Genomic DNA, 572338 nt, shown 5'->3' on the forward strand with positions numbered 1-572338 from the left:
GAGTGCCAGGCGCCGGCTAAGAAAATACTCTGCCAGGTACTTACTGCCACAGCCCCCCCAGGCGGGCACTGCTCTCATCCCCCCGCCCCTTCCCCGCCCCCGCTAAGGAAACTGCAGCACAGAGAAGGTAAGCGACTTGCCCACGGTCACCCCACTGGGCTCTGCTGGGATCGGAACCCACAGTGTCTAGCTCCTGATCCATACCTCCCTGTCTGTGGCCAGAGGGCTTCCCCCATGCTTGGGTCTCATTTCTAACCTCAGGACTTGGGGCAATTCCTCAAAACCAAACAAGTGACCAGCAGTCCCACTTCTGGGTACACACCCACAACATCGAGAGCAGGGACGCGAACAGGTCGCCGTACACCCGCACACACAGCAGCATTATTCACAAAAGCTAAGAGGTGGAAGCGCCCACATGTCCCCTGACGGATGGATGGATAAGCAAAATGTGGCCCATACATACAACGGACTGTTACCCAACCAGGAAAAGGAGGGAAACTCTGGCACCTGCTACGGCTGGATAAACCTTGAGGACCTGGTGCTAAATGAGCCCATCCTATAAAGACCAATCCTGTATGAGTCCGCTGATACAAGGCAGGTACAGTGGCCAGATTCACAGAGACAGACAGGGTGGCGGGTGGCAGGAGCTGGGGGTGGGGATGGGGGGAGTTAGTGTTTAATGGGGCCAGAGTTTCAGTTTGGGAAGATGAGGAAATTCTGGAGATGGTGTGGTGGTTGCACACCAATGTGAATGTACACTTAACTGTACACGTAGACACGGTTGAGATGGTTCCTTTTATGTTATGTGTATCTCACAACAAAAGCCAAGCCCAGGGCTTCGGCATGGCGCTGGGCTGGGCACTCCCCAACGCTGACTGACACTGATATTTTACCAAACGGGCCAGCCAGGGCTGAGAGGCTAAAACGAAAGGGGTGTTGTCACCCTGAGCTTGAGGGCCATGCCTGTGGCAGGCAGGAAGCCGGGGCTGCTGGGACAGGTGCAGGCGGAGACAGGACAGTCGCTGGGAGCAGACCTGGTGACTGTGACTGGCTCAGGTGACCGCAGGCTCTGCCTGTTAATAGCTAAGGCCATTATTAAGCACGTGCTGTGTACCAGGCTCTGTGCCTAGGACAGTACATGTAGCAGCTCATTTATTTTTTACCATAACTCTCGGAGACATTACTACTCATGTCCATTGCACAGATGAGGAAACTGAGGCCCCGGGAAGAAAGGCAACCTGCCAAAGGCCCCCAGCTAACAAGTGGCAGAGCCAGGCCTGGAACCTGCATCTTCCAACGCGCATCCTCTTCCCAGGCCGCACAGGCATTCATTGTTGAGGTGCCCGGTGCCGGGCTGGGGCTGGGGTCCGGCTGTCTGGGCAGAGGTCCTGGACTTGGGCCTCATCCTCCGTGGAAGTTGCTGGAAGCAGATTCAGCCCATGTGGAGCCCCAGGTCAGCGTTTGCTGTTTGGCTGAGAGAGAGTTCCAGGAGCCTGCTAGCCTCCCCCCCTCCCCACCCCCACTCTGGCTCTGGGGAGGCCCTTGGGGAGGCGGGGATGGAAGCTGAGGTGGAGAACTGCCTTGGGCCCAGCTGGTGAGCCCTCTCAGGAGAGTCTCCAGGCCTCTTTGGCCTCGGCCTCGGCCTGGACGGCTGCCATGAGTGCGGCCACAGCTGCCTCCGCCCCGGGGAAAGGAGGAAGTGGTCAGAAGCAGCGAGAGAGAACCTTAAAAGAGGACGTGTCCCAACCCACACTGCCCCCCCCCCCGTGCCCCCCGTTGGGGGAAAGGGGGCCGACTGGCCTGTGCTTCTTGGAACCTCCCACCGGGGAAGACGGAACCTACTTGAACCTCACAGGGACACCCTGAAAGCACTCTAGAATTCTGAGGCCTCCGCCCTGGGGAACCCCAAGGCCCAGGGGCCGGCACTCAGCAGGCCCAGAGGCCCTGAGGCACCAGGAGGGGGGCCTCATGGTAAGAAGGCCCTCTGGAGCCTTGGGTTCAAATCCTGGCCCTGCTGCGTGCTAGCTCGGTGGTCAGGGACAGGCTGCTTCCCTCTTCTGGGCCCGTTTCCTCGTCTGCAACATGAAGATAACAAGAGTCCCTACCTGTAAAGGTTGTGGTGAGAACTCAGTGAGGTGCTGGATGCACAGTGCTAAGTGCAATGCCTGGTGTGCAACAGGAGTTTAAAAAAGAGCAGCTGCCCGGCCGGTGTGGCTCAGTGGTTGAGCATCGACCTATGAACCAGGAGGTCACGGTTCGATTCCCGGTCAGGGCACATGGCCGGGTTGCAGGCTCGATCCCCAGTGTGGGGTGTGCAGGAGGCAGCCGATCCATGATCCTCTCACTCATCATTGATGTTTCTATCTGTCTCCTCCTCTCCCTTCCTCTCTGAAATCAATAAAAATATATATTTTAAAAAATAACAGCTATTGTTATGTTAGGGGCATCTCTGAGGACCCGGGCCCACTGGCTGCCTCCCTTCTCTGGGAGGCTGGACCGGTGCTGGCAGGCTCCACTAGGAAGGGCTTGGCAGCAGGAGGGAGCGGGGCACAGGCTATGTCCAGAGATAACCGGCCATGCTGCTGCCACAAATGGAGGGAGAATCAGAAAAAACTTCCAGACAAACATGGAGGATCCCCATCTCTCCAGGGGTCCACTCTGAGCCCTCTCCGCTAGCACAGCTCAGTCCCCAAACACATCCAGAGGAGGCACCGCCAACACGCCGCACCGCACTGCACAGGAGCCCGGGACACTGGCTCAGGGGCTGAGCCCCAACGCCGCTGCCTTGCCCTGGATGCAGAATTGCTGTGTCTGCTGCCACCACCGTCTTGAGTCTAGTTCACCGCACTCCAGCTCACGGTGCAGGAGCTGTTTACAGATCTTCTGCGAGGGAGTGCCCCCTGGAATCCTGTGTCTTTGAATTGGCGGTCAATCTCCAGTTCCCATCACTCCCCCCTTTCACACATGCATCTCCACTTTCAAACTGTTTGCCGAGAACCAAACAATATACTTTACTAGAGGCCTGGTGCACGACATTTGTGCACTGGGGGGGGGGGGGGGGGTGTCCTTCAGCCCGGCCTGCGCCCTCTTGCAGTCTGGGACCCCTCAAGGGATATCCGTGAGCCTGGCTTCTGGCTGAGCGGTGCTCCTGCTCTGGGAGCGCACTGATCACCAGGGGGCAGCTCCTGTGTTGTGCGTCTGCCCCCTGGTGGTCAGTGTGCATCATAGCAACCGGTCCTTCTGCTGTTTGGTCGATTTGCATATTAGGGTTTTATTATATAGGATAAGAACATCCTAGATTTAAAAGAAGGGAAAGAATGGGAGTGATGCTTTTAGCCGGAAACTTCCTTACTTTTCAGAGCCCTTCATCTGAAAGGATAATTCATTACATTAAGTCTGAGGTGTTGTCTGCTTTACGTTCAGAAACCCCTTTTCCTAAACACCCTCATAAAGGAAGCATCGGAAATCTAAATAGAAACTCTTATTGTGAGACGCGGTGCCAGGATTTTACAACACTTACGTGTGACAAAAGACCAAGGAACAGCAGATATTTCAGCAATTCACACATTGGCCAACTTAAAAGAAAAATGGTCAGCCGCAGTAATCTTCAGAGAAACGAAAATAAAATACTAAGTTGACATTCTAGTCAAATAATTTGCTAACTTCAGAAATTGTTTTCTAAGTTTGCTCAAACATATATCTCTATGTGGATATATGCTTGTAGCTAATTTTTAATGGGATCTTTTTTCTTAATTGGTGCATTTATTAAAAATATAGACTAAAGGCCCTGTGGTTGTGGTTGTGTGCTGGCTCCCAAAAAACATAACTAATCACAGGAGGGCTTCAACGAATATACTCCACACAGAAGTAACAAGGTCAACAGGAATGACCGGCAAGACAGGGCCACTGCAGACGTGACTCCCTTCTGTAACTCACACTTGCTGGAAAATGGAGTTTGAGATCATTCACACCAATGTTCATGGGGGCTGAATATCTCAGGCATAAGAAACGTCTTTCATATTTCCCAAGTCGTTTTCTGTTTCAGCTACGAAGGTCAGTTACCACGACCAAACTTGTTCTCAACAAGTAGAGGTTTTATGGGCATTCAATCGAAGAGTCTCTTCCATCGTCCTGGGCCCATTCCTTGGCTGAGTAGAAACTGTAGCCGGGCTCTTCATGTCCTGCATTCACATGTGACGTCCAGTCTTCCTGTGCTACCCAGTGTCTTTAGGATGAAAGGAGCGACTTGCAGCAGGGTCACGTAGATGAGGAAGTTCCGTACGGAGGAGAGCACGTCCTCGCGCATCTTCCAGGTCATCTCCTCGGGGTCCATCTTTGGCACTGGGCCCTCGGTACCAAACATCGTGGCTCTGCCCCACCAGCTTCCAACTGCTGTGCTCTGGTCTTCTGGTTTTTGTTGTTATTGTTTTTTTTTTACTTAACATATTGTGGACATCCTTCTAGGTCAGCAAATCCAACAAACACATATACACTGAGTGGCCAGTTTATTATGACCACCCCATCAATACTTCGTTGGGCCACCTTTTGCCTTCAATACGGCGGCGATTCTTCTTGGCATTGACTCCACGAGATGTTGAAAGGTGATGCGAGGAATCTGACACCGTGCCTGATGAATAGCGCTGTCTAGTTCTGTGAGATTTGATGGCTGTGGAACCAGCTGCCTGATGGCTCTTGTAACTTCGTCCCACAAATGCTCAATTGGATTGAGATCTGCTGATTGTGGGGGCCACCTAAGCAAGGTAAAGTCTCCCTCGTGTTCTTGAAACCACTCCTGCACAATACGAGCACCGAGGCATGGCGCGTTGTCTTGTTGGAAGAAGCCATCTCCATTGGGATACGCCATCAACATGATAGGATGAACCTGATCAGCCACGATACTTAGGAATGTTGTGCTATTCAGACGTTTATAATGATCTGGCCCTCTAGCAACTTCAGCGTGAAATTATAGCTAATTTGCCTACAAACGTCAGGTGGTCATAATAATCTGGCCACTCAGTGTATATCAGCCACAGCACTTTGCATTACCTTGTGTAGACAGAACCCAGAGCGTTAACCATTCCATTGCTCTACTGGTCTGGGCCTTTCTCTTATAAAGCAACGCGTCTTTGCGCATGCATCTTTGAAAACTTGGGTGAGTGTATTCACAGAAAAAAAAAAAAATGTATTTGCCATTGTAAATGCTGAAGCACATACCGAAACATATATGTGTAATTTAAATTTTGACAGAAATATCAAACTGCCCTCTAAATACTTTACTGTTTGAATTGGAAACAACATCCATCTAAGAGTTTAACATTTTTTTAATTAAAAAGAGCACTTTAAGATTTAAGGTTAGAGAGATGCTAGAAAGCAGCCCAGATGAGCTGAGGGAAGAGGTTCTTTGCTTGCGTTAGCTCCTGGCCCCCCAAGTAAACCCCGAACCAGTTAAGCATGAACATGTAAATCAAACCCATGCTCTGGGCGCCCAGCACCGGCTTCTGTTTCCTGCCTGGAGAGCCCCGTGTAAAAGCAGCAGCAGGAAGACAGTGGGGCTGACCGTCCGTAAGCACCAGAACCTGGTCAGCCCCACCCTGGCCTTCCACCCTGGGCCCTCTCCTGCCACTTCCAGGCCTCGGCACTAGGAGAAGTCACTGCAGGATGGAAGGGGCCAGGCTGGGTCACCAGGAAGGACTCAGCTTTAATCCCAGCTCGGACAGTGTCTCACTGTGACTCTAGACAAGCTGCCACGACTCCCTGAGCCTGTTCTCCTGATCTGTGAAATGGGCCCGATCAAACCTGCCCGGCTCGCTGGGTTGTGATGAGGATCAAATGTGGGAAAGGATGTGAAAGTAACTGGTTTTCCTTCCTTCTGTTTTGGGTTTGCTGCCCGGCCTACAGCTGGGGAATAGGGGAGCCCAGTCTGGGGTTTTCTGACCACAAGTGCTTTCCCCAATAATAACTGCTTTAAAGTTATTATTTTCTTATCTGAGTAGATTATACATGCCATGATACAAAATTCAAAAGGTCTAAAAGAGTGTGAGAAGTGAGCCTCCTTCCCAACACACACAGACACACACACACACACACACACACACACAGCCACCCAGTCCCCCTCCCCACAGGCAGCCTTAGTCACCTATTTCTTGTGTTTTCTTCCTGGGTCAGTCTTTTGTGCATTTCCACAAAAATGCAGCATTCTATACATTCAGCTCTGCACTGTGTTTTGTTTCGTTTTTAAATTACCACTGTTTTTGAAGCTTTTCCCTTATAGGTACACTAGAGGCCCGGTGCACAGATTCATGCACCAGTGGAGTCCGTCGGCCTGGCCTGTGGGGATCGGGCTGAAACTGGCTCTCCGACATCCCCCAAGGGGTCCTGGATTGCAAGAGAGCGGTTCTCGGGTGACTTACCCCAGAATCGGGCTCCCTCCTCTCTGGTTCCAGGTGCGTCACGGAAGTTCGGCAGCTCCTGCATTGAGCATCTGCCCCCTGGTGGCCATTGAGCATCATAGCAACCAGTCAGATGGTCGGTCACTTAGGCTTTTATATATATAGATATGGAGCCCATTCTTTTTACTTTGAACATTTTCAGTATTAGTAAAGAGTTGCAAGAATAGGAAAATGAACAACCATATTTTATAATTTCAATTCACCAATTATTACTCTATGCCACATTTGCTTTATCTGCTTCTCTCTCTCTCTTTTTTCTAAACACTCTAATAAGAGTTAATATTTCAATCCTAAATACTTCAGCAGGTAAGTCCTAGGAAGAAGGATATTCTCCTGCATGGCCACAATACAGTGATCACATTCAGGAAACTCAATAGTGGTACAATACTATTATCTAACATATATAGCCCACAGTCAAATTTCCCCTACTATCTACTTTAAAAGTCCTTTATAAAAACCCAGGCTCTAATTAAAGATCACCCCTTGCATTTACTGATCATGTCTCTTTAATCTCCTTTAATTAAAAACAGTTCCATTGGCTGGTCCGAGTGCAGTGGTGTCTTAAAAACAGTTCCAAGTCTATTTTCTCTTTTATGACCTTGACATATTTTGAGTGTCTACACCAGTTTTGCAAAATAACCTTCCATTTGGATTTCTCTGAAATGTTCCTCACAGTAGATTTAGGTTAAACATGATTAATATTACACCTCATTATTCAGGTAATGTTATATAGGTAATGTTACACCTCATTATTTTTCATGGCAACACAGCATCCCAGTGTATGGATATACCACAAGTTATGTTACTTGTCCTCTATCCATAGATGTCTAGATGATTTCCAATCATTTATCTTACAAACAGTGCTATAATAAATATTCAGCTTCTGTCATCTTGAAGATTCTAGTGTGTCTGAAGGATAAATGCCGATAAGTGTAGGCACTGCACCTCCAAAAATTGCCCTTTCTACAGGATATCCATTCTTATTAATACTGTATGAGGACCTGGGCCCCAAAAGCTTGTCTTACTTTAACTTCCATTCGCTGTGTCCCAGTCAGCAAGGTCATACATTTTTGCTGCGTCTGTATGACAAGACCTCCTTGCATTTTTCCCCTGTGAGTTTTGGCGGGAATTGGAGTGAAATCCTATCTTCCAAAGACAACCTGTTCTCCTGGAGCAGAATGCTTGTTCTTTGTCACAAAACACATCTGTTTGCTCTGTAAGGTGCCATGATTCAAAGAGATTGGTTACGCAGTTAGGTGCGTTAAGCACTTGCTAGTTGCTTGATAGACGTTATCAAGACTGTGAGGTGTGAATTACTAATATGCCCATTTTACAGATAAGGAAACTGAGGCTCGGGGAGATAAAGTGGCCAGTTTCAGTCGACTTTGAGTGAGGGATACTAATTCAGGTCTTCTTGCCGCCACAGAATGTGTATAGCTTTTATTTCCCTCTCTTTGGGTGCTGGGGGTCCAGAGAGACAAAAGCAAACTCTACGCATTAACTATAACCCAAAAACTGTGAATCCCCTGCCTTGGCTTTAGGCACCCGGCTCACCATTGCCTGGGCCTCAGACTACTTGAAAAGTACCTTCCTCAGAATGCACCACACACATGCTCTCCGGCTTCTGTGGACTACACCTCCCAGAATGCAGCATGTCCACATCCGCCAGCGAGCTTCTGCTTCCGGCCTCGGTGTCTTCTGGGAGTTGTGGTTTGGGTGGCTAGCACAAATTTGTGTGGTTTGGGAGGCGGCAAGGCCAGAGGGGCCTGGGGCTTTCCAGGCCACAGCCCTCACGTGGTACAAGGGCGTCTGGTAGGAGCAGGTGCCGCATTTCTAAGGGCCCGGAAAGCACCTTCTCCCTCCCTTTGGCCAGAAGGCTGGCTGTGTCGGCGACCACACTTCCCCGAGGAGCCATTAATTGAGACTTTCTCTGACCGACCTTGGCCGTTAGCAGAAGTTCCGGTCGGATCCTGTCTTTCACTTACTGTTATGGTTCAGAGGGGTCATGAGGGCCTTTATTCTGGGGCACACTCATTCCTCCGAGACACCTGCTCCCTTCTAAGCAGCGAAGAGGAAAAGGGAAGGAAGCACCTTGTAAGGGGCCGTCTTATTCCGGGGACGGTCGAGTCTATTCCACGCAGGAAGCTCAAGAGCGAGGCCCGGCGGCTGAATCAGCATCCAGATCAGTGGCTGGAGGCAGAGCTGCTCAACCCGCGGCTCCTGGCTAAGACCCTCGCCCCAGGCTAACGGGATTCCCCGACCGGAGTCCACACGAAGCCCCACCTGGCTCTCACCTGAAGCCACGGCCAGAGCCGCAGGGAAATGTGACGCCCTGGTGCCTACTTTTCCTGGAGGACCTACCAGACTGCCTACCTGGCCAGCAACGTGGGCATCCTTTTCCCTGAATCCCAGGAAGCATCCATACCGCCCACACCAGGGCGTGTACATGGGTCCATATCCATCTGGTATTTGCCAATGGCCAGTTGTCTGTGGCCAGGAGCCATTCGTTGGTCCGTGCCCATGTCATCCTGGTTGTTAAATATTTTGAATGCATTATTGGCTTTTTGTGTTTTGTTTTTGGGTAGAATTCAGCAAAATTTAAGCTGGGAGAGACAGAAGGTCAAAGGGAAAGATATTTGGTGGCAACAGTGGAACTTAGAGAAGGAAAGATTTGTGTGGCTACAGGCCATCCTGGGAGGTTTCTGGCAACCCCTTTCTCCTAGGTCAGCGCCAAGTCCCATGCCCACCCCGTCCAATCAGTGGGAAGAGGACTCGGAATGCCGGCACTCAGCTGGGCACCTGGGCGTTGGGTCAGGGAGGACAGAAAGGAACCCACACCTGCAGCTGGACACCCCTCTTCTAGTTCAGGCCTGCAGTGGCCCAGATACAAAACCCAGCCCCGCCGCTGGGGGTCATCTACAACAAGCATGTCAAACTCACGGCCCACATGCATGCAGCCCACAACAAATATTTTTGCGGCCCAGCCAATATAATGGTATGTAAGAAATGTTTTAATGAAAATTTTGTGACTTGCTGTGGCCAGTTTGGCTCACTGGATAGAGTGTCAGCCTGTGGACTGAAGGGTCCCAGGTTCAATTCCGGTCAAGGGCATGTACCTTGGTTGCAGGCACATCCCCAGTGGGGTGTGTGCAGGAGGCAGCTGATCGATGCTTCTCTCCCATCAATGTTTCTAACTCTCTATCCCTCTCCCTTCCTCTCTGTAAAAAATCAATAAAATATATTTAAAAAAATAAAAGACATTTCCTGAAAGACCTAAAAAAAAAAAAAAAGGCACCTCCCCACCCCCAGAGCTTAAGGAACAAGGGAAGCAGGTGGATTGTGACAATTTAGAAGCTTGTGGGCCCCAGGCCTCTGAGGAGGGGCTGGCCAGCTTGTGAACATAACTTCCCTGGAAAGGCTTCCCATCCGGGGAATGCCCCCACCGGGGCACCTGTCCCCTCTCTCAGAACCTTGTCTGCAGCAGCCTTTGTCTGTCTGACCTCAGTCTGTCTCCCTGCCCTCTTCCCCCCCCCCCCCCCCCCCCCCCCCCCCCGCTAACCACCAAGAGAAGTAACGATGCCTCGTTGTACGTCACTGTGCTAAGTGCCACTGCTGGCAGAATCATCTCTTCCTGCCCTGGCTGGACAGGGATTCTGCCAAGCTAGCTCAGTTCTCCTTGACCTTGAACCTGGGCTGGGGCCAAGGCTCCTGGGGGGCAGGACTTAAGGTGGCACTCCCTCTCAGCCATGCAGGTGTGGGGTCAACCTGAGAGTGAGCGCCACCTTAAGTGCCCACCCTGGGCCCCTCGCTGTCCCCCCCTTAGCACTAGGCCCTGCCTTGAACACCAGTGATATGTGCTTAGTGAATGAGGGGGCCCTCGCTTCTCTGTCTTCCAGTGCCACCAGCCCACTTGGAGTAATGAATTCTCTAAGTCACCTTTTGTCTGAGAAAGGCTATTCTGCCTTTAAAAATCTAGCCCCACCCCTTAATGGTAAATGTTATGGTTTTTTTTTAACAATTAAAAAAACTTTTTAATTGAAAAAAATAAAAATCCTTCCCGGTAATAAGCCACTTGGCACAGTGAGAAGTGCCCCTGCTTTGGAATCAGACTGCCTGAGGTCAAACGGAAGTGATGCCACTCCTGGCTGTGTGGCCTTGGGCAAGTCACTGTACCTCTCTGAGCTGTAGTTTCCTCACCTATAAACTGCAACTAAAATACCAGCAAAGCCCCAGCACAGGACCTGACACGTGGTAGGCACTTTATACACGTTCGTTTCCTCTTGTTGTGAGACCTAATCACGGCTGGATCACAGAGGACCTGCCCTGTGAGCGAGGGGGCCGTGGACCCAGTGTGGGGCTGTGTCAAAACCAAAGCTGAGCCCCCAGTGACTGAGCCGCCGAGGACTCAGCAAGCTCTCCCTGAACCCCCCTCGCTTCCCGACACTCCATCCCCCCTGCCACTCCATCCCCCCTGCTGCCTTCTCTCACGGAGGAAAAGGGAGAAAGGGATCCTATGGTATGTCCGCTATCCAGAACCTCCACTCTTTCCACCCTTTTGCTGATGCAAGAAAGGTGATGACCTGCCTCCCGCTGGCACTGAGGTTTGTATCCAATAAGAATTCAACAGAGAAAGGGCAGGAAGACCCTTACTACTGTCTAAGGCAGTGGTTCTCAACCTTCCTAATGCTGCGACCCTTTAATACAGTTCCTCATGTTGTGGTGACCCCCAACCATAAAATTATTTTCGTTGCTACATAACTGTAATTTTGCTGCTGTAAACAGTATGTAATTATATATGTGTTTTCCAATGGTCTTAGGCAACCCCTGTGAAAGGTTGTTCGACCCCCAAAGGGGTCGTGACCCACAGGTTGAGAACCACTGCTCTCAGGGCTCGCAGGATAAAAACAAACTATGAAGGCCTTTAAGGAGAAATTTGCCTGCAATGGGACTGTCACTGAGCATCCAGAATATGGAGGAGCAATTCAGCTGCAGGGTGACCAGCACAAGAACATACGCCAGTTCCTCGTCGAGACTGGACGGGCTAAGGACGGCCAGCTGAAGGCTCGTGGTTTTACTAGTAAGTGCTTTGGGCTCACGGAAGCTTAAGTGAGGGTTTCTTTGCAATGAGTAGAATTTCCCTTCTGTCCCGTGTCACAAGTCTGAAACCCTCACAGCTTGTATAATGTAACCACTTGGGGTCTGCTTTTTAACTTGGACTCGTGTAACTCCTTTATGCCATAAGCTGAAAGGAGACATGCTCTCTAGTCTTGAAGCCTCTCATTTAAACAGAGCAACAACGTGATGTTTCAGCCAAGCCATGCCTGGCCAGGAGCGCCTCACAGAGTCCAGGGCCCTCGGGGAATGTCACCGCCTGAGCAGCCTCTCTCAAGCTGCGAGGGGTAAGGCGGCAGCAGCATGGGCACCACTAGAGGGAGCCGTCCGTAGTCACAGATCTACTCCTGACCAGGTGGATGGAGCCGAGAGCACCCTGCCGCGTTCCCTCCAGGGAGGTGTAAGGACTCTGGCTTGCACCACGGTCTTTTTGACCAGACAGACCCTAGTTAATTGTTGTCCAAACGCCACAATTGGAGGCCAACCTTCTATCAGAGTTAAACCTTTGACAAGGGAACACATTTCAAAGTGATGTGTCAGTCACGTAGTTACTAGCTAGAGAGCTTGCAACTTCCTAGCAACCGCTGCCCGATGCCATGTGAAGTAACAAAATGATCTTTGGAGTAGTTCCCCCGCCTTCAATTTTAATGTTATGTTATGTATTTAAACCCTTATTTAAATAAAACTTGTTTTCAGGGGGAAAAAAAACAAAGCGGAGGGCCATGGGAGAATGGGCCAGCCTTAGGGGCATCCCTCGTGCTCTATGGGGCAAAGAGAGTATATGACCAGAACTCTACTCAAACTTGCTTAGGCAAAAATGGGAGATTTATCGTCTCACATACTGAGAATCCCAGGCAGAAGACTGGCTTCGGGCTGGGCTGGGTCCAGGGACTCAACCAGACCTTCACCAGGTGGGTCTCGCCAACCCCATGCCTGGCCTCGCCTGACACTCATGCCACCCAGGGGAGGGCGGGGTTGGTGGCTGTGACTGACAGCCCCACGGCACCGGCTCCCCGGCTCCCCGAGGGAGAAGGCTTGATGGCACCAGAGAAGAGGAAATAAGACAAATAGTAACCTTACTGCCGGCCACATGCTGTCCTAAGCACTCATGCTTGTTAAATCATTGAATCACTGTAACAACAGGCAGGTACAATTCTCATCACTTCCTTTTCCACATGAAGAAACGGAGGTGCCCTGACTGGTTTGGCTCAGTGGATAGAGCATCAGCCTGTGGACTGAAGGGTCCCAGGTTCGATTCCGGTCAAGGGCACATATCTTGGTTGTGGGCACATCCCCAGTGGGGAGTGTGCAGGAGGCAGCTGAATTGGTGTTTCTTTCTCATCAATGTCTCTAACTCTCTGTCCCTCTCCCTTTCTCTCTGTAAAAAATCAATAAAATATATATATATATTTTTAAAAACGGAGGCACAGGTGCCTCAGGTCAGTGAGTGAGGGGCAGGGCCAGTCTTCAGTCCCAGACAGCCCACCTCCAAGTCTGAGAGCTCCCCACTTCCCCATATTGCCTCCCCTCATCAGAGAGGAACAAGAGCAGGTTGTCACAGGGGCAGCCCCACAGAAGGGGTCCCCCAGCCTCAGCATGGAGCCTGCCTTGGGTGCCTCTGCCTGGAAAATGCGAGGGTGTCCCAGAGAACTTTCCAGAAATTGAGGACACTCCCAGGCTCTACCTCAGGGGCAAAAGTCCTGGCCTGAAGACTCAGACAAACCAGCTGTGTGACTCAGGGCCCCTCACTACCCGTCTCTGGGCCTGTTTCTTCCTCTTGCAAATGAGCAAGTTGGGCCAAATCCCCGTCACTCGGGGCCTGGGTTCTCTCTGGGGAAGAGCTGGGGGTGAACTGCTCCAGCTTGTGGTCACCCACAAACTGCTCTGTCCCCAACAGCCCAGGTGCTAGGAAAACAAGATGGCCCCCTCCCCCAGCCTGGCCCCGAGCACAGCACTGAGAAGGCCCAACTGTGAACCCCACTTCCTCCCGACAGCTGCCCCCGTCCAGTGCCCCAGCCAGCACCCCGGGGCGGTGCCCACTCTGCTGCAATGTCCCCATCTGGCATCTTAGCCTCCTCAACGGGCATCAAACGCACCAGCTCTCAGCTGGGGTAATTTTGTCCCCAGGTAGCATTTCCAATTTAGCAAATGAAAATGCAGTCTCTGCGACTAATTAACTAAAAAAGTGAAGAGTTGCTAACCTGGAATGCACATTTTAACTGAAATCTGTATTTTATCTGGCAACCTTACACCAGGGGACATCTGTCCATGCCTGGAGACGTGTTTTTTTTTTGATTATCACAACGGAGGGGTTCTGTGGGCATCTAGTCGGCCACAGGGACAAACACCCTACGATGCACAGGCCGGCTCTAGCACAAAGAACGACCCAGCCCCAGATGTCAACGGCGCCTGAGGGGGAACAGACCCTGACTGACGTCCTCCCCAAGACCGACACACATGCTCATTCGCCGTCGCAGGGACTTGTCGGAAGGAGCAGTGGTCATCCTCCTGTGACAGCCAGGGAATCAGGCCTGGGTTAAGTGGCTTGTTCAAGGTCACACAACTGGTACGAAGCAAAGTGGTCGCCCCCCTGTCTGTGCCTTCTCCTCACTAATAAACTCATGTTCTTCTAGACACGTAAGCCAGACAAGGTCATCCAGGAAGTAGAGTGGGGAGGGGAGACAGGTGGAGCATTGCAGGGCCCACAGATCCCCAGGAACAACTGTTCTGGGATCCCCGTGGGCAGACAAGCCAATTCTGGAGAGAAGATCCCAGAGTTGCTAGCTGTGCTGTTGTCGGTTTTGCCACAAGGGGGCAGCAGAGTCTTTGAAATAAGTCAGCACGCCCAGGCCTCCAGGCCCCCTCCCTCCCCGACACGCCCCCCTCCTCAGGAATTCTAATTCCGTGGGTCTGCAGTAGGCACCAGGCATTGTTTTTTTTTTGTTTATGTATTTTTATTGATATCAGAGAGGAAGGGAGAGGTAGAAGCATCAATGATGAGAGAGAATCATTAATCAGCTACCTCCTGCCGCCCCCTACTGGGGATTGAGCCCGAAACCCAGGCATGTGCCCTGACTGGGAATCGAACCCTTACCTCCTGGTTCATAGGTCGACACTCAATCACTGAGCCAGGCTGGCTGAGTGTGTTTTTTATTTTTTGTTTTAAACAGCTCCCACGTGATTCTAAAGTGCAGCCAGGATTGAGAACCACTGGTCTAAGGCTGCTGTTTTCATCCCTGATTGCACATTGGAGCTTGAAAATATTAATGGGAAACACCCAAATGCCCATCGACGAACAAGTGGATAAACAAAATGTGGTAAATGCAGACAGTATTACTAGCCACGGAGGAGTGAGCTTTTGGCACATGCTACAACATGGATGAACCTTATGATCCCACCTCTATGAGGTACCCAGAAAGCTGAATGGAGAATTATCAGGGGCTGGGGGAGAGAGGGGTGGGGAGAAGTTAGTATTTCGTGGGTCTCGAGTTTCCGTTTTTAATGATGTCAGAGATTTAGAGGTGAAGGCTGTATCACAGTGTGAATGTACTTAATGCCACTGAATTGTACACTCAAAAATGGTTAATGGTATCATCAACAAATCAACAAATGACAAGTGCTGGTGAGGATGGGGAGAGAAAGGAACCCTCATGCACTGCTGGTGGGAATGCAGACTGATGCAGCCACTGTGGAGAACAGTATGGAGTTTCCTCAAAAAACAAAAAGTGGCCCTAGCTGGTTTGGCTCAGCGGATAGAGCGTGGGCCTGCGGACTCAAGGGTCCCAGGTTCGATTCCGGTCAAGGGCATGTACCTGGGTTGCAGGCACATCCCCAGTAGGGGGCGTGCAAGAGGCAGTTGAATCCATGTTTCTCTCTCATCGATGTTTCTAACTCGCTATCCCTCTCCCTTCCTCTCTGTAAAAAAATCAATAAAATATATTTTTTTAAAAAAAGTGGAACTGCCATTTGACCCAGTGATCCCCCTTCTAGGAATATATCCCAAGAAACTAGAAACACCAATCAGAAAGGATATATGCACCCCTATGTTCATAGCAGCACAATTCACCATAGCTAAGATTTGGAAACAGCCTAAGTGCCCATCAGCAGCTGAGTGGATTAAAAAAACTGTGGTACATCGACACAATGGAATACTACACTGCTGTATAAAGGAAGGAACTCCTACCATTTGCAACAGCATGGATGGACCTGGAGAGCATTATGCTAAGCGAAATAAGTCAGTCAGAGAAAGATAAATATCACACGATCTCACTCATTTGTGGAATATAATGAACAACATAAACTGATGAACAAAACCAGATCCAGAGACAGAGAAGCATCAATCAGACCGTCAAACCTCAGAGGGAAGGCAGGGGAGGGCGGGGGGAAGGGGGAGAGATCAACCAAAGGACTTGTATGCATGCATACAAGCCTAACCAAAGGACACAGACACTAGGGGCGTGAGGGCATGAGAGGGGGGTGGGTTGGGGAGGGGGCAATGGGGGGATAAGGACACATATGTAATACCTTAATCAATAAAGAAAAATAAATAAATAAAAATATTTAAAATGGTTAATGGTACATTTTATGATATGTATACTAACATAGTATTTTACCACAATAAAAAAGGTAGTAAAAACAAATGCTACAATTTATGATTAAACTTTAAGATCTTCCACAAAACAAAACACAAGTGTCCCAAGGTCTCCCCAGACCAATCAAACAGGACTGCCTGCGGCTGAGCCCGGGGCACCGGTATCTTGTAAAAGTGTCCGCGGTGCATTTAACGTGCGGTCATGACCAGGGGCCCTGCTCTACGATTATCCTGACTCCAGCATCCAGGAAGAGTAGTGAGTGCGCCATCCACTTCTCTACTGTGATGGTTTTCAATTCTGCTCCCAAATTCTTTGATGCTCTTCCTTCAAGAGGTGGAGCCTAATTCCCCTCCTGCTGAGTGTGAGCTGGACTTAGTGCAGGCCTGTGCGCTGTAGGGTGTTTGTCCCTGTGACACACTAGATGCCATGGAACCCCTCAGTGTGCTTCTAACAAACAAGAAAAAAGCCCTGAGGTGTCCACTGGGGCCTCCCACCAACAGGGGCCCCAGCCCCAACTGACATCTGATGGCAACAGAGAGAGACCTTGAGCGGGAACTACCCAGCCAACTCACTCCCAATTCCTGTTCCACATAATCAGTGTTTGCTGTTTTAGCCACTAAACTTGGGGTTTACACAGCAATAGCAAGTTAATGCATCCATTTCTGAGTCATTGAACCATACAATCATCCCTGTACACACCCACCCACCTACCCACCATTCATCCACCCATCCACTCACCCACCTACCTATTCAGTTATCCACCCATCTACCCACTGACCCACCCACCTAGCCAGCCAGCCACCCGCCCCAGAACACAAGGCCTAGCACAGAGTAGACCCACGTAAATATTTGTCAAATGAATAAACAAACATTTTCTAAATGTCTCCTCTGTTAGTAGCTGAGACAGGCCAGGGGACTTACCGAGAAGCATGGCCCCAGATCAGTGTGGGCTGGGACTGGGGCCTGGTCCTGCTGGACCAGCCTGGGCAGCTCAGGAACTTACTCAGGGCTACAGACTGTAGGCCCCCGGGCAGCGGCTTCCCCACCTCAGCCCATCCAGCTTCATTTCCTGCCGAGAACCACGCCCGTCCTCCCCACAAGTCCCTCTGGCCTGCCTGATAGAAGACACCTGGTTTGCCAGCGGCGCGACTCAGTGGTTGATCATTGATTTCGGGTCAGGGCACATGGCCAGGTTGCAGGCTCGATCCCCAGTAGGGAGCATGTAGGAGGCAGCCAATCAATGATTCTCTCTCATCATTGATGTTTCTCTCTCTCTCTCCCTCTCCCTTCCTCTCTGAAATCAATAAAAATATATTTTAAAAAAGAAAACACCTGGTTCTGTCTCTTCATCTTCCCTCCATCCTCCCACCCCAGGGTCTGCGAAGGCCGCTAAGGCCGGGGTCACAAATGCTAAGGCCGCTGGCTGTGATTCTGGAGGGCCAGCTGTCAGCCTGGAGAAAGGCAGACTGGGGGACAGCAGAGGCCTCACTGTCTCTTCCCTGAGAACATTAGAGTCCTGGGACACCACCATTCCCTCCCCCCACAAAACACACTCATATCCAGCCTAGTCCCTTCTCATCCCTCAAGGTTTACCTCAGTGCTAGGGCCACCGCTTTCTCATCTATACCATGGGAATAATGAGGGTACCGGGTGGGGGCAAAGGTAGGTTTACAGTTGTGAGAACACGGAACACAGAGTTTATTCTTGTATTATTATTTATTAATTACCGTATTATTTTCCATATGAACAACTGTAAACCTACTTTTGCCCCACCCTGTATTTTGGAGGTGAGACGACAGGGTGCCCAGGAGGCCCCTCAGCAAAGGGCAGGTGGCAGTGAATACTGCAGGGTGCCCGCTGAGCCGCCAGGAAAAGAGCAGGGAGTGACAGTAAAACCAAAGTCCTCCCAGCAGCTGGCGGGACCAGAGGTGACCAGCCTTCCGCCCTGCCAGCTTTGCTCACTCTGTTCCATTGCAGCGTCTCCTCCGGTTTCCCTAACATCCGTGCACGCTCCTACCTCAGCCTTCTCAGCGAGGCCTTCCCCGGCCCCCTTCCTCCTCTGTCTCCGTCTCTTATGGATTCAGGGGTTTGGTCTTGTTTGTTCACTCCTAGATCCCCACACCTACCAGGGTGACCAGCACACAGTAGGTCTACAAGATGGTTGGATAGATGATGGAGAAATGGATGATGACGGGTGACAGATGGATGGGTGATGAGGGGCAGATGGATGGATGAATACCTGGTTAAAGTAGGAGGCTATTCAGTGGTACTTCTCCAGCCGTCTTGAAATCAGCCTCTAGGTGAGTTCCCCACATTCTAGGCCAGGGGTGGGGAACCTTCTTTCTGCCAAGGGCCATTTGGATGTTTATAACATCATTCGAGGGCCATACAAATGATCAAGTTAAAAATCAGCCTGCTGTATTTGGGCAAACATTTCATTAACTCACCCCTTAATGCCTTGGCAGGGCCAGACCAAGCCCGAGGGCCAGGTGTTCCCCACCCTGTTCTAGAGGAAGCCAGAAAAATGGGGCAGACCCCAGACCTTACTAAAAAGTGCCTGGAAAGGTCCAGTTCTCCAGATAAATCGTCCCAGCGCCAACCAAAGGCTGGGGTGGGGCAAGGGCGGAGAGAGAAGGAGGGGAAACGCCCCTCCTGAGGCCCCAAGGTCACCCCTGCCCTGCACCCACCCCCAGGTGAAGGCATTTGGTGCCAATCTTCACGCTGCATCTGCCAGAACTAGGAGAGAGAACTCGGGCGAGGTGGCCGCGGCAGGCAGGGCGCTGGGACTTTCTGGGAGCTACATGGGCCCGGGAAGGAGGCAGGGCCTCAGACAGCGGCCCAGTATCCCCCTCAGAAGGCCTGGGCTCCAGGGTGAGGAATCTCAGCAGGGTGCAGTGGGAGCTGGGAGGTGAGCCACCGGGGAACATGCCACAGAGACTTCACCTCTGCCCCCACCCCACACGGTCCCCCCAAATCACACACCTGGGTTAACATGTGAACACACCCACGGCCAGCCAGGGAAGCAACAAAGGCCCAACCAGGACAAAGACAACGCCAGGGAGCACGGGACAGGCGCCTGTCACTCTCCACCGGGGGCACCAGACCAACCTGAAGTTGGGTGTGGGCTGACGTTTTAGACTAGCCTGGACATTTGGCTGCTGCAGGCGTCTTTCTTAACAATGGAAAGAAAGATTTCAGAAAACAAGGTTTAGAAACAAAGAAAGCGCCATTTCCTTCGTGTGCTTCACCGAGTCCTGCCCCTCGGGGAGGCCAGCTAGGGTGCTAGGTCGCCCGTCCCCTCGCGGGGTCGCGGAGGACCACCTGAGCTTGGCAAAGCCTTTGAGACGCTGCCCGGCACCAGGTCTCAGGAAATGCTCCTAGAATGTAAGGGCCTTGAAGCAAAACAATGGAGCGAGGGGTGAGGGCTGGGAGGGGTCAATTAGGGGGAGCCTGCCCGCCCTGGTGCTACTGTGGGGAGCGCAGGGAGGACCCAGGCCTGCTCCTGACCAGGGTCTCCCGGGCGGCAGGAAAGGAGGTGGGGACAGGGCAGAGGCCGCTGGAGGGCGGGAGGGGGCGGGAGGAGCCCTGGAGCGGGGCGCAGGCCCGCAGGGCCCAGGTCCGTGCTTTGTGCTCCCCTCCACCCTGCAGAGCCTGCCCAGCCCGGGGGTCTCCGGCAGCTGGCAGCTGCATTACGGGCTTTGGGAAGCCAGGTCTCCATGGCAACGTTGACGTCAAGGACCCGCTGCCCTGCCTCCCGCCCCCACCCGCCGGCCTGGCGCAGTCCCAGCTGGGATCTGCGGCGGCCCGGACAGAAGGGGCATTGGAGCTGCCGCCTGCCCTTCGACCTGCCCTGGGCACCAGGAGCAGACAGGTGCGGCCCAGGCCAGCCAGCCCTCACCTGCTTGCCAACCCCTCCCCCCGCCCCCCATTCCTGCTTCCTCCAGCTCCTAGGTCCTCAAATTGCTCTCAGCTGGCTGCTCGAAAGCTTTCTTCCTGTTTTGTTCACCGGAAGCCCCCTCTCAAGGAGAATGCACATTTTAATAGGAACGTGGGAGGTCACCTGCTGCCCACTCTCTCCTACCCTCTGGTTCATTCCACAATAAAGCCAGGGGATTATTTAAACAACCCCGAATTATCACAGCTCCCACCACCACCACCCTGCCTCCGCCCCTTCAGGGCTGCCTCCGCCCTCCGCCCTCCAACAGACCTAAGGGCCTTGCCTCTCTCTGCTGATGCTGTTGCCCCACACGTCCTCCTCCTCCTAGTAGTCTTACACCCACGTGCCAGGCTCTGCCTCAGGGCCCCAGCACCTGCTCTTCCCCCTGCCTGGAAGGCTGTTCCCTTCAACCCGCCCCGCCCCCCCCCCCCCCCCCCCCCCCCCCCCCGCAGGCTGTTCATGAAGAGCTCCTTCTCCAGGTCTGGGCCCTGAGCTCAGGGCTCCCCTCTTGGAGGCTGCACTCCAGCCTGCACACCCTTTAGCTCTCTCCACTGCCCTCATGGAAAACGGAGTGTGGGGTTATTTTAAAGACTGCCTCCTCCCTCGGATGGTAGGTGACAGAAGATGGCATTTATTTTATTCACTGCCGAGTCTCCTGTAGGTACTCAATACAGTTTTGTTGTTGCTGTTAATCCTCACTTTAGGATATTTTTTTCCATTGATTTTTTTAGAGAGAGTGTAAGGTTGGGAGGGAGATGGAGAGAGAGGGGGAGAGAAGAGAAAGAAACATCCATGTGTCTCACATCCATTGGTTGCCTTCTGCATGCGACCTAGGATTGAAACCACAAACCTGGCAGTGCCCTTGACTGGGAATCAAACCCGCAGTCCTTCAGGGCGAGGACGGCACTCTAACCACTGAGCCACAGTGGCCAGGGCTCAGCACATTTTTTAAAAACAGCCTTTTAGGATGTAACTCACATACCCTACCATCCACCCGAGTGTACAATTGCATGGCTTTTAGTATGCTGACAGAGTTGTGCAGACAGCACCAGTCAATTTTAGAACATTTCCATCACTCCCAAAGGAAGCCAATGCCCTTTAGCTATCACCTCCACATTCTCCCTCCCCGCCTCAGTTCTAAGCAACAATTGATCAATTTTCTGTCTCCAAAGAGTTCCCTTTCATCTGAACGGAATCATATGTGGACTGATGTGGCTGCTTCTTTCACTTAGCACAGTGCTTTCAAGGTTCAGCCAACACACTTTTGCTCTATGAATGAATGAACGGATGCTTTAATGAGTGCAAGGCCATGGGAAGTAAAGGAAGGTGCCTTCCTGGTAAGAGGGCAGGCAGCAGGACCATGGACCCTGGGCCCACTGCGGGGTCCAAATCTAACAAGGGACAAAGCTCTGAGTGCCTGTAGCCTGGCGGCCTCAGGTAAACACTTGATTGTCTTCAGTTCAAAGTCAAGAATCCAGTCTCGCTGCCCAACCCTGATGTTAGATGTAGGTCAGATGCCCAACCCACAGCCCTCATTTCACCAGCAATGCTGCTTTCCTTTCTCCACATCTGTTTTTCACTCATTCATTCATTCAGATTCCACAGAAATGCATGGTGAGGATCTACAAATCTTTCTCCAGTAAATGAATACAGGGTGTGGCAAAAGTAGCTTTACAGCCCCCGGAGGCCCTGCCCTCGATGGATACTGCTGGAACTCCGGGGCTGTGAGAGTTTAAAATGCATCACTGCAGCCAGTGGGAGGGGGCCCAGAAGGGAGCTGCTGTGAGGGGTATCCTGTGCCCTGGAAGCTGCTGAAACTCCAGCACCCCATTTTCTGAGCCTCCTTCCCACTGGATCTGACAGCCCTTCTCCCTGGCAAATCAGAGAGGAGACAAGCCTGGCGTTTGAGAATACCTGGCTGCCCCCACCATTACATTCAGAGGAAAAACAAACAGCCAAGAGGTCTGCGGCCAGGAACACGGTGGGGGACCTTCCCGGCCATCTTCAGCCCCAGCTGCTGTGAGATGACCCCCAGGGCTTCCGTGAAGGGCTCATTGTTGGAAGAGGTTCCGAAAGGCAGGTTGAAATATACGGGCGAGTAGAGCAGGGACCAAGTGGATTTCATCTCCCTGACAAATCTGAGCCAGGCCAGCCCAGGCCAGCCATACTCACAACAGAATGAGAACAGGCTCTCGCCGGTTTGGTTCATTGGACAGAGCGTCAGCCTGCGGACTGGAGGGTCCCGGGTTTGATTCTGGTCACGGGCACATGCCCGGGTTGTGGGCAGAGTGTGCAGGAAGCAGCTGATCAATGTTCTCTCTCATCCTTGATGTTTCTATCTCTCTCCCTTCCTCTCTGAATAAAAAAATATATATATAAAAAAAAGATTTGAGGAAGTTTTTTTTTTTTAAAGAATGAGACCAAGAGGTAAGGTCAACATTAAGTTTTTCAAGGCCCATCCCACCGAAAATGAAGCAAAGCCCCACATCCCACCACGTACAGCCATGCAGGTTGTGCAAGGGCGCCACATGTAAGGGAGTTTGTCTATTTATTATACAACCTTGTGTGTTCATGTCAATGTTCCAGCAGATGGCAATATAGCAGCGGTTCTCAACCTGTGGGTCGCGACCCCTTTAGCGGAAGAACGACCCTTTCACAGGGGTCGCCTAAGACCACCCTGCATATCAGATATTTACATTACGATTCATAACAGTAGCAGCATTACAGTTATGAAGTAGCAACAAAAATAATTTTATGGTTGGGTCACAACATGAGGAACTGTATTTAAAGGGCCAGAAGGTGGAGAACCACTACAATATAGTGTTTTGAGGAGGGGACACTTTAAAAACATTCACCAAGTCTTCATGAGGCTGGATAAGAATGGCTGTGATCGAAGTCCTGGCAACATGGACACCACACCCTCCCAAGCCCAGAGAGAGGAGCAGCAATCAACTTCTCATTTAAAACATTATTTTTTGGTGCCACTTAAAAAAATAAAGCAAAATTGCACCTTAGAAGAAACCAATTTAAAGTGGCATTTAGAACACTCACGATGCTGTGCAATCACCACCTCTATTTAGTTCTAAAATATTTTCATCATTCTAACATAAAACCCCATTCTCATTAAGCAGTTACCCCCTGGCCCCTGGTAAACACCAATCTGCTTCCTCTCTCTCTCTCTCTCTCTCTCTCTCTCTCTCTCGTTTTGCTTATTCTGGACATTTTATATAAATGGCATCACTTACTATAGGGTTTTCAAGGCTCATCCTTGTTGGAGGGTATCCGTACTTTATTCTTTTTTATGGATGGGTAACAGTCCATTGTCTGTTTATACCACTTTTATCGGTCGGGTCATTTGTTGATGGACATGTGGGTTGTTCCCGCTTTGTTGATGTGTCAGCATAAGCCGTACATGGCCCAGTGTTCGTGTGGGGCTCTAGGATGTGTGCAGAGCACTTCACCACCCAGAGGTTCCCTCCCACTTCCGTCACTCACACGCCCCCTCGCAGGTAACCACTACTGTGGCCTCTGTGATCACAGACGGCTGTGCCTGCTGGTGAGCTTTACATAGATGGAATCATTCAGCAAACCCTCACTTATGTCTGGCTCCTTTCACACAACGTAACGTCTACCCAGTGAGCCCACGTCACTGCACACCAGCCGGTTCCTTTTCCGTCTGCAGGATTCCACCATGTGGGTGTGTCGCCGTGCGTGTCTTCATGCTCTCGTTGACGGAGACACTTGCGTTGCTCCGCTGTGTGACTAGCCCACGGTCTGTTTATTCATTCTCTTCTCAGTGGACTTCTGGGCTGTTTCCACTTGTTGGCTGCTATGAATAACGCTGCTGTAAACATTCCTGTGTCTTTTGGTGGCCGTGTGAGCTCAGTTCCCTCGGGCACACACTCGGGAGTGGAGATGCGGGGTCACAGGGTGGGCGGAGGCTTCGCGTTAGGGGATATGCTTTCCAAAGCGGTTGAACCCATTTCTACTCCCATTGGGAACCTATGAGCACTTCTGTCAGCCACCTCTGAGGGTGGGTGCCAGCTGGTTCTCGGGGCCCAGGTGCAGAGCCCTTTCAGCTCAGTGGGCTGCTGCCTCTGTGGCTGAGGCTGGGCAGGGATACCCGGTGCCTCTGCAGTGTCCTTGGGAGGGTTATCCCAGCCTGGCACGAAAGCCTGGCACCACCAGTCACTGTCTTCCCCCGAGGCAAGCAGCTTAGGTGGAATGTGGTCCCGGGAAACTCGAATGGGACCACAGGAAAGTGTGTGTGTGTGTGTGTGTGTGTGTGTGTGTGTGCGCGTGCGCGCGGGGGGGGGGCGGGGGGAGGCAGGAAGTCCAACAAGCAAGTGGGCCCTGGGGGCAGCTGGAGGTTAGTCCCAGGGAGGGACTCCAGGAGCCAGAGCTCACTGACCTCATGAGGAACCAGGCAGGCAGGGCATTCCCACACCAGCCCTGCCTGCCACTGCGGCTGCTGCCAGGCGGAGAGGCTCATTCCAGGTGCCCACAACCTGCCTCAGCAAGGAAGCCAAGACCCTGCATGTCACCTGCCTCCTTTCATCCCAAACACCATGTTCTGCAGTTCTGACTGCTAGGCTTCTCTTGAACCTGTCTGTGCACCTGGTCCCTGCCCAGCCCCAGCCATTCACCCAGCTTTGGGGAGACCTTCCCGTGGGCCTGGCTATCAGCTTTCCTGGTCCCCTTGTTGACCTTGATGAAGAGACCCAGCCTCTCCTGTCTCCCTCCCCATTCCCTTTTTGGACACATCGAGTTTGCCTCCTGGGGACATCTGGGGGAGGGAGCTGGACGGATGGAACTTGGCGAGCCCTCCAGGAACCAGTCTGGAGCGCCTAGGAGATGCGGAGTCTCGGGCCCACACAGACCTCAAGAACCAGAGCCTGCACGTTCGAGTCCCCAGGCGGAGAGCAGGCACGTCCACCTGACAGTGGGCAACTATCTGGGGACATTTTTAGTTGTGACAACTGGGGGCGGGTACTCCTGGCATCAAGTGGCTGAGGCCAGGGATGCTACTCAGCACCCCCCGGTGCCCAGGACGCCCCCACATCTGTCAGCAGGGTTGAGGAGGAGCAGCCCTGGACACCCAGGCAGGTGACTGGACTCAGCTGTGAGCCCCGGCTCCGGCCAGGGTCGTGCCCGTCCCCCCACAAGACCCTCGGGAAGCCACACAGAAAGGCCAGAGGTCAATGAGTCACTTACAGTTTATTTTTGCCTGAAAGTATTTCACATCTCTGAACACAGCTACGTGACAGTAGTATAACCATCAGGAAAAGCAACAGTGCGAAGGGAAAAGGTGGCATGTCTCAGTTCTTTTTTTTTTTTTCCTTTTTAAATTTTTTTTTGTTGCTTCTGCTTCTTCCTGCACCAGAGTGCTATAAAGTATGGGACTGTGGGGAGAGAATAAAACCAAACAACAGAAAACAACAACAACAAAACAAAACACAAAACAGAACACTCACACGCACACGAAATAAAACCTGGCACGTAAAATGAATTAAGACTGAAACCCAATTTCTTTTTTTTCCTTTTTTAAAAAAATGAGGGCATAGTCGGGGGGTAATAAAGTCTACCTAGCAAAGTATAAAACGACAAAAGCATGGTTTCCATTGAATAAGATTAAATATATATAAAACAATTACATTGACTGGGGGTTAGGTCTGGAGGTGCCGGAGGGGGCGTATTTGTGCTAAAACAACAGAAAAGGGGGCTTTGGGGAGAGGGGACCCCAAGTAAACCGTAAAGGGGCTGCTCTGTACAGTGAGGGCTTGTTAAGAAAAAGCCGCCTGTTTATAAAAGAAAGGAGGTTGGCTGTCCGGGCGGGTGGAACAGGGTCTGTGCAGTGGTCACATTCATGGGGGGCTGGGCAGTCAGGCTGGTGGAGGCGACGTCTCGCTCTCCTCCCGAGACCATGCAGGGAGGCGCATGCACGAGGAGACCACGGGCACGGGAGGGAGGGAGGGAGGCCACAGGTCGCAGAGTCTCAGTCAGGGCCGGGACAGCGGAGGCACAGAGACGGGCGCTCCAGGGAGAGGGAGAGGGTGGGGCAGCTCCTCTCCGGGGGTGGGGGGACGACAGGTTAGCACCCCCCTCCAAATGTGTAAAAGGGGCCGAGAGAAAGCCAGGGCCTTGGAGGAGCAAGACCACAATGTGGGGACCCCACTTTTCCTCCCCCAGCCTGACCCCCACCCCGTGAGGAAGTTGGAGACATCTGGGAAACGCACAGGGGTGGGTGGGCAGACAGACAGACAGACGAGGAGAGAGCATTAGCATACAGAATCCATTACTACAAAGCAATTAATTTTCCAAGAAGGTTCTTTTTTTTTTGTTTCCTTTAAAAAAATAACAATAACACTACCACTACCCTGACAGCCAACTGGTTTATACAGGACTGCACGCCAGGGCGGGTGGGCGGCGGCAGGTGGGCGGGCGGGTCAGAGACTTCATAAATAAGAGGCAGGTCCCAGACCTGCAGTTTGTCAACGTTTCTTAAATAGGCGCATTATTTAAATCTTATGTACAACGAGAACCACTTTGCATAGCGATGGCGAGGACACAGGATGGGGTGGTGGGACTGGGCCCTCCGGTCCCAGTGGCAGGTGAGTTCTCCGCGGGACCTCTGAGGAGAAGCCTCCTTCTCGGCCTGGAGGCCCATTGGATACGTGATGGTGGCGTCAGAGTTCACTTTTCCCACACGGCATTAAACACAAAGGCAAAGAAAATCCACAAAGGGTCCCCCTCCCCGATCCAACCCCCGCCCCCCACGCCCTCCCCGACCCGCTGATGCTCCTCTGGTTGCTACAAAGTCCGTTTAGATCAGGTCAAGGTTCCAATTATGAAGCTAAGAGAATTAGGCGGGGGCTGGGCGTGCTCATGACCTTCCCCTCCCCCTCCCCCAGCGCCCTCTGCCCCCAGAAAGACCCCCATCTATCGCACAGCCAGGAGGCTGGGTGGGACCCAGGCCTGGCGCTCTACAGCTATTAGTCAAGAGTTGTGTGTTGCGGCTGCAGACTCCTTCCTGCGCGGAGCTTCACCAGGCCTCCGTGTAGCGGACGTCCACTTCCTTCAGGTTGGGGAGCTTGGCCTGCGGAGGAGCAAGAAGAATCCGGTCCCTTCCAGAACCTGGCCCTGCCCTCCCCACCTTGCCGCTCCGTGGAGGTCAGCGCGGGTGACTTCAGAGAGAACTGAGCAGGTGGGGTGTCCCTGGCTCCAGAGTAAATGGCCTCAGAGGGGCTGGATCCCCTGCTGGCCGCCCGACCTTGGACAGCTCCCTCCCGGAGCCTCAGCTTCCTCATCTGTGGAGGGATCTGAACCCAGTTCCAGGCTCACAGGACGATGCCAGGGACCAAATACCTAATGCACGAGGCCCAGAGCGCCCTCCCACAGAGCCCTGTGCTCTCCGGAAGGTGAGTCTTGCTTTACCACCGCTCACAGCCTCGTCCCTCTCAGAAACCGGCAGGCTAATGAAGCGGGGTCACTTACGCTGCTGGTCCAGGGGCCTGGAGGATGGTCCCCACCTGCTGTTCCTCAGGCAGCTCCCTCTCTCCATCCCTGCCACCCGGATGCCGCCTCTTGTCCTCCTTTAGGAACAGTTGGCTCCTTCCTGACAAGCCTGCACTGCACAGAGGCTGCCGACCCGCCTCCTGCCTTTACTCCCCCTTCCCAGCTCTCCTGGGCACCGGCCAGGGAGCCTTTCTCTCACACGGACACCTCCTCACGGCTCCTCTCCTCTGCTCAACAGCCCTCAATGGCTCCCAATGCAGAGGCCGCACACTGAGGCCTGCAGTCACAGGACAGCACTGTAAACAATACTTAAGCCGACCTTTCAACATTAGCAGACTACACAGGACAAACTAGATTTCCAGGTTTTCTTGGGAAACGGGGAGATCTGGAGGCACTGGGTTGTGCACTTTGTGGCCCCCCGAGTCCCCGAAACGTGGAGGCTGGGAGGCACGGCCGGTGTCATCCACCTGGCACCAGGTGTCTCCTGCCTGTTTGGAAATGAAAGCGACTTCCTCCCACGGCTTACTGCAGCCCCTGCCACTCGGTCTGGGAGACCCTAAAACAGCGCAGGTCTGAGGGCCCTGGAGTTGGCATTCCTGACAAGTGCCCGAGTGAGGCTGACGGGGCTGAGGTCTGAATCTCGTGGGTGGGACCCAGGCTGGCTCCGCCCTGGCCCAGCCTGCACCCCCCTCCCGTCCCTGCGTGCCCCTCAGGACCCTGTGGACGGCCCTCTCTTCCAGCCGGCCTGGCAAACTCGCTTCTCAAGACTCCCTTTTGTGAAAGTTCTTCTGCCCAGTGAGTGGAGCTGCCTGTCCCCTCCCTGCTGCCCCCAAGCCCTGTCCTGTCTGTTAGCTGTGCTTCTCCTGCCACTCTCAGTGCCCCCAGCACGGGTCTGGCACACAGTAGGTACACCAAAGGCATCTGGAGGTGCGGCAGTGATCAAGCCTGGCTGCAGGTCTGGCTGAGCTGGAGGTGGGAGATGACCGGGGAGGCCCTGCTGAAGGGGGCTTCAGCCAAGAGCTGCTGGAGGATCTGTCCCAGCAGCCTCCTGCCAGCGCCCTGGCTCTCGGCGGCCCTGCCTGCTCCTTCTGGGGCAGCTGGTACCGAGCCCAGGATAACGGGGTGGCAGGAGGCCTCCCACTCCCTACTCCCAAACAAAATTCCACTACTCCGATTCTCTTCCTTTCCCCAGTTTCATCTCTCCAATCTGGCTGCCGCCAGCTCTTACTGTGTGGCTGCACCAGCCTGTGACTGTTCTCCCTGCTCTACTCTTGCTCATACTCCCTCTCAAAAGTATCTATTTTCCACGTAGCAGCCAGAACAAGCTTTAAGCAGCTCACGGCCCTGTCAGAGCCCCTGAAGCCGTCTCCTGCACGTGGATAGGATCCAGAGTCCTCCCGTGACCTACATGGGCTTACTCCGTCTGTCCCGGTCTGTTCTCTTTCTCACTTTCTAGTCACGTTTGCTACAAAGTCAGCTCCTGTGACCCTTCCGCTCGCCGTAGGACCTTCGCATGAAGCTTCCTCTTGCCCCCCGCAGCCCTGGCGTCTCCCCTCTGGGGTCTCAGCTCAAGGACTGTCCCCATCATCCCATGCCACCCAGGTCCTCCCGGTTTCCACTCCACCCGTTCCCTGCTGGCCTGCTCTTTATCAGTTCTTTCCATCGGCCATTCTTTTCTTTCCTGGCTTATCGGCTGGGGTCATACCCTTTTTCCTCCATGAGGGCAAAGCACCACTATCTAGATCAGTGGTTCTCAACCTTCCTAATGCTGCGACCCTTTAATACAGTTCCTCATGTTGTGGTGACCCCCAACCATAAAATTATTTCGTTGCTACTTCATAACTGTAATTTTGCTACTGTTATGAATTATAATGTAAATATCTGATATGCAGGATGTATTTTCATTGTTACAAATTGAACATAATTAAAGCATAGTGATTAATCACAAAAACAATATGTAATTATATATGTGTTTTCCGATGGTCTTAGGCAACCCCTGTGAAAGGGTCGTTCAACCCCCCAAAGGGGTTGCGACCCACAGGTTGAGAACCGCTGATCTAGATGCTGGCCAGAGGGAGGAGGATGGAAGGAAGGAATTACCTTCAGATCTTCATAGGTGTCGGCCGAGAGCTTGGTGCTGTTCATGTTTAAACTGCAGAGACTCTTCATAGCTGTACAAGAAGAGACACACAGACAGACAGTCATTATGTCATCGAGACCCCACAGGGCCAGCTGCAGGTAAGAGACGGTCAAGCTGGGGGCCTGACTGCAGATGCCAAGGTCCCCGCTTAGGAGGCGGGGAGGGAGCACAGCTGGGGGCTGCGTGGGACAGAACGCCCGTTTCAGGCACGTGCTGGTCTGAATTAGGCCCATGTTCTCTCCCTGCCCTCTGAGCTGCCATCCCTTCTGGTCCCTCGTCTTGTCCTTCCACTGCCTGGACCAGAGCTCAAGTTATTTTGCCCCAGACAAGCCCCGATGGAATGGGGCTGGCTCTCCCCCAAGGGAACCCCAGAAGCTGACTCAAGCCCTTGTTTCTCCAGAGCAGCCCTCAGACTTCGGTTTGCGTCACGAGGTACACAGGGAGCCTGCGAAAGACCTGAATGTCCTGTCAACTCCCAGAGATGTGAGGCAGGGGCCAGAGCGGGGCCAGGGATCTGCACTGCTACCCAGGCCCCATCAACACTGATATCCAGCAATAATGCCATATTCAGAGAAGTGGCTCCAAATCTCCTCCTCTCCGCCTTCCATTTACCCTGCCACCTGCCCCACCCCCTCCTAAGCACCCCGACAACAACCTTGTAGAAGTCATGGCCACTGTCCAGCACGCCTCCCTCTTGGCCAACTCCTACGTATGTCTTTCCCACCCAGATCCAATCACCTCCCAGGGAAGCCTTCCTTGGTCCCTCCCTTCTGAGGCACAGGGCCTCTCACCTACACCAATGGGACAGAAATGGGAAATGCAGGTCCCCAGGCTCAGCATCCCCCAGGATCTTCATTCAGTAGATGAGGGCTGGGCTCAGAAACTGCCATTTCGAGGTTCCCTGAGTGAGTATCGTGTGGCTCTTCGTGTGAGGGCAGCGCTTCTCAAACTTCAATGTGCCAGGACTCTCCCAGGCAGGTATACAAGTGCAGTTTCTGAGCCAGCAGGGCTGGGGCGGGGCCCAAGAATCTGCCTTTCTAACCGGCTCCCAAGTGATGACTCAGGTGGACTGGGGAGCACAGTAGTAGGAATGCCCTGGAGCATTTTCCTTGAACCTGCACCCCCGACCCCCCCCCCCCCCAGGGCTATGACAGCATCAGGAGGGTAAAGGCTGGGCCTTACTCATTTTTACTTTTTCCTCTAAAATTTAAGTTCATGAGGGCAGGGGTATTTTCCCCATTTTGTTCCTAGAACCTAAAATGGTGCCTGGCACATAGCAGGTGCTCAATAAATGCTTGTGCCACATAGCACAGTGTATGGTGTCAAGTGGAATGAATGAATGAATGAATGAATGAATGGAAGGGGGCCCTCATCCACCCTGGCAGCCCCTCAGTACTCACAGCTGAGGGCCAACAGGCCAGCATCGGTGACAGGCGTCTCGCACAGGTTCAGCACCTGGAGCATGGTGAGGTGTTCCGACAGGAGGCGCAGGCCGGCGTCTCCAAACTGTGGGGCACAGAACCTCTCAGCCCTGGAGACCAACTCTGGCCCCCCAAGGCAGCCCAGGATATAACCCCAGGGCTGGGGCAGCTGTGGAGGGAGGGAATAGGGACAGAGCCCAGCTCTGAGGCCCACAGCCCTCCCAGCCTCGGGGTCTGGGCTGTTCTCACTTTTCTCCACAGCCTCTCCTGACCTCGCTTCCAATCCAGCTTTTGCTGGTGGGACATGGGCCTGGCAAGGGCCCTCCCTACAAATCGGTTTGGCCATCTGTCAATGGGGGGCTGTGAGTGGGAGGTGAGGTGGCCTTTTCCTGGGCAGGACAGGGGATGGGCTAAGGAGTGGAAAGTTGGGCCTGGAAGGCAAACTGATGGGTACGCCAACTGTCATTCTGTACAATGTGCCGATGGCGGGGCTGACAGGTCAGAGGTGTGGAATGGTGACCACTTGTGCTGATCCACGCTAAGTGTTTAACAGGGCAATTGATCCTGAGCACTGGCAGCAAGCGTCGTTGTGCCATGGCCATTATTACAAGGAAAAGGCCCACAGCTACCCACAGGCACAGGAGACCCTGCCTCTCAGCTCTGCCTGGCATGCCCTTGCCCTGGACCTCAGCAACTCCAAATGTGAAATGGGCCACTAGGCTTCATGAGGTCCTACACCTCCTCTGCCTCTGGGAGGTGGCTGCTGAGCCAGGGAGGGGGTATGGTAATCAGTGACTGGGCCATGGGCTCTGGGCAGAAAGGCCAGCCATGGAGGAGTGTACAGGGTATGGAGGAGGGTGTAGGGGCAGGGAACAGAGAGGAGGACACAAAGGCAGGGTGCAGAGCGCAGGCGCAGGGTGCATGGAAGAGAACGCAGGGTGCAGGGTGCATGGAGGAGAACCCGGCGCAGGCGCGGGTGGGCGTGTGTACCTGAGTGGACCACAGGTTCAGCTGCTTGAGAGAAGGCAGTTTGATGAGGTGCTCAGCGCAGGCACTGGTGACATTGGTGAAGGCCAAGCTGAGGTTCTCCAGGTTTCCGAAGGAGCCAGAGCTCAGCAACCGAGCCAAGTCTGCGTCCTGCACACAGATGGGCAGGTGGGGTCTCAGGGGCGGCCAGGAGCTCCCTGCGGCCCTGAGCCATCCACCTCCTCCCCCAGCTCCTTCCCCCTGCTCCACAGAGAGTGGTTTCTGGGGGCAGCAAATCCCCAGGAGCGGAGGTGAGGGCATGGCCTGGCGGCTGCGATGTCAAGGAGGGAGGGCTGTCTCTGTGGGTAGCAGCTGCCAGACGGAGGAAAGAGCCTTCAGTGCGGTGACTCACACCTGAGTCAGCAACTGGGGTGTTCCCAGGCCAAGTCCTCCCCACGGGCGTGCATGTGTGCACAGACACCCCTCCCCCTCCCAGGCAGCAGCCCATACCCACTTGCCAGTGCTAACACGAAGGCCCCCTCTCAACTCTCAGGACTGTGGAGGTGGACAAATATCGGAGGCCCAGACTGTGAGGTTGTTGAGGCTCACACCCATTCTCCCTTCCATGTTAGCGATACAATTCCTGAGTTTCAGCTGCCACCTGGCTGTCCTAAATTAAAGCTCATTTTTTCAGCTGTTGGGGCCATGTGCTAAACCCGGACCATGATATACAAGTTGATGTGTCAAGTGAAACTTCTATGAAGGGTCACGTTTATCTTTGTCTCTTCCTTCTTCCTGCTGCCGGAATGCAGACAAGATGGCTGGAGCTGGAGCAGCCTTTTTTGGACCACGAGGAAGAAGCCATGTGCTAAGAATGGTGGGGCATCGGGATATAAAAAACTAAGATCCCTTGCAAAATGGGGATGGTACGAGGACCAACCTAAGTGGGCTATTGTGAGGAGAAAAGAACTTAACAACACAGTATCTGGTATAAAAATGCTCAATGTATATTAGCTATTACCATTATTATTGTAATAACTCGTAACATGTTAACATTAATAAGCGATCATCTTTTTCATAATGTTTGGTTTCCCCCTAAAAAAGCTGGCTGTTCAAGTCCTATGGTCCCGGTTCACCTCCCCCATCACCTCCAACAGACACCACCTGCCCTCCCAGCAGGAGGACAGCCCCTCTTCCCTCCACCGGCCCCGCAGAGAGAACAAAACCAACTCACTGTGGACTTGGAGGGCAGTGTTAGCCTGGTGGGCCCGCCTTTCCTTTGCTGCAACAGAAACCACGCTGATTATGACCCATTCTTTCCCGAGTTTCCTCCCTGCGTCCCGCCTCTCTTTACACTCAGGGAACCTATTTCTTGGTTGTAGAAGCAGCATGATGGTTGTGATCCCAGGGGCAGACCCAAGACAAGGTTTGAGCGAAGGCCGTTTATTCAAGAGGTGCTCCCAGAGTCAGGGAGTAGGGAAGAGCCCATAAAGGCCCCTAATGGAAGGTGCTGCTATCAACCCAGCTGCCCCGGGGACCTCTGGGAAGTGGTGGAGGAGCCACGCCCCAGAGCCACCCCTCCTGAGCAGTGAGAGAAGGCCTTTGCATACCCTCTCCCACCAGTCACTGGCTGAGGCTGCTCCAGGGGACAGGGGCGTGAACGCCCCACCACTTCTGCTCTGCAAGCATGTGGACAGAGAGCTGTTTGGCCAAGAGATGTGCTGGCATTTGAAAGTCAAGGCCCAGGAACTGAAATGGGAGGTGGAGTTGGAGTGGGGGACGGTGAGCAGACAGTGACTGCCATGCATGGCTCTACGGATGAGACAGGAGGTCGTTGGGCCAGCACCTGAATATGCTGTGTGATTTGGGGCGCTGGCTTGACCTCTCTGATGATCTGGAGAGTGGTGGGTGCTAATCATGATCTCTTTGGATCTAGAGGGGGATTTGATGAGACAGAGGTCCCCACGGGTGCAGAGGTCCCTGGGCTCTGCCCCACTGCACCCTACGCTCTTGCTGGCCGGCCTAGCCGTGGGCTCACCAGCTCCTTCAGCTCCCGCTGCCGGTCGCACAGCTGCTCGTACATGCGCTTCCCCACACCAGTACTCTCCAGGGTTGAGATGATCTGCAGCTGGGTGTCGTTGTTGTCGATGATGTTGTACTCCAGCATCAAGCACAGGATCTGCCAAGAGATGGGGAGCACGTTACCACCGGCTGCAACTCTGGACGGGTCCTCCTTGAAGGGGCAGAGGCAAGCAGCGAATCCCAACAGCCCCCCACGCCCTGAAAAGGGGGGTCTCTCAATAAGTTCAACACACCCCTTCTCCCCTAAAGGCCTTATTTTGAAAACCAGCAGCCCACTCTCCCGCTGTGACACTGCAGGTCACCTGCCCCAGCTTCCCCCTGTACAATGGGAGTGCCGGAGTACGCCCAGCCGAGCGCACAGCAAGCCGGCTTTTAGTAAATGCACACGAAACGATGCACACCAGGCCCAAGGACAGGGCACCTCTTTCTATCCCTGGTTCCTGTCCCCGTGCTGAGCACACAGCAGGTGCTCAGACACGCTCCCGGAGCTGGAGCCTGGGACCTGTGCCTCGGGCAGCCGCACATGCACTTTCCCTCCCGGGCCCTCTGCCCGGACACACAGGCTGACAGTCCTGCCTCTGAGATCCCCTTTCCCTTCTCACTCGCCCAGGAAAGCCAGCCCGGCCCTCACGCCACTGCTCCTGCTCTCCCCTCTCCCCCTGCCCCACACAAGGCACTCAGCTCCAACCTCCTCACCAGGACCCGTGGGCACCAGGCTCTTCATGCATGTCTGCCCGCATCCCGAGCCTCTTGCCCTGGACTCACTGTGTTCTAGGGCCTGGCCTCCCCTCTTCTCCCACCAAGCCTCCTGCTGCGGGCCTTGGTGGGTTTGGTCCCACAGCCTGGAAGGCTCTGCTCCTGCCTCTTGCTAACGCCTCTTTGGTCCTCAAGTCTCACCATCCCTCCCACTTGCATGGGATGCTCTTCCTGCTGAGTGAAGTCTAACCCCGTCCTCCTGACTGCAGCCCCGCCTTGGGGACTGACTTCCAGCGGGTGTGAGTGGCAGTGATGCCGCCTGACTTCTGAGGCTGAGCTGGGAAGCGGAATGGCTCTGTCTGGCCTCTCTCTGTGCGGTGGCTCCGGGGACTTTGGGGAGACAGTGGAGCAGGGAGGTGCCATGGGGGCTGGGACCGGTGTGTGCTCCTTGGTGAGTGGGAGCCCTCCCACCCCAGGCTGCTGCGTGGACAGAGGCCGGGGAGCTCGGCCGGTGGAGTCCTCTTAGGCCAGAAGCCTTGGAGGTGAGCCAGCCCCCCATCTGACTGTGACCCCACGAGAGATGCAGAGTGAGAATTGGTCAGCTGAGTCCAGTCACCCCAAGCTCCGCGAGCAATAGAAAGGCAAGTGTTGTTCGAGCCCCACTTGGGTTGGTCTGTTACGCCTTTGGACAATGCCCATCACAGGTGAAAGGAAGAAACTGGTGACAAAGGCCTCCTGCTCGCTGAGCTCCGAAGGCTGGGACTGCACCTGCCGGGTCTGCTGCTGTGTCCCCAGCTCCTGTAATAGCTGTGCTTAGAGCTCCATCAACAAGAACAGGGACCGGGATGGCTCCTCACCTCCACCATGGTCTGGTTGCCCCTCAGCGCCAGGAGCATGCAGGGTCCCAGCTTGTTTTCCGCCAGGGAGAGCAGGAATTTTTTGGTCTTGTAACAGGAGCCCATGAGGATGTGCACCTGTGAGGAGAGACGGCCCAGGTGAAGGGGCTGTGGCCTGTGGTGCCTGCTTCCGTGTGTGGAAAGTTTGTGAACCAAGAAGACACTGATCAGACCACGTCCTGTCTGGACAGAGAGATCCGACATGATCACCAGCCCCCCAGGGGCATTCAAAAGACCCCTCCCGGACACATGCTCCCACATGGGTGAACCTCGAGGACACACAGGACAATCCTAGGATTCCTCCCCCATGAGGGGCCCAGAGCAGTCAGAGACAGAAAGTGGATGGTGGGGCCAGGACTGGATGGGGCAGCAGCCCAGGGGGAAGATGAAGGTTCTGGTGATGGATGGTGGTGATACCTGCAGAACAGTGTGAATTCCTTAATGTCCCTGAACTGAGCTCTTAAACATGTCAAACAGTCAGCTTCATAGCATATGTTCTCTGCTGACATTCGGCCTCTGGGTCAGCACCGGTGAGCCTGGCAGAAGCCCTCGGGCAGCCCTCGCTCAGGGTGCCCGGCCTCACGGGACAGGGGATGGTACGGAGCCCCGCCTTCCCTTCCTCAGCCTGCTGTGAGCTCCGAGGGTATTGTGTGTGATCACCTGCCCCAGAAATCCAATAGGCAAATTCTGCTCCATCCTGGGTTAGAGGTGGAGCAGCCAGTAAGGAAACTGTGCTTCTTTCTGGTTCCTGGAGACAGGGCCCAGGGGCAGGGGACCCAAGCGACAGGGCTGGGCCCCAACACCTCGTTTGCTCTCCCCGACTTCACACCAATAGCCAGTGCCCATCATGGTTGCAAACGGTGGCCTAATCAAGGGGACAACCTTCTTCGCGTGCGTATCTGTGGAAATGACGCCTTGCCATCCCAGGGGCTGCCTGCTTCCTTCCTTCCCAAGTATATTTTTTCCGCTCCATCATTAACAGCTCTGCCAGGTCCCTGAAGTCTCTCTCACACAGGGGTGGGGGACCACGGGGTGTTGCCATGGTGAAGCTGTGACGTCAGAGGAGCCGCAGGGAGAGGTGAGAGGAGGTGCAGGCAGGCAGGGCCAGCACTTCCAGGATGCACAGGGTCCTCCAAAGGGATGTGAGGAGTGGAGGGAGTGCGTAAGAAAAATGACCTAAAAATAAGCCCCTTTCTAGAAAGTTCCCGGGCCAGCACCAGGCGGAGTTGTCACTGCAGGAACTCAGCTGGGCTCACTGTGAGCCTCATGAGCGCTCGCCTGCGGAACCGCCTCCCAGCGAGATGGGAATAACCACAGCCGTCCCTTCCGAGCACTGCTGTGCGCTGCGCCCTGCCCCAGCTATCCACACGTGACCGCCCCCCCCCCCCCCCCCCGTAACCCCCGAAAGACTATACTACACTTCCTGTTTCACAGACGAGGAAGCTGAAGCCCAGAGAGGCAGGTTAGCAGCCCAAGGTCATCACGCTGGTGCAGCGTAGCAGCGCTGCCACCTGACCTGGCCTGGCTGACACCCTCGCTATCTCAGGCTTGGGAACAGGTGTGATCTTGGAACTGAGCTGGTTTTGTCAACAGGTGGGACAACTGAGGTGGCCAGCCACCTGGAGGAGCATCTGGCCTGGGAGATGGAGTCTGCTCCTCCCAGGAGACGGACACTCTGCCACTGGAAGGAGGGGCCGGCTCTGGACCGCCTGGGCCTGGGTCAAGGGAGGACGAGAAGTCGGAAGGCCTGTGTGACCTCTGCATCTCTGGGCCTATCTCCACATGGATGTGATTAAGGGACAGGGTTGCCGTGAGGATTAAGAGAGAGTGCATGTGAGGTGTCCGACACAGTGCACAAGGCACCAAAGTCACCACCGGTGCAGTTCATGGTCTGGTGATCTCACACCCCACGTCTCCAAGGTGGGACGACCATCCTGACCTGGGCCTCTCACTGCAGATGAGCTCAGCTGAGCTGACGGACCTGCGGTGCCTCCCAGAATCCCCATGTGCTCAGTTCCTGGACTTAACATGGCAACCACGATGAACTGCGAGAGCTTGGGCAGCTAACCTCGTCTTCAGCCTCCTCGTCTGTAAAACCGGGTACAGCGTCACCTCACACGGCTGAGTGAGACTGAGTGGGGCAAGCCCCTAGCTGGGTGTCTGCTTGGGCAGCAGAGGAGAAAGTGACATGTGCTCTCACTGCCATCTTCACCAGCCTCACGCAGGCCTGGAAATCCCCGGGGTGGCCCAAGTGGCTCGGGCAGCTCTCCTTCACCGTGAGAGGTGACCCCCACATACCATGCTGGCGAACAGCTCCCCATCGTCGTCGCAGGCCACCCCTCCGGGGCTGTAGAGCTGAAACCAGCCGTCCTTGCCGGCCCGCACGCTCAGCAGGCAGGAGTGCACCTGTGGGAGGGAAGGCACAGGGTCAGTGCCACGCAGACCGACCCTAACGCTGAACTGCCATCTACATGCACGTGAAGGGCTTGGGCAGTGAAACCGTTACAGCTGTTCAGTCAGTGACCTGGCCTTCAACTAAATCCCAGCTGTGGTGTCCGACACAGGGATCCAGCATCAGCATCAGCCCGTGGGACAGAGCCGGCCCAGCTTGGTTAGTGGCCAAACAGGGGAGAGAGGCTGGAAGCAGCTGCTCAGACGCAGCCCCCTTTCCCCTGTGCCTCTCGGGGACTAAGGGGCATTTCCCCCCTCTTCTCTGTCTGGGTCTCTGTCATTCTCTCTGCACATCTAACCCCTCAGACTTCCTCCTCTCGCTGCCCCACCCATTCTTGGGGTTTCTGCTCCCCCATCACTGACCCTCACTCCCAGGTATCTGCCCCCCTGACTCTGAGTGTCTGCCCCGACTTTCCTACTTCACCTGCAGGGGTGCTGTCCTCTCTGGGTCCCTGCCCTGCGCATCCCTCTCTCCCGCTGGGCCTCTGCCACCCCCTCAGTAGGTCCTATCTGCACCCCCTTCTGAGTCTCTGTGCCTCTCCCTAGAAGGGTCTCTTTTCAGGGTGAGGGGCAATTTTAGTGGCTGTCAACCTCCTTCCCAGGGTGGTTGGGCCGGGGTGTGCATATGTGCAAATACGTGTGCGTGTTGGGGAGGAACAAGTCCACATCCACCCTGGCCACCGCTGTAATCGCACGGAGAAACAGTATTTCCTCCCCTCCTCCCGGCCTCCGAAGAAAGCGGAGAGAAGCGCTCAGCGTTTCCTTCAGGAGGGAAGGACAGTCTGACTCACAGATATTCAATTAAACACAAGTAAACAAAAAACAGAGGCGGTGGGCTTTGATTTTCCCCCTGCGTCGGGAGGATACCGAATGTTAACTTATCAGTTTCAAAGAAGAAAGGAATCAAGAGCATGAAACCTTATTCGACAAATACAGCAAAGAATTTGTAAGAAAACAACCCTGGCTTCATTTAGGAGGGAGAAAGCAGGAGTGAGAGTGAAGGGAGAGGGAGGAAGAGAAACAGGAGAGAAAATCAAAGGAGGCCACAGGAGAGGGCGGGCGAGACCCTGCAGGGCGGGGCTGCGCCCACACCAGCCCCTGGGCCTCCCAGCACTTGGCTCTGCCTCTCTGCTTTGGGACGCAGCTGGTACCACTTTTATTCTCCAAACTTCAAAGTTTGCAATAACGGCTCACTTTCCAGGGGATTCTGAGACTCTTAGAAACAAGGGAGGCCATCACTGGTCCCAGCCAGGTAGACGCTTCCTATCTGCCAGTCCTGCTTCTTCCCATCAGGCTCAGAACTGCTTTTGGATCAGGGTTTAGAATCATGGTGTTTTAGAACTAGATCTTTCTAGATCCTCCTGGAACGAGGCTTTACAGCATGGCCTGAGGAGAGTATATTCAGGCTCCCTCTAGAATAAGTTGCTCTCTCCTCTGCATCCCGGACCCCATGTGCACAGAGGAGGGGCCCGAGCTCCTTGGGCAGGCTCAGTGTGCCCACTGCAGAGCCGGTTACTGCACAGGCTCTACAGCCACACTCCCTGGGTTCGAATCCTGCCTCAGCCATGTACCAAGTGCACGACCTTGGGGATGGAACTCAACCTCAGTTTTCTCACCTCCGAAAGGGGGTAATGTTGATGTAAAATGGGGATAAATAGAACCCACTGGTAGGGTGATGAGGATTAAATGAGAACAGGTGTGTCTGAGACAGGGTGAGCATAAGAGCCTTTGCCAACTGCTCCGAATGCCCGTGGGTGACAAGGAGGCCCTGACAGAACCACGGACGGCGGCTGCTGGAGCCCGGATGGCCGGGCTGGGAGGAGAAAGGAGGCCTCACCTCTTGTCGTGGGTCCTCGGCGAACCTCTGAATCACGTACTTCAGTTCCCTGGAAGAGACAGGTGGGGACAGAGTCATGCCCAGGGTCCGGGCTTAGGTGGCCGAGGACGGGGTCTGAGGGGAGCCAGCCCACTTGAGCTGGCAGGATGAGGAAACTCCTGGATGGGCCTGGCTGCCTCCCAGAAAGCACATGACGGAGGGAGGGCTGGCCACTGGGATGACCTTGGGACAGAGGGCACTCGCGCTAGAAGAAGGTAACGAGGGCGCTGCCCGAATACTCACTTGGTGAACTTCTCGTGGGCGAGGGCTCTGCAACAAAAACAAAGGGGAGAGTGCGGTTAGCAGGGAGCTTCTGGACAGGGCAACCATCCAGAAGTCTTCCTCTGGGGAGGCTAGGCTTTATGGCTGACTCGAAGAATGGACAGGAAGCTGGAATGAAGCACTGAGATTTTGTCCCTACTTGAAGCTGCAAAACAAAGTCTCCTTTGATGAGTGAGCAGACTGAGCCCCATGTCCTTCAGCCGCCCCAGACCCACCCTGTAAGCAGGAGGGCGGTCTCGGATGCATGTGGCTTGTGTGTCTGCACGTGGACACCAGGACCCAGGGGTGTTCGTTAAGTGTTCGCACTAATTAAGGTGCGCACCAGGGCGGCATTCAGGGATGTTCTCCAAGCGAATTGCATCATGGGCCCACTGTCAAGTGTGTCCCTTGGGCTGTGGGGACGGTGGCTGCAGCCAATGACGCCACTGCTCTTGGAGACCAGCGGCTCTCAGGAGTCAGATTTCTCTGGTCTCGGGTTCTGGGGGCCCCCGGGGACCAGCCCAGCCAGCAAATGGGGCAATTACTGAGTGTAATGTCCCCCTCAGAGAGCCACATTTCATAAACATGGGCTCGCTAATCGGCTCCAGAGAGCCTGCTGCCTCTGGAGGCCTGGCTCCTCCACGCCGATTGAAAGAGAGACCTGGAGGCATTTCAGAGCCTGGTTATTCAACACAACTTCTCTCAGGCCATCACCCTCGGCAGTTTTCTCCCTATTTTGCTGTGATTAATTTAATACAGGAGTGGGTAAGGGCCGCTAAAGAGGCAGAGGGTCCATTCTGGCCAACTCACTGTGGAGCATGAGCTAACGCTCATAATGGACACAAAGAGCTTTCGGCATATCGCTGTATGACATGTAAAGTGACTGCATGTGCTTTTTTATGTTTTTACCATGGCATCGGAGAGAGGAGGCAGGTATTACTGTTCCCATTTGATGCATAATCAAGATCATTAACTTTACTGCATGCAGGCATGGTGGGGACAGCTGTCTGCACTCTCAACTCAGTGAACCCTAACAATGCAAGGAGGTGATCTCCCCATTTTCCAGGAGGTCCTCCTCGAGGGTCTCGAAGCTGAGAACGACATCTCCATCTCCTGCTGTCGTCCACAATGTTCCCAGGGGGCCCGTGTGCATCCGAGACAGGAGTGGCCTCCTTAGGGACTCAGTGGGCGGTTCAGGGTTTCCTCACAGGTGGGTGGTGGGGTGGGACTTACTCTTTGGGGAATGGAATGGGTTGAAGCAAGCTGGCCAGAGACGGTCTCCAGTCATCGTAGTCGGACCTAGAATGAGAAGGAGCGAGGTCAGGCTGGGTCTGGAGGGCGAGGTGTGCAGCGTGCTGTCACGATGGCCACAGGCTGGGCGAGAGTCTGGCAGAGGGTCAGGTGGCACCCACTCTGCTCTGACATCTCAGTGAGCAGAGAGCTGGCACAGTGTGGCTGCGAAGCCTGGGGACAGAACTGGTCCAGGGACCTCCTTGTGGCAGCCGAAGGGGCTGGCCATCCACTCCCCAGAATCTCCTCCCTCCTGGCCTTGGAACTCAGGCCACGGGGTCACGGTTCCATCTTTTGAACTATCAGAGGTGTTATGGGCTGAAATGTACCCCCCTTCCCACATTCATATGTTGAAGTCCTAATACCCCAGCTCCTCAGAATCCAACTGTATTTGGAGACAGGCCCTTAAAGAGGTGACTAAGGTAAAATGAGGTCACAGGATAGGCCCTGATCCAACACGACCGGTGCCCTTATCAGAGGAGGTGAGGACACAGACACTCGGAAGACCAGGCCAAGGAAAGAGGTCTCAGAGGAAACCAGCCCTGCCCACACCTGGAGTTCACAGCTCCAGCCTCCAGAACTGTGAGAAAATAAATGCCTGTTGTTTAAGCTGCCAGTCTGTGCAATGTTGTTATGGAAGCTTGGGCAGACTAATACAGACTAATACAAGAGGGATTAGGTTGGGAATACAAAGTCATTCTCATCTTTGATTAGCCAGAACTGACTGATTCTCAAAAAATAAAAATTATAGGCTATTTATTTGTTGTTTGGGTCAATGCTCCTGATATATTTGATACTGCTAGTTTGTGTCCAGATAACAGCTTTAAAAAACAACAGTTACTGCTAATAGCAATAACAACACCAATGGTAATAGTAACACTGAAAAAATAACAGCTACGACTTTGTCAACACATTGGACATGCACTCTGCATATGCCAAAAGCTTTACCTCTGTTCATTTACTCTCCACAATGAAGATTATATGTAATTTTATATATATTTATACAATTAATACACTGCTGTTATAGAGTATGATTATATGAGTAGCCTCACTTAACAGATGGGGAAACAGAGTCATACACAGCAGTGGCTGGTGGAAAATCGAGTCCAGGCTGACGCCAGATCCCTTGCTGCCCTGACAGACCTCAACGGAGGTCTCAGGTGAGACCAATGCAGGAGGTCCCGTCCCATTTGTGCGACCGCAGGAGCAGCATCTGCCTGAAGGACAGCCACAGCTGAGGTCTGCTGAGCACCCACTGTGTCGGGACTTGCTAGCTCATGGAACGGGCCCCACCAGAGCCCCTGTCACAGGTGAGAAGTGGGTAAGGAACTGCCCAGGTGACTGCAGAGCTGGGCTGCTAAAAGGGCCTGGAAGGGCAGCAACGGCTTCCGGAGGCAGCTGTGTAGTCAGCAGGGCTGCTCCCCTCCCACCAGCACAACTTAAAGAAGCAGCTCCTTCTGCCAACTCCCCAGAGAAGCCACGAGGTTCAGGAAACTTGGGGAATGGCAGCGCCTCAGCCTGAGGACAGACAGGCCTCCCCAGGCCCCGGAGCATTTGCACACAGCCAGGTTAGTGCACACACCTGATTCTTGGTCCTACGACCCCATAACTGCTTCACGTTCAATTCAGTGTTTCTCAGCCTTCTTTTCATCTGGTACCCTCTGTCCCCTGTCCCAGGCCCCCCGCCCCAAGGAGCTCTCGACTTTTTTTCCCCCCTTAATCCTGACCTGAGGACATAATTTTATTGATGTGACAGAGAGAAACATCTATGTGAGAGAGATACATCGATTGGTTGCTTCCTGTACTTGACCAGACAGGGAACCGAATCGGCAACCCTTTGGTGTACGGGAAAATGCTCCAATCAACTGAGCCACCCGGCCAGGGCCCAAGGAGCTTTCTTGACGAATTCTCCTCATTGTTCTCTCAACATACTGTATATGTTTATGTGCTATATGTCCACCTGTGCTTTAGACCAAAAAAGGGTAAGAACTAATATTTGCTCCATCACCAATGGATGGTTTAGCTAACTCCTGAGAGCTTTCCCACCCCACCTTTTCCAAACACATGGTGATCAAGTGTCAGCCTTCGGAACCCAGCCCACACCCTGGGGGGCTCGGAGGAAAGACTCAAACGCCAGACACTAGAAGAGAATTCCTCCAAAAGCCTGGTTGCCTGAGCTGAGTCCTACAGTGCTGCTGGCCGAGGTTTACTAAGCACCTACCGGGCTGTGTGCTGGGCATGGACTTGCTTGCTTAATCCTCAGAACAGGCACTAAAGGACGAGGGAGAATCACACCTGCTTTACAGGTGAGAGAGCGAGACGCTGAGCACCTTGGTGACCCATCTGCGTCCAGGCAGATAGGAAGCACGGAGCAAGGGTTCCGTGGATCCCAGTGCCCAAGGCGGGGCACACGCTCTGTGCCGCCCATGGGTGGCTGGGCACAGGTGCTCAGAGGCCTGTCAGATGCACATCAGGACATAGAGCCCCCCTTCTGACTGATACCTGTATGCTTCTTTCCGGGGGAAGGGTCACATTTTTGCAGCTAGCTTGTCTTCCCTCTGAATCCCTCCCCTCCCAACACCCAACTGTCACTGACTGACTCTTGGTTTCCAGAAAACCTAAAAGTAATAGCAAACATTGTGGATACACACATGGATCAGGCCAGGTGTTCCTCCCAGAGACCTGGCCGCATTCCACAGACAAGAAAACTGAGTCTCAGTGAGGACACGTGCTGGCCCAAGCTCAAGAGCCTAGTTCCTGTGTCTGTGTTCCTCCCCACTGAGCTACGTGGCACCGCATGTCCCCTGCATCTACCTGTGAAGAAAGGCCATGTCCCTTTATCAAAAAAGGCACTTACTGGTTTTTCTTTTGCTTTAAAATAATAAAATATGTTCTTTGTAAAAATGCCATCAATGCAGAAAACTCTAAGGCAACTTTAAATCTCCCGTAATCAGTGTGGGTGTTGTGCCCAGTGTGTGGGCACACGCTGGGCTCCATCTAGGGCGACGACACAGCCCGGCCCAGGGCTCACTCCTGAATGGAAAGGGATGTTGACAAGCCTGTCCCCTGTTCCCAGGTGCTAAGCTCAGTGGGAGGCGGAGGCCAGGGGTCTGGAAGGAAGCCCTCTCCCTCCTTCGTCTCTCCAGCCTGGAGGTTGGCCTCCCCACGGCTCACACGGGATCAGGAAAGAGAACATGAGGGGAAGAAAGGAGGAGGCAGACACTTCCTTCCTCGCCCCTGCCCAGCCTAGCTCCAAGTCTGCTCCAAACCCTGAGTCCGACCAGCGTGAGCATGTGCAATGCGTGTGCTGGGCAGAGGCTGGGAGGCTAGGTGCCCGGGGGCTGGCCAGGCCCAAGGAATGGAGAGCAGAGCACCTGCCATGAGCATCTGGAGAGCAGCGCCAGCCTCAGGGTTGGCGAGTCGGGCAGGCCCGGGATGGGAGGGAGAGCTGCAAGCCTGACTATGAGCAGCCTGACCACCACCCCCAGGAAGTGGACAAGACAGCGAGGCCTTCCCTGGCTCAGGGAGGAAAGGGAGAGGTGCCTCGAGCATCCTGAGGATCTCCGACAGCTTCAGGCTCCAGGCACCCAACACTCACTCCTCACGTTAATGGGGCCAGGCTAGCTCTAGATCCCCACTTACAGGTAAGACAGGATGTCCAAGCCCCCAGTCAACCCCCCTTCCCTGCACCGAACTCCTGGTGTCTCTTCTCAGCGGAGCTGCGGCACTGGCTGGGGCGGTTCACGGAGCGGACTATGCTGGGTGATGTACCACGTTTCCCATGTCCCCTCCTGGCACCTGCCTTATACTTCTAGTTACACCTCCCCGTCTTTAGGACACCCCCTCCCCTTCATCCGCATTTTCCCCAACAGCCCCCGATGGCTGGAGCATCTTCCAGCTGACTAAGAAACCCCCAGGCCTCTTTTAAAACCCAGGTTTTTGCAAAATAACAATCCCGAATTGAGCTGATCAAAAAGCACAGACCTGCGCCCCTCTCCTCACAATGGCTACTCCCTGCTCTTCCTGTCTGTGGCCTCCATGTGGCCAGCGGCTTCCCACTCCTTCCCACCGGCGGGCGGTGTCACTGCCTCCAGCAGTTGCTGCTACTAGATTCAGAGGGACTGGGAGCAGCTGGGACCCCGGCATCCAGCAGAGCCTGGCCAGACAAGGTGCGCAGTTAATGCTGGATAAAGGAGTGCAGACACAGATGGATAAGGAAATACTCGAATCGCATGCAGGTGCCCGGCCGGCTAAGAGCTGGACTCCAAACCGCCACAGACCCAGCTGCTCTGTCCAGCTCCCGAGTCCATGTTCTCCGTCAGACCACCCAGCCGGGGCCTCACAAGGGGGTGTTTGCAGGGGAACCTTGACCTGCATCGGGAATAGTCCTCCTTTTCAAGGGTCTCCAGGGAGCTTTTTGAGGCTTACGTTCCTTTCAGAGGTGTGAAATTCTAACCATGTGTGGGCTTTCCTACACATAACCAAGGCCTGGGCCTTTTAGGGCCTGGGCTGTGTATGTGTGTGTGTGTGTGGGGGGGGGGGGGGGGGGGGAGAGGCGTGATACTCACACTAGGGGACCAGCAGTGCCTGGTCTGATGAATAGGGCTGACAAGCTGGGCCAAGGTGCTAAGCCTGGCTTCCTTTGCCCCCCACAATGCCCTCTTAAGACCCCTCAGTTCCAATTAGAGCCTCCTTTTTCATTCCTTACACGTAACTCTCATTCAGGGAGCACTCCTACTGGTAACAGCAGGCCTCTCTTATCAAGAACCAGCCTGGCAAGGTCCCGTGCCACTAAATTCTTAGAGCAGCTCCCCGAGGAAGATACCCATTTCACAGACCAGAACGCTGAGGGCAAGAGGAGCCAAGAACGCTGCAGTTACCAGCAGATTGCCATACATGCATTTCCTAAATCCCCAGATGCATGCTTCTTGCCATCAATGTGCTTTGAATGCCATATTGGTGTGTTTTTTTTTTCCTCTCAATGTGTCGTTAAATCAACGATGCATCTTACTCTCAATGGTGTCTTAAAATAGAGGAAACACAGCTGTACTCAGGAAGTGTAGTAACTCCCATCTGCCTGGTGTCTACACTTGCAAGGCGCCCAGAGCCATGCCCTCCACCCGTCTACTGCCCCGAGGCAGCTGTGACTCAGAGAAGACCAGTAACTTGCCCAGGTCACAAGCTAATACTGATATCTCTGTGGCCCTTGAGCCCAGCAGACGGCTCTGAACCTGAGCTCTTTCCCATGTGTCCCATACTGTCGTGCTCTGAGGTGCTAGGGCTTAGGGGGCCCAGTGTGTCCTAGGCCTTCCGGTGGGCCAGTGACTCAAGCAGGCAGTGGAGTTGGAGAAGGCAAGTTGCTCGGAAAAGAAGTTAGCAAGCCCACACTGTGTTCTGACCCCCCCCCCCCCCCCCATTGGTAAAAGAGGCTTTGGAAGTATAAACCCTGCCTTGTGGAGACACCAGGCGGAGGTGAGGCTGCTCTGCGCATCGGTCAGAACACCTCCGGCTCCCAGCGGGCAGCTCCTGACCGGGCCTCTGACCCCCGCCGCGCCTTGGCAGCTGGGCCCTGCGGGCAGGCAGGAGGTCTGGAAGCAGATCAGGAAGAACAGAGTCCTCATTCATGAGCATGTTTATGAAGAAGGGAAAAAAACGTGTGTGAACTGCATGATGAAACTCAAACCCTTAGTGCTTAATGTGAGTCAGGGCCCGAGCCAGCAGAAGGCCTGGGAGTCCAGGTGCCTGTGGCAGCCAGCCAGAGGCAGGCCAGGGCGGAGAGCAGAGCTGTCTCTGGCCTGGGGGCCCTGCCTCAACCGGGCGAGGAGGATATGAGGGCCCTGGCCGGCGCGTCTCTCGGAGGGTAGACCACACTCCTGGGAGAAAGTGGGGCATGTTCTAGGAGATCTCTGAGCAGAATCTGGAATTTCCTTCGAACAGTGTGCAGGTGTGTGTGTGTCGGGGGTGGGGGGGTGGGAGTGGGGAGATGGGCGGGTGGAGTGTCGCTAGATGCGGCTGTGCCCTCACTGGCCTCTGCAGATAGGACCACAGTGAGGCTGGCGCTGACCCCCAGGAGGCCTCACTCTCCTCTCTCAGGGCCTAGATAGGAGAGGAAGTGTCTGTGGATGCAGCATCCACAGTCTCCTTTCCAACCACACGAAGCCACTGCCTGATGTGTGTAGGTATGTGCATGTGTGTGTGCGTGCACGTGTTCACCTTCACAGACACAACAAGCTCTTCTTTGAGATCACGGGGCACCTCCTAGGCCCCCCAGACTAGCTCTTGGCTCAGCAGGCATGGCAGGCTGCCTCCACCCTCTGGGCCCTGTGCACCCTTCAGACAGCAACACGTTCACCACAGAGGCCGAACCTGTGCTGCAGAGCCTACAGCCGCCTTGGAGACCCAGTCAGCCCTGACGAGCCCCCAGAGCCAGGCCTCCCCTTGATCTAGGGGCCTGGTGCTCAGACTTCAGACAGGTGCCATACGCCCTCCCCCAACCTCTCTGAAAAGCCCACCACGCCACTGACTGTACCTGGCAATGCCAACCTCTGGACTTGGTCCTGAGGGGCTGACCTCTGTTCTGAGGGTCAGGGCTGTGGGAGCAAGCGGTGAGGCATCTGCTGGATTCTCCCGCCAAGCTGGCTGTGGGACCACAGAGCCAGCCCAGGTCCCTCCACTTGGGGACCGAGGAGCCAGGTGCATGAATTTGGGAGGAGTCTGTGTGGTACAAGTGTGAGTGGTGGAACTAGAAAGACTCATGAGCGTCAAAGATGCAGATCCCCCGCTGCAGAGTCACACTGCTGAGGCTCAGGGAGGTAGGGAGGGACCTGGAACACCCAGCGCGGACCTGGTCCCTGGCTCCACCTGAGCCTTTCCCACCAGCCAGGACTGCACGGGGCCTGATCCGCAGGCGCCTCCCTGTCTGCCCATGAGAGCTCATGAGAAAGAGTGTAGGAGGAGGGCTGGGCCTCAGCACAACCCCAGGGGGCGCTCTCCAAAGATACGCCCTTTACAGAAGATGCTACATACATATGCACACTCACAACCACAGAGACACCCACAGGCACCCCCCCCAAAAATAAAGCAGACAACCACACTGAGCATACAAGGCATGCACAGGTCTCATATCACAAACACTCACACGCTGGCTCATGGACACACCTGCATTCAGACACAGAGAAACACACACACTGTAACTCTTGTGTACAAACGCTAATACCCACATGTGTGCACTCATAGCCACCCATCCATAAAAGCAGCAGTGACTAGACACACCCACACTTGTCCACTTAAACGCACATGCTCAGGCAATCACACACATGCTGTCGCACCACACACTCAAAGCCATTCCCATATATAAAGACACTCACAAACTCAGAATGAGCCCACACCTTACACAATGTGCAGAGGTTCACAGACTCACAGTCACACTTGGGCACCCATGTGCTCATGCACACACTCACGCACACATATTCTCAAACTCATGCACACATGTATGTTTGTGTACATACCTATACATGTGCCCAGACACTCCAGCATACATGTATACACACCTAAAATGTGTGCCCTCATACTTTGCATATGTGCACCCACACTCACACGTACCCACACCCCAACTCAAGTGTGCACCCTAAGCATGCCCACCCTCGCACGCCTCGAGCCAGTGAATATGAACTACAAAGCCAAGTCCCCTCCCTCATCCCATTGGTGACAGGCACATAGAAGGGACACTCACAGCAGCTTGAGGATTTCCACGTAGCAGCCGAGCGTGCGGTCAGCCTGGGGACCCAGCTCGATGCTCATGGTGCTGCAGGCAGGGCTGACCATGAGGCAGTCGATGAGGTTGGGCTCACTGTCGTTGCCCGCGCTGGCCGTCAGCGCCGGCTTGGCAGTGCTGGTGTGCTCCACCTCCACGTGGATCTCACTGGAGGCCACGACCACCGACTTGAGCCGTGCCTCGGACAGCGTGGCTTCCTGAGACACCAGGTCCGGGCTGGGGTGCAGAAGGCGCAGAGGTAAGGTGGGCTTCCGGTCGCAGGGCTGCTGGCAGCCGTTCCGGATCTCCTTCAGGCTTGGGGAATTGTCGCGGCTGTGGGGAGAGATGGAAGGGCATGAGCGTGCAGGTGGTACCATGTGGCCCTGGCGTGGATGCTGTGAGCTACAAGACCCAGTGAGCACTTCTGACCAGACAGGCTCCACCGTGCTCAACGCTCCCTGAACCCCCACAGCCCCGTCACGGGCCAGGTGGAAAGCTCAGCCTCCACTCCTCACCTGGCAAACCCACTTCAAGGGGATCTCAACCCCCAGAATCCCAAACTCCTGGGGTCTGCAGGTCCCTCCTGTCTGCAGCAGCCCCCATCACAGCATCTCCAAACACCATGTGCAGGTGTTAACAGGTGTTAACTGAGAAAGGGCTCTATGCATCATTGAAGTAATTTGTTTGGAAAATGCTGGGCCAAACACAATGAAATTGGTGCCCTGAAGCTGGGTGAAGCACCTCCTCCCTGGGAGCTTCCACGCATGACCAGGAGGCGCACCTGACAGGTAACTCCCGCAACGGGTTTCTGTTGGTCCCCTGGGCTGGCACAGTGCTAAGTGCAACCACACAGACTTCGCAGACATCTGTGTCTGGCAATCTTACCATCTCCATGTTACAGGTGAGAAAAGTGTCAGAGGTCAAATGACCTACACTTGACACAGGGCTTCTAAGTGGAAGGGGCTGGGATTTGACACCATGGTGGCTTCCAAGATCCCATATGATCCCGTGCAGGTCCCCCTCCTCCATGAAGTTTTCTCTGATTTCTTCCACCTGCCCACTCACCCTGTCTTTGAATTAGAGCTTTCCATCCCTGGCTGGACACCAGTGTCCCCTAAGGCACATCTAAACATCCCGAACCCAATCAGATCAGAACTCCCTGAGGAGCTTTTAGGGCTCCCTGTGTGTGCAGTGAAGGTTGAGTCCACTGCTCCCAGAGACTCAGAGCACAATGATATGGTCACAAACAGCTCGTGCAGCCCCTCCCTAAACATGTCATGCACATGTGCCCCGCACTTCCAAAGATGCACGTCCTCTTTGTGCACAAGGACTGGACTGAGCGCAGAACTTGGACCCGACGCACACAGAGGGCCTGCATTTATCCAGCACGTGCCGTGAGCCAGGCCTGAGCTGAGCCCACCAGGATGCTTGATAAATGCACTGTAAACTTTGCTGGGGAAAAACAAAAGCCATGGGCTGAAGTCCGAAAAGTCTATGGTTGTTGGAAAACTGTGTGTGGTCTGTGGGGGGAGGGCAGCCTAACTATCTCTATGGGTTCAGAGCTAATTTGCTGCTCAAATGCTCAACACTCCATTTCCCTTTGTTTGCCTTTGCTGGGATTTAAGAGTGGATTTTCAAGGCTGTTGGCTCAGAGGTGATTTTCCAGTGAGCCATGCTAACCTGGGTCAAGCTGTCTGCTCTGTGAGTACATCACGTACCACTGGGAGCACCGCGGATGGGCCCTGAGGACATCGTGGGGTTTTATTTTCCAGGACTGACCAACAAGGTGGGGTGGACCCAAGCCCAGGACAGGTCTCCCAGGATTGTGGCCCTTGGGTGATTTCCTGGAAGAACTAAGGACGTCACTCGGAACCCAAACTACTGTGGGCTCTGAGGGGGGATGGGCGTTATAACCCTGTGCCTCCACCCTGGGCACCTGGTTATAACCACCGTTCATGACTCCCCCAGGGTCATGCTTGTCCGCTCTCATCCACCCTCCATGCTGCTGCTGCCAGGGGGGAATCTGGAAACTGACATCTCACCAAGTCCCTTCTTAACTGAATGCCAATGCTCTTTGAGTAAAAACTCGGCAACTGAAACACAGGCACAGCTCTGCCACTCAGCGCATGGTCCCTGGCCAGCAGCATCCGCATTACTGGGCGTCAGTTAGAGAAGCAACGTCTCAGGCCTGCCCCACACCTGCTGTGTCTGCACCTGCACTTAACACACAACCCCCAGGAGCAGCTCAGCACAGGAGGTTTGAGCAGCTCAGCAGTCCATGGCCAGCGCCTTCTCCAACATCATCTTTTGCTTCTCTTCCTTTCCCTTTCTCTGCTGCAGTCTCAGTTCACTTCACTTCCTCCTCTGCTGTGGCCCTTCATCTTTAGGATGGAGCAGATCACCGGAGGAGTTTGACAATAATGCAGATTCCTGGGCTCGAGCCCAAAATGGACATCGAGGAGTCTGCTTTTTAAAGAAGCAGTTCTGGGGATCCTGAAGCAAGTGGTTAACCACAGGTAGAAAAATGTGACTAACGGCAACTTCACCGGCCCTGCCAGGCCTTTGCACGCTCTGTTCTCTCTGCCTGGATCACCTCATCCTGCTTCTTACCTAGTTAACAGCTAAGAGGTCTCAACTTCAATATCACCCGCTGAAGGATCCCTTCCTCACCTCTCCTGGGAGAAGGGGTTCTCAACTCTGGCCATGAACTTGACTTGCCTTTGGGACAATCCACTGCCAGGGCCATCCCAATCCAATCAGAACTGCAGTGGGTGGGGCTCAGGCACCACTTTCCCCCCTTTTTATGAAGCTATAACCAGCAGTATGCTGGTAAATGTCTAACAACCTACTCTCCGGAAAAAGGAAGCCCTGTTTTGTAGTGTTTGCCAATTTCCTTAGTGTAAATACTCCCACTGTGACCAAATTCAAGCCACCAATGTGCCATCACTGACTGTGGAAGTGAGAAGAGGTGTGCTTCCAAGTGTAACAGGGCTCCAGCACACCCGGGTGTAACGTACACACAGAACAGGCAGTGCATAAATCTGAGGCGCAGAGCTTCGTGAGTTTTCACACATTCCCATGTAATAACCAGCCACCAGATCAGGGCATTTTGGCACCATGGACATTTTGGGCCGGATAATTCTGGGTTCTCTGAGGGGGGCTGTCCTGCACCTGGCAGCATGCTTAGTAGCATTCTTGACTTCCACCCATTGGATGCCAGCAGCCACCCTGCCCCCCTGCCCCCCTGCCAAGCTGTGGCAACCCCAAATGTCTCCAGACCTTGCCACATATCCCCTGGAGGCCAACACTGTCCCCAGCTGAGCACCACCGGCCAAGCTGTAAAACATTTCCAGGAGCTCAGAAGTTTCTCTCGTGCTTTTCCACCTAGCTCTGCCCCCCAAAGGTGACAACTATTCTGGTTCTATCACCATAGATTCATTTTGCCTGTTCTTAAACTTGAAGGAAAAATAATCACACCATATGTATCTCTTGGGTCTGACTTCTTTCACTCAATGTTATGTCTGTGAGACTTGTTCGTGGCTGCACGAGTTCATTCATTCCTGCTGCTACATAGTCTAGCTTCTGAGAACAGACCACAGCTTAGTTATCCGTTCTACTGTCAGAGGACACTGGAGTCGAGGCAGGTTCCAGTTTGGGGCTATTAAAAATAACGGTGCTGCAAACATCCTTGTACAAGTCTTCCGATGAATACACCGGAAACTGAGGAGCTGGGTCACAGAGCAGGTGTCTGCTCAGGTTTACCTTCTGATTTTGTAAAGCCTCCCAGGTGACTGGTATGCAGCCAGGGTTGAGACTCCCTGCTGGAGACCATGCTAATGCCACCTCTGGCTTCTGCCATCACAGCCCTGACCTAGCTGTACTGTACCCACTTGCTTGCTCAATCCCTACCCCTCCACCAGCTGGTGCACCCTCTGCTCTGGGAGGGCAGGGGTCCCATCCGGCTGGCTCACTTAGTGCCTTCCATACCTGGCACTTAATGGGCCCTCACTAACCGAGTACTGAGTGAATGAGAGGAGGAAACCTGGCTGTTGCCATCCCCCTAACTGCGGCAGGGTGCACGGTTCCTAACCCTGGCACTTTCCATACCCCCCCCCACCGACAGGAACTGGGGCAGAGTTCCAGCACCCTTGTCTTTGTCTCCTGCTCCCAGGTCAGGGAAGCCCTGCAGGGCACGCTGGCAGGGCTGTGGAGAGGCAGAGGGAAAGCTCTTAGATGTGTGGGTTCCTCCTCCTGCTCAACCCCACCCGAGTCCCAGCTCAGGTGTTCTGGGAGAGCGCCCAAGGAGGCTGAGATGAGTCAGAGGCGTCAGGAGGAAAAGGAGCCTGAGAATGAGTGTGAGTGTGAGTGTGAGCATGTGTGTATGCGTGTGCACATGCACACACACACACACACACACACACACACAAACAAGTGACCATTTCATGTTCTTCCTGCTTCCTGGGGTGGCCTGAGTTTGAAAAGCACGCTGATCAGATTGGGTCCAGAGCCAGGGCAGCGAGGTCAAGGCGAGTACCACTGTGTACATAGGGATGCTGGGACGTGCACCTCCCTCTGACCCTCTTCTTTACTTGACATAACATGTTGTAGGGTACACACAGGCACCTGGGAATGGTCAGCATGGCACCTTCATGTACGGGCCTCAAGGGCACTGCCACCTCTTTCTGAACAAGGTGGACATAGTCCCCTTTAAATGTCAGGACCTGGGGCTGAGGACATTAAAATAGTCTCCTCCCTTCTTCAGCCCGGTCACACAACATATCCCCTTGTTGAGGTTCACTTGTGGCCCCTCCCCCAAGAACTCCAGGGCAGTGTTTGCTTAGAAGCCCCATGGGCAGGTTTTCAGGGACGCAGGGTCTGCACCGCCTTTTCCTTAATGGCTGAAATATATTCCTGCTGGATCCCGACACATTCGGTGCCCCTGGAGTGGTGCCGTGTGCCACCTGAACAACTGGACCGGGTGGCGGCCACCGATGCCATCTCTGCCCGGCACATCCTACCCTCCCCAGTGACCCCAGAGGTCACTGTCGAAAGTTCTACGCAAATGGATGGCATTTGCGTCACTGCACCCCAGGAGCAATCCTCAATTAAGGGAGCCTGGGAGCTGGTAAATAACTACAGTGGTGGCGTCACCCTCAGAGGAGTAACTCGGAGACTGTTCCCCGAAGTCTGCCAGGATGTCCAGTGGGGAATGCACAGGTGCCCACAGTGGTCACCTGCTTACTAACACAGGTCCGGGATCTACTATCTGTACTCTCTCCCGTGCTTCCTGGGGTTCACAAACACTTGCACACATTCACACAGTGCACACACAACTCCCCATGCACACACCCACATGTGTGCACACATTCTCCCTCACACACATACATGCATCCACATTCATGCTCCAATGTGTCACACATGCCAGGTGGTGAGAAATATTCAGAATAAAACACTTGATCCTAATGCCCAGTCAACACAACAGCCTTCAGTTGCCGGTATTGAATCTCAGTGTTTGTTTCCCAGTAATTCCTGGGCTCTGGAATCAGTGAGCACACGCGATCTGGCAAACACCCTGGAGGCTGGCCTGGTGAAAACCACTCCACCTCCCTGGGCTGGTCAGATATGTACAGGCTACTGTCCGTGGTGACCCGCCCTCTCACTGTCCCCACCCTGGGTGGTAACCCCAGCCCTTACCGGTGGCGACGGTGACTGACCTGTTGATGAACTCTTCATAGCAGGAGTAGATGGCAGCCAGGCACACGGCCACCAGGTTGGGCAGGACCCGGGGGTGAGGGCAGTGCCCTGTGGGGCCGTGCATGCTGGAAGAGAGCAGAGGGCAGGGTGAGAGGCAGCTGCAGGAGAGGCATCATGGCTGGGAGGCGGGGGGAGGCCGGGCACAGCTTGAGGTGGTCATGGGGGAGCATGCTGAGTCTTTTGCTGTGGAGTTGGCAATACCGGGATTAGGTCCTGGCTCTGCCATGTGCAGGCAGCAGAGAACCAAGGTCCAGCCGTGAGCTCTGGATCTTGGTGCCTGGGTTCAAGTCCAGCTGAGTGGTCTTGGCATACTGCTTAACTCTCCACTCGCAGTTTACTTAGCTATAAAATGGGGACTATGGCCCCCTCCTTACTGGGTAACAACAAGAACCCAATTTTCTAAGTCATGGGAAGACCTAGCATAATATGGCCATGCGGCCTGGGCAGACACATTTATGCCTGGGGAGTTCTGAAATCTTGATTCATAATACCTCACTTTACTCTCAAAGTGCCCTGCTTTGGAAGAAAAATTAATATGGTCACCCTGACCTAGCATGGGGTCTGAAACACAGTTGCGAAGGCCTCGGTAGATGCAGCACTTGTTATTAATCATGGCTATCTCTGTGCCTCAGTTTTATAACCTGTAAAATGGGACAGTTTGGGGCCTGGAGGTAATACCTGTAACGTTCCTGGAAAATCACTGTGGCCACTGGGACTAACCTAAAAAACTCTGCAAATCTTAACTGGATGCTTTAAAGGGACCCTGGAGTCACCCAAACTCTGGCAGAAGGACATGTCATTTGCGTTTGGGAATGCTTTGTGATGGCAGGGGAGTATATGTAGGAAGAATGTAACTTCAGAACTGGCTTAACCAGGATATTTTAATTTTCTTAAAACATAAAAGAAGAGTCATGACAGTGGCCACTAATGCTCCCATCACATTTATGCGTTGTTCTTAGTGTTTGTGTATTAGGTCACCAAAGCCCTCAACTGGATGGAAGTGGGTATTGCGATTCTCATTTACAGATTAGGAAACTGAGGCACAGAGAAAAATATTTAAAAATCAAAGCAAAAATAACCCCCCCTACTCAAACCCCAGAAGGGAGTAAGAACCAGAATATTTGGCTTCCTTTTAGCCAAGTTTGGGAGGTAGTTGTCAAAGTCCCCAGTGGTGACTCTCTGGGCCACAGGGGATCACTTCCTACACACCTGGCACCGGAGGTGTGGAAATACTCCTATTACTCAGGACCATCGCCATTTTCTGAGTTCCTACTGAGCATCAGGCATGCTAGGGGCTTCCTCATATATCACCTTACTTAATCACACAACCCCGTGTGGAGGACACAGGATCAGAGGTACAGCAATTGGCTCAGTGCCACACAGTAAGTAAGTGCCTGAGACCACAGGTGGTCAGGAGGCTCCAGGCGACCCTCGCAGAAGAGGAGACGCTCCCAGCTCCTGAACACCAGTGGCTGCTCTCCGGGCACCCGGGGAGGGCCTGGTTCTGGGCTGAAGGACAGCTGGCTCACAGGCCGGAGGGGAGGGGTTGGCTGGGAGACCCACCTCTGAATGAACTTCTTCACCACCTCCATCCCCGCATTGAGCTCGTTCAAGGCAAGGATGTACTCCTGAGTAAACAGCCTCAGTCGCGGGCACTTCCCAAAGTCCTGCGGAGAGAAGGGAGGGTAGGATTGGGACACGCTGCAGAAGAGGCAGGAGGCCTGCAGGGGCGGTGGGACCCGCTCTGCCCGGAGCCACTGGTGCGGAAGGCAGCGAGGAAACACCAGCCACCTCCCCTTTCTAGAAAGCACACACGTTCACATTTTCTCCTCAATAGCTTGGCCCTGTGACACTCATGCTTATACCCTGTGACAGCTGACAACAGAGACGAGACCTGTCCTGTCACAGGCGGGTTTCTGGCATGTGAAGTCACCCATGTGTGGTCAGCAGGGTCAGCATGCCACACAGACATGGTCGGAAAACAGCCAACAGGGCCTCCCTCTGCACGGCCACGAGGGGACTGCAGACGTTTCTTCTGCAGCCACCTGACGGCTTCGGTCCCCCTGCTTTCCGCGGGCTCTCGCCTGACGCACTCAGAACAGCAGAGTCAGAAGATGCCCCAATCTGGGGCCATCCATTCGGGGGTTGCCTTGGGACTTCTTGGGGTACGAAGGAGGCAAATGTAGTGTCCAGACATCCTCAGTGAGGAGACACCTTCTCCTGAGTGAGAGGACCGAGGCGGCCCGAACAATAGGCGTGGCCCCAGGAGGGGAGGGTTGCAGCCCAGGGCTCCTTAGGGGGCTCCCCAATCCTCTTGGCTGACCCCAGCCACCCACTGTGCTCCTCACTAAACTGAAGAGCGTCCGATGACTTTGGCTATAAAGAAGCCACCCTCAACGGGCACATGGGACCAAAGAGGAAGATCACACAGAAGGATGAGCTCAAGAAAGGCTGATGGGACAAGTAAGGGAATGTTTGTGTGAAGAATGTAGAGTATGGGAGGAGGTGTGTGTGAAAAATGTGGGTGTGAAAGGAGGTGTGTGTGTGAGAGACATGTGTGAGAGGATGTGTGTGTATGACACGTGCAGTGTGAGGGGAGGTGTGTGTGTGACACGTGCAGTGTGAGGGGAGGTGTGTGTGTGTGTGTGTGTGTGTGTGTGAAAGATATAAGCGTGAGATGAGGTGTGTTTGTGAGACATAAATGTGAAAGGAGGGGTGTGTGTGAGAGACATGTGTGAGAGGAGGTGTGTGTATGACACGTGCAGTGTGAGGGGAGGTGTGTGTGTGACACGTGCAGTGTGAGGGGAGGTGTGTGTGTGTGAAAGATATAAGTGTGAGAGGAGGTGTGTGTATGACACGTGCAGTGTGAGGGGAGGTGTGTGTGTGTGTGTGGAAGATATAAGCGTGAGATGAGGTGTGTTTGTGAGACATAAATGTGAAAGGAGGGGTGTGTGTGAGAGACATAAGTATGAGAGGAGGTGTGTGTGAGAGATGTAGGGTGTGAGAAGAGGTGTGTGTGAGACGTGGGGTGTGAGAGAAGGTGTGTGAGAGACATAAGTGTGAGAGGAGGTGTGTGTGAGAGACATAAGTGTGAGAGGAGGTGTGCGTGAGAGACATAAGTGTGAGAGGAGGTGTGTGTGAGAGACGTGAAGTGTAGGAGTGGTATGTGTGTGGGAGAGAGAGGTGGCCTGAGAGGAAGGTCTGTGTGCTGGGTGGTGAGTAGGAGCAGAGGGAAGGTGGCTGATGTGTGGCTGCTAAAAGTGACGGGGCACAGGCTGGAAGGAAGAGGAGGAGAAGGGGGAGGAGAAGAAGGGGGGAAGGGGGAGAGGAGGAGGAGGGAGGGAGGAGGGGGAGAAGAGGAGGAGGGTGGAGGAGGGGGAGAGGAGGAGGAGGAGGGGGGAGGAGGGGGAGAGGAGGAGGAGGAGGGGGGAGGAGGGGGAGAGGAGGAGGGGGGAGGAGAGGGAGAGGAGGAGGAGGGGGAGGAGGGGGAGAGGAGGAGGGGGGAGGAGGGGGAGAGGAGGAGGAGGGGGAGGAGGGGGAGAGGAGGAGGAGGGGGAGGAGGGGGAGAGGAGGAGGAGGGGGGAGGAGGGGGAGGAGGAGATGGAGGCGAAGGAGGAAGAGATGGAGGAGGAATAATCTGTCCAATCTCAGCCCTGGGGGGAAGACACTCTGTCTCCACCAACCAGCTCAGGCCATGGGTGCCTGTCTTACTTCAGCTGGAGCCTAATTAAGGGGCACTGAGCACAGACACAGGGACCCCCTGCTCCAGTGAGTGATGTTATTAGAGACTGACATCTTCTCAGCTTCCCCAATGCAGCACGTCAACGTGGCGGGTGACAGAGGTCAGCTTGGAGAGGAAAGGCGTGGGAGAGAGGAGCAGAGGAGCGTCAGCCAGGAGAGGGCCTGGGGGTCTGCACTGAGGGACCCGGAGGCTTCGCCGTGAGCTGGGTTTTGAACAGTCGGGAGGGGCAGCCTGTGGTCACGAAGTTGACCACAAGACAGAGAGCACCTGGTGGTCTCCAGACGCATCTGCCCCCTACTGCCCCGCTCTGTGAAACCCATTTATTAAAAGCACCCTGAATCAGGACTCTAATCTGAAACAAAGCCAGGAGACTTTCCTTAAGGACCCAATGATCCCCGGGCCGGCATGTGAGCCGAGTAGAATGTCCCCCCTGCCCGCCGGCCAGCACACAGGGGCATCTCTAGAGCTGAGGCTGCTTCACCTGAGCCAGGGTCCTCAGGACAACCTGGGGCTCATCTGATGTCATCCTGTCCACCAGGACTGTGCCTTTACATCAGCAGGGCAGCAGAAGCCATGGAGAAATACACATGTGTATGCATACACTCATCCATAACATGCACAGACACGCACACATATGGACACACATATACACAAATGCACATGCACATGCATGCACACACACAAAAAGCACTGAGCTGGAAGATGAGGTCCTTGCATGACAACAGCACTGAAGCTTGGTTGTGCTTTCAAGTTGAGAAAGATGCCCCGAATCCCCGAGTCCCTGGAAATGGGTGACAGGAAAGCTGTGTGGCCTTGGGCTGCCGGTCCTCTGTGTGTCCCCACCGTCAAATAAAGGTTGAAAGAACTGATTTCTAAACCCTTCTACCTCTAAGGTTTCATGATGCTATGAAAACTGATCCAACTGAACCCTGCTAAAAGGAACTGCTGTTACCTTAGCTATTAGATTTCTGGATAGCCAAGGCCATTTCCTTGGAAATGAACACTACATATGGGTCTGGTGGCCTTTTGTAATGTGGATGCAGGCCCTGGCCTGTGTGACTCAGTTGGCTGGGTATCATCCCATGCACTGAAAAGGTGCTGGTTCAATTCCCAGTGAGGGCACATGCCTAGGTTGTGGGCTTGATCTGGGTGGTGGGTGTGCAGGAGGCAGCCAATTGATGTTATACTCTCATATTGATGTTTCTCTCTCTCTTTCTAAGAAAAACCAAAAAAAACCCCCACTATTCTTAAAAACAGAAAATGAAGGATATTTTTCCTCTTTGGAAAAGTCAAATATGCTCCCCTTGGAAAGTAGGTCAGATCACTCAGTGGTCCACTGGGGACCACAGTCACATCTTCTTGCCTCCTCTGCCAAAACAAGAAGACTCCAATGAGTGGTGTGTGCATACAGGGACCATGGTCATCCTAGGAAATACAGTTTAACAAACTGTTAAGAATCTACAGGGGAACATACCAAAGGACTGCTTCCATCTGAATCGAATGTTCATTTCTGCCCCATGAGTAACACTCTTTGAGACTCTTAACCTCTCTAAGATTCAGTTTGCTTATCTATGAAATTGGGGCACATGATATATTTGCAGAAGATGCACCCTGAGAATAGGGGAAGCTCTAAAACCCCAGAACACCACTGTGCTGTGTGATTTCCCCCATTTCCCCAAATGCCTCCTTAATGAGAAACACTGCACACAGGTGAAGAGAAGTCACACTATTCTGACAGGTATGTGGCTGGCGGCAGGCTAGGCACACTCACTAACTAACCAGTGACTAGATTCCTCACATCAGCTCAGAGTCCCAGCTCCAAAATGGTGCATCGGCCTACGGCCAATTACTACTAAATGGTGACATGGAAGGCCTGCCGTGCTCTCTGCACCTGGTATCAGCCGCTTCTCACACATCTCTGCTCCACGAGGGGTGCTCCCCTGTTCCGTCCACAGTTCTCTTCCCACTTAGTGTGTAATTAGTAGTCGCTTTATAGCAGCTCCAGACTCCAGAGTCACTTAGGAAAGTTCTTTAAAAGTGAAGTGAGAATTCGTGCTTGAGGCCCCCTGATGTCTGCCAGGCCACAACAGAGCTATAAATTCTGGATCTGCCTTGTAGCTGTTCTGATTTTTATCCAGAAAATTATTACATGGTCAACACTCCAGGCCCATAAAACTAGCCAAATATAAGGGAGATGTTGTATGGTTAAGCTATGCAAGGCTGCCTGAATTTTGACATTTTCCCCTTTGAACTCAGATGTCCCAAAAGAACTCTTATTAAAGTCTACTGACTACCATGAAATATGCAAAAGTGTTCATGTGCCTGGGGAGGCCTGGGCTGGGCCAAGTATGCCCTCGGTAAGCTCTGTCACTGGTAAGTTGTGATGGGAAGTCCTTTGCAAAAGAAACTGCAGAACCTTTGCTTTGGACTCTGAAAGGGTGTCTCCTTCTCCTCACATCATATCCAGTGATTTTAAAATCAACAATCAGAGACCCTTTCCTCCTGAGATAGCCGAAGCCAGAGTGCCTTTGAAACTGTTAAAGCCCAAATCAAGGCAGAACCTCCTCTGCACCAAGAGATGGGGAGTTTGTTAGTCCTGGAGAAGAATCAAATGAACTATCCCCCTCTCCTCTGTGCTCAGAAAATAAGAAATGCATTTATCTTAAACCAAGAAAGATCTCAGAAACAAGCAACAATTTAATTATGGTGTGTGATCACTCAGAATCACCAGATTCAAACAGAATTCGTATGGGACCAACAGGGTTCAACTGGTAGCCGCTGGGTAGAGAGTCTTAAGCCACCTCTGGGCTCTGCGGGAGAGTGCTGCAATTGATTGATGATGTCTGCCACCATGCATTTCCACTCCTGATGGGGGCGGGGGGCGGGGGTCACGTAATCTTCTTGGGGGCATGTTGTGGAGATCGGAAAGCTACTTCACAAAGTAAACTGCTGGCAGGTCACCCTTTTTCAGAGTTGTTTTCAACATGCTAAATCCCCACAGGGCTGGGGGCAGCAGTCACAGGCACCTCACAAGGAGGTGATGACGGAGATGCCTCCGGGTCATCTAGGCCGAACCTCAGTCTGGGCTGGGAGCTGGCTTGGCGGCCCACGCTGGACACGGCCCTCACTTTAGTCTGCCTGCTCCTCAGCGCCAGGAGCCCTTACGGCTGCTCACGGTTCCCTAAGGAACCTCTGGTCTCGGCCCCTCATCTGTAAAGGGAGGTCATGGACCGTCACAGGGATGAATGACAATACACTTGAGGGTCGCACTCTGTCTGGCTCTAAGGAGGTGTGACAGATGTTAGTTATGCTTCTTCCTCATTCCCCATGTGTAATGTGGAGGGGATAATGATACCCAGAGATGAATGGGGCCACAGAGACTGTGAGTGCCTGGTCCACTGCAAGTGTGCAATTCTGCCTCTGTTTTGTTTGTTTGTTTAAATATATTTTAAGTGATTCAGAGAGGAATGGAGAGAGACAGATAGAAACATCAATGATGAGAGAGAATCATTGATCAGTTGCTTCCTGCATGCCCCCCACTGGGGTATCGAGTCCACAAACCGGGCATGTGCCCTCGACCAGAATCAAACCGGGGACCCTTCAGTTTGCTCTATCCACTGAGCCAAACCGGCTAGGGCTGGGCTGCCACTGTTTTTGTTTTTTTAATCCTCACCAGAGGATATTTTTTCCCATTGATTTTCAGACAGTATGAAAGGGAGGGAGGAAGTGGGGAGAGAGAAACATCAGTGTGAGAGAGACACATTGATTGGTTGCCTCCCACATGCGCCCTGACCAGGCCCGGAGATCGAACTTGCAACTGAGGTACATGCCCTTGATTGGGAATTGAACCTGCTACCCTTTGGTCTGCAGGCCGATGCTCTACCCACTGTGCCAAACCAGCCAGGGTGTGTGTGTGTGTGTGTGTGTGTTTTAACTAACTAAAGCTCATACATTGTTCAGAGTTCCTCAGTTTTTCCCTAATGTCTTTTCTGTTTCAGGGTCCCATGCAGGGCACCACATTACATGTAGTTGTGTCTCCTTGGACCCTCTGCACGGGACAGTTTCTCAGCCTGCCCTGTTTGTACTGCCCTGCACAGTTTTGAGGAGCCCTGTGAGGGGTTTGCAGCATGTCCCTCAACTGGGACTGGTCTGACATTTTCCTCTTAATCAGACTGGGGAGGTGAGTTTGAGAGACAGACCCCAGAGGTAAAGGCACAACTGTCACCGTGCCTATCACGGTTGGTTGCTGACCTTGATCACCTGTGGGGACCGTCAGGTTTCTCCACGGTACGGTCACTCTGTCCCCCTCCCCCTCTCCATCCTGTTCGCTCTGGAGGGCCGTCACTAGGAACAGCCCCCAGCGAAGGAGGGAGGAGTTCTGCTCCCTCCTTGAGGGTGGAGTATCTCACAGACACCATGTGGGACTGCACACGGGAGACCATCTCTTCTCCCCGAGCCATCCTATTTCTGTTATTCTTACTGCCCGTGAAGAGATTCTTCCTGTCGCCGGAACAGAAAAACAAAGAACCAAAGGGGACAGGCCACACGCAAACCCGAGTTAAACAGAATCCCAGCCCCAGTCCCTGGCTGTCAGGGCGGCCAATCCCAACCCAAAATCTTTGTAAAAGTGAACGGCCGGGAAGGTGTGCCCACCTCCCCCAGCTCTGCGGTCAGGGTGCTGGGAGACTCACCATGTTATGCTTGAGGATTCTCTGGACCACGGGCGTGAACACCTCGATGACCACCATGGACCGGGGCCGCTCTCTGCAGTGCTGAGGAGACAGGAGGACATGGTCGGTGCTGAGCCTCGGCCCCTCGCCCAGGGAGCTCAGCATGGGGCCTGGGTTCCCTGCTGAATAGTGTGGCATGGCTCTGTGTTCATATTTTTGGAGGAAGAAAAGTGGGTGAGGAAGGGAGTTTATGTTTGCTTTTTATTCTGATCTTAAAGTCTGAGCGTGTTTCAGGCGGCGCAGGAAGGCGCGGTCTGACATGGCCCTTGCTTAGTGTGGTGAGACTGCAGCACGAAGACCCGGCGCAGGGCCTGGCACAGGAGCTTCCGTGTAACCAGTGCAAGAGCACCAGGGGTTTGGTGCCGGACACGGGTGTTGAGAACTCTGTGGCTTCTCCACTGCCGGCTTTGATAGCCTGCAGCAGTCTGCAGGCCAGTGCAGCTCTCAGTGTTCCATCTCAGGGGCATGGAGCTTTGATTTCAAACTGAAACTGAAGGCCTCAGGTGGAGCAGACAAGAGCCCACCACCGCAGCACATGCACAGCCTGCCTGGGCCTGGGGTGCTGTTTCCCAGCCCTGGAGGAGGACGCCGTACTTGGGATATTAGAAATCGGGGCTTTCCTGGGAAATTAAGATGTACTAACTTTCCTCAGATCTTGGGGTCCCAGTTGTGACATTTGGCAGGCGAGACTGCCCGGTGTGTCCAGAGCTGGCCCAGAGTGGACCTGGTGGGGGCGGCTCTGTTCCCCTCAAGCTCTCTTCTCTGGAGGACTGCCTGGTGGGCGAGGCACTAAGGCTTGGCTTTGCCCCCGTTCCCCCTGCCACTCCCCGAGGGAAAACAGCCAAAAAGCTTACAGGCAGGCCCCCCTGGCTGGGACCCCTCACTCCAGGTGGCAGGGCAGCCTTCTGTTTTAGAATCAATGGAGAGTCCTACCAGGTAGTGCCCAAAAGGATGGTTTGGTCTCATCACTGTTTTTAAACTGTGCTAACCATTTACTCTGAACAGGGTCCATTGCACTAGAACAAGTCTGTAAACCATGAGATCTGGGAGAAACCGTACAGCTGAAAAGAGACAAAAGGCAGATCTGGATTAAACTGGACCAAATATCAAGAGAAGCGATGACACCTGCTGTGATGGGTGAGGGGCCCATGCACTGGGTTATCTGACCCACCCTCTCGGGGGCAGGGAGGCCCATCTTGTCTGCAGTCTCACCAAGCTGTTGCTTCTTCCCCTCGTGTGCCCCGAGGGCGGGGCCTGGGTGCAGCACAGGAGCCTGACGCCTGTGTGCAAGCACGCTCTTGCACACACACACACGCAGGTACAACTGTATAGACGGGCACTCACCCACTTGGACCCACCTTACCTGCTTGGACTGGAGGGCACACACTGGCACGTGCCCACATTAAGAATGTACCCTGGGCACTTCGGGCCAGCAGGCTGGGCCCACCCTCTGCTCTGTGGGTCGCTGAAAAAGGTCTCCTGATGGAGAGACAGGGCCAAAGAGGATGACACAATCCTGTCTCCCTAAACCTCATGTCACCTGACAAACACGGAGAGAGTGCACACTCCCTGGGTGAGGGGCCCGGGGGTGAAGGGCAGGGATGGGGCAGTAGGTGTACCCCAGTGTCCTTTCCTTCAGAACCATCAGGCCTCCCAGGTGCCGCTTTGCCAGGCCACGTGGGAGGAAAGGAACGCAGCGAGGTGAGTCACCAGGAGAGACCAGGGTAGTGTTGGGAAGCAGCAGACCTAGGCCCTCGCCTTTCCAAGGACATTAAATTATGACATAAAAAATCACACAGCAAAGAACAAAAGCAGATTGTGTTCAGCCCCAGGCCACTGCAGTGTGCTGGCAGAATGAGGGATGCCTGGTCCCCGACGTGCCCTGGACATGTTCCGAGTAAATCCCACTGCGAGGCTGGCGCTGTGTCCCTGGGAGCGGGTGTCCCACTCTGTGGCTCCTCCCAGCTAACCTGGCATCCCGACTGCTTTCCCTGCTCAGGAAAGCCCCACGGCCATGCCCCCACTGTGGGCCAGCTGGTGCTCAGAGGAGCCCTGGCTAAAAATAACCCTGCTGACGTCAGGAGCCCAGAAAATCTGCTGCAAACTTCTCCCAAGACAGCCACAAAGACATCAAGGAAAAGCTGGACACTCCTCCCTGACCCACTGGTTTGGACCCTGGGCCTCGATGATCACCTGTGTGACCGAGAGGGGGCTGCAATCCTAAGAACAGGGTACCTGGGCTTGCCTTCCAGCCGTGTCCAGGGCAAGGCCCTGGGTTTTTAACAAATTGTGCCAAGCCAACCCTAGCACGCACACAGGGAGGCAGGCTGGTCCTGCAGACGCAGCCCACTTCTGCCATGTCATACCTTGCAAAAGAATTCACAGAGATCTGGTGGTGGATGGTTGTTTTCCAGCAAAGGGGCGATTGCCTGAAAGACAATGAACGCAGCGTCAGTCGGAATCTCTAGAAGGAAGCGTATGGCAGGTGTGTCTAACAAGAGGGATGACTCATGATGTAAAGCACAACCTCCCTGACACCCTCTGGGCAAAAAAGGCCCATTCTCTAACCTGCAAGCCGGGGCCCCTAAACTGGGGGGCACATGGTTCCCTTAGAGAAGGTGACACAAGCTCTGGGCTGCCCCCCAGAAACATGCACATACAATGATGCATGTAACTTCAGGGTTTCATGACCTGCTGGTGTCCCCTCAGATTACAGTCCCTGACTTTGAGCCAGGCTTTGGGGGCAGAGTCCTGGGCGGGAGTCCTGATCCTGGTGCTCACTGCAGTGTGACCATTTGAGCAAGTTATTTCCTGTCTCTGAGCTCCCGGGCTCCCTCCTGCAAAGTGGAGCAGAGTTGCTGTGAGGGTGAGAGGTCGCATGTGCAGAGGCATTGCTCAGCCTCGCACTGCTGACATTTGGGCTGGTTGTTCCTATGGTGGCAGCTGCCCTGTGCACTGTGGGATGTCTAGCAGTATCCTTGTTCTCAACCCACTAGATGCCAGGAGTGACTCCTAATGCAGTGGTGACAATCAAAACCGTCTCCAGAGACACTTCGCTTTATACTCAGGAAGGTTGCGAGATTTACTGACCCTTGAATTCATTTTTCTGGAGACTTGGTAAGCCAGCTGGACAATAATTACTGGTTCCACTGCCATTCCTATGCAAGGGTCCCCTGCACTGCATGGAGTTTGGTCCTCTATTTTTTGTTCCTTTCATAATTCGTTTTAATGAGTTTGCTAAACTTCACATTCAAATAACATTTTTGAACAATTAAACGGTGTGTCCTGACATTGCCAAATGCCCCCTGGGGGAGAGAACTGGTCCCAGCTGAGAACCCCCAGTGCAAGTGCCTTTCACAGAGCCTGCAACAGGCCAGCGCTCAGTAAATGTAGTTACTAGTGGTTAATAGCCATGTGAAGTCCACTCTTTGTCCCGTTTGCCACACTGGGCACGTTAGGAAACAGGAGACCAGGACCCAGCAATGAGATTGCCAGGCTGTGTGACAATTCAACTCAACCTCTCTGGGTATTAGACTTCTAGTCCATAAAATGGGGAAAACTAGAGATACTGATTCACAGGGTTGTTGTGGGAATTTGATGAGAGAAAACTCTAGAAGCTTTGGAGTCTCAGGGTTGGTATAAGCCCACTGCCTGGAGCACAGCATGTCACTGACATCATCACATAGCAGCGAGGGGTGACGATTTGCCCGACTCCCCAGGAAGGCTCCGTGATGACATGGCCTCCCCACAGCCCAGACTCTGCCTGCTTGTTTCAGGGGGTCTCCCTGATCTGCCCCCTACAGCGATGCCCTTGGATATGGGTAGGGAACTTGCAGTAAGGCCTTCTGCTTGTCTGGGACCATTAGGGAAATAAAAGTATAACTGGACCCAAGGAGAAGGTGACCGTTAGTTGCCCAGTTACATAGGTGAGAGGCCCTGAGTGAAGAAGGAAGTCCCTGACATGGAGGTCATGTCGGGCAGCACCACCGATCAGGCCCATAAGAGCTGGAGACAAGGCCAGAGTCTTGTTTGTCCAGGGCTGTGCATGTGCTTATTCAAATTTAACTGCTATGAAATAAACAATTTTAACTGAAATAAAATGTAGAATGCATTCCTCAGTCACACTAACCACACTTCAGTAGCCACGTGAAGCTGGTGGCTGCCATTCTTGATGGTGCAGACAGAGAACATTTCCACACTGAACATTCTCCTGGACAGTGACTCAGTGTCGGGTGCCTTGGGGCGGGGGGTGGGGGGGGGGGTGGGGGATTCTGCTGTCCCCTCCAACGTGCTGGCCTGGGAAGAGTGAGCTCACAGCAGGGACAGTGGGGCAGGGAGCCGCTGCCTGGCCCATGGCTCTGCTCCCCAGGCCCAGCTCTGGGAGAAGGGACGACATGCAGGGTGCATCCCCTGGGTTGAGCCCCTTTAATCACATTGGGCCCCTCTTTCATGGGAATGAGTTAAGGAATAGAGGAGTGGGGACAAATTAAGCGCTCACAGGTGTGGGTTCGGTGTTTCCATAGCAATTCTCTTATTTGACTGCCAAACTCAGTGAGGTCAGGAAGTAGTTACACAGATAAAGAGACAAAAGGTCAGGGAAGTTACAAAGCCTGCCCTAATCACAGAATGATAATTTTACAACATATAATTAATAAAAACGCTTATTTTTGTGTGGAATCTTTCTATGAGCTCAGCATAATAGGTATATTAGCTCATTTAACCCTTTCAGCAGTCCTGTAGGAAAGGCCCTGTTGTCATACCCATTTCATAGACGAGGAGACTAAGGCTTAGAGCGTCAAGTTAATTGGAAACTATCTGAATGGCTGCCTGGTTAAATAACAATATCCTTGAGCCAGTAGAAAGAATGGGGGTAGGCCAGTGGTCCTCAACTACTGTGACTTTGCCCCCCAGGGGACGTCAGCACGTGGAGACATTTTTTACTGTCACCACAGGGGAGTGCTACTGGCATCTAGAGGGCAGTGGCCAGGGATGCTGCCCAACATCCTACAGTGCACACAGGGCAGTCCTCACCACAAAGGATGACCCGTCCCCAATGTCACCAGTGCCAAGGGTGAGAAATGCTGGGGTAGTTATGTGTGAAAAGACTTGAAAGAATTTCCAGAACATTTGTTAAGTAAAAAAACAAATGCAGAACCACACACCCAACATGACATCATCGATGTTAAAAACAAAAAGCAAAAACACAACCATGTCTGTCTGTGTGGCTTTGTCACCACTGGAAACCCCTAGGGCTGCCTCTGAAGAGGGTTCTGGGATGGGGTAAATTTTTTCTTTTTGCAATTAAAATACACTCATGAAATAGTTGCAAAATCAAAGATAATTTTAATGAAATTAAAATTTAAAGTTCTTCCCTTACTTGCCCACGGTCACAGCTAGTATGGGGTGGGCCCAAGGTCTGCACTTGGCTCTGAACTTGAACCCACATTCAGCTTTAAACCCATTCTTCACCAGCACAGGGGAAGGCAGCTGGCATTTGGCCTCCAGGCCCACACTCACCCAGTGACACTCCAGCTGTTACCAACCAGCAGTTACCTATTGCACGACTGATGGATTGAATAAAGCCAACTCAAGTTACTTGTAAAAGTACTCATAAAAAAATAAGTTCATTGCCCTGGCCAGTGTGGCTCAGTGGATAGAGCATCGGCCTGTGAACTGAAAGGTCCCAGGTTCGATTCTGGTCAAGGGCATGTACTTTGGTTGTGGGCACATCCCCAGTAGGGGGTGTGCAGGAGGCAGCTGATCAATGTTTCTCTCTCATCGATGTTTCTAACTCTCTATCTCTCTCCCTTCCTCTCTGTAAAAAGTCAATAAAATATATTTTTAAAAAAAAAGTTCATAAAAAAATACCAGCCCCGTTGGGAGAAGACTAATTGCCAATAGGCCAAATCAGATAATGTAATTGCTGAAATGAAAGGAGGCTGCAGAAGGCTTCATGGTAATGGAACCAGCATCGGGAATAAAGAATGCTGAAAGGAGGGCTGAGGGCCAGATCCTCAGATCAATTCTTCCCTGTTCTCAGGCATCCCCGCTGAGCAGGGAAGCTCAGCCAGGCCCAATTAAGGGTCAGCCCAGCCAAAGTAGCTGGCTAAATGCAGCCTGGATTTCTCGGACCAAAATGTCTTTCCCAGGCTTGTCCTAAGTCCAAAGCCCTTGCCCCTCCTCTCCAGGACCGAGGGGCACAGTGGGACCCACAGGTGTTGTCAGAAGAGAGGAAGATGCCAACTCCTTGCCTGGCATATACATTCCCGCCTGCTTCTCCACCAACCAGTCTCGCCACTTTGCCTTTGCATGGACTGGGCCCCCTGCCTGGACTGCCTTTCCTGGGAGCACGCCTACTCTGTTTGCTCACCTCCTCCTGGAAGCCCTCTGCCATCTTCCTCCCAGCACCCTCCCTGTCCTCTGTGCTCCTCTAACACCTGAACAAATTTGAACCTCTGACCATTACGTGATTATCTGTTTACTTGCCAGGTCCTCCCAGCTCACAATAAATCCCTCAATGGTAGCTTCATAACTATGGAATAGAGACTAGTGTCTGGCACATACTTGTATTCGCATGTCAACAAATGCTTGTTAAATTATATTGTTAATTAATAGTATACCAGAGAAAGGTGGGGGTGGGTGATTGGGGGTGCCCAGGTGGATGCTCGCTGGTCTGGCCAGAGATGGCAATGGGTGGTCAGGCTGGAACACGGGAGAAACCTCTGTATTTTTAGCAAATACTCTGTGAGAATCTACTATGTGCCAGACACTGTATTGTTGCTCCACAGAAATTGCTGCCTTTATTGTCAGCAATAAAAGGCCTAGGGCTGTGGTCGGCAAACTGAGGCTTGTGAGCCCTTTGGCCCCTTGCGTGTGGCTCTTTGGCCCCTTGAGTGTGGCTCTTCCTAAGCCTTAGGAGTACCCTAATTAAACTTAATAACAATGTACCTACCTATATAGTTTAAGTTTAAAAAATTTGGCTCTCAAAAGAAATTTCAATCATTGTACTGTTGAAATTTGGCTCTGTTGACTAATGAGTTTGCCGACCACTGGCCTAGGGCTTATCTCCTTTGGTGCTGACAGGACTCAGCTGGGGCAAAGAGGGTGATTGTCTAGACTGGGCTCATGAGGGCCAAGTAGTTGGGCACCCAAAGTCCTAATTCAGCTCAGAGGGGCATGGTTGCCCTTGTTTCAAAGGCTGCAGCCATGGGACCTCTTGGGCAGGTGAGTGTTCCAGGTCCTGTCCCAGGCACACAAACCTCTACCCCTCACTTCCATTTCAAGTTCTGCCTCCCTGCTTTCCACTTCCTTATGCTTTATGCTCTAGCAATGCTGAAGTGTCAAAAAGATACCACGTTGTTTTAAATCTCTGTTTACATTTTATTTCCTCTCTCTGGAATGCCTTTACTCTGTTTTGCCATCTGGCAAACTCCTACTGATCCTTCAAAACCCAGCTCAGACATCACTGTCTCCAGGAAGTTCCTGTCAGCCAGGAAGTTCTCTGGCTTCTTTCCCAGGTGATTTTGTCACTCTACTCTCTACACAACATGCCTCTATTTTTGCAGTGATCTCATTTGTCTTCCTACAATAGATGATGAATCCTTGGGAGCAGGGGCTGTCTTAGTTATCTGTGGATTCAAGTGCCCAGCACAGTGCTTTGCACCCAGTAGGTACAATTTCATTTCTTTCTTCTCTTTAGTGAGAGTCATGTTTCATAGCTTACAACCACCCAGGAAGATACTTTACCCCAGAGATGTTTACATCATAGTCAAGTCCCAGAAAATATCATCTCACTTTGCGTATCAGAGGGAATTAAAACAGTTTCTATTTGTGGCTTAATTAGGAGACAGGGCCTGGACAAGAAAGAGACCGGCTACATTTCCACTAAGGGTTTTGCCTCTGAATAAGTTATATGGTCTCTGCTATCTCTTGCCTTCAACCCCCTCTGCAGACTCGGGCCAGAGGAGGCGATCAAGACACATTTGCTACAAACCTCAAAGACTGATAATTACATCCCCCCAAAATCAATTGGACTCTGAAATGTGCAAAAGCAGGAGCGAGACATGTCTGGCTTGATAAAGAGACAGCCGAGCCAGGTCACTGTGTTAGTGGATGATGCTGGCGCCTCCAGAATTAACTCAAACTGGGGAAGAATTGTGGGCACTGGGAGAGGGATGGCAAGAGACTTACCACAATGATGTTTTCATGCTCCTGGGTCGTCAAGTTTGTGTTCTACAGGATGGAGCACAGAAAGCAGGAGGGAAACAAAAGAAAACAAACAAATATTAATAAAGTGGAGCGTTTGTATCCCGAAGGTCCACAGTTTCAACTGCTTTCAGCCTCTCAGTGCACTGCTTGTCACCTGTTCTTAATACACAGATCAGAAGCCCCTCAGAGGCCTGGTCGGGGCAGGAGAAAAGTACCCCATGGGGCAGGGGAATCAGGTCCCGAGTCCCTGCTCGCAGCCTGTGAGTTATGTGATGTGGACAGACCACTTTTGAGTAAGAGTCAGTTTCTTCTTCTGTACACGGGGTCCGCTTTGGGCTGCAGGGACAGGATATATGCCACTTGGAAGCCAGAAGACAGGTTCCTAATAAACATGTGAAGAACGCTTTTCAGTCTTGACTCTCTGCTGGAGTCTACTAGGAGTGGCATATATATTATCTCAGTGGTTCTCAAACTGGGTTCCTAGGGAACATTAGTGTTCTATGAGTTGGCCCAAGATGTGTTAGCTAAATTCCAATTCTAACAGTTAATTTTCAAAAAGTAATATTAAGTTGAAGGGATTAAACTTGCTTAATTTTTAGGTTTTCCCCTCAACCTGGAATTTGCTTTCACAATTGGTACCTGTACCGCCATCCTGTGAGTATGCGAATAAGGAAAGGAAGGAATATGCAATAAATGAGAAACCATGGGAAAACTCAGAAACAGCCACTATTGTCATTTTTGTTAGCTTCAGGGCACGTTCTGCTTTGTCTGTCTTGGTAGACACGGGCTCTCTTGGGTATTAATTCGTATTTTCTAACAGAGTCACGTATGCTGCTCACAAGATGCCTCCTCACTGGACAATGAATGGCAAGATCGACAGTTCTGGGTTCTAGAAAGAGCCCATAGCACCCACCACCTGGACAGGTCTAAGGAGCGCTGGGATATCTAATGAGCTCACACCCGCTGAAGCAAAAGGAAAGCTAGCGCGCCGTGAATCTGCTTTTGTCCAGCTGCCGAGGGACGAAGGCAGACACAGAACCAGGGTCAGTGTCTGAGCTCCACGAGTCTCCAGGTTCCCATGGAGACAGCCTGATCCGCGATGCTTAGAACCAGGGAACATTTGGGAGGATGTTTTATGGATTCCAACACCTTTTTCTTTTTGTGGATGTTGGAGTTTGAGCAGCCCATTGAGGGCAGATGATTAAACTTCAGTCACTGTTCAGCTCAGGGTAGATGAAAGCCCGGCTTTGGTCTGGGCTTTGTTCTTTCTTCCCTATGACTGACTTACTGTCAGTTTGCTATGCCTCAGGCACTGTGTGAGAGCTTTGTAATACTCATGCCACCCATCTCTCTTTCTCATGACCATTCTCCTATTTCCTACCATCCCAACAAATGAGCTACCTGAGTGAGACTCAAAGAGGTGTGGCTGCTCACCAGGAACACAGCTAATAGTTGGTGGAGTGGGGATTGGACCCATCTGTCCTGGTTCCAAAGCCTTTATCTCCCAGCACCGAGTGAGGGTGCTCAGCCCACACCAATGGCAGTTCCCCCTTTCAGCTGCCGTGGGACCAGCCTGTCCCTCACCATGCCCGCACCTTTCCAGCAAGAGCCCTGGGCCAGCACAGTGGCTGTTTCCTTTGTCAGCCACCGGTAGCAGCCCACTTTTCTGCACCAAGGTCATTTTCAACCCGGGGGCAGAGCCCTCACCAGAGCCACTGCTTAGAGGGGCACTAAGCTGAGTGGCCACTCCACATACTCAACTCAACAAAGGCCTGGGAGGTAGGGGACACCGGCTTCACTTGGCCGGTGGGTGGACAGATGGTTCTTTCTCAGAATTGTTTGGCTACCCAACAGCCTCCTCTTTCCCCTCCATCCCGCGGGCTACTGCCCACTTTCTGGTTCCTTAGGTGAGGGCTGGTGCCTCTTACCAGTAGGCCTCAGGAACACTTGAGTAAAGAGAATGAAGAATCTATTCTAGCCCCATATATTCTAAGCTAAAAAGGGCAAGGAGAAGGGCGGATCTGTTTGCTTTTCCACTCATGCCATCTAGACATGGAGCTGAGGTCAATGTCACAAACATCTCCCAGGACAATAAAGTGTGACCAAGTATCAAACGCCCCTGCATGGGAGGCACAATGCTAGGCACTGCTTACTTATTAGAGCATCGGCCCTCAAGTCTGTGAAATGGGTGCTAATCTTAGCCCTGTTCACTGATGAAAATTGGGTACCGAGAGGCCTCGGAACCTGCCCAAGGCCAGTTAGCTCCTGAGGGCGGAACTAGGTCTTTCTGACTCCACACATTTGCTCTTAACCACTGCCCCACACGGGGGGGGGGGGGGGGGGGGGGGGTGGGTCTCTCCCCTTCGCTAAAAAGGCTCCACCAAGGCAGGTTCATGCCACACCTTGGCACAAGAGCATGAGCTTCACCATCGGGCAGGCCTGGGCATGGGTCCTGGCCCACCACTTCTCCGAGTGACCCTGGGTGGGCGCCTTAACCTCTCAGAGCCTCTGGTGACCCTTCTGCACATTTGAATACTTACCTTGCAGGGTCTCTGGGAGAAATGTAAAAATGAGCTCTAAACACCCGACGGTGATTGTCACAGAGCGTGTGCTGAAAAGGTGCTAGTGTCACTCAGAGAGGTGGAAGCCTCACTGGAGGAGGTGCCACCTGGGCTGCAGTCCTAGCTCTGTCCCTTATCAATGGCCACGCCCCCTGGGCATGTAATCACATGAAACATATCTGAGATGGGAAAGAAATCCCACCAAGAGGGTGGCCACAGTGCCATCAGCCACCTCTGCCAGCATCTTGACAATGAGCCTGACTTTATGTTGGTGGACAAGACTGGTGGGGCGGAAGGGGCGGGACATGTGGTCTTGCAGTAAGAACGACACAGCCCTAAGGTGGAATGGAATGTCCAGCCCCACTGCATGCTTGGCAGGCTGGTGTCTCTGGACCTCAGTTTCCTCATCTGTGAATGGAGACAGCAAGGCTCATCTCTCAGGGAGAACGTATTAAATGAGATGTTGAGTGCTGGCACCTGGCACCTGCCTAGCACAGAGCAGCTGCTTCCTGCAGATGAGCTGCCTTCCCTTCCCCACTGAGAAGCCAGCCCCTGGCCTCCTACCCTTCTCCTGCTCAGGACGGAACCCTGGACTTGAGGTTGGGCACATAGCACCTGGCCTCCAGTTCCAGACCTTGACCCTCAATCCTTTCAGAGCCTGAGTCTTTATGCCTCTGCGGAACACAGCTGGTGCCCCACCCGATGACACATCCTCTGCTCTTCTGCTTGCGACCGTCACTTCCTCTCGCCCCTACGTCCTCCCAAGATGAGGGACCCTCTCAAGGCAGTAGACAGATAAGGCCTGGGCCAGTTTCCTGGACCAGCAGGCACTGACCAGTCCAGGCCTGCAGAGAGAAGGCCAGTCTAGGCAACAGGGAGCTTGTGTGGAAGTCAAGGGCGGCATGTAGGAGCTACCCAGGGAACCAGGGTGTCAAAGGACAGGGGCCACCCTGAGGGAGGGGGACAGAAAGAAGGGGACAGAAGCATCACTCTGGTGGCCATGCGTAGTTTAAATCAGGAGTCATCAACTCTATAGTGTCTCCAGGGGACCAGGCAGGCAAATAAACAAGAGTATTAATATTTGTGAAGTGCTTAGAATAGCGCCTGGGCAGAGTAAACAGAAGTGTGTTTCCTAGCGCCCCTTGCCTTCTAACGAACAGTGTGCCTAGCTCCCTGACTGAGTCTCCCGTGTCTGTCCCCTGCCAGGACGTAAGCTCCAGGAGAGCAGTGGCTTGTCTTCACTCAAATGCCCAGGATGGCGCCTGGCCCACAGCACACACTCAGAGCGCTGGCTGACTGGCAAAGCAGACGGCTCAGGTGGGTGGCGCTAAGCATCACCAGCTGCAAATTGCTGCCGAATTTCCTGATAGTTTTTTAAAGAGAACTTAAAAATTCTCATTTTGGTGTGAAATCTCCTGATTTTAAAAATCCTGTGCACGTTAAACAAAGTATAGCTGTAGGCTGTGAGGGTGATTAGGGCAGAAAGCCATTGGCCTGGACCACCGGAGCTGAGGTGGGCCAGTGCTGGGGGAGATGGAGATGGGCCGGGACTACCAGCCCAGCACCACGGGGCCAGGAAGGAACGGGGGGGAGGGGGGGGGGGGGCGCTTCCCGATGTGCTCCCTCTTGGGAATGAACTAGAGAATTCTGAAGTCAGCTATCACCATCACCACCAGCCCAGCCTCAGGACCAAGACCAAACCACCCTCTCTCCCTGCCATGTCCCATCCCCAGGTCGGTCATGGGGCATGGCAGGGTAGTGACAACTGTCCCTTCATCCCTGCCACAGCCCGGGACAGCTCAGCTGGAAGCACTGGGCAAACCTTCTCAACACCCCTGAATGGCTGGGGGAACCCCTCACCTCCTTAAAGCAACAGGAAGACAAACTTGAATCCAACTCTGGTTGAGGGTTGGTGTGCAGGCAAATAAAAGGAAACAGAATCATTTAAACGGGGGTTCGGGAGGCGCACAATCCAGCAGGAGGAAGTATCTTACCTCTGAGAGCAGTTTTGAGACAATTTCCAGTGGGGCTTGGTTGATGGAGTCATCTTGCAGGGGGGATGTCAGGGCCATGTCCACCAGAGTTCGGATCTCCTTCAAGACAACTTCCCAACGGCTTGGGTTACTCAGGACTTTCTTATATTTGTAAATCTTTTTCTGGTCAGGAGAAAAAGACACAAACCTGTTATTCAGATGCTGAGGGCAGAAGATACAAGATGATCAAAGAATCAGACAGTTAGGATGCAAAAGGGCCCAAGAAACTGTAGTGTGGGCCATTCTCTGCCCATGAGAAAGTCCACCTGAAACAGGAGGAGTCTTGCCCAAGTCACCGGTGCGTTTGCAGACGGCCAGGCCTCCGGAACACTATTTCCAGTGACTTAAGAAAAGAAAAAGAGATTTCTCTTTGAATAAGATCTTCTGCCAAACTTATTCCCCAAGTATTCAATCGCAATAGGAGTGGAAACATTCGCGGGTCCACAAAGGGACTTTCTTTGAGTGGGAAGCACTGCTTCTGCTCATCTGATCCCAAGAGGTGCCTCTGAGGAGTGGGGTTCAGCTAAGAAACAAGATGGACAGGCTGGGGGCAAGGAATTCCACTCCAGCCAAGTGGGCAGGGAGCCCCCAGGAAATGAAGGCCATCTTCAGCTCCCACCGGGTGAGGAAAAGGGAGACAGGAGGGAGCATTCTCACCTTCCCGCAGGCGCTAACTGGAAGCTGAAGCCAAGGGCTGCTGCCTCCCTGGACTCGAGGCAGAGTTAGTTCCGCCTCTCTGACATCATGGAAACAGGGGCCCTCCCTCTGAAGGCGGAGGTCCCAGCCAAGTCCCGCCCCTTCCCTGTCCCAGCTTGCTGGGGAGCCTCTTTCTAAGTGGATGAACTCCTTCCTTAGAAGCCCTGCTCCATGGGGAAAACCTAGTTTAGTGTCACTGTGCCAGCGGACATGCCCCAATCACCGAGCCAGTCTGAGTGAGGAAAGGAAGGAGGAGAGGTCAGGGTCCCCCACTGGCCCCCGAAGCTGACCACTTAGCTTCTGAGTTAAGAATGACAAGGTGAGCCCTAGCCAGTTTGGCTCAGTGGATAGAGTGTCAGCCTTGGAATTGAAGGGTTCTGGGTTCGATTCTGGTCAAGGGCACATGCCCGGGTTGCGGGCTCGATCCACAGTGCAGGAGGCTGTCAATCAATGATTCTTTCTCATCATTGATGTTTCTATCTCTCTCTCCCTTCCTCTCTGGAAAAAAAAAAAAAAAGAATGACAAGGCAATCTTGGAAGCCAATGCCTTAAAGAAAGTATTTGGGAACACAGTCCATATCAAACTGAGTAGTAACTTGTGCTGAGCACCGTGGTGGAACCACAGGTCCAGTGCGGAGTCGGGCACACCTGACTCTTTCTATAAAGTACTTCACTCACTGAGCCTCAGCTTCCTCTTTTGTAAGTTAGGCATGAAAATACCTCACAGCCCCTTGAACTATGCAACCTTAATACATCCTGGACCCACATGGTCCATTCTCCGTATGGAGTTACATTAGAGAGCAGAGCACATTAGGACAGCCACCAGTAACAAAAAGGGGAATCCGGATACTTAACCAGTCTCTTTTGTAAAACTTTCAAAGGATGAAATATACAACCCACAGCAACACAAAAAGTATCCCGTTTTCTTTCTCCCATTTTCTTCACACTCCATGATTTTCTGGAGCTTCTCACTTGCTAATCTATCCCTATCACCACCAGCATCACCCACACAGTTAACTCACAAAGTTTACTTCCGCCTCATCACCCAGATCTTTCCTGTGTAAATCAACTTAGCTTGTCTCTCCTACACACAGCATTCATTCTCTCTGTCCCCACCTCCTTCTCTCTGTCTCTGTCTCTGTCTTATCATTCTCTGCCCGGGCACCCATTCCGCATCAAGAACTAGAAAGGGACAGAGGGCCGGAAGGGCAGAGGAAGACAGCATAGTGTTCATGGGGGGGTGGGGGAGGAAAAGACCAGGAACATTTCCTTGCCAGTCATTTTGGACCCGACTAGGCGGGGCGGGTGTTTGGTGAACAGTATATTCGTCCTTGATGAGGATGATGGTGAAATCCATGACGTTAATACAAGACGCACCATTTCTCTGAGGCTTTCCTGGACTGTAACCAGCTCAGTCCTAGTTCCCATCAGCCAAGCCTCCCTGACTGATCTAAGCAAACACAGTGCCCGAAGCCTAATGTAGTGGAGACACTTCCCAAGGCAGAACCCAATCCATCCCAGGAGACAAATGCTCCTTTGAGTCCGGGACATTGCGGCTTCGCTCTGTAGCCAGAGAACTGCTTAATTTTTAAACGACCATTTAAGCATGCCATATAGTAAGCCCCAAAGAAAACCACAATGATGCACACCCGTGTCTTTCCACAGTAGATTCTAGGTTTAAACACGGTCTGAGCTTTAAGTGCCTTCTCTTCTGATCACCTGCAAGTTATTTACTTTTGAAAGAATAAGGACTTCACCATTTTTTGAAAATGATGCATGCTTATTGTAAGAAATTTAAACCGTGCTGAAAGCACAAAGGAAAGCATAAGTGAAAAAAGGCCTCAAAAATCCCACATCTTAGAAATAACCACCATTAATCTTTGGTGAACATTATTCCAGCCAACCCTCATTTAAATTTAACTGCATGCAGCCAGCCTGTGAGGTGGGTGGTCGTGAGTACAGTCCCCTACTGGCCACTCAGACAACACTGAGATGCAGGGGCAGCAAGGCCCTGGCCGAAGGGTCCAGTGGGCGCCACCAGCCCCAGTGCAGTTTCCAAGGAGCCCCTCATGGCTGCACTCGGCCCTGGTGCTCACTGACAGCCCCTCCTGACAGCCGGGAGGACACAGCTCTCCCCCGAGTGCCTCTGGAACCCGAACCCTTGCTTAAGAGGCACCCGCAGAACAGGGGTCACAGAAGCTGTATTCAAAACCAGAAGGTCCCAGGGGCTTTAACAAGGGCTAAGATTTAATGAGCACGTACTATGCACCAGACACTGTGCTGGGCACTTATAGGCATCATCTCATTCCATCCTCACAGTAACCCCAGGAGCTGGGGGCCTGCCACAGGCTGAGCAAAGGCTAAGACGAGACCCAGGTGCAAATGGTTTATTTATCTGAGAGGCGCTGAAAGACACATCAGTGCGTGGCGGGGACGAGAGACTGGGAAGAGAAGGCAGTCAATTAACAGGGCATCATTAAGCATTATGACGGGACAACTGGCAATGTTACCCACTGTGGGAAGGGTGCTGAACCCACCGGGATCCCTAGGAGACAGTGTAGATCACGCATTAGAGCTGATCCACCCAAGGAGCAAGGAAGCTACAGCATTTACCCACTAGTTTCCTGGACACCCCAGTGGCTGCCCTGTGCCCTGTGCCCTGGCCGAAGTGCTTCCACAGCCAGAAACACACACGCCCCTGGCAGAGTTCACAGTGAGCATCCTTCAGAGCAGTGATGCTAAGGGGGACGGGGGAGGGGGGAGTGCCTGCAGCTTCTGCTACAGGACTCTAGTATCCTGCTTACACACAGGGTACTATCATGGCCAGAGAGGTGACATGACTTGCCCAGGGTCACCCAGCTAGAAAGGGCAATTCAAGAGTCAAAACTGGCTTTGGTAGCCTTTAGATGCCCCCTCTTTCTAGCACATCAGCCAGGGCTGGCACAGATGGTGGAAAGGGACAGATTCGTCCAGAGACACTGTGAAGAAGGGGTCAAGAATGATGGTGGCATGGGGTGAAGGCCAGAAGTCCATGAGGCTCTGAGAGCCCGGGCCCAGGTGACCAGGGAGCAGAGGAGCTGCGGGAGGGGCTGGTGGGAAAGCAGGTGGACAGTGAAGCTATGATGTCATGGTCACAGGTGTGGGCAGGCCATTGGTCCCCATAAGAGGCTTTGAACTCTGGGACCGGCTGCCACAGGCAGAGGGAGGCTTGTCCAGGACCACAGGGGTCCAGTCACTCTGCCTTGGGTGACAAATTAGTTCATCTCAGGAACTCTGGTGAGCTCATCTGGTGATGAATCACAGGGCTGGGATAGGGATACCTCCGAATGCTGACTACCAGGCTCCTAGGAGCCTAAGCCCTCAGCTTTGCGGTATGTCCTCCCACTGAGCCCGCTTCCCCAAGACGGGTGGGTTACCTCTTGCCATGTCCAGAGTGAATGGACTGCTGGAATCCTTTGACAGGGGACTTCAAACTGTCTCCCTGTTTGTCTTTGGGCTAAAAAGCCAAGAATGATCTTAAATTACTTAAGGGTTATGAAAAAAATATGATAGGAACCAAACATGGCCCACAAAGCCCCAGATATTTACTATCTGACCCTTCAGAGAAAAAGTTTGCTAAGCCCCGGCTGTAAAGGTCAAACCCCAGCCTAGCGGTAAACGCATACTGCTGCTCAACATTATGAGCCACTGGGGGACACAGGTCCAAACCATAAAGAGACACTACTTCGCTCCCAGCAGGCTGTTATTACCCAGAAAGACAGACGATACCAAGTGCTGGCGAGGAGTGGGAGAGACCGGGATCCTTGTGCAGTGCTGGTGGGAATGTAAATTAGCTCAGCATCACGGGGAAAAAAGCTTGACAGCTACTTAAATCATTAATCATGAATTGATCATGTGACCCAGCAATTCTGTTCCTAGAAATCTACGCAAGAGAGCTAGAAACAGACTCTATATAAAAGACATGCACAAGTGTACACAGCAGCATTATTCATAGTAGCCCCAAGCTGGAAACGACCCACATGTCCATCAGCTGATGAATGGAAAAGCCATATGGGGTCTATCCAGACAACGGAATAGTATTTGGTAGTAAAAAGGATGGAACTACTCATTCATGCTACAATACGAATGAACCTCACAAATGTTATGCTAAGTGAAAGAAGCCAGATGCAAAAGACATACATAGATTCCTTTTATATGAAATGTCTGAAAAGACAAGTTTATAGAGACAGAGAGTGGAACGGTCATTGCTGGGGAAGGGCAGATGACAATGGAGGTTAGGCTACAAACAGACTTGAGGCACCTTCCAGGAGGATGGAGATGCTCTAACACTGGATTGTAGTGATGGCTGCACACCTCTATAAACTTACTAAAATCACTGAATCACATACTTAAACCAGGTGAATTCTATTGTATGTAAATTATACCTCAATTAAAGTATGTAAAGAAAATCCTAGCTTAGGCAGGCAGAGGAGGACACCAGACAAAGCCAGCGGCAGTATGGCTTAATGGTTGAGCACACAGGTTTTGCCATCAGCAGACTTCAGTTCAATTCTACACTTTACTTCATTCATCCATCCATCCATCCACCCACCCACCCATCCACCTATTCATCCATACATTCACTCATCCACCTACCCATCCATCTATCCACCCACCTACTTACCCATCCATTCACTCATCCACCCACCCACCCATTCATCCATCCATTCACTTATCCATCCACTCATCCACTCACCTACCTACCCACCCATCCATCCACCCATCTACCCATCCATCCATCCACCCACTTACCTACCCAGCCACCCACCCACCCATCCATTCATCCATCATCCATGCATGCATCACCCATCCATCCGTCCAACCAATCAAACAACAAAAATTACAGGGAACCATCGACTATAATGTGCCAAGCACTGTGTTAAGTACTAAAGTGAACAAAATAGGCCGGTACTCCTGGGATTTAGTCTATTACTTGTTCCTACTTTCCTCATCTGCAATGTGGGATGAGAATAACCAACATCAAAGGCACACCATTCTATTCCATAAAATAATATATATAAAGCACCCAGTACCAATCCTGGCTAAACAGCAGCTCTCATTCTTATCACGTACCATGTCCTAGGAATGAATGGTCTAACGCAGGCAGGACTCAGGAGGGCTCCCGGCATCTGTGACTAAGCCCTACCAGCTCTTGAGACAATAGCCAGCAGGAAGAGCCTCCTGCCTCCCAGGAGGAAGAGTCACTCCATTGCAGTTCTCACCCTCTTTTCAGGGAGGGGATGTTACCTTGGCAACATCCGCCATCTCTCCGGCAACAGCTTCTACAGCAGGCAACCAGACACCCGGGTTCTGTGGCCTGGGAGGGCAGAGCCGCTGGCTCCTCCAGAGGAGACGAGCTGTCACTAGGAATGTGTCCCCCACCAGGGAAGGCGTGACCCAGAATGTGCTGGAAGCATGCCTCCCAATGACAGGGGCTGCTGCTCTGCTGCTTGCCGCAGCCTCCGAGGCTCAGCTCACACCAGCACGCATGCTCCCACCCTGTCATTAAAGGAAGGGCTGCAAGGCGCTCCTGGAGCGGAAGAGAAAAACGAGCCAGGGAGGAACCGACTGGCTTTTAGAATTTATTTTCATTGAGATCCCAAAGCTTTGCTGCCACCATCCCCAGGTGGCTACTTACATTTAACTTAAAGTGACCTACGACTAAACAATTAGTGCCTCGGTCCAGCTAGCCACGTTTTAGCTGCTCAACAGCCACATGTGGCCAGGAGCTGCCATGGTGGACGGTGCTGTCCTCAAATGTCAGAGTCCCCTCTGTCACCTCGCCCCCAGAGGACCAGCAGTGTGCTCGTTGCTTCCTCCCATCACTCAGGCAATGCTATTTGCTGGGGCTGGTATGTGAGCTGCACCCTGTCCATCTGCCCAGCCCTCCAACTTTCCCTGCAGGTCTACAGGCTGCTGTCTCAAATGTCCCTTGCTCAACTAGGGAGAATGACTGGTTGGTGACTTCTCTGGGCTTCCCTGATTCCTAGACACCTTGGACCTGCTCACATCTTCAAGGCTCTGATGTTGCCAGGTAACTCACCATTCTGCCAAGCCGGGCGGGGGCGGGGGCGGGGGGGAGGGAGGGGGGGGGACACTTTTGGCCTTCTCTTTAGTCCTCCAGAAGGGCTTCCCCTAAATCTTTTTGGCACCAAAGATCATCACTTTGTCTTCAGATACAACCCAGGCCTGTGAGCAGTCCATGTGTGTCAGCCCCAAACTGCCCATCTGGCCCTCAGGTGTTAATCATCAACCTCAGACCAGCTCATAGCCTCTCAGCTTACCTTGTGGCCTCCCCACAGAACCCCTAATTTATCCAGTACAATTAATTACTCAACTGTTACTGCTGGCCTAACCAATGGACAGAGGGACTAATCAATGATTACCCTCTGGGGACTCGGGGGTTTTCCAGATAAGCGTAGGGACTCCTGCTCTGGGCACTGACTCTACGGAGGGAAAAGAGGTGGGGAAACAACACAAAATGAGACCAAGCCCACCTGTCAGCTGGAGCTACGGCACAGCTCAATTCACTCTAAGAAAGCCACTACTTACAGTAACACTGACGACCACTCATCCAGTGCTTACTGTGCTCCAGGAACAACCATAATGGATGCAGACAAGTGACACAAGAGCATAATTGTTAACACTTTCAGAGGACTCTCCATAAGCTGGGCCCAATGCTAAGCACTTTGTATAAAGTAATTTTCTTAATCCTCGCAATGTGACTCACAATATGAATGGTATAGTTAGCTCCATTTTACAGACAAGAAAACTGAGGCTCAGAGAGTTTAAGTCATGTAGCAAGTAAGAGCCAGAGGTGGAGACTTACAGAAACAAGGGAGGAGACCAAGATGGCGGCGTAGGTAAACACCGGAGACCGCTGCCGCAAACAACCATTTCAAAAATACAACTAAAAGACTGAACGGACATCACCCAGAACCACAGGAAGGCTGGCTGAAGAGAGACTCTACAACTAGAAGGAAAGAGAACAGCAAACCGAGGCTCAGAGGCGGCGCAGTGTGGAAAATACAAAGGTACCGAGGTGCGCGCGCAAAGTGGGCTGGTGGCTGAGGGCTCGGTTGTCGTTTTCTGTCGGGAGTGAGTCTCAGACTCTGGGCTCCAGATCCGGGCGAGTCTCTAGGGACCCAGACTCAAACGGGAGAAGCGGGATTATCCGGCATCAGTTGGAACCTGAGGGCAACTTTCTCTCCGAGGTTTGCAGCGGCTGCCGGGGTTCTGAGAAGCAGAGCCTCTGGGAACGGGACTGAGCGTGGCCATAACTGCTCCCTCCGCCCGCCCTGTTGATCCCGCCCCGCCCAAAGCCTGCGCACAGCCATTTGCCGATCGCCTCAGGCAAAGGCTGGATTAGCGCCTCCCCAGAAGGCAGACGTTTTCCGTACAGCTGATTCCTATAGCCAGCCGGCCTGGGGGTCAAATCCCTCTAGTGTTAACTACAACAATTAAGGCTTGGCTAGAACAAGACTGCGCACAGAGACCACAAGGGGGTGCACCAAGAAAGCATAAAAGATGCGGAGACAAAGAAACATGACAGAAATGGAGGATATGGAGCTAAGAATCGCAATTTTGAGGGCTTGCCATAAATTTGTGCAGAGCCTCACGAAAACTAATGAGACCCTCGATGCTACGATAAAGAAATTAGAAAGTAAGCATACACGGACTGAAATAAAGAATATTATACCCAATAGCAGACCAGAGGAGTACAATAATCAAACCAAAGATTCGACAAAAAACACCCAATTGGAAAAGCAAAATGAAAAAAGAATCCGAAAGTGTGAAGATAGTGTAAGGAGCCTCTGGGACAGCTTTAAGCGGACTAATATCAGAGTCATTGGAGTGCCAGAAGATGAGAGACAGCAAGATATTGAAAACCTATTTCAAGAAATAATGGCAGAAAACTTCCCCCACCTGGAGAAAGAAATGGACTTACAGGTCCAAGAAGCGCAGAGAACCCCAAACAAAAGGAATCCAAAGAGGACCACACCAAGACACATCATCATTAAAATGCCAAGAGCAAAAGACAAAGAGAAAATCTTAAAAGCAGCAAGAGAAAGAGGCTTAATTACCTACAAGGGAATACCCATACGACTGTCAGCTGATTTCTCAACAGAAACTTTGCAGGCCAGAAGGGAATGGCAAGAAATATTCAAAGTGCTGAATACCAAGAACCTACAACCAAGATTACTTTATCCAGCAAAGCTATCATTCAGAATTGAAGGTCAGATAAAGAGCTTCACAGATAAGGAAAAGCTAAAGGAGTTCATCACCGCCAAACCAGTATTATATGAAATGCTGAAAGGTATCCTTTAAGAAGAGGAAGAAGAAGAAAAAGGTAAAGATACAAATTATGAACAACAAACATGCATCTATCAACAAATGAATCTAAGAATCAAGTGAATAAATAACCTGATGTACAGAATGAACTGGTGATTATAATAGAATCAGGGACATAGAAAGGGAATAGACTGACTATTCTTGGGGGAAAAAGGGGTGTGGGAGATGCGGGAAGTGACTGGACAAAAATCATGCACCTATGGATGAACACAGTGGGTGGGGAATGAGGGGGGAGGGTGGGGTGGGAGCTGGAAGGAGGGGAGTTATGGGGGGAAAAAAGAGGAACAAATGTAATAATCTGAACAATAAAGATTTAATTAAAAAAAAAAAAAAAAAAAAAAGAGCCAGAGGTGGAATGGGGACCCAGATCTAGTTTTCAATCCTGAGCACCCAACTACCATGCCACTCTGAGAGGCACACCGGAGTGATTTCTCTGCCCTGAGGGATGCTGCTGCCTCCTGCTGAAACGAACAAGAAGTCTAACTGCAAAGTTGAACTCCAAAAATGTATATGGAACCAAAAAAGATCCCAAATAGCCAATAGCCACAGCAATCTTAAGAAAGAAGAACAAAGTTGGAGGAATCAGAATACTAAATATCAAGTTATACTACAAAAAAAGCCACTGAATTCAAAACAGCCTGGTACTGGCACAAGAACAGGCATATAGATAAATGGAACAGAACAGAGAACCCAGAAATAGACCCAGGCCATTATGCTCAATTAATATTTGACAAAGGAGGCAAGAGCATACAATGGAGTAAAGACAGTCTCTTCAATAAATGATGTTGGGAAAACTGGACAGGTACATGCAAAAAAATGAAACCAGACCACCAACTCACACCATACACAAGAATAAATTCAAAATGGATAAAAGACTTAAATGTAAGTCGTGAAATCATAAAAAATCTTAGAAGAAACCATAGGCAACAAAATCTGAGACATCTCTCATAGCAATATGTTTACTGATACATCTCCTAGGGCAGTGGTCGGCAAACTCATTAGTCAACAGAACCAAACATCAACAGTACAACGACTGAAATTTCTTTTGAGAGCCAAATTTTTAAAACTTAAACTATATAGGTAGGTACACTGTTATTAACTTAATTAGGGTACTTCTAAGGCTTAGGAAGAGCCACACTCAAGGGGCCAAAGAGCCGCATATGGCTCGCGAGCCACAGTTTGCCGACTACGGTCCTAGAGCAAAGGAAACTAAGGAGAAAATAAATGGGATACATCAAAATAAAAAGCTTCTACACAGTAAAAGAAACCATTAGCAAAATGAAAAGGGAGCCCACAGAATGGAGAACATAATTGCCTATGATACATCTGATAAGAGGTTAATTTCCAAAATATACAGGGAGCTCATACAACTTAACAAAAGGAAGATAAACAATCCAATTAAAAAATGGGCAAAGGATCTAAATAGACACTTCTCCAAAGTGGACATACAGAAAGCCAAGAGACATATGAAAAATGCTCAAAATCACTAATCATCTGAGAGATGCAAATCAAAATGACAATGAGGTACCATTCCACACCTGTCAGAATGGCTACCATCAACAAACAACAAATGACAAGTGTTGGTGAGGATGTGGAGAAAAGGGAATCCTAGTACACTGCTGGTGGGAATACAGACTGCTGTAGCCATTATGGAAAACAGTATGGATTTCCTCAAAAAATTAAATATGAAACTGCCATTTGACCCATTGATCCCACTTCTAGGAATATATCCTAAAGAAACCAGAAACACCAATCAGAAAGAATATATGCATCCCTGTGTTCATAGCAGTATAATTTACAATAGCTAAGATTTGGAAACAGCCCAAGTGCCCATCAGCAGATGAGTGGATAAAAAAGCTGTGGCACATTTACACAATGAAATACTACACAGCTGTAAAAAGAACTCTTACCACTTGCAACAGCATGGACGGACCTGGAGAGCATCATGCTAAATGAAATAAGCCAGTCAGAGAAAAGTAAGTATCACGTGATTTCACTCACATGCAGAATCTAATGAACAAAATAAACTGAGGAACAAAATAGATCCACAGATATATAAGCATGGAACAGACTTTTGAACCCTAGAGGGAAGGTGTGGGAGGGTGGGTGGGAACAGATCATCCAAAGAACTTGTATGTATATATGCATAATCCATGGACACAGACAATAGGGTGGCGAAGGCCTAGGGTGGGGCAGGCTAGAAGAGGTCCAAGGGGGAAAAAGGGGGACAAGTAATACTTTCAACAATAAAGATTAAAACAAACAAACAAAAACACACACACACAACAAAAATAAAACAAACAAACAAATTGAAGAGTTGAGCTTTGCCTCCCTGGCTGCCCAGTGACAGTTCCAGACTTGCTGCACCTGGGTGTCCAGCTGACATCCACCTGGAGAGCCGGGTCCTGGGGAGACAGGCAATTTGTCTGAAAGAGGGGAAAGTGCCTGAGCACTCAGCTCCCTAAGTGCCCACTAGAGGCCATGTCGTTGCAGCCATTACCATTTCCAAGAAAACAGCAGGAACTCGGCACAGTGTCCATCTCTGAGCATTAGCTGGTTGCCCAGGCAACTGTGTATCTGGCTGGTAAGACAACTGGCCTTGATACCAGTCTCTCAGCTGGGTGCCACATCCTACCTGGCACTTAGAGCCTGCTGCACCCTTGGCAAAATCGAATCACCACATGGTTCCATTAGACTACATTTAAAAATTGTATGTGACTGTTTTTCTCACTGACTCTCTGGGCTCCTTGGGGCTTTGTCTGTTTCTTTACTGTTTTGTGCAGTGACTGGAACTACTTAGGGCATATGGAAGGTGCTTTCAGTGTTTATAAAGGGAGGAGAATAAAAATCAGTAATAATGGCTAACACGTATGAAGTGCTTGCACTGTGTTAGGCACTGCAACCAAGTCCTTTAGCCCTCCCAGTGCTCCTCAAAAGCTACTGTGGGCAGGAACCACGGCGGGGAGGGGTGGGGGGAAGAGGAGCCAGATTCCAGCTCAGAGTCAAGGGAGGCCCGGGAGTCTGCACTTATACTAGTCAAGTAGTGTCCAGATAAGAACGATTAGTCAGAATCCCATCTTCTTAGAAAGAGCTGGAGGGCAGCTGAGATCTTACTATTTTTGACTTTTCAGTGTTCTGGTAGATTATCTGGTTTTTGAAATAATACATGTTCATTGATAAACATGGATCGTAAAGGGAAGAGATAAAGGGCACAGGAACTGTCACATGAGCTTACAACCTGCACATTTGTCTGCTGGTGACCATCATTTCATGGATTCTCTTTCTGTGCGTGCACACACACACACACACACACACACACCCTGCACATTTGTATGCTGGTGACCATCATTTCATGGATTCTCTTTCTGTGTGTGCACGCACACACACACACACACACACACCCCCCAGAATATAAGTGTATGTACTTTTAGCTCTTCTCATACATGTTGGCTTTCTTTAACTGCACCCCTGAATCCATGCTAACACTATGACATATATTGGGGTTCCACAAACTTTTTCTCTGAAGGGCTAGATAATAAATATTCCAGGCTTTTCCAGCCACACCCTGCTGTTGTGGCGTGAATGGCTGGGGCCGGGTCCCCATAAAACCCTTCTTTAGAAAAGCAGGTGGTGGGCTGGGCCCCTGGTACCTGTCAGTTCAGATCTTCCTCCGCAGTCATATATAATCAAACACAAGGTGACAGAGAGATTGATTTTGTCCTCAGCTTTGTTGCTTTGTTCCTCCTCTTGTTTTACAAAAAGGCCTCACATTATAGCCAGGTCTCTGAGTCTTTTTTTCTCTAAACCTGGTGGAAGTCGGTCTGTAACAATTAATGTAGATTTTCCCATGCTGTGTTTCTGTAAACCGCCTTAAATACCGCCTGGGCGACGGGGGCCTATACATTTAGAAAACGAAAACAAAGCAAAAAGACAACCTACCCCCTGCCTTCAGCCTCTGTGCAAACCCTCGCAAAGGTCTTCCTGGCAGTTCGACGCCGAGGCCTTCAGACACTGTGACCACGATACCTCAGTGACCGGGTGCTCCCCTCTGGGGTGCTCTTTCTCAGGGGCCATGTCTGCTCTGACTTAGCGCCGTTAGTCCAGCACATACCTCCAGGGTCCCGAAGGACACGCACAGCCCACACATCCTCCCCAATCTTCCAAACATCCAGAGACTAGCCCTGCCTCGCCTTAATGATAAATGCGACAGTCACTCCACACCCAAGGCGTGGTGGCGATCCCACGTTCAAAGCATCCTGTTTAAGGAGGTCCTGTTATTTTCCAATGACGTACAGGGCTGGGAGCCCCGTGCAGAACCCGAACCCAATACTGAAGACTGCAGTGCAGACCTCTCATTAATCATTAATAGGAAATGCCACTTTCTGAAGAACACCCCCCCGCCCCGACTCCCCGAGTCATAGCAACCCACTAAATAAATTAAAAACACACAAATACTGTACCAGGGGCTGCTCTTCCTCTGCCATGTGGGAGGCGTCAGCCCCTAGTGAGCTTCGCTGTCTGAGCCGCAGACACCAGCACAGGGCTGTCTCTTCTGGGCCAGATAAAAGGAAATCTCTATCCCAAATAAGGAGTTCCCGCTCGGCCTCAAGACGGTAGCGCAGCCTATCAACCGGAGCCTCGGCTGTTTATTTGACTAAGAACTTTATCTAGAGCTTCCAGTACTTCCAAGGACGTCCGACCTGTTCACCCCTGTGCTAGGGGAGCCTCCATTCCTCGCTGGGCTGTCTCCTCTCGGCTGCAGCCACGGCTCCTCTACAAAGGACCTTAGTTTATGAGCGCCCTGGAAGAGGATCCGCCCCTGATAAGTTTATTTATGGTTGATCCCCAACGTGAGTAGCCAGGCGGGCAGCGACTGTGCGCTTGAATCTAGGGCAGTGATGGCGAACCTATGACACGCGTGTCAGAGGTGACACGCGAACTCATTTTTTTGGTTGATTTTTCTTTGTTAAATGGCATTTAAATATATAAACTAAATATCAAAAATATAAATCTTTGTTTTACTCTGGTTGCAAAGATCAAAAAATTTCAATATGTGATACGGCACCAGAGTTAAGTTAGGGTTTTTCAAAATGCTGACACACCGAGCTCAAAAGGTTCGCCATCACTGGCCTAGGGTAAGGCGTACTCCGCCTTCCCGGGTGGGACCGTGGAGAGGCAGGGTTTGCAGGGGCTGCTCCTTCCTTGCTGAGGAAGGTCTCTCAAGCACACAGAGAACTCTACTTGCCCAGGGGAAGTCCAAGGTGGAGCCTGGGAGTAGGACTTGGAGGGTGTTCATCATGGTGGTCTATTACCTGCATAAATGGAGGAGATGCTCACAGAGAATCCAAAAGCTACAGGTGCAACCAGCCACCTATGCTTGACCACAGGTCCAGAGGGACCCAGCAGCAGGGCCCGCTGGACACAGAAGGAGGCTCAGGCCTGGGTTTGAATTCTGGCTCAGACACATGGGAAAATTTAATCTAAGATTTCATCTAAGCGTCAGTTTTCTCATCTGTAAAATGGGGATATAATTGCCACTTCTCAGGGACATTGTATGGCCTAAATAAGATAACACAGATGAAAACCAGTAGGAGCTCAATGAATGTCTATTGCTCTTTCTTCAAACTATTACAGTGGTTCTTCATCTGGGCTGTGTATCAGAATCACCTGGGGGCATGTACTAGTAAAACACAGCTTGCTGCACTCTCCTCCCCTACCTTCAAGTTTATGAAACCAAGATTTGTGTTTCTAGTAGGTTCCCAGACCCTGTAGATGCTGCTATTCTGGGAACCCCACTTTGGGAACCACTGAGCTGTCGGTTCAAAACCCCTGGGTCTATTATGGCGGGAGGCCTGGGAGAGGATGGGGACCATCCTGGATTGAGAGTTTAATGCAGACGTTGACAAAGGCTTCAAGAGCCAATAGATAGATGCCAAAGGGCAGCTCAGGGCTGAGTTGGCCCCTGACGCCCCAGATGTGCTTTTTGGAATCCATGTGCTCACTCCCGGACATCTGCTGCAGCCCAGAAATCAGATTCAGCTCATTCTGCCGAAGGGTCTTTTCCAAGCACCTGCCTGGCCCAGCCAGCCCCCACCCAACAACAAACCACCTGGCCTTCCTGCCACCACAGTCAGAAGGCTCAGGCAGGGGGAGCTTCAGGTCCCTCTAGAGCAGCGGTTCTCAACCTGTAGGTTGCGACCCCTTTGGGGGTAGAATGATCCTTTCACAGGGGTTGCCTAAGACCATCGGGAAACACATATATAATTACATATTGTTTTTGTGATTAATCACTATGCTTTAATTATGTTCAATTTGTAACAATGAAATTGGGGGTCACCACAACATGAGGAACTGTATTAAAGGGTCGTGGCATTAGGAAGGTTGAGAACCACTGGTCTAGAGGGATCTCTGTCCATTTCAGGGCTTTCTGCAAAACTATCCATCGGTTCTAAGAAGGCACCAGGATCCCCGGGAAGCAGGACTATGGTGGTTCTGCCCTTGTCTCCTGGTCAATTAGCATCTCTCCCAAATACCTTTCCACCCAGAGACTGGAGCTGGCTGCCCCACTGGGGATTTTCTCATCACTGGGTGCGGCGAGGACCTAACTCCTCTGTGGGAACAGGCGCTGCTCTTTTTGGAGTCTCTGTTTGGCCTCGTCGCCAAGCCAACAGGCGGCAGGAGCCTCAGGACAAACACAGAAGGGCAGGCCACCTTCCCCTCCAAGGCTGGATCCCTGCCACGGCCCCACCCAAACACTGACCGCACCCCCATCCCAGGGGTGCACTGCCCACAGCCCAGCTCCAAAAGGGACCCACTGCAGACTTCTGTAGAAGAACAAAGGGTCTTGCTAGTCAAGATACTGCCTCATATTTATGTTTCAAACACTTCTTTAAAGAGAAAGAGAGAAAAAAAATTCTGCCTTAAAGGGCAGAAAACAAGTTCACCCACAAACCGTTTACGTGAAAAAACTTCCTTGTATGGTTCGTGACTCATCAGCCCCCATCAAGGCATGCGTGGGATGACACGCGAAAGCTCTGTCCCCGCTTCCTTGTCTGGAACAAAAGCAACTACCCACAATGCACTTCTCTCCTGGCCGTTTGAAGAGCTGGCTGTCATGCACCACTCCTGAGGCCCAGGGAAGACCTTCACACAGGAGGTGTGGGGGTGTCTAGGATATCCCCGAGCCCAATGCTGGCTCTCTGGTGGGAGCTGGGGAAGCTCTGGCTGCGGCAGGGAGGTGCAGGGAAAGGTTTGGGTCCCAGTAACAGGGCACAGACCCAGTTCCTCCACTGTGTCTTGGGGCAGCTCATCTTCCCCGCCCCCCACTGGGGATGAAGGAGCTCTGACCAGTGTGGCTCAGTTGGTTGCTGATTTCAAGTGGGAATGGTTAGAGGGACTGAAAGGGTGAGGATAAGGAAGTAAAGTGCCCCTCGCTGCCTGTAACCCATTGATGGTAGGTGTTCGATAAATGCCTGTCGTTTTTCTCAGAAATTTAGTTTCCCTGTCTGGACAACAGTTTTTTGTTTTATTGATTTCAGAGAGGAAGGGGGAGAGAGAGAGAAAGAAACACCAATGATGAGAGAATCATTGATCGGCTGCCTCCTGCACACCCCACACTGGGGATCGAGCCCAAAACCTGGGATGTGCCCTGACTGGGAATCAAACCATGACCTCCTGGTTCATAGGTTGATGCTCAACCACTGAGCCACGCCGGGTGGGTTGGACACAGTTTTGCTAAAAGATCTAAAGTTCCATCCAGCTCGACCCCTGTCTGAATAGAACACTACAAAAGTGTAAAAAAGAAAGAAGGAGCTCTGGCCAGTGTGGCTCAGTTGGTTGCTGGTTTGATTCCCGGTCAGGGCACATGCCCGGGGTTGCACACTCAATCCCCGGTAGGGGGCGTGCAGGAGGCAGCCGATCAATGTTTCGCTCTCACAGCATGTTTTTCTCTCTCCCTCTCCTTTCTTCTCTCTCTAAAAATCAATAAAAGTATCTTTAAAAAAAAAAAAAAGGAACAAAGGAGATCTGTACAGGCTGTTATGGAAAGCTCGTCACCATATGTAATTAAAGGGTGAAGAAGTGAGAACCACAACAGTGTGGGTAATAAAACCTTAGGAAAGGCCCCGTGGGATGCGAACAGGACTGCCTTTGGGAAAATGGACTTGGGGGAGGAGAAGACTGTGCTTTGTACAACTTTCTGTACTTCTCAGAGTTACCACATACATGCATAACTTTTTTTTTAAAAACATGTTTTTATTGATATTTTACAGAGAGGAAGGGAGAGGGATAGAGAATTAGAAACATCGATGAGAAAGAAACATCGATCAGCTGCCTCCTGCATACCCCCCACTGGGGATGTGCCCGCAACCAAGGTACATGCCCTTGACGGGAATCGAACCCGGGACCCTTTAGACCGCAGGCCGACGCTCTATCCACTGAGCCAAACCAGGCAGGGCCATGCATAACTTTTTGACTTAAATGTTAACAGAGGCTGCCTGGGGGATGGAGGAGGGGTGACTGGAATGGGGGCATGAGGGAATTTTCTGGGGTGATGGGAATTTGGGTGGTGGTTACCCAGGTGAATACAACAGTCAAAACTCACCACACCCACCAGTTAAGATGTGTGCATGTTGTTACATGTAAATCATAGATGGATGTTTTATCGCTAAAAAAGTGTTGCCAGAGGTTCATGGACAGTGGGAATTTTTAAGTTTTCTTTGTCCTTTACACAATTAAAAGAAAACCTTAATAAATGTGACTTTTAAATACCCCGTGCCTTGCGATTCTAATACACTGCTGGCTGGTGTGCAAATTAGGATCGTCACTTTGGAAAACCACTGGGCAGCATCTGTTAAAGGGGATCCTTTGCCGGCCTGAGGGTCTGTGCTCAGTAGGATGTGGACATATGTTCACCAGAAGGCATGTTTCTAATGGTCCTATTGGTAATAGCCAACTGGAACTATCTATCCATAACAGAATGAACAAAGTAATACCCTAGTCATTCAACAGAACACTGTACAGCAAAGTGAATGAATAAATGTTTGCTACACACAACAGCATGGATAAATATTATAAACTTAATTTTGAGCCATAGGAGTCCCGCATAAAAAAGTTCAACCTGTATTATTCTATTTGTACAAGGTTCAGATACATGAACACTAATCTATGCTGCTAGAGGCAGGATCGTGGTTTCCTGTGCTGGGGTTGGGTTGGGGGCATAGGGTCCGGAGGGGTGAGGGGGCTCCTTGGAGGCGCTCTGTGTCTTGATCTGGGTGCCAGTTATCAATTCTGTGAGAATTCACCCAGCACTCTTCTTTTGATCTGTGCACTCTTCTCTATGTATGTTATCCTTTAATGAAAATTTATTTAAAAAAAAAAACAGATAAAAATGTCCCATGTCTATTGCAAAGAGCAGGGAAAGTGGCGATTGCTGCAAAGGCTTGATGCTTGCCTCTGCCTCCGTGGGGACTCCATGCCCACGGCCCCACCCTCTCCAGGTCCACGGTGGTGCCACCTCCCACCAGCAGAAGGAGGCTGGGTTCAGAGACCCACTCACTGGTTCTAGCTGTGCATGTGGACAAGCCCTTTGCCTCTCTGCTCCTCCTTCAAGATGAGTATAACTAAACTGACAAGGTTGCAAGAGACCACACACACGAGAGCCCCCAACATAGCGCCTGGCGTTAGTAGCAATAACTGTTCTCTTCATCTGCGGTAAAGTAAGCCCACGAGAGCGTGAGCTCTGCTCCCCAGGCTGCCCTGCCCTCTGCCACTTGTTAGTTTCAATCCCTGAAGCCTGCCTTGTTATTAGTTACAGGGTCCCTGATGATGCACGGAAGGCCATGGGCTGTGGCTGGGAGCGGCTGAAGACTGTGGCCTTCCCAGGGGACTGGACCCCGCTGGGTCCATGAGCATCAGTGCTGATGGGGCCTGGCTGGACTCGCCTCTGTAAGGCCTCTGCTCTTGGCTCAGGGCCACCACCGGCTGTCCCTCCCGCTGAGGCCCCTCTAGAAGTCTTGGACTGCGGCGGGGCCCCTGCCTCTGGGTAAGCCCCTTTTTTCACAGGGCTCCACAGAATCCCTTGATCCCCTCTGAGGGGGGTCACAGAGCCGTCTCTCCCCAAGCACCAGAAATTAATCTCAATGGGATTCCTGCCTTTTGACCTGGATGAAGCTGACCTGTGGCTGGGCCACCAAGAGCACTGAGGCCACCTCTCGTCCATCCTTTCTTGCCTCCCTGCTTTACCCTCCTTCTCAGAGGCAAGACAGCTGACACAGGACCAGGAGGTCACGAAAGCAGGGATGCTGGCAACCTTCACTCCCTCTATCAACTTCCTCTGTCGGTGCTACCCTGAGAAAAGGTCTGTCTCAGGGGAAAGGAGTACAGTGATTGACCAGTGATGCCTGCCATGGGCTCCCTGGGGGGTGGGTGGCACAGATGTTATGCTCGTGCCCTTTCTCTAGAGCTGTTTCTGGAACCTTTCTACACAAAGGAAAACAGGGTCCTTAATCGTTAAAGAAGAACAGGATTAGTTAACATTAATCTAATACTTACATGGCAGGTGATGTCCTAAGTTCTTTACAACTATTAACCCATTTAATCGCCACAAGAACATAACAAGCTTGGTCTTACTGTGAACCCCATTTTATTTAGGAGGAAAGGGAGGAACATGACTGGTCCAGGGCCACAGCACCGGTAGTGGTGGTAGAGTCGGGATTTGAACCCAGGCAGTGTGGTACAGAGCCCTCATCCGTAGGCATTACAAAAATTCTTCTTTGGGACCAAACTGGCACTCTGTGGTAAGAGCCACCAGAAACTACCCCACCTCTGTCCACTGCCCACTGCTCTGGAAATGTGCCCGACAAAATCTTCCAAAAGCCCTAGCTGGTTTGACTCAGTGGATAGAGCGTCAGCTTGTGGACTGAAGGGTCCCAGGTTTGATTCCTGGTCAGGGCACATGCCCGGGTTATGGGCTAGATACCCAGTAGGGGGCATGCAGGAGGCAGCCGGTCGATGATTCTTTCTCATCATTGATGTTTCTATCTCCCTCTCCCTTTCCCTTCCTCTCTCTGAAATAAATAAAAACATATTTTTAAAAAAAAAAAAAACACCAACAACAAAAACCCAAGCTCTGCCATGTAATAGCTGTGTGACCTTGGGGTGCATGGCTTAACCTCTCAGCTTGTCTCCACACCTGTGAAACGGGGAAACGGGAGGATGTGGTCCCTCTTTAGGGTTTTGAGGATTCAACAGGGAGGCACCTGCTTGGCACAGGAGTGAGCGCCCGTCAAGGCTGGTGATGGCCACCTGCTGGCTTGTGTTGAGGGAGGGCTGCCTGCAGTCGCAGACTCAGGGTACGTGCCGGGGGACATGCGCTCAGAGGGGTGTGCAGTTGGGTAGAGAAAGTTATCTGGGGGGCACAGCTACAGGACTAGAAGGAAAGGCCTTGGCCCAAGAAGGGAGAGAGGGATGGGCCCAGGAGGAAGGTAGGAGTTGGGGGGTGACAGCACCCACTAGAGGGTCCCACCCTTCCCCATTAGCTCCCCCTCAGGAGAGGGCATCAGCTCAAGGGCCTTTTGCTCTTTGCCCTGTTCCCCAGGAATCCTGGCACCAGCTGGGGCCTTTCCCCCTGCATGAATGGGGGTGAGGGGTCCAGCCCGCCCGAGGGGGTGGCCCAATGAGAGAGAGAACCTAGGCTGCCAGGCCCATGGTCTTTGCCTCTGAGCGCTGGCTCTTCACCTGCCCACTGGGGACGCTGCCGGTTTCTGTGCCTCAGTGGGGGCTCTGGGCATAGGATGGGCTCACCCAGGGCCGGATGTGGGAGCCAGAGTGTGACATCTTGAGGAGCCAGCTGTCTTTGGCAATGTCCTCTGTCTCCTTAGATTCTTGGTCCCCTCATCTACGAGATGGGGTAGCAAAGACCTGGCAGAGCCGTTACAAGACTGAGGTAGCTGACATGCCGGACGTGGCAGGCACAACAATGCTCAAACCCGGTGAACACCCATGGCCCGCCCCGGGTAGGGCCTCCTCAGGATAGACTCCACCTTCCTCAGTTCTTACAGACACCACAAGGGGCACAGGAGGGGCTGGGAAGGGGCTGGTCCCACCCACCAATGCCGCACTGGAGACACATGGATAAGGGTGCCTTCCCTTCAATGCTCTCACAGCGGGGCTCCTTTCAAAATGCTTCACAAGTAACAGAGCCTCCATCCTCACGACCCAATGAGCAAGGTACTAGTATTATCCTCATTTCACAGAGGAGAAAACCAAGGCCCAAATAAACACACTCCATACCTGATGCACTCTTAAAACAGCCACACACACACACACACACACACACACACACACACACACGAACCCCACATTCTTTCACCCTCCTACTCGGTACAGAGGCAGGAGGAGCTGTGGACTGGGGGGAGGGAGGACAACACCAGAGGCTGTGCTACCCCAGGGGCTTGGGAAACCCTGCTGGGGAGGAGGAGGCAGTGTGGCCCAGGCAGATGGCCAGGATGGATGCAAACCTGGGCTGGGATTTTGCCAGAGCCAAGGGCAGCCTTGGGTCAGCCTGGTCTCACACAGTCTGCTCCTCTGCCCCTAGCACTCGGCCTCAGCCCCTGGGGCTGTTCTTTGTGACCCAGCTCCCCCAGGGGATAAAATCTGTTTCAAGACTTCTGTGCAATGGCTGAAGACCCCCTTGACCAGGACAAGGCAGTTTTTCAGAGCTGGAGGCACCAGAGGTGCAGAGCCGGCAGGCTATCAAAGCAGGTGCATCTTGCTTCTTGGATTCCTCCATGGGCCTGGTACTGTCTCCTCCACGCTGGTAGTCTGGGCCTGTGGCCTCACATCTTGGACATAGAAACAGGACAGTCTTCCCACAGCTTTGTACACACACACCCAGCTCTCACAGCCTGGCACTCACTCTTGGTCTCATCACACAAACCAGGCTGTTCCCTCATGGTCTTTACACATGGATAGGCCTGCCCCTCATGGCCTTGCATACAGACAGGCCTGTCCCTCATGGCCCTGTGTACACATAGACATGCCTGCCCCTCATGGCCTTGAACACAGACAGGCCTGTCCCCACATGGCCCTGTGTACACATAAGCCTGTCCCCTCATGGCCCTGTGTACATATAGACAGGCCTGCCTCTCATGGCCTTGTTCACAGACAGGCCTGTCCCCTCACAGCCCTGTGTACACATAGGCCTATCTGCTTATGGCCTTGCACACAGACAGGCCTGTCCCCTCACAGCCCTGTGTACACATAGGCCTGTCTGCTTATGGCCTTGCACACAGACAGGCCTGTCCCCTCACAGCCCTGTGTACAAATAGGCCTGTCTGCTTATGGCCTTGCACACAGACAGGCCTGTCCCCTCACAGCCCTGTGTACACATAGGCCTGTCTCTCATGGCCTTGCACACAGATAGGCCTGTCCCCTCACAGCCCTGTGTACACATAGGCCTGTCTGCTTATGGCCTTGCACACAGACAGGCCTGTCCCCTCACAGCCCTGTGTACACATAGGCCTGTCTGCTTATGGTCTTGCACACAGACAGGCCTGTCTCCACAGGACCTGGCCTCTAAGGTACATCTCTGAGTCAGAAATAAGGCCTCATTAACTCTGTACAACTGTTTATGCTTCCATACCCTCGGGAATTGGCCTCAGGGGCTAAACCACCCAAACCAAACAGGGCTGGCCTCCCCAAGGAGCCTCGGGACACTGTGCCCTGCTCCATTGCATGCTGGGAGTGCTGGAGCTGCCATCACGCTGCCCAGAGTAACCTCGTCCCACCCTCCTTCCTTGTACCAGAGATGGTGGTTATCCTGCAGAGCTTTGAGGTGGGAGGGCAGGAGGCTGAGAGGAAGAGCAGAGCTGCTCAGAGAGAGGGGGGCCAGGGAAGGGGGTTCTGGGGGCTGGGACATTGTGGGTCACACACCACTTTCCCTTCAGGCTGGCTTTGGGCAAGTGACACAAATGTTCTCACACTGAGACAAGATGATGCTCAAAGCATAGTGCCCCAAGCTGAGAAAATGCCCAGAATGGCCTGTGACTGTAGGTGAAGGCAGGTGACGGCAGGTGAACACACTGGAATTCAGAGCTGCAGCCATTAAGACAGAGGGGTTACCAGGACAAGAATATTATACGGCTATTTTCTTTATTCACAACACAGTGTGAAGTAGATGCCACAGCAGTGTTTCTCAACTTTTTGTGTTACTGTCCCCGTAAGGAGCCCTTTTAGACATTCCCACACTCCATATGCCCTCCTGCCTTTGAAATCAAATACTAAAAAGTAAAATTTTGTTGAACAGAGCTGAACTTTGGAGGGCCACATGCTACTGTAGTAACTTAAGGTTTTTAAAGCCCCAAACAACCAGTCTGGCCTCCTGGGGGCAATGCCACCCCTTGTAGAGAAAGCTCTAGAGCAATGGTTCTCAACCTTCCTAATGCCGCGACCCTTTAATACAATTCCTCATGTTGTGGTGACCCCCAATTTCATTGTTACAAACTGAACATAGTTAAAGCATAGTGATTAATCACAAAAACAATATGTAATTATATATGTGTTTTCTGATGGTCTTAGGCGATACCCCTGTGAAAGGGTTGTTCGACCCCCAAAGGGGTGTGACCCACAGGTTGAGAGCCGCTGCTCTAGAGATACCAGTACTTCTTGATAAAAACTAACCAATGGGAACACAGTATTTAAGAAGTAACATTCTTTACAAATGGAAGAATATATACTTTGTGTGAACTGCAATTACAACATACAAATACATATTGGTGTAGGGAAAAAAAGACAAAACAACCTTTGGGAAACTTAAAAACTCAAACTGAAGTTGTAGGGTTTCTAAAGTCCTTAATATTGATGTTCTATTGATTTTATTTTTTAGTTAAAGATATAGAAAAGAAAAGGAAGAAAGGAAAACCCCCCAAAATGGTTGATTGTGAAAATGAAGGAAAGAGTGGCTGCATGCAGAGAAGTGGCTGCAGAGTCCAAAGCTCAGAATCAGCCTCGCTGGGTTAAGTGTTCAGGCATCTGCTGGACAGACTGACAGATCTGCACTGAAATCTGCTGTGTGACTATGGGCAGATCACTACACCTCTCTGAGCCTTGGCTCCTTCATTTGCTGAATGACAACAGCACCCAGGAGAGCATCCAGCCATGCTTGGCACATTGTAGGAACTCAGTAACGGCATCTGAATTAATGAATACGTGCTAGAATCTATGCAGACCACAAGGCTAGTAAGCTACAGAGCCTGGATTTGAATCCAGGTCTCTAAGTTCATTTTGCTAGCCTGTTTCTTTGCCATTTTAAAAGGAAGGAGAACATGCCTTCTCCAGTCTCACCAAAACTGGGTGGCAAAGAGCCACAGGAATGAAACCAAGTTGCTGACACTGAGACACACTGCCACCTGGTGGCAGCATACCTGAAGTATTGGGGGGAGGGGAGGAGGGGAGGAGCAGGGGCAACTGTCAAAGGGAACAACCAGTATCTTACACATGCCCAAGACACAGTCAAACGCTTACACAGTGAGAACAGAAGTCATCGTCTACCACCACCTGGCAGGAGGGGCCACACTGCGAGATGCTTGCTGGCTCCTTGACACCTGACTTGGGTTTCCTGGATACTTTCTTTTTTTCTTCTTTTTTAAAAAAAAATAAATTTAACTGATTAAACTTAATAACCATAAATAAACCAAACACTACCAATTGAGCGCAGAACTTCATGGGAACTGCTAGAAGCCTGTACTCGTTCAATCAATCATCTGAACCTCACGTGCCATCCTTGACGTTTGAATGTGTCCATTTCAAGCTGCCCCTTTCAGATCATCTTTCTAGCCGGTCAGTCTCCTGAAATCCAGCTTTCTGTGCCCACCACCTCATTCATCTCTTGTAGCTGCATAACATTCACAAATTTCACAAGCTCTGCCCTTCAGATGTTGGCATAAATCACTGTTGAAAAATATGCTGAGCAGGGCAGGGCAGAAAGCAGAGCTCTGTGGAACACACTAAAGACAGCCTCTCCCTCAACATTGATCTTGGCCACTTTTTCAATGAGGTGTTTTCCCAGCCTGTCAGGTAGGCTGTCTGTCTCTAAGTACTCTCTGCCCTGTCCTGAGCTAACAAAAAGCAAGGCAATCACTCGGTGAGGGCTCACATGGAAAACACGCATAGAGAATAAAGAGGGGGAGACTGGCCGTTAAATGGCCTCCTCCTTCAGGGAACCACCCCCCCCCCCCCCCCCACCACCACCATCTTCTCTCCCTCTCACCTGTTCTGGCAATGAACTCCCATGGCCCCCATAGGTCCTAAAGCCTGCCCTGCCTGTCCTGGGACACAGCCGCAGAGAGCCAGGCCTTAGGGACACTCCCTGGGAAGTCGAGCTCTCAGCAGTACCTGTTGCCTCTGCAAGCAGGCATGCACCACCTTTCCTTTTCAGCCGCCACCCAGTGCTTCCCACTACATTCAGACACCTCCAGGTATGGGGGAAATGTAGGCTGGAGCCCTGCCTCACGGCCTCTAACTATGGGAGCTGGGCTCCAGTCTAGCCTCACCCTTCCCATACATGAAATGGAAGCAGTGATAGTAACCAGCCGTGTAAGGCTGAGGCCAGGGTGAAATGGACAGGCTGGGCTTAGCTGCAAGTTCCTGCACACAGTGGGTGCTCAATAAATGCCGGTCCTTTCCCTAAGCAGCCCCAACGTGGAGACATGCTCAGCCTCTGAGACTGCCCTATAGGCAACCAGGCGAGAGGACCTGCAGCTGTCTGGGCAACGGAGAGGAGGGGCCGACTTTGGGAGCAGGAATGTAATTTTCCGGGGTTGTGTTTCCGTCCTCCGCCTGGCTGTGACGACAGCCCCTCCAGAGGCACGAGAGGAATTCTGAGTGTTCCCTTGGTCATTCCAAGATGGCACATGGCCTTCAACCCTGCACCAGGCCAGCCACTCACCCTTGTGGCTCTCCAGCTTACAGTACAACTGAAGCTCAGGGCATGTGCCGGTCATTCCAGCCATTCCCTGCTGCCTCCGCCCTTGTGGCCATCACAGCTTGTTCTAAACTAAAAGATCAGAAGACGGGAGGGCCAGGGAGGCGGGGCACGAGGGGAAGCTGCCTGAGCCAACGCAGGACAGCAGGACGTGGACTCCCCGGAGGGTTGGGAGGACCCTCCTCAGCAGCTCAGGTCCCTGGGTCTTGAAAGTGACCAGGAGAGGAGGAACTTCCCTTATGTGCTGGAAGGTTCTGGGCCACCCTAAGCAGAGCTCGAACTGGGAAATCAGGCCAAAGAACCAGGCAACTGAAGTGAAGAATTCCTTATGGAAACACAGCTGGGCTTCTGAATGTCTGATAAATTTTGCTTTGGTGCCACTTTTGGAAGTTATTTCAAGACAGAATCTCCAGCCCAGAAGTCCTGCCTTCCCCAGCCCTGTTCTGAGAGCAAGAGGTCCTGCACCCCTTTGTAAGGCAATGAGCAAAGCCCAGGGCCCACAGGGCAGGGGAGAGCAAGAGGTCTCCACCTTCATGCCGCTGGGTACAGACCAACGTTGAGCCGTGCCCAGAACAGAGGCGGCTGCCTCGAACGAGCAGCCGCGTCAGGACTTACCTTCCACTGCAGAGAATGGAACCACTGGTCCCGCAGGTAGCTGTTGGCAGCCTGCAACGACAAGAACAGGACAGCAAGGTCCGGTCACACACGTGTAGCATTTCAGAGAGTTTTACAGGCCAGCACACGAGCCCAGCCTGCCTGTCCAACAGGGTCTGCTCTGTGGTCCTAACACCTTTAGAGGGACTCACCAAGCTGAGCCCTTCGGGTACAAAACCGCAATAGAAGTGATAAGCAGGGTGACTTTTCTGAAATAAGACCTCACTGCCATTGTATGCTATTTTACTGGGTAGGAGTGACCTCAGACACTGGTGGCTGGGAGAGCTTTAACTGCACCTGTATCCTGACCTATTTAGGATCACGGATGGGGCCCAGATGAAGGGGAAAGCAGCATGGTCGTGGGATGATGATGGTGGGAGCTGTTTGGGTACCTCCTTTGTATCAAGCACTGCGCAGGCACCTGGCGGTTATTACCCACATATTCCATCCCCAGCCTGCACAACAGCTCTGCGAGGTGAGTGACACATGCCCATTTCACAGAGGGAAAACTGAGACCCTAAGATCTTACATCAACTAAGCAGCTTGTCTTCCAAGCCTGTGGGTTGAACCACTGTATCTCCTGCCAACTGTAGAAAGTCACAGGAGAAAGCAGCCGGCCAGTTTTGAACTCGGGCAGACCTGAGTTAGAAATGACTGTGTGGAGAGCAAAACCTTCTTTTATCCACACCACCCTAGTCCAGAGACCCTAGGCAGCTCAGCTTCATTTTCTCATCTGTAAAGATCCACGCACCCATAGAAATGTCAGGAGGTCTGAGACGGATTCCTGTAAAGCATACAGGGGTGGGCAAACTTTTTGACTCGAGGGCCACAATGGGTTCTTAAACTGGACCGGAGGGCCGGAACAAAAGCATGGATGGAGTGTTTGTGTGAACTAATATAAATTCAAAGTAAACATCATTACATAAAAGGGTTCGGTCTTTTTTTTTTAAGTTTTATTCATTTCAAACGGGCCGGATCCGGCCCGCGGGCCGTAGTTCGCCCACGGCTGATCTAGAAGCACGCTGGGCACACAGCAGGTGGTCAAACAGAAATGCACCCACTGTTATTATTATCATCACCATCATAGACTCCTCTCAAATTAAATGTGGCCTGAAGATGGCCCTGTGGACTCTAGGACGTGTTGCTGCTGCTCTCACCCTGTTTCCAGCAGGTTTGCTGATGGTGAAAGCAGCATTTGTGGCATAGTTAATGCACACCAGACCCAGGTAAGCCCTATGCGTGGACTGGCTCACTCAGTTCTTGCAAGTCTATCCCGAGAAACTGGTACTGTCAGCAGCTCATTCCTATGGTACAGATGAGGAGACTGAGGCTCGGAAGCCTATAGACTCTCCCACGGGCTCAGAGGCAGCCAGTGTGGGGCCAGGACTAGAAGTCAGGTGGTTGGATTCACACTGTGAATCACAGTATTATGTCAGTCCAAGTTCTCCACTGACCACCCCTAAGGGAAGAAATGCAGCATCCAGTCCCACGTGACCCCATAGCTCTGCACCAAGTGACCCTGATGGTTAAGGGACTCTCACAAAGGCCAGGGCCTCCTTCTAAACATGAAAGTCCACCTTTTGCCCATCCCACTCCCAGGTGCATGCACAGCATGTAAACTTTGGGTCTCTCTCTGTCGAGGAGATCCAGGTCTCCCCACCTCCTCACCCTAATCACCATGGAAACATCAGCTCTGTTGGGGCAGAATTTGGGGAAATCTCTGGGCTTGAATAAATGAACCAGTCCAGTGGCCAGTGCAGTGGGGAATCAGGCTCAGAGACTCGTTCATACCACACCTGGAGGCAAGGTGAGTTGAATCTGCCCTGCAAGGGGAGCAGACTGGGGTTCACCTGTGTGATGCAGGGACTTCTGTGGTAGCTGAGTCTCCAGCAGACCTGGGTCAAGTCTGGGCTCTACCATGGTCTATTGGTGTGACTGCAGCAAGTCCCCTGATGACACAAAGGCTGTGACAAAGGCGAGTCTGCTGCAGGGACCAGCAGTATCCCGAAGGGTCTGCGCTGGGTCACCTGTCAGTGCTGACCCAGCTCTGTGGTCTCATGACAACGCTTGTTCATTAGGATGATGGACTACATCCCATGCTCAGGGACAGCGGCGCCAAGATCCCAAGCACGAGAAAATCTATGTAAAACACTTACTTAGTGCAGTGCCCAGCATGTGCAAACACTCTACAGAGAGCAGCGATCAGTATCAGTGACAGCTGTGGCCAGTGGTGTGCTGATAAATGTGTAACAACAGGCTCCCCGGGATAAAAAAAAACACACACAACACACCACAGTGATCACAGCGTCTGCTGACTTCCATGCCGTGAGTGATGCCACCGTGGCTGATTCTGTCCCTAGACCAGAACTGGAAAGAGAGGCACAGGATCGGCTCTCAGGAGCCGGTATCAGATGGTACAAGTGGCTCCAGCATGCTCCTGGTCCACAGCCATTTCTCTGCCTTTTAACACACCATAGTGGCCAGAGAAGGGAGCAGAGAAGGTGAGGTAGGCCAAATAAAGAACCCCCAAAGACTGTTTGCATCCTAACCCCTATGAATATGACATCTTAGGGGGCCAAGGAGCTTTGCAAATGTGATTTAGTTAAGGATCTTGAGGGGGGGAGGCCATTCTGGATTATCTGAGTGAGCCACAAGGGTCCTTATGACAGGGAGGCGGAAGGTCAGGGAGTCACAGATGGAAGTAGAGGTTGGAGTGATGTGGCCACAAACCAAGGGATGCGGGTGGCCGCTAGAAGCTGGAAGTGGCAAAGGAACGGATTCTCCTCTAGAGCTTCCAGAAGGAGCCAGCCCTGCCAACACCTTGATTTTAGCCCCGTGGGACACATGTTGGACATCCGGCCTCCAGAACCGTGGACAATAAATTTGTGTTGCTTTATCTACTAAATGTGTGGTCATCTGTCACAGCAGCAGTAGGAAATGAACCTGGGGGGTATGGCCAAGTTGGTTTAGTGTTGATGTGGGTCATTCATTGGTTCTGAGGGTCCACAGAAGGCCAGGGCAATGCCCAAAAGGTGTTGCTGGCTGGACTAAATGACCAAGTGAAGACAAAAAGAGAGAATTAGAGAGGAAGATGGAGGAGAGGGAGAAGGAAAGGGACCCTCGCCCCTCCCTCTTCTGTGCCACTGGCCCCACCATCTACCACCTGCCACTGCCTGCACTGTGCCCTTGTTTGTTACACGGTTTGTGTGCAACCAGCCCTGATGGTACCTGGTACTGCTAATCAGTGCTGGGAACTGGGGAGCTCATAGTCCACTCATCAGTCATTCATTCAGCAGGTCTCGCTTGGTCATCTGATAACCAGATGGTGTGAGCTCTACCAGCCAAGCTCCCAGCTGACACACCGTGGACAGGCAGCATGAGTGAGAAATAATCCTCTGCTGTCTTAAGCCACTTAGAATTTGGGGCTGCTTGTCCCTGTATCATAACCTGGCTTGTTTTGTTTTGTTGTATGGCTTTTACATAGAATGTACACCCCACCACCATTCCGCCCTCACCCCTTCCTCGCTGCCTACTGAATTACTTACACTTCAGGTCTCACCTGAAATGCCATTCTCCAGAATACCTGTTTTCATGGTGACTTGCCCCTCCCCATTCTTGACCCATCAGGTGATGGCACCTAATCTAACATACCGCACTATCCTGCAGTTGTTTGTTTCTTTGTTCTTCTTCCTCTCCAGGCTGTGGGCTCTGTGAGGTCAAGGACCATGTCTGACTTATTCACCACTATGTCCACAAAACTCAGAGAAATCTTTGTTTAATGAAAGGATGGTTAGACAGATAGATAGATACATGGGTGGGTGGATGAGTGGATAGATGGATGGATGAATAAATGGATGGTGGGTAGATGGATGGATGAATGGATGGACAAATAAATGGATGGGTGGGTGGATGGATGAATGAATGGATAAATCACCACTATACCCATTCTGCTCATTAAAAAAAATGTCATATGTAACAGAATTTCAAACAAACTATTCAGCCTTGATATCCCAAGCCAAATTTGACTAAGGCTCTAGAAATAATCATGGCAGCCTTTTTCCTGCACACCTACTGTGTATCAGGTACAGTGCTGAGTATTTCACATGTAATATTGAGAATCCTTATGACATCCAGGGTCCAGTTCACAGACAATTTAAATGCCCAGAGAGGTGATTCCTGCTGTCCAAGGTTACACAGGTAGAGCATGTAGAGCTGGGCTGGGACTCAGGTCTGTCTGACCCCATAGCCCACTTTCCCTACTGTTCACCCCAACATGAGAGAGAGTGCCACACCTCGGCTCCATTGGGCTCCAGGAATTGGGCTGAGAAATCTGAATCTATTATGCTGATGAGAGGGAGGAAGAAGGATTTGGCACCTGTTCCAATCAACAGGAGTCCACACCTGGCAAACAAGAGGGTGGGCCATAACTTTCCTCCAGACGGTAGCGTGGGGTGCAGCCACTGCCTCCTCACGCTACTTCCCCTCTTGTCGAAGGAGTCAGAGGTTGCAACAAGGGTGGGCTGTGAACTGCTTTTTCCTGCGGGTTGTCTAGTATTAAAGAGACAGAGGCTGCTGGGGGATGTCCGGGACTGCTGTGCAGGCATCTCTACGTGCCTGCCGGGGGCAGGGAGAGAGGACTGGGCTGTGCCTGGCCTGGAGGAGAGGGCGAGTTTCTGCACAGAGTCCCAATACTGCAGTGTGGGCGGGTGAGCTGGGATGACCTAGACCTCTGGGACCTGAGGCTCAGCTCAGAGTCCTGAGGTCATCACTCAGAGGAGACCGATTCAGGCATGGGAAGGAGGTCCTAGGAGAGGCAGGCCTGCTCAGGCCAGTGCCAACTGCTCCCAGTGATAAATCTCTCGAATACTGAAAGGCCCCGTTCCAGGCAAATTCTGCTTAATTTCCTCTTCGAAAGTTGCCAAGTTCTCTCTCATTGTTGCATTGTCTCAAGAGGTGAGAAAAACAGCCAAGGGTGCACTGGGGTGGCTGTTCCCAAGTCCTCCTTCCCCGGCCCAACTTCTTAGGGAAAAAACAGCACGTGATCGCCAGACCGGAAAGGTCTTTCTCTCCAGCTTCCAGTAAGAAGGGAACCGCCCTGCCCCTGCCCCTGCCCCTGCCCCTGCTGCCAGTGTTTGGGGTAAACAGTTGCCCGGCCTCCTGGGGACTTTCCGGAAAGTCTGTGAGAGGAGCAGGTCTCGGAAACCCTTCGGGAAGGAAGCCGACGCTCTCGGGGAAGAAGGTTCTCCTTGGTCTTGGCCGCCCCAGCCTTGTTCTCAGAGCAGCGGGCCCTGGCCACTTCTCACGGATACGCGGAAACCCAGCTGCGAGGCAGAAATCCCAGAAGATGGTCTGCCCCACCCAGCTCTCTAGCCACCCCGCCCCGTGGGCCACACCCCTTGGGTGCTGTCAGGGCACCGGTTATGTGCTTCAGCAGCTCCCTCCTCACAGTGGAAAGCAGCAGAAAGGGCACCGAGGAGAGAAGATAAACAGGTCCCTTCTGCACCAGGGATCCTAATGACATGGCATTAGGGAGCTCACGCTGGAAATCACAGAGCACCCAGAAGCACACCGACTGGACCCAGGCTGGAAGGCTGGCGCCTCTATGTGGGACGCAGCCTGCTGCTGGCAGACTGCTTGGCATCGCCAAGCCGGGGAGGAGGCACATTTGCCTAAGAGCATCTCTTAACCTTCCTTGAACTCAGATAGGTCAGCTCCCCGAGGTCCGAGTGAGACACGGATTCAAATTCCGACAAAGCAGCTTTGTAAGGAGGTCCCGTGGGAGAGGGACAGAGAGCAGAGGGAGGAATGGAGAGAGGAGAGAGATACAAAGAGAGTAAAGTCAAGATGCCCAGAGAGAAGGGCTGGGGTAGAGAGAGGCGCCTGGGGAAAGATACCAGAAAAAAAGAAACTGCAAGGTGGTAAAATGGAGCAAGTGATAAAGAGAGAAGGGGTAGGGAGGGAGACATGGAGAAACGTATCAGAGAGACGGACAGAGGAAAAACGGACACACATGGATACGGAGAGCCTGAGAAAGGGGAGGCGGGGAGAGACACCAGGCAGGCGAGGGTAGGGACCCTGACATAGTCACTATGCAGAGCTTCATGCCACATGCAGCAGGAGGGACCCTGCGACACTGCAGACCCGCCTGCACGCTGAGGCTAGTCCCCCTGGGAGCGGCCCAGTGCATGGAGCATGAGTCCAAAGGAAAAGTTCTACGGTCCAGCCTGTCACCAAAACTGTGGCTGGTGACGGCAATGTTCTTGATCTGCCCTAACACAGTAGCCACTGACTCCATGTGGCTATTGAGCACTCGAAACGTGTCTAGTGGATCAAGGAGCTGCATTCTTACTTTAATTAAATTTAAATGCAGAGGATCCCGTGTGGTGAGTGGCATCTGAAGGGACAGCGCCGCTCAAGGCATTGTCATCCTCTGATGACCCGAGCACCCATGAAGCTCTCCAGGCCAGCCTTGCCCTGAGCACCCCTGGCTGCTTCTGGGCGTCCCTTCCACCCGGAGCAGGGAAGACTGCTCGGTCACACCGTGGCTCTGGGCCCTGTCACCTAAACGGACCCACTGACGGCCACAACGCAGGTGAGGAGGGTCCTGCCCGTACCTCGGGCCCACCACCCTGGGGCTCCAGGGGCTCCCTGGCTCCCCCTAACCACTTGGACCCCTCCACTGGAAGCCTATCTTCAAGATGACTCAGAACCCATTTATATAACATGACGGCCACACACCACCGTGAATCATGGGAGGGAGGGCAGGAGGGTGACAATAACAAGGAAGCAAGGTAGCAGCCGATAGAAATGACAGTGAGAGAGACCAAGGCAGGCAAAGGCGAGGTGCACCCACCTGGGCTCCCCTGGGTGATGGGGTGGAGGCTGTGCCTGCTTCCCCGTCCTAGCCGAGTCCAGCTCTGGATCCCAGGAGCTGCTGGCCACCTCCTTCTCCTCCCCCTGCTCTCCTGCTCCAGCCTCTGGCCACTGGGCTGCGCGGACTGTTCTGTCCACTGCAGCAGGGGGCAGTGAGCAAGGATGCGGGAGCAGCCACAGGCCCGCCCGTCTGTCAGCACAGTGGGAGAGCTCTGCGTGAGGCCACTGCCGGGTGCAGCCTCAGCCAGGCAAGTCATCATAGCCGGCCTGCAGCCACGACCTCAGTTAAAGGGATATTCCAGGCACTGCACAGTGACCCACACTCCTCCAGACCTCACTGCCCCTCTACGCCCAGGGCAAGTGACACTCAGGGACTTCCTTGGGGGGTACTGTTGCCCCCTCCAGCTCCAGAAGCGATGATGCCTCCTGCTGCTCCACTACACCCAGGGCGCTGGGGTTCAGGGCCTCCTTTCTCTAGCTGGACTATTTAAAGGTTTTCCCCTCTCCAGCCTCCCCCTTACACTCACATATCCAGCCCCCTCTGCCATGCAACAGGACTGAGCCCTCTATTGGGCCCCCTTACTCCTTAGGAGCTTGCAATGGCTCCCTATTGCCCCCAGAATATAGCCACAGCTTCTTCACTCAGTAAGTCATATATGATCTGGCTGTGGCCAAACAGCTGTAGACGCATCCATAGGGCTCTGAACCCTACTCCTCCCCTCTCTTGCAAGGCAGCTAATACCCCCGTGCCCTAAATTCATGCTTTGCTGAGTTCCCTCTGCCCAGTGAGCGTGCCCCCATCCTGGCACACTCCTACTGATCCCTCAGTGCCCAGCTCTAATGTCACCATCCAGGAAGCTTTCTCTGATACCTCTAGGCTGAGTGAGTCACTCCCTGCTCAGGAATCCTAGGCCTCCGGGAAGTGCCTCTATTTTAGCTATTATCTCTACAGTCATTTGTTTATGGCTCTGTCTCCCCAGAGGGCCTCTGAGTTCTTCAAGGATGGGGCCAAAAGGCTTACTGGCCTTCCTCTCCCTCCCCTAGCCCGGGGGACAGGCCAGCTCAGCGCTCTGTGATTCAAATGGGATTTTCAGCCCCCATCTTCTCCCAGCTTTCCACGGAACCCTGCTATGGCCTCCCTCCTCTTCCACTGCTGCTCTTCCCAGCCAAGGGGGCTGGAACTGACCCCCTCTTTCCTAGACGCAACAGAAAGGCAGGCCTGGCTTTGGTGTCCTCTAAGAGATAATAGTAAAGAAGAGAATTTTTCTGAGGATGTTCAACTGTTAACTCATCTGATTGAGCTCAGCATTCCTCAGGGGCCTAACTGCGTCGTGCCTTTTGGCTCCACTCCACTATGGTTACGCAACCCAGTGGCCACTGATGAATTGGGTTTTAGGGAGCATCTCTTTGGCTCAGAGCTGGTCTCACTGGAGTGACAGAGTTAGAAAAAAAACGCCCCTAAAAGAACGGCCGAGGCAGACTGTTCTCCCAAAGAAGAGAGAGTGCACTCTCTCTAAATGAGGGCTGCTGACTTGGAAACTGGGTATAGCTCTCTCTGAAATGATAGAGAACACGTCACATGTATGTCACAGGTACGTACGGCAGCAGCCATGTTATCTTTTTTCTGCCACAATTTCTTTTTTGGTGGACCCACCTCTCCCGGCCCACGAGGTCCTGTAGGGATTAGAGTACACAGCTGGGTGGGTGTGTAATCCAGGCATGGCATTCCCTGGGGAACATGGGGCTATAGCAGAACCAATCAGAACCATCCCTGAGCTTTAACAGAAAGATGCTGGAGGAAAATGGGCTTTCACATTTTTAAGGATGACAAGCTCCAAGAATGTAACTTGAGGCTGCCAGAATTCCACTTTTCCCACCACATGGAGAGATGCTGCCTGACAATGAAGCCAACAGAATGAAGCAGAGCCAAGAGATGGACAGACGGAGACACTGAGAATTAATGATATCATTTAACTCCTGGATGCAGCTATGTCTGAAGTCCTCTCTTAGACATGACGGCCAAGTTACTTTAAAACAGTTACAGCAACATCAACTTCTCTTTTTCCTCAGATAGTTTGAATATGGTTTGCAACATTTCCAACAAACAGTCCTGACCAACACATACAAAATGCTCACTTTTCCAAGGGTGCGGCTCATACTTCTATCAGAGTCTCAAAATATTTAGATCAACAAGAAACAAGAAACCACCTCAGACAAAGTAGAACAAAAGGTAACATCTGCAGCTTATGTGCTTCTTACAGCCTTTTAAGGCCTAACAATAGCCTGTGTGCCTCCGTTTCCTCATCTGTGAAATGGAGAGCAGCAAACCTATTTTTCAGGTTTGTTAAGAGAAATAAAAGTACAATGCATAAAGCTCCTAGACTGCGGCAAGCATGTAGTTGGAGCTCAAACTGCGTGCATTCCCTCTCTCACCCTCCTTCCCCCCCAGTAAGCCCTGGTTTGTAATTTTCTTGTACTTGGAGAAAAAAATGCCTTAAGTTAAACAACCTTCCCTTCTGATAGTTGGCCGTCTCCCTCCAAGGGAAAAGAGGAGGGCGAGTGAGTGGGGCTGGGAGAGGAAACTGCTTGTTCATGTTTATTTCTCCTACCTGCAGTAAGACAGTTCCCCCAGGAATTGTGAGCTGTAAACAGTACTTCGGGGCATTCTCCCAGGACAGCAGCTGAACGTCTTCAATAGCGCTGTAGGAGACGGAGTTTTCCATGTACCCAGTTGGCTGCAGCAAAAACAAAAGAGAAAGACATGCATTGGTTACAAGATCAGGCACAATGTCTGCGGCTCAGGAGAAGGTTCTGGAAAATATCCCCATGGTGGCAACAAGCAAACCTAGCTGGTACAAACACCTGGAACCTCTAGGGACAAAGGAACTCAGTCTTTGGGCGGGAGCCATAGGGGAAACTTGCCCATGTGTTTGTCTGGGTGTAGTTGGGACTAGACTGGGGGCACCTTGAGGGCAAGGCCTGTGCATTGTTCCTCTTGGCGCGGCAGGGCGCAGCACAGCGGAGCCACCACCCTCTCCTGCCCAGAGAGCAGTCACAGCCCACCACTGGTCTCCCTGCCTCCTCTTTTCCCACAGATGTGCCTTCTCCACTCAGTACCCAGGGCCATGTGCCCCGTGGGCAAATCAATCCCCCTACTCTCCTGCTCAGCATCCTTCCTCGGCTCCCAGTGGTCAGACCAGGAAACCAATGTTCCCATCCTCCACTGACAAGCCCGCAGGTCTGGTCTCACTTCCTCCTCCAGACCCACCATGCGTCTTCTCTCCCTTTCCTGCCTCCCACAGAGGCCTGCTGCCAGCTCTTACCCGCTCTTTGTTCCAGAAAGGCCTCGGCCCCACCCTGTCACTCTCCTCTTCTACTCGCCAGGCCTCAGTTCAACAGGCTTCTGGGGAGCGCCTGCGATCCTCCGGACCCCAGAGCCGACCCGATCACACCTGGCCTGAGCCCTCCATGCTCACCACACCCGGGTTAACTCCTGTGGACTGATACTGTCTGTTATCTAGTTGATGTCTGCCTCCTGGCCAGGCGGCAGTTCAGGCCCGAGTCTGTCTTGGTGCCTGCTCTCTCTCCCCAGTGCCTGGCACATGGCAAGCACGCAACAACTTGTGTTTATAGAAAGAACGATAAAGGGCATCATCAGTCAACACTGGAATGAGGGTGGGACAAGAGACAGTCACAGTCGCTCACTGCTCTCTGAGGGAGCTCTGCTATCACAGAGAGAAGGCACCCGGGGTCAGGTGGATGAACTAGCACTGGGTACTCGCGATTTTCTTGTCCCTCTGGCCCCCAGGAAGCCAGACTTCAGCACAGTCAGAGGTGAGTATAGCACAGCGGAGAATAACAGCTCACATCTCCCAAACGCTGACATGCACCAAGCACTCCTGGGCACATGGCAAGTGCTGTCTCCTTTAATCCTCACCATGGTATCATGGAGCAGGTGCAGGGCCATCCCCATTGCACAGATGAGAAAGCTGAGGATGAGGCAGACACATGACTTGCCAAAGGCCACCCAGCTGGGGAGGGGCGTGGCCAGCATTGAACTAAGCTGCTGAGTTGGAATTGGCACCCTGCCTACTAAGCCATACTGCAACCAAGGGTCAGGCGCAATTTAAAATGTGTGACTTAACAAATTAATTTTACCAGGAGGATTAAGGACCTCCATGAGGTTTTTAAATTTCAATTTCTGTCTGACAAAGTTGAGATATGATGGTGGTGGTGAAGGTGGAGAAGGTTGAAGGCTCAAGCTGCCTCAAATCTCTCCGATTATCAGTCACCAGGCTCTGGAAGTAAGAGTGATTGATCAGTTGATTTATTTGTTCATTTGTTTGTTCACTCATCCATTCATTCGTTCATCTGACAGATATTGAGCACCTATGATGTTCCAGGCCCCATACGGGGTTGCTGGGAATACAGCAGTAAATGAGACAGGAGCCCAGTGGGGCAAAGAGACAACAAACACAATTCCCAAATAAATAAACTACTGAGGAGCAACAGTGCTGCACCAAGAATCAAAAGAGGGTACGGCGAGAACTGGAGCACTGTGGAAAGATGGAGGGAAAGTACACCCCAGAGCTCAGGGCCAGTACAAAGGGCCCAGAGGCAGCCACAGGCTGGAGAGTTCAGGGGGGAGCCAAAAGGCAAAGGGAGGGAGGGCTCGGTAAGAAGTGCCCTGGAGAGATTGCTGGCCACTGCAGGAGGCCTGGAAAGCGAAGCTGGGGCCCGGGATCACTCCCCTGGAGTGGAGCGCTGCAGGCGCTTTAGGCACGGTTCATAGCATCATAGCATCGCTGGGACTGCTGCAGAAGAACAGACGCAGGAGCAGTGGGCGGAAGCAGGGAGGAACCGCTTGGAGGCTGCTGCACAGGCCCAGGTGAGTGCCTGGGCTGCTCAGACCCCACGGGGAGACAGCCAAGTTCATCCTGCGGTTCTCAGCAACACATGGCCCACCCTGGGGCAGCAATCCAGGGGCTACGTGGCTGCGTACCCCAAAGGCAAACCTGGGATCCCCCCTCACCCTCTGCCCTATTCCAGCATTCCCTGCATGATGATGTTTTCAATATTCTGCAGTAAATGATTCAGCCCACAGCACATCTTGTCCCGACAGTATCAGTGAAACCAGGGTGTGGGGTTGGCTACATGTTCACTTCCAAACCCACATTCCAATATTTATTGTTTGTTGCTGTCTGCCCCCCGCCAGTGTTTCAGCACCACGAGAGCAGGAATTCTCACCTGTCACAGAGCCTGGCACTGAGGAGGTGATTACTTTCTTAATAAATGAAGGAATAGTTTCCTAAATAAAAAGTTCATCCAAGTATTACTTACAATCACTACACATAACACACTTGGGAAGATGCTTTTTTGGTTATTATTTTTTAAATTAAAAATAATTAATAATCTTTTTAAAAATCAGCTTTAGGAAGCCATGACACCTGTGTGCCCGGATGCGCCAAAGGCCTTTCCACCTCCCTCCCATCTCCACGTCTCTCCCTCTTCAAGGTCCAGTCGGCCTTCAAACCCCGCCCACTGACCCCTCGATACGCACAGAGGCCGGAGGACTTGGGCTAAGACGTGGCCCTAGTGCATCTGGAAAACCGCTGCACCACATCGAACAACACAGAGAAATAAAAACCCACTCCGAAATCCCAGCAAGGGGAAGCGTGATCATACTGAGTTGGACTTGATAATCCAAACCAAGTGAATGGCCAGCCTCGTTTCTTCAGAATCCCACCTTGGACACTAAGCAAAAGGCCTGGAGACTTCTATTTCCCACCACAGCCTCCTCAGAGACCCTGAGGCACGAGGGCCCACACCACGCCCGTGGCAACACACTCCGGATGACCACTACCGACAAGTGTGATCTTACATGAGGGAGGGCTTACTAACCGCCTCTGTCTGCCTTTCCCATGACCCTGCTTAGCTGTCTCAACGTGACCTTGATTTGAAGTTGCAACACAGGCAGGTTCTAGGGGGAAAGGTTGGGTATAAATAAATACATACTGTTTTTTAAGAGATGTATTGTTTTTCCATTGTTTGAAGCAGTGTTGGCTAAAAGCAAGATATGCATAATCAACGAGACCTACGTTTGAGCCGCTTACTGTGTGTCTTTACATAAGTTACTGTACCTCTCTGAGCCTGTTTCCTATAATGGTAAAATGGGAACTTAATAGAATTATCAGGAGCCTTAAAGGAGATCCAATTTATCAAGGGCTTAGCATAGCATAAGGAACAAACAGAAAAGCTCAATAAAATCAGCTATTATGAGAAAGACTACATTTTATCTCTTGGGGTCTTTCTCCTCCAAACCCATAATTCTGATTTAACCATCAGAAAAACATCAGACAAAACCCAAATGAGGGACATTCTTCAAAACACCTGACCAGTACTCACCAAACACAAGGAAAGTCTGAGCAACTTTCCCAGACAAGAAAAGTACACAGAGACCCAATGACTAAGTGTACTGAGGGATCCCGGATGGGATCTTGGGATAGAAATAGGACATTAGGTAAAAACTAAGGAAGTCAAATAAAATATAAGGGTTCATAATAGCATATGAAAACTGCTTCATTAGTTGTGACCAATGTTTCATGCTATTTTAAGATGTTCGCAACAGGGAAAACGGGGTGTTAGGTGTATATGGGAACCCTCTGTACTGTCTTTGTAACTTTTCTATATATTTTAAACTGTTCTAAAATAAAATGCTTAGTAAGAAAAATTAACTGCTGTCACTACCTCTGTTGTCACTACCATCATCATCGACAGAGCCTAGACAGAGCCCACGAGGTCTGCCAGGGCAATGGGGCACATGTGGCTCTATGGTGGAGGCACAAGCTGCTGCTGGCCAATGGCGCCCGTCAGCGGAGGTACTTTCACACTCTTGGGAGGATTTCACAGGTAACTGGTAATTCCCTGGTAATCTGAACACGGTGGTCAGAGCTGCAGTGGACCAGATTCCTGTGCGGGGCGAAGGCTGAGTTAGACCGAAGGAAAAAAAAAAAATTCAATTCTCTTGGGGAAGCTGGGAAATGCAGTTCTAAACGGTACTTTGAGGAGAACAATAAGCAGATTAAAAGTTATTTCTACATGTAAAAGCAATGCGAGACATACTGGGGTTCCGTTAAAGGACATCCCAGAATTAGCAAAACTACAGGGATGGAAATCAAACCCGCAGTCGCCAGTGGCTGGGACAGTGGAGGAGACTTTACAGAGGAGCATGAGGGCATGTTTGGGGGTGACTGAAATATTCTAGATCTCAATTGTGGTGGTTACTTGACGGTATATGTTTGTCAAAACTCACCAATCCGCGCACTAAAATGGTAAATTTCCCTGAATGTAAATTACAACTAAGAAAGGCAATGAGTGAATATTCAAGATAACTTGTGAGATGATGAATAGAATGAAATCTTTCAGATCAAATCTTACTAAAATCACTCATTAGCACTTTGGTGTATTACCTTCCTGGTTATTTTTCATACATAACTTTTTTTACAGAGCCCAAGTCATGCAGTATATATAATTTTGCACATCCCATATTCTGAATAATCTCCAGAACCGTCATCTTAGTGGTTATAAAATATTCGGCCACTATTTATCACCACTCCCCCTCCTCCCCTATGGGAAGTGCGGTGGTTTCATTTTCTGCTACTCTAAACAACTCCACAGTGAACATCCTTATGAAACATGTTTTTCTACCCTATATTTAGGATTTTTTTTTTTAGGCCAGATTCCCAGAAATGGAATTAATGGGACAAAGGGTAAGAGCATATTTTAGATCATTGCCAAATTGCTCTCATTAAAGAGATATTAACGAGAACTGGGAGCCCTGGCGAAGACTGGGGGCTTCATCCTGGGCCCCCAGCTTGAGTGGGCCCTGCTAGCGCTATGCCTTGACCGGCTGCATTCAGTGTGACCACCTGGTAGCTGAGTGCCTGCAACATGACCGCACCGCCAGGGTGCTGGAGTGGCAGAACTCTGCAAGTGAGGGTCCTGGCTCCTGGGGACACTGCTCTCCCACAGGAGCCAGGAACAGGTAGTGGGGGTGGGTGGGGGGGGAGCTTTGTCCTTTTGCTCTCAGAAACTGATGAGGGGCATTTTGGGGGTTTCGATAACTGTCAGACCAGGAAGAGAATTCTCCCTCTGCTTTTGTTTCTGAGATGAGCTTCTTCCCTGGTATCCCCTTAACCACTGGATCTGGGCTACAGAAAGCGGGACCTAGAGAGGCCTCATCAGGTCCCCCAACGACCCACAAAGCCTTCAGAGTTGACATTCCGAACCGGATACCTTCTTGGATTTCCCAAGAGTCAGATGGACATGGAGTGGGGTCACCAAATGCCCCTGAAACTGCCCCCTCCCCTAGTCTTCACTTCCCCTGCCTTTCAGGGGAGCCAGCTCCTCCTGTCCAAACCCGCCTGCTGGTTTCCATGGGGATTTCTCTAAAAGTGAATATGAATCATGACGTCAGAGGCCCCCAAGCCGAGGCTTCAGGCTGACTCAAGGCACATGCAAACAAGATGCTGGCACGTGTCCTAGGGAGGAGGTTTTGGACCCCAAAAGGGAAAGCTGGTCTGGAAACACCCTCGAAGCACTCGCTCTGGGGCGGGAGGCTGGGAAACGTTGGTCAGCTGGGGAGCTGGGCTGAGACCAGCGGGCTGTGTGTCGCTGGAGGGATGCCACCCCGGCAGCCTGCTGAGTGTGCCTCACTGTGGACGCGTCTCCTCTCTCCACAAGTGGAAGTCACCTGAGTCATCACGCAGGCGGACCCACACACACAGCCTGACTCCACGCGGGGCCCGGCCCCACCTGCATGAGGAAGGACGTGCTCCTGGCCCCGCACATGAGGCCCCACACGTGAAGCCTGGCCTCAAAGGAGAAATTTCAGTCAGGTCAGAGGTCAGGGAGCCCCTGCCAGCCCCACCTTGGACAGTCAACAGCAGCAATGACAGGAATAACGATGACGAGGCCATGACCTCGGTGATGATACAAGGGTGGGCTCGTACTGGGGGAGTGGGCTTCAGCCCTCACCTCCCCCTGCTGCTTTTTAAAAAACTGAGATAAAATTCATGTGACATAAAATTAAACATTAACCATTTAAAAATTCAGAGGCATTTAGTGCATTCACAATGCTATACAACCTTTGCCTCAATTTAGTTCTCAGACACTTTCATCACCCCAAAAGGAAACCTGTATCCATGAAGGGATCTCTCCCTGTGACCCAGTCCGCTGTCTGTCTCTATGGATTCACCTGTTCTGGAGATTTCCTCTCTATGAAATCACTCACCACGTGGTCCTTCCTATCTGACGCCTTTCACTCAGTGTTTTTGAGATTCATCCACATGGCCACATGTATCAGTACTTCGTTCCTTTTCAGGGCTGAGTAACGTTCCGCTGAGTGGCCATCATGCCATGTTTTATTTACCCACCCATCAGTGGATGGACATTTGGGTTGTTTCTACGCTTTGGTGACTGCGAACAGTCTGGTGCATATTTTTTTCAATGACAAGGAAGGACAGGGCTCTTCAAACAACCTTCATGAAGCCCCTCCCATGCAGAAAGGCACAGGTGCCCCTGGTTAACATTTACCAAGCAGTTACCATGTGCGCAGCACCACGCTGAGGGACTTGTAGTATCACCTCATTTAACTGTACAATGCGCTGGGGGGCACTGTATTTACCCGTTTACTCACATGCTACTGAAGAAGACATGGCACCACAGAGGTGCTGACATGTCACAGGCCCTGCTTTTTAGACAGATCTGGGGTTCAATCTGACAATCCTGAGCCTGGGATCTCCATCCCCACGTTCTGCCAAACTCCAACGTGCGTACCTGTGCGCATGCACACCACAAATGCATTGTGGGCAACAGAGGAGCCGGGACCAGAGAGCCAGACCTGGCACAGTGTGGGAGTGGGGGGTCCTCAGAATCTGTCTGTCCACTGCCACTCAGCCATAGGTGACCCCAGGCCACCTACGACTCCATTCGGCCTCCAGGGCAGAAGCCCACACATGCTCATTTGGGAAAGGCCTGTCAAATACTTTGATGCTCTCTTTAATCCCCCAAAAGAAAGTCATAAGCAAAAGCAAGGTAGCAAGTAATCTGCTGTGAGATGGGCCCGTCTGGGCCCAGTCCCAGAGCAAATCTCCTCAGATGCCTTTCACACTCCTCTTCCCTTGTTTCCGTGAGCCAAAGACACCGAGCACAAGTTCACCTTTGCTGGTTGCCCCAGGGCCCTGGTTGCCATTGCCACCCTCCACTGGTGAGTGGTGCAGCCCAGCAGTGCTTCTGGTGCCACCAGGATAGAGAGCTGCTCGCTGCTGCACTTACTGGTCTCGGTGAGGAGACTGTTCTGCACGCGTCTCCAATCATTCTCTTGATGCCAAGTGGCTGCTCCCTATGCTGCCAATGCACCTTCCCCTCAAAAGATCACTGCTCCCTGTTGTGGCACCAGAGTGCCCCCTTTGAGAATTATGTGTCAAGTAAAAGTAACTTGGGTTTTGAGCAAGAAAAACCTCTTATGATAAAAATACATGCTTCTTGCGTTTTATGTTTGGTTTGAGCTTATCTTGGTGGTAGGGTGATTACTCTAAGTTCTTCATAGCATAAATAAGTCTCAGGAACCCACAGGCAGCTACTGAGCACTTGATATGTGGCTAGTGCAACGGTCCCTCGGGACTGAATTCATGCAGTCACTCAACAAGAGGAACCTCTCCCATGTGCAACCAGAGCCTGGGGACAAGCAGGGAAGGGGAGGGACACGTCTCTATAGTGTCCCTCTAACTGCCCTCTTTTGGAGCCCAGCTGGTATTGCTCAGTAGTTGAGCATCAACCTATGAACCAGGAGGTCACGGTTCGATTCCAGTCAGGGCACATGCCCAGGTTGCGAGCCCCATGTCCAATAGATGATTCTCTCGTTATTGATGTTTCTCTCTCTCTCTCTCCCTCCCCCTTCCTCTCTGAAATCAATAAAAATGTATTTTAAAAAAACAACTTTACATCATCATTAAAAAATAAATTGGAATCCTATACACTGTTGGTGGGAATGTGAAATGCAACCACTTGGGAAGACAGTCTGGCAGTTCTTCAAAAAGTCAAACAGTTTCCATATGACCCACGTGGGGAATTTTACAGTATGTGAATTATATGCGATAAAAAAAAAGGTAACAGTATACCTATCTTAAGCGTGTTTGTGGAGCGTACTTAAGTATGTAAGGCTCAGCACCTCATAAGAACTTGATAATAAGTAACTACTCTCGTGCTGTCACCCCAAGAGAGTGGGTGGCCTGAAAGAAGGCCAGGAGGGGGCTGCCTGTGGGCAGGGACGCGATGCAAGAGTTCAAATCCCAGCACGAAGCCAGGTGCTAAGGAGCTCATTATACGGAGGTGGATTATTTTGAAAAAGCCACAAGAAGGAAGAAAGGGCTTTACACGCACTGTCAATGTCCCTCCATCACCCACAGATTACTCTGAAAAGTAAGGACAGAGAGGACTGCACTGGCTCGGAGTAATCCCAGGAGGTGACCACCCAGCTCTGGATGACCGATGACAAGCAGGTGTAGGGTCAAGCATTCCAGGAGCTTGGGGCCACACAGCACTGCCTGCTCCGGCTTGCCCACCTCCTCTTGTCCCGTCTCAACCAAGCCCTGCCACAGTCCAGCTGGGCCATGAGGTTAGGGCCAGTGTCTGGGGCAGGCCAAGGCTGTTCTGAGATGGGCAGGAGGCAAGTTCTGGCTCATTAATCATGAGTCCAGCCATGGCAGCTGCCCCCTTTTATGGCCAAATGGCTCAAGAGGTTTAATAATAGAGCGAAGGGCTGATCTTTCCACATGGGGACCCTTCCAAGCCCAGTCACCATCGCGGGCATGGGAAGACAGATGAACCTCTGGGTCCCCAGTGTGTGGCGCTCGGTATCTGTGCCATCGGAGCAGCTGATTGAGGCTCTCTAAAGAGCCATGACACAAAGTCAGTACACTCCACCCACTGAGTCAGCAAACATTTCTAAGGACCCCGGCAGCCCACACGGATCAGGCAAATCCCACGTGCCAGACCCTCGGGTAAGCAGTCCACAGGCACGATCTCACTGCTTCCTCATAAGGATCCAGGAGGCCGGAACTAGCAGAGGAAGAAAGGGAGGCTCGGGGCAGTTAAACAGTGAGTCCAGCCACAGCTGGTCAGCAGAAAGACCATGCCATTGACTTAGAAGCCAGGTCCGTATCCACTGCACCCTGTCCCTGACCTGCTCTGTAAGACACTGGCCTGGGAGCCCCAAGATGACCAGGGCCTCAGGGACCAGTGTGGGTCTGGCAGGGGGTGGGGACAGAAACTTACAAATGAAAAGACAGCATGATGTAACACTGAGGTGTGGGTACAAAGGGCAAGGAGGGAAAGGAGAGGAAAACACTCTGCTATGTTGTGGAAGGCCTCCCAGAAGCCACCTTTGACCTGGGCCTTCAGGGGATAGGGGAGTGCCGGGCATTCCCAGGGCAGGAAAGGGAAAGCACAGTGTGTAGGACCCTGGTCCGAGAACAGGGCGTTGCTAGATGAGACTGGGGTGCAAAGACTCTCCAGGAAGGCCTCAGACCTGGGAAAAGCCCTCAACTGCCCAACCTTCTCCAATTCTTAGATTCTCTCTCTCTCCTATCTTTTTTTTTAATTAAGGTATACTATATAAACAGTATGGTACATAACACGCAGATGTCTTAAGTGTTCAGCTGGATTTATCTTTGCATACGCACAGCCCTGTGTAAGCACTACCCAGGTCAAGAATGGACCATCTCTAACACCACAGAAGGCTCCCTCGTGCCCCTCCCCAGTCCGTGCTGCCCAGAGGTGCCTGCTGTTCCTGCTGTTCCGACGTCCACCACTACGGGTCGGTTCTTGACCTCTTTAAAGTGGAAGCACACCGCAGGCATACCTTTGTGTCTGGCTCTTTTGTCCGGCATAATGTCTGCAAGGTGCCTATGTCTGTAGCTCGTTCTTCTTTTAATTTTAGAGCAGTGTTGCTTCCTATCTACCACTGTTGTTTATGGGCCTTTGACTGCTTCCAGTTTGGGGCCATTGTGTATAAAGCTGCTGTGAACATTTTTGTACTTATTTTCGGGGAGGGAGGACCAAGTACTCTTTTGATAAGTACCCAGGAGTGGGATTATCCTGGGCCACAGGGTGAAATGCTTACATTTAAGCCCAAGAGCACACATTTGTAAGACGTTCCAGGGAACTTTTATATAAAAATGAGCTCCTTTGTAGGGCCCGCTCTTTCTCAGATACTTATGTCTTTGGGAGAGCAAGGATTTCTGAGTTTGGGGGAAGGAATCGGGCCGCGGTAGAGCTCAATTTTCTCAAAAGGTGGGGTGCATCTTTCACACAGGGGGTGTCTGAGACCCACAGGAGAGGCAGCACCATTCTCAAAACTGGACTCAGAGAAGAGGTGGCGGCAAAACAGAAACTTTTTTCCTGGCTAACGTGGCAGAAAGGGACATCTCTGCTCCCTTCATGTTCAGCCTCCTTGCCATGCTCAGTACAGACGCTTCTACAAAAGGAAAGGGCATGTTTGCTCAAGATCAGAGCTCCGAGTTAAAGGCTGGGAACAGCAACTATATTTTTGTTAATATCAGTACTAATTTAACTCCAAGATCACATGCCGGTGTCATGCAGGCCTGCATCCATTTGGCGTTCCAGATGTGAGGACACCCACAGGGATCTAATGGCACATTTTCAGGTCTTCAAAAACAGATGCTAGTCAATGGTATAATTCACCTGGGGAAAAATGTGGTCTATGACAGCCTGCAAACAGGGGCACCTGCCTCTGGGGGCTCACAGGTCAAGGTACACCTCAACCCTGTACCTTCCCAGGCATTGTTGTCAGCTGCCTGTGTGCCACAAACTCCTGAAACAGGGACTGTGTGTTTTAGTCTACAACCTCAGCCCATGTCCAGAGTACCTGTCTTTTTTTTTTAAATCCTCACCCGAGGATATTTTTCCACTGATTTTTTTAGAGAGAGTGGAAAAGAGAGGGAAAGACAGAGAGAAATATCAATGTGAGAGAAACACATCGATTGGTTGCCTCCTGCAGGCGCCCCTGACCAGGGCCTGGGCCGGGAAGGAGCCTGCAACTGAGGTACGTGCCCTTGACTGGAATCGAACCCAGGACCCTTCAGTCCGGAGGCTGACACTCTATCCACTGAGCCAAATGAGCTAGGGCCAGAGTGCTTGCTTGATCAAGGCCCATTCATGTGCCTCTAATGAGGATCAACTGCTTGCAGACATCTTCCCATTGACTCCCTAGAATGACCCATGAGATGGATGCCACTGTGATTCCATTTTACAGATGAGAAAACCAAGGCCTAGGCAAGAAAAATAACTTACCCTAAATCATGCTCCCTGTTATTAATGAAGCCAGGATTGGAATGCTAGCCCTTTGATCAAAACCAGAGGATAGCAAACATTTTCTGTAAAGGGCCAGATAGTAAATCCTTTAGGCCTTATGATCACATGGTCTCTGTCATAATTCAACAGTGCTGTTGTGGTGTGAAAGCAGCCACAGACACACAAGTAACCCTGGCTGTGTTCCAATAAAACTTTATTTACAAAGACAGGCAGCAGACTGGGTTTGGCCTGGGGGCCATAGCTTTCCAATTGCTGATTTAAATCATTCAAGAGGAATATAAATATGTGATGGATGAATGGATGAACAGATGGATGAGAAAAAATAAGTGGACTGTTTCCTTGTTTTCTTTCTAACGAGTTGTTAGCATAGAGCATTCAAAAGAAGTTTCAATGGGTGGGTAGGTGAATGGATAAATTTGCTACTGTGTTCACCAGGACTGGGTTCTACTTAGATGCCCTGAGATTGGCTCCATCAATGTCCCCTCTAAGGACTGACCTTAGCCCTAACCCTAAATTCTGTGGACCCATCAGACAGGTCCCGCAGAATTTTCCCAGAAATTTGGTGAGAAACCCTTGGAGTCATCCTTGAATGACAGCAACCTACCCAGAAGCCAGGAGAGGTGGGTATTCTCTCCCAGAACAATCCCCGCCCACTGGGGACATAAGGCTGCTGGAGATGACGGGAAGTGAGCTGCCAAAACTCAGGCCGGGCAACCCCCCTCTTGCTCTTGTTCCTGAAACAATGGGAGTGAGACAGACTGCAGGACTGGAGTCTCATTCAGAGGACCTGTGGCAGTGTAAAGAAAGCTGGGGACAGTGCCTTGCATCAACACAGCCTTCTAGGAAATACCAGGAGAAGGAGGGAGGGAGGGAAATACCAGGCAGGGAGGAAAAGCATGAGAACGCTGTTTCGGTCCAACATGCATAAGGAAACAGGTTCAGAGAGGTGTGGTGACTCCCCAAGGTCACCCAGCTAGGTGTGGCAGACAGGAGATGGGCCCCAGAACTCTCTGAGATCGGAAGCCCAGCTGTAATCCTTCCTGAGGCGGGAACTAGACCTCAGGGTGGCTGAGGATTGCTGGTGGTGAATAAACAAGAGCTTTGGACTAACCACTCACCAGGCCCTGTGCTCCAAGGATGCGCTCTGCAACGGGGCCCTCCGTGTCCATCCAGCCTTCACCAACCACTTCTCCCCGCAGTCCCAAGTAGGATTCAGCACCTCATGAGATCACAGAAGACCCAGGCAAATGCCTACCTATCATCACATAAGCCGTCACACGTGGCAATTGTCTTTTCACTTATCTTTTTCATTGAATAGATTCACTCGGTGCCTGGAGTTCACTCCACTCTCCAGGACAGACTGAGGGAGGAAAGGAGGAAGGGAGGAGGGCTATTTTCATGAAGCCCAAATAAGCGTCAGTTCCTCTTCATTAGAACACGCTAAGGTGTGCAGCACTGTTCTTCCCATTTTACACATGAGCCAATGAGGCACTGAGGAGCACAGTCACTTACAAAGCAGTGGAGCCCAGCCTGGACTTCTGATCCTCTGACTCTCATTCTTATGCTAAACCTGCAGTGATGGTAACCACAGTGTTGGCAACAACGAAAATCACTGAGCAAGCACTTGGCTGCAGAAAAGGGAGGAAGAAGGAAGAACGCAGAAAGAGGAAGGAGAGCCCCGGGGAATGCAGAGTGCAAGGCGTCACCAGGTTTTCCTGTCCCGGAACCATCCTCTGGCATTGGCCAGGTCAGCCCAGAGCCCACTCGGGAATCTGCTGAGGCCGCCCAGAGTCTGCGCCTGTCAGCACAATGAACAAGTAGACGAACAAAAAATCCCTAATTAAAAATGAAGTCGGTACACAGTAAAAATGCGTGGCTGGCTGCTGGCCTGAACACGCTGCGAGACCAAAGTGGCCACAGACAACGCTGTGCCGGGAGCATGAACCCTGCGGCACAGGCCTGGCCCAGCCCAGACACAGGTCCAGCACTGTTGAGCCCTCCTCTCCTGTTGATTCATTATTTCCAGAAGGTGCCGCCCTGCACTAATTACACCAAATGGATGTGGCCATATATGGTCAGAGCTTCAAGGCTGGCCTTTCATAAGCCACTTAGGAGGGGATGTGGTCAGTCCAAGGCTGCAGGGGCCACGTGGAGGTCACAGACGGCAGCAGTTTGTGCCCTGAACCTGTTTTCAGCTACTGCCATCTCTTCCATGAGACACAGAACTAGGGGTTCTGAGCTGATACGGGGACAAGAACTTGGGAAGGTGAACATTCGTCTTGCAAAGAAAGACCGGTGTCCCTGTAGGCATAGGGCTGCAGTCTGTGCCAGCCTCTATCGAGGCAGGTCTATGTCTTAAATTTCCACAATCCAAGGATGTCCTTTCTCCTCTAGAATCCCCATATGCGGCTGTCACTCCCACTAGTAACTTAATTCAACTCAACAAGCATATACTGAGCGCCTACTGTGTACTAGCAGCACCACAATGATTAGAAGACACACCGCTGGGGATCCATTCTCACCTATAACCTAGATAAAAGAGCCAATATCTAGGGCAGATATCCAGACAAACTCACTAAAACTGCATTCTTCTGAAGTCCAATTAAAACCATCATGTAATCAATATCAGAATGACTTAAAAACATAAATATAAGTGTATATATTAAATCAACACGTTACACACATCAGGGTAGCCACAATTAGAACAAAAACAAAGGTCACAAAGTAACAAGGAATGAAGAATTTGGGACCCTTGTGCACTGCTGGTCAGAATAAAAATGTTGCAACTGCTATGGAAAACTGATGGAGGCGCCTCAATAAATTAAATAGAGAACTGCCATCTGATCCAGCAATTCCACTTCTCGGTATATATCCCAAGGAACGGAAAGTGGTGACTTGTGCAGATATCTGTACGCCTGTGTTCATAGTAGCATTATTCATAATAGCCAAAAGGTGGAAGCAACCCAAGTATCCATCAATGGGTGAATGAATAAACAAAATGTGGCACATACAGAGAGTGGAGTATTATTCAGTCATAAAAAAGAAGGAAAGTCTGATACAGGCTACAAAATGGGTGAACCTTGAGGACATCATGCTAAGTGAAGTTAAAAAAGGCAAATACTGTATGATTCCATTGATACTTGGAGTAGTCAGATTCATGAAGACAAAGTAGAATGGGGGGTGCCAGGGGCTGGAAGGAATGTGGGAGGTGGGGAGTTATTACTTAATGGGGACAGTTTCATTTTGGAAGATGAAAAGAGTTCTGGAGATGGATGGCTGGTGATGGTTGCACAATAATGTGTAGTACTTAATGCCACTGAACTGTTCATTAAAATTATGAAAATGGTAAATTCTATGCTATGTGTATTTTACCACAATAAAAAAAACATCGGAGAAAAAAAAAGCAGTATCCAGTGATGCGCAGATGTGGAGAAAGCCGAGTGCTCCTGCACTGCTAGCAGGAGCGTGGACTGGTGCAGCCCTTGGCAAAGTGACCCAGGCAGCACCTGCTGAAGCTGACTCCGTCCCTGCCCTCTACAACCCAGCATCTCCACTGCTAGACGTCCCCAACAGGAATGCGTACACTTAGTCACCACGTCCCAAGATTCACAGCAGTCCCACACTGCCCATTGATAGTAAAATGCATAAACTAGGGTGCATTCACCCAGTGGGAAACTACATAGCAGGGAGAGTGAACAAACTACGAGTCTACATAGCAATATGATGAGTTTCACTGACAAAAGAGTGCATATTCATGGGTTTTTTAATTTAATAATTTTGTTGTTAATCCTCATCCGAGGATTTTTTTAAAATATATTTTTATTGATTTCAGAGAAGAAGGATTTCAGAGGAGAGAGAGAGAGAGAGAGAGAGAGAGAGAGAGAGAAACATCCATGACAAGAGAGAATCATGGATTGGCTGCCTCCTGCAAGTCCCCCACTGGGGATCGAGCCCACAACCCGGGCATGTGCCCTTGACTGGGAATCGAATCTGGGACCTTTCAGTTCACAGGCTGACGCTCTATCCACTGAGCCAAACCGGCCAGGGCCGAGGATATTTCTTTCCCATTGATTTTTTAGAGAGTGGAAGGGAGGGGGGATGAGAGGAGAGAGAGAAACATTGATGTGAGAGAGACATATTGTACCCTGACTGGGGCCAGGGACAGAACCTGCAACCCAGGTGAAGTGGGTGGCTGGAAGGGGACCAAGGAGGTTCTTAGGGTCTTAATCTGGGTAAAGGTTACAAGGACATATTCAGGTTGTGCAAATTCACTGAAGCATATACTTAGGATGTGTGCATTTCTGTAGGTGTTTTATTCAATTCAACAAATTTTTCTTTGAAAAGATGACATTCCTCAGGATCAATGGTCACAGATCTACAGACACAGACCATGGTGGGTGCTCGCAGAATTATGCGGTGATTTTTTTGCACCTTGCATGCCTGCATCATCCAACAGACAGAGCTCACATGTGCCAGGCACAGGCTAGGCTGTGGGGATGCCAGGGTGTGTGAGACCCATCCCTGCCCACAAGCACAGCCTGTAAACGGAAAATACAGTATGTCTGTATATTCATGTACAAACATGTAGGAAGATGCTATTGCTATGAATATAAATTTGTTGAAAAGCAAGACTGAATTCAGAATAGCTTTATGGCATTTTATGTATTTCTCAAAGTGTCATGGTAAAGAAGCCAGGCTTGGGAGTCAGAAACCCTGAATTCATACCCTAGCTCTGCCTCTTACAGGCTATAAGCCCCAGGCTAGACAGCAAGTTAGGCTTCTGGAACCTCAGTTTCCTCATCTGTGAAATGGGAATGGTAACAGAACTCAGCTGATGGGGTCACTCTGACAACGGAATGAGAGGATGCGTATAGTTCATTCAGTATAGTGTCTAGCACATGGTGACAAATGTCAGTACATGCAGCACTGAGGACCTACTGTGTGCCATGAATGAACAACATCCCCGCTTCCCATGGAATTTCCTTTGTAGTGAGGGAGACAAACAGAAAACAGGATAAATACGAAAAATGCATAGAAAGTGAAATGGTAAGTGCAAGTAAAATAAGTAAGAGGAGATAGAGCAAAGGGATGTTGGGTTTTAGTATGGCCCTGTAACTTCATGGCAAAGTGGAGTATAATTTAACCATCATACAGAGCTAATACTGGGGAAATATAGGTGATACTCCCCAAGGTAAATTACCCCTGGCCTGAAATGAGACAGTGGTGGTGACATAATGGGACCAAGTTAACAAGCCCCTCAGAGCAAAGGATCTGCATTCACAGAGGCAGCTGTGATTGACATCTCTACCTAAAATCTCTTTAGGAGGTTTAATCTGGAGTGAGGAAGAAGAGAGAGAGAGAAGAAAGGCAGGGGCAGGAAGAGATCTATCCAGAAAGATAAACGTATGTGCTTTTCCTGGTCAGAAAACAAACACCATGCAAACTGTGTTTCCCTCCCGCCTTCTTCACAGAGAGCTCTGAGCCGCCAAACAAAGCCTAGGGTATACGCCCATCTCTGGGGACCCAGAGGGGCTGCTCCATGAGAGCCTAATCGCCTCATTCCACAGGGTATCTCGGCTCTGAGAAGCCGCAGTCCTCTTGGAGGCAGGCGGGGTATAATCTTAGACAAATAAACACAATAGTTCTTGGGAAGCAAGTGCTGGCAGCCATCACCAGGGCCTTTCAAATAAGAAGTGGGAAATCCCTGCTTGTTCTTGGCTCAGATCTTGCCTGGGGGCTGTAGGCTTCCACGGAGAGTTCCAGAACAAGGGAATTCTTACACGCTGGGCTGTAGGACCAGAACCATCCCTAAGGCCCAGGCAAGCTCTCGCTCACCATCCAGAGGCGGGACACCTAGAATCGGCATTAAAAAATCTGCTCCTGAAAACACTCCACTGGAGAAACCTTAAATTTATATTCCTAAGCAAAGGAGCCAATCGGAAAGGCTGCTGTGTGATTCACACTATGACATTCTGAAAAAGGCAAACCTATGGAGACGGCGGCAGAGCAATGGTTGCCAGGGGTTAGAGGGTGGGAGGGATGAACAGGTGGAGCACAGGGGTTTTCGGGCAGTGAAACTAGTCTGTACGTTACTATCATGGTGGATACGTATCATCGTACATTTGCCCAAACCTATGGGATGTCCAGTAAAAAGAGTGAAGCCTCAGGTAAGCGGTGGGCGTTGGAGATAAGGATGCATCCTTATAGTTCATCAATTGTATCGATTTTAACAAATCGTACTGCATGCTTGGTGAGGATGTTGTTATGGGAGCGGCTATGAATGGGTGGGGATAAAGGGTATATGGAAAGCTCTGTGCCTTCCCCTCAATTTTGATGTGAACCTAAAACTGCTCTAAAAAAATAAAGTTAACAAAAACAAACATCTGCTCCCCCAAGGCAGGAGAGGAGGCACACAGGCTCAATCACTTCAGGAAGCCAGGCAGGATAGAGGAAAGTTCTGGAATGTCCCAGCTCTGCGCCTCACTAATCAGTCAGCCGTGGGCGGCTGCCCCACCTCTGGGCGCCTCAGTTTTGTCACTGGTAAAACAGACGATAATTGTGACGGCTATGACAATCTTTGTGAAGTTTGGTTGGGAAGCCAAGGACTTTCTAAGTAGTGGCTCTGGGCACCCAGAGGCGAAGCGAGCCTCCGTGTCCAGGTGCCCACGTGTGCATACGTGACACAGATTAACCATCTCACTGCTCCTACCCACAGGCATCCCACTTTTTGAAATTCTGCCTACCAAACAAAATCTACCCTTGACGTAATAAGCAGAAGTGAGAGTAAAAATATTTAATATCTAATACAGCCTAGGAGCAGACAGATCAGAATGGACGCCCCTTGTGCAGAGCTGGTCCAACCCTCCAGGTGCATCCCACAGGGCCCTGCTCATGGCAACGAGTCATGCACGTCCCCTTTTCCATGAACAAAAGACTCTCTGTCCCTGTCCACCAGCATTCCAGATCAGCGCCACGTAAATGGTATTGCCAAACTGAACTGAATAGATCACATTGAAAAACAAAAACCAACCAACCAACCCACCCCACAGAATTTATCTCACGCAGCCTGTTCCTTACACTTTTCAAAAGTAGGAAAATAGCTCATGGGTCCCGGCAGTTTTATGTGAAACCCAAGAATTCTGGAAACCCCCATTTTTGAATCCAGAGATCTCTGCTCTCTACCAGCTTTCCTCCTTTACCCAGCTTTACATACCCACACAGTACCTCCTCACTCACTTGTCAAGCATGTGATCTAAGAAAAAACATAGTCCAGAATCTCTTCCCTAAAGGACCTGGTAGTTAGTGGGGGAGTCAGACATGTCTATAGAATGTTAGAATTTCAGGTGTGTGATTCCTATAGATGTGGAGACAGGGAAGCCCTGGGGAAGGTGGGCTGCTGTTGGGTCATTCAGGAAGCTTTCAGAGAGTAGGTGATGATTGAGTTGGGTTTTGAAGGGTGAGTAGGAGTTTACCAAGCAGAGAGACAGAGGTTGAGGGAGATTAATCAGAAAAACTGTTTAGGTCCAGATAATGGAGAACCTTCAATGCAACACTGTCATCTTAGATTTCCATTGGATAACTGAGGACAGTGGGGGCTCACAGGGATGCAGTTCCCCCAGTGCACAAGGCATCGTGAGTAAGCCAATGTGTGTGAGCAGGCCTTATAAGAGTGACTTGGGGATTGCCCCCAAGGGTCACTGTTGCTATGCACCTCAACAACGAGGGAGCCTAGAACAACCATCCTTTTCCGTTATCAATATGCTATCATCATACGCACAACAAGCCATCATCTCAAGCAAGGAAAAGCCACATTATGGCCCCATTGGGTCTTACTTCTCAGGGACACTGGCCACAGTGTGATTTCTGCCATGTCTATAGCAAGCATTTCTAAACCTTGTGTTATCAAAATGGAGGTATAAACGTTGCTTTTTCCACTTCAGCATCCCATTTATCCAATGGGCTCCAAAATCCCACCTCTCAGCAAGCCTGGCCGAGTTAGGACCTGAAGCCGGAAGGCTGGGTGTGAGGCGACACCATTCTCTACAAGTAGCTGTTCAGACCCAAACACAACCAAATCCCTTCTGGGAAAAAGACAGGAGCACACATAATGACATCATGACAAAGCACAGTAGGCCAGCAGGAGGAAGCAATGAAGTCTGAGTGTGAGCATGCCACTCGTTTACTCAGTGGATCACTTATTCACTCAACGCTCACTCACTGGCAATGCCCTGTCCTCTGTCCTCCAGTCTCTCATGGGGAATGGGGGACATGGTTGACCCGAGACAAGGCGAAGGGCTGCAAGAGGAGTACTGGCTCTCTCTTGGGGATAAAGAAGAGAAACACTGATTCTGCTCAAAATGGGTTCTGGAGAAATGGGTAGGAATGTGCTGGGCCAGGGAAATGGAAAGGCATCCAGGGCAAGAGGAAAAACATGTTTGGGGAATGGTGGGAAGTGGGTGTGCACAGGGGAGAAGGTTGGGCGATGAGATCAGAGGGCTAGACTGGTTTGGGAAGAGCTGGGAAGGCCAAACTACAGGTGTGGGTTTTACCCTGTGGCTTTGGTCAGGCCGAGGGCAAGCTGGGATCTGGGCACAGGAAGAGGACGGGTGGGGTGCTCCTCCAGCCAGGGCCTTGCAAAGGAACTGCCAAAGTCCAGGGAAGAAGACTGAGAGGTGCTATGTCATGGGGCGACCACAAATTCTGTGGTTTGACTTCTCTGAAAACTGGGATGAATTTGTACTGAACATGCTACAACATGGATGAACCTCAAAAACATGCCAGACACAAAGGCCTTCACATTGTCTGATTCCATTTACATGAAACATCCAGAATAGGTAAGTGCAGAGGAACAGAACGCAGATTAGTGGGCTGGGGCACAGGGACAGGGAATGACTGTTAATGGGCATGGGGTGGTCCCTGGAGGTAATGAGAATATCTTGCAACTAGAGGTCACGGTTGTACAACTCTGTAAAAGTACTAAAGAATACTAATTGTAGACTTTAAAACGGCTAAGTCTCTATTAGGCGAATTTCATCTCAAAGAAAAAATTCAAAATAAATGTAATGAATTCTTTGGGGGAAAAGGAGACATCTGTAAAATTTTAGACAATAAAAAAAATAAAAAAATAAAATAAATGTAATGAGTTCTGAGAATTTCACAGACTTGAGGACGATGGTAGATGGAGTGGCTGGCTTGAAGTGTCTGTTCTTCCTTAACCAGGGGCCGGGGCTATCAGAGATCACCCTCCCGTGCAGTGTCCAGGCCCAACAAGACTCCACCACAGCCAGCAAATGGCAGCATCCCTTCCCTGGACAGGGCGGGAGAGAGGAACCAGTGTCTCAGGGGACTCCTTCAGAGGCCATTTCAAGAGCTAAAAATCATCTCCTGGCATCTGGTCATGTGTTGATAAATCAGATGATGGATGGATGATACTGGGCTGGTCTGTACAGAATGCAATGGTTTATTTCCAAGATCACTGGCCTCCCCTGTAGGATAAGCCATGCCATTGTGTGTTGCTGCAATCAACCGATGTCAACATGCTCTTAACACCCGATCTATGGCCTCATCAATTTCCATGGAAAACTCTATGACCATTTCAGGTAAAAACAGGGTCATTCTTCTGGCAGAGAGAAGGATGATTTTACACACACACACACACACATCCTGGTACTCAGCTTGAAAAAAAAATAATCTAAAACCTGGATTAAGAGTCTGTTTCCTGAGCTTCAAAACTCACAGTTTATTCATTTATCAAATATTTATTGAGCGCTTCCTGTACACTATGAAAGGGCTCCCAGCGTGTTCTAGGTGTTGGGGACACGTCATCAAACAAAACAAAGCTCCTCTGCCTTCATGGAGGGCTTACACTCTGGTGACTGCCTGCTGGGCACCACCACCTTGATGCCCTCCAGGTTCCTCAGATCACCACCCCAGCTGAACCCAACTAATGGGTTCTCCCTGCTGTCTTCCCAAGTCTGGTTTGTGGCCACCACATTTACCAGTTGGCTGCATGCAGAGCCTCACTGTTTAGTCGTATTCAATAGCCTCAACCCCTGATTTCAGTTAGTCACTAGGGTCAGATCCAGTTGCTACTTGCCTCTTCAATGCACCCATGCTTTGCTACGCCCTCTGTTCTAGTTTCAATTCCTCTCATTTTCCTTCTAGAATATTGCAGAGGCCTCCTGTCGGGATTTCCTGCTTCCAGTCTTACTCTCTTCCCCCCTCTCTTAACCAAAACACTGACATCAGAGTTTTCTTCCTGGAACACAACTCACTTGTCTAGTTCCTCTGCTCAATGACTGGATAGCCCTGCTTTGCCTTCAGAGGAAAATCCAGCCCCTGTGCCCTGTATTCAGGGCTTCCATGAGGGTACTAGAGGCTCTGGTCTTTTCCGGAGCCCATGTGGGAATGGTGCACCCTGAACTACCTGTGCAAAGACAGAGGGGAGAGAGGAGCTTGGGTCCAAAGAAGTACCCCCACCCCCGTAAGCTTAAATTGGGGGTAACAGTGAAAAGAAGGGATGCTGAGACGATGGGCCTTCTCTGGGGACTCTACTGCTCCTCTCCATATCTCTGACCCAACTGGCAAGCTCTCCTGACAACTTCCATTGAGTGCCCAACCCTCTCTCTGCCCAGAGACAAGTATTCCCAATGATTTATTTTTAAAAAGCAAAATTGGGCACTGATTGAGAAAGAATTCAGATTTAGCTCAGGACAGTTGCTCCACAAACAACAAGAATAGACTGGTGGCCGATCGCAGTCAGGGTCAAAGAACAGAGCCTCCTTTGCTGCCCGTCTGGGACCACAGCTGTATGAGAGGCCCACAGCCCGACCTCGGGGCCGCACTCGTGACATGGGGGGACATTCACACAGACATGAGGCCCAGGACTCTCCCAATGCTGCCCGCCGTCAGTGGGGAGACAAAAGGGCCAGGCAGCCCAGATGTTGGCAGGATCCCATTTGCAGCCCCAGCAACAATCCCCTCTTTCACTGCCTGGTCAGGCAGCCAAGGTCAGAGGCAATGCCAGCCAGAGCTTACCCTCTGAGAGCCAAGACCCTTTAGAAAAATTTTAATAATTTTAAATAGAAATGTCTCCTTTTTCCTTGCTTTAAACAGACCATTCAGAATATCTCTGCCTTTTTCTGGATGACACAATCATCATTCGGGGCATCCGTTACTGCACACTGCCACCATCAGGAGCTCCTGCGGCAGTGGCAAGCCACTGGCCCTGCAAGGAATCGTCCCCAACGGCTGTGCATTTGTATCTTTACTTCCTTTCCATCATTTCCCTCTCTTCCCCTTCAGGCTGCCAGGCGTTCCTGCTCGCCAAGGAGAGCGTGTCAGTCCAGGAAAGCCCCCTCCCTCTTCCTGATTCGCTGCTCCTAATTCCCTGGTCTTGGAAACCCAAGCAGCACACCTGCCAGGGCTATGCCCGGGTGCAAATGGACAAAACCAGGGAGCTTCGTGTGTGGCAGCTGCCACCGCTCAGAACGCCTCCTCCTGGGGCTCTGGGCTGTTTGGGATCGGCTGGAAAGTGGCCTCGAAGTAAGTGGGGCGTCCTGTTTACCGGCAACAAGGTCCACCACGAGCAGAGGCCCCTGCAACTGACAAGCACTCCCCTTGGATGCCAGGGCAGGCCTTGGATTCTAAGAGGAACACTTTTTGGTCCCCAGCCCTCTGGCCCAGCCTGCCCTTCTCAAGCTCAGTCTGATAAGTGTCCTTATTTTTCATTATTATTTTTAATCCTCCCCCAAGGATATGTTTTATTGATTTGAGAGAGAGAGAGAAAGGAAAGGAGAGTGAGAGAGACAGAGAGATTTGAGAGAGAAACTGATCAGTTGCCTCCCCCTACCCCCCCCCCCCCCCGCCCCGACCCCAAACCTGGGATCGAATTTGCAACCTAGGCATATGCCCTGGTCAGGAATCGAATCCACAACCTTTTGGTGTTTGGGACAATTGCAACCAACTAAGTGACCTGGCCAGGGATGATAAGTGACTTTTCAAAGAATCGCCTTGGCCCCGTCAGGCTCACAGAGATGGGGCTGAGCTAGCAAGCTGGCAAACAAACTTCCAGGAAGGAACTCTGAGGGCACTGTGCCGAGTGCTCCACATACTCAACGTGGGGAACGGCCCCTCGGTTTCCAGGCCCTCCGGGGAGGAGGCAGAGAACTGGAGCGAAAGGCCCTGGGCTGTGGTGACCAGATTCCCTGGGTTCAAACCCCAGCTACGCCACTTTGGAGCTGCTTGATGTGAGGCAAGTGGTTCCATCACTCTATGCCTCAGTTTCCCCATCTGTATCTACTTCAGGGTGTTATTGTGAGGATTAAAGAAGACACTTCCTAAAAATGCTAAGCTCGGCAATTCCCCTGCTAGGTATTTAGGAAAAAAAAAAATTGGAAACAGAGACTCAAACATAAATGTTCAGAGCAGCTTACTCCCAGCGGTCAAAAGGTGGAAACAACCTAAACATCCATCGATAAGACACCAAATGTGGTCTAGCCATTCTCCAGCCATAAAAAGGAATGAGGCACTGACACACACTATAACACAGACGAATCCTGAAGACATGCTGAGTAAAAGAAGCAGTCACAAAGACTACACAGTGTAGAACTCCATCTGTATGAAGTGTCATGAATAGGTAACATCATTGGGACAGAGCACAGACTGGTGGACACGGACTAGCTGGAGGCAGGGGACAAGGGAAGATGAGGAGTGGCTGCTAATAGACACCAATTTCCTTTCAGGATGGGTGAAAATGTTCCGGAACTAGAAAGAGGTGGTGGTTGCCCAAGATTGTGAATATATTAAATACCATTGAAATCTTCACTTAACATAGTTAATTTCTTATGTGAATTTTATCTGAATTTATGGCCAGTGTGCTCAATGGTTAGAGCATTGGCCAGCACACCAAAGGTTGCAGGTTTGATTCCTGGTCAAGGGCACATACCTGGGTTGCATATTCTATTCCTGGCTCCGATTGGGCACCTATGGGAGATAACCAATTGATGTATCTCTCTCACATCAATGTTCCTCTCTCTCTCCCCCTCCCTCCCATCCACTCTTTCTAGAGGAAAACTCAATGGAAAAAAAATATTCTCAGGCGAGGATTAACAACAAAAGGCCTTAGCTCCGTACCCAGCACACAGACTCTGATGCCAGGAAACCTGGGCCCCTCCCTTCGCTGAGCCCATTCCTCATCTGTGCATGAATGGGTCCGATGATGGCCATGCCCTCATGGGGTTGCTGAGGTGATGAAATGCATATGCTTAACACGATGTCTGGGGCATGAGGTAAAAATTCTCAGTGCATGATGGTGAGGGTAGAGATGAGAACCCCCACCTGCTAGTGGGTCTGGACAGGTGGGAGGGGGTGGAGAGAGGTGCAGCAGCTGCAAAGACTGGGTGTGGGAGCTGAAAAAGCAGGTGCGTCTGGAGGCAGGTAGGAGGCCCCTCCCGGGCCCCCACCCTTCCTTGATTTACAAGGATCCTAAGAAAAGGAACTCTTTGGAGCTCAGACACTGGTTCACTTCTACGGGAAACATCTGTTCCTCAGCAAGACACCCTGGGCACAGCTACGCTAACTTAGTGCTCTGCAAACCTGTCGTATCTTTTTTCTTTTTTTAAAATGGCAAAACACTTTTTTCAAATGAAATCTTTGTTCGGAGTCCCAACAGATAAAACCTAAGGTGGGTGCCACTCAGGGAGAAGTGGTGCTTAGGAGGGCCTGGGCCAAGACCCCCGACCTCTCCCCGCCCTGTTCTGGTTCAGGGACAATGTCCTTCCATCTTCCTCATGAGACCCGAGAACTGGCAGGTTTCTGCCGATTCCTCTAAGTAGGAGACTCCAGGTGAATCATTTTCACTCAGGGACAGAATTGCTTTTGAGTTAGAAACTGCCTTCCAACGAGTAGAGGGCTGCTGGGGGGCAAGGAGCAGGAAAGGGGTCAGTGGGTGGCTCAAGTGAGCAAAGCGAGGTAGAGGGTGGATGGGAAGGTCTCTGGGCCTCTGAGAGCTGCCTGGTGGGCAAGGAGGCCCAGCCACTGCCCTCATCTCGTTTGCCCTCCACCAGCCCTTCATCCTTGTTAAGAGGTGACCCTGCAATAGCCGTATGAGGCAGGTGGTACCATCCCCATTTCCCAGCAGAGAAAATGGAGGCACAGAGAGGAGAGAGTGCTTGCCCCATGGCCAGCTAGAATTCCTAGATAGGGAAAAACAGGCTCAGGAAAGGGATGTCGCTTTCCTGAGCTGATGGGGCTGAGCAAATCCAGAACAGTTGTCTACTAACTCATAACCAAGAGCTCCTTCTACCCTATCCCACCATCAAGCACAGAGGAGAGAAAGACCCAGCTGCAGAGGTCAGCTGACATCAAGTGATGGGGCCTCGCAGGCCAGGGCAAGCGTGGATGACTCCAGGGCAGCTCGCCTCGGCCATCATCCCTCCCTGAGGACCAGTGGGGAGGGAGGTCTGGCTGGCATGCAATGGCACCTCCCTGCAGCCAGTGCAGGCAAGGAGCAGGTGTTGCTGCTTCCAGGTCATGGTCCCCAGGGATGACAACCAACCATGCCCGCACGCAGCCTTTTGTGACATCTCCCACATGGGAAAGCCCAAGGTGTCCACATCCAACTGGTCAGGAAAAATACCCTGAACATCAGCCCATCCATGAAGATTTCATACCTTCTGGGCTAAAGGGATCAGGAGAAGGAAAGGGGAAATCCACAAGATCTAATGTGGGTTCCAAGATGAGATCATTTTTTGGACAAAAGAAGAAGGAAGAGAGGAAAGCACGAAGGTGAGGAAGGAAGGAAGAAGGGGTAGACAAATACATTTGGAGAGCTGTTTCTCTTTTATTCCCCTCACTGAGGTTTACAATTCACAGTAATATATTAGAGGAACTGAAAAATCCTGCAACCAAGAAACCTACCTCTACCTTTTCTACATCTACATCACAGAACCGTTGGTTTTTGTCTTGTCATTGTGAGTGTTATTCTTCCTTTTTGCTAGTATACCTATTAACAGAAAAAATCATTTTAGGAAATGCTAGGGTAAGACATTCCTGGCACCACCAGGAAGGCAGAGGCTGGAGATGAGTGTGGCAAGTTTCTTTATTTGGGAAGAAGGCCTTCTCCACTGCAAGGAAAAGATCACTGCCTCACTGTCCCTCTTAAGGAATTCTGGCGACAGCACCTTAGTTCTTGGGAAAAGTCTGAATCCCTCAGGGTGGCATCGAGGCTCTCGGCAACTGGGTGCTGGGCTCCCTTTCAATCTCACCTCCTGCAGCTCTCCTCTCCCTTCACAGGGGAGGACTTGACTGGTCTCTTGGCACTCCAAGCTCAGGATCCACCGTGCCTCTCACATCCCTTCAGAAAAAGCCCTGGTAACAATCATCTAAGCTCACCAGGCAGGGAAAAGTTTTCAGAGAAGAAAAATCACACATTTATTTCCCAAAAGCATACAAGAAAGAGGAGGTGTGGTGAAGGAGGAAGGACGGCATGGGAATGGTGAGTTCAGTGTCATGGTGCCCAGTTCACAAATGGAGAACAGAGGCTGATACCCCGTCTCAGAATTCTCTGAAGCTGCCCTGGCCCATGAAGGGAACCCACAAGCTTGTTGTCAGGTCGGACTGAAGGGGCATGCTGCCTGCTATCTTGGTGCTCTGAAAAGAGTCCATCGAGTGGCTTCTCCTGCTCCTTCTCTGCACTCACATAACTCTATAAACACTCTCGTTTTCTGAATAAAAGTTTATGGCCTGTTATTCCCAGCATGGGGGTTGAGCACTTAAAATAGTCCCCTCCTTTCCTTTCTGCAGACAGGCAGGACCACGGCATTGTGTGGACTATGTGAAGGCTACATGCTAAGAAGACCCAGAACTCACAGGACTCAGAGCTGAGGTAGTCACTGAAGAGATGGGACCCAAGTAAGCTGTACCCACTGTGACAGAGTCCCCAGGGAGAGCAGGGAAAAGACCTTACCAGTGACGTCTTTCACTCTGAATGAAGTGGTGGTGGTGGTTGAGAGTGGTGATGGTGATGGTGATGATGAGGTGATGATGGTGGTGATAATGATGGTGCTGATGATGGCAGTAGTGATGATGGTAGTGTTGGTGATGGTGACGGTGGTATGATGGTAGTGATAATGATGGTGGCAGTGGTGATAATGTGGTGGTGGTGATGATGGTAATGTGATGATGGTCATGGTGATGGTGGTCACAGCCTCAGTGGAGAACAGCCTCCACTGTGGCCAAGTGCTTCTTAAACTTCACCAAACTTAACCCCTACTATGACCTTTCCATTTTACAGCTGAGAATGCCAAAGCCCAGAGGTACTGGGACATTTCAAAGCCCATGGCTAGTAAGTCATGGGAGTGGGATCCACAACTTGATCTGTTTAAATATACACCTGTGCTCTTACCCACTGTTCCACACTAGGCTTAGTTCCCATGACTCTACAGCACACTGCACCGGCTATGACATCAGGCTCTGGTAACAGGCTGCTAGGGTTTGAATCCTGCCTCTGCCTCTCACTGGCTGTGTGTCCCTGAGCAAGTTACTGAACTTCTCTGTGCCTTTCTTTCCTCATCCAGAATGAGCCTAGTAATACTGCATTTCATCAATTCAAAGATGCACAATTCAACCTCTTTTACAGTTGATTAGGATAATAAACCTCTGGCCACATTCTCTTCTCTCTAGAGCAGTGGTTCCCAACCTTGGCTGCACATTAGAATCACCTGGGAATCGTTTTAAAATCCTGATTTCTGGGCCTCATCCTCCGGAAATTCTGTTTCTTTGTTATGGGGTGAGGCCACAACATTAGTAACAAAGAAACAGAATTTCTGGAGGATGAGGCCCAGAAATCAGGATTTTAAAAACGATTCCCAGGTGATTCTAATGTGCAGCCAAGGTTGAGAACCACTGCTCTAGAGGTACATAAGAAAATGGAGTATCTTACAAGCAATGGGGTCTCAGATCTGATGAAAGACGGTAGGGTTGTTATGGAGACTAGGTGAGATAATATATACAGAGTGCTGAAAACAGCCCCAGGCATGAAGTAGGCTTTTATAAGCATTTCTTCTTATTTCAAAACATTTTAGAGTTTAGCCAGTCCACAAAATTTATGCAAGTGTTCATTAAGGGATCAAAACGTTCAAACCTTGAACCAGACCCTGTGCCAGAAACACGCCCCTCCCCTGAGAGACCATTACAGACCTCTGCCCACATGCATCCCTGTGAGAACCCAGGCTCACATGGCTAGGAAGGGCCAGAGGCAGGGCTTCAGCTCAGAACTGCTAACTGCCTTCAACACGGCTCCAAACACGCTCTCATGCTGGCAGCAATTCAAGTATCCCAGGGGGGCAGGGAAGTAAAGGAGGGAGCAGGGTGGCATGTGCCGGCCCAGGCTGCAGCCTCCAGGGTGTCATCTCGGTGTTTACTCTGCACTAATGGATGAAGTCAGCCTCCGCGTGGGACCTTCCTTCCTGGTGCCCAGATCATCACTCTAGAGACCAGCTGGCTTGACTAGGGGAGAGTTTTCTGTTCCCGGCAGCCTTGCATCGCCCCTCTCTAAGCCTCCTAGAGAAGCTGGGCCAGCAATAGCTTTGGGTGAGGGCAAGGGAGTCAGTGCCAGGGTCAACTCAGTGCAAACTGGCTTCTCAGGAATGTTCTGAGCCTGGCACAGCTTCAGAGGTGGCCTGGAGATCCCCGTTCCATCACTGTACAACTTGGGCTCAACTGCCTAAATTTTCTGTGCCTGAGTTGCCTCTTCTATAAGATGGGATGATATAACAGGCCTCTCTATATCTTTGTTGTGAAGGTTAAATGAGATAATCAGGGTAAAATGTTTAGCGAGTGGCTGGCATGTGATGAGTGCTCAGTTAGTCTTAGTTATTATACTAGAGAACCAGTGCATGACTTCGTGCAACAGGGGGGTCCCTCAGCCTGGCCTGTGGGATTGGGCTGAAACTGGCTCTCCGACATCCCCCGAGGGGTTCTGGATTGTGAGAGGGCGCAGGCCAGGCAGAGGGACCCCACCAGTGCACGATCGGGGCAGGGGAGGGATTCGGGAAGTTAGCCAGCCGGGGAGGGACCGCGGGAGGGCTCCAGGGCGTGTCCGCCCATCTAGCTCAGTCCCAATCGGTGGGACCCCAGCAGTAAACTAACCTATCGGTCGAAGCATCTGCCCCCTGGTGGTCAGTGCATGTCATAGCGACTGGTCGACCAGTCGACTGTCTGCCCCCTGGTGGTCAGTGTACATCATAGCAAGAGGTTGAGCAGCCTTAGGATATCATTAGCATATTACGTTTTGGTTGGTTGAACGGACAACCAGACACTTAGCATATTAGACTTTTATTATATAGGATTATAAACAACTCTTCTCCAGTACATTCCAAAAGCAGCAGGATATGACTCTTTGAACTCCATAAAATGGGGACTATGAATATCCCTAAGGACAAAATGAGACAGAAATGGGAAAGATGCCAGAGATGACAATACCCTATACAATGTTCCTCCAGCAACCACTTAATGAGCACCTACTATGTGCTGGGCCCTGGGGACAACCAGGGCACAACACAGTCCTTGCCCACATAAGCTCACTTTTGGTCCTTTCTAATACTCAGTATTGGTGACCTAAGCGCCACTGAAGTGTGACTGTTTACTCATGTGTCTGTCTCTCCCCTGGGTCTATGAACCGCTGAGAGCAGGGACGGTGACCTGTCCCCAGAGGTCACCCATGTACCCCTGGCACCAAGCACAGCCTCTGGCATATCAAACCCATTTGCAGATGGGAGAAAAAAAATGAGCAAAGGTGAGGGACTATTTCAGGTCAAAATCAAAGCCTCTTTCTTACAGAACCACCACAGTCTTTCCCTGCCCCTACATTTTAGTGACTGAGAGTTTCCCAATTTGTCCCATTCGAAAGTCTCCAGTGGCTTCGCAGTTTTTGCCAAACCACCACCTTTTCCTGATGGATTACGCAGACACCATGAGCCCAGGACAGGGCCCACCCAGTCCATCTTGGCCAGCAGTAGCTGGGGCCAAGCCTGCCCCCCCCCCCCTTCCCCCCAGGTCCTCCTGCTACCAGTGTGAAGACTCGGGAGCTGGGAAGGTTGTCAGGGCCAGGTGATGGGCAGCCTGGGATGGGACAGATGGTGGCAGGCTGGGGTGGAGAGGGTGTCGAGGGGGCAGCTGGCGGTCTGGACAGAGGGGTTGAGAGGTTACCAGAAGACCTGCAGACGAAGGAAGATTTGCAGCCTGTAGCAGGACGCTGAGCAGGGGAAGTAAGGCAGGTGGGCTCCCCGGGCTCTCGGCTGGGCAGCCCGGCAGTGTCAACCCTCTAGGCCAGAGGGGTCCGACTGACCTTTCTGTGATGATAGAAATGTTTTCTACCTGCGCCATCCAATACACAGGCCCCATGTGGCTACTCAGCATTTGAAATGTAGCTATGACTGAGGAGCTGAATTGACTTAATTTTCATATAAAATAGCCACATGTGGCTAGTAACTACTGTACTGGACAGCACAGATGTAGACCCTAGAGGTCAAACCTAGGATGTGGAGGTGAAGCTGGAGCCAGGGAATTAGCAGAGAATGGAGGGAGAAGAAGAAAAGCATGTCAGGGCCCTGCTCTCAGACACATGGTCTCCTGTTTTCTCAAGAGGCTCAGAACACGGCTCGATTCACAACCCTGAACTCTGGGCCAAGCACTACATCAAGTGCTTTACTTACATTAACGCCCTTTAGCTGGCACAACCCCCAGGGGGGTGAGCACGATTAGAGTGCCAACTTTACAGAAGAAGAGACTGAGTTTGTATTGCTTGAGGGGCACAGGATTTGAACTTGGGCCTGAGTATTTCAGAGCTTCAACCACTACCTTGTATTGCCCCAGTCTCTGCCCCCAGCACCACCATCAGAGTCACACACCCACTTCCGGGGCGGGGCTGCCTGCCTGCCTCCCTCCTACAGCAGGAGGGGTGGGCAAGTTGCTGTCTATGCATCTGAAAAATGGGGTGCAGAGTAATCTGGGGCACAGGGCTGGGTGGTGAAGGCCTCTGGGGGTATCCACAGTTCCTCTCGAATAGCCCATTAGCTGCAGGAAAAGAAAGGCTTTGCCAAAACAGGAGAGAAATTTCATCCGCAATATGCTTCCTTCAACTTAAAGTGAATTTCTGATTTCTCATCTCCCCTCCGAGTCCTCACTCCTGCCAGGAGAAGAAAGCCTCGGCCTCCTGTTGGGTGTGGGCTGCAGGTCTGTTTCTCTGACTTCTGGGAGCTGACCCCACTGAACCTCTTCATCTCCCTCCTCCCACTCCTGGAGCTCCCAAGCCACAAAGCTATTTTCGATAAAATTAACAAATATATTATTCTTGCTTAAAGAAACACACCCTCTTTTCAATTACGAAATCTGAGCCCTGGCATCCCCATTCAGCCGCCTAAGCCAACACTCAGATTCCTCACTGCTGCTTCCCCGCACCTGGGAGGAGGAAGTGGCAGGCGCAGCTTCCCAAAGAAAGCGCTTGCCCTGTGGCTTCGTTCTGAATCCTGGCTGTTCTCAGGGAGCGAAAAGACACTTTTTTTACTTCTCTTTATAGCTCTGACATAAGGACAAGAGGGCATTTCATTTTATTATTTTATATGCATTTTTTGACTCTTGAAACTTGGACGGGAGGTGGGGTCACTGGCCATGCTGGTTTGTCCAGGACTTGGGGCTTTCCAGAGAGAGAGCCTCCCGGTGCTGGAAGAGGGGAGTCCCAGGCAGATGAGGACAAGCTGGTCACCAACCTCCACCAATGGTGAGGCTGATTCTCCCAGCAGCATCTCACTTTCTGTGAGAAACCAGGTTGATTTCACAACCACCACCAGGGATCTTGGGCACCTCTGGCTGTGGGATTGTTAACCACCAGGCAAGCAATGGCCACCAAGGAAGAAGTGTGGATCTGAAATCAGACAGAAGCGGGTTCGAGATACCAACCTGAACACTGTGCGCTGGCACCCTGAGCAAGTTTATTCTTGGAGCCTCCGTTTCCCTATCTTGCCTCAGTGGCAAGATTACCCTCCCAAGGCTGTTGTGGGGAGAACAAAGAAGTAAAAATGCCTGCACACAGTAGGTGCTCAACCAGCACTGGCTCCTGCCTCTTCTTTGCTGCCACTATTAAAGGCCCTGAAGACCAAGCAACTGTTCTGAATAATCCCAAGAAAGAACTCAAAATGTCTTTTAATTAACATTCCACACTCTCACCCCACCCCATGAAACTTGTGGAGTGGGCAGGGTCAGGGGTCTTCCAGGACTGACCTCCCAAATCCCATCTTGAAATGGGGGTTCATCCCATGGCCCAACATCCACAGAAAGAGTGGATGGGGGCTGCGTGCTGCTCCAAGCAGGGTCAGGGCAGACACCGCAGCCCAGTGAGAGGCCGATTTGATGGACAGAAATGGGAAGTTCAAATGGAGAGCTCAAGGTCTATGGAGCCTTGGGAAGAACATGCAATAAAGCCCCGGGCAGAGAAGGAGAACTGGCCCAAGGACTGGCCAGAGCACTACATCAAAGTGTCCTGGGCTGGTGCCCAGGGTCAGGGCCAAGGACGTCCTGGTGAGTGAGTCCACCAAGGGTCTGATGGTGGAATGCTCTTCCCAACACCCTTCCTCCCACAAGATGAAGGCTGAGGGGGACTGGGGCGCAGAGTACCAGAGAAAAGGTCTTCCAAGTTCAGGTGCACCTGCTGGCACAAGAAGAGGCTGGGGATTTTCCTGGGCATCGAGGGATGGCTCAAGCTCGGGAGGCACTCCTGGCTTTGGGGGCGGAGGCGGGTGCAGGGCCACCATGCAGTCACCAGTGGAGGCAGGGTGTGACCAGCCAAGGTGACAAATGGGGCCCGTGCCAGCCTATGTTCTGCTCACTAAGTTCTGCGCTGTGGTTTTCCAAGGAGGGGCCTAGGTGAGCCCACACCTCTCTGGATGGCTTTTCTTTCTTTAATGGATCTTATTTTATAGAACAGTTTCAGATTTACAGGAAAATGGGGATGATAGCACAGAGTTCCCATTGACCCCACACTCAGTTTCCTCTATTTACATTAGTGTGGTCATTTATTATAGCTAATGAAATAATACTGATATGTTATTATAACCAACACCCATGCTTTGTTCTGATTGCTCTAGTTTTTACCTGATGTTCCTCTTCTGCACCAGGATCCCACCCAGGATCCCACAGCACATTTAGCCGTCATGTCTCGTTAGGCTGCCTCTGACTCTCAGTTTCCCAGGCATTCCTTTTACCTGAAGACCTTGACAATGTTGAGCAGTGCTGTCAGCTGTTTGTCCCACATTTTTCTCGTGATTAGACGGGGATCATGGGTTTTGGGAGGAAGACCCTGAAGCTAAAGTGCCCTTCTCATCCCATCATATCAAGGGCACATGCCTTCGCCCTGACTTACGTTGGTGTTGACCTTGATCACCTGGCAGAGATGTCTGTCAGGTCTCTCCACTGTAGTTACTCTTTTCCTTTCCATACTGTGCTCCGTGACAGGAGGCCACTACCAGAGGCCTCTTAAGGTTGGAGCAATACCGTCCCTAGCTCTTTACCAAACAAACTGCACCAAGGCTGGGCTAAAAGGTGGGGGGAGGCGAGGGGAACTTGGCATCTGGTTCAACCAAGTCCCTGTAAGCAGGAGTGACCTCATCATGTGACCTCTGCTGCCATGCCCAAGACAGGAAACCATTATAAGCTTGTTTTCTCATCTGAAAAATAGAGCAGTAAGAACCTGCAAAGTGGTTGCAGGCCAGCAGGGACCAGCAGCCTCACCTAAGCACCTGGCCCAGGGTAGGGCTTAGGAAACGTGTCCTGATTGCTGGCGGCTGTGGTGGGGGCTGATGACCGAAGGCTTGAAAGTGGGTGCAAGGAGACTGGGACCCAGGGACATCCAGGAACGGAGAGATGTGTTCTTCCTGCACCACATTCAGAGGACCCAGTTCAAACAGGTATTTCCCCCAGGGGAAGCCCTTCCCTCATCCCTCCTCGCTTCTCCTCCCGCGCCTGCTGGAGCCTAAAGGAAGAAGGGGGTCCAGCTAGAGACTCTCAAAGCCCCCTGCACAGGGCCCAGTGCCTGGCCAGCCCAGGCCTGAGGCAGCAGTTTGGCTGAATCCCTGAGAACACAACAAACCATGAAAAAATTTCAGCCCATTGGCCCCTTTAACACCCCCAATTTCAGATGAGGAAACTGAGGCTCAGATCAGGCATCACCAGCAAGTAGCCAGGTTGGGCTCAAGCCCAAGCTCTCACACCACACTTGCCCAAACAACAGTCACACCTGAAGCACCAAGCCATGTCCTCTGACCAACAGTGTGGGACTAAGATCGGCTGTTGGAATGTAGGAGGCTCGGTGACACACCTGGGCATCATGGGCCTTCTCAAACCCATCAGCCACCAGGTCAGGTGGCCACACAAACAGATTCCCAACCAGGTGAAAAACCTGGCTGCGTTGCCTCAAGTCGTAGCAAATGAGGGTCAGGCCAAGCCCCTCTGCAGAAGGGCTCAGTTCCCTCCCCGGCCCCCCACTGATTCTCTATGGAAGATTCCAGCACAGGCCTGAGACACAGCAGGCCCTCCAAGAGCAGATACTGATGAACTGAAGGACTGAGTGACTGAAAGCTGAATGAATGAAATGTTGTGTGCACACAATACACTTTATAGCACCAACTAAGTGCAGGCACCACACCAAGCACTTTACATGTATTCACCCATTTACTTCTCACAGCAACCCTATAAAGTGATATTATTCCCATTTCACAGATGAGGACACTGAGTCTGAGAGAGATCAAGTGATTTGACCAAGGTCACCCACCTGGGACATGGTGGAGCTGTGGTGGTGTGTGGTGGGGTCGGCTTCCCTGGCTCGTAGGAGCCAACTGTGCACATCTCTTCCCAATCTGCCCTTGGTGGTCTTGCTTTGGCCACAGTGAGGGAATTTACACTGCAGAAACTGGCAAACACTACAAATCAAGGCTTCCCCCAAGAAAATTCACCACTCCCCAGAAAGCAGTTTCACGTGGATACCACTGATTCTAACCCAGGTAGTCTGACTTTCATCCAGGTTCTCCACCACCAGGCCATACTGCTCTCTCTGAGTGTATACGGTGTGTGTGTGTGTGTGTGTGTGTGTGTGTGTGTGTGTGTTTATAATCCAGGGCTCCCAGGCTTCGAGAGAAGCCCACACTCCCACATTGAGGACTTAGATATTTATGGGACTATTTTTGTCCTAATGAGCAAAACACCAACCACCACCTGGCCAAGATATGGATACGCTTCTGTAACCCACTGGCCTACTTGGCAGGACTGTCCTGTCCAATCAGCCCATGTAGGCCACAGCTGCTGAAGGTCAACGTGAAGACCGGAGATGCCAGGACCACCTGGGACCCTGCCAGTGTCGTCTCCCTCAGAGAGCCGGCGAACAGTGGCCATAAGGGAGGTAGAAAGGTGGGGAGCATGCTCTTTGGGACCAGTTACCTCTGGTTCAAACTCCAGCTCTACTACCCACTGTGGGACCTCACCCAAGTCACTTAACCATTATGAGCCTGTTTTCTCATCTGCAAAATAGAGCAATAAGCCATCCCACACACGTTATCCAGATGAGACAATATGTGCAAAATGCCTGATACGCAGTAGGTGCTCTTAAGTGGTGGCGACCACCATTCTCAGTGGATAGAGTACGAGGTCGGGAGATCACAGAATGCGGTCTCCCAGAGGGTAACAATTTAGAGGAGGGGGATTATAGGCCCAGAAAGAAAGGGGCCACAGCAGTGCTGCAGGCACACCTCTTTCTTGGAAAATGCATTATCTAAATCTTCACTAGTTTTCCGGGTGACAAATTATATGACATGTTCTTGTGAATTCGTCTCCTTTTGATAACTGGGAGGTTGGGGTGCTTTTCATACCGTTATTGACCATTGTACTTTCCCTTTTGTTCTTTGTACATTTCCCCCTTGAGGCGGTTTCAGTTTCTTATTGATTTACATATACTTTTTGCATATTAACATTACTTAGCCCTTTGTCAAATATGTTGCCACTGCGTTTTTCCAGATCATCCTTTGCCTTTCAAATTGGTTTAAGGTGAAGCTGATTTGTTTGTCTATTTTTCCACGCTCGAGGGTCACATTTTATGTAGCCAAATCCAGTTCTCCTTTTCCTTTGTGGTTTCTCGAACAGAAAGAGCCAAAGTTCAGGGCTGCTGTTGATCCCCACGAACTGGCTTGAAAGCAAGAAACAAATGTAAAAGTTTCCACTCTCCACCCTCCTGCCCCAGGAAGCCAAGGGCTGTGCCCAGGCCTCCACTCTGTGGGGTCACTCCCCTGTCCCCTAGAGCTCCTGCCTGGCACGGAGAGAGAATGACTCACTCCCAAGGCACGGTGCCCTCACCCGGGGACGCAGCTGTGCCAAGACAGGAGACATGTGGCCCACATGCTACAGATTTTCGCTAAGCAGCCCCTCATACTGCGGCTGGGGGCATAGCTTCCTTCTAATACCCCCACTTCCAATGGGCAGACATGTGGCCAGAGGCAGTGGGGGAGAAGGAGCTGGAAGTCAGAGAGAAAGGCAGAGTCGACAGACCATGCCATGGCCCATGGTTAATGCCAAGGGCTGAGTCCAGATGTCTCCTCTTCCCTCCCCTCGCTGTTAAAGCTGCCCTCCTGAGCCTCAGTCTTCATACCTGCAAAATGGGCCTCCTTACTTATATGGTTACTTCCAGCTTAAAATCAAAATCTAATCTAACACGAAACAATCCAGTCTGTTCAGCTATAAGCTCCCAGCATCCCTGGGTTAGTATATTGAGGTGCTATAGCCTCAATTTCACCCCAAAGAAAGCCTGGGACATGAAAAGAGCGAACCTTCTAACAACTCAGTGCCAAACTAAAAACTAGTTACTAAGCACCTACTATGTTCCAAGAGCTGGGGTTACAGCAGTGAATAAAATAGCAAATATCCCTGACTTCAGGGAGCAGATAGGAAGCAATAAGTGAATCAAACAAACATCCTTTAGACAGTGATAGATTCTGTGGAGGAAACAAACAGAGAAAGGGTGGGTCGTGGTGTGGCAGAGAAGGAAGGCCCTAATGGCCAAGTGGCAGTGGAGCAAGAAAGAGAATTACAAGCCAAGCAGGGGGCTGTCCCTCCACACGGTTGTCTACTGAGCGATTTTCACATATCCCTTCAGTGCCCTTGTTCACAGCACTAACAGGCCCAGAGAGGTGACAGCCCTTGCCCAAATTTGCACCGTGAGATTTCCAATGAAAGTCTGTCTCCCTCCTCCAACCACAGGGCTAGGACTTCAGGGTAAGTTAATGATCCTGAGGCCATGCTGTTTTCTTGACATGAATGCCACATGCAAGTATGGAAAGAAGGGGGTCCCACCCTGCACCAACAGTGCCCCCCACACTGGGCACAACACACTGCAAGGACAATTAAGTCCCTCAAGGGACCACAACTACAACAAGTTCAGCACAGCTTCCTCGGGCACTTCTTTGGGGGGGGTTCTCTCACCAGGCGACAAAGCCCAGGGCTTCCTCCCAGTAAGCATCTACAGCAGGATCCTTCCCTCAGGGGCGGGGGGGGGGGGGGGGGGGCGCGCGGAGGCGGGCGGTGGCACAGGGCAGTCGGAGGTGTTGCTTTCATATGGTCACGTGCATTGATGGTGCGTGCAAGCCTGATGGATGTTCATGTATAGACACACTCGTGTGACCACCATCCAGCAACCAGAAGGCTCCCTCATGCCCCTTCTGACCTGTCACTACTGGCTAGTCTGCCCTTGAACTACATATGACTGGAACCATGCAGTATGTACTCATCTGTGTCTGGCTGTTCAAGCAGTGTCTGCAAGATTCATCTGTGGAAATTGTCATTCTTCACTGCTGTATAGTATTCCATTGTGTGAGTAATTATACCAAAATTTATTTATCCATTTTACTGTTGATGGATACTTGGGTTGTTTCCAAGTTTTAGGCTATTATTATGACTAAGGCTGCTCTAAACACTCTTGTTCGTGTCTTTTGGTGGACTGAGCACTGAATTCTTTTGAGAAAAAAAAATGGGAGTAGAATTGCTAGGTTCTAGAAGCAGGAATGAATACATTAGAGCTTCATCAAGACCTGGTAGGCAGGCAATATGAGCCTCATTGTATGCATGAGGAAACATAGAGGTCAAATAAGTGCCCAGAGGTCAAAGAAAGGACACAGCTAGAGGGTAGCAGAGCTAGGACACAAACCCAGCTGTGCGGGACTCCAGCTCCACGCCTCCTCTCCCAGCCTCGCCTCAGTGGGCACCCTGCGTAGGACCTGCAGGATAATGAGATGATGGAGAAAAGGAGCTCAGAGGAGGATAATGCTCCTTCACTCCCTGGAAGAACAGTAAGGCCCCGATCTGTCCCCAGGAGGCTGGGAGACCAGGTACGGGGCCTGGCAGGCTGAGCAAACAGAGACGCATGAATGAGGCCTAAGTCCACCCAAACCCCAAGCACATAATTTCATCTGGAAGCCAACGCGTCCAGCCACCCCGGCGCTCCCTCCTTCTTGGGAAGAGGGCAGCCTCCGATCTGAAGCGCCTTTGTCTCCTCTGCAGTGTCCGAGACAGAGTGGCAGAAGCCTCGCTTGTCCAAACAAATGACAGTCAACGGTCCCCCGTGTCCCCCGCTGCCCAATTTCAGCCTCAAAGGGCCAACTATTTCCCCAGCTTCTCAAGTTTCTCGCCTGCAGTTTCTTTCCCATTGGCGGTGAGTGCCCAGAGAGGAAAACTCTGGTCCTAGTACTGAAACCTGGAGGCGGGGGGTGGGGGGGAGGAGAGTGGCACGTACTCCTGTGTAGCATCTGTGTATGAGCCCCAATACAGGGCTGGGGGAGACGCTGGGGCCAGCGCATCCTGAAGGAGCTCACAGTCTCCGAGGAGATAAACATAACAGATGAGTGTATGTTTAATGCTACCCTCCCATGGGCAGAATGGAGGGCTGAGGAATAAGATTCTGAAGGAGGCAACTGAACTCTTCCTGGGGTGAGGCCTGGGCGACACAGCTCCTGTCTCTGTCCCTCCACCCTCTTTAGAAAACTAAATTTCCCCTCAGAATGTCCTGCCCCCATTGGCTGTGGGGCTACGATAGGAAGCTGCCATGTGTACACTATGACCCCCGCCCCTGGCCTGGTACCAATGGTGACTGGTCCAGAGAATCCCTAAGTCTGACTGTATGGGGTCCTTGCTTGGGAACCTGGAGACTAGAAGTGAGAAAGAGCAGGCAGTCTCCTTGCCAATGTGGAGCCTCAAAGTGTGAGCTGGGCACATTGGAGGCCATGTTTTAGTGGGAGGGGTGCAGAAGGAAGCAGCAGAAATGCACAGAGAAATGGAGGTAAAGGTGCTGGGGCTTCCAGTCCCCGCCCCAACTGCTTTCTCACGATTTCTTGAGCTGTGATGCACCTGGAATGGGAAGGTTATCTGGAGGTGGCATATTTCAGTGGGTCTTGGAGGATGCACAGGACTTTATAGAGTGAAGACTAGGGAGAAAGGCTCCTCTTCTCTGAATAAGTCAATTGGCCCCCAAAGGGGCAAACGTCTTTTTGGGGGTGGGGGGTTCGACCGTGTAGCCAAAGGCTGGCGTGCAGACTGTGGGCTAAAGTTCACAGTACTGCCCTGACCTTGTCCAAGTAGGCATTCTCTGCAGATTCCATGGTAGCCATCCCATTTCTGCCTCGCTCCCAGAACTGAGCCTGTGAACAGCCAAAATGCCTTGAGCACCCTGGCCCTCACAAGGCATGCCCAAGCACCACCCCTTCATCTACTCACTCTAGAGGCCCCTGTCCACCCCTGCTGTCCGGCACCCTAACACACATACATGCGCCCGGCACACATGCATGTGCTGCTTCGAGATGCTCTCCCTTCTCACATTCTCAGTTGCCAGCTCATTCTCAGCACATCCACCCATTAGCTTGTGCATGTTTTATTCATTTCTTCATATAAGTCTCTACTCATCAAATATTTATTGAGAACCTGTTACGTGCCTGACTTGCTGATTCTTTCCCCGGTACCCACTCTCTAACAGTGTGATCGCAGGGCCCCCGGCACCAGAGTCCCCAGGCTTGCCTTTTCAAAATAAAGAGCAGCCCAACCCTCTGCCACCATCACCCAAGGACTATGCCCTGGTACAGGCTCTGCACTGCCAATGCACCTGAGTTTGAGAACTGCTGGTCTTGGGGGGCTGCAGAGCCAGCGTTGCTCCTTCTCCTCGTCCTCATTATTCATGCCTGCCCCCATCGACCCTCAGAGATTCCAGGAAGGGGCTCAGAACCACATTACATGGAGCCTGGATTCCTCTCTTAATAGCTTTGTGGTCTTATTCCTGCTCTGAGAGCATTAAATATATAATACACACAAAGATAGATAGATAGACAGATAGATAGACAGACAGACAGATAGATAGATAGATGATAGATGTAATACACACACACACACACACACACACACACTTTTTACATCGAGTCTCTGAAGGTCTTCATGAGCACTTCTTAGAAAAGCTGCCCCAAGAAAGGGGACTTAAGTGGGGGTGCACAGGGCAATGCTGATGAAGGTCCCAGTGCAAACTAATCTTTATTTCCAGCCCCTCCTGGGCCACTTGACTCCCTTGTCTGTGTGAGGGCTGCATTCTTTTCTCCCCTGGGAGATTTATTTGGCCAATTAAAACCTGGGCTCCACAGTGATGTAATAGCCGCCTGCTTCTCTCCCACCCACCCGGGGCTGTCTCAGACCACACTGATCAGTCCTAAAACTGCAGGGTAAGAGAGGAAGAATGGCTGAGTGGCCAGCCTCTGGGCCCCGGTCTGGGATCCTGCAGCTCTTTTGGCCTCATGACGCCAGGCTCTGCTTTGAAGGCCAGGCCCAGACACTACCCACTGGAGCCTGAGCCACACTGGTCCCAGCTTGCAGTCTGTGCTGGAAGTTTGGCTCTTCAAGGCTCCATAAATAGCCGGATAGCACTGACCCGCAGCAGGAGCAGGGCCAAAGGCAGATGCTTTTCTAGGTATTGATCTGTTTTCCAAGGCTTCTCATCTCTGCACCATGAATCACCAAATATGAGAAGGGCGGCCCAACCACACAGCTAATGAGAAGAGAGAGCATGCCGACCAAGAGCAGCCTATTGCTGGTGCTCAGAGGTACCTGGATTAACTTGAACTTCTCGCTTTAATGTGCACACGGATCTCCTGGGGAGTTTTGTGAAAATCAGATTATAATGCAGTAGGTTGGGTAGGGTCTCGGAGTCTGCATTTCTAACAACCTTCCAAGTGAGGCTGGTGCCGCTGGCCCATGGAGCTCAACTTGGATGGAAAGGGGCTACCCTACTGGAAGGAGGAACTTATCATCACTCCCATTTTCCCAACAAAAAGAAACTGCAGCTGATGGAATTCACAACCTGCAAGGAGTCATGGAGGCAGAGGAGGCAGAGCGAGGGTTTGTACTCGGGACTGTGGGCTCCAAGGCGAGAGCTCATGACCACGGAGCCAAGATGCCTGTCCCCGTAACCCTCCAGGCCTTGCCTGTTTCTCTGTGTCTGCCATCACAGGTGCCAGCTGGACTGTGGGAAGAGAAAATGAACCCCCCTCTTAGCCAATGCAGGCCAGGGCCTGGCGAGCGGGGGAGCCTTTGTGCAAAGAACAAGATGCCCTTTCCCCAGGTGGGTCAGCGCCTCGCCAGGGCACATGGGATTCCAGCCCACTCAACCCTTGACCATGACGATGCCTGAAATTAAAACTGCACAGTCCTCCGTGGGAGGCCCTGCTCCCCAGCGCTTCAGCAGGAGGTGGCGGATCCTAGAGTGAAGAGCAAGGGCTTTGGATTCAAACAGACCCGAGTTTAAATTCCGTGATTACCATTTAGGGGCGACCTCTAAGCAAGTGACTACACCTCTCTAAGCCTATATCCACATTTGGAAAATGGGGAAATGCCCACCTGCCTCACAGAATTGCTGTGAAATATGGATTCAGAGCCATTCAATGCTGGCAGATGGAGCACTGGATAGATGAGTAAGCCAGCAGGGTGCTCAGGAGCCCGGCTGGGGCAGTCTGCCCGCAATGGGGAGGGTGGGATTGAGAAGGAAGGGGAGGACATCCAAACAGCCCTGCTTTGACTCATGACCCACTCTCACGGGCTCAGCCCAGTGAGCACTGCCCTGGCCCACGAGGCCCGCACCAGGTGCCTGCCAAGCAGCCAGCACTACAGGTTGGTCCCCAATGGATTCGCTTGGGGGCAGAAGGGTCTGGCAGCTCGAGGGTGGTTTCTGGAATGAGAGAACTGACAATAAGGTCTTCCTTGTGGGCAGCATTAGAGCCCAAAAGACCCCAGTTTGAATCCTGGTGCTCTGAGCCCTGAGCTGGGTGGCCTGGCCGGCCATGTCCCTTGTGGAGCCTCACTTGTCATGAGGCTACTAAATGGGGCTGCCGTGATTCCTGGAGCCCTGGGCATGGCACTCAGTCTGTGCCTGGCACAGATCATGTGCTCAGTGCAGGGTGAGTAACTACCATCTGCACCTTTATCTCACCAATGGCCTCTCCACCCAACCAATGAGCTGCCCTCGCTTGCCTCTCCCACACTTCTACATCCAACCCATTAGCAAGTCCTGTCCTCTTGACCTTCAAATAGGTCCTGAGTCAGACCAACGCTACCAAGTGGCCAAGGGTTAGCATCGTCTCCCCTGGATCATTACCACAGCCCCCAGCAGACGCCCAGCGTGCACCCCCTTAGACAGCACTGGCCAAGGGAACGTTCTGTGATGGTGGAAATATTCTGCATCTGCGCTGGCTAGTGAGTGCTTGAAATGTGACTATTGTGACCTAAATTTTCAACGTTATTTCTTTGTAATTAATTTCTGTTTAAATGGTCACAAACGGCTAGTGGCTATCAGATTGGAGGTTTAAACTATTCTCCGTCCAGCAGCTGAGGCACGCTTTTAAAGCCAAAGTCAGATTGTGTCCCTGTTTGCTCACAAGTCTCCAATGGGTCTCTTCTCACTCAGAAGAGAGTCGAGAGCCCTGGCCATGGCCTGAAAGCCCCGCCCCCAGCCTGTGACCTGCGGCCTCCTCTCTCTCCAGCCTTAGCTCCTACCACCCTCTTCCTTGCTCGCTCTGATCCAGCCCCACTGGCTTCCTTATAGGTGCACAACCTGACAATCCCATCCTGCACAGGGTTGGACATGTGCTGTCCCCAACACAAAAACTTTCCCTAAATATCTTGTCGGTTCCCCTAATTTAAGACTCTGTCCAAATGTCTTCCTTGACCCCAGGAAATGACACGTTAGTCCCCTGTGCCTCACCTCCCCATGCCTTGTTTCTCCAAAACACCCATGGCCACCTGAAGTCTCATGTGTGTGTTACATGTTTATTCTCGCCTTCCTTACCAGAATGCAGGATTCATGGGAACAAAGACTTCGCCTGTCACACTCACCACTGCATCTCCTCGATAAAGACAAATGAAAGACTCATGGGTAAGATGCCCAGCGCCCAGCAGGTGCTCAATAAACGACCATGTGGCTGCTGTAATAATCAGTTTTCATCATTATTCCTGTCCCAGCCCCAACCAGTTGAAATGCAGAGCCTGATATCACATTGCCTGGCCCACACAGCCAGGCCTGGTGTTCTCTTTAAATAAAAAACAACAACAAAGGAACAACCCCCTCTCCTCTGCCAAGCATGCCCTGCCCCCGGGTGCCAGGAAGGTGGAAGTCCCACACCAAAGAAGGAAGTCCTGGTGGCAGCTGGGCAGCAGGTGGGACTCACTGGCCTGGTTGCCGGGTAACCCCACCCCATCACTCACAAACATGGACAGCAAGGTTCCGCCGGGAAGGGCTGTGTGTTCTACATGGCCATCTTATCTGCTGGCCTGACCGCCGTGTCTGTGCCTTGCTTTCAAAAGGACAAAGCACTGGAGGTGCAAAGCTGATGGGGATCAGTCACGATCCACAGGCCTGGCACCTGCAGGGGGGGAGGGACAGCGAGCTCAGGTTCCTGAGGCCTATTGTGCATGGCCTACTGGCAGCAAGCTCTCGGCCACCTTGTGGTGGAGTGGGTTTAAATGAGATAATGCAAGAGAGGCGCTTCCTGTGGCGCCTGGCACCCTGAGAAGCACTCAGTAAACATTAACTGCTGCTGTGGTTATTATTTCGATTCTTCTGGGATATGCCTGTCACAATTTCCAGGGCAGCCTGCCTGGCTGGCCCTGCCTCCACCTCTACAACCTCATTCCCTGTCTTTCCCTCCCTCCCTCCATCCCTCCCTCAAATCCAGGTTTCCCGCGCCTCGGCACTGTTGGCATTCGGGGCCGGATCGTTCTTTGTGGGGACTGTCCTGTGCATGGACGGCTGAGCAGCATCCCTGGCCTCCGCCCGCTGTTGCTGCCTCTGCCCATGCTTGCCCACGCCCCTCCATATAAGGCTGGCCTCACCCCATCCTCAAGTCTCCACTCAGAAATAACTTCCTGGGGAGAAGCTCACCTCAGTGCACAAAGCAGAGCCCACACAACCCGGAGTCCTAGAAAGTTCCCCGGGTTTTAGCACAATGAGGATTATTCAGAAAGATGACAAATCTTCGAGGGATAAAAAGAAAGGCTAAGGATGAAAAAGTGTGAAAGAATATACCACCCCTCAAAAAAAATTATATATATATATATATTTATTGATCTTTGAGAGAGAAGGAGGAAAGGAGAGAAGGAGGAAAGGAGGAAGGGGGGGAGGGAGGGAGGGAGAGAGAGAGAGAGAGAGAGAGAGAGAGAGAGAGAGAGAAAGAGACACGCACCTGCACAGAGCCCTAACAGGGGATCAAACCTGCAACCTAGGCGTGTGCCCTGACCAGGAGTCCAACCCATGGCCTTTGGTGCATGAGATGACGCTCCAACAAACTGAGCCGCACCAGCCAGGGCTATATCCAAAAATACTGACAGTACCATCTCTGGGTTGTGGAATTCCAAGTGATTCCTGTTTACTTTGTTTTTGCTTTATCTCCTATAAACAGGTATTTTGTTTACTTGTTTTTGCTGCAAAAGTTAAATAACGAAAACAAATAAAGGCATTTCACACAGAAAGAAAAACGCTAGTATTATTATTAAGAGCCCAGTGAAGTAAAAATCTGCTTAAAAAAACAAAAACAAGCTCCCAGTGAAGGCAGTCGGGATTGAGATCTTCCAGGATCTTAAGTGTGCCAAGACTGTACAGAACTCTGAGCCATCTTAGGTGCTGTTCCTTCTGCCCACACACTTCCCTCCCAGCAGGCCCTGACTTGCCTCAAGCCTCAAATTAACTAGCACTTCCTCCTGGAAGCCCTCCCTGACCACTCCCACCCAGACCAGACATTTCCCCCCTTTTAAAAACTCTTTAATTTAAAAATCACTTTAGATTTACAGAAAAGTTGCAAAGATAGTACAGGGAATTCCAGTGAATTCTGGTATATGTCTCACTCAATTTCCCCTAATGTTAACATCTTCATAACCATGGAACATTGGTCACAACCTAGAAATCGGCACTGAAACATGACTGTTCACTGAAGTCCACAGTTCATTTGTCCTCCACTACTTCCCCACAATGTCCCAGTGCCCCGCGTTACACTGGTTGTCATACCACCCTCTCCTCCTCTGGTCGGGAAAAGCTTCTCGCACTTTCCTTGCCCTTAAAGATCTAGCCAGTTTTGAGGAGCACTGCTCAGGTGTTTTACAGAATGTCCTTCAATTTGCATTTCTCTAATATGACACCTCCTTTAAAAAAAACTGTGATAAAATATATATAACAGAATGTATGAATTTAACTATTTTAAGTGCACAGTTCAGCATTAAATTCATCCACACTGTTGTGCAACCATCACCACCATTTATCTCTAGAACTTTTTCATCTTCCTCAACTGTCCCATTAAACACTAACTCCCCATTCACCACTCCCCTTCCCCAGGTAACCACTATTCTACCTTCTGTTTCTATGAATGCAAATCGAAACCACAACCAGACGCCACGTTTAAACCCATTAGAATGGCTATTATCAAAACAACAGAAAACAGCAAGTGCTGGTGAGGGTGTGGAGGGACAGGAGCCAGGCACTGCTGGTGGGGATGGAAAATGGTGCAGCTGCTGTGGAAGACAGTTTGGCTGTTCCAGAAAAATTACACACAGAATTACCACAGGACCCCGAACTCCGTTCCTCTGCACATACACAGAGGAATCGACAATGGGGGCTTGAATGAATATCTGTACAGCCATGTTCAGAGCAGCATAATTCAGAATAGCCAAAAGGTGGGAGCAACCCAAGTGCACAGATATCGCCTTTTAAATTAGGCATCTCCTTCAAACAACCAGTTCAACATCTGGCTCCCCTCACCCCCAGGGCTGGGTCTCCTTGCTCCCTGGGGCACCCCAGTCTCACAGGTGTCCAGCATGTAGAATGAGCCCAGGAGGAGACCTGTGGCCACGGGAGGAGCCTGCTCTACTCCTGAAGCCCCCGGCCTAGGTTGCATCAGAAGGCAGTGCCATGTGGAAAATGCCAAGCAGGGCATTCCTGCCCCAGGGCAGCGGCTGCCTCCCTGGAAGCCATGACTCGGTGGCTGCCCTGGGCTGGGCCCACACCTTCCTGACCCTCTGGGCTGCCTCAAAGGCTCTGGTGGCTCTGGGGAAAAGGAGCCCTTGGAGCAAAGGTGGAAAAGGGAGGTTCCCTTCCTGGAGGAGAGCTCTGACAAGCAGCCCCGCCCTCCCCAGCGTGAGCACAAACCTGGAAAGTAGCAGCATCACCCACCCAGACAGCAGGGATAACCCGCTAACAGTGGTCCTCACTGGGTACCCACAGTGTGCTGGGCGCTGGGCTACATAAACACTTGAGACGGTTTCCGTCAGACTTGGAAACAAACGGCAAGACTGATATTCTAATCCCCCATTCTACAGCAGGGAAACGGGCTTCGGCGAGGGATAGCACTCAAGGTCACACAGGTATCAGTATCAACCTGGTCAGCATGGCTCTGGACCCCAAGTCTGACTCCAATGCAATGCCCCTCCCCCCCGGGGGGGCGTCAGGAGTTAAGGGAGCCCATTGGGCACAACTTCCAGCTCATCACTGGGTCTGCATTTTCAGGGGAACAAAGGCTAAAGACAGAAAAGTTGGTGACTCGACCTAGCCAGGGAACTGTACTCAAGTTTTAAGAGAAGTGAATGACAACCACAAGGAAGTCCCTATTACTTATAACAAGGTTTACCTAGTTGTCATCTTCACAGCTCCAACTGGTAGGCATTATTACTGACCCATTTTAGAGATGAGGAAACTAAGGTTCGGGGAGAACAATCACTTGCCAGGAAGCTGGCTCCCCGAGTGAGGGTAGACTGTGAACAGCCCCATGGCAATAACTGGCACCGGGAGTTCTTCCTCTGTAGTTCATGGTCAGAAGTATTAGTGCACAAGGGGGCTGAGGGTGTCATGGGGTCTTTGAGGTGGAGACAGCCATTCTAAGGCCCTGGGGATGGAGGAAAGGGCCGGAAAAGCAGCCCTTCTTTTAGCACTGATCCACATCAAAACTCCCTCCTGGATTTCACATTTCTTGTCTCTTAATTTTTGAGTTTCTTCCCTACCATCAGTTTTATTCACTCATCCATGGAAAGTTCCAGCAACAGTCCAACATGTGCTCCAAGGAGGCAACACAGCCCCACTGTACACGCACCAGAACTGGAGGTGCTGTGTGACCTTGGGCAAGTTGCTTCACCCCTCTGAGCGTCAGTCTCAGCAATGTAGGGTGGAAGGCATCGTATGCGCTGCCAGGGTCGCTGTGTTTCTTAAATGAAATCGTGGCTTGGGAGCACCTAGAGCAATGGCAGGCACGAGTGGTTATGTGGAAAGCTAGGGGGATCTGAACCAGTGGGAAAATCAGAGGGGAGGCCCATGCTCCGACAGGGGGCAAGGAAGATGAAGCACACCTGTCCAGTTATCACACCCGGTAAGCTACACACATGGCAGCATGAACCATGGAAGGGCCCAGGCCTTGTTCCCAGCTCGGTGCCCTGTCCACGCTCCCTGTCTGGCAGGCCCTTTCCATTCAGGGGATCTGGGGCCTGCAGGGTCCCACTCAGATCTACCTGGGACCATTACACCCCGGGAGGTCTGGCCGCGATGTTAGTTAAGTCTGTGGGGTCACCATCTCCGTGTGTCTCCCACCAGAGTGGAAGTCTGTTCCCCAAAGCTAAATCAGGAAGGAAAAAGTGCTCTCGCCTAGGCCCAGGGGAACCTTGCTTTCCGCTGAGCCGCTCTGACCACTCTGGAGAAAAGGGAACTGCGGGTATTTTTTTTTTTCCGTGTTGCTCCGTCACGTTTTCCCCTCCCTGGGTGATGCCTGCTGCTTATTATAACTGTGATAACATGGAAAATATCTCTTGTGGATTTCTACAAGAGGCGAAATGACAGGCTCTCTCCTTCCCTGTGTCGAACGCTGCAGACCTGAGATGAGGTCTTTCCATGTGGGTGGATCCCTGGGGCTGGGAAGCAGGAATGCAGGGGTGACGCACCCTCCCACTGCAGCGGTGTGCTGAGGGCGGCTCGTCAGAGACTGGGGCATGCCCAATGCTGCCTGCTGTCGGGGCTTCAATCTGCTGAGGGTTTAGGGGAAATGCAAATGTATTTTTAAACTCCTCTCATTTTGTGAGTGCCCAGTAGGCGCTGACAGCTGTGCTAAGTGCTCTATGCTTTGGTTGGGTCTCTCGGAGTCTTGCCACATATTACAATTATCTCCATTCTGCAGACAAGGAACTAAGTAAGGCCTTGAGAAATATAAACTGTCCTGACCAGGGTCAAACAGCCAATGAAGTGGCCACAGGAAGAAAGATACCTGTAGGTGCTGGTGACTGAGGTAAATGAGAATGTGCAGTGACCACCCTGAGTCAGAGAGCAGACATTTGGAGGTCAGGGTGAGATGAATTAGATCAGATGGAGCTATTTGCAAACCGCGTCTCAAGCACCTGGAAGTGTGTTGTGAAGAATTCTGCAGCTGCATCTGGGCTCGACAGGAAAGAGTGGTGATTGATTACTGATGTCTGTCCTGAACACAGTAGTGGAAGTGGTAGAACAGATGCCACATTTATCATCACTCATCTACCGTGCATCCTCCTGCTGCAGGATGTTTCTGCGAATCTTCCTGCTCCTTAGCTTCCCCTTGCGTTAAGTGAGCTCCGATGTAGAATAATAGGTAGAAATGCCTTTTAAAGAGGAAGGTATTTTCTCTGAATGTTAAGCTAGTTAGTGGTATTTGTTAATTCAGAGGTAAAGCTTAATTCTTATAGGAAAGTTAGTTTCATTAACCTATACTTATTAGGCACTGATTGTCTCTGCTCTCACTTAGCAAGGGGACAATTAACTTAATAGTTATTTAATATGGCTGCTGGGAATGCACAGAGCGAAAAGTACAGGGGCCACATCACACCCGCCGTAGGGCACTCTCTCTCCCTGGCGATCGCTTGATTCTGACGTGGAAAATTACCTTCCTGCCCACAGCCCACTGGACACACTTGCACAGTGGCTCCGGTGCCCAGGAGGGTGCTGGGCACTGAGGAATGTGGGCCTAAGACATAAAGGGGACTTTGGGAGGCTGCAGCACACGAAGCCAAGGGTGGTCCCTCTGCCAGCGATTTGTCTCTCTTTGCTAATTAGAAGCTCATGCCTCATTCTTTGATTTTTCTACCCCAAAGAGGAATCTTGGCCATGCTGCCTATAGCTTTTGGCAAGGGGCGACAACATAGGAAAGAGAAGACGCAAATGGCATCTCCAGGGCTGAGAGGGAAGGTGTGTTTGAAGCCGACAGAGTGCGCCCAGCTTTTATCTCTAGGCTGTACTTAGAGGTCTCGCTCTCCCCTTGGGTGAGCAACCTCACCCACCGCCTTGGGGGGGCCCCGGCGTGTGACAGTCGCCTCCCCTGTCTGAGGCTGGCACCAGGACCTGCAGTGGGGTTTGTTTGGACTATATGTTCTTCATCAGGAGGAGTCTGAGACAATCTCCCTTTCTGGCCAGAGGAGGAGGAAGGCATCTCTGAGGCCAGCGCTTCCCCCAGTGCAAACAGCTGTACCCAGCCTGTCCAGCCCAGCTTTCAACTTTGTTGCTTTTGCAAATATGGTCCCGGGTCCTATTTCCCACATCCCTGCAGCCAAGTCCAGCCAGCCTCCTGGAGGCATGGCCGGCTCCTGAGCCAGAAACCAGGGGAGACCAACGTGAGGAAAAAGCTGATCCCTCCCACCTTCTAGAAAAGCAGCAGGCGAAGGGGTGGGGAACAGAGAAGGTGCAATCAGGACAGACAAAGCGAGGAGTCACTGTCAGAAATAGAGGGAGCTCGGCCTGGGTGCTGGGACCAAGCAGTGAAGCAACCCATCTTTATAACTTTGATTCCCCAGTTCACTTCCCTAACACCTCCTCATTCCTCAGTCACAGCTGACAAGTCACTCCTTGTCTCCCAGAGGAGACTGGGCCACCTGGTAAATGTGCCCATGAAGCTCCTGTTGACCATCGGTCTCCCCTCTGGAATAGACTGGCAGCTCCATGAACACAGACATCATCATCCCCAAACTCCACCCAAGATCTGGCTGGAAACGAGGGACAATGGAGGTAAAAGGAGGGGCGGTGGGGGAGACAGAGAGATAGGAAGAGAGAGAGAGGGGAGAAGGGAAGTCACTTGGTTTCTCATATTAGGGCCGGTCGTTGCAGCCCCCCAAAATGTCGTCATCCTCTTCCCAGGACCTGTGCATATGTGGCCTTACCTGGACAAAAGTCTTTGCAGATGTGATTAACTTAAGGGCCTTGAGATGGGGAGATGATCCTGGTTACCCACGTGGCCCATGTCTTCACAAGGTCCTTATAAGAGGAAGGCAGGAGGGTCAGAGGCAGAGGAGGATGTGACCACAGGAGCAGAGGTCAGAGTGATGCCACCACAAGCCAAAGAATGCAAGCGCCTCAAACTGCTGGAAAAGGCAATGGACCAGATTCTCCCCTGTAGCCTGCAGAGGAAACACGGCCCTGCTGACACCTTGATTTTAGCCCAGGGGGCCCATTTTGGACTTCTGACCTCTAGAACTATGAGATGCTAAATCTGTGTGGTTTTAAGCCACCAATTTCGTGGGAATTCGTCACAGCAGCCATAGGAAACTAAAACACCCACGCACAACACTCTTGGTTCCTCTAATCAGTGATTATCAGCCCCACTGAACCCATGTTCGTGATACGACAGACATTACTAACAGCCACTGGTTTCATCATTTCCCAGTACATGAAGGATGAAGGCTCCTGCCCCTTGAAGCCAAGCCATGGCAACATGACTGGTTCTGGCCGATCAAACGTGAGGCCGAAGGACTGCACTGCCAGCGCTGAGCTCCAGTCCTCCACCCCCACCCCAGAGACCTCTGAAGCTTCGGGTGGAAGTGGCAGCATCACCAGGTGGGAGAACCTCCGCTGGCGGCCCCTTGCACACGGCCGGTGTAGAGCAGGTGCCTGCTGACCCTCCATGGACATGATGGACATGTCGACCAAGCAAGAGGAAACCTTCTAAGCCCCTGGGACTGGGGTCATTTTACGGCAGCACAACCTGCCCATCCTGATGAGGGACCCATCTAGGGAAGCAGCAGCTGCCACCCACACGCATGTGGTGGACACGACCACTTGAGGGGTCTCTGCATCTCTGGAAGCAGACGCCTCCTTGGCCACAGACCCCTGGAATGTTCCCAGGGTCCCCTGACAATTTCTACCTTGGAGGGACGGGGGAAGCTCTCCTTAGTCATGGAATGACCATGAAGTGAAATCACTTCTCCCAGACACACAGAAGGAAAGGGGAAGATGGCGCAGCTTCCCAAACCTCCCACACATACCCACAGCCGCGCGTAGCCACCTGCCGGCATGCCCAGTGTGGCCTGGTCCTTTGTGCCTCCTTCTTGGGGACCCACAAATGTCTCCTCATCTCTCTGCGTCTCTGCCAGGCCTGTGGCTGGGATTCCAGGGAGCCAATGGGTATTTTCAGAGCTTTATTGTCCCATTTGTCTCCTGCTAATTAGCTAGGAGTGACTAATCAGAAAACAGTGGGGAGGCAGAGAAAATACTTCCATTTTCTTGGCTTTTAGTTGCCTGTGGTTACTGAGAATGCTCTGGATTTATCTGATGGAGCTGGGGCGTGGGATTTTCTTTGTCCTGTCCTGGGCAAACACGGAGAACCCTGGGGGCTGCCACTAGGGAAAAGGGCAGCAGCTTCACATAAGGATGACAGTGCTGTGGTCACCAGTGGGCAAGCCAGGGTCTCCGGAATCCCTGACCTCAGCCTTCTAGTAATTTCTAACTCTGACCAGGCAAGCTGTGGAAGCACAAATAGCCCCAGTGGGTTCTGGCCTCTCCTGGCCCCGGAGGCCATGCCGAGAGCATTCAGGGTGGTACAAGACCTGTCTCCGTGGTCCTACTCAAGGCTGCCAAGGTTTCAGAACCAAGAGTGGGAGGCGCAACTGAAGTCCCCATTGCTCTCCCAAACCACCAATGGCAAGGCCATGTCTCCCCAAACCTGAAAGGACATGTCACCCACTGACTGCCCTTCTCCCAACCAGGCTCTCAGCCACACACACATCTGTTACTCATGATCCTCATCAAAACCCCTCAAAGTTCCTGTCTTTTTATTCTCCCATTTCACAGACGTGAACACTGAGGCATGACTAGCCTGGGGTCACACAACAAATGACTGGAAAAGCTGGGTGTCAAACCTAGGTCTCTCTGTATCCACCATGTGGGAAGGGGAGAAGAAGGGCTAAAACTGGCATGTGCCAGGTGCCTGGCATGTATTATTTCTGTCCTACAACAACGGTGTGGAGTGAGGTACAAACGTGTACAACACATATGCATGCCACAGGCATACATATAAACAGGCACACACACAGATACACATTTACACATGCACATATGTATACACACGTTTAAGTAGTCACATGGGCACATAGGCACAGACATGCACACACTTAAATGCACATGTGCACATGCATACACACGGGCAAATGCTAATATATACATGCATGCACACACATACATATGTAGACACATAGTTTCTCAACACGGAGGTGGATGAGGACACAGTCACCCTCAAGGGAGGCAGCCAGCACCCTGTGACCAGCTGGCGCACAGGCCCTGCTCCAGCGCCATCGGCCCAGACCGCCAGGTTTAGCAAAGTCCTGTCCTTGCCACCTCTGCCCTTTGGGGGTAATTTCATCACTGACGGTGATTTCCAAGATAATAAATAAACAAGGAGGCCTCAGTCCTGCCTCTCAGGGCTGCTTCTTCAGCACCCCTACTCCACCCCCACATACACACAAGTGTGTGTACACACACTCTGCAAAACCCAGCCCTGAAAGTCCCCCAGGTGGGACAGTTTCTCGGGGGGCACACAGCAGACCGGGGCTGGCAAGGGAAAGAGGGAGGAATCCGCTTGAGAATAATTCCCCAAAGGCCCTCAGCATGGCTCCTGACCTCTCGGTAATAAAAGTCCGATGAAGAAAGAGCAGATGTGAAACAAACGGCCCCGCGTTTGCAAGGCTGGCATTTTCCAGGGTAAAGTTCTGACTATCGAATGATTTACCAGCTCAGCCAGGTTAATCATTGCCTAAGTACAAATGCCTCCCTCCAGCCCACTAGCTGGTGCCCTGGTGCTACTGCAGGTCAAGCATGTCAGGCACGTCAGGTACCAGCTGGGGGTCAGAGACCCTGCCCTCCCACCCTCTGTTTCCAGCACAGAGGGTCTGGTTTGTGGACTGAATAGGCCCATGGTCAATCATCAAACCAGTCTTTTTCACTGACCATCTACTTTGCGCTCAGTCTTGGGCTGGGCCCTTTCCATCTAAGTCAATACTAACATCGAGTTAATGGCTGAGTGCCCAGGCCCAAGTAGACAGACCTGGGTTCAAATCCCAGCACTGATAGTGCAGCTCTGATACTAGCTGGTTCTTCATCTGTAAAATGGGTTGCTACTAGAACAAAATGAGACAATGTGTGTTAAACAGGGGGTCCCAGTTGCATGCATTTAGCAATGTCTAGAGACATTTTTGGTGGTCACAATACAGGCTGGAGCTATTAGCATCTAGTAGGTCCAGGCCCAGGATGCTGCTAACATCCTACCATGCCCAGGACAGTCCCCACCACAGAGAACCATTGAGCCTCATTGTCTGTGCTGAGGGTGAGAGAGCCTGGTGTAAAGGATGAAACAGTGCCTGGCTCAAGGTAAGCCCTCGTTAACGTCAGCTGCTATGCTAATCTCAAAATCGTCCCACAGCCCTAGAGAGTCCTGACCCTAGACGGCAGAGTAGGAAGTTGGGATTAGAGAGGCTGCGACTTGCTCAGGTGACAGGAAAGAGCAGAGTTGACCGGCCGCCTAAATCCACCTAAATCCATTTGCCTTCCTTCTTTCCCATGACACTGGGAGCCGAGGCACAAGCTGGTCCCAGGCCTGAGGCCCTCTGCCCCGAGGAGATGCAAATCCCCCTTACTGCCCCAGAATCACAAGCTGGCCCCTCTGCTCCTCCTCCCTTCTGCAGTTCCACGGAGGGAAGGGGGCTGTTTCCTGAACTATTTCCTTGGGCTCCGAATGGACGGACGGCTGTGTCTGGACCCTGCAAATAGCTCAAAGCAGATACTTTCTTCCCCTTCCCCCCTCTCTCACCCCCCTACCTATTACCCCCAGCTTTTGCCCAAGAAGGCAGTCTGTCTCCAAGGCCCAACTTGTCCCTAAGAGAAAGATGCCCTCCCGGGCCCTGCAAACCAGATCCTCCTCTGAGCTGACTGTCCCTGGCTGTGGAACCCTCCACCCGTACACCCAGGGAGGGGGTCTGTCTCGAGAGGTGGCAAAGGATCCTACAAGAGCCTGTATGGCCTGGTCTCTGTCTACCTCCGGCACACACACTCCACTCTCAGCCAAAACACACACACAAAGTCTGCGACCAGCCACACTGAACACCTTCTGTCTCTCCAGCCTCTTCTAGAGGCCAGGCCTTGACACATGCTCCTCCTCCTTCCCAGGGCGCTGTGCCCCTGCCCTCTGCCACATACCTCTTCATGCAACTGAGACTTTGCTGAAACATCCCTGCCTCTGGGGGCCAGGCTTGGCGGCCCTGCTTCTGTGTGCCCACATCTCAGAACACATTGCCCAGTATGTGATAGAATACGCACTGGTCTTCACCCATTACTGCGAGACAGTGGACTCCAAGGGCAGAGAGGCTTTCTGAGCACTTCGTGCTGCCAGCCTAGAGCAGCGCTATCCACACAACCTTCTGCAATGACAGACATGGTTTGCATCTGTACTGTGGCACGGGAACCACTACCCACACGTGGCTATGGAGCATTTGAAATGTGGCTTGTGCGCTTGAAGAATTGAATTTTTCATTTTAATTAAATTTGAATCACCACATGTGGCTAGTTGCCACCATATTGGACAGCGAAGGTCCAGAACAATGCCCAGGGCAGTGATGGCGAACCTATGACATGCGTGTCAGAGGTGACACGCGAACTCATTTTTTTGATTGATTTTTCTTTGTTAAATGGCATTTAAATATATAAAATGAATATCAAAAATATAAATCTTTGTTTTACTATGGTTGCAAATGTCAAAAAAATTTCTACATGTGACACGGCACCAGAGTTAAGTTAGGGTTTTTCAAAATGCTGACACGCTGAGCTCAAAAGTTTCGCCATCACTGACCTAGGGCAAAGGGCTCACTACCCACTGGCTGAATGAATGAATAAATGAGTGAGTGGTGTTAATTTCCCAACTTTATTTCCCTACATTATAACCATCTGGTATCAATCATCTCCAGTAGGGTGAGCTTCTTGAGGGCAGGATGCAGTTCGTTTTTTATCATCACTATATTCCCACTGTTTTATATGGTTCTGGGGAGAATAAATGAATGTAAAAGTCATTCTATGCCCTAAAAATAAATAAATACATGCATGCATGAATGAGTGAGTGAATGGTCTGCAACTTGGACTCTTTTTTATTGTCCATCAAACCTAAAGAAAACTGTGACACAAAGGAAAGCAGTCCTGTTCTGGGCTGATTTGTGAATATCTTTCCAGCCCATTTCCTCCTCGCTAACGTGACCGTCCGTCCCCCACATCCTGGATTCCGTCTCTCCTGGTGTCAGCAGTGAGCCTCTGCTACTAGCAAAGGAGGCATCCTTTCTCCAGTGTCCTTCCCTCTCCCCCCATGCTGTGCGAGAAGCAGGGAGAGTCTGTTTGTTCTGTTCTAGACTCAGAGGAAAGGATTGGGGCTCTTTATTCTTCTGGGGCTGCCATTCCCTGCCTCTCTGCTCAGGTGGCAGGGCCCCCAGGAGATTTCAGGAAAAATTATAACTCATAAGAATGAGGATGAATGTGAGATTCTATTATAAATCAAATGCCTTTCTTCCCTGACTGCTGGCTGCGATGTTCTCTTAACACCGTTATTCACTGCAAGCGTCATCTGTGCTGCTCCCCCCTCCACCCGACCCACTTCCTTCCGATGTAGGTCACGGTGGAATCTCCCTGCGTTCCCCAGGTATGCCTCCAGTGAGGGGGGTGGCACCACTTAAAACAAAGTCAGGAATTCTCTTACAAGCATATAAGGACCCTGTGCTCTCTCGTGCAGCTGAGACCCAGACTTGCAACCGTATGTGGAAATCCTGTGCAAAGAACCTGGGGCACATCGGGTGGGGGCAGGCAGGAGGGTAGCTCCTGTGCCCAAGAAAGTTGGGCAGCTGGAGCTTGAAAGCCATCATCACATGGAAACACGGCCAAGGAGGGTTTGGTGTCCAGAACAGAAGCAAATCAGTCAAGTGGGAACTGGCCGTACTTTATGGTGAACATCCTGGGCCCACCACATAATAACTGTGTGTGACCTGGGGCAAGCTGCTTCTCCTCCCCGAGCCTCATTTTCCACCTCTAAATGAGGTGATAAAGCCAGCATCCACATCACAGAGTGGTGTGGATTAAATGCATTCATAGAGGAAAAGTGCTTAGCATGGGGCCTAGCACAGAAAAAGCACTCAATACACAAATATTATTATTGATGTTCTTTGCCAGAGTCTCTTTTAGCCACACAACATAAGCATCTCACTATGAACCTGAGCTTCCCCTCCTTCATTCTGATGAGCACTGAGCATGGAGCCCGTCAGGCACTGGGCCAGGTGCTGGTGATAGGTCAGACTCTGAACCTACTCTCAGGGCCAGGACATTTGCTGGGATGATGGATGCATGAAATCAAACACAACAGTGCATGTGGGAAGTGTGTCTCGCAGGGGTAGGGAGGCTACGGAGCCTGGCGAAGGGAGGACTCGGTCTGGGCTGTCCTGGGAGGTTTCACACTGTGGGAGCTGGGCTGGGAAAGAGGAAAGAAAAGGGATCCTGGCGGTGGGCCTGGCATCTTCAAAGGTCTAGAAGTGTATAAGATCATGGGCTTTCGGGGCAAGTACAAAAGGCTGTTTGTGGCTGGGGCAGAGGGTGCCTGGTAAGGAACTGGCAGGAGATGAAAATGAAAAGATTGAGTTGGGGCCAAATCTGGCCTTCTCTGCCAGGAAAATAAGGAGTTGAACTTTGTCCTGTGGATGACAGAGGGTTTTCAGTACCATTCATAAAGTTACTCAACTCTGGAGACAGGGACTACACCCCCTCCACACATACACAAATATGCATGTACACACTCAGGGAGGCCTGGCTCCCTGCATTAAACCCAGAGCAGAAATGGGAGCCCCTAGGCTCCAAGATACAGCAGAGAGGATGTGTTCTGAGAGCCACGTAGAGGCCTGGGAGGCCAGTTTCAGGCTGTTGGGAGGAGGAGATGTTTACATACAAGAGGTTTCCTGCACATGCACGCGTGTGCATATACACAGAGACTCACATGCACACATACCCTTGAGGACAGGATAGTCCTACAGGTAATCCTTTCAAAGCACTACCTTCTCAGGTCAGGTCTATCACATGTGCACCAAAGAGACTTGGAAATAAAAACCCAGCATGTTTCACTTTCACAACTTTCCAGCCTGGGCCTCGATTCATAACGAAACTTCCTCCCCTCTCCATCACCCACATTTGAAAAGGAAGTGTGGGTCTGCCTCCAGGAATCAGAGCCTCAGTGCAGGAGATGGAAGTGATCCGGGAACCCTGCGAAGGATGGCATCATCGGGGTGGGTGACTTCACATGGTGATGCCCACACGTCTCTCTCTCCTTCCTCCCTCTGCTGAGCTGATGGGCTGCTTTTCGTTTGTTTGCTAATCCTCACCCGAGGTTATTTTTTCCATTGATTTTTAGAGAATGGAAAGGAGGGGAAGAAAGAAAGAGAAACATCGATGTGAGAGAGGATACATCGATTGGTTGCTTCCCACACACGCCCCAACCAGGGCAGGGATCAAACCTGCAACCCAGGTATGTGCCCTAGACTGGGAATCGAACCTGCAACCCTTTGGTGCGCAGGCTGATATTCTAATCACTGACAAACACCAGCCAAGGCTGATGGGCTGTTTTCTAAGGAGAATGGTTACCCCAAGGAGACTCTTTCACAATGATGTGTTATGACAGGTGGATGTAAATAAAAATCTGCTAGGTTGCAGTCCAAGTGAGAGAAACCTTTTCCCCTAAAATATGGTTCATACCAGCAATTAGTTCAGCAGAGCCTTTTCCTAGAGAGAAAGTAGAAGTTGAAATGGAAGGGACTTCGGGGGTCATAGCTGTACTGGAAGAAGTCAATTTTTAAACAATGAATGCAAACTTAGTTATTTCCTTGGAAGGAGAGGCTGACTGAGCCAAATAAGGATTTCTCGTTGTCCCAGAGAATTAAACCCCATCTTCGTTAGGCCTGATATGGAAGTCAGTAACTGTTCTAAAATAATAGCTTGTTTTATCCTCACACTAATTCTAAATGGGGAAACTGAGGCACCGAGCAAAAGCCAGAATTTGAGCGCAGGCCATCTAGTTCCAAGGGTCAGACTCTTTCCCCACGGCCCCACCTCCCTGTCGGCACATTCAGCCCTTCGCTGTGCTAAGACAAGGCAGGACCACACGCACACTCCGTAGGGCCCAGGACATCGGCCGAGTCCTGAGCGGCCCTGAACTTTAACATGGAGATGGCTGGCCAACGCAATGTCTGAGCAGTAAGCAGCAATCTATGGGGGTGGATGTGATTGTTTCCAAATGTTCTCATGGGGCCAACCAAGAAGGCACTCCAGCTGTGTGTGGCCTTGGCTGTGATGGAGAAGGGGAGGGGAGGACATCAGGGCAAGACGGACACGAAGTTTGGCCTCAGGTGCCACTCTGTGCCATCTCAGAACAATACTGTCTTCAGACTCCCCAAGCCTGACCCAGCCATCTCTAAGATGGGTACACTGAGGGCCAGAGAGGTGAAGCAACTTCTCCAAGGCCACACAGCAAGCAATGCACAACCAGCAGTGACATATGGTCCCATGATGCCAGGCCTGTGTCTCCCCACCTCACAAATCCAAGTCAGCGGGGATCAGAAAAACACTCTTTGGAATGACCCATGAAGTTACCTTTCACTAGACCTAGAACAGAAAATCCACCGCCCCTCCCCCCCTCCCCCCCAAGAGCCAAGCCACAACCTGCCCTGTTGTAAAACACGCTTCCTCTGTTCTTCCACCTCTACATTCTGCCCTACTGTAAAACATGCCTCCTCTGTTCTTCCACACTGGGGTGGTGTTAGGACTGAATGTCTATGCGTGCCCCTCCCCTCACGCCCCCCCCCCCCCCCATTTATATGTTGAAACCCTAATCCCCAATGTGATGATATTGGGAAGTGAGGCCTTTCAGAAGCTGTTAGGTTTAGATGAGGTCATAAGGATGGGAGCCCCCATGATGGGATTAGTGCCCTTATAAGAGGAAGAGGGGAAAAGCTCACTCTCTCCACCACATGAGGACACAGAAAGAAGGCAACCATCTGCAAGCCAGGAAAAGGGCCCTCCCCAGAAATCAGCCCTGCTGGCACTCCGCTCCTGGACTTCCAGCCCCAGAACTGTGAGAAATAATGTCTGCCGTTTGTAAGTTTCCCAGTCTAGGGTATTTTGTTAATGGCAGCCCCAGCACAATGAGACAGATGGAGAATATTATCCTCAAACTAAGGCCCAGAAAACCACACTCATGCAGTCTGCTCTCCCAAATACGGAATAATTTTCCTGCTTCTCAAGGCCCAGGCACCCCACGCTTGGACTCTCCCACTCCCAGTGCCTACAGGGCCCCTGGCACACAAGTGGGGCTTGAGAAATGCTTAGTGAGCAAACAGGCCTAAGCACTGAGTGAATATCTGTGCACTTATCATCTGGCCTCTGTGTAGCCCTCATTCACAGATAAAAGACTGTTCCTGCCTTCACGAAGCTGAGCCTGGAAGTCGCAACTCCAAAACCACCCAGCACCAGCCTCCTTTAGAATGAATAATGCTCACACAAGTAATTCTGCATCTCACCATCTTCCCACAACTGATCTGTGCACAGGAATCTCAGATAAGGATCTGCTCCTGTGCTGTGTTTAAAAGTGAAAAACAAGAAATAACCTTCACATCCACCCTGGGAGGGTGGGGTTGGGAGAAGAACCATTTTATGGAATCTGATGTAGCAACCACAGCATAAGCTAGGTCCACAGCTATATCAGAACCACTGGTTGGGTGATGAACCCCAAATAAGGCAATCATCATTACAAAATGAAACAGACACGCTATTTTTACTGAAAACATGTAAAGCGGGTATCTATCTGCTCTTCATCTTTCATGGTTGGGTCAGCGCCTTTTTCTAGAAGATGACCCCCACCTCTGAAGTTTCCTCTGTCTTTCTCACATAAACCCCAAGCACCTTGCAAATGACAATTTATAACTCCAGTTTCTTTAAAGACCTTCACAGGGTCTTTAAAGCCATCTGACTGTTATGGCTTTCCCCCACTCCCTCACAGTTCTCTCACCACAACAGCTACCGTTTTCTAGCGGCACTCTACTGAGCCTTTCCTAAGCATTCCACTGGTTTTCATAAAAAGAACCACTCTCTTTTCACATGCATATTTCATAAGTTGACGTAATCTTCGCGTAAACTGTGTCATTACAGGAGCACCTGTACCCCGCACAGTCAGGCTTGGGAGCAGACATCACTGGCTCTTGGTAACACACAACACAACTCGCCAGAAACACAGGGCAGAGGTTTCCTGGAGCAGCCTGGGCACCAGCCTGCGCCTCAGCCACAGTGACTGGCAGAGGGAGAGGAGAGCAGGGTGCAGTGTCCTCGCCAATCCATTAAATAAGTCCACCATTTACAGTTAGAGGAGTGCGTTCAGGTAGCACAATTTACAAGGTCTTCTGAACTAACGTGGTCACATTTCCAAAAATTCTTAAGTGAAAAAAAGGTAGATTACAGAAAGATAGATACACTATGATTCCTTTTGTTTAAATAACTCTTATATAAAATTATATATATATATATATATATATATACTTTCTATAGAACCATCTGTTTGAATATAAATATACAGAAAAAAGACTAGAAATATGGAAGGTGAGGTAGGAACAGGACTGGTGGTGGAGGAAAGAGAACTTGACACTTTTCTGTAAGGTATCATTTTTCACAAGACTATATGGATATATAAAGTATATAACTGTTTTTATTTTTTTAATTAACAAGACTTAGCTCAGCACATAAAACCAATAAACCCAGAGCCTGACAAGTATGCAGCTTTAAAAAAATCAAAATAACACTGGAAATAAAAAACATGTAACTGGCTTCAAAGAAAGAGCTGTCTACCTCAGCCAGGGTTAGCAAGGCATTCATGGGCTGGAGATCTTCAATGGGCAGAACTGAAAACAGTCAGTGAATTCATCAAACCTGCATGTTCTGACCAGACACCAAGGTCAATGTACACACTAAGCTGCCGCAGCGACCAACTGTTTTTGGACCTTGATTTGTTTCTCCATTTAGCCGGATATGCTGTTCCTCTGACAAATTCACCGAGAAGCAGCACGCCAAAGGAGCTACCCAGGTGGCTGAGATTATTCTGTAAATTACACAACTACCTTCAGCCTCCTTCACTGCAAATGTTTGTTTCCATCATTCATTCACCAATGATTTAGTGGGTCTCCAGAACATTCTAGCTGCGGTGGTTAGAGCTGGAGACAGAGCTGTGAACTAGGAGCTGGTGACCTAGCATATTGGACACAAAACCACCAACAGAAAAATCATTATTTCATGTGAATTGTGTTTGTGCTAAAGCCCATAAAGAGAATTGCTATCCTATCCCAGGTGGGGAGGGCAGCAGGGAGGACAACGAAAAGTCACTGAAGCTGAGAACTAACTGGAGGGGAATTAGGAGGGAGGGAGTGAAGGTGGGAGAGAAGACTAGTCTTTGCAAGGAGAACCATGTGATTGAGGTGGTCAGAAGGTTGGCTGGGTGAGCAAAGGAAATGGACTCGCTGTTCGGAGCTGGTGGTGCCTGAAGAGGTGGGAGAGACAGGTCCACGTGGAATCATGCCTAGCCCTGAGGCTCAGGTCAAGAATTATGAGTGTCTCCTAAAAGCAATGAGGAACCATGACAGGATTCTTGAGAAGAGTGGAATTTCATTATACACATGCAATTCATGCCCAGCTGAAAACATTGATTTTGCAGCATGTGCTTCCAAAATGGCTTTCATTTTCTTCCATCACTGTGGCCTCCAGAAATATTTCTGTGAGGCCCCCTAGAACAGCAGACACTCTGCAGCTGCCCGCACCCATCACCAACCCTCCCCCGACCCCCCACCCCCCGCCACCCTGGTTAGAAGCTTTTCACCATTCGGCACAAACCCTCAGAGTACCGGGCTTATGGAAACATTCCCAAAACGTTTTGTTCTGTGCAATCGAGATGCCTGCTTGGAAAATCCCGGCTGCAAGCATTTCTCTCCTCCAGGCAGCTACACCCAACTGTTTTTGCTGCAAGATTCTGCGTCACAAAAGGGATACCCCAGCTAACGCGACATTGGAACGAGCTGGAGGATCTGGGCTGCCTGCATTCAGGGCAATCACGTCCCATCAGTGTGTGTCCTTCCTCTGAGTTATCTAATCGAATTTCCTGAGTGCATGAATATAAACACTGTTGTTCTGACCCATGATGAACTTGTAAACAGACTGATTATATCAGCTTTCATAGATTAAGGTTTCCAAACAGATGGGCATCATTACTTTTATTTTAATTTAAAATGAACACAATTTCCACTGGCTACAGATAAAATTAATGACCTTAGAAGAAATCAACTTGTCTGTGAAAATAAAAATCAGATAATCACATCACTACCCGAGATGGTAGCACAGTCCTACTTTGAGATGTCACATGCTGTTCCCGCCTTCATGCCTCTTTCTGTTTTCTCAGAACGGGGCTATTGTAACGCATTCTTTTGGGTGCACTGAACGTCAGTGCGACTTGGCTGAAATGGCAGGGGATAGATCATCACCCGAAATTACTGAGACCAAGAGAAAGCCACAGGATCAAGACCAGACCAAGAAAATCTTATAAAACGGTAATCAAATCAACTTCCTACCCAAGCCAGGCTCTTCTTAAATTGCAGATATCAACTTACTCAGCTTATGAAGTAAGAATATGGAGATATATGCCAACCTCAAGCAAATCCACTGAAAAAACTCCAGCTAACCCACAGTACATTCACTAATGATGATGAAACCAGTTTTCAGCATGTTTCCACTTTGTTCCAACAACCTCATGTAGTCAGATATGGAAGCCTTTTCTCTGCGTTTCTACTTCTCAGGCTCCTGGCAGCAGGAGACCCCATCGTTGGCTCCCTATTTCGTGGGTGTCTTGACTCCATAGTTCCCACGGAATTATGGGTGGACCGTAGAGGGTAATGGACCATACAAGGTAGTGGTTATGGGTGAAGTCCACCCATGGAACTATGGGTAGTGATTATGGGTGAAGTTCTGAGAATGAGACTACTGAATCCCACCCTCCTGCCTCTAGACACCCAATCTAGGGTGAGTCATTTCACCGACTCAGCCTCAGTTTTACCAGGTACAAGTGGGTACAATGGTAGTGCCTACTTCATAGGGTTCTGATAGGGATGCAATGAGATATACAATGTGGGCACAATGTCCAGTGCAGGGTGAGGCCCTGACACGTGTCAATTATCACAGTGACTGTTCTATCCAGAACACCTGGGCTCTTCCTTGGACTCACCCCGACTCCCACAGACCCTGCGCTCCCGCATGTCCTGCCCAAGACTGCACCCAGGGTTCCTCTCTCTGAGAATCCTCACTCACCCCTTTGGCTGACCTTGACTCTGCACTCCACCCAGTCATCTGTGACCACCAATGTCTCACTGTCACTGAGAACACTGCAGGTCATTTAGCTGCTCCAAGGGAGTCACTCCTGAAACAGCCTAATTCCCCCCCTGGACGTTCATGAAGCCCCTCCTCCGGACCTTGCCATCCAACTTGACTTCCCCAAATCCCCACCACAGCCCAGGCTAGCTCGACTCTCATGTGCCCCAGAAAGGCAGGACAGGAGCCTGCAGCCGGCTTCTGGCTCTGGGGGCTCCAGCAAGTTCCTTGCAAAGTCACACAAGCATCACGTCTGCAAAAGGCACCAAAAATCACACATGCTGAATGACTACACCTATGTGACACTCAGGGACAGGCAAGGCCACAGGTGCAAACAGAAGGCGGAAGAGCAGTTACCCCTGGAGTGGGGGATGCAAGGCAGAGGGCAGGAGGGCTGGTCATTATATTGTTTCTTGATTTGGGTGCTGGTTACATGTGTGTGCAATTGGCAAAAATTCACCGAGCTGGGTGCATGCTATGTTTCAATAACATTTATACACACACACAGACACAAAAACAAAAGCAACAAAACTCTGTGCCTCAGTTTCACCATTTGTAAAGTGCAACCTACTGGGGAGGCAATCAGGCGTACTGCTAAGGTCTCTGTTCGTGCTGTTTCTCCCTCGGCCTCCTGCCCTAAATTCTATCCCCCTTCATCTAAAGGTTATGAACCAGGTCCCCATCCTGGGGTTGACTCCAGGACTTTGTTTAAGATGAACTATACAGAGTTCTGGAGATCGGCTGTACAACAATGAAGATACTTACCACTACTGAGCTATACACTTAAAAATGGTTATGATGGTAAATTTTACATTATGTGTACTTTACCACAATTGAAAAAAAAAGGCAAACTACATGGGAATATTCTAACCATGGAGATCAATTTGAAATGCTCCAGAGTTAATGACTGGTGAGAAAGGCACCAACGTTGCCTTTGGGCTTATATTTTTCAAATATCTTGCCTTAAGGCACGGAAAGATGAATAAATAGCAAAAGCTGTTAAAAGAGAACACAAAATATAAAATGTTATGTATTTGGGAAAATACATTAAAATGTGCAGGGATTTAGATAAAGAAAAATAGCCACAAGTAACAGGATTTATTGTTCTAGATAGCAGAATTCCTAATGGTTTTTCTTTTTCTATTTTTCTACACTGGTAATATTTTACATTCATATTTCCCAACCATAAAATTAAATGAGAATAAGTAACTTTGATCAATGTTTCATGATCTAGCTCCTCCCTTGTGTAAAGTGTCTTTTTAGCCCAGTTTTATTTTGTCTCTCTGTAGATGCCTATATGCTCTATCTCAGAGACATCTCTGCCCCTCTCCTCCTGAAAATAGGTTTCAGCCCTCTTTCCTGCTGAGCTCAAATCCAGCCGCAGAATCTTTCTCAACACATTGGTCCAGGCAGTCCCACCTGATGAAGCACGCCTGCCATGCCTAACCATCCTTGCTCTCTCTCCTCTTTTCTCTTATCATTTCCCAGCATTGTCCCAATCCCCCAATGCAAATGTAGGGCCCTGGGAACAGGGGCTGAGATTTATCCTTATTCTCCCCATCTCAGTTCTAAGCGGAGGCAGCAAGAAGCCCAACAATCACACCTGTGCTTGACTACCTCTCAGATAACACAACACCTCTGCCTAGTTCCAAATCAAGACCACCTATTTCCAAGTCAAGGAGGCATCAAGCATAGGCTTCCACAGAGCAGGACAAAGGATGGTTTCAACCTGATAGTTGATATGAACATGACCTGGGCTCACCTCCCCACATTCAAGTTTCCAGGAATGCAGAGGGGACACTCTTCTGCCCTCGTGCCTGACATGCAATGGCGATGTCTGGGTTCAGGAGCAAGCATGGAGGGCACTTCCAAGTGCCTTTGCTCACCAGCCTCCAAATGGGTTCGAGGAACCCATTATCAGCTCTCACGGCAGCCAGTTCTCTCCTTGTGTAATTTTTAAGTAATTACAACGTTATCTGATTTCAAGTTTTTAAAAGGTAGTTAACCTGTATGTTGGCCAGTTGTGGCGACCTGGCAGACCTGGGGTGGGGGTGCTTTGGGTCCCTGCTTATGAGCTTACACTGCATCTGGTTCAGCTGACTCGGAAGTGCACACACCACAGACACTGCAGACGCAAGGTCCCTCCTCACTGAGGTTCTCCAGGGCCTTGGGTGACACGACTCTTGGGGATGCGGGGGGCGGGGGAGAGATCCAAGATGCTCTTACCACCTTGACGTTAGAGTGGGCAATTTTCTCCAAAAGCCAAGGACATGTGAGCTGACCTCGCATCCTTGTAGCTCACAGGAATGTCCAAGTCTATAATTTTTTATTACTGTAATAGCTTGTCAGCCCTTTAGAGTTTGAGGCTCTCAATAATTCATTGGGTGGAAGGAGAGGTGGGCAACACAGTCAAACAGCTGCCACTGGCAACATCCTGAAAATTGAAGGACATATGACTACAGTGAGGATGTACCTTACAGAAAGGCAGTAACACTGATAGAAATAATACTTGTATTATTAATAGATTAAAGGCTTTTATGTGCCATGCATGGCACTATGAAATTCACATGTATCAAATACTTATGACTAGCTAGCTCTTAGAGGTAAAACGTACTAGGGCTGTTTAAAAAAAAAAAAAAGCATCCATCCCAGTGACAGATCATGAGCAAACATAATCTACACTAATAAAAGAGAAACATGGTAATTGGCGTACGACCGCTACCCTTCCCATTGGCTAATCAGCGTATCCTTATGCAAATTAACTGTCAGCCAAGATGGCAGCCATGCACTGAAGCGAGCAGGGAGACTTGCTTCCTCCAGGGACTGCAGACTCCAACGTTCCCGCCTCACTTGCCGGACTCTCAACTGCAACTCTAAGCAACTATTACTATGTTGCAAATAAGAAGCTAAACAAAACTGGCTTTCAGTCAGCCCCGGACCGCAACATTGTATCCATGTTTTCAGCAGCGAGGCCTCAGAGCTAAAGCTGGCCCAGAATAAAAAAAAAAAAAAAAAAAAAGAAAACAAGGAGCGGTTGGGAGCTTTTAGTCAACTGCCAGCGGGAAAACAGCCCTCAGCCCCTCACCCAGACTGGCCAGGCACCCCAGTGGGGACCCCCACCCTGATCAGGACACCCTTCAGGGCAAAGCAGCCGGGCCCTACCCATGCACCAGGACTCTATCCTATATAGTAAAAGGGTAATATGCCTCCCGGCACCGGGATCAGCGGAGCAGTGAGGCCTCCTGGCACCGGGATCAGCGTGACAGGGGGCAGCGCCCAAACCCCCTGATCAGCCCTGCTCTGTGCCTGATAGGGGGGGAGCTCCCCAATCCCCCGATTGCCCTGCTGCTCTGTGTGTGACAGGGTGCAGCGCACCAACCCCCTGATCGGCCCTGCTCTGTGTGTGACAGGGTAGAGCCATAACCTCTCCATCGGCCCTGCCCTGAGTGTGACAGTGGCGGCGCCCCAACCCCCTAATTGGCCCTGCTCTGTGGGTGATAGAGGGTGGTGCCCCAACCCCCCTCCACGGGCCTTGCTCTGTGTGTGACAGGGTAGAGCCATAACCTCCCCATTGGCCCTGCCCTGAGTGTGACAGGGTGCAGGGCCCCAACCCCCTGATCCGCCCTGCTCTGTGTGTAACAGGGGGGAGCTCCTCAACCCCCTGATGGGCCCTGCTCTGTGAGTGACAGGGAGCAGCGCCCCAACCCCTTGATTGGCCCTGCTCTGTGAGTGACAGGGGGCAGCGCCCCAACCCCCTGATTGGCCCTGCTCTGTGCGTGACGGGGGTGGCACCGCAACCTCCCCATCAACCCTGCCTTGAGTGTAACAGGGGGCAGTGCCCCAACCCCCCAATCAGTCTACCCTGAGCGTGACTGAGGGTGGCATTGCAACCTCCCAATCTGCCCTGCTCTGTGCATGACAGGGCGGTGCCCCAACTCCCCAATCGGCCCTGCTCTGAGCCTGACCAGGGGCTGCACTTAGGGATTGGGCGTGCCCTCTGCCACCCGGGAGCAGGCCTAAGCCAGCAGGTTGTTATCTCCCGAGGGGTCCCAGACTGTGAGAGGGCACAGGCCGGGCTGGGGGACCGCCCCCCCCCGAGTGCACAAATTTTTGTGCACCGGGCCTCTAGTAATAATATAAGCAGAATAGGGAGGCATCATGAGACATGACCTATAAGAAGGTCAGATACACTGGAAATTATATATGTGTGAGATTTGGAGACGCCATCTAGCTGTGTGACTTTGGGCAAGTTACTTGAACTCTCTATGCTTCTGTTCCTCCATCTTTAAAATGAAGAAGCTCAACTTTAAAACACTATGAATCCAAAATAACTAAAACAACACAGTGCTGGAACACTGTGAAGCACAATAAATCAGTAGTAACAAACAAAAAGCCTATAAGAGACTTTAACACATGTTTGAAAATTTTAGAATTTGGTAATAGTGACTTTAAAAAAATGTATTTATATTGATTTAAGAGAGGAAGGGAGAGGGAAAGATAGAAACATCAAAGATGAGAGAGAATCATCTTCTGGGGATCGAACCAGAAACCCACGCACGTGCCCTGACTGAGAATCAAACCATGCCCTCCTGGTTCATAGGTCAACACTCAACCACGGAGCCACACTGGCCAGACAGTAGTGATTATTTTAAAGCAGTGAAAAAAGAGAGCATATTCAGTGAATAATACTCGACAATTAGTTAATTATTTGGAGGGAAAGAACAGTATTATGTCCCTCCTCATACCTTGTACCAAAAATTAATTCTAGATTAATTTTACAGCTATATGTTAAAAAACAACAACAATGGGAAACATTTGTTCAATTTTAAATTTGGAAGCACTTTTTAAACCACTAAGACATTATATTAAGAAGACACTAATTAAGATGCTCAGATCCAACAAGAGAAAGATATAAAACTACTATCCTATATAATAAAAGCCTAATATGCAAATTGTTCGACCGGGAGTTTGACCGCTCACTATGACGTGCGCTGACCATCAGGGGGCGGCGGAACATGGCAGGTGTCGGCGATGCGGTGATGGCAGTGAAGGCACTGCCGGCCCCGATGGGCCCCGATGAGAGTGGGACCATGGTGGGATGGTGGAGCAGGTGAGCGGGCAGGGCCAGGCCAAGGCGGGTGTGAGAGAGGACCCGATTGCCCCAACGATCACTCCACAGATGGTGACCAGCAGCGGTGGCGGGGGGCAGGGCCACCGCCCGGATCCCAGGCACTGAGGGAGCCATGCGGGGGGGGGGGGGGGGACCCCGATCAATCACCCCCCTGCAGGCAGGATGCTGGAGCAAGTGAGAGGGTGGCACCAGGCCACAGGTGGGGCTGCAGGGCTGCGAGCCTGGGGGCCCAATCCCTGCAGGCCACCCCAAGGGACCCTTACACCTGTGCATGAATTCATGCACCAGGCCTCTAGTATATCAATAAATGCCCCACACAAAATTAAGAGGCTGGAGAACAAAAAAGTGGGAAGGGATAACAATTATTATATATATGATTTGAAAAAGAATTAAAAATTTTTCTATGTTAAAGATAAAACCCTCACAAACTACTTTCCTAAAAAGGCACATACCCCAATTAAAAATAAAACGCACAAAAATTCTGAACAATATGCAAAAGAAATGCAAATAGTTAATGAACCCATAAAGTGAGGGGAATAAATGGGATTTAGGATAACAAATCCTTACTGAGGGTACCATGCGAGTTTCACGGTGCTTCAAAGGGTTCAGAGTTCACTACAATTGGGCATGTGTGGCCTTCCTTGTGTGGTCAAAAGGGTATATTCCTGAAAGTCCTGGTCATGAGATGCAACCTGACCCCAGGCTGTCCAGGACGTGCCGAGTGCAGGAACCTCAACAGAGACAAGTGCCCCAGTCCCCGTGTGGTGGAGAGACACAAACCCAACACACACGTGGCAGTGGAGCTGTAAGCAGGAATCAGGCAGCAGGAAAAAGAAAACATTAATCTCCAGGATCTTCCCCATCTGAAGCCCCACTGGTTGCCCAAAGGATGCTCAAGGCTGATGGGCAGAGGAGGCCACGGAAGGGTTCTGCCTGCTGCCTCCTTCAGACCAGCCCTTCCGCTACTCTGGACTGACTCTGGCCCTGCTCATGCTCTGGGAAACCTTCAGATGCAGTGAGGGTGTGGGCAGTGTGGCTCTTTGGGCAGAGACACCCTAGACAGAGAAGCCAGTCAGGGTAAAGGCGCTCAGGTGCAGCGTCAGGAATGTCCAAGCAGGCACCCCAGGCACACCATCTGTAAGCAAGCTGGTGACCTCCCGCTGAGCCACACTGCCTTTGTAGCAGGCCCAGGAGGCAATGCGGTGGCCCAGTCACACGGTTAATCATTGACAGCACCATGGGAAAAGGGCAGAGACCCATACTGGATGCCGAGCCTCTGGCCTCCTTTGGGGCTGGTGGAGAAAAGGCCTGAGTCCCGCTGATCCACTGCCAGGCATCAGGTCCCACAGCTCCACCTCTGGCCCCAGGAAGCTTCTCCTGACTCGGCCACTGGACAAGCCAAGGAGAAGACAGCCAGCCCCGGGCCCTGGGGAACCACAGACTATCTGCAGGATTTAAAAGGTACTTGAAGAGACGGCAAATAATCCCAGTGATTTATCTGTTGGGCTCAATTTATTGGCCTGGTGAGAGAGGTTGTTTAGGACATTTTTCAAAATTAGTGATAGTCATGGTTTTTGAAGTCAGTTATACATATGCATAGGCCTCCTGCATAAGCATATGCGCACGCATGTGTGTGCGCGCGTGCGTACACACACACACACACACACACACACACACACATTCTTCTACCAAACACAAATCCAAACATGAACACTGTATTTGTTTTTCTCTGCCATCGAATTGTGAAACTGTTGGCAGCATGAACACTAGCAGAGGTGACCAATCTTATGTCAAAAAAACTGCAGTTTGAAAGCCAGTTTGCACGCGTATGAGCTGTGTGACCTTGGGCACCTAACTTCTTCAGCTGTCCTCAACCTCAGTTTCCTCATCTGTAAAATGGAGCCCCGACCAAATTACTGCAAAAACTACAGACAATGTACGTCAAGCACCCTACTCAGTGCCTGACAGTCAGAGCACCATAAAATGGAAGCTATCAAATCACAACATGGTTTTAGAACTATTTGCAATGCAATCATTTCGTTTTAGAAGACAAACCAGACCCACGTAAGCAAATTTATGAGCCATTTCTAAATACAAATGGCAACAGAGGTGAGATAATCAACAACTAGCCCCAACTAGTCATTTGCAACAGAAATTAATGTTTCTTAGTCAATAATCTCTCTCTCTCTCTCTCTCTCTCTCTCTCTTTCTCTTTCTCTCTCTCTCTCTCTTTTTTCCTGGCTGTGGCATGGTTTGAATCATCTAGTCTGGGAAAACCCACAATTCATGGTTTGACCTCTTGAAATCTAACCATAAATTGGAAGCCAAGGGAATGATTCTTGAACCCAATGAATCCAGTTCACCAAGCAAAGGTCATTCGGTAGATCTGGGTTTGACTACATCTGCCAAGATCCTATTTCTAAATAAGGTCACGTTTCCAGGTACTGGAGGTTAGGACTTGAGCATATCTTTTGGGGGCACACAATTCAGCCCACAGTAGGGATCATCCCAGATAAGCTAGAAGGGAAGAGGGCAGTGAATGGGTTAATGTGCTGGGTGCTAGGTTTAGCTTTTCCAATTATTAACGCTGGGATGTTAGGAGAAAAAGTGTTTCCAGTGCAGGGGTTGTCGTGATCAAATAAGATAATGTACTAAGGAAGAGCACAGTGCCTGCACGCTCGGCCGCTTAGGATGCCACCACCGTGGATAGTGTCTGGAGGAGGCGTACGGTTCCCTCACTTGGTGATATTTCCATTTCCCGGTGACACAGAAGCCGTGGAGGTAGCAGTCACACGGGCCCCCAGCTACGGGAGAGACGTGGGAGGGGGGCGGAGAGGCTCCACTCTGCTTTGCGGGAGGATGGGGAGCTGAATAATGAAGCAGGCTTTTGTGAGCAGGAGGCAGCAGATTCAAGTGAATTGTCAAGAGTGTCAGCTGCAGAGGGTGCTGGGTGAGTCGCTGAGTCAGACGGGCTACACCGATCCCATAAAAGACGAATACTCCCACCAGAAGAAATCTGTTTGACTTTAGAAAAGTACAGGTTACAGTGATACTCAGTAAACACCCCACCTTCCCGCTCCACAGACGGGAGGAATGAGTAATGGGAAATCCATCAAGGTCCCTGAGGGATCTGCCATTATCCCTGGGATCCCCCCGCGCCCAAAAGAAGCTGGGCCCTTTTCACCTGATATTTGCCAGGGATGACATATCAGAATCCCCAGGTAAGAGGGCTCATTCGTCATCACACAGGGGACCCAGGTAAGAACGGATCAGGGCTGGTGAGTTTCCTGATCCTACATGAGATTAATGTCCCCTGGCCTTAATCGTAACAATTGATCTACATAGAAAACCACTTATAGTTGCCTGACTGGAAAATGAACTCTCTAGGATGGTTTTCAAGTAATGGTGATGGTCTTACCAATCCTGGCCAAAGTTTCCACCCTCTTAACCCCAACCCTGTACAAAGGTTTGCTGGTGACTCTGCACTTAGCCAATATTTGTTTCCTAGGTCTGCTGTTAACAAATGACCACAACTTAGTGGCTTAAAACAACAAATTTATTCTCTTACAGTTCTGGAGATCAGAGGTCCAAAATGTGTCTCACATGTGTTAACAGGGCCACAGTCCCTCTGGAGGCTCCAGGGCGAAGTCTGATCCTGTGCCTTGTCCAGCTCCTAGAGGCCTCCTGCATCCCTTGCCTTGTGGCCCCTTCCTCCATCTTCAAAGCCTGCAGTAGCATCACTGTCACCTCTGTCTCTCCTGCCTCCTCTTCCTCTTTTAAAGACACCTGTAACTACCTGGGACCCACCTGGATAAGCCAGGATCATCTTCCCATCTCAAGGTCCTTAATTCAACCACATCTACAGAGTCCCCTTTGCATGTCAGGTCACACATTCACAGGTTCTTGGAATTAGGATGTGGCACCTTTGGTGGGCCACTGGTCTGTACACCACACTCCATGTAAAAGCCATCCCTGTGTCCCACAGCTTCACAGCCCACACTCTTTGGAAGGCCCACAGGCCGCACCTCATCTGCCCTGCTCACCTCGCCAGAGCTGTATCTCCCACCTGACCCCACACTCCACCCACCCACACTTGGTGAATGTCCCAGGCACTGCCCACCACTGGGTCTCCCTCCATCAGAGAAACCAGCTGCCACTCTAGACCTAACCCTCCCTCTCTGGGCTGTCCCAAGACATCCCTAAGACACAGCTTCAACATCATGCCCTCCAGGCCTGATCCTCCTAACCTGGCCTACATACCTCTTTTTCCTGATCCTCATAATCTGGCCTAGATATCTCTTCCCCCAACCCCCTACCCTTACTTACCCCACTCTAAGCGTCACACTGTATTATGAATATCTACTTACTCATTTGTCTTCTCCAATAGGGGGCATTAGGAAAACCTCAAAGGAATAAACCACTCACAGTTCATTCATCTGTGTTTATCTAGCCCAAGGCCTGATTTACAATGTGTGCTCAATAAGTGCTGTGTGAGTGGGAGGGTGGGTGGGTGAGTGGGTGGGTAGGTGGATAGATGGATGGATGGACCAACAGACAGAAGGAAAAGTGGAAGGGAGAATGGGTGAGTGCCTGGCATAAAAGTGTATGTTCAATAAGTACTCATTGAGTGAAGGGCATGAATTAGGGCCACCATCTATGCTGGGAGAACTCAGCTAAGCAGTGGCCAACCTAAGGAAAAAGCTCAAGGCCTGAGCATCCTTTGTGCTATGTCAGAAAGGGAGGTCCTGGTGACTAGGTAGCCATGACCAGGAAGATGCCAGGAACAGGTATACAATCAACTAGAATTAGCCAACAGGCAATGAGCCATTTTAATTTCCCCACTGACTCAAAAACACATCTCTCTGCGAAGCTCAGGTGTCAGGACTTCCTCCAGGTCAGAACCAGCTCTGAGCCCACCTCCACGTCATGATAACTCAATTGAGTGAGTTATCATGCCTCACTCAGGACCCCAGGTTCTGTCTACACCCAACTTTTTAAACTTTATTCAGGGCTCATCAGCATGGGCCCGTGGCAGAGGGGGAACCACGGGGTCACAGACATAGGGCTGGCCTTAGAGCTGTCCATAGTGAAGAGGCCAGGGAAGTGCCAATTTTAACCATTTTCCTTTAAAATCTCAGTTTTCTATAAAGTCATTATGTGAGTGTGAGTGACATTTTTCAAAATGTTATTATGAGAATTTTCAAACATAAAGCTGAATACTGCTACACACTCATCAAAATAGCCAAAATTTTTTAAAAGATTAACATGAACAAATATTGGCACGGATGTGAAGCAATTGAAAATCTGCTCCTGGGCATGTAAGCTGGTACAACCACTTTGGAAAAGTGTCTGGAATTATCTACAAAAGCAGAATCAACGCATACCATGTGACTACCAACTCCTTTCTAACTCTAAGCCAATAGCACTTCATGCACATACTCCCCAAGAGATGTAGGCAAGAGTTATTCATAGTAACCTAGCAGTATTTTTCATAGAAACCAAAGAAGAGATACAATTCAAATGCCCACCATCAGTAGAATGGATATATTCTTAAGATAAATGTTATCTAGCAAGAAAAATGAATAACCTTTAGTGATATACAAAATCTGGACAAATCTCAGAAATGTAATATTGAGCCAAAGAACCCAGACATGAAAGAATACACACTGTGTGATTTCCTTTCTATAAAGCAGAAACTTCACTACCCAGTTTGGCTCAGTGGACAGAGTGTCAGCCTGTGGACCAAAGGATCCCAGGTGTGATTCCGGTCAAGGGCACGTCCCTTCGTTGCAGGCTCCTCCCCAGCCCAGGCCCAGGCACTGGTCGAGGCTTGTACAGGAGGCAACCAATCTATGTTTCTCTCACATAAATGTTTATCTCTGTCTTTCCCTCTCTTCCACTCTCCCTAAAAATCAATGGAAAAATATCCTCGGGTGAGGATTAACAAACAAAGAACAAAACAAAAAAAGGTAACAATATAAAGCAGAGACCTAGGAAAAACTAAAACATAGAAAATTAACTTTGGGGGGGAGCCAGAGGTGGTTAATAAAAGGGGCCTGAAGGTGGCTTCTGGGGATGCAAGCAATGTTCTAAGCGACGTTCTAATTGGTGGCCTGCGTCACAGGCAGATGAGATGTGAGAATTCATGGATTCCGTTGTGTACCTCTGTAAGTAAGTGATGCATCAATAAAAAGAAAGAAGAGAAAAGTTGAAATGATCTTACGGTGGGTCCCATACACTCATCACCTAGAATCTACAAAGAACATTTTACTGTTCTTGCTTCTTCAGCTATCTATTTGTCCCTCAAGCACATTATTATTATTATTATTATTGATGATGAGAAACGATATTTTGACATGCTGGCTATGAAGGCAGTTTCTTACACAACTTAGCCTGGCTTCCCCACCAGGGCTCTTTGCCATGCCCCAGACACCTTGCTCCCCCGCACCTGCTTCCCTATCCCATCTGGGCAGAAGAGCTGGAGAGTGGAGATTTTCTGAAGTGGGTGAAAACCAAGGAAACACATTCCTCTTCGGGTTCAGACCTGTCTGGCCAAGTACTGTCTAAGCTGCAACGTCACCCTACATGCTGCCTCCTTCAGTGAAACCAGCCTAAAACTACAAAGCTCACGCCCCCGTGTGCTCACTCCTGGGAGCCCAGATGACCTCAAAACATGTCCAAAGCCATCCCCGAAACAGAAAAGATTCCTGGTAACTCAATGAAATTTCTCTTCTTATCTTTGGGGGGTGGGAGCGGCTGAAAAGAAGCAAAGGCCCAGGATCCCCTACTATCCCTCTGAAGAAACTGGTTCTCTCCTTGGGGCTGCCTGGAAGCGATGATGCAACCCTGCCCAGGAGACCGACAGCCTGCCTGCACTTGAGAGGCGGGGGAAAGACGACGTGGTCTTCCTAACCTTTTTGGGCCTTAGAGTCCTAGGCTGTCTGGTGAAGAATCTGGATGCCTTCTTAGAGTATCTATAAAAGCATAAAATAACCTCATAGGATTGCAAAGGAAACCAATCATCTATAATAATAAAAGCTTAATATGCTAATTAGACCGGACATCCTTCCAGACGACCTTCTGGACGAAGCCTGGGCTGCGAGGGAAGCCTGGGTCCTGGTGCCAGAGGGAAGCTGGTGCAGGCAGCCAGGGGAAGGAAGGCCTACTCTTGCACGAATCCCGTGCATCAGGCCTCTAATATAGAAATATTTTGCAAGATCTAGCTGTAGGTCTGATAATTACCCTAACTTTGGAATAGTGACAAACATTATGATATTCCAAGATATCTACAACGACAGGCACATATGTGACTTCCACTGGTGACCGAGTCGCAAGTACTGCTAATACCACTGCAGTACTGCCTACAGTCGTCATCAAAGGCAATGCCACATTGCAGGTATAGGTTAGTGACCCTAAAGATGCCATTTATGTTCTCACATCCAAGTTCACAAATGCCCTGAATTCTATCCATGGACCTGACAATGAAAACTCCTGGAAGTCTGGACCTTTCATTTTATTCCCTTTATCTTCTTCCTAGTGATAAAATGCTCCCTACACTTTCAGGGTATATACCAAATAAACTGAAAGTTGAAAGCAGAGGCTCAAATAGATACTTGTATACAAATGTACATAGCAGAACAATGCACAACAGCCAAAAAGCAGAAACAACCTGAATGCCCATCAGCAGTGAATGGATGAATAAAATGTACGTACGTACACACACACACACACACACACACACACTAATATGGAATATTATCCAGCCATGTAAAGGAAGAAAAGTGTTGACACATGCTACAGCATGGATGAACCTTGAGGACATTATGCTAAGTGAAACAAGCCAATCACAAAAAGACAAATACTGTATGATTCCAGGGACCTAGAGTAGTCAAATTTAGAGAGACAGAAAGTAGGATGCTGGGTAATGGGAAGTAGGGGGGGGGGAAATGGGGAGTTGGTGTTTAATGAGGACAGAAGGGAAAGTTCTGGAGATGATGGTGGAGATGGTTGCACAACAATATGAATGTACTTGACGCACTGAACTGTGCACTTAAAGATGGTTAAAATGGTAAACTTTATGTTAATATATTTGACTATGATAAAAATCAGTAAATAAAACCATTCCTTGGAGAACACTGTCGCTGGTAAGAAGAGGAACAGACTCCCTTTGGCTGGGGGCAGATTTGCCTGCTGGCCCTAAAGTTGGCTGGGATGCCACATAGCCTGGGCTTGAGAGCTACTGTGCCACCACGGGCAGGGCACTTCACCTTCCTGGCCTCATTTCTCGCTCTATAAATGATGGCCATGGTCACAGCTGCAGCCACAGCACCCTGGGCAGGGCGATGAGCACGTTGTCTCGCTGAGATTTCCCAATAACCCTGTGAGGTTAGCAGTATTGTGACTACGCTTTCCAGATGACTCAGTTCACTCACCCAGGCCACCCAGCTGGGACTGGCAGGCGGGCTGACGGAGGAGCCGGGGCAGCTCTGTGTGCATCTGTCTGTTTACTGTCGCTCTCCCACAAGCTGCAGGCTCCAGCATGACAGGCACCGTCTCTGTTTCATTTGCCACGCAATCCCCAGAGCAGGTCGAGCGGAAGGCTCCACAAATACTGTTCAGTGACTGAAAGAGCCAAGTTCTGTCTGATCTCAAACTGGCTTCCCTCAGAAGCAAGGGGTGGTGGTATTGAGACGGCCTAGTTTTTCAGGTGTCTATGCGATGTTGTGATAACCCCCCAGGTCACAGGTCAGTGATTTCCAAGGAGCCATTGACAGATGGGATGGGCCGGGGCCACAGAAAAATAAATCTACGCCACGGTGGAACGCCCACACTCCCACACCGTCACAGGTACACACACAAACACACCTGGTGAAAACACTGATGACTCAGGAACCAGTAGTGGCGAGTTTCTGCCAGTGAGCAGGAGGCTGGCTTTTGGTTCCAGAGGCCCCGACGCTGGGAGAAAGCCGACAGATGAGGTCAGCCTCACATCCAAGCTCTGGGTGAGGAAGCTGTGCCTGAGCTAACGTTGAAGGTTGCCTGATGTGACTCAGCTCAAGACAACTCGGGGTGCTCAGCTGAGTGACACTGGTGCCCAAAGCTACTTTTCCAATCCTCCTCCCAAGGGCTCCAACCAGGAGCTGAGGATGGTCGGAGAAATGGGCACCGCACTCTCCTAACAAAAGCATTGTCACGCGTTTCCCTTCAGAGTTCTAGGCCACAGTGCCCTTTGGGGGGAGGGGGGTTGGCAGTGGCCTGAATTAGGCAAACATGGCTAGGCTGGGTGACTCGGGAACCTGGACTCACCAGCTGGATTAGTCAGCTGTTTGGCCAGGGACCAGGCAGGCCTGAGGTGCCATGAAGGATGCCCTGCCTCTGGAGTCCAACCAACATGGGGGTGGTGTGGGGTAATGAACCCACCTTGCAGCTGAGTGACCATGGGCTCCAGATCCCCATCTATAAGACGGGTAAATCTGTCCCCCATCTGGGGCCAGCACCCTGATAGAACAAGAGGGTAGACACAAAGTAGTCTGCAGCAGTGAACAAAAATGAACTAGCTCTGTACAAATCAACAGAAGCAAATCCCAAACACAGGAGCACACGATGCAGAGCAGAAAAGCTAGGCTGTAAGGGCGTTTTAGAAACATACGTATCGTTTATAGTTAAGTGTGTGTGTGTGTGTGTGTGTGTGTGTGTAAGAGTGTTTAAAGTCTAATGGAAAGATCCACACCAAATTTATCTGAAAGGGAGCCTGGAAGCAGGTGCTGACCTAGAGGTGACTGTTAAGGTAATTATAACTTCTCCAACAATGTTTTATTCCTTTTACTTACAAAGGCAAAGCAAAGAGGACAAAATATTAACAATCGTGGGTAACGGGTGGTAGAAATGTGGGGTTTTGACATGAGTCTTTGCTGCCTTCCATTTGTCTATTGGCTAATCTGAATATCATCTTGCCATCTGTATGTGGCCAAGCACAAGCCCTACTGATCACGTATGTCTCCTAAAGTGTGTATTTATTTAATTTTTATTCTCAAAATTCAAAAAGGAAAAGCCTCTCCGAGAGTGCAGTGTTCACTCAAAGTGCATTCCTCGCCACGGGAATCTATAGTCTGGGCACCCCAGGGCTTTGCTAGAAGCCACTCTTCTGACCTCTGGCTGCTTCAGGTGCAAAAGAAAAGTCTGCTTGGCCCTGGGCCCTACCACTGACAGGAGTTCTGTCTGTCCAGAGGGCTCTCCAGCCCGCCTGTTTCAGTCCAGGTCTGACTACCTGACTATGGCTCTGCTGGCAGGGCCCAGTCCACCAATCACATGCCAGGAAACCCAGTGACGTCACCAACCACCAATCAGAGGGCCTGACCTGCATGAGCAAATCATGTTGCCACACTGGGTTGACAGGATTTCAGCTAGAGGCAAAAACAGTTGACATTTCCTCTCTTGGACAGCCTCCTCAAATCTAAACGTACACTTTATGGACGTCACTGCCCAACAGCAGCCCTACGTCTACTCACACAAAGCATCTAAATTTCAGATTTACTCTTAAATTTTAATGCCCCTTGAATCCTGCTTACACTTTCCCTCCCTCATTTCTAGATAAAAAAGAAATAACATTCTGTACACTACATTTCACTGTATTATACACTTGCCTTTCTACTGAGAAATTTGATCTGTGTGATTTCAGATGCTTTCTACAGAGAAATTCAATCTGTTAAGATTTTGGATGCCAAAAAGGAAAAGAAACATTCAGGATACATTTTTCCTTTCCCTGATCTCAGCCAATCCCAAGCTGAAGAAAAACATCACATGCTTGAAAACCCAGGTAACCCCGCAAACGGTGCCATTTTGAAATCTGGATGCAAGGTATAAAAGAAGTTTTAAAAATCACTTGGTTCCTCTTGTTAGTCCACCACCCCACATCTGCCTGCAAACAGAGGCGGACCTGGCTGAGAGAAAAATTCATTCCAGGGAGCCTGCGAGAGGGGCTTTTGGGGGAAGCTCCCGCAGACCCTGCCTGCTGGATTCAGGATTCACATAAAGCCCAGCTGAGGTGCTCCTGGAGACACTGAGGCCCCTCCCTCTCCCAGAAGCAGAACTGCCTCTGCACAGCCCAGTCTTTCCAAGAAGCAACAGTGGCATTTCGGGGAGGTGGCGACCTCAGTAGTCACCATTTTACAGAGCAGAGCAGCAGTGGGGGCAGCTTGTGTTGTGCTGTTCCGGGAGGGGGGTGTGGGGGGGCGGGGGGTGCAGCAAATGCAGAGCCACCAGATAACTAAAACCTCTGCTGTCTTCCTGCTGCTGCCGACCATCACCATAGGAACCACATCCTGCTGCTACCATGGCAACCGCATAGTACCATCCGCTCAGTTAGCAATGATGCAGAGGCCACTCAAGAAGGCTTGTTGCAAGGCCTTAGGGCTGACAGGGTCCTGCGGTCCATAGTTGCAGGGAACGTGAAGAGACAAAGAGAAGCCTTCCAAAGCAATTAATTTTTTAGTTTAAAAGCCCTTTTCCTGCTCCTCAAGAATTAATTTACCCCAAAATTAAATCCTTTCTAAAGTACATTCCTGTTTCTAGACTGCAAAAATCTCCAGGCAAAACACATCAGATAAGAGCCCAGGGGTACTTCTTTCAACACATGGCTACCACTCCAATGGAGAGGTCAGGAGGTGACCCCAAAGGGCTCCCACAGTAAAACCACAGCTCACTATGGCTGCCCCTACAGGGGCCAAGCACTGGGCGCAGTTTTTCCAGAAGCAGCATCTGATTTCCAGCCTTACAACCCTACTTACAATTCTAACTCCCCACTTCCTACCTACATTCTACAGAAAAATGAGGCTCAGAGAGGTTAAGTGACCTGTCCAAGGTCACACAGCACACTGTTTGTCCCTCTGACCCGTGGACACCGAGAAATTCTGGTCAGCAGGCAAGAGGCAGACCTGGGGTTCAAACTTGGCCAGCTGGACTCCAGCTGGGCTCTTGGCCACCAACTATGCTGCTTCTCAACTACAAGAAACACAACCATTAGACCCTGGCCACCTAGCACAGCCTCCTAAGGCCTCCCACCCCTCTGGGCTGTGCTTGTCACCCCACAACTCTGTTGGAAATAATCCTGCTTGGCCACACAGGAGCATCTGCGTCAGCACCATGCCGTGTCCCTGCAGCTCTCACCACACATCCGACAAATGACAGCCTTGGTTAATGGCCCCCTTCAGTGCAGACAGGACCTTCCAGGGAGGCACGATTTCAATGCTCCCTCTTCACACTGAGGCAGTGATTTCAGAACTCACTTCCTGTTCACCATAGTCCAGGACGACTGAGCCCTCAACACCATGGGCTCGCGGGGAGGGGATGAGTCTAGTAGCCCAAGCAGCTCATGAAGACATCTTCAGGGTGTATAGATTTGGTGGAGCCACATGAAATTGCCATTTTATAGGATAAAAATGGTCAAATGCTGGTACTCTCACAGAGAAGTTAAAAGACTGCCCAAGGTCACAGAGAGAGAGGAAGTAGAAGAACTGGAGCCAGGTCTGCTGGAGAAGGGGGTTCAAAGTCAAAGTCCGCCCCTCCATCATGCAGTGCTCTTTCCTGGCCACCCTAGGAAACTCGGAACCCCAGCCAGGGTGTGACTAAGTGGGAAACAGACCAAAGAAGCCACTTCCTGTGCTGCATGAGCTTCGAGTTAGGGGGCCAGGGACTAGGGCTCTCTCCGGGGTATAGGCTTTGCTGTCCAATAAAAGCAGGCCTGGTATAGTGGTGGGACCAGTAATCACAGGGGTTTTGTTTTCTATTTTTAAATCAATACCAACAGACACAGAACACAGGATGCAGGTACACAGTTAATCAGTTTGAGCCCAGCTGGCGAGTATGTAAGGGAAGATGCTGACACCTCCTGCACAGGGCTGGTTGAGAAAACAACACAAGTATGTGAGCTGAGGGCCCAGCACCATGCCTGGTACCTGGGCAGCCTCAGCATACATTACTTCCCTCGTCCACACCTGGTCTGGACCTTCCGCCAAGCTGGGGGTGCAGCCCAGGCTCTGGTCCCTCCAGGGACTTCAGTAGAAAGCCTCTCTCAGGCCTGTCCCCTCCTTCTTCCCCAGACAGGTCTGGGTTTCCTGTAGTCCAGCCAACATGAGATGGCCATTGTTTTTATTCACAATCCTGACACCTCTCTTCACTTCCCAACTCCATGGTATCAACAAACCCAGAGGACAGTCAGTGGGCCAGGTGAGCTGACCCCTTAGCAGATGGCAGGTCATGCTTTCAAAATCGTGACAGATTTTTCTGTGCTCAGCTATCTTTTGACCAAAGAGAGAGCCAAATAGGAAATGGAGCAATGAGATAATCCATAGGCTTTAGCCATGGGGGTTTCAAAGGTGATTCAGGAAATAGCATCTCATTGGCTCAAGCCCTCTAAAGAACTGAGAATCCTCAAATAGCTGCATTATCCACTCTCTCCTATACTGTGTGCAAGTGCGCGCGCGCACACACACACACACACACACACACACACAATTAACTATGGTGGGTAGGGGTGGGGATCACTCAAAGGGACTCCTTTTATTTACTTTGCCTGCAAAGAAATTCCATAAATCCACTGGTATCCATTTTCCTAGAAAATCCAAGAACTAGATAAGGTTCCCATTGTTGTGGCAGGAGGTCAACGTTGAAAATAGATGTTTTAAGCACTGCCAACTTTGTGCCGTGGCTGTATCTTCCAAGCCTCCAGAGAATATCTAACTCCAAAAGTGGCGCTCCCAAAGGACGGGATCGTTTCCGACACATTCCCAAGAGAACCGCCACTGCTCTCAGTTTCTTCTGGAGAAAACATCCCAGCCTCCCTGGTGTTCTGAGGAGAGATTCCTAGGACACACTGGCTTAAATGTGGGGGTTTTCTTTCCCTTGATAGACAATTATTTATTTAGCAATTGCACAGATAATACACGAATGAAGCATTGTCACAAAAACTGGAACAGAAAGACGAAGTCGAAAAGCACCAAATTTCACCTGGATTCAATCTCACTCACTTCCAAGGGGTGATCCCTTTTCCAGTTTGGGATGTTTCCTTGGAGTCATTCTTCTAGGCCAGTGGTTCTCACCCTTCTGGCCCTTTAAATACAGTTCCTCATGTTGTGACCCAATCATAAAATTATTTTCGTTGCTACTTCCTAACTGTAATGTTGCTACTGTTATGAATCGTAATGTAAATATCTGATATGCAGGATGGTCTTAGGCGACCCCCGTGAAAGGGTCGTTCGACCACCAAAGGGGTCGCGACCCACAGGTTGAGAACCGCTGTTCCAGGCCTTTATGTACACGTAAAGAAAAAAATTCTTGTTTTATAATTTTGCGTAAAAACGTGTCTCAAACAATAATGTCTTGAACATCTTTCCATAGCAATGCATTTTCTATTTACCTCATTATTTTCCATTGGTGTATTATATTCCACACAATAAATGTACTAAAATGTATTGACCTAGTCCTTCATTGATGAACTTGGATGCCATCTCTAGCTTTTACTCTGCTTCCTTATACGTCTTTGGGCATGTCTCTAGGAACAGGAGGGAGAATTTCTTTAGTTGCCTTGATATCTATTGTCAGGCCCCTGGACTCAGTGGTTACATAGCCAGACCCAGTTCCAGGCCCCCTGGAGACATGAGCTCAAAGTGAGCACAGGGTGCCTGGCCATGAGACACCCAGGCTAGGGGAGTGGCTGGCTTCCTCTAGTGGGAACATATGAGCTGAGTCCTGAGACAGAGCTGGCCGAGATAGTAAAGTTGTTAGAGTGTCCGGGGCGGGGCACTGGGAAGAGATGCCAAGCCTAGCAAGAGCACATGCCTGCAAAAGGCAAGCGGTGAGCCAGGTGTGGTGCTTCGAGAAGAGAAAGCCATCCATGTGACAGAGACCCTGCTGGGAGGACAGTGGGGAAAGGCAGGCTCAAAGCAGAGGAGATCGAGATTCAATTTGTACTCCATCAAGTGCCCAGGGGAACCAGCAGGAAGGAGAAATGGGCCGAGATGGTGAGGCCAGGGAGGGGGTCTCCATCCATGGAAAACTTCAAAGAAAAAAGAACTTACGGCCTTAACCTGAAGTCAAGTGATGGGACTGGAAATCATGCAGAACTTGGGACTACAACAGTTTGGGTCTAACAAAGTCACAGAGGCACCTGGAGGGTAAGCACTGAGGGGCTCTAATGCAGGGCAATGGGTGCACAGGGATGGCAGAGGTGAGAAGCCAAATGAGGCGACCCAGAGTCCAGCACCAGCAGGAAACTGCTACCACCCTAGACCAGAGGGCTAGAGGGAGGGGTGGAGGTCCTGAAGACCAGGGGTGAGGGATAGCACACAGGCCACGGAGGAAGGCAGCTGCTGTCAGAGAGACCTCCGGAGTCAGGGATGGGGTGAAAACCTCCAGCCTCCTCTCAGCTCCTCCCACTGGCTGAACCCAGCGACATGGGCACCTGGTACAGCCAGCCTGCAGGGGTCACTCCCCATCCTTCCCTACGGGGCAGAGCAGAAGGGCCCATGCCCCGAGGCAAGCAGGCCCAGCTCTGGGAGCAAACCTCCAGTACCTGGAATAGCGCCTGCACGTTTGCTAAAAGAATAAATAAAGCCAGGGATGGCTTAAGAGTCCTCCCAGGCCTACAATTGATTTCCTAAGAGCTATGGAGGCTGCTCTCAGACTGACGAAATGCACCTCTCATATCCCTGACCCTGCCATGCACTGCCAAGCACTCAATAGTAAATCAATACTGTGTTCTCTGAAACAGCAGCCAAGTGGTGCCCGCCTGCCGGTCCTCAAAGCCAGGACGAGGCATGCTCCGCCCCTCATGTCCCCGAACATGTTGGCACCACCCAACCCAGGCTGATTTCCACATTTTAAAGCAGGAGGGACCCCAAAGGTTCATGGACAAAAACCAGTAGGCCAAGGGCTCTGTGCAGCTTGAGTCACTTTGAGGCCTCCAAGCACAGGTGAGAGGATTTAGCCTCACCTGCCCAGTCAATCCTGAAATCCTGGTCAGGTTCTTTGGCATGTCCTGGCACAGAATAAAGGCTGGTGGCCAGTATCTTTCTCTCTACTAGACTCCAGCTTCATTCCAGCTGGGAGAAGGCACAGAGAAAAGGCTGAGGACTCTGGGGCTGCCCGGCTCTGCCAGGAACGGGTCGTGGGTAGCCTCCAGATCTGAGAATAGAAAGGATATGACCCTCCAGGGATGTTGGGAAATTTAGTAAGATAGGGCGTGGTCCTCACATGATGATGTTCTGGTGACTGTTCACTGAACTTCTGTCACTGGGGCAAAGGGCCCATTCTGAGTCCGTGGCAGCCACATACACATATTAATGTTACCTAGAGTGACAATGCCTAGCACTGCCCCAGCACCTACAGTGTCAGGCATTATCCTAAGGATTTCACATCTATTAAGTCACTTAACCTTCTTAAACCTAGAAAGCAGGAAATATTATTATGCCCATTTTACAGATGCAGAGTAACGCACAGAGAAATTTGGAAACTAACCCTTGGATGCAGTTAGTTTTTAAGTAATGGATCCAAAACTCACTTCCGGGCACGCAGGCTCTAGAGCCCACACCATGATCACTACACGAGTGCTCTCCATTGTGGCGTGCTCACCATGTGCCAGGAAGTATGCTAAGGGCTCTAGGTGGGCTTTCCCATTTAATCCCCACACTATCCCCACTCTGTGAATGAAGGCATGGAGGCTGAGTGAGGTCAAGCCACTTGTCCAAGGTCACAGACCAACAAGTGGCTACCTGGGTTAGAACATAGGTGGTCACACTCCAGGATCATACTTCTGACCCCCAGGGTCAGCCTTGTTTTAAAGTCGAGTTGGTTGCCCCGTCCTCTCACCTTGTGCCATTTTTGGAAACTTCTCTCACCCTCTGGGGGTGGTCACATGCCCCCCAAAGAGGAAGCTTTCTTGGTCACTCTCCTCCTCTCCACCTGCCCCACCCCCAACTGCAGGGGCTGGAGCACCTGGCCTCCTCGAAACAGATCCAGACACAAATCCACCCCTCAAATAGACCAGGAGTGTCACCGGATTCTAGCCTCTTATAGAGTAAATACATGAAGTCATTCTCCATAAACAAACACATTATTTTGGGGATGAAGATTCTCTGGACATCAACAAAGCTGAGAGCGGTTTTTTTGTTTTGGTTTTTTTAAACTAGCAGCAGCAACCAGAACAGATGCCCCATGGTCCCTTTTGGGGCCAAATCATAAAGCCATCCTTTAGCCCATGATTGTGCTGGGCCATGGGGACAAGAATGGGCTCAGGGGAGCAAAGCAAATATTGTTGGAGCAAAGACAACAGGGCAAAGGCTGCAAGTGGAGGGAGAACCAAGCCGGAGGTTCCAACAGTTGGAATTTTAAAAATCATACCCGGAAAGAATAGAGCTAATGAGTCAGGGGCCAGCTCAAGCTACGTCTACTGTAGAGCAGCTCGGCCTGGGAAGCGGGTGGCTCCTCTCTGGGAAGCGTCCAGATCCCACACTCGCCCCCCCTGCCTGTGCCCCATAGGTCTGCACCCAGCCAGGTAGGAGGACGGGCGCGCTCCCCCCCGGCAGCACCCTCAGCATGACCCTGGAGGCTTAATCTCCGCTCCACACACACTCAGCCCTGGAAAGGTGTCCTGACGCTGCAGAGAATCAAAGGCCAGCTCTATTTGCAAGCTGGCGTCCCCGGAGAATCCCGGGGTGGAGAGGAACCCAATTGAGCCAGGTGGTGTGACAGATCAGCTTTCCGTCCCTTCATTCACCCGACAGCCATTTCCGGAACACCTACTATGCGTGGGGCCCGAGCCAGCAGTGCTGGACTCCAGCCTCTGGCTGGGACCTTGGCAATGAGTCCAGAGAGAAAGGTGGCACCTATGAATAGCCCATTGGCAGGAAGCCCCCACATCCTGGGTCTGGTGAGCATGATGAATGCAGGCAGGCCCCACTCTAAGAAGACTCCATCTAGAAGGGGAATCTTTCGACAGCTACAAAGAGGAAAGGACTTAGAGACTCACAAAGGTTTCAAGTGAGGAAACAAAATCAGAGTAAAAGGCTACCCCTGGCCAAAGGCAGGGCAATCTGAACATCAAAAAGAAGAGTAAGTGCCTGGGATTCACACTCATCAAATATAACTTTAAATCCATGAATTCATACTGAGTGAAATTTAAAAAAAATAAACCTCTGGAAGATCCTACAAAATCAGCTCATTTCTCTAAAACTTGGGAAAAAGGGAAAGAATGAAGCTTTTCCCCCTGCCTTTCCTGTATATACTGAGCATCAGCACAACCAAGTAGCTGATAAAGTGAAGCCCTTTTTACAATAATCCCGTCTAAGAAATGAAGACGGAAAGGTAAACCTAAAATGTCTTCACTTTGTATCCTTGATGAAAAAAATGGACCTGGGCAATGATCGCTGATGACTAAAACAGCAGAAAAGCTGACGGATGGGTCAGGACAGGTGGCCAGCACCTGAACCTGCTCATGAGTCACACCCAGAGGCTGGAGCCCAGGTAAAAGGGGCCCCTAGAGTGAGGCAACAGGAAGTGCCCGGGGTCACATCGAAAGGATATATTTAACTCAATATATTCAACATATTATCATTCCAACGTGCAATCGATATGACACATTATTAGTAAGACATTTTACATTCTTTTTTTTTTCTCATTCTAAGTCTTCAAAATCCAGTATGTATTTTACACTCACAGCACATTTCATTTCGGACCAGTCACATTTCAAGTGCTCAGTGGCAGGAGCACAGGCACAGAGGAACATGCTCAATGCCACCACAAGGAAGCCGTCAGCAGAACTGGGAGTAAGGAAAATTCCATAGGACAGATGACCTGATTCAAAAAGAGATTTAAAAACCCTCCAGGACATAATTAAACAAACACAATGCACAGACCATGTTTGGATTCTTATTTGAACAAGTCAACAGAAGTTATTTAGAAGATAATTGGAGGAACATGAGAATGGCATTGCATTTATATTTCTTTTTTAGAGATACCTACTTCAGGAATGTCTAATAAAATGACAGGCTGCCAGGGATCTGCTTCCAGATAATTCAGTGGCTGGGGGGCCGGGGAATGGGTGGGGGCAGTTACACAACCAGACTGGCTGAGAATTGGTAACTGCTGAGGCTGGGTACACAGGGGTTCATTTTACTCTTCTTTGTTGTCAGTACATGTGTTCAAATTTCCCCAAATAAAGATGTGGCTTCTTTTTTCTTTCTTTTTTTAAGAAAAAAGCCATCCAAAGTTTTATGCTGGTCTGACGCAGAGGCAGCGAATGGTGGTAGAGAAGTGTCGTACTGAAGAGAGCCAGCTCTGGAACCACACATCCAGGATTTAAATCCTGGCATTGTCTCTGGCTAGTTGTGTGACTGCCCGTGTCCCTTTGATTGTTAAACCTCTCTGCTAAGTGGAGCTAATCATAATAGTGTGTCCTTACAGGACTGCTATGAAAATTAAATAAAACAATACAAGCTAAGTGCTTAACCATGGGTCCATCATGTTAGGTGGTAATATCGCTATCATTACTGGTTTCATCATCATCTTTAGAAAGAACATTGGAGACAAGGTGTCCTTCATGGACATGTTTCCAAGCTCAGCTCTGGTGTCCTGATCCAGGGAAATGGAGACCCTGATACCTGGACTGTGTAGCTCTCAGGCAGCAAAGTCTGTTAATACCGATCGTACCTTGAGAGCCATAAATCACAGGGGAAGGAGCAGGCACGTGGTGGAAGGACCCTGATAACCATCAGAGACGCCATGACAGGGCCCTCACAGTAGGGCCTTGCCAAATGCTCCATCAGGGATACAAGAAAAGCATCCTCATCTGAAAGTATAATAAAAATTGATTGAAAAACAAGGTTCCATTTGCCAGCCAGATCTGATCAGGCTTCTAGACGGAGAAGAATGCCTGGCGTTCCAGACAAGGGCCCTCATCCCAGAGAGGACCCATCAAGTCATGCTCCCGATGGTTCCTGCTCACCTGGTTAGGGGAGACTGGAAGACAGCAGTCTTGAGGTCCTGGGTCCCAGGTGAGACCCAGCACATGGGCCCAAGAAATGGTTGGTCAGGCCATGCCCTCGGGTGGCCCAGACAGTATTTTGGAGCCACCCAGAAAGTTGCCTGTACCCTAACTCAAGGGAAGAGCTCAGGATGGCCTGCTCAGGATGACCTGAGGGAGATGGACACACAGGGCAGGAGGGAAAGATGGCCATACCATAACTCCCTGAGGTCCTATCCTATCGTGAATGCCATTCCCATTCTTAGCACTGAAAGACATCAGGCTCAGGAAGGCGCTGGAGGAGACACAGGCAGGAAGCAGAGGCGCCTCTATTTGAAACCCAGTGACTATTTCCAAAGCCCCGCTCCCTCCACTGCATGCTGCATGGCGCCTGGACAACAGGGATTAAACCCCGGAGGCAGCCAGGCATGCAGGCCAGGGACATGCACTCTGGGTGGTCCTGCCTGGGCACTCTTTGCTGAGGGCACTGGATCCTCTCATAGGAGGCCGCCGTAGTGAGGATGACAACCGGGGATGCAGGAAGAGGACCTGCAGGTGGGAAGCACATTTCACCTTCAGAGACTTGTCATGAACGTGCTCTTCGTTGGGGTGTGCTGGCTTTTCTCCCTGAAGAGTGACCTTTATTTGAAAAACAATTTTTAAAAAAGATAAAAACAATAAATGATTCCCTTCAGGCTGAGGCAAAGTGAAAAGGAACTTGAATTTCATTCAAGAGTTCATTCCTGGGAGTGGGGGGACTGCACACTAAGCAAGAACAGGCTTTGCAGTCCAAATATCCAAATTCCGCTTCTTTAGAATTAATGCATCGTGTGCTTAATTCTGCAAGTGGCTGGCCAGAAGGGCCAAAGGAGGCTAGCTCTGGGCTGTGTCACTTGTTCTCCTAAGCATTTCCCAACCCGCACTGCATAGCTGACAAAGCACATGTCACAGAAGGCTCCGGGATACGATGACAATCCCTATCGCAGCACCTGCTCAGTCTGCATGCCATCCCAGGGTTCCGCAAGCTGCCCTGAGACCTTTCTCAGAGGGCACCTTCTCAGGGCAATTCAGTTTGGAAATATCTATCAAAGATGCCTAACCTTCGACCCAGCTATTCCACTTCTAGGAATTTATCCCAGAGACACCATTGCATGTCTCGAAGACACATGTAGCATTATTTGAAAGAAACACACCCGTCCTAAGGGAATGATTACACAAATCCACACAGTGGAATATTCTGTAGCCACAAAGAGAAAATGAGGAAGCTGTACTGACAGGGAACAAGCCCTTATTATTGTTCTGTGAAAAATAACACAGGAACGTGTGTGTAAGATTCTGTCATTTGTTTAAACAAACAAAAAGGGAAATCAAAATATGCATGCATTTGCCTGTGTGTACCTAGACTCTCTATGGAGATGAGATGACTTTGTCCTTCAAAGACCCTCGAGGCTGGCCTGGTGTCCTGGCAGCAATAGGACGCCAGCTCCCAGCACTGTTGGCGCTGTCATTACTCACCCTCCCTAGAACCAGGCCTCTTGTTCCTCCAAGAAGCCCAGACGTAAAGAAAGGCAGGGCTCAGTGATGTGCGCCAACTGCCAGGCCATTTCACTCAGTAAGCCGTGTGAAGTTTGCTTTCCACTCCACATCTGCACCAGCTCTAACAGCAAAATAATATTTTAAGTGACTCCCTAGTTAGACTGTTCAACCTCCCTCCCCCCCAACCATATCTTCTTCTAAGATGGAAGCTTCCAGAAAGGAGCACCATGTTATAAATTGCACAACAGTTAAATTACTTAACCTTTCCACCTCGCAAGTAAAATTTTCATTTTTAGAGGATGAGCCATGTTTTAAATTACATATTAGTTAAATGACTTAACCTTTTCCCTCTGAAACAAGTTAAACAGATAGATAGGGAAGGTATGACGAGATTAGCCTATGGTTCCTGGAATTCCTGACTCCCTGTGGGCTGCACGGACCCTCAGGATCTGTAGAGGGTGGGTACCCAGGATCCCCAGAGAGCCAGGGCTGGGCCAACAGCCATAGCTTAGGGCACATTTAGGAAAAAGGCTTTTGAGCCACTTCAACTTCAAAGGCTCATTTTATTTTCCTCCTACTTATAGTTGGAAAACATTTTCCCCCATCAAACTAGTGTTCTTAAGCCATTACTAATTTTTTATTTCCTATATTCCATATTCCAGGGTTATTTCCATAACACAAGGACAGTTTTTGAAAAAACAGTCAATATCAATAAAAGCAAGGATCAGGTTTCCATGTGTAATAAAATGTCTGAACTTAGCCAGGATCCACTTCTCAAGGATAAATGTCAAGATTCCTCTGGGCTTTTTGAAGGGTTGAAAATTTATCTGGGGCCCTTTCTCTTTACTATCTTCTCAGACCCACCTCAGTAAGTACCATCGAAACGGTTCGGACCTGGACCCAACCCTAGCTCAGCCAGTGTCCAGCTGTGTGCCCTCCAGAGAAAGTTCCTTAACCTCTCTAAGTCTGGGTTTTCCTCATCCATAAAATGAGGCTAAGAATAGTCCCACCTACAGGGGTTGCAGGAGAATGAGTCAAGATAATGTGTAAATTGCTCAGCACGGTGCAGCCCAGCACATAGTAAGCACTCAATACATGACAGTTCATCTTATTCCTGACTTAAATCAGCCACTGTTTCACCAAGGAGAGACCTGAGATCTGGGAGGGGAAATTATCTTGGCCAAAGTTTCAGAGCAATTTCCTGACACTGCTCATAATTTCTTCCTTCACACAGCCTGACGGAAGTAGACAGAACTCAGTTCCCAAACCAAGAAAGCGCTAAAGCTATCCTCTAACGGGAACCAGAAAACTAGTCCAGAGGGTCCCACCTGATGCTCTGGGGCCCACAGACTCTGTCACCTTAGAAAACTGGAATGCAGATCAGTAGCCCTAAGACCAAGAGAGCCCGTCCTGGCCCAGAGGACCAGCCACACCTGGGGACAAGAACAGGCATGAGTGTAGCAGTGCAGCTGTTCCCAAACAGGCATGGTCTCCTCCTTTTTCTGGGCACAGGGCAGGATTCCACTTCTTTCCCCCTCCCTACCCACCCCCTTAAGTCACAGGTGAGGCTGTGTGACTTGAGAAAAGTGATGTGTCACTTGCAGGCCCATGTACAAGTTTGCCTTTGCCTTCATGATGGTGGAAGCACAGGTTGAGATGGGATCTTCACCGGCCAGAGCTGAGCAAGATATCCTGCTGAAGTGCCCTGGACATTCAGCTTAAAAAAGAAGTAAACTTCAGTTGTGTAAAGCTACTGATAGGTGGGACTGTTTGTTACTGCAGCATAACCTAGCCTGACTGGCTGATACAAGGGGTTAAAGAGGACAGGCCAAGGCAGCAGTTTTTAATCTACTGATAAAAGACCAGTTTTTACTTTTATTTTTAATATCTAATCCACTGCAGATCAATACTTCTGAAAAATATATTTAAAATATCCTTGCAATGTTAAATTCCTAGAAAAGTTTCTATCCTCTGACCCTTACTCTCACTCTCTGTGCTTATCTCTTCACCGATCAGCATGGATCCCTGGACAACACTTGCAGTAGCACAGTCTGTGGAGTGAGACAAAGACAGGCTCAAGACGCAACTCTGCCATTTTCTAACGAGGGGGAGATAATTTAACCTTTCCAAGTCTCAACCTTCCATTTGGAAAGTCAGGGTTTTCATGCAGGGATTTAAATGTAACGCACATAGGTGTGAAGAAGGTGCTTAATAAATGCCAGCTAATCATATACAGCCTGTCCTATTCCCAGGTGATCGTGTCTACGTCACAGGCCTAACCATAGCACAAGGATCTGGAGCAGGAACACAGGTTTCAAGCAACCTCAGACAACAAGGAAGTGGGTTGAGATTTGAAATTCACTGGCCCTGAGATGAAGTGGCCAGACTGACATCTAAAGGAGGCAGAGATACCTGGCAGTCTGCCTGTGGTCCACTGAGACCAGAGGATAACGTCTACTGCCTCAATACCATGGAGAGAATCTTAGGGTAATTTACTAGTATAACCTTTATGAATCCATCACTGCCATTTTCAAGGTACCTCTGTGCTGGACTCTTCCCATAAATTATTAACACTCACAATTACCCTGTGAGATAGGTACCATTAAGGCTATTTAGAGTCTGCTCAGTGTGGCTAAGTAATGAACCTGCAGTCACACAGCAGAGCTGGATATGGTAGCCTAGGGCTGGCTTTACTCCAGAGTAGGGTAACCAACTGTCCAGTTTTCCTGTGACTTGGGATTTTCGGTTTTAAAATGGGATCGCCTTGGGCAAGCTGATTACCTACTCCAGAGCCGGTGCTCTTTAGCCACCGTATTTAGCGCATGCTGAACTAGGGCAGGTCTTTAATAAAACATCAACCGGGAGGCCAAAGAAGAACTTTGGCTGCTTAGCCATCCGCCTGGGAAAGCCACATCCCACAGCAGCCTGCAAACATATCTAAGGACAGGGAGACAGGGCAAGAGGGATGCAGCCAAAGATAAGCCAATTACCTGGCCTCCACGGGCAGCAATGGCTCCACACAGACAGGAACTGGCCACACCCTAAGGTCTTCAGGAATGGAAACTTCTAAATACCAGTCACACAACCAGAAGCCTTTTCTTACTTGTGTGTTTATTTTTTAATTCAAACAATAGATAATCAGAATGTGCTCCTTGGTGACATATTACCATAATTTGCCAAACAAAGCAATGGAAATGAGGTCTTAGGTGTGACTCCACATCCCAGAGCTGCTGGCTGTGTCTTGTCTCCCTCTCCCTCCTTATCACCCTCCACCCCAGCAGGACAGCCCTAATGCCTGGTACGTGCGATGTGCCAGGGAAGGATGTGCCAGGGAAGGCCGGTGAATGAGCTGATGGGGGAGGACATCCCTGGCCTCCTAGGCTATACAAGCTGGGTCCTCTGTGGCTGTGTCACCTCCCCCTTCACGGCTCCCATGGATCCAGTGTCCATGATGTTCCCGGGACTGTCCTCAGTGCTCCACACAAAAGATGACCATGCAATCTACCTCCAAACTGGGAGACTTTTAGAATGAAATGAAATGGGGCATGACTGACATGTATACCAGGACAAGTGTAAACAGGGCCTGTCCCAGGCACAAACGGTCACCCTGCTGATGTACAGCATCTCACCTAATCCTATCTAGAGAGGCAAGCCCATGCCCTGGTACCAGACCCCAGATCTAAAGCCACCTACCAGCCGGGCAAGCTACTTAACCTCTCGGGGCCTCAGTTTCCTCATCTGTAGACGGGGCGGTAATGGATGCCTCACAGGGCTACTGTGAAGATTATACCAGTTAACATCTGCAAAGCCTTAGTACAGGGCTTTCTCATGTGGTAGGTATACTATATGTGTTTATGGAATAAAAAAAGTTCTCCGGCATCCCTAGGATCATTACTAGAATCATCACTGTTTTAAGAAAACTAAGGCACAGAGGGGTTATGTAACTTGCTAGTTAGTAGCTAATTAGGTGTCTTAACCACCTGCAGTTCTACCCCGCCCCCCACCTTCTGAACAGCAGACCACTCCGAATGGGGAGCTACAGATTCTCTGTCCCCATCCTTCAGACATTCAGGACACACGTCAAGTAAGAAGGGCAAGGCACCCTGAGCTCCACCTGGGCCCTAAGAGGCTGACTCACAGGAAGGGGTCTGGGTCCCCTGAGACTATGTGGCATTTGCAAAACCAAGAGGCAGCTGCCCCAGAGGAAGAGCATTGCTGCCTGCGTCAAAAGCCAAAGTTCCCTTTCTCCGGCTCGCCAAATTACTCGATCTCAGAAATTCCTTCGCAAGACAAGACTGAAATGCAATCTCCAACCCCATTGGGCCCAGTGGAATTTCACCAACACAAACTGCCGAGTTCTCCAGGAAAACGGAGGAAGCCTGCCTGAAGTTTCAGTTTCTTGGTAGGTCTTAGAAAGCTCAGGCACTCGAGTGGCTCCTGGAAGTGGCAGGAAGTGGTTGGTCTTTGCTTATTTTCTGAAGGATAACCACCAGATTTGCTCATAACAACTTTTTAACCAATTGGCAGAGGGCACCTGCACAATCAAGTGATTTCTCATCTCCTTAGGGTTTTCTTCTCTTGTTAGTTCAATTTGTGGGGCTTTAAAGAAGCCAGTGCTAGGGCTTGACACAGTACTTGGATGGAAGGAAGGAAAAGAAGAAGGGAGGGAGGGAGGGTGGAAGGGAAGCAAGAAGGGAATTTTGATGAAGAAGCAAAATTCACCAAAAGAAAAGCTACAAGAGTTCCATCAAAGCCCCTGGCTCCATACCCAGCAGTGCTCACATAGCACTGACAGTGAATTCTAACAGCGGTCAGGGTCTGAGGCTGGTACACACAGGGAGGGAGGGGAGGAGGAGCAGGGACAAGGAATGGCTGAAGATGGCTGGATGCAAAGGGGAGACTGGGTTCCTCCCTGGAGACAGATATGTTTTCAAGAAGGAAAGAAGGGGCTCCTCCCGAGGGGAAGCCAAGCACGGTCAGGAGACAGGTAAAGGCTAGAACTCGCTGGGGAGCCTAGCGAGTGAGGTCCAAGCCAAGGACACAGGAGGACCTGGCCCAGAAGTCTGGCTGCTTCTGATGAGGCCAAAATAGGAGAGAGTCTCGCCCAGGCCAACAAGCCCAGACTTGAATCAGAAAGCAGCGGTGACAACTGCAGGCCCCGGGCAGGACTGGGAGGCACTGACGCTGACGTGGTTCAGATTCAGAGGTTCCTGTCATGGTGGGGGTGGGGTGGATGGGTTAGGAGGGACTCCAGTGGAAAGGAGGGCTGCCAGGAAATGAAGGCCTGGAAGGAGGAAACGAGTTTTCTGCTGCCGACTCGTGGGAATCCTTGGACCAGTCACTTCCGCTCCCTGTGATGTGGCCATACCCCCAACCCAGTCTCGCATGATGTTCCCAGGTCCTGCAGGGTGGAGGTGAGGTCCTGTGCCAGCCGAGAAGATGCATGGGAAGGAAGCCAAGTGGGGGCTCTGGCAGAGCTGAGGGGGGCGAGGAAGGCAGCTTGGTCAGGGCTGCCTCCCACACGGAAGCCACAAACCAGGGACAGGGTAAGCATGGGTGGCCCTGGTGGGCGAGTCCCGACCTTTGGAATCACTTCCCTCTGTAACCTGGTGAGTGTGAGGAAACAGAACAATCTAAAAAACTCTCTGAGAGGAAGCTAAAGACTGGAGCAAGGGTTGGGAGAGAGGTGCAGGATATGGTATGTGTGTGTGTGTGAGAGGTGTGTGCATAAAGACATAGCATGTTCTCAAGCATGTGTGCCGTGTGTCCCTCCATACATATGTATGAGGCATGTGCATCTGTGATCCTGAGAATGAATGCTCTGTGGTCACAAATGCACACTGTGAGGGGCAGACGCCACACTCACACACATTGACACGGTGAGGCTGGTGCATGCATACACACTCACAGGAAACAGCATCGTGTCAGGATTCGGAGCCTGAACTGGAGCAGGCTGGGAATGAATCTTGGCCATGGCCTGTACTAATGTGTGACCTTGAGCAAGTGACCTAACTTGCTCAGTTTCCCCAGCTGGAGAATGGACCAAAGAGTAGTTATACCTCATAGTGTTGTTGGGTGTTAGACAAATTGGTGTTTGTAAAGCACACAGATGGGGCCATAGTAAATGCTACATACTATGTGTGTTTAAAAAAAATACATGAGTGTAGGTGGGTGGTTACCCAGCTGGGCCTGGAACCTGTGTACATCTGGAGGAATACACACACATAGAATAAGTGGGAGCGTGTGCACATACAGGGGCAGGAAAACATGGGCTGGGTGTGCATGGATGTACAAGAGTGAGGTGTATTGGGCCATTCACGCATGTGTGTAACCATGATGCCTGGGGGAGGAAGTGTGAGTGCCCAAGACAGATGTTGCTCATGGGTGAATGTACATGTGAGTAGATGTGTGTGAGTAGATTGGTGTTTCACCTGGAGGCATGTCTGGCTGACCCCATCTTTGGCAAAAAACGGAGTCATGATTCCGGAAATAGAGTGGATGAACCAGGTCCTGCTGACGGTGGAAAAGGTGAACTCCGGGAGCTTAATAGAAATCACTGTTTTCGGACAGCCCCGTGTCCAAAATAGGGTGAAAAGAGTGCTCCTGAGCCTGGCAGCAAGGCACCAGGAAAACCGTGCCCGAGATAAGAAGATGAAACAATTGGAGAAGTTCTTGAAGGCCCATGGGTCACCTCCCCCAACTCCCCAGTCTCCCCGGTCTCCATCTCCTGTTGCATGATATTGGCAGGAGCATTATGAGAACCGACCTGCTCCTGCTCCTGAAGTTCAAAAGAAGCAAGTGTCCTTAAATCTCAGCTTTTTTCTTTCTTTTTTGCTGGATGGATGGTGGTTTGGTTATTCTGTTGCAGATGTGAGTGCTGTTGTAATAAAATGAATTTCCTAGTCAGCGAGCAGGTGTACACGAGCTGCAAGGCTGATGTCGGAGGTGGCACACACTGCCCTGCTGCAATGACACAGATGAAACCAGGGCCTGCCGAGGCCTAGAGACCCAGGAAGAAACAGCTCCAACTGCCTGATGCCAACCTAATCTTGCCCTTGCTTCCCCAGGTGACTGGTCAACGGGCAAGGATGGCGCCTGGAGGCAAGCTACTAGAACATTCCTCACCCAGGTGGACACGGCTGTTACCTTTGAGCCAGGGACTCCAGCTCCAACCTGTCAGATCATATATGTAATCACATTTCCACACTGCCTTCCTTTGTGGGGGTTTGAAACTCCCACAAACCACTCTGTCTCTCCCACTCTGCTGTCCCCCAAATGTTCTGAGAGCATGCATAAGTGTGGGTTGGGCCCAATTAGAGAGAATCATGGTGATAAGGGCCTAATAACCGCAGTGGGAAAGGCAGCTCTGAGGAGCCTGGGCAGTCTGTGGCCAGATGCCCAGAGGATCCCCCAGAGCTGCTCGGAGCCTCGGGCAGACTTTAAGTGGAGAAAGGTCAGGGAGAAAACGTAGACCATCAAGGCTGGGGACATGGGCCACATCTGTCTCACCCCTGTGCCTCAGCAAGTTGTATAGGAAGGATGGAAAGAGAGAGCGTTCATGGGCAAGGGAGGGGCACAGACACACAACATTACACCATCCACCCACTGGACACACTTGTGCCAGGGACTCCAAACATGTTATTTCATTTAACCCTCTCAACAGCCCTAGGAGGAGTACCATCCCCCGCCTTTTCCAGACAAGGAAACTGAGAGGTTAATTTGCTCACAGCCCCCCCCGCCCCCCCACCCTGGAGCAGCGGTTGCAAGCCAGCTTTGTCTGACTCTGTGACTGTCCTCTCAGTTACTGCACTGTTCTGAGAATGAATGAAGGAAGGAAGGAATGAAAGAACATGAATAACAATCGAATAAACAAACAAAGAACAATGAAGGGAAACTGAAAGTTAGTGCTCAGAATCAAGATTTAAAAAGGGAAGTGCTGGTGCAGCATTCTTGGGGGGTAGGGCCCACTCCCCCAGGTGGTTTGAGGAGCACTCAGGACCCCACGCCATGCAGGCAGAAGCCTACATGAGCCCCGAGGCTGCTGGGGCAGAGGAGACAGCCCAGGGGTAGGTCATGGCCTCCAGGCTGGCCCCCATCAGCCTGGAGTCAGAGTGCAGGCCTGGCGGCTTCACAGCAGGGCCTTCGGTGTAAATGCTGAAAACTGTCATTCTGAGCTCCACTCAAGTCCCGTGGGATTCTGGATTAGCTAGATCCCAGCTGCCAAGGCCTGGGCACTCGGGAACCCAGCCTGCCGAGGCTGGATGTCACCACCAGGATGAGTGATAACTGTGTTTTCTCAAAGCTGGCTGTGTCGTAAGGCCCTATAGGGCTCAAGCTAATGACAGTGAGAGAAAGCCCGCCACCCCATCCCCCGAGAACCTTGCGAAGCTGCCAGCAGGTCTAGAAGATCTTTGGAAATGGTTCCTTGAGCCCCCAGACTGCCATGCTTAGCAGTCCTGAACTTTAACTTGGCAGCTCCAATGGCCTTGGACAAGTGATTCAACTTAGGCCAGCCCCTAGCTCTTCCTCTAGGGTTTATGAGTAAAAAGAACCCCATACAAGGTGGAAAGCACGTCTCATAAGACACGTAGCAGGTTCTCCCAAATGGCAGCCATCACAAGTCCACAGCAACCTGTGCAGACAGGAGCCCCTGGCTGCTGGACCCCACAATTATGCGTGGCTAGGAGTGACCTCAGGGTGGGCGCAGTGGGCTCTGCTTGCTGTATCTAGGAAGCCATGTCCTCACCTTCCTCTACACTGTCACCTTCCCACAGCCCCAGACACCCCTTAAGGGGCTCAGCGCCCAGTGCATCTCTGCAGTTTGTGGGGTGAGCACATGACCCCACTGCCAGGCTGCATGTGGATGTCCCCACTGCCTTCCAATGGTGGCCCTGGTTTCCCCTCTTAAACCTGCCCTTCGCTCCCTTCCCCCATTCTGTTTAAAAGAACACTCTTAGAGTCAGATCGCTGTAAGTGGGAAGAGGCCCAAGAGATGGAGTGTCACTTTTCAAAGTGTGTTGTTCCCCTGGGCCTCCGAATGGGTTGCAGGGGGCCCCATGGGGACTGACCCCCACCTCAACCTGGACAGCATGTCTTTACAAACCTTCTCATGATGGTGTCTGAGGAGAGTTGTGACATCAAAATCACTGTGCGTGTGCACAAAAGTTCACCAATTGAACATCGCAAAACCCTTCCCTGAAGAATGCCCGCCCTGCCCCCATAGCATGCATCATCATCCTACACGTTTTACTCACTTAGCCATTTCCTGTCTCTCTCTCCAAGTAAGGCCCATGGAAGCACAGGCTTTCTGTTTTGTTCGCTGCTTATCCTCAGTACAATAGCAGGCACAACACGTTGGTTTAGCATATTTTTTAATTAGCTACAAGCAATAATTAGTAACAATAACCAGAGTGCTCACTATGGACCAGGCTCTGTTTATGTGTTACATGCGTCAACTCACCCACTGCTCACAGCAACCCTTTGCCGTAGGTACCGCTATCCCCACTTTACAGGTGAGGAAGTGAGGCACAGCTGAGCTTTCAACCCCAGATTCACAATGTCTTCAGGGCCCCCTCCCTCAGTCACGGCTCTCCGGCTCGGCTCGCCTGAGCCTGGAACGGGACCCTGCTCCCTGCATTCTTCCCCATTTGGGCACTGTTTCCGCTCCTGCGAGTCTCAGAGCTGGGAGGAGCTAGGCGATTATCTCGAAAACATGCACATTTCAGAGATGAGGAGATTGAGGACTAAGAACCTCCTGTCTAAGTGGGAGAATAAGGTAGAAAGAAAAAAACAGCCAACAGCAAATGAGATGACTGGGGTGAACCGACATCCGGGAGGGATGGGTGCCTGCCACTGAGCATCAGGGAGGGTCTGAAGGAGGAGGTGACATCTCTCAAAAATGCCTGGTTAGGACTGTCTCCTCCATCAGAAGCGAATGAGAGGCCTTGGGTCTCTGGAGCCTCAGCCATTCCTCCCACAAAAATCAAAGGAGGAAGGGCACAGAATATCTCAGAGTAGGGGACACACCTTCCCAGCCTCCACTAAGTTGGCCTGAGACTTCAAACAGCTCTGGGTACCGTCCCCAAGCTAGGCAGATATTCCCCACACCAGAGTAGATCACAGATAGCTGGCTTCCCCTCCCCATTCCCCGAGCGGACGACACCCGAGCAGCTGGTCCATTCTTCCCATTCTTCCCTGGATACCAGAGCGGAAATCCATAACTTCCCTCCTCAGGGAAACGGAGCAGCAGGCCCGGTTTGTCGGTTCTCCCGCAGGTCCCTCCACCACCCACTCTCCCAGGCTGCTGCTCTACATGCCCATGCCTACATCTGTCTCCCTCGGAAAAGCCTCACCCCTTTGGGTCTGCCTGGCTCCCACCTACCATGGCGCCCAACCTGGCTGGGGTCTCATCCATGGGGCTCCTCCTCTGCTTCCCCCAGGCCAGAAAGTTCCCCTCTAAACTGTGTTCCTCATAAGGCCCTGTGTTGTGATGATGATGATGATGATGACAACGATGATAGCTGACACTGTGCCAGGCACTTAGGTTATTAATTCACACAATTCAAACCTTTCCCTTACGGAGCATGATTAGGTCCATGTGTAGAAGAAGAAACTGAGGTTCAGAGAGGTCACCTAACTTGCCAAAAGCCTTAGAGTGCCCAGGTGTAAAGCTTTAGTCACTAGAACCGGTGGAAGTCCCATCTCTGACATAGGCTCTACAATATAAGCTAGCTATGTAACTACCCTGTGCCTCAGTTTCCTCAGTTCTGAAGCAGGGGGAATGGTAGCCACTGTCACAGGCTTCTTTAGCAGCTAAACAAGATAATGTAGGAAAGTGCCTGGTACCTTGAGGCTCTCAATAAGTGGCCATTACTATCACTTATTCTTATTAAGAATATTCATAATAAAAGTCAATTCTGTGTTGTTTTTGGACAAGAGTACCAAGTATCCAGAGGCACCTGGGCAACACTAGGAACTCAAAGGAGCCCAGGAACTGGAGTCTGAATGCTGGCCACACCACTCTGACCATGTGGCCCTGGGCATCACGGGCAAGATAATGACAGCAGCTCCTCTGGTCCCAATGTGACCGCCCAGAACCATGCAGAGAAATGTACACAGTGCTTGGCACAGGCGCTGCCCTGAATGCCAGTCCCGGGAAAGGAACCAGCCAGCACTCCTCTCTAACCCTCTCTTTTGATGTCAGCTTCCTGTGGGAAGTGTGTCCTGTTCCATCTCCCCCCAAGGTGAAAGGAGGGCTGTTTGGCCTTCCTTGGAAAGTTCCGAAGAAGGCCCTGCCCAGTTCCAGGCTGTGAGCAGGAGGCCCACCCTCTCCCAGGGCAGCCACGTGGCTCCTTTCCCACCCTTTGTGTCAATAAAGGCCGATTATGGAGCACCTTCCGCCCCTGCATCTGCTCCGTTCTCAGCACACGTCTGGAAACACCCTCAGCTGATGGGGACCTGCTCTGGGTGCCCCCACCCAGGGCTAGGGACACAGAGGAACAACACCGTAGTCAGCGAGCAGGTGTACACGAGCTGCAAGGCTGATGTCGGAGGTGGCACACACTGCCCTGCTGCAATGACACAGATGAAACCAGGGCCTGCCGAGGCCTAGAGACCCAGGAAGAAACAGCTCCAACTGCCTGATGCCAACCTAATCTTGCCCTTGCTTCCCCAGGTGACTGGTCAACGGGCAAGGATGGCGCCTGGAGGCAAGCTACTAGAACATTCCTCACCCAGGTGGACACGGCTGTTACCTTTGAGCCAAGGATTCCAGCTCCAACCTGTCAGATCATATATGGAATCACATTTCCACACCCATATTGATTTTTTTTTTAATAAAAAGATTTTTTAAAAACAGCTAATAAGTAAAGCATCTTTCCTAAGACTCCCTGAAAAGCTCCAGTTCATAGGCTGGGCCTGAAGAATAAAACAAACAAAATGTTGCATGGATCCACCTTCCACCTGGTTCTACCACTTTGTGGCTGTGTGGCCCCAGCAGTTCACTCCTCTTTGAGCTTCAGTTGCCTCATCTGTCAGTCCTACTTTTTGGAGGACCACATGCAACACACACGCCTTGTGCATCACAGGCCCGCAAAAACAGTTTGTTGCAGCCATTGTTACTATTTTCGTTATTACACTGACATTTGCCCTCAGAATCACTGTGCGTGAGGTGGGCACAACCGACCGAGCTGGCCGTGCTGCCGGAGGACCTGGTGGGGTGGCTTCTTCACTCTTGTCTTATCAACTCTGTGGGGACACTGCCACCACTGGAGGTGGAACCGGGCCACACGGCTAGAAAGGGGCAGCACTGGGGCAGAAACCCGGGTCCCAGCTACAACCCATGCGCTTTACTTCTTGTTCAAATTTCAAACAAACAGCACAGTCTGCCGACTCCCTTCCCTCCTGCTCACCCTGGTCCCACAGGGCTCAGAAGCCTTTCAAACCCCCAGAGATAGTAATGACTTCAGGCAAACTGCACTTACTCATCTCCCCACCCTCCTCCCATTTCCTTTTCTTCTCTTTACTTTTTCTCTCTTCATCCCCTGCCATCTCTCCATCTCTCTCTGTCTCCCTTCCTATCTGACTCTCTCTCTCCCTCCCCCAGTCTCTCTGTCTCTCCCTCTGTTTCTCTGTCTCTCTGTGACTCAGTCTGTCTCTCTGTCTCTCCTCCTAGCTGACTCTCCCCGCGCCCCGTCTCTCTTCCCCCGTCTCTCTGTGACTCAATCTGTTTCTCTGTCTCTCCCACTCTGCCTTCTCTCTGTGTCTCTCTCACAGGCCCTTCTCCCTGTGTCTCTCTCACAGGCACACACCCACCCCACTCAGACCTCTAGTCCCCCTGGCATCCCTTTTCTCTGTCCGCATCTCTGCTCCCATCCCCTGCAGCAACTTCCCATCTCTCCTCTGCCACATCCTGCCTCTCAGCAGCGGTTCTCCTTTCTCCTTATCCTCGCTGCGTTTCCGGGGTCTATTTTTGCAGCTTTGTCTTTACATCTCCCTCCTGTGTTTCTCCACTGCCCTCATTTCCCTCCCCCCTTGCCTTATGCTCCCCAGGCACCTCTGTCCCAGGCCCAATTCCTGCAGAAGCCCCCCTTTTGTGCTTCTCCCACCCCTTGCTCGGCAGCCAGAGAGGAGGGGAATCCTGGTTGGTGGGGACACTGTCTCATCTTTGTTGCCAACAGCAATGCTAATGGCTGAGTGATGAGGGACAGAAGGAGAGAGAACACAACCCGGGCTGAAAACACCAGGGCATGTGTCTCAAAGCCAATTGTTGATTAACAACACTCAACACTGCACCATTTTCAACCCACGAACTTAATTTAAGAAAAAAAACAATGACACCCAGACTTGACTCGGCTGCATTAAAATGAGGTTATTCGCACTGCCGATGGCATTACAAATGGGCTCGACTCTTTTGGAAAGCAATATAGCCTCATCGATATCAAAAGTCATCAAAATGTTCATACTCCTTTGACCAACTAATCTCCCTCCTGGGAATTTTTCCAAACAATTATTCATCATCACAGGAACAGGGAGGAAAAGCTACAAGCACACAGATATTCACTGTGGCATACTCTATTGGAGAAGAAAGGCTAGAAATGGCCTTACTATCTAACCAAAGGGAGACCGTTTCATAACACGGTGCAAAGACCGTCAGGCAGCCACTAAAAGCACTGATTGTGAAGACTGTGCAAAACATGATCTATGCTGAGGACAGCAGAGGAAACAAGGAAAAAGAGCCTGCGTGTTCACACTGTAATGACATAAAAATATGTGCGCATATGGACAAAAACCAAGAGGACAACTAGAAAAGCAATACAAGTAACTCTCGGTAGCCAAATCCATTCAGCTCCTGAGTCCAGACACCAAAGGGTAGATAGAGTTTGGAATAGCAAGTAGCACCCATTCTGAAAGTGCGGAATTAATCTGAAGACGCGTCCAAATCTACTCAGCTGGTGTGGGTTTAGGTAGGATAGGATATTCATGATTATGCTAAGGTGGTAAAATTGCAAAAAAAGGATTTTTCTTACCTTTTTAAATTCTCTTTAATGTTGCTTTGATACTGTCTTCACAATTAAACAAAGGGAAATCAAGGTTCTCGTGTACAGGGCTTTAGAGCGGACAGAAGGCTTTCTTGTATATAATCTTACTTGATCCTCACAAAATCTCAGGAAGGAAAAGAAGGTAGGGCAGGGAGTTTCACTGACCCCATTTTTACTGAGATGAAAATTAGGAATCAGAAAGGGAGGGTGACTTCCTCCGTGTCACACACATGGTATCAGAGATGGTACTCAAACCAGGCCTTCCAGGGGGACACTGGGCCTTCCAGAAGGGTCCCGGGTCCCACACAGAGCCCTCTAGGCCCATCCTCACTGGGCTCTGTGAGGCCAACACCAGACAACAGCGCTCCAACCCCTTGGATGTCTCTAACCACAACTGTCTGCCCCTGTGACATGTGACATGGCTCCAGGCCATGCTGCACATTAGCCCCGAGTGCTGCCAGCAGAGAGCCTCCAAAAGGTAACATCCCTGACCTGCAATTGACCCAATGCCACGTTCCACACATGGTTCGGGATTGAGAGACCCACAAGTAAAAACCTCCACCACTGTCTCTCACCGAAGCCTGCAGCCAAATGAGGACGACAGCAGAAACGCACGCGCTGAGGCTGTGCGGGCAGCCTCTGCAAGTTCCAATACCGACTCCTGCCCTTACTGGCTGCACTGAATCACCGTGAGCCTCAACAGGACCAATCAGTAAAATGGGAATTATAACACAGCTCCAACCCCTTAGGGTTACTGAATAAAAGGGGACGGTGTGTGTCATGCATTCAGTGTTCAGCCAGAGCCAGTGCTCCTCCGATCCCCCTGCTCCCACCCTGTGTTCTCCCTTGGGCCTTGGCACATTCTACCCAGATATCCATCCAGGTGGCTCACCCTTTACTTCCTTCCATCTCAGCTCAAGTCTTCTCCTGGCAGAGCTTACCTGTTCACATCATGGGCATTCCTAACCCCTTGCCCTGCTTTGGTCATCTTCCTGGCCTTGTCCACACCCAACATGCTATGTATTCATCAGGGTAGTGTCAGCCGTCCCCACAGCCACTGCCATGAGAACAGGGACTGTGGTCACTGTGGTGCTGTTATTCTCAGCACGTAGCAGGAGCTCAGGAAATGTTGAACTCATTAATTAGTAAGTGGTGGTGATTTTTCCTAAGGAACAGGAACCTTTAGCCACACTTAACCAAGGGCCAATTCGGCCTTTTACAGCCCCCAATGGCATTAGACTCCCCGGGACACTGCAGGCCTCTGGCCAGGCCACCTCAGTATCCATGAGACCCATGCCCGCTCTGCTTCCCTGCCCGTTCCCCAGGGACCCAAAGGGCACCGGACCAAAGGCTGGCACTGAGAAAATATAAAGAATCCTGCTGCCCAGAAACATGACAAGTCGCCTTGCCACAGGCAGGAGCTAAAAATTTCAGCACATCGCTAGATTCTGGAGCCCCTGGAGGAGGCCAAAGCCCAATTCCTAGTGCTAGGTGGCTGGGGAAGTCCCCTAGGTCTCTCCCTCATGACTCCTCCTGCCAGGAGGACTCAACCAGCCAGGACTGGGACCCCAGAAGCCTGCAGGAAACTCTCCTGTGCTGGGCACTTCACACACATCACAGCTGGGCTTTTCCCCCACCCTGAGTAAGACTACAGTGCCATTTCAGAGAAGAGGATGAAGGCTCCAAAAACTCAGATGGGTAAGCCAATGTCACCCCAGGGTCTGGGTCCTGGGGAAATGGCAGCCAGATGGGTCATTGGTAATAACATGTACAGGGTCCCAACTCGTACCACCAAAGGGCTTCCAGACTTCCGGGTCAGTGGCACATTTGGAATGGGAGACCCAGAAATGAGACCTCTAATGCTCGTCCCCCACCTAAGCCCTTGCATCTCACTATAAGCAATAGAAAGCATGACCCCGTCAGAGGTGTGGAAGCCTGTTCTTTGCCTTGGGGACCATGAGCCTTTGCAAGTTAGGTCCCCTCTACAGGGAACATGCACCACCTTACTCAGCTAACTCCAGCTCCCTCGCCAGGTGTCCACTTAGATGTTACCTCCTCCAGGAAGCCTTCCCTGACTCCTGAACTCAGCCACCAAAAGTCCCTTGCCCAAGAATGAGGCTAGGACATAGCAGACACTCAATGAACTGAAAAATAAATGAATGACAAAGAATGAATAAAGAGAATGAATGAAAGTAATGAACTGAAACAGATCGAATGAAAAAACTGAATGAATGAAGCATGAATGAAACATGCAAGAATTACTGAGAAGGCCTACTCTCTCTCTGTGACTGCCCAGAGTCAGGAGTCAAAATCAAGTATCCAATGACAGTAGTATGCATCTAGCTTTACAGTCTCACTTCATTGCCATGAAGGTCTTTATTCCTTGTGCCATCAAGATCACACTGGATCTTGCCCTGGCTACTGTGCCTCAGCTGGATGGAGCTTCATCCCATACACCGAAAGGTGGCAGGTTCGATTCCTGGTCAGGGCACATACCCAGATGGCGGGTTCAATCCCCAGTGGGGCGTGTGCGGGAGGCAACGGATCGCTGTTTCTCTCTCACATAGGTGCTTCTCTCTCTTTCTCCCTTCCTCTCTCTAAATCAGTAAAATAAAATGTCCCGGGGTGAGGATTAAAAAAATATCACATAAAAAAGAAAAGATCGCACTGGGTCTTAAGACAACAGAGTGAGTCAAAGGCAAGGCGAGAGTTCCCAGAATGGGTTTGGAGGCTCCATGGCGCTCCTGGAAGTCCCAGGAGCCATGCTGGGGCTGGGATATAGCAAAGGAAGCTGATGATCCCTGGGGTGGAGGGGGCCACCAAGGGGAAAGAACTGCGTATCACCCTTACAGCAATCCCAGGAGATTTCCCACTGTCCTGCTGGAGAGAACCAGACACATAATCAATATACCAATAGCTAACACAGCAGTCTCTCTGTGCATCAGGCCCTGTTCCAAGCACTTTACACCCATCACCTCATTCAATCCTCACAACAACCTTATTAGGTAGATAGTATTATCTCCATTTTCGAGGTTGGGAAACTGAGGCACAGAGACTCTGAAAAAGTGGCCCAAAGTCACACACCTAGTAAGTGGAGGACCAGGAATTAAAACTCATGCAGACTGATTACAGAATCTGAACTCTTAATCACTATGGTTAATGTAACTCAAGTGCTTTGGTCACGTAGCCAACAATCTATAATAATAAAAGGGCAATATGCTAATTAGACCGAAGTCCTTCCGGACATCCTTCCTGACGAAGCCAGGGCTGGAGGGAAGCCAACCCGGGTCCCAGGTGCCAGAGGGAAGGAAGGCCTACTCTTGCACGAATTTCGTGCATTAGGCTTCTAGTAATAATAATAATAATAATAATAATAACAACAACAACAATAATAAAAACAATAGTAATACAGCTCTCACATTTATTGTGCAAAGGTCATATAGCCAACAACAGTTATAATACACAGGGCATACCAAAGGCCCCTCCAGATTTGCACAGAGGGGCTGGGGCAGTAATTCAGTGAAACAAGGAATATAGGCAGATTGTCTAACAACTCTGGGCAGAACTAGCCCATTTTTTATTTACTATGTATGTCAATGGAGGTGGGGTGACTGCAGTGATGCTGGGGCTAAGCCCTCCCAAAACTACTGTTTGGTACCATTCAAACTTTGGAGCCAGTCACCAGGCTAATCATTTCATGGATTTCCTCCTTTGGTCCTCTCACGAGGACCCTCCGAAGAAGTGCAAGGATGCCCCCAGTTTGCAAATGAAGCAAGCTGAGGCCCAGAGAACACTGACTTACCCAAGATCACACGGCTAGCAAGTGCCATTTGAACTCGGCCTCTCTCTGATCTTCAAGCCCAGACCCTTGACCTTTGCTTCCTTGGCCTTCCGAGGGGAGGAGCTGCCCGGAAGCTAAGTGGGACAAGCCTGCCTGCCTGCCCATTCCCGCCAAGTCGGCTCCCTTGGCCTACCACAGGCCCCAGAACCCCACACTTCAAAGTGATTCACCCTCGAGGACTGTGTGGTTTGGTCTGGACCTGGGGGGTGGAGGAGTCAGTGCCATGCTCACCCCTGACCACCCAGGTTTGAGCCGGCTTCCCCAGGACCTCAGGAATCCAGGTGCAGCTCTCGTCAACCACCCAGTGGGAAAGGCCCTCCTTGGAGATGCCCACCAGCGCTCAGGAAGTCAGGTTCGGGCTTCTGAGCACAGCTGAGATGCTGAGAGGATAGAGAGTTGCCCCAAATCAGCGCGCCCCTCCACCCCCCACCCAGCTGCTCAGCAAGTATTGCCTCCCTGTTTGCAGCAGGCATGGACCCCCCACAGGCTGAGGCCAGCCCCAGCCCAGCAGGAGCCCCTTCTGTTTCTGCAAGGCCTGGTGCGTGGAGGAATGCAGCTGCTTCAGCTGCCCCAGCCTCGTGTCCTACACTCCCTCCAGAACACTTCTCTTGTCTGCTCAGTGTCCCCCAACTCAGTCATCTCCTGCCTTGTGCCCTGGAACCCCAGAAGGCTGGGAGAACACTGGAATGTGCGATGCCTGAGGTCAGAGCCCGAGTCTGATTTGAGTTGGGTTGAGATGAGGGGAAAATGGCCAAGAACAACTCACTCATTTACTTCATTTCCAGACTTGGCGGCTGCCAGGGCTGGGCTTCCAAACCAAGCTGGCTTTGGCCAGGACATCTGCAGCAGTGCCGGCCACAAGGCACATCTGGATCCGCTTAGGGAGTTAAGAGCCATAAAGTTCCCTTAAGAAATTAGTTCCTGGGGAGCCTGGGTCTCTCTGGGGACGGGTGAGGGGCCTCCTTGGGCTAAGGACACCTGGAAACCGTCTGGCTGGAGGTGGGGGACTTCCTGGTCTTAGAGCCGCCCTGTATGCTCAAATGCAAAATGGCTTAAAAGGCCACACAGGCCCAGCCCTGGCACTTCCTGGCTGTGTGGCCTTTGGCACCTCCCCTGACTTCTCACTTCACCCCTCGGGGAGGACAGTGAACTCCAGTAAGGACTCAGTGCAATTTCCTAACTTGCCACTGTGTCTTGGAGCCTAGATCCTATCTGGCCCACATGAGGTAAATGAGTGAAGAAACCCAAGGATGAATGAATGAACCTTGGTTTTCTCATCTGTCAGATGGGGATAATAATTATCTACTTCCCAGGGTTGTTCTGAGCAGTGGCTGGTAGAACAGACAGAAGGCCCTGGAACACAGTGTGTGTACACCTGTCTCTTAATTTTTAAGTCCGTCAATCATATATCTCACAACCAGGGTCTTGGGAACTTGAACATCCCTAAGAAAGCCCCACTGTGGTAGAACTGCCTCATCTTCTTCCCCTAAGCACACTCATATAAAGACTGGCATGTGACTCACTCTGATCAAGCAGGTGACAAGCGTGCAAACCATTATGCAAAGGACACAGGGTGACAGCCTGGAGCATGACCTTCACTGAGCCCCTCTCAGATGGCCATGCTCACACCTAATGCCTCACCACTCAGCAGCAGGCTCGGAGCAGCTAAGTGACTTAGTGAAGGAAGCGCCTGGGACCAGATGAGACCCCAGGGCACCTGCCTCCATAGGGTGGCACGAGCAATATAACCCCCAGCAACTTCTCTGGCCTCAACTTCCCCATCTGCATGGGAGAATAATAAGAGTTCCTATTTCATCAGGTTGTTTCTTATCTGTGTGAAATGGCACCCACATTATAATACCAAATATTCTCAAAGAAGTATCTGGTATATTACATAAGTGTTCAGTAAATGTTAGCTCTTATTATTATTTCCAATGGGCTGTCTAAACATACAGCTAAATAAATAAGCCATCAGTTCCCACTGAGTCCAGAAGGACAAGAGACTGGGTTTAGAAATTACCTACAATCTTCTAAGCTGAGATCTCCTGGCTCCACATGATAACCACCTGGGGAGAGATTGGACAATCTCTGGTGTCCCCAGGTAATCAACTACATTCCAAAGGCACAGATAGTTGGCATTTCAATGGATAAGAATCATGTATGTTATTATCAGCTTTCCACAATTAGAGTTGTAAAATAGCTCAAAGACAATGAGAGGCAGAAATAGCTCTGATGGGTGAGCCAGACAAAACACCCAGGAATCTTTTCCCACCCATTTCAAAGTCATTTAAGATTTTTCTTGACAGACAAGATCTCACAAAAGTAGACTGTACTACAGTTAGAAAATCTGAAACAGCTCCAATGTCTGTCACGGGAACGATTCTGGTACACACATGCTCTGCAGCTAGGACAGCAGATGCTGTCGTAATAAAAAATGATGCCTGGGCCCCACCACACATCCAATGAATCCCAACTTCTGGGTGGAGCCCGGGGATCAGTATATTATTTTTAGCTTCCAGGCGATTCTAATGTGCAGCCCAAATTGCTGCTAAAACCCACCAGAGAGATCTTTAGGGGCTGCCTGCAGGCAGGACTGGCAGGAAGAGGATGAACCTGAACAGAACGCATGCCCAGGAGGGAACAGAGGAATAAGGAAGCCAAGAGCCAACCTAAGACAGACTGATGGCTGAGGAGCAGGAGGAGACTAAATTCCACACTTGTTCCAGAAGCCACCTGTTGTCCTCCAGGCCTGGCCAGAGCTTCCAAGCATTGGATCTTCCCAATATCTCCACAGTCTGAAGAAGTCCGATCAATGGTCCTTAACTAGCCAGGTCTGTGCATACGCCCTGAGTTCCACTCCTGTCTCTGGACCAAGGGAAAGAAGAAATGGTTTTTACTGCAAGAAGGGAGGGTGTCCATAACCAGGGAACCTTTCTTTATTAGAGTCAAGATGGAGTTCGACCCACACCCCCTCAGGCTCCTTAAGGAGGCAGGTGGCTGCGGCAACCAACCCCCAAAACCCTGGCCCAGGCTGGGGGCCACTGAGTGCCGCAGGGCTCCTGCGCAGGCAGTTTTTGCTTCTCGCGCCTCCCAGAACTCTTCTCCAGGCTGACTAGTGAGACTTCCTCGGTTGCTGTGGCTTTTTCACCAAAACCCACTTTGCCAGAAGGAAGGTGGACCTTCACAAGGGAAGGACAGCTTCTACCAAGTGGGCCTCCAAGCTGACCTGGGGTGATTTGGGGAAAGCAATTAGTTGGAACACATCTGAAATTATTTCACCAACTTGTTTTCTTGCTTTCTGTGAAGTTACATAGGAGAGGGCAGAAAGGGTAGCTGCCACCAAACCTCACATCTAGCAGAAAACCCCCCACGTGGTAAGTGTTCAACAAATATTAACGAGTTCAGTAAACTTAAAATAATTAAATATGTAATTGAGCTAAACAGGATGCTACTTTACACAAGACTCCAATGGGAGTCAAAAGTTTAAGTAAAAATATAATGGACAGGAAACATGAAATGCCAACAATGCTATCTACAGCCTTAATTTCTGTCCTCTGATTTGGATAAAGATTGCCATTATTTGCCTGGAGAGATAATGTACTGCAGGAGAGACTGCGAAATTCTAGAAGCAGAGTTTGTAAATCACTGTGTTGTATAAATAGCAAAAGCCATATCATGATGCTGGCTGGAGGAAGGGATGCCTGAGTCAAGTCTCCATACCAGACTTCTGGTGAGGCTGAACCCTGGGCTCAATCAGTGGGCCTTGATGGGCCAGCCATTCCCCCAAACAGAGTAGGCAGCAGAGAAAGGGAAGAGGAGGGGAGAGCAGTCAGCCCCTAAGCTCATGGTAATTTGTTACAGCGGCCATAGAAAACTAGCAGCCTTTCCCCCTGCACCCTCAGCTCAAGGAGGCCTGCCCTGGCCTCAGTGTGGTCAAAACCCATCCAGATGCTCCCAAAACTTCCTCTTTCATAATTATCTGTAACTGGTTAGGAGCTTGCACTCTGAAACCAGGCAGCCCCATTCAACTTCAGCATAGGCTGTGCAACCTTGGGAATGTTACCCACCCTCTCTGTGCTGCCTTTTCTCCATCCCTCACACTGGGCTACAAAGGGCCTATCTTCTACATCTGCTGTGAGGCTGGAATGAGAGAACTCATACAGAGACAGGGCCTGGTACGCTCAGCTAAGGGTCTGTCACTATGACCTGTAGCCTTGGCAATACCTCAGGATTATGGAGAATGGAGACTATGTCTGTCTTGTCCATCACATATCCCCATAGTCCAAACAGTAAAAGGCTATCAGGCCTAAGTAATATTTGTCCCTCAAACACAAAGGTATGAGGGACAAACCATGTGACATAATACTCCTGAAGAAAACCAACAGTCAAACCATAGCTCTGGGCTTCTCCTGGGTCAATTTCAGTGGCCCCCAAATATTTCAAAGTGGACAAAGGGAGTACTGACCACAGCCAAGGCCTTCCTGTAAAAACACCATGTCCAGCTTCAACCCTGGCCCTCAGACCTATACAACATTGGCCAACCTTCCCTCTCCATGCTGCTGTGGTTGAGCCTTCCACAATAATGGCTGAGGAAGAGACCGCTGCATGACGCTAACGAAGCGCCACCTCTTTCCCCATTAATGTCTGAGCAAATCACGTCCCTTTTAGTGCCTACTCATGGGGGAACTTATGTCATTATGAGAGTCCCCCTGCACAGGGTCCCGATAAAAGTAAAATGAGAAAAGGCAAATGAAGTGTCATTACCTGGCATACAGTTAGCACTCCATAAATGCTAGTGAGATCGAGTGTAATCATTTTATCCCATAGCATACATGAAATAACACATAACAACTAATTAGGGGAGAGCAAGGCAACAGAAAGAGTCAGGTCAGGGCTCTGGATGGACTCAAAGATTTGAAGTTGAATGAGTTTGGGTAAGTTGCTTAACCCCCTGAACCGGTTTCCTCACCTATAAAAGGTAGGTAGTATTAACTGCCCCAAAGGAGTATTACAACACAATGAAATAGTGCATAGAGTTATTCTCACATCAGAATCACTTCAGGGGCTGTTTGAAAAAGGCCAGTGCCCACACCTGGCCTAGACCTATGCAATCAGCATCCTCAGGCTGGGCTCTGAGCACCAAGGTTCATGAAGATCACTGGGGTGATTCCATAGTACAACCAAAGCAAAGAAACATGGATGCTGATATGGAGCTGGCACATAGTAGGTGCTCAGGAAATCCAAGCTTTCATCAACTGGCAAGGATTTTCTTTTACTCATTCAACATACATTTGTAGAATGCCTAGTATATGCAAATTTACAGGTATATAAACCATATGCTGGTTGCTTGGAGGTGTGGGGATGGTAGTAACTGTTAATAGGTATGGGGTTTCATTTTGGGGTGACAAAATATTTTGGAACTTGAGATGATGGTTGTACAACATTGTGAATGTATTAAATGCCACTGAATTGTTCACTTTAAAATGGTTGATTTTATGTTACATGCATCTCACCTCAATAAATAAAAAGAAAAAATCATAACCCACACATAAAAGTAAAGTACAAATACTGTAAGATTCTACTTTTATGAGGTCCCTAGAGCAGTCAAATTCAGAGGGACAGAAGTAGACTGTGGGTGCTAAGGGTTGGGGTGGGAGAACAGAATGAGGAGTTAGTATTTAATGGACACAGTTTTGGTTTGGGAAGATGAGAACGTTCTGGAGATGGATGATGGTGATGTTTGCACAACAACTGAATGTACTTAGAACTGCACATTTAAAAATTGTTAAAATAGTAAAATTTTATGTTATGTGTATTCCACCACAATAAAAAGGTCATATGCTGACAGTCCAGAGACATCGTCACCACCACACATGAAGCTGCCTGGTCCCACCTGAGCTGTCCCCAGCACAGACTTCGCTTCTTGGAGATGACATCGTCCCAGTTTTCCAGGCGGGCAACTTCGAGTAACTGAACGCCCTCTTTACAAACAGGATGGAGACTGCATGTGTTTTCTCTCTGGGGCAAGGCCAGATTAAGCAAAGAAAACAAAGCAGATTTCTCCCCCTCCCCCCAGGAAAAACCCTGTCGGGTCAATAGCAGAACTAACAGGGCTGGTGCACACTTTCACTTCCCACTGGCCCATGGCCCCCAGCTTCTCTGGACATCCAGCAAAGCCCAGACTTGGGGAGGCAGGTGCTGCCCTCTCAACCTGCTCCGGGAGGACTTGTTTGCAGAGCTCCAGTAAACAAGGCACAGCCACGCCCGCTTCAGGAGGCAATTTCTGCAGCTCTGGTTCGGGAGGTGAAGGCCCCACAGGAGGGACGCCGGGTGGCTAAGAGGAACCTGTATCTCAGAGCCCTGGCTCTGCTGCCAGGCACAATGTGCACCTCTGGGCATGTCACTTCCCTGCCTGGCCCTTAATACCCTCAATGTCAAAGTGAGAGAACTGGGTTCATGCAGGAAAGGTGAATGGGTTTATCTTGTGAGCCACCCTCTATCAATAAGGGAGGCTCTAGGGAGGTTTCTCGGGTGGCATTTGGGTTCAGCGAGACACCAGATGAGCTGGTGATGTCTACCATCGGTGGGACAGGGGAGGGAGGTGACAACGCAAGGCCCATGTATTTGCCATCCCTGGAGGAGATCCCGTGGAGAGCAACTCTTTGATGGGGTTCCATGAACCTTCCTTCCACATCTGGAACATACTCAGTGGCCTCCCTGCCTGACACATGTCCATTCAATCTCTGCTCGCACACCTCCTTTCTCAGAGAGCTCACAACCTCATCTGGCAGTCTATTCCTCCATGTACAGGAAGTCAAAATCTCTGCCCTCAACTCTTTCCCAGGGACCATGGCTCCAACTCTGGTACCATAGAGAAAAAAAGCCAGTTCTTTGTTCTACTTTACACCCTTGCTAAAGAAAACTAACTCCTTATCTTGGTTCCTGTTAAAGACTTAGTCCTTCCACTGTTCTGCATGTGAGCAGGTTTCCAAAGGATGATCTGTTCTAGAAACATGAGGGGATATCTGTGCTCTATTCACAGTGTGTGGCCCTGACTACATTTCCCAGACTCCCTTGCAGCTAGGAGATGCCACGTGATTTGGTCTGGGCAATAAAAACAGAAGTCTCCTTAAAAGGGTAGAAATTATTCTCTATTCTCTCTCCCACTCCCAGTTTCTGCTAACTGGAATGTAGATGTGATGGCAAGATCCCACTTTCCACTAACTGGAATACAGATGCAATCGCAGGAACTTAAACAGCTACTTGGACTATGAGGCAAGATGCTAAGAACAATGGAGCAGCAAGATAGAACCAGCATGGGTCCATGCTCTGGCCAGTTTTGCTCAGTAGTTAGAGTCAGCCTGCAGACCGAAAGATCTCGGGTTTGATTCCAGTCAAGGGCATTTACCTTGGTTGCAGGTTTGATCCCCGGTTCCAGTTAGGGTGCATGTGGGAAGCAACTAATCAATGTCTGTTTGTCTGTCTCTACCCGCCCCCTCCCTTCTACTCACTAAAGATCAACAGAAAAAATATCCTCGGTGAGGATTAAAGAAAAGAACACAGACCAACCATACTTGTCCTGATATGATAGCCTATACCCTAGACTTCTTTTATATGAGAGAACAAATTTCTATTGTTTTTAAGTTGCTGTTTTTTTAAAATATTATATGAACATTGAACCTAAAAATGCAAGAAAAATCAAGTCTAATTCCAGATGATGCGAGAGCTTGGCTATCTTCACACAAGGCAGAGCACCCTGCCATCTGCAATGGGAAAGAAGGTAACCCCAGTTGCTAGGCCCAGGTGATTTCAACACACAGCTCATAGCATGTCCTAATATCTGCCCCTAAGATATTCAGGGCCAACATTCTCAAGGTTGATGTGTTTCTGCAAAATCAGTGGATGCACTCGTTATACCTGTGGATGAAAATACAACTGGCCACCATTTATCAAGCACCTACTATATGTCTCAAGTGCTCAGCTCAATTCTGCAGGAATTATTTTAGCCCAAGTTGGAAACAGCCCTATTACAGAGGAAGTCCAAGACATGCAGCACATTGAGGCTATAACCCAGGACCCCAGCCTGAGGTTCTTTCCATTATTCTTCAGTGTCTCCTGAAGATTCTCAGGAGGCTCAATGGACTGAACTTGGTTGCCCCTGGGAAGGGAGGAAAAGAGGAAGGGAGGAGTGGGGAGAGGATAAGTACAAGAAGGAGAGAGAGGTGACAAGGGGGAGAAATTCTCACACTTCTGCAAAAGGAGGTGTTTATAAAGAACTCAGGGCAGAGAGAAAGGCAGGGGGTGAAATCCAAGAAAGGCACATGTAAGAACATCCGGAATTGCAGCTGAAATGCTTTATTTCCTACATTGGTGGCTATATTTACATATTACTTTATATACTGCTTTGAACAGCTGAAATCGTTCAGCATTTTAAAAGGAAAGGGAGAATGTACAGTTTATTTTATGTCAATTACATCTCAATAAATAGGATGTTTCTTAATGCACCCAAAAAGAAAGAGAGAGGAGGGAGGAAAGGGTTAAGGCCTCTGAACACCATGGCTTCTCATCACAGCCCACGCTCCTCCCTGCCACAGGGAAGGCCAGTCACACTGACCACAGCAGCTCCATCCACGCAGCCACAAGTCTTCTGTGAAAAGGGCCACTTTACCTCCACGTTGCTTAAGTCTCCTTAGGTGCAATGACACCTCAAAGCTTCCAAAATGAGTCACCCTCAGCCTGACCACCCCAGAACCATGTTCCGCCCACCAGCAGTTTCAACAGAGACAAGTAGTGGCCATACACCCCGCTGCTTCCCCACAGTGGGACGTAGGGCAGCCAGGCTGGCGGGGCCACGGGACAGACACCATCCTGGGCTGGCTCCCTGTATGGAGGTGGGCAACCGCAAGAAGGGGAGCCCCACAGGGAAGGTGCCTCGGGCACAGTGCCCTCTGCAGTCCCTTCCATGTACGGGCCATGGATTCTCTGCCTCCCCCACTGCGTCCCTCCCACGGAAGTATGGCTTGCACCGGACAGGAGGCTGGGATCACCCTTCTCCTTCGGCCTGACTCAGTTCTCTCCCTGAGATCCTCACATTGCACCCTCTGGACAGAAACGAATCCTATGCAGAGGCGTGGTGTGGGATCTGCTTGGTCCGGGTGGGCTTTGGGTGACCGTGGCAGCACGGGAGGGAGGGGTAAATTGGTGATAAATGACTCAGCGCAAACAAAGAACAGCAGTTTTACTCCTATCACCCATCCTGACCTCTCCAAAATCCTAGTCCCCGTGCCCAGGCCAGACAGGTAATGAACCTGATTACAATGGGCCAGGTGCAGCTGGGGTGAAGTGGAAAGCAGGTGCCCTGCCCAAAGGGGGCAGCCACTACCAGCTCCAGCCCACGGCTGTCACACAGGAATGGGGGCACAGCCAGGAGCAAACTGGTACCCTGTCTGCCTCCTTTTCCCCTGCTGTAGAATGGGGATAACAGTAAGGATACCTGCTCCTCAGAACTGTTCTGCGGATCAGAGGACAGACAGATATGTCACTTAGAACAGTGTCAGGCACATAGTAAGTGACACAGAGTGTTTGCTTTTGTTGTTATTATTAGAAAATGGAAATTCGGACTTTTTTAGGGGAACTCTCCCGATTTTTAAATTCGGACAACTTACTGAAGCATTTTTTTCAAAAACACCATGTAAGCCAAGGAAAATACATCGGCAGACTGGCCTTGGTCCGTGGGTCACTGCTTGTGACCTCTGCTCAGCATGTTCCCTGCTGCCCTCTAAGGCAAACCCAAGTCCTACAGGCATCGCAACCACCAGTTGGGCCTTGCAATCACCCCACTTCCAACGCCAGCTTCCAAGCCCATGAATCTCTTAATGGGAAATAAATGTTTAAATCAACGCCCTCCCAACTCCCACACCAAAAGGACGAGAACTACTAATTCTTACCCACCACAACCAAGTTGCCAGTTTTATTTCATAGCAAAGGGAAAAAAAGACCTATAAAAAAAAAAAAAAAAGGAGAAAAAGAAGAAAGAAAAAGAAAAACCAACAAAGGCAAACTCGAAAATGCGCCGCTGTTGACTTGGGCAACAGCCCTGCCGGTCAGAGAGGAAAACAGCTCAGTTCTGAAACTCGTCCCAGACATGAAAATTATAGAGCAGCGTCGCTGACATACCCCTGCCCTTTCTGTGTCATTCACTCATGAGGAATGCAATTAAATACCCCTCCCCCACAACAAACAAGAAAGACAGAAACGTCAGCGCTGTGGGAGCTGAAAGGGACTGACCTCAGAGAAGGACATGGGGGAGGCAAGGCCACCAGGCAGGGTGGTAGGGGGAGGTTAGGGCTCCCATATCCATGCCCACTGAACAGATCAGGACAGAGGGCACACACAGGAGACGGGATGTAAGCCTGGTCCATTGGATGCAAGGGGCATGGCTGCCCTCACACCCTCACAGAGAGCAATTCCACAGACCAGCCCCTAACACCCACTGTGTGGCTGAGCTCAGGCAGGTTCAAAGGGATAAGAGAACAGGACACACAGTCCGTCCTTGATGCCTCTCTCACCAACCTTAGTAAAAGGTCATCAGATCTCATCTTGCCCTGCTTCCCAAGGCACTCAATAAAATCCAAGCTCCTCGCTGGTGCTGTGGGACAGTCATGACCAGCCCCTGCCTTCCCACCTCAGGGCCTTTGCACTTGCTGTACCCACTCCTGACATGTTCTTTCCCATTTCCCCACAGGGCCAGCTCCTCCAGTGTCGCCTCCTCTGAGAGGCCCTCCTTGACTGCTCTAATGTATGCTCCCACCAGACTCTCTCTGCTACCTCATCCCCATCCCATTTTCATCCTAGCACCTGTGTCACCTCTAAAGGGGCCCTGGTGATTGCTAGCTTGTTTACTGTCAATACCCGCCCACACACACACACCCTCCCAGTTACCTCTAAGCTTCTTGAGAGCAGAGGCTGTGTTGAAATGCCCCAGAACAGTGGTTCCCAACCTTCCTAATGCTGCGACCCTTTAATACAGTTCCTCATGTTGTGGTGACCCCCAACCATAAAATTATTTTCGTTGCTACTTCATCACTGTAATTTTGATACTGTTATGAATCGTAATATAAATAACTGATATGCAGGATGTATTTTCATTGTTACAAATTGAACATAATTAAAGCATAGTGATTAATCACACAAAAAAATATGTAATTATATATGTGTTTTCCGATGGTCTTAGGCGACCCCTGTGAAAGGGTCGTTCGACCCCCAAAGGGGTTGCAACCCACAGGTTGAGAACCGCTGCCCTAGAACATGCTGTGGCACAGAGTTAACCCTCAGCAGTATGGAATGGGAGACAGAATTCACTATCTACTCTAATCAGGGGAACCACAGACAGACGGGACAAATCCTGCACTCATGGGCAAACCAGGTGCTGTGGGAACAGCACAGAGGGTGGGCCCGAGGCTACACCATAAAGAACACTGAAAATCACAAGAGGTTGTCTTAAGCACTCTGGTCCTGGGCCTTGTGCTAGGCTTGTTTCATGCATTCTTTCATTGTGTCCAGCCCATAATCCCAGGCCATAAATGCTACTGCTGATCTCATCCTAGAGATGAGGAAACTGAGGCAGAGGTTATAGAACATGCTCCAAGTCACACATACACCTAGTAAATTTGAATGCAAGGAGTGAAATGCCAAAGATGACCTCTGAAGATGTACATATGTGTACATGTGTATGTGTGCGTAGTGTATTCCATGTATGCTTATGTATGCATGTGTCCATGCGTCCACCCATATGTATGTGTACCGTATATATGTGTGCATATCTATGTGTGTACATATGTGTATGTATGTGTGTGTGTATGCATACCAGTCATTAAGTTCCTCTTTCCTCCTTAAGAAAGGCCTTCTTTTTGTCCTGATCTTAGTCTAAGAGCTACAGCAAAGAGACGACACCAGGAAGTCAGGAATTGTGTTTACTTACAAACTAGTAGGTCGACCTATGTGAAACCAATATTTACTTATTTTGACTTACAAAATCACAGTTCCTTTCCTATGGTCCCACATCTCACCAGGCAGCGCCCTTTGTGTGGCGTCTTAACAGGCAGGCGGGTGGAGGAGAGAGCCCAGGCCAGACTGTCCTGGCGGCCGGCAGGCACTGCACTGCAGGTCCAGCCTTATCTTTAGCACTTTCTCCAGACACACCAAGGGACAAAGAAAACGGCTCTGAGGTCAAATTTCTGAAACATCTGTCTCTGTGACCCGGCCTCTGAGTGCAGATGCCATAGCACATAGGACAGGAAACACCAGGCGGTGAGCGGCCTGGCAGCCCAGCCTCTCGGCCAGCAGCCTGGGTGTGTGAAGAAAGCTCTGAACATCAGCTGTCTCTCAAGCCCAAACCCACTGGCCCCCTCCCCTCCCCGCACCCGACAGGACCCAGAGGTGGCCTGTCCGAACCATGGAAACAGCAGAGAGCAGAGGTGTGAGGTCGCTTTATTTATCTAATGCTTTTCAACTTCTTTCTTTTTTAAAAAATTCTTTTCAAACTGAAACTGACAAAAGTTGTGCCTGATAAACCTGAAAGCTGTAGAGGAAGTGGTTTGTCCTTCCCCCTGTTCACGACTTCTACAAAAGATAACACACACTGTCAGGCCCAGCCAGGGCTCCCCAACGCTTTCCACCTGAGGATGGCTGCCTGCCAGCCTCTGGATAGGTGATGGGTACAGGCTCCCGGGGCTCCCTGTCCCACACCTGTCTGCTGGGGCTGCACAGAGCAGGAGGAGCACCAAGAAAGCCCTTCCCCTCCCAGGCCCTGCAAAGACTTGCAGGAAACTTGATTCAAATAAAGCCTTGACCTGGCAGCTCTTACCCCCCAGAGCAGCCTGGGAGTTCAGCATGATCATCCCACTTTCCAGGTGAGACAACTAAGGGGGGTCACAATGTAAATAACATGCTCAGTTTCATCTCAATAACTTGCCCAATGTCACAGCTAGCGACTGGCAGGCCTGAGCTTAGAAATATGCCACCTGCCCTAGGAAGCCCTTTCTGGCCTCTCCCACCCTAGGCTCAGTCAGGCCCCCCCTATGTAATCCTTCTAACAGCAGCAGTAATAGGAGTAATAGTAAGTGCTCTCTCATTTTCATGGGCACTCCTCTGTGCTGCCACAGAGCTAGCACCAGGCATGCACTAGCTCACTGAATCCTTTCCTCCGTTCTACCAATGAGAAACAAGAGCTCAAAGAGGATAAGCCACTTGCCCAGGTCACACAGCTGGCAAGTGGCAGAGCCCAGGGGTTCTGTTCACCATGGAAGACTGACCCAGAGCTTCCAACACCAGACAGTTCTCTCCACCATCTTGGTCTGGACGCTTCTGGTCCAGAATGACCTCAAGGGCCAGCCCCTGTGAGTCTCTCCCCCAACACCACAGGTTGAGGGAGTCCATTTGCTCACTGACAATACACTCAGCCTCACCCTGGTCACCAGCTCGGCCTGCCCCAGGTTCTCAGGCCTAAGAATGACCAAGAGTTGGGGCAAAAACAAGGTGCTTTCAAGGCTGAGAAGGAAGGAACTAGACATTCAGGGGCGTTCCAGGGTCTCAGCTGCCATGTTCAAGTCCGTCCAAAGTCCTGAGCCCAGCACGCAGGACAGCTCACCCGGGCCCACAACACTCAACACACTCCTGATGCAAGTAGCATTTCCCTCCCCCCGAAGTGCCACACCTCCACGCTCTGCCAACACCACTCTCAGCCCAGAATGCTGTTCCCTGCACTCTCCACCTGGCCCCAGTCCACCCTTCTCTCATCAGCAGCTTTCTCCTGGGGAACCCTGGTGCTTCATACAAGCTCCCCGTCACCTTGTTTATGTCAGTCACATGAGGCATCAGATCTAACCGTCCACAGCTCTCTCTCCTCCAGCTATCTCTGTATTCCCAACCCTTGGCACAATGCCTGGTACCCAAGAGGTACTCCGTAAGTGCGAGCTTCAGGCACAATGCCTGAACACCGCGTGAGAGCCCCTGACACGCCTGGAGGGGGCAGCACACAGGCTCCTGGTCCATTTCCTCACTGCATTCCCACCTTACCTGGTGCAGAAGGCTCCATACCAGAGGAAACAGGGCAGGCCTGGGACTGGAAGCGAGGCCTGTGCGTGTGTCCCCCTTTACTTCCAGGACACAGCCCATCGCCTGAGTGTGTGAGTGGGTGGGCGAGTAAGGGTACCAGCCTACTTCAGTTCATTTCACACACGGGAGCCAAGCTGACCCTGGGGAAAGGAGGAATTATGACCTCTCCCCACCCTCAGCCCCCACCCAGCCTTTCCTTGTCACCTCATCCTCCAGAGAGCCACGAAGTACCCCCAGTTGTGTACATCAGAGTCCTGCTCACCTGGTCCCAGGCCCACAGAAGCAAAAAGGGAGCCCCAAGAAAGATAAAACACTAACTTCCTATTCTTCCCAGACCTGAACTTGGGTAGAAATGGCATTTTAAGGGGACAACATTCAAATCTTCCCGCCTTCTCATGGGGGTTGTGGGGGGCACCCGTGCTGAGAGGTAGCACCCTTGTTGGGGGGCAGCGTTGGTGGGCTGCTGCGCAGTAAGCCCAGCCCTGCATGTGCTCGCCCTGCCCTCCACCTCCCTGACAAGGCCAGGGTTGCCATGTGCCTCATTTGCAGGTGGACCCAAGGCCTGGCACGCACACTCACAGACACTGAGGGACTCACCCGGGCCCCATGGTGAGTGGCAGGGACAGGCCCAAGTCCAACACTCAACACTCACCCTCAGGCAAGGCCACATGGGCCTGGCAGCACCACGCAACCTCACCAAGCCCGCCCGTTGCCTGACAAACTGGAAACGTGTTCCCTTAAAGAAACTCTCTGTGCCCACGAAGGTCCCTGTCCCTGTCCTGGGAGGACACGTGTGCCTCAGAGGGCAGTTTGGGGCTTCTGTCTCTGTTTATTTTCCTTTCTGTTCAGGTCCTCTCAATCGGCTAACCAGAAGGCTGGCCCCAAAGAGGCGCAGGAAAAGGGAAGAGCCGGCCCTGCCACAGAACTGCTGGAACTGGCTGCGGACACTCGCCGTGGCTTTCCCAGAGCTGGGTGAGGGAACAAGGGCCTCTTTCAGAGCTGGGCCCTTTTGTTCCCGTTCCCAGGGAGGAGACAATCTGACGCAGGGAGGGGGTGCTGAACAAATTCAGTTCAGCCACAGCATCAGGGAAGTGATGCTGTGTGGAGTACACACTCGACACCCTACTAGGCCCTCTCCAGTGAACCAATCCACTGGATGGGGCCCGTTTTGTCACTTTAAAACCGTGCATAGGCAGCCTCATTAGTCAATGATCGCAGGTTCATAACGACAAGAGCAGCAAGCACTGAGCACTCTCGATGTGCCAGGCACTGTGTTCCATGAGCAACGTCACCGTGCAGCCTCATCATAACCACAGGAAGCGGGCACACCAATATCTTTCATATACAGACAAGAAAACTAAGGCTCGCGTAGCTCAAGATCACTGCTAGCAAGCAGCAGAGCTAGGAGTCAAACCCCATAACTGCACATACATCCCTGGCCGCCAATCGACCAAGAAACAGCCAACTGTTTGTCTTTTTTAATAGAAAGAGAGAAATAAAAGACAAAAGAAAAAGAAAGAAAAACATGTATTTTTCTTCATCACATTTATTACTATACGAAATTACTGCGTTCTTTGTGCAAGGGTGTCTCCCCCACTGGAATGTAAGGTCCTTGAGGGGGGACCCTGTTTTGGTCACCCCACAGCCCAGCCCCTAGCCAAGACTCTGACACACATGAGACCCTGTGCAAATGTCTGTGCAGCAAAACATGCACAGCCCTCTGTTGGGAGCAAACTGGACAGCTTCTCAGGGACAGCCTCCGCTGCCAGACAGGCTCTGCCTCCCCAGGGTAGTGAGCGAGGCTCGGAGGGCACCTCACTGCGCTCGGGTACTCTGCCCAATGTGCCTGCTCAGGCTGCGGGCAAAGGGTCCAGTCCAAGAGGACCCCACGCCACTCATCCACCTCACTTGTTAATTTCACTCGTTCATTCATCCGGCCACTTCCTTCTTCACTCATTCAACAAGTATTTAGTGAGTGCCAACCACTAACAGGCACTGTGCTGGGCAGCCCTCCCAGGACTTAGAGAGTCTAGAGGGCAGATAATAGGAAAGAAAACAGGCAAAGCAGGACATAGCAGTCACAGACGGGGACGGACGCGTCCTGTACCCACAAGGGATGCTTCCGGAGGCAGTGAATATTCAGCAGGGTGGCCAAGACCATGTGGCTCCTCCTCCCTCTATCCCAGTGCCTTACACACAGATTTTTACATTTCTAAGTGAAGGTCCTTCGCACACTACCGAAGACTGTACGTATACAACAGAATGCTGTGTGAATGGGGAAAACAGCGCGTGCAAATGAATGTCCTAGAAAATCTTGAGTGTTAACATTTTGGAAAATTTTCTTTGCTTCTTTTATGAGCATTTTCTAATTATTCTATGAGAAACCCGAGTTCCCAATGTAATGGGAGAGAGGGAGATGAACATCTTTGAAAATAAATGTCTACTCCTAGGTATATATCCAAAAGGACTGAAAGCAGGAACCCTAACACATGTGCCCCCAGGTTCATGGCAGCAGTGATCATAGAGCCAAAAATTTCACAGAAGCAACCCAAGTGTCTCTGAACAGATGAACGGATAAACAAAATGTGGTCTACTCATACAATGGAATACTCTTCAGCCATAAAAAGGAATGAAGTTTTGATATATGCTGCAATGTGGGTGGACCTTGAAAACACTATGCTAAGTGACATAAGCCAGACACAGCAGGACAGGACTGTCTGATTCCACTTACATGAGGTGCCTAGAATAGGCAAATTCACAGGGACAGAAAGGAGAACAGAGGTAGCCAGGGGCTGGGGTAGTGGGAAGGGGGAGCTAGTGTTTAATAGTACAGAGTTTATGTTGGGAATAATGACAAGTTTTGGATATAGGCAGTGGGGATGGTAACACAATACTGTGAATGTACTTAATGCCAGTGAATCGTACACCTACATGTGGTTAAAATGGCAAATGTTATGTATATTTTACCACAATAAATAAAAAACACTCAGAATCTCCAATGCCTAAATAAATAAGTAGACTGTGGTACCATGTAGTACATAAAGTGAGAAAACCAAAAGCTTTACTGGGGGAGGGATGATGACCGGGGCAGTCTCTCTCCCTGGGACTCAGTTTGCCCAACCTCAAAATAAAAACATCAGCCTCGATGATCTCAAAAGGTCCCACCAGACCAGACGAGGATTCAGTGCCTGGATCTGTTCTTTAGTCTCCTGACACGGAGATGATTCTAGGATGATGCTGGCAGGTGTATTCCTCCAGCTTATGACACCAACCTGAAACACACCTCTTCCAAGTAAACGCACTATAAACACCTACTAAGAACAGCTCAGGCTCAGCCTGGCTACTCCTCTCATGATCTAAGTCAAGGGTCCTCAAACTACGGCCCGTGGGCCACATGCAAATACAAATATTGTATTTGTTCCCGTTTTGTTTTTTTACTTCAAAATAAGGTATGTGCAGTGTGCATAGGAATTTGTTCATAGTTTTTTTTAAACTATAGTCCGGTCCTCCAACGGTCTGAGAGACAGTGAACTGGCCCCCTGTTTAAAAAGTTTGAGGACCCCTGATCTAAGTGGCCATGGCCAAGCCACCCTCCCCCTGGAGCTTCAGTTTTCTCACCTGTGAAACAGAGAGACTGATTTAAAAAAAAAAAAGCTACCTTCTCTGTACTCCACCTTCCTTTACATACTGGTCAGGGCTGTCCTGGAGGGTCACATGGGTATAGCGGCCGGAGCTGGCAGCCTAGAGAAGAGCACCCTAACCAGTGACCAGGGAGACTGCTGAGCTGAAGAAACAGAACTCGCTAGGCCTTTCTTTTTCCTTAGGTGGAATCTTACAAGGGTTGGGACATGAAGAACACCCAGGAAGTCCCTTGAGAGCACAGGAGAAGCATGGGGCTTAGGACAAAGCACATGGGCTCAGGTCAGCCTGACCTGGGTGTGAATCACAGCCCATGGTCTGTCCCCAATCCAGTAACATGGGGGCACTGCCCAGCCCAGGGGACTGTGTGAGGATAAGATGAGACACATAAGCCTCTGGCACATAGTAGGCACTCAAAAGTAGTAGATTCATTACATCGCCCAGCCTAGCCCTTGACAACAGATCTTCAGGGAGGGGAGAAGCCTCCATGCTCACAGCACATTTTTTAAAACAAAGTTGAGAGTCACACACACACAAAACAACACAACTGCATCCCACTAAACTGCCAAAGTGGTGGAGTAATGAAGCAAACAAAGGGCAAGTTCAACTCCTTTTTTTGGCTTAAGAACACGCAAATGCAAAATTCAGTGGCAAAGCTATCATACAAACAAAATTCCATGTCTAAATTGGAAATGGTTCCATGGAACCCTCTCTCTCTTGTCATTAAAATCATGCTTTATTCCAGGGCAGGTACAAAAGGGTACCTGGCAAATGTCGGAAGAGTCAAAGACAAGGAAGGAACTCATTTACTGGGGTCTTTTATATGCTACCAACCAAGGAAGACCCTTGGTTTCTTTTAGCAATGCTGGCCAGCCTCCTTAAAGTCTTCTGTTTCCGGGAGGAAGAAGCACCTCACACAGGACCTCGGCTCACTTCACCTGATATGCCAGGCAAACACCAACCTCTTACAGCGCAAAGGATCTGTACTTCTGAGTCAAATTCAAGGCAATCACATTCAAAATCCACCATGGCCTTATACAATATTCTCAGGTGTGTGTGTGTGTGTGTGTGTGTTGACTATTCTGACTATTCTTTAATCCCTGACCACAAGGGGTTTCTGTCTCCCAGCTTTACATACAGCTCAGGGTGGTGAGGTGGCCCATGGTCACTCTGCGTGCTCGGCAGGGCTGAGGGCTGAGCCACCATCTGTGATGCGGGTGGAATCGCCCTATGCTCTACCACAGCGAGTCTGCATTAATGCATTCTGTCTTATCAAAAAGTGAAGAACTGTTCTAAATCTTAAAATAAACATTGTAGAGGCAAAAAGTGCCAACCTTGAAACTCCAGACTAGGATAAAAGAAAAAATATTTCACCATAACCAAGAAGACTAAACACAGCTCAACAAGCATTAGAAAATGCTACATGGGCAAATCCACTTGCCTGGCCAAAGGAGAACTCTGAATAAAAACCTTGATCTTTCATACTTAATGAAACATTTTTTAATCATTTACATGTTTATTTCCATGCAAAGTTCCATTTCCTGCTAGTAAAGTGTCACAGGGCCCCAGATTGGTGTATAACCTGGGGAGTGAGGGGGCCCATGAATCAATCCTTAGAATAACAGATGCGGCATTTTTTGAGCCTGGCATCTTACCATTTGCAAGCAGAAGGGTCAACAGCTTTTATCAAATTTTCAAAAGGAGTGTGTCACACCAAAAAAGTCTAAGACCTAGTGTCCTGGCACATCCATTACATAGAGAAGATTCTGTCACTTTGATTGTTTGTGACTGACAAACTGACGCACTGACCAACTGCCCTGCTATGAGAATGGAAATAAGACCAGGAATGAAAGAAAAAATAAACTGCTTCCCAAAGCAAGTCATGAGAAGCATAAACAGGCTAAAATTTAAGTGGATGAGACAATAAAGTTGTTAAAAAAAATTTTTTTTCAACTTCAAAAAAATAGGATTTACAACACGGAGGAACAGTGTAATGCAGGCAACACTCTCCTAAATACCTGGCAGGACCAAGGCGAACCAGGCTGAAGAGTAGAAGAACCGAAAGACCATCACTACTGCAAATTTTTTCTTTTTCTTTTTCTTTTTAATTTTTTCACCTTTTTACTAAGAAACCAATTTTTTTTTCTCTTTTTCTTCTTTTTCCATCACCTGATTTTACCCTTTCAATTACCACATTTTTATTTTTAACCAGTATTATTACTCCTACCATTTTACCATTTTTTAAAGTGCCATTTTATTTTCTCTTTATTTTCTTTTGGGATTAGTGTTCTCCATTCTATTTTCATCGTTCCTTTAGCATTAATTTTCCCTATCTCAATTCCACCTCTTTGCTAAAACCCTCTTCCTTACTTTTCCCCTTTTGGTGTCCTGTTTCTCTTACCCTATTCCTGCTCCAGACCTTCCCAATTCCCTCTTTTTACCCCCTGTCTAATTCCACCCTACTTATATATCCTATTTCCAATCTACTGCTCTAAATCCTTATACACCTATTCTTTATCCTTCTTCACTTTCCAACCATTTTTTTTTCTCTCTTATCTTTCTATTGTTTTCTTGATTGTAGAATATATTGGGCTTTTTTTTTTTTTTTTTTTTTTTTTTTAAATTTGTTTGTTTGTTTTGTTTTGTGTTTTTTCTTCTTTTTTAGGACTGGTTGTGAGGTTGTTTTTCTTTTTCTTTTTCTTTTTCTTTTTTTTTTTCTGCTGGTTTTTCCCTTCCCTCCCCCACCCCACCCCAGCTATTTTTGTGCTTCTGTTTTCCCTTACCCCTCTGGATATTATTGGTGGTTTGTAGTTTGCATTCATCTCCAGGGATCTGTTGCTGGAATTTGTTGAGATTAGTGGCAGTTCTATTGGAGTTTGCTCCTCATACGGGGAGTCTCTTCCCCACTTCTACTTCATTCTCTTTTTTCGCTCTCTTTTTTCCCCCCTCTTTTTTCCCAATTCTATTTTTGCACTCCTTTTTTGTTTGTTTTTTTCTTATTTTTCTTTTCTGTTCTCTCTTTTATCTTCTTCTCTTCTTTCTCCCTTATCCCCTAATTCTCTTAATTCGGTTGGTCACCTTTATTTGGAGTTATTAATATTGTGAATATACTTGTGTTCAGTGCCTGGTACGTTGTGCCTTGCTCTGTTGTATTTTGTGCCTTTAAATCAATGCAGCAGATCCAAGCAACAGCAGCCCCCTGATCACCGCAGCCTCCTGATCACCACAGCCTCCTGATCACCACACCCTCTGTCTGTGGAACAGCAACTGTACGTGAAGCCTCCCCCCACCAGCCAGAAGAGCCAACACAGCTGTGAACAACACCCACCAGAGGAGCTGCTGCCAACTGGAAAGCAGCTGCTACCGCAACCGTCTGAGCAGCAACCACAACCCAAGGAGCCCCTGCCACCCAGGGAGCAGCCACTGAACACCTCAACATCTACATATGTCAGCGAGATCAAACATGGGTAGGCAAAGAAACCCCCAAAGGAAAGAAAAGGAGGACTCGTCAACTTCAAAAAAATAATAATATAATTTCGTAGGCCTCTAAGGAGGAAAGAGAAAGAAAACCAGTATTTCTTGGATCAGGCCTTGATTTCTTCATGAGGACAGCAAGCTCCCTGAGGGTGGGGCCTCGTCTACACAGCTTCCCCACCACATGCCAGGCTAATGGCCCCACCAAACCTGGATCAATACCTGCGGTATGCCGAATAAACACTCCACGCCATTGATTCCTCACAATCCAGGGATGTACATATTATAATTTTCAGTTTCACAGACCAGATTCCAAGAAGTCACGTGACTAGCCTGAAGTTACAACCAATAAGAGGCAGAACTGAGACTTAAACCCAGATCCATGCCCTGCTGTTAAACCCAGGAGGCCCCCTACACCACACTTTATTTAGACATCAGACTTTTAAACCAAAGTCATCTTTTAACAGAGAACTCCCTGGTGTGGAGCAGGCTCCACAACCCCACTGGCTTCCTTGAGAGTCATTTAACTTCTCATAGTCTCAGTTTCCTCCTAATCTACACATGGGGGAGAAGTGTTGCATGCCAACAACAATTGATTAGCAGTGCCTGTCTCCAGCTTGCAGGAAGGATTGATTATGCCAGGGTTTATTAGTAATGTCTACTCTGGGCAAGGCAATTAGGAGTGGCAGCACCTGTGTCATGTATTTGCCATCCCAGAACTAGATGACCTGCAGGTTCTTTTCCAACTCTACCCGCCTCTGATTCTAATTATAAAAATGTTAACGGGGGAGGGGTGGAAAAAGGAAAGAACACACTAACATTTTCCAATACTGGCCATAGCTGCATTCAGCAAAGCCAAAACTGGCCACACGGCCAGTCTACATGCACACAACCCTGCCACATGGGAGGAAGTGGACTCTGGAAAACATCAGATCTGCTGCCTGCACACCCAATATGACACCCCATCCAAGCCAGAGGCAGAAAAAGTGTGAGTTTTGTCTGCCTGGGCCCAGGTTGTAAAACACCTCATCAGGAAGCAGAGTCAGCTCCCAGGGAGCTCCATCAGGGTTCAGGCCCTGGCCTGACCGCTTGCACATCCTGAGCCTTGGGCAAATTACTCCACCTCAGTAAGCCTCAGTTTCCTCATCTTGGAAAATCCTCATAGGATTGTCATAATAATTAAACCTAATAGTCTATCAAAGTTCTTAACAAAACAAGCACATAGTAACTGAGCAAATAAAGGGCCACTGCTACCATCACTGTCACTATCATCATCATCACGTCTTTCAAGAGGACATATTTTCAGAAAAGAGTTCAAGTGCAAGAGATTAATTTATGTTTCCCATGTTTAGCATCACGGCCCATTTGATTACTATAAACTCTAAAAGAGGCTCTGAGAATAATTTCATCCTGAAGCTCCTGGTGTATCAGCCAGGGCCCTGGGAAGAAGCAGATGGCAGACACAAAATGGTGTCATTTGAAGAAATTGTAACAAAAGGACAACATAACAAGATGTGGGCAGAGCACAGTGAAAGCACGTGAGATGGTTTTTCTACCTAAGGTGACCAACTGTCCCAGTTTGCCTGGAACTGGGGGGTTTCCTGGAACACAGAACTTGAATGCAAACACCTGGGATAGTCCTAGGCAAGTCAGGACAGTTGGTCACCCCATTTCTAGCTCATGTGTTCCTACCCCTAGGCTTGAAGGGACAGAAGCCTTGATCAGGGTAAAAGGACAGGAACTGTGGCCAAGAGACGCTGCCCACCCCACTCATGGCAACTCTGAAGAAAGGGCCCCCTCTCCCTCCATGATCTCCACTGGCCACAGGGCAGAGAGAAGGGCAGACAAGAATGGAGTGCTAATCCTTCCTGGGATGGCCAGCAGGCTAGACCTCACCTCTTAGAAGGCTCCACAAGGAGCCTGGTGGGGACTCCAAGCTCCCAGGCCTCAGTCAACAGGAAGGAGAGAGACCTCCGCCTACTTTGGGATGGGAACATTGGGAAGGAACAACCGGACTCAAGCTCCAAGAAGCCACCTGTCAATGGGTTTAAATCTCGATAATCGGGGCTCTGAGGAAGAGGCCTCATTCCCTGGCAACAGTGTCCCTGCCGACGCTGTAAGGCCAAGACAACAAAGTGAGCTGCCCCAAAAGAAGAGGCCTCCCGGGGCTCTGTCACCAAAGGTGAAAAGCCCACTCTGGAGCAGGGGACTCTGAAATATCCACACGTGTGCCTCCTGGAAGGGCTCTGGGTGGTGTCCCCACTGGCACGCTCAGACCAGACGCCACCATTCAGGCGCTGTGCATGTGTCAGGGACAATATCGTTGAGCAAATAAATGCAACTTTCAATTCTGTTTTTAAATCATATTTTCCGAGATCAAAATCTTATTTCCCAAGCACTGCTGCTGAAAGCTGAGATGAAAACCACCACTAATAATTTAAGCCTTCCAACTGTGGATTTCTTTCTTGCTTGAGTCCGGTCGTGGTAGCTGGGTTTGGGACCAGGGCTGAGGGGCCATTCCAGGTCTTGGTGTCCAAGATGCCTAAGGTCACTCCCAGGAGGTTCTCCCAACAGGACAGCTCCAAAGTCACCAGACAGAGCAAGGGTTTCCAAGAAAACTTGAGACGTTTTTCCATCCTTTCAAAGACTGCAATGCCTGGGGCCCTGAGATGCCCCGTATAAGCAACTATACAACCATCCATCACTGTCCACAGGGGATTGGTTCCAGAACCCCTGAAGATACCAAAAATCCAAGGATACTCAAGTACCTTATATAAAACTAGAGGCCTGGCGCACGAAATTCGTGCACGGGTATTGTCCCTAGGCCTGGCCTGCAATCAGGGCCCTCTTCCCCAGCTGCCCGCAGCTGGCCCCGCCACCCACCGCCACCCACCCCCAGTTCCCTGTTTGCCATCGGGTGATCGGTGGGTGATTGCCGGGGGAAGGGACCGAGAGGTCAGCTGTTCTCGCCTGCTCGTTGGCCCTGGCCCTGGCCCCGCAGTGGGTGGCCATCAGGCAATCAGAGCCTGCCAGCTGGGGAAAGGGACCAAGAGGTGGTCAGTGCACCTCATAGTGACTGGTCCAGCGGTTGTTCTGGCCATTCTGCCATTAGGGTCAATTTGCATATTACCCTTTTATTATATAGGATGGTACATTTGCATATAATCGACACACATCCTCCAATATACTTTAAATCATTTCTAGATTACTTAAAATACCTAATACAATGTAAATGCAATGTAAATAGTTGTTACACTGCATTGTTTAAGGAATAATGACAGGAAAAAGAATGTGTACATGTTTAGTACAGCTTCAACCATCACAACCACGGTAGGCCTAACTACACAGTACACATCAGCAACAATGTAAGATTTTTTGTCACATATTTTCCATTAGTGGTTGAATCCATGGATGCAGATGCAGGACCATGGATATGGAGGGCAGAGTATATTCAAAGGCTTCTAGTGACATCAGGTATACCTGGGTGAAAAGGACCCTGCCTTCAAGAACTTCAATTGAGCAAGGAGCAGGAACGTAGGCGGGCAGAAGCAGTAGCCATGGTAAAATTCATGGTGATGGCAGAGTGGGCACTATTACGCACTGATCCTATGCCTGGCACTATACTAAAGTGTGTCCATGCCTCGTCTCCTCTATTCTTAGGACAGTCTTGGGAGGTGGCTTCTGTTATCCCCAGCTTGCAGATGAAGAAGCTGAGAGCTGGATCCCACTGCTGGCTACCTGGTCTAATATGAAGTGTCAGAATCCGAAAACACTGGACAGCCCCCGTAGGGAAAGGCTGACCTGGGGAGGCAGGGTCTTTGGCACCTCCACCTCCACCCAGGGGTTTCAAAGTGGGGGCAAGGTGTTTGCTGCTCCCCACTATACAGCCCAGAACCTTTCAAGCAAGACTGCCCTGCATGCTGATTGGGTGTGTCCCACACAAGAGCACATACCCATGGCTCAGCCCCCCTGGCTCAGAGGGCACCCTGCTTATCACTGAGGCATAAAAAGAAGCCCCAGCCCTCTGGTCTTTGCAACACTATCTAGCCCAAGACCCTCGCCCCTTTACTGCACCGGCCGGCAGGACCCACACATACTTCAGAAGCTCCCTTTCTATATCTTTCTTGGTGGTGTGGTTCAACTAGCTCCGAAAAGCAGAAGGGCTCAATGCACAGCCCTGGGTAGGGCTTGAGTCAAGCAATTGAAGGTCTTTCTAGAAGAGCCACATAGCCAGGTCGCCTACCCCAGCCCCCTCCCTCTCTTCACTGTACCCCTTTCCCCCCTCCCCCAAATGCTGTAATTCAGACAGGATGCAAGAAACAGGTTTCAAAGTCATTTTCCACACATCATAACTTTCTAATGCCGGTTTTTCTCTTTTTATTGGCATGATGCAATTCCCCTTTCAACAATCCAGATCTCTGAAGTCCTGAGTCATCAGACAAAGGCAGGGACAGCAGGGGGGCCAATTGGAGGTATCAAAGTGTGGGGAGCTTGTAATGCCCTGGCCAGTGGGATTTCCTTCCAGGGTCCCTGCTGGCTCTCAGCTCCATGCCACGCCAGACACAGAGATCAGGGCTCCTCAGCCCCCGCGTACTTCCTGGTTACCACCTCTGTGCCACTTTCCAAAGAAGCAAGGTGAAGGCGGGCAGGAGCTCGAGCTCCAAGCTCTGCCCAGCCCATAGCCAGTGCCACTCTGTCCGGTAGGACCTGTCGGGGTAGGTGGGCTGTTAAATGAGTTACCACAGGGGTTCTCAATTGTGATGTTGCCCCCGACCCCCAAGGGACACGTGGCAATGTCTATGAGCAAAATTTTTGGCTATTACAACTGAAGAAAGCAGTGTATGAACATCTAGTGGGCTGAGGCCAGGGATGCTGGTCAACATCCCAGCCAGGGCGTTCGCCAATATCAATAGGGCCAAAGTTAAAACTCTTTGAGATAATGTATGGAAATGACTTAGCATTTATGAAAAGGATCTCATCCCATGTATGTCTTATGTACTCATCCAAGAAAAAAGCATAGGTGGCTATTCCCTAACATATTCATATGGGGGTTTCTAGGTGGTAGGATTATGGGAGAATTTTTACTTCTTTAGTTTATGAAGTCATCATTGCCCTGTGATTATTTGGGGTTTAATTTATAATTGTGGAGGTGAAGAGCTAGTAGAGAAGACAACTGCCACTAGCTGGGGAAGTACCATGCTGCGGGGAGCGAGCCCTCACTCCTGCTGGGGGTCTGGCAGACTCCAGGGGCTGGTGGCCGCCACAAAGGCAGAGGGAAGAGGTGCTGTGCCAAAGCTCCAGGTGTGGGGCTGAGTCACACAGCAGGCAGGGCACCGTGCATGTTCCTGGCGGACTCTGGACTTCATGCTCACTGTGGTCGTCATCACAGCCTGCTCTGACGGGCAGCTCCTCAGGGTCAGGCCAAGTCAGGCAAGTAAACTGAGGCTCCCAGAAGCCAAGTTCACTACTGCAAGATCAACAAAAGTGAGGAGCAAATCTCTGCTACAACTTTTCTAGAGGTGGTTCTGCAGAGAAATGGCCAACCCCTCCCCCGGCGTGAAACGCTCTGCTCTGTCCATACCTCCCTGTCCTACAAGGCCCTCCTCTCAGCGCAGAGCCAGCCCTGGCCACTCTGGGCCTTTCTGACCCTCTGCTCTTAAGCCTTGCTCCCAGGCCACATCTGGTTATACTCTGGAGCCAGATGACTTGGGTTCAAATCCCAGTTTCAGCATTACTAGCTGGGTAAGTAGTGACCTCTTCACTCTGGGCCTCAGTTTGCTCCTCCGTAAAATAGGAAGATGACAACCTCTTACAGGGGCATCATGAGGATGAAACAAGCTCATCTGCATGAAGGGCTCAGAATAGTAAGCACTGTGTTAGTGTTCGCTGTTGTTACCACCGCCTTGTTCTTGCTGGCGATTGTCCTCGCTGCCCAGGCTCCTGTGTTCCAGCCCCGGCCAGGAGGCATCCTGGCCCGTGGAGAAGAACTCTGGCTCTGGAGCCAGGTCCTCTGGGTTCACTGTGTGACCTGAGACTCCCAGAGCCTCCAGTTTCCCACCTGTATGTAAGCTGGAGCCTCAGGGGTTGGTGTGAAGATTAAATGCACAAATATGCCCAAGGACTCAGCGTGGCTGGAGGAAATGACCGCTATTGCCCTGCAGCCACCCCTGATCCGTCTGAACCCACAGGCTGAACCTACCTAGATCCCCAAGCCCTGTAGCCACCAAACTACTGGAACACTTCAAACTCATTTTCCCAACCCCAAAGCAAGCCTCAGTCACAGGGTTGTGAAACACAAGCCAATAAGAGCAACAAACAGACGTCACAAGTCTTTGCTCCCCTTTCCAAGGGGGCCCCTGACACCCCACAGCTACCAGCCTCAGACCCCACTACAGACACAAAGCAGAGCACCACTCTGGCCCTGGGCCTTGGCCCGATGGTGCCTCCTTCTGAAGAGCCCAAGGGCCAATTGGGCCTTCCCACAAGGCCTCCATCAAAGAAGGTTCCGGAAGGGGAGCCCTTTGAGCCAAAGCTCACAGTGGATGTTTCAGGCCCAGGATTTGGAAAGTATTGGAGGCCTCTGGGGAAAGCGCATCAGGAGCTCCCCACAGGCTGGCCAGGCCCAGCAGCCTCATGGCCACGGCACTGGGCCAGGACCTCTGGGGCCTGTGTCCGCCCCGAGGTTGGCTGTGTGTTCCATGTGCCTGGCAGTACACAGGTCTACTGCACACGCTCTCTCCTTTGGCCTCAGCAACCCTGGAGAAGAGAGTGGTGTGACATGCTTGGCACACGGAGGGCCAGAGACATGCAGGGTTACAAGGAAGTGGCAGGTGGAGGTCTGGATGTGGCTCTTCCTTCTCCCCTTTCAACAGGAAGGACCTCCCAACTAGACACCTGCAAGAGCCTCATTCATCCATTCATTCAGCCAAAGAATATCTGCTGAAAGGGAGCCTCAGTGTCCCCATCTGTAAAATGGGGAGAGTAACAGGTTGTTGTAGGAATCACCAATGTGACCGCCTAGCACAGCTCCTAGAAAAAAGAACACTCGTGAGTGGCTGCTGCAGTGGTCACTATTGTGACTAACAGCCAGCCCTGGTAACTCAGATCCCTGCACTGCCGAAGTTTCCATTCAGGGGCATCCCAGGCTCCCAGCTGCCGGTTGCTCCCCGTCCCTACGCCTCATGACCAGGTCCTCCTGACTCAAACATGCCTTGGTGAGCCCGGCACTGACCTCACCCTGACTTGTGGGCCCCATTCTGTGAAGCGATTCTACCTCCATCTTTATCTCCTATACTCTCTTATGGTGCCCAGGTGCCCACCACTCAGGGAGAATGTCACAGGCCACCTGGAGCATGCCCAGTTGCTCTGGCCCTCCTCCTCTGCTCACTGCTCTCCCTCTGCCATTCCCATCTCTGGCCCCATCTCTTCTCGTTTCAAACTACCTCTGTCTGTCCAGGTATGTCTCTCCTATGAAGTTCTTCCTGAAACCACCTGCCCCCATAATAGCACCTTTTCCTCCCTCCAGACAGTAGACAAGGCATATGTACCCCAATGTAACTGTGACCCTTTGGGGAGCAAAGATTATGTCTGACTTTGCAAGTGAAGCACCTGGGAGCACTCACTTTGTAAGCACAGTGGCTGGGAGCACTCCAGCTGCAAGTCCGGTACCTGGAGTACTCACTTCATAAGTGTAGTACCTGAGCCCTGGCTGGGTAGGTCAGTTGGTTAGAGTGTTGTCCCAATACGCCAAGCTTGCAGGTTCAATCTCCAGTCAGGGCACATACAAGAATCAACCAATGAATGCATAAATAAGTGGAACAACAAATTAATGTTTCTCTATCTCTCTCCTTTCCTCTCTCTCTCTGTCTCTAAAATCAATAAATACAATAATAAATATACCTTAAGAAATTAAAATAAGTGCAGTATCTAGGAGGACTCATTTGCAAATACAGGGTACCTTGGAGCACCCCCTTCACAAACGCAGTACCTGGGGAATTCCATTTGTACATATATCTGTTACTCAATCCACAAACTAGTACCTGGTGCTTACCTTTTACAAATACTTGGCATTCACTTTCCAACACCAGTTCCCTGAACTCACTTGACAAATTCACAAAGGAATGTCTGCCAAACATTGGCAAACACTAAACTGATAAGCCCTCTGATTTTCAATTAAGATGTTTCTGCAAGAGGCTGAAATCATTTATGTATATCCAACAAACACACATATATCCATGGACACACATGTTCGAGCCTGGGGCAGACCTGCCTTTGCCTCTGAACTCTACCTACTCCCAATCCAATCCTTCTTGTCTCCAATGCAGCATCTGTAAAATGGAGATGATAATACCTACCTCGTAGGATTGTATGGAAAAGTAAAGGAGCACTGTGCCTGGCACACAGCAGGTGGACAATAAATGTCATGGCAATCAGGAGTGCAGTGCTCCATCCCCTGCAAAAGATTCACTTATCCTATTCTATTCCCCAACAGAGAGAAGACTGCAAACTTTCCTGACCTGCCACCAAACTCAACCCAGGAACCAGAAGAGACCATGTCGTTTGAATGCCCTTTCCAGGGAAGCAGCTCTGCTGCTGGTAGCTTGGACACCCCCAGACCACTGCGGTGTCACCCCTGTCCTCGGCGGGAGTCGTCATCAGACCATGGTCTCCTTTGTCCTGGACATAGCTCACCCCGCCCCAGCCTCCAGGACACTGGGAGAGCTACAGGACTGACCTGTGGCCAAGGGACCAGCCACACTCACAAATGGCTCTGCCTGGTGCTTGCTTCCTCTCCCCACCCCCACTCAATGAGGCCCTACAGGAAGCAGAAACCCAGACTGGACAGTAACATGAGCAAGCAAGACATAAACGTGTTGCGTGAAGAGAGCCAGCTGTGGGGGCTGGTTGTTACAGCAGTTAGCCTGCCCTGACTACACCCAGCCCCGTCCACACAGATAGCGCCACTGTACTGCTCGGTCCCACACCAGCACGTGCCGGCGATCAGATTCACTGGGCTGAACAGTGAGCCAAAACCAAGGCAGTGGGCTCTCCCAGACTGTGTGCTCCCATTTGCAGACTGTGTGCTCCAAAAGCTCGGGGCTGGCCCAGGACATCCAGGAAACGACTGCCAGCTCCAGTGTTATCTCCCCTCCTGGTGACCCCCTCGGAGCCAGCCCAGCCTCAGGGAAACATCAGCTGCCCTGCCTCAGTCCTCCATCACCCTCCTGGGGACTGGAGAATCCAGCTCTTCTGCTTCCCTCCAAAGTGAGTTCACTCAGCCTAATCTGCTTATATGCTTCTGATAACCACTTGAAACTAAGAGAACCAATGACCAAGGAAGGCACTGGAAGGTGCTGGGAGGCAGGAGTCCTGGGTGTGAGTCCCAGCCCTGCTGCTGAGTCATTTGTAAGGGTGTTTGGGCAACACACTTCCCCTTACCTCTCCCCTGGAGGTAATTTCGATGGTCAGTGTGTTCTAGATCCTGGGACCCTTGCAATGGTAGGGACAAAAGGAGCTGGTTTTTAAAAGTTTTGCTGGGCTTTGTAATTTAAGATTCTCTTAAAGCGCCAAACCGGTTTGGCTCAGTGGATAGAGCGTCAGCCTGCAGACTAAAGGGTCCCAGGTTCGATTCCGGTCAAGGGCATGTACATTGGTTGCGGGCACATCCCCAGTGGGAGGTGTGCAGGAGGCAGCTGGTCGATGTTTCTCTCTCATCGATGTTTCTCACTCTCTATCCCTCTCCCTTCCTCTCTGTAAAAAATCAATAAAAAATATTTAAAAAAAAAAAAAAGATTCTCTTAAAGCACCACTATTCTTCACTATTTACTGGGAGGGAGCTGGGATACACATACACACACACACACACACACACACACACACACACACCAGTAGCACTAGAATGAAAGCTCCATGGGACAGGGAGCTGCCTGTACACCCAGCACCTGGCACATTCTGGGTGCTCATGAGCATTTTTTAATACATGCTCACAGCTCCTGGAAAGCAGGGTAATGACAACTGTAGAGCATTTATTCAGTACCAGCCACTTTGTTGTGTGATTTCTAAGTACCAGCCAGCCTCAGGGCCTTTGCACTTGCCATTCTCTCTGCCTGGAATGCTCTCCCTCCAGATTATCGCCTTCTTCCCTTCCCTGACTACCACATGCAAAGCCACAAGGCTCCCAGGCCCCAAGCCCCGAACATGCCACCTGCCTGCCTGCTTTCTTTTCTCCAGGGCCCCTGTCACCCACCACCAGTCAGGTTTCACATTTACTTGTTTAGTGGCTTACTGTCTGTCACCCACCCCACCAACACAAGGTCCAAGAGAACAGGGACTGGTTTTCTTCAAAGTGTCTAGAACAGTGATACTCATCTGCCACGCTAATACTGAATGAACTGCCATGCCTTACTTACCTCACCTAAACCCTGAGGTCAATGCCAAAAGGAAGTTCTATAATCTGAACTTCACAGATAAGGACAGAGGTTAGGAGACTGGCCCAAGGTCACCCACCAGCTAGGAAGTTGCAGGGGTGGGACCCTAGATTACTGATCTGACCACTCTGCTGGGTCTGGCTGTTCTCTGTCCCCCTCACTGCACACCCCAGATGCTCGTATAAACCTTTTTGCACATCACAGGTACAAAGAAATGGCGACTAAACACAGGGACCAATGTCAACACCAGAAGTATTTTCTCTGCTGTCCCCTTTGCCTCAATATACACGGACACCTCCCCCAGCTACATGCACACACATGCACACACACGCCTCATCACCCTCTGGTAGGACTCTGCTAATGTCAGCAAAGTTTCCTTTCAAACGCATCTGGCCTCCCTCACTGCCCTGTTGAATGCACTAGGTGCCCTATCACCAGAGCCAAGAGCTGGGAAAAGGCATTCTCACTTCCTCCCTTTCTCTACCCCAGGGCCACTCGGGCTTGGCTTCCATCCTGGGGAAGCAGGAAGTCTGGAGACAAAAATGATGCTCTCAGGTGGAGCAGGAAACAGCTGTCCTGGGCTATGCAGACCCTTGTCCTTGGGGCAGAGGTCAGTATGACTGGTCGGCGCCCCCCTGCTCACCTGTGTTCAGCTCCAGGCGGGGCCAGGTAGCCAGACACTCCAAGGGGGCTCCCTGACCAGTGACATTCAGCCAGACTGAAGCCTGACTCCAGGCAGCAGTGATCTCAGACAAGGCACTCTGAGGGAGGGTCAGCTTGCCCTCGAAAAGCAACTCTGGGACTAAATAGTTTAACACCCACCAAGAAAGTAAGCAAAAAACATTCAAATTATCAAAACAGAAACAACTCAACTGAATAAAAATGGAAAGTTTAAAATAGCAAAAGATTGGAACTGATCTAAATGCCCAGCAGCAGGGAATGGGTCTGCCTACGTTATTGTCGTGCCCCTCTACAACGGAACACTACGCATCAGTGAAAAAGAACAGGGCAGCTGCGTAGGCACAGATCTAGGATAACCTCCAAAAGACATTCTCCAATGAGAAACAATGGCCTGGGTCTGCGTGTAAATGCCAAAACGGTCAGCAAGGATACACAGGAATGGGAACAGGGCTTGCCTAGGAGAACGAGGGGCTGTGGGACATGAAGACAATAAGAGAGACGCTTCGTTTTGCCTTCAATGCCTTGCTGTACTCTCTGAATTTATTTGATGTGTGCATCACTGTTTCAATTTTCAAAAAAAGAAAAGAATTATGTGGTGCGTTTTTTAAAGACACTAGACTGTGCCCCCTGAGGAATTTTTCTTCAACTGCTTTCAACAATTTCTTGCCTCCATGCATACCAGATCTGCTAAATAGCCCTAACTTTCCCAAATGCACTGCTCATCTCAAGAGACTTTTCTCTGGAGACTGCCCGTTTTTAAATAGCAATAACCCCTTCCACTTGTGCAGTTTCACACAAGCTCTCTCAGGGCAATTAGGAAAACATGAATTGGAATACTGGCCTCTTGTCACACCCCTACTCTATGCTGGCCATCCTACTAGGTGCTAAACTGAATTCTTTCCAATCCTTACGGCAACCCTGTCAATGAGGTAGCATTGCCCCACCCTCCAGAAGAAGAAAAAGCAAGGCCCAACAAGGGAAAGCACGTGCCAGAAGTCACACAGCCAGGAAGTCATAACCTCAGAATCCAGACCCAGGCCCAAGGGACCGCAACCCCAGAGTTTGCTCTGCCTCATGGTGGAGGCATCCTAAACCATTAGGCTGCCTCACGTAATCTCATGAATCCTTTCATCAAAGGCATAACTCGGCTACCTCACAGGTCCATTCTGCCAAAACACCAAGGGGTACCACCCGCATGGCTGGCCTGGAGAGAGGCTGCCCTTCTGCCCCAAGACAGCTTTGGTCATGCGGCCACCAGGCTCCCCCTAGCCTTGCTGGGCACGGTGCCCCAGAAATGCCCTCCCTCTCTCACGGCCATGTGAGTCAGCGGGCCCTGTGGAGAAGCCACCTGTGGGCCACGGAGCCCAAGCCGGAGGCACACATCCGCCTCACCCGCCTCCATCGCCAGCTCGGCAGCAAAGCCCAGCCACAAGCGGTGAAACCCCCTCCACCTGGACTGGCACAGTTCTGCCCGTGGCCAGAAAGGGCATCTCAGATTGCACCAGGCGAGTGAATGGCAGCATCAAAACATACTCCCCCCTTAAAATGCACTTATTTACCACAGCCTGGGGGAGGCAGGCCACATGTGTTGTTTACAGAGAATTTAGATTTTTTTCTCCTCTGTCTCTGCCCCTCCCCTCCACCATCTCCAATCAGACAAGTTATCCAGAAACAAATGTGATATAATTCAAAAATCTTGTGACAAATGGCATTGAAAATAAAAATTCCTTGTGTTTACTAACTGCCACAATAAGCATCACATAAATCAAAGGCGGGAAGCAGTGCATGATACAAAGTGAAAAAAGTCAACACATGTACACACACACGCACACGCACACACACGCGCGCGTGCGCAGATGCATCCCTGTGGGACACAAACTTTAATTCTCCAGTGGAAATCACACCGTTGGGATGAACTCTCTGCTCCACAGTTGACATCTAGATGCTTAGGAACTGCAAGTTCAGAAGAAGGCTCTCCCCACAGAAACACCGGACTAAAGGGACCTAATGCGAATTAAGGTGACTAGAAGGCCAGAAACATTTCAATCAGAGCAGCAGAGTGGTGAGGATTTAAAAACAAGTCACTGATGAATTAAGGCCTGAGAATAAAGAACACTGCTGTCACCTGCGCCCCATCCCAGTTGGGTCAATGAATAAAAGACTTTTCGGACCGGATCCACCATGAGATGCCATGTGATGCGTGCACAAAATTAGGTGAAATAGAATGTCAGCAGCGTGTTTGTACTTCTTCGGTGCAGAGGAAACAAAGCACACAGACAAAGCCCTCTTCCAGTGGACAAACATGTCTAGCAGGTGATCAAATTCAACCTAGACACAGAATAGCAAAATGGATTCTGGTCTCACAGGACCTGGCTGCTTATGCAGAATGCCTGGCCGTCGGCTACGATGGACCGCCACCACGAAGCCCCAGGGAAGCCCAGGGACTGGAAAGTCTGGATGCAAAAGAGGAAGGAGGCGCCAGGGCCGGGCCACAGCCTGGGCAAGCGGGCCCTTCCCCCACAAGGTGTGGTCATGTGTACCCCAGGGAAGGGGTGGATGCCTCCCAATCACCCCTCACACGTCAGCCAGGTCGCTGTCGCCTTTGTGTTTCCTTCTTTGTTTATGAGCTTTCTGGATCCAAAGTCTCAAGCACAAAGTGCATCAGGCCCGGCACTGTCACAGGCCACGTCAGGCACACTGTTGGCTCTGCGAGGATTTAATCAGTAACCGGCCCAGGAGACAGGCACAGGGCAAGCTCCAACCTGACCCCACATAAGGTAAAGTTTATAGCCAGGCCCGGGAGTGAGGCTGCCAGTCCCTGGGGCCCCAGTCTGAGCCCATCTCCCCAGCAGGGACTCAAGAGAGGTCCACCTGAGGGGCGAAGCCAGCAGGCACTGCCGCCCGGGTGGGCCTGGCCCCATATGCTTCCACCCTCCTCGAGACAGCTGTGGTCCTGGTCTTTATCTCTGACAACAATCCAATTTATTGGATCAGTGTAGACAGACTCCAAAGACAATTTGGGCAAAAGAGTGTATTTAGTTTGTTTATTCACTCGGATCCAGATCAATCACTATGACTCTTGTTCCTGAAGCCCACACAATTAACCATATAATTACCAAACGGTTCTGAGTTGAGCTGTATAGACAGATGATATACGTTTCAAGAAAGGACAGGAAACATACTTGATATATCGGCAGCGTGAGACTGGGCCAGGGACTCTACACAAAGCCACAGGGCTACACAGGGCTTGTTGTAGTGAACTGCACTCAAATTCACCTTTGTTTCATTTGGGCTAATATTTCTCAATAGAGTGCTTGGGCCGCACTATAAAATGCAGACAGATTACATAACGCCCAGGCCTCAGAAAAACCCCTCGGGGCTGCTTTGTTTCCTAGGGCCTGGACACCAACCAGGTGTCTCAGGATGAGGCAAGGTCCCCAGTAGCAGTGCCAACCCCACCTCTGCCCTGGAGGCAGCCGCTCGACCAGGCCTGCCTCAGCAGCCCCCCCGCCATGCTCACAGGCCCTGGCACAGAGAGCCACGTCCTCCCCTGGAGCCCCCCATGGGGAGATTTAAGGACACCCCTGCCCTACCCGAGGGGCTTGGTGATGACAGGCAGAGGAAGGGGAATTATGCCAGCTCATTGGACACTTGCTCAGAGTTCCTCCATCCACATTTCCCAACGCCAGAGCAAGGCTCTGCTGAGACAAATCTCGTTCCATGGAGAGGGCTCAGTCCCCAGTCCTGAAAACCACAGCTCTTCTCCAGAAAGGCCCAAGCTACAAAAGTGCCACCCACCTTGCCGGTGAAGGTGGGGCCAGGGCCTCCCTCTGGCTGCTTAAGAAACCAGCGCCCCGCTTCAGCCTTTCCTCCTTCCCCCCCACCCCCACCCCCTCTCTCTCACGTATACATCTTGAGCAATCAGAGGTAAGTCTGGGGCCTTGAGCCTCCAAAGCTGGCTTCCCCCAGACTATGGCCAGTAGCAGCAGAGGACACACTCCTGGCTCAGCCTGTCCTTCCCACAGAGGGTCACTGTGCCTCTCAACCATTTCTACACACACATACACACACACACACACACACACACACACTCCCCTTCACTTTGAGGGGTGGCAGAAAAAAATAAAGCCCCCCATGAGCCAGGGGACAATTCTGAAGCCAGATTTGGGCGCTCCGGGTAGGTCCCAGGCAAGGAACTACTGAGGACACTGGTTCCTCCCCAATCTGAAACGGTGTGTGAGGGCACATTTTCCGAGGCTCTCCCTCCATCAAAGGAAAAGCCAAACGCTAAGCCCTGTGGTTCTTAAACATGCATGAGCCTGAAATTGGGCCTGGGCTGCTTCTCGACAGCCAGTGATCCACCCTGAGGAAGCAGCCTTTGCAGACATTGCACCAACGTGCCCACAGGAAAGAAAAAATAGGTGTTCTCAGCACGTCGGACCCAAAATTCAGAATAAAAGTCCTCGTGTGCTTCAACGCTCTCAGGAGGGGGGGAAGTTGTTTCCAGGAGTAAGGTTTCTCCTGCTAACTTTTCCCCCTCCCCATTCCTTGGAGCATGTGTCACGGCCTGTGACACACTGCCAAGGGAACATGGATGCCGGGGAAATGTCTACACACGCTACACGTTTGTGACATGCCATGTAAGCGACACCCTATTTCCTGGCTGGGTTTTCTTGGCACAGGTGTGGGCAGGCGGTGGATTCTGGCCCCCCCCACCCCGCCCCCCACTGTGCTTAGTAAACAGGCTCACGATGGCCCCAGGGGGGAGTGTGCATTCTGGGGAAGACCTGTCACCTCTCCATAGAGAAAGGAACCCTCTCAGCAAGGCTCAGGCCCAAGCTGATCTGGTGCTTTAAACTGTCCTTGTTTCAAAACACAAAGCATCCTGTTCAGGCTCCTGCCCGCCACCCCCGCCCTGCGACCCCACCACAGCTCTTTCTCCACCTTGCAGGTTTGATTTCAGAAGCAGATCAATGACTGCTCTTCTCCCTCTCTCCCAGCTGACCCAGTCCCAACCACATATTTAAAAACAATAACAGTAACAAAATAAAAAAAAAAAACCCAGCATGGAAACACACGTCTACACACACTTCACAGACAATGCCAGACCCGAGCCCCGCGAGCCAGCTTCCACACTAGAACCTGACCCTCAGCCTGGGTGGGGAGGAGACAGTCCCGGACCCCGGACCCCTACCCCTGCCCCTGCCCCTCCCCCTCCAGCCCCCCAATGTGCCAAAGAGATTTTTTCAGAAAGGGAAGCACCCAGGTTTGCCTGCCAGCTCGGGCAGGAAAGAGAATAAAAGATGGGTACAGTTCAAAGAAAGGAACTGGTTTCTGGAAATTCTTTGGGTTTGGGGGTTTTGAGGTTGTTGGGGGTTTGGGGCTTGGAGGGGGGGGGGGTGTTTTATTTTTTTTGGTTGTTTTGTTTTCCCGTCCCCCGCAGGCTTTCAGAAAGGGAACCCTCACCACCACCAGGGCCCAGCCGGTCCAGCCCACGGTCCCACCCGTAAGAAACCCGAGCGCTGGGCCCGAGGTCCCCCAAGGCTCAGCCGGGGCTGGGCCAGATCCTGTCCAGGATCCTCAGGGTCCCCCCGAACCGCCGGCCGGGCAGAGCTCCGCGGAGTCCACCACCCGGCGCCGAGCCCAGGCCGGGAGCAGGGCGCCCCCCGGTGCGCGGCGGGCCCCGGGCTCCAGGTGCAGCCGTGGGAGGGGGCGCCCTGCGGTCCCCAGGGGAGGCGCGGGGGAGCCGGCGCGCGGCCACGCGGAGCGGAGCGACTCACCGTGGCGGACGCCAGGCTGTTGTCGGCCAGCGTTAGGTGGTGCGGCTCCCAGCGCCTCAGGAATTTCGAGGTGAGGATCTTGCTGAGAAAGGTCCGCGGGTGCCGGATGACACAGACCTGGATGTCGCCCTCCTGCAGCAGTTTGTACCTCATGCCGTTGCACAGGAGAAGGGCCCGGCGACAGGGCACGGCGCCCATCTTCGTGCCCTCGGGGGCCGGCACGTCGCCCCCCAGCAGCGGCTTGGTCTCCTCGATCTGCCGGGGGTCGCCGCCGCCGCCCGAGCTGCTGGTCAGATCCATGGCCGGCCGGGCCGGGGAGGGGGCCGGGGGCGGGGAAAGGGGCTGTCCCGGCTGCGGGGCGGCGGGGCCCCCGGTCGGCGGCCCGCACCCCCCCACCGCTCAGGAAGGTGGGGGGGGTGGGGGGCAAGGGGCGCCCGCAGGGGAGGGGCCGGCGGGAGGCGGCGGGCGCGGCGGCGCGGTCCTTCCTGCGGGGCTCGGCTTCCTCCTAGCTCGTCGGGTGCATGCTCGCGCGGCCGGACCGGCGGGGCGGCGGGCGGGCGGGGAGCGGCAGCGCCGGGGGCCGGCGGCGAGCGGGGGCCGCGCGGCGGGCGTGTCTCGGCCCCGCCGCCCGCTCGTGTGTACAGTACGTGTGTCTGGGCGGCCGTCCGCGGGCGAGTGTGCGGCGGGGGCCGCGGGGGCCGGCTCTGTTGAGAGATTGCAGAAGCCGCTCGGCGCCCGCGCGATTGGTCCCCGCGGGGTCATGTGCCCGCCCCTCTGACGTCAATGGCGGCAACGGCGGCGGCCGCGGCGGCGGCCTCTCGCAGGCGGAGCCGGGCCGGGCGGGGACGCGAGGGGCCGAGGCGCGGCCCGACGGGAGGGGCGGCCCCTGGGGAGGGGGCTGAGGCGCGCGAGCCCCGGCCGGTCCCGCCCGCCCCGCCCGGAATGGGAGGGGGCTGGGGCCGCGGGGGCGGGGCGGGGCGCGTGACGTCACGCCCAGCCGCGCCCCCGCCGGTGCCCAGACTGGTGCGGAGCCCCGAGGCCCACGGGCGGGACCGGATCCGGGACCAGCCGTGGTCCCCGCACCCCACGCTCTCCATCCCGGCGGCCCCGATCGGAAACGTCCACGCCCGGAAACATGTCAACGCCCCGAAACATGTCACCGCGGACGGCCAAGGTGCGGCCAGGTGCAACCCCGAGGGACCGGGGCGGGGCCGGGCTGGGCCGGGCTGGACTAGGCCGGGCCGGAGGGGTGGGGGCTGGACCGCCTGGCCTCTGACACCCCCTCCACAGCTCAGGCTGCACATCTGGCTGGCCAGCTGCGGCCATAAGGACAGGGATGTCTCCTCGCCTTGAAAATGCCCCCTCAATTGTCTGGATAATGAGCCCACCCTGCCCGTGTCAGCCCAGCAGACCCTGGGCCTTTCCCAGATGTCTACCAGCCTTGGCCTTTGGGGTCCAGAGCTGCCTTCGGGGAGGGGACAGGCTCGCCAGCCCCCTCCTTTTTCCTGCCCGTGGAGTCTGACCCCTTCTAGGAACCTATACAACCAAGGCCCCCCCAAAGGTCCTGGACTGCCCCCTCCTTTTCCTGCGCCCCAGTAACTCCCGCTTCTTTACCTCTCCCCTCAGAGCGGGACCTGGCCCTTCATCTCTGCTTCACCCGTGGGGGAGCAGCTCCTACTGCGAGCGCTTTGTGGAATGAACCGCAGTGTCACTCAGGACTAGAACTGAAAGGAAAACCTTCCCTTTCTGGCATCAGGAGACACCTAAGGCCACCCAGCAAATGCTCTGCTCCCTCAGGCTTTCTCACGTCCACACGCTTCTGCAGTTAATACCTTCAAACCCCCCAGATGTTTGCCTTTTTGTTAAGTGAAGGTGCCCTGCAGGGAACACATGGGTGTGTGCGCGCGCGTGTGTTGAATCCTATCATGAATGCCGCAGTTTATCCACAGCCCCTGCGGTGGGAGTATCTCCTCCCCATTCTCTCCCAGAACAGACAAGATGGAGGGGCTCCCCCTGAGCCTGGGTTGGGGAAGGGGGTGGAAGGCAGGGCCCAGTCCCTCACAGAAATGACTCAAATGTCCAGGCTGCCCGGGAGATGGCCAGAGCTGTTCTTCCTGGTGCACCCAAAGGGAGGCACAGTTTAGTAAGAAAGTGAGGTATTCAGCATCTCCCCACAATTTGCTGGCATTTCATTCAACTTCTAAGCTTCAACGGCCTTGAGAAAATCAAACAAGAAAAGGGGCAAACCTGAGCCCCCACCTCATGCTGTAGGTGTGGGTGCAAGGAATGGCTGTGATTAAGCCCCGCCCCCCCCCCCAAGTCGTTAAGGGATGGGTTTATTGAGCTCCTGCTCTGTGTTGTCGGAGGAGTCATTCCTGTAATAGCCACTTCCAATGTGCTACTAGTTGACGTGCATGCACCTTTCGTTTGTCACAGCAACCTTAGGACATAGCTGCCATCACCATCCTCACCTGCAGATGAGGGCACAGAGAGGCTGAACTACTTGCCCAGGCTCATGTAGCTAGTCAGGATTGACCCAGGTATGGAGATCAGATAAAGGATGATAAAGACAATGACCAACCACCCTGTGCTTGAGCTCCAGGAACAGAGAGGGAACACATAACCCAGCAGGTGCTGGGGTACATGTCCTGACTTCAGGAGGTCTTTAGGAATCAGGTAAAGAGGGGAAAGGTGCTGGGGGGGCGGGGCCCTTAGTCACATACAAAGGTGGAATGGCACATACAAAGAGGTGGGGGGACGCTTGGCCTGTGCAGGAAACTAGCTTGTTTGCCAAGGCACACAAGGTACCCGGGGAATGCAGGGCAGAGGCCTCAGAGATCTGAAAGTATTTGAATTCAATCAGTCATCTTTAAGTAATTGTTTTAAAATATGTTCTTATCGCCAAACCGGTTTGGCTCAGTGGATAGAGCATCAGCCTGCGGACTGAAGGGTCCCAGGCTCGATTCCGGTCAGGGGCATGTACCTGGGTTGTGGGCACAACCCCAGTGGGAGATGTGCAAGGGCAGCTGATCGATGTTTCTCTCTCATCGATGTTTCTAACTCTCTATCTCTCTCCCTTTCTCTCTGTAAAAAATCAATAAAATATATTTTAAAAAAATATGTTTTTATTGATTGCAGAGAGAGGAGAGATAGAAACATCAATGATGAGAGAGAATTATTGATCGGCTGCCTCCTGCACACCCCCTACTGGGGATCGAGACCTCAACCCTGGGCATATGCCCTGACTGGGAATCGAACTGTGACTTCCTGGTTCATGGGTTGGTGCTCAACCACTGAGCAACACTGGCTGGTCTAAATCATTTTTAAATTTTAGTTTGAAAGCAGTGACATGGAGCGCCCAAGACACTGTAAGAAGAAAAGCTCCTTGGGGCAGAAATCAGGAGTTCCTGGTTGACAGCAGAGCTGGCTCAGGGCCAGCACAGGGTCAGGGCTCAACAGACAATGACTGATGGTCACACTGATGGTCACACTCACCTATTCCCTGGTGCTTCAAAACGTGCTGACCGTAGGACCATGTCAGTAAGTTGAGACACGATGAAATGGGATGTTATTAGTGTTCAGTTGGCGATAGTTGAGTCCCCAGCCTCCTAGACTGGGACTCATGTAACTCATTGCAGAGCCCCCTCGCTCCCACTATTCCAGGTTCCTGACCTAGAAATAAATCTGAATCCAGCTGTCAGATTCCATCAGAAGTCCCCTCCCCACGGGACCCCAACCTCTGTAAGAAACACAAGCCCGTCAAGTTTCCATGGATGGATATGTACCCAAGTCATCTTCAATGCCATGGGAATCCAGACTCTCAAAAAAAAAGTGGTCCCAGCCCCTTAGAGCTCACCTTCCTGGCATTGAACTTGAGAACTTTACGGAGCAGCAGAGAAGACACTGAAGTTCACAAACCCTTCACTCTCCTTGAGCTCCCATAGGCCAGCTCATTCAACAAGGTCACCAGACAAACCTGTCCTTTTCTGCATTCTTTGCTGGCGGTCCCTCCTTATCTGAGCTCACTGCATCACTTGAGTTCAGCAACCACGAGGGGTTCACCCCTGGCCACATTGGTGGAGAACCTACACTGTGTCAAGTGCCGTGCTGGGAGCTGGGTTTGTAGTGACCAGGTAGTAAACTGCCCTCATGAGCTCACATCTCCATTCCCACATCCCTGAAGTCTCCCCCTGAGCTACCTCAGAGGGGAAAGACAGCCCTGCTGCCTTGCTGCCCACAGCGGCATCTGAGGAAGTGGGGGAGGGGAGCGTTGTGAATGGCCAGCCCGCGGAGAGGGCCACCTGAGCACCCTCTTCTAGCAGCCCTGCCCTTTCGGCAGACACACCACACATGGGTGTCCTCCTCGTGGGAGTGGTCGCTAGCCGAGACCCTCACCAGCCTTTCTCCGCTCCCTCCTTGCCCTGCCCACCATGAAATTGTGCTGGAACCCAACTGTACCCTCAAAAGGGCAGGGTTCATTCCAGCTGGGCCCATCATTGTGTCCAGTGGTACGTTGGTAAATGTTTAACAATCAACGTGTTGAGAAAAAGGAAAGCCCTGATTCACAACGTTTGACAATTTCCAGGGTGTAAATATTCCTACCGTGGCCGATTTCAAGCTGCCAACATGCATGGCTGGACGTGGAGTTGGAAAGAGAGGGGCCCCATGAGAGAGTATTTCCGCCCTACAGACAGCAGACCGGGGGACAGCGGACAGAGCGGGAGGGCCAGATTCAGCTCCTGGCCTGCGGAGCCTGAAACACTTACTCTCTGGCCCTTGTACAGAAAAAGCTTGGCGACCCCTGCAACAGACATAAATAACCTCCAGAACAGAGATACTAGTAAAACATAGAAGAATAATTAGGAAGTGATGCGTTTTATTACCTTTTAAAATATATAATTTATTTCGTGGTAACTGTAATTTATTCTTGTTTAATGGCTCTTTGACAACCAGCTTGCAAGCTTCCTGAAGAAGGAACAGTCGGCTCTCATGAGCCAGTAGAGATTAGTTAGCTCCAGCATGCCACTACCTGTTTCCCTGCGCCGGGCCCCGAGTCCGTGCACAGTGGCTATCTGCTGAATGGTTGGAAATCTAACCGCACTGCCAAGGGTCTAAGCACTAGGCAACATTGCCCTGACCCTTCAGTCTTTCATTCCGTTCCCTCAAACACCTCTTAGCACCTGCTGAGTGCCAGGGACTTTGTTGAGTGCTACAGATCCAGTTGACACAACATCTCCTCTTGGAGCTCAGAGTTGAGTGGAGGGAACCAGACACCCTCCCCCCGAAAAAAATCACCACCCTCCCTCCCCCCCTCCCCAAAAAAAAGTATACCAAGAAGAAAACAACCTCTTCCCTTTTCCAACTGTGTGTGTCTTCAGTTGGTTTCCTATAAAGTGGGGTCCTAGCAGTACCTTTTTCCAGAGCTGAAGAAGTGAAGTGAGGTAAGCGATGCCAAGCCCACAGCCTGGCCCAGAGTGAGCACTTGGAATAAGCTTCGGCTGTTTCACTTCACCTCCATCATTTTAGAACCCATGTTTCTGCGGCCTCGGATATGGACCCTCCAGCCCGTCCACGTCTCTGGCCTTTCCCATTTGCCTAGCAGCTGGAGTGCAGACTCTCCCGATCAACATCTCGGCAGGGCTTCCAACCTTCACGCTACTGACATTGGCGCCAGATGGTTCTTGGTGGCAGGCGGCAGTCCCGAGCATTGGAGGCCATTCAGCAGCATCCCGGCCTCTGCCCACAGATGCGAGCGTCATCCCCAATTTGTGACAACCAAATGGTCCCAGACTTTGCCACGAGTCACCTGGGAGCCCAAGCCGCTGCTGGTTAGAAACCGGGGTTGGAAGGAGGATGTTTCCCCCGCCCTCCGTGGGTACAGGCAGCTCCCCAGCCACCCTGTGGGCTGAAGTCTGGGGAGATTATATTGCTCACACTCACGCAACAGCACATTCCTCCTCAGACGCCACTTCTGGGGGTGCAGCACACTCAACGCCGGCTTTATCAGACTGTCCAGGAACACAGGATGGGATAAGGTACAACCTCTTTTAAGTCCTGTTTTTGGAGCCTATTCAACAACACGAGGCCACACTTGTTATAAAATGCCAAGCACCAAAATCAGGCAACAACACTGTTTGTTCTCACGTGGTCCCTTTTCATAGCTACTCATGGGGCTGTTGCTTTTGGGGAACTCTCTGGAAGCTCCGTCTGAAAACTCCGTCTGGAAATTACATCAGCTAGGAGATCGCTCCCGAACCTCATGTTTACCAGGCATGAGACACCACCATAATGGAACACACACGCTGTACTGACGGCATCTAATGTGCTGATCACCTCATAAAATGTGCTACTCTTCCGGTATAAGGAGGGGAGTTGTGTTTTTATCCTAAAGTTGATGAACATCTTCCTCTTCTGAGCTGAGGTGAAGTCAGTGCATTTCCTAGGCTCATCAGCAGGGAGGGGGGAGGGGAGGGAGCCCTATTCTATTCATCAGCCTGCGATGCCGGTAGCTGAGAGGTCACTGTGCCGCTCACCCACCCGCGCTGGTTTCAGGGGGCAGAAGAAGAGGAACATGAAGTACCATCCTCTCCCCCTTTTCTGTCTCATTTTCACCAAATGATGAAGTCTGAGGTTAATTTTTTTTAAGTAAAGGGTGTCCCAAAATTCACGCAAGAAGTAATTTTGATAGAAAACACAGGTTTATCATTAAAAATTGTAAATTTTTTATTGATTCATAAAGTATACAGTATAGGGTTATGTATGGAATAGCATATTGGGTAAATGGCCTCCACGGCTTTGCTGGCACATACGCACTCTTTTGTTGAAATTTTTTATGACCGTTTTGCATAAATGTGGCTGAATTTCGATGAGGCTCATTTTCATCTTGATGGCTTGGTTAATCAACAAAATTGTCACATTTAGGGTTCAGAAAATCCACGAGTGATTGTTGAGAAACAAACGCATCCACAACGTGTCACTGTTTGGTGCGGAGTTTGGGCTGGAGGCATCATCGGACCATTCTTCTTTGAAAATGCGGCTGCTCAGGCAATAACAGTTAATGGTGCTCGCTATCTTGACATGATAATGCAGTTTACCTGGTATGCTATTCCATACATAACCCTATACTGTATACTTTATGAATCAATAAAAAATTTACAATTTTTAATTATAAACCTGTGTTTTCTATCAAAATTACTTCTTGCGTGAATTTTGGGACACCCTTTATTACAAAGAATTGGTAGTTTATCTGGAACTAATATTTCTTACACACAGTTGATTAAGTCACATGCATGCACCAAAACCTGAATAGTGGTTAGATCTGGGGAACCAAGATCAAGGTAACCAAGGCAAGAGCGAGGGTTTGTTTACGATCCCACAGCAGAAGAGTGGAATTACAGGTTATTTCCCCCCCCCCCCCGCACCCCCCACTTTTAAGCCAATGTTATTGAAGTATAATTTACATGAAGTCAAGTGTGCCCATTTCCAAAGAACAGGCTGACAAGTGTTGATGAACGTATAGCCCCATGTAACCGCCTCTGTAATCAAAATATTGGTATAGAACATTCCCAAGCCCAGTAGTTTCTTCCGGACCCAGCACCCCCTGATCTGCTGCTGTCACTATAGATGGTTCTTACTCCTCCTTGAACTTCACACAAATAGAACCAAATGTTGGGTACTTTTGCCCTGGCCCAATGGCTCAGTTAGTTGGAGTAACATCCCATACACCAAAAAGGTTGCAGATTCAATTCCCCGTCAGGGCCTATACCTAGGTTGCAGGTTCCATCTGGGAGGCAACTAGTCAATGTTTTTCTTCACCCTCCCGCCTCGCTCCCCCCTCTCTCTCTCTTCCCCCGCCCCCTTCCTCTCTCTAAAATCAGTAAACATATCCTCGGGTAAGGATTAAAAAAAAAAAGTTGTGTACTTTTGGGGATCTGAGTTCTTTGACTGCACATAACAGTTTTCAAGATGTATCCGTGTGGGTGCTGACTAATACATCCAACTTGGGTGTAACCCTGTTTGGGTACATTTGGTGTTCTTTTTTATGCCACCCCCAAAGTTTCTACAATGAGCATGTATTGATTTGTTTTAATTTTTTTAAAAAAGATCAATGCCATTCATTGTTCAAAAATTCCCAGGGACTTAATGAAGAGCCCAAATGCCAAGCTGCTGCCGACTCGTGGGAATGATGCCTGGCACAGCCACACGGAGGACTGAAGGCCATGGATCACATTTAAAAAAATAAAAACCACTGTGTTTTTCAGATTAATTGCATCTCTCTCCCTCACCAGCCTTTGCAGTGAGCTGCTCAAATTGACCAATTTAAGTGTGACCTCCTTTCTTCTCCTCCATCCACTCTGAGTCAGTTGCTAAGAAGCAATGAAAGGAAGTGTGTGTGGGGTTGGGGGGATGTGTTACATGTGTGGGGAACATGAAGCTCTCCCGAAACTGACCCTCACCTCCCTTTGCATCGGCCACTTCAGACAACCTTCGGATGGGCAAGGTGATGAATGGCCTCACCCCATTTCACAGATTGGGAAACTGAGGCAAAATCAAGAGTTTGTCTAAGATCTCACAACAGGAGAGTGGGAAGATGCTACCCAGCAGCCCCAGGTAGGATGTCAAAGAGCTTGAAGGCACAAACTTCAGATTTAGATCCCAGTTGTCCACCTTCCTTAGCTGGGTCACGCTCCCTAAATCACTTAACTCTCTGAACCTCAGTCTCTTCATCCGAGAAGCAGTGATCCAATCGTGATATTCCCAGTGGCGCTAATGAGATAATGCATGGAAGGTGCTCAGAACAAGGCCTAGGACAGTGATGGCGAACCTTTTGAGCTCGGCGTGCCAGCATTTTGAAAAACCCTAACTTAACTCTGGTGCCGTGTCACATATAGGAATTTTTTGATATTTGCAACCATAGTAAAACAAAGACTTATATTTTTGATATTTATTTTGTATATTTAAATGCCATTTAACAAAGAAAAGTCAACCAAAAAAATGAGTTCGCATGTCACCTCTGACACACGTGTCATAAGTTCGCCATCACTGGCCTAGGAAGAAGTCGGTGCTCAATGAGTGGTAGGAAAAAATGGTTTCTCAACTCCTGGTCTCTTCTTTCTTCAATCTCAGCACAAAACAAACCAATTGCTGCCTGCCTGAGCTGACGGGACAGGAGTGGACATGACCCTGTAACTCCAGGAAAATCAGTCTCACAGATGCAGAGAAATGAGAAGGCAGACCCCAGCGTCCAGGTGTTGGCCAAGACACCTTGGTTGCAACAGAAACCAACGAGAGTTGCTTCAAAAAAGAGTGGGGCTGGGTTCTAAGGAGGCACGGTTACCTCGCCAGCGCTCCAAGGGCATCGAGGCATCCAGGGGCCAGAAAGGGCCAGAAACCAGACACCCAGAGGCCTTCTCTCTGCTTCATGTGTCGGCCTCTCTCTGCATCATCCCTCCCCACACCCTGGCTTTCTCTGTGATGTCACTTCAGCACGACAGAGGTGGCCGTTTGAGAGACCAGCCAGGATCAAACGAGGCGATATTTGGCCCAGTTCCAAGGGAAGGATTGGTTGGCTCAGCTTGGGGCAGATGCCCAACCCAGCCACTTTCCAAGCCAAGTTATACAAATATGGCAACCATTCCCTAGACGTGAGAAGGACAGTGCAGGGGGGTCATTGTGAGGGGCAGGCCTCGCAGGAAATGTCTTCTTACAAATAATTACCACTTCTTTCCTTGTGTTCCCCAACCTTGTGCATTTCTTTATTAATAAGAAGAGCCAATGTCCACAAAGGGCTTACTGTGTGCCAGTTACTGTGTGAGCACTTTGCATATGTTAACGCCTTTAAGTTAATCCTCACAAAATCGCTATGACTTTATTCTGTCCGTTGTACAGATGAGAAAACTGGGGTGTAGAGAAGTTACACAATTTGCCTAGGATCCCACTTGAACTCAGCCAGTCTGGCACCTGATCTACTCTCTTAGCTGCCAGGCTGTGTTTCTTTATTTTAGCCCCAATCATGCATTTTTAAAAAATATTTTAAATTGATTTTTAGAGAGAGAAGAACAGAGAGGGAAAGAGAGAGAAACCTCGATGTGAGAGAGAAACATCTGCCTCTTTCAGATGCCCTACCGGGGACTGAGCCCACAACCGGGCACGTGCCCTGACCAGAAAGGAAACCAGCAACCTTTCAGAGCACAGGACAACGCCCAACCAACTGAGCCACACTGGCCAGGGCCCGGTCATGCATTTTGTATTTCCTGTTAGCTCATGTCTCTCAAAATGGGAAAAAAAAAAAAAAGATGAGGAAGGGGAAGAATGTGATAGCTGACATTTCACAACAGCATTTAACAGCTCACAGTGGGAAACGCTGGAACTCTGCTGGCTGACCTCACTGTTCCATTTTGAACTGGAGTTCAGGGAGCAGGCGTGGTAGCGAGCTAGGCCCCTGTGACCCTCCCTGGGCCTGGGACCACCTGGGGCAGACCTGGAGCCTCTTTGCCTCTTACCTGCACCTGTACACAGCAGGCACTCAATAAGGTTTGCTGTTGCTGAGAAAATGTGTTCCTCGCTTTGTTAAAATCTGGTCCCTGTGAGAACACAACGAAGGGGGTCCAAGGAAACAATATACACGTGAGAACCCAGACACCGCTGGTCAGCTGGCCTGGGAGGAACTGGGACCACAGCAGGTCTGCGCCAAGCCTCCTCTCACCCCTCCGCCATGTCTCCTGGTCTCTCTGGGAGTCTGCTTGTGGGCCTGGTGCTGGGCCCACAGTGGACTCCTCGGCCCAGTCCCCAGGCTAAGTGGCCACCGTCGCCCAGTTTCCCAACTCCACATGTCCAGGTAAGGGGTCTGATTGATTCGGTCAGTCTTTGTCCAGACGGGCCTCCGAGTTCTGGTTCCGGGCCTCAGGCTCAAAGAAGGAAAGTAAGCTGCCCAGGTCTCCCCCAGAGAGAAGGCCGCCAAGCGGATTCTGGTCCTCCAGCCCTGAATGAGGGGCCTGGGGCTGCTGCTACACAGCACCACAAGCTGGGAGCTCGCACCACAGAGATGATTCTCCCAGAGCTCTGGAGCCGGAAGTTCAGGATCCAGGTGTCAGCGGGGCTGGGCCTTCTGGGGGCTGAGAGGAGGGCCTGCTCCCGGCCCGCCCGGCTCCGGCTGGTTTGCGGGCCATCGCTGGCTTCCCTTGGCTTGTCGGCAGATGTCTCGCCCCAATCTCCGCCTTCATGCTCCAGGCGTCTCCCCGAGTGTGGCTGTGTCCAAGCGTCCTCCTTTTATAAGGACAAGTCATACTGGCTGAGGGGCCCACCCTACTGCAGCATGACCTCATCTTCACTTACTACATCTCAACCACCCGAGCTCCAAATAAGGGCACATTCTGAGGTCCTGGGGGCTAGGACTTTGACGTCTTCTTCCCCCTCCCCCCCCCCCCCCCCAATTTTAAAAAAATTTTTAAAATAGATTTTTAGAGAGACAGAAGGGAGAGGGAGAGGGAAACATTGATGTGAAAGCACAACATTGATCTGCTGCCCCCACCTCCCCCCACCCCACCCCCCCCATGCGTTGAGTCCGCAACCTGGGTATGTGCCCTGACTGGGAATTGAATCAGCCTCGTTTCAGTATGTGGGATGTCGCCCAACCAACTGAGCCACACTGGCCAGGGCTTTGGCATCTTTTTTTTTTTTTTTAAATATATATTTTTATTGATATCAGAGAGGGAGAGGGAGAAAGATAAAAACATCAATGAAGAGAGAGAATCATTGATGGGCTGCCTCCTGCACGCCCCCTACTGGGGACCGAGCTGCCACCAGGCATGTGCCCTGACCGGGAATTGAACTATGACCTCCTGGTTCATAGGTCGATGCTCAACCACTGAGCCACACCTGCCGGGCTGACATCTTTTTGAGGGACATATTCAATCCATTACAGAGCCCAAGACCTGCCACAGAAGTGCCCCTCAGTTCTGCCCCCGGGTAGTTCTCACCACAACGCACCCCAATCCCAGGCCTGCTTTTGTCCCCGGAGGTTGTCACTCATCTTGCTTTCTCTGGGACCGGCCTGGACGCAGGTCTGCACTCCGTCCCCACGCTCACACCAGAGCGTTCATAGGGAGCAGATGTGATTCCAGAGGACGCACTGTGGGTGCCCTGGGCGGTGCATGACTGACTCTGGGGGAGGCACTTGGGGAGGCTCCCTGCAGACGGACAGCCAGGTTCACAGGCAGTTTCAGAGGCATCACCCCGAACGGCCCGGCTCACCGTGGGCTAATGAATTTCATTCAGTGCAGGCGACAGTGACCCAGGAATCAAAGGCAGCTAGTGGAACCCTGGCCCTGTGGTTGCACAGTGGCGGTGGTTGGCAGGTGGCTGGGTCCTGGGCCAGGGATTCAGGCAAGTGGCCCATTTCTATTTTATTCACTTTTCCCTTTGGTTGGGCTAAAATTTTTAAGCAGATTTTACTCAGAGGTTAACTAGCCAAGTCCACCCTGAGGGTCAGTTTTGAAAGCCCTGGATCTGGGTTCAGGGTGGGAAGCCAGCTTCGCCCCTTGCTTCAGCCACGGCAGACATTACTAGTCCATCGTGCAACGCTACCTAAGAGCCCAGGCCAGAAGGTGGCAGGGTGGGGCCTGGGACCCAGAACCACACGGGCTGGAGTTTGCATTCACTTCCTACTTTGATTCGGTGAGCCACAGTTTTGGGTCTGTTCCTGGGTTTGCCTTTTTTTTTTAATTTACTTGATATAATCTTTTATTCTCATAAGTTGGGATGGAATGTTTTCTAAACTAAATTACACTTCCATGTTTTAAAATTAGCCATATTGGACCAAATTAGTTGCCTCAGTATTTGGTGCTACAATATGAACTGGGAGACAGAACCATAATTATAACTGGTAAGATCTCTTAGGGAGCCTCCAAGAACTAGTCCCTTTCTTCGCTGGTGGGTCCTGAAAAACGGAGTAAGAAAGCAGAGACATAAAAGAAGGACCAGGAAACTAACCTGATGCCCGATCACTGCTAACAAACATGATGGGACTTGGTGTAAGATCCATCGGACCTGCTTTCTGAAGCCCAGGATCAGCTGGTGTTCGCCATCTTAAAAGGAAAAGTGCTAGAGGGGCCACCAACACATTCATATCCCAGCGACCTTGACCCTTCCTGCAATCCCGGGGGACAATGACAGGACCATTTGCCTTGCCAGAGCTAAACCAAAACCCTAGGGGGTGCAGGTGGGGGAAACTAAGGTTCAAAGAAGGGGATACTTTCCCAAGACCACACAGGCAATGGGTGACCCCCCAACCCAGAGCCCCCCCCCCCCCCATCTCTTGCTTCTCTTCTGCAGCAGCTGATGGGAGACGCCTGTACCTGTGTATTTCTCATCTGCCCGCTTGCTGTCCGAGCCTGTGCTGTCGGATCCCCAAGGGGGCTCCCCTTTCTCTTGCTCCATCTGCTCCAGCCCCTGGAGCCGGGCTGTGTGCTCCTTCTCCATCCCTAATGACTTGTGTGTCGCTTGCACCCTTTCTTGGGATTTCTGCAGCTTTTCACACCTTCTCCAAGCTTCCTTTGGGCCACCACCCTGGTGTCACCATCCTCAGCCCCAGGGAAGGGACTGATCCTGGCTCCTTGCCCAGACTCTGCCCTGACCATTTCCACTGAGCCCCTCTGGCTCTGGTTCCCAACCCCACACCCCCTTATTCCACCTCTGCAACTTCCTGATGCTGGTGGCCTCCCCGAGAGTCTAATAGAGGAGGTGGACGCAGCAAACAATGTGAAGACCGATCCCAGTGTGTGACTGTGAAAAGATGTAGCAGGCAGGGACTTCTTACATTTTTTTTTGTTCCCAAAAGACATATTTTCACTTGGTAAAATAAGAAGATATCGATAAATTTTAAAGTGCAAATAATAATGAATATTAATTAGGCACCTAATATATTCTAAGAACCACGCACATATTAGCTCATTTAACCCTCAAAGGAGAAATTCTACAGGATAAATGACATAGTTTCTCCAACAAATAAATATTTTTTTCACAAATTTTTCTTCAACAAATAAATAGTAAAGAAAAAAGTGAGAGAGGGGACAGTCCTTAGATTTAAAGAGACTTAAAAGTGTCATCGACTGTAAAGGGACAGGCAGATGGATAGACATGACAAAGGAAGTACAGTGACATGGTAGTGGTTGAATCAGGGTTTCTGCAGGAGCTCACTTGTGAATTCTTCCACCTTTGCTAGATGTTTGAAAATTGTCCTAATAAAACGCTGCCAGGAAGGATATATCAGCCAAATGTAATGTGTGGATCATAATTCAAGCAAATAAAATTTAAAATACATTTACAGGACAATTAAACACTTAATATTTTTAGGTGATATTAAGAAATTGTTTTCAAAACATCTAGGGGTGATAATCGAATTGTGGCTGGTTTTTTGTTTGTTTGTTTTTTAAAGAGTCTCTCTATTTGGGATTTGCTTTTAAAAACCGCAGGGCCCTGGCCGGCGTGGCTCAGTGGATTGAGTGTCCCATCCACCAAGAAGTCTCACTGGTTTGATTTCCCATCTGGGCACATGCTCAGGTTCCGGGCTGGATCCCCACTAGGGGGCATGCAGGAGGCAGCCAATTGATGTTTCTCTCTCATAGACATCTCTCTCTCTAAAAAATATATATATATATTAAAATAATCAGCAGGAAGAGGGCTGGAGAGGTAGAGATGAAACAAGATTGGCAGTTATGAAGTGGGTAACAGGCTCATTAGACTATTCCTTCTTCTTTTGTGAAGGTTTGAAACATCCCATATGAAGAGTTTGCTTTTTGAAACCCACTCTGTTGGCAGATACCACCATCTTGCAGTGGAGGAAGCTGTCCATGTCAGGTTATTTGCCCGCGATGACCCAGCCGGTAGATCCCTAAGTAGGGATTGTTTTTAAAGAGTTCCTACCTGACATCTCCTCACCCACACTTCACACTTGGATGAATATCCTTCTAGATCTTCTCTGCATAGAAAGGGATTTTGAAATTAAAAAATAAAAAGATGTTGAATGACTTAGAAATATATATACGGCCTGACTCCACCTCTGCACAACACACATTACGTTAGTGTGACCCTGAACAACCCTCCACGGAGGAGCTAACCCACACGGAGCGAGGTCCAAGCTCAGCGCCCTCAACCTGGGCGATTCGGGGACGAGCATTCACCCTCCGGCATTAGCACCAGGTCATATCATGGTCCCCATTGGTACTGAGGAGGAAACAAACGCAGAAAGGAGAGGTGGCTGGTCCGAGGGCACAGAGCCAGTAACTGATGGGAAACTCGTGCACGTGTTTGATGATGTGGCTGCAGTTAGACCGCCTGCCCCTCCTGCCTGCAACCTGCAGGAAGGCAGCACCTGTCCGCCTCCCTCACAGCGCACCTCACCTGAATGGACAAAGGAGCGCCTGCGCAAAGAGGCGTGGCTGGGATTTGAATCCGCCCCCCCCCCCCCCCCCCCCAGCGCCAATCAGCTACTATACTAGGCACCCTTTTTGAAAAAAAATTGTGGTAAAATACACATAACATAAAATTTACCATTTTGACCACTTTTAAGTGTACAGTGCTATGGCATTAAGTATACTCACATTGTTGTACAGCCATCACCACCATCCACCTTTAGAACTTTTCATCTCCCAAACTGAAACTCTGTCCCCATTGAACACTAACTCCCCACCTCCCTCCCTCCGCTCCTCACTCCCACCATCCTACTTTCCGTCTCCATAAATCAGAGTTCTGCCCTAGCTGGTTTGGCTCAGTGGATAGAGCATTGGCCTGCGACTGAAGGGTCCTGGGTTTGATTCCAGTCAAGGGCACATGCCTGGGTTGTGAGCTCGATCCCCAGTAGGGGGCGAGCAAGAGGCAGCCGATCAATGATTCTCTCTCATCATTGATGTTTCTATCTCTCCCTCTCCCTTCCTCTCTGAAATCAATAAAAATATGTTTAAAAAATAAAAATAAAAATAAATAAATCGGAGTTCTCTGGGTACTTCCTGTGAGTGCAACCGTACAGTACTTGTCCTTCTGAGACGGGCTTATTCCACCTGGCATCATGTCCTCAAGGCTCATCCTTGTACCATGCATCAGAGTTCCTAACATTTTATTGTATATAAAGGGGAGAGCAAAAGTAGGTTTACAGTTGTTCACATGGAAAAATATATATAGAAGAAATAATAATACAAAAATAAACTGTTTCATGTACTCCCCACTGTAAACCTACTTTTGCCCTCCCCTTTCTATATACCATATCTTGTTTACCCATTTACCCATCGATGGGCATTCCGGTTGTTTCTACCTTTTCGCTATTGCAAATGATGCTGCCGTGAGCAGGGATTCACACACCTCTCTCTCTTTGGATCCCTGTTTGTTTGTTTGTTTAAGGGGTATATGCCCAGAAGTAGGATTGCTGGAGCCAATGGCAATTTTCTTTTTCACCCTTCTGAATCATAACTTATGCTGTGTGTTTTTTTTTTTTTACCTAATTCTAAGCCTTTCTGTGTGGCCATGTTTTTGTCGTTTGGGTGGCGACTCGTGGGTCCGAGAGAGACAGAGTGGTTCCTGCTGACTTCATGCCGGCCGCCTCCCCCTCACCTCCCTCCTGTCTCTGCCTGGCCCACCGAGCCAGCCCCTGCCTGTGGCTCCGAGTCAGGGGCTCAGACTAGCTGAGGGCCCTGGGTTCCCTTCATGCCTGCGTCTGCACTGTGTGCCCTGTGGTCACCACTTGCGGCACATTCCCCTCCTGTTCCCTGCTCTCTCCCTCGGAGCCCACGTCTAGGTCTGTCTTGGTCTCTCGGTGAGGTTGCATGAATGAACGTTATCGAAGTAATTAAGTAATGACGTCCTCTCCTGGGGGTTGTTGCCAACTTTTCAATATTATTAACAAAGCAACAACAAAGAGAGGATTTTCTTCATGCTATTGAATCAGTTCCTGAAGACATATTTCCCAAGAGTGGGATAGCTTGACTGTGGGTTTGGGAGCAGGGGCAGGAAATGGAAGGGAAAGGCGGGCTGGGTGCCATTCACTGAGCTGGGGAGCCGGGAGGAAGCGTATGCTGGTGAGGGAAGGATGGTTGAGGAGGGCTCCTTCCCACCCATTTCACCGGTGCTCCCTGTAGTGGGTTGAATGGTGGTCCCAAAAGATATGTCTATCTACCCAGAACCTGTGAATGTGACCTGGTTCTGGCCAAGGTGATTAAGGATCTCAAGATGAGCCCCTCCTGGATTGAGGAGGGCCTTACATCCAATGGCAGGTCCCCAGAAGAGAACAGAAGGGGAACAGACTCGGAGAGGAGGCCATGTGCACATGGGGACGGAGACTGGAGTGATGCACCCACAAGCCAAGGAACTAAGAGGGAGGCCCGACAGGTCCGCCTGGGCGTCTCCAAAAGGAACCAGTCCTGCCGATACCTGGACTCCAGGTGTCTAGCCCCTGAATTATGAGAATACAATTCTGTTATTTTAAGGCACCAAGTCTGTGGCAATCTGTTCCGGCAGCCACAGGTAGCTAATACCGTCCCCATCTCCGTAGCCCCTGCAGGAAGGACACAGCCCCTGCTGCAGGCACCCGCGTCACTGTGCTGAGAGGCCTTTCAGAGGGGGAGCCTGGGGTGTGCAGTGGGTGTTGATGCCGGGGGATGGGATGTCCCGGCCGCAGCCCATGGGGGAAGCAGAGCATGGATTGGGGTGGGTGCACCATTGACACGCCAGGTGGGAAGACAAGATTAGATCCTTCTCATACATCACACACTCAAATAATTCCCGGTGGACCGAAGCCAAGATGTGAGAAACAAAACTTGAAATTATTTAGTAGAAAACATCAGAGAGTATTTTCATGACCTTGGTGTAGGGGAGGATTTCTTAAACAAGATAAGCCCTGGTGCTGAGAGCATCTGAGCGCATTCGAATGGAAAACCTCTGCGTCAAGGATACCACACTCGGGTGTAAAGAGGAGATACGGACCGGCAGGGGAGTCTTAATGCAGGTAAGAATCCAGGCTTTACAAAGAATTCCTACAAAGTGATATGAAGGATACTCTTAACCCCAACTGAAAAAAAAAAAAAATGGGCCAAGGTACACGGGGAATTCCCCGAGGCGGAAGCAAAACATATAAACTCAATCTCACTAAAAAACGGGGCGGGGGGGGGGGGGGGGGGCGGTGCAAATTAAATGACGTCCTGGTGGCAAATGTGAGTTGGTGGCGCCCGGTTGGAAAGTGGGTGGACTGTGTCCCAATCCCATTCACATGTCAAAGCACTCACCCCAGCACCTCCCAATGTGACTCCCTTGGAGACAGGCTTTAAAGAGGCAATTCAGATAAGAGGAGGTCATGGTGGTGGGCCCTAACCCCATATGCCTGGTGTCCTTTTAAGAAGGGGAGATTAAGACAGACAGACAGACACACACACACACACACACAGGCGCGCGCGCACGGACTTCAAAAGAACAACATGGCATGGCAATTTCCTCTCCCTATTTTCTTTTTTTTTTTCATAAAGAAACAGAAAATTCATCTTTCACATCACGGCAATAGAAAAGAACAAAAACATGCCAAGAAAGAAGCTGCCAGTGAGACAACATGAACCCAGTTTCCAGCGAAAAAAGTGTGCAACTCCCAGCGCCTGGAAACTCACAAGGGCCCAGGAGGAAATTCAAAGAGTAAATAAATGTAAAGGAAATGTTCAACCTCGTGCTCGCTTCGGCAGCACATATACTAAAACTGGAACGATACAGAGAAGATTAGCACGGCCCTGCGCAAGGATGACACGCAAATTCGTGAAGCGTTCCACATTTAAAAAAAAAAGAAAAAGAAAAAGGAAACATTCAACCTCAGGAGGGGCCCAAATCCCCACCCCCACCTGCACACATCAGGGGCCTGAGGGGGGGGGGGAGGAAGCGGGGGGGGGGGGTTTACGGGAACTGAGGGGGGGTCTGGGAGTTCCCACCTGAGCTGGCCAACCCAGAAAGCCCCGAAAATGACAGGGAGCAAGTACCCTGGAGAGGGTGTCTGCTGGGTGCAGCAGGGACCAGGTGGAAGAAGGTGGAGGACACCAGGGCCATGATGGGGAGGCCAGGGGCTTCCCTGTGATGGTCTTTTTATTATTATTATTATTATTATTATTAATATACTTTTATTGATTTCAGAGAGGAAGGAAGAGGGAGAGAGATAGAAACAGGCTCCTGTGATGGTCTTAAACACAGACGGCTGGTGACTGCCTCTGCCGTGGGGCAGCTAATAGTCCAAGAAACTATAACGAGTCCTGGACGGTGGCTCAGTGGTTAGAGCACCGGCTTATGCACCAAAGGGTGGCAGATTCAATTCCTGGTCAAGGGCATGTACCTGGGCTGCAAGTTTGATCCCTGGCCCCAGTCAAGGCAAGCGCGGGTCTCTCTCTCTCTCTCTCTCTCTCTCTCCCTCTCTCTCTCTCTCATTCTCTCTCTCCCCTTTGCCTCTCTCTCCTTCTCTTTCCCTCTCTTTCTCTTTCCCTTCCCCCCCTCTCTTCCTTATCTCCCTCCTTCCGTCCTTCCCTCCCTCTTTCTCTAAAAATCAATGGGAAAATTATCCTTGGGTAAGAACTAACAACAACAACAAAAAGCATGATGACAGTGCCATTTCACCCCATGTCCAATTTTTTGAATAAGGCCCTGTTCTGGGAAGATGCGGCAAACTAGACCAGGAGAGCGGATGTGCGAGCAGGATCAGACCGCCATGAATTCACGAGTGCCTATTTAGTGAGCACCTACTGTGTGCGGCCCAATTCTGGGCACTGGGGTGCCCCCTGGTGTCTGTGTGGGCGGGGTGAGGTCCCCGGTGTTTGACAAGCAGACGATCCCCTGCCCCCCACTTCTAGCAGCAGTGGGTCAGGAGGAGGGAGAGGACAGGCCCTGGAGTTGGCGCCCAGGCACTCGGCTCCTTCTCGACTCACAAGTCTCTGAGGGACAAAGCGTCGTCCGCCTCTCACCAGCCTGACCACCTCCTCCCAGTCTGCCTGGGGCAGGCCTGGCTTTGCACCAAGTGCTCCATATCCTGGGGGTCCAGGGCTCCACGCTGGGTCCCCCAGAGTCCACAGTGGCCGGGTGGGGCAGCGAGAGAAGTCAAAGGCACCCAGGCCACCGCGCTTTGAGGAAGCCCCCTGACATGTCTTTTTGACAAGAGTGGCTGGTCCTAATGCTAGTCCCCACCCCTGTGTTGGTATCAAGCCAACGTCTTCTTGGAAAAAGCAAGGTGGCAATTTGTACTGAGCCGTAAAATTGTTCATCGCCGGTGGCTGAATAGTGCTATGCTTAGAAATCTATCCTAAGGAAATTATCCTATCTTTTATTATTAAAAAGCTTTTGCAAAGAACATGTTCTCTGCAGCACTATCTGGAAGAGAAAATACACCTCAGGAGCCCACATAGGGTGACGGCTGTGTACACGGTGACCCAGCTGCCCGGGGACAGCGTTGCTCGGCCGTCACGGCGTAGCTGACGGATGACTGTGGCAACACGGAACATTCTCACCAGGTGGGGAGCGTCTCCTGGGACAGAGTAAAAATGATGTGTGTCTTCTGCCTGCAGTTTTGCAAAATGCATCTGATTGAGGACAAGGCTGGAGAGGAATACGCAGAGTGCTAGGGGGGCTGCGGATAAGGAACGATTTTTAAAAATTAAAGATGCTTTTTCATCCCCCTCTATTGTCTTTTAAAAAGCAAGGAAGGGAAGCTTGGAATTTGCTGCCCAGACAGGCTCGTGCACGTGGACAAAGGCAGCACTTGCAAAGATGGTCTGCGTGGCACTGGCGGGAACAGCACGTGCTTAGAAGCAACCTGAATACCCTGCAGGAGGGGAACGGTTACTAAATAAAAAGCTGGCACCTCCACACGATGGAGGACCACGCGGCTGTTAGAAAGAATGAGGCAGCTTTCCAGCTATGAGATGGTCATTAAGATACAACAAGTAAGAAAGGCCAAGTGCAGAAGTGTGCCGAGAATGCTGCTATGTGAGTAAAAATGACACACGCACATACGGAGGTACCTAGATTCCTACATAAGCACAGACTGTGGAGGGACACCCTGGGACTCTGTGAGGGGTCCGGGTGCCTGGGAGACAAGGATGGGAGGGCGTGTACCTCCACTCCACGCATTTGGTACCTGCGGTGGGTTAAATGGTGCCCCTCCCCTCCCCAATATACATCCAGGTCCTAATTCCCAAAACCTGTGAATGTGACCTTATTTGGGGGAAGATGTGCAGATGAGATCATTCTGGATTCCCTGGGTGGGCCCTAAATCCAATGACAAGTGTCCTTGTAAGGGACACAGAGGTGAGATGCAGAGAGAAGAGGCCACGCGAAGACAGAGGCAGAGGTGGCAGGGATGTGGCCATAAGCCCAGGACCACCTGGGGCCACCAGGAGCTGCATGAGGGGAAAATGGAATCTCCCCCAGCGACTCCAGAGGGAGCATGGCCCTGCTCACACCTCCGTCTCAGACTCCCGGGCTCCAGAACCCTGAGAAGATAAATTTATGTTGTTTTACTTATTTTTTAAAATACATTTTTATTGATTTCAGAGAGGAAGGGAGAGGAAGAGATAGAAACATCAACGATGAGAGAGAATCATTGATCGGCTGCCTCCTGCACACCCCCCACTGGGGGATGGAGCCCACAAACCTGACCGGGAGTTGAACTGGGACCTTCTGTTTCACAGGTCAACGCTCAACCACTGAGCCACACTGGCTGGGCAATTTCTGTTGTTTTAAACACCCCAGCGTGTGATAATTTGTTACAATTACCCTAGAAAATGAACACAGCACCTTTTAGATTTTTTTGGGGGGGAGGGGGCATATGATCACAATTCCTGTTCAAAATAAACTTAACATATACAAAAATATTCATAGAAGCTCTACTCATAAGCACACCAAACTGCAAACAACCAGGACATCTGCAGAGAGCGGAGGGGAAACAAGCGGCCGTGGCCGTGAACACAACGGGACCCTTAGACTCGGTGATGCGGTAGAACAGACGAATGGACTAGTGATCCGCCGCCTGGCGAGCTGCACAGCCAGCCTGACCACTGAGAGAAAGGAGCCAGACACAGAGCCACCCCTGTGGTTCCGTTTGCCTGAAGTTCAAGGACAGACCCGCCGGTGCAGGTCAGAGCAGGGCTGCCTTGGAGGGTGCTGCCTGGGAGGGGATTCGGGCAGGAGATTTGGGCTCAAGTTCCGCATCTTGATCTCAGTGGTAGTTTCTCTGAATAAACATGTACACAACGTCACGGAGCTGGACACGTAAGGTTTGTTCATTTTAAGGAATATATGCTGTACCTTAATTTAAAAAAGAAACAATATGGTGGGGCAGGAGATCCCCTTCGAAGAACTAGACCCCTCATTTTAGAACGCTCTGGCCTGGAACAAATCCAAAACGATGAAAGGCACAAGAGACCTTGAGGAGCATCTGCTTCCGAATTCTCAGCTCCCAGAGGAGGCTCAGGGAGGCTGCACCATCAGGCACACGTCCCTGCAGCTATGGGGTGACCCAGCAAGGGGACACCCGCTCGCCTGCTTCACGACACAGCCCCTCCTCCATCACAGCCGGGGCAGGCTCCGGGCTGGAAGCGAGGGAAGCCGCGGGGCAGACCCTGCCCTGGGTGAGGGGACACAGGGGGCCGCTCGGTGCTGGCGCTGGACACCGGGCCTGGCGGACGTTGGCAGCCTCCTCGCCATCGCAGAGATGATCCATCGTGTTCCCGCCTTCTCCTCTGCTCCCTGCAGTGTGTCTGTAGCTTCTTGGTTTTCACAGAACCCAGCCACGTGTGGGGCTCACACATGTGGTCACCAGTGGGCCACAGGTCCCGCTGGCACTCCAGGGAGGGGCTTGGGATCAAATAAGGGAGTAACGGGGACACCACCCTCGAAAGTACGCCATCAGGGGAGGCCTGAATCATGGGCTCAAACACTGCAGCCTGCAGGGCAGGGCAGGGGCAGGGGCAGGGGCAGGGGCTGGGATGGGAGAAGGCAGTGGGTGGGGGGGGATGGGGTGAGGGAGCAGCATTGGAGAAGGGCCTGGAGGACGGGTCAGGGGGAGGGGGTGGAGTGGGAGAGGGAAGGCCGGGAGGAGGGAGCATGACCTTGCTCAGGAGCAGGGGTGGGCGTCCGGGATGGGCTGGAGTCCTCAAAGGGCAGGGTCATTGCTGCGGCTGGTGGGGCCTGCGGTTGAGGCTGATGGAAAGGGCTGGGGGTGCTGAGAGGGCGGGCGGAGAATGGAAAATCTTCTCTAGAGGATGTGAAGTTCCAAGTTTGTGTCCCAGTTCCCTGTGTGACCTTGGGCACGTCACCCAACCTCTCTGAGCCTCCACTTCCTCATCTGAAACATGGGAATAAGAACACCTCCTGGACTGCTGTGAGGATCCAGTGAGCTCGGCATAGAACCAGGAGCCACCACGAGGAAGCCCGTCTTTGACAAACACTGACTGAGTGCCTACTGTGTGCCAGGCGCTGAGGAGGACCTGGGGGTCGATGGTGAGGGGTGACGGTTCCTGGCTTTCTGGGGAGAGATGGACAAGTTAACGAGGCTCTTGACGTGTGGTGGGCGGGATCAGGGTGGGCTTCCTGGAGGAATGATGGATGCGTGGAGACCCCAGAAGGAGAAGACGCTCCCTTGATGTGGAGAGAGGGAACAGCACCGAATGAAGACCTGGTGTGGGGAGGGCCTGGCCCACAAGCCCATTATTCTCCTGGGGGCAGGAGTGCCCATACCAGGGCTGGAATTGGTTTCAACAACGTGTGTGGGAGCCACTGGCGTTGGTGGGGGCAGTGGGCAGGAAGGCTAGACATCCCGCAATGTGCCGGCCAGTCCCCCAGGACAAAACACCAGCCCACGTCCCATGTGACAGTCTGACGTCTGCCGGGCGATCATGTAGGCGAAAACCCTGTTAGAGATTATCTGCATTTAGAATCTCACTTCATTTTACATATAAATGCAAATTTTCATTTCCTGGCCAGTTTTAATAGTCACTGCATTCCTGGGAGTGTAACCACCGTGTCAGTTGAGGGAAGGTTGCTCTTTGTTTCGTTTGGACGGTAACCAAGAGCCGGTCACCATTTCGGAAAATGACGTCACCGACGGCCTCACCCACAGGCACACCTGTGACCATCTGCACTTGTGGCCGGTGCCTGCCCGGGGCTCCTGGAATCCCAGCAAGAGTCTGATTCCTTCTTGATTTCCCCGAGGGGGTCGAGGGTTCCCACCTACAATTTCATGCAAGTTTCCTTCCTTTTAATCTTCCTCCTTTCTATTTTAATGAGGGCATTATATCAATGTTTTGGAAATCACATGTACTCATGAATTATATATTTATGACTTCAACTTCAGAATAGAAAGTCGTATTATAAAATATCAGTTTTATTAAAAACAAAAAACAAAAAAACCCCGGGTCTGAATGCTTGTGAGTCCCTGAGTCAGGAGGTGGGAAAAGGGTTCGTAATGGTGAGCCAGGAATGGAGGGACCAGCCAGCCCGGGGCCCACAAGAAGCGTGTGTTCCTCAGGGATGAACCAGGAGAGGGGACCTGGATGCCCCCGCCTCAGCCCCCAAGCAGCGCCCTCAGGGGGACCCTAAGTTCCTGGCCTGCTGCTGACCCACCTGTGCGGGTCCTGGGAGCAGCATGCGGCTGCCCCGCTGGGTCAGGAACCGAGAGGTTCTTTATGGGAAGAAGACTCTGAAGCTGAACCCCCCTAAGATGCAGCCAGTCTTAAAGGCGTGTGAGTGGCCAACGCGCCCCCCCCCCCCCCCACCACCAAGGAGGGCAGGGAAATGTCAGATGAAAGACTTCCAGGTGGACTGGCAGGTCACCCGGACAGAGTGCATGTTCTAAAGCCCTAGCGTTCACCACGAGAGGGACGGCCTCTACGTGAGTCAGAACGTAGTTTCCTGTTTGATAAAAGTGAAAATATTTTAAAACTGTCAGGAGGAGTGTGACCTTCCCAACCTGCTTGGACCCCCCTGGTTGGGCCCTGGCTGTGGCTTAGCGGCTTAGAGGATGAGCCAGCCAGGCATTGGCCCGCTGACCAAAGGCCCCATAAATCACGTCACGAAGCTGGAACTTTATCCCACATTTAATGGGAAGCAGTTGGTCAATGCTGAGCAGGGAGCAACGCAACCAGATTTTAGAAGGTCGGTCAGGCTTCAGGGTGGGCATGGGCGGGAGGGGCCAAGATCAGAGGCCGGGAGGCCAGTCGGAGCCAGTTGGGAGCCTGCGGGTGTCCTGCAGGGGGAGGCACGGTGGCCCAGATCATCTAAGAGGCAGGAGATGACAGCAGGGCCTTGTCGAAGGAAGATGCAGGTGGCCCGACTTGTCTGGGGGTTCAGGGGGCCAGAGGTGGCCTGGATCGTCCAGAGGAGAGATGACAGTGGCCTAAATGGACAAACGGGCACCGAGGAAAATCGAGGAAAATGGTCCTGTGCAGGGCACCGCTCCGTGAAATGCTCTCAGAACCCCGACTGGCCCGGGAGCAGAGAAACCCTCGGCCATGTGGGTGTGGGGCGCCCTCTGCTGGCCACTTTCATCGCCCGCAGTCTGATGCGGGACCTGCCTCTCAGTCAGATAATTGGATGTTTGTGGCAGGGAGCGAGGGGCGGTGTGGGGAGAGGGTCTCCTTTCTGCGCACGTGGGCAGGGGGAGGCGGTCGCAAGGAGATGGCCGGTCCCGGCGGATGAGAAAGAAGCCACAGAGCACAGGAGTCTACGTTTTCCATTTCAATGTTGTGTCCCCATCACTAGGGGTCTGCCCTCCCCCCTGTGCCCCCCCCCCCATCTCTCCCACAGGCCGCCTTATTGGCATCTCTACCTGGGATTCACAGTAACCCCGATAAGCACAACGGTGTTAAAATTACTTTAATGGATATAACTGCCACTTCCATTTATTTATTAGATATTATTTAAATGAATGTACCTACTACATACACATTATATTTTAGTGGATATTGGGTATTATTTACTAGATACTGAATTCACAGTAGCCCACAATAATCACAGTATTAAATATTCAGTGGCTAGAACGACTCCTACTTACTTATTGGGCACCGGATAGGAATTACCTAGTTCAATCCTCTCTTCCAATATCAAGCCTATTTTTCTGATGAGAAAACGGAGGTTCCCAAAGGTGAACCTCGGTCCCGCAGGTGCAGACCCTGGTGAACCCTGGGCCGGACTCGGAGGCCGGTGCTCTCTCTCCTTTGCTTTCCTGGTCCCTCAGCTGAGCCAGAGCACAGGCCCCCCCTAACACATGGGGCCCCTTGCAGACCCTGGAGCAGAGGGAAAGTTCTACCCGGGCCGGCCTGCGGACAGCGAGCAGCGGGAGCCGCTTACCTTCCGCCATCCCTGGGGCAGCTGGGCAGGTAGCTCCTCACTGAGTAGCAATGAAGGTGGAGTTGATGCCCAAGGCATAGGGCCTGACACGTGCGCACCCCGAGTTCCTGCGCGGCCTTCAGGGCTGCGGGGTGGACCCTCGGGGATGCCTAGACGTCCTGGAGCCCACCACTCCCGCTGGAGGGAAATAGGACTTTGTGGAAGTGAAGAGGCTCTGGGCAAATCCGTGAGTGTGGCCAGGACTGTTGATTAGAGGAAGGCCATTGGCTGGTTGGGGAAGAACAGCCTTTTCCAATAACATCCTTTCAAAACAAATCCCTCTCGGCTCTGCGGGGCCGTCCCAGCCTACAGGAGCTTCGGGAAGACCCAGCGCGTCTGAAAGAGTCCCTGCAGGTTGTCTCTCTGGAGACGCACCCGAGAGACAGTCCCTGGCGGTCAGGGAGGAGGGGCAGGCGCAGGATGAGTCCTCACTGAACACCCACTGCCCCGTTCACCTGGCCCTGAGCTGGGTGTGTGCCATGTGCCTCGCCAGCTCTCTCTGAGCTGGGCATCACTCACCCCTGGGACACTGAGGCACGGAGATGTCCAACAGCGTCCTTGCTCGGGGTCATGTGGCTGGGGAGGGACAGGCCTGGGATTTGAACCCAGACTTTTCACACTCCAAAAACCCTAACATTTCCCCCACAAGTGACATTTGTATTTGGCCGGTGGCCCACTTTGATCTCCAGGTCTTTCTCTCCTCCCTTTGTGCACGAGGCCCGTCCTGCCCCATCTGGCAGCACTGAGTGGTGTGTGTGCACAGGTTCTGGCTTGAATCCTGGGCCTGCCGCTCGCTAGCACTGGGGAAACGACTTTACCACTCTGTGCCCCAGTTTCCTCATCTGTAAAATAGGGATAGTGATAATAGCACCTACCTCCAGAGGACCAGGTGAAGATACATGAATTGATACTTATGTAGATGAAATCTTAGAGCCTGGTACAAGATAAGTGCTCAAGAAATCTGGGCTTTTATCCACAGGGGTAGTTAGCCCTGGGAGCTTTAGAAAAACACCAAGGCATGGGTCTCACCTTGAATTGGCCTCAGGTGGAGGTCCGGTGGCCAGAGCTCCCCAGGTGAATTCAACACTCAAGTGAAGGTGAGAAGCACCCGGCAGAGTTTCCACGCAGGCAGGTGTCCTGGGCCCCGGGACCGTGGGCAGCACCCAGCAGGTGTCGGGAGGTGCTGGGGTGCTGCTCAGGGCCCTTTGGGTCCATGTCACTCTATTCAGCATCGAGATCTCATCTCCCATCGGCGAGGAGGGAGGTCGCCCGCTCACACCAAGGTCATCGGCCCTGAAATAAAGACAAGCCTTGTCCCATCCTGAAAGTCCCTGATGCAAACATGAAGTCATCCCGGCCCTGCCTCTGCCAAAGGCTGTGGCAGCTCCGCCCGGACTGACGGGGCCGAGTCCCTGAGAATTCCCGAGAAAGGGCCCGCCCGTTTCTTTCGAAGTCACGTGCTGGCCCCTGGCTTCCCCGGGACGTGCAGAAGAAAGTCAGGTCCTGGGAGGGTGTGGGGGCTCGTGGCTCTGGTCCAGGCCCACCCCTTCCCAGTCACTCACATTCTCCTCCCACAAAAGGGGACACGTTTTACAAATGATTTCAGCTTTCTGGACCTTTATTTTCTCATCTGAAAATACCTCCCAGGTTGTCGTGAGGATTCAAATGATGGCAGACAGAGTGGGGCTGCCAGAAGTGGTGGCTCCACCACGACAGCCCTGCTGCTGTGGTGACGGGTCCCAGGAGGTGGCCAGGAGCATCCTCTCAGAGGGGGGAGGGGGCACTGCCATGCCCTAGCCCCTGGCGAGGAGCAGCTGGCAGTGCTGGGGGGAGGGGGAAGGAAGGAGGGGGCTGCAAGGGCTTGAGGCCTGGGCTTAGCGAGAGGAAGAGTTAGAGGCTGACAGACAGCAGACAGAGAAAGTGCATCGGCACCAGTCAGACCCGTCCTCTGCTCTCTAAAAGACAAGCATTTTCCTCACACACATACAGGGACCACGTTCCCGAGTTCCTCCACAAGCCAGGCCCGGAGCGAGATGCGCTACAGGCAGGGCGTGCATCGCGGGCCAGCCTCCCGCAGCCCTTCCAGCACCAGCCTCTGTTCCCGTGTAAAGGCAGCTGGGGCTCAGAGGGGTGAAGGGCTCCATGTGTGAAGCCAGACCTCTTCCACTCTGTTTGCAATGGGATGTGGCGTGGCGGTCTAAGGCACCTCCCTAAATTTAAAATAACACAATGGCCCTAGTCGGTTTGGCTCAGTGAACAGAGTGTCAGCCTACAGATCGAAGGTCCTGGCATTGATTCCGGTCAAGGGCATGTACCTTGGTTGCAGGCTCCTCCCCAGCCCAGGTCCTGGTCGAGGTTCCTGCAGGAGGCAACCAATCGATGTGTTTCTCTCACATTGATGTTTCTCTCTGTCTTTCCCTCTCTCTTCCACTCTCCCTGAAAATCAGTGGAAAAATATCCTCGGGCAGGGATTATCAATCAATCAATTATTAATTAAAAAAACACGATGGAAGAGGAGCCATAAGTCTAGGAAGCTGGTTCCCTTCAACACTCATTTACAACATTCTTTCAAAAGATATTTACTGAGCACCCACTGGGTACTGGGAACCCAACAGGGAACAAGACAGACAAGGTCTGTGGGTTAATGGAGCCAGCATTCCAGGGAGTGTGTGTGGAGTGGGATGAGCAGGGGAGCGAGACAAAAAGTAAACAAAATAAATAAAGATGATGAAAGATTATAAGAGCTACGTATCAGTTATCTATTGCTGCATAACAAACATCCCACGCATACAGCTTAAAAGAACCATCATTTATTTCCTCACAATTCTGCAATTTGAGCTGGGCTCAGCTGGACGGTTCTTTTGCTGGTCTTATCTGGGGTCAGTTGTAGCCTCAGTTGTCACCAGGTGGCTCAACTGGGCTAGAGGGTTTCAGAGGCCAAATGGCAAAGGCCATTTGGGGCCCAGCCACATTCTATTGGGATGGTGAGTCACAAGACCAGCCCAGACTCAGGAGATGGGAAAATGAACTCCCCTATGGCCATGCTTTTCAAGCCACCCGGGGTCGGAGAGACATCAACAAAGTGATCAATAGGACAGAAGTCAGAAGTCAGGCCCACAGACATATATGCTGGTCTGAACAGTGTAATACTTTTTCCAAAAAATTAAACTAATGTTAAGTACAGAAACCAGAGCAGTTCACGTAAAACTCCAGCTTTGGGGGAAAATCAGAAGGTCTGGCCACACGAGGCCCACATTTCCACAGGGCAGCAGAGTATGTGCTGAGCAGTGCTGCCTCCGTCTGCTGATTCCTAAGCCTGAGGCTGAGTGTCCCTTGTCTTTTCGGACTGACTCTTCAGCTATTCTGACAGTAGCCCTCAGAGAAGTGAACCATCTCTCCTACCTGGGCCTCCTTGGAGAGCGAAAAAGTGAAAGATGAGCTGAAAAGAGCCCATGTTCGGTTATTTACATTGTATGTTACTTGTATTTGTAGAGAACCAGCAGTTGAGTCTCTAAGCCAGTGGTTCTCAACCTGTGGGTCGTGACCCTTTGGGGGGTCGAACGACCCTTTCACAGGGGTCGCCTAAGACCATCGGAAAACACATATATAATTACATATTGTTTTTGTGATTAATCACTATGCTTTAATTATGTTCAATTTGTAACAATGAAATTGGGGGTCACCACAACATGAGGAACTGTATTAAAGGGTTGTGGCATTAGGAAGGTTGAGAACCACTGCTCTAAGCTCTTCATCCCTTTGGAACCTCAGCCCTTTTCAGCATTTCCAGCCCTTCAAATACAGAGTTGGGGAGAAGAGCAGAGAAGTCCCCTGGAACCAGGTGCCACTGATGCTTCACCCTGAAGGATGAGAAGCTGCGGCCAGGATGAGTGTTAGGCGGAGAGACACAGCACGTGCCAATGTCCTGTGGTCACAGAAGGCCCTGAGGCTGGAGGATGAAGTGTCCAGTGGCACAGAAATGAAGCTGGAGTGGTGGGTAAAACATTTTGCAGAGGTTCAGAGGCCACAGTGCAAGGGCTGGGTTTCATTCTTAAAACAGCGGGACAGCAGCAAAGGGTTCTTAAGCTGCAGAGTGATGTGGTGGGGGTTCCACAAACTGAGAAAGCAGACTGTGAAGCGAGAGGCTAGGTTTGGGGGGAGGGGTTTTTTAGAAAAGTTGAGAGGAATCAGCAGAGACTGCTGGTAAAGACAGGAGGTTCCTTGCCCTGGAAGGAAGGGAGCTGGGTACAGAGGCCTCCAGGACCTCAGGTGGGCCCGGGGACTTCTGCTGTCGCCTCTGTAGGTAGAAGGTTTGAGTGGCTCAGATCTAGGGCAAAGCAGCACCAGTGAGTCCTGGCTTACAAAAGCCGTGGCAATGCCCCGCCAACCCTGGGAGCCAGATGTCTGAGATGTGGATGGTTCTGCACGATGGTTGCACGTTAGAATCACCGGGTCCGGTTCCTGGCCCTTCTAGACTAGTCAGATCCAAACTTCTACAGGGTGAGGTTCAGTTTCCTGCGGCTGCTGTAACAAATGACCATAAACTGGGTGGCTTAAAACAACACACATTCCCTTACAGTCTGGAGGTCAGCAGTCCCACGTGGGTTACACGGGGCTACACCGAGGCGTTGGTGGGCTGTCTTCCTCCTGCAGGCTCAGGGAGAAGAGTTTCCTTGCCTTTTCCACTTCCAGGGGCTGCCCACATTCCTTGGCCTGTGGCCCTGCATCCCTCCAGCCTCTGCTCCTGTTGTCACATCTTCCCTTTGACCTTCCTGACTCCCTACTGCAAGGACCTTGTGATGACATTGGGCCCACCTGGGTCACTCAAAATCATCTCCCCATCTCAAGATCCTTAACTTAATCACACCTGCAGAGTCCCCTTTGCCACGTCAGGTGACAGAGTCGCTGATTCTGGGATTAGGACATGGATATATTTGGGGGCAGAGGGGGTCATCACTCCGTCTACTAAGGGGTTAGGGCGTCTCAAGTTTTTTCCTGCAGAATGAGAATAAGGGAGTTCCCTGAGCACAGCTGGCTCCTCTGGCCATGTCTCCAGGGCTGGGTGCTCTGGGAACCCGCAAAACAAACTTATTTACTGCCCCTACCACCGTATGGGCCTAATAACACAGAGATGGCACAAAGGTGAAAGGTCAGTTGTAGGAAGAATGCAGACCTGGGTATCACACAGACCTGGGTCCACTCCCCAGCTCTGCCTCAGACCAGCCATGTGACTTGGAGCAAGTGACTTAATGGCTTGTACTTTCCTCATCTGTTAAGTGAGGATCATAATGACCTCGCAGGCATGCTGAGGATGACAATTAGCAGCAGAGGACCCACCTTGGAGCCTGGGATGTTAAGTGTTAGGATGGGAAGAAAGACAGCTGACACGGTTCCTCCTCCCCCCAGCCCTCCAGCTGCCTTGGGGAATCAGCAGCTACAGCGGCTGGAGGAGCTGGCCGGCCTGGAATTGTTTGTCAGTTTCCCCTTTCCTGGCCGTAGCTGATAAGTATATCCTGCTGGATAAAAATACATCCACCCTTACGGTAAGATCCCCAGGCTGGGAATTCTCTCAGCACCCCCTCCAGCTGGGGGAGCCTTGCCCTGCAAACAGTTTAGGAGTGGCTGTGGTTCCCGGGCAGCACCAAGGGGCCGGACCTTCGCCGTCCTGCCATGCCCACTGCCGTGCCCGGGACGGAGAGGAGGCTGTGACTGCCCCTGGGGAAGCAGCAGCCTGGGCGAGGCAGTGGGGAGAGTGTGCAAAACACGGCTCCCGTCAGCCCCGTGTACAAGCAGCAGCCCCAGTGGGGCTGAGACAAAAGCCTAGGGACCAGCACAGGCCTTCACGTGTGCCGGCCTTGGTTCTCGGTACCACATGGCAGCTCCTTTATTTCTCACCACGACCCTGTGGCTGGAGGGCCTGTCATTGTCCCCAGGAGACTGGGGTACAGGGGTAAGGAACTAGCCAAAGAACGAGGTGGTGGCGGAGGCTGGATGTGAACTCAGCAGACTGGCATGGAACTGGTGGGCTGGGTCCTCTTGAATGTAATTTAGAAAAGTAGTTCAAAAGGCTCCTTTCAATTTCCTGATGGTGTGGAGATCCCCTCCAACAGTGGCCGACACGCACATAGTGGCCGCGCAGAGCAACCTGCCCGCAGGCACCAGACCCCGGGCCCCCTCCAGCCTGAATCTTGCCACCCAGGGCCGTCTTCAGTGCACACCACCTGGGATGTGAAGGTGGATTCCCCATTTCCTCCATCTTCCCAACCACGCGGCATCCAGTGTTGATCTTTTTTTCTAATCTTCACCCGAGGACATGTTCATTGATTTTGGGGTGAGGGGCGGGAGAGAGGGAGGGACATTGATGTGAGAAACAAGGATTAGTTGCCTCCTGCACTCGCCCCGACCGGGGCTGGAGATTGAACCTGAAACCCAAGTATGTGCCGATTTGGAATAGAATCTGTAACCTTTCAATGCTCCAACCAAGCCACACTGGCCAGGGCCCGTGTGTGGATCTTTTTTCTTATTTGCTCCCTTTGTTGATCCCTCCTTTTTTATGGAGATAAACGTCACAGAACACAAACCATTTATGGGTGTACAATTTGGTGGCATCTGCCACATTCAGTGTTGTGTGAGCATCACTTCATCACCCCCAAGGAAAGCCATCAGCAGTCACTCCCCATGCCCCTCCCCTCAGGCCCTGGCAACCCCTCACCCGCTGTCTCTGCAGATTTGCTCATTCTGGTCACTTCATATACATGGAACCCTATGCTGTGTGGTCCTTGGTGGTCTGGCTTTTCACTTAGCATCATGTTGTCAGGGTGCATCCACGCTGTGGCCTGTGTCAGCGCCTCCTTCTTTTTCAGAATGATCTATAGTCCACTGCATGGATGGACGACATTTTGTGAACCCATTCATCCATCGCTGCATTTTTAGGGCTGGCTCTACTTTAGGCTAATGTGAAGAGGGCTGCTATGAACGTTTGTGTTCTAGTATTTGAGTCCGTTTTCACTTCTCCTGGGTATATACACCTAGGATTGCAACTGCTGGGGGACATGGTGACTCTTAGCTTGTTGAGGAACCGCCTCTGGGTGCAACAGTGGCTGCACCATCTTACATTCCCACCAGCGATGTACATGGGTTCCAATTTCTCCACAATCTTGGCAACACTTATTTTCTGTTGCTGTTGTATTATTATCGTTGTTGAATTATTATATTGTTTTTGCATTATATTATTAGAGCCATTCCAGTGTGTGTGACGATTTATCCCTCCCTTTCAAAGCGCTGGCTCAACACAATGAGGACTCACTCACTACCTTTGTCCTCCAGTCGAGGAAATCGAGGGATTCAGTCTCATTTTAGAGACAAGAAAGGGAGACTGAGGGTTCGCAGAGGGTGGGCCCGGCCAGGACTCCTCGGTGCTGCTGGAGGGAGGCCTGGGCACCTCGGGGCAGAGCTTCAGGCTCCCGACAGCTGCACTTTCCACATCCAGCTGGTTTCTGGCTAAGACTTTGTTTAAAGAAAGTTCCACAGCAACCCTCCCACTTCCAGCGATAAAAAGGCTTGGAGACCTTGCAACCTTGCTGTGGAAGGTAGAAGGAAATGAAAACCAACTTCCAAAACTGTATTACGTCCTGCCATAGGACTAACGCTGACTATCCCATCTCTTCTAGTTTTCCGTGATTTGGGAGTGATTCCAGGGGGCTTTACTGCTGTAACTGGACATCGCTGGGCGATTCTAAGTTCCTTGCTGCTTGCCTGCAGCGGAGGCCAGCCTCTGACATCTGTTTTGGTGCCACTGGTCTTTGCAGGTTACAGTGTCTGGCAGGGTGGCCGGAGGAAATGATAGAGAATTCTACTTTCCACAGACGGAATTCTCCAACATGTAACTCCACCCTTGACATCAAGGTTCTCTACTGCTCTGAAGTCTAATTTCTCTCTTTCTTCAGAGGAAAGGAATCTGACACTGTTCTGTGGGAAGACAGTGTGGAGATGGATTCTGACGGGGGTGGAGGACGCCCGGGCAATGACTGGGGTGTGGCTGCCAAGGAGCCAGGGGGCCGACACCCAACTGTTTAGGTTGTGACGTAAAAAAGGCAACATTCCATTCGTAAATCACGTCCAGCTGTATCAAGAACGGTGAGTTAGCAGGAACCACGGTACAAATGAGAGCCAATGAGAATGCCTTCCCCGTCAAATTGTTTTATTAGGTTAATTAAACAGCTTAAAGACGATCCATTTTGCTCCGTACCCTTCTAGAAAATATTTCAAGTTTTAATGAACTTCCAATACATAAAACAAAAGCACTTTACCATACACAAATTTCAGGTCAAAATACAACACTCTGGTTTGTTTTCTTACAGTTATAAAATCCAGTCAATACAAACTACATAAAAAAGATAAAACACTTTCACTGATCCTCAGTACAAGAGAACAGCACAATGGCAATGTGTTCCCAGAGCACAGAGTCCCTGTGCTCAGAAAAGGGACCGACCCACAGTCACCCCACGACAGACTGAAGCATGTAAACACAGCACGTGCTAGGCATCGAAGAAAGTTAACATATCCTTTTTGCATCAGTGTTACTTGTAAACCACAAAGCAACTTTGTAAGAAAGGTTACCAATTCAAAATTACTTCGGCTTCACTAAATGTCATACCAGCAAAGAAATAGAAAATTACTCCACGGAACAAGTACATTTGGACCCCGGGATGTCCGAGACACGACGTTTTACTGAATCACATCAGCAGGTTTCTCTACTGCGCTACTGAAGTGGGGAGTACAACTGCGCGAGTGTCCACTTCCTGGAACTTCAAATATTTTGAACTCTCTGTACAATGTCTTTCATTTAGCTCATCTATTTCTCATTGCAAATCCCTGTTTTTCAGTAGCAGGCGTTTCTTTGAAGATCAAGATACCTTATCACACACAATGCAACCTAATCTGAACACATGCCTAAGTAGACTTCTCAACTTGGAATCTTACTAGATAATAAAAGCTGCAGGATTTAAATTTAAAATTATTCTGTATGTACCCCGTCAGAAGAGATAGATATGTTCATTAAAAAAGGTTTGTGTTTAACAGGATGAATTCTGATATGGTATTTTGGGAATTGGCTATTTATATGGTATTTATAGAATTTTCCTTATGGTATTAAAAGCAACAAAATGACAAATCAAGAGGGTGCTAAAAACCGGTTTTTGACAAACAAGTGTGACTGTCACATATTTGGCACCTGGTACTGCAGAGGCACCAGCCAATAGGAGGGACCTGGCCACTCAGCCGGACCAGGGCCCACTGTGAAGATCGGTCCTGAGTCTGGGAGAGTCACATTGGATTTACAACCCTATTTTCAGGAACTCCCCTGATAGTTTCCCCTCAGAACAGAAGGCCGACATCAGTGCTAGAAAACATGAGCTATGGATGGGTCTCATTCACAGATACAAGCATGTCTGTCACCAGGCACACACAGCGATGGAGACGAGGCTGCCGAGCCTGCTCGAGGCGCTTCTGCAATGGTTCCTGATGAGGCCGAGAGCCAATGGGGAGAGGAGGGAGGCGCTTTTCTAAGTTCACTCCCAGTTCTATGAATACAAACTGCAGAATTGGCTGCAATGGTCGTTCACCATTTCTGCCAAAGCCGCGATTATTTTTTGTGTGATTGTCACGGTTCACAAATGGAATGATTCAAAACAAAATGAGCATCACCACCCCACTGGTGACTTTCGGGGGTACAGGGGTGAGGAACCAAACAAAAGCTGTGTTACAGGTGAGTCAAAGTGAAAAGATCCCGTCAGCAGAAAACGCCACGGATTGGTTACTAAGCAAGTTTCCCAAATAGCCTGTGGTTTTTCAACTAAAGGCCACCTGACACATTTCCCACCATAAGACTATCGGCCCCATGGATTGGGGGTGATCTGTTTTCATGTAGAATGTGAATTTTGAGCCCCCACCCCACCCCCCGCTGCAGGAAGAGGATGCTATGAACCCACATGAACTGAGGTTTGTTTTTAAACGGATGGAAGCCCTCTGCTCCATGTACTACAGCCTACATAATGTTTACAAAGCATAAGAGTCCAATTCAATGAGCATAAGCTAGATTAATAATACGTTTATTTTCTGGAGTTTGTTCTAAAGCAAAAATTCCTTTTGAAAAAATAGGAAAAGGCCTCTCTCTTACTGTAAACAATTCTAATTTCTGACTCTACGCAACCTGGAGTGCGGTGTTTTCAGCCAGAGCTCAAGAAAGGGAAGCCCTGGCCCCACTCTGCCCTGACGGAGCCAGCAGTAGCGGCGCAGAACAGCGCCCGCACGGACGTCCTGCTCGGGCTGCAGGCACGTGGGGGCTCCTGTTGAGGCCAGTTTCCAAGAGCTGCTGGCCCACCTCGTTTCCAAGAGCTGCTGGCCCACCTCTCGGACAGTTTGGGGCCCGCACAGGGCCTCCTGGGTGGTGTTGAGGTAGTACATGTGGCACTGGAGCCCCTTCTCCTGCCCAGAGAGGAGCCTTGGGGGCCTCCGTGCAGGCAAGGAAGGGGACCGCCTGGACCCCAGGGAGGCCGTCCTAGTCTCCAGTTGCCTAAGGAGCCGACGCGTAGTTGGTGATGCCTCAGGTGGGAGAAGCTCTGGGCTGGGTTCTGACCTGCTGCAGACTCGGGGAGCGCAGGGCCTGGGCCCTCGGTCTGGCTCTCTTTAGCCAGGATGTGCTGGCTGTGGAAAGTGCGAGTCACAAAGCCCAGGTCCGGGCTCCCAGAAGAATGCCTTTGCAACAAATATTTTCAGGCTAATGGTCTGGGGAACTAGAAGATTCTCCCCCACCCCTTTTTTTGAATGCATAATTCAAGCAGTTAAAACATCAGGTAAGAGAGGTAGGGGATGAGGGACGGAGGGCAAGGTGGCATGTGATTGCCAAGAAAAGGGTGAAAAGAGAGTACTCTTAACGTGACCACAATAACCTCTTTCACCTTGAAAGCCCCTCCACTGGCACAGAAAGAAGTGCCAACTGTTGGGAGGGTCCATTTTCTCAGAGTGCACCTAGCGGTATCTTGGGATCGCCACGACAGGACATGGAAGAAAAACAACACGGGTTCAAACCCAAGGCTATTATTAAGAGAAGAAACCGGGAGAAAACACGAGTAAGAAAAAAACAGATGGCTCCCTCGCGAGCACAGGGGTGGGTGTCCCAGGTTCTGCTTGTTCCCTCTGATTCGGGGCAGATCTTTCGCAAGGCCACGGGGTCAGGAAGGACACACAGCGCTGGGCCCTCCCTCCCTCCTTAGTGGACGGTATTGTGCCTTCACAGAAGAGGGAGAGACAAACCGGGTCCTGTGGGAATTCTTCTCAGGATAGAATACAATTTTTAGTTATAGCTTCTGAAATCTGCAGAGATGCTAAGAGATTTGAAACAAAACATATAGAAAAAGCAAGAATCACTGTTCTAGTTGACAATATGGTTTAAGGGAAATCTCTAGAAATATATTTTTGGAAGTTCTGTTGAAGACAGCTGTAACTGTTGGCCAGTGGGCGCAATCAAGAGATGGTGAGCTGGTGGGTAGCGAGGAATGGAGAGGAGGAAAGAACAGGGGAGAGAGGGCTGGTTCAAGGAACAAGACTCTCCTCCTCGAAGACAATGTGAAAGTTCAAGTACGAACATGATCATTTTTTTCTTTTTTACTGTTTACAGAATCTCTGTTTGCAGGAGTGTTGGAGATGGTAACCAATATCCTGCCATAATGCAGGAACTCTCTCACTGACTTAGTCATAGCTGCGGGAATCCCCTTGAGAGCACTTTCAGAGATGAGTGTTCAGAACCACAGAAAGCACCCATTTTACCACAAGGTGACTCTATTTGAAAGTTCTAAAACTCACAAACTTCTGCCCACTGGCCTGAGCCAGGCATTGTGGAGCACACCCATTGGTCTTTCTAAAGATTTTCCTGTAGCCTGGCTGGCGTGGCTCAGTGGTTAAGCATCGACCTATGAACCAGGAGGTCACGGTTTGATTCCTGGTCAGGGCACATGCCCGGGTTGTGGACTTGACCCCCCAGTGGGGGGTCACATAGGAGGCAGCCGATCAATGATTCTCTCATCATTGATGTTTCTATCTCTCTCTCCTTCTTCCTTCCTCTCTGATATAGAGTAATATATATATATATATGATATATATGACTTCCCTGCAGCCAGAGCCTCAGGCTTTCAAAGGTTCTGGTTACGGTTTCCGGTGTGCTCACCACTCTGGCTGCCATCCTTGGGGTTGGGGGTAGGTGTGGGGGCTCCAGACTTGCTCAGGTCTCCCAAATGGTGGTGCCTAGAAGGGCAACTAAATGCAGTGGTCCAGGGGCCTAGCAATGCAGCCCGTGGGCGGATGGAAGAGCAAAACAGACTTCCTTTTCTAGCTACCAGCCCCCACACAAACATGTGCTGTTATTTTTTTAAACAGTTTGGCTTATGTTCAAATTATCAATGATCTGCCCCCTCCCCACCTCATCATTTTCTTTCTTTTTCAATGAGGAACTATCTTTTCTGAACCTAGACAGAAGACTTTATATTCAGCCATTTTAATAGATTATACAGAGCACTACAGAACCTAACACCTAATACTTAATCTGTCCCAGTATTTTTGTCTGCCTTTTATTTTTTTTATACAAGTGAGTAATAAAAATGTTAAAATTGGACACTGTTAGTGTACCTCATTCCACACGGACAAGGATCCATTCTTCTCAACACCGCCTGGGTGTGGCTATTCGATCCATTTCTCCACCCTTTCAACCCTATTTCTACTTCCTTTTCTCCTGACTTTATCAAATGTCTTACTGAAATTACGATAAGCTGGGCATGTCACATACTAATAAATCTACCAGTCCCATAATCTGAACTGAAAAGAAAGTTTTATTGTAAAAGGATAAAAGGCTTAAGTAGCTCACTGTTGTATCTCTGTTAAATATCCTTCTTTATTTTTAAGGTACAGAAGTTCTATACACACACAAACTCACACTCACACTGGTAACGAATTGTGTTTGCTTGTTTTTAAGTTTTGCACTGCATCTAAGTTATGAGAGCATAGTTTAGGTCTACTGATCTCAGACAGAGACCTAGAAGATATCTAGTTTATTTGACCAATAGAATCTACTATTTTTGATATTTTAGGGAAAAAAGAAAAATTCAGGTTTGGTAAAAAGCTTTAAGTGTTATTAGAGGGCTTCATGAGGCAAATTCTGAATTGAGGGTTATTCATAACAACTCTAAATATACTAAACACATATTTTGGGATATTTCAGCTACCCAGAATCCCTTTAAACTTAAATACTGGAGAAGTAGGAGAGTGGTAGCGTGGGTCTGGAAAGTAAACACTCCTATTGACACAAATACACATTTACTTGTACGTCACGCGGCGACACGAGAATGAAGGACGCACTAAAGCGGGGATATACAGCGCAGGGCAGCCCTACCCCACAGGAGTGACAGAATCAGACCAGAAGCTGAGATGAGTGGCAACAGCAGCCATGGCCATCACCACCACTGCCATTTGTGTGCCGGGTCCCAGGAGCCCAAGTTCTCACCTTCCCACTTCACTTCATCCTCACAGCAGCCCTGCCCGTCATTCCACTTCCAGGTAGGGAACCAAGCCTCAGAGTTAAAGGGCCTCCGAAGTCACACAGCTGCCAGCGGGGGACGTCTTCACACCCCAGGCACCTGGCACCGCAAGTCCGCACCTGCCCGGAACCACTAGGTTCGCTCAGGAAACTATGTCAATGTTTGCGGATGTTTTCCTCAAAATCATTACAATAAAAAGTCTGGGACTTGAGAGGGGTGAGCCTTGGTTCTCTTGGGAACCACTAAGGAAACGTCTCGGCCTGCTGCCGACCCTCGGGTGCTGACCGGGTGTCGGCTGAGGAGAAACGGCCACTCTACTGTCAGAAGCGGTCCTGCGAAAAGCCTCTAAAAAGCACAAGTGTAAAAAGGAAACCTTCCCGCACAAGGACGGCTACGTTTTCAGGTTTCACCTCCTATGTTATCCCTAGCATGCGTGTTTTTCAGGAATGGGCATCACGCTTCTGAGCACTAGGGATAGTGGGCCATTTCCATCACAAACAGCTCCTGAAGGGCGGGTCTGCCCACAGAACGGATGAGCCATGTGGAGGAGGCACACACAAGGGGAGGTGGGGATGCCTCCCTGGCCCAGCAGCAAATCCGATCACGCAGTTTTAAGTATAATGCAGCTCTATGTTGTTCGGCCAGCCGCAACCCTGCACCTGGGAAACACTTTCAGAGCCGCCTTTTAAGACCCCAGGTTATCAGAACTAAAGGAGCAGAGAATCCAGTCATGAGCCTAGATTTTCATCAGAAGTTAAGATTCTTGGGAAACAAATTCATGAAAATAATGTAATAGATCCTTAAACTGCTCATGATAGCACCTTATAGAAAATGAAAAACAGTAGCCCCGAGCATCTAAGTTCCAAACAATAGGTCAGATTACAGATAGACACATTTCCTGTCTGATCCTAACAAGGATGGAAATGAAGCTCTCATTTTACACAGAGTGGTGTTTAAATATACTACTTTTCTACGTTATGGAAACATAGTCTTTTAAAGACTTTAAAGTTCAAGTTGAGTTTCAAGTAATCGCTTTGCAGCAGCTCTAGGAGAATTATTGTTCCTCCTGATTAAAAGTGCCTATTTAAATAAAAACAGTAAAATGGAAAATACGCCTTAGAGAGTTGTATTCCTCAAGGCCGCTGACTGCTTGCTTCCAGGCTTTTGTCAAAGGACAGAATGTGTTGAATTCTTCTAAACTGGCAGGGGATCAAGCACAACACCACATAATGAGGTAGCCGAGAACAGAGTTTTCCAATAAACATGAAGAACAAGGGAATAAGTGCATGTAATTCTCATCCGATTAAACAGGAAACATGATAAAGCAAGCTTCACATAATTATATTTAAACCATGTTCATTGGTTTAACTTAAGAAAGTATGACCCAAGGTTTTTAGGTACACCTTATTTGTAATTAATGAATAAGAATAAAAATAAGGTACTTAAAACCTACGATTTGTTCTGACATGCTAAAAATAAAGTTCTAATAAATGTAATTCACCAACCTGAAAGCAAGATGAACCTACAGACTTGGGATCTGAATGACTTGAAGTGGCTGTTTATTACCAGGGTCTGACGGACTGGCTCACATCTTCCCATCTATGCGGTGTGGGCCCAAAGTCTGGGCTGTCAATTTCCTCCTGCTTGGACCTTCTCTAATTCACATCACAGTGATTGAAGAATTTACAACTTTGTTGGGCCATGAGGACATTAATATAAAAAGTTAAAATTAGCCCAAATTTCAGTTAAGTGGCAATTTAAAAAGATTCGTTTTTATTTCAAAATAAAAGAGAAGGCTCCCTTGCCGGGTTGGCTCACGGTTTGGGTAGAGCACTGGCCCACGGACTGAAGGATTGTAGATTTGATTTGGGTTAAGGGCACGTACCTCGGTTGCAGGCTCAATCCCCAGCCCCAGTAGGTCAAGGGCGCGTGTGGGAGGCAACCCATCGATGTGTCTCTCTCACATCGATGTTTCTCCCTCTCTGTCTCTCCTCCTCCCTTCCACTCTCTCTAAAAAGCAATGGAAACATATCGTCAGGTGAGGATTAAAGGAGAGAGAGAGAGAGAGAGAGAGAGAGAGAGAGAGAGAGAAGGCAAGAGACATTTCTCACTAGATAATTATGCAACACTGTTTTAGGTATTTGATTATCTAAAACTTTGTTATTAGATATTTAAAAGAGATAGAATTTAAAGATCCAATCCCTTAGATAACTTGTAATGACAGAATTAAGAAAGAACAAGCTTTCTTAAAGAATACAGTCATAACTGAGCGCCTCAGAGGTCAGAGAAATGGGATTTTTGCAATGAGACAAAGTTGGTAAGTTTAAAATGAAAATAACAATAGAGTTCCTTCTGAAAAATACAAACATTTTTAAAAGACGTCAGCTGGCTTGAAAAAAAAAAATCTATAGATCAATACTACTGAGACTTCACTGCCAACAGGCAGGACAGACTCTCACCTGAGTGCATGTTCTCAAATACGGGCAAGTGGGCTATTCCTCACCGTACACCACACATTTCTGTAATTTCTGAGCTGGTTTGAAAGAATACTTCAGGGGTTACTAACAAACTAGCAAAACGCTTTTCTCAACATTCTAAAACACAATGTCTTGTCCCTTACTGATTACATGTGGCAAGAAAGAGAAGTATTGCCGAAACCGGTTTGGCTCAGTGGATAGAGCGTCGGCCTGCGGACTGAAAGGTCCCAGGTTCGATTCCGGTCAAGGGCATGTACCTGGATTGCGGGCACATCCCCAGTGGGAGATGTGCAGGAGGCAGCTGGTCGATGTTTCTCTCTCATCGATGTTTCTAACTCTCTATCTCTCTCCCTTCCTCTCTGTGAAAAAATCAATAAAATATATTAAAAAAAAAAAGAAAGAGAAGTATAAACGAAGATTCAGCTCTTTAACGCAAAAGTAGCTTCTCTTTCAAACACACTTATTACTTCTTGTTTCAGTAAATTCTGAAATTTCCTATAGCTAACTCATAAGGAAAACCTAAGATCTTTCATCTTATATCTGTGCAACTTGCAAAAAATATGGTTGGGGGTTTCATGGTTATGATATGTTTATAAACATCCTTGTCGGCCTAGAAAGGTAAGTGATAGGCTACTAGGCTGAGGAGTGAAATGATAATCCCAAGGCCTGGATTCTGCTGCTCTGCAGTGGAGTGAAGCTGCACCCACTGGGCCCTGGACTGCTCTCTGTCCAGTGGGGAGCACCACCCCTTCACACAGATGCCAGGATCAAAGAGTCCCATGTAAAGAGCAGTAAATATAACTCAGTAGCCACTAGGATAAGCGTTATCAGGTATGCCAAGCAGAGGTCTCGAAAATCCTACAGAACAAGTGGAGACCATAGAGTTGGGCGTCACATGTCAGGCACTTTGCGTTTTTTATTCTGCGCTGGTTTCCCACTTTATAAGGCCAGCCATCTGTGCACAAACTTTCGCATTTAAAACCCAGAAAAATTTTAAGTCACTCTCGGAGGGTACTTTTCCATCCGGTGAAGAACATCACTTTGATCACAGCATTCTATATTCACCCATCAAAATTTATTGACTGCCTACTGTGTGCACGCACTGGGATTCGCAGGTGATTAAGGGACGGCCCTGCCCACAGGACTTTACAATCCAGAGGAAGGGCAGTGCTACATCTGCCTCACTCTTCTGCTTCCCAGAAATCCAAGCAGAATTGTTAGCAGGTGCTCAATAATTTGTTGAAAAAACCCAGAGCAGGCTTTTCTGCACTAATCAGAGCCTCCTCCAAGGCTCGGAGGCTCGAGGGGCAGCCACTGAACAAGGACAACCTCGCCCTTCCCTTCCACCAGGTGCTTTTTAAGGGGGTCCCAGCACTCTTTAAATGGATGCAATGTGCAGTGAAGTGCATCTTATTCTCTCCCCAGATAATCAAATGTCTTCATCTGACCACAGGAGGCCTCCTCTTGAATCAAGAAAGCCAACATTTTGGAAGGTAATACTGCAGTGTTTTTAGTGGTCCCTGAAAAACATTTTGGGATCCTGGTTTGGTACGCTGAAGTAGGAACGCTTCAAATGGAACCCCAATGAACCAAGGCAGCTAACGTATTTCTCTAAAAACCTAACTTACTGCCATGAGTAACTGAGGTGCCATAGCAAAGACAGCCCTATTTTTACCATGTCAGCATAAAGAATGTATTTCCTATACATCACCTAGGGAACCCCCCACACTTATGATTAAAAAGGCACTTCTAAAGCACCACTGAAGAAAGTGCCATATTAAAGTGGTAGTGCAATATAATAGAACACTTCAATACAGACAATACACCGTCCAACATCCCCCAAATGTCCCTTTTTGGTTGTTATAGTTTGAAAAAAGCCTACTGAAATAACGAATTAATGAAATACACAATGAATTTAGAAATTTCTTAGGCCAAATCTTTAGCATACCAACTACTAGTTGGTAAACATTGCTTTTAATCCCACTAAAGAAAAGAAATGCAAACACCAAGTAAAACTACAAATTTATCAATATTTACACTCAACATGAGTGTAACACAGTAGTATAAACTGAAGGGCCACAGGCTCAGAATTTATCTGAAGCACCAGGAGACAGTAATATACGTAGTCTGGACTACAATTCAAAGGAAACATACACAAACAGACTTACCAAGTCACGTAACACACACACACACACACACACACACACACACTCTCTCACTCTCTCTCTCTCTCTCTCTCCCTCTCGCTCTCTCATCTCTCTTCTCACACTTTTCCTCTCATAGGATATAAGTACTATCACACACAAAAAAAAATCACACAAAACTTCACTGTAAATTAAACACTTAAAAATCTTTGAAAAAATCTGCATTTGGATGTGTTAAACAAATAAACAAACAAATCTACTTTTGACTGTAGGATAGGAGAGATCCTTTAAATATTCACTTATTCTAACCTGAGACAACTTTCCTTCTGTTTGGTGGGATAATGAAAATAAATTGCACTTCCCCCAAAGATATTATATTTAAAATTTTAAGATCTATCCTTAGCCGCCAATTCCAACATACTCCTGGTAAAAGTGCCTTATGGAAAAAGAAGTATCAAAAATTTATCAAGAAAAGATGTTTCAAGTCATAAGTGGAATGTTAAAACACAAACCTGCATGAAATAAGTTAAAATTTATTTCACAATACTGAAATAACTGTAATTTACAAAAAAAGTCATGGTTAATTTTGGAACATAATAAAGTTAAATACATCCCTACACTCCAACATAATATTTTTATATTTATATATAGTAAAAAACAGTTTGGCACTTAACAGCTTTTGTTAGTTGTTGCATCCCATATTATGTGGCAAGTTTATTTTATAAAACATTCCCTAATTTCTGCAGCAATAGTGTCATCAAACTGAATTTAAAAAAATACTTTATAAAATGAATTGACCAAGTCATGCAGGCACTGACAATATTGCATCCGGGACCCATTCACGCCTGGACAATGAACTGTCTCCTTGGAAAGGCCTGGCATAGACCGGGAAGAATTTTAAACTTCAGAAATTTTAAAAAAAGAGAGAACTGCTGATTGTCATGGCTTTAATAATATATCAATTACCACTGTAATGTACCTCATCTGCAGCTTCTGAATGTCAAAGTTGTGTTCTGTACAAGATATTTTACCAAAGCAAATTCATTTTTTCAGCAATTTATCTTTTCTAAAACTGATACCTAATTGTAAAAAGCAAGTTTTCTTTCTTTGCAGTGGCCATGGAGCTTGCTTTGATGAATAAATATCCAAAGTATCCTTGGGAAAGTGTGCGGACAGCTGACTGGTACACAACACAAAGAAAAAAGACCGGCTTTGATTTACAGATTGAATTTGACTGTTACATAAATGTGTGGCAAACCTGGCCTCGTGCCCTGACACAGAATATGAAAACCTCATACCTTCTTTTACCAACTCTTCTGCCAGAATGGAGAGTAAATGAGCCACACACAACATTCTTTAGAACCCCCACAGGCAAGGCTCCTTTCAGCAACTTTGATAGCATTGTGTTGACTTCTAATGGGTATTAAAAACAACAACAAAAACTCTCACTCTTTTTTCTGTCACGGTGGGAAAACACAAGCGACATTTCATATGCATGTTAACAACATACAAACATTCCATATAGCAGTTTCCTAAAAAAATTCCTGGTCTCAAATTTGCAACCAGAGGATAGATACATTTATACATTAATCTTTATGGCAAAATGCTATGCATACAGCCATATTCTAAGAGAGAGAAAAAAGCTGTAGAAAACAATTAAAAATGAAGAATTCTATATTCAATTGACTAGAAACCTGATATTGCATAAAATTCAAATGATGAAGCAATCAAGCACTTTGAAGTCCCTGATTTCACACTAAGGTGGTATAATTTGAATGGGAAACAAAATATCTTTAAAGATAAATGCTACTAATGACAGACGTTCCCCCCATAGGAAGTGGGTAGAGTGGCATGGGAGTGAGAGATAGGAAAGGAGGAAAAGATGAATTTGCTCTACTATGAACAGAATGAAATTAGGTTGAGGTAGTGTATTCTACCAGCCAAACTTTATCATAATTTGTCTAAAACTCTTACTAGTGAACGGCATTGAGAAAATTCTACTACAAAGACTAGATTCTGAACACATGTTCGCATTCTAAGACAAGTTTTCAAATCCTAAACAGTAGTAAACAAGACTGTGTGTGCTTTCAGACAGATTTTTTAAAAAAAAGTTTTGATCCCTTTATATTTTGCCTGGACAGTTTTTTTTTTGTATGTTTTTGCAGTCACAGCAGACCTTTATTATTTGTCTGACTCAGGCCTTTCTTTTATAAAATCTCCTAGTCTATAATGGCCACCGATTTAGAAAACGGTTCTGATGAACTGAAGGACGAGTGGCACTGCTGAGACCCTTCCCAACTCCACCAGTACCACCCAGAAAGTATGGCATGACGTACCTTAATCTAAATTAACACAGATTTTAGCAACTTCCTTTAAAGTCACATGAGGGCTGCAACTTGACTCACTCATTTATTGAGTCTTTACATTACTAAGATAGAATGTCACCAAACAAATTTTATCTTAGTTTCAATTCATCATAATATAGTTTAAAAAATATTCTCAGCACAGAATACTAATAGTAAATGGAGACTAGCTGGCATACAGTACAATCTAACATTTTAGGCACAATCCTTAATTTGTTGGGCAGGGTTAGGCATAATATTTCCTTCCAAGTGCAGAAGAGAGCAGTCTTGGTATGTTTGGGTATGTTGATTTGCATATATGGATTTTTGTTTGTTTGTTTACCAAAGCCAGGTACACAGCAGTCAGATACGAGTTCCCTTCAGGGAAAATGCACCTTAGTATTTTAACTTTAGTATTTTCCATTATGCCAATTCTCACTTCCCTCTTCCTTTTGACACTGACTAGCCTCCATTTGTCTATAGACACATCTAACTGGAGGAACTAATTCCTCCCAGGCAGTTTGTCAACAGTTACATGTTCTCCCAAACAAGAGCTGAAGCTCAAGCGCCTAAGCATTATAAAACCACCAGAGTTACCACACAAAGCCCGGCACGCAGAGCAAGGTTTGGCTGCCATCTCTGTCCCCCTCGCATAGAGCCACCTTATGGTGCTTGGTCAGGAGCTCTGCTTCGGCTCTGCTTCCTCTTCAAGGTGAATGAACACGGATACGGAATAAGCCTTGCTGAAGCTGCAGGCGGAAAAGCTTGCAATTTGCAATACGTAAGGCTGCACACCCAGTGCGGCGGAGGTCAGATGGAAGGAGTGGTTTAGTGTGGTGCCAGGTTCCTGTGCTCCTTTTAAACTCACGCACGTAGTCGTAATTGGTACCTAAACCACAGAATAAGCAGCGATGAGAGAACATGCCTCAGAATCACTAGGAAACAGTCCTGACAAAAATCACCGTCACATTCTTACCTGTGTCAAGATCTCCGATAACATAAATACTGGCTCCTATGGGTACAGCTCCATAAACAAAAGAGGAACTGGCGGGGATGCATAAATTCTGGTCATTAAGATAGATCCACCTGAAAACAAACAGAAGGACAAGATTAAGGACATCAAAGGATGACCACACATCTAGGAAGACTCCAGTGACAATAAAACTTGGTGAGCCTCCCATAGGACTAGGCATCACACCAGTACATCTCAACCCTACACTCCACCACTGATTTGCTTTCTTTTTATTTTATCTTACTTCTTTATTTTTAATCCTCACCTGAGGATATGCTTTTATTGATCTTAGAGAGAGAGGAAGGGAGAGGGAGAAAGAGAAACATCGATGTGAGAGAAACATCGATCAGGTGCCTCCCGTACACACCTGACCGGCGAATGAACCTGCAACCTTGGTATGTGCCCTGATCCGGAATCAAACCTGCAATTTTTTGGTGTGTGGGACAACACTCCACCAACTGAGCCACCTGGCCAGGACACCAGTGATTTGTTTTGTCACTCTAGATATTAGTTTTGCCTGTCCTAGAATGTCATATATATTGAATCATAAAGAATATGCACTTTTCAATCTGGTCCTTTTGGTCGGCACAATGTTTCTGAGATTCACCCATGTGTCGCCTGCATTAATAATTTATTTTCATTTCCAAGTAGTATTCCATTATATGGACATGCCAGCATGTGTTTACACAGTCACCTGCTAATGCTCATTTGGGTAGTGTCTAATTTTGGTTATTGCAATAATGCCATTTTGGACATTAAGAGTGCAAATCTTTTTTGTGAGCCTATGTTATGAACTTGACTGGTTATATGGTTAAAAGTATATTTCACTTGATAAAAAAAATGCCTCACTATTTTCCAGTGTGTTGTGCCACTTTGCATTCTGGTTAGCAACGTGTAAGAAGTCCGTCTGCTTGGCATCACCGCCAGTCTTTGTCATTTTATCTGTGTTAGTGGTATGCGCTGCTCTGCAGACTAATGACGTTGAACATCTCTGCATGTGTTTAATGGCTATTTTATATCTTCTTTTGTGAAATGTCTGCTCAAAGATATGCTAAAATTGGGTTTTCTGTCTCCTATTGACTTTAATATTCTTTATGTTTGTGGACACAAGTCCTTTGTTAGATACATTTTCTCCGCATGTAGACTGCTGTCATTTTCTTAATGGAGCCTTTTGAAGAACAGAAGTTTCCATTTTGATGCATTCCAGTTCATCCTTTTTTTCTGTTATAGGTCATGCTTTCTGTGTCCTTCTAGGAAATCTCTGCCTACTCCAAGGCTGCAAATATTTTTCTCCTGTGCTCTTTTCTGGAAATTTCATGGTGCCAACTTTTACATTTAGGTCTTATGATACATTTCAAGTCAATTTCTGTGTATGGTATGAGGTAAGAAAGAGGCATGATTCTTTTTCTTTTTTGTATATGTATCTAGTTGTTCCAGCATCATTAGCTGAAAAGATGTTTCTTTCCTCTCTAAATGGCCTTAGCACTTCTGTTGAAAATCAATTTAATAACCACTAAAAGGATTTGGGGCTCCCTGAAGAAGTGGCTGGTTCCACAGCTGAGACAGAAAATACAAGATGAGCCTGGAGCATCCTGTGCTGGCAGAGAGGAAGTGCTTAAGTAAGGATGGGGTGTGTCAGAGGGACCCGGGGGCCGATTCCCAATGGCCAGAGCTGGAACAAACTGCGCAACCAAATAAGGCTCGTATCAGATTTATAACTCAGAATAAAATAAACACCAATGCATCCATACTGATATAAATAATTGAATACATTAAAAAATAGGGAGAAGGGACAGGTCTTCTTTAGGGAATTCCAGTTAATAAATGTAGAAAAAAATGAGAGCAATAGAAAAATCACCACAGGCAAACACCACAGGAATAACTATTGCAGGCTAGTCCACTAATGGGTGCTAAATTAGTGGTGAGAGTTTGAGGAAAAACAATGCATGCATATTCATAAGTTCTCTCTTCCAAGATATTTATTAATTATAAAGGGAAAAACAGCAACTTCATAGTGGAGAAACCCAACAGACACCATTTTAACCAGGTAATCAAGGTTAGCATCACAGTAACACAACATATTTTAAAAAAATTTTTTTTATTGATTTCAGAGAGGCAGGGAGAGGGAGAGAGAGATAGAAACATTGATGATGAGAGAGAATCATTGATAAGGCTGCCTCCGCACGCTCCTTCCTGGGGATCAAGTCCACAACCTGGACATGTGCCCTGACTAGGAATCGAACCATGACCTCCTGGTTCTTGGTGGATGCTCAACCGCGAGCCACACCAACCGTGCAGTAACACGACATATTGACATCATGTTCTACCTGACGTGGTGCAGAGAAGGACACGGCACCACTACTGTGGTATTCCTGCCCCCAAATGCGAACCACAGCCAAATCACAAGATATCATTAGACAAACCCAAATTAAGAGACATCCTTTAAAAATCTGACCAATAATCTTCAAGAGTATTGTGAAAGACCAGGAAGACTGGGGAACCATCATACATGAAAGGAAACTGAAGAAATACAACAACCAAGTGCACTGTCAGACCCTGAGCTGGATTCTGGAGCAGAGGGAAAAAGACAGCAGGAGATAAGCTTGTCAAATTCAAATAAAGTCTGTAGTTTACTTAATAATATACCAATGTTAATACCCTGGTTTTTAGATCTGAACTGTATTTATGTAAGATGTTAACGTAAGAAAAAGATGGGTGAGTAGCTTATGGGAACTCTATTTTTGCAATTTTTCTACAAGTCTAAAATTATTCCAAAATAAATGTTTGGGTGTTTTTTTTTTTGTTTTTTTTGTTTTTTGCTTACACACACACACACACACACACACACACACACACACCTAGACTGCTGAATAATGATGCTCACTCATGGTAATCTAACCAATTTCACTTTTATAGCTAAAGTCACAACCTGGTCAGATATTAGTCAGACCTTGGAAATGTCTCTAAACCACTGAGAATCACTGAAGTCCAGGCCGACACCCATTGCTGGAGCATACAGATGCACGGGCATTGCTCCTGTTATCTCTAACTCTCTATGAAGTGTCTAATAAGCCAGAGGTGTAGTTGAGAGCATCTCGATGCTAAATAAAAATGCAAAACTATCTCACTGCAAACAGCACCTTTATTTCAATGAATACTATTCCAAGATTGTTATAAAAAAGTAACTTCCATAATTTTGAATTTCAAGAAACATGAAAGCAAATAATTTGTCCAAGATCCTATACAAGTCAGAAGCAAAGCTAATAAGAGCTGCCATATTTCTAAATACTTCATCTACCACTGAATCATCTAACACCTGAATGTTGACTAGTATCCAATAGTTGGCCGGGACTGGGAACAGTTAATAGGAAAAGTGAAAAATCTAACAGCTTTCATTGAAAAGTAGAAACAGGGACCTGAATAGGCCTTTGAAAGAAAAAGTTTGAAATGTCAAACTACAATAACTAACTGGCTTATTCACATTTTTTGTCTTTAGGGCTAAACATAAATATCTAAACCCCAACATTTAATTTTTTCCCAGGCTCTGAATCAAACAAGTTGAAGAAAATCCCTATGCGTTGTCAGCCGCTGAAACGCACCCCAGGGCCAATCCCAGAGGAGACACACACACAACTTTTCTGAACAAACCCATTAAAAGACCATGTGTGCTTAGCAGGTCAATGTCACTTCTAAATTAAGAAATTATGACTACATTATCTGCAGAAAAAGCACATCAGGATACAATGTTTTGGAGTAATTTTACAGAGTTGAAAACTTAACATAATCCTTCTCTGGAATAAGTAATGCTGAAGAAACTGGTCTATGTGGATGATGTACCAAAAGCAGATCTCTAATTCAGACTTCCTGGGTTTCAGAAAAGTCATCCTAGGTCAGTGGTCGGCAAACTCATTAGTCAATAGAGCCAAATATCAACAATACTTCTTCAAAATAGACTCGTCCAGGCTGAAAACCGACCTCTGCGCATGGGCCACGAAGTTTCAATCGCACTGTACGCGTGCCCACACATGGTATTTTGTGGAAAAGCCACACTCAAGGGGCCAAAGAGCTGCATGTGGCTCTCGAGCCGCAGTTTGCCGACCATGGTTAGGTGATCTATTTTATATAGTGCTGAGGCTTCAAATTAACTAAAACTAACATGAAAACTGGAGCACGTACTTGCTGTTGCTTATAAAACAGATAAAAAAGGCGTATGGTTTTCCATTTCTTTTTCTACCACCTATCACCTCATTGACCTGGGACAATTTAGCTAACCCAGTCTTGTTCTGTCATCTTTAAAGTTAGGGATACCAGACACCATCACCAACCTCAAGTGACTGTTGAGAGGATGAAATGAAATTGCCAACATAAAGCACTTTGCATAGTGTCTAGTGCATAGCAGGCACTGTTAAGTGGTAGTAGATTTTTATAATGGCCAAGGCAATGTTACGCCTTTAGTTACAAGGTTTTTAAACACAGGCTTATTAGACATGGAGGCTATAATGATGAGTCTGCTGGTAACTCAGGATTAAGAATGCTCCCTGAGAGGAGGAATCGAAGATGGCGGCATAGGTAAACACCGGAGACTGCCGCCGTAAACAACCACTTCAAAAATACAACTAAACGTCGGAACGGACATCAACCAGAACCACAGGAAGGCTGGCTGAGGAGAGACTCTTCAACTAGAAGCAAAAACAACAGCATTACGAGGCTTAGAGGAGGCGCAGTGTGGAAAATTTAAAGGTACGGTGGTGCGGTGGTGAGGTGGTGCGCGCGCAAAGCGGGCTGGTGGCTGAGGGCGTGGTTGTCGTTTTCACTCAGGAGTGAGTCTCAGACTCTGGGCTACAGATCCGGGCGAGTCTCTAGGGACCCAGACTCAAACGGGAGAAGCGGGACTGTCTGGCTACGGCCCCTCCGAGGTTTGCAGCGGTTGCTGGGACAGGACTGAGAGCGGCCATAGCTGCTCCCTCCCCCCGCCCTGTGGATCCCGCCCCGCCCAAACCCTGCGCGCAGCCATTTGCCGATCGCCTCAGGCAAGGGCTGGACTAGCACCTCCCCAGAAGACAGACGCTTTCCAAACAGCTGATTCCTACAGCCAGTCGGCCTGGTGGTCAAATCCCTCTAGTGTTAACTACAACAATTAAGGCTTGGCTAGAACAAGACTGCGCACAGAGACCACAAGGGGGTACACCAAGAAAGCATAAAAGATGCGGAGACAAAAAAACATGACAGAAATGGAGGATATGGAGCTAAGAATCGCAATTTTGAGGGCTTGCTATAAACTTGAGCAGAGCCTCATGAAAACTAATGAGACCCTCGATGCTACGATAAAGAAATTAGAAAGTAAGCATACACGGACTGAAATAAAGAATATTATACCCAATAGCAGACCAGAGGAGCACAAGAATCAAACCAAAGATTCGACAAAAAACACCCAATTGGAAAAGCAAAATGAAAAAAGAATCCAAAAGTGTGAAGATAGTGTAAGGAGCCTCTGGGACAGCTTTAAGCGGACTAATATCAGAATTATTGGAGTGCCAGAAGATGAGAGACAGCAAGATATTGAAAACCTATTTCAAGAAATAATGGCAGAAAACTTCCCCCATCTGGAGAAAGAAATGGACTTACAGGTCCAAGAAGCGCAGAGAACCCCAAACAAAAGGAATCCAAAGAGGACCATACCAAGACACATCATCATTAAAATGCCAAGAGCAAAAGACAAAGAGAGAATCTTAAAAGCAGCAAGAGAAAGAGGCTCAATTACCTACAAGGGAATACCCATACGACTGTCAGCTGATTTCTCAACAGAAACTTTGCAGGCCAGAAGGGAATGGCAAGAAATATTCAAAGTGCTGAATACCAAGAACCTACAACCAAGATTACTTTATCCAGCAAAGCTATCATTCAGAATTGAAGGTCAGATAAAGAGCTTCACAGATAAGGAAAAGCTAAAGGAGTTCATCACCGCCAAACCAGTATTATATGAAATGCTGAAAGGTATCCTTTAAGAAGAGGAAGAAGAAGAAAAAGGTAAAGATACAAATTATGAACAACAAACATGCATCTATCAACAAATGAATCTAAGAATCAAGTGAATAAATAACCTGATGTACAGAATGAACTGGTGATTATAATAGAATCAGGGACATAGAAAGGGAATAGACTGACTATTCTTGGGGGGAAAAGGGGTGTGGGAGATGCGGGAAGTGACTGGACTAAAATCATGCACCTATGGATGAACACAGTGGGTGGGGAGTGAGGGTGGAGGGTGGGGTGGGAGCTGGAAGGAGGGGAGTTATGGGGGGAAAAAAGAGGAACAAATGTAATAATCTGAACAATAAAGATTTAAAAAAAAAAAAAAAAAAAAAGAATGCTCCCTGAGAACAACACTTCAAAATACAGCAGGGCTCAATAGCAGCAAGCTTCAGAGAGAGGAGAGCAGGAGGGGAAACAGTCAAGGAGAGGAGAGAAGGAAGGAGGGATGGGGGAAAGAAGGGGAAATCAACTCAGGAGAGAGAAGGAAAGAGGGAATCCTGGCTGGTGTGGTTCCGTGGTTAGAGCGTCAGCCCATGCACCAAAGGAAGGGTCTCAGGTTCGATTCCTAGTCAAGGGCACATACCTGGGTTGCAGGTTTGATCCTCACCCCAGTCAGTGTGCACGTGGGAGGCAACCAATTGATATGTCTTTCTCACATCAATGTTTTTCTCCTCTCTCTCTCTCTCTCTCTCTCTCTCTTTCTCTCTCTCTCTCTCTCTCTCTCTCTCCCTCCCTCACTCCCTCCCTTCCTTCCACTCTCTCTTAAAATCAAAAGAAAAAATATCCTTGGGTGAAGATTAACAAAAAAAAAAGGAAGGAAAGAGGAAGCTTTAGTGAGGTTTCTGCTTTTAGGGAGGAAGGAACTTTTTTTTTATAAACACATTTTTATTTATTTCAGAGAGAAAGGGAGAGGGAGAGAGAGAAACATTGATGAGAGAAAATCATTGACTGGCTGCTTCCTGCATGCCCCACACTGGAGACTAAGCCTGCAAACCGGGCATGTGCCCTGACCAGAAATTGAACCGTGACCTCCTGGTTCATAGGTCAATGCTCAACCACTGAGCCACGCTGGCCGGTTAGGAAGGAACTCTTAACAAGCTGATCCTCCTGCAAGGAACAGCTACAGGCTTTGGACAAAATACAACAAACAACTGCCTGAGGGCCTGGAGTGTGAACAAAAGCAGGCAGATTTGGGGAAGACACTGAAAATTGAACAGGCATCTCACGTGGAGTATTTCCATTGCTTGGTAGCTTTACCCGAGGGCAGTGGCTTGGGGCAGCTGAAACCCTGAGAGAAAACCCTGCCATCTTTCTGGCCATTGGAATCAGGGTAGACAGAGCAACCAGAATCACTAAAGTGTGTGTGTGTGTGTGTGGGGGGGGGGGATCTCCGAAAGATGAGAGGTAGAGAAGAACCCCTAAATTTATGGGCACTCAATTCTCAAGTCTTTGACCCCAGAACCACGAATGCTTGTAACTAAGGCTTGAAGGATAGACTGTGAGCGGCCGCCCGCTGTGGATGTGACAGCCTGCAGTCTGAGTCTAACCAAGTCCACTGTCTGCTGAAGATCTCAGAGCAGCACTCTAAAGCAATATAAGAGTCCTCAGGGCCTCGACAACGTTCAGTTCACAGCGTCCAGGATGCAATCCAAAATTACTCAACAAAAGAAGAGCCAGAAAAATAACTCATTCTCAAGGGAATAAATAATCAACAGACGCCAACTCTGCGATGACTCAGATGTTGAGATTATCTATCAGGCAGGGACTTGAACGCAGCTACCATGACTCTGCTCAGTAAGGGAGAGGAAAATGTGCTTATGATGAAACACAGGAGGTTTCAGCAGAGAAATAAAAAAAATGAAAAACTCTACCTGAAGAAGCTAGGAAAGGAGGAGCAAAATAAACCCTAAGTAAAAGGAAAGGAATAATATAGACAGAAGCAGAAGCCAATGGAATGAAAACACATGGTAGAGAAATGACCATCAACAGCTGGTTCCTGGTAAAGATAAATGCAGTGGTAGGCTTTGTCAACAGAGGGTGCTGGAGGGACTGCAGGCCTGTCCTGGTGCTGAACATGGTTAGCTAGATTTGGTAAGCAGTGGAGAAACAGGAAGACTCTTCCGCAGGAGACGATAGATCAGAGTGACATTACTCCTTCAGAAGCACAAGTGGGTGAGATGATTAGAGAAGACGGACGGGTTAGGGTTAAGGGCTAATGACGTGCACAGAGGAAAGAGGATGCCTTGAAGTAGGAGCAGAGAAATAAAGGTGGGGTGCATGTAAAACATATTAGAGTTTAAACAAGAAGATAAGACTTGACAGCTGATGAGACGTGAGGCCCGGGAGAGATCAAAGAGGACCTTTTTGAGTATGGACAACGGGGGGGGGGGGGGGGGGGGGTGGTGGTGGTGGTGGTAGCATTAGTAAAAGAATGGGGGCATAAGGAACAGGAGTAGAGACACTGTCATTCTGACAAAGTCGTTCCTATGACTGGGTTTAACTTATGGCAATTTCTTTGCTCTCTTTCAGCTTGTTTTTTAGTCAGAAACAGAAAATAATAAGATATGGCATTTTTCCAGGAAAGTTTTAACCTAAAAATAGGGAACAAAGGCAGGAAAGACAAGAGATTATCTAAAAACAATAAATCCGATTTTATACAGATTGTTCATCTGGCAACAGTTTCCAGAGAATGCAAATATAACATACTTGGAAACATCTGATCTTTTAAGGAATAAAAAATGTTACTTTATTTCTATAGATATTTATGGGAAAGCCTATGTTTAGCAAGATAGTATGGGAGCTGAGAAGGTTGACTCTGGGGCCAGAATATCTGAGTTCAAATGCAAGCTCTGCCACTGGCTATCCGTGTGTCTTTGGGCAGATACCTAACCTCTGTGTGTTTTGGTTTCCTCATAAATAATAAAAGGAGCAAAAAGAGTACCTATAACGCAGAGGGTTGTTGTGAAGATTAAATGAGTTGAATGAGTTAATACATGGTGCTTAGAGGTATAATGTGTCATCTAAACAAGTAAGAATTCTATATAAACTGACCCCCACACCATCCCCTGTGGATGAAAATCTGTGTATAACTTCTGTCTCTCCCCAAAATTAACTACTAATAGCCTACTGTTAACCAGAAGCCTTACTGATAACATAAACCGTCAATTAACACATATTCTAACAATAAACTGTATTCTAACAATAAACTAGAGAAGAAATGTTAAGAAAATCATAAGGAAGAGAAAATACATTTATATTGCTGTATGTATTTATTGGAAAAAAATCTGCATTTAAATGGACCCGCACAGTTCAAACCCATGTTGTTCAAGGGTGAATTGTATGCTATATTAACAACAGAAATTCAGCTTTCTTCTTTCTATTTATGAACTAACATTGAAGAGCTTAGAAATAAGAAAACTACAGATACATGCATTTTATTTGGAAGTGCTTTTAAATAGCAAGAAAGGAGCAATTCTCTTATGTTTAACCATTATAAGCTGAAAGCAATACACTGACATTTAAAGCTTATCAACTATAAATATGAAACCTGATAGAAATATAAAGGGCAGACTGAGAAACTTTGCAGCCTGATTTAAGTCCTATATACTCAAAACAGGGACAGAAAATGGTAAAATCATAAACAACCTTGATTATTCCAACCTTGATTATTATAGCTCTCTAGCTTGTACTATCTAAACAGTAATTCAGCCATTATTAAAAAAAAAAGCTTGTATCAATACTTTATCAGAAACCAAACACACTGTCCACTGCTTGTTAATGAAACGGGGCAGACTATCTCAAGATTCATTAGGGCAGGAAATTAATATACTACTTCATACCTTGGACTGTCAACCCTCATAGTAGTAGTATGTTAAGGAAGAGAAATCTAGAAAAGTCTGAAATTTTGCTTCCCAGCCCCACCATAGCAAACATCTTCTAAATTGTTCTCACACTTTCTCTAATAAATTCTCCTAAGATAGTTTACCCCTGTAATTGAAGGGGAAAAAAGGCTATGCAAATACCCTACATTTACAATACATTAAGTTAGGTAATATCTTTACATTTTACTAAAATCTTGGTAAGTGCTCACTGCTTGCTCTAATAAAAAATCATGAGCCCTGGCTGGTATGGTTCAGTTGGTTGAGCAACATCCCCTGTACCAAAAGTTTGCCGGTTTGATTCCCGATCAGGGCACATGCCTGGGTTGTGGGCTCAATCCCTGGTAGGGAGCATGCAAGAGGCAGCCCATCAGTGTTTCGTTATTATACTGATGTTTCTCTCTCTCTCCCTTCTTCTCTCTCTAAATCAATAAAAATTCTTTTTTAAAAATATGAAATTAAACATTATATTATGGCACCCCCTTCTGGTAACAGGACTGAAACACTATCACAAGATTAATTTTAGCATTGCAGCTTCCCTGCAGGATTTGAACATATTACTGCAATAAGAATACTCTTTAGTGGTTATAACAACAACAACAAAAAATATCACAAAGACAAAAACGCTATGAGAGAAGGAAAGAGACGGGGAGGTTGGGAAGAATGCTACCTACTCCATAAGACATTTATGCAGCCTGTCAGAGGTAGTCTCTGGCACAACACTTCACTCAGTTAATTAGCATTTTGCTGAATGTCTAATACAGGCCAGTTGTAAAGCTGAAGCTAGGATTTAAAGCTGACATGGTTGGACTATGCCCTGATGGAGCTTACGGTGAACAACTACAATCCAAGAGTAAGACATGTACAGAGTATTATGAAATCACAGACTGAGGAACCCAAACAGACCTCTAGAGAGTGATAAATAAGCAGAGTTTTGGAAGAGGCCAAATTAACTGGATAAATGTGGGAAGGGAAATTTTAGGCAAAAGAATAGTATAAAAGCACAGATAATCATGACATGTTTTGGGGGAAAATATACTGGGTTGAACAGTAGCAGAAAAAGAAGCAAAAGGTCGTATCACAAAAGGCCAAATATGCTAGTTCAATATCTAGTATGCATTAGACATAGATCCTAAATAGATGAGATAATTCTGTTAACGTTGTAATTAGCTACTTACTAATAGGAAAGGAGCAAAGGGAAGGCCAGACATTATAAGGATGGCTATCTGGCAACTTCACCAGGAAGCTGCAATTTTACACTGGGAAGAGGTTCAACAAAGGGGAAGATGGATGCATGTAGAGTCAAGTTGGGGTGACATAAGGAAAATACTGGTCTGTCACTCTAACCTGGGAACGAAGATCATTGGCTTTGGGTAGAGCCAAAGCAAGCCCATGAAAATTTGGGAGTACAAAATCCCAAGACAAAGGAATTCTCTCTCTCTTTGCTCCTGCTTCTTTGCACTTGCCCATGTTTTCTCCATAGCCAGGTGGCCCTAGAAGTCCCAGGCCATGCAGACCCCACACACAATGGATTGCAGATGGAAACACAAGCTAACCTAGCCTGATGCTGGACTGTGCAAATATGGAACGAAGGCTCTGGGCTGTGGCTTTAATTCTAACTCTGCTAAGATACAGCTGGACTTTTTCCTGTGGGACAAAGGGAGATGGGATCTTGGAAACTCAGGGGTTTAATTCCATGCAAATAAGTATCTTTCATTCTCCTATGCAAGTCTCAGAAAATTCCTTTTCTCATGACATCACAAGAAGCCCACTTCCACCAGCAACAGGTGAAGACAAGAGAACACCCCACCAATAACAATTCCATGAAGTAACTTGAAAACAAAACTAAATAAACCTAAAACATGACTTTGAAAGGAAAAAAAAATTGCAGAAGCTACGTGAAACAATTCATAATTACCTTTTAAACTCATCATGGTAGAATTCAGACTTGCAAGTTACCATCTCGCTACCCTGGATGTCCTCACGACTTCTGACTCCCCCAAATACATACAGTTCCATGGCAACTCCACAGGCTACAGCTCCAAATCTGAAAGGCCACACAGAGCTGATTAGGCATTTGATTTACAACTCATGACCCAATTCCCTAATTACTCTTCTGCTTGTTTTAATTCTGCAATATTCAGTGTTTGGTGAATATGCATTCTTCCTTTTTCAGGAAATGGATTATTCATTTAATTTGATATGAACTAAATGCCAAGTCAAATAAAAGGTTCATTTAAACGAAATGACGAGCAAAAGCCAGGTTCAGGGGAAAGTCCATATGCACATTCTTTCACCTTCTCTCTTTCAGCGGACATATAGCAGTCCATTGCTGGGTCCTTGGGTCATAACATTCCACAGATTCAAAAAGTTTTCCATATGACCCTCCACCCATGGCATAGATTTTCTTTTTCATAGCTGCATAGCAGCCAATCTGAAATAAGAAAGCAACAGTGGGGAGGCAACATTTATTATTAAAGTTAGATAGATTAATATTCACTTATCTAAGAGCACTGTAAGACTTCTAATAGTAAAACTATGGTGTTTTCCAATATTACAAATGATTTAAAAATGAGAAAAAGAGCAAGGTACTACACATATTATTAATCCTCAGAAAAGAATTAACTTCATCTAATACTATTTCACTAAGATAATTAATAACCCTCTTATTCAGGGAACTTTCCAGTCTCTCTATCTTTTCATCACTGTTAAAGATTCCAAGATTTAATTCTATGGAGCAAGATATCACTCAATTCTTGCCCAAATAATTTAGTTGAAAGGGCACAGACAGTAAGAGAACATATTATGAGTACATGTCAGTATTTTAAAGGTGGACATACCTACAGTACTGGACAAAACTCTGGTTTGATGATAAACTCACTGCTCTCCCAGAGAGTATAAATAAAGACAGATGCTCTATAGAGCCAATGTGACCATTTGTGTCTTTTTATTCTACCCAGTGAGCAATGGTAGCTCTTTACCTCAAAATTAATGTTTCTCCCTCGTCCTGCATGATGATTAAGAAAATAGGTTTAGAAGATGTGGTTGCTTCCTAAGTTAGTGCACTAACAAAGCATTTATCAAGTATAGGCCTTGGACACAGCAGTGCCAGACAGCCACTGTTAGGTAAATGCTCACACACCCTCTGTTTCCCACCTTGGTGTATGATAGCAAAGGCAAACTACCAATAGAAGCAGAATTCTGTAACATTAATTCTTTTAACACTATCAATTGTATTAAAAGACTTATGTAGGAAATAAAAAAACATCCACCATAAAATCCAGTTTGTAAACACAAGATATGGTCCTCACCTTTCTAACCATGGTCAAATCAGGTTGCTTTGTCCAGGTTTTAGAATAAATATCATAACACTCCATGGAAATTAGCTCTTTTTCACCATCCTCTCCTCCTAAAATGTAAAGCATTCCATCGATCTCCACAATTCCAAAGTTATGTCTTGCCTGAAAAGACATCAAAGATCTTTGTATACAAAAGGCTGTCATAATGAAAGCCAGTATTATGGATTTCATAAAAATTACAGGTATGTTCCAGCAAGGAAGTCCATGCTCAAAACCCTCTCTCTCAAACATTTCTGCTTTCCCTAGCAGCTCATTCTGTCTATCACAATAGACAGAGAACCCAAGCCTAGAAATTTCTCAAAACAAGGGAATTACCTGCATTGTAAATTCTCGGTCAGAATCAGTACTTTTTACTCACAATAGCTCACAAATAGAAAAACACACACATTAACTTCTGGTTCAGTAAGATTCTTTGTGCAAGTGTATCCAAGTTGATGTGTGAAAGACAAGAACCACAGTAACAGGACTGCCTGCAGCAGAGAAGCAGTGTGGGAAACAGGTCTGTGCTAAGGCTATGGCAATGACAGAAGCTGGAGGCATTTCACATTCCTTTGTCGATATTTTTCTTGGTGTCCCCTATGCACCCAGCATTATTCTAGCACGGAAGACAGAATGTCAGCCAAACACAGACAAACTCCCCTGCCATCAAGAGTTTGTGTGAACGCTCTAGTTGGTTTGACTCGGTGGATAGAGCATCAACCTGAAGACTAAAGACTCCCGGGTTCGATTTCGGGCAAGTATCTCAGTTGCAGGCTCAATCCCCAGCCCTGGTCGGGCATGTGCGGGAGGCAACCAATCGATGTGTCTCTCTCACATCGATGTTTCTCTTTCTGTCTCTCCCTCTCCATTCCACTCTCTCTAAAAAAACATATGGAAAAATATCCTCAAGTGAGGATTAACAAAAAAACAAAAAGAATTTGCGTGAACTTTGCCGTATGTGAGAAGGTGTTACATGGTATGAAGAGAAAGAAGGTAGGGTAGGGGAGACAGGAGAACTGATGGGCCAGAGGCAAGGTTGCCCTGACAAGGTGCTATATGGGCAAACATTGAAGGAAGCAAAGAACATGGGTATCTGGCAAAGATTCTGAAGCAGGAGTATTTCTAGGTCTGAGAGACTGCGAGGAGATCAGACTGAGCAAGGGGATGGCACAGAGAGGAGAGCTGGGAGGGCAGGCACTGGCCTTAGGCAAGGGGGCCTGGCAGGGTTGCTACATTTTTTCTTATACTCAAATGCAAAACAAAAGTGCCAAAGGAAAAAAAAACACGCCGAACAAATAAAAAAGCAATGTTTTACCTCATTCATTGGTGGCAATGCAGTCCATGAATTTGCATCTGGGTCATACTTTTCTCCTGAGCTCAGGGTCTGCTTATTTTCATCTTGGCCCCCAAATACAAACAAAAATCCTTCTGCAAAAATCAAAGGAGACACACAAGAAAATTGAAACAAATCTTCAATACCCACCTCCAGTTGAATATAAATGCCACTGCTGTAGAGAGAGAATGTGGAGAAACTTTCTCTGATAACAACAACAGATTTGAGATCTTTATCAGATTCCATTCCTTCCTTGGTGAGAGAGGAAGTCTGAGTCACTGACCATTTTACTTCACTCAGTATGTTTGAATGGATTCCCTCTACCCTACAGCATAAAAGGAAGACACCACCCACTCAACCCACCAAGCAGCTCTGGGTTATCTCAGTTCATCTATTCTGGGAAACTACTCAATCTTTCTTTTAATGGCTTTGAGGGGATGAAAAAGACAAATCTAAACCCCAGGCCCACAGCAAATGTGCCTCTCCGAAGTTTTAACCTTCAGGATAAAGTCCAACCAGAACTAGAAACCAGATTTAAATCTCCTTGCCTAGCCAGGAAATCTCAAGATTTGAATTTGATTAATAGTAATTCCAAATTAATACTGTACTCAGGTATACAAAGAAATTAGACTCTATGAAGCAAACAATAGGAGGTAGTCTTGCAAAGAATTCAAATTTCAAATATTGAAATAATCAAAAGACTTAAAAAACAATGCTTACTATGTTTAAGAAATAATGACAAATTTGAAGATAACTCTTTGGAAATAGGACTAAGGAAGTGACTAGCAGATTTGAAAAAGATTTAAAGAAAATTTCTAGAAATAAAAAATAAAAAACAGATAAAATTAAAAGTTCAATAGATGGTTTTAATGGCAGATCCATCATATTAAAGCGATAATTCATTAAATGGAAGATAAATAAAAAGAAATAATAAAGAAAGCAATACAGTATGGCAAAAACATAAAAAACAAAGCAATGGTAGGAGGCAGAGGATGGAGTAAAAATGTCTAGCCATGTTTAATCTGACTTCCAAAATCAAAGGAAGAAAGGAGAACAGAGGCAATATTTTAAAGACATAATGAATAAGATCCAGATTCAAAAGGCTGAGCCACAGAGTCAAGATGACCAACAATCCCCAAATATGGTAAAATGTCAAATAAAATGTGCATGTAAGCACACTGTAATGAAATGGCAGAAAACTAAGGAAAAATATTTTAAATACAATCCTGAGAAAAGATAGATTTTTAGGCTGACAACAATAACAGCCAGAAGTTAGTAGAAAGATATTTTCAATGTGCTGAAAAATAGTAAATACCAACCTTAAATTCTATACCTAGCAAAAATATCCTTTAAAAATGAAGGCAAAGTAATGATACTTTCAGACAAATGAATCTGAAGAGTTTGCTACCAATAGAACCACAATGAAGAAAATTCAAACGGATGAATTTTAAAGAGAAGGAAAATGATCCTAAATGGAAGGTCTGAGGAGCAAGAAAGAAAAAACAAAGTGGTAAACATGTGGGTAAGTTTACACAATCTACCTATAGATACATATGTAAAACATAGATTAATGAAACATGTACATATGCAAATATTGTATTTATAAATGATTATGTATTTTAATACTACTAAACTAGAAAACATGAAAAATAGAGTATAAAAGTACTGGTTAACTTTAGGCTTTGATAATAGGCTCTGGTTTCTAAGGAAACCTTCAAAGGAATATACACAAAGAATATAACTTCTAAACTAGTATAGAGGGAAAGAATAAATGACCAAAAAAGTCAATCAATTAAAAAATGCAAGAAAAGAAGAAATGCAGAATGGCTGGGCAAATAGGAACTACTTCAATCATTTCACAACCTCAGTCCATACAACTGGACACAATTCCTCTCCTCATGGTTTAAAGTTTCTGAAATGTCAAACTCTCTAGGAAACTTTTGAAAATTAATGATATAGGAACCTTTGTGGTAGGTGTGCATGTGAGAAAATTCTAAATATGTATAGACATCATGGGAGGAAAATTTTAAGAAGCAAATTCTGAAAAGGTAGAACAGAGAAATCAGCCCTACATCTTACTGGCTATACCACTCCATCCAGCTGTTTATTTTGACAATAATTTCAATTAACCTGGCACCCAGAAAATTATTCCATTTCTACACTATAGTATAGATTTAGCCATTTCTATGACATGGTATGGTCTGATAAAGATTTATTTATTTTTTTAAATATATATTTCTTTATTGATTTCGGAGAGGAAGGAAGAGGGAGAGAGAGATAGAAACATCAGTGATGAGAGAGAATCATTGATTGGCTGCCTCCTGCACACACCCTACTGAGGATCAAGCCCGCAACCCGAGCGTGTGACCTTGGCCAGAATCGAACCTGGGACCCTTCAGTCCACAGGCTGACGCTCTATCCACTGAGCCAAACTAGCTAGGGCGGTGTGATATAGCTTTAAAAAATAAAGTAAGGATCCCAGAAGGACTGCTGACAAAAATTAGAATGAAGTAAAATGGTACTTGTGGGATGAACCCAAAAGGCAGATCCAAGGTTAAGAGAAAGGAGGCTAACAGGGGTAAGGCAGCAAAGACAACCTTTTCTATCATTTCCTTGAGTAAGAGCTTTGAATACCATGGAGCTATTTTCAAACTTGTAAAGGTCAACTAAAACATCCTTTCTGTGGTAAAATAACTTTATGCCATTGTTAAGTAATGTCTTCTAGAGTCTCATATGAAATGCCTGCTTTTACAATATACTCTTATTTTAGACACAGTTATATATTGTGATTCTAAATTGAATTTCAAAGATGATGTGACTATCACAGCTAAGAGAAATTCTGTGTTCCAAGTATGGTCACACAGCTCATTGCTCTTCTATCAGTTAGGTCAGTGGTCAGCAAACCCATTAGTAAACAGAGCCAAATATCAACAGTACAATGACTGAAATTTCTTTTGAGAGCCAAATTTTTTAAACTTAAACTATATAGGTAGGTACATTGTTATTAACTTAATTAGGGTACTCCTAAGCTGGCCTTTGCTAAAAACGTCCTCAATCTGATTGAGGTACGTTCGCTGAGGTCGACCCCTTCCAACTCTCCCATCTACACTCGTCTATCTGAAACAAGTATACAAGACGAGTGTGGATGGGAGAGTTGGAAGGGGTCGACCTCAGCGAACGTACCTCAAAACAATGTACCTCCCCGGCACTGCGTATTCCGAGGCCTGTCTGCACCACATCTCCCGCTGCCCGACCGACACCCCCCACTTCTTCTAATGCCACTTCTTCAAAATAGACTCGCCCAGGCCGAAAACCGACTACTGCGCATGGGCCACAAAGTTTCAATCGCACTGTATGTGCGCGCCTGCATGTGGTATTTTGTGGAAGAGCCACAGTCAAGGGGCCAAAGAGCCGCATGTGGCTCTCGAGCTGCGGTTTGCCGACCACTGAGTTAGGTCATTAAGTAATATACTAAAGTCTGAAAAATTGCTATGTATTATAATTTGGGGACAACAAGGACTGACAGAAGACACTCTTTTTACCATAGTCATAAAAGTTAGAAATACATTAAAAATGTCATCACAGAGAGATAATAAAATTGTCTCTTTAAAAGGCTGTCAGCCCTGGTTGGTGTGGTTCAGCAGTTAGAGCATCAGCCAGTGAAGTGAAGGATCAAAGGGTCGAGGGTTTGAATCTGGGTCAAGGGCATCTACCTAGGTTGCAGGTTCGATCCCTGGCCCCAGTTGGGGTGTGGGCAGGATGCAACCAAGTGATGTGTCTCTCTTACATTCATGTTTTACTTTCTCTCACCCCCCTTCCCCCCACCATCCCTTCTACTCTGTCTAGAAATCAATGGGAAAAATATACTTGGGTGAAGATTAACCAAAAGAATAAATAAATAAATAAATAAAGGCTGAGTTGTTCTGCACAACCCAGAAATTACACATTACTTGATCATGTGTTTAAGTAAAATTTGCCACAGAACAGTACCTGCTGAGAGCACTCCATGGTTAATTCTTGGCATGCTTAAAGGGGCCAGTTCAATCCAAAGCTGCCTATTAGGGTCATAAAGAGGGCACATGCAGCGCATTGCTGCTGTTGGTTTCCGTGAACTAAAAAGGGAAATAGATTAGCAGTTAATATGTTTTATGTAGTTCTGCTACAATAACTATGACTAGTTTGCCACTCCAAAAAATGTTTAAACCATTTAAAAAATCTACTGCTATCATGCTTTAGATACTGAAAAATATTATGAATTCTTGTTCACACAAAGATCTCTCTTCCCCTATACCGTTTTCAAACAACACACACCCATACTTACACTCTTTCTTCTCCACCAACGGTCACAATGCACTCTGAGTAGCCCCGGGGTTTGAAACTGGCCAGCATTGCCTCTCCTTGTTGTGGCTGGCTCAGTGGTATATTGCTGCACTCTTTGACAATTTCTCGTACTAATGGTTCATTCAGCATCTGTTCCCGTAAGTAGCTGGAGTCTAATCCTGAAACCCATAGTGCTGACATAACGTCCTTCATGTGGACCTGCAGAAGAGGGTAGAGAGGATGGAGAGGAAAAATGGAGAATGCAATACATAGCTTTTAGAATATGGATTTCTCAACTCATGGAACACTGAAATTGTTGATAGACTATCACAAGGCAAGTTATAAATGCTAGTACTCCGTGAATACGCTTACCAGCCCCGTTCCTTTCTATTTCCCATAGCCTTGATTTTTAAAAAAGTTTAATTTTAAAAAAATCATCAATTCATATTTATATTTGATGTATCACTGCAAAGTTTCAAGCAGCTTTCTTTACACCCTATAGGGTTCCCATAGCAATAAGAAAACTTGCAAGAACTCTGCTACAATTTGCTTGAATGTGCTGTGAATTAAATCATGTTTATAGAAGTATTATATACAGTAATAGCTTGATACAATATGGTAAACCAGTTAGTGAAAATGTTTCAACATTATTATTATATGAAAAAATTAGAAAAGACAAAGTTAAAAAAATGCTGAGTACTATATAATTATTTCTTTTTTAAATATATTTTATTGATTTTTTACAGAGAGGAAGGGAGAGGGATAGAGAGTTAGAAACATCTATAAGAGAGAAGCAACGATCAGCTGACTCCTGCACACCCCCTACTGGGGATGTTGCCTGCAACCAAGGTACATGCCCTTGACCAGAATAGAACCTGGGACTCTTCAGTCCCCAGGCCGACGCTCTATCCAGTGAGCCAAACCGGCTAGGTCTATATAATTATTTCTTAAGTAATTACTGTTAAACATATCTAATATGTAAATATGAATTATATATTTTTCACGATCCATCATTAAATTTGAACCAAATGATTATAGCATTCTACATACATAAGGTGAAACTCTTTAATGATAGTCTTTCTTGGTTTTGAAATAGTCATTTTAAGGTATACTCTTCTATACCCTGAGTATTAAAAGGAAACAGTTTTTACAGCATCATGTTCAGATTAACCAAAGGATGAAAAACTGCCTCTTGTTTCCCCAGCAGTCAGTTGACTTTAGCATCCTCATCACTTTCCGGCAAGAAGAGGGTAAGGGAGAAACTACTGATAGTGGACTCAGTGAATGGAAAATGTTCTATCTCCTTCCCTAACTTGCCCAACTAATGTGGAAAATAGAACATCAACTGTATAACTATGCTGAGTCTATAAGCATAGTTTCTGGACATACTCATAGGCCTACAGAATTTACATAATTATACAGTAATCATTAAAACATAAGTCAATGGTTATCAAGAACTTAAATTAATAATGCAATTGTACATTTGAAAACTACTCTAAAACCTAATGTAGTTTTCACTGTAAGTACAGTAATTGAAGCTAGCATCTAATTTTAAGTACTGGACTTAAAGCCCTGTGATTTTGCTCCCTCTCCCAGTGCAACAACAATATGTATCTAAAGTCTGATATTCTTGAAGACCCTTCCTTCCCAGGCTCACTCCCAGAACCTTCCTATTTGGACCTGCATTATCACGAAAACTTCAGAGTGCTCTCCTGCTTTCTCCCCAGTGGTGTCAATCACTCCAGGGAGAGCCCATAGCACTCCTCCCCCCACCCTCCTGTGCCAGAGCTCCCAGTGCCCCCCTTGCCATGCTGTCTGCATCAGAGTTGCTGAAGAGGTTAGCCAATGATTTAGGGTGATGAAAGTGAGTCTGGGGACACTGCATTTCGATAATCTCCAGCTTAACCTGGAAATGCATTTTCCCATAAAGAACAACATTCAGAGGACATTATGTTCTGAAACACCAACCGCTTTAATGATCCTATGGGAAGATGCTTTACGGAGATCTTTTAGAACGTAACTTTGCAAGTCTTTCACGTTGAAGGAGAAAGACATCGATAATTTGGATTAAAAGTAACTAAATCAATGAAATAAGTAAAAAGGCAAAGTTAGACAACATTATAAAATACAAGTACCTTTCTCATTTCGGTATCATGTGCTATCCATCGAATTACTGCCTCAAATACGTATCTTTCATTGCCAACGTTTAACTTCTCAAGAGAAATCACTTCCTTAAGCTTCTGAGGACTCAGTTCTAGGAATTCTTCTGTGCTGCTGACATCTCGAAAGTGAGTCTCCAGGTATTCCGTGGCAAGGTAATGCACGTGGTGCAGGCAGTAGTGAAGTGCAAAGTCGCGGATCCCGATGCAGTTCTCAGCGGCAATGCAGCCTTCTAAAAACTCGCAGCACAGAGTTTTAAGATCCGTCAGCAGGAGCAGGTCCGCTGCCTGGACAACATCTTGGATGGTATCTTCATTTAGCCGGATCTGTCAGAATTTCATAAATATTTTACATTTGAATGTATATATTTAAAACCCAAACCACGAATCTATTAGGCTGAACCACATGAAAGCTCCATTTTTGTAGGTCAAAGATGATAAAATATTGGCAATTTCATATGGTTTAACATTGTACTTTTATCCAAGAAGAGTTTGAGTTCCCCAAGGAACCTCTGAATAACATAAGCAGTGGTGGCTGTTAACTTTTCCTACCACATCCCTTGCTTTACCAATGTTAACTAACAATAACTCTTCAAGGTGAGCTGTCCAGTTGGCTTACTTCTATACTCAATTTGGAGAAAAACCTTAAATGATTGAAATGCTTAGGAAACTGAAAGTTCTGTATTCTATGGTAAACTCAAGGTGATTTCTTTAAATAGTAGCACCAGGGCTATGGGAAATGTTGCCTCCAATATATTAAGTTCATGCCTTTGCCAAATGGTACGCAAGCTGAATGTAAGCCCTTGAAGAAAGGGGCTCCATACCGCCTTAGAAGCCTTGTCTGAACACCAAACACTGTACTCGGCTTCGTAAAACAGATACAATTTGGTCCCAAAGCTACTTTCTGGAAAGAATCCCTTTTATAAGACTTTAATAATAATTTTGAACATTTACTTATCCTTAATTTTCTTAGTTTTCTGACTGGTGCTTCTTCCTCCACCCACTTGACAGTTTTTCTATTCAACAGTAAGGCGACGTAAAGAAACAGGCCTCTAAGATATTGCCATGATCATAAGTGGTCCCAAGAATGGTATTCATAACTCCATTCGGAAATGGGAGGAGAGGGCTCAGAGTACAGAACAGCAAGAAACACTTTACTACATTTTACACATTTGTACCACAGATTTAAAAAAATGTATAATTGCCAACCACCTTGGAAAATGAGCAACAAAAGTAGGAAGAAGTGTATGGGGTAAGCTACAAGTATGGAGAAATTTCCCATTTACATAACATTAAATTTAGCCACAAGACAGTGGGTAGCTGTAGACTATTCAAATATAGGCATGTAAAAAAACAAAAACAAAAAACCCCCACTAAATTCTATTTCAGTAAAACTAAACTGCCATATCAGGAGTTTGCTATAACTTGCCTTGTAACTATGATTTTAAAACCACAATTAATTTAAATTGGGAACAAAATCTGTAAATAAGGCTTCAGGTTTCAAACTTAAGCCTTAATATGAGTAAGCTCTTACTGGCTCATAAGTTGTTACAACTGCTGCTGAATCAATTTTATAAGTTAGGTAAGAGATTGGTCCTAAGCCTGGTTTTCTCCAGGATTTTAAGGGCTGCCCTAAAATTAATTTAAATTCATTTATTTTTAACAATCATACAACACATAACCTTACATCCACACACCCACCACCTAGTGTTTACAGAAACGGAGATAACATCATGAAACTAAACCAAAAACTTCAAAAAGGATGACAATCGCCGAGTTTGACTAGACAGAATGAATATAATATTTAGAGAAAGTGAACAGCACACTCAGAATATTTAGAAACATGTAGGAGACACAACCCTTACAAAAAGGAAAAGTAACATATGATGAAGAAGGAATAAAGACAGTCAGAAACAAGCTCTCAAAGAGTAAAGATAAAATGCATTCTCACTAACTTTTTCCTGTTAAAAAAAAAAAAAAAATGAGCCCTAATTCACACCTAAGATTTTTCTTACGAGTCCTCATGCTATACTTTCAATCACAGCAGGCAGAGGGTTGGAAGAGGGCAAAGAAAAGAAGTCTAATCACATATCACTTTCCTCCCCAGGTTTCATTAAACCCCCAGAAACATAAGTGGGAATAAAGGGAAATCAGAAAGGAAGAATAGGGGTGGTGCAGGGATACTGGTCCTGCTCGGGCAACAGGACCAATCATGAATACAATGCAGGTGCCTGTCATTTGTGAGTCTAGAACTCTTTATTTCTAAATATCCCCCCTGCCCAAGGAAGTTCCCATTTCCATGCTATGGAGACAGAATGAGTTTCTCAACAGAATGGGAAAAAAGCAAAATTGGAATTAAGATTTAAAAACAAAAAGACAGCAGTGAAGGGAGCATTCCACGGTCTTGACACCTCATGCTAGAAGGTGGAGCTCAGGATGTACAATAAAAAACTGGGACTGGGGAAGATCTTGCTTTACGGAAGAACACATGTGGGCGCCATTAACAGGAGCAGAGACCAGGCAAGCACATGGCGACAGAAGATGAAGATGAAGGTTACGTGGTCACAGAATGGATGAAAGGAGACCCTCACCCTGAGCTTGAGAAGCCTCTACTTAGTCTTCCTTCCTTTGTGTCTCATCATACCTGCCCACTGAAGATGTAATCCAGGATCTCTCTCATAACCATTACCGATATCCCTTCAAGTTCAATCTTATAGGTTGATCCATCATCTTTTGGAGGATTATAGTTTAACTTTGTCCTAAGAAAGGAAAAAAAAATGTAAAATTTCTATGAAAGAACAAATAGGCATAAATAATTATGCACTAAATATTCTATAAAGTTTATGATAATTACCAGTATATGAACCCCACCTAGAAAATTCAGTTTGTTAACTTTAGATTAATATATACATATATATTTTATAACTTTCAACTCCTAAACATTTGTTCCTGGACTCAAAATGCTACTTCTTAAAAACACACACACAAAACAAACAAACAAACAAACAAGACAACCAGATAAGATCCATGTGAACAAGGATCTCTACTACTTCACCTTGGGAACCTCAGGTCTTTCAGCTTATTTTTTCATGTATTTAATTATCCAATTATTTTTTAATAAAGTAACTAGGACCCCACAAACCTACCAATCAAAACAAAAGCTATGATGCTGACAACAACCTGCTTCTAACCAATGTTCCTCTTCACCACTCCATTCTTCTACTTCCGCCATCTGAAGTAACTATTACCCTAAATTCTATGTTCAATTTTCCCTTGTGTTCTTTTTGTATCCATGAAATATATATGACACAATATTATTGTATTCATTAAATATATAATATACACATATTTATTATTGTATCCATGAAATATAATAATATAAACATCCATGAAATATATAATATGTAAATAAATGTATCTACATATAACTTTAAGTTGTTAATTTTATGAAAGAGTTTCATGTTGTCTATAATCTTTTGGGGCTTTTTTTCATTTAATATTACATTGCTAAGAGTCATTTATATTGCTGCATATCAGCCTGGTTCTCTGTTCTTTCTACTGTACAATACTCCACTTTCCTGTTGATGGGCCTCTGGGCCATTTCCAGGTTTTCAGTATTGTGAACAGTATTGCTAAGACTATTTTCGTACATGTCTTCTTTTGTATTAGGCAAAACAAATTTCCCTTGGTGGTACCTCTGGGAGAATTATGCTAATTATTCTCCAAAGTATGAGATGATAGTAAATGATTCTCCAAAGTAGTTAGAGCAGTTTATAGCCTCATCACGTATGTGCAAGAGAACCTGTAGACCCACAAATTCTACGACACTTGAATCTGTCATACTTCCTAAATTCTGCCTATCTGGTGAGTGAAATATAATCTCTCATTGCATTGTGATCTGCATTTCCCTCACAATCCAGGTGCTGAACATCTCTTCTTATGTTTGTGGTCACATGTATTTCCTCTTCTGTGGAACACATGTTCAGTTCCAATTTCTTCTTCAGTTTTTTACTGAGTACATTGTCTTCCTCATATTGAGGTGGAGAAGTCCTTTATTATATTCTTGATATTAATCTTTTGGCAGACTTGACACTTAACGTGATGAACGATAATTTTTCATGGTCAATGCTTTTTTGTGTCTTGTTTAAGGACTGGTACCTTAGCCAAAGTCTAAAAGATACTCCTAATTTAGCAGAAGAAAGCTGAAACACTGTCTAAATTGCACTTAAGATCCCCCAAAGGATCGGAATTGGTAGTATAAGGAAGCTGTGAATACTAGTAGAAGAGTAAAAGATGAGCTAAAAATAGAAGAATGGATTGAAAAAGTCTTAAGAAATAGTTGAATTCCCAGATCCTTCTTCCACATATACACACAACTCTCCTGCACAGTTCAGTAAGGCTCTCCCCAGTTTCAATGGAAGATAAGTGGTTTATATTCTGAAATATAAAACTGAGGGTGGGTCTATGGGCAGGATGATATTAGGCTCATTTGAGGTAGGTGTACCATGCCAAAAATTGAGTTAAGAGAGTGTTTACATACTGAATGCTGAGACTACCAATCTTTTTTCTCATCTCTGCTCCTAAAATGCTGAAAGCCAGACCTATGGCCTCCATGCAAGAAACTGGAAGACTCTTTTGAAGGATTTGATCAGCTCAAAAGGAAAGACTTAAAGATATGGACATAGATCTGCCCCTAGAAAACAACCTTGCTTGATCATGCAACAGCGAAACCCATAGTCAGTAAGCCTAATTTACAGGCTCTGGGCTTCCAATACATTATGGAGCAGCACTTCTGAAACTTCTTCATGTCACACCACTCGTAGAAAATGTAACCTTACTTTGGGGCAGACAGATGAGGCTGTGTACAGGCCAAGGGTGGACAGAGGCCCTGCCTCGCCAGATGCTGCCCAGACACTCTAGGACTGACACCATCATTATCTTCACACACTTGTAACAGTTTTTTTTGTTAATCCTCATTTGAGGATATTTTTTACATTGATTTTTAGAGAGTGGAAGGGAGGAGGAAAGACAGAGAGAAAGAAATATCGATGTGAGAGATTTGGTTGCCCCCTGCACATACCCCGACCAGGGTCAGGGATAGAGCCTGCAACCAAGGTACATGCCCTTGATCAGGAATAGAACCCGGGATCCTTCAGTCCTTGAGCCAATGCTCTGTCCACTGAGCCAAAACACTAGGGTTCTAACCTAGCTTTTTTTTTATAACCAGCCAGCCTACCAATCAAATGTCAGCAGAGAACAGGCAATTTCAGCTTCACAAGGTCTCAAAACAATTTATCCCCCATGAAACCTTTCTCAGAATGATGCTGGAAAATGTGTCCCAACAAACAAGGCAGTGCATCAAGGCAGTCGGTGCATTTAGTATCCCCTGGATATTAAACAGGGAATAATGAAGGAGGGTGTTAGGATAACAGCTATGTACCAGTACAAGGAAGCCAGTCGATTTTGGTGTCAGTAGAAGACCTTGGAAGACCTCAAAGATGAAACTGATGGAATATATAATGACCTGAAGGTATAAAGAGGATATTCAGGTAACTTTGTTTCCTCCCCATATTTCATATCTGCTATTCCTGCCTCTATAGTTTCTACTGAACTGTTTTACTCAAAAGGTATTTCATTGCTTACTTGTTGTACCCTAGCTTTATCTATATGCCTAACACTTTCATTAAAAATGAAGAAAAATTTCAGTCAATTCTTAATCAAGAGAGAAAAATAGTATAAGTGGTATAAATAATACCTAAAACATTAATATTTGGCTCTGAAATGCATCATGTACTATTTTGGCAGCAGATGCGTCTTCTAAAAATGTTTCACTTAGGATATCATGACTATATTTTTTTAGTCACTGTGCTGGTTATCAACGTACCAATTCTCGGATCCAAATTCACCCATTTATTTATTTATTTCAAATAGTTTTTTATTGATTTCAGAGAAGAAAGGAAAGGGTGAAAAAGAAACATCAATGATGACAAAGAATCAATGATTGGCTGCCTCATGCACGCCCCCCACTGGAGGTCAAGCCCACAACCCAGGCATGTGCCCTTGACTAGAATTGAACCTAGGACCCTTAAGTCCTCAGGCTGACACTCTATTCACTGAGCCAAACTAGTTAGGGCTTTATTTATTTATTTATTTATTTATTTAACCCTCACCTGAGGATATTTTTCCATTGATTTTTAGAGAGAGTGGAAGAGACAGGGAAAGACAGAGAAAAATATCAATGTGAGAGAAACACACCGATTGGTTGCCTTCTGCATGTGCCCTAACCAGGACCCAGGCTGGGGAGGAGCCTGCAACTGAGGTAGGTGCCCTTGACCAGAATCAAATCCAGGACCCTTCGGTCTGTACCGACGCTCTATCCACTGAGCCAAACCAGCTAGGGCCCAAGTTCACCCTTTTTGCAGGCTCTGTGAAAATGGATCTGAGCCTTTAAAAATGATTCTTTTGTCAAATGACAAGATGTTATGGTTTTCAGTAGAGGGAGCTGGAAGACTCTGGAGGAGAAAGAGTTCGGCTTCCGGGCTCTGGTACAGCAGCTAGGTAGGCTGCTACAACATAGCCTGCATTTCAGTGTCAGGCTCCTGCTACAACAGTGGTCCTCAACCTTCCTAATGCCACGGCCCTTTAATACAGTTCCTCACGTTGTGGTGACCCCCAATTTCATTGTTACAAATCGAACATAATTAAAGCATAGTGATTAATCACAAAAACAATATGTAATTATATATGTGTTTTCCGATGGTCTTAGGCGACCCCTGTAAAAGGGTCATTTGACCCCCAAAGGGGTCGCGACCCACAGGTTGAGAACCACCGTGCTACAACATAGCCTGCATTTCAGCACCAGGCTCCTGCTACAACATAGCCTGCATTTCAGCATCAGGCTCCTGCTACAACATAGCCTGCATTTCAGCGTCAAGCTCCTGCAGTACACAGCTACTTCAGTGTCCAGTAGTTTTCCCCAGAATCTCTTTCAGGCAGTTCAGTGGTGGAGTGTTTCTGGTGAGATACCTCTCCATGAACACATTAGGGGTCAGATTTCAGAGGGCTGGTTTAAATCAAGTCCCACCAGTGTGGCTTCTCTGCCATGCAGTGAGCCATGGCTGTGCCTATCCAAAAAATTCTAGATCTCAGCTGGGGATGGTAGCTACTTCTTTTATCAGGGATTCCTGTATTTTTTAGTTTTCTTTATTTGTTAATAGAGGCCAAGTGCACAAAAATTTGTGCACTTGGGGGGGTCCCTCAGCCCGGCTTGTGCCTTCTCGCAGTCTAGGACCTCTCGGGGGATGTCCACTTGCCAGCGGGGAGCAGGCCTAAGCTGCAGTTGGACATCCTTAGCGCTGCTGAGGAGGCAGGAGAGGCTCCCACCACCACCGCTGTGCTGGCAGCCGGCAGCCTGGCTTGTGGCTGAGCAGAGCTCCCCCTGTGGGACTGCACTGACAACCAGGGGGCAGTTCCTGCATTGAACATCTGCCCCTGGTGGTCAGTGTGTGTCATAGTGACCAGTCATTCCCAGTGGTTCTGCTGTTAGGGTCAATTTGCATATTACCCTTTTATTATATAGGATTAGCCAATCTCTCATTACTCCAATCTCCTGTTGTAGTTCATAATTCTTTTTTTTTTTTTAATCCTCACCCAAGGATATTTTCCCATTGATTTTTAGAGAGTGGAAGAGAGAGGGGAAAGACAGAGAGAAATATCAATGTGAGAGAAACACATCGATTGGTTGCCTCCTGCATGCACCCTGACCAGGGCCCAAGCTGGGGAGCAGCCTGCAACCGAGGTATGTGCCTTTGACTGGAATCAAATCCAGGACCCTTTGGTCTGTTGGCCGACGCTCTATCCACTGAGCCATACTGGCTAGGGCAGTCCTTTCCAATATTAGATGGTAAGAGTCACTCAAATCAATCATGAAAGGCCAGCTGGTATTGCTCAGTGGTTGAACATCGACTTAAGAACCAGGAGGTTGAGATTCGATTACCAGTCAGGGCACATGCCTGGATTGCAGGCTCAATCCTTGGTATGGGGCATGCAAGAGGCAAACGATCAATGATTGTCTCTCATAATTGATGTTTCTATCTCTTTTTCCCTTTCCCTTCCTCTCTGAAATCAATAAAAATTTTTTTTAAAAAAATTTGTGACTCTTGGTTCATACCTATTGTTATTCATAGTTACTTCCTTCTTTCATTTCTTAGTCACCATGCCTTTCTTATTTAGTAACCTCATAAACTTGTTTTATCCTCCCTTTTTGTCTTCACTTTTCCCCCATCCCTTTAGTTTTTGTTCCATTCTGTTTTACATTTCTTTCTTTCAGTAAATACCCTAATTTTTATATGCTATTTTCCCCCAATATCTACCAGGTGGCTATCCTTAGCACTCCTCTAGCCCAATACATTCTCTCCATAGCTTTTACCTTGCACATCATCTCTAGCTCCTCTGCCAAATATAACCGAGAATTCAATGAACTGGACTGAATGAGTTAATGAATTTTTTTTAAAGCTAAGCTATATGGGCTAACTCTTCTTTTCTATGTTCTTCCATCTCTGCCCCAGCAGGCTATAGAGTCATATGTAAATAGCACAATATCTTTGTTTTTATTATATGATTATCAATTTATAAGCTCCCTCTTAGAAAATGCAGCAGTCATAAATATCACTTTCAGAATTTCATAACCCTCTTTGAAAAAATGAGAAATAATTAGGAGTATGGTAAAATTGGGCCTCAGGTATTCAGATATAAATATCCATGCCTATCACATTCTTCCTCAGTCTTCTGTTTCTAGGGCAAGACATTCCCCTCTCTGCCCATTTTCTCATTTGTAAAAAGAAGAGGTAAAATGAGGTGATTTGCAAGCTCTTCCTCCCTGAACATTGCTGGACTAACCTGCTGGAACAGGCTGCGTGCACTTACTACAGAGATTGCTCCGGAGACACATCCTGCTGAGTCCTAGAGGACAGGGTCCACCCAACTCAATCAGTTACCTAGGATTTATGCCTTCTATCGGGCATGCGGTAGAAGTTTATTATTTTCTATTAAAGTTGAACAGAGGTGAAACAAAATCAATTTTCTTTCTTTGACAACACTAAAAAGTGATTTTGTAAGAAAAAAGTTGTCAGCTACTAGCTGGTAATAAAGCTGGTATTATTTGAAGTTTTACACCCATGAATGAGGTCTACAACTTTGAAATAAGTATAATAGAGCCAAAGTTCTGTTGGTTATATATACAGTCCTGTTATTACTGGCTTCTAATTCCTGAAAAAGTTCCATGTGTCTAAATGCCATAACAAACACCCCAGATAATCAGGCCTGGTTGTTCTCTTCCAAGAATCACTTTCCAGTGGTTCTCAACCTTCCTAATGCCGTGACCCTTTAATACAGTTCCTCATGTTGTGGTGACCCCCAACCATAAAATTATTTTCGTTGCTACTTCATAACTGTAATTTTGCTATTGTTATGAATAGTAATGTAAATATCTGATGTGCTATATGTGTTTTCCGATGGTTGTGACCCACAGGTTGAGAACCGCTGCTTTAGACATTACTGAATAGGATTTGATGTAACAGTGAACAAAGAATAAGTCTAAACAACTTCTTCCTCTCTGATGCAAAAGCTTGTCTGCAATAAAAGCAAGGAAACATAATCAAAGAGTGAAAGAGAATGTAACGTTCAAGAAGTCAAGGGTGATTTGTAGCATTACTCACACAGTTTCAAATGATTCCTATCACATCAAACTATGTAGCTACCAAGAGCAGGCTCATTGAGGCATGTGCAGAGGGGCTTGGGCCCACCACTCTATTTGCCCAGTTAGGCCTAAGTAATAATTTATGTTCCTGTGGGAGTCTGCTTTACAGATGCCCCCGCCTCCCTTTGTCTTCATGAGCTCCTAAAAACTGTATCAAAAAAGGATCTTCAGGCCCTAGCTGGTTTGGCTCAGTGGACAGAGTGTTGGCCCTCAGACTAAAGGATTCTGGGTTTGATTCTGGTCAAGGGCACACCTCGGTTGCATGCTGGATCCCCGGCCCCGGTCAGAGTACGAGTGGGCGGCAACTAATAGATGAGTCTCTCTCACGTTGCTGTCTCTCTCTCTCTCTCTCTCTCTCTCTCTCTCTCTCTCACCCTCCCTCCCACTCTCTCTAAAATCAATGGAAAAATATCCTCTGAATTAACAACAATAGAAAAGATCTTCAGGGCAGAGGATTTTTAAGGCAGTGAAACGCCTCTGTATGATACCATAGTGGTGGATACATGTCTTTATAGTACATTTACCCAAATCCATAAAATATACAACACCAAGAGTGAACCCTAATGTAATCTATGGACTTTGGGTGAGTGTTGGATCAGTGCAGATTTATCAGTTGTAACAAAGCTACTCCTCTTGTGGGGCATGTTGATAATGGGGGAGGCTATGCATGTGAGGGACAGGGGTATATGGGAAATCTCTGTGCCTCCCTTTCAATTTTTCTGTGAACCTTAAACTGTTCTAAAAATAAAGTCTATTTTAAAAGTGTACTTCTTTAGTCCCCATTCAACTTAATAAAATAAAAATTTGCAGGTAATATTTCCATCAACAGATGGCATCCTCTCATGTCAAGGCTTTTTATGGCCTGCTTTTTCCATCAATCTCGCAGTTCCTGCCACCCAAGAACTCCATCTACATGGAAGAAGAGCATTTACATGGCTATGAGACATGATCGGGGCCCTAGAGGAAGGCCCAAGGAAGCCCCAGGCACATGGTGGGATATGAACCAGATGTTACAGACTGACTTCTAGGGAAGCTTCCCTTCCATAGCACCTTCACCTACTCAGGGTAACTAATCATTGAGGCTCTCTTCCTACAGGGCCAACCAAAGCCAGGGGAGCAGTGAGGAGAAGGAACCACAAGAAAGCACAGGCATTAAGCTAGGTGACCCATCTGTGTCTGTCACCAGACTAGTGTTGATACACTTTAGATCAGGAGGTGGCCAAGAAAAGGTACAACTGGGGCTACCTTCCTCCTATTACAACTCTAGGAGTTGAACTTTATTACAGAGTGGAATTATAATGGAAATTCCATACTATTTCTTTTCCTTCATTATTTTTTTTTCATTTTCCTCTATTCATGTCTCTCTGCCTCCAATTCTTTTCACCTAGAGAGATTACGGTTTTCACTTCTTTACCATCAAAACTTTTCCCTCATATACTAGTAGATCTTGGAATGACTCAGAAGTTGAAAGGGTTTTAAGAGTAGCTCCCCAGCCTGGCTTCCTAGAATGTTCTGGAGAGCTTTTCCAGATCTGAGTCCAATCCCAGACAAACTAAGTCAGGTTCAGGACTGTGTATATTTAAAAAGTCCCCAGCTAATTCTGATACATTCCCTCTTCTTGGAATGTTCTCTCCATCTCCCACTCCCCTATTACCTGGTTTAACCCTTCACTAATAACACCTCCAAAGAGCAGCCCAGGTGCCACACTATGTAAAATAACACCTATACTCCCTTCCCTGCTTTATTCTTCTTCATAGAATTTATCACCATCTAAGAAACTGCATTTGTTTAATGTCAATATCCAGGAAAACAGGGACTTTGTTTTACTCACTGTTCTATCCCCATTCACTTCTGGCACTGAATAGGCACTTGATAAATACGTATGGACATGGTAACAGCACACAGCCAGGTTCGGAACCAGTGGATTTTAACCCTGCAGCGTCAGTTACTGAAATAAAGTGGCCCTCAAACAAAATGAGCACAACTGTTTAGAATGGCATCAGTAACCAGCAGAACGGCTGTGAGCTATGAGCTGCCCTACACTGCATCCTGTAGGTTCGTCCACACAAGGGGGAGATGCTTCCCCACGGCACCCAACCCAGGGTGTGTTGTAGAGCCAGCAATTCAAGAACTGGATGTCAAATGCTCCACTACTGCAAAGCCACCCAAATGACGGTGATGCACTAGCCCACCTCCGTGCTGAGGCCAACTGGACTCTAAGGTTGGTTGTCGAGGAGGTTTGTAGTCTGTGAATAAACCTAATTATCCAGTGGGCCATCTCACTTGCTCTGTTGCCTTCTACTCACCATCACCAGTGCACTGCATGGGAAAATTAGGAATGTAAGTGATAGAAAATTGCAAGGATTAGGAAAGGTTTCTGGAAAATCAAGGGTTTACTGTCCAGGTGTTACCCCACCAACCAACCCTGTGATAATGAAACTGAAGCAGAGCTGCTTCTCCATAGAGGATGCAAAATCAACTACTCCAATGAGGCCACGTCCACAGCTTCCCTGGCAATCTCCCTGCCCCTGACTATGCAACACAAGAGGATTCATAAAGTCTTCCATTTTCTCTTGATATCACATCATCCACTCTTAAGAAGAAACACAGCACTTTGTATTTTGACCAGCTCCAAGTAATCATGTCCAAATACATCAGTATTTGGAAGACATACGAGAACAAAAAGCATATGCTTTGAGAGTCATGTGATTTGAACAAAGGGGCAATCTATCTGAGGGGAGGTAATGTTTTCTAAAGAGAGAACATGGAAAGTGCAAATTACATCTTAAGAAGGGAACAGCTCAAGGAAACGAGAGTTTGTTTTTGTGTTTGGGGGACCGGGAGGAAGGGAGAGGAGGCAAGACACACAGAATATCACAGGGACTGGATATGCACAACTACAAGTGACGTTAATTACACCTGGCAGCAGCACAGCAATCCCTGGAGGGAAAGGACAAAGTGTGGCCAAACCAATAAAAACCGCAGTGTCCAGGCGCAGTATTAAGTACTATTCTAAGGATGGACTCAGAAATTGCATCTCAACTAGCTGGTGGTCCCCACCTCTGAGGAACTGGCAAGCCATCACTTCTAACCATGCATTTCATGTCAGTAAGATGAAATGTTGCAGCCATTTCTAGTAGCATTATGTTCCAGGACCTACTGCCTGTATGTCCCACAGTAATCCTGTTTTCCCAGCCTGCCGCAACCTGAAAGCCTATTTCTTTTCCCGCATTGTCTCCATCTTACTAGGAAATGGCACTATTTTCTGCCCAGCTGCTTAAGCCTAAAATTTAGGAGTCCAACTAACAAATCACAAAAGGAATGATTGAGTTACAAAGTGTAAGTGGATGCTAAACCTACCGAGTGAAAGTTGATGAGGAATGGAATACAGGCATGTTTCACTTCATTGCACTTCACCAATATTACCGTTTTTTACAAATTGAAGGTAAGACCATCCACCAGCAAAACAATTATGACTCGCTGAACACTCAGATGGTGGTTAGCAATTTTTAGAAAAAAATTATTTAATTAAGGTATGCATATTTTTAGACACAATGCTATTGCACACTTCCTAGACTACGGTACAGTGTAAACACAACTTTCTATACACGAGGAAACCAAAAAATCTGTGACTCCCATTACTGAGAATTCACTAAACCTGCACTATCTCTGAGGTATACAATATTCACATAATCTCAAAGTACTGCCCCATAATTTACTTATTAATTACAAAGAGAAAAGTAGTGGATTAACCCGGTGAATACCATCTTTACCCACATGATCAAACTAACATTACCAATGTTAGGACAAAATAACATCATGGGCCCCTGACATAATGCACTGAGGGGGACGCAATGTCCTCCTGTGTGAGTCTTACGAAAAATGCATCCATAACCTCAATCTAATTGTAAGAAATCAAACAAACCCAAGTTGAGGGACATTCTACAAAATAACTGACCAGTATTCACCAGTGCCAAGGCCATGAAAGACCCAGGAAGGCTGACCAACTGTCATAGACTAAGGAAACCAAGGGACATGACAAGTGAATCATTGTAAACTTTGAAGCAGGTGCTATGCAAAGTACCAGGGAGTCAAAAAGCTCCCTGTGGAGACCTGGCAGAGAAGGCTTCACAGAGGTGGCACCTGATCTGGGTCTAGCTGAGTATTTTACAGGCTTATTTACAGCATTTACAGCACACCAAGAAGGGGGACAGCTAAGGCTTAGAAGTAAAGAGCTGTATATTCAATGAATGACAGGCACAAGTCCTTTAGGAAGACAGGAGAACAGAGATAAGATATATGGGAGAAGGGAGTGGAGAGGGGCCGGCTCCTGGAGGACCTGGACACCACAGAAATGATTTTGGATTTCAGCTTGAGGGAAATGGAGCTGCTCAGGATGAGTTTTAGTGTTTTAAAAATATTTTTATTTTGTGCCTGCCTGGCGTGGCTCAGTGATTGAGCATTGACTTATGAACCAGAAAATCACAGTTCAATTCCTGGTCAGGGCATATGCCCGGGCTGTGTGCTCGGTCCACAGTGTGGGACATGCAGGAGGCAGCTGATCAGTGATTCTCTCTCATCATTGATGTTTCTTTCTCTCCCTCTCCCTTCCTCTCTGAAATCAACAAAATATTTTAAAAAATAAAAATATTTTTATTTTGAAATAATTTTAGACTTACACCAAAGTTTTAAAGAACTAGAGTTCTTGTATACTCCCATCTAGCTTCTACTAATGTTAATAGCTTAAATAACCTTAAATAGTACAATTATCAAACTAAGAAATAAAGATCGGTGCAATACTATTAAATAAACTATGGACTATTCAAATTTCACCAGTTTTCCCCAGAATGTCCTTTCTCTGCTCTGGGATCCAATCTAAGGTTCCAAACTACCTTTAGCTGTTGTGTCTCTACGGTGTGATATTTCTTTAATCTTTCTTCATCTTTCACTTCAAAGACCTTGACACTTTGTTGAATACTCGTCAATTATTTAGTCCCTCAACTTGGATTTGTTAATAACTTATGATGACACTGAGCTGATGCATTTTTGGCAGAAACAATATTGAAGTATTGTCATGCCCTCCTCCACATCACATCAGGGAGAACATGATGTCAATATACATTATTACTGGTGATGTTAAACTCAGCCACTTGGCTATGGTGATGTCTGTTGGGTTTCTTCACTAGAATGTGAAATTTACGATTTCCCCCTTTGTTACAAATAAATAGTATATTGAAGGAGATAATTTGAGAATATACAAATGTTCTTTTTCTCCTCACACTCTGGCCCCCTAATTTTAGTATCCACTGGTGGATCCTGCCTACAGTTATTACTATGGTGTTCAAAGGATGATTTTCTGTTCTCTTATTCCTTCTACATTTATTAATTGAAATTCATCTGTAAGAGTTGTCTCTTCAACCCCACTTATTTCTTTATTCATCTTTCATTTATTTATCCCTAGATACATGGGTGTTTATTTTATTCTATGGATTATAACACAGTGATATATATATATATATATATATAATTGATTTCAGAGAAGAAGGAAGAGGGAGAGAGAGAGAAACATCAATGATGAGAGAGAATCATTCATTGGCTGCCTCCTGCATGCCCCACATTGGGGATTGAGCCCACAGCCCGGGCATGTGCCCTGATGGGGAATAGAACTGTGACCTCCTGGTTCATAGGTTGATGCTCAACCACTGAGCCATGACGGCTGAGCTGCAATGTTATTGATACTCATTTTCTAGCTCAAATTATTATTTTTAAAATTAAATCTTTATTGTTCTGATTACATTTGTTCCTCTTTTTTTCCCATAACTCCCCTTCTCCCAGTTCCCGCCCCACCCTCCGCCGTCACTCCCCACCCACTGTCCTCATCCAAGGTGCACGATTTTTGTCCATTCTCTTCCCGCATCTCCCATTCCCCTTCCCCCCGCCCCAAGAATAGTCAGTCCATTCCCCTTCTATGTCCCTGATTCATTGTAATCACCAGTTCATTCTGTACATCAGATTATTTATTCACTTGATTCTTAGATTCACTTGTTGATAGATGCATGTTTGTTGTTCACAATTTGTATCTTTACCTTTTTCTTCTTCCTCTTCTTAAAGGAAACCTTTCAGCATTTCGTATAATACTGGTTTAGTGGTGATGAAGTCCTTTAGCTTTTCCTTATCTGTGAAGCTCTTTATCTGACCTTCAATTCTGAATGATAGCTTTGCTGGATAAAGTAATCTTGGTTGTAGGTTCTTGGTATTCAGTACTTTGAATATTTCTTGCCATTCCCTTCTGGCCTGCAAAGTTTCTGTTGAGAAATCAGCTGACAGTCGTATGGGTATTCCCTTGTAGGTAATTGAGTCTCTTTCTCTTGCTGCTTTTAAGATTCTCTCTTTGTCTTTTGCTCTTGGCATTTTAATGATGATGTGTCTTGGTGTGGTCCTCTTTGGATTCCTTTTGTTTGGGGTTCTCTTCACTTCTTGGACCTGTAAGTCCATTTCTTTCACCAGGTGGGGGAAGTTTTCTGCCATTATTTCTTGAAATAGGTTTTCAATATCTTGCTGTCTCTCATCTTCTGGCACCCCTATTATTCTGATATTAGTGCGCTTGAAGCTGTCCCAGAGACTCCTTACACTATCTTCACACTTTCGGATTCTTTTTTCATTTTGCTTTTCCAGTTGGGTGTTTTTTGTCGAATCTTTGTTTTGATTCTTGTGCTCCTCTGGTCTGCTATTGGGTATAATATTCTTTATTTCAGTCCGTGTATGCTTACTTTCTAATTTCTTTATCGTAGCATCGAGGGTCTCATTAGTTTTCGCGAGGCTCTGCTCAAGTTTATAGCAAGCCCTCAAAATTGTGATTCTTAGCTCCATATCCTCCATTTCTGTCATGTTTTTTTGTCTCCGCATCTTTTATGCTTTCTTGGTGCACCCCCTTGTGGTCTTTGTGCGCAGTCTTGTTCTAGCCAAGCCTTAACTGTTGTAGTTAACACTAGAGGGATTTGACCACCAGGCCGACTGGCTGTAGGAATCAGCTGTGTGGAAAACGTCTGTCTTCTGGGGAGGCGCTAATCCAGCCTTTGCCTGAGGCGCTCGGCAAATGGCTGTGCGCAGGGTTTGGGCGGGGCGGGCTCAACAGGGCGGGCGGAGGGAGCAGTTATGGCCGCTCTCAGTCCCGTTCCCAGAGGCTCTGCTTCTCAGAACCCCGGCAGCCGCTGCAAACCTCGGAGAGAAAGCTGCCCTCAGGTTCCAACTGATGCCGGACAATCCCGCTTCTCCCGTTTGAGTCTGGGTCCCTAGAGATTCGCCCGGATCTGGAGCCCAAAGTCTGAGACTCACTCCTGACCAAAAACGACAACCGCGCCCTCAGCCACCAGCCCGCTTTCGCGCGCACCTCAGTACCTTTGTATTTTCCACACTGCGCCTCCTCTGAGCCTCGGTTTGCTGTTCTCTTTCCTTCTAGTTGTAGAGTCTCTCTTCAGCCAGCCTTCCTGTGGTTCTGGGTGATGTCCGTTCTGTCTTTTAGTTGTATTTTTGAAATGGTTGTTTGCGGCAGCGGTCTCCGGTCTTTACCTACGCCGCCATCTTGGTCTCTCCCTAGCTCAAATTATTGCAAGGGTGGCCATTGGGAGTTCTTTAAGATTGGCTTCTATGTTGATCTTCTTTCGAGCACCTCCTTACTTTCTGGCACAAATACTACAGGTTCGTGGTGTATTTCTCCAACCATGTCTCCAAAGACATTAGTTTTAAGCATGATCTAACTACATTCTCGAAACATCACTCCGGCAGCAGCAGGGTGGAACTGAACATGAAGGCAGACCAACCAGTATTATCCTATCATAATTCAGAACTAATAAAAGCTAGAATGTGAGCACTGGCAATGGTGAAGAAGAGACAGATTCCAGAGAGTTGAGAGGTTGAATGATAGGTCTTGGCAACAGTGAGATGCTGAGGAATGGAGGAAGAGGTGACATTCTCAAGGATCCCACGTTTCTCCTGGGGAGCCTGGTAGCATATTACCCTCCTCAGTAAATGAAGAACAACCTTCTTGGGGGCAGAGGGAGCTGGGCCTGCCTGAGTTTAGAGTGGCGTGTAGTGGGCTATCTATAATAATAAAAGGGTAATATGCTAATTAGACCGAACATCCTTCTGGGTGTCATTCCGGAAGAAGCCGGGGCTGGAGCAAAGCAGTCTGGGTCCCAGGCACCTGCCAGCAGCGGCTACCAGAGGGAAGCAGCTCGGGTCCCGGGTCGCAGGTGCCTGAGGGAAGTCAGTGCCGGCAGCCGGGGGAAGGCCTACTCTTGCACGAATTTTCGTGCACAGGGCCTCAAGTTGGAGCTAAAGGCTCAGGAGAGAGGGGGAAGTGGAGGCAGCTTTGGGGTGTATGAGGTTGTCATGGAGAGTAGAGGGCGAGGACAGAATCTTGTGCCACACTGAGTCTAGGGACAGATAAGGAGGAGAGTAAAAAAAGCAGACTGTAGGGGAAATGGGTCAAAAGGTCAGGGAAGCCCTGAGAATCCAAGTGTCAAGAAAAGGACCAAGAGTGACAAATATAGTAGACAGGTCCAGTAAGATAAATACTTAAAAGTTTTCACTTGATTTGGTCATTATACTTAGCAAAACTTTAAAGAACAGTTTTAGTGGAGTGATAAGAAAGGAGTCTAGGGAATCGAAGATGGCGGCATAGGTAAACACCGGAGACTGCCGCCGTGGACAACCACTTCAAAAATACAACTAAAAGTCGGAGCGGACATCAACCAGAACCACGGGAAGGCTGGATGAGGAGAGTCTCTTCAATTAGAAGCAAAAACAACAGCATTCCGACGCTCAGCGGAGGCGCAGTGTGGAAAATTTAAAGGTACGGCGGTGCGGTGGTGCGGGTGCGCGCGCAAAGCGGGCTGGCGGCTGAGGGCGCGATTGTCGTTTTCAATCAGGAGCGAGTCTCAGACTCTGGGCTACAGATCCGGGCGAGTCTCTAGGGACCCAGACTCAAACGGGAGAAGCGGGACTGTCTGGCTACGGCCCCTCCGAGGTTTGCAGCGATTGCTGGGACAGAGAGGCAGAGCCCCTGGGGACGGACTGAGAGCGGCCATAGCTGCTCCCTCCCCCCGCCCTGTTGAGCCCACCCCGCCCAAACCCTGCGCACAGCCATTTGCCGATCGCCTCAGGCAAGGGCTGGACTAGCACCTCCCCTGAGGACTGAAGTTTTCCCACAGCTGATTTCCACAGCTAGTCGGCCTGGTGGTCAAATCCCTCTAGTGTTAACTACAACAATTAAGGCTTGGCTAGAACAAGACTGCGCACAAAGACCACAAGGGGGTGCACCAAGAAAGCATAAAAGATGCGGAGACAAAAAAACATGACAGAAATGGAGGATATGGAGCTAAGAATCGCAATTTTGAGGGCTTGCCATAAATTTGTGCAGAGCCTCACGAAAACTAATGAGACCCTCGATGCTACGATAAAGAAATTAGAAAGTAAGCATACACGGACTGAAATAAAGAATATTATACCCAATAGCAGACCAGAGGAGCACAAGAATCAAAACAAAGATTCGACAAAAAACACCCAATTGGAAAAGCAAAATGAAAAAAGAATCCGAAAGTGTGAAGATAGTGTAAGGAGCCTCTGGGACAGCTTTAAGCGGACTAATATCAGAGTCATTGGAGTGCCAGAAGATGAGAGACAGCAAGATATTGAAAACCTATTTCAAGAAATAATGGCAGAAAACTTCCCCCATCTGGAGAAAGAAATGGACTTACAGGTCCAAGAAGCGCAGAGAACCCCAAACAAAAGGAATCCAAAGAGGACCACACCAAGACACATCATCATTAAAATGCCAAGAGCAAAAGACAAAGAGAGAATCTTAAAAGCAGCAAGAGAAAGAGGCTCAATTACCTACAAGGGAATACCCATACGACTGTCAGCTGATTTCTCAACAGAAACTTTGCAGGCCAGAAGGGAGTGGCAAGAAATATTCAAAGTGCTGAATACCAAGAACCTACAACCAAGATTACTTTATCCAGCAAAGCTATCATTCAGAATTGAAGGTCAGATAAAGAGCTTCACAGATAAGGAAAAGCTAAAGGAGTTCATCACCGCCAAACCAGTATTATATGAAATGCTGAAAGGTATCCTTTAAGAAGAGGAAGAAGAAGAAAAAGGTAAAGATACAAATTATGAACAACAAATATGCATCTATCAACAAATGAATCTAAGAATCAAGTGAATAAACAACCTGATGTACAGAATGAACTGGTGACTATAATGAATCAGGGACATAGAAAGGGAATGGACTAACTATTCTTGGGGGGAAAAGGGGTGTGGGAGATGCGGGAAGTGACTGGACAAAAATCATGCACCTATGGATGAACTCAGTGGGTGGGGAGTGAGGGTGGAGGGTGGGGTGGGAGCTGGAAGGAGGGGAGTTATGGGGGGAAAAAAAGAGGAACAAATGTAATAATCTGAGCAATAAAGATAAAAAAAAAACTTTAAAAATTTTTAATACAATAAAGGAAATATGCAATGTGTTAAGGAAAAAAAAAAAAAAAAGAAAGGAGTCTAAGTACAAAGTGAAGGAAAAAACAGAAAGTGAGACTGTGGACAAGATAAACATTTCTTTCAAGAATCTTGCTTGCGAAGTGAAGGAAATCATGCACTTAGGAGAGGACACAGAGGCTGCTTGCTTGTAACAGATGCATTTATTCAACATTTGCACATTTCCTAAATGCCAGGCACTGGAAAAGACTTAAGCATACTTTTATGCTACAGAAAGAAGCCAGAAGAGAAGGGAAAAAAGTAAAAAACACCAGAGAAGGATGAGGATATACAACAGAACAACATCCTAGAAGAAAAGGGAGAATATGGGTGGGTAAGCTGGGAGGTAGGGTGGGGGGAGGGTCAGGGAGAAGTAGCCCTGACTTCCTGCTCTACAGAAGACTGACAAGCAAATCATTGCATGACATTTAAACAGCATCAAAGTTGATCTTCAGAGTTAAAGTTTTTAGACCGAAATTTTTAAAATCTAATACTCTAGATCAATGGTGGACAAACTACAACCCACAGTCTGTTTTTGTATGACCTTTGAGCTAAAAATGGTTTTTATATTTGTAAAAGGTTTTTAAAACCAAAACAGAGAATGTGTGATGGAGACCACATGAGGCCTGGAAAGCTTAAAATATGTCTGACTCTTTACCGAACAAGTTTGCCAAACCCTTCTCTAAATGTTTCTACAATGGCAAACACACATTTTAAAATCCAGCCCAACAGATGTGCAAAATAACAACTTTGAGAAACCACTTGCAAAAGTGACAAGGCAGTGGTGAGAGATCTGAGAAAAAACCTCAGATACACACTGCAAATTCCAGATTTTCTACTCAGATATGATTTTTCAGATGCCACTCATCTTATAACCTTTATATGATACTGTGTCTTTCTAGACAATAATCTGATTTCTTATAATGAGAAGTCTGTTTTCTATCTTCAAAAACAGAGGTACCTGGGACACAGACCCCAAAGTCGGTTTCCTGGCACCCACAAAAATACAAAGAAAATATACCCAAAGTTTTTTTCTGATTTGTTTCAGAAGAAAAGAGAACTGGAAATTAAAATGTCAAATCGGGGAATGATGAAGCAAATTATATGGAACAGCAATATGATGTAATAACAAAGAGCTATTAAAAATGATATGGGCATTATATTGAGATACAAGAGGGATATGAAATGACTTCAAGTGAAAACATAATGTGTATATAGATCACAACTCTAACAATATATTAAGTACACTGTTCAGAACCAGAATTAATTTTGGGTGACATAAATAATTGAACTCTCCTGTGATTTCCCATAAATTTTTTTTGTAAAAAAATAGATGCTTAAAATTTAAATCTAGTTCTTGTAATTTTTATAGTAAAGCAGTCTATAAATTTTATGTCTTGAAAGACAAGGTCTGAAAATGCATGTTAAAAATTTTAAGATGAGTTCAAAGACAGAATCATGATGCAGCAACTTGTGAAGCAGAAAATTCTTCTAGAATGAAACAAGCCCGGTTCCTTGTTCTGGTCACACCCTGACCTTTTGGAAATAGACATAAAAGAAAGATATTCATGCCTCGACCTGTCACACAGTTCCAGCTTTTTTACTTACGTATGATTTTTCAGATGCTATAAGGAGGCTTCTTCTATAACCTTAGACCCCATGCAAGGATCATCTCTAAGCCCCTTTTATTTGGGGGCACTCTTATAAGTCTTCTAATTAACACTCCGGTGTGGGGTGAATTTCCCGCCAAAATATAAGATGGCGCGGGCAATTATTTAGGTTTCCCGCGCAAAATCAGGGATTTTTATGATACCTATTACCCCAATGGGTATGAAACGGTTCGCATACGCAGGTAGGTATCTTTGTGAACGGCAAACAAACAAATATTTGGTAATACGCAGTTACAATCGGCCCGAGTTTACACGTTTCCCGCACTCCACCGCAAATCTATATGAACCGAGTTAAGACGGCTCCCGCGGAGTACGCGCAATTCACGCGAGCCGACTTAACTCGTTTCCCCCACTCCAAGTGTTAAAAACTGGCTGATCTGGTTCTTTTTGCTGCTCTATACAAATGGCACGAAATACTACAGAAGTTCCATATTTCAGAAGTAGGTCCATATTTCTACGCATTTTCCATTCTCTCTTTCCCAATGTAGAGAGATATAAGAAAGGTTCAGGCCCTTTCACAGGCAGAGGAAGTAGAGCTCCTGAATAAATTCACAGAGAAAGTAAGAATTTATATGAGTTTTTTGTTGTCTTTGAATTTATCCTTTCAAAGCAGCTCAAATCAAAGTATTAAGTGAAGGTTAAGAAACTATCTCTTTGTTTCTTTTAAAAAAAGGAGAGGTGGGAGTAGGGAAAATAAAACCCCAAAATGGGGGGAGAGGGAGAACAAAAACTACAGCTGAAGCACACCCCTTTCAGTTCCCTTTAATAAATGAGAGCAGCTCCTGCTTCTGCTTCACGTTAGCATTTTTAAACTCAATCTTAAAACCACCTTTTTGCTTCTGGCACTCCTTAATTTATAATCTACTGTCATAAACTTCTCCAAACAACCTGAAGCTGGAAAGTGCCTTCCAAAGTGTTGTCAAGGGAATGAATGCTTCTCAATGAATTCTTTAGTCGTGTTGTAACAAAAGCTCTCTCACTGGAGCTACTACTTCTGAATAAAGAATTTGGTCCCTTCTTCTCCCGGTTTCTTGGCACCAGAAATGGACTTGGTTGGAGCTGACTGTACCATCTAAAACAGCCCCAAAGTGAACCCTCTCTTGTTAGATGGGTTATTTTGTCCCTCTCCCCCAGTCCTCAATACATATTCAGCTACTAAAATGTTATAGCTCAAAGACTGATCCTATTTAGAAGCAGTGTGCATATAGCATCCTGAACTCTGATCTTATACTTCATCAGTACTTGCAAACTGCAGTCAACTCAACTCTCTTACGTACAGAATTTCACTAATGGATTTGGTGCCTCTGGCCCTGAGATAAAAAGATGGGCTTTAAAAGCATCCAGGCCATCTGTCTGTTCTATTTCTCCTCCCTGAATAGAAGACTGATCACTAAGGCACACTGAAGGTACACAAACCACTCAAGGAGCCTGTGGGAGGGAGTGATTGTTTCACAGAATTGGATAAATGTGACAAAGGAAGGGATATTGGAGCAAGGTCCTGAAGGATGAATACAAATTGATATGCCAGAAAAGAAAGGCAGAGAGAAGAAGAACATGCAAAAACAAACACATATTCATAGATACATGAAATACTGCATAGAATTTTCAAGAACTAGAAGAGTATAATTAAGGTGTTTATACAGCAATTGTCACCTCAAATTTAACACATCAAAGACAGATTATCTTCCTCACTTTCCTTAAGCAGCCAGGTTCAAAACCTGTTATCTCTTCCTTCTTCCTCATATGCAAATAGCAGACAGGTGCTTTCTTCCCTAACCCCAGACATCAGCCATTGGACTTTGCCATGCTCTGCTAATCTGAATTAGCAACTCCAGTCTCATCTCCTCCCAGTCCTGAGAACAAACAAGTTACCTTCTTAAAATAGAGCTCCATTCACATTAGAGCACTTTTGTTTAATAACTGAATAAAAACCTAAGTTAACTCAGCACTCCAGAACAGCAGTCGCCAACCTTTTGGACCTCATGGACCACCAGTGGTCCACAGACCACCGGTTGGCGACCGCTGCTCTAGAATACTGTTCTTACCTGCCCGCCCATACACACTTCCCACGATTCCTGTGCAAGCCTGAAGTCCAGTCCAGTGTACCTACTGCCCTATGTTCCTGCACTTACACCTGTGTTCCACCTGAATGATCCTCCTTGCCCTTCTCTTTATCTACCCCCCACCACGTACTCTTCCTCTCAAGGTCTTGTTCAAATTGTTTCCTCCAGGAAAGCTTATGCAATCACCCAAGTAGTTCTTCCTCCTCAGAACTCCCATAGCTAGAACTACCCATACAATTAAAATAGCTTTTGTTCCATAATTTGTTTTTTCACAATTAAGCTCTAAACCTTAAGAACAGGTTCTGGACTTCACAGAATATCTTTTACACTGTCCCTAGTTTAACACTCCCAGTAAGTGATGATAAGCATTGCTTACTGGTGATAAAGAACTTGGTGTTCCCTTTCTCTCACTGACAAGTCCTACTGCTAACATCTATAATCCAGTCACTTCACTCCAACTCCACTGACAAACCGTCATCCAAGGCATCCTTATTTCCTGTCCGAATGACTGCGATACCCTCCTAATAAGGCTACATATTCTTCTGAAAACCCGGAAATACCTACCCATAACCCTTAAAATAAAACTTACACTCTCACGCAGACTAAACTAAGTTGGAACATTTATATGGGTCCCTTTCCCACATCCCACCAGGTCCCAATACACATTCAGCAACTCAGAAATGTTCCAGCAAAAGCTGAAATCTCACTGGGGAGCACTGAACTCAGGACTCTGGGCCCTGCCCACCCCTCTACTCCTGTTTCATGCTACTCTACCAACTGCTTGCCATCCTGTCATGCCTCCTTGTGCCTCCCCCACACCTTCCCAGCCCAGTTCTGTTCCTCCTCCCTTAGATCTTCGTCTGAGCGGTGCTCCCCTCACCCAGTCTACAGCAGCAACCATGTCCACTCCTCACACTTTTGTAACTAGACTTGTCCACTGTCTGCCTCCAGAGCAGGATTCCATGCATGCCCAAGCCGTCTGCCCAGTGCATGGCAGTGCCACACATAACCACTCAAGGAAAGGTTAGTGAATGAACGAGCATATTAGGGAACCTTAATCAAGAAACCTCTGTTCTCTACTTTTAAAAAGTTGTTTCTATAGCCCTGGCCAGTGTGGCTCATTTGGCTGAGTGTTGTCCCCATCCTGTGCATCGAAAGGTGGCCAGTTCGATTCCCACTCAGGGCACGTGTATACGGCTCGATCCCCAAACTGCAGGAGGCAGCTGATTGACGTTACACTCTCAAACGGATGTCTCTCTCTCTCTTTTTCTCCCTCTCCTCTCTCTGTAAAAATCAATAAAAATATTTTTTAAAGTCATTTCTGTAAATGTGATTCGTTGGGGTTACTAATATAGTGATGAATGATCAGATAAATCATTTAAATATACTTTTAGAGTACAGTTTAAGAGTGTCTACTCCAAAAATAACACTAATCTATTCTTCTTTCCCCCATTATTGAAATTCTGATATGACTACATAACACTAGGATATATATACAGTATTGAAAGATTGAGTAACATCAAAATAATTTAAAAACCGTTGGTTTTATATTTATTTCCTTTCCTAGCCCCATAGAGGTAGAAGAAATAAGCTGAGTGATTTAGGTCTCCACGGCCTCAGTTCTGACACTGTTGGTAGGAGACCACTGAATACACATTCAAATGGCAGCCAGCACACAGGCAGGAAAATGAAGTCATAACTCTCCGCAAACTACTGAAATGTAAAGTCCTCGTCTGTCTCTTGTCACCACTGTCTCTCTAGCCCCTACTGCTGCTGATACTGAGCATCTCTTGTGTATTTGTTGAATGAATGAAAACCTATAATCAAGCCCCCAGTCAACATTAATTACATAAGGTACCTTTACTGGGAACTGCATCTGTGATGAATTAACACACAGCACACTTCGATACTTTCAGACAATGCCAATTCTTGAACTGTAACTTATTAATGGTAAGCACGTTCCCACGAGCAGTGATGACATTTCTAAAGAGTGCAGTAACAGCTGTGACAGTGGGGAATGTTTTCATAAACCCCTTTCCCATCGATCGGAGAGAAGATGGTAAACAAAGGAAGCAGACAACTACTCTGTTCCTGCCCCACTGCAGGCGTGATAAAAAAAAATGAGAATTTCCCTCCCTCCCTGCCAACAGGGATTATAATTTCCACGCAGGGGACAGAGTAGGTGGCTCTGCTCACCCAGGCCAGGCAGGAAAATAAAGAAGCAAACAAGCAAGCAAACAAACAAACAAACCACACCCAAAGGGAAGCTCCTAATCTGCTAAGGTAAGTCTGCACTTCCCATGCTAGCTGTGGTGTAGGGGGAAAGCTGGATGTTGGTGAGAAACTTCTTTTTCCAACCAAATGAAAGGCTATGCAAGAAGACATGGGTCCTGCTGGCCTTCAATTCCACCCCTGAAGTAGAAGTGGGCCATGGGAAGGGGAGAATGGAAACAATTATCAATGAGCTTTCTAAGGATTCTCACCACTCTTCACCATCCTACTTTCTTCAAACTTCTGGCTACTCCCTGTGGAAGAATGTGCTCTACATGCTAGAAGAGACTCTAACCAACCACATATCACATCCTAAATGTGAGGTTCCCTCCAATTCAGGGATTGATTGAACTAAAACTATGTTTCACAATATTTCTGCTCGCCTTACCATGTTAAGATAAAAATCACAAGCATCAAATGGTTTTTAAAATCATTCCTAAAAAGATACAGAAATACTTAATAGTTGAGAGAATTACAAAATACCTATGAGCAAAATTATGCAGTTAAGGTTTATTCAACAGTCTATTTTTTAAAACAAGTCCTTCCATCTTCCATTTATGATATACCCTGCTTCTCAAAGCTTTGTTGCTTGAAGGCTAACTCTTTTATCTAACAAAACATTTCACCAAGATCTTCCCTAAGTCTTCTATTTCTAATATCTCTCAATAGAGTAAGACATATTATAATGTATTCCCACAGAGAAATGGAAGCAGCAAACATTAGATCATCATTTTATGGCTAAGTCACTCTTTGGCAATAAATACTTAAGAGGACTTCACTCTGCTTTTCTGAGCACAAGGGGTCAAGAGCTACAGCTGAGCCTTGAAGGGCATTTAGGTGGACACATGACCTTTACCCTCCATAGAGCTACAACTGTCGCCTTTTACCTGAGCCTTTGATGTCCTTCCTTCTTTGGACTCATCGTGTTTTAGGAGGCAAAGAAACCATGGGAAGCACTCAAATTCAAGGTTGCAACTATAGCCTTGTCACACCCTGCAGCCCTACATCTCCACCCTTAACCTAGAATTCTAACTTACAAATTATTCATTTCTATTGTACCTTCAGTACACAAAATGGTAGACCCGTATCCTTCAGAAGGCTGATACAGCTTCCTAAAGGGCTTAAGCATAGTACTCATAAGCCCAATGACTCCTTATTTGTCCTAATTATGTTTTCTTTATGGATTATAAATAGATTTTAAGCCTCGCTTTGATATCATGAGTTGAACTGATAAACAGTTTAAACAATGGATAAAGTGGTTATGTAATCTGGATGCTTAGTCTACACCAGTAGTCGCCAACCTTTCGGACCTCACAGACCACCAGTGGTTCGCGGACCACCGGTCAGCGACCGCTGGTCTACATAACGCAAATCTAAACCCAAAGACCTAGCGTTTCTATGTGGAAAAGCACTTCGCTTGACTCTCTAAAATACATAATAAAAATGACTCTAAGAACATTTAAAGGACTTGTAGGGGAAAATACAGATTCAAGAAGAGGTAGAAGTATAAAGGCACAGGTAGAAGAGTGAGGACTTACCAGTTAGTATTCCTTAGAGCTAGGTATTATTTTTATCACATTATTATTATTACTCAAAATAATCCTCAGAAAAGTTTTTCAATAAACCTAAACATTCAATACTTCACTTTATGTTAAATTCACTTCCTTCTTTGGACTCATCGTGTGTTAATCTAACAAGAATTTTATTGATTTGTTTCATCATTTTAAACCTTCCAAAAACCTTTCCAGAATTAGAGCATTTGCTGCTTTGAACAGTGGCACCACAATCTTGTGTAAATAAACAAATAATTGAAAGCTGAAATGAGTAACCTATATTAAACTTAAGAGCTCCAATTTACAAGTGCTTTGTTTCCTTAGAAGCCCAGAGAGAATACTTCTTTGATCTTCTGAAAGGGAACATACTTTAATATCACTTTTGAAAAACTCACATAAGAACAGGGTTTAATCAAACACAATTGCAAATACTAGAAAAAAGGTAAGGAGGGGGGGAGGAGAAAAACTAATTTTCAACCATGAGATTGTAAGCCCTTCAGAATAGATTTCATCTTTTTAAGCAGTTGTTAAGGATGCCTTGCAGTAGGTGGATAAAAACAAACAAGGCCCAGATCCATTAAAAGATAATCAGGCCCCACTTATTTCCTATCACCCTAAGAGTACATACAGCAAGAGACAGGTATAGTTGATTTATTTTATTATTTTATTTTTTATTAAATTTAATGGGGTGACACTGAACACGACCATATAGGTTTTTAGTGTACATTTCTATGATACATGATCTGTATATTGTATTGTGTGTCCACTATCTAGTCAAATGCAAGGGTCTCAGAACCTGGAGCTTCGACCTGAACCCTTGAGCACTAAGAAACTTAGTTACAATCGCTACTCAAAATCCTCTTGACAATCACCTTTGGGCTGGAACCACCATCTTCCAGTAATTGACCAAAATGACCAACACAAAGAGAAAGAGGAGAGGTACCCACTATATGTTCACTAGGCCTTTTAAAAAACATGGAGTTGTTCCTTTGACTACATGCATGGGAATCTAAAAGAAAGGTGATATTGTAGACATCAAGGGAATGGCACTGTTCAAAAAGGAGTGCCCACAAATGTTCCCATGGAAAAACTGGAAGAGACTACAATGTCACCCAGCATGTGGTGGGCACTGTTGTGAACAAACAAGTTAAGGGCAAGACTCTTGCCTGGAGAATTAATGTACCTATTGAGCATAGTAAGCCCTCTAAGAGTTGAGATAATTTCCTGAAACGTGTGAAGGAAAAGATCAGAAAAAGAAGGAAGCCAAAGAGAAAGGTACCTGGATTCACCTGAAGCGCCAGACTGCTCCACCCAGACAAGCACACTTTGTGAGAACCAGTGGAAAGGAGCTGAGCTGCTGGAACCCATTCCCTGCGAATTCATGGCATGATAAGTATAAAAGACATAAATAAAAGCCTTCTGTACTGTTAAAAAAATTCCTATGACAATCATTCAGGAGCTGCTATCTACACAAGGTGACATTAAACTCAAAGCACAAGTGGCAGAAAGGGGACTTGGGACTACTAGCATGCTCTGCACACAGCGTACAATACCAATGGACCTTGGTGCCCATCAACTACAGGGCAGATTTCAGGTACCCAAAGAAAGGATGATAATTTCTATGTTACTATGAAACTTGGACTCCTAGAGAGATCATATTAGTCTCCTTAAGTAGTTTCATCAGCATCATCTATGAGTCAACTTTATATTTAATATAGGCCCTGGAACACATCCAGATTAGCAGCATAAAATAAATGCTTGTTACAAAACAACTCTTCAGGGCTGGGTTTATATAGGAGAGTACCCCACCAAGAAGGCCTACATGACAGGGCAAAGGGAATGCTTTAATGTCAATGTATAACAAAACTTAAATGATACATTTGTTACATATTTGTCAATATATAACAAAACTTAAATATACAATATGTAACAAAACTTAAATGAACAGAAATAGACCCCATCCACACAACATACACACACAAAACACAACAAAAATAGCCTAGAGCCACACAACTTAGACTTACAGGGGCTTTGCTATTCCTGTAGCCCAACCAACCTCACTCTGCACATGAGGAAACTAAGTCTCAGAAAAGTTGTCCAATATGACTTAGGTTGGATTCTAGGCCCAATGTCTCCCCTCCACTCTCATCAGAACAGCTTTCTATAAAAACCTTGAGGGGGGGGAGGGGATTGCCATTCTTGTTGGCTGACTCATCAAAGGATCTCAAGATCTTGGGAATAGAGGAGATCTCTCCTTTACTCTCCAGTACTAAAAGCTAAACATTCTCCAGAAAAACTGAAATTCTCAAAAGCAAAAACAGGGTTGGAACCTGCACAGAGCCACTATGTTACTGCAGAATCACAAAGCAATCCACTTTCAAATCCTTTTCACATACATTACTCCCCAAGAACCATAGCTCACGAGAGAAAGGAGTCTGAACTCCAAGTCAGATCTATGGGATTGTGCCAGGACAGAAGAGCCTCGGACATGAGCAAAGCAAACTTTGCAATATTCAGAAGAAAGGGAAATTTCCTGTAAGCCTCAGGGAACCTTTCCCAGAAGGTCTCAGAGTTGCTGAGAATGGAAAGATTCTGTGGGTCGTTAGGTCCATGAATCAACTTCGTCATTCTTAAAGGTCATCAGCTACGTTTAGATTTCATTTTTCCCATTAAATCAAAGGAAAAATGTCATTCAGAGATCAGAATGAGGAGAAGCTGGGAAGTGGGTATGTTGGGAAAACAGCATCTCACTTACATGATGGACTACACAAGGTCCTGCCTAACTTCCCGTAGCATCTGTATCCTAAGGCTATATGACATACTCTACACAACCTTTTTTCAGGTTATCAATTGGGTTCTGTTGCTAAAGTTGAGTTTTCTGTTTTTTTTTCCTTTTATACCGAAAAGCCTTTCTAGTGCGGTTTGATTAAGATGATCAAGAGGAAAAACAAATGCTAAACTGAAGATAAAGCACAGGAAAAGATTAAACCAGTAAGTTAGGTGAAAAGACTTTTCTATAGTAAGTAGAAAGTATGCAAATGAATTGCTTTAATTCCTAGTTTACAAAGTTGGATTGTATAGAAGCAATATACAACATTGTTTCCAAAACATATACCTTCAGAAGCTTATGACAGTTACTCAAACTAGGCTAACTATAGGCTTTAAACAAAACTCAGATTTTTATAAAACTTTGGAGACTAGCAAACTTTTGAAAACCCAATCCATATATTAATAACATCACAGACCTAAATGCTTAAGCTTCAAAAGGGAAAGTAAGAAACATCAAATTCTGGAATATACAAATTCATTTTGTTTCAATATAATTCTTTAAAGTTCTGTTCAAACAAAACAGATCTATCTATATCTCTATATCTCTATATCTCTATCTCTATCTCTATCTCTATCTATATATCTATATCTAACACCCTAATGTGCAAATAGACCAAATGGTGGAACAACCAAACAACCGATCACTATGACATGCGTTGACCACCAGGGGGCATGCGTGGAACATGGCGGGCGTTGGCAGCAGGTGGCAGAGCGTGGAACATGGCGGACGTCGACCGTGGTGGGATAGTAGAGCAGGTAAGCGAGGTTGCCAGACCAAAGTGGGCGAGCCTCTGGTGGTTACTGGAAATTCTTTGCTCCCGCCTGGCACTCGCACCTGCTGCTGGCGCCGGCCCCGCTTGCTCCCGCTACTTGCGCTGGAGCCACTGCTTGCACCTGCTGCTGGCGCCTGGTGCCAGCCCTGGTCACTCAGCACCATCAGCGGGTGCACGAGTGGCAGCTACCAGCCCTGATCGCCCCTCAGGGCTTCTCCACCTCTCCCTGCTCCTGAGAGGCAATCGGAGTCAGCAGCCGGCACCGGCCCGCTTGCACCCACTGTAGGCGCCTGGCACGGGTCCTGATCACTTCGTGCCGTCAGCAGGTGTGAGCAGTGGCTGCTGGCCCCAATCTCTCCTGAGGGCTTCTCCACTTCCTTCTGCTCCTGAGAGGCGATCGGGGCAGCAGCCACTGATGGCGCCAGCCCCGCTTACACCCACTGCTGGCGCTGACCCCAATCGCTCTGTGCTGTGAGCGGGTACAAGCAGGGGCGGGGCCAGCACCATCAGCATGTGGGAGCTGCAGCGGCAGGAGCGGGGCTGCCTTCAGACAGGGGACCGGGGCCACGGTGAGAGGGGCCGGGCAGGGGTGCGGAGGATGGGCTGAGATCCGCCCCTGTGCCCACTGCAGCCTTGTGGCCCATAGTTCCTTTCAAGGTGCACGAATTCATGCACTGGGCCTCTAAAATATTCTAAAAGCCCAATATCGTTAATATCGTAAAATTACTAAACACTTTGTTCCTAATACAGATTAGTCAAATTACTTTTAAGTGGCCTTGAGATTAGTAATTTTAAAAGACCCCCCCCAAGAACATTCTACCACTTCAATAGCCAAATAAACTTCGAGCAATTAGTCACTGAAACACACACATACATTGACTGATTCATGTTTATCTGCAAAACCTCAAAAATATCCACCTGCCCTACCTACAGCACAAGATGGCTGAAAATAAAATCAAGGTGCGGTCTTCCTCCCAAGAGCATGCCCACGCTGCCCCTCACCCCTTTCCCCCCACAGGCATGCATCTCCTAAACTCGGAGACCCCATGATGGGCAGCAGCAATTTGTCCCAGACAAGCTCCCTGAACCTGTTCCCAAGGCCCCTTTTCTCTGACTTAATGAGCCAAAGCAGAGCAGCGTAGGCTCATTTCCCAAGTCCTTCCTTGTTTCATTGTCCCCGGCTTTCATAAACGTCTTCTAAAATTCATAAGAAGAAAAAAGAAAATCAAAATGAGGCAGTATATGAAAGTACTTGATAAGCACTTGAAATCATAACACAGTATATGTCAGCAAGTAGTAGAGTGTACACAAAGAATAGGTAAATACAAGTAATGCTCTAAGTTGGTATAGTAAATGAGTAGGAGACATGGTGTCATTAGCTTGGCATCTAATCTTAGTTCAACCATTAAGCACCAATAACCTCATCGTAAGACAAGTCACTGATGCCCACTGAGCCCCATTTTCTTGTTGTGGAAAGTAACAGAATTGAACTGGACATCTGAAGTCCTTTCCGGCTCCTCTACTTTGATTAGTAATATTTCATACCTAAATTACTGTATTAAATAAATAGCATTTCACATAACTAAATATTCTCATTGTGTGCCACCATGTCACAAGTGGATACCCCAGCTTTCATAATTCAGCAGATAGAGCAGAGAATATTACCACCTTTTATAGACTTATGTACAGACCTGTGCCATGTTCAAAGCATTATTACATATTCCTTCACAGGATGGTTCGAAGATTAAATGAGATGAAGACACATTTTATCCCTCACTTATCAGACTAGTGAGCTGAAGCCAAGATCAAGTCATCTACAACAACGCACAGCTGCAAGAGTAAAAGCTGGAGGGAGAAAGCGGCTCCCATGCTCTTCTCAGTCAGGGATAACTGAGCATCTGAAGTGGAAATGTAACAGGGCCAACCTTCCAATGTCCAATCGGCTGTGGCAGAAAAGCAGGCAGTCCCTCCTTCGAATTTGCTAAACCACTAGGCACTTGTTTTCCGGCTGCCAGGGACACAGTAATGAACAAAAGAAAAACCCCTGGCCTCACTGAACTTACATTGTGGTTGGGAAAGAGCAACAAGGTAAAGGAGTAAAATATAGGTTATATTACAGTGGTAAGTGCTATGGAGAAAAATAAAACATGAAAAGAGGATAGAGAGCATGTGTTTGGGGATTTGCAATTTTCTTTTAAGCTGGCTGGATGCCACTTAAAGAACTACAACCATAATGCATCTAGAGTTGTTTTCCTAAGCATTTCCCCAAACAGGGAACACTTCGGATACCGGGAAGACTCTGGCCACTGATTCCAATTTGAGAATGATTGCTCAAACCTCTGAAATGCCAGCTATGAGTTGTCATATCAGCAATCTAAACACCCTACTAACGAAGACTCCCACCACAACCCCAGCTTTAAAATCAGAGTGAAAACTGATTTACAAAAGAACCCTGAGAAGTTACAAGAGCATTTGAACTGCTTGTGAGTTAGCACAAATGTCTCCTTATGCAAAGATTAAAATGTAGTTTGGATGCTGAGTTCTGCTAAGGCAAAGCACTAAGAATGCCGTACGCATCCTTTTGCTTTTTCTGACTTGTCAATTCTAGTGAGTTCTCTACTATTAGTCTATATTTAACCAGCTTATTGGGAAGTTTCTCCAGCTTTTAGCATTTTTTTCTCTTTTATTAAAAGAGCAACCTAGTTTGCAAGAAAGTTGCTGTAAGAAAGTAAACAGCCCCCCGCCCCCCCCCCCCCCCCCCCCCCGCCCGCAAGAGCTGATACACTTGGTTAATCACTATCTCATCAACCTTTAACCAGGTTTGTTGGAATGGCAAGTCAGGTTAAGCTTTGTTTCACTGAAGTTTTAAAATGCTTTCTGAGTCGCTAAAATCGCTTGGTCCTCGAGCTGTAATCGCATCCTGAGAACTGCAGTCGTCTTAAAATTCCCTATAGCTTACTTGGACCTGTGTGTCTATAACGCCCAGACAGCCCTTCCTTTAAACGGAGTTCCCACAAGGAAGCGGAAAAGACACATTGGACAGAACTTCAGCTCTGGCGGTCGGATCGCCGACCCAAGGGAAGAGCCAGGACCAGAGGGTTTCCGCTCAGCCCGCACCCGGCGTGGAGCTTGTTTGGCTTCTCCGCGCGGGAGCGGCGCCGCCGGCCGCGGGCCCCGCCGGCTGCGCGTCGCTTTGGAGGCGAGCCGCCGGCAAACTTCAGCCGGGATCCGAGGGCTGGGCCCGGCCGAGGGGCGGCTCTTCGCGGGCGCGGCCCCGCTCTGCTCGCGGGTCCGGGTCCCGGGACGGCCCGGGACGGCGTCTGGGGGCCTGCGGGGTTCGGAGGCCCGGGCGAGCGCTGGGCCGTGGGAATCCGAGGAGGGCCGAAGGACTGCGGCCCGGGTCCGGGGTCATCTACAGGGGAGGGCGAGGGTCCCGTGGGGCCCTGCCTGAGGGTGGGCGAGGACACCGGAGCGGTCCCGGGGCCCAGCAGGGGTGTCTGCCGGGAGGGACCCAGGCGGCTGGCGGGGGGACTCGGGAGCCACGCCCGGCCGGCCCCGCCCCGCCCCCGGGCTCGGGCAGCGCAGCCGCGCCCGGCCCCCTCCTCACCTGATGTACGGGCTGGCCGCCGCCAGGATGTTCTTCTGCACCGGGATCTCCTCCCCGTCGAGGACCAGGTGCGCGTCGCAGAAGCGGGACTCCTCGCGGAAAGAGCTGAGCGCTCGCAGCAGGCGCGCGGCGTGCTGAGGGTCGCACACGGCGCTACCCTCGGCCATCGCGGCGCCCGCTAGTCAGCCGGCCGGACCTGCTCCCCACGCCGCCTCGCCGGACCCCTGGGGCTGTCCGCGTCCGGCGCGCTCCCGTCTACCCAGCCCGCGCGCGCGCACCCGTCCGGCCCGGGTATCCGTGATCCGTGAACAAGCGAGAGCCTTCGGACCGCGCCTGCGCCATCCTCGGAGCGAGGGGCCGGTACCTTTAAGGAGCCGCGGCATTACGTCATTTTTCCGCGACGCCCCCACGCTCTTGCTCCCGCCCTCTCGCTCGCCATCGCTGGAGGCAGCCAATCAGAAGCGTCATTCCCCGGTAGGGCCCTCGGGTGCCGCCCCCGCGCCGTCAGAGGCTGTCCACTGCCGGGAGGGATCGCTGCGGCGCCGTAGGGCTGTGCGGCCGGCGGGGACTCTGTGGTGGAGCCGGTGGCCTCTGGACCCCGAGTCTCGGCTCCTGCGCTCTAGCTGTGGCCACGGGCACGGTGCCCATCCTCACCTCTCCGTCTGCAGCCTGAAGACGATGACTTCTTAGTGTTGTGGACTAGCCTGTGAGCAAGGACGCAGTAGGTGTAGTTCTCATTCTGTTTGAGAGAAAAGCCGCTTCCCAAGTAAGAGCCGAGACGCGAGAACACAGGCTCTGAAAGAGCGATTAGGTTGCGGCCTAGGGAGGAGAGGTAGCAGAGGAAGCTGGGGAAGGAAGCGGCAGGTCTTGCGTTCTGCAGGGCCTCCTTGGCCGTGGGAAGGGAGTTGGTCTTGGTTCCTGCAGGTGTTAGGAACCGGGAAAGGGTTTTGAGCGGGTAGTGGTTGTTATAAAGATCACTCCGCGGCTGCATGGAGAGAGAGAGAGAGAGAGAGATCGATCCTGTGTTCCAGAGACAGAATGATGCTTCTGTATTGCAGTACTTGAGGGAAGGGAACGGTGGCCTAGAAGGAAGGCTGATGATGGCGGTGGACAACAGTGGTTGGCTTGCAAAGAGTAGACAGGATTGTGAGGGAGGGAGTCCAGGATAATGTTCTGGGTTGAGTAACTGCCTGGGTGTTGGGACCTTTCAGAGAGAGAGGCAACGCTGAAGGGGCGGAAGCGAGAGAGGCCAGACATCATCGGTGACAGGAAGCCACCCTGGGTCCGCTTGACTGTTAGGGCGAGCCCTGTTCTGTCCGAGGTTTGCCCGGAGGCTGCTAAGGGCACGTGGGAATGGGGAATGTAGCCGCCATTTCCTGCAAACAGGTGCTCAATAAGCTTCTAAAGAAATCGCAGTTTTACGAGGACCAAGGGCCAGAAGAATGTGACCCGCGTTCCAGATAAGGCGGGTTGTGGTTCTCAAGGGATCAGCTCAGCCTTTTCTTTCAGCCCAAGGCTCCGATAAAGTCTTGGGTCTTTACCCTGAATCAGCCAAGGCTCTGCAGTTGCTGGTAGGAATCAGAGTATATAACTCCGCTGGAGTCACTGGCAAAAGGATAGATGAGAAGAAGGATGTTACCCGTGAAAGATCCAGAAATGTACAGTCCCTTCAAACACAGCTCAGTATTTATGGGTGAAATGACAAAAATGTTTAGCATTAGCTTCAAAACAAAAGGAAGGGATGGAGGGAAGCAGGTGGGGGTACAGGTGAATCAAAAGTGGCTGTGAGTGATTGGTTGTTAAAGCCGGGTTATGGGTACATGGAGGTTTGTTGTACTAGTCTCTGTATGTTTATGTTGTAAAATAAGTAAAAAACAAGATAAGCAACTCAAGCCTTTCTTCACCATGATACCTGCCCAGTATCCCAGGGAGCAATCAACACTGTTCTCCCAAGTTGTTGCTGTGTTTCGAACATTGCTTTGGCAGGAAACTTATTGTAATGAGTTTATTTATTCATGTCACCTGCTAGCTTGTGTATTTTAGTGTGTCTCTGTTTCCAAGTGCCAAGTACAGTGCCTTGTAGTGCTCAGTGAATGTTGGATGGAGGGATTACTATTTTTTAATTGATTTTAGAGAGCGAGGAAGGAAGGAAGGAAGGGAGGGAGGGAGGGAGGGAGGAAGGAAGGAAGGAAGGAAGGAAGGAAGGAAGGAAGGAAAAGAAGACATTGATATGAAAGAGAGAGACATCAGGAGGTTGCCTCCTGTATGTGCCCTGACTTGGAATCGAATCCACAACCTCACAACCTTCTGGTGCACGAGACAACACTCCAACCAACTGAGCCACACGGGCTAGGGCAGGTCGATGGAGGAATCTAAAAAACTGTGAATACCAGGCACTTAATAAATGTTTTCTGAATCGCATTCTATATTTTTAGTGTATTTGTCTTTTTTTCTCAGCTGGGTTGTTTTTAAGGTCAAAATGATACCCAGGACAGAGAGAGTTCTCTATACCATGTAGACATTTGATGGGTTCTTATTGATTCATTGCTTGGAATGCCGGTCTACTCTTCAAATGTCAGAGGTTCCAAAACAAAACAAAGAGCTCAAATAACAGAATCACCCTCAGGTAACCAGTTATCCCGGAATGGGAGTGTTGCCTTAATTGAAGAGGTGAGTGGGGATTAGTCAGGCAGGCCCTTCCTGGTAAGGATGCACCTTCTCTGATGTTTTGACAGAAGGAAGGAATGAGAGGACCTGGTTAGAGGGCTGTACACAGACCAGCATCACTCAGGTGCAAGGTAGTTGCTGGCTTCAGAGGGTCACCCATGCAACAGGCAGCTAATCAGCAGAAGAACTTGTATATGCTTTCAATACCACCCTCACTGCAGTATTCCCCACCAACCCACCTGCCTGAATAACTCACATTCATCCTTCAAAACCCAGCTCAAAATGACCTTCAGGGAACCTCCAACCAGCTTCTCATGGCAGAGTTCCCATGCTATGCCATGTTCATGTATTCTGTGCTGCATGGCCTTCACCGCACTGTAATTAACTGGTTTATAAGTTGGTTTGTGTGCTTCTCCAGAGTGCTTACTGGGTGCCCCCTCATTCTTTTACTTAATTAGTTAGAGGTAGCAAGTTGAGTAATTGAGCAGGAGAGGCAGGATATAACACAATAGGGGTAGGTGGGATTACAGGGAGCTGAAGGACACACACCCGTCTCAAGTGGAAGGATGCTCCTCAGCTGATTGCACGTGCCCAGTGGTGCCAAGTCCAGCCATTTTTCAAGAGATCTGAACATTCAGATTCACATATTGGATGTTTTTTCCAACATTAGCCACTAATTCCATTTGGGAAATAAAGATGCAGCATATGTCTGCAGACAGGATCTGGTTTTAATTCATTCCCAGAGGTAATCAGAAACCCATCTTGGTTTACTGAGAAGGGAGTTAACAATCAAAAGGATGTTAAGCTCTCAATAGACATTGTTGAGTTGAACTCAAGTGCCCCAAGAAAACTCATCCTAGTGCTCTAGGAAAGGAAGAAGGATTTTGGGGAGGGGCAGAGCCTACCCTCCCATCTGCTGTAGGAGCCACTCCTGGTTGGGCAATGGACTGTTTTGCAGCCTTTCTTGATATTGCTCAAACTGAGCTGGCTTTGATATTGTTTATGGCCATCAGAATGGTGTATTTGTTGTTATTGTCTCTCTACATTCCATAGATGTAAGACACCAGCTATTGTGAAACATATAATCTAAGAGATCCGATATCATCCCAGCAGTTTCAGTCTCTGGTGACTATAACTGTCCCCTTCTGGTTTAGAGGCTAAACAACCCCCAGAAATAGGACTTGTTTTGTTTTGTTTTTTGTTTAAAGGATGTTCACAAGATATTAACAGTAGTCACTCATTCAACAGATATTAAGCACCTGCTATCTGGTACACATTGCAGATACAATGATGGTGAAAACATAATTACCTCAGTGGTATCATTGTAGAGATTTTTTTACTCTCTGTGCTTTTCTGATCATGTATCATTTTTTACAATCAGAAAAAAATAAGAAAACAATTTCACTTGCAAAAAGAAAAGAGAACAGTTTTGCTTTGCTTTGAAAAAACGATCCCCCAAAGAAGAGAAGAATCACCCTGGGGTTTTATTTTTTAATAAATGTTAAAAAGAGGAATGGGAATCCAGTAAAAGAACTAATACAAAGGGAAAAAATGAAAGTTTGAAAGCTCTTTACAAGTCATCAAATCCAGTGGATTTATTTTATTGAAGAGAAAACTTAAGTAAGATGAGCACACAGCTTGGTCAGGATCATACATGTGACCTCGTCGGGCGGAACAGACAGCCCCAGAGCTTCTGCCTCCCAGCTCTGTAAGCTTTTCCATTACACCAACTTGACTCTTTGTAAACATTAATTTGGTTGAGACAGTCTCTTCTGATTCATTTTAAGGCGGTCTGCATATATTTTATTGGGTAAATCTGCCATTTATCCAAATCTATATATAGCCCATTTCTTTCCAAAAATCTAAGCTCTTCCAAATTGCTGAGTCAGAGAACATCTCAGTATTTATAACTCTTTAGTTGCTTCTTTATATTTATACAATATTCAGAGAAGTGTCTCAGAAACCAGTGAACTAATTAAGTTGTAATGAAGGTAGTGACTGTTTCTGTCGAAATCGATGCTATACTCCTTAGCACCCAGCACAATGCCAGACACATAGTTAGGTGCTCAATAAGTACTTGCCAAATGAATAAATGTGAATGGGTAGAAGAACAGAGATTTTTCTATCCATAAGGGATTATTTAAGATGTTGTTTTCCATAAGTCCCCACTGAACTCCAAGCTGGTACAGCCAACAACCTATCTGACATCTTCAGTTGAATATCTAATAAACACCTGCAACTTAACATGTCAGAGTTAAACTTCTGATTTTACCCCTTAAACCTAATCATTCTAAATAAATGGCAGCACCAAAGGACAGAAACTTAAGGACAATCTTGACCTCTGTCTCTCACACTTTTCATCCAATTCACCAACAAACCCTGCAGCTCTTCCTACAGACTGTCTCCTGAATCCTGCCTTGTCTTACAACCTCCACCAGTACCACCCTGGTCCAGACGCTAACTCCACCTGGACTCCTGTAATGGCCTCCTAGCTGCTCTCCCTGATTCTCCTCTTACCCCTTTAATCAGATCGAGTTAATCTGTCATTCCCCAGTGCAAAACCCTCCAATGGCTTCTCATCAAACTTAGGAAAAAAATCCAAAGTCCTTACCATGCCTTACAGATCCTATATGATCTGGCCTCGTAATTCCTCTGTGACCTTGTTTCCTAACACTCCTCTCCCTCCGTGTGCACTAACCAAAAGGGCGAATTTGCTCTTCCTTGAATAGGCCTTGCATATGCCCACCCCAGGGCCTTTTCATCAGCTGATTTCTCAGCCCGAAAGTTTCTTTCCTCATTCTCATAGCTTGGTCTTTCCTTCTACTTAGATCAGAGCTCAGATGTCATCTCATCAGAAAGGCCGCCTCTTATCTTGTATAATGCCTCCCCTTAACCTGTTTCATTTTTCTTCATTGCATTTAATTACTACCTAATATTATACATGTTTATGTATTGTGTGTCTCCTACTATAATACAGGTTTCATGAGGTCTGGCAGGAACTATTTTGTTTATCACAGCCTTTAAAACAGTGCATGGGATATAATATGTACTCAATAAACATACTGAAAAGGAAGAAAGAGGGAGAAAGGGAGGAAGAGAGGAGAGGAGGGGGAAGGAGGAAGAGAGGGAGGTGAGGGAGAAAGAAAAAGCTTACTGGACCTTTTCATTCCTTGCTGTCTAACCTGACATTACCAATCTTACAGGAAGATGAATTATCAAGAATGATTCAAAGGACCTGAAAGGAAACTTCCAAACCTTAGAAGGTTACAGTATAACAGCCCTGGGCATAGGTTGCCCCAATAATGTCTTCCAAACTAAGTCCAGTGCAAGAAACTTTATTTCACTTCCTAAAGGTACACCACTTTGCACTTGTACTCTGTAAATTTGATTTGGGTGTTGGATGTTGTTTATATACCCAAAAGCATGTAAAAGATAGCGAATTTTTGTCCTCCCCCTAAAATTCTAGCCAATACACTTAGATCTGTTTAAATGTCTGTGAAGTCATTTGAGTTTCTTTAATTCATTGGTTTTCCTCACTGCCTCCCCCCTCTTTCTTCTATCCTTGGAGACTCTGATTAAGTTATTCCCCTTCTTCAGTCTCTTCCTCTGTACAACTGGAATAATCATAATAACTTCTAGAGAGTGGTTGTGAGGATTAAATGAGAGGATAGGAGTAGTGCTGACAACAGGGTCTGGCACATAGTAGGTGCTCAATAAATGCTAAGTGTTGTTATGTTTATTATCAATCACCATTCTTGCCCAGCTTCTAGTTTACTTTCAAGTAAAAAATCTAGTCTCTTCACCTCTACAGTCAGGGCCCTACCAGCTACATCCTCTCCAGGTCTGAGTTGACAACCTCACTTCTTGTTTCTCCTTGACATTAATGCTAGGCTTTAGATGAACTTAATTTATTTTCTAACTCCATCTGACATTTAAATTTCCTACTCCAGTCCTTTAGACATCTCATTCGACTCCTTTTCTTTCATGCTCCAGCCTTTAATTTTATTTTTTAACATTTAAATTCATCTGATATTTTCTGAAATATGTTAGACCTCTTTAGCCAGCAAGTTTTGAAACGAATTAGCTTTCACATTTTTAAATGCTTTTTAGTGATTTTACAGAGAGGAAGCAAGAAGAAGAGAAAGAAACATGGATGTGAGTTGCCTCCTGTCAGCACCCCAACTGGGGACCAAACCCGAAACCTGGGAATATGCCCTGACTGGGAATCAAACTAGCAACCTTTTGGTGCACAGGACAATGCTCAACCAGATGACCATACTGGCCAGGGCTCTTTTTAAAAAAAAATCTTTGAAAAAACATCTTTATTGAGATATATCATGCAGTAAATTGTTCCATATGGATACACCTGTGAAATCACCAAGTGATTCACAGATCAAGATAAAAAAAACATTTCCAGTAACCGAGAAGGTTCCCTCAAGTCCATTTCCAGTCAATACCTCCCAAAGGAAACCACTGCTCTGACAATATTGCTATTGATTAGTTTTTACTGTTCTTTAGCTTTTCTCACTCAATACTACATCTTTGAAATTCTTCCATTTTGCTGCTTGTGCATTTAGCTTTTCTCACTCAATACAGGGTCTTTGAAATACTTCCATTTTATTACTGGGACTATACCATTGTGCAAATATGCCACAATTTATCCATTTTTTGTTGATGGATATTTGGATTGTTTCCAGTTTGGGGCTGTTATAATAAAGCTGTATGAACATCCTTAAACAAGTCATCAGGTGGATATAGCCCTCTTTTCTCTGGTAGCTGTGCCCAGGTTCAGTTGCTGGATCACAGGGTGAGCATATGTTCAGCTTTAGCAAATCCTGCCAAACAGTTTTCCAGAATGATTGTATCAAATTATACTCCCACCAGTCACATGTGAGAGGTCCAGTTGCTCCACATCCTTAAGTAATTGATGGTGTCAGTCTTTTAATTACCATTCTGCTGGGTGTGAAGTGACATCTTGTTTTAATTTCCCTGAGAATAATGATGTTGAGCACCATTTTATATGCTTTTGACCACTTGGATAACTTTTTAAAAAGTATTCAAGTTTTGCATCATTTTAAAAAATTGAATTTTAATTTTATTTTTAGGAGGAGTTCTTTATTATATATATATATATGTATATATATATATATGGAAACAAATTTCTCCTCCCAATCTGTGACTCACCTTTTTACTCTCCTACTGATGTCTTTGATGAACAGACATTATTTTTTTTCTTTTTGAAAAAAAATTTTTATTGAATTTATTGGGGTTACATTGGTAAATAAAATTATATAGGTTTCAGTTTTACAATTCTATTAACACATCATCTGTATATTGTATTGTGTGTTCATCACTCCAGGTCGAGTCTCCTTCCGTCACCATTTATCTCCTGCTTTACCCTCTTCTACTCCCCCAGCCCCTTTTCCTCTGGTAATCACCATACTGTTGTCTGTATCTATGAGTTTTGTTTTGTCCATAATCCCTTCACCTTTTTCTCCCAACCTCCTAACCCCCTTTCCCTTTGATAGCTGCCAATCTGTTCTCTGTATCTATGAGTCTGTTTCTATTTTGTCTGTTAGTTTATTTTGTTCACTAGATTTCACATATAAGTGAAATCGTATGGTATTTGCTTTTCTCTGACTGGCTTATTTCACTTAGCATAATACTGTCCAGGTCCATCCATGATGTCTTTTTTTATGGCTGAAAAGTATTCCACTGTATAAATGTACCACAGCTTTTTTAATATACTTATCTACTGATGGGCACTTGGGCTGCTTCCAAATCTTGGCTATTGTAAATAACACTCCATTGAACATAGGGGTGCATATATCTTTTCAAATTAATAAAACAGTCATTCTTAACTTTAATGAAGTTTGATTTATCAGCCTTCTCATTTTAAAAATATGTTTTCTTGATTTTAGAGAGAGCGAGGAAAGGAGAGAGAGAAAAACAGAGGTGGTGCTGGAGCAGCGAGCCTCCTTCACATCCTCACTGGGGATCCAGCCTGCAACCCGGACATGTGCTCTGATCCGGAATCAAACTAGTGACCTTTTGGTGCATGGGACTAAGCTCAACCAACTGTGCCACACTGGCCAAGGCGCAACCTTCTCTTTTATGGTGAGTTCTGTTTGGAAATCTTTGTAATCATGATACTATCCTCCTATGCTTTCTTCTAGAAGCTTTTCTTTTCTCTTTCACATTTAGGTCTATGATCCACCTCAAATGCATGCATTTCTTTAAAAAACAAACAAACAACAACAACAACAACTAAGAATTCAGTTTTTCAGAGACTCACTCATTCATTCATTTATTCTTTCAATCACTTATTCATTTAACAGAATTTTTAATCACCTATCATATATCAGGCACTTGTGGGAGAACAAAAGCAATTAGAGTCAACATTTAAGGCACTTATTGGCCAGCAGGGGAAAGGGTGAGACTTGCACATAAACAACATCTAGAAAGTAGTAATTTAGTTGGAAAATATGAGATGGCCTAATTATTCAGATGTGCCGCCCAGAGTCATTTTCTCTTTGAACACAGGCAGATAAATTACATTTCCTACATGCCAGTGATTCTGTCTTTCTCGACCTTCATTGGCCCCCATGTCCTCCAAGTAAAAGTCCTAGTCCCTGTGCTTGGTACATGAGGTGTCCCACCATCTGGCCCCTCCTCACTCCTGACCCTCATCTTCTAGACCCCTCCATCTCCATCCCAGAGCCTCTGCACAGACACCGGAACTCCTGAGCAGAGCGAGCTGTTCATCCTGCCAGCTCTTTGTCTCTGCTTTCCTTCTGCCTGGATTCCTCCCATGACACTGATGTCTGAATATCTGCTCACTGCTCCAGCACCACCTCTGTGAAGCCTCCCCTGGTTCCTTTCTGTCTCATTGTTTGTGCCTTGAAGTCTACCTCTGGAGCCAGACTGGTAGGTTTGAACCCCGCTTGTCACTTTCCAGCTCTGTGACCCCGGGCATGTTACCTAAACTGCCAACCAAGTCTCATGTTCTTCAGTGGGAATGGTTGTGGATCCTGGTATGGATGGTTTTGTGCAGAATAAATGAGATTATCCAGGTGCAGTTGTTTAACACAGTGTCTAGCACATAGTAAGGGCTCAGTAATTATTTGCTTAAAAAACAATAAAAATAGTTCTAACCATCATACAAATGACATTTATCAGCTAATATATTGGTCTTTTCAGTAGACAGGTGTTTTCTTTAGATTATAAATCACTTCCTTAATTTTTCTACAATTGCCACTGGGACTAGTACCCACCTGTGGAGGTCCTAGTGCAGTTCTCTATGCAGGGAGCTTTATGTCCATTACCCCAATGAATCTTTACAGCACTTACAAGGTAAGGACTAGGATCTCCAGGCTATGCTTTAAAAAACTGAGGCTCAGATAGCTGAAACTCTGTCCCATGTCCCTCAGCTGATTTGTTGAGGAACCAGGATTTTGACTCCCTGCTTCATTGCAAAGTTTGTGAGCTACTAATTACATATCCCATCACATCACAGTGAGCTCACATTTGATGAATAGAATGGAGTCTAATAAACCCAGAACCTACCCAAGTTTGGTAAAAGGAGCATGGGCTTATCTGCACTGCTAAGTCTCGAATGTGACCATCAAAGGTCAAGCAACCAGAGGCTGAGACCCTCCCGGCAAACAGATAGCATCTAGAGCAGGTGCTTTCCACTTTTCCCTCTTGGGAAATGGCGGTTTCATCATCAATAATTTATACTTTGTGACTTCAAGGTGTGCTCTTTAATTGACACAATGCTACCTTTCCAGAGGAACAGGTTGTCACTTTTCACAAAATTTGCCCTATTTAATGAAACTTTGTTGTCTAATTACAGACCATTTCCTCTATTGCTGTATCACAGTCCCAACCAGCAGTCTTAGGAAGATTGTTTTCAAGCAGACTCTGGAACCTTGACCTCTCCAGCCCAATTGTAAATGTCTTGAGAGCTGGGACCCCATCGTACTTGTCTGTATCTCCCAGGCCACCTGACTTGGTTAGGCAGGAATTCAATAATTATGTTTACTTGTTTCATGCTGGGTACTGGGCTAGGCCTTGGGAGGGAGAAAGGAGGAAGCAGATTCAGATCTTGCCCTCCAGGAGCTTCTGGTCCAACCCAGAAGATAAGACTCAAACATAAGCAGCAAACATCTGATATGGGAAATGGGGGATGTGGTAGGGATTGTAGCAGAGAGCTACACTGGGGTAAACCCCCGTCCCAAAGCATCACTTGTACTTCAAGATTACTGGGGGATGCTCGGCTGGCATGGCTCAGTGGTTGAGCATCAACCGATGAATCAGGAAGTCACAGTTCAATTCCCAGTCAGGGCACATGCCCAGGTTGCAGGCTCGATCTCCAGTGTGGAGCATGCAGAAAGCAGCCTATCAATGATTCTCTCTCATCATTGATGTTTCTATCTCTCCTCCTCTCCTCTCTGAAATCCATAAAAAATATTTTAAAAAAAGATTGCTGGGGAATTCTTTGCAAGTATGAGCATGTTACAGTTCTATAACATATCATCTGTTATGTGCATGCATTTTAGGTAAAACAAATTTCAAGGTGCTATATTTGGTAGACCCTTCCCCCTGCCTTCCTCCTAGGCTAGGTGGCTCCCTCTCCTCTGTCTTGAGGAATGTTTTGGTGGGTGATAAGCATGACTGTTGGAATCAGGCAGAATTAAGTTTTCAATCACTTTCCAGCTATGTGAATTTGAGCAAGTGGTCTGAGCTCTCTGAACGTGAGTTTATTCATGATTTTATGAGGTTTATGAAAATCAGTGTTTTACATAAAGCTTTTGTCATATATACAGTAGCTTTTATGCATGTTGTGAAGAAATGAATGTTCATGGGACAGATGGATGGATGGACGGATGGATGGAGTAGAGAACAAGTCAGGCTGTTGCCACATAGCAAAAAAAAAAAAAAAAAAAAAGGCACATATTCCCTTGGTCATTAATACTTTGCAATTCTATGGCATTTTGTACCCTTGAAGCACTTTCATATTCACACAAAAATCAAAGAAAGTAGAGCCATCTCAATTCTGCCTCTGAGAAAAAAATGAGGCCTCAAGAAAAGCCCAAAGTCTTGCCAAAACTGAGATTGGTCAACTTGAAACTGCACCTGGTTCAGCATCTTTAACACAATAACTTGGGGACGTGTTAGGGGGTGAGGATGAGGGGAAGAGGACATGCCTTTCAGATTACTGCCTTTCCTTTCCGAGTTGTGTACAGCCTGCTAATTGAGCTATATGTCATGGGCCATAAAATTCCAGAATCCACACAGCTGGGGCAGGGCAGAAGTTCTTCACTTTCCCTGTTGAGAAACTGAACCAAGCTATGGACCTGAATCTCCTTAACATACATACACACATAAATTCACATGCAACTTCAGGAAGCCTGTGGGCACCCTGAAGGCCCTCTACCATGCCCCCTCAGGTGCTCAAGACCCCTCTACAGCAGACATCCTGAGCCTGACCAACTGCAGAAACCACAAACTCATTAGCTACAGGCAGAGGAGTAGAAACAGTACATCCAACATAGCAAACCTCAGCAACTTCAGCCAGGGCCAGCCTACACTCCCAACTCTGCAATCATCTCAATTCTGGAAAGTTTATCTTCCAATGAATATCCAAAGCCAAGCCATCCTTTTCCCTACCAGCTTTTGGAAAGTTTTGGTAGAAATCAAAATTGAGGTCATCTGTGTTTTAGAGATGAAAATTGCCAGCGTGTTAATGGAACAGGGTGGAGACTGGTGAATAGGATAACACATAGTTATCTAGAATCAACTGGCTTCACCAAGGGCAATGCCTTCGCTGTCATGTAAGCGACGATCAGGTGTGAAAGATAAAGAACCAGACTCGCTGCTGGAAGGAAACTTGTTAATGACATTCACATACTCATTCAACACTTGTGTATTGAGCAGCTACTATATGCCAGGCACTGTTCTAGACCCCTAAGATATATGTGATACTAAAACAGAGAAAAAATCTTGTCCCACATATAATAATTGAGCTTATATTCTAGTGAGGAAGATGAACAAATACCCCTAAGTGTAATAAATAAATTGTACAGTACGTCAGAAGGCAAAAAGTGCTGGTGGGGAGGGGGAAGAAAGGAAGTCAATCAGGATTAAGGGATGGGGGGCGGTGTGATGGAGGAAGCAAGTTGCAATGTTGCAATAGGGTCAGGAAATCTTCACTGAAGGTAAGACTTCGGTGAGGTTTGGGCAAGGCTTGAAGACAAGGTGGCTGCCAAGAAGATGCCAGTAACAATACTAAATGGCTAATATTCAGGCATTCACTCACAAGTATTTATTGGGTGCATTAAGATCTACTTGAGGTAGGCTAAAAAAAACAGTCCCCAAACACACCCAGGTCCTAATTCCTGGAACCTGTGAATGTCACCTTTAGGGCAAAAGGAACTTTGCAGATGTCATAAAGTTAAGGATTTTTTTTAAAAAAATTCTTTTATTTTAAAATGTTTTTATTGATTTGAGATAAAGAGAGAGGGAGAGAAACATGGATCAGAAAGCACCATGGATTGGCTGCCTCCTGCATGCTCCCTACTGAGGATCAAGCCCACAACCCAGGCATGTGCCCTGACCAGGAATTGAACTGGCAACCTCTTGGTGCATGGGACGACGCTCAACCAACTGAGGACACCGGCTAGGGCAAGTTAAGGATTTTATGATAGGGATATTATCCAGGATTTTCCGGCAGGCCCTAAATGTATGCATTAGGGGCCTTATAAGCAGGAAGCAGAGGGAGACTTGACTATAGAAGGGAAGAAAGTGATGTGACTATAGAAGGAGGGGGAGAAGGGTGATGTGATGTGAAGCCGCCAGCCAAGGAATGAGGAAGCTGGTAAAGTCAAGCAAACAGACTCTCCCCTAGAGCCTCCTTCTGACACCTTCATGTTATTCCCATAGAACTCATTTTGGACTGCTGACCTCCAGAACTGTAAGCATAAACCTGTGCTGCTTTACGCCTCCACATTTGTGGAAATTTGTTGAAGCAAATTACTACGAGTGCTATTGTAGACAAGGATATAGTAATGTGCCAAAGTGACAAAAATCCCTGCCATGTGACGTCCTATCCTTGACCACTTGTTCTGTGCCCTGATATGCAGAATCCCTTTGCACACTAGTGCTAGGAGATGGTTGTTACATGAGGCTGTGTAACTCAGAGACCCTGTTCTTTAACCATCCGAGGGTCTTCTGGTCATGCCCGATTAGACTGGGTTTGTGGCTCTATTTGCTCATGTCACCTCCGATGCCATTGGACTCCTATGTGGATTGTACTACTCTGGGTGCCTGGGAAGCTAACCCCTTCCTCTCTCACCACACCAGGAGTAAGGCTCTTCCCAAAGAAAGGGTGACATCCTTCATTCAAGGTTATGTGAATAGCATCCTCTACGTGAATTGCCCACACAATCTTAGCTAACTCAGAGGTGGGACTATGTGGCAGGCACTTCTGTATGGGTTTTCAGAACATAAATTTAGCCCTATAAGGTGGGTTTTTAGTATTCTCCCCATTTCACAGATGAGAAAACACAGGCACAGAGAGATTAAATAACGGTCAAAGGTCATATGATCAGTAAGGGTTGGGTGCCAAGATTCAACCTCTTCACTGCTTTTAAGGCTTGTTAATAAAAATTAAGTTTTATTGAGCATCTACTATGTGTCAGATACTCTTCATTTAAGCTTCACAACAACTCTTTGAATGAGAGAAAAGTACTACGTCTATTTTATGGATGATGAAACTGAGGACAAAGAGGATAAAACCCAGGCTGTGAACCTGGAGCCCATTCTCACCTATTGTGCTGTCATGTAACTTAAGCACCCACTTTGTCCCAGGAACTGTACCAAGCCCCTAAGATGAAGACGTGAATAAGATTAAGTCAATAAAAGTAAATGGTTAAGACGTTGAACTTTGTACTAGACTCACTGGGGTGATTACTTCGTAGGTTATAAATATGTCTAATCACTGTATTGTATACCTGAAGCTAACATAATATTATACATGGCAACTATAATAGAAATTTTAAAAAATTTTAAATAAGAAAATAAAAATGCCCCTCCATCCCATCCCAAAGAAATTGGATTTTGAAGTCACAGGAAACATCTGTTTGATCTTGGACAAGTTACTTAACTGTTCTGATACTCAGTTTTCTCATCCATAAAATGGGAATGGCACTAGGATTTACCTCAGGGTTGTTGTGAGGATTACATGAGAACCACCATGTGAAGTGCTTAAGCACAGTTTTTGGCACAGCGTGAATTGTCACTACACATCAGTTGTTGTCATATTATTGCTATTATTATTATAAGAAAGCTCAGTTCCTGGCCTTAAATAGAGAAGAATGCACCAACGATGTAGACGTTAATTATAATGGTAATTTAGAGAACCCTGACCTAGGGTAAAACCTCTTGTTTGCTTAACCCACATGTCAGACTGAAGGGGAAATCAGGGAACCCATCCATGCCTTTCACCTGTCCCGAAGACACCTGGAATAGAGTAGGAGATCTAAGAACATTGGTCACTTTTAATCCTCTTGGAACACAGTGGGTGTACTTAAAGAAAGAAAATTCTAGCCCAGCCGGCGTGGCTCAGTGGTCGAGTGTCAATCTGTGAACCAGGAGGTCTTGGTTGAATTCCAGGTCGGGGCATATGCCCGGGTTGTGGGCTCGGTCCCCAGTTGGGGACATGCAGGAGGCAGCTAATCAATGATTCTCTCTCATCATTGATGTTTCTATCTCTCCCTCTCCCTTCCTCTCTGAAATCAATAAAAAATATTTTTTTTTAAAAAAAGAAAATTCTAGAAAATCCCACCAGGGTGTATGAGTCTGACTTGAGCACTTATATGCTGGACTCACCTGGTGCTCCACCAGGACCCTGTGATGGAGATGAGGAAGAGTTCTAAATCTCCATTGCAGAAAGAGCCATGGCAACCACCACTGACAGAGGATTCCATCTTGGTCTTCATGTCTGTGAACCAAGGCTTTGCTGGGACCAGTAGAGGACTGCCCCAGAGTTGTTTCTCACTGGTTGAAGGAAACATCTTCTAGGGAATGATGGAGAAATAGGGGCTACATTTTTTCCCTTCCTGGAAGATTTATAAACCCTAAAATGTGACTTTTATGCTGGGACTACAAGATATCCATATGCAAAAGAATGAAGTAGGACCCCTACCTCATACTGTATATAAAATTTAACTTGAAATGGATCACAGTGCTAAATGTAAGTGCTAAAACTGTAAAATTAATAGAAGAACACATAGGAGTAAATCTTTGGGACTTTAGCTTGAGCAACCATTTCTTAGATTTGACACCAAAAGCAGAAAAAATAAAAATTAGATAAATTGGACTTCATAAAACTTTAAAAATTGGTGTATGTCCAAGGGCACCATTAAAAAAGTGAAAAGACTACGCACAGAATAGGTGAAAATATTGCAGATCATATGTTTATAAGGGACTTAAATCCACAATATATACAGAACTCTTACAATTCAACAATAGAAAGACAAATACCTCAGTTTATAAATGGCAAAGGGTTAAGGGGTTAACCAAAGAACTTACATACTTATATGCACAGCCCATGGACACAGACAATAGTGTGGTGAAAACCTGGGTGGGGTAGGAGCTGGGTGGAGGGGGGCAAAGGAAAGGGAAATGGGGATGTCTGTAATACTGTCAACAATAAAAATATACATTAAAAAATAAAAATAAAAACAACAAAGGATTCGAGTGGATATTTCCCCAAAGACAACGTACAAATGACCAGTAAACACATGTGAGATGTTCAACAGCATTAGTTATTAGGGAAATGCAAATCAAAACCACAATGAGACTCCATTGTATCTAGGACGACTAAAATAAAAACAGCAGACAATAACCAAGGAGGGAGGATGTGGACATACTGAAACTCTCATACCTTGCTGGTAGAATTGTAAAATGGTGTAGCCACTTTGAAAACCAGTTTGGGAGTTTCTCAAAATGTTAAACATAGAGCTATCATATGACACAGCAATTTCACTCCTAGGAATAGATTCAAAGAGAACTAAAAACATATGTTAACATAAAAAGTTTACACATGAATGTTCACAGCGGCCTTATTCATGATAGTCCCAAAAAGGAAACAACCCAAATATCTACCAGCTGACAAATGGATAAGCAAAGTATGGTCTGTTCATACAGTGGAATGTTACTTAGCCAAAAAAGGAATGAAGTACTAGTTCATGTGACAACATAGAGAAATTTGAAAACATTATGCTAAGTGAAAGCAGCCAGTCACAAAGAACCCAAACATTGTATGATTCAATGTATATGAAATGTCCAGAATAGGCAAATCTATATATAAAGTAGAAAGTAGGTTTGTGGTTGCCTAGAACTGGGGAAGAGGGGTGCAGAATAAGGGGTGACTGCTAATGGGTACAGGGTTCCTTTGGGGAGGTGATGAAAATGTTCTAAAATTAGTGGCAATAGTTGCACAATTTAAAATACACTGAAACCTTTAAATGAGTGGATTTTTATGGTATGTGAATTAGATCTCAAAAAAAAGGTATTATTTTCAAAAATGACTGTCCATCCTTGAAGAAGTCACTGGAGACTTCTCTTCAGTTAATGCCAATTCCATGTCACCTGAGAATACATAAATTGGGGGTCTGGTTGGAACTTGTCTTTTCTGTGGTCCTCCTTTTTCAAGTTTCCCATGTTGTCTCCTGATTCCAGATCCAGGCACCGCCCCTTTCTTTATCGGGATCACCCACATCACCTAGTTACCTGGTACTATCCTTCACATGTCAGCCGTCCCTGGCTCCCAGCACAGCATTTTCTTATCCCCATTCCACTGAATTGTGTTGGCTTGTTTCCTTGGTACTGTGTCCTGTACTATGCCATTCGCTCCCTGAGGACAGTTGAGATACTGGTTTTGCTTACAATTACATGCCAACACGAAATGAATGAATGAAATGAATATATGACTGAAAAAGAACAAGTATATGTATTGAGTGGAAAGAAACAAAGAATAAGAAAGAATAAGGAAATGGAAGAAGGGGAGATTTGGACTAAAGTCATATTAGCATGTACCCATACCCACTTTTTTTCTGTTTCTGAGAAATAAAGATTTCTCAGCCCTACAGCCACGTTGACCATTTGAGTCTCTTAGATTCTAGAATGGCTACTCCGTTTCCTATGAATCAAACCAAACCCATTGGCCTTTCAAAGAACACCCTAAACCTTGTTTTTCTAACTTTGGCTCAGAAATCCTAAATTGGGAATCTAGCCAAAGAAAATAACAAGCACCTGAACACAGAGCCGGGGAGAGGGGTGAGCTCTTGAAACCCAGGCACAGAGCTACTAAACTGGCATGACTTGTAACAGCCCCAAACCACCACCAACTTAAATGTCCAGCAGCAGGGTAGTGCACATCGTGTCACGTCCCAAAGATGAAGTAATATATACTCATTAGAAGAATTTAGTGACCTGGGAAAATGCGTGAATCATTCGTTGTGAAAAAAACGACAACAGGTTATTAACGGACGAGTAGATTAGAAAGTGATTGCTAATATGCAAACTGTGCACACAAAAAAATGTTAAACTGGGGAAAAAATACCCACACCAGAATGATTGAGGGGTTTCCTTTTTGTGGTGTCTTCCTCATTTCTTTTTTTAAAAAAATATATGTTTTTGTTGACTTTAGAGAGAGAGGAAGGGAGGTAGAGATTAAGAGAGAGAAAAACATCAATGTGAGAAAGAAACATCAGATCAGCTGCCTCCTGCATGCCCCCTACTGGGGATGGAGCCCTACTGTCAGGAATCTAACGGGTGACCTTTTGGTACAACTGAGCAACACCAGCCAGGGCCTTCATTTCCTTTTCTTAATGTATCCAGGTGTTCTACAATGACCATATAGGACTTTAATAACCAGAGGGAGGGAAATCCCCCAGTTCTCTCACTCCACTGCTGTTTCTTAGGAAATTCACTCTCCACCTGCTTCGTTCAGTTAACCCACATCCACCTGCAAATCCTCATCCTGAGCTGCACCCTCAGCCTACAAGGACTTTGCCGGGTGCTCCATCCAACCACTTCTAGGAAGCCTTTCCTGATCACCAGGAGGAGAAGAGGCTGGCTGGGGCCCCACAATGCCGCCACATATCCCTCTGCTCACCTTGTCTGAGGAAATCAGCTTCTTGGCTGTTGCTTGACCTCAAGAGACCATTTCCTCATGCAGCCCAGCAGCTGGTGCAGCCAGGCCTGTGTGCATCTGCACCTGGCTGATGAGTCTACACCCCTAACCACTATGGAAAGCAGTCTGGCGATTCCTCAAAATATTGGGAATAGAGCTAACATACGACCCAGCAATCCCTCTCCTGGGTATATACCCGAAAACTTTGAAGTTATATAGTCACAAAGATATATGCACCCCTATGTTTATTGCAGCATTGCTCACGGTGACCAAGACACAGAAACAACCAAAGTGTCCTGTGATAGAGGACTGGATAAGGAAGATGTGGTTCATATACACAATGGAATTCTACTCGGCCGTTAGAAAGGATGAAATAGCGCCATTTGCAACATGGATGGACCTTGAAAACACTACGCTAAGTGAAATAAGTCGGTCAGAAAAAGCTAAGAACCATAAGATTTCACTCATATGTGGGATATAAAATGGAAACTCGTGAACAGAAACAGCAGTGTGGTGGTTGCCAGGGGGAAGGGGGTGGGAGGTGAAGGAAGTCCTAATATATGGTGACAGAAGATTTGACTTTGGGTGGTGGGCACAGGGTGCAATATACAGATCTTGTAACATTGAAACCCACACCTGAAACCTCTATGCTAATGTTAATCAATGTCACCCCAATAAATTAAAAAAAAATTTTAAATGAACCCCCAGAAGGAAGTTGGTGTTGAGGCCATGGTCTCACCCTTATTGCTGGATGATGAGGAAGGTGGTCATGACTTTTCTGTCTGCATGTCCTGATTTGCCATGGGAAAGACTTCTCATTTAAAAACCACCCAAACAGTCTTCAAACAACTTAAGAAGTGATCAAAGGTGTTTGTCTTTAACCTGGACAAGCAACCTTCTTAATGGAGTCAGCCCAATGCTTGGTAACTTTGGTTGGGAAGAAATGAACACGAACCAATACTGCTGATGTAGCTCGAATGCACTTAGATTTTCCATGAGTTGAGTTGTCTGGGGATATAGATCCAGCTTGTTCCTGATTTGGAATCAACTTAGAGAAACCGTTGAAGGAAAAGGGGAGTGTGTCAGCAAACACTTGAGAGCTTACCGTGTGCCTGGGGTTCCATCTTAGAGCACTTGTGAAATGTTGTGGCTTTCCCAGAGCAATAAACAGCTGAGTGATTTTTCCTGTAGAGCTTCCTGGTCACGTACTCCACCCACCTGGAGCATAACAAGACAGGCTCAAGGATAGGATGGATTGTCTTGTGGTGCTTTGAAGAAAGGCACATGAGTCTTAGCTCCTGCAGCATTTTGAGCTCATTACCCTGGCCTGTGTATGAAATGCGATGGAATTAAGGTACAAGAAAAGTCAGATATCATGGGAACTGACCTTTGGTGCGTTTGAAACTGAGAAAAAAGGATTTGTTGTGCCAAGCTTCCTCATCAGTCTGGTATTTCACCTCTCATCTTAAACAAGGTAAACAAACCACCACGGACATATTTTTCTTCCCCGCAGAACTGCACCCTTTTTCATGATTAGGTCTGGGTGCTGTTTGGCAATGGGAATTGAGTAGAATGGAGGTGGGGAAGCATTTTTTCATTCCGCCCTCTTCTCAAATATTTAAAATAGAATAAGGAGTAGGTGAATGACTATCCCTGTCACAACCCTTTTCCACTTCTGCCACCTGAATGCAGACATCAATTAACCTTTTCTTTGGCCACCACAGATGGCATTTCCTGATGTGCTCTGTCAAGACTGGAGGTGCTGAGACCTCTGGGGGAGAGTCTGAGGAAGATGGGATGGTCTTCATTCTGTCATCTTTAGGGTCCGGATTTTTTTAATGAGATCTGTAAGCTTTGCATGAAATGGAAATTCTGGGAGGACAGAAGAGGTTCTGAGGGACCAATAGGGGAAGAGCTAGGCTAGAGATCACACATGGCAGGAACCTACATGGGAATTTTGTGTGTTGTCATTGGGGTCCATGTGAACTGTCTTCCTCATCTTCCTAGGAGATCCTCAGTAAAATAAATATCCATTTCTTGTTGGTACATTATCGAGTTGAATCTGTTTGTTGAGGGAATTCATTCATTCAACAGATATTTATTGAGAACCTGAACCTGCCTGCAGTGTTCTAGATGTTGAGGATAAAGTAGTAAGTAAAACATACCCAACAAGGGAACAAACTGAATGAATCTTCAAGGAATTCTGCTGTGTGAGAACAGCCAATCCCCAAAGGTCAATATTGTGTGATTCCATTTACATAACATTTTCAAATGATAAAATTTTAGAAATGGTGGTTGCCAGGGGTGAGGTATGGGAGAGAGGTAGGTGTGGTGATAGAAAAGCAACCCAAGGCATCCTTGTGTCAATGTACTATTATTCAGTATCTTGACTGTAGTGCTGGAAACAGGAACTTATACATGTGATAAAATTGTATAGAACTATACATACGCACACACCGCCCTGCCCCCGCCCCCCACACCCACAGAGGTAAAACTGGGAAAATCCAAATAATATCTGTGGATTGGTCTATTGCAATAGTCTGATTGTGATATTGTACTAAAATGTTACCATTGGGGAAAACTTTAAAGTTCATGTAGAATCTCCTGTTATCATTTCTTAAAACTGCACATGAATCTATAATTATTCCAATAAAAGTTTAAATTTAAAAAAATGTTCCTGACCTGATGGTGCCTACATTTGAGTAGAAACTAAATATGGCTTCAGGGTAGCTGCAGGGCAAAATCCAAGACCATCTGTTCCCCTCCCCCTTGGAGTACCCATGCACTGTCATGGGAGATTCCATCCCATCCTTGTGACATGTTATGAATCCCCTCTGTTGACTGAATGAAATCTAGACTCGGGAGTAGGCAGGTGCAACACTAAGGGTGGAGTCCCAGGCCTCCCTGACCCCTTGCCATAGGTATCTGGGAACTATCCAGCCTGCCTTTGGTTCTCTAAACCAGGCACCAGGCACATCCCTGGGGCTTGCAGTATTCACATGGGACCATGCTTGGCTTGCTCCTAGTTTCCTACATCCCCACCACCATGCTCCTTCCACCTCTGCCTCAAATGCCTGGTCTGTCCTAACAGCACATTCACCTTGGAGAACCTTCTTTCCTGTACACACGGGTGTGGCTTGCTGCCCTGGTTCTCAGCATCAGGCAAGTGCTCCTCAAGCCAGCCCTGGCCTGGGACTCAATCCTGGATCCTGGGCCCTTAGCCATGGCCAGTCGGGTCAGTGTCCAGATCTTTAACCCCCTCCTGTAAAAGGCGATTCCCACACCCATCTGTTGAAGCTTTGGCTGTACAATGAACCATCAAGCTTACTACCAACCATCTAGCTCTGCCACTGTATTTTATTGCCTTAGAAGAACTTCAGAGGAAGGAAGCCATGTAAAAATAAAATAAGGTCTGAAGAGACTTTAAAGTTTTTATTATTTTATAGTATGTCAAGCCTTGCATAGAATGACCACAAAGCAACATGCCTTCCTGGCCACATAATTTACTAACAGGGCATGGGGAGAAGGCTGGAACTCCCAGACATACAATCTAGCCCACTGGAAAGAATGGAGGGAGGAAAGGGAGAGAAGGGGACAGAGGAAGAAGTAAAGATAAATGTTTATCGCTTCTCTGTCATTCTAAGAGCGATGAATACATGACAACATAATTTCTGATTTATGGTCATGGTCTTTATAGGAAAGGAGCTTTCTTTCTTTTTTTTTTTAATCCTCACCCAAGGATATTTTCCATTGATTTTTAGAGAGAATAGAAGAAAGAGGGAAAGACAGAGAGAAATATCGATGTGAGAGAAACACATCGATTGGTTGCCTTTTGCACATACTGACCAGGGCCCGGGCCAAGGAGGAGTCTGCAACCGAGGTACGTGCCCTTGACTGGAATCAAACCTGGGACCCTTCAGTCCAAAGGCTGACGCTCTATCTACTGAGCCAAACTGGCTAGGGCAGAAAGGGGCTTTCTTAGAAGTGCTAGAGCTATCAATAAATATTTGATCAATGCTCAAACAAGGTTTTTATGGCCAAAATGAAATGAAAGAAAGATACTGATAAGCTCTATCTCCAAACATTTGTCTCAAAGCAAACACTGAAAGAATAAGCACCAAATGAAAGGAAGGACCCAGAGAGGGATCACACCTGTGTCCCCAGGAGCCTACTCGTGGGGCCGCTCACGCCTGTCCTGTTTGCGATGAAGCCCTGTCCTGGACTTCCTGGGAAGAGGCCTGCTTCCTTGGGTCCCAGTCTGTGTCCGGGATGAATAACCCGTGGAGATCCAGGTGCATGTCCACATCAACATATGAACGAGCTAGTTCTTCAAAAGTTTTGGCATCCAGAATAAGCAGAAAAGGCAGCTTTTGGGGATCGGAGGAGACAATGGCCGATAAGAGAATTCCTTTGGGGAAACAAAAAGAGACACTTTGTAAAAGTGCAGCCTTGAACCTCCTCCAGCTGGAGGGACGAGCTTCTCAGCTATGTCCCCCCATCCTCTATGAATGTCAGTATCTATCAAAACAGAAGGAAAGTGAGTTTTATATTCTGTGTGAGCAGAAGAGAAAGATCAGGGAACTGGGAGTCAGGAGAACTGGTTCCAGCCCTGGCTAGCCCAGTCCCTTTACCTCAGTCTCCTCATTTGTAGAGTGGGATAATGCCCCTCCCCTCACGGGCTTGCTGAGAGGATCTCTTGCATGATGAATCATAAAAGCACTTTGTAAATTACTGCATGTGCTGCAGAATGGCTATTTCTCTACTATTTAGAAACTGATTAGAGAGAATTGGTTTCGATGCTGCATTTAGGCTAATATGCGACACGTGGCTAAATTCAGACTAGTTACACTCAAATGGCATTTGAATGAGCCCAATTCACCTCAAGGCAGCCTCAGCTTCCCCCTCTGTACAATGGAAACTTTCTAAGCACTCACTCTCAAGGAACAGAGGGTTAAACAAAATAATGCACATAAATTTCCAGCTAACATTTGTGCTTTGTCCCAGGGCCTCCCAGGTTTCAGAGTGGCTGAGTATAATTGAAGTCAGATTGGCTTGGTCTCAAATCCTATCTCTATAGGTACTGGGCGTGTGACCGTGGGCAAGTTACTTCATTCTTTTAGCCTCTCCTGTGGTGAAATGAAGACAATGCTACTCCCTGCCCATGGAGAAAATGCATGGGACACACACTCTCATAGCCCAGTGGAAGGCCGGCCTCAGCAGGAGGTGGTACCTACAATCCCCCACCTCGGAGATGACAGTGACACGGGGTCCCCAGCCTGGAGCCATGCCATGCATGATCAGTAGGTAGAAAACCGCTCCCTTCTCACCTGAGGGAAGCAGCTGGCAGGCTCTGTGGGGCAGCCCCACCCAGGGTTCTTGTTACCATCCTTAGCACCCTCATGGGTGTAGGCAGGGCATTTCTGGGTCAAAGTCAGAATCAAGGAGGGAAAGGACCATCTGTCATGTGGAAACCCAGAAAAGCAAGGTGGGCCTCAAACACACATTTCTAGGTGCTCCTTCCCCCAAAAGTTACACGCTTAGATAATGAAGAACTCTGACCCTGCCATGAAAGTGAATTTTAAAACCAAGATTCTACACTCTGGGAAAGGGTGGTGCTGCTCACTGGGAAGTGGACTTTTGTGTAGCGAATAATTCAATGCCAGGAGGTGATGGCTAACCTGGGGCCAGCCAGATAACCTACCCTCACAAAGGGACTTAGATGGAAGCTTTAAGCCAGAGTCAGCTTGACCTCCAGAGGGGCTGAAGACTAAAGGTCAACCACAGTTACATGGCCAAGCTCCCCCGCCCCCCCCACTCCCCACAGGCTCTGACACCAAGGCTCCGGGGAGTGTCCCTGGTTGGTGATACTCCACGGGTATTGTGGGGAGAAGGTGGCATCCATGACTTTCCCAGAGAGAACAACTGGAGCTCCATGCATGGAACTCTGCTGGACATTGCCCCCCACACCTCTTCTCTTTCGATCTGCATCCTTTCTCTGAGATCAACCGTAACCATGAGAGGAACAGTTTTCAGTGTGTTCTGTGATCCCTTCTATTGAAACCAAGGGTGGTCTTGGGGACCACAAAACTCGTAGTTGGTGTCAGAGGTATGGGTGGTCTTGAGGACTCCCTAACCCTGCAGTTCTGGATTCATACAGACCTGGGTTTCAAAGCGTGACTCCCCCAGCTGTGTGATGTGGGCGGGGCCACTGTCCCCAAATGATGTCTCTGTCTGAGGATGTGATCACAGGCAGAGTACAGTGGGTGGGCTCCCGTTCCCCGGGTCTTACCGTCATCCTCCTCTTTGGCATCTGGTGTAGGCACAAACACGGGTTCCGACGGCCAGCAGTGCTCCTCTCCCCATCTTAAGAACGACTTTGTGAGAATGTCATATTTTAGTATCTGCACATCCAAAGAGGAAAACATGGAGATGACTTGTTGGAAAGCATGCTTATCCCACAGAGAAAGAGGATTAAGCCCCTCCAATGTAGACTCCAACATGACATCTTGGAGTCATGAAAGCAATGAGCTTCCTCCTCTAACTTGAAGCAAAGGTCCTCCTGCCACCCGTAGCTGACACTACACACTGAATTCTTTTCAAAACAAAAATCCTGAATTTATCTGGTGTTTGGTATCACATTGCAATTTTTCTATAGTTAAATAAACTAACATATTCAATGCAAACATTTAAAGTATAATATAGCCCTGGCTGGTGTGGCTCAGTTGGTTTCGCATCACCCTGGGCACTGAAAGGTTGCTAGTTCAATTCCTGGACAGGGCACATGCTCAGGCTGTTGGCTTGATCCCCAGTGGGGACTTGCAGATGGCAGCCAATCGATCTCTCTCTCTCTCTCTCTTTCTCTTGCCTTCAACTTTTCCTCCCTCTAAAAATCAATAAAAAATCTTTTTAAAAAATAAAGTATAATACAATTCTTTTGTTGTTTTAAAAGTACAGATCACTGGACTTCTCTTAATCACCAGGACGCCTATTTCCCTTAGGGTATGGGGTTAGTGGGAAGTAACTTGTGGGGTGTGTACATGTGTGTGGAAAACTTTATTTTCTTAGTGTGTACTTTTTTGCACTGTATATTTTTTCAGACTTCCCATTTTATTGTTTAAAAATGAAGATAAAAGTGGTATCTGTACAGCACTTAGCCTATTCCGTGGGATACAGCAAGTGTTCCACAAATACTAGTTTGAAACAAACCACAACTAAATCTTCCAAGTTTCAGCTATACCCTCCCTGCTGGAGCGGTTGGGCAGGGGATCCCCCCGTATAACTCCTTATCCTCATTGCCTACTACCTTGTAGCACATAGTTGGCGTTCAAAAAACACGTACAGAATAAAGAAATCAATGGATAAACTCCAGCCGTGGCCTCTTTCCTGAGCTTCAGCCCACTAGGTACGGCTCCCTCCCTGGGCTCATCATTGCTTCAAATGTATTTGGTTCCAAACTGGCCTTACTCCCTGACCTACCTCCTGTCCCCCAGGGGACCTCCCTCTTGCCCTCCATCTTCTAATCAAGGTCACCCAGTCTGAGAACCTAGCTTTGTAGACAGACAGGACTGTTGCAAGCGGTGATTACCCAGGACTCAGTACCTTGTTTGGGATGGGACTCCTTTGAACTTCAAAAGCAAAGACATACCGATATCGCTTCCCGTTGTGAGCGTAATTGATCTGAGGCAGTTCTAAGCCTAGAAAGAAGGACACAGCTGACAAAGGCCCATCCTGAGGGCTAGGACATCACCCTTTGTGCAGGGCTGGGCACCCTCTCCACAAAAACATCTCCCAGGCCAGAATCCCTGAACTCCATTCAGGCCCTGGATTGGATCAGGGTAGTCACCAGGCAGGGGGAAGGAACCTCTGATAATTATCCTGGCTCTAGTAGAAGGTTAGGAGCAAGTTACTTAAGTATATAAAAATCTTTAATTATCCAAGATAGAAATCAAAAATAATTGCACGATTAAAATCAGAAGCCACTGCAATTTTTTAAAGCTCTTAGAAAAAAAAGTACTCATGTGTGCACACACGTGTGTGTGGGTGTGAAAAGAAACTTCTGAATCTGTGTAAAGGAGTGTCAATGGGGAATAATTAAATAAATCTGTCGAATTCATATAAGAACCTTATGTTAAAATAATATCTACAAATAATTTTAATAACATGGGAAAGTGTTCATATCAAAAGATTAAGTGTAAAAGGCTGATAATAGAATTATATCCACTATGCTAAAAAATAAAGAGAAAAGTTTAGAAGCATTGCTGGGGTGATAACTTCCTTATAGTTTATATTGTACACTAGGTTTCTCATTTGGTGAAATTTTCATTGTACTTATTGCTTTTATAATTTAAAAAAACCCTTAAAATTTTGTCCATGTGAATGCATATATATTGATATATGTCTGTTATGTCAAATTCAGTTTCTAAGGCTGAATACAAAAATGAAAGTCCCCCTCTGATGAAATATGCCAGGTAGTTGGAGCCAACTGCTGATGAAAATATAATGTCGAAGAAAAGAGGAAGCAGGCATGGGGACAGCTGCCACAGAAAGGCCTCCTGAGAAGGACCAAGGCATAAATGCTTCTCAGGCTCACTGAGGAGCAAAGGGGAGCGGATTCCTGAGATGGGAAGACATATAATCTTACAGATGAGTAACCATGAAACTTCCAAGACACAGGTCATGATGAACGCCAGGAGGAGGGACCTCCCACACTTAAATCCGAAAAAGATGCCCATAGCCCGGCCAGCATGGCTCAGTGGTTAAGTGTCGACCTATGTACCAGGAGGTCACGGTTCAATTCCCCGTCAGGGCACATGCCTGGGTTGCGGGCTTAATCCCCAGTAGGGGGCATGCAGGAGGCAGCCGATCAATGATACTCTCTCATCATTGATGTTTCTATTTCTCCCTCTACCTTCCTCTCTGAAATCAATAAAAATATCTAAAAAAAAAAAAAAATGCTCACAGTCAGCCCTAAAGTAAGCCTGAGACTTCCCATGATGCTCCTGGGCCCCTCAATCCTGATCTGGGACTCCCTTCCCCCACACTGTAAATGGCCAACCATAGGCGCTTGGTTAAGTCAAGTCTGACTCATCCCAGCAAATTCTGCATGGCTATTAAAGATACATTCTAGCTGAAACCGGTTTGGCTCAGTGGATAGAGCATCGGCCTGCGGACTCAAGGGTCCCGGGTTCGATTCCGGTCAAGGGCATGTACCTGGGTTGCGGGCACATCCCCAGTGGGGGGTGTGCAGGAGGCAGCTGATCGATGTTTCTCTCTCATCGATGTTTCTAACTCTCTATCTCTCTCCCTTCCTCTCTGTAAAAAATCAATAAAATATATTTAAAAAAAATAAAAAAATAAAGATACATTCTTGAAGGAGAAGCCATTTCAGAACATTCTAGATGGTATGGTATAGTACACATTCCTAAAAGTATAAATGCAGAGGTTAAGGGTTTTTGAGTCAGAGAAACCTGGCAACCACCTGGGCACTGTTTACAGAACTGATTGTTAGTGGTCAAATCTGAGGTCATCCTAGGAGAGTCCCCAGACCAGCGCCCTTCCAGATGCCTGGACCTGGCATGGGGCAGCCACCTGGGGAGCTATGCCTTGCCACACCCCGAGTATCCTGGCCAAGCCCGTTCACTACGAACTCAAGTGTTGAGCTCAGACCCAGACTTTTGTCACATGGTGATAACACTGAGCACAAAAGCGTGGTCCCCGCCCCATGGGCTTGTTATATTCCAGGGCGGAGGTTCTCAATCAGGGCCATGGTGCCCCCCATGGACACTGGCAATGTCCGGGCATGTTCCTGCTTATTCCAGTTCAGGGTGGGGGTGCTCCTGGCATCTGGTAGGTCAAGGCTTGGGATGCGGCTCAACATCCTACAATGCCCAGGATGGCTCCACCATAAAGAATGACCAGCCCCAGGTATCAGCAGTGCCCGGTGGAGGACCCCTGCTCTAGTGGGCGTGACTTCTATTCAAGGGTTTTACGTTGTGTGTATAGCTCAACCTTTCTGAGGCCTGGTTCGCTCCTCTATGACATGCTGACAGCACCTGTTATGGGGGCTATTGTGAATGTGTAGAGGTAGGGCTCCAAACGTGCTGTGCCTGTTAGTCCGCATTCAGTACAGCACAGCATTTGGGGGAGGGGGAGCGGCGGGCAGCTGAGAAAATCACCAGGTCCAATGACCACCCAGTGCCTTCCTGGGTGGGGTTTGAGGGCATATGAAAGACAACTGTCACAAAATGCTTTGCACTGGGACAACCCAAAGAGCCTTCCTCTTTGTCCCTTGTCCGTGCGTAGCATCTCTGAATTGGAAGGAGGTTACATAAAGAGGCCTGGGGGCTTCATGAAATTCTGCTCTTCCCTAAACACAGGGATAGAGGATGTAGTTTACCTTCACAGAGCAACTCTGGTTGGCAGTAGACTTGGTCATCTTTTTCCTTCAGGGCTCTTGCTGTTGTAGATGCCAGATTGATTAAATTTGAGCCCACTTCTGCATTCTGAAAGAATCAATTTTCCAACAAAAATGAAAACTTGTTACCCAGAGGAAACATTTGTTTTACTGTGTACATTTTTTTTAAAAAAATATATAGTTTATTGATTTTTTACAGAGAGGAAGGGAGAGAGATAGAGAGTTAGAAACATCGATGAGAGAGAAACATCGATCAGCCGCCTCCTGCACATCTCCTACTGGGGATGTGCCTGCAACCAAGGTACATGCCCTTGGCCGGAATCGAACCTGGGACCTTTCAGTCCACAGGCTGATGCTCTATCCACTGAGCCAAACCGGTTTCAGCTGTGTACATTTTTTAAAAAATGCTTCTGTGTATGTTATCTTTCTGGGTTCTCACATTACTCACAGGAAGCAGTTATTTATATAACTGGTATTCTTAGTTAAAAATGCGGATTGGAGAGTGTAAGTGACTCCTCTAAGATCGGATATCTGGTAGATGGTAGGGCAGGGGCCCCTAAAACCGTGGCTCTTTTTTTTTTTCTACCATGGGCCACCTTATCCCTCACAGGTGAAATTAATGTGCTTTTTAAACACTGGATGATTCACCTGTAAAAGGCTGCATCAGTCATTAAAAGACTGTTTATAAAGAGTTCATAATAACATGGGAAATGCTCATGATAGAATACTGAGTGAAAAGAGCAGCAGAGTAAATTGCATACGCAGCCTGACCTCAGCCAGCTAAAATAATTACATTGAAAAGAGCCTGAGGAGAAATATACCAAATATTAACAATATAGCAGGCAGTGGCAGTATGAAGACTTTCATTTCTTTTTCTATGTTTACCTATATCTTTGGTATATTCTCTGTGAAAATGTATCACTGCTGAAAATAAAATAAACATGCAATAAATTTTACTTAGGAGAAAAATATCTATCAAGGACATTCCTTGGTCTCAAGTTTCAATCAGACTTTGCTCTGTTCAGTACCTTACTGCCATCATTGTAACACTGGAGAGGGATTTAACACAATTGATTGAATATTTGTTGAGCATTTGCCACTCCCTATTTCTCCACACACTAGTTATGTAAGTTGAGTAAGTTACTTAGTATCTCTGAAATTCAGTGTTTTCACCTGTGTAATGGAGTATAGTATACGCATGGTAGGAATGGTATATGTGTCTCTGAATTATTGTGCAGATTAAAGAATCCATGCAAATAATTTAAAGAGAGCCTGGTTGGCAGAAAGTGCTAGACAATCAGCTGCTGTTGAAGATATGGCTGTTGTATTATTGCCACTAGTACTCCTACTACTACATTACTGCCATTACCACGAGGAGAGAATGAGAAACAAGCCCCTGTCTTCACAGAGTTTACTGGGGAGAATTATTGTTATGGTTGACTTTTCATTTAAACTTTTCTCTACGTTCCAACTTCTCCAAAATGGGCTTTTATAATTAAAACAAACCTATTTGAACAATAGCTGCTTTTGGCTGGGAAGGGCAGGAAATTTACTGCATCCTAGCTATTAAATTGCAGGGGTCCTTCAAGGTATTTTTATTAGTTCAATCCCTCAATTGACAGAAGACTACACTGAGGCCCAGAGAAGGAAAGTGGCTTGTCCAAGGACACACAGAGAGAAGCAGAGTCTGAGCCCAGACCTTCACCTGGCGATTCTTCTACTCAGAAGCAAGAGCACTGCAGGCAGAGGACAAAGCACGTGCAAAGGCCCGGAGGCCGGCCCGTTCCCATCCTGCAGGTCTCAGCTCAACATCCCTTCCCCAATGACTCAATCTGCAGGGTCTCTGGGGTGTGTGTCCCAGCCTGCGATCATCTCCTTAGGGAGCTGCTTCCTTCTTTTATGCTCTTTCCCTGTGAAGACAGGGACCAGATTTTGTTCAGTGCATGGCACATAGCTGAATACATGACTCAGTAAGCTTTCCCTTTAACTGTCAAGGGGCAAAACGTGCCTTGCTGAGTGGTTGTAAGAATTAAATGCGATAAAGTGCATTAAAGAGTCACTTAGCACCCAGCACATCTACGGTTTCTTATAAACAAAAGCTCTGAATGCCTCCACCTGTGATGCACAGCCAATAGGTGGGAGGCCCCTCCTGGTGACTTGCTAGTCACATGACAGCAATAGGCCTCTCGTGCATGTCCTGGGCTTGATTCTTAGGGAGTCGATCTGCAGAGCTGTCTTAGAACTCCAGCCTGAAACTGGTCAGACTGGTTGAGGGATAAACTGAATTTTTCCACACACAGCAGTAATGAACATGACTCGGCTGCTTTCAGTGGCCAACATGCTCCGCTTTGGGAAGAAATGGCTTTCCAGCCAGAATTCAACAAAAATTCTGCGAGCTTACTTTGAAATCCCTAAATGCAAGGGAGAAGTCATCTCAGTAATTCCCCGAAACACGGACTTCGAGGTTCAGCAGCCCTGGGTGTGAAATCTGACTCCACAGCTTTCTCTGTGAACTTGCTCAGCCTCGCTGGGCCCCATTCCTCCCTCACTTCGCTTCCTCGTTTGTAAAACAGGGGGGCCATTCGTAACTTTTGGACGGGTTCCTTTGACCTGCGTCTGAGGATAATGGCTCGGATTAAGTTAAATAATGGTTATGAAAACACCTGGTCCAGGGCCAGACCCATCATAATTAGTAACTGGGAGCCAGGCAGACACGCATTCAAACTCCAACTCAAATCCCACTGACAATTCCGCGATGTTGGGCAGGTGGCTCTCATCTGTAGTCACGGGATAATGAGTCACTCAGAGGGCTGTCATAGAGATGAGGTGAAAAGCATGCAACCACCCCTAAAACTGCAGGACCCCAATGAGAATGAGGCCCACCAACCCCAGGTCTAAACATAGCCAATGGTTAAGTAAAAGGCCATTCTCTCCTCCGCCTTGGCACACAGACCTTCACAATGTGGTGGACCGGTGCTGTCCAATAGGGCAATCACTAGCCACATGCATGCGGCTATTTAAATTTAATGTTTAATTGAAATTAAATAAAATTTAAAATTCAGTTTCTCAGCTGCACTGGCCACATTTCAATAGCACATGTGGCTGGTGGCTACTGCGTTGGGTGGACAGATAAGTGTTCCTTCATTGTAGCAGGTTCCATTGCATGGTGCTGGTCCCGAGTGTGAATTAAAAATTCTAGGAACTCGTGGAGTCTGGAGCTGGAATAGGGTAGCGGAATGAGGGCCAGCTTTTAGACCCAGGTTCTCTGCCCCTGCCCCTTTTCTTCCCACTGCATGAATGCCCCAGCCAGCACCACCAAGCCAGCAGCCAGCCCTGGCCACCGCGTGGGCCTGAGGAGGACAGGAGCAGGTGCTGCAAGCAGGCTGGGGCTATTTGGGCAGGAAATTCAGGGATCCAGGGTAGCCAGTTCAGGGTTGGGGTGGGGGAGGGTCCCTCTGGGTGGGCATCACTCCATAGCCCTTTAACTCCTCACCCTGGGGAGAAGGGGAACTGCTGGAGAAAGGCCAGAGCAGGGGCCCCTCTTGCCGAGGTCTAAGAGCAGAAGAGTCATCTTAACACAGGGCCTGGAACACAGTGAACTCTCATGGTGGCTGTCTTATAATATTGGGTCATTTTTACATTTGGAGAAAAGACAAAAACCAAACCAACTGAGCTACCCTTTCTAGGTCCAAGATACCTACCCTCCTCCCACCCCCTGCCCGTGACGGCCCCTGCGTGTGGATGGCTGTCAGGAGGGAAGTCAGTGTTTACGAACCCACCTGCAGGACAAGGGCAGGGCACCTGCAGGGACTGTCTGCACACGCCTACGCCCCTCCCAGCCCAGCCCTGCCTTCCACAATCCCCACGCCACTCTACATAAACAGGCCTCTCCTTCCTTTGACCCCAGCTGGCCCAAACACAAGAGAATCTGGGGCAGCTAGGAGGCCCCAGACTTCTGAATATACTTCACTATTCTCATTCTACAAGGCAAACACTTAACACTTGGGAAATGTTCCAAATGCTAAAGGAAGACCTTGTGCCCTTTTGGAGACCTTGATTCATGTTTTCATTCATTCAAAAATATTTAAGAGCTTAATGAGAACTCTCTGAATGCCAGACGCTGTGAGGGGTACAGGGGACAAACTGCTGACAAAACAGAGTCCTGGCCCTCAGATAATAGCTTCAGCAGGAAAAGGAGACTGAACAAGTTCATTACAAAGAGCTGCAGGTGCCATTAGAGTATACAGTCTCATCTGAGGGGAGTAAGGATCCTGAGACCTGCAGGATGACCAGGAATTTGCTTCCTGGATGTGAATTAGAATCCACTGCGGGCTCTGAGGCCATGCCCACCCCTGGACCCCACTCCCGGAGGATGTGGGCTGGGGCCCAGCAGGAGCTGATGTGGTCTCAGAGCCCCCAGGTAAGTCTGACCTGCAGCCAGGACTGGAGTGGAGATCTGATGGGAAGAGAATGGAGTTGCAGGCGGAGGGACAGGGATGTGCAAAGGCCCCAGACTGAAGGGCATTAGAGAAAGAGTGGCATGGCCTGCAGTTCTTCCCTGATAAGCCTTTGGATGGGATGAAATGAGAGCTGCTGGATCTGGGCATAGAGGCCAGATTGATTTCCAGATTTCAATATGCAGGCGGGGCGACTTGAAAGTGAAGCAAGGAGACATTTTTTAAGGGACAATAAATAGCAATTAGAACGCGTGGCCAGAGCTACCCTTCCCAGACTCACTCTTCCCTCGCAAGTTTCAAAGCAGCAGATGGCTCACTCGGCGCCTTTTAAAAATATACATGCTAAACGTCTTAGCTTGGTTCCAAGGAAGCAAATCATTTTCGAGCGTGACAAAAGGTTATAAAATACGGTGGTGCGTGGGCAGTGGGAGGGAGTCTTTCCTCTCTGTCTTTCCCCGGACTGAGGTCGACATGAAGTGGGGGCGGGCTGGGCCTTGGGATTTGCCACCTGTGAGCTTTGTGACACCCCCATTGCTTCCTGGAACCAGGAGCTGAGGTTTGAGGCCCTGCCCAGAGCAAGGGGCACAGAGGGCGGTGGCTCATGTGAAGATTATGTGGGACACGGCCAGTTCATTCAATAGCCCCAGGGAGAAAGCTAATTCCTTTTTCTCTTCCAAGCTTTCTGACAGGTCAAGGAACAAGTCTCAGTTAGGTGCCACTAAGTCTTTAACAGGTAATACGTTTTGGAACTTTCTTATTAACAAAGACATTAAGTCTTGGCTAGAGCGTAAGACCTCTGCTTTATTTCCATTTTTTTATGCTCATGATTGCCTGCTATTTGCAGCAAGCAAGGCTGGCTTTCCATTGGGTAGTGATAGGTTTTCTTTCAACAGTGAGTGATTTAAACAAAAATATGACTTGTAAATGTTAACTAGAGGTGATAGGAAATATGGTGTAAATCACAACAGAGATACGCAGATGGGGAAATGCCAGAGAGACAGCAACAACCAACAGACCTGGTATTTAAATGCAGGCCCTGCTCACTGGTTGGGAGATGCCTAAACTCCAGCACTGAGGAGCCTGGCAGTGAGGGTGGGAGAGGTTCCCTGGGCGCTGTGGGAGTGTCCCCTATCCCTCAGGCCTGCAGAGCCCCAAGAGGCATAAGTGCGACCCATCGGGGGTTCTTTCCAGGAGTTATACCCCTTACCATCCATAAGGATGGGTTTAGAGACAGGCCGGTGCAGATAATAACCTTGGCCCTGCCATTCTGAGCTGTGTGACCTTGGGCACGTTCTTTAACATCTCTGAGCCTCAGTGTCTTCATCAATTAAATGAGTCTAATATAAGGACCTCTCCCACAGGTTGGTTGGATCATTCAGTGAGGTAAGGAAAATAAAACACTTAGCAAAGTACCTGGCATATCGAGTGCAGTTAGTAAATATGAGCCATCAAAATTGAATTGAAATGAATTTGGCTTCATTTAAATTAATTAAGTCATGAAGTCAGTGAGTTCTGGAGCCAGAAGCCTCTGTAGCCTCCAAAACCAAGTCCAGAACTCTGGCAGCATCACCCTAATTAAGGATAATATCTGACCTAGTGGTCATTTTTAATGCAAGAACAGAACTATTCAACAGCAGGGCACCAGGTAGGCAAATGGTGTTGAATCCCTGCCATAAGCTGTCAGGAAAATAGCAAAACGATGGTGTAGAAGAACATTTAATGTCATGGAAAGATACTTAGATATACAAATAGGTGGGAAAAGCAGTACACAAAAGAGTTTGTACACATCCGGCCATGTATGGACACATACTACAACACAGATGAACCTTGAAAACATGATGCTGAGTGAAAGAAGCCAGTCATAGAAAACCACTCCCATATGATCCATTTCTATGAAATGCCCGAGAAATATATCCTCAGAGACAGGAAGTAGAGTAGTGGTTGCCTAGGGCAGGGGGTGGAGGGGTTTGGGAGGTATTATGATTAAGGGGTACGAGATTTCTTCTGGGGGTAATAAAAATGTTTTAAAATTGATTGTGGTGATAGTTGCACAACTCTGTGAATATACTAAATGCCATTGAATTATAGTTTAAATGGGTGAAAATGGGTAAGTTATATGGCATGTGAATTATATCTCAATAAAGCAGTTAGCACTAGCTGGTTTGGCTCAGTAGATAGAGTGTCAGCCTGTGGCCTAAAGGGTCCCGGGTTCAATTCCGGTCAAGGGCACATGCCTGAATTGCAGGCTCAGTCTCCATTGTGGGGCGTGGAGAAGGCAGCTGATTGATGATTCTCTCTCATCATTGATGTTTCTATCTCTCTCTCCCTCTCCCTTCCTCTCTGAAATCAATAAAAAATAGATTTAAAATAAACAAATAAATAAAGCAGTTAAAAATATGTACAGTGTGATTGATTTCCTTTTGTAAAATTAAATCACACTACATAAGTTTAATCACTTTATCAAGATATATATCAATATGTATATAGTATATATAATATACATATACTGTATACATATATCAATTATATATATATATATATATATATATATATATATATATATATATATATATCAGTGTGTCTGTCTAGCTAGCTAGCTAGCTATGGAGAGAAAGAGAGAGAGACTGACTTGGGGGTGGGCAATACAAATATATCTACAAGGGGTTTATGGGGAATTTCTTTCCTTTTTACTTAATCTATATTTTCTAGTTTCTACTATGACTATCTACTAACTATGGGGAAATAATGAAAACCTTTTTCTGTCTCTCTTTAAGAACAGCTCATTTTGGATTTCAATGTCAACCAACTCAGCTTCCTACCTGGCACTCATGTCTCCCCAGGAATAAAACGGCCTTCCTTCAAGCCATTACCTTGTCCGTGCAGAGGGGCACGGCGAACCTCTTGAGGGTGGGGACAGGGACGATCTTGGAGTTCCCTTCGAAGCCTTGTTTCAGGTTGGCCAAGTAGAAGCAGTCGTACAGGCTGCTGTCCTCATAGGCAATGACGTCAAACAGAAGGCAGCCGTCCTCTTCATAGGCGTTGATGTGATGAAAGACCACCATAGGGTCCGTGTAAAACTTGGTGGACACGGGCTTCCCAGTCCTTTGGTCGACAATGTGAATGTAAGTCTGAAAGAAGAGGCACATCCAGTGGTCAGCTCCCCGTCTGTTGGCCCAGCGCGGTGGCCTCAGGTACGGGACAAGACCCAGCCCTGTCATGCACTGGCTTATGCCCTGAGTGTCCCTTCCCCCTTCCGACCTTGTGCCCCACTCCAGAGTGCCAGCCCCGCAGAGCACTGAGTATGTGGGGCTGTCACTTGCTGCATGTCTGGGATCATCTCTTCCCCATGGAGAGGAAGTTTGTGGGCCAGGGCTTCTGTGTCCCCAGGACAGTGTTTGGGGGAGGCCCCGGGGGGTGCACTGTTTCCCTTGGTTGTGATTCCAGGTGGGCGGCAACATGCCAGCTCCCTGGAAATGGCCGAGTTGGAGAGAACTGGCGAGGTGCCAGAGCTCTAGGGCTTCCCAGGCTCCATCCACAGCCAGAGCCCCTAACACTCTGAAACCACACCTTCCCTTTTGGGTCCCCTCTCCAACCTGCACCACAGAGCCTGCAACTGGGATGCGGTTGCCACAGCAACACCCCTGCCCTGGAGGGCTGAGTGACCTGGTTCTAGCTAAGGATCCCACATGGGTATCTGCTCATGAGGCCGCTGCACACACTCTGGGTGTCACGAGGTGGTGTCACCCTGGGTGGTAATTAGCCATATCTGCAGCCCCAGTTGCCTAATCCAAAGGGTGGGGGGTGGTTCTATCTTTTGGCAGCTCTGGCCCTATCACCCTCCTCCTGAAAAGAAGGGAGGGACCACTCCGGGCTGATGTTTCACCACCTCCTCCCTGCTTGTTTGCTTCTCTCTTACCTTCCTCAGAATCAAGTTTTGAATGTTGGGCAGGGTGCAGAGGAGGAAAGCTTTGATAGCATGGTGGTGGGAGTTAGCAGGACAGTGAGCACAGGGGTAATTATTTTAGGCCTTTTCTTCCCTAGGATCCCAATCCCTGGGTCTTTCAGAAAGTTCTCTTCGAAATGTCTTCCAAAGCTCTCCCAGGGTTCTCAGCCTGCCCTCCAGAGCCGGGGAATCCCCAGGGGCCTCAGGGTGGAGGCACAGAGGGCCCTGCAGCTCCTGCCAGTGGGATGCGCCTCAGGTGTTTGAGGATTTTTTATTTTTGGTATGAGCACTCTCTAAGGAAGCAGTCTTTCTTTGCATTTTAAGAGAGTGAACACATAAATGAAAAACACTGCAGTCAGGTTGACAAAAAGCTCAGCCCCTTTTTAATTGACATTCTGGGAGAAGTCAGAGACGTGGGGAGGCAGAACAATGGAATGCACACAAGAGACTACCTATCGTTCACCCTATGAGTAAACAATGTGGCCTAACTTCGCCATTCCCAAGAAGTGTTTGGGGGATTTAACTGGCTCCCCTGCTGCCCCCTTGCCCCACTCATTCATTCCACAAATATTTATAGAGGGTCTATGACATAGACAATTTCTCAGGAACTAGAGAAACAAAACAAAACCAAGCCTCTGCTTTCCTGCAATTTATATTTCAGTTGGGGTGAGGCCGACAGCCCATGATCAAATATATCATCTGTCAAGGATGATGAGTGCTACTGAGAAAAGTGAAGCAGACCCGGGGATGGAGAAGCCTGGGGAAGGGTCTGTTATAGATAAGTTCACCAAGGAAGGCCTCGAGGTCAGGGGGCTGGAGCTGAGACCTAGAGTAGTTTCGGTAGGAAGCCATGCGGGGAAGAATATTCCAGGGGATAGAAAACCCAAAGGTGCTGAGGCAGGAATGTGTGTGGCTGGTTTGAGATACAGGAGGAGGTGGAGTGAGCAGGGAGCCCCTGGTTGGGATGAGGTGTGTAGGGATTTACAGGCCAAAGAGTGAGGCCTTTGGATCTTATTCCAAGGAATATGGAAAATAAGTGGAAGGCCTTAGCAGAGGAGGGACCACACCTAAGCCCTTTGTTCCTTTGATTACCTTACTCTCCTCCCTGAGAAGAAAAGATAGGCCTTAAAGAGCGGGGACACACACACACACACACACACACACACATTTGTATATGTACATAAAGATGTGTGTGGTGCGTGGAAAGAGGAACAGAAGGATGTCAAACGGATATGGTAGTTCTCTCTGGAGAGGGCAATGGTTGCGGGGAGGAGTGGGGACGAGGTGGGAAGGGGCCTAATAGGTTGGTTTCTATACTTCCATATTATCTGAATGGCACGAAGTATAGAAATTACTTGATATATTTCACAAGTAACAGCAGCAAAAAAAATACATACATACACATGTACATGCATATAAGTAGACATACACACATTTATACACACATACACATGTGAAGACATATATAGACATCATACCTACATGGACACACTCACATGCATCCACACATACATACTTGGTGCACCCAGGTGTCCCTACATGGAAGATGTTTCTGTTGTACCGTCTGGTGATGTCTGAACAATCTATGGCCTCCCTGCCCTGACATTACACAGTGGCCGCATGGGTGCAGAAAAGGCCTTGTCGATGGACAATGGAGGCTGAAGGAGCCCAGATATTGGTTAGGACTGAGGTGAGTGGGGACTGCCTTGGTTGATGAGGCTACCTTTTCAGGACAGTCTTCTTCACTGACTTATTGATTTGGGACCATAAAGGCCCAGCACCCTTGCCCTAACTCAGGACCTCTCTGAAGGACCACCCTAAGTTCAGAACTCTCTGGAAGGTTGGCTGATGCCTCCGGGGAGGCTGTATGGTAGCTTACTTCCTCCTTTCCTACGAAACCTCCTCCGTGCTGACCTCCATCTCAGTGTCCAGGGACACCTCACTTTGGCCGTCCTCATGTTGCGTGTCCTCATGAGGCCCAGCCAGGGCTTACCTTGTCCTCCCTGTGGAAAGTCAGGCAAGAAGCCCAGCTCACTCCCCGGATGTACGCAGTTGCCATCTTGAGAATATCCAACTTGAAGGGCTGCTCGAGAAAAACAATGTAGTTCTCGGTGACCCCAAAGCTGTGGTAATAGCTTGGGGAGAGGAGGGAGCGGGAGGGGATGGAGCAGAGCACCTCCGTGTGCTGCAGGGGGCTCTTCCTCTTCATTCTGTCTGGAGAAAAGCAAGCCTCAGGCACCAAGCAGGGCCTGGCTGCCCAGACCACAGCACCATCACCTGCAGCAGAGCCCCTCAAACTGACCTGGTCACTAAGAACCTCGGAAAAGGAGCTGACGAGGAAAGCAGGTGAAGGGGTGCTGCCTAGCTGATGCGGGGCACAGGCCCACCCCACTCTGAGACCTGGTTCTGCATCTGAAAACAGTGAACCACAGTCAGACCTCTGGGCCAGGGGTCCACAATCACAGCCGCGGGTTTAACCCGCCTCCACCTGCTTTTGGATAAAGGTTTATTAGAAACACAGCATGGCCCTGACCGGGTTGGCTCAGTGGATAGAGCGTCGGCCTGCGGACTCAAGGGTCCCGGGTTCGATTCCAGTCAAGGGCATGTACCTTGGTTGCGGGCACATCCCCAGTGGGGGATGTGCAGAAGGCAGCTGATCGATGTTTCTCTCTCATCGATGTTTCTAACTCTCTATCCCTCTCCCTTCCTTTCTGTAAAAAATCAATAAAATATATTAAAAAAAAAAAAGAAGAAACACAGCATGCTTCCTCCTTTATGTAGGGGCCACAGCTGCTTTTGCTTTCAAGCCACAGCAGCGCTGCTGAGTAGTTGCAACAGAGACTACCTGTCTGCAAAGCCTCAGATATTGACTCTCAGAAATATTTACTGGAAACGTTCGTCAGCCCCTGTTCTGGAGCAATGCTCTCAAACTTTGATGTGCATATGGATCAGCTGAGGAGCATAATGAAACATGGAGTTGGGCTCAGCAGGCGGGCTGGGCCTGAGGCTCCATCAGGCTGGCCCAGGGGAGGGGCCAGCTCCCAGGCTAATGCTTGGATATTTAGCAGAGGACCCTCATTTGACATTGTGAGTTAATAGAAAAAGTATATTTTGGCGTCTGCCCCCAGGCCCTGGCACGGGGCTCCTAAAGCCTGTGTAGTTTCCTAAGTAGTGAGAGCATGAGGAACATCTCTTGTTCTAATGTTTGGTCTTTGACCCCACCCATGACCCCAGGCTCCTGAAAGCTCTGTAAACTCCCAAGTGATAAGAGCATGAGGAGCATCTTTTGAGGTGACTCTGGGTGGGCTCCGGGATGGGGGCTGGTCACCAGAAAGACCAAGTCATAATTACAGCTTGGAATTTTTCAATTCCATCCCTCATCCTCCAGAGAGGAGAGAGGGGCTAGAAATGGAGTTAATCATCCATCATGCCTACCTAAGAAAGCCTCTATAAAATTCCAACAGTATGGGGTTCAAAGAGTTTACAGGTAAGCAAACACATGCACACTGGGAGCCTGATGTACCCCAACTCCATGGGACAGGCATTCCTGAGCCCCGAAACCTCCCAGACCCTACCCTCTGCATCTCTTCATCTGTATATTCATATGTATACTCTATTGTGGCCTTTAATAAACTGGCAAACATGTTTCCCTGAGTTTTATGAGCCGCTCTAGCAAATTAATTGAAACCGGGGGGCGGGGGCCCTGATTTGTAGCCAAGTTGGACAGAAGCTGTGGATAACCTGGGGACCTACTGCTTGTGACTGGCATCTGAAGTGGGGTAGGAGCAGTCTTGTGGGACTGAGCCCTTAACCCAGGGGTCCTCAAACTATGGCCCGGGGGCCACATGCAAATACAAATATTGTATTTGTTCCCGTTTTGTTTTTTTTTACTTCAAAATAAGGTATGTGCAGTGTGCATAGGAATTTGTTCATAGTTTTTTTTTAAACTATAGTCCGGCCCTCCAATGGTCTGAGGGACAGTGAACTGGCCCCCTGTTTAAAAAGTTTGAGGACCCCTGCCTTAACCTATGGGGTTGTCACTATCAAGTAGATAGCCTTAGGATTGAGTGAAATCACAGGACACCAGCGGGCATCACAGAAAACTGCTTGGTGTGGGGAACCTCTCACCCCCCAGCCAGGGTCAGAACTGTTGGGAGTATGTTGGAGTGTCAAAGTGAAAGAGATATAAAGGTGGGGAAACTGGAGTTTTTCTAATACAGACATCTATTTCAGAGGGTTTCATGAATTTCTCTTGCCATTGCCCATTCTGAAACACTTGGGAGAGACTAAGTACCTATTGGTGATGAGGGGTTTTTCCATAAATTGTGACCATCAAGGTAGGCTGTATGATTCACATTTTACAGATGGGAACCTGAGACTTGGTGGAATGATCTATCATTATGGCCAAAGTTACAGGGTAAACCAAGAAGACAGCCCCTTCACCTGGCTACCTCCTCTGCTATGTGTTAGGGGTCATAACATTCACAGCATGAAGGACGAGAAAAGTGAGATAATGGAGTAGTCCAAGTACCTTGCCCAGTGCCCAAACACGGAAGGTGCTCAGTACATGTTCAGTTTTCTTATTCCTCTGCAAGCATGAGTCACCCACGGGCCAAAAGGCCTCCCCTCCCAGGCCTGGGGCTGATTTCTAATGAGCTGTCTGCAAGCGTCTCTCCCTTCCTTGTGGCCACCTGTGCACATTGTGAACAGCTGGCTGGTGGGAGGGAGGCTGTGGGTTGCGGGTTAGTTCTTTTTTACACAAAACAAATGAAGCACAAAGCAAACCAAAATGAAAAGCACCCTGGCCTGGCAGGCAGGAGATGGGTGTGATCCTAGGGAAGCCACCAGCAGGGAGCAGGCGCTCGCGGTAGCTGCTTGCATGACCTTACTGTAAGCTGTGACCGTGGCATGTCACCTGATCCCCAGGGCCTCATAGTCCTCTGTAATATGAGGTGGTAAACTCAAATGCCTAGACCACCCCCAGGTCTGACATTCTAGGATTCTAAGCTACACCCTAGATACATTTATTGCTTTAATTAATAGGAGTTCCATTTAACAAGAATACTCATTGCACCTTCTGACTTCAGGGGCTTGCTCACATCTGCCAGCAGAGCCTGGTAGCTTGCCTAGGAGGTCCTACAGGACTGGGGAGAGGGAGCAGCTGGGAGCACAGATGAAAATCAGTTTTCCTAAACCAGGAGGCCAAGCCAAGCACCCGTATAGTTCTGCCCTATCTCCAGCCACCACGGAGGCCTGGTCTCCTGGGTGAGGTGCCCACAAGGGTCCTGGACAAAATAAGGCCACAAGCCCCATCTTCCTCCCCCTCAGGAACACGCAATCGCAATTGGCCTGGGCTTCCCTCCAGGATCCCTGTGCTAAGTGGAGAAGGTCCAGAAGGCCTGCAGAGCAGGGTGGGGAACTGGAGTTGATCCCAGCAGGGCTGAGCTCCCTGAACAACCCTGGGAACCTGGCTTCGGGGGCTGGCATGAAAGTGGGTGGCACAGCCCTGACATATAAAAGTTGGTCAGAAGACTAAAAAAATGACAGGAAGGAAGGAAGGAAGGAAGGAAGGAAGGAAGGAAGGAAAGAAGGGAGGGAGGGAGGGAAGGAAAGAAGGGAGGGAGGAAGGAAGGAAAGGGAAATGGGTAGATGAGAAATATATGGATGGATGTGTGGATGACAAATGAGTGGATGGATGGGTGGATGAAGGCTGAATAAATAAATAAACAAACAAACAAACTGTAAACTACAGAAAAGGTTAGAATAGTAAAGGATTCACTTCTTCTGAAAGAAAGCCCAGCAACATCTCTTTTCTCCTAGAGAAGGGAAAACAGCTCATGGTCATCTGGACCATCTGGGAGGGAGCGTGTCAGACTGAGTCTGTGTCATGAACAAAAGTCAGAACTCTTCAGAGAGAGCCACCTGGTGTCCGTGCTTCTTGTACCCCCAGGACGACCTACCTGGTGCTGCGGCAGGGATCTTAAAGATCACATATTTTGTCTTCCCCTTGTCCACAATGGATGTGCCTATGTTGAGAACATTTCCAGCGGAATCATAATGAGGATGTGCTGTTGCCAGATTTATAGCCACATATTTACGATAATCAACCTGAAAAATATGACAGGCACCCGGTTTTAAAAAGAAGAGAAGTTGAAATCCTATGACTAGCTGACTGATTCTAGGTTCAAAGAGATGAAGGCTAGTTCTGCACAGTGTCTCATCTGAAAATAAGGCAGACTTCACCTTTCAAGAGAAGGTTTATTCTTGTGAACTGATATAACCTCATGGGGGGCCTCTACAGCAAATAGGTTGCAGGGGGTTAGTGAGCTGTGTGTTTTCTGTGGCAGTTTTTCAGATCCTGCTTCCTGGCCCTGTCGGGGGTCCTCAGAGTGAATACAGGACACCTCACCACAGAGAGCTCTCAGCAATGGCCTGTGCAGAGAGGCAGCCATAGTGCTAATTTTGGCCACGGCTCTGTGTCATTCTGCTGAAGTCATTTAAACCATCTCCTTTTGCATTCCACAGAGGCAGAAATCTCCAGGCCTCTCTCATAGGATTATTCTGGGAATGGAGAGGTTACAAAAACATTTGTTCAGCCCTGCCCAGTGTGGCAAAGCGATAGAGTGTCGGCCTGTGCACCAAAGGGTGGCAGGAGGCAACCAATCCATGTGTCTCTCTCACATCAATGTTTCTCTCTCTCTCTCTCTCTCTCTCTCTCTCTCTCTCTCTCTCTCTCTCTTTCTCTTTTTCTCCTCCCTCCCTTCCTCCCTGCCCCTTTCCATTCTCTCTAAAATCAATGGAAAAAATATCCTTGAGTGAGGAGTAATAAAAAATACACACATAAGACAAAAAAAAAATGTGGTCAAAGAAAATTCAACTAGCAAGCTCAATAATGGCCCACTCTGAACAAGCCACAGCTGTAGAACAATGCGGTGGCCTGGGAACTTGCTGTATGCCCTTCCTCCCCAGTACAGCACAGCCCCCAGCTAAAAGTCAGGCAATCCTCTGTTCAGGTAATACTCCTTTCTCTCCTAGTATTTCCTCTCTGCGACTTTGTGGAACTCATACATCAGTTAGACCTATGCCACCTCGCTTAAAAAGAGCTGGATATAATTTCACAGCTAAGAAAAGCACTCCTTTTAACAGATCATTAAAATGTATGATGAAGTCATTGAGGCTTTGAACGGCCAGCTGGAAAAAAATTGAAAGTGGGTCTATTGATTTTGACAAAAATGTTGACTTGATTTGGCCCAGGAAAGGTATCTGCTTGGGCATTTATTTTTGTACTCTTGCTCTCTGTCTAATGCCTCCCTCTTCAGGTCAATACAAGGTAGGGCCACTGCAATTCCTGGGAGGTCCAGCATAGCCATTCACTTAGACACTCACTGAGCTACCACTCAGAGCCAAGAATTATGGACTCTATTAAAGGTTGAGTTGTGGTCTTCCAAAAAGATATGTTGAAGTCCTAACTCCTGGTACCTGTATTTAGAAATGGGGTCTTTGTAGATGTAATCAAGTTAAAATGAAGTCATGCTAGATCAGGGTGGCCTTCATCTAATGATCTATATCCTTAGAAGGGACTAGAGTGATACATCCTATCTATCAGTCAAGGAACACCAGGGATTGCTGGCAACCACCAGAAGCTGGAAGAGGCAAGGAATGATCCTCCCCTAGAGAACACTGTCCTCCTTCAGAGAGAACATAGCTCTATGACACCTTGATTTCAGACTTTCAGCCCTCAGAACTGTGAGAGAACAAATTTCTGTTGTTTTAGGCCACCTGGTTTGTGGCGCTTGCTATGGTAGCCCTAGGAACGAAAACAGCCACAAAAATGAAAAAAAACAACAACACAGTCCCAGCCCTAAAAAAGCTTAGAATCTAGTGTAAATGCCATGAGTTCCTGCAGGCCACATGGCCTCCCCTTAAGGGGTTCCTGTCTTGAGTCAAAAACTGATGCTCATTGTAACTTCACTGATACCTTTTCCAGAGTTTCCAGAGTCTGTGGGTTGATTTTCCTGATGTAATTGGTCTCCGTGGTCACATAGAAGTCTTCTCCACACTTCATGAAGTTAATCAGGCAGTTGTCTGTGAAATCTGGGATGGTGTGGGACAGGTAGGTAAAAGCTCTGGGGAAGAAAGCAAATCAATGGGTCAGTGGCTGGGTCTACCCAGCTGGAAAATTCTGCTTGAGATGATTTTAGTTTTCAAAACACTTAAAATGTGCTACTTCAACTTAAGGCAGAAAAAGTGCTGAGTCCCAAAATGTCACTTGAGGACTCAGATATCAAGTGGCCAAAGGTACCACCATAATGAATAAACTAAGGAGTGACAATCAGCTGGCCACCAACTGAGCCCTCCTGGGCTCTCAAAAATCCAAAGGTCTCCCGCACCAAAGCCAGAAAGAACTAGTGGGTTATTCTGAAGATTTTAAATAAGCTCTATAGAAACCATACATGTACCCATAATCGTCCCTAAAGACTAGCAAAACAACTAATCTTTGCTTTTGGCAGGAATGTGAGTCCACACTGGTTACCTCAAATTTGTCCAAAAAATGAGTTGTTGTTGTTTTTTTAAAGAAAGCAAACTAATTTTAAGTTAAGAACCCATAACTAATTTGATCATAAGGCAAACTCAAGAAAGTTAAGGGCTAAATGGGGATAGAATGAGACTTGACTTGGGGTGGTAAACATACTACAATATACAGATAATGTATTATAGAATTGTATGCCTGAAACTTGTATACTTTTATTAATCAACACCATCCCAATAAATTCAATTGAAAAAAAAGAAAAAGAAAAAGAAAAAAAGGCAAACCCAAAGCAGAAATAAAAGGATCCTAGATTCCTGTATTGGTTAGTGCTCCCCCTACTGGCAAGTAATATAACAGCAAGGATGCTCCAAAGGTGGTTTTATATTCATTCCCTCCCCTACCCTTTTCTTTGCTGCCTCTTCCCCCTCCTGCAAATGTGAGTTTAGAGCAATTCTGGAAAAGCAGAAGCCATCATCCATCTCTGGGTCCCTCTACCCCTAATACGTTTCATAATTCTTCTATAATATATAAAGAGTACCAGGAAGGGGATACTGACAGCAAGCCCGATTCCGTGGCCAACAATTTAATTGTTAAATATGTAATACATTCATATGCATCATAACCCAGATGATTTAAAATATATACAACTAAAATTCTTCCCCTAGCCTTTTCTCCCATTTGCCAGTTTCCCACCTCCTTTATGCATCTTTCCAGTTTCTTTTTGCATGTACAAGCAAAATAAATCTATATTTCTTCCTGCCTTTTTACACAAAATATAGCATATTACTTGCTCTTTAAATTTTTATTTATTGATTTCAGAGAAAGGAAAAGGGGGGGGGAGAAGGAAGAGAGAGAGAGAGAGAGAGAGAGAGAGAGAGACATCAATTTGTGGTTCCACTTATTTATGCATTCATTGGTTGATTCTTATAGGTGCCCTGACCAGGGATCAAACCCACAACCTTGGAATATTGGATGACACTCTAACCAACTGAACTACCCGGCTAGGACTTATTTGCTATTTATATACCTTGATTTTTTTTTAACTTAATATATCTTCCCATTTGATACCTAGAAAACATCCTTTTTTTTTTTTTACTTCTGCCTGGTATGTTTTTTTGTTTGTTTGTTTGTTTTTTGTAGTTTTACTGTTAGTAATCTAACCATTCCCCTGTTGATGAACATTTGGGTTATTTTCAGTTCCTCGTTATAACAAATAATGCAGCCATGAATAACCTTGTGCGTTTGTCATTTCAGCAGGAACAAGTATGCCTCTGGACTGAAGGGAATGTGCATTTGCAATTTTGATAGACACTTTCAAATTGCTCTCCCACCAGCCATGTGGGAGAATACCTAATAATCTGTCAGATGCTCTTTGCCTCTCTTGCTATCAGTGACCGAAAATTACATAGCGAAGACAGGACAGTCATACACGTGACATTTTCATCTCCCCTAAAGGCCATCGTCAGAGCAGCAAACACTGGTTGTTTTGACCATCAAGGATATCAGAAAGCATGACCAGATTCAAAATGGACAGTTACTTGGACAATATGTTTTTGCTGGGGTCTGGATAGGCCATTGTTCCAAACTCTGACACCACAATCCTGTTTGCCTCCATATTGGCATTGTAGGTGTCACTTCTCAGGTATCTGCTCCTGTAATAGACTTCACCTGAAAGAGAAGAAGCAGAATCATCGCAGGCTGACACCTTCACCAGGCTTTCACGTTGATTTCAGCCATCCCAGGGGTTTTACTGGGGGATATTAGGGTGAGCAGGATAGGCATGAGCTTTACCCCTGAGGAGATGCAAGTCTCCACATGGATATGAATCCTTGCTCCATCATCTACCAGCCATGCACTTGACCTTGTGTCACATGCAGGCTTAGCCCCCTTCACTGTGACATGAGGATCCTGATACCTTTCTCACAGAATTACTGTGGCATTTAAGGCCTGTATAGCACTTGGCATAGAGTAGGTGCTCAATAAAAGCTACCTATGCTATTGAGATGCAGAGTAGAGTGGACAAGGCTTTGGGCCATTGTCACACATTGATAACTGATGGCTGCTGAAATTCTGGATTGTCCAACAAAATCCTGGAAGCAGAAGGATCAGTTAGGGCTTGGTGAGGCTACACACACTAGTCTTCAACCAAATGCTACACAGAACCTGCTCTAGGGACATCCTAGTCTCCCCTTGAACTGGCCTGTTCTTTCCTGGCCTCTCTCTGAGAGTCACCACCCACAGGCACTGGCTAAGGTGCTTTGGCCCTGTGGTGCTTTACTTAAAATGTTGAATTCTGTTTACTTGAAATGTAAACACCCAATCCAGGCGGCCCATTTCCTGTAAACAACCAGCCCCAGAGCACGGAGCACTTGGGGCCACAGGAAAATGTCTCTGGAATTGCTCAAGGCTGACGTTAAAGAAGGAGTCACCCCCCACCCCACCCCACCCCTGCTCCTGGAAGAGTCCAATGAGCCACATTCCTTTTAAAGCAGTGGTTCTCAACCTGTGGGTCGAGACCCATTTGGTGGTCGAACGACCCTTTCACAGGGGTTGCCTAAGACCATCGGAAAACACATATATAATTACATATTGTTTTTGTGATTAATCACTATGCTTTAATTATGTTCAATTTGTAACAATGAAAATACATCCTGCATATCAGATATTTACATTATGATTCATAACAGTATCAGAATTACAGTTATGAAGTAGCAATGAAAATAATTTTATGGTTGGGGGTCACCACAACATGAGGAACTGTATTAAAGGGTCGCGGCATTAGGAAGGTTGAGAACCACTGTTCTAAAGGAACACAAGTAAACAGTCTCCTGCTTGGAATCTTCTAGAATAAGGTCTGGTTCGGGGGAGGGAATGGCTATATATACACACACACACATATACTTATGTGTGTGTGTGTGTGTGTGTTGCTAAGCTAACTTTCCAAAAGATATAACAATCCTTGGAGCTATAACAATTGAAAAAGCTTGCAAAGGCTAAATTCTCAAGATCTCTTTTGTCTGTAAATCTTGGCAACTCTGGTTCTTAGAATTCCCATATTCCAATCCTCATGGGACAACTTTGACTCTTATAAGAAAATTATTGACTATATTGCTGAGGGAGACCTGGGTTCATGCATCTCTATGCCTGCGTTATGAAATGCCTTATTTTGAAATCATTTTAGACTTAAGAGCACTCCTGCATACCCTTCGCCGGCTTCCCTTGCTCCACTCTGCCTCTTTCATTCAAATCTTTGTTTTTTTAAAGCATTACTTCTCGGGCCTCCGCTGAAGGCCACACGTCATTTTTCTGTCTTTTTGTTTTCTTGGTCCAAAGTCTTATTGGTTTGGCACTAACATAGGTTCTCCATGATGGCTGTATACTAGAATCACCTGGTGCTTTTAAAAATTTCAAGAGTCTGAGCCTCACCTCACAGCACCCTGATAAGCTTGGGTGGGTGGGGCTGGGCAGCCAGGCTGGAGATCCTCGGTGGAGGCATTTTCCAAACCTCTGTGTGCTCAGGGTCATCTGGGAAACGTTTTAGAAACATGCTAGAAACAGATGCTCTGGCCCTACTTTCAGGATTATGAATCTCTGAAGGTGGTGGTGGCGGTGGTGAATGTGTGTGTGTTTGTAGCTTTAATTAGCATCCCAGGGGGTTCCAGTGCAGGAGGTTCACAAACCACCTTTTGAGAAATACTGACTTTGTGTTCTCTACAAATCCAAGAACCCCACTTGCCCTGTGCATGACCTCTTGAGTCCTGTATAGTATACTTACCACTTTTGGTTTGTATTTCTATTGTTAGACAATGGGGAGCCATTGAGAGTTCTAGAGGAGAGGAGAGAAGGCCAGGCTGTGCCACACCAACACCGACAATCTGGCAGGCTCAAGAGGACTGGGCTGGGGAGATGGGGAGAGATGGTAGCTGGCAGGATGGGGTAATGGGGGCAGAACTGCATAATGATTGGGACTTGGGATTCTGGATTTAGAGAGTATTGGGTTTATATCTGACCACCACCACATCTTAGCTGTGTGCATTTGGACAAGAATCTTGGCCTTCCTGGCCTTAGACTCTCACTATAAAATCGAGATACTAACAGTAGTACCTACTTCAGAAACTATAGTGAGGGCTGAGGTGTGAATGGGCATGAAGCACTTAGGCCAGTGGCCAGCAAGCACTTCCTGTAGTGAGTATTGAAGAGATGGGTGGGAAAGGATTGCTTCCTTCTACCAAAACAATCTTTACTTTGTTTGTGTCATTTCAGCTCCTAAAGAGTTTTAAAGTGCCCCTCTGGGCAAGAACAGGACAAGGGAAGCAACTGGGTGTTCTCTCCATACTTCCCATTTTCCACCCAGTTCCAGATTATGAATAAAACTGTCTTCCATGCTACTGTATTATATCTATTCTTATTGTTTAACTTTATTACTGTTGCACCATTTGTACAATTATATCATTTCAATGCATCCATGTGTAGTATGATGTTTTGACATCTTAAAATACCTTTCTGGCTGGGGAGAGACTGTCCCTCCCTACACTAGCCAATTCTTAGAGGTAGCAATGGGCCCAGCACGTCTTTGATATGCAAACTAATTCAGAATCAGATGGAAGACAGGAGGCTCTGTCTGGCTCTTACACCCCAGGAGCGAATATTCCTCTGCCTTAACCATCACAGGGCTAGGTGCCAGGCAACTAAAGCCACCACCACAGCCCAAGGTCCATTGAATCATTCATCATGAGCCAATCCTGCTCTGTCTTGCCTTTCTCTCGAAACCACAACAAAGGCCCTGGCCTAAGCATTTCCCCTGTCCTGCCTGTCTTCGCCCTCCTGACCACCCTGGTGTTTTCCCATGTGGCCTTGCGTGATGTACTTTGCCTCCTGTCCCTAGGACCTGTAAGTATTATAACCTTTGTTTCCCGAGCTTCTCTGTGTCTCCTCTTGTGGTCACACCTGTCTGACCATCTCATAAAAGGATATAAAATAACGTCTTACCTTTGACAATTGAATTTTTAGTTTGAAAACCTACTAGAAGCTTTTGAAATCCTAAACAGCATGGGATAACTTTGCTCATTTGCTTATTTATCCCATGCTTCCATAAGACAGCCATGGCTCGGCCACTCCCTGCTGGTTCCCAGGTCCCTGGGAGTCTCTATGGAAGGATGCCAGAGCTACTGCTTGGTAAGCTGTGAGGGGGCCACTTAAGCAACCTGCTATTTCTCAGGTAGGGGTGCGTGTGTGTGTGTGTGTGTGTGTGTGTGTACCCGCGCACGCGCGTGTGGGAGGAGGTTGGCTGCAAACTAAACTCCAGACAACACAAGTTGAGACCTCAGCCCGACCTGGATAAGTCACTCAACCTCTCGAAAGTTTCCATTTCTGCACCTGCAAAGAGGGGACCAGAACACCTCCTACAGCATCAACATGAGCACCAGATATGGCCACAGAGGACCTGGCAGGCTGGTGAGGCAGAGCCTCACAGAAAGGAAGCCACCTTTTATGCACCTCAGCCAGCACAGCATTTATTCCCCCCGGAACCATTGGTGACTTCTGTCTAGAAAAGGAGGAGATTGTTAGAGCTTGGGGCTATCAGGAAATATGGAACCACCCTCTCTGCAGCTCAGTCTGAGTAAAATGTCTAAGTTTTTGCAAACAGAGCTCATGCTTTTCACACATAGTATCTCCATTTCTGAAATGTTTGAGCAAATTGCTGGCATAGAGTCAATAATTGCTGACTGGCTTGGAAGACATAATAGTTATGCATAAATAATTGTTAATGCTTATTGAGCACGGATTATATGCCGGACATTATACAAAGCTCCTTACACATATTAATGCCTTTAAATTCCACAGCAACTCTATGAGATATTTGGCCAAGGTCACACAACATAGGTGCATGTTAGCTAGGATGGTGGAGCTGGGATTCAAACCCAGAAATAGTGATGATGGTTTTTAATCTACTGAGCGTCTCCCAGGTGTCAGGCCCTTGCTAGTCATCTATACTTCTAAGCATCACAACAGCAATCAGGGGAGGATGATTATGCTCTTTTCACTGCTGAGGCCAAGGGAGGTGAGTGACCACAGATTGCCCAGCCTAAGGCACAGGGGTTAAAGAAAAAGTTCACCGAGCTGAAGTTCTTGAACATGAATTTTCCCACCATGTGCCCCTGAGCCTATTAAAGCCTCATGCAAGCCATCCTGGACCTCTTGGAGAACTCAGCTCATGCTGCTGTGACATAAACCAGCCAGTGGCCAACAGCAAAGAGTTTACACTCCACTTTTTGTTGTTGTTAATCCTCACCTGAGGATATTTTTCCATTGATTTTTAGAGAGAGTGGAAGGGAGAGGAAGAAACAGAGAGAGAGAGAAACATCGATGTGTGAGAGACACATTGATTGGTTGCCTCCACACATGCTCTCCAACCAGGGTGGGGGATCAAGCCTGCAACTGAGGTATGTGCCCTTAACGGGAATTGAACCCCGGACCCTGCGGTCTGTGGGTAGACGCTGTATCTACTGAGCCAAACCAGCTAGGGCTACAATCCACTTCTTGAGCCAGTACCCTGAAATCAGAATTTCGCCTTATCGGTGGCACTCCCTACTTTCTGCCCTATATTCTGTGTCCACTCAGGGAGAGCTACTGAATGTATTACTTGAGTGATATGGCTCTTCTGAGCAATATTCGACTTTGATCTTTTCAGCTCTGTACTCCCCCTATTTTGATTTGATGCATGTTTGATTCCAAAGCCTGTAATCTTCTGCCTGTGGTTGCCCACCTTATTGAGAATACATATTATTTTGCAAGTTGAACTCTTTGAAAAAGAACCTTGGCCACCTTTCCAGGGAGGTTTATGCTTACGGTGGGCTGAATAATCACCTCCCCAAGAGGTCCATGCCCTAGTCCCTGGAACTGTGAATATGTCCCCTGTCAGGGCAAAAGAGACTTCATATATATAATTAAGGTAATTACTTAATTACTTTGAGAGGGAGGGTGATCCTGGATTATCTGATGTGCTCAATGTCATCATAAAGATCCTTATAAGAGGGAGATAAGAAGGTTAGAGTCAGAGAAGGATATGTGATTACAGAATCAGAGAGAGAGACAGAAACAGAGAAAGAGAGAGAGGTGGCTTTGAAGAGGAAGATGGGGCCACAAGCCAAGGAATGCTGGTAGCTTCTGAAGCTGGATAAGGCAAGAAGTGAATTATCTCCTAGAGCCCTGAAAGAATGCAGCCCTGCCAACACCTTGATTTTAGCCCAGTGAAATCCATTTTAGACTCCCAACTTCCAGAACTATAAAAAAAATTTAATTTGTACTATTTGAAGCTACTAAATTCATGGTCATTTGTTACATCATATAGAAAACTAATATAGTGCTTTTACCATCTCTAATTGTGAAGCTGTGGAGCAAGGCTAGGCCATCAAACCAATGGTTGTATCTGGTCTCCCCCACAGTGTGCATCCCAGGGCCATTTCGAAGCAGTGTTCCCTGTAGCCAGGTTGGGATCTTGCCTGTTAAGAGAAAGAATGTTTAGTTTCCAGTTTCCATGTCTAAACCAAAAAGCTAGGAGAAATGACCATGGAAAGGAATTGAGGCCATACCACTCACTACATCCATTCATTTACCTAGCAGTCATTTCCAGAAAGTGTGTCATATGCCTGATATGAGGATACCAAGATGAAGAGGCATCACCCCTGTCCTTAAGTTGCTCTCCGTCCATTGAGAGACAGAGACAGAAGAATGAACAGACAGTCAAAATGAACTGTGCTAAAGGCAATGCAAGATGCAGCCAGCGGGTGAGGGGAGTGTAGTAGGGTGAGAGCTGCTTCCTAAGGGAAGCAACTTGGATGAGACTGGAGGGAAAGGTGCCTGAGGAAATAACATTTTAGAGCTGTGCAATCCAGTATGGTAGCCTCCAGCTCACTGTGGCAATTAAACACTTAAAATGTGGCTAGTCCAAACTGAAATGTGCTGTAAGTATAAAATATACACCGGGTTTCAGGGACTATGAAAAAATCCAAAATATTGCATTAGCAATTTTTAAAATATTGATTACATGTCAAACTGGTCATATTTTGGATATGTTTGGTGTGCAAAATAAAATATACTACTAAAATTAACTTCACCTGTTTCTTTTTACTTTTCTGAATGTGGATATTATTAAACTGAAAATTGCACATATGGCATACATTATATTTCTATTGGACAGCACTGCTCCAAAGATAGAGTGCTGTAGCAGATGGTGTTGGTCCCCACCCACCTCCCCTGAGGGCTTTGTTCTCCTGCTGGGAGCTGCTCTGCACAAGAGCTGGACAAGCTGGAAGCACCTTGGAGAGCTAATGTCCTCGGAGGCAGTTCTCACGCATCAGTGGGTGGGGCGTGGGGGGTCAAATGCCACCACTTCCTTGCCCTGAGCTGGGACAATGTGAGGCAAGTGTTGTACTATGCCCAGAGGATTCAGCTCCAATGGTTCCCAGTGGTCAGTGTCTTGAAATGCTCCTTTTTTTTTTTTTTGGCTTCCCTCCCAGTATTTCTTGGAATCGAGCCCCAAATAAACTACTTACACCTGAATGCTTGTCGCTGAAAGAACCCAAACCAAGAGATCAAAGACCAGTCTAAAGACCAGGAGATGTGCCAGCTGTTGAGTGAGACTGGACTGTAATGTTTTTTTTAAAAAAACAACAACAAACATTGTATTGCCATTGATTCATGACACTTTTTAAAAATATATATTTTATTGATTTTTTTACAGAGAGGAAGGGAGAGGGATAGAGAGTTAGGAACATCAATGAGAGAGAAACATTGATCAGCTGCCTCCTGCACACTCCCTACTGGGTATGTGCCCGCAACCAAGGTACATGCCCTTGACCGAAATCGAACCTGGGACCCTTGAGTCCACAGATCGATGCTCTATCCACTGAGCCAAATCGGTCAGGGCTGGACTGTAATTTTTGAGTGAGAACATCATAAGTATTGAGGTTAGAGAGGTAAGCAGGGGCCGAGTGACAAAGGTCAACAAGACCATACTCCAAGGGCTTTGATTTTATGTTCAGAAGAATGGGACACTTTTGACGGTTATAATAGAGAATAATAGGATCATACTTTTTAAAATCCTTACCTGAGGATATGCTTACTGATTTTAGAGAGAAAGGGAGGGGGAGAAAGAGAGAACAAAGAAACATTGATGTGAGAGAGAACATCGACAGGTTGTTTTCCACATGCACCCAAACCAGGGATCGAACCTGCAACCTCTGGGTGTTCGGGATGATGTTCCAATCAACCTGAGCCACATTGGCCAGGGCAGGATCAGATTTTTGTTTTGACATTACAAAAAAAATATGTTTTTATTGTTTTAGAAAGAGAGGAAGGGAGAGAGATAGATAGAAACATGGATGAGAGAGAAGCATCGATCACCTTGCCTTCTGCAGACCACCCACTGGGGATTGAGTCTGCAACTTGGGGATGTGCCGGCCTGGAATTGAACCGTGACCTTCTGATTCACAGGTCACCATTCAACCACTAAGGCATGCTGACCCAGCTGCAATTTTTTTTTAATTCTTTATTGTTTAAAGTACTACATGAGTCTTCTTTTCGTCCCATTGACCTCTCCTTTGCCACCCCCACCCCCAAGCTCAAGCCCTCACCCCCCTACTGTCTGTGTCGATTAGTTTTGCTCATATGCATGCATACAAGTCCTTTGGTTGATCTCTTACACCCTCACCGCACCCCCACCTTCCTTCATAGGTTGTATAGTCTGTTCAATACTTCTATGTCTCTGGCTCTATTTTTGTTCATCAGTTTGTTGTTCATTATATTCCACAAATGAGTGAGATCATGTGATATTTATCTTTCTCTGACTGGCTTATTTCGCTTAGCATAGTGCTCTCTAGTTCCATCCATGCTGTTGCAAATAGTAAGAATTCCTTCTTTTTTACAGCAGCGTAGAATTCCATTGTGTAGATGTACAGTTTTCTAATCCACTCGTCTGCTGATGGGTGCAATTTTTTTTTTTATTCAGAAAATTCACACAAAATAAGATCCACCATTTTGAAGTGTATAATTCAGGGATTTTTAGTATATTCCCAATATTGTGCAACCATCATCACTATCTAATTCCAGAATATTTCCATCACCCCCAAAAGAAGCTCTGTACCCACACATTAGTCATTCCCACTCCCCAGCCCCAGTCCCTGGGCAACCACTAATCTACTTGTTGTCTTTAAGGATCTGCCTCTTCTGAACATCTCATATCAATGAAATATGCTCAGATTTGGGATTTTGAAAGTTGTCTCTGGCTGTGCTATGGAGTGTGGACAGCAAAGAGACTTGGATGACAGAACTGATAGGACTCAGAATTGGACTAAATACGGAGGAAAGGACAGAGACAACCAAGATGGCGGCATAGGTAAACACCTGAACTTGCTGTCGCACACAACCACATTAAAACTACAACTAAAAGACAAAAGGAATATCATCCAGAACCACAGGAAGGCTGGCTGAGTGGAAATTCTACAACTAGAAGGAAAGAGTAAAGCGCATTGAGTCTGGTAGGAGGAGTGCAGGTGTGGAAGTATGGAGGTATAGAGGCACGCTCGAAAGGGGCTGTTGTCTTTTTCAATCGGGTGGGAGATACAAGCTCTCAACTGCTCTGAACTCCAGTTCCAGGCAAGAATTTGGGGACCCAGACTCATATGGAGAGAAACTATACTGTCTGGCATTGGGCCAGAATGTGAGGGCGACTTTCTCGCAGAGGTGTTTGCAGTGTTCACTGTTCCTACACGGGGCTGCAGGACACAGACCCCAGGACCTCTCCAAGGCAGAGCAGACTGGTAGCCATTGTAGTTTGCTCCGCCCTGGTGACTCCCTGAGACCCCCGCACCACCCAATTTACAACCCCATCCAAGCTGTGAGCAGAGGCTTTTGCATAAGAATGGCCTGACCTTTCTCCCCCTAAAAACCTGTTAAACTGTAGCTGGGTCAGAGAACCCCAGAGCTTCCAAAAGAAGGTTTAAGGCTCATCAGCAGCCTGCATTCCTTCACAGCTGCGCCTCATCTGGGCACCTCCAAACCCCAAACAAACAGGAGAAATCTGCAGATCTCTCTGTAGCTCCTGCTGGGTGGTCTCAGGCAGTGGCTGACTTTGTACCTCTTTGGAGATTCAAGAGCCAGTCTACCCAGTGGTCAGAGTGAGACCATCCAGATTACAACTCTTCACATCCATAAGAGACACACTCAAGGGGGCAGACTCAGTGAGCGCCAAAGCCCCACTGAAGCAAGTCCTGCTCCATAAGGGTGTCTCCAGCACAGAAGTTCCCCCATTGTAGACACAACTAGTCTTCACAGTCAATTGACTTGGAGGTCAATTCCTCCCAGGGATACCAACAACAATCAAGGCTTAACTACAACAAGACTGTGCACACAGCCCACAAAGGGGTGCACCTAGAGTGTCCACCTCAGGTAATTGGGGAGGCTGAGCCACTGGGCCCTATAGGACACCTAGCATACAAAGCCACTCTATCAACACAGGGAAGCAGCCAAAATGCAGAGACAAAGAAACAGGTCACAAATGAAAGAAATGGAGGAAAGCAAACGACTGGATATAGAGTTCAAAACCACAGATATAAGGTTACTCAAGAATCTTCTAGAAACCTCCGAGAAGTATAGTGAGACCCTCAAGGATATGAAAAAGGATCAATTAGAAATTAAGCATACACTGACTGAAATAAAGAATAATATACAGCCCTGGCTGGTTTGGCTCACTGGATAGAGCGTCGGCCTGGGGACTGAAGGGTCCCAGGTTTGATCCTGGTCAAGGGCATGTACCTTGGTTGCGGGCACATCCCCAGTAGGGGGTGTGCAGGAGGCAGCTGATCGATGTTTCTCTCTCATCGATGTTCCTAACTCTCTATCCCTCTCCCTTCCTCTCTGTAAAAAAGTCAATAAAATATATTTTAAAAATTAAAAAAGAGAATAATATACAGAGATCCAACAGCAGACTAGAGGATCCCAATAATCAAGTTAAAGATTTGAAATACAAAGAAGCAAAAAAATACCCAACCGGAAAAGCAAAAGGAAAAAAGAATACAAAAATATGAAGACAGTGCAAGGAGCCTCTGGGACAACTTCAAGCATACCAACATCCGAATTATAGGGGTGCCAGAAGAAGAGAGAGAGCAAGATACTGAAAACCTATTTGAAGAAATAATGACAGAAAACTTCCCCTACCATGAAAGAAATAGACTTACAAGTCCAGGAAGCACAGAGAACCCCAAACAAAAGGAATCCAAAGAGGACCACACCAAGACACATCATAATTAAAATGCCAAGGGCAGAAGACAAAGAGAGAATATTAAAAGCAGCAAGAGAAAAACAGTCACTTACCTACAAGGGAGTACCCATACGACTGTCAGCTGATTTCTCAACAGAAACCATACAGGCCAGAAGGGAGTGGCAAGAAATATTGCAAGTGATGAATAGCAAGAACCTACAACCAAGATTACTCTACCCAGCAAAGCTATCATTTAGAATTGAAGGTCAGATAAAGAGCTTCACAGGTAAGAAAAAGCTAAAGGAGCCCTAACCGGTTTGACTCAGTGGATAGAGCGTTGGCCTGCAGACTGAAGGGTCCCAGGTTCGATTCCAGTCAAGGGCATGTACCTTGGTTGCCGGCACATCCCCAGTAGGGGGTGTGCAGGAGGCAGCTGATCAATGTTTCTCTCTCATTGATGTTCCTAGCTCTCTATCCCTCTCCCTTCCTCTCTGTAAAAATATCAATAAAATATATTTTTTAAAAAAAAGCTTATAAAAAGAAAAAAAAAAAAGAAAAAGCTAAAGGAGTTCATCACCGCCAAACCAGTATTATATGAAATGCTGAAGGGTATTCTTTAAGAAGAGGAAGAAGAAGAAAAATGTAAAGATAAAAATTATGAACAACAAAGTGACAACAAATACATATCTATCAACAAGTGAATCTAAAAATCATGTGAATAAAAAATCTGATGAACAGAATAAACTGGTGAATAGAAAAGAATCAGGGGCATAGAAAGGGAGTGGACTGACAATTCTCAGGGGGAAGGGGGTGTGGGGGTGTGGGAAGAGACTGGACAAAAATCGTACACGTATAGATGAGGACAGTGGGGGGAGGGTACGGGCAGGGGGTGGTGTGGGAACTGGGTGGAGGGGAGCTATGGGGGGAAAAAGAGGAACAACTGTAATAATCTGAACAATAAAGATTTATTTTTAAAAAATACGGAGGAAAGGGGAGGAAAAAAAAGCCAAGTAAGTCTCTTGCCTTGGGACACTAAGTCCCCTTGGGGGGACTATTCAGAGAGACCCAGGATGAAGGAGCAGGTGAGAGGTGAATTGGAGCATAGAGGTAATGTCATAGATACATAATAGGAACAGCATTTATTGAGCACTATGCAATTTCCAAGGCAAATTCTCAGCTGAAAAGCTCCAATCTGACTTTCCTCATAAAGAATGCTCACTGTTTTCCTCTTCTCGCGTAAAATATCCAGTTAATTTCTCCAAAGATGAACTTTGAGCCTGAGCTGCCCCACATGCTGTTCTCAGAACACAGAGCAAACGACAAGCTGGGGACCCGAGAGTTCAGACCCAGTCACTAGCCTGTATGTAGAATCTAAACAAGACGGTACCAGAAAGTCAAGTTGCAATGCAGAAGAGGAGAAAGCCAGAGAAATAAAGGAGACACGAGGAATGGGTCTTTTGGCTCTGCAGGCACTCCATGCCCAAACCACCCCTGTGGTATCTGGGAGGACATCACATCAGGTTCCCCATGCCTTCCGGTGAGCACATGCAGGAGTGGGAACTCACCCCACTTCTCGAACCACTTTGAAATTAATTCAGGATACACACATTTGCACAAATACAGCACCCAGTTGGAATGGGCCACATTTTGCAGAATAATCCCGTTGTATACCAGTATATGCCAGATGCAGCATTCCTGGGACTTTTCTCCTGAAATAGTGAGGACAGTTCCCTCTCCTTGGAAACCGAGTTATAATTATACAAAAGCACACCTAGATTGTCACAGAGAATGTGTCTGGTTTATGGGTCATTTTCTCCCAGATTCTGTTTTCCAGAAATAACTTTAAAAAGCAGAAAAAAGCATACATCTAAACATCAGAGGAGCCAATCATTTGTACAAAACACTCACCTGTCACTTTGGCCCTCACAGGCTCTGGTTGTTCTTTCTTATTTCTGCCAAATAGTACCTCCATCGCACCGGCCCCGAGGGAGAGTGACATTGACAGTGAGCAGACACTCCTCTGTGTTCAAGGCGACTGCTCCCTGGCTCCTCCTTGCGCCTCCAGCAGCTTCCCTCCTGGGGTGCCCTGTTTCTCCCTTGGCTTTTCCTTCTCTGAGGGCCTGGTATCTCTTCACCTACCAGGGGGAAGCTGCACCTGGGCTTCTTATGTTTGGTCAAATGTCAATTCCCCAGCCACGTGTCCTAGTTAATCTTTAATCCTCCTATTGTCTCTCACTTTCCAGTTCCACTTTTGGTTTAAGGGAGAAAAGCTAGTTTCTTGCTGGGCTTAGATTGGAGAGACAATTTAGCAATGCGTTCAGCTTGGGTAAGCCATCTGAAATAATCCGACCAGGAGGTGGGGGTGGTTTATAATCAGGAGAGAGGCTGTCAGGACCATCAGAGACACCTGGACTCATTGATGAGCACTCATATTGTCTTGAAGAAGAAGAAGAAAAGACACCTGGAATCAGGGGGTGCCAAGAGCACGCTAATCATGTGAATTCCTGCTACACATCATGAGAAGTTCTGCAGAGACGGGAAAGGACTTTTTGGTTTGGTTTTAAATAAAGGTTGCTGAGCCTCCTACCCCACTTCCCACCCCCACCTCCCAAATCATCCGTAAAGAGCAACTTAATTCGTATTTCTCTTTTGGAGAAGTAAACATAAAATATTTTATGTACCTATTTAAACAATAAATGGAGGAAACCAAGAACAAACTTCAGCTTAACTTCCTGGCCTATCAGGAGGGAGAAACGATGCCTGAATTTGATTTTAGGATCTCCCTATATTTGTGAATCTTGATGCAATGCCATTGCCTAAAATCTATATTCAGTTGCTGGGAATGTTGGGTGATAAATTCATGAGCTCATCTTAACTTGTGCTGCTTAAAGAAAGAACCAGCCATTCCCTAAGGAAAGAGGGTGGTGCGGCCGCTGAGTGGAATTACTGTCAGGCCTGGGCGGAGACTGTGTTCCAGTAGCTCAGGGCTCAGTTCTGACAGCAGCTGGCTGTGCTTTCCTTCTGGCTGCACATTCCTTTCACCTGGCTGGGCCCCACTCCAAAGCCATGATTCAGAATCCCTGAAGATGGAGCCCAGCCATTTAATGTCCTAAAAATGTCTCTAGATCAGTGGTTCTCAACCTTGGCTGCACATTAGAATCACCTGGGAATCTTTTTAAAATCCTGATTTCTGGGCCTCATCCTCCAGAAATTCTGTTTCTTTGTTATGGGGTGGGGCCACAACATTAGTAACAAAGAAACAGAATTTCCGGAGGATGAGGCCCAGAAATCAGGATTTTAAAAAGATTTCCAGGTGATTCTAATGTGCAGCCAAGGTTGAGAACCACTGCTCTAGATGATTCTCTGTGTGCAGCAGACATTGAGAAGCCCACATCCAGGGCAGATGTACAAACTTGTGTTGATACCAGATTCACATTCCTCCCTTTTCTGTGTGTCTTGTCCTCTTTGAACCTCTATTTCCTTAACTGTAAAATGGGGGCATAATGATATCAAAATCTCAAGGTTATTGTAGATCAAAGATCTAGCAAAAGCACCTGGCCCCAAACAGTTATCCATCAATGTTATTGCCTCCGTATTCTGGCCCCTTCTCTCAGAAGCCACTTCCCTTTGACCTGCATTTCCCATTAAGTCCCGTAATACTTGCCAGTTTATTCTGCCATCTGGTCTAAACATGTGTATCCATGTCAGGGTTATTTATTCCCAGGTTGTGAAAGCTGCATCCTCACTTGGCAAAACAGGATGGCAATACATATGTCGCAAGGCTTGTTGGGAGGATTATATTGAAATTATAAATGAAAACATGACATATTCTCCTTTATTAAAAGTATAAATCAGTGGTTCCCAAACTTATTTGGCCTACCGCCCCCTTTCCAGAAAAAATATTACTCAGCCCCTGGAAATTAATTTTTTTAAAATTTTAATAGCAGTTACTCATCGCCCCCAAATGCACCTGTGGCCATCACCGCCCCCCCCCCCCCCTGGATCGCTGCAGTGCCCACTGGGGGGCGGTAGCGCCCACTTTGGGAATCACTGGTATAAATGAAAACTGACATGTTCTCCTTTCTTGTCCATTTTGTGTCTTCAGAAAAGCAATGCCCCCAACCATTGGGCTCATTTTCTGAGTCAAGTGCTTTGCAAAGCACTCCACATGTAACAGCTCGCTCTGGCCTTATATAATCGTATGAGATGGGTATTCTTAGCATCATTCTAGAGATGAGAAAGCTCAGGGAAGATAACCAACTTGCCTTAGGATACACAGCTATTAAGAGATCGAATTAGGAAGCCAAGCCAGGCAGTCTGACTTCAATGTGTACCATAATCTGTGACAATTCCACACAGCCCCCGTGCATGATGGATGTTTGCTAGCTTTTTATTGAATGAAGTATCAGGTGGTTGTGTTGACGGGTGGAGGACCATGAGAGAGCCAGTCTTTAGTTGATACCATTGCCTTATTACAAAATACTGAGGCACCAAGGCAAGCTCTCTTCATTTGGGTCCCATCTGCACCCTGGGGACAAGGATTCAGAGATAAGGATTTTTTAAAAGAATGGTGATAATATATTGATCATACTGATAGATATCTATCTGTCTTAGTTTTGTAGGGCTACCATAGCAAAGTACCACAGACTGGGTGGCTTAACTAACAGAAATTTATTTACTTACATTTCTGGGAAGTCCAAGATCAAAGTGTTGGCAGGGCTTCCGAGGCTGTTCTCCTTGGCATGCAGGTAGCCTCTTCTCACTGTGTCCTTACATAGTCTTCCTTCTGGGGGCCTGCATCCCTAGTGTCTCTTTGTGTGTCCAAATTTCCTCTCCGAATGACACCAGTCAGGCCCAGTTACTGTGGCTCAGTGGTTGAGCATCGACTTATGAAGCAGGAGGTCACAGTTCGATTCCCAGTCAGGGCACATGCCCGGGTTGCGGGCTCGATCCCCAGTAGGGGGCGTGAAGGAGGCAGCTGATTTAATGATTCTCATCATTGATGATTCATTCTCTCTCTCTTTCTCTCTTCCTCTCAGAAATCAACAAAAACATATTTTAAAAGAAAAGAAGAAGAACACCAGTCAGATTGGATGAGGGCCCAACCTAATGGACTCACTTTAACTTAATCACCCCTTTAAAAGTGCTATCAGCCCTGGACGGGTAGCTCAGTTGGTTAGAGCATCATCCTGATATGTCAAAGTTGCAGGTTGGGTCCCCAGTCAGGGCACATATAAGAACCAACCAATGAATGTTTATTCTCTAAAAAAAAATCAATACTTAAAAATAAATAAAACAAAAGTGCTATCAGTCACATTCTGAGGTACTAGGGGTTTGGGCTTTAACATATGAATTTTGGGGGGACACAATTCAGCCCATAACAATATCATGAAGGCTCAACAAGTTAATGGAAGATGCTTTGGCTGAAATTAACAAGAATATCTGCTGAACTCCTGAAAATGTGCATTCATCTTGGACATCATGTCATCTGTTGGGTCCTGGTAGCTCAGAAGCTCACCTGAGTCATCTCGTCAGGATCCATTCCATCCGACACATTGCCATCTTCAGAGAGGTGGTTTCTCATCCGTGGGCTTGTTCAGTTTTGCTTATGAATGATTGCCTTCACTCCAGGAATTGTCCTGGCATAGTAATATGCAAAAGCAGGGACATACCAGTAGGTAGGGACAAAAGAGGCATTTTCTCTTCACATCTCTCTCCTTTAAAGCTAAAGGAAAATCTTTCCCAGAATCCCTGATTATTTTCTTAGTCTCATTGGCTGAACTGTGTCACATGATCATCCCAGGCCAATCCCTGGTGAGGAGGAACTGGAGTGCCCTGATTTCCTTAAATCAGGAGTCTCTTCTGGGGGCAGCAGGTTGTCACCTGAATGATATCAGGATTTCATTACCAAGGAAAAAAGGAAGGAATGGCTTGGGATAGGCAACCTACAGGCAGTACAGCATTCATGCATTCTCACATTCATTCACATTCAACATTTATTTACTGAGCATCTACTACATGCTACAAATACAACAGCGAATAAAACACTAATTCTGTGCCTTCTTAGAATTCACACCGACTACAGCCAGGTTCTAGGGATACAGAGGTGATCCGTGAGACTCAATCTCTGCCTTTTTGGGCTCCCGTTAGGTTCTTTTTGTTTGGGGTCGAGTTTGCATATCCCAAAGGACATGAATTTCCCAGAGGGGTTAGGGACTGTCTTCATGTTGACCCTCCATCCTTCCTCTTTATAAACAGAGATAATAAGAAGCTCTGGCATTGCTCTGAGCCTGAGGAAGCCTGATCACTGCTTTGAGGTGTTTACTAACATGGGAAGAGCAGGACAAGGGACTTGTTAGTCTCCTGGCCCATCCTCCAGCCTCTGATAAATGCCATTCACTGGACACTTGACACATGCCAAGTACTATGCTAAGCGTCTTATTAGCAGTCTTTTCTCTAATCCTTACCCATCCCTGAAAGGGAATCATTAGCAATCTTACTTTTATAGACTCAGAGATGCGGAGGGTCAAGGTCAACAGCTGGTCAATGCATAGTCTTTCCCACTACACAGTAGTGCCTCCCACCTTTTGAAGATCCTGGTTGAGGAGATATGAGAGCAAAAGCGGATGTTCCACAGACAATGTTTTTAGAACGTATTTGCTGCCTCAAATGGGATGAAAACTGGCCAGTGCATAAGAGAACAGGGCAATGGGCACGTGAAGGGAGGTATCTCATCTTATAGATGGTTTCAGTCGGCCTTTGGAGAGTCTGAGTTGCTCACAGGGTGAGCCGGAAGGCTTTGTCTCCTCCCTTCAGGAGGGAAAAGGAAGGGTGTTCACCTTGCTCTGGATTTGCACACACCGTATCTTCTAATCCTGGCAGGCAATTATTAACCCCTTTGTATTGAGGAAGCAACTGGAGCTTGGTGAGGTTGTGCCCCTAGGCCAGAGATCACACGACATGTGGCAGGGTAGAAGATTTGAACTGTGCCATCCTCTTACTTCATAAATTGGGGGAAGGATTCCAAAGGAGGAGGCTACCCTTCCCTGAGGCCACTTATTCCACATATGAGTGATGTCCATAAAACAGTCATGAGGTGAAAAAGTGAAAGCTGAATCCAAAAAGAAACATTTTTGTGCTATAAAAAACAGGAGTCTTCGTTTGCAATTCTGTAGCTCCTATTACAAAGTTATTGCCTGAAGTGAGTTAATATTTCCCTTTCAGAGGTAATGTTATCATATCTAAATTACTTTGCAGTTTTCCAATTAAGTTAGCTTCTAAATGGTACCTTTAATTAGCCAGGGTGATGTGCTGAGCAGATAATGTGGAAATCTTAGATAACAAGGTTCAAGGTGGCAGGCAAAGTCCCAGCGAGGTGCAGCCGCCTCCCTGAGGGAGAAGCACTGGAGGTGAGCTCCGGAAAACCCCAGTTCTCTGCAGGCCTGTGCAGGAGGGAGGGAGTGGTGGGAGAGCCGCCCTGGGACTCCTGGAGTGAACACTTCACCACTAAAGGAAAGACCACACATTAGGCAATTAACAGTTAAGAGCATTCATTAATTCCACAAAGTCCTACTGGACAGCAGAGACTAGTGTCATATTGGGTATTAGAGATTAAACAAAAGCGGGGGGGGGGGGGGGGGGGGTCCTGACTTCAATGAACTCAGAGACTAACAAGGGAGAAAGGAATACAAATAGTAGTAATAATAATAATAATAATAATAATAAGCCACTCTTGGGAGGTAGAATTGATGAGATTGAAATACAATGGGTATTGCTGTTAGAAAAAGAAGTGCCTTCTAATGAATGAGCTGGAAGACCTACATTTTCCACTGTGTACTCAGGCCCAATCAGTGAGGCTGGACAAAAAATTCAATTTAAATAATAACTCCTAGGTTATAGCCTGGATTGTAGTTCTGACATTTCTACTTCCTAAATAACCTTTCGGATTCTTCCTCTCTCCTCCAGCTCTCCAGCCACTGTCCTCACTACCGTGTGCCTCTTGGGAGCAGCCTCCTCACGGTCTCCCTGACTTCAGTCCCAACCCCTCCAATCAACCTTCCTTGCTGCCACCAGGTGACCTAGCTGAAATCCACACCCGATCCTGTCACTCTCCCATTTAAAAGCCAGCGTTGAGCACAGTGCCTGGCACCTGGCCTCATTGTGCTACATCATGTTGCAGCGTTTCCTGGGGCTGCCTTAACAAAGAACCACAAACTCAGTGGGAACAGACCTGTCCAAGTGTGGGCTCTCCCAGAAGCTGACCCCAAGGCAAGGATTCAAATGCAAATGGTTTATTTGGGAGGTGAACCCGGGAAAGGCCAGCAGCAGATGGGGGAGTAAAACAGGGAGGGAAGACACTAGGTACATTGTCGTTGCCATCATGGACACTGAAGCTGTCTGGCTGGGGGACTCGGAGATGCTGTGAACCTGCCGCAGAGTGATTTTGAGGGACATGGGGGACTGGTCCACCAGTGCCAGTCAGTCAAGGGTGAGAGTTTCCTATGAGAGGCGTTAACTTCCAGGCACTTCCATCCTGTCCCTCGTATGCAGAGGAAGGCAAAGAGCCATGGGTGCAAAGAGCATTTAGAAGCCTTACATGGTAAGTGTGATGGGTTAAGGTGGGACATTGACAGTGTCTACGACAACCCTCAGGAGAGAACTCAGCCCAGGCTAAAGGGTAAATGCAAAAAGATGTCCAGTGTTGACTAGAATAGCGAAACTGAACACATGGCAAACAAATGATGAAAACCACACAAAATATCTAGCAATGTGGGGATGGTTTAGTGATGTCCATTTAAAGAAAGGAGGCACAGGTACCACCGTGCCGCTTTCAAAGCCCTTGAGCAGCATAGAAAAGACTCACCATCAGATGCTAAGTGGGAAGTGCAGGATGCAATGTGAACTAGTGATACGTATACTACGGTTGTGTGTAGGTAAATATCTATCTTCAAGCAAGAAGCATTCAAGGGAACCACAAAGAATTGAAAATGTATGAGGGTGATGGGACCAGGAGAATTCTTTTGCTAAGTTGTCTTTTCAGCCGAGTGGAGAGCAAAGATTTACTATGACTAATTAAAAACACCAATTCACGAGAGAAACCAAGATGGCGGCATAGGTAAACACCTGAAATTGCTGCCTTGCACAACCACTTCAAAATTACAACTAAAAGACAAAACGGACATCATCCAGAACCACAGGAAGGCTGGCGGAGTGGAAATTCTACAACTAGAAGGAAAGAGAAAAGCACACTGAGACTCAGAGGAGGTGAGGAAGTAAAATGCAGAGGTACCGAGGCGCACGTGGAAAGGGCTGGCAACTGAGGACACGGTTGTCTTTTTCAATCGGGAGGGAGTCTCAAGCTCCCGACTGCTCTGAACTCCAGTTCCGGGTGAGTCTCTGGGGACCCAGACTCATACGGGGAGAAACTGGACTGTCTGGCATTGGGCGGAACTCGAGGGTGGCTTTCTCTCAGAGGTGCTTGTAGGGATTACCGTGGGACACTGAGACCCAGGGCCTCTTAGGGCAGGGCTGAGGATCAGCCATAGCTGTTTGCTCCACCCTGTTGATTCCCTGAGACCTGGCCCCACCCAAGCTGTGTGCAGAGGCTTTTGCATATGAATGGCCTGGCCCTTTGCAATCTAAAATTACCTAACAAACTGCAGCTGGGTCAGAGAGACCCAGAACATCCAAAAGAAAGCCCAAGGCCCCATAGCAGCTTGCACTGCTTCACAGCTGGGCCTCATCTGGGCACTTCCAAACCCCAAACAAAGAAGAGGAATCTGCAGATCTCTCCATAGCTCCTGCTGGGTAGCCTCAGGCAGAGGCTAAATTAGCACCTCCTTAGAGATCCAAGAGCCAGTGTACCCAGTGGTCAGAGTGGGACCACCCAGATTACAACTAGTCAGATCCATAAGGGACATACTCAGGGGAGACTCAGTGAGCACCAAAGCCCCACTGAAGCAAGCCTTGCCCCATAAGGGTGTCTCCAGCACAGAAGTAGTTCTCCTACCATAGACACAGCTGATTCTCACAGCCAATTGGCCTGGAGGTCAATTCCTCCCAGTGATACCAACAACAATTAAGGCTTACCTACAATAAGACTGTGCACACAGCCCACAAAGGGGTGCACCAAGAGTGTCTACCTCAGGTAATTGGGGAGGCTGAGCCACTGGGCCCTATAAGACACCTAGCACACAAAGCCAACACAGGGAAGCAGCCAAAATGCAGAGACAAAGAAATAGGTCACAAATGACAGAGGAAAGCAAACTACTGGATATAGAGTTCAAAACCATGGTTAAAAGGTTTTTCAAGAGTTTTCTAGAAACCGCCGATAAATCTAGTGAGACCCTCGAGGATATGAAAAAGGACCAACTAGAAATTAAGCATACACTGACTGAAATAAAGAATATTATACGTAGATCCAACAGCAGACTAGAGGATCTCAAGAATCAAGTCAAAGATTTGAAATATGAAGAAGTGAAAAACACCCAACCGGAAAAGCAAAAAGAAAAAAGAATACAAAAATATGAAGACAGTACAAGGAGCCTCTGGGACAACTTCAAGCATACCAACATCCGAATTATGGGGGTGCCAGAAGAAGAGAGAGAGCAAGATATTGAAAACCTTTTTGAAGAAATAATGACAGAAAACTTTCCTTACCTGGAGAAAGAAATAGACTTACAAGTCCAGGAAGCACAGAGAACCCAAACAAAAGGAATCCAAAGAGGATCACACCAAGACACATCATAATTAAAATGCCAAGAGCAAAAGACAAAGAGAGAATCCTAAAAGCAGCAAGAGAAAGAAAGTCAGTTACCTACAAAGGAGTACCCATACGACTGTCAGCTGATTTCTCAACAGAAACTTTGCAGGCCAGAAGGGAGTGGCAAGAAATATTCAAAGTGATGAATAGCAAGAACCTACAACCAAGATTACTTTACCCAGCAAAGCTATCATTCAGAATTGAAGGTCAGATAAAGAGCTTCACAGATAAGAAAAAGCTAAAGGAGTTCATCACTGCCAAACCAGTATTATATGAAATGCTGAAAGGTATTCTATAAGAAGAGGAAGAAGAAGAAAAAAGTAAAGATAAAAATTATGAACAAAAAAGAGACAACAAATACATATCTATCAACAAGTGAATCTAAAAATCATGTGAATAAAAAATCTGATGAACAGAATAAACTGGTGAATAGAATCGAATCAGGGGCATAGAAAGGGAGTGGACTGACAATTCTCAGAGGGAAAGGGTGTGTGGGTGTGGGAAGAGATTGGACAAAAATCATACACCTATGGATGAGGACATTGTGGGGGGGGGGGTAAGGGCAGAGGGTGGTGTGGGAACCGGGTGGAGGGGAGCTATGGGGGGAAAAAAGAGGAACAACTGTAATAATCTGAACAATAAAGATTTAATAAAAAATAAAATAAAATAAAAACACCAATTCACATAGATCGATGTACTCCACAGCCCCCTGCCACTGTTTCCTACTGGCGCTTGAATTCGTGTCTCAGTTAGCTTTTGGGGGAACCCAAACTAAAATTGGTCTATTCCCAGGACTGGGGTGTCTGGGCCACAGGGCATGAACATCTTTATGGTTCTTTTCATGGTTCAATTTAAACCAAACTCCTTCTCTTTCTGTTTTCATTTGCTGATCCCAAAAATCAGCATCTGGCGGCTCAGACAGCTGCTTCAGATCGTTGGAAACACGTTCACACGTGTCCAGCCATGTCCTGCTTCCTTTCTTCATGTACACAGAGGCTGAGGAACTTTGGGAGTTGACATCATCAAGACAGATTCTGTGCCCAGGAGCCTGCAATTTATCAGAATGTAAAGAATGTGAAAATAGAATTTAGCCTGCAGATTGTGTTCCTTATCAAATGTCTCCAAGCACGTTCCACCAGCGGCACAAATTAAACCTTTACCCAGAAGATACATTATCTCTGTGTGAGGCCTTCCACATAGTTTTCTAATGGAAGTCATTAGAAGCTTGGCTCCCACAGATAAGAGACCAATTCTGCCCAGCCTGTGAGTCAGCAATAACATCGAATCCTGCCTTGGGCTCTGTCTGGCAGGGATACTCCGGAGGGCTTGCAAGGGCTTCTGGGAAATCAAAAGGGGACAAGAGTCAGCCCCAGGGACCTGGGTGACAAATGTTCATTGAGTCCTACTATGTACCAGCCATGGGATAGATAGAGAGTTTAAGAGACATTATTTCTTCCCCTCAAAAAATTCACAGAATAAGACAACTCAAATGCCCATCAGTGGATGAATGGATGAACAAAATGTGGTTTACTCATATAATAGGATATTATCCAGTCATAAAAAGGAATGAAGCACTGACACAGGCTACAAGATCGGATGAATTTTGAAGACACTGTGCTAAAGTGAAAGAAGTGGGTCACAAAAAGGTCATCATCATATTGTATGATGATGCCACGTACATGAAATGTCCGGAATTGGCAAATCCAGAGACAGAAAGTAGATGAGTGGTTCTCTGATGCTTGGGGAAGGAGGAAATGGGGTGAAAATGCTAGTATATTTTCTTTTGGTGGGATGAAAATGTTCTAACACAACCTCATGAATATACTAAAAAACATCGACTTGCCTTAGCCGGGTGCTCAGTGGTTAGAGCATCATCCCATGGACTGAAGGGTCGAGGTTTCGATTCCAGTCAAGGCAACATAATTCTGTTGCAGGCTCAATCCTTGTGTATGTGGGAGGCAACCAATTGGTGTGACTCTCTCACATCAATGTTTCTCTCTCCCTGTCTCTCTCCCTCCCTTCCACTCTCTCTAAAGAAAAAATCAATGGAAAAAATATCCTTGGGTGAGGATTAACAACAAACAAAAAATATAAAACATTGACTTGTATAGTTTAAATGGGTGAATTGTATGGCATGTGAATTATATCTTAGTAAAGCTTTTATTGAAAAAAGAGAAAAACATTCAGAGAAGAGAAGCATATTATATGAAGCAAGTTCTACAAAGTTCACAAAGGAAGTGAGATTTGAGCTGAATCTTGAAGGTGATCAGGGAAGGACTAGGAAGAAAGTGGCTCCGGGCCGAGGGGACAGCACAGGAGCACACAGTGTGAGGAAAGGTCTCCAGCAATCGATGAAGATAGAAAGAGCTGTGACTTTGAGCTTGTGGAGGATGGGGTGGGGGATATTTTTCCATTGATTTTTAGGGAGAGTGGAAAAGAGAGAAAAGACAGAGAGAAACATCGATGTGAGAGAAATACATCAATTGGTTGCTTCCTGCACGTGCCCCAACCAGGGTCCAGGCAGGGAGGAGCCTACAACTGAGGTATGTGTCCTTGACCAGAATCAAACCCTTGACCAGAATTGAACCCGGGACCCTTTGGTCCGGAGGCCTACACTCTATCCACTGAGCCAAACCAACTAGGACCATATATGCTTTTATGTAAATGCATTCCAGTGGTTCTCAACTTTCTGGCCCTTTAAAACAGTTCTTCATGTTGTGACCCCCAACCATAAAATTATTTTCGTTGCTACTTCATAACTGTAATTTTGCTACTGTTATGAATCGTAATGTAAATATCTGATATGCAGGATGGTCTTAGGCGACCCCTGTGAAAGGGTCGTTCGACCGCCAAAGGGGTCGTGACCCACAGATTGAGAACCGCTGCATTAGACCATCAACAATGTCTCATACTTTGCTTTTAATATTAACAAAAATATTAGATATCCTTCCAAATTTGTATACAATGAATTTGTTCATTTTTTAATGGGTATGTAGGATGTACCACATTTTGATAAACCAATTTCCTATCAATGGACATTTAGGTTGTTTCCAATTTTTCCTTCTTAAAAAAATCTGCAATAAATAATCTTATACATAGTACATTTCACACATGTATGAATTTATCTGTAGGTGAAATTCCTAGAAGTGGAATTGCTACATTACAGCGCTTGTGCTTTTTAATTTTGTTTTCAGAGTTCAACTTTCTATTGAACGCGTTACAGAAGAAGTTTAGTCAAAAAGACCAAGGCCCGTGTCATCATCAGACTCCAAAGATTCTTCTTTCTTTGCCTCCACTTTCTTCTCCTCAGCTGGGGCAGCAGTGGAGGGGGCAGGACCATTGGCTGGTACAGCACCAGCTACTGGGGCAGGTCTGCCAGCCCCTACATTCCAGATGAGGCTCTTGATGTTGACGTTGGATAGAGTTTTTGCAAACAAGCTGGACCAGAAGGGTTCAACTTTTACACCAGCTACTTTAATGAGGGCACTGATCTTATCCTCTGTGACCATCACCTCATCATTTTGCAGGATGAGGTCTGAGCTGGTGTGGGTGGGCGCTGGGTGAGTGCTGCCAGCCATGGTGCTAGTCGCTGGATGGAGTGAGGGCCTCACCCCAACTCGGCCTTAGCTTCGTAGGAAGAACCCAGCATCTTACCAGCAGCTGGGGAGAGGGACTTAAATTTTGACAGATATTGTAACACTGCTCACAATAGAGGTTGTACCAATTTATTCTTCCATTGGCAATGGGTAAAAGAGCCTGGTTCCCCACCTTTTGGGGAATATGTTTGGGAATATTGTCAATTACCAGTTCATGGAGAGCCTTGTATACTAAGCAAAGAAGTCTGAACTTGATCCACAGACCATGGACACCCACCGGAGGGTTTAAACACTGGATGAGGATGGATAGGTTTGAAGTTTTTTGTTTTGTTTATTACTATTTTCTAAATATATTTTATTGATTTTTCACAGAGAGGAAGGGAGAGGGACAGAGAGCCAGAAACATTGATGAGAGAGAAACATCGATCAGCTGCCTCCTGCACACCTTTTACTGGGGATGTGCCTGCAACCAAGGCACATGCCCCTAGCCGGAATCGAACCTGGGACCCTTTAGTCCACAGGCCGACGCTCCATCCACTGAGCCAAACCGGCCAGGGCAGGTTTGAAGTTTTTAAATCTTATTTGCACGATAACATCAAATTAATGTTGTAGGAAATTTTTATTCTCTAACAGACAATGAGTGGTAATGTGGATGAATCAGAGAGGGTGAGGGGGAATCTCCATTAGGATTTAAGCCATGCAGGAGAAAATGTGATTATCATTTAGGTACGGCAGCCATTCTAGATAATAAGATTGGATATGAGTGCAATCTGTTTTTTTTACAATCCCATAACTCTAACTTTCCTGCCATTTTTCTTGTATCACATCCTTCCCACATGCTGATGGCTTCTAATGAAGCATTTGGCCTTTAAGGGTGACGACATAAAACCACTAGCCAGGAATTTTTATCGGAAGCTAGCAGTTGAGCAAACGACAAGAAGACAGGTGAGATAGCAGCTTTATCTTTCTCTAGAAGAACATTCTGCAAATTCATTGTATTTAGAACTGGCATTAAACAAAGAGCTGGGGAAAAAGCAGCAGACACATTCATCCTGAGTCATTGTTTCTTAAACAGGCGGTGGTCGCTATTATTTGATGCAAAGAGAAAAGGAAGATGGATGGCAGATGGCTGTGAAGGCAACAGTGTATGAAGGACTGACAGCCAGCTCCATCCAGACTCTCCAGCTGGTTCAAGGATGAGCGCAGCAGGCTTGGTCCTCCTGGGGCTGATGGCCACTCCTGCTAAGCCAGAGGAGAGCAGCGTTTGCCCTAAGAACCAAGTGGCTTTCAGAGACTCTTGCTATGAATTTGTGCCTTTTGGCCGCTCTTTCTATGGTGCCCAGAACTGGTGTGAGGAACGAGGAGGCCATTTGGTCTTTATTCACGACGAAGGCACCCAGCAGTTTCTGCAAAAGCACATCTCTCAGGACAGGGAATGGTGGATTGGACTCACAGGGAACTCGGCTCAGAATGGAACCGCAGAAGGTAGGTGCTGTGATAACTATGTTTTATGGGAGCTAGTGGCTGTAATTCTTCCATTGCTTTCTACCCAGAGCCCTATAAAACAAATTAATATGTCCCATTCTCATGGTAAGCAAACCCTCCTCTTTGGTTGTTATGTGGATAAAATAATTCATGCACAGTGCCTGGCACAGAGCTGACACCAGAAACGTGCATTGCTTTGCATATACCTTAATATTCGTAATATCTATGAATTCTTTGGTTCTTGTTAGAATAGTGTCCAGCACTATCCTGAGTGCATCATGTCCATTATCATGTTGAATCCTCACAATAACTGATAATATAATTATTATTGCTGTCTCTATTTTACAGGTGAGAAAACTGAGCCTCCGGAAATAATTACTAAGCTATTTTCAAAGCATTTCCACATGTCTTCCTCCCTATGAGACTGAAGCAGGTCAAGTGCTTAGCGTGGTTCAGTTCACATGGGATAGTCTCATGTTAATGGTTCTCCCAGGAACTCTCACTTAGCCTTTCTCTGGGAGGGCTCCTTCCTCCAACCCCAGCACGACCAGTTGAGTCCTTCTCTATGTACCTGTAGGACCCTTTTGACATGACTTTAGTTATTTAGATGTCTTCCCCCATAGACAATAAGCTCTTTAAGGGAAGGAACCATATTCTGGCCAATCCCTCCCACCCCCAGTGTCCATACATATCCAAGAATGGACACATAAACCTTCGTATTTAATCCTTATACCGGCCCCATGAGGTAGGCTTTGCTACTCTTATTTTATGGGTGAGGAAAATGAAGTCCAGAGAGAGGAACTGCCTTGCTCAAGGAGACACATCTAAGGAAGGGCAATGAGGTCTTGCGCCAGTGTCCCGTTATCTCAAACTGCTCTGTGGAAGATACTGGGTTTTAGAAAAGAAAAACTTGGTCTGTGCTAAGTACCTAGAGAAATATACCAGAGTGGATGAAAATGCTTTAAAAGGGGGGCAGATGGGAAGCTCATTTGAGGAAGCTCACAGCCAAAGGGATGCAATTTCTACAATGTGTCTTCAGCCAATATCTCTTGAATGGTTTTTTGCTTTGTAGATGCAGCAATTTGTGGATTTCCATTCGTATGCATTTAAAGGAGTCGGGTCTGTTTAAAATATTCAGGGGATACTGCATGGCTTTACAGAAAATAAAGTAGATCTGAGTAGGCTGATATGTAACAGCTTCCAATAAGTAATGTTATTTGAGAGGCAAGAGATGGTGCTGTGAGCAATATGATGGCATTTGTGTAAATAGATTCAGGTACTCATGGTTGCTGCTACATAGATAAAATGCAACATGGAACAACACGCAAGAAACAACAATAATGGGAGTGGTTCATAGGTTGGGAAAGGGAAGATGCTTTCATTTCATTCTCTTTTTACTCTTTAAAAATTTTTAACTATTTGTATGGATTTCTTTTCTTTAAAAAATTAATAAATAGCCCAGCCAGCATAGCTCAGTGGTTGAGCACTGGCTTATGAACCAGGAGGTCACTGGTTCCATTCTGGGTAAGGGCACATGTTCAGGTTGCAGACTCAATCCCCAGTAGGGGGTGTGCAGAAGGCAGCCAATCAATGATTCTCTCTCATTGATGTTTCTCTCTCTCCCTACCTCCCTTCCTCTCTGAAATAAAAAATATACATATTTTAAAAAATTAATAAATACATTGAGTCTTTACAGCAAATATTTTCTATCTAGTGTTTTCTAGATCTCTAGTATCCTTGAAATGCCTCTGTATCTCCCTCCTTCCCTCTGTCTCTCTCTGTTGCGCTCTCTCTCTCTCTCTCTCTCTCTCACACACACACACACACACACATGTAACATCCTTGGGTTCAAGGCTCTGAAGAGTCCTGAAGTAAGGAAAACTGTGTCTGCTGTAGCTCAGCAGTGCCCATTTCTATTTGTCAAGGGCCCCCTTTCTATGTGAAATACCTTTTAACTCCCCAGGGCACACTCTGTGCTCTTCTTTAGGGTATGGTTAGATAGAGCTGAAAGCATCATTTATTTAGTCAAGCCAACTTCTACAGGCTCTCCAACTTGGGTTCCCGGTGTTTAGGTCGAGTTCTTTTGTTTGAGTGTTGGAAGATAATGGGTAGGAAATGCTCCATTGCTGGCACGGGAGAGGCCTTCAGCACTGATTGAGCACCTACTGCTCACAAGGAGCTGAGCTGGGACAAGCCTTGTACATAAAAAGGATCAGAAAAAGTCCTGGTGGTTGTGTTCCCTCCCAGGACCGGGGACCTGGCTGGACACCTCAAATGTGAACTACAGCCACTGGCACGGAGGGCAGGCCTCTCCTGTTCCCGACACCTGCGGCTACATCGGGAGAGACCCTTCTGCCAGGTGGGCTGACTCAGACAACTGCGCACAGCTGTTCGCCTTCATCTGCGAGTTTGGTGAGCCTCTGTTGTAGAGTCTACTTCCTTTGCCCCGTCTCTTCCTGTCTCTGTTTCCTTGTTTTCCTGTGTGCCTCTCTACTTCTATCTCTGTCTCTCTGAGTGTCTCTCTAAATGCCCACTTGTCTCTGTGTGATGCTCCATGTCTCTCTGTTTCTATCTCTGTTTCTCTCTAAATGCCCACCTGCCTCTGTCTATGTGCCCAGTCTCTCTGAGTGTCCCTCCATCTCCCTAGCTCACATCCTTGCTCTCCCTGTCCATTTACCTGCCTATTAGTCTTGCTTGTCTCTCTCTGTCTTTCTTCCTCATATATCTGCATCTAGGGGGAAATGCCCACTCACCCTTAACTCCTGCTCCCTGGCCAGCCTGAGTCTGAGCCCCCAATGCCCACATCCCACCAGGTCCCAACTGTTCTTCTCTTGTGCCCTTTCTAGCTGCTACCCATGCCCGACTCCCAGTGTAGATGCTGGGGACTGTATATAAGAGACCCTGCCAGAGTGGGATGTAGCTGCATACCAGGTCCTACCTACCAGGTGGGGACTGGGATTGGGGCCTGGCCTTAGAGCTGAGCCTCCTGGTCCCCTGACCCACAAGCCAGGCTTGATAGAACCTTCTGGGCTTCCTGGGTCCAGTCCCCTCCCTGGCTCTAAGCCCCTGGTTCCCAGGCCCTGTCCTGGGTTGAACATTCACAGGAGCTCCTGCTCCATTCTTCTCACCTAGTTTTAAATAGATGCACTTTGCCCTGCCTGACTACTTCTGAAAAGGTAGAAGCTCCTGTGAAGCCCTCCCTGGTCTGTGCATTATGCAACTTCCCTCTTTCTATCACAGCCTCCCCAAGTCCCTGTCCCCTCCGCCACCCCAACTTCAAGCCTGTCTCTCAGACTCTGTCAGCCCCAGGGTCTTGGAGCTGTGGCATGAGGTCACACTATGAAGAACTAATGAGTATCGAGCAAAAGTTCCAGCACTGAGCCAGACACTCCATGTACATTTATTCACCATAATGGAAGTCTGTCCACCATTCTATTGTAGGCCTATTATAAAGCTAAAAAAAAGTGAGACTCAGAAAGGATATGTTCCTTGACCAAGGCCAGAGAGCTGGGAAGTGACAGAGATGAGACCTAAACCAGTTTTGCCTATGGAGAGAGAGAGAGAGAGAGAGAGAGAGAGAGAGAGAGAGACTGGCTTTGGAGATGGAAGAGGTGGCCACAATCCAAGGAATGCTGACAGCCTGTATAAGCTAGACAAGGCAGGAAACAGATTCTCCCCTAGAGCCTTAAGAAAGAACCTTGATATCAGTGTAGTGATACCCATTTGTGGACTTCTGACCTTCATAACTATAATATTATAAATTTGTGACAATTTGTTACAGCAGCCATAAGAAAATGAACACAGATTTGGTCTCTCCTACTCTGTGGACTTCCCACCAGGCAAACAGGCCTGAATGTGAATTCAGCATTTCCCACTTTCTGGCTGTGCACACCTGAGCCAGGTCATTCTTTTGCAACAAATGTTTACTGAGCAGGTGCCAGGAAGCAGGGTTGGTGTGGGACTCTTGGCACAGTGACCCCACTGAGCCCCATGTTCCTAATGGGGAGAATAATAGCTCAGCTCATAGGATTGGTATAAAGACTCATTGAAATCACTCATTCATTCAACAAAAGCTTGTTTAGCATCTATCATGTACCGGGCATTGTTTTCAAATAAGGCTCAAGGAAGGTACTTGAAATAGGTAGAATAATAATTGCTACTTGAATAGCCCATATTCTGAGTGTACAAACTCATTTAATCCTCCTAATGACCATATGGAGTATGGGGTAGACTTCCCCTATACAAAGGAGGCACAGAGAAGCTAAGTGATTTGCAGAGGTCACACAGCCACTGGGTGGCTAGGCTGGATCTGCCCTTGGGCAGTCTGGCTCCAGAGTTACTCTCACCCCTGCTGAGTCTGCTTCTGCTGGGTCCTTGCATCTCACAGTCCTGACCCCTGAGACTCTTCCACTTCCCATCAACCAGGCACTTGCCCACCCATGACCATAGGCCTCCTATGTATCACCTTACCTTTGTACAGGTGTCGGCCAGAGTCTGGCCTGCAAGGGCCATGATGCCACCATGCACTGTGGCTCCGGGGAGGTCATTCAGATCCGGGATGCTTTCTACGGGCGCCAGACTCGCCATTATTGCACCCAGGACGCTGGGAGCCCCTTGGACCTGGAGGAGGAATGCAGCTGGGTCAGCGTCAAGGACGAAGTGTCAGGTAGGGCCCAAGGGCTCCACAGCTCTGGCTGTGAGCTCAGGGCAGTCCCTGGTGTCCTGTGCCCAGCAACAGGTTCTGGAAGGCTCCGCTAATCCTCACATATGACCTTGAGCCTCCAACATTGGGAAAACTAGCCAGTCTCTGCCACAGCACTGAGCTGGGAAGCAAGGGAGCTATAGCTCACCCTTTCACTTTCGCTCCCCACCCAACTTGGATGCAAGAAACATCACTTTCTTTTTTTAACTTAATTTTTAAAAAAATTTAAATACTTGAAATACATAGACAAGAATAAAAAATACTTCAATGAACTCCCATAGACCCACTACCCAACATTGTCAAATCATATTTGCTTAAAATTCCCTCACAAAGGAATCAAACACAGCATTGGATATACAGCCGGCACTCCTGTTGAAGCCCTGGTCTGCTCCTGTCATAAAGTCAGCGCTTGTTAATCGCATGGGTGGTTTTGTATTTCTGCCTTCTATGTATGCAACCCTAAGCAATATATAATATTGCTTTGCAGGTTTTTAGTGTTTATAAAAATTGTATCATATTGTATGTCATTCTGCGATGTGCTTTTTTTCTCTTTTCCTTCTTTATTTTATTTTTTGCTCAAAGTCTTATCCATCTTGATACATGCTGTGTTAGCTTATCTGTTTCATCTATTGTATGTGCCAGAATTTGTCTCTTCCTCTGTTAAGAGTGTATGGGTTGGGTCTTAATCCTTGGTATTGTGAATAATGCTAAACGAATGTTTCTGGTGGCATCTCTTGTTCACATGGGAGAATTTCTCTAGGACCTGTTTTTCAAAATTAGATTAAATCTGCTTCCGAGCTGCCTTTGCCCCCTGGGAATGATTCGCTTTAGGCCATTTGACTAGATGCCACTGGACCAGTGGTTCTCAAAGTGGGGTTCCTGGGCCAGCAGTGTTAACATTACCTGGGAGCTTGTTAGAAGAAAATTCTCAAGCTGCCCTCCACATGTATTGAGTCACAAGCCCTCCAGGGAATTCCAGCACAATCCACAGTTTGAGAACCACTGGGATGGACTTTGAACTACTTGGGGATAGGAACCCTACTTCTCTCTCCCCCAGTACCTAGCACAGTTCCTGGTCTCCAGTAGACACCAACTGGTATTTGTTGAGCGGATGGGGGGTGAATGAATGAACGTGAGGTTATTCATCTGTCTGAACCCTATCCCTTTATGTCCTTCACACCGTTTCTGCTTCTGCTGGGATTCGGGTGTTTCCCAGGACAGTGCCAGGGGCTGCAGGCATGCTAGGTGGCAGCAAATGGGACCTTCTCTGGAGACCTGTGTCCCACCCAGGGCAGCTACCTCTGGGTGCAGTACCAGTGTCGGGAAGGTGAGTCCCCAGCTTGCCTTGGTGTGGGAATTCCCTTCTTATTTTCACTACAGGCTCAGCCACCTCAGAGCAGAGAGAGCAGCTCCCCTGGGGGTTAATCTACTGTGTGCTAAGAGGCTTCCTAACCCAAAATGCTGTCCTGTGGCCTGGTTTAACCTGGGGATAAAGTACCTGAGGTCCAGTTGCAGAAAGAAACTGACAAGCCAGAAATTTTTAAAAAATGTGTTGTGTGTGTGAGTGTATGTGTGTGTGTTTATCCCCATGAGGTGGCCCAATAAACATAACAGACAAATCCAAGGAGCCAAAAGATCTCTCCCACATGCCATCCCGTTCAACCACCACCCTTCCCATAGGCTGTCATTTGAGTACACATAGGCACTTTTAAAAAATACAAATCTTGAAAGCCATAAAAATAACCCACATTATCACAATTTACAAAAGTTGATAAATCAAGAAGGAAGAATCCCTCCCTTTAGCTCTAGACTCCTATTCCCCATAACAAAAACACTATTAACTATTTAGAATAAATTCTTTCCTGCTTTTAAAAATGTATTCATAGAATGGTTGTGTATGACTTTATATATGAATATTTTAATGAAAATATAATCACATAAAAAATCTACAACTCATTTTTTCATACACACACACACACACACACACTGGATATCTCTCCAAGTCACTAGCTTATTCTTTTAATAACTGCATAATATCCCAGGATAAGATTATGTCAAAATGTATTTAATCAGTTCCCCTGCCTGTTGATAAACATTTAAGTTGCTTCGGTCTTTTGTTGTTACATATCACTCTGCAGTGCTTTCTTGTACATTCTCATGCATATATCTTGACATGTGCCTGAGATTATTTTTAAAGGAGTGATCCCTAGTAGTGGAAATGCTGGGTCACAGGGTCTGCATTTTATTTTATTTTAAATTTATCTTTCTTGTTAAAAGTATTACAGAAGGCCCCCCTTACCCCCCATTGACCCCCTCTACACGACTTCTACCCCCTCCCCAGGCCTTCACCACACTATTGTCTGTGTCCATGGGGAGTCTGTACACTTTAAACGTTAATAGGTACTGCCCAATTACCCTTCAAAATCGCTGTATCGATTTATATTTCCACTAACAGTGCATGAGGGCGCCAGTGTCCCCTACGGCTGTGAAACCACATTATGCCATTTTCCAACACATTAATTGGTCAGAACAGCTACTCCTATTGAGGGCGTGTGTAATGATGCAAGGAGCTCTGAAGGGGAAAGATAAGTCAGTGAATGTTGGGGTTCCGTGGGGCCATCCAGGAGAGCAGGGTCAGTGGGTATAGGAAAAGGAAGGACCACATGGAGGAGAAATGGGAGGGTGGCATGGAAGACACGTTCTACCAGGGACAGTAGTCTGCTGAACACACTTGGGTAGAAGAACAGTGAGCAAGGTGTCGAAATTCTATTTTCTGGGAAGAGGAGGCCACATGTTTTGGCAACACGTTCCATTTGGTGGTTTTGCTAATGGACAGAGTGCCCTTTGATCTGCCAGGCCCGGTGCTGCTGTCTTTGGACAAATGTGTAGCTCAGAGCAAGAGGCAAGCTGGATTTAGCAACTACATGGTCCAGATTTTCTGCCCCAACTTTGTTTCAAATATCCTGTCCCCTTGTGAATAAGTGTGTTCTGATCACAATCAGGTTCTGATTTGTGAAAGGGGGAACTTTATCCAGACGTCCCACCCTGACTGTGCCCAGAAGGGCCTGGTTGCATGTAACTTTCCTCAGGTAGCTGAGAATCTGACCTCCTGAAAGTCCTTTTTATTTGCAGTCAGCCTCTTTTCTCTTCCCATTTGTGTTCAGAAACAAAGATTATGCTGCACAAATTAGCCCAGAGCTGTGTGAAGACCCAGCAAATTCTGCCCTTCACCCCATCCTCCATGCCAACTTTTGAAGCTCAAGGTTTTGTAAAATTTAATGTGCATTAAATGGCTTACAATGAATCATCGGCCACCTTAGCCAAGTAGATTTTCTTAAAGGTGCTTAGCCTTTTATCTTTTTAAACATTATAAAATGCATTTGGACAATCAATAGAATCCTGGCAAATAAATTATGGTACATTGTGTAGTTATTAAAAAGAACAGGGCAGCTCTAACTGAATTTATATAGAACAATCTCCAAGATATACTAAGGTGTCAATTAATGAATATAGTATGCACCATTTGTATAAATAGAAAAGTACGTATGGGTTGTGGATATCTCTAGAAGGTGAAACAGGATATTGATAGCAGTGGTTGCCTCTGGAAACCAGAACCGGGGCGGGGGGGGCGGGGGGGGGGGGAAGGCTGAGGTTTGGCAGTGGGAGGGGGTTGTACATTTCAAATTATTGGTCATATATTACCTACGAACAAAAAATAAAATTCAAAAGAACTTTAAAAAGTAAAACTAAAGCCAAAACCGGTTTGGCTCAGTGGATAGAGCGTCGGCCTGCAGACTGAAAGGTCCCAGGTTCGATTCCGGTCAAGGGCATGTACCTGGGTTGCGGGCACATCCCCAGTGGGAGATGTGCAGGAGGCAGCTGGTCGATGTTTCTCCCTCATCGATGTTTCTAACTCTCTGTCCCTCTCCCTTCCTCTCTGTAAAAAATCAATAAAATATATTTAAAAAAAAATAAAAAAAAAAATAAAAAGTAAAACTAAAATTTTGAAAACTTTAATAAAAGTCCCACCTAAAGATGCAGGACAGGTGGATAAAAGGGAGTCAGTTTTTAACATGCAGTTTTGCTCTGCAATGGCACACGGCCCTCTGTGTTTTCACCTGCAGGCCTGCAGCTGACGGTGTCCAATGAGAGTTTCGTCTTCGATAACGTCACCATCTCCCTGATGTGGCTCCTCTCTCCCTACACTGGAAACCTGTCCTGTATCATTATCATGGGGGATGGCCACACCTTTGATCCCTACTACCCACCCAGGTAAGAGGAATCTCTGAGCCTTGATTCAGGATGTTATCAAGTCAATTTTTGCTGCATAACAAAACATCCCCAAACTTATAATAGTATTTATTATTTGGCATGTGTCCAGTGGTCAGCTTATCGTCAGCGAGGAGCATGAGTTGCTCATCACCCAATAGGCCAGCTCAGGCTCACTCGAGTGGTGGCAGAAGAGTTTCTAGCAGCAAGTGAGAGCAAGGTCCAATGTGCAGGCATATTTCAAATCTACTTGGGTCACATTTTTTAATGACCCATTGGCCAAAGTGAGTTTCATGGCCACGCCCAGATTCAACAGGTAGAGAAACAGACTGTACCTGTTGATGGAAGAAATAGCAGAGCCATAGCACCAAGGGGCACACATATGGGAATGGGAGAGATGGATGCTCACCTGTTTCTCATTATGGAAGCCACACAAACGGGCATGGAGAGCTCGTCCTTTTGGCGTGGCGCTGTGTAGAGTCTCCCCAGGGTCACTGTCTGAGGAGTCGGTAATGGGGTAAAGAAGATGCTCACCTGGGAGTGCTTTTCATTGGTAAGGATTATAAAAGTAATAGTAACAATATTCATAATAGTCCAGCCGGGCAGCTTCACACATAATCTCATTAGAGCTGTGCTGTCTAATGTAACAGCCACTCACCATGTGAGCTACTGAGCACGTGACATGTGGCTGGTCTCAGTTAAGATGGGCTGTAAATGTAAAGTACACATGGGATTTTCAAGACTGAGTTCCCCCATCTGCCCAAAATGAATGTAAATATCTCACTAACAATTTTTTTCTCACTAATCATTTTTATATTGATTACACATTGAAATGATAGTACTTTGGATGTATTGGGTTAAAGAAAATAAATTAAAATTAACTTCACCTGTTTCTTACTTTTTTCAGTGTGGCTATTAGAAAATTTAAAATTATATATGTGGCTCCTACTATTTGTATTGGATGATGCTGAGCTAGATAATCATTATCTTGTTTTCACAAAGGTACAATGGAGTTGCCCAAGCCACACAACGCTGTGACGCAGTCAGGACTGTCTAGCCTTGAAGGGAGCTCAGGCTCTGAGGTCCCTGGTGGATTATACAGCGCATTGTATCTGGGCCTGAGAGCACTGCCCCCCCCCCAGTCTCCCCCCCCCCCCCCGGCCCCACACACACACACACAAACATCCTCCAGGAAACAGTTACCTCCCCAACCTGAGAGTAGCTAAACCCAACTCATAGTATTTCAAAGTCCTACCTGGGCCTGGGTAAGCTCCGATGCCTCAGCAGGAGGGTACCCCAGACTGTTTCAGAAAATCTAGGTCCTCTTTGGATTCTGAGGCTCCTTATAGGGACCCCCAGTTCAACATGGATTCCCTGGGAAAGCACAGAGGCCCAAAAGCCTCTCTTTGAATCCCCAAATACCTCCAGTTCTTCTCTGTGGGAGCTAGAGGTTCTGGCCCTATGGGTGCCAGCATTCCCAATAGCACTGGTTGCAGTGAGGCAAATAGGGGGTCAGCCCTGTCCACAGCCCAAAGCTGCTCCAGTGAGTGCAGGTCTCAAATTCAGCAGTGCTTTGAGGTCTCAGGCATTGTGCCAAACACACTGTGTCCGAGGCTGGGGTTCTAATCCCAGGCACTGCTAATGTGTCAGACCCAGAAACAATCCCTGGCCTTGGGTTTCTGTTTCCTTCACTGTCATATATATACACTAGAGGCCCAGTGCATGAAATTTGTACATAGGTAGGGTCCCTAGGCCTGGCTGGTGATCAGGGCCAATTGGGGCCTTCTGGCTGCTGGCCAAGTCGAGGCCTTCCTTCCCCAGCTGCTGGCTGCCAGCTGGGGTCTTCCTTCATTCCACGCCACCCCCTGGTGGTCAGCGCACATCATAGTGAGTGATTGAACTCCCTAGGGGACACTTTGCATATTAGCCTTTATATATATACATGTCTATATATATAAAAAGCCAAAGACTGGAATGCCGAAACAACCAGAATAACTGGAACAACTGGTCGCTATGACGCCTACTGCGGCTGGCCAACCTCCTGCAGCCCCTCTCCCTGGCTGGCCCTCTCCCCAATCGGCTCCACCCACCCCAATCGGGGGTGTGGCCAGCCGGCCAACATCCTGCAGCCCCTCCCCCCTGCCAGCCCAGCCCCCATCGGGCCAGCTGGACCCCCAACCGTGCAGGAATTCATGCATCAGGCCTCTAGTGTATATATATGACAGAAAAAGAAACAAATCAAGATAACAATAAAAATGGGTGGTATAAAAAGAACACAGGTTGTAGAACCAGAAAAATCTGAATTTGAATTCCTGCTTCATTGCATACCCACTATATAACCGTCCATTCACACTCCCTCTTACAATATCTATTTCCAAACCCATATAAAAATGTGTGCGCTATCCAAAAGATAAATAAGGGTGCGTGAAGTTAAATAGCTTCAAATCCCATAGTAATATCAGAGCCAGGAGGGGGATTAGATTGGTTTTGCTATAAAGTCTATGCTCTTTCCATTACTCTAAAGCTACAGTGAATAAAGCAGCAAAAAAGGAAATGTTTACGTGAAAAATACACAAATCTAAGTGGCCCCTACAGATCACCTGGACACTGTTCAAAGTGTCCAGGTATTTACCTTTTGTTTCACTCTCTAAACATTTATTGGACAACTACTATAATACCAACATTGTGTCAAATAGTAACAGGTGACTGTCTATGGTGGCATCCCAGGGCTGTCTGGCCTTGAACGGAGCTCAGCTACATGAAAGAAAGGAAGGAATCCAGGATCAGTTTTGTTTTGTTTTGTTTTAAGGGTGGTCACAGAAATAGCACATAAAAAGGAATGCTCACTCTGAGATTAGAGGTGATGGCACTGGAAATGAAGACTTCAATAAAGAAAGGTTGTGTCACATTTATATTGATGGCTGCCTTGGAGTAAAATGAGAAATTACACGTGAAGATGCTTAGGGAAAAAATGTTTAAGTAATACAAATATCATGGTATTTTCTGTAGTTTTCTTTCCATTTGCTCCTATTTCATCAATAAAACAACAAATGCTAAATTACATACTCCTAACCCCCACATTTTATAGAACTTGAATTTGGCGTAAGTCAAAATGCACTGTCTGTAGCCCTGCTAAGTCTTTCAGTTACATAAGGACCTTCTAGCAATAAACAAACAGTAGTTAAAAACTGGAGCAAATGGAACAAAATGCAAATATCTGTCAACTCTGGATGGTGAGTCCAAGGGTGTTTGTCATACTACTCTCTGAATTCTGCGTGTAATTAAATTTTTTCATAATCTAAGTCAAACAACAATAAGTGATGCTCTACATTTGCAATTCCTTGGGCATTAGCTCTAAGTGAAAGCGACTATCATTTTTTTTTCTCTTTCAAAAGAAATAGATGGTGATATCCTCTGCCATCACCCCACCTGAATACTCAAATTTCCTCTTCTTTAAAGACTTGTTAGACCTTGAAACTACTCACCCACCTTCTTCTATTGTTTTTATTAAGATTGGGAAATATATTTCTGGTGCTTTCTCATCAGTCTTAGCAGCCTCAGAACTCAATTTACAATGAAAAATTGCATGAATTTTAAGTCACATATTTTGTGCAGACGTGACTGTGTTTTTCTTTTATTGTGTTCGTACAGACTCCTACTTCTGCTTAAAAACGGAGGCTCCATTTCCATCGTAGAGAAATAACATGAGCTAATGGGGAGAATCCAGCCTCCATTAGGAAAGGCATAATGAAAGTCAAACAATTGCTCCTTGAGAAGCTCCTTCTCGCCTTGCACTCCCTATGTCTTGTGCACATTTGCATGGGAGGCTGTTTTGTTTCTCTGTTATGGAAAACTTTCTACATTTCTGAAATTATGTTTCTTATGGAACAATTTGCATAAGGTGAAATTTGTCCAAGTCTAGCATTAGGTAACTTAGCGCCACCTACTGACAGATCTAGGGATTGCTGTTATTCTTAGTCTATTCAGAGCCACACAGCCAAGTCTGGAGGGGGACGTCCCTGGAAATGGATCATTCACAAGTCAGGATAAGCCTTAGAGTAACTGAGATGTACACAGGCTGTTGGGAGGCGCAGAAGAGAGAACTCTGTGAAAGCCAGGTCAGAAAGGACTGTAGAGCCAAAGTCCTTGGTGGGGGACCAGAAATAGGAGGCAGGAGCAGAGAATGTAGAGCAAGGGAAGTCATGGATTTGGAGGGTAACTGTGAGCACCTCACTATACTGGGAGTTCAGGGGTATGTGGGGAAAATGAAAGACGGAAAACGGAAAGGGGTCTGGTGATGAAGAGCCTTGATACCTGCCAGTATAAAGACATTGTTTTAGGAGCGTGTGCAGGTTAAGCACCAGGACACAGGCTCTGATTTGGGGTGCAGGTTTCCTGGGGGATACTAAGATGGGGCAAGGGGAGATGCAGTGGCAGCACAGGCCCCCCCCCCCCCCCCCGACAACTGTGCAGCCACTGGATTCAGGATGTCCCTGGGGAGGGGATGTCACCTGGGGACAGGCAGCTCCCTTTGGCTAAGAATTCCTGGAGGTGGCTCAGCTGTGAGCCCTCAGCCGCTATCACGCCAGGATGCTGGGCAGGAGTGGTGGGGTGCAGGCCTCGGTCTTGAAGGGTGGAATCTGGGTGACACGCCACCACATCCACTACAAAGGATACACAGGAATCTTTAGGCCACGGAGTTACAAGCTCTGTGATTATTAGTATTGCCAGTGTCAACTAATACTCACTGGGTAACTTTAAGGAGTAAATGGGACTACAGACAATAACTGCTACAGAGTTGATTCTAAAAAGCAGGTAATTGTTACTATTATATTAATATTGCATGAAAGTATATACTAATTTTATTTAATAGGCTAAGTGCATAAATGTCATCCTATTATACAAAAAGCTACAATATATGAGACTGTTACATGCCAGATACTTATTCAGCCATGGCCTCATTTGAACTTTACAGCCCAGCCAGGAATAGCTCTCACCTCATTTTATGGACAAGGACACTGAGGCTCAGAGAGGTTAATTGAGTCATTAGATTTCACAGGTAACCTTAGGAGCCCTAGGAGATCTCATTTCCAGTTTCCTACCCTTTCCGTTCCGTCACACTGCCCGATTTGGTCAGATGGCCTCATCCACCAAGCTGGCTGGCAATCTGTGAGCAACATAAATAACATGACACAGATTATGGTGTTCTTAACAATTGGACATTATAAGCAAAGACCAAAAATGTGAGCTTTCTTCTCCACCTTCTTTTTAAGCTGCATCCCATTAACATCAACCATCAAAGCAGTATATACAAATCAGTGAATGTCAGAGTCTTGAACCAATTTTTAAACATTTTATTTAAGCATAATACATGTACAGGAAAGTGTCCCAAAAGATATGGAACAATTAATTTTTATACAATGAACAAGCACCTAGATCAAGAAATAAAACATGATCAGTCTCCCAGAAATCCCTCCCCCGCCCTATAACCCTCCAAGGATTCTAACATCATTGAATAGTGTGACCTGTATTTGAAACTTATATAAATGGAATCTGATAAAGGACTGTTTATTCTGTTTTGTGTCTGACTTCAGTTCAGTAGTGTGTTTTTGAGATTCATCCTTACTGTTGTGTATAATTAGGATTTCTTTTTTATTATCTACTTATATAAAAACCCTGGGTGTAACATCATGGCCAGAACTTCGACCAACCGGAAGGAAGTCAGTCCTGCAGGGGTTGTCTTGGAAACAGCTGCACCCTCCCCCCGAGCTGTTTCCCAGAGCTGTTTCCTGTAAGGGCGGGGTTTGAGGCAGGAACCCGCCCTCGGAGTGTGGAGGCATATCTTTATAAAGTGTGCTGTGCCAGCACAGCCAAGAGTGAACCTAAGTGGGGGCGGCTGAAAGGCTTAAAAAAGACAGACAAGAGAATGAAATCTGGGTCTCAGTGGGACACTGCTTCTCTGAGAGACAGCGACCATGCCCACAGCCATGTCTTTATTTTATAGCAGATGCCACGAGCAAAGTAAGGGCATGACCAAGATGTTTACAACATTCTCCTGGGTTTCAATCCTACTCAACTACATGCACCTGAACTCTATCAAGCCTACATCACTCAGGCACGTGGGGCCACATGTTTGGACTATAGGTTCAAGCTTACAACTATAGCTGTTGGCTATAATTGTGCTGGGAGGGCCCTGCCCTCCAAGCTGGGACTTGCACGTGGCAATGAGAGGACTGTGCCCTCTCATCAGTCCAAGGCTTGAACCTGTTCAAAACTCTGTAGCGGCTCCCACAATAAAGTTTTAATACATTATATTAGAGGTTGTGGTGGTACTGTTTTACCCACAGCGTCTACAGGAATTGCTGCAAATTTACTTCTCGGTAGAAGAGCCATTCATTCCCAATATAAATGACCAATTCAAGCACTCTGAAAGTGTTTTCACTCTTAATGTGGTGTACAGGGAGATATTAGAATAAGTTTAATCAATGTATCAGTCACTGTTTGCATCACTGTTGTTTTTATATTATGTTTTTGTTGTTTCCATATCGTTTTTATTGTTTTCATATCATGTTTTTGTTGTTTTTATATCATGCCTCTGTTGTTGTTATATCCTTTTGTTACTGTTTATTTATTAATAAATTTATATATTCTTTTCATATACATTTTACTAATTTCCTTTCATTTCTCACACTTCTATTATAGAGAAAGGGCAAATAGCAATATTAAAATATCTCCACTAATTAATTCCCTTTTAAAAAATATATATATTTTATTAATTTTTTACAGAGAGGAAGGGAGAGGGATAGAGAGTTAGAAACATCGATGAGAGAGAAACATCGATCAGCTGCCTCCCACACACCCCCCACTGGGGATATGCTCGCAACCAAGGCACATGCCCCTGACCGGAATCGAACCCAGGACCCTTCAGTCCGCAGGCCGATGCTCTATCCACTGAGCCAAACAGGTTAGGGCTTCACCATTTCTTTTAAGTCAATTTCCTGGCAACAAATTCTTAGAGAGTTTCTTTACTGCTGAGAATATCTTTATTTTGCTTTAATTCCTGGAAGATATTTTTACTGGATATAGAATTATGTGTTGACAATTCTTTTCTTTCAACACTCTAAAGATATTGTTCACTGTCTTCTGACCTCCGTGGTTTCTAAGAAGAAATCTATAGTCATTTAAATCATCAGTTTCTCCATATGTAGTGAGTCATTTTGTTCAGGCTGATTTTAAGATTTTTTATTTTAAGCAGTTTAGTTATTATGTGTGTGGGTATTGTTTTATTTTTTCTTTAAAAATATATCTTTTTTTATTTCAAAGAGGAAGGGAGAGGGAGAGATAGAAACATCAATGATGAGAGAGAATCATTGATTGGCTGCCTCCTGCACGTCCCCTACTAGGGATCAAGCCGGCAACACTAGCAGGTGCTCTTGACTGGAATCGAACCTGGGACCCTTCAGTGCGCAGGCTGATGCTCTATCCACTGAGCCAAACCACCTTGGGCTGGATATGGTTTTAATGTGCTTTGTTTTGTTTTTCCCTTTTAGGGATTCACAGGGCTTCTTGAATCTCTGTGTTTTGCCATATTTGGGAAGTTTTCAGTTATTATTTCTTCAAATACATTTTTTCTATACCAATCTCCCTTCCCAGTGGTGCTCAAATGACACATGGTTTCCATTTTTATATTATTACACAAATTACTGATGCTCTGTTCATTTTAAAATTTTAATATTTTTCCTCTCTGTTCTTCAGATTGGATTTCTCTTGCTCTATCATCAGGTTCACAGACTTTTTCCTCTGTGGTCTCTATTCTGCTATGAATTTTTTAATGGGGATTTAGATGTTTGCATCATCCCATATGGTCTGTGTAGCTCCGAGAGAGCAGAGCCTGGTGCAGGGCCAGGAGAAGAAAATGAAAAAGAAACAGCACAAAACAAAAACGGGTCTTTCCTCTGTATTCTCAGGCTCACTGACTGGATCCCTTTTCTTGGTTCTCTGGCTAAACAGAGGGGATTTCTTTTGGGGTTTTTGTTTTATTCACTCACTGTGCAGTTCCATGACTCAGGCTACTACTCTGGGGACAAAGCCAACAGATAAAGGAGATTTTTAAAAAAGACACAAAACAGGAAACTCCCTTCTTCCTGGGATAAATGCCAATCTGCCTGCTATTTCTATTTCTTTTTTTACTTTTGAGTCCTCAGGTAGTTTCTTTTTTAGTTCTGTCCAGGTATTTAGTTGTGATCAATGGAGGAAATAGGCTATGGTGGGCTTACTCCATTTTGACTGGCACCAAGAATCAGGTTACGTTACTGTTTTCTAAGCTTTTTCACAAATATGCTCATTTGTCAATGATTTCTCAAGCACTATGTGCTAGGCTCTGTGCTAGGTGCCAGGTATATAAGAGAGAGCTAGACTGACACTGCTAACAGCCTAGCAAGGAAGAATGACAGTGAATAAGCAAGCACACAAGGCATGAGTATCACTTAGGAGAAGCAGCAAAGCTACAGCAGGAAAGGGAACCTAAGGAAGGCCTCCCTGAGGAAGTGATGTTTAAGCTGAGAACCAACAGAGGAACAGGAGTGTGAGCCAAGACCAGTGCACTTTCAGGCCTTGAGAAGAGCAAGAGGTGGCATGTTCTAGAAACTGAAAAGGAGGTCTCAGTGAACATATACTAGGTAGTTAGAGGAGTGTGACAGAAGATGGGGAGAAGTCAGGAGAGGAGGTCATGTGCATCTTTGCAGACGATGTTTGAGATTTTTAATTTAGTCCCCTTGGGAAAACGAGAAACAAAACAAACCCATAATTTTGATATTTTTGGAATCTGACCCCATTTCACAGATGGGGGGAAGAAGGCTCAGAAAGGTAGGCTAGGGCATAGTATTTTACAGATGAAGCAAGAAGACCCAGAAGGGAGATTTATGTGAACCACAGAAGGAATAAATGGTAGAAAACTGACTTGTAGCCAAATATGCAACTCCCTGGTTGGTCAGTGCTATTTCTTCCACTCTCACTTGCTCCTGATGTCTTACTGTCACCTTTGCAAGCACCGAGAGCTTGGTTGTGTAGCATCTTTTTCTTCACCTGTTTATCTTTGCAGTGCAGAAAAGGTGCGGAGTGGGTGACTGCAGCTGTGCACGCATGTGTGCATGCATGTGTTTGCATATTCCCAACACTGGTAACATTTCTGTTTCCGGCAGTTTGTCCAGCAAAGTGATCCATCAATTCACATCCCCTGGGGAATTCACTGTGTTTGCTGAGTGCACAACTAGTGAGTGGCATGTGACGGCTCAGAAGCAAGTGACAATTTGAGACAAGATGAAGAGACTCAGTGTGACTGGGTGCTCTGGCCTGTCCAAATCAGGAGCCAGCCCTCTCTGCCGGGTTGTCTTCGAGGACCCTATGTGGATTCAGGTGGAGCTCGATGGAGGTGAGTCTGCAGAAATGGTCAAGGTCAAGGTCAAGGCAACCTTGATATCCCCCAAATTTATCCATCCAACTCCCAGGCTTTAATAAATACTAACAACAATCACTTATCAGTTATTTAATTATACATTTGTTTAGCACCTCATGTGTGCCAGGAACTGATCTAAGTATTTTACGTACACTGGCCCACCCAGTATACTATTAATATCTCCATTTTACAGATGAAGAAATGGAGGAAAGGTTCAGAATCAATGGTTCAAAGTCTCAGGCTATTAAGCTAGTGAGAGCTTCCAGCTTTCTGAAGGTTCTTCTTTGTATGCCCACAGTCCTATCTCAAGAATTTAACTTATAAGACATTCCTTGCTGGGGGTATTTAAATAGGACTGGGAGTGCTACCAACTGGTCCTGAGCCCATCTCAATGCAGCCGGCATTGACCAATTTGGTCCACTTATGTTGTCCCAAGTCAGGGCTCATATTCGGCTGCACATGCTGCTACAGCCATAGCAGCTGTTGTGACTGGTGTCCTTTCTCATTGGTCACAGTTTCTCTTCTGATTGGTCACAGAGGCCATTCTAATCATGTCCATTCTGATTAATCAAAGTGTCCATTCTGATTGGTCATAGCAACGTTTCTCATTGGTCACAATGTCCATTCTGATTGGTCACAGCATCCATTCTGATTGGTCATAGTGTTCATTGTGATTGGTAACAGCATCTAATCTATTCTGATTGGTCACAGTACCCATTCTGATTGGTCACAGTATCTATTCTGCTTTATCAGAACACCCATTCAAATTGGTTCGTACCCATGCAGTTTCAGTGTTAAATATTTTGAATACCACGCCTTCTCTCAGTAGAGACCCTCCCAACTAAAATCCATCCTCACCCAAGCCAGCATCTTTCCTCAAGGCACAGGTCCAATTTGAGATCTAGATAGAGGCCTGTAGAGGTGAAAGCATGACCTCACATGACCTCACACTACCTGAAACCTCATTCAGAGCAGTGACTTACAGGAACTCTAACCAGGCTTTACATACAGTACTTGGGACTCCTGTCTGTGTAGTATGTTTGTAGGCTGAAGATGGTGGCTGTGTGTAACTGGAGAAGCTTAAAATAATCCTTCATGTATTTATTCATTCTACAAATATAATTGAGAGCATACTCTTTGCCAGGTACGGGAAAGACAGCAGTAAACCTGAAAGTCAGGATTCCTGTTCTCAGGGGCTTACATCATCATCATCGTCGTCGTCATCATCATCATCATCATCATCATCGTCATCTTTATCATTACCATCATCATCACTCAAACAAGAAACACACTAGCCGAATTTCTTTCGGAAATAATCCTAATTTGTTGGTTGATATCATATTTTAAGAGTCAACCACAGAGAGACCAAGATGGCGGCGTAGGTAAACACTGGAGACCGCTGCCGCAAACAACCATTTCAAAAATACAACTAAAAGACTGAACGGACATCACCCAGAACCACAGGAAGGCTGGCTGAAGAGAGACTCTACAACTAGAAGGAAAGAGAACAGCAAATCGAGGCTCAGAGGCGGCGCAGTGTGGAAAATACAAAGGTACCGAGGTGCGCGCGCAAAGCGGGCTGGTGGCTGAGGGCGCGGTTGTCGTTTTCTGTCGGGAGTGAGTCTCAGACTCTGGGCTCCAGATCCGGGCGAGTCTCTAGGGACCCAGACTCAAACGGGAGAAGCGGGATTATCCGGCATCCGTTGGAACCTGAGGGCAGCTTTCTCTCCGAGGTTTGCAGCGGCTGCCGGGGTTCTGAGAAGCAGAGCCTCTGGGAACGGGACTGAGCGTGGCCATAACTGCTCCCTCCGCCCGCCCTGCTGATCCCGCCCCGCCCAAAGCCTGCGCACAGCCATTTGCCGATCGCCTCAGGCAAAGGCTGGATTAGCGCCTCCCCAGAAGGCAGACGTTTTCCATACAGCTGATTCCTATAGCCAGTCGGCCTGGGGGTCAAATCCCTCTAGTGTTAACTACAACAATTAAGGCTTGGCTAGAACAAGACTGCGCACAGAGACCACAAGGGGGTGCACCAAGAAAGCATAAAAGATGCGGAGACAAAAAAACATGACAGAAATGGAGGATATGGAGCTAAGAATCGCAATTTTGAGGGCTTGCCATAAATTTGTGCAGAGCCTCACGAAAACTAATGAGACCCTCGATGCTACGATAAAGAAATTAGAAAGTAAGCATACACGGACTGAAATAAAGAATATTATACCCAATAGCAGACCAGAGGAGTACAATAATCAAACCAAAGATTCGACAAAAAACACCCAATTGGAAAAGCAAAATGAAAAAAGAATCCGAAAGTGTGAAGATAGTGTAAGGAGCCTCTGGGACAGCTTTAAGCGGTCTAATATCAGAGTCATTGGAGTGCCAGAAGATGAGAGACAGCAAGATATTGAAAACCTATTTCAAGAAATAATGGCAGAAAACTTCCCCCACCTGGTGAAAGAAATGGACTTACAGGTCCAAGAAGCGCAGAGAACCCCAAACAAAAGGAATCCAAAGAGGACCACACCAAGACACATCATCATTAAAATGCCAAGAGCAAAAGACAAAGAGAGAATCTTAAAAGCAGCAAGAGAAAGAGGCTCAATTACCTACAAGGGAATACCCATACGACTGTCAGCTGATTTCTCAACAGAAACTTTGCAGGCCAGAAGGGAATGGCAAGAAATATTCAAAGTGCTGAATACCAAGAACCTACAACCAAGATTACTTTATCCAGCAAAGCTATCATTCAGAATTGAAGGTCAGATAAAGAGCTTCACAGATAAGGAAAAGCTAAAGGAGTTCATCACCGCCAAACCAGTATTATATGAAATGCTGAAAGGTATCCTTTAAGAAGAGGAAGAAGAAGAAAAAGGTAAAGATACAAATTATGAACAACAAACATGCATCTATCAACAAATGAATCTAAGAATCAAGTGAATAAATAACCTGATGTACAGAATGAACTGGTGATTATAATAGAATCAGGGACATAGAAAGGGAATAGACTGACTATTCTTGGGGGAAAAAGGGGTGTGGGAGATGCGGGAAGTGACTGGACAAAAATCATGCACCTATGGATGAACACAGTGGGTGGGGAGTGAGGGTGGAGGGTGGGGTGGGAGCTGGAAGGAGGGGAGTTATGGGGGGAAAAAAGAGGAACAAATGTAATAATCTGAACAATAAAGATTTAATTAAAAAAAAAAAAAAAAAAAGAGTCAACCACAATATTTAGCATTCAGTAAGGACAACCAGCCCCCACCTGTAAGGGAGCACCATCGCGATGTCAACAGGCTGAGTTCTCCTGTGGACAGGGTTTCTGGCAGTTAGCTGTGGGAGCAGAAGGAAATGGCTTCACCTGCTCCTGCCTGAAACAAGACTTGAGGTTAATCCTCATGCATATACATCAGCTATACCCTTAACCTTCCCTTTTTAGCCTTCCTCCCTACAAAAATATGGCAACAAGTAATCTAATACTTTTATTACAAACTTTTAAGTTTTTAGGTAACACATTCATAGTATAAATAAATTAGAATATACAAATGAGCAGAGAGGACCCAAAACTCATGAATCCAATACTCAGAGATAATCACTGTTAATATTCAGGGGCAGGGTATATCCTTACTTATGTCTTTATAGCTATATCCATATCCATGTCGATTCCCAGAATCTCACTTCAGAGCTTGAGTTTGAATTATCTCAGTATAATCAACTACATGGTTGTTATCACATTCTTAAATGTTTCTTGCCCCACCTAGAAATGGAGGTGATTTACACTGTGCTATCAGATAACACAACCCTGGCTGAATCCATCACACACCGCCCTGCTCCCCTACAACCTCACTCTGGACAGAGCAGCCCAGCAGGGGGTGGGTCCAGGGATGCACCACCTGGAGACCCGAGCCACCAGCAACACCATCACCTCTGCACCCTCCACAAACATCACGGTCCACTTCATGAAACCTCTGCCAGGGCCGCAGGCCTCCTGGGCTTCTGACCACTTGGAGCTTGGACAGGATCTACTGATAAACATCTCAGTGGCTCATGGCATCCCAGAAGAGTTGACCTTTGAGGCAGCAGGACTCAATGCATCCTTCTCCCATGAGGAAGAGAGCCTTGGGCGGCCATCTGGGATTTACCATGTGGCAGTTCCTCTGGAAGGTACTTGGGATTGGTAGCTCCCTTCCAAATCTCCCTCCTCTTCCCTTCCTAACTTAGAATCCAGTCTCCTGCCAGCCAGTTTCCAGGGTGTCCTGGACACAAGCATGGTTAAGAGCATCCAACCTGAGTCACAAAACAAGACAGAGACAGATATTATCTGTCCTCATGAGCGTATTGTGACAGGGGTTCTCAACTTTGGCACTTCAGACATTGGGGATTGAATCATTCTTGGTTGTGGAGGCTGTTCTGTGCATTATAGGATGTTTAGTAGCATCTCTGGCTTCTATTCCTTAGATGCCAGTAGCACCAGCCTCCCAAGTCTTGGCAACCAAAAACATCTCCAGACAAAGCCAACTGTCCCTTGGGGAACAAAATCACCCTCACTGAGAACCTTTGGGGGAGAGCAGGAGTATTCAAATTTCTTCCATCATTTCTAGAAAATAGTGTGTTTGGGAAACTGCAGCCCATGCCCTTAGGGGCAAGAGAGGTAAACACTGAAGCATGGGAAGAGAAGAGAGAGGGACAAGAGAAGAAGTGTCATAATTCTTACTGGAATAGAGACAGGGCAACTGACTGGCTGGCGGACAGACTGGCTGGCACCAGCCAGGGGAGGAGACCACACATACATTTGCATTTAATATAAAAGAACAGGGTCCTTGAGGGCAGTGTGGTCAGGTTAGCAGGCAGGAATGTGATGAGGGCCCAGAGTCTTCAGCTCACTCAGGACCCTGCCTACAGCATCCTCTGCCCTCGATCTCAGAGGTGTGCAAAATAGAGGGTAATATTATGCAGGTGTAGGCCTACCGTGCTGTCAGTAAGGGATTTGGCAAAAGAGATGACAGAAAAGACAGTAGATTCAAGAAGAAAAACATAGGAACTTTGCCAGATAACAAAAGTCCAGTTTGGAACAGGAAGAAGCCAAAATGAAATGATGATGGAAACTATACATAATAAATAGACTATAATTCAAATGCAAATTAATTTTTGTCTCCTATAAAAGTTACTCAGGGGATAATAGATAAATTTTAAGCATGCCCAGTGACTTTATGGCTTACTCTTAGATCAAGGTTGGGGAACACCCAGCCCGCTGACCATATAAGGTCCACAAAATCACTTGGTCTGGCCCTGCCAAGGCATTAGGAGTGAGTTAATTAAATGTTTGACCAAAGATAGCAGGCTAATTTTGTTGTTGTTGTTAATCCTCGTCTGAAGATATTTTTCCATTGATTCTTAGAGATAGTGGAAGGGAGGGAGAGAACAGAGAGAGAAAAACATCTATGTGAGAGAAACACATTGATTAGTTGCCTCCCGCATCCGCCCCGACTGGGGCTGGGGATAAGCCTGGAACCCAGGTATGTGCCCTTGACCCGAATCAAACTTGGGACCCTTCAATTCATGAGCCATCACTCTATCCAGTGAGCCAAACCAGCTGGGGCAGAGGCTAATTTTTAAGTTGATAATTTTGTATGGCTCACAAATAATGTTATAAATATCCAAGGGCAATAAAAAAGGTTCCCCACCTCTGTCTTAGAAGGTAAGCAGTCTTCTCCCCACAAGAAAAACAGACTTGGATGACTCCAGTGATGAAGGGGGCGAGGAGGAAGGCAAGGGAACAGGTAGGACAGGAAGGCTCTCACTTGGAGGGGCTGGCCCAGTCCTGGCTGGCCTTGGTCTCAGGGACCACAACATATTTGCAACTATCTCTGTAAGAGCTTCTCTGGGCTCTCAAGGCCCCGGGCTGGGCCCCTCTGCTCCAGGGCTGGGTGCCACCTCTCCTTCAGCTGGTCACATCCTCTCACATGCTTCTTTCTTTACTACCAGAGAGGTGTCTTTAGCTCACTGGTAAACATAATGGTTTGCTTTTGATCATTTCCCTATGACCTGAATGTTTGCTATGTTCCCTAAACCATTTCCAAAGACAGGCAGATTCCCCAAGATCTTCAGCATACCTGAGACTTTGTCCTTTGGCAACTTTATCAATACCACCAAAGTCTGACACCTGTTCCGACTGTGTTCACAGCTCCTTCCAGTCTCCAAGAATTATCTGGAACAAATGCTGAGGAAAAGAATGTGAGTATTTTTAAAAACATTTAACCTAACAAGAAAAAGATGTCCAAGCACTCTGTTTTTGGGGGGGTTTTGTTTTTTGGGCTTTTTTGGTTCTGGTTTTTCAGAACACTAGGAATCACTGATATTTCTTCTGCTTGAAGAGAGACCCAGATGGATTGAAATTAAACAAAGCATGCTATTTGTGTTATAAATCAATAGTAAGATACCTAGGATATGTACATATCTTTTAGCCATCTTGGAAATTAAACATCACACTTCTAAAAAAATATTAATGGGTAAAAGAAAAAAAATCACAAGGGAAATTTAAATATATTTTTGAGTGCTAATGACAATACAACCTACCCAAATTTGTGGGATGCAACCAAGTCAGTGCTCAGAGGCAAATTTATTTCTTTTAATATGTATATCAGAAAATAGGCTTGCTTCTCACAGGGCTTTGATATTTCATCTTCAGTTAACACTTTGAGATGAGATCTGCCTCTTTTCTCATTAGCTATTATAATTAAAGTACTACTGCTTGGTCCCAATTCCATGATAAAAGTGCATACATGGGCAATGTGATGGTTTTTATAGCAAGACTAAGTCTTCGACTCCTTGCTGTTGACATTGCTCATGCATGCATTTATTCAATAACAAAGACTTATTTTGCATCTATAATGTTCAAGGCTTAGTATTAGGGGCTGGAGATACAATGGTGAATAAAAAGACATGATCCTGCCTTCATGAACCTTACTGGGTGAGATTAACAAACAAATTAGCATATAACTAGGAATTTTGATATGTCTAACTAGAACCAATAGGGTGCAATGAAAGCAACTAACAGAGGGTGATCTAGCAAATGTGATTAGACAAGGAATTTTTAAAAAATTCTTTATTGTTTAAAGTATTCCATATGTCTCCTTTCCCCCCATTGACCTCTCCCTGGACGTTCCCACCCCAGATAAGGAGTCTTAAGAGGTGACATTTAAGGGGGAACCTACTGGAAAGTAGAACAAGAGCTTTCTGGGTGCATGGATTAGAGGGCTCTGAGGCCTGTGTGGAGGAGGGGGAGGATGTAAAAGATAACACAGAGATGAACAGACGTCAGATCACATGGGGTCTAAGGTGCCAAGGCAAGAGGTTTTGGGTTTTATGATCAGGCCATGGGAAACCACTGGGGTTGAATTCTGCTGTAGCCTCATGTTATTCCAGGTCAAGCCCTATGAGCATAAGCTGTTTAACAGGTCCTTCCAGAACTGACTCCAGGAACACACGGTATGCTGGCTGATCCCTCTTCCTAGAATCCACATGCTCTCCATTGTTGCCAGCTCACCTTCACTCCTCCTCACAGCAGCTCTCTTTGGGGTCCAGTCCTCTGGGGAAGCTTGCCCTGATGCCAGCTGTCTGCTTTGTAGAGGCAACAGCTCGGTGCCCTCCTCTGCACTAGACACAAGAGGAAACGCATCACTGGTGTCTCTCATTTGATCCACAGCAATCCCGGGAATCAGATGTTATCAAACCCTTGGAGGGACAGAAGCTAAGAGGCTTAGATACTGGCCAGAGGTTTCAGGGCCAATGATTCAGCCTGAGATCTGGCTGCCCCAAGGCCTACATTCTTAACTTAATGCCCCCCTCTCATACATTCTCATAATCTCCTGGGCCCCCTCTTCTACAGCAGTGAGCACTCTGTGTTTTAATCGTTTCCTTGTCTGTCTTCCCTACTAAATGGAAGGACAGAGGCCTGGTCTATATTCCTGTTTGTCTAGGCATCAAGCACAGGGCCTGGCTAGAGCAGGTTCTGATAATGCAGTTGAACACATGGTGGACCTTTAGCACTGAGCCCACATTCCAACTAAAGTTACTTACCCAGTGACCATCCCAAGGGGAACCAGGAAGATCAGACAAGGTCTGTCTCCATTCCACACCTTGGCACGGTTGCTCTGAGGTAGAGTGGGATGCTAACTGTAGAGAAGTGTCTTACAAACTAGCTGCTATTTCTGCAGAGAGATAAAGGGGATGTGGAGGTATATGTGGAACCTGGTCAGTATGTGGATCCTTTCACGACAGTGACTCTGCACTGGCTGGATAGTGACAAGGATTTACGCTTCCACTGGTCATGTGGTAGGTGGTGTTAGAGCTCTGGAGCTGTCCTATCTCACCACAAAGTGATGGATAGTGGTTAGCTTTGCTGTTCTTTTTCTTAACCTTCACACCAGCATACTCATGCCTGACATTTTGTGTACACTGTATATGCCAGAGGCTGCAAATTCCAATGGAAATAAGAGGTAACAATGAAAAACCAAGGTGGGGTTGGTCCTAGACTCGAGGCACGCAACAAGGAGATGCATTTATCTGTAGAGAATTTAAGAACTATAACAAACCTGAAAGTCATCTGCTTTTGTATTATCACTACAAACAATGCCAGTGGCAAAATGCTCCTCCCTCTTAGGTGGATCCTTCCTTTCACCTCCATGCCTTAGAACAGCGGTTCTCAACCTGTGGGTTGTGACCCCTTTGGCAGTCGAACGACCCTTTCACAGGGGTCGCCTAAGACCATCCTGCATATCAGATATTTACATTACGATTCATCATAGTAGCAACATTACAGTTATGAAGTAGCAACGAAAATAATTTTATGGTTGGGTCACAACATGAGGAACTGTATTTAAAGGGCCAGAAGGTTGAGAACCACTGCCTTAGAAGAAGAAAGTGATGAAGCATTTTCTGGCAAACCAAAATTGTAACAATAGTGCTTATTTTTAAGAAATGGTTGTCCTGGTCCTGGCTGGGTATCTCCCTTGGTTAGAGCACCATCCAATATGCTAAGGTTGCAGGTTTAATCCTGGTCAGGGCACATACAAGAATCAATCAGTGAATACATAAATGAGTGAAAAACAAATCGATGTGTTTTTTTTTCTCTCCCTCTCTTTCTTTCCTCCCTCCCTTTCTCTAAAAATAAATAATTTTTAAAAGTTACAACAACAAAAAAAAGAAATGGTTGTCCTTTTCATAAGGATATATTCTAGCTACATACATATTTTTTAGAAAGAAAATGAATGTCATTCATACTGTACATATTTCATTTGCTACCCTTTTTAATTGAACAATATATCCTACATACTTTAATGTCACAGTACCTTTGTCTCCATCTTGATATTCATAGTAGTTGTATAATGAGCTGTCAATTAATGCATGATCATTTATTCACGATTGCCTTCTTTGTGGACATTTTGGCCATTTTCAAATTATTTGCCTTTACAAACACTGTAATGAACATCTTTATAGCTGAATCTTAATTTGTATCAGTGGTTACTTTCATAAATACATTTCTAGAAATGCAATAACTGGGTCAAAGTCATGAAATTTGAAGGTTTTTTTTTTTGGTTGGTGTTGTTAATCCTCACCCAAGAATATTTTTTCCATTGATTTTTAGAGAGAGTGGAAGGGAGAGGGAGAGTCAGAGAGAGAAAAACATCTATGTGAGAGAGACACATCGATTGGTTGCCTCCTGAGTTACATGCCCTTGACCAGAATTGAACCTGTGACCCTTCAGTCTGAGGGCCGAGGCTTTAACCACTGAGCAACTGGCTAGGGCTAAAATTTTAAGGCTTTTGACATTAATTATTAAGTGGTCAGAATGTCCTTTTGAGTATTAGTTCTTGTTATCTAAATTAATAAAGGATACCATGCAGAGTTTAGGTAATTGAGCTGATGACCTGACCCCTGGACATGTCTTCGGAATAACTATCATATTTGGGGCAGGGGATAAACATCAATAAACAAATTTGAAGGGCAAAGAATACAGAGATTTATTGAGCTGGTTTCATAAAGCAGAAAATGACACTGCAGCCTCCCAGATGGAGGGACAGCTCCCCAAGTTCCCAGTGCACCCCACAGTGACATACAGCTGTGGACAATTACTTCCATGTGGAGTGAGAAATACACCAGTGACAAAAAGTGCCCTGGACATTCTCCCAGGCGGGCACCTCTCATTATATGCCAGCCTGCTCACCAGCGCAAGTTACTGGCACAAAACAAGGCAACATATTCTGCAGGTTTGCTCAGAGTCTAGGTGAAGCACAGGTCATTTTCCCAGAAGTATCTTTCTGCAGTACCATTCCTGCAACCTGCAAGTGAAATTTAAAAAAAAAAAAATCAAAATCTCTATTTGAAGCTGATTTTCTTATCTATGACCCTTTTCTTCTAAAAACCCCAAACCAGAAGGTAGCCACATGTGTGAAGCTCAGAGTTCCTGGATGGACAGTGTTTGCCCATCTCTGTTTCTCAAGCCATTGCTGGGCTCAGTGGAATGACTGTGTTGAGAGGCAGCTGCTTTGCACAGACCAGAGGGAGCTGGTGGTCCCGCCGTCCTGCCTGCCACCACCCAATTCTGCAGTCACCCTGCACCTGGCCAGGAGAGGCCAGGAGCTGGAGAAGCAGGAGGAGCAGTGCCTTTATGTGTCCGCCCCCCTGGAACTCAAGCCTCTAGTCAGGTGAGGCTGAGAGAGCGAACTCCTGCAGTGATGAATTCATTCATCATTCAGGCACCATTTACTGAGAACCAACCTCGTCTGGCATTGACTTAGAGCAGGGCTTACAGTGGTGGTCAAAACCAGACCCGGTCTCAGTTCTTATAGGGTTACTACCTTGTGGTCAGCAATGATTCGAAAATGAATGAAAGAAGAGAACATACTTCTATGACAACTTTCCCAACTTGGGGTCAGGGAAAGCTTCCCTCAACAGAGATGAGAAGCGTGAAGAGGAATTAAGTTGGCCAGGGAAAAAGGGACTGGGAAGGAAACAGAGTGATAAAGGAGGGAGCACAGAACAACCTGGATGTGAAAGAGGCTGGTGTGGGAAAGAGAGGCAAGAAGTAACTGAAGAGTCAGCAGGGCCTTGCGGTCATGTCAAAGACAGGATTTTGGTCTTTATCCTAAGAGTTTGGGAAAGCTATGCAAGAGTTTTAAGCAGGTTCAGGACATGATCACGTTTTGCTTTAAAATGCTCTGGTAGCAGGGTGGAGGAGGGCAAGAGAGAACTCAGGGAGATTGCTTAGGCTCTTGTAGGAATCTAGGTGAGAGCTCAAGATGGCTTGGTCTATCAGCCAGGTCCCTGCAGGAAGCAGATGGCTCACTCAGTCCAGGAGTTGATGAGAGCTGGATGAGAGTCTATTTACAGATGTGGGCAGAAATGAGGGAACAACCTGGGGATGACAATGCAGAACTACAACAGGGAAAAGCCATTATCCCTCTTACGAATGCAGAAGTAAAGGGTGTGGGGAGTGGCGTTACTAGAAACCTCGAGGATCTGCAGCTTGCAAGAGGTGCCCCCCAACAGGAGCTATGGTCTTGGCTGGAGGAACACAGCCTCTGCCAGCTACAGCCCACCAGGGGAAGTTGTAAGTAAATAAATACCTCAGCCTCTGTCCTCTCACCCCCAAACACCAGCCAATGCTTCCTATTGGCTAAGCCCAACAGGAAGCCAGAGGGTGCAGGAGCCCAGGTGATGCAGTCTACAGGGATCAGTCTCCTAGTACACAGAGCCCTGGAGTTGATGGACAGTGGGCTGCAGGGTAAACGGAGAATGTCTGGCACATTCGTCCTAGGATAGACATGAAGACAGGAGTGGGGAGATCTAAAGAGCTGCTTTCAAGTTATAACTGAAAGGACCTGGGAATGGATTGAACACACAGCAAGTGCCAAAGTAATTCCCACTGGCTCAAGGGAGGGGGTATTGCAGAGAAAGCCCAGGATTCAAATTAAGACATGTTGGTTCCCATTCCATCCCCCTACTTAGGAGGATGTCACTGAAACAACTCATATATAAGCTCCCCGATCTGGTTTGCTGGTCTGTATATGGGGATTCTAATATGACACTCATAGGGTTGTGGATAAGCTAATAACAATGAAAGTCATGTATAAACTGTGGCATGCATGCTATAAAATCAGAGCATTCATTTATTATTATTAGAACGAGGAAGAATCATGGACAATGCCTGCTCTAATCCCCTCACAAGGAAACTGAGGCTGAGAGTTCATGCAAGGTGTCAGGGAGAGAATTCAAGGCCAGCGTCCTATCTCAGCCTTACACACTTTCCATATCATTACCCTGGGCAGTGCATGAAATGGAAATTCAGTCAGGCACAGATCACTCCACCTTCACGGCCAAAGCTATTTCCCAGTTTTGGTTGGGGTGGGGGTTGCTTTTATTCCATCTTTCACTTGAAAAAAGGGACCTTTCTCACCTTCTCAAAGGACTGAGAACAACTGGACAAAAGATCAGGCAGGTAGGTGGCCACGATGCCTGAATGAGCTTCCTCACTCTGTTCTCTGTCTCCCTTTCAGCTGTGAGAAGAACTGCGGGCCAGTGAATGCCAGCGAAGATGTTATGCTCAGGGTCTCCATGGGGAACGACTCCCCAGCAGCCAAGTTCAGCTGGTATTTAGATAACACTCCACTAGAGAAGGTGAGGACACTAGCAACCACTCAAAAATGGAAAAGTTTCCCCACTTTGACTTCTCATATGCCCAGGACTAAGCTGGGGTGGGTCAACTCCACCCGGAGCTGGTGGAGGGGGAGTAAAGGGGTGGGGCATATTCCCCAAAGGAAAACCAGGGCATTGGTCAGAGAAAGAATGGATGCCTGGGAGCAAAAACAACGGGGAAACACCACCGCAGATGCTGTTGGTGCCCCAGCCCTGTGGCCAGTAACTGCAGCTTATGTGCTCCAGAGCTCCCTGTGGGATCAGGCTGAGGCTGGACACCCCCTGAGACCACTTCTTTGCCTAGTTTCATTCTCCACCCTATTCTGCTTCCTTCCCTCCCCTACTGGTTTTCCCTAAGAGCCCTCCCTCAATAAACCATCTGCAGGTGAATCCTCATCTCAGGCTGTGCTTCTAGGGAACCTGACCTAGGACAATACCCTGACCAGGCTGGAGACTGCACATCCAGGCTGACCTCAGGAAGCACGCAGTGCCTGCTACTCATCCATCAGAATAAATCTGAAAGGCCTCTCAGGGTCAGAAACCAGGGCCCTGCTGAGGTCTAGTGGCCTGACTGTAAACTCAGGGGCTCTGGACTGTGCTCTCTTTCAGATCCAGCTCCTCCCAGCAGCCTGTAGACTCCGAGGATTTTGGCCAAGATCTTTAATCCTCCTCCAGAGCAACACATCCACGCTGCTGCTCAACAGCTCCCTGCTGCAGGCCTGGGGCCCGGCCAGCCGCATCCAAGTCACAGGTGGCAAGGCCTCCCTCAGTCTCTTGTCATGGATTCGGTCTGTTGCAGAAAAGGAGCCAAGAAAAACCCAGAAGCCTGAAATATGGAACATCAGGCTCTGGTGTGAATCCCATCGACCATCACTTTCTAGCTTGGAGGCTTTAAACAAGGGATTTAACCTTTCTGTGCCTCAGTTTCCACATATGTAAAGTGGCGGGGGTTGCTATTCTCGGTGCTGTGGGGCCTGGAAAGAGCATGGTCTCAGGTGGGATCAGCCTGTTTACAGATCCTGGCTGTGGCCCTACCTCGCTGCATGACCTTGAGCAAGTCATTGCTCCCAGTATACTCCCTCCTCACCAAACTCTGAGGAAGCTCCATTTTTACAGCCCCATTTTACAGATGAGGAACTGACTCTCAAAAGCTTAAGTCCAATGTCACATGGCTAATAAATGGCAGAACTAGGATTCAAGCTTAGGTCTGTCTGAATCTGTTTTTCCATCTCTGCCCAATTTCTCAAAGTGAGATTGCTGGGATGTCCTGCATCAGGGCATTTGTTAGATTTCCAGATTCCTGGGCCCATCCCAGAACCTCCAGAGAGGTCTGAGGCTCAGGGTCCAGAGAGGGACTTGGGAATCTGCATGTTCAGCAAGTTTCCCAGATGATCCCAAAGCATGGTGGGGTTAGTGTGACCCACACAGCCCCTAAGCACCCTTTGTCTTCCCTCCCAGCAATGACCAGGCACGTCTACGGGGAGGACACCTATGTTATCAGCTCTCTGCCTCCCCCGAGGTGCCCACCTGCATCATTGCCCCGGAGGAGGGCACCGTTCTAACAAGCTTCGCCATCTTCTGCAACACCTCCGCGGTCCTGGGCCTCCTGGAGTACTGCTTCTGTCTGGAATCAGGTACTGGCCAAGGCTAGGCTCCTCCCTCAGCACTCGGGCTCCTCCTTTCCCAGAACAGGGCCTGTCTCTCTCTGGAAGCTGCAAAGAATATGTTCCATGTATCAGAGAGGTTTGCAAGATGAAAACCCCATCCCCACTGCACAATACCCTGTCACCACAACCCAACCCAGGACAGCAGTAGGGATCAGCAGGAGAGATGGGGTGAGCAATCACACTGCACCTGTACTCCAGTTTAGGGATGGTTGATCCTTGGAGAGCTCATATGCATCTTTGTCTCCTCCCAGTGGGTTTTGGCATTTGGGGACCCTCCCATGAGCTCTGAAAATATTCTAGTTAGATTGAAACTTTCTTCCAAACCTGGACATCAGGAGTGTTGCTGGGGCACTCTCCAATATTCAGCACTGAACACTATAAAGATATAAATTGAGTGCCTTGACCAGGGAAAGGTGGATGTAAGCTAACCTGCGAGTGTGGTTTTTTCATGGGGTGTCCCTCTTCGGAGGCCAATGGCAGCCAGGTAGGTGTCCCAACCCAGATGCAAACCTCACACCTACCAGCCCAGATGCAAACCTCACACCTACCATATGCCCAGCTCATACCAGCTTTTCTAGGTGGATCTTTCACCACATCTTGAAGATGAGGAAATTGAGGCGTGGAGCTGAAAAAAAGGTTCCAGAGACCATAACTTCTGAGAGGCAGTATGGTGTAGCGGGGCAAGAGCAGGCTCTGGAAGGAGACAGACTGACTTCAAATCCTGCCTCTGTTGCTTACACGCACCTCCCGCACAGAGTTAGTTGTCTAAAGATGAAAAGGGTTCATATAAGTCAAGTGTTAGAAGCTTTAAAAGGGCTTACCCTTTGTTCCCTCAATTAATGGCGTCCCATCATGGTCTCTGCCTCACTCCTCCACCCTCTCTCAGTCCCTGCTGAAGGTCCCACACTGGCCTCGTGACAGTAACCAAAGGTGGCATATGGAGACAGGTCTCTCTCCTTTCTCTCTCCTCTCTCTTCTCTTTCTACTCTCTCTTCTCTTTGTCCTCTCTCTCTGCTCCCTTTCCTCCTTCTTTCCTCTCTCTCCTTTCTACACACTCCTGCGTTCTTTTCCAGGTGGCCACAGTGCCTCAGCTGCTCAAAGTTGTGGAGCCAGTACGCCCTCCTGCTTGGGAGACTGCCCAGGGCCTTCCAGCCACACTGGCCACCCCCTCCATTTTCGTGTACACCAATAGGTAACCAACTGCACTGCAGGTCCCCAAGAAAGCCCGTCCCCTGACCTGGCTCATTCCACGCCCACATCCCAAGACCCTGTGGCAGGCAGAGCCCAGGAGACCAGCCATGGAAGTGGGAGAAGTGACAGGACCTATAAGTGGGAAGGGCTTCTCACTAAGAGATGGTCCCGGTGTTGGGTTGCCCTCTTGGATCCCAGAACAGTTTCCCAAAGCAGTATCCTGATCACACACAAGGTCAAAGGTTATAAAGATGGGGCTGGGAGCCCATAACATCAGAAGTCAAGTAGATAGGGAAGATAATCCTGGAGAAATGTCCACATCACAGCTCACTTATCCACTCAACAAAATATGTATTGACCACCAGCATGTTCCAGACACTGCTTTAGGCACTGGTAGTACAGCAGTAAATGAAGCTGGCTAAAGCCCTGTCCTCATGGAGCCTCCAACCCAGTGCAGGGGTATTGGCTGCCTTTTATGCTGCTGCTACTGACACAAACATGCAGAACCATATAAGGGGATTGAAACAGAGCAGCCTATTCTGATGGTAACGCAGGCCTCAGCTCTTCCTCTGACACAGGCTCTCTCCTCTCTCCTGGCACCTCTGCTCTCACCTTATGGCCAGAATTCAGCCCCGGAGCTGGCAAGACTCCTCTGTGCACATTGCTGCTGCCAACTCTGCGACCTTCACCCTGCCTGCTGCCTCCACCCTTGGCTTCATGCAGGACGGTCAGGAGCCCGTGGACATACGGGTAACAACAGTAATAACCTGCTTGGGAACAGCCCTTACAGTTTGCAAAGCACTTTCACAACATCTGCTCAGTTATGTTGCTTGATTACAGTCCTGTCAATTACCCAGTATTATGATGCCCATTTTACAGATGAGATTCAATGACTTGCCCAAGGTCATGAGCAAAGTTGGAGAGCTGGGATTCAGAACCAGGCCTTCTGACCCCCAAATCCAACTTTTTCCACTATGTTCTGGAATTTCTCCAGCAGCCTTGGTTCAACTAGTCATTGGAAATGGAGCTCTTCTAACTTCATTCCATAACTAGGAAATGGCAAACCAGGGCTCTTTTCCATTTCTAAACTAGCGTGTACCTGACTCTGTGCTCCTTGAGTCCCATTGAAAGCAAACAAACTTCTTTCTCTCAGAGACTTGTTAGCTTTGCTAGAAGAAAGGCTCAGACTATTGTACAGCCTAGTAACTGCTCAGCTATAGCCAATCTGGTTGGGTTGCCTATGCCCAGCTTTCTGAGTCTACAGCGCTGAAGGGTAGACACACACTAGGAAAAACAGCAGCAGCTGAAGGCAGGAACCCCATTTACCCCTAAGAGTGAGGGCCCCTTGTCCATCCCATCTTAAGATACCTCATAATTTCCATAGGGACCTTGTCACCTTCCAGCCTTTGGGGTCCTGGGCCAACACTCCTTCTTCTTGGTTCCAGATGATGAGTTTCCCAAAAAGCCCTTTCCCAGCCCAAAGTCACTTTAATGTCAGCGGAACTGTTGGGGGCCTCTCTCTGACCAGCTCTAGTGGACAGCTCATACCCATGAAGAATCTGTCAGAGAATATCGAGGTAGACATTCGGTGTGCTGTCAGAAGTCAGGTGGTACTTCTGCCTTTTTCAACTTGGTTGGGACTAAAAGTTGGTTGGCTATGGAAAAATATATATTAAAGAGGATAATCATTAAAAGTGATCCTTACCCTGCCAGGCCGGTGTGGCTCATTGGTTGAGCATTGACCCATGAACCAAGGAGGTCACATGTTTTATTGATGACAAGAAATTGAGGTTCAGAGTGGTTTGTTGATTGGCTGGAGGTCCTAGAGCTGCTATAGGGCAGACCTCTCTGCCTCTCTGCCTGTGCTCCTAACTTGATCGACACTTTCAACAACACTACCACTAGTTCACAGGGCACCTTCATGCAAATTACAAAAAGTCTCTGCTCTTCCTGTGCAGCCGCAACCCTGAGCTGGGGTGCACAGCTTCATGACTATGGCAAGCTGAATAAAGACACCAAGATGTCCATGTTCTCATCCCTGAGCCTGTGAATATGTCACCTAACATGGTGAAAGGGACTTTTGCAGATGTGACTTAAGTTAAAGATCTTAAGATGATCTTGGATTATCTGGATGGGCCCAATGTTATCACAGGTCCTTATAAAAGGAAGGCAGAGGGGGAGACGACTACAGAAGAAGAAAAGGCAATTTGATTACAGAAGCAAGAAGGCAGGTGATGGGAGGAAGGAGCTATGAGTCAAGGGGTGTAGGCAGCCTGCAGAAGTGGGAAAAGGCAAATAAGTGGATTCTCCCAGAGAGCCTCTGGAAGGAACCAGCCCTCCCAATGTTAGCTCTATGAAATGGATTTTGGACTTCTGGCCTCCAGAACTAGAAGATAACAAATTTGTGTTGTCTTAAGCCACCAAGTTTGTGGTCATTTGTTATAGCAACTCTAGGAAACTAATCAAAAGAGCAAAGCACAGAGTGAATTTCAGTTCCCCCAGTGCTCACCTTGCAGAGCTCTGCCCAGCAGCCCTGATGCTCACTGGCATTCCCACCCTGGCTCACCCCTGATTTGGTTGTTTCCAATGACAGATCCTGCTGCCTTGGTTTTCAGAAGGACACAGTGAACCAACCGTGTTGAATCTGACCAGTCCTGAAGCTCTGTGGGTGAATTTGACTTCAGGGGTGCAGCTTTGGGGATCCAGCTGCACTGGAGACCTGACATCCCACTCACACTCAGCCTGGGCTATGGCTACCACCCCAACAAGACCAGCTATGACGCCAAAGCTCACCTTCCACCAGAGGCTGCTCCAAGTAGTCACATCATCAGACCAGTTTCTCAAGCTGCTTCCTGGGAGTGTGAGCAGCTCAAAACTTGAGCATCAGAAGCCAAAGGGAAAAAAGAAAAAGAAAAAAAAACCACTTGCTATATTAGGTGAGTACTTACTATATGCCCTGATAAGCACTCACAGAACTGACCGCATTGCAATCATCATAACCCTCAGGAATGGGAACTATTGAAATCTCCACTTTCCAGATAAGAGCAGAGACGTTAAGCAACTGGTCCAAAGTCACACATTCAAGAAGGACAGAGTTAGAATCTGAACCCTCGTCTGTTTGACTTGGCAGCCATGTTCTGTACACTAACTGGGAGTGCCTCATTTAAGCTCCTGGTCTCAGGAGGAGAGGGTACTACTAGCACATTGGGGAGACCATCAGGGTCAGCTTTCCTGGCAAATTACCTCAGTCCCCTTTTCTATGATGTTAGCCAAGTCTTCTCTCCACAAGGCTTAGGCTGACTCTAAGCCCCATTTACTGCAGATGGGCTGTCCTCATAGAAACTGAGCCCAGAGGACCTGCACTTTGGAGAAGGTGTCTACTATCTGACTGTGATCCCCGAGTCTGACCTGGAGCTGACCCCTGGCAGAGACCTCACAGTTGGTATCACCACCTTCCTTTCCCATTGTGTGTTTTGGGATGAGATCCAGGAAACTTGGGACAATTCTGGGTGCCAGGGAAGGAGGAGGAAGTGAAGAAGACAGAACAGCTTGGTGTGGTGTGTCCTGCTCCTTTAGGGTCCTGTTTTAGTGCCTCTGGTATACCATCAGCTCCTCCTTGGGGCCTTTGCATATGTGCCTGGGAATGTGCCCCCATTCCCCATTCAGTGAAGTTAACTCCTCCATCACATTCCATCTGAAATTCCTCCAGGAACTTCTCAATGCCCTGGTTAGCTCAGATTTCCTACTGTGAACACTCAGAGCACATAGGCCCGTCTCCTCCATGGACTAAGCAGAGTAGTAGTTCACATCCACTCAGATCACTGAACAATGTCTGTACCCTCAGTGCACTGGGAGTCACATGAGACAGGAACAATGTGCTTTGCTCACTGTTAGGAACAAATGACCACTGAACAAATGGACAAATGGCTGGGAAGCCCTGCTGACTCGGTTGCGGAGAGAGGCCAGAGTGTCATGTCCAAGGAGTCCCTTATTCTATGCCATGGTGCTATGTTCCATGCTTTCTTGTGTTTTCTCATCAAATCTTCACAATAACCCTCTAAGGTAGTTGGTATTCACATTCTACAGATGGTAAAACAAAGGCTCAGGAAATTCAACAAAGGCTCAAGGTGACCTGGGATGAGTCACCCCGCCTCTTTGAGCTTTCCCATCTGGAAATGAGCACAAAGATACTTGCAGTTGTAGCCCTGAATCTCTCACCTAGTAGGTAGAAGAGCTGGGACTCAAACTCAGGTCTGTCTGCCTCCAGAGAATAAGCCTTAGCGATATGAGGTTCTGTTTCCCCGGAGCCCAGCCCAGTCTCACTGAGCCCCTGGATGGCACGTGGCTCTATCAACTGCAATTAAATCCCTGTTTCGGGTCAGTTCAGCTCTGCTCCAGAGGAGGCAAGTGTGCTGGTAGCAGCTATTGGCTTTAATGCCATCAGAAGCCATCGCTGTGGTATCAGTATCCCCCTTCCCCCTTCTATGCTATTGTATATGCCTTTCTCTTCCCTGGAATGCCCTTCTTACCTACAATACCTATTCACCCTTCAATCTCCCACTCCACTGCCACTTTCTTCAAGGAGCTTCTCAGATGCCTGGAGTCTCCCTCTGTTGGATTTCCACAGCATTTCATATCCTCCCCAAGAACAGAAGCCTCCATTTCTAGCTCAAATTTATCACAAATCTGTCTCCACCTAGAGACCATAAATGCCTTATTTCATTTATTCTACAAATAGCTACCATGTGCCTGGCCAACTGGTGGGGATATAATGGTGAGAAAAACCAGTGAGCTTTCAGTTTAGCAGAGGACACAGACAAGAAACTGATGGCACATGCCATGTCAAATTACACCAGTTACAAGTAGTATAAGAAGTCAGGTTGCAACAGAGTCATAGAAGGAGACTCAGAGTGAGCTCCTTCCAGGTCTGTTTCTGCTGCCATGTCAACTCCTGCCCTGGCTTCCAGCTGCCACACATGGGGAGCTCCCAGAGCACCAGGAAGAGATGAGAGGACACTGAGATGTCCAAGGCACAGCAGGTTCCCCCACTTGCAACACAGGCCTTTGTTCCTTATGAACAATACCCTGGTTGTGTTGTGACCTCCTAGAGTCCTTGCTCCCAGAGGCTGTTTGATCCCCATGTTGCTGGCACAGAGTGCCCACTACAGGCTGCCCTCAGATGCCCGAGGCTCAGAATGTGTAGGGGCTGGCAGCAAGGGCTCTACCATTAAATAGACTTGGGTCCGATCCCACTTCATCAGTTCTAGCAAGGTGACCTGGGATGAGTCACCCTGCCTCTTTGAGCTTTCCCATCTGGAAATGAGCACAAAGATACTCGTAGTTGGAGGCGGGAACTTAGATGAGATTAGGGGTATAAAGTACTTAAGTGTGGTGTCTGGCACACAGTGAGTGCTCCATAGATTAAAGAGATGGCTATGTTAGCCAATCTGAACATAGAGAAGACAAAACTGTACATAAAATAGAAATCAAGGAGACAATGAACATGGGATTCAGCATGGTGGTTGGGTGGGGAGAAGCATGAGAACAGGTTGGGAAAGGACCACTTTGCTAAAAGTAAGTTATTGGGAAGTTCCTAGCTTTTGAGTTGTGGGTTCTTGGATGCTTATTATGTTATTAAAAATATACACTTACTGCCCTAGCTGGTTTGGCTCAGTGGAGAGCGTCGGCCTGCTGACTGAAGGGTCCCAGGTTCAATTCTGGTCAAGAGCACATGCCTGGGTTTCAAGTTCGATCCCTAGTGTGGGGCGTGTAGGAGGCAGCCCATCAATGATTCTCTCTCATTGTTGATGTTTCTATCTCTTTCTCCCTCTCCCTTCCTCTTTGAAATCAATAATATATATATATATATATATATATATATATATATTTACTAACGCATACATACATGAGTGTGGATGTACAAAGATCATATGTGAAAGTGTGTCACAAACCAAAAGTACCCAATATTGTGTACTTGCTGCTCATTATAGATAGATGTAAATACAGACACAGATATATAGAGGTCATTGAAGACCATAAATAAGTAAATGGGATCATCAAGTTTGCATGGAAAACCACCAATGAATCTTCTAAAAAGCTAAAAAAGGTTCCAAATCTATGGACTACAGACCTTGTCATGGGGTAAAGGCAGAAATATTGCAAGGGGTCTGAGAGCCATACTAAAGGCACAACTACTATTGCAAGAGGATGCACAGATTAATTTCAAATTTTCAAAGAGGTCCTCATGCTGGAAAAGGTTGAGAAAGTGGCTTTTCCTTCCTCTCCCCGGGAGTCTTATGAAAACCCAGAATGGCAAAGATCTTAGACATAAATCAGATCTGGTCCCAGGGCTCTCAGCACTGAGATGGTCTTGTTACTGGCACCTGCTTGGGTTTCTTCTCCGAAATTAGCCCCACCCCTTCCTGGTGTGCCAAGTGTTCCCATAAGCCCCACAGCTGTATGCCAAATGCTCTGGCCAGAATTGGGAAACAGTGAGAAAAACAACAGAGCACACAAGGGACTAAGACCCATGTGAAATCCATCAATGAACAGTTGGTGCCATGCCTTTGCTGGGTGGCTCATTTAAGGAAAAGGGGGCATGTTTGGGATGTGGCAGATTCTTCCTTACCAGGCATTGAGCAGAGTACTTTCTGCATGCCAGTGTTTTCTGCTTCCTCCTACCTTCACCTTGTGGTGGACCCTGAAATGAAAAGGTAGTTCTGGGTTGTGGGGTTGAATTAAATCCTCTTTACCCACCAAATGGCCCTGGGGGAAGAATTCAAACTGGCCGAGGGCTTTAGGGAAGGCCTGCTTCTAAGTGCAGGGTATACATTAAGAGCACAGCTAGGGTCCCTGCCCTCGCCAATTCCTGTCTCCCTGTCCCCAACCTCATTGTCCCATACCACATGGGACAGCGTGCCAAGCTCCATCCACATGCCCCGCCCACTCAGGCTGATGATCCTGAGGAATAGGTCAATTCGGGCCCTGGAAGCAGGGAATTCTGAGGTTCCAGGTCCCCAAGCCTCAGTTTAAAAGTGAAAGGGTAGGATAAGTCAAGTGAGGCACCAGGAGACCAAAATTTAGAGAGGACTCATCCTCAGGGTCACCCAAGGCCTTGCCCTAGTCCCAGTGGGGTGGTATGTGCTGTGGTGGGAGTGTCTCCTCAGCCCCAACGCCTCATCCTGTGTAGAGGGGCACAGCCCAAGGACAGCTAGAGTGGGACCCTTCTAAGGAGAAGCCCAGGACAAGGGCTCCAGGTGCCTAGAGCTAAGGAGGGGGGTCAAGTTTACAGAATACTTTCCTGTGCTGAGACACCAGCTTAGAATGAAATATTTGCCCTTCCCTTTTCCTAGCATGGTTCCCCCAGTCTTGGTATTCCTTTGCTGTTCAGTGTAAGACGTTCAGTTTGAAAAGCAGGACAGTCCCTAGCAAACTGAGATGCATTGGTCATCCTGGATGTCCTCTCAGCACCTAGCCCATTGCCTGGCCTAGATTAGCATTCAACAAATATCTGTACAATAAATGAGCATCAGGTGAGAGAATGGACTGGAATGATGCACACCAAAGTGTGATAATGGTTGTTTGTGGAGGGTGAAGGACAGAGGGGACTTCAGCTTGCCCTGCAATACTTATCTAAAAAAGGCAAAGCAGACTGACAAGGTGGACAGTTGCCCATTGAGAGTGATGGATGCAAAGATGTTTGTTAAAGGTAATATTCTACTCATTTTAAAATTATTTTTTAATTAAGTTTTAAAAAACCCAAACAGAATCCTGAAGCTGGTCTCCCAACAGGCTCCCCAGCCCCTCCCCAGGACAGTGTCCACTTCTCATCGCTCTCCCTTGGGCTCGAGCCATTCAGGGATGTACTCGCATTGTCACCCAGGCCTCTTTGCGGTTGCAGGTGGGGCCACGAACCACTCCCTTCCAGACACACTGCCTCTGCAACCATCTTACCTTCTTTGGAAGTACATTCTTGGTGATGCCCAATGCCATTGATGTCCGCCAGACCAGAGAGCTCTTTGCCACCTTTGAGGACAATCCTGTGGTTGTGACTACCGTGGGCTGTCTCTTTGTGGCCTATGTATTGGTGGTGATCTGGGCAAGGAAGAAGGATGCTCAGGATCAGGCCAAGGTGAGATTGCATAGCCCTAGGGCAGGGGTCCTCAAACTCCGGCCCGCGGGCCACATGCAAATACAAATATTGTATTTGTTCCTGTTTTGTTTTTTTACTTCAAAATAAGATATGTGCAGTGTGCATAGGAATTTGTTCATAGTTTTTTTTTAAACTATAGTCCGGCCCTCCAACGGTCTGAGGGACAGTGAACTGGCCCCCTGTTTAGAAAGTTTGAGGACCCCTGCCCTAGGGAATGGGAGGGAGAAGCAAGTGTGAACCCTTGCAGGAGCTCCAGGGAATGGAGCCCAGGTGGGAAGCCAAGAGGCTAGATGCAAATCTAGGCCTTGGCCCCTGTAATCATCTCAGGCAAGCCAGCCACCAGCCTCTTTATCTGTAAAAATGTTCTTTTTCATAAAATTATCACAAGGATTATGATACTGATCATTTATTGAGGATTTACTATATACTAGGCATTACCCCATTTAATACTCACAATAGCCCTAAGAAGAAGGTACCGAGTTGAGGGTCCCCAAGACCACCCTAAAGTTCAATGATTTGCTAGTAGGACTCACAGAACCCAAGAAAAGCTGTTATACTCATGATTATGGTTTATCACAGTGAAAGGATACAGATTAAAACCAGTAAAGGGGAGGGTCCATGGGAGATCAGGCGAGAGCTTTCAGTTGCCCTCTCCCAGTGGAATTGTACGGGACAATGATGTGTGACAATATGTGCAAAGTATTGCCATCAAGAAAAGCTCACCTAAACTTTGGTGTCTAGGGTTTAATTGGGGCCAGTCACATAGGTATGGAGTGCGCACACGACTGACTTTCCTTACATAGTCTCCAATAAACCACCCCACTCCTGCCCAGGGTCAAATGATACAGCATGGCTAAAAGCCTGCACCATAAATCACATTGTTAGCATAGACTACCTGCTGTGGCCCATGGCCCCAGGTATTGAAAGACACACTTATAATACTGGATCTTCTGGGGAGTTATAGATTATCTTTCAGAATCTGGACAAAAGCCAGTCCTTTCTTTGAAATGTGCAGGGTTTGGACAACCCAAGCTTGCTGAGTTCACCCTTTACTGCACAATACCTCTATCATCTTACAGAGGAGGCAACCAAGGATCAGAGAGCACAATTAACTGGTCAAGAGCTACCCTCCCGGGAGGCAGAATTCAAACCTTGAACTCGGATAATAAATCAGGTCTGAGGATAGAAACAAGATCAAACAACAAATTGTGCAACAAATTACAACAAAGTTCTGATTATTTTTCCAATATATGCTCCATGTCTGACACATAGTGAGCCTCCAATAAATATCTGTGAGTGAGTGAGCACATAAATGAGCACTAGCATGCAGGTGCAAAGCTCTGAAACATTTCCATTCTCTGCCCTCTCCCCACATAGCAACACCTCTTGGATGTTAAGATGATATGGCACTTAAGATAAATAGCTGCAGCATTTATACTGCTGTCTTTGATTCACTCAAAGGATTAAACATTAATACTTTAAGTGCTTAGCTGTAGGTTGATTCCCACAAGGCAGAGTCTGAGATGGAGTTTAGCATGCAAGGTGTTTATCAAGGAATGCCCGGGATCAGCCCATGGGAAGACAGGGAAGGAGACAGGATGAGTAGAGGGAGAAGCTGAGCTGAAATTCAGCCCACTGACTGCCCTGCTGACCCAGAGAGAACTCCAGAGCTCTCCAGAATTGGGTTGAGATGCCCAAGTCTTGATCACACCTGGGCACCACATCAATCTGCCATTAGATGTTGGCCTCCCCAGGGGTTGCATGACCTCAACAGAGGTGGTTCTTGCATCCCAGACAACAGCACCTCAGCAACTGGGGCAACATGCCCTCCCTTGACAGATCTGAGCAGCTCATCACAGCTTTTGAAAATATTTTTTATTTTTTGCTTAACCACCTTAACATTCATTCCTTTTAAAATCCCTCAAAGGCATAATATGGTTATCAAATGCTACAACAAATTATATATAAACAGAGTTTGTATCATTCACCAGATTAAACATTCTCAGCTTAATAATGCCAAGTTCATTTCCTGACTACTTTGGGTCATATTTAATAACAAATGCATTTTGTACTTTTTCTTTTAAAAGTGTTTGTTTTTCCCTGTTCTCACCTGATGGAGTAAGTAAATAGCATACATAATTTTGCTTCCCCCCTTAATTGTCACTGTTGGCTGCGGTGAAGTGGAAAAACCCGCTGAGCAGTGCCCTCCTGACTTAATCCTTCTGTCCAGGTGAAGGTCACAGTGCTGGAGGACAATGATCCCTTTGCCCAGTACCACGACCTGGTAACAGTCTACACTGGACATCGGAGAGGGGCAGCTACTTCCTCAAAGGTACCTGACCATTCAAGATGGCTCAGTCAATCAGCATGTGCCACTCAGCAAAGTGCTTGCCAGTCCATTGTTGGGTTACTTTAGCAGAGTGGATTTGGCGCTGTAGAGTGTATGTTTCTTGTTGTTGTTTTTTTATCTCTGCTTTTTGTTTTTTTATAGAAAACTTTTTGTCAAATAAAATATCACCCCAAGTCCTAATATTTAAAAAGAAAAAGGAGTTGGTTAATGGAGAGTTAGAGTCTAGTATAGTGCCACTGGTCATCTCTCTTATCCCTATCAAGGAATAACTCAGTTAGTTGGTTACCTGCATGCAAATTTGCTCACATATGAAGAACAGTCAATAAAATGATCAATGAATACAGGGAAAAGAGAATTTATAAGAGAGAGGGGAGAAAGGAAAGAGAAAAAATGCCCACCATTTGAAAACAATGAGTCTTAAATTATATTTTTTAGGTAAACTGATTAGCTGGCATCTAGCTAAGAGGTCAAACTGAGCCCTGAGGTCCTTGAACAGGCTGACTGAACTATTTCACTTATTTATGGATTCTCTGGAATCCTTGAACATTTAGCTGTGGGGCATCCAGCAGGTTGTCTCTGTGATGTCTCAGCATCTTTAGTTAAGTCTGCCCTCCCTACACCATATCCCTCATCAGATACATTATCCCTTGCAGCAGCCTCCAAGGTTCCTTTACTAAAACTGAGGGCTCCAAGGAACACAGGTTGAGAACCATTGGCATTTTTAGTCTGTCCTTATTTTACCAAAATTGACATTAGGCTTCATTAGCGTAGGGCATTTATCTGTTTACTGTTTATTTTTTAACCTTATTATTTATTTTTATTTTTTAAAAATTGTTTTATTTTTATTTATTGCTGTGTCTTAGGTCTTCAACCAGCTGTCTAAAACAGAGTAAGTGCTCAATAACTATCTGCTAAATTAATGGAGGATTCAAAACAAAAAGTAGGATTCAATTTTATCCATCTCATGAAATAACCATCTCATTTCTGTTTCACACTGAAAAGTCCTTAACAGGAAGTAAAACCTGTGATGCATAGGCCATTTCTCTTTGTGGAGAGTTGCAGTCGCATTTCAATCTGATACAGTTTTAGTCTGATTTCCCCTAGCACAGAAAATTAGGCATGCCCATCAGCATCACCTGGATAGCTTTAGGAAAACACAGATTCCTGGGCCCTATCCCTAAATATTCCTACTTGGTAGGTATGCAGGCCTGGTTATTTTCAACATAGGGGGCACTCATTCATTCATGTCTCAATGCCAGGCCCTCTGGGAGACACTGGGTATATAACTGTTAGGGGGGAAACCAGTTCCTGCTCTACAGCCCTTACAAATAAATATATGGGAAGTTTAAAAAGGCCACTGGACATGAATAGAGATAGTATCACCCCAAATCTTCATACAACTAAAAAATAACCAGGCAGGTCCAACATGGGAGGAAAAGAGAGGATGAAAGGGTCATGCTTGCTGGTTTTCCTTGTGTTGTTGTTGTGTGTTTTTTTGTCATAAATTAAATTTATTTTCCAGAGAACATGGTCCTTGATGTTAAATGGTGGATGTGGGGGAGAGGGGGGGGGAAATTAGGGCCTCAGGAATAGGAGATGTGGTGCCTGGTGCCAGGTGCCAAGAAACACCTTCAAATTGACTTCCCAGAGATTACCAATGGTATCAGCATCTCATAGAGGACCCAGTCCCCCTTTATTTCTTCTTCTTCCTCTTCTTATCGCCCCAGCAGTGGCGGCCTGCCTTCCACCCACCTCCATTCTCTCTTCTGCTCTGCCAGCTGAGCATAGGAGCCTCCAACTCATTTGGACGTCCCCCTCGGTCTGGCACATTGCCCATAAGCACCTTGTTGATGGCACAGATGGTCCCTCGGCGGGCAGCCTTGCTTGTGGCTGGAACAAGACGAGACAGATCAGCTCGGGCAGCCAGGATGTGTGCAATGGAGACATCCGATTCTGGGGTCATAGTCTCTCGAATTGGGATCAGCACTGCCTTCATGGCCTCCCCTTGGGCCTCTGCCCGATCACTCCAGTGGAATGCAGATATCGTGAGGTCCAGGCACTTTAGGAGGAGGCTACGGCGGCAGCAGTACTGATCACCCAGGCTTTGGCACAGGGACTCCAATGCTTCCCATCTGGGTGCGTCTAGTGGGTAGCTTAGAAGGGGCTGCAGGGATCCTGAGGGCAGGGAAGGCAGAAGCTCTGAGACCCCAGGGCCTGCAGGTCCGGGGCTATAGCAGCGCCCTCCCGGGCCTCGGCCTCCGCCCCCTCCATGGAAACGTGACCTCCTGTTGTTTGTTTTTTACATTTCCAGTGAAATACTGTCAGTGGGGCTTGGTTACCATGTGAAGCTGACCACTCTGGTCTCTGGATTTCAGGTGACTATAACCCTGTATGGCCTGGATGGAGAGAGTAAGCCCCACCTCCTGTCAGACCCTGACACTCCAGTTTTTGAACGAGGAGGAGTGAATGTCTTCTTACTCTCCACCCTGTTCCCCCTGGGGGAACTGAGGAGCCTGCGGCTGTGGCATGACAACTCAGGGGACCGGCCATCCTGGTGAGTAGGGGTTGAGCAAACCATAAGAACCTACTGAGCCCTAGGCCAGGGCTGGGCACTGTGCACTTGCTCCTTGCTGATCCTCACAGGCCTCTGAAAGACACATGGAATGGATTCCTATTTCACAGATAAGGAAACTGAGGGTCAGAAAGGACCACCAGAAGATAAACAATCCAATCAAAAAATGGGCAAAGGACCTAAATAGACACTTTCTGAAAGAGGACATACAAAAGGCCAAGAGAAATATGAAAACATGCTCAAAGTCACTAATTATTTGAGAGATGCAAATCAAAACAACAATGAGGTACCATCTCACACCTGTCAGAATGGCTATCATCAACAAATCAACAAATGACAAGTGCTGGAGAGGATGCGGAGAAAAGGGAATATTTGTGCACTGCTGGTGGGAATGCAGACTGGTGCAGCCACTATGGAAGACAGTGTGGAGTTTCCTCAAAAAGTTAAAAATGGAACTCCCATTTGACCCAGCAATCCCACTTCAAGGAATATATCCCAAGAAACCAGAAACACGAATCAAAAAGGATATATATGTACCCCTATGTTCATAGCAGCACAATTCACCATAGCTAAGATTTGGAAACAACCTAAGTGCCTATCAGCAGATGAATGGATTAGAAAACTGTGGTACATCTACACGATGGAATACTATGCTGCTGTAAAAAAGAAGGAATTCTTACCATTTACAACAGCATGGATGGAATTGGAGAGCATTATGCTAAGTGAAATAAGCCAGTCAATGAAAGAAAAATACCACATGATCTCACTCATTTATGGATAATAAAGACCATTATAAACTGATGAACAAAAATAGATACAGAGGCAGAGCAGCATCGAACAGACTGTTGAACTACAGCGGGAAGGCCAGGGAGGGTTGCGGGGGTGGGGGTGGGGGGATAAGAGATCAACTGAAGGACTTATATGCATGCATATAAGCATAACCAATGGACACAGACACTGGGGGGTAGGGGAGGCCGGAGGGATGTCAAGGGGGGAAAAAAAGGAGACATATGTAATACTCTTTGTAATACTTTAAGCAATAAAACAAAATTTAAAATAAATAAATAAATTTAAAAAACACATATATAATTACATATTGTTTTTGTGATTAATCACTATGCTTTAATTATGTTCAATTTGTAACAATGAAAATATATCCTGCATATCAGATATTTACATTACGATTCATAACAATAGCAAAATTACAGTTATGAAGTAGCAACAAAAATAATTTTATGGTTGGGGGTCACCACAACATGAGGAACTCTATTAAAGGCTCGCGGCATTAGGAAGGTTGAGAACCACTGGCCTAGACCAAAGGTAATTTTGCCCTGTTTTAACATTCCAAAGGATAGAGGAGTAGGATGTGCAAGGCAGTTCCTCTGGGATGGTAACTCTGACTCAATTTTGAAGTGGTTCTGCTGATATTATTTTTACAATATGTATACTGGGTAGAATATAGAATAGCCCTTTGAAGTGGATACAAGATATAGAAGAGAAAATTGAGGGTCTAAGAAGTCAGGGAGCTTGGCTAAGGTTAACAAGCTTGGCCAAGGTCACTCAGCTAATGGGATGGAGTTGGATTTGAACTTGAACCCCAGTGGGTGGTGTCACCTGACTATATCCACTTTCTATTACAGCTCCCTGAGATCAAGCAAGCCCCCTCAAGGCCTGCCCTGGTGGTGTGTCCTGGTGGGCTGGCTCCTGGTAGACGCCACCAGCAGTGTGGCAGCCACCAGCGGTGTGGCAGCCTTCTTCACCATGCTATATGGCTTGCACTACGGGAAGACGAGCTCCCTCAGGTGGCTCATCTCCATGGCTGTCTCCTTTGTAGAGAGTGTGTTTGTCACCCAGCCCCTGAAGGTCAGGACCCCTTACTTTCTCTCCTGCCAGCTGCCTTGTTCTAACCTCAGCTGTTCCTTCATCTATTTGTTCAACAAAACTGCATGGAACACCACCTCTGTGCAGGTCCCAGGGCAGGAACAATAATGAAGATGAGTACCATGATGACCCAAGCTTTTGGCCACTCACTCTGGGCCAGGCTTAGTGGTTTCCTGAGATGCTGGCATTTCATCATCACAATCACCCTCAGGAAGGACCTTGCCTCCATTTTATAGATGAGAAAACATGAAGTTAGAAGTTAAGGTCAGCCTTAGCTGGTTTGGCTCAGTGGATGGAGCATCGGACTTCAGGCCAAAGGGTCCCAGGTTTGATTCTAGTCAAGAGCATGTACCTTGGTTGCAGGTTCCTCCCTGGCCCAGCCCCTGGTCAGGGCTCATGCAGGAGGCAACCAATTGATGTGTTTCTCTCACATCGATGTTTCTCTCTGTCTTTCCCTCTCTTCCACTCACCCTAAAAATCAATGGAAAAATATCCTTGGGTGAGGATTAACAAAAATAAAAACAAAATATCATAGAAAGGATATTTTTTTAAAAAATAAGAAGAAGGTAAGGTCATCCAGCCAGTGATGCTCAATGGTTAAGTGTAAACCTATGAATCAAGAGGTCATGATTTGATTCCCAGTCAGGGCACATGCCTAGGTTGTGGGCGAAATCTCCAGTAGGCAGGGTACAGGAGGCAGCCGATCAATGATTCTCTCTCATTGAAGTTTCTATCTTTCCCTCTTCTTTCCTCTCTCTAAAATCATAAAAGAAAAGAAGTAGTAGTAGTATTAGTAGTAGTAGTAATAGTTAAGGTCATAAGCATCCTGCCCTAGACTATATATATAAATAGGAATAACACCAAATTTCCTCAATTCTAAGATGCTTTTACTTGTAAAACAGGCCAGCAATTTACAGGAATTTGACCTTCTGATAAAAAACCCAAGTCAACTATTGGAAGATGCAATCCTATTTCTGAAATGTAAAGTTACTGTCAGAGTAGAAGAAATACTGAGCCCTGGCCTGGAGTTCGAGGTCACAGCTTTCCCTGGAAAAAAATCAGGTGGTACGAGTACTGTGTGGGGGTGGTTAGGGGAAGCTAAAGAAAGGAGGGGGCATTTTCAGTGAGTCTTTACGCCTGTGAGACTCACCAAATCCCCTACCCCATTTCCTCCCCTTGGCCCTCTGCCTTGTCATGAACAGCCTTTGTCAGAAGATTTCAACAGTTCCTGACACCTCCCCCAACCTAGTCTGAGAATTTTAAGAACAAAGTCCTGGGCCTTTCTGTTTCTAATCAGACCACACAATCCTATTATGCTTGTGTACTGCAGTACTGTTGGGGAGGAATAAACTTTCCTCTACCCTCAGGATGCTTTCAGCTGGTCTAAGAGTTAAATCTACATGAGACAGATTAACAAGAGGAAATAACCAAATTTAATACACACATATGAATGGGAACCTGATATACATGAAGGAGTCAGAGAACCCACATACATGAGAGGTTCAAAGACAGAGAGGGAAAATGAGATATTTATGACACTCTGAGCTAAGAATCACCTTGGGGCTTCAGAGGGGAGGAAGGTCATTGCAGGATGATAACAGCAGGTGTTCAGCAATTAGTTTACCTTGCCCTACAAATAGGTCATAAAAACTGTAATAACTCTTACTATAGGCAAGGTCCCTAATTTAAATTACTTAAGAGAGAGGTAAAAATTGCTCATGAGCTTGCAGGGCCTTGATTCCCTCAACTCAAAACAATTCACATGCCAAAGAAACTTATTGGCGAGGCCTGTTCTGAATCCTTACATCAGAGATAGTATAAGGGCTAATCACTTAATACAGGAAGAAAGGGAGGAGGGAAGCTTAACTCACCACACTGGAGTATAAGCCAGGTGCCTGCAAGCCCTGGCCCTCACCCTTCATAGACATGTGCCCTCTCTACAGAGGATGGGCTAGTTCCTACCTGACTTCCCCAGGGTATGGCTCCTGGGACAAGGATATAAAAGTGGCCCCAGTCCCACCCTCTCTCAGACCAGTAGTTGATAGTTTCCAACTTGGGCTTGGAGTTCACCATGGGTATTTTCCAGGTGCTGGGGTTTGCTGCCTTCTTTGCACTGGTCTTAAAGAGCGTGGAGGACGAAGAGGAACCTATGGCCTCTCTCCCGGGATATTTGTCCAGCCCAGGTAATGGTGCAGGCAGGGGCCTGGAATCTGACAAAGCTGAGAAAGCCCTAGAGAGCCCAACCACTGGGTGAGTGGTCCAGGCCTCAGATCTTTGCGCCCCATCTGCTCTTCTCCCCTGACTGGTGAAACATCCCCAAACCATCCAGAAGAAGTGACTCCACTGTCGCTTGAGCAATCTTATTCCTTCTCTACTGGGCCTTTCTATCTGACACCTAAGCATGACTCCTTGGCCATTCGAGGCACATCTGGGGCCATGCTCTGTGCTATCATTCTCTGTGAATCTCAATCAAGCAGCTTTCTTCTCTAAGGCTCAGCTCCCTGGTCTTTAGAATGAAAACACACACACACACATACACAAAAGCATGTGGGTGGGCTGCAAAGATAGCTATAAGTTAGAATTCTAGGAAAAAGACCTGCAAACCATAGCCAGGGGCCCGAATCTAGCCCAACCCCTATTTTTGTAGTTTTACTAGAACATAGTCAAGATGAGCCCTGTTGGAGGAGCCCCATGACCAGACCCGTTCCCCCAACCTGATTTCTCACTTCCCAATAGAAACTCCTGAGGGTGCTGACAATAAGAGAATTACAAAAGCAAACAAGCAAACAGAACAGAATCAACACTCTTATAGTCTATGCAGTTATCTTGAGCTTCAGGGAAAATAAAACAGGAACTAACAAAATCCCATGTATCTACATCATTATGAGGTATAGTTTTTACCCACACTGGCCTGTATTCTTCCATTCTAAATTAGGGTTTTGGCTTTGCAAATCCAAAGGTCCATTAAAATCTTCTTCCTAAGACAAGAGTAATTTTTCTCCAAGGAGAGGCCACCCTCCAGACTAATTAAATATTCATTAAGTTATTCCTTTGGCAATTATTCAGGGAGTACTTGCTGTGTGCCAGACAGTGTGATGGTCTGGGAACATAATTTATATGAAATCTACTTGTAATTTATAATTCATTGATTTTAGTAATTTATAGAGTTGTGCAACCATCACCACAATTAAGACTTGGAAAAGCTTCATCACCCCAGATTACCTCTTGCCCATTTGAAGTCAATCTCTACTCCCACCCCAGCCCCAGGCAACACAGCATTGACAAGATGGAACAGGTTGCTGCCCTCGCAATGAACAGCCCATGTGGGGAGACACATTAAATAATTAAATGCACAAGTAGACATATAAGTGTGAATTGTGATGAGAACTAGGTGTGGGAGAATAAGAGAGAGCAGGCCTCTCTGCTGAGGTGGTACCTAAGCTGGCTCCTGGAAGATGGGGGCCAGGAGGGATTATACATTGGAAATGTGCGAAGGCCCTGAGGTGATATGCAGCTTGTCATTTTATAGCATTTATTGACAGTGTGGGTGAATCATTTGGGATTGGGGGGAGAATGGTTCAAGATGAGGGCAGAGAGGTGAGTGGGGAGCGGGTCACTCAAGGGCCTTGTAGGATCTGGGTCAATGTTAGGGTTTCAAAGTGTTTTAAATAGGAGAGCAACATGGCCTATTTGTGATTTTAGAAAGATTACTGTGGCTACTCTTGGAGAACAGAGGTATTATGTTAAAAGTGGAAGTGGGGAGGCCAGAAGGAAGAACATCAAAATGGTCCAGACAAGAGATGACATGTGCTGGCAGTGAGGGTGTACAGAAGGGAATGGATTAAAAAAAAAAATAGTTGGGCTAATACACCCCTACCAGAATGGCTAATGTGAAAAAAAGTGGTATCACCAAAGGCTGACAAGGATGAAGAGTAACTGGAGCGTTCATGCATTGCTGGTGGTAACATAAAATGGTATAGCCACTCTGGAAAACAGTTTGGCAGTTCCTTTAAAATCTAAAAACAGACTTACCATATGCTCCAGCAATTGGACTCTTAGGCATTTATCCAAGAGAAACAAAGACTTATATTCACATAGGAACCTGTGGCCAAATGTTCATAGCAGCTTTGCTTCATTTGAAATAGCCAAAAGGTATTTGGCCACTCCAAAGAATCTACCCAAGAGAAATAAAAATATATGTCCACACAAACACCTGTACTTGAATGTTCAAAGCAGCATTATTCATATTAGCCAAAACTAGAAACAATCTAAATATCCATCAATGGGTGAATGGAAAAACAAAGGTAGTATATCCATACAATGGAATACTACTCAACAATAAAAATAAACTAACTGCTAATATATACAACAACATGGATGAACTCCAAAAATTGAAAGATGCCAGATACAAGAAACTAGGTACATATGATTCCATTTATATGAAATACCTTGAAAAGGAAAAGCTTATAGAGGCAGAAAGCAAATTAATGGGGCTCAGGGTGGAAATAGAGTGAAAGTGGGAACTGACTTCAATGGGACATGAGGGAACCTTCTGGGGGTGATGAAAATGTTCTAAAATTGGATTGTTTTGAATTTACTAAAATCATTGAATTGTAGACTTCCAATGGGTGGATTTATGAAAATTATATCTAAATAATGTGGTCTGAAAAAGATGCTGGAATTAGACATGACAGGACTTTGAAATACTAGTTACCCTCATTCTTCCATTCTTCAAAGTTTTGAAAGTGATGGGATCCATCTTAGAATCCAGGAATGCAAGGAAGATGGCATCCAGGAGTAAGTAACCCTTCAGGGAGGGGAAGGCATTCATTTTTAGTACCAGGAGAATTCCCCACATGAAGAAAAAGGGATGGAGTTCTGGGCACTGGAATAGCATGGCAGAGCATGGAGGGCAGTGTTGGGTCCCACAAAGGAGGAACTGTGAATCCTAGCTGTACCTGGTTGCAAATGTAAAGCCTGATTCGTCTGCCCATGGGGGAACTGTCCTTGTGTTCTGCTTTCACAGACCCCTCCACCTTGTACCAAGTACGAAGAAACAGCAGAAAGGATGTCTACCAGCCGCCTCTGGCTGCCAACATTGAGAAGAGGAAAACCACCCACCTCAAGGAACAGAAAGCATTTGCCCTAATCAGAGAAATCTTGGGTAGGCAGCCAAGATTACCCATGAGCAATCTTCCCACTTGGCTGGTTCTCAACACAGACTTGAAAAGGAACTGTGCAACCTCAGATGAGCCCCACACTGCATCTTGGACATTTTCCCAAGATATTAGCTCACTCCAGCTTCTGCCCAACACTTAAATTCTTTCAATGGCCCTTCAGATCAAACTCCTCACTGTGGCTCCATCCACAGCAGGTCACCTCTCTCGGCCCCTTGTGCCCTGAGCTCCAGTGACACAGGATTCTACAGCTCCTGGGACGCCGTGCCCGCTCCCGACCCCAGGCCTTTGCCCAGGCTGTTCCATCTAGTCTGCTAGAATGTGCTTATCCCTCCTCCCTACATTTTCTTATCGCTAAGTCCTCTTATTCTTTCATTCTCAGCTCAAAGACTATTATATCTTCAGGCAGGCTTCCTCTGACCAAAAGCTTTAAAGCCTATGTATATCTTAGACTGGGTTCCCCACATGCAGATTTGGGTACATATGGTTGGTTTGGGAGGTGATTATGGGGAACATTGGTAGGGAAAGGGAAAGTGCAGGGGGGAGAGAAGAAAGCCAGTGGCAACTGGGGTGATGAGTGGTTTCCATGTGGACAACTGGGGCTCAGTCCTGCTGGGGACCTCAGTGGGAGCATGTAGTACACACCCCCAAGTTGTCACCCACTAGGTCACTGGTGAAGGCTGCTCCTGAGGAGAATACAGGCCTTGCAGCACTCCTGGCCTGCCTTCCCACTGGCTGATCATGATCCTGGCCAAAGCAGAGAGCAGGGAGGCTTGTGCAGGAGTAGTAGCATGTGCAGAATGAAGAGTTCCAAGGGTGTGTGGGCAAAAGCCCTGAGAAGTCATCGCAGGAAGAGGTTTCCATGATGCAGATTCCCAGGCCCTGACCCCGAGATTCTGATTCAGTAAGGCTCCTCATTCCCCACATGATTCTGATATCTGACCTCCTAAACTAAATCTTTGTACCTTCTTTGGCCCTTACATCACACTCACCAGTCTCCTACAAGACAGGTGAGCTCCATGAGGGCAAGGAACACATCTGTCATCTTCATCACTCTATCCCCAGCATTACAACATGGCAGATGCCCCATTTTTAAAAAATTCTATTTAGGAAACACTTATATAACATGAACTTGAGCAGACACTATTTTAAGTGCTTCGTAAATATTAATTTCTTGACTTCTTTATCACGACCCTGTATAATATAGTTATTATCCCCATTTCATCGATGAGGAAAGTAAGGCACAGAGGGTTAAATCACTTGGAAAGGGCATATAGATAGAAAGTGACAGAGCCAGGATTTGAACCTAGCAGGAGATTCATGATCTGTGCACTCTTTCTTTCTGTTGTGTCTATAAAAATCAGTTCCATTGTCATCAGAGAGGTGAATAATTGGTCTACAAAACCTCAATAGTTCTGATCCCATGTGCCATTCTGTTTCCTTCCTGGGCTTGATGGGAATGGGGACTCTGCCTGACCAGGGGCTGTGCTTCCTTTCCCAGCATACCTGGGCTTCCTGTGGATGCTGGTGGCCTATGGACAGAGGGACCCCAGTGCCTACCACTTCAACAGACACCTTAAGCATAGCTTCACCCAAGGCTTTTCAGCTGTCCTGGGCTTCCAGGAGTTCTTCATGTGGGCCAACACCACCTTTGTACAAAACCTGTATAGTCATCACCCAGGTATAGTCCCCTTGCCCCAGGACCTGTGTCAGCCACCTGGTGCACTGTTCTTTCTAGGAACAAGTGTGGGTCTCTGTCAACAACAGCCTTAGGACCATATGCTTTAAAGGAGAAACACTCAGACGACTGTGTGTACACAGAGAAGGGCCCTAACCCTCTCCTGATGCAAAGTGGAGAACTTCTTAAATGAGAAGTAACTGAGCATGAATCTCCTAGGTGGAAATGGTGTCCCGGGCAGAAGGAGCATTAGAAAATATGAGGCATGGCAAATTCTCAGAATTACCAAGTGTTGTGTGGCTGCAGTGTTGGGTAGGAGTTGAGTACCAGTGAGAAGCAAAGCAGAAGAGAGAAATGGGGGCCAGATCAGGAAAGGTCTCGAAGTTTATATATATATATATTTTTTTTAAATATATTTTATTGATTTTTTACAGAGAGGAAGGGAGAGGGATAGAGAGTTAAAAACATCGATGAGAGAGAAACATCGATCAGCTGCCTCCTGCACACTCCCTGCTAGGGATGTGCCCGCAACCCAGGTACATGCCCTTGACTGGAATCAAACCTGGGACCCTTCAGTCCGCAGGCCGACACTCTATCCACTGAGCCAAACCGATTAGGGCTCGAAGTTTATATTTTATGCTCAAGGAAATGAGGAGCATTGATGTTTCTACCCGAAGGAGTAACATTATCAAACTTGTAGTATTATCAAACTTCCAAAAGGATCATTCTGGAAATGTGGAATTTGGAGTACAGGGTGGGTAAGTTAGTATGCTGGGGAGAAATAATGCAGCTGATGCAAGGCTAAGGGACAGGAGAGATGGAGAGACAAGGATGGATGAAGACAACAATGAAGAGGTAGAATTGATGGTCTTGTTGACCATTACGATGAGGGTGTTGAGGAAAAAGGTACAGATGGTCTCCAGATTGATGATTGGGTGGTGAGGGTGCTATTCCCTAAAATTAGGCAGGAAGTAGACCATGTCCTGGGTGGGGAGATGGTGGAGCCTGTGATTAGCCATGAACTTCTCTTGGCTGTCTCCACAATGGGTACACTGAAACTTACATTAGCATCCAGGCCAGGAAGCTTGGAATGTGCTAATATAATTTTGCTTACTTGATTTACTCATGCTTACTTAACTTATTATCGATATTCAGGTTTCATCACTGACGGGAACTCCAAACTGGTTGGCAGTGCTCAGATTCGCCAAGTGAGAGTCCGGGAAAACTCTTGCCATCTTGCTCCCCGGTTGTGGACTTCTCTCGATGGGTGCCATGCACCATATTCCCTGGATGTTGAAGACCTGTCAGACTATGGGGAACACTGGAATGCCTCCAGCCTCAATAGCAGCAATGGCTTCTCCCAGGCTTGGCAGTACCAGAGCCAGAGCCAGCACCAAGGGTATCCCATCTGAGGCAAACTCACTGTGTACCAGGGAGGAGGTTACCTGCTCCCCTTGGGCACCAATCGCCAAAGTGCAGCAAGGTAAGGCTAACTTGATCCATGTGGAGCTGAGGAAAGACATTTGCTGGAGTCCAGTTCTGCCTGTCTTGTGCAGGCTTCAAAACAGAGCCGAGCATGTCATTTATGTCATTGTGGGGGATTCAGAATCATTCAGGTCATATTTTTCAGGACCCTGGAAACTGCAGTCTCGGAGTTGGAAGGGAAGTGCCCCTTCAGCATTCTCAGCCTGGTGATCTCAGTCTAATGCAGGGATGGACAGCTCACACTTACACAGAGCTGTCCACCAGGCAAGTGAGAGTGGTTAAGGCTTAACCTTACAAAGAATCATACAGGGTCTATATGCTACTGTTTCATGGATGTTGGCAGAAGACATGAGACTCCTGAGTTAGAGACAAAGGACTTTATTACAGCAAAAGCTTGTAGCAGAGCTTCGTGGTAGTTTGAGTCAGTTCCCTGCCAAAGGGCCATGGTGGATATTTGCATTTGCTGTGAGTTGCAGGACCAAAGAGAAACAGTGAGCTCGGAAGTGTTCACAGTTTTCACAGTGGCAGAAGCCTGCTGTTTGTCCAAACAAAAATGCCACCTCATCCCTCAAGGTTGTCCACTGCAAACACAGCCCTGAGAAATGGCTTGGGTGAAGCTCAGCCAGGGCCTAGCATTTCTGGAACACCCAGCACAGGGACGGTCAGGGCCCATGCAGACTGCCTCTCCCAGTGCATTCTAGAGTCAGAGAGCCCTAGATTAAAACCCTGGCACTGCTCCTATTAGCTGTGTAGCCCCAGTCTCTGACTCTGTATTATTACAACACTGAGGTTGTTTATGATGGCAGGGCCCCCATCCTGCCTACAACACAGGTAACAAACCCCTAAGAGAACTGGCAGGTGTCCTCTGAGATTAAGGATAGGCCCAAAACAGTCTATTTCAGATTGAGGTCTTTTCCTACCACTTGGAATAACTGATACTCTCTCCTTGCTTCAATGTACCAAGCAAGATGCAGACACACAGGAACAGGGCACATTTTAAAACAGTCCCATCATTATTGTTCTAAGTAATAAAAGCTATCATTACTTTGCACACATACACACACCCATTCCATTTTCTGTTCACAATGATTCTGACGCTGGTGTTAACACCATTGTACAGTAGATGAGGAAACTGAGGCCTAGAGACGTTATTAACTTGCCACAGGGCAGTTCGGATTTAAGATCCCTCCAGCACATGCCCTTTCCACCACATGAGCAGGCAGATCTCTAGGAACTGGTCTCATGGGAGTTGCCAGCCCAAGATGAACATCGGCAGCTGCAGGTGCTCCTGCCTAAGCCCCTGATGTCTTATGTGGCTCCTCTAACACCACAGTCCCCAAACTTTACAAAGCATCATAATCCCCTAAAGGGCTCATCAAGCACAGATCCTCAGGCTCCATCCCTCTCATTTCTGATTCCTGAGGTCTCGGTGGGGGCTGAGAATCTGCATTTCTAACAAGTCTCCAAATGATGCCAATGCCAATGCTGCCAGTCTGGGGACTCCACTTTGAGAACCTCTGCTATAACATTTAGGAAACACTGGTGCCAACACATTACACCATGGAATGAGAAACTGGGACCACTCCCAGGAGCAGCCCTAAGGCCTGGTGGCCCAGGGAGCAAAACAGAGGGAGTAGTTTCAACAGAAAGCCCTGGCCTCCTCCCCAGGGCTGAGGGGACAGGGAGCCACTTAGGGAATAGATGCTCCTAAATGCCCTTCTTCCCGCAGAATTCTCCAGTATCTCTTTGACAACACCTGGCTGGACAGCCTGACCAGAGCTGTGTTTGTGGAGTTCACTGTCTACAATGCCAACGTCAACCTGTTCTGCATCATCACTCTGACCCTGGAGACCAGCGCCCTGGGTGGGCATTTGCCTGTGAACCCATCTGCAGTGTTCCAGAAGATAAACCCTCCCCTCCCTCTGGGCTAGGGCCCAGCCCCCCAGTGCCAGAGCTCCAGAGCAAATGGTGGTCTGGGAATGATCCTTTTGGAAGTTTGATAATACTACAAGTTTGATAATGTTACTCCTTCAGGTAGAAACATCAATGCTCCTCATTTCCTTGAGCATAAAATATAAACTTCGAGCAAGTGGAACCTTCTGGAGTTGGCCATCATCCTGGCCAGCTGGAGTGCCCTGGCAGTGTTTGTGAAGAGGGCCATCCTAGCGGAGCGAGACATCCAGTGATATCGGAAACAAGGGGAGGAGTTGGTGGCTCTGCCTCAGTCCCAGGTCCCACCTCTGGCCCTGCTTCCTCCAGCTCTCTGTGGCTCAGGGTTGAAAGGGGGCCTTTAAAATTGTGTTGACCCCCAGAGGATAAAGGGCCACTCTAAAAATTAGCTATAGCTATCGCTTAGATTTAGGTTTGTGGTCTGAAGACTCTAAGACAAAATAAAACAGGATCTTTTGCAAATCTTACTAAACAGAGGACCCAGTGACTCTGTTAAGATCCCTCTCAGCCTGCTGAGCAGGGTTTTTTCAAGTATTTGTGTCATCAACCTACATCTGCTACCATTTACCCAGTGTCCACTTTGTGCTAGGCAGGATGCCCTAACCAATCAGATCCTCATGAGAACTGATGGAGGTAAATGTTATCATTACCCCATTTTATAAATAAAGAACTTGACATTCAGAGAGATAATATGACTTCCCCAAGGTCACACAGCTAAAAAGTGGCAGAGAAGTAATTTAAACCTACCTTGTATGTCTCCAGCATCCCAGTTTTTACTTTGAACCATTGCGTTTCTTGACTCACTGATTTTATAGATAGAGCTAACATTTATTGAGTTATTGTTGGATGCCATACACAGTCATAATGACACCACCTTAAAATCATCTACTTCCACCTTTATGAAACTTTTGAGATATTATCAACATCCCTTTTTCACAGATGAGAAAATTGAGGCTCAGAGAGATTAAATTGTTTGTGCAAGGTCACACAGCAAGGAAACTCAAGGCCCAGAATTTGAACTCTACACTCCTAACCTCCACTCTAGAATGTCTCACTCATTCAACAAACCCAAATTGAGTTCTACTTTGTGCCACACCCATGTTGCCACACCAAATATACAACAAAAACGCTACCCTCTCTAAAAGCCCCTGTCCATAAAAATTCTTTGAGCTCAAAAGTTATCAGAAGTACTTTTATTTTTATTTAAGTTGATTGTAAACCTTATGCAGAACAGTTATTTTAAAAACTTAAAGATGGTTTAGCTTTTGAAGGGGTCTGCAAAAGATGACACGGGAGCTAAATCCAGCCCACCACCTGTTTTTGTAAGTTATGTTTATTGGAACACTACCTCACTCATTCATTTATGTGTTATCTATGGCTGCTTTCCTGCTAAACTGGGTTAAGTCACTGGGACGGAAACTGGCCCACAGGGCCTCAAATATGTGCCATCTGGCCCTTTACATTAAAACTCTGTCTACTCCTGCTTAGAGAACAAAGCCTGAGTTCTAGGAAGGGACAATGGTGAGTCTGTTTTAGGTCACGCATGACTGGGATTATTGGCAGCCAGTGTGATTGTTGTACCAGCACTGTCCCCACACTAGCCATGCTTTATGATCCCTTACAATGATCTAAACATGTTCTTTTTTGACATTCACACAGACTGGTTTCTTGATTAGATGGATTATAAAACAATTTTACAGCAAGAGAGTACTCTTCTTTACACTGAGTGTCAGGAAACAAAAGTAATCTGCCACTTTTGAGAGAAGCCTGAGTATAGTTAAGTTTGGCATTATAGGAAACCCTCAGTTGTATTTTGATTGGTCAAATAACCAAAGTTTGTGTTTATTTCAGAAACTTGCAAATTTTGTTTTCTTGTTGAAAGAGATAAACCATTTTGTAGTTAGGTCCTGAATTTTAAAAGTACTTTTTAAGACCAAATTATATGCTTCATATTCATAGTCTCCCTTTAACCCAATGGTTCTCAGGCCTAGCTCATCAGCAGAATCACTCAGGGGAATGATTCAACCCTGATGCCCAGGCCTACTAAATCGGGATGTCCAGGGACAGAGCCCCAGCACCAGTATTTTTAATGTTTTCCTGTTTTTTTCTAAAATGTACATGAGTTTGAGCTCACTGCTTTAATTAGAGCTAATTGCCATCATAAACGAGGGCTTACATGGTTATTAGTTCCACATATATGAACAATTAGATGACATGAGAGAAGGTTGGGTGTTTTAAAAGGGGGAGGAACAAGGTGCTGCAGGAGCCGAAGGAGGAAGCCACCATCCATACAAGCCGCCCCAGTTTGCTCAAAAAAGGGAGGAAAGTTCTAGAAGGCAGGAGATTAGGTAGAAGGAAGACTTTCACTAGGGCATTATATATGTATATGAAATGCTTTTAAAAACTTGAGGTCATATAATTTTGTTCTATAGACTATTCCCATCTATGTCATTAAATATAGATCTATGCCATTTTTAATGACACACCAACAATAAGACTGAATTTAGAGTGCAAAGGCATGAGAGCGGCATGAACGGCAGGGTGGAATAGGGGAAGAACCTGGAGTTTGGAATCAGACACACCTGGATTCCAACTGTCATTCTTCCACCACCAGTTATGCCTCTAATTATGTCGCTAGCTGTGTGACCTTATGCCAACTCTCTGTCCTTACCTGTAAAGGAAGACAGCATACTCCCTCATCCGGTGGTTTTCAGTCAGATGACACAATGCAATTACTAGTAAAGTTCATTAGGCCCTCACTTAGCACAGCAACTGGAGGGTATTTCCATCCCTCCTTCAAATGTAAGGACAATAGGGACATTCAAACAGGAGAAAGTGGCATCTAGTGACCCCGAACCAGGAGGGGAGGTTCATAGTACTCCCTCATCTTTGTCCTCTTGACCTGGGGAGGATCCCTCCTTTGTCATTTTTCTATAGCTCTGCAGCCATTAACCAAGACTGCTAGGTAACGGCCTCACGAACTAACTACTGAGGCCCCATGACCACCATCACCATCACTATCCCTATCATAATTATCCTCATCATCCTCATCACCATCATCATCGTCACTGTCATCTCTATCTCCTTCATCATCATCATCACCATCATCCTCAGCATCACCATCTCATCATTACCTGGCTGGGGGGATTGGGACAGCTGTTCCCCAGACCTGTTGTAGGAAGTGGTGGCCTCTGAGATAAGTCTAATCCTGGGCTGAACTGAGTCCAGATGAACTCTGGCTGAGCTGTATACAGTCTCTGAGACCCAATCTTCCTTCTTGGTCCCAAAGGGGGATCAGTTTCAGTGAGACAGCCACAGCTGACCCTGCCCTTGGCTACATCATTGCCTTCCTGGTACTGCTGTCCACGGCGAAACTTTGGCATCCGCTCAGGTTAAACCCCAAAATGAACATGATCACATCAGCTCTACACCGTGCCTAGGGAGATATTTCAGGCTTTATCGTCGTCATCCTTATTATGCTCCTGGCTTACTCCATTGCAGTGAGTGGCTCCTTTGGGAAAACTTCAAGACTGGTCTCCTTGGAAGCAAAGGCTTCTCAGTGCTAGGGAATTGGGAATTAAGGTAAGGGAAGCCCTGGGAACCTGAGGGAGATGGTGAGTCTTCTGAACCTAGGGCTTTTTAGCTGGGAGCTCATGAACTGGTCACTCCAAACGGAGACCTCAATTGGGTAAGAGTGAGGAGGTACAGTCTCAAGACTGAAAGGGCCAACTATCTCCAGCAAAGAATTCCTTTCTGTATCCAGACCCTGCCTGGATATGCCAGTTCTCCCGACTTTCCCAGTTGCTCAAACATGCACAAAGCGCTCCTTCTGTGTCAGGGGATGTGGAGATGAATTGGGTAGTCCTGTCCTTGAGCTGGGGCAGAAATGGGGAAGTGAGGATGGATGTATATGCAGGCCATGTCAATGCTTGATGCCCTACACATGAGGCATGAAGTTAGTAGGGCCAACACCATTTTATTCAGCCCCTTAACACTGAGGGCATTTTAAAAAATCACATTTCTTTTGTAACTGAAAAAAAATTAAACTATCAACTCTTTTTAAAAAAATATATTTTATTGATTTTCTACAGAGAGGAAGGGAGAGGGATAGAGAGTCAGAAACATCAATGAGAGAGAAACATCGACCAGCTGCCTCCTGCACACCCTGCACTGGGGATGCACCCACAACCAAGGTACATGCCCTTGACCAGAATCGAACCTGGGACCTTTCAGTCCACAGGCCGACGCTCTATCCACTGAGCCAAACCTGTCAGGGCTCAACTCTTTTTTCATATCAAGAAATGTGAGAAACAAAGACCCTCTAATACAGCGGTTCTCAACCTGAGGGTCGCGACCCCTTTGGGTGTCGAACAACCCTTTCAAAGGGGTCGTCTAAGACCATCGGAAAACACATATATAATTACATATTGTGCCCTGTGATTAATTGTTTTTGTGATTAATCGCTATGCTTTAATTATGTTCAATTTGTAACAATGAAAATACAACCTGCATATCATATATTTACATTATGATTCATAACAGTAGCAACGAAAATAATTTTATGGTTATGAAGTAGCAACAAAAATAATTTTATGGTTGGGGGTTTTCTTTTACAGACTATTATTTTCTTAGTCAGGGGTTGCCTTTGAATGGTTCTAGTTCAGGGTTTCTCAGACTGTGTCTCAGAGATGCTGATGGATGCCATTAGTTTGCTAGGGCAGCAGAAACAAAGTACCACAAACTGGGTATTAAAACAACAGAAGTAAAACAAAAAAAAAACACAAAACAAACAAACAAACAAAAACAACAGAAGTTATTGTCTCAGAATTCTGGAGGATAGAAGCTCAAAATCAAGGTGTCAACGGGGCCACGCTCCCTCTTAAGGCTCTCCAAAAAAGTCTTCTCTTCTAGGTTCTAGCATTTGCCAGCAATGCTCAGTGTTCCTTGGTTTGTAGATGCATCACTCCAATCTCTGCCTCTGCCATCACTTGGCCTTCTCTCCTATGTCTTTCTCTTTGTGTCTTTTTCTCTTGTCATATTGGATTTAGGGCTCACTCTACTCCACTATGACTTTGTCTTAATTAATGACATCTGCAACAGTTCCTATTTCCAAATTTGGTCACATTCTGAGGTAATGGGTGCTAGGACTTCAATGTATCTCTTTAGGGGGCACAAGTCAACCCATAACGGGTGTCATGACCCCAAAAATGTTTCTGGATCAAATAAATGTGGGAAACACTGGATTATAAAAGGCTATCCAAGTTCTTTAGCATGGGAACTGTCAGAGCTTTTTTAAAATTATTATTACTTTACTTTATTTTATTTTATTTTATTTTATTTATTTTACTTTATTTTATTTATTTTATTTTATTATTTTATTTTATTTATTTTATTATTTTATTTTATTTTATTATTTATTTTATTTTATTTTATTTTATTTTAGTGTGTGTGTCTCAGAGCTTTTAATATGGTAAATGTGCATTGTGAGTCTCCTGGGGTGAGATGAGCAAGAGCAACAACATGTGTAATGATTACCAAACATCTTTGACGAAGGATGCAGCCAGTGATTCTCAACCTTGGCTGTATGCTAGAATCCCTAGACTTCATCCCAATATATCAGAATCTCTGGCTGGGACCCAGGTGTCCATATTTTTTAAGCCACCCAGGTGATTCCAATGTACAGTCAGACTTGATAACCATGCCCCTAATTCTGAGAACTACAGATCTAGATAGTAAAAGGCTTTCAGATGTCTCTGTGGATAAGTGCATATTTCCCCTCCCCCATGCAAGGGAAGCACCTCACACATCCTCTCCAGGTCACCCTGCCTTGTCCCTCCTCACACATCCACTGTAGCAGATACCTTAGGTTGCCTGCTCCCAATCCATTCTATGCTTTCCTCCTTGCTATCAGAATCTTTGAGACCACGGGGAACAATCTGAAGATGGCAGAGCAGAAAGATGAGAGGAGCATGCATCCCTGATGAAGTCTTTCAATAGCTGATGTAATCAAGGCTGGAATCAAACTACTGCCTTTTATCTGGACGAGAGCTTAAACGTCTTTTTATAATGGTTCAATCAGTATCACACCCCGATACCCTGACAATCAAAAACCTACAATCTATTATAAAAAGAGAGCCATATAACATGCAATATACATAAAACCTTGGTGATTTCATTATCTTCCATCCACCCAAAAACCCATGACTATTCTCTATTGTGTCAGGTATGGATACAAGCTATAAATGCAGAGATGCTCATCAGATAACCCATAGCAAGGTGTACACACGTCTCCCGATAAACCGGTACAGAAACCTACCCAGAGACACACAAAACAGTCTATTTTAAATAGGAAATCTGGAGAAGTTGTAAATTCTTCATTTCTCTTTCTCAACTTTCCCATCTACTCTCCACTTCTCTATTGACTGCAAATATTCAAGCTGCCAACTCTTTCAACCACATTATGTGTTAAGGAGAGACTGTACCATGATGTGACCCCTGACAACCTTGAGCTAGCTATATTCGGGCCACAAGAGATTGCTTCCCTTAAATCTCCTCACAGGCTATCTGAGCCATCATTCACATACGCCCCAAAGCTTGCTGGCTCCTGGAACAGGCTGTCACCCTGCCCAAGGCAAATAGGCATTTCTCCCTACCTGGAGCAGATTATGCCCCAGTACACCTACCCATCCTGCTCTGTTCTATATCGTTCTTATCACCTGCCATGCCCCACTTCACTCCTAGGCAAATTAAATGTTTTGAGCCTCCAGTTCATCTATGAAATAAATTTAATACTTACCAGAAAGGGGTTTGGAGAGGATTAAATATGTTTGCACAGTCCTGTGGTGAGCAGTTCCAGCCGTGGGCAAACTACGGCCCGTTTGAAATGAATAAAACTAAAAAAAAAAAAAAAAAAGACCCTGTACCCTTTTATGTAATGATGTTTACTTTGAATTTATATTAGTTCACACAAACACTCCATCCATGCTTTTGTTCCGGCCCTCTGGTCCAGTTTAAGAACCCATTGTGGCCCTCGAGTCAAAAAGTTTGCCCACCCCTGTTAGACAGACATGAGCAGAGCAAGGGCCAGGTACAGAAGGTCACCAAGGCAGAAAGCCCTGAGTGCCTAGCAAAGGACAATTGTAGGGTGGGACCTGGTCCTCAGAGTGACCTTTCCTCCCCTAGCATATCACTGGTTATGCGGTTTGGACCCCCTGACTTCTCCTCCTTAGAGATAATATCTAGGCCTCAGTAGTATTTCAGCTCCCAGCCCAGAAAAGCAACACAACCAGACAAGCAACGCCAAGGCTGACCTCAGGACCAGCTGCACTGAATAATGACCCACCTGCCCTGGCACCAACCAACCAATCAGTGGAGACCCTGACCCTGAAAGCTGCTGAATATTCTATTGTGATCTTCTCTTGGACCACCCTAAAATCTACATCCTTAAAGTCCTTAGGACAGGACCCAGGGAGCTCTCCCTCCTCTGGGGGCCACCATCTTGAAAAGGCAAAGGCCAACCCCTCCCTTTGAATTAGCCAATCGAGAAAGACTGTGCACCTGAGCTCCAATCAAGAGTGAGGGACAGGTCACATGCGTCATGGATTATAAAGCTGAGAGGACCACCTGCTCGGTGTGTGTGTGCTCCCAGGCCATGTATGCGCACCCTTCTACATAGAAGATATTTGCCTTGCTGCCTGGCTCCCAAATATGTTTTGTGTTTTACCAGAACCCCTAATTGGGGGGCTTGCCTTATTTCTTACACCTCCAGAATTTAGCAATTCTTAGTTCTAATAATGGCAATACATTTCTTTGCATGAACTCAATAATACTAGTTTCCAATTGTGGTTTTATTAACCAAAACTTTGACCAGAATGTCATGTCTGAGAGCCAGAAACACACAATAAAGAAAAGAAAGTCTCTTTAATAAAATTTTTCTCTTGAAAAACTGGAAAGCCACATGCAAAAGAATGAAACTAGATTACAGTTTGTCCCCATGTACAAAAATTAATTCAGAAGGACCAAAGACCTAAATATAAGATCTGAAACAGTAAATTACATAGAAGAAAACATAGGTACTAAACTTATGGACGTAAAGAACATTTTATGAACTTGACCCCAAAGGGAAGGGGAGTAAAGACAAAAATAAATGAATGGGAGTGTTTCAAACTAAAAAGCTTATGCACAGTAAAAGAAACTGATAACTAAACAAAGAAGCAGCTGACAAAATGGGAGATATTTGCAAACAATAGCTCCAACAAACATTTACTATCCAAAATATATAAAGAACTCATAAAACTCAACACCAAACAACCCAATTAAAAAATGGGCAGAGGACCTGAATAGACCTCTCCCAAGAAGACTTACAAACAGCCAACTGATACTTGAAAAGACGTTCAACCTCACTAGCAATTAGGGAAATCCGACAAAAATAGCTCAGTGGTTGAGCACTCCACCTATGAACCAGGAGGTCTCTGTTCGATTCCTGGGTGACTGGCTCCATCCACAGTAGGGCGCGTGCAGGAGGCATCCAATCAGTGATTCTCTCTCATCATTGATGTTTCTATCTCTCTCTCCCTCTCCCTTCCTCTCTTAAGTCAATAAAAATATATTGGGGGGAAAACTACAATTAGATATAGCCTCACACCTGTTAGAATGGCTATTATCAACAAGACCAGTAATAACAAGTGTTGGAAAGATTGTGGAGAAAAGGGAACCCTCATTCACTGCTGATGAGAATGTAGAATGGTACAGCCACTATGGGAAACAGTGACAAAATTGCCAGATTCCTCAAAAAGTTAAGAATAGAGTTACCATATGACCCAGCAATCCCTCTCCAGCAATCCCTCTCCTGGGTATGTATTCCCAAAATTCAAAAACATATATTCACAAGATATATGTACCCCTGTATGTGTGTGTGTGTGTGTGTGTGTGTGTGTGTGTGTGTGTTTCTTATGTTGGCCTGCTCTAGCCTCCTTGCCAAGATGCCCTTGTCAGCCACAGCCTCGATGCTGGAGACACTGTGGGGAACCTGCTCTGCTGCTTCCACCTCCCCTGACCTCCACCTCAGGGGAGGGGTGCTTTGCTGTGTTCTTTGGCAGAGCACATGTAGGATGGGATGTGGGGTCAGAGGGGAGAATGACCCTGTCTCCAAGGGTCTATCTAGACTCTCTGTGAATTTAACTCCTCTTATTTTTCTCCCTAACTTCATTCTCGATGAAGTTCCAAGTGTGTCCCCTGAGGCTGAGCTGGGGAAACGGAGAGGATGACATGTATCAGCCATGCCCTCCAGTGTCCTTTCTCCCTTATGTCTGTAGTCACTCAAGAATGCAGACTGGTGCAGCCACTGTGGAGAACAGTATGGAGTTTCCTCAAACAACTAAAAATGGAACTCCCATTTGACCCAGTGATCCCACTTCTAAGAATATATCCTAAGAAACTAGAAACACCAATCAGAAAGGATATATGCACCCCTATGTTCATAGCAGCACAATTTACAATAGCTAAGATTTGGAAACAGCCTAAGTGCCCATCAGCGGATGAGTGGATTAAAAAACTGTGGTACATTTACACAATGGAATACTACACTGCTAGAAAAAGAAAGGAACTCCTACCATTTGCAACAGCATGGATGAACCTGGAGAGCATTATGCTAAGCGAAATAAGTCAGTGAGAGAAAGATAAACATCACATGATCTCACTCATTTGTGGAATATAATGAACAATATAAACTGATGAAAAAACATAGATCCAAATACAGAGAATCATCAATCAGACAGTCAAACCTCAGAGGGAAGGTAGGGGAGGGTGGGGGTAAGGGGGAGAGATCAACCAAAGGACTTGTATGCATGCATATAAGCATAACCAATGAACACAGACACCAGGGGGATGAGGGCATGAGTGGGGGTGGGGGGGGGTAGGGAGTGGGAGGGCAATGGGGGATAAGGACACATATGTGATACCTTAATCAATAAAGAAAGAAAAAAGGAAAAAAAGAACAAGTATTGACTGACCATTGTAATAGACTGAATGTAAAACTAATTCCAATTCTCTGCACTTTTCTATGCTCTTTGTAATGAGACATTCAGCTCCTCCCATTAAGGAGTGGAATCTCCCCACCCCAGTGAATCTGGGATAGTCCTGTGACTTGACTGGCTTTGGTTTGGCTGAAGTAAGAGTACTGTATGTCCATTTCAAGGCTGAGTTCCACTCACTCTCTTGGCTCCTCGGCCATGCCCTGAAAACAGCCTGGGTTAGAATGCTGGCTGATGAAAAAAAAAATGCTTCAGCCCATAACCAGACCAGAAGAGCTGCCCTCTCTGCCAAACTCAGCCCCTGTACCCCTATGCTCACTGCAATTTTATTCTCAGTGGCCAAGATATGGAAGCAGCCAGTTTCCTGTGATAGAGGATTGGATAAAGATGTGGTTCATACACACAGTGGAATACTACTCAGCCATAAGATGAAATACTGCCATTTGCAACAACATGGATGAACCTTGAGAATATTATACTAAGTGAAATAAGTCAGAAAAAGTTAACCATATTATTTCATGCATATGTGGGATATAAAACTGAAACTTTTGAACACAAAGAGCAGTATTGTGGTTGCCAGCGGGAAGGGAATGGGAGCGGTAGGGAGTGAAGGGGGCCTTATCTACACTAATAAAAGAGAAACATGGTAATTGGCGTATGACCGCTACCCTTCTCATTGGCTAATCAGCGTATCCTTATGCAAATTAACTGTCAGCCAAGATGGCAGCCGGCAGCCATGCACTGAAGCGAGCAGGGAGGTTTGCTTCCTCCAGGAACTGCAGACTCCAACATTCCCCGCCTCACTTGCCGGACTCTCAACTGCAACTCTAAGCAACTATTACTATGTTGCAAATAAGAAGCTAAACAAAACTGGCTGTCAGTCAGCCCCGGACTGCAACATTGTATCCATGTTTTCAGCAGCGGCCTCAGAGCTAAAGCTGGCCCAGAATAAAAAAATAAAAAAAAAGAAAACAAGGAGTGCTTGGGAGCTTTTAGTCAACTGCCAGCGGGAAAACAGCCCTCAGACCCTCAGCCAGCCTGGCCAGGCACCCCAGTGGGGACCCCCACCCTGATCCAGGACACCCTTCAGGGCAAACCAGCCAGCCCCCACCCATGCACCAGGCCTCTATCCTATATAGTAAAAGGGTAATATGCCTCCCGACACCGGGATCAGCGTGACAGGGTGCAGCGCCCCAACCCCTTGATCCGCCCTACTCTGTGTGTGACAGGGGGCAGTGTCCCAGCTCCCCTATCGGCCCTACTCTGTGAGTGACAGCGGGGAGCTCCTCAACCCCCTGATGGGCCCTGCTCTGTGAGTGACAGGGGGCAGCGCCCCAACCCCCCTGATGGACCCTGCTCTGTTAGTGACAGGGGGCGGCGCCCCAACCCCCTGATTGGCCCTGCTCTGTGAGTGACAGGGGGCAGCGCCCCAACCCCCTGATCGGCCCTGCTCTGTGCGTGACGGGGTGGTGCCGCAACCTCCCCGTTGACCCTGCCTTGAGTGTAACAGGGGGTGGTGCCCCAACCCCCCAATCAGTCTATCCTGAGAGTGACTGAGGGTGGCATTGCAACCTCCCGATCCGCCCTGCTCTGTGCATGATGGGGCGGCACCCCAACTCCCCAATCGGCCCTGCTCTGAGCCTGACCAGGGGCCGCACCTAGGGATTGGGCCTGCCCTCTGCCACCTGGAAGCAGGCCTAAGCCAGCAGGTTGTTATCTCCCGAGGGGTCCCAGACTGTGAGAGGGCACAGGCCGGGCTGGGGGACCACCCCCCCCCCCCGAGTGCACAAATTTTTGTGCACCGGGCCTCTAGTGTATGATAATGGAAGATTAATTTGACTTTGGGTGGTGGGCACACAGATCCTGTATTATAGAAATACTAGAGGCCCAGTGCACCCTCTTGCAGTCTGGGAGCCTTCAGGGGATGTCTGACTGATGGCTTAGGCCCACTCCCGGCAGTAGGACATTCCAGTGTTGCTGCTGAGACAGGAGAGGCTTCCGCTGTTGGGGTCCAGCCCCAGCAGGTCCAGGGGTTCCCAAAGGTGTGGACAGAGTCGGCGAAGAATGAAGGACACAGAGACAGCGTTCAGTTGATCAGCATAGCCAGGTTCTCTCTTTATTGTCCTGTTACATCTGTATTTATACCATTTGACCCTATAAGCATGCCTCTATAATCACATCATGGTATGTTTTGGGTAACCTTCTACAGTTCCTTGTTTTATTTCCATAGTTTCTTATCTGACCTTTGCCAAAAATACTGTCTCTATCTAGTTCTGTTCATTTTAATCTTGTCTAGGTTAATCTCTGTGTTCCATTATAAGGGCTATTCCAAGGTCAGTGCTCTACTGATAAGCTACGAGGAAGTGACTGAAGATTATCCTACCCAGTAAAGGTTATGTCCTCCCAGCCTCCCTGCTTGCCTTCCCTGGGACTGCCCTGTGTCGGTGGGTCTCCAGGGGTATAGGCTTTGGTGCTTTCCCTGGTGGGCAGACCCCTGGGGATGTGGGCCCAACAAGTCCCAAATTTATTGCCAACAGTCTTAGTCCAAGTTCTTCATAAGTAGTACATGGTATTTCTGTAACACTAGGGGGTTTTACTGATTTATTCTCTTCCTTAGTCCTGTTAATCCCTAACTCCTGGGAAAAATCCTCACCTGGGGAAACAACATTTCTCGGGGAGGTGGTCTTGTTTAAAACACATAGCGCTAAGAGGGGAGCAAACATATGCCATATACAGCAGGTCCCTTGAAACATAAGCTGTGCAGATGTTTCTTCCCTGCAGCGACTGTGTCAAGCAGCAAGGGTGGACTGGCTTCCGGCATTCTGCCACCATCGCTGCGCTCACCACTCGAGCGCCTGGCGCAGGGCTTCTAGCTGAGCAGGGCTCCCCTGTGGGAGTGCACTGACCACCAGGGGGCAGCTCCTGCATTGAGCGTCTGCCCCTTAGTGGTCAGTGTACATCAGAGTGACCAGTCCTTCCCCATTCAGTAGATTTGCATATTAATTAGTCTTTTATTATATAGGATGCCCTTAAAACCTATATGATCTTATTAACCAGTCACCCCAATAAATTTATTTTTTTAAAAATATCTTTTATTGATTTTTTACAGAGAGGAAGGGAGAGGGATAGAAAGTTAGAAACATCGACCAGCTGCCTCCTGCACACTCCCCACTGGGGATGTGCCCGCAACCAAGGTACATGCCCTTGAGCGGAATCGAACCTGGGACCCTTGAGTCCGCAGGCTGACGCTCTATCTGCTGAGCCAAACCGGTGAGGGCCACCCCAATAAATTTAATTTAAAAACTGTAGTTATGTCAGCATGCCCTTGGCCAATGCCCAACAACCATCTTCTGGAATGATTCTGTTTAGACTTGACTGAATACCACTCTGCCTGCCCTGGAACCTCTGTAGGAGGGCAGGATCGCATCCTTTAACAGGACTGGGATTACCCTGCATTCCCTGGCCCAAAGGCTAGGGAATGCCTACAACCCGCCTATCCGCCCAGGCCCCAGGCGAGTTGGGGAAACGGGATTTGCTGATCCATCACTTCAACTGCCTGGAAGCAAGTCCAGAGGTGTAGCCCCACCCCTCCTGGGGAGGCCTGGTTCCACAGCCCAGCAGCCCAGCCTGGTCCCCGCCCATCGCACTAGTCCTCTTCCCTCTCCTGCTGCCCCTTCCGGGCTTGAGGACCTTCAGCAAGTTCACGCCCTACGCGTCGCCCTACCAAACCCCGCCCCCTGCACTTCCAGGCTCCGCCCCCGCGTGCGGGCCACCTTCGCTCCAGGGCTGCCCCTGCTCCCGCCTCAACCAGCCAGGGCGGCCTTGGAGCTGTGCCGCAACCCCTCCAGCGAACATGGCGCTCCGAGCCGCAAGGGCCGTGCGGGCCGCGGCCTGCAGCCTGCTCACCGCGTGGGCGCCCGCTGCGCCCTGCCCGCCGCGGCCCTGGGGCCTGAGGGCGGGCGCCATCCGGACGCTACGCACCGGTCCCAATCTGCTGTTGGGTAAGCTTTGAGTGGACACGTGGGGTAAGCTGGGCTGCCTCGGGTGGGGGTGAACTGGGACGCTTCCCTCCTCGCCTGATCCTTATCTCAAGTCCCGGGTGCTGATCGCCCGGATCTAGCAAGCCACGCCACTTCTGAGCACACTTCTTTTTCCCTGGGATCTCTAATTGTGCAGCCCCTCCTCCCCTCCCTCAGTGGCGTGGCCGACACCGCAGCCTTTGTCCTGCAGGTTAGGGAGGCGAGAGGGGGGTGGGGAGGGAGCCTGGAGCACGCGTGATCGCAGTGTCCGGGGCAGGAGTCGGCCGCTGGCTCCTGGAAAATCCGGCCAGTGCCCCTAAGCTTCTTGACCTTAGGTTGTCTCTCATTTGTGGACATCGTGGACCCTAAAAGTGGAGACTAATAATAGGCTTTTAGTTTGCTCCACGGATCATATCAATGAGAACTCTAAAATAAAATTAAAGCAAGAGCATTAATTGAAGTGAAAGCACTGGATCTAGATTTTTTTACCAGTTAAAGCGAGCAAAACTTTGAGTCAGTTTCCCTCATCAGGAAAATGGAAATGATAGTCTTACCTCACAGAGTTGTTGGGAGGGTGAAATAGTAATGTAACTGTTGTACATAAAGCCTGGCACATAGTAAGTACTTGATAAATGTTATTATATTTTAGTTCATAGAATCAAATAAATAGCAAAAAATTGACCGATGTTAATATATTTTATCTGCCTAGTGACTTTGAAAGAAGGGAAATACAAACCTTTCATAGATTACTCAAAACGCCTAATTTTCTGAGGCTCAAAGCTCAGTAAGAAAGTAATTATTTACATAATCTCCTGTCCACTTTTTTCCCGTTGGGCCAAGGGTTAAAGAATTGTACTAATCATTGAACCTAAATAGGCTGGCCTAGAAAAAAGGCTTAAATGGACTTGAAGACAAGTGGACCTAAGCACATTTAGCTGAGCAATGTTGCTGCCTCTTCCTCTAAACCAGTGGTTCTCAACCCTCCTAATGCGGCGACCCTTTAATACAGTTCCTCATGTTGTGGTGACCCCCCATTTCATTGTTACAAATTGAACATAATTAAAGCATAGTGATTAATCACAAAAACAATATGTAATTATATATGTATGTGTTTTCCGATGGTCTTAGGCGACCCCTGTGTAAGGGTCGTTGGACCCCCAAAGGGGTCGCGACCCACAGGTTGAGAACCACTGCTTGCTTGCTCAGTTGCTAAATTGAATGTGAGAGCCATCTTATTCTTAAGATTATCTTTACAATTAGGTAAAATGGCAAGATCAAAATCAGGACAATGGTCTCAGAGAAGTCATATTTGTAGTTCTCCAGCCTTTTAGAAGGTATGTTAGGTTTGAACAACCTGTTCTAGAGTTGTAAGAGAATGATAGGGAGAATTCAGTGTTGTAGCCAAATAATTATATACTAGATGTTTTGCTCAGAATCCCTTTTACTTAAACTTTTAAAAATTACTTCACTCCAACTTTTAAGAGTTTACTATATGCCCAGCATTGTTTAGAAATGGGAGTACAAATAAAATAAACGCTGCACTTGTTTGCTTTGTAGTTAAAATCTACCTTCCTGGGGAAAATTGATAAATGGGCTATATCTGTAGTATGTTAAGTCCTATGAGTGTGTTTGGGGTTATGGTGGGAGGAGAGTAGTGCAGAGTTCTTTGGGAATGTGCTGGATGGGCCCAGGAATCCAGTCTTGAAGGGCTAGACTAGGCTTGTGGCAGGAAAGAGCTTCTAAACTGAACTATGAAATAGTCAAGAAAAAGTGAAAGGTGGGGACAGTGTTGCAGTCAGGACATCAAGTATAAACCTTAAACTTTTTTTTAAATCCTCACTGGAGGAATGAAGATATTTTTTCCATTGACTTTTACAGAGAGTGGGAGGGATGGTGGGAGAGAGACACACACATCGATTGGCTGCCTCCCAAACTCAAGCCCCCACTGGGGCCAGGGATTGAACCTGCAACCGAGGTACATGCCCTTAACTGGCAGTCGAACCCAGGACCCTTCAATCAGCGGGCCAACACTCTAACCACTGAGCACACCATCGAGGCCAAATCTTAAGCTTTTTAATAGAAGGATTAGATAGACTGAAGCATTCAGTTATTTGAAGTGGAACAAAGTAAAGCAAATTCCTTTGTGACAGATTTTGCAACTTTTTCCACTGAAGAATATAAAATTAAAAATTTTTTAATGCTAAGGGGAAAAGAAAGGAATAAGCTATGCTCTATTTACATTCTGTTGCACATCAGAGCTGTGTTATCAAAGCTATTTAATGCTGTTTTAAGTATAACTATCTTTGGGTAAGGGAGACGAGTGAACCAGCAAGGCTTACTTTAAAACAGTATTGGAATTAATGAACCATTTTCCAATTCACTTCTGATGCATTGCTTTTTGGAAAAAATACTTGATTTTGGAAAGTAATATATATTTAAGATAGTATATACTTTTTAAAAATTACTTATTTCTTAAAGCAAGAACTTTTAACATTAAATCCTAAATAATTTTTTCATATCTCTTAAATTTTGGTCAGTCTTTCTTCCAGGAATTGTTGAATATTTGACTATATCTTTTTTTTTTTTTAATAAACTTTTTAAATTGATTTTAGAGAGGAAGAGGGAGGGAGAGAGAGATTGAAACATCAATGATGAGAAATACATTGATTGGCTGCCTTCTGCACCTCCCCCCACACACACACACTGGGGATCGAGCCTGAGCCCGCAACCTCGGCATGTGACCTTGACCAGAATCGAATGCGGGACCCTTCAGTCTGCAGGCCAATACTCTATCCACTGAACCAAACTGACTAGGGCAGTGATGGCGAACCTTTTGAGCTCGGCGTGTCAGCATTTTGAAAAACCCTAACTTAACTCTGGTGCCGTGTCACATATAGAAATTTTTTGATATTTGCAACCATAGTAAAACAAAGATTTATATTTTTGATATTTATTTTACATATTTAAATGCCATTTAACAAAGAAAAATCAACCAAAAAAATGAGTTCACGTGTCACCTCTGACACGCGTGTCATAGGTTTGCCATCACTGGACTAGGGCGACCATATATTTGAAGAGAAACTCATAGAGAAAGCCAAGGGCTAACCTGTCCAATGAAAGATCAATAGAACTTGACTTTCCACCTGTTCATGGCTTAGCTCTGAGGTGACCGTTGAGTTATCTTATAGTTTGCTTCTTTAAATGATGGTAGCCTATTTCTTCCACACAGGCCTGAATTCCAGTAAAATGGAATTTTAAGAACTTATTTAAGTTGTAATTTACTAGGTCAATTTCATTCCTGTAAGATTCCACTTTGCCTGCAAGCAACCAGCTTGTATGGAAGCTGTCTTAGGTCGACTTTAAAATGGCACGTTATTTTTTTAGCTTAAATAATTTATGAGTAGTCTGTGCTCATTCCAAAACTTCATCACTCCAAATCTGTCTTCAGAGGGACAGACTTTTTTGCAAGACAGACCAATTAATAGATAAGTATACATTTGAAATATCCTCAAATTTTTTGTGTGTGATTTAGACTAAGTAAGGTTAGAGCAGATAATCAAATCTCCAAAAGATGCGCAAGGTGTTCACATCAAGCCATCTTTGTCTAAGTGATAGCACTGTTAAGATGTACCACCTAGTCACGATTATTTTTTCCAGGGCATGTACTATTGAAAGGCAATGTCAATAAGTCAGACCAAATACTGGGAAAGTTTTGCCTTTTGACAGCATTGATATAAAAAATGCATTATAAGAAGTGATGCTACTGCTTTTCTGAAATATTGGTCTTCTATTTTAGTGCGTAAATTCACAGAGAAACATGAATGGATAACAACAGAAAATGGTATTGGAACAGTGGGAATCAGCAATTTTGCACAGGTATTGGACTGTCTCGAAATAGTTAAAGTAGTCTGCTCTCACTTAAATTGGGTTGTCTCTGTCTTTTAAAATTTGTTTATTCTGCCCTTAGTGTTTTAGGCCCTTTAACAGGCCCTTAAAGAAACATCAATCATAAGTCAAACAAGTGAAAAACATAACCTGTTTAGGAGAGTATGTTAGAGATATTGAAAGGTTAACATTTAAAATTGAAGGTAGGAAACAAACCTTATTCAAGAAAGAAATGTGTTTGTTTCATATTGGGGCAGTTAAGGAAAGAAGCAGCAAAAGGGTAGAGTGTTGATAGTGTTTTGTGGATACAGTGATACACACATGACCAGGGGAGATGAAGAGGGAAAAACCTAGATTGGCACAGATTACGCAGAGGGAAACCTTTTATTTAGCCTATCTATTTCTCTATTAACTCCTCTATTCCCACTGATCCCATATTTGAAATATTGTGTAAAAGAAAACGTTAAGTCAAATGGCAGCACCAGTTAATAATTTTAAACTGGATCTCTGGGAGGTGAGGCACTATGGGGAAAGGGGATGATAACTGATGGAAATATAAAATATTTTATAGAAATGTTGGAATATCAGGTATTGAAAGTCAATGACAAATATATCTTCATTGGTATATCTGTGTACCTACTGAAGTCCAATACAGGGTGCTTGTGAAATATTGTGTAGTGTCCATACCTCTTGGAATTTATCTATGAGTGTAATTACCTACATGGAAAATGACATACAAAACATTACAAGATGGATAACCTGAGTGGTAAAGTGGGTGGTAACCTGATGGAGAGATCATTTTTATTGGAGTCAAGGTCTTCAAGGCGTATAAGGCATGTGACTATGAGTTGAAGAATTAATGGGTAAGATTTAAGCAAATGCTGAGGGAGAAATGGCTGCAGAAGTGAAAAAATGCAAAGTGTGATTCTTATCAGGGGAGATAGTAATCTTTTGAAGGATATACGGTTTGTAACCAGTCACTACAGCTGTGGGAAGTCCAGCTAGTGGCCTGTTTCCTTGCAGGTCCTGAGCCAAGAATAGTTTTGTTTTTTAAAGGGTTGTTAAGAAAAAACACAAAAAATGTGGCCCATCAAATGTAAAATTTGTGCAACTATCTGAAATTACAGGGGTCTTAGAGTTTTTTTGTTTGTTTTTAGGAAGCATTGGGAGATGTTGTTTACTGTAGTCTGCCTGAAATTGGGACAAAATTAAACAAGCAAGGTGAGTATTTTTCTTACCTTGGTTTGTCATCATTCATGCCATAAATTTTCTTTACCTAACCTTTACCTTGAATAATAACTTTTTTAAAAATCTTCACCAGAGGATGTTTCCACTGATTTCAGAGGGGGGGGGGTAGGGGGGTAAAAGGGAGGGAGAGAGGGAAGGTGGGAGGGAAGAAGAGAGAGAGAGAGAGAGAGAGAGAGAGAGAGAGAGAGAGAGAAAGAGAGAGAGAGAGATCAGTTGCCTCTCTTATGCACCACTGGCCAGGGCTTGAATAACTTCTATGCACCCAGGATCAATTAGAGTGCTTTTCACTCAAGTAACAGGATACTTAAAAGAGCAAGGAAGGGAGAGGGAGAGAAATATCAGTTGTTTGCCTCCCACACACACCTCCATCAGCTGGGGATCAAGCATGCAACCTGGGCATGTGCCCTGACGAAGTTGAACTGGAAACCCTTTGGTGCACAGGGCGATGCTCAACCAACAAAGCCACACTGACCGGGGCTAGGGATTTATATAAATAGTCTGGACATAGGTGAAGAGAGGATTGGTTGAGTGGCTCGGTGAAGGACATGACCTTTTTTAGTACTTTTTCTGCCTCAGTGTGTCACAGTTCACAACATGGCAGCAAAATCTTAGACATTGTCACATTCTCAAATGACAATGTCCAAAAGCAGGAAGAGACGGACAGGCTTTCATTTTTATTCTCTTACATCTCATTAGCCAGATATGGTTTATATTTGCCACCCCTAGTTGTAGGGATGATAGCAAAGAGAAAATGAGCATTTTTAGACATTATAATGGAAGGTAGGAAGAAGTAGAGGGAAATGGGTGTTAGCCTCTTTGCTCTCCACTCCACATTGAGGCCTATTAAGTTTAAAAAATAAAATCTGCTTTTCTTTGAGGTAGTAAAGCATATGAGTTAAAAGGGATCAGAACCTGGTTTTCAAGCCTGGTCTCACAAAATATTAGCTGTGTGATTTTGAGGAACATACATAATCTAGGTCTCATCTATAAGTTAGGATAATAGTAATAGTATCTACTTCATAGAGTAATAAGGATTAAATAAAATTTAGCATAATGTAAGTATCTTTGACAGTATTGGCCATCTCTTTTTCTGCTTAAACTTTCCCCATCATTTATCTTGTTTGATATTTTTCTGCTTCCTGTCTCTCAACATCATGGTCGGTCACATCCCTCTTTTTGAAGGGCTTCCTAGAAACCATTTCTGATGTCATCGTAAAACCCCCAGTGTGGTTAATGATCTTTTTTTCTATACATCAATGCACAGTTCTCATTTTCTCAAGTTCTTTTATTTACTGTGTACCCACTCTGCTACTCAAGCAGACCATAAGTTTCAGAATATCTCTTTATAGTAAGTGAGTGTCATGAGCCTTTTTGTGCATGAAAAAATTCTACTAATATAAATATGCTGGTAATATACTTAACTTAAAAATGCCTTTTTAAAACTTTCTACAATATGTATTTTTAAATTGATACATATGAAAATGTATTTTCATAGATCTTAAGTATACAATCCAATGACATACTGCATGAATCTTCCCAATTGTCTGATTTCTTTTATCCAATGTCATGATTTTTAATATTCATTCATGTTGATCAGTTTTTTTTATTGATTTCAGAGAGGAAGGGAGAGAGATAAATAGAAACGTCAATGATGAGAGAGAATTATTGATCAGCTGCCTCCTGTGCACCACCCACTAGGGATTAAGCCCTCAACATGGCATGTGCCCTCTCCCTTCCTTGCTCTTTTAAGTATCCTGTTACTTGAGTGAAAAGCACTCTAATTGATCCTGGGTGCATAGAAGTTATTCAAGCCCTGGCCAGTGGTGCATAAGAGAATTGAACAGTAACCTTCTGGTTCAAAGGTAGACGCTCAACCACTGAGCTACTCCAGCTGGGCAGTTCAATTTTTAGTTGCTGAAGAGTGTCCCACTGTATGAATAAACACATTTTTATCCTTTCTCCTGTTGATGGATTTTCATGTTACTTCTAGTTGTGAGTTATTATGAATAAAGCTACTATAAACTGATTTGTATGTCTCTTTTTGTGAATATATGTCCTCACTACTCTTGGGTAAGTACATACAGGAGTAGTATTTCTGGCTCATAGTGTAGGTATATGTTTAACTTAATAAGAAACTGCCAAGCAGTTTTCCATGTTTGTACCATTTTACATTCTCATCAACAATATGAGACTCAGTTTTCCAGAAGCTATAGATCTCATTGTGGTTTAAGCTTGAATTTCCTCAGGAACATTATTGTTGAGCAACTTTGTGCTTTTTACTAACATCTTTATTTGTGAAGTCTCTAGTCAAGTCTTTTACCAATTTCGTTTTTTGTGGGGTTTTTTTTTTTACCATTGACTTTTAGGCATTCTTTTTGTTTGTTTATCCTCATAGGAGGATTTTTTTCCATTGATTTTAGAGAGAATGGAAGGGAGAGTGGGAAGGAGAGAGACAGAGACAGAGACAGAAACATTGATGTGAGAAAAAACATCAATTGATAGCCTACTGCATGTGCCCCAATTGGGGCCAGGAATCAAACCTGAGACCTTTCTATGTGTGGGCCGGCACTATAACCACTGAGCTACACTGGCCAGAGCTAGGCATTCTTTATATATTCTAGATACAAATTCTTTATCAGATATATATTTTGTAAATATTTTGTCATAGCTTGTGGTTTTACCTTTTCATTCCTTTAAGCTTTTTTTATGAAAAGCTTTTTTAAAAAATATATTTTTATTGGTTTTAGAGAGGAAGGGAGAGAGATAGAAACATCAAGGATGAGAGAGAATCATTGATCAGCTGCCTCCCGCACGCCCCTTATTAGGGAATGAGCCTGCAACCCAGGCATGTGCCCTGAATTGAACCGTGACCTCCTAGTTCATAGGTCAATGCTCAACCACTGTGCCACGCTGGGAGTTTTCTGATTACTGCTTCTATTTCATCAGTTGTTATTGGCCTATTCACGTTTTCTGATTCTTCTTGATTTGCTTTTGGAAGACTATTTTTTTAGGAATTTGTCCATGTCATCCATATCATCCAGTTTGTTGGCATATAGTTGTTCATAGTATTTTCTTACAATCCTTTGTATGTCTGTGGTGCCAGTTGTTACTTCACTGCTTTTGTTTCTGACTTTAGTTATTTGGTTCCTCTCTGTTTCTTGATGAGCCTGGCTAAAGGTACATCAATCTTGTATATCATTTCAAAGAACCAGCTCTTGGTTTCATTGATCCTTTGTATTGTTTTTCTAGTCTCTATGCCATTTATTTCTGCTCTAATCTTTATTATTTCCTTCCTTCTACTTACTCTGGACTTTTCTGGTTGTTCTCTTTCTAATTCTGTAAGCTGTAGTTTATTATTAATTTGTTTTTTGAAGTAGGCCTATAATGCTATGAACTTCCCTTTCAGGACTGCTTTTGCTATGTCTCAGAAATTTTGGGTTGTTGTACATTCGTTTTCATTTGCTTCCAGGAAGTTTTTAATTTCTTTCTTGATCTCATTGGTATCCCATTCATTGTTTAATAAATGTTATTTAGCCTCCATGTATTTGAATGTTTTTTAGTGTTTTTACTGTAGTTGATTTCTAATTTTATTCCATTATGATCTGAGAAGATGCTTGATATGATTTCAATCTTCTTGAATTTGTATAGACTTGTTTGTGTCCTAACATGTGATCTATCTTTGAGAATGTGCATGACCCATGTGCACTTGAGTAGAGTGTATATTCTACAGCTTTGGAGTGAAATATTCTATAAATGTCAATTAAATCCATCTGATCCAATGTTCTTTAAAGTTACTATTTCCTTGTTAATTTTTTTGTCTGGAAGATCTATCTATCCAGTAAAGTCAGTGGGATGTGAAAGTCCCCTACTATGACTGTATTGCTGTTGATCTCTCCCTTAAAGTCTTCCAGAAGTTTTTTTTATGTATTTATATGCTCCTATATTGGGTGCATATATGTTTACCAGGGTTATATCCTCTTGTTGGATCGATACCTTTAGTTTTAAGTAGTAACCTTTATAGTTTTGTGGAATGCCCTGCTCGTTTCCATTTGCATGGAAAATTTCCATCCCTTCACTCTCATCTTGAGTCTTTTGTTTTGAGGTGGGTCTCTTGTAGACAGCGTATAATTGGGTCATGTTTTTGTATCCATTCAGCAATCCTATGTCTTTTGATTGGAGCATTTAATCCATTTACATTTAAGGTTATTATTGAGTAGAGGTCTGGTGCATGGATTCGTGCACATTGAAAAGTAATTAATTAAAAGGTGGCCAGCAGGGTGGGACTGGGTGAGACTGGCCGGCCACACCCTGGAGCCAACCTCCCGCGCTGGCGACACCTGGGGTGGCGCTGGGGCTCGAAGGACGTCTGCAGAGTGAGCGGGGTCCCTCTGGCAAGTGGGGTCCCTTGGCCTAGCCTGCAGGGATCAGGGCGAAACCGGCAGTCTGACATCCCCCAAGGGGTCCCAGAGTGCGAGAAGTCGCTCAGCAGCTCCTGCATTGAGCATCTGCCCCCTCGTGGTCTGTGCACGTCATAGCTACCAGTCAGAGCTTCTTCCCCCTGGTGGTCATTGCGCATCATTGCTACTGGTCAGATGGTCGCTTTGGCTTTTATATATATAGACTAGAGGCCCAGTGCACGAAATTCGTGCATGGGAGGGGGTGTGTCCCTCAGCCCAGACTGCACCCTCTCCAATCTGGGGCCCCTCGGGAGATATCCGACTGCACGTTTAGGCCTGATCCCACCGGGCAATTGGACATCCTTTTCACAATCCAGGACTGCAGGCTCCCAACTGCTTGCCTGCCTGATTGCCCCTAACCGCTTCTGCTGCCAGCCAGATCACCCCCTAACTACTCCCCTGCCAGCCTGATTGATGCCTAACTGCTCCCCTGCTGGCCCGATTGCCCCTAACCACTACCCTGCCAGCCTGATCAGCGCCTAACTGCTCCCCTGCTGGCCTGGTCATCCTCAACTGCCCTACTTTGCCATCCCGGTCGCCCCCAACTGCCCTCCCTTGACAGCCCGGTTGCCCCCAGCTGCCGTCCCCTGCCAGCCTGGTCACCCCTAACTGCTGTCTCCTCCTGGCCCGGTAACCCCCAATTGTCCTCCCCTGCTGGCCTGGTTGCCCCTAACTGCCCTCCCTTGCCGGCCTGGTCACCACTAACTGCCCTCCCCTGCAGGCCCGGTAACCCCCAACTGCCCTCCCCTGCTGGCCTGATTGCCCCCAACTGCCCTCCCCTGCCATCCTGGTCCCCCTCAACTGCCCTTCCTTGCAGGCTTGGTCCCCCACCACTGCCCTCCCCTGTAGGCCTGGTTGCCCCCAACTGCCCACTCCTGCAGGCTTGTTTTCCCCCATCTGTCCTCCCCTGCAGGCCTGGTTGTCCCCAACTGCCCTCTCCTGCAGGCCTGGTTGCCCCCAACTGCCCTCCCTTGCAGGCCATCTTGTGACCACATGGGGGCGGCCAGCTCGTGTGTTGGAGTGATGGTCAATTTGCATATTACCTCTTTATTATATAGGATAGGTACTTATTTGTTGCCATTTTAATTATTTATGCCTATGTTTCACTGTCTCTTTATTATTCTCATTATAGCAGTCCCTTTAGCATCTCATGCAGTGCTGGTTTGGTGGTAATAAACGCCTTTTGCCTTTTTTTATCTGGGAAGCTTTTTATTTCACCATCTATTTTTTATTTTTTTAATATATTTTTATTGATTTCAGAGAGGAAGGAAGAGGGAGGAAAAGATAGAAACATCCACAATGAGAATCATGGATCGGCTGCCTCCTGCAAGTCCCCCACTGGGGATCAAGCCCACAACCCGGGCATGTGCCCTTGACCAGAATTGAACGTGGGACCTTTCAGTTCGCAGGCCAACGCTTTATCCACTGAGCAACACTGGCTAGGGCATCACCATCTGTTTTGAATAATAGCCTTGCTGGATATAGTAACCTTGGTTTCAAATCCTTGCTTTTCATTGCCTTGAATACTTCATGCCATTCCCTTCTGGCCTGTAGAGTTTCTGATGAGAAAACATCTGACAGCCTTATGGTTGCTTTTCTCTTGCTGCCTTTCATATTCTCTCGTTGTCTTTAATTTTTGGCATTTTAATTATGATGTGTCTGCACATGGGCCTGTTTGGGACACTCTGTGCCTCCTGAACTTTATGACTTTTTCCTTCACCAAGTTAGGGAAGTTTTCTACCTTTATTTCTTCAAACACGTTCTCTATCCCTTGCTCCCTTTCTTCCCCTTCTGGCACATCTGTTATGTGGATATTGTTACATATCCCAACAGCTCCCTTAAGCTGTCCTGTTCTTTAATTTTTGGTTCTCTAATTGAGTGATTTTTTTCTACTCTGTCTTCTAATTTACTAATCCAATCCTCAGCTTCCTCTATCTACTGTGTGTTCTTTCCATTGTTCTTTATTAGTGCTATGTCATTCTTCATATGTTTTCTCATGCTGTTAAGCATCTTTGCCATCATTATTCTCAACTCTATGTCTGATAAATTTCTTATCTCCATTTCATTTAGTGCTTCTTCTGGAGACTTCTCTTGTTCTTTCATTTGGGGTTTTGTTTTATTTTGGGTTTATTTTGTCTCCCTATTTTGGTTGCCTGTATGTGTTTGTGACTATGTATTAGGTAGATCTGTTATGCCTCCCAATCTTCAGTACAGGACAGTGTATAATGCTGTTTCTGACTAATTTGATTAGGCAAAGACTCAAAGCCTCCAGAGACCCACCTCTGCAGACTGATTGTATAGTCAAGATGTTCTTTTTAAACAAAAGCTAAAGACGTTAATCTCCTTTTAAGCACCATTTTAGCTATCCTATATAATAAAAGGCTAATATGCAAATTGTCCCCTCGGGAGTTCAACCAACCAGGAGATCGACCGCTCGCTATGATGTGCACTGACCACCAGAGGGCAGTGCAGAAGGAAAGCTCCAGCCAGCAGCTGGAAGGCCCCGATTGGCTCTGATCGCTGGCCACACCTAAGGACCCTATCTGTGCACAAATTTCATGCACCGGGCCTCTAGTGTCCCAAATATTTTAGTATGTTCTATTCTCATCATTCACTTCAGACCACTGGATATCGTCTTATAGGTGACTAAGGCTCTATTAATTTTTCAGCCTTTTAAAAATATATATATTTTTATTGATTTCAGAGAGGAAGGTAGAGGGAGAGATTGAAACATCAATGATGGGAATCACTGATTGGCTGCCTCTTGCACACCCCTACTGGAGATCAACCTTGCAACCTGGGCACGTGCCCTTCATAGGAATGGAACCTGGGACCCTTCAGTCTGATGCTTTATCCACTGAGCCAAACCAGCTAGAGCCAGCCTTTTTTTTTTTTTATCTGTTTTTTAGATTGGTTAATTTCAGATTATCATTCTTCATGTTCACTGATCCTTTGTTTTACTATATCCAGTCTTCTGTTTATACCATTCAGGGGATATTTTGTTTTACGTAGTTTACTTTCAGTTCTAAAAAGTTCATTTTAAAATTTCTATTTATTTGCAAGTATTCCTCCATATGTTCACTTATTATGATGATCTTTTTAAAAAAAGTCTTTTAATATGCTTATAATAGCTATTTTAAGGTTCTCTGGTAATTCTATCAGGTGGGTCTGTAGGTTGTTTGGGGATCTTTCTGCTGACTACTTTTTCTCTTTTCCATCCTCCTTTCTTTCTAGAAAATCCTCATTTTCCAGCCACCTTGGTAGCCCCATACTTCATCCTTTGACCCTTCAAAGAAATAAGACTGGTTTTCTACTTGTGTTCTAATTACACTGTGGTCTTTGGATAGCATGGTGTTATCAGTGTATGCATTGTATAAAAGAAGATCTCAGATTGGGTCCCATTTTTTTTTTTCCAATCATTAACTCTCTTTTTGGTTATCCTGCAGATCCTTCACGTAATTGTTTTTTGTTTATTTGTTTGTCTGTTTTGGGGGTTTTTTTTTTTGTTTTTTTTTTGGTGTATCTGTAGAAAGGTTGGTCTGAGGTACTTTACTGCTACTGGAATCTTCTGAATTTTTTTTTTTTTCTGAGCCATAGTAAATTGAAAGAAGATTGAGTTTTAGTGAATTCAAGCACTTCTGGTATTCAGATACATCACTTTTTGTTTACTCTGTATAAATAAAGAAATAGGTCTGCTTTGTTGAGGATATTGATACCCTTCTCATAGATGATACAAACATGACAAAATCTACAATTTTATTTCTAAATAGAGATACTTGGAATTTTATCATGATTGAACTTGAAGTGACCAATTTTCTACATTGGCATTTTTAGGTCATTAACTTTTGACATTTAATATTTTCTTTCATTTTCTTAATTTAGATGAGTTTGGTGCTTTGGAAAGTGTGAAAGCTGCTAGTGAACTATATTCTCCTCTGTCAGGAGAAGTAACTGAAATTAATACAGCTCTTGTAGAAAATCCAGGACTTGTCAACAAATCTTGTTATGAAGATGGTAAGTTGTTAATCTAAAGTTAAAAGCAAGTCTTAGCGAATTGTGACTTTATCTCTTTACACTTTTTGGTACTAAATAGAGATGTTCTGCTTTTAATAAAGAAAGCACAGATTAGCTGAATATCTAAGGTTATGTTTATTAAGATCATTGTTGATAAAATAAAGCATGGCCTTGTTTTACAGGGTTCTTAGTATTAAACACTTGCAAAGTATTTACTTCTTCAAACATAAAGTGTCTATATTGTGATGTAGGGGATAATAATACTTATTTCATTAATTTTCAGTTTTCTCACATATTCATCTTTATAGTTACCCAGTGAGGTAGGCTAGTAGCAATTTTCTTCATTTTGTAGATGAAATGAGGCCCAGAAAGGATTTATCTGTTAAGGTCACACATCCATAAATGGTAAAATTAGGATTAGGTTGTAGTTCTCTGTTGCCTATCACCAAGCCCTTCTAATTCTCTACTTTCTATGTCCTTCACATCAGTAGTTAACAGTGTTGGTGTTCCTCTTGTTAATGAAAGATATACCTAGTCTCTTGTATACTTGGATCCCTATTCAGTGTCATTTGTTGATGCTTATTACAATCTAACAGTTCTTAATCCATTATAGTGGAATCTATTCTAGTTGTAATCTTTTCGATAATGATATGCAAGGATATTAATTTAATTCTTAATGTGAAAACTTAAAATTCCTTGAACAAATGAGTCATTGAGGTAAATAATACTACATTAATTTTGAGGCACTAAAGAATTTATTTTAAAACAAGTGTTGGTAAGGATGTGGAGAAATGGGAATCCTATTGCAGTGTTTGTGGGAATGCAGATTGGTGCAGCCACCATGGAAAACATTATGGAGGTTCCTCAAGAAATTAAAAATGGAACTACCTAATGACCCAACAATTGCACTACTGGGTATATAGCTGAAGAAACACAAAATATTAATTCAAAAGAATATATGCACCCCTATGTTCATTGTATATTATTTACACAAGTGCCCATCAATAGATGAGTGGATAAAAAAAAGCTATGGTACACATATACATTACTCTGCCATAAAAAAGAATGAAATCTTATTATTTGTGACAACATGTGTTACCCAGTGAGGATATTATGTTAAGTGAAATAAGTCAGGCAAAGAAAGACAAATACTATATGATTTTACTTACATGTGGAATCTAACAAATAAAATAAATGAACAAACAAATAGAAACCAACTCACAGATACAGAGAACAGACTGATGAAGAGAGGCATTTGGAGGGTTGGGTGAGAAAGTCAAGAGAATAAGAAGTGCTAATTAGTAGTTACAAAATAGTCAACATAGGAAATCAAGTCAATCAATAATATGGAATAATTGCGTATATGTTAGGTGGGTACTCGAAACATCAGGGGGGAGATCACTGTATAAAGCATATGATTGTCTAACCACTATGCTGTGCATCTGAAACAAATCCAAAATAATACTAAATATAAGCTAATTTAAAATAAAACTATTTTACATTTTTTAATGAATTTGACTTTAACTCTTTAAAAAGGTAATTTGGAATATAAGATACTTTTCTTTGGTTGCAGGTTGGCTGATCAAGATGACACTGAGTAACCCTTCAGAACTAGATGAATTAATGAGTGAAGAAGCATATGAGAAATACATAAAATCTATTGAGGAGTGAAAATGAACCCACCTAAATAAAGTAGTCTGAAACAACTTATCTAGCATAGTTGTCTTAAATTAGTGGTGGATAGAAGATTTAATAATTCCAATGAAAAAAGAAACTACAACAATGCTACTGGATGAAAATACTCCTTAACCATCTAATGATGGCAGATAAATACAATGTGCATCTTTTCCACAACTCCCTATGGTTTTTAGGCTAGGCTACAGTTATAATATTCAGAATTCCTGAAATTATCTATGGTAAAATCTAGTAATAAAAATTATATATTACAAGGATAACATTGTTATCTTAAGCCTTATATAATACTGTAATTTGCTTACATCGGTCTCTGGATTTGGGTCACAATACTTAATGATCTTTCCATTGGAAATAACAGGCAATAGATAAAAGTTTTTGTTGTTACAATGTCATATGATGAACAATACTGTCTTAATTTAGCAAATTACTGAGTTTGCTGGTGCTATTTTTATACACTGAAGTAGCAGCCTCGCAGGAAAATAAGAAAGTTTAATAATAAAACATTCAACTTCATTAATGTTTTTTGTTTTGCTAATAGATCATTTAGTGACTATGCTAGTATTTGTGAAGATTTGAATTTTAACTTATTGGAAGTTTTTGTTTGTTTTAAGGTAATTGAAGCCATAACAAGGAAAGGTTCCAAGAAAATGTTTCCTTTTAGTCATCCATAAATGTGATTTTTCTTAAGCAAAAATCTAATTGCCTGATAATATTAAGTATTTTTTGATCACCTTTAATATCATGAAAAAGAAACCACTGATACTGTTTTTCTGTCATGCTAAGTTAGAAAAGAGAAGAGGAAAACAAGGAAAGGAAAGTTTGATCAGTAAGGCACATAGATGGCATCCTTAAGAAAGTTAAATCATTCAGGTTTTCACTTAACGTAATCGGAATAGAAGTGAAACTTTTTGAGCTTAGACACTGACTTAGATAGTGAATGTTCTTTATAGTTTAAGCATATTTACAATCCCAAATGATATTTTAATTCAGCCAACTGTAATATGTGGATATTTTTGGGATATTATATACACACATAAATATAAATACTAGATATACCAGTTAATAATGCGGATTTTTTTCAATAGATGGAGTTACACATGTTGATATATACGCGATTTGATATGTATGCTATTTTGTTGTTTTGACAACAAGCTTCAAAACTTGATATGTCAACTTTGCTGAAGGTGTTAACATCATAGATATTTTTACGCTTAAAAATGTCAAATTTTGTGCCAAAAAAAGCATTTGTGGGAAGTTTTAATTCATTACTTTATTTTGAAGAAAAGTGCTGCTAAATACTTCGGGAAGCTTATGGTGAACATGCTCCATCTCAAGATACTTGTGAACACTGGTTTAAAACGCTTTAAAAGTGATGATCTCGATGTGAAAGACAAAGAACGTCCAGGTCAACCAAAAAAGTTTGAAGACCAACAATTACAAGCATTACTGGACGAAGATGCGTGTCAAACTCAAAAATGACTTACAGAAAGATTAAACGTTGCTCAGCAAACAATTTCCGATCGTTTATAAGCAATGGGAAAGATTTTAAAGGAAAGAAAACGGGCACCACATCAACTGAACGAAAGACAAATGGAAAACCGAAAAGTCATCAGTAAAATGTTGCTTCAGTGGCACGAAAGGAAGTCTTTTTTGCATCGAATTGTGACTGGCGATGAAAAGTGGATTTATTTTGAGAATCCCAAATGCACAAAATCATGGGTTAATCCAGGTCAACCATCAACATCGACTGCAAGGCCAACTCACTTCAAAAAGAAGACAATGCTCTGCGTTTGGTGGGATCAGGAAGGGGTGGTGTGTTATGAGCTTCTAAAACCAGGTGAAACTGTTAATACTGATCGCTAGCAACAACAAATAATCAATTTGAACCACGCTTTGGTCATGAAAGGACCAGAATGTGCTAGAAGACACGGCAAAGTAATTTTGCTTCATGATTAACACACCATCACACACTTCAAAACCAGTTAAAGACACATTAAAAGATCTTGCCTGGGAAGTATTAACCCACCCGCCATATTCACCAGACCTTGCTCCTTCAGATTACCACATGTTCCGATCGATGGCACATGCACTTTCTGAGCAGCACTTCAAAACGTACGAAGAAGTGGAAAATTGAGTCTCTGAATGGTTTGCCTCAAAACAAGAAAAGTTCTATTGGGATGGTATCCACAAATTACCTGCAAGATGGGGGGAATGTGTAGCTAGCGATAGACATTACTTTGAATAAAGCACTTTTGATGTTTCTCTTGAAATTATCGTGTTTTCTTTGATTAAAAATCCGCATTATTAACCGGTACACCTAGTATATATATGTACTCAAACAGCAAGAGCACACAAATTCCTCCATCATTTTCCTGTTACTAGAGGAAAAAGAAAGTATTCTAACACCTTCTGATGGTGAATGAACAGCAAATGAGACTCCAAAGGGAGTAGAGAAATAAATAAAATCTTTCCTGCTCCTCAGCAGACAGAAACCATTCTTTCCAAGATTGTGCCAGTGGCCATATCACTGTTGAGATGTATCGTTGCACCCTTAGAAAGAAGGAATCCGAGATACTCTGGATGATTGTCTTTCTATTTTTGTAATTATTATTCAGGGTAATTAATTTGACTATCTGCTTTGGAAATAAAAATGGGTGAGTAATTATATACATTTTACTTTTTTGTTTTGAAGGTGCTCTCATATATTACCTTCTTTAATGCTCATAATAATAAATAACCAGAGGTGGATAGCTACCACCATTTCACAGGTAAGGTGATGGAGAGAATAAGAGATTGTTAAAAAGCTGGGCAGTCATGGTTAGGATTTTCACATTTCCTGGTTCCCTCTTTATCAGTTTTTTAGCAAATGTTACTATTAAAAAAATACTTAAATGGGAACGGGGTGGGGAGGTAGGAGGGGGAAGGATGAATGTTCTAAAGGTGGGAAACAGAAATGGCCTTTCTAAAGTGAAAGTACATCAGTGATTGTAGTCTGAAAGAGATGAGCAGTTTTATATCATCTCCCAGTATTTTTTGTTAATCCTCACCCAAGGATATTTTTCCATTGATTTCTAGAGAGAGTAGAAGGGAGGGGAAGAGACAGAGAGAAACATCAATGTGTGAGAGACACATTGATCGGTTGTCTCCCGCAGGCCAGGTGCCCCAACCAGGGCTGGGGATCCAGCCTGCAACCCAGTACATGCCCTTAACCAAAATAAAACCCAGGACTCTTCAGTCCCTGGGCAGACATTCCATCCACTGAGCCAAATGTCTAGGGCAGTGGTTCTCAACCTTCCTAATGCCACGACCCTTTAATACAGTTCCTCATGTTGTGGTGACCCCCAATTTCATTTACAAATTGAACATAATTAAAGCATAGTGATTAATCACAAAAACAATATGTAATGATATATGTGTTTTCTGATGGTCTTAGGTGACCCCTGTGAAAGGGTCGTTCGACCCCCAAAGGGGTCTCGACCCACAGGTTGAGAACCACTGGTCTAGGGCCAGTTGACAGTATTTTTAATGAAAAACCACTAGGGGGCTCTGCATAGGCATGCTAACGTGAAAATGAGGCTGGTATTTCAGATCAACTTGGCAAAATAGAAATTTTGAATTTTTCTAAATTTCCCCAATTTTGGGGGGGCTGATAAAATGTAATGCTTACCTTCAGTTTAATAACAATCATGCTAACTATAACTGCCTTCATTACTGCTCTACAATCTATTATTTCAGACTCACACATTTTCCTACCTCAGAAAAGGCACTCACTTTACATCAAGATTAAAATCTTTTTCCTGCAACATGGCTTTACTACTGACCACCTACCCTCAGTAGTTTTCCCCTCTAAATAGACTTAATTTTTTAAGAGCAGTTTTAGGCTCAAAATTGAGCACAAAGTGTAGTTTCCATATACCTCCTAACCCCATCTTTCTCTGTTTTGGAAACATCCCTTTGCCAACTCTGAGATACTGTACTAGGACTGCTGATATCTTGATTCAATCTATATTAGTTTTTTATAAACAACTGGCCAAACACATTCACCCCTTAATGTTTCTACTCAATCATGCTAGCAGGCTTTTACCTGTAGATTTCATTAGTGATTACTAGTACATTTAAAACATGCAGGCCTGATTAGTGTGAAGGAAATCAGTGACCAGATGTTCCAACTTTCATATGTACTTATGAAAATGTACTTTCAGTCAAGAAGTTTAATCAATCATTTAGTGAATCTTAGTTAAGACTGATATACTTCTCAGAAATTGAGAAAGGTTTAATGAGTGGATAACATTCTGCTAAGCAGATGTTTTTAAATTTTCTGTTTTCAATAGAACTAAAGGAGGACCCAACCAAACTGTCAGCTGATAAATCATTAATTTTTTTCTTGTTGATCACCATGTGATTTCTGGTGTGGAAAGGAGTTTTTTTTTTGAAAGTTAAGAGAGTGCTATAACAAAACCACTTTCATGTGCATCTTTGTATGAACAAGGTATCTCAGCTTAAATCTATGAAAAACCTGGATATTAGAATAAAATTCTGTGGAGGATGCAGAATAAAAATAAAATTATGAACTTAAGGAGAAAAAGCAAAAGAAAAATTTCCATCTTTTAGTTTATTCATGTATTTTAAAATAAATGTTGATAGGTATCAAATTGTCATTAAATTTAGATTTCTTTCAATACTATTAAAAGAGTAATGTAACATTTTAAAATGCGTGCTTTCATGATACTCTGCATGTTACATCCTTGGCTATTTATGTTTAAGATTAAAATTTTATGTTTTAACAAAAAAAAATTGCAATTGGGTATGAATTTTGTCTACAATTCTTTTTAGAAGCATGCAGGCATACCATTCCAGGTTGTGAAAGCAAATTATCCAAATATGTATATTTTAGGTAAAGAAATGATAACTTATACAAGTAATTTGTTCTAACATCGTAGAATGTGATATTCGAAGACGTTATATAAAATAGTCTTTGCATGGGCTTTAAAGGCTTTCTAATTATGTTCTGTAAAAAAGGCAGGAATACCTATTTTTTTTAAAATATATTTTTATTGATTTCAGAGAGGACGGGGAAGGGAGACAGAAACATCAATGATAAGGGAGAATTATTAATTGGCTGCCTCCTGCACGCCCCCTACTGGGGATCAAGCCCGCAACTCAGGCATGTGCCCTTGACCGGAATCCAACCGGGACCCTTCAGTCTGCAGGCCGATGCGCTATCCACTGAGCAAACCACCTAGGGCAGGAGTAGCTGTCTTTCCAAATGCCTTTTAACCAGTGCTCTACAGGACTTACATTCTAATATTTTTCGACAGCAGAAATAGTCACACTTCTAAAACCAGAATCAAACCTGACTTGGGTCGACGCTCTACCACCTAATGCCTGGGCATAGGTTCCCACCCCTGGCTGCACCTCTGGGTGCTCAAATGTACCAGCACCGAAGGTGGGAGAGCCTTGCACTGTCTTCAAAGAGTTCCTCCGTTGATTTAAGGACGTGATACTACTTTTCTTCATTTGTCTTTTTTTTTTTTTAATCTCCCAATGCCCACTTCACAGAGCTGTACTGCTACACAAGTTCAGTTAGGTGTTGGCTGTACTGCCAATGGATTCAACCTAGTACTGTCTAGGCTTGTAAGCAGGAGACCAATGGATCCTACTATTACGTTTTTTGGCCTACATCACCCTAGCACCATCGTTCTCATGGGGGAGGGGAGACTAGTGGTCAGCTGGCAACGCTGGGGACATTTTGGGCTGGCACGCTACTAACGCAATGCACACGGCGGCCTCACCTCAGAAAAATTCGGCGCCAGAGCGAGACTGTCTGGTGAGAGGCCCTGGGTCTCCGAGGAGAAGCCAGTCGAAAGTGCTCTCGCTTTCTAACTCCAGGGTCCGGCGGGCATCCAGCCCCTCGCTTACTCCCCTGACTGGTGTTTATGGCTACACCGTACCGCGCCACGCCGCCTCAGGCGCTAGCAGCGGGCCTGGCCTCGGCGCAGCTTCCCCCGCGGCGGAAGGCGTGCGGCCGCGCAGAGCCTGCTGGGAGCACGCGCTCACAGTGGACAGCCAGCATCGCTCAGTTTGTTGCGCGAGACGGGCTTGCGTCACTTCCGCTATGAGCCCCCGCGGTCCCGCCCACCACCCGTCCCTCCAGTGCGTCGTATCCCGGGGCAACTGTCGCCCGCCGCCGGCGAAGACTAAGCTGCCGGGGGCTTTCCACCGCACTGGCCCCACATGTGAGGGTGTGAGTGGCGGCGGCCGCTTCTCCGCCCCCAGAGCAAGGCCCCACTTCACGCGCAGCAGAGCAAGAGCCCTGCCCAGTAAGAGAAGAAGCTGCCCTCTGAGACGGGGATGCAGAAGAGAGAGGTACCAGCACTGGAATTAAGGGCGGGGCCTGGGGAGCAGCCGCACGGTGTGGGTGGGGCAGTGGGAGGGGTCGTTGAAAGGGCGGGTCCCTATGAGGGAGGAGCCAGTCGAGGAAGGGGTGGGGCTTGGTGAGGCAAATGGGGAAGTTTTGCTGGAGTGGTTAGCTCTTGAAAGAAGAGAAGGCATCTTTTGTGGCTGGGTAGGAACTGCTGTTGGAAGGGGTGGAGGTAGATGAAGAAGGAAGGATCAAGGAAGAAGTGGAGGTGCCTGAGGGAAGGGAGGGACTACTAAGGGAAAGGGCAGAGCCTTTCCTTTAGGAGAGACAGGTTGGGTCTGTGTTTGATGACTTGTTTTTCAGGTGGACTGTAAGCTGTATGGAGCTGGGCATTGCTTCACGCTCTATCCCCAGTCCTAGGCATCTGATAGGCACTGAGTGAGTGAACAAATGTGAATGGAAAAAGTGGAAGAGTTGTAGACTGTGATTGGAATAAAAATGGTCTGATCCGAGGACAGATCGTTGTAGGAACTGCACTCCTATGAACAATCAAAGCTGCTGTGCTCTGTGGGCACATAATAAGCATAAGGCACACATAATTAACATGGGGAGGTAAGATTTATACTCTTAAAAGTGTAAACAATTTACTCAAATTGGGTGGCGCATATGCTTACCTTTGAGGCAAAATTTCAATTCCTTACAGAATTGTGTTTCAAAATTATAAATCAGATTGAAGTCCCAGTGACAGTTTCCTTTAGAAACTGTATTACAGTGATCAGCATGCCCAGGCCAATCTTCAAGACCACTTCACATGGGTGAAGCTTAGCTCTGTATTAAGAAACTTAACTAACCCTGGCTGGTTTTTCTCAGTGGTTAGAATGTCAGCTGTAGACTGAAAGGTCCCGTCTTTGATTCCAGTCAAGGGTATGTACCTTGATTGCAGGCTCAATCCCCAGATCCCTGGCCCTGGTTGGGGCTCGTGTGGGAGGCAACCAATTGATATTTCTCTCTTTGTTTCTCTCTCTTTTCCACTCCCTCTCTCTCAAAAAAAAAAAAAAAAATCAATGGAAAAATATCCTCAGGTGAGGATTAAAAAAGAAAGAAAGAAAAGAAAGGAAGGAAGAAAAAGAAACAACTTCCACCATGGCTGTTTTTATTTATTGATTTCTTCAACACATAATGATAAGGTCCACAGGAACATCCATTTAGAAACCCAAGTGAAGCTTCCAGAAACCCATCTTTCCCTGGCTGAAATTCTGACATGGACTCAAAATCCCTTTAAACCTGAAACTTCTAGGAAGATGGGGGTAGGTGTGGAGACATGGTATAGAGCCAGGGAAGTGGTAAGGAGTTTTGAGGGATTACAGCCTGCTTTTGACTTAAAAACCATGGGCCTTTCACTTCTGACCCATCAACATTCCCCCCACTGTTAATTGATTGCCTGACTATGTAGACAGGCAATGGCAGATATGTGGCAAATGTGCAACCACCATCCTTATTTGTTCCCTGACAGACTTCATTATCACAGAACTCTTTCCCATAGTGGCCAAGTTTTATGATCCTTCTCAACACAACACCCTAGGTAGCCACTACTTGTTTGTAACTGATAATTTGGAACATATTCTTCATACCTAATGTAGATAATAAATGTAAAAAAAAATTAATGGACATCAATGTAAGTCTAAATTACCTTAACTCTTGGTAAGATTCCTTTTTGTATTCAGTGGTGTTGCCTAAATAGATGGATCAGGAATCCTGTAGCATGTAGAAATGTAGGCCAGATAATTGTGTATGAGGTTGGATAATTAGTAAATACCCAATACCACAGATATCCATAGGACATTGTCCTTTATCCTCTCCTCAACATTTATATCAGTGATTTAGATGAAGTTACAGAAGGTATGTCTATTGAATTAATGAAGTTTTAAAGCAGGAGTTGGAAGAAATGATTCAGAATGATCTAAGCAGGTTGGGGTGATGATCCAAAAACCAAGAAAAAAATTTCTTAGAAGAATCTGATCAATTTGGATGTCTACATCTAGCAAACTAGAAGAAAAAAGAAAAAAATATTTAAAGGAAATCAACAGCATGGGCATGAAGTCAAGAAGACAGGGATTATTAACAATTCATATTAGAAAATCTAGAAGTTATAGTTGACCTTAAACTCAGTGTTATTAGGATTGAGATATAGGCCCTGGCTGGGTAGCCCAGTTGGTTAGAGCATTGTGCTGATATGCCACGGCACATACAAGAATCAATCAATGGCCTGTCCTGGCGTGGCTCAGTAGGTGAGAGTCAACCTGTGAACCAGAGGTCACTGTTCGATTCCTCATCAGGGCACATGCCTGGGTTGCAGGCTCCATACCCCATTGGAGGCAGCCAAACAATGATTCTCTTTCATCATTCATATTTCTCTCTCTCTCCTTTTCCCTTCCTCTCTGAAATCAATTTTTTAAAAAAAAAAAAAAGAGATTCAACCAATCCAATGAATGCATAAATAATTGGAACAACAAATCTCTATCTCTCCCTCTCTCTTTCAAAAAAAAAAAAAGGTTGGGATATAGCATTTAAAACATATAGCAATCTTTGTTGAATTAATAGGTGTAGATCAAAGGGATCCAGGTTTCAAAACAGATATTCTAGGCAAACCGAATTTAAAGTACTGTCCTAATTTCCAGATACTACATTTTAAAGACATTGGTAAGTGACTGTGCATTCTTGAGATGAGGGAATTTGAGATTCTTGTCTGAAGAAATGAGAACTATCTTCAGATATTTTCAGCATTGTCATGTGTTGCTTTTGGGAGGAATGCCAGGAACTGAGAAGCAAAATCTTCAGGCTTGCAGATGTCTTGATTTGAGAACATTCCAATTAAAAAAAAATTATCTTTATTTTTGAAAGTATTACAGATATCCCCTTCGTTTGTTTGTTTGTTTGTTTTTTCCTATTGACCCCCGCCACCCCGACCCTGCCCCTCCCAGGCCTTCACCACTTCGTTGTCTGGGTCCATGGGCTATGCAATCTATAATAATAAAAGCGTAATATGCTAATTAGACCAGACATCCTTCCAGATGTCCTTCCTTTTGGACAAAGCCGCAGCAGGCGAGGGGGGGGGGCGGGCACAGCAGAGGCAGCAGAAGCCCCCAGCTCCTGCGGCAGTGGGCAGGGGCCAGGGCCAAGGCCCTTGCACACATTTTGTGCATCGGGCCTCAGGTATACATATAAGTTTCCCCGGTAATTACTCCCACCCACCCCCATTCCTCCACCCCTGCCTTCCCTCGGAAATTCATCAGTTTGTTCCATGCTTCTATGTCTCTGGATCTATTTTGTTCATCCATTTATTTTGGAGAACATTCCAATTTTAAAGTTGCCACTGGAATGGAAAAAGTAGCTAATAAAATAATGAGCTCTCAGTTATTAAAATTATTTAAGCATATCTAAGAACAGTGCCTAATCCCAGGTCAAGAAGATTGTGTTTGTTTGTTTGTTTGTTTGTTTGTTTGTTTGTTTTTTGAAACTTTGCACTTTTTAATGTAGGAAAATCATTCATGTTAACAAACAAAATTATGAGGGCCAACCATAAAAGCTATATTTGTGGCACTGGGGCTGTATGTTTATTTGTTTTTTAGTTACATAGTTGTATGATTTTTATTTAGGCCTATAATCCATTTTGAGTTAATTTTTTTCTTTTTTTATGGATGGCCAGAGGTTGCCACACTATAGTTGGAAAGATTATCCTGCATGCATTTCACTGTTTTGGCATTTTGTCAAAAATCAATTGGCCATGTTTGTGTGGGTATATTTCTGGACTCCCTAGTCTGACCCATTGATCTATGTGTCTTTCCATTCACCAATATCATACTGATTCCTATTGCTTTATGTTGATTTTTTCAATTGGGTAGTGTGATTCTTCCACTTTATATTTTGTTTTCATAATTGTTATAACTATTATAGTTCCTTTGCATTTCCTTTAAAATTTAAAGCCAGCTTGTCTATATCAATAAGAAATCCTGTATTAGATTCATATCTTAATATTCAGTCACCTTTTTAAAGATTGTCTATTCTTAGACCTATATATTTTTATATACATTTTAAAATCCAAAAAATTGAAAAAAGTTTTAAGAAAAGGATTATCGTGTTGTAGGCACATAGTCTTATCTTCCCAAGATCTAGGACTTCCCATTCCCAGGGGTCCTGGACTCTTTTCAAGGACCATAAACGTACACATTTTAGGTGGTGACATTCTTTGTACATAAGGACCATCTGTTTTATATGTCATATTAGAAAACACCTACCAGTGTAGTACCAAGACATTATTACTGGTCACCAAAATCTGGCTTCCTTTTCCTTCTGGAGATTTAGGAGGAAGCATAATCCCCACTTTTCCTAGAAGTTAGGCAGTACCCTCTGACTTGTTCCAGCTAATGACATGGGAACTGAAATCATGTTACTTCCAGGCAGAAGTATCTAAGAGTCAGTGTGTGATTCCCCATGTTTGCTGTCATAGTTGGCTATGGCTTTCCATTATGGTGTCTCCATTAGTTCAATTCCAGAGTGAGGATAATGTGGAGCAGAGTCTACAGCATCAGACAATGAACATGTCACATGTGTTAGAAATAAAGTTTTATTGTTTTTTATCACTGAGGGGGGAAATTAGGATTGCTTGTTATTAACAGCATAACCTTGCCCATCTAGACTAATACTAGGTAGCTCTAGCTAACAGACAGTGACCGTGCCAAACTGACCTGTACCCTGGTAAGGCAGCCAGGGAAACCTTTTCCAAAAAGAACCTGGCAGGGCCCTAGGCAGTTTGGCTTAGTGGATAAAGCATCAGCCTGTGGACTGGAAGGTCCCAGGTTCAATTCCGGACAAGGAAACATGCCTGGGTTGTGGGCTCCATCCCCAGTGTGGGGTATGAAGGAGGCAGCAAATCAATGATTCTCTCTCATCATTGATGTTTCTATCTCTCTATCCCTCTCCCTTCCTCTCTGAAATCAATAAAAATATATTTAAAAAATGAAAGAACCTAGCAGAGGAGCCTTATCTGGGACAAAGTAAAAACAAAACAAAATCCCCAAATTCAGAGTATTATGGATACTTTAAATATCAACTTTTAACTTCACTTTTATTAAGATGAATTGGGCACATTATCACCTTCTCCATCAAAGAAATACAGAGAATACGAAGTCCCTTTCTAAACTAATATCACATCATTCTCTCTCTTCGTGTGTCTTCTGCTATCCTTAGTTTCTCTTCAGCTACTAGCCTTTGGAAATTTCTTTATGTTCTTGGTCAGGTGCCCTCTACTTCCCATAGTTTTTTCTCTTCTTACTTGTAAATAGTAGATATGGTCATTGTTCTCAGTTTACATTGATTTCAATCCCTTGTACTCCATTTTAACTTAATATATATAATTAATTTCAGAGAGGAAGCCAGAGGGGGAGAGAAATAGAAACATCAATGATGAGAGGGGATCACGGATCAGATGGGCTGCCTCCTGCATGCCCCCCACTGGGAATGGAACTCACAACCCTGCCCTGACCTCCTGGTTCATAGGTCGACACTCAACCACTGAGTACACTAGCTGCGCTTAATTTTTTTTATATTATTATGGGAAGGTTCACACATATAAAAGTAGAAAGAAGTAGCCCTGGCCGGATAGCTCAGTTGGTTAGAACATTGTCCTGATATGCCAAGGTTGTGGTTTCGATCCCCTGGTAAGGGCAACCAATGAATGCATAAATAAGTGGAATAACAAAAATCAGTCTTTTTCTCTCTCTTTCTCTATCCCTCTCTCTAAAATTAATCAATAAAAAATTGTTTAAAGTTAAAAAAAAGTAAGTAGAGAGAATGCAGTTAACTTATATGTCCTCATACCCATCTATAACAAACAGAGCTTATGACCAAATAAACATAATTTATTTTATCATATTCTCTCTAACCACAACCAGCACATGCCCCACACCTCCCACACCCCTTGCACAATTATTGTGAAGCAAATCAAAATGGCTTATCTTTAATTGATAAAATAAAATACACTATGGTACAGTTTTTTTGCTGGTCATTTGCTTTCCATTTCTGTCTTTAAATGCTACTAGAGCCCTGGTGGGGTAGCTAAGTTGGTTGGAGCATCATCTTATACAACAAAAGGTTGCTGGTTTGATTCCCTATCAGAGCACATATCTAGGTTGGTGTTTCGATCCTCAGTCAGGTGCATATGGGAGTCCATCAATTGATGTTTCTCTCACATCTATATTTCTCTCTCAAATCAATAAAATCATAAACTTGGGTGAGGATTTTTTTTTTTTAAAAAGCTACTAGAAAAGATATTTTCTAGATCATAGTGAATTTCCACCTCTGTTTCTTAGATTCTCATGCATCTTTATTTCATTTCCTAATATCTTAAGTTCCTTGATCAGTTTTTCTTCATGTTTATTCATGTTTATCTAAGCATGTACTTTGGGAGCTTGGACCTCAGTCAACATTGTCTTCTTTGTACAGTTTGGTTTGAGTCACTTCAATAGTGTATGTCATGGGATTTAATACCTTCTGGCCTACATCTGTGTGCCTTCCTGCTTTGTACTCCAAATCCAATTTTTAATTGCATCTGCAAATGCATTTTCCCATGGTAGCATTTTACAATATGATCTTTGTGTTTTCTTAATGTGATTTTCTTGGAAAAAAATTAATAACCAGACTTTGATGTTTGCTTTATACCAATGATTCTCAAACAGAATCAGATTGTTAAGCCCACTGGAAGTCATCAGGTGGAATAGTATGAACTTTCGATTTACTTCAAATATGTAAAGTAAGCATAATTTTACTATTAAAAATGTGAGTATTATATCAGTGCAGATTTCTGTCTTCCAACATAAAAGTAAAACTGCATATAATTAATTGTAAGAAGTACAGTTCTATTTGTCATCACTTACAAGTGCTAGAAGACAAGAATGGGCAATAAAACTTGTAGGCACACTTATAGACAGAAAACTTAAAATTAAGACTATCCTTTCCACTAACTAATTTTTTTCTGATTAGGAAAAGACCACCAATATTGTTTTAGTTGTGGAGCATCTTGATCCAGCTTGCTTGAAGATACCAGGGTTCTGGAGGAGCGATCCGGTATGTAGGAATCTGACCATTTCACTAAGAATACTATGTTTACTAACAGAGATGATTCTTAGTTTTTAGTCATAAGGAGGCAATATAGTTCTCATGATCCCCCATTAAATGAGTAAAGTGCTTATACAAATGTACTCTTTATAACAAATATATAAAGTGCGTATAGCAAAGATTTGCACATAGCAATAGCTATATCATAGTAAGTTTTATTATTAAGTTGTTATTGTTACCTGGCTTTCTTTTGACACTTTGTAGTATGATGTGACTGGAACCTTTTCTGGTGGCCTCACTGGGTCCAATTCTACTGACTCCAATATACTGGCTTATCCAATATTGCATCCTTGGCCTCTGCTGTTCCTCTCTCTAGATCAGTGGTTCTCAACCTTCCTAATGCCACGACCCTTTAATACAGTTCCTCATGTTGTGGTGACCCCCAACCATAAAATGATTTTCGTTGCTACTTCATAACTGTAATTTTGCTACTGTTATGAATCGTAATGTAAATATCTGATATGCAGGATGTATTTTCATTGTTCGCGACTCACAGGTTGAGAACCACTGATATATAGAGATAGCGATATAGTCTTCCTCTCAGATTTCACATATGCTCATGGCGTATGAGAAATAGTTGAAGGCACCGGAGATGGTTAACCTGAAAGAGAGGAGAATGCATGAACTTTTTCATAGGACTGTTGGGAGGCTGGGGCAGTGGACAATCTCTGTATCAATTATTCCCTAACCTTTTGTAGTAACAGACTGCTTTGAACTCAGATGCAGGCCCTTCTCTGAAAAAAACTCGTTGAGCATCTTCAGAAGCATCATAGACTTTCGATTTTTAAAGATATGTTTTTATTGATTTTTTTAGAGAGAGAGGAAGGGAGAGGGATAGAGAGATGGAAACATGGATGAGAGAGAAACATGGTCAGCTGCCTCCTGCATGCCCCCTACTGGGGATTGAGCCTGCAACCTGGGCATGTGCCCTGACTGGGAATTAAACCGGGGACCTCTTGGTTCATGGGTTAATGCTCAACCATTGAGCAACACTGGCCAGGCATCATAGACTTTCTTTTTTTAAAAAAAATATATTTTTGTTGATTTCAGAAAGTAAGGGAGAGGGAGAGAGAGATAGAAACATCAGCGATGAGAGAGAATCATTGATCGGCTGCCTCCTGCATGCTCCCTACTGGGGATCAAGCCCACAACTTGGGCATGTGCCCTTGACTGGAATTGAACCCAGGACCTTTCAGTCTGAAGGCCGACACTAATATAGACTTTCTTAACCCCACCCAAGGATGGGAAGGCTTCCTATCACAGAGCCTTGCTCTGGAGGGCAAAGCTAGGACCAGGCAGCGAACCAGGAAAAGCAGTGCTGGTTCAATATAAGAAAGAGCTTTTGAACAGAGCAGTAGTTCTCCAATTTTGCTGGATTTTAGAATCATCTCAGGTGATTTAAGAAATTCTGCCTGGCCGGATGTGGCTCAGTGGTTGAGCATTGATCTAGGAATCAGGAGGTCACGGTTCAGTTCCTGATCAGGGCACATGCCTGGGGTTGCTGGCTCCATCCCTGGTAGAGGGTATGTAGAGGGCATCTGATCAATGATTCTCTCTCATCATTGATGTTTCTATCTCTCCCTTCCTCTCTGAAATCAATTAAAATATATTTAAAAAATAATTCACATTAAAAAAAATCCTGATGGCCAAGTTGTGCCCAGTCCAATTATAATCAGAATCTCTGTGGTGGGGTCTGGGCATTTTATTTTATATAAAGCTCCCCAGCTGATTCCAAGGTGCAGCCAAGTTTGAGAACCAGTAAATTACTTTGCCACTTGAGAAGACTCTCTAAGTAGTGAACGCCTTGTCAGTGGAGATACTTGAAGCGGAAATAAACATTCTTCTTATTGATTCAAGCATTCTAGCACTACTTAATCTCTCCTAAACAATATGTTTCTTTGCTATAATAGCCTCAAGTTTTAAGTTTATTTTATTATTTAGTAAATGGCTTTCCTTTTGATTCTCTGCTTTTTTCCTTTTGAACTATACACTTGATAAATCTAAGGGGTTCTCTGGTACAAATGTATTTGTAATTTAGAAGAGAAAAAGGTCAGAATGTATTTATAGGAGCTTCTTTGGCCTGCACAGTGACTAAAGTGGAATTTCACAATATGAGAGGATCCGGCTGGTTTACACAACCTATCAGGTCCTCAGTCATGCTGTTTGTAAATAGAATAGCACTTCTAGTTTTTAGTCACTTGTAATATAAGTGTTTTTCTTTCAGATCTCATTCATTTCCTCTGATGTCATACTGGAAAGATTAGGATGTCCAAAGATATTTGACCTTTCGTCGGTAAATGGAATTTTATTACCGTCTAAACGCCACTCTAAGCCTAAGTAAATAAGCTGAAACGGTAATTGAACAGATATGTTACAAGAAGTTACTTGTCTCTACCTCAACAGAAAATGAAAAAATGTGGGTTTCTGGCAGGGATCATGTTGGGGTGAGAGAAAGCAAGGTGTGTGGTCCCCCGTGGACTCTATTTCATTACAAGCAAGGACTTCCTCAAGAAGGCACTGGCTGTTCATCAGCACTCAGCTGGATCATTGGTGGCCACTGCTTAGGCATTGGAGTTCATCGATGCAGCTTGTGCAGGCCCAGGAGGAACATCTGTCTGTGGGAAAGTATTGTAATCATGCCGTTTTCATATGAACAAACGGACCCAGAAAAGTAACTCATCTAAGCCTTACACAGCTAGTAAATAAGATTGGAACCCTGGCTGTTTGCCACTCAAGTCTGTGCTGATAATTAGCATATAAATTTTCTAACCCTTTGACTGGATTATAAATTCCAAGTCCCATTTTCAACTTGGGAAAAGCATCAATTAAGGATAGATAGCATCATCATCGTCATCACTTCCACCACCATTACACTGTCACCATCAGCTACTGTATTAGTTTCCTAGGGCTGCCACTCCAGAGGGCCACACACTGGGTGGCATAAACAACAGAGCCTGCCTGTTCCAGAGGCTCGACGTCCAAAATCAAGGTGTTGGCAGGGCTGATTCCTTCCGAAGACTGTGAGGAAGGATGTGATCCAGGCCACTCTCCTTCGCTAGTAGATGGCCATTTTCTCCCTGTGTCTCTTCATATTATCTTCCCTCTGTGCACGTCTGTGTCCAAAATTCCCCTTTTAATAAAGACACCAGTCGTATATGGTGGATGAGGGTGAACTTATTGACCAGCTTAGACCATCTGTTCTACCAGTTTCCTCAGAAGCCTAAGGATCCCCAAGCTGATATCCAGAGTTGTCGGGAAGAGAAAGAGGAGAAGGCCTGGGTGCATAAGTCACACACATCCACTACAGTGCTTTTGTTATTAGCACAATGTCATCTGGACATTTTTGGAGGGAGGGTAGTGAGGCTACTACATTGCTTACTACAGTCTGTACTCCATCATGAGGGATAGAGCCTTGTTAACAAACATCTTCCTCTCCTCTTTTCTTCACTCTCAACTTTGGTCTTTAAATCCATTAGTCTCTAATTTAAACTTATACCTATCTTTTATATTGTCAATAGTTGGCAATGGATGGTTTTGTAATATTTCTTCTGAGTCTATTCCTGAATGCGTTGAAAATGTTTCACCTGAGTTATACTTTAAAAAGAAAATTAAAACTGAGTTCAATCTGCATTTCAAACTACAGGAAGAAGATGTTAAAAACTTTAAGCAACCATCAGAGTAATCACAGTAATGGATCTCTGTCAGAAAAATGAGACGGAGTTAGAAAATGGTGAAAATAATCAAATTCCAAGCACAGAAGAAACTGAATTAAACTGTACTTATTCAGATGAAAGAAAGGAAAAGAACCATGTTTGTTGTCTCCTCAATATCAGTGACATTACGCTTGAACAAGATGAAAAAGCCAGCAAGTTTGTTATCGGAACTGGATGGGAAGAAGCAGTAAGTATCTTCTTGAGTTAGGTCTCTTGCACATCAGTGTTTTGGTTGTTGTTTTATAAAGTGTTTTTTTATTTTTATTGATTTGAGAGAGAGAGAGAGAAAGAGAGAGAGAGAGAGAGAGAGAGAGAAAGGAGAGAGAAACACCAATTTGTTGCTCCACTCATTTATGCAGTCATTGGTTCATTCTTGTATGTGCCCTGACTGGGGATCGAACCCACAACCTTGGTATATCAGGATGACACACTAACCAACTGAGCTACTCCGCCAGGGCCTGAACATCAGTGTTTGGATGCAAGTCTTTTTACTTTTTTCAAAAATAGTTACTATTACCAAAAAATGTGTAAAAAGTTAAATATAGAAATATCTGGAACAGAGCTAAAATATTAATGATGAGGATATTGAGTATTTATGTCACTCAGTATTGGCAAGCACAGTATTAAGTGCTTCATTCCACCTCACATCAGTCCTATGTGGCAGGTATTATGAACAGCCTCACTTTTTGGACAAAGATACTAAGGCACCCAAAGGGTGACATAATGTGCTGAAGATCACCCAGCCAGTGGCCAAGTTCTTCTGGACTCGAAACCTGAGCTCCTTAACTACTGTATTAAATTCCCCAAGAGACCTGAGATTTCTGTCCCAGTGATTCTACTCAGAACCCTGTGGGTTTAACCGTAAACTATTCTTAGAATCAAGAATAGCATCCTAAATTTAGAACTAAAAAGTAATTTGATCTACTGTTTCTCAGGTGACACTTGGCAATGTCGCAACAAGGGGCGAGGGGAGGAGATGCTCCTGGCATCTGATGGGTGGAAGCCAGGGAGTGCTGCTCCACATCCTACCAGGCCCGGGACAGCACTCTAGCAAGGAATAATCCAGCCCTGTATAGTTCAGGCTGCAATACCGGAACACCACGGACAGGGTGGCTTAAGCAACAGACAGTTATTTCTCCCAGTTCTAGAGGATGGAAGTTTAAGATCAGGTGCCAGCGTGGTTGGGTTCTTGGTAAGGGCCCTCTTCCTGGTTTGCCCTCACATGGCTGCCTTTGTTGTGTACAGGGAGAAGGAGAGGGAGAGGAGGGAGAGTACAGGGAGAGGGAGAGGGAGAGGGAGAGGGAAAGGGAGAGGAGAGGGAGAGGTCCCTTGACTCCTCCTTTTCTCCTCCTTTTCTTATAAGGACACTGATCCCATCATGAGGGCCCCATCCTTTTGACCTCATCTAATCCTAATCACCTAAAATGCCCCACCTCCAAATACCATCATATTGGAGATTAGGGTTTAAACATGGGACTTTGGGAGGGACACAAACATACAGTTCTTAACAAGCCCCAAATAGTAGTTGTGCCAAGGTTGAAAAACTCCAGTCTACGCGGTTTATTTTATAAATGTGGAAACTGAGGGCAAGACAAGGCAGAGTGATTCGCCCAAGTCCCCTTGACAGTTGAAGTAATCATGTCTTCCAGAGCCCTCCTCTAATACTCTCTCTGCTATACTGCCCCCACCACATGTATGACCTTCCAAACACACGTTCCCATGCCAGGTAAGTCAGGGCTACAGGCTGTCCTGTTTATGAATTTAAAACTTTCTAAGTTTAGATGGTTCAGTTTACTATGGAAGGTAACTGCTTTAAAATACACATCTAGCCCTGGCCAGTTTTGCTCAGTGGATAGAGCGTCAGCCTGCAGACTCAAGGGTCCCAGGTTCCATTCTGGTCAGGGGCATGTACCTTGGTTGCGGGCACGTCCCCAGTGGGGGGTGTGCAGGAGGCAGCTGATTGATGTTTCTCTCTCATCGATGTTTCTAGCTCTCTATCCCTCTCCCTTCCTTTCTGTAAAAAATCAATAAAATATATTTTTAAAAAACAAAAATAAAATACACATCTAAGGGCTGTTGGCATGGACCTGCCTCTGCTCATCCTCTCTCCCTCCAACGCCCCTCCCCCCCACCCATGCAGCAGCCTCCTGGATATGGTAAACAGAGCCTGGAAGGACAGGAAAGCCTGTCAGGGGGGACAAGGACAAATAGTTTTGAATTGATTTTTATTTAATGTACATCTGAAAAAATATATAGTCAGCACATCAAAGTGGGCAATTACAAATCTATTGCTAAGTATTTTAAACAAATATTTTAAACAACCTATTGCTAGTATTTCAGATTTAAAAATACTATTTATATGAGGCTAACATAGGTTTTGAAAGTAAAAAAAAACAACAACAAAACAAACAAACAACATCTGTTTAAAGAAAAATATTAGTTCAAATGGCCAAAATGGGAATGGGACCAAAATTGAGGCAGCCAATCAGCTGAGAGTAATATGCTGCTTTATTTTCAGGTTCGAGGTTGGGGAAAGACTTCTCCAACTGCTTGCATTTGGCCCAGAAAGAAATGTAAAAAGGCGAAGGTGGGAGAAAGTGTCAGCGGCTGTTTACTCTGTGTCAGTCTCTCCCAAGGGACCCCCGAGGCTGGGCCTCAGACTGAGGCTAGAAGCTTGGAGTCAAGCCCCACCACTGCCTCCAGGAATATTAGCAAGATGTGCTCTCCCTCCCATAGTCAGGGAGAGAAAAAAAGTCTGCAAATAAAGGAGTTTTTTTGGTGCATGGAAGAGTGGGCCATCCCAGAGACTGGTAGGGACCAAGACTCCAACAGCAGGACTGATCAAGGTCCCTCCATCTCAAACTCATTGAATTCCAAGGCCCTTTTAGTTCTCCCTCCCCTGAATTCTTCAGCCCCACATGGCTTGGATGTTCAGGGTAAGAAGAGTAAGAACTTGCTCGTGCAGCCAGAAGAGAAGGTGCTGAGTGTGAAAAAGGATGAGTGTGTGGCTTGTGCATATGGATTGAAAATAGTTGAAGGGAAAGATGGAAAGAGACCCTTTGAGCTGGCCAGTCACCTTAAGGTCAACTGCATGCAGCCTTTTCCTTCACCAATGGTTGGGACAAACCTCCTGGCCAATCCAGAACTGGGCAGCCTGCACTGGTCCCTCCTGCCTAAGAAAAACCTGATGTGCCCTCCCAACCCCAATAGTGTTCACTGTCTCAGGACTATGCAGCTTTTGCAAAAACAGAAAGAGCAAAGCTACAAAGCCACATTCAAGGCCAGGGAGCTGAGACCTCCCATGAACACCCAAAAGTGCATTCTCAAGGAGGCCAAGCAGGAAAACAGGCCCCATCCATTGGAGACCAATGTGTTCCCAAGACCTCTCTTGCCATCCCTCACAGTGAGCAGAGTTGTTATTCCCACCTCCACTCACAGATTCCTCTGAATTGCCACAATATAATTTCCTGGGAATAAGCACCTTTGGAAACTCATTCATTCTCTTTCTCCCCTACCCCCACCCCATTCTCTTCTAGTTTCTTCCTTTCCCTTCCCTCCCTTCCCCTTTTCTGTTCCATCCTTTTCTCTCCCTCCTTGCCTTCTTCTCTGTCCATTTTTTTTAAAAAACCAGAGGAAATAAAACTCAATGTATGGATTTTGATTTATTCTCAAAACACCCATATTTATGTGTTACCTGCTTCAGTTGCTTAGTCATTTATAAAATGCAAACTAGTAATGCCAGTCTCAGCCTCTGCTTGCTTTATTTCTCTCCCGCTGGAAGCCAAGTGGATGGTGGGGAATCTGAAGAGGGTCTCTCATGGTGATGCCCCAATATCACCCTTGAACCCACTGGAAAGGGCTCTTCTCTACCCCAGTGCCTGAAGCTAAGTGTACTGGCCTTTTTTGGACCAAATTATTACTTGTCTTTTTAATTTAAAGATTTTTTTTTAAGATATTAAAGTTGGTTTTTGTAGGGAGAGAGAGTGAGCGAAAGATTGACGTGAGAGGGAAACATCGATCTGCCTCCCACATACCCCCCACAGGGATCGAGCCTGCAACCTGGGCATATGCCCTGACTGGGAATCAAACTGGCAACCCTTTGGTGCATGGGACTATGCCCAACCAACTGAACCACACTGGCCAGGGTTTCCTGATATTTTTAAACTGGCAGATATCTGTCGGTTGCCTCATTTTTTTCTTGCAACAAAGATTTGAAACATTGTTTCAATAGAAAAATTCCAAACCTTGTCTAAATGAATATACTTGCATTCAGGTGAAATATCTGTATATTATATCCATGAGGATACTATACCCATTGTATCCTATATGTCCAAAGTGACATAAATCCATGGGTTTACCATGTTTATTGTATCCTATGTGTCCAAAGTGATATATCTTTGTATTGTAGCCTCATGCTAGTCTCTGTGTCTGGGAAATTTTAGCCACAGTTCCACAAAACCTGCTTGGAAAGCAGGTTAGGAATCATTATTTGAGAAAAAAAAAGTCACTGTGATTATTGTCACCCCTCAGGCTTCCTCCTGCCTTACTCTGCATCTAATATTTGGGAATTCTACAACTCCAGACAGACGCTTACAGAATGGGGCTGTTCCATACTCCCTTCCCCTGATCCTTCTCCCCACTCATTTTACTCCAATGCATATTTCCTGAAGTTGTATATAAATTAAACATTTTTTAAAACAAGTTATTGTTTAAATGCCAAGTGACAATGCTATGTAGAGAAATGCTCTGGAAAAAAAAACACCACTTTGTAATATGAATAACCATTTAGCTGCTCTGTAATTACAGTTTGAATTTGCTTTCAGTAGGTTCTACTTGAACTCTGTACTTTCCATTCCCTAAATGATGACTGCATTTGTAAACATCTGCTTTCTGTAATTGCTCTTTAGTTTAGGGTTTTGTTTTGTTTTGTTGGTTTGTTTCTTTGAAACACCAGAAATGCAGGAATGATTATAGTACAGCAGTCATTAAAAGGTATATTTTGCCTACTTAAGTTGGACACTTCTTTAAAGTCTAGAAGCAATTTGTAGCTTCCATCCATCCCTTCTTCCCTGAATGAAGGAAACATCTGGATTCTATCCTCAAGAAAAGACCTTGATTTCCCACTGTTTCTTGACAGTGGGGGTGTTGGAGCTGGTACTGTTTGAGGACAATCTAGGAATGGCAGCCTGTCCACCTAAGTCAGTGGTTTTCCAAGTCCCCTTTACAAACAGCAGAATAATAAGCTCAATATGTGAAAGAGTCAAAAGTATCTGGTTGGGAGGGAAGGGTATGGACCAGCATGAGTGAGCAATGGAGCCCCACCTACTTAGCCTAGATACATTTACTTTTGAGATCTTTTTAAAAATATATGTTTTTATTGATTTCAGAGAGAGAGGGGGAGGGGAGACAGGGAAACATCAATGTGAGAGAGAAACATCCATCAGTTGCCTCTTGCATGCAACCCAACTAGGGACTGAACCCTCAACTTGGGCATGTGCCCTGACTGGGAATTGAACTGGTGACCTTTCAGTGTACAAGACAATGCTCAAACAACTGAACCACACTGGCCCAACTACTTTCGAATTCTTGAGGCAGTTTAAAAACACTGTTATAAGTTACAACTTAATATTTCTTTCTTATGAAAAATTCTTTTGATGAGATGGAGTTATAAATTCTACAGATTGGGGGTAAACATCCTATCCTATATAATAAAAGGCTAATATGCAAATAAACCAAACAGCAGAACAACCAAACAACCGGTCACTATGACGTGTGCTGACCACCAGGGGTGTCAGCAGGTGCGAGCGGGGCCTGGAGCCATCAGCACGTGGGAGCAGTGGCAGCAGGAGCAGGGCTGCTGACAGCCAGGGAAGGGGGGTGCAACAGGATGGGCTGGGCAGGGGTGTGGAGAATGGGCCGAGACCCGCCCCTGTACCCACTGCAGCCTTGTGGCCCACAGTTCCTTTCAAGGTGCACGAATTCATGCACTGGGCCCCTAGTATAGGAATAATTTAGAGTTAACAGGAAGGCCAGTCTGAACAAAAAATGAGCCAATATACTAAAGATTCATAGTATCCATCTTTTGGAGCAAATAATTAATTTGGTCAACAAAATATTGAGTAGAACATTCCTCTGTGAATGTATAAGAATGTTCCCTTGGCATCCCTTTGTTAGATAATTATTCATGCACCTGATGAAGTCCCTTTAGGGATACTATTTGCATTGGCCCAGGTTTCGTTTGTTTCTCTGTGGATAAAGTCATTGTAGACCTTGTCCCAATTTCCATTCAGAAAATTGGGACGCCAAAACTGGTCTTTGATGTCCAAGACTAGATAAGGGCTAAATGTTTACTAGAATGCAGGCCCCATCAGGGTTCTAGGTCACTAAGAAAACTCACAGGGGAAATAAGGAGTCAAGCATGTTATATAGGTCCCAGTGGCCTTCTTCCTAACTCAAGGAGATGATCTCAATAGGTTTTGGTTCCTTTAGTCCTTTCAAAACCAAGCATGAAGAGCTCTGTGTTTCATCCCTCAGTCTATTATTTTTGGATGTCTCATGAGTTAAACTCCCATTTTTCTTGTAAACTTAAAAATCAAGAAGCGGAATTGTGGTAGCGTCCGACACAGGGCCTGAGATCACCTATTAGGTGAGGCTGGGTTGAGGTCTGGGAATGCTGCTGAGGGTCTAGGTGAGGCAAAGGAATGGCCAGAGGGGTGGGAGATGTTGGACAGACAGAATGTCAACCTGACAGAGAGATGAAGGGGTGACATGTTTGAAGGGCAAGGGGGAGATTTTAAATCTATTCTAATTCTAGGCCTGGCTACATACATTTGGACAAGTACATAGGACTTTGGCTACTCAGGGAGACTTTCCCTAATTTTTAGCTTTACTCTCTTTTCATTCTGGACTTTGCCTCTATTATGGAATTTATCTGTACTTCAAAGATCATGCTATAAAATGATTTGAGCCCAGAATCAAATTTGCTTTCAATCTCCCCCTCTAAGTGTAGGAGCCTTAGGACCCAGTGAGACCACAGAAGCCCAGACCATCTCCCTGTGGGCACCCCTAGCTGGCCAAACAGGCCAAGCTGCACAGCTGGAGGCCTCACATCTGGGGATTTTTGGGGTGTCTGGACCTGGGCCCACTTGGTGCTATAGTTTAGGGGCTCCTGAGAAGCAAGGTGGGGAAGTAAGAAACAAAGGGGCTCCTGTGGCCATGACAGAGGAGAGACCAAGGCAGTTGCTGGTCCCACAGAGATCACTTTTCTGCTGTCTGCTAGGCTAACTGGGAGCCATGAGAGACTCAAGGTTATGCTCTTGCTGCCCAGGCTAATCTACTAGCTGGTCACACAATAAAACAATTCCACTTGTTTTCAAGGCATTGTTTCTAAAAGTTCAAACCTCCTTTGGGGAATTATCTCTTTATGCTGAGTGTATGCATGTGCATCAGGGATCGTGTTCTTCTGTAACCCAAGGAGAATCCAATCAGAGAGATTGCGTTTAGTCAGGCCAGGTAGGGTCTGGAGGGTCCAATATGTCTCCCAGGTGGGGGACAGTTGGAGCACTGGGTGGAAAATACCACATAAGGCAGGAAGGAGGGCTGGAGAATGTCATTCCTGTGGTGAGGATGATGAGGTATGTAAAACAACAGATTTGTGGTTTTCCTGAATGTACTAATCAGATCAAATATGAATAGCTGAATCATTTATTTCCCTTAATGGATAGTGACTTCAAAGTTGTATAGAAAGCGTATGGGCATGGTGAGTTGTTATTTGGATCTTGAAGGATCTTCTATCTTTAATAGTCCTCACAGCTCAGCTTTGTAACTTGAACTAAAGGCTCTTTGCTTGGGACCCTGTTAATCAATCCATGGGCTATCTTTAGCCCCTGGTTCTTTTCTTCATCCTGTTTTGCCTGAATTTTCCCTGCACCCGTCTAAACACCAGCATTCTGTTGCCTGGCTGTGGTGGCTCAGTGGATTGAGCATTGTCCCATAGACCAAGAGGTCCCGGGTTCAATTCCCAGTCAAGGTACATGCCCGGGTTGCAGGCTCAATCCCCAACAGGGAGCAAGCTGGAGGCAGCCGATTAATGATTGTCTCACATTGTTGTTGCTATCTCTCCCTTCATCTTGGAAATCAATAAAAATATATATATTTTTAAAAACAGTGAACTTGAAAATATTCTATAAACTAGTCTTATTTTCAGCACCACAGGAGGGTTATGACTATTAACCAAGTCCTCAATGTGAAAGGGCTGTTAGTAATTTCATTTGTTTTAATCTGCATGTTGCTGTGAAGAAAACTCATAATCTCTGAATAAAACATTTAATTCGGGACAAATACCACTGGTCCTGATACTCTTCACTTGTGAAGGTGCAATTTCTGTGGCAATTTACCCAAATCCTTTTGTCTGATTTCTCTAATGTAATTTCAGGAAAATGGAATATCAGAGAGACACTTGTCATTATGGTAGCTATTTAGAGAACTGTAAATCTGAAGACCTACTCAGGTACATATCTTGTTAGAGAACAGTGATTTAAGTAGTTTAAAAATATACCACATCTTAACCAAAAAAAGGTGAAAAAGAGAAAAAATTGACACTAGCTTACAATTCACTAATAGTACCAGACTTCAGTATAGCTAAACAAAAATTATCATGAACTGAAATAGACAATATAAATAACTCCTAAAGCATAACTTGCCAAAGTTTGGATGGTTTCTCAAAAGTGTAATATAAAATCTTAATTTTTGAAGGCTCACTTTTTAATTAGGGAAAAGTTTTTGAGGAGCATTTTAAGGGTAAATATTCTTTTGTGGTAAGTTAATTCAGATGCACAGACTTCTGCCACATTTTTATTGCAGCATGAACTCTAGATTTTCTGAAGTCACTAAATTTCTTCTTATAGCACAGGAAAAATGAGATAAAGTAGGAGAGGGATCAGTATCAAATTCAGCCCTAAGCAGCAACATGTTTGAGATGCAATCATAAGACCAAGTATTTCACCCAGGGCATGGAAAACGCAGTGAATCATCAGAAAGCAAAGAGTAAAACGCCGCAAGCAGAAGGAGTAAGAAGATGCCAGGCCTGGAACAAGGTCTTACTGACACATACCATGTTATTAAGCTCACTCCTTTAGGGAAAAAAAGTCTGTTGTTCACATTGAGATAACATTTATACTTTTGAGAATGACAAAGTTGCCATGGAGATACATTTTTTTCAAAAATTTTTTCATTTTCTGAAATTTTACTGATAAGCTAAAAAAGAGAATCACTTGTTTCAATTTTGTCATTTTTCCAGCCTTATGTTCTGTAATATTAACTTGCGTGAGCGTAAAGTATCAACAATTAATGGAAGAGCCTTGGTAATAGTTTTCCCTATGCTTGCCAACCTTCACTATTTTTGAAATTGTGGATTTAGAATAAAATTACAAATGTACTTATTAGTAAGATAAAAATTTGGAGTTCTTGAAAAGTTGGTTGAAAGAACTGAATGAATATTGGTACTCTTCTAGTTCAAGAATTATAGAAAATGCTTTTATTCATTCACATCATTTGGGCACTTGCTTCTTTCATATATATATATATATACTAGAGGCCTGGTGCACAAAAATTTGTGCACTTGGGGGGGGAGGGAGGGGGGGCGGTCCCTCAGCCCGGCCTGTGCCCTCTCGCAGTCTGGGACCCCTCGGGAGATAACGACCTGCTGGCTTAGGCCTGCTCCCGGGTGGCAGAGGGCACGCCCAATCCCTAGGTGCAGCCCCTGGTCAGGCTCAGAGCAGGGCCGATTGGGGAGTTGGGGCGCCGCCCCCTGTCACACTCAAGGCAGGGTCGATGGGGAGGTTGCGGCGCCACCCCCTGTGACGCACAGAGCAGGGCCAATCAGGGGGTTGGGGCGCTGCCCCCTGTCACTCACAGAGCAGGGCCCATCAGGGGGGTTGGGGCTCCGTACCCTGTCACACACAGAGCAGGGTTGATCAGGGGGTTGGGGAGCTCCCCCCTGTCATGCACAGAGCAGGGCCGATCAGGGGGTTGAGGAGCTCCCCCCTGTCACTCACAGAGTAGGGCCGATAGGGGAGTTGGGGCACTGCCCCCTGTCACACACAGAGCAGGGCGGATCAGGGGGTTGGGGCGCTGCACCTGTCACACTCAGGGTAGGGCCAATGGGGAGATTATGGCTCTACCCTGTCACACACAGAGCAAGGCCCGTGGAGGGGGGTTGGGGCGCCACCCTCTATCACCCACAGAGCAGGGCCGATCAGGGGGTTGGGGCGCCACCCCTGTCACACTCAGGGCAGGGCTGATGGAGAGGTTATGGCTCTACCCTGTCACACACAGAGCAGGGCCCTTGGGGGGGGGGGGGTGCTTGGGGTACCGCACCCTGTCACACACAGAGCCGCAGGGCAATCAGGGGGTTGGGGAGCTCCCTCCTATCAGGCACAGAGCAGGGCTGATCAGGGGGTTGGGGCGCCTTCCCCTCTCACAAACAGAGCAGGGCGGATAGGGAGGTTGTGGCCCCGCCCCCTGTCACACACAGAGCCGCAGGGCGATCAGGGGGTTTGGGCGCTGCCCCCTGTCACGCTGATCTCGGTGCCGGGAGCCTCGCTGCTCCGCTGATCCGGGTGCCGGGAGGCATATTACCCTTTTACAATATAGGCTAGAGGCCTGGTGCCCGGGTGGGGGCCGGCTGGTTTGCCCTGAAGGGTGTCCTGGATCAGGGTGGGGGTCCCCACTGGGGTGCCTGGCCAGTCTGGCTGAGGGGCTGATGGCCGTTTTCAGGCTGGCGGGTGACTGAAGCTCCCAACTGCTCCTTTTTTTCTTTTTCTTTTTTATTCTGGGCCAGCTTTAGCTCTGAGGCCTCGCTGCTGAAAATATTGATACAATGTTGTGGTCCGGCTGGCTGGTTTCTAGGGTTTTGTTTAGCTTCTATATTTTGTTTAGCTTCTATATTTGTTACATAGTTGCTTAGAGTTGCAGCTGAGAGGCTGGCAAGTGAGGTGGAGAACGTTGGAGTCTGCAGTCACTGGAGCAAGCAAGCCTCCCTGTTCGCTTCAGTGCATGGCTGCCAGCCGCCATCTTGGCTGACAGTTAATTTGCATAAGGATATGCTGATTAGCCAATGGGAAGGGTAGTGGTCGTACGCTAACTACCATGTTTCTCTTTTATTAATGTAGATATATAGTTAATCCTCACCCAAGGATATTTTTCCCATTGATTTTTTTTTTTGACATTTGAGGATTTTAAAAAAATATATACTTTTATTGATTTCAGATAGGAAAGGAGAGGGAGAGAGATAGAAATATCCATGATGAGAGAGAATCATGGATCGGCTGCCTCTTGCACACCCTCTACTGGGGATCAAGCCCACAACCGGGCATGTGCCCTTGACCAAGATCGAACCCGGGACCCTTCAGTCCACAGGCTGACGCTCTACCTGCTGAGCCAAATGGGTTAGGGCTTTCCCATTGATTTTTAAAGAGAGTGGGAGGGAGGAAGAGGGAGAGAAAGAGAGAGGGAGGAAGAAAGAAACATAGATGTGAGACACATTGATTGATTGCCTCCAGCACACACTCCAACAGGGGCTGGGGTTCCAACCTGCAACCCAGGTACCTGCCCTTGACTGGGAATTAAACCCTAGACCCTTGGGTGTGCGGACCAAGGCTTTAATTACTGAGCCACACCAACCAGGGTCAAACATGTATATTTTTAAATGTAGTACCCATATTTATTAATGTTTTAGAACCCTGACAAACTAAGATTCCTCTCCATTTGCTCTCTAGTCTGCCTCTCTTGATAGGTAAACAATATATCAGTGTATCTGCTAATAAATACAGTTCACATAACTTAATCCTTTGGATGTAAACATTGCAAAACAATAGTATTTAGCAGACTATCTTCTAGGCCATAAGAACATTATAATAGCCAACATCTTGCTTTAGCAACTGGATTAAAATTCATGTCATTGAACAAGTATTTTAGACGCTGGATTATGCATAAACCAAAGATAGACCTGTCCTCTTCCAGTGTCAAATCCAATCAGTGGTAGTTTAACAGGCTTCAGATGAGAACACCCACACATATACTGTGAAATATAAGGAAAATAAACTGCACAATACTTGGGACTTCAAAGCCTTCATCCCTAAATCCACCCCCGCCCCCTGACTTACTTAAGCCTCCTGAGGACAAGTTTGAGAAGCACTAATCTAAAAATACTGTTAAGTTCTCTTCACAGTCAATATTAGATGACAGGCTTTGAAGTGCAGTTTTCTACTGGAATGAAGATAGACACTCTAAAATTAAGGCCATAGGCCTTGGCCTGTGTGCTCAGCGGTTAGAGCGCCATCCCGAGCACCGAAGGGTTGTGGGTTTGGTTCCTGTTCCAGTCAGGGCACATACCCATGTGTGCATAAGGTAGCCAATTGATGTTTCTCTCTCTCTCTCTCCCTTCCTCCTTCTAGAATCAATGAAAAAAACATATCCTCCGGTGAGGATTAAAAAATAATTAAATTAAGGCCATGAAGGATGACATGTAAATATCAACCTGTCATTTGCCACTATAAATAAAATAACACAACTTCACAACTAGATTGGCACTGATACATTTTCTTCCCATCAAAAGTAGCTTCAAATCTTCCATGGCATCTTTCAGGTAAATCTACAAAAATTTTCTACCTTTATATTTCCTTTATGTCAAGGGAAATAGAAGCAGTGATTTGATTTTCCTGTAAATTAGTGACCAAGCAAAGAACTACTTATATTTTAACCCTTCCTTTTTTTTCCCTCTCTTAAGCCAGAACCACATTATTTACAAAAAGTCATCACAGTATAAATGGTCACATTTGGCAAATGTATTAATTGAAGTCATTTCCTTTGAATAAATTTTCCAAAAACTTATATCGTAAGGTGTATAGTTTTTATCAAAATAAAAACTTTACATCAAAATAGAAACTTTAAAATGGAGTGTCTTTTCATTTTCTATTAGGAAAACTGTTAGCATGTTTTTATGATCAGAAGTAAAATAATGAAAATAACTAGGCACAATCATTTCATCATGTGACTTTCAGAAGACAAGTTTGAAAAATTAAGGCAACAACGTAAGTCACATTATGAGTAAGTCGAAGAATTCACAGAAAAAAAGGGAGAATTCTTACTTCTGTTTAATCACTGAATTGAGTTTTTACAAATAATTCTTAGAACAAGTCAGGTAACTAAGGTTTTGGGAAACAGTGCTTTCTTATACATGAACTATTACATGCTCCATTTTCTATAAATAACTCCATTGGCTGGATTAACAAATACTGTCACAGAAACAAAAAAAAATTTAAAGCCATAGATCACTGCATTTATATTGACAAAAGCCATAAACAAGCATGCATTTCTCCTTTACTAGGACTTAAATAGGTGTTTGAACATTAAGGCAGTGATGATTCTAAAACAATGAAATGTTAATTAAGGCTTATGCTTGTTTTGAAATTCATATTCATAGGCAACTGTGACCAAAGCAAACTTTTATCTACCGGGTGGAGCTCAGGATGTTTTTTATCCACAGCGAACAAAAATTCTATGAAATAGGAATTATCAACACAACTTAATGAATTATTAGTCCCCTCCTTAGGTTTCATTTTGAGGATTTAACCTTCAGCGGCACAAGCATGTGTCACAGAAGGAACAGAGCATTTATTATTATTTTTTTTGGTGAAGTTAGAAAACCTACTGGCTGCACTGATTTTTATTTGCCTGAAAGTTGGCCAACAGTCAAGAATTCAGGATCTCCTAAATATAGAAAATTCCCAAAGCATCCTTGACCATGCTCCCATCTCAAAATAGATGATTATTGAAGCAGTCTTCAACGTAGTTTTCTTTGAAGACTGGCTAGTATTACCTTTTCTAAACAAATGAAGCAACAAAATGCAGAAGCTGGATCTATTATGTAATCGTTATCCTCAAGGCACAAATAATATCCTTGCTAGATTAATGTCTTTCCTTATTCAAGGAAAAGATGAGAGGTGGATGAAGTCACTTTAATATAATTATTGATTGCACTCTTCTCTTTCAAGATAATGCTATGAATTGAAACCTAGGGGGAGTGTCATATATATATATATTATTGATTGCACTCTTCTCTTTCAAGATATTGCTATGAATTGAAACCTAGGGGGAGTGTCATATACATATATATATATATATTTAGAGTGACACAACTCAGATCCAGCCTGTGCACTTTGACAAAGAGCCAAACAGCTCTGAGCACCACCCTGGCCTACTGTGGAGAATGGGAGGGGATGTTTGTAGGGCACACTCGGTATGGGCTAATAGGCATGATTCCATGACTAGAAGGAACACTATTTACACTACTACCTTAAGCAGTAATTTTACATCTGTACACTTACATTGGTATCAATAGTAGTTCATGTAGAGAAGGGATGACAATGACATGAAAAGCTAAAGGCAGATGTAGTTTTCTTTTGTGTCTGCAATGCAGAAGAGATAGAGGTCAACGCAGCTGAAGCTGCGGACAGTAGGAGTCTCAAACCATCTATGCATAGGTGTTTAAACCTGATGGTGCAGCATCAAATTTCTTTAGGTATTACTATCAGGAAAAGGAATTTCTAACAAGCATTGTCAAAAATATTTTAGGTGAGATTTAAGCAAGTCACACTTTGACTAAATTATTTTGGAGATTTGAAAAGTCTGTACCCTAGTACTTGGTAAGCTTGGCTTTACCTAAATGACTTGATGGGTTTTAAAGGTGTGAAATGCCCCTCCCCCCCCGCCCCCCCCCCGCCCCCCCCCCCCCCCCCCCCCCCGCCTTTTTAAGATGGAACCACTAGCTGTGAAAGGGCAAATGTAGGCAACACAATACAACCCTTTTTAGGTCAACATCTTCACTTTATAATACACTCACATTTATACACAAATTTCATGTTTACAAGTACAAAAGGCAAAGAACCTCAAACAGAAGCAACTGCATATTAACTACATTCAATAGAGTTAATACTGTTGTCTCCACTCTTCATTTTCTAAATCAAGGAAATTGTAAATGCTGTTCCACACATGGACTTCACTTTTAGAAGTTGGAGACTGTTTGTGGTTCTGCACATGTTTGGGTTTCTACAGAGCTGAACTGAGATTCCATCGTGTTCCAGGCCAAATCAGCAAGAAGAAAGTCATCCATTGCTGTTTGAGTTTCATTGCTGGTGAAGAACAAGCTCCCCAGGGTTTCAAAGCCAGAATGCATGGTCTGTGTTTCTGTGCTATTTAACTGAACCTTGCTTTCTAGAGCAGAGATGTTTTTAGCAGCAGAGATCCCTTCAGTTTGGGTCTCGGTGTCGGATGAATCAGTACTCATGGAAAAGCTGGAGTGTTTCAGAATACTTCCCAGAGGCAGATGAGGGCTACTGTCTAAAAAGAAGTTTAAATCTGTCTGTGTCTGTGTGTCAAACATTTCAAGGCCTAAGAAATTAGAATTTCCCCTATAACTGTAGGGCTGGGCAGAGGTGTCTGCAAGTAGGAAGTCAGTTTGGGTCTCTATGTCCAGTGATTCTAAGACTGGCTCAGTGGTCATGCTGCTAAGCCCACTCTCTTCAGTTTGAGTTTGAATATTTGAGGCCGAAAAGAACTCTTCGATATCAAAATCAATTGCAGGATTCTGGGTTGGACCAGATGGGAGCTGGGTATCAGGTCCAGTGTTTGTGTCAGACAGAAGACTACGATTGTCCAGTGTCTGCCCAGGCAGATTACTGGATAAAATGTTTTCTAAATCATTTAATAAATCTATCGTTTGGGTCTGATTATCTGTCATGTTCTGTGAAGGAAGCATACTGTTCTGTGCACTGAAGTTTATAACTGGTGCAGATTTCTCAATATCTTGACTTAAAGTCTTAGGGTGGTTCTGAGGTAACAAACCATGAGTAACAGTCTCTCCTACTAAGCTGCTGCTTATAATATTGTCTGTAGAAATACTGTATGATGAATGGACACTCTCAAAAATGTCTCCGCACATCACAGCTTGGTCCATCTGTACTCGGTCATCTGTTGGACTTCCCATTCCACTGGTTTGAGTTTCTCTGGAGATTCCACCTGCCTGGAAAGAAGCATCTAAAAACGCATCAGTCTGAGCAGCTATAGATGAAGTTACCTTAGAACTGGGCAAAAATGTTTGGGTATGAACACTAATGGGAAGGGAAACTTGAGACCCAAAAGTCAAATCAGTTTGAGAACAAGACGATACAGAGGAATCAGGGCTGACCCACTGTGCAGAAGGTATAAAGTGTTGTGTGGTGTAAGACAGATCTGTCTGTACATTGATTGAAGAAATGCTGTTCTTTTGACATGCGTTCCCTAGTTCTTGTGAAGGATTAGATGGATTTTTACTCAAGTTCACTTGAACACCTGTACTAATTGGCTCAACAGCAACAGGATTTATAATTTTTGAAAGAGGAAGGCTCTCCTTAAGAGAGCAGGCTTCTGAATCAAGGCCAAGAATCAGAGTTCCTACTGACAAGGGCAGTAAGTGCACAGCACCGGAGGCAGAGCCCTGATGATCAACACCTAACACCACAGGCTGGGCCGAGGAGTCAGCTGTAGGCACAAAGACAGGCATAGGAGAAAACTGCATAACAGGTAGTTTAACCAAAGCCACTTTGGGCTTTGGTAAAAGCAATTTCTGAGGATATTTTGGTGCTGTTGTAAGAGTCTGCTTTCTGGCATTAGAGCCACAGGAGGCTTCAAAAGAAGCAACTAGCTTTATTTCTGAAGTTTCTAATTCTTGAGTGTCTGGTCTTGGGGTTGGTTGGTTGCTCAAGGATTCAATGGTTTTATTGGACAACTTCTGGTTGTGCAGGCAGTTTTCCATTTTTCTTTTCTTACCAGGTGGATCTCTGAAAATGACAGTAAAAAGAGGTCAGAATCAATCCAGTGAAGAGAAATTCCTTCTTTTACACCTCTTTGAGAACTGGGCCTGCTGTATGGCAGGCAGAAGTTCAGGAATATGCAAACAGGGAAGTAGAAAGCGGGGGGTGGGGGATACAGCTCTAAGTACTAGAACTCAACTTAGATTTGTAAGCATAAGGATGCTAACAGATTAAATAATGCAACTTTTATCATTTCTAAAGCAAGCAGCTTATACCCCAAATATAAATCTGGCCTTTAAGATGAAGTATAGCCATGGCTGGATGGCTCAGTTGGTTGGAGTGTCTTCCTGTATATGAAAAGGTTGCAGGGTTTGATTCCCAGTCAGGGCACATACTTAGGTAGTGGGTTCAATCCCCAGTCAGAGTGCATACGGGAGGCAACCAATTGATGCTTCTCTCTCTCCCTTCTTCTCTCTGGAATCAATGAATAAATCCTTGAGTGAGGATAAAAAAAAAAAAGTAAATAAATAAAATGAAGTATAGTTTCAGATTAAGGGACCCTCAAAAGAAGTTGGCAGAAAGAATAAGGAAGAACAACCGGATTAAGTAGACATGGATCCTTTATTAGTACTGCTACCTTTCTGCAAGTTCCCTTCTTCCATGTCTTACCTTTTCTCCATTATTCCTCCTTTCTTCCTACACTAAGAGCTTTCCAGGAAGTTTCATTTGAAACTCTTCCCACAGCTACTGACTTTTGGGCCACCATTTCTTCCCCTTTACCTGTGCTCTGCAGGGATCTCATGGCCAGTTCGGTAGATGTGGGACTGTAATGAAGTTCTACTTGCATAGGGACAGCCACATGTGCACTGGAAGGTCTTGCCACAATACTCTGCATGTCTTTTTAAGTCCCATTTAGTGCCGTATGAATTGCTGCACTTACTACATTTATGCTTCTTTTCAGCGTGCATTTTCATAAAGTGCTAGGAAGAACACAAAGGAACCAGAATGAAAAACTGCAACTGCTCAAAACATTTCAAAAACCATCCACATACCCAAGTTAACAATGATTTTACACGATAAAACATAGCAGTCCAAATCAAAGAATGTAGAAGCAAGCAAATTGCACTTTATCATATGCCTCTTTTCCCTATCACTTCTACTTTGTGAAAAGTGTGAAGACAGTTTTAGAAATAATCCATAGTACCCAGAATTTAGGTTCTGATCTACAAATAACTGCTGTAGGAAGAATAAAAAGTTTTTGCAATACTTTTTATAGGACCTCCTCCAGCAAACCCTCTGGGAAGTATTTCAGCTGTCTATTTTTTGCAGTCCTGAATCACCTCCTTTCCCAGTTGCTGGGCCCCCTCCCGCCCCTTAAGGTAGCTGTTTCTGAAATTCTGCCTTATCTTACTCCTTTGGGAGAACATTTCCTTTGTGCCTTTGCTTGTCTAACCTTGAAGGCACAGATTCACATAAGAGATACGAAGTACACGTGTTCTCATTCTTTGAATGAGCCATCTTCTCTTTCTCTCTGAATCCACTTCTGGACATCTTTCCCTCCAGAACAAGGCACGTCTCCTTCACTTGCATTATACCTTACTCACCTTTTCCAATTGGAAGACTTTTGGGTGGATATCCTCACACAACTTTCTGCTCAATTCTCGTTATGTTTGATAAGTAATTAGAATGCACACTAGGTTTATACCGTTTGCATTTCATCCTCAGAGAAGTATACTTAAGATAAGTAAAATACCTGTTTTACAAGAGAAAATTGAGAAAATGGCCTGTAAGGACCTCTAGGACATCCTTCAATTGGACAACAGTAGAATTTTGGTTCAGTTTTCAAATCTTTTCTTATTGTTGGATTTACTATGCCATCCTGAAAAAGAAAAATTACTTTAAACAATTATTTTCAAAAAAACAATACAACAGACTGGGAGTAAAAACAAGGAATGACTAAAGATGGGAACAAGGGATCTTATTTGGGAGATGAAAATATTCTAAAACTGAATTGTGGTGATGGTTGCACAATGCTAAAATAAGTGAGTTATTCACTTAAAGTAGGTAAACTTTATGATGTATAAACGATAGCTCAAACCATGTTGTTTCAAATTCGATCTATTCCTTTAAACTATCCATTCTAAACCTACAATATCTTCCCTTTGTGGATGAAAAAGGGCTTCTGTAACAAATCTAACAAAGTAATTTCCCATGGTGATCTGATTATAAATTCCTAACTGGGCCGGTCATGGTGGATAGTCATGCCTCAGGTCTATAACTTCCCTAGTAGAAGTTCATCTTTGCAAGCCCTGTGCATTGTTTTTGTGCATCTAGGTTAACATTCCTGTGAAATGCTACTTTTTCATCCCTCAGATCCAATCATAAATATTTCCCTGCCTTACATTCTCCCACTTGCATGTAATCTTCTTTACTTCCCTCCTAATTCTAAGTGTATAAAAGAAACTGCAAACTGTCATTCTGGAAAACATTTTCCTCAGTCTGTTGAGATTTTGCTTCTAGGCATGTCTTCTGTTTGGGGCACAAAAACTCTTAAAAACTCATAAAAATTTTCTACAGGTTCTTCAAGTCAACAACTTGAAGCAATCTTCTCTATTTGCAAAGTGGTATATTTACAGTTTATAAGGCTCAAGATTTCTATATCATCCTTAAGTCTTCCTTTCCCTTTTATCTCATGCCCAGCGTCTTAGTATGAACTCCTGAAAAAGCCTTCCTATGATGGTGGCCTTCCTGATAAAAAGCACTGTGACTTTCTCCAATTATCACACTGCCGCTAAAGTAGCTAAAGCTAGTTGACACAACTTTTATATAGCATGCTATGTTTGAAATTTAGTAATTATTATAAATGCCAGTACTAACAAAACTTTTACTAGTGTTAGACACTGTTCTAAGCACTTTATATATATTAACTTGTACATAATCTTAATAATCTCTTATTATTAAATGTGATTAACTTTTGGGCTAGGAGTTTTCAAAGTCAAACCTCAGTTCTCGAATGTCTCCCATCTTGAACAATTCGGTTCTTGACCAAATTTTCATGAAAAAATGTCTCGATTGTCAAACAAAACTTCGGTTCTCGACAACCCTTTCATGTTGATACCTGAATCATCAGTCATGGGTCTCTCAGGCGACAAAGGAGAGAATGTGCGAGTATGAGACAGTTTACTGCTAAACCTCAAGTTGTTAACATCTCAGGAAATTTTGATGTGAATATTTTCTAATGGGAAAAAAATGATGAGAGAATCATTGATTGACTGCCTCCTGCACGCCCCTACTGGGGATCAAACCCACAACCCGGGCATGTGTCCTGAACAGGAATCGAACCAGTGACCTTTTGGTTCCTGGGTCAACCACTGAACCACACCAACCAGGTCGCTAAGCCATGTTTTAAAAATACAAATGTTGCTAGATAAAAGGTTCTTTAAGGGTCCTCCTGTCCTTTTCACTGCTTTCAAACACAATGAATAAAAGAATTTCTAACAAACAAGAAACGCCCACTTACTCCTACTACTCCTTTCCCTGAATCACCAGCTTTCATTTCTATATGGATCGCCCCCTGGGCAAGGCTGAAGTAGGATATTTCCGTATTTTCTTATAGGATATGAAATATAGACATATATTTTAAGAAGCCACATAAAACAAAAATGCAGCATGTACCCTTTACCTTACAATCCCACTCTTATCCATTATCTTTCAGAAGGGTTTGTTAATCATTTATGTTAAGGGATATTTGGTTATGGGCAGGGTATCCTATGAAGAAAGATTAGAATAGAATTGGAACCATATAGCAACTAACAGGGAAAGGAATAAAAATTATCATAATTTGAAAAAATAAAAATTAGGAGAGGAACTAGAAATATGCAAGTAGCTGTAACCAAGAGAATGAAAGGGAAAATTTCCACTGAATGTTATGCAAATGTGCCAACCAAATATATACTCAAGATTAGCTTCAGAACAGAAACTGGCTGGTAGTGGAGTCTCTGTCTAAACACAGACTGCTTTTAAAACCATGGGGAACTCCCGGTCAGCCCTTATCAGGCCTCCTCCTTCCAATACTTTGAGAACAATCAAGTGTCAAAAGTAATGTTTGAATTCAAGAGCCTCTATTCCAGATCCTGACTAAGAAAACAGACTTGCCAAACTGAGGCATTACTATCTGGATATGGTTATTCTGTCACATAGGTCACTTTCATTAAAGAAAGTGGACCTCCTCCCCTTCCACCAAGACATGAGATGCTCAGAGGCTGCTGTGTACCATGGTTAGAAAGGCAGGAAAGGGAGGTTCAGGAAAGTGAGCCCGTTTGACAAGAAAAAAACCAATGATGGTTCTCAGCGAGGTTTCTTTAATTCCTACTGAAACAGGTCTCCCTAGTGACTTTGGAAGGAAACTCAGAAAAGCCCATTTTCATTGTTCAACATTTTTAGTTTAGAAAGGGATCTTGAGTGCCGTCTTCAGAAAAACCTGAAAAATGAATCTGACTAGAACTGAAGAATGACATTACACATGTTCTAAGCGAGGATACGCATACTCTGAAAGGCTGAAGTCCCAGTAAAGATTGTCAAAGTTTCTATTTTCCTTGCACATATTCCTCCTCCTCAGGCCTATTATATTTTCTGTATTGGTATCTTCAGAATTCTGAACTTTACATATTTTAAAAACATAATTAGAAATAAACCTACTGTATACATACTATCAAAATCCTGAAGAGTAAGTGCTATCTTCATGCTAAACAGATGCTTCTTAAAGTCTTGAGAGATGTAGAGCTCCAGACAGCAATTCCAAAGAAAAGAACAATATAAAGTGTTAAGACGTGCTTCCTACAGTGATGTTCAGCCCACACAAGGACGGTCCTCCTTAGACTGGCAGCTTCATTTGTGCTCAGAGATGTAATGTCTGCCTTAGCTATGGGATGAAGGTGGGTGATGGTGACTGCATATGAGCTAAAGAGAACCAAGGGATTAGGCTGCAGAATTCCTACAAATGTATACTCATCCACTCAAGTAAAAATATGGTTAAGGAAAATAAATACGGTTAAGAAAAGGAAGGATTTAGTTAAAAGTTAGCAGGAAAGAGAAGCCCATTCCCAGAGTTACTTCACCTGTGTTCTGGAGGAAACCCCAAACTCCTCTGCAGGGTCTCCCTCAGCACCCCTCCATGTACATTTCCTGTGTGGGGCTCCTAGTCCTCCTAAGGGAAGGCAGTTGCATTTCTGTTCACTTGGTGCCTAATAACAGATCACTCTTCATGGGCAACACATCTGCCATAGCTATTAGACTTTCTGCTGTTAAATTCTTATCAGAAGCCCGATTCTAAGGACGTCTCCACGGAGAAGCATGCAATATGCCAGGTAATTTAAGCTTTCTCCTTAACCAATTCAGACCGTCAGAAGCTACATACTCACAAGACGGCTTTCAGTGACTTAGGGTTTCACATTATGTCACTGTTGGCCAAGAAGGGCTCTAAGTGGTGGAAGGAAACCTCCGATGATAATGACTGGGAAATTATGATTTAATAGGTCTGGGTGGGACTGAACATCTGGATCTTTAACAAGCCTTCCACAGATGTGCATTAAAGGCTGAAAATCACTGCCCTATGTTATATAAGGGGGAAGGGATGTTCAGACTATTATTACACCGCGCTCACGGGAGAAATTTCCCTTAGGTCTCATTTCTGCGCTGATTTTACCGACATAGAAACTTGTCACTGCCAGGTCTGCAGCCAGCTCCCTCTGCCCACGGGGCAGGATCAAGGCCAGGTCTGCAGCCAGCTCCCTCTGCCCACGGGGCAGGATCAAGGCCAGGTCTGCAGCCAGCTCCCTCTGCCCACGGGGCAGGACCCGGCCAGGTCTGCAGCCAGCTCCCTCTGCCCACGGGGCAGGACCCGCTCAGGTCTGCAGCCAGCTCCCTCTGCCCACGGGGCAGGACCCGGCCAGGTCTGCAGCCAGCTCTCTCTGCCCACGGGGCAGGATCAAGGCCCGACGGAGGAATTGTGGGCGTGGTGGAAAGCACACGGGCTTCAGAACCAGAGAGCAGGTTTAAATCCCAGCGCTCCTCAGCCCCGTAACCTGTTTCTCATCAATGCAATGAGGACGGTAGGTCCGTACCTCACGAAGTTGCGGAGAGAACTACCGAGATCTACGCCCGGGCCGCGAAGTTAGAGGCCGGTAGTCCCGGCTGGTCCGAGCGGCATGACACAGTGTTTTCCTATGATTACGCGTTCCCGCTTCCTCGCTCCCTCCTCCCCGGCCGGGACGCCCTCCTCGGTTTGGCCCGTTTTATGTACTCGGAAGGCCCCTCTGATGCAGGCCGGCGGAGGCTGGGCTCACGGCGCATTCCAGACCCCGGGCCGCGCCGCGCCGGGAGCAGGACCGGCGCCCACGCCCCCGAGCGGGGCGCTTTGTCGGCGCCAGGCCTGAGGAGGCGCCGTCGGCGGCGGGCTCACCTGCAGGCGGTGGCTCTTGACCAGGTGCATGTTGAGCGCGGGGCTGTTGGGCAGGATCTTGCCGCACCCGCGCACAGTGCACAGGATGTTGGTCCGCACGGCCCGGGACAGCTCGCTCACCGACGGCTGGATCAGCTCCCCGGCCGGCGGCGCCGGACCCGCGGGCTGCTGCCTCGCCGCCGCGGGCCGAGGCCGGCTGCCCCTCAGCCGTCCGGGGGGTCCCCACAAACCCGAGGCGGCGGCGGCTCCCCTCGCGGCCGACGGGACGGCCGGGGCGCCCGAGGCCAGGGCCGCGGGTCCCGCCGCCGCCGCCTCAGAGGCCGCCATGGCTCCCGCACAGCAGTCGGGTCCAGCTCGCAGGCCCCGCCTCTTAACACTGCACTTCCGGCAGGGGGCGGGGCCTCCAGGCTCATTAGCATCCGGTCAGGTTGGGCTGGACGCGGCGCCCCCTGCAGGCACTGAAGTGTACGTCAGCGGGGAGCTGCTGCCAGGTGAGGCGGGAGGGTTGCAAAACTTCACTGGGATTCCTATGAACAGGTAGAAGGTGTTGGTTGTGCTTCCAAGAAACTTGACATCAGGCAATAATTGGAGAAGAAAAAGTGATGCGTTCAGAAGTTTTACTTCCCAAAGATTAGAAACAACTCCAATGTTCAACAGCAGCACAGGCAACATTATGTTAATTACAGCTGTGTTTTATTTAGTTTACCATGTGCCAGACACTGGAGAATGCATTTGTCATTTAGTGTCTTGTTATGTCCTCAAAACAGCCATAGCGGGCAAGTACTATAAGTTTTCCTCCATTTTTCAGAGAAGTAACTAATTAATCCTAGGTCACATTATACAAACGAAAGGATTGTTATAATTGACAGAGTTAATCATTTTAGGGAGGCTGGATTTACTTGCTTGTATTTTAAAGGATAAGATTTGATTACTATATGGGAGACAGTATAGCTCAGGGCAGGGTTCTAAAACCCAAGTACCTAGAGGGACTAGGTAGGTCATGTTGATGATAATAGTAGGTCAGGTATAGACAAAAGGAAGGGGTAAGGACTGCAGTGAAATAAATTTTTTTTTATTGCTTAAAGTATTACAAAGGGTATTACATATGTCTCCTTTTTTCCCCCACCCTTGACAATCCCTAGCCTCCCCTACCCCCCAGTGTCTTATGTCCATTGGTTATGCTTATATGCATGCATATAAGTCCTTCAGTTGATCTCTAACCCCCCCTTCGGCCCCCCTACCCTCCCCGGCCTTCCCGCTGCAGTTTGACAGTCTGTGTGAGGCAGCTCTGCCTCTGTATCTATTTTTGTTCATAAGTTTATAATGATCTTTATTATCCATGAATGAGTGAGATCATGTGGTACTTTTCCTTCATTGATTGGCTTATTTCAGTTAGCATAATGCTCTCCAGTTCCATCCATGCTGTTGCAAATGGTAAGAGTTCCTTCTTTTTTACAGCAGCATAGTATTCCATCGTGTACATGTACCACAGTTTTCTAATCCATTCATCTACTGATGGGCACTTAGGCTGTTTCCAGGTCTTAGCTATGGTGAATTGTGCTGCTATGAACATCTGGGTGCATATATCCTTTCTGATTGGTGTTTCTGGTTTCTTGGGATATATACCTAGAAGTGGGATCACAGGGTCAAATGGGAGTTCCATTTTTAGTTTTTTGAGGAAGCTCCATACTGTCTTCCATAGTGGCTGCACCAGTCTGCATTCCCACCAGCAGTGCACAAGTGTTCCTTTTTCTCCACATCCTCTCCAGCACTTGTCGTTTGTTGATTTGTTGATGATGGCCATTCTGAGAGGTGTGAGATGGTACCTCATTGTTGTTTTGATTTGCATCTCTCGGATGATTAGTGACTTTGAGCATGTTTTCATATGTCTCTTGGCTTTCTGAGTGTCCTCTTTTGAAAGGTGTCTATTTAGGTCCTTTGCCCATTTTTTGATTGGATTGTCTATCTTCCTTTTGTTAAGTTGTATGAGTTCCCTATAAATTTTGGAGATTAGGCCCTTATCAGATATGACATTGGCAAATATGTTTTCCCACGCAGTGGACTTTCTTGTTGTTTTGTTGATGGTTTCTTTTGCTGTGCAGAAGCTTTTTTATTTTGATATAGTCCCATTTGTTTATTTTCTCTTTAGTTTCCAGTGCCCTAGGAGCTGTTTTGGTGAAGAAATTGCTTCTGCATATGTCTGAGATTTTGTTGCCTTTGGATTCTTCTAGTATTTTTATGGTTTCCCGTTGTACATTTAAGTCCTTTATCCATTTTGAGTTTATTTTTGTGAATGGTGTAAGTTGGTGGTCTAGTTTCATTTTCTTGCATGTATCCATCCAATTTTCCCAACACCATTTATTGAAGAGACTATCTTGGCTCCATTGTATGTTCTTGCCTCCTTTGTCAAATACTAATTGAACATATTGGTTCGGGCCGATTTCTGGGCTCTCTATTCTATTCCATTGATCTATATGTCTGTTCTTGTGCCAATACCGGGCAGTTTTGAGAACAGTGGCTTTGTAATACAGCTTGATATCTGGTACTGAGATCCCACTGCCTTTGTTCTTTCTCAGGATCGCTGCAGCTATTCGGGGTCGTTTTTTATTCCAGATGAATTTTTGGAGAGTTCATTCTAGGCCTGTGAAATATGCCGTTGGTATTTTAATGGGAAGTGCGTTGAATTTATAGATTGCTTTGGGTAGTATGGACATTTTAATGATGTTGATTCTACCAATCCATGAACACGGTATGTTCTTCCATCTCTTTATGTCTTCCTCTATCTCTTTTTTCAACGTCTTGTAGTTTTCTGAGTAGAGGTCTTTTACCTCTTTAGTTAAGTTTATTCCTAGGTAGCTTAATTTTTTTGGTGTGATGGTAAATGGGATTTTTTTTTTAGTCTCTCTTTCTGAAAGTTCACTATTGGTGTATAGAAGTGCCATAGATTTCTTGGGGTTAATCTTGTATCCTGCTACATTGCCAAATTCATGTATTAAGTCCAGTAGTTTTTTGATGGAGTCTTTAGGGTTTTGTATGTATAATATCATGTCGTCTGCGAATAAGGACAGTTTTACTTCCTCTTTTCCAATTTGGATGCCTTTTATTTCTTCTTCTTGCCTAATTGTAATGGCTAATACTTCCAGTACTATGTTGAACAGAAGTGGTGAGAGTGGGCATCCCTGTCTTGTTCCTGTTCTTAGGGGAAATGGTGTTAGTTTTTTCCATTGAGTATGATGTTGGCTGTGGGCTTGTCATATATGGCTTTTATTATGTTGAGGTATGATCCTTCTACTCCCACCTTGCTGAGAGTTTTTATCAAAAATGGGTGTTGGATTTTGTCAAATGCTTTTTCTGCATCAATTGATATGACTATGTGGTTTTTTTCTTTCAATTTGTTTATGTGATGTATCACGTTTATTGATTTTCGGATATTGTACTATCCTTGAATCCCAGGGATAAATCCTACTTGGTCATGGTGTATGATCTTTCTGATGTACTGCTGGATCCGATTTGCTAAGATTTTGTTGAGGATTTTGGCATCTATGTTCATGAGGGATATTGGCCTGTAATTCTCTTTCATTGTGTTGTCTTTACCTGGTTTTGGTATTAGGGTGATGCTGGCTTCATAGAATGAGCTTGGAAGTGTTCCTTCCTCTTGAATTTTTTGTAGTAGTCTGCGGAGGATAGGTTTTAGTTCTTCCTTGAATGTTTGGTAAAACTCCCCTGTGAAGCCGTCTGGTCCTGGGCTTTTGTTTGCTGGAAGCTTTTTGATGACTGCTTCAATTTCTTCCATAGTTATTGGCCTGTTGAGATTTTTAGATTCTTCCTGATTGAGTTTTGGAATGTTGTATTTTTCTAGGAATTTGTCCATTTCCTCCAGGTTGTCTAGTTTGTTGGAGTAGAGTTGTCCATAGTATTTTTTAACAATCATTTGTATTTCTGTGGGGTCTGTTGTTATTTCGCCTCTATCATTTCTGATTTGGTTTATTTGGGACCTCTCTCTTCGCTTCTTGGTGAGCCTGGCTACAGGTTTGTCAATCTTGTTTATCCTTTCAAAGAACCAGCTCTTGGATTCATTGATTTTCTGTATTGTTTTTTTGATCTCTATGTCATTTATTTCTGCTCTAATCTTTATTATCTCCTTCCTCCTGCTCACTCTGGGGTTTTCTTGTTGCTCTCTTTCTAATTCTTTGAGTTATAGAGTTAGATGATTTACTACCATTTTTTCTTGTTTTTTGAGATAGGCCTGCAGAGCTATAAACTTCCCTCTCAGAACTGCTTTCATTGCATCCCATAGGTTTTGGATTGTTGTGTTTTCATTGTCATTAGTTTCCAGGATGTTTTTAATTTCTTCTTTGATCTCATTGGTAACCCAAT

At 47.2% G+C, this 572338-nt stretch overlaps 6 protein-coding genes, 1 long non-coding RNA gene, 1 other non-coding gene and 5 pseudogenes across 17 annotated transcripts; 7 read left to right on the top strand and 6 right to left on the bottom strand.

Moving 5' to 3' along the window:
* The first annotated feature begins 10967 nt into the window (after nucleotides 1–10967).
* LOC138997343 (eukaryotic translation initiation factor 1 pseudogene) lies at nucleotides 10968–11555 on the top strand (annotated as a pseudogene).
* A 13733-nt stretch (nucleotides 11556–25288) lies between these two features.
* CMIP (c-Maf inducing protein) lies at nucleotides 25289–261030 on the bottom strand. 3 transcript variants are annotated; one of them, XM_070399132.1, is made up of 21 exons: nucleotides 260461–261030; nucleotides 112670–112795; nucleotides 103149–103199; nucleotides 76427–76588; nucleotides 71854–71895; nucleotides 66030–66092; nucleotides 63625–63705; nucleotides 56755–56858; nucleotides 55152–55256; nucleotides 49417–49770; nucleotides 41628–41693; nucleotides 40377–40403; nucleotides 40095–40143; nucleotides 38105–38212; nucleotides 35768–35884; nucleotides 34171–34311; nucleotides 33367–33414; nucleotides 32157–32303; nucleotides 31146–31251; nucleotides 29706–29776; nucleotides 25289–27186 (listed from the first exon to the last, which is right to left on the bottom strand). In XM_070399132.1, the coding sequence occupies exons 1-21, from the start codon at nucleotides 260758–260760 to the stop codon at nucleotides 27133–27135; spliced, it is 2322 nt and encodes a 773-aa protein (XP_070255233.1). In that variant the 5' UTR covers nucleotides 260761–261030; the 3' UTR covers nucleotides 25289–27132. The 3 variants fall into 3 exon arrangements, with proteins under 3 accessions (XP_070255233.1, XP_070255234.1, XP_070255235.1); XM_070399133.1 differs by lacking the exons at nucleotides 103149–103199; nucleotides 112670–112795; nucleotides 260461–261030 and adding an exon at nucleotides 90013–90063; XM_070399134.1 differs by lacking the exons at nucleotides 103149–103199; nucleotides 112670–112795; nucleotides 260461–261030 and adding an exon at nucleotides 82274–82298.
* Nucleotides 261031–279157: 18127 nt separating this feature from the next.
* Nucleotides 279158–279263, top strand: LOC138997491 (U6 spliceosomal RNA). Its single transcript, XR_011468955.1, has one exon. It is a non-coding gene; the product is annotated as a U6 spliceosomal RNA (small nuclear RNA).
* Nucleotides 279264–295039: 15776 nt separating this feature from the next.
* Nucleotides 295040–364716, bottom strand: GAN (gigaxonin). Of its 2 annotated transcripts, none has more exons than XM_070398777.1 (11): nucleotides 364527–364716; nucleotides 332115–332229; nucleotides 329447–329797; nucleotides 327313–327530; nucleotides 326982–327103; nucleotides 322974–323086; nucleotides 321632–321781; nucleotides 320618–320754; nucleotides 320239–320367; nucleotides 308374–308483; nucleotides 295040–308286 (listed from the first exon to the last, which is right to left on the bottom strand). In XM_070398777.1, exons 1-11 carry the CDS (start codon nucleotides 364691–364693, stop codon nucleotides 308105–308107), a joined length of 1794 nt encoding a protein of 597 aa, XP_070254878.1. In that variant the 5' UTR covers nucleotides 364694–364716; the 3' UTR covers nucleotides 295040–308104. The 2 variants fall into 2 exon arrangements, with proteins under 2 accessions (XP_070254878.1, XP_070254879.1); XM_070398778.1 differs by lacking the exon at nucleotides 364527–364716 and adding an exon at nucleotides 362611–362675.
* On the top strand, nucleotides 358229–358707 carry LOC138997191 (large ribosomal subunit protein eL21-like; annotated as a pseudogene).
* Nucleotides 364717–365003: 287 nt separating the features above from the next.
* On the top strand, nucleotides 365004–385970 carry LOC138997231 (uncharacterized). 2 transcript variants are annotated; one of them, XR_011468921.1, is made up of 3 exons: nucleotides 365004–365247; nucleotides 373115–373310; nucleotides 383649–385970. It is a non-coding gene; the product is annotated as an uncharacterized lncRNA (long non-coding RNA). The 2 variants fall into 2 exon arrangements; XR_011468922.1 differs by lacking the exon at nucleotides 383649–385970 and adding an exon at nucleotides 373891–374298.
* An 883-nt stretch (nucleotides 385971–386853) lies between these two features.
* Nucleotides 386854–425080, bottom strand: BCO1 (beta-carotene oxygenase 1). The gene is made up of 11 exons (XM_070397977.1): nucleotides 424906–425080; nucleotides 418112–418240; nucleotides 412277–412406; nucleotides 410187–410334; nucleotides 408169–408316; nucleotides 404202–404422; nucleotides 401136–401393; nucleotides 393791–393896; nucleotides 390994–391088; nucleotides 389684–389795; nucleotides 386854–387802 (listed from the first exon to the last, which is right to left on the bottom strand). The coding sequence occupies exons 1-11, from the start codon at nucleotides 424994–424996 to the stop codon at nucleotides 387579–387581; spliced, it is 1662 nt and encodes a 553-aa protein (XP_070254078.1). The 5' UTR covers nucleotides 424997–425080; the 3' UTR covers nucleotides 386854–387578.
* Nucleotides 425081–436989: 11909 nt separating this feature from the next.
* LOC138997344 (large ribosomal subunit protein P1 pseudogene) lies at nucleotides 436990–437337 on the bottom strand (annotated as a pseudogene).
* A 1214-nt stretch (nucleotides 437338–438551) lies between these two features.
* LOC138997345 (polycystin-1-like protein 2) lies at nucleotides 438552–501621 on the top strand (annotated as a pseudogene).
* Nucleotides 484950–485654, bottom strand: LOC138997275 (protein FAM98C pseudogene; annotated as a pseudogene).
* A 10211-nt stretch (nucleotides 501622–511832) lies between the features above and the next one.
* On the top strand, nucleotides 511833–529674 carry GCSH (glycine cleavage system protein H). The gene is made up of 5 exons (XM_070397998.1): nucleotides 511833–512087; nucleotides 515902–515981; nucleotides 517148–517211; nucleotides 525578–525709; nucleotides 527283–529674. The coding sequence occupies exons 1-5, from the start codon at nucleotides 511940–511942 to the stop codon at nucleotides 527378–527380; spliced, it is 522 nt and encodes a 173-aa protein (XP_070254099.1). The 5' UTR covers nucleotides 511833–511939; the 3' UTR covers nucleotides 527381–529674.
* A 3928-nt stretch (nucleotides 529675–533602) lies between these two features.
* CUNH16orf46 (chromosome unknown C16orf46 homolog) lies at nucleotides 533603–549636 on the top strand. 4 transcript variants are annotated; one of them, XM_070398514.1, is made up of 5 exons: nucleotides 533603–533770; nucleotides 540804–540887; nucleotides 543163–543292; nucleotides 544582–544838; nucleotides 547170–549636. In XM_070398514.1, exons 4-5 carry the CDS (start codon nucleotides 544629–544631, stop codon nucleotides 548097–548099), a joined length of 1140 nt encoding a protein of 379 aa, XP_070254615.1. In that variant the 5' UTR covers nucleotides 533603–533770; nucleotides 540804–540887; nucleotides 543163–543292; nucleotides 544582–544628; the 3' UTR covers nucleotides 548100–549636. The 4 variants fall into 4 exon arrangements, with proteins under 4 accessions (XP_070254615.1, XP_070254614.1, XP_070254616.1 ...); XM_070398513.1 differs by having other exon boundaries at nucleotides 543163–543231; XM_070398515.1 differs by lacking the exon at nucleotides 543163–543292.
* A 9845-nt stretch (nucleotides 549637–559481) lies between these two features.
* On the bottom strand, nucleotides 559482–568288 carry ATMIN (ATM interactor). Of its 3 annotated transcripts, none has more exons than XM_070397877.1 (4): nucleotides 567962–568288; nucleotides 563255–563380; nucleotides 562282–562481; nucleotides 559482–561528 (listed from the first exon to the last, which is right to left on the bottom strand). In XM_070397877.1, the coding sequence occupies exons 1-4, from the start codon at nucleotides 568286–568288 to the stop codon at nucleotides 559716–559718; spliced, it is 2466 nt and encodes an 821-aa protein (XP_070253978.1). In that variant the 3' UTR covers nucleotides 559482–559715. The 3 variants fall into 3 exon arrangements, with proteins under 3 accessions (XP_070253978.1, XP_070253979.1, XP_070253980.1); XM_070397878.1 differs by lacking the exon at nucleotides 567962–568288 and adding an exon at nucleotides 566211–567258 and having other exon boundaries at nucleotides 559485–561528; nucleotides 563255–564736; XM_070397879.1 differs by lacking the exon at nucleotides 567962–568288 and adding an exon at nucleotides 564503–566185 and having other exon boundaries at nucleotides 559485–561528.
* Nucleotides 568289–572338: the final 4050 nt, after the last annotated feature.

Source organism: Myotis yumanensis, unplaced genomic scaffold (genome assembly GCF_028538775.1).
Source record: "Myotis yumanensis isolate MYYU_CA2020_CCGP unplaced genomic scaffold, mMyoYum1.0.hap1 SCAF_18, whole genome shotgun sequence".
Classification (NCBI taxonomy): domain Eukaryota; kingdom Metazoa; phylum Chordata; class Mammalia; order Chiroptera; family Vespertilionidae; genus Myotis; species Myotis yumanensis.

Excerpts from the sequence above, each read along its gene's own strand:
- CMIP (XM_070399132.1), bottom strand. The coding sequence starts at position 260,760 with ATGGATCTGACCAGCAGCTCGGGCGGCGGCGGCGACCCCCGGCAGATC. Across the intron at positions 66,093-71,853 it reads AGCATGAAAACATCATTGTG|GCAATCGCCCCTTTGCTGGA; the intron begins GTAAGTCTCTTG and ends ATTGTCTTTCAG. Across the intron at positions 31,252-32,156 it reads TGAACCTGTGGTCCACTCAG|TTTGGAGACGCCGGCCTGCG; the intron begins GTACACACGCCC and ends TGTGCCCCACAG.
- GAN (XM_070398777.1), bottom strand. The coding sequence starts at position 364,693 with ATGGCCGAGGGTAGCGCCGTGTGCGACCCTCAGCACGCCGCGCGCCTG. Across the intron at positions 308,484-320,238 it reads TACCATGATGAGTTTAAAAG|GTGGATCTATCTTAATGACC; the intron begins GTAATTATGAAT and ends GTTTGTTTTCAG. Across the intron at positions 308,287-308,373 it reads TATCGGAGATCTTGACACAG|GTACCAATTACGACTACGTG; the intron begins GTAAGAATGTGA and ends TCTGTGGTTTAG.
- BCO1 (XM_070397977.1), bottom strand. The coding sequence starts at position 424,996 with ATGTCACTCTCCCTCGGGGCCGGTGCGATGGAGGTACTATTTGGCAGA. Across the intron at positions 418,241-424,905 it reads TGTGAGGGCCAAAGTGACAG|GCAAGATCCCAACCTGGCTA; the intron begins GTGAGTGTTTTG and ends TTCTCTTAACAG. Across the intron at positions 410,335-412,276 it reads AGCAAAAACATATTGTCCAA|AGCTTTTACCTACCTGTCCC; the intron begins GTAACTGTCCAT and ends TTTCTTCCCCAG.
- GCSH (XM_070397998.1), top strand. The coding sequence starts at position 511,940 with ATGGCGCTCCGAGCCGCAAGGGCCGTGCGGGCCGCGGCCTGCAGCCTG. Across the intron at positions 512,088-515,901 it reads CGGTCCCAATCTGCTGTTGG|TGCGTAAATTCACAGAGAAA; the intron begins GTAAGCTTTGAG and ends CTTCTATTTTAG. Across the intron at positions 515,982-517,147 it reads GAATCAGCAATTTTGCACAG|GAAGCATTGGGAGATGTTGT; the intron begins GTATTGGACTGT and ends GTTTGTTTTTAG.
- CUNH16orf46 (XM_070398514.1), top strand. The coding sequence starts at position 544,629 with ATGGATCTCTGTCAGAAAAATGAGACGGAGTTAGAAAATGGTGAAAAT. Across the intron at positions 544,839-547,169 it reads GAACTGGATGGGAAGAAGCA|GTTCGAGGTTGGGGAAAGAC; the intron begins GTAAGTATCTTC and ends CTTTATTTTCAG.
- ATMIN (XM_070397877.1), bottom strand. The coding sequence starts at position 568,288 with ATGGCGGCCTCTGAGGCGGCGGCGGCGGGACCCGCGGCCCTGGCCTCG. Across the intron at positions 563,381-567,961 it reads TCAAGAGCCACCGCCTGCAG|GATGGCATAGTAAATCCAAC; the intron begins GTGAGCCCGCCG and ends TTTCTTTTTCAG. Across the intron at positions 561,529-562,281 it reads GAGATCCCTGCAGAGCACAG|AGATCCACCTGGTAAGAAAA; the intron begins GTAAAGGGGAAG and ends TGTCATTTTCAG.